The sequence below is a fragment of the Dama dama genome, chromosome 10 (genome assembly GCF_033118175.1).
Source record: "Dama dama isolate Ldn47 chromosome 10, ASM3311817v1, whole genome shotgun sequence".
In the NCBI taxonomy this organism is placed as follows: Eukaryota; Metazoa; Chordata; class Mammalia; order Artiodactyla; family Cervidae; genus Dama; species Dama dama.
The window spans coordinates 25797404-26374119 of NC_083690.1; the positions used below are offsets into that span (position 1 = coordinate 25797404).

Here is a 576716-nt window from a genome sequence, read left to right on the forward strand (position 1 = left end):
TCTGATTTCCAGAGTTATTACCTTATAATATTCAACATCCAGTTTTCAACAATAACAAAAAGGCATAGGAAATCATGGCCCATTCACAAGGAACAAACAAACAAACAAACAAAAGAAGAATTTGACAGAAACTGTCCCTGAAGAAGTCCAGACATTGGACTTACTAGACAAAGATTTTAAATCTGGTGTCTTAAAAAAAAATTAAAAAATAAATAAATCTGGTGTCTTAAATATGCTCAAAATGCTAAAAGAAACCATGGAGGAAAAACTAAAACCAGAATAATGTATGAACTAATTCAGAATATTAATTAAAAGATAGATATTATTAAAAGGAACCAAATAAAAACTCTGGAGCTGAAAAGTAAATACTGAAATGAGAAATTTACCAGAGGGATTCAACATCAGATCTGAAGCAGTCAAAACAAAGAATCAGTGACTTGAAGATAGGCAAATTGAAATTATCTAGTTTGAGGTCTGTAAAGAAAAAAAAGAGTGAAGAAAAATGAACAGAGCCTAACTGACCTGTGGGACCCCATATCAACATAAGCATTCTCTCCCAGAAGGAGGAGAGAGAAAGGGGCAGAAAGAATATTTGAATGGCCTCCACCATTTGTTACTACAAATGAGTGACCTAGCTATACACCTTAAGGAAGGACTTCCCTGTAACTCAGATGGTAAAGAATCTGCCTGCAATCCAGGAGACCCAGGTTCGATCCCTGGGTTGGGAAGATCCTCTGGAGAAGAGGGTGGCAACCCACTCCAGTATTCTTGCCTGGAGAATCCCCATGGACAGAGGAGCCTGGTGGGCTATAGTCCATGGGATCACAAAGAGTCGGGCACAACTGAACCACTAACACTACTACTCCTAGACCTCAAGGAACTAGAAAAATAAGAGCAAATTAAACCCCAAAACTGACAGAGAAAGGAAATAATAAAGACTGAAGTGGAGACAAATGAGACAAAGCATAGAAAAACAGTGGAGAAGATCAACAAAACCAAGAAACTATTTATTTGAAAAGATCAATGCAGTTGATAACACTTTAGCTGGGTTAAGCAAAAAAGAGACAATGCAACCAACTAACATTAGAAATGGAAATGAGGTTATTACTACCAACCTTACAGAACTAAAGAAGATTATAAGAGAATAAACAATTGTATGTCAAAAATTGGATAACCTAATTATCCATTTAGGAATGGAAAGAGTCCTTAAAAGACATAAATTGCCAAACTGTCTCAAAATGAAGTGGAAAAGCTAAACAGATGTATATGAAAGCATTGAATTAGTCATCAAAAGTCTCCTAACAAAGAAAATTCCTGAGTCAGAAATGCTTCACTGATAAATTTTACTGAACATTTAAGGAAGAATTAATATCTATCCTTTTTGAACTCTTCCACAAAACAGAAGAGGAGGAAACACTTCATAAGTCATTCCATGATACCAAAGCCAGATGAAGATAGCAGAAGAAAATACTGCATTATGTGCCAATACCCATTAGGAATATAAATACAAAATCCTCAACAAAATACCAGCAAACTGAATCCTATCACATGTTAAGAAGATTGTACACCATGACCAAGTAGGGTTTTTCCAGGAATTCAAGAGTGGTTCAACATAAGAAAATTAATCAATGTAGTATACCACAATAAGATGAAGGAAATACCCGTATGATCATCTCAACTGATGCAAAAAAAGAAATAAGCATTGATAAAATTCAACACCCTTTCATGATAAAAAATACTTAGCAAGCTAGGAATAGAATGGAAATCCCTCAACATCATAAAGGCCATATGTGAAAAACCCACAGTTAACATCACACAAGATAAATGACAGACCAAAAGATTTTTCCCCTAAGATCAGAAACAAGGATGCCTGCTGTCACCACTGATACTCAGCATTGTACTCAAAGTTTTTGCCAGAGCAATTAAACAAGAAAAAGAAATAGAAGAAACTGGAAAGGAAGAGGTGAAATACCTCTATTTGCAAATGATATAATACTACATCTAGAAAACCCTTAAGAATCCACAAAGAAATTGTTAGAGCTAATGAACAAATTAAGCAAAATGGCAGGGTGCAAGATTAACATGCAGAAGTTAGCTGTGTTTCTAAATACCACCAAAGAACAATGCAAAAAGGAAATTCCAGAAGACAATTTCATATATAACAGTATCAGAAATAATAATATACTTAGGAATAGATTTAACCAAATAGATGAAAGATTTACACACTGGAAACTACAAAATATTGCTGAAAGAAAGTAAAGGTCTAGGTAAATGAAAAACCATCCCATGCTCATGTAATGCAAGAATTAACATTGTTAAGATGGCACTATTCTTCAAAACAATAAACTTAATTCAATCCCTATGAAAATCCAAATAGCCTTTTGTTCTTTCAGAAATGGAGAAGCTGATCCTAAAATTCATAGGAAATTGCAGAGGACCCAGAAGAGCCAAAATGCAAACTTACGGTTACTGGCGGCAGGCGGGGGTGGGTAGAGGGGGAAGGAGGAGGAAGTGATAACTTGGGAGATTGGGATTGACATATCCGTACTACTACATATAAAATAAGGACCTACTGGATAGCACAGGGAAACCTACTCAGACCTATATGGGAAAAGAATCCAAAAAAAGTGGATATATGTATATATGGAACTGATTTCATTTTGCTATACACCTGAAACTAACACAACATGGTCAATCAACTATATTCTAATAAAAATTTAAAAAATGAAACAAAAACAAAACAAACAAGAGCAACACAGATGGAGAGTTCAAACTCCCAATTTCAGAACTTACTATGAAGCTACAGTAATCACATGTGTATGGCTGATTCATTTTGCCGCATGGTAGAAACCAATACAACATTGTAAAGCAACTATACGCCAATAAAAGCCAGGAAAAAATAAAAACAGTGTGATACTGGCATAAGGATAGAGATAGAAATCAGTGGAATTGAATCAAGAGTCTAGAAATAAATCCATGCATGTAAGGACAAGGATGCCAGGACAATTCAACGGGTGAAAGGATAGTCTCTTAAGAATAAGTGGGTGGGGCAACTGGATATCTACATACAAAAAAGGAAGTTGGACCCTTATCTCACTTCATATACAGAAATTAATAACAAATAAAACTGTTAGAGGAAGTAAAATCTTCATGTCCTTAGATTTGGTGATGGATTCTTAAACATGACACCAAAAGAACGAGCAACAAAAGAAAAAAGAGATTAACTGTGCTTCATAGACATTAAAAACTTCTGTGCCTCAAAGGACACTATAAATGAAAAGACGATCACAGAATAAGAGAAAATATTTGCAAATCATATATCTGATAAGGGTCTGGTATATATAAAGACCCTTATATATATATATATACCAGGTATACTTATAATGGGGAGAAGGCAATGGCACCCCACTCCAGTACTCTTGCCTGGAAAACCCCATGGACGGAGGAGCCTGGTAGGCTGCAGTCCATGGGGTCACCAAGAGTCGGACACGACTGAGTGACTTCACTTTCACTTTTCACTTTCATGCACTGGAGAAGGAAATGGCAACCCACTCCAGTGTTCTTGCCTGGAGAATCCCAGGGACGGTGGAGCCTGGTGGGCTGCCGTCTATGGGGTCGCACAGAGTCGGACACAACTGAAGCGACTTAACAGCAGCAGCAGCATGCTTATAATGGGTCTGGTATATATATTCTGGTATCCAGAAAATATAATGAACCCTTATAACTCAATAACAAAATGAAGGACTTCCTTAGCAGTCCAGTGGTTAAGAATCCACCTTGCAATGCAGAGGACGAAGGTTCGATCCCTGCTTGGGGAACTAAGATACCACAAGCCAAGGAGCAATTAAGCCCATGTGCTGCAACTGCTGAGTCCTTGCACCACAACTAGAGAAGCCTGCGCTCCACAAGGAAGAGCCCGCGTGCTGCAATGAAGATCACGTGTGCCTAAACTAAGACCCGACACAGCCAAGTTGTTTTAAAAAATGACAATCTGTCTTAGTCTGTTTGGGCTACTATAACAAAACCCAGTAGATTGGGTGGCTTATAAACAACAGAAGTCACTTCTCACAGTTCTAGAGACTGGGAAGTCCAAAGATCAAGGTTCCAGTAGATGCCCGTAGGTGCCAGATAGAGCCCGCTTCCATGTCGGGTCCTCACACGACAGAAGGAGCAACCCATCTTTCTAGCTTCCCATTTATAAAGGCACTTTTCCCGTTCAGGAAGGCTCTGCCCTTGTGACCCAATCATCTCTCAGAGGCCCCATCTTCTAATACCCTTACATTTGGGGGTTAGAATTTCCACATACCATTGTTTTGGTCGGCGGGACAGATAGTCTATAGCCCAGCCCAATTTAAAAGCAGGCAAAGGAGGGACTTTCCTGGTGGTGCGTGGTTAAGAATCTGCCTTGCAATGCAAGGGACGCCAGTTCGACCCCTGGTCTGGGAAGATCCCACATGCCTGGGAGCAACTAAGCCCGTGTGCCATTACTACTGAGCCAGCACTCTAGAGCCCGTGAGCTACAACTACTGAGCCCATGAGCCACAACTACTGAGTCTGCAAGCAGGAACTGCTGAAGCACGTGCGCCTAGAATGCCTGCGCTCCGCAAAGAGGGAAGCCACAGCCGCTGTGAGAAGCTGCCACACAACAAACAGTAACCCCTACTCGCCGCAACTAGAAAAAGCCCGCGTGCAGTATCGAAGACCCTCCATGGCCAAAAAATAAAATCAATAAATACATCTTTTAAAAATAAATGAACAAAAATAGAAACAGGCGAAGGACTTCATGACATTTCTCTCTATAAATGACTACCAAGTACATGAAAAGGTGCTCAGCATCATTAACCATCAGGGAAATGCAAAGCAAAACCACAACAAGATACCACTTTATAGTCACTAAGATGGCTGTAAAAAGAAAGGAAAATAATAAGTGTTGGCAAGGATGCGGAGCAATTGGCATGCTCATACATTGCTGGTGGTAATGTCAAATGGTGCAGCTGCTGTGGAAAACGGTTTGTCAGCTCTTCAGTAAGTTAAACATAGAATGAACATATGGCCCAGTCATCCACTCCTGGGTATAGACCCAAAAGATTTGAAATGCATTTCTGCACATAGATTTGCATGGAAATGTTCATAGTGGTATTATTCATAACAAAGATATGAATAATTCTTTCACAGTTCAACTTCCAACAGCTAATGAATGGATAAACCAAAAGTGGCATACCAGTGTGACATGATATGATTTGGTGATAAAAATGAAGTACATGCTTCCAGGCAGATGAAACTCACACACATTATGCAAAATAAAAGAAACCAGACATAAAAGACCACATGCATGATTCAATGTGAATCAGAAAAGAAAAAGGAAGATCAGTAGAGACAGAAAAGAGATTACTGGGGCTGAGAGTAGGAATGAGATTGCAAATAGGAACAAGGGGCCTTTTTGGAAATGTGCAAAAGATTAGATGGTTCCAAACCTTAGCAAACTTACTAAAACTCAGTGAACTGTACACTTCTAATGGCTGAACTTGATGCTATGTAAATTACACTTCAATAAAACTGCTGAAATAAAAATAAAAAAGAGGAAATGGGTTGAAGGAAGGGTTGTCTCAATTATTTTTTTCCCAGTGGGCCCCTTGGCTGAAATGCAAATTTAACCACTTCCTCCCCATTGACCAGCTTTAAATACTCGCGGGTGTTGAGAGATCTTACTCCACCCTCTTCTGAGACCTCTGAGGCCACACTCATCAGACAGGCACAGGCCCAAAGAAGCCCCTTAAAGGGACCCTCCCCTCAACATAGATCTATTTCTGAGGGGACTCAGGCTCACCCCAAAAGACACGTAGCTGCTAACTTTCCACCTCCAAAAGCATCTACTTTTAAAATTTTTTAAATGTATTGTTAGTATTATTAAAAGTTTCTGGCCATGCCTCATGGTATGTGGGATCCTACTTCCCTGACCAGGGATCGAACCCACACCCTCTGAAATGGAAGCATGGAGTCTTAACCACTGGACTGCTAGGGAAGTCCCTAAAAACATCAGCTTTAAAAGAAAAATAATAACAGAAACATTTTCTTTGGGAAAAAAAAAGATTATATTGAAATAAGGAAAACAGTGTTCATATTGAAAGAAGATTGTTGATTAGGAGAATAATGATAGCAGAAGTTGGCATTTTATGCAGGCAGTCACAATTTGAAGACCAAGAAGGCATTTGAACTATTAATTGTATTAAATTGCTCTCTCAGTTCTTTAATAATCCCCATGACAATATAGATAATTCTTACCATCTACTGCCCCATTCTTGTATCTGCTTTGGTTACTGCCAGTAGAACTTGAAAGGTCCCACACATATGCATTTGACTGAAAGATGATGGCCACAGCTTCTCAAGTACTCTCTCAAGCATCTACTTTTTAAACACCAGGGATTAAGTCGCCCCTGCTACATCTCACCCACTCCCTAAACCAAGGCTGGAGCACTCTTTTGAAAATGTAAATCAGATTAAACTACTGTTATGATGAATCCTCAGATGACATCCCATTGCTCTTGGAACCAAGTCTACCTCTTCACCCCAGGTGGTATGCAGCCAGTAGGACTCCCATGACTCCACCTCCTAGCATTCCTTTGTTTGCTCACTCTGTTCCCCACACTGATCCCAAATTCCTGGAGTGAACCACACTCCTTCCTTCTCAGTACCTTTGCCCCTGCAGGTCCTTCTGCCTAAAATGCTTCCCCTATGGCTGGGGTATTTCTTACCATCCACAGTGCCCCTTCCATGTCACTCTCTAGACCTCTCATCCGCTTACTCCTTGAAAGAAAAGCTATGACAAATCTAAAAAGTGTAGTAAAAAGCAGAGACATTGCTTTGCCAACAAAGATCCTAGAGTCAAAGCTATGGTTTTTCCAGTAGTCGTGTATGGATGTGAGAGTTGGACCATAAAGAAGGCTGAGCACTGAAAAACTGGTGCTTTCAAACTGTGGTGCTGGAGAAGACTCTTGAGAGTCCCTTGGACTGCAAGGAGATTAAACCAGTCAATCCTAAAGGAAATCAATCCTGAACGTTCATTGGAAGAACTGATGCTGAAGCTGAAGCTCTAATACTTTGGCCACCTGATGTAAAGAGCCAACTCAATGGAAAAGACCCTGATGCTGGGAAAGACTGAGGGCAGGAAGAGAAGGGGACGATGGAGGACAAGATGGTCGGATGGCATCACTGACTCAATAGACATGAATTCGAGCAAACTGCGGGAGCTGGTGAAGGACAGGGAAGCCTGGCATGCTGCAGTCCATGGTGTCACAAGGAGTCAAACATGACTTAGCAACTGAACAACAGTTTGCATTTAGTTTATCCATTACTTCTTTTTTTAATTAATCAATTTATCTATTTGGCTGTGTTGGGTCTTAGTTGCCACACACTGGACCTTCTTTCACACTCAGGATCTCCTTTCATTGTTGCATGAGGGCTCTTCGCTGTGCAGTAGTTGAAAAGCGCAGGCTTAGTGGCCACGTGGCATGTGGGATCCAGTTCCCAGGCCAGGAATGGAACCTGCATCCCCTGCCAGGAGGACCCTTAACCACTGGACCACCAGGAAAGTCCCTCCATTACTTCTTTTTGTCTGTCTCTCCCCACCAGAATACAAGGCTCCAGGAGGGCCATCACTCGTATGTATTTCTGGAGAATATGTCACATCCATAGCCAAGGGCATGTTCAGTGTTGGTGGAGAGAAGGCTGGAAGGAGAGAATGGATGGTTGCTTGTGTGTGTGCCTATAAGGGAAGAGTGGGTGGTGGGTGAGTGTGTGGATGGGAAGAAGGGGAGAGAGGAAGGCAGGCAGTTGGAAAGGAGGGTAGGAGGGCTCGACCAACCTTGGGTTAACAAACATCCAAAAGCAACTTGGTGAGTGACCAGGAATTTAAACTCAGGAGCCTGAAAGACTGAGTTCGGATCCTAACCCTGCCAGCACCAGCTGTGTGACCTTGGACAAGTCACTTAACCTCTCTGAGCCTTGGTTTCCTTGTCTGTAAATGGAGGATGATGTCAATGATGGTAAGAGTAACTACCTTCTTCTGAGATTTCAGTGAGATGATACATTTTAAAAAATTAACATATTCATTATTTTTGCTTGCACGGGGTCTTCCTTGCTGCCCATAGGCTTTCTGTAGTTGTGGTGAGAGAGTTGTGTAGGCTTCTCATTTCTGTGACTTCTCTTGTTGTGGAGCACGGGTTTGAGGTGCGCATGCTCAATAGTTGTGGCACAGGGGCTTAGCTGTTCCACTGCATGTGGGATCTTCCCGAACCAGGGATCCAACCTGTGTCCCCTGCATTGCAGGGCAGATTCTTAACCACTAGGCCACTAGGGAAGTCTGAGATAATACATCTTTAAGGTCCTTATAACCCTGGCACAGAATCAGCTTTTAGCAAATATTAGCTGGGGTTTTTTGCTTTTTTTAAAGAAATTTATTATTACTCCTCTTGATCTTATATCTACGGTATCAGAAAACTCACCCTGAAGATCAAGAGAAAAAGAAAAGTTGGCTTCCTCACAAAATATATGCTCCAGAGAATACAAGATATTTCGGTCGTGAGGGAGAGAATCTCTGCAGGGCCAACATCCTTCAAATCAGCCACAGGGGAATTTGTTCTAACTTCCTCAAAAACAGTTAGAAAAAGAAAAAAAAAGAATAAATAACATGATGCTTTCTCTTTTCCTCTGGAGTGATCATGTGGCTTAGCTACAAATTGTTTCCCAAAAATGAGTCAGCTTGGGGGGAGATGGCATGTGTGTTTGAGCCCACCTGTGTCATCAAAATAGCACAAAGCAGCCCCCATCCACCCTGGTAATTCACGGATGAAATGTTTGGGTCCTGTTTCCACAACCTGGTGCAGACTTAGGAATCCCATCCACTCAGGTTCACATTCCATCTAGGACACTTCTTTGCTAGTGTCATATGTCCTCCGTCTGAGCCTTGGTGTCTCCCGCTGTAAAATAGGAATAATCTTATTTGCCTCACAGGGTTTGTGGAATAAATGAGATGACCTAGTGCCAAAAAAAAATGCAGGATACTGACCAAAAAAAAAAAAAAAAAAAAAAGCTGGATACTGACAGTAATAGTTGTGGTAGCATCAGCTCTCTTTTGAGGCTGCTGGGTGCGAAGTTGTGGAATTTTATCCCCAGGTCTCTTAAACATCAGCCAGAGACATCTGACCCTCTGGAAGGCTCCTGGCTTGTCGGCAAGATGAAAACTCTCTTGAGAATTTCTTTTCACTATTTCCTTCCTGAGTTCCCATGTATTAAAGTCTAGGTCTCCCCATTGGACAGATGGGCAAAGTGAGGCATTCAGAGCCGTGATATGACCTGCCCAAAGGCTCTGTCTTCTCAAAGGCATGCAGATAACATCCTGCTCCCTGAAGCAGGAAGCTGGATTCAAAGCAAATAGGGGCAGAGAAGTTGGGAGGGAAGGGTCCCCAACTCAGACCTCTGCTGGGCCAGGCAGGCAGGGTGCCTGAGTGAAGCCGGCCAGTGGGCAAACACCGCTTCTCCACGGGACCTTGGGCAGGTCTCTGGGCTCTCACGCTTCTCGCTGAGCCGAGACCCCCGGGGACATCCCGGATCTCGCCTTGCCACCTCCGCACCCTGGGAGCCTCAGTTTCTACATCTGTGAGAAGCGGCGGCTCACCACCTCCCCGCCTGCCTTAAAGGTCAAGACCGTGAGGCCTGCGGGGGTGATGTCACCGTCCAAGGGAGGCAGACATCACCCCGGTGGCCCTAAATGTCTTGCTAACAGGCGACCTTTGGGGAGCAGTGGACCTTGCCCCCGGGGGCCCGGCCCCCTCCCACCTCTTTCTCCCTCCCCGGGGGCGGAGCCGGCAGCTCCGTGGGCGGGGCCTGCGGGAGCGGCTCACCACATCCTCTGGTTCCTCCCCACCCTGCGCACGCGGCTGGGGCTCCGACGGCAGGCGCCGCCTCTGGCGGACCCGCCGGCGTCTCTGCCGAGTGACTGAGGGCTCGGGGTCTGACTGTCTGCCCGCTTCTTCCTGAGTGTGCCTGACAGCCGCGCAGCTGTCTGTCTGCCTGCGCCTGCCTGCCTGTCTGTCTGCCTGGCTGGCCAGCCGCCTGTTTCGCTTGACTTCTGTCTGTCCGCGTGGCCGCAGCCCTGATCTGCTCTCTGTTCACCCCCGGTGCAGCGGATCGGCCCCTGTCCCGCAGCCTCAGCCTTCTGTTCCCGTGTGACCTCTTTGGGATGTAACTGATGGTCGCCTTTGCCTCTGCCTGGCCCGCCTGCCCGGAGCCCACCTGCCATCCGCGGGGGTGACGGGTCGGGCGCTATCTGATCGGTGGCTCGGGGCAGGTTGCAGCTTCCCACCCCAGACCCCTGCCTGTTCTCCCAGACCCCCATTCCCCTCCCCATCCCCCCAACACCAAGCCCAGCTGCCACCCCTGGGAGCCCACCGGACTGCCCGGAGCCCAGAGAGAATGGATTTCTGAGAAAGAAGTAGAACAGCAGGTAACTCATCTCCAGCCACCGCTCTGGGGGCAGGCGGGGAGGGGACCTCCTCTGCTGGGGAGGACGTCCTGTGCCCTCATCACACCTGGGGACGGTGAGACCAGCAAAGTTAAGCTGGAGTCTCTTGTTCGGCCCAGCTCAGGGTGACTGGAGTGCCTTTCTGTAGATCTGCGGGAGGCCCCAGGGACATAGAGGCAGAGGCATGGCTGAGATGATCCCCTGAGCTGGTGGAAAGAAGCCTTCAAAAGGCAGGGGCTGGGGAGGGCATGCTGTTTCCAGACTGAACATGATGTGATCATCACCGTGGTTCTGGGCAGCTGAGCTGGGCAGAGGTGGGCATGACTGTGATCAGGTCAGTGTGGGGAAGGGAGGAGGCATTGACTTTGTACCAGGTTCTGTGTTTTATCTTCTTTATTTTGTCTAAATCCTTTAAGATGGGTTGGTGTCCCCATTTTGAAGATGAAAACTGAGGCTCTGAGAAGTAGAGTGGTTTTCCCAAGGTGACTCAACCATTGCGTAGTTGGGTGGGCAGGTGACTCGGAGGCTGGTCCTACCCTCCACGCTGTCTCCTCTTCTTTCTCAAGAAAACAGGGGATGGGCGGCTGGTGAGAGGCAAACTGGTTCTGTGTGTGGAGGAGAGTGGGGTGAGGAGGCTTGGGGAGGCTGAGCCTTGAAGAATGGGTTGGATTTTGACTTGAGAAAAAGGGGGGAAGGAAGGAACAGGCAGACATGCTCTTCACAGAGGGGGAGTTGACGCCTGGAGGGAAACTTAGGATGCAGAGGACCCAGGGCAGGGGAGAGGGCATTAAAATGTCAGGGGTTCCTCCTGGGAGGAACATATGCTTTCCCCAGGGGGAAAGCATGGGGCTTTTAGAAGCACATGGTAGAGTGGGGGAAAACCTGAAGGGTTCAACATCCAGCCATGTGGCTTTCTGGCTGGGTGAACTTCAGTGAGTCTCTCTGCTTTTTTCTAACGTCATGGAGCCTCGGTTTTCTCATCTGCGAAATGGGCAGAATGGCAGCTCCATCTTCATAGATCTGGTTGTGAGGATTTGAGGGTGTGAAATAGAAAGGCTGTTGTCTAGGGGTCTTCCAGGGGGGAGAATTTGCCTCATAAGAAGCCTGGAGCCCATGGAAGAGAAAGGTCGTTTCCAAGAGTCACGGAAGGTGCAGTGACACACTCAGAAACCTGCAGCCTTGCCTCCTTCAGCCCCCTGGGTTGTGGTCCTCCCAGGCGCTCAGCATGTGACAGGTGCGTGAAGCTCTCCCATCATCCTCATGACACCAGATGAAGCTGCTGGCCTCTTTCAGCCCATTTCACAGATGAGGAGACTGATACTCAGTGGAGAGAAGCTTGCCAAGATAGCTGTGACCGTAAGATGCAGAGCTCGGTTTGGAACACCAAGGTGACAACCTGCTAGACAGGATAGCAAAAAAGCAAGAGCCATAGCCTGGGGCACCTTCTGAGAGTGGGGCATTGAATCAAGGGGGCTAGGCAGACCCCAGAGGGGGAGCCTCGATCACTTGTTCCCCTGGTGGGTTCAGCAGAAATCCTGGTCCTGCCTGCCCCACACCTGGCAGGAAGTCTAGAACCTTACAGCCTCGTAGAAGAGGAAACTAAGAGCCCTTATGTTAGAAGGTGGCTGAGACCCCAGGCCAGGAGAGACAGGTGAGCGAGATGAAGGATGCATCCCAGGTGCTTCAGGCTCCCACCTGCCCAGCAAAGAAGAGAAGGGAGTTAGAGGTGGGGATTGGAGGCTAAATGGAGGGAGGGGGCTTGCAGGAGGAGGGGACTTGCAGGAGGAGGGGGCTCGCAGGAGGAGGGGGCTCGCAGGAGGAGGGGACTTGCAGGAGGAGGGGGCTCGCAGGAGGAGGGGACTTGCAGGAGGAGGGGGCCAGCTTAAGAGAAGACAGAACAGGTAAAACAGGCCACTGGAAGCTTTGAGTGGGACCAGCTTCTCTGCAGCATCAGAACTGCCCTGGGCCCTCATAAATACATGAATGAAAGGAAAGGAAGAGCATCCTTCCTCCCAGTGAGAGAAGCCAGTGCCTACAGAATTGCCAGAATGATGGCCTGGCTTCTCCACACAGCTGGGAGGTCTCTGCAGTCCACTGGGGGGCCTTGGATCTGGCTCACTAATGCTGCCAATTGTGATCTGGGGCTTTGGAAATGGTCAGACCTAGGTTCGAGTCCCAGTTCCATTACTTAGTACCTTTGTGACCTGGAGTTAGTCACTTAACCTCTCTGAACCTTCAGTGTCCTTATCTGTTATATAGAGAAAAGATTGCCTATCTTGGTTTGCTGTGAGGTTTTATTCAACATGTGTTTCTGGAACACTGTCCTAGGTCCTGGGGATTCAGTGATACTCAGACAGAGCCAGTGCAGTTATGAGCAGAAAGAGCCTTGCAGTGGCTCGCAAGAAATAGTAGCTATTATGTTTTAATTTAAATATCATTGGTAATAATTTCCTCATTATTACTCATTATTAACACTTAGTGTATCTTCTGGCATATACCCAGCCCTCAATGAATGATAATTCTTATCATGACTCTACTCCCCCCTTTCTCAGATGGGAAAACTGAGGCTCTGAGAGGGGTGGAGCTTTTCTAGGGTCACCCAGGGAGTCATGTACAAGCAGAAGGAAGAAAACTGTGAAGACATGGGAAGGAATACTTCCTCAAGGAGTAGGGGTCTTCCCCTCATCACAGTCCCTTCCTCACCTGCTTCTTCTTCCCTTGCCCCTCACTGCACACCAGCCCAGAGGGGCAGGGGAAGCGCGGGAGTGGAGAGGAGCCCCACCCCCATTTCATGGCTCACAGGTGCCCCCGCCTCCACTCCTTGCCCTGGCGCCCCGCCAAAGGGACTTTTTACCACTGCTCAAATGAGAGCTCTGAGTAAACTTGGAACTTCTGAAACAACCTGAAAATATTCCCCGGGGTGTGGGCAGAGGCCCCTCTGAGGGCCCTCGGGTAGCCAGGACACCTGCCAAAGCCCCCCCCACCCCCGCCACCCAGCCCCCAGCCTGCTGGTCCTCCCAGCCCCCAGGAAGGATCGGGCCACTCCAGTTGTCCTGAGGGATGTGGGGCAAATACACCAGCCTGGCTCCCTGCTCAGGCCCTGGCCCTCCTTGCTGTGTGACTGGGCAAGCCTCTGGGCCTCTCTGGGCCTCTATTTCCTCATCTGCCAAGAGGGCTTGCAGACTTTCTTCAGAATGAATCAGTACCCCCCAGTCTACTTTGGTCAGGGCCAGGCAGGCTGGTGGGGGCTTGCTGGGCAAGGACGAGGATAAAGGGGAGGTTGCCAGCCCCGCACCCACTCCCCACTTCATGACCTCAAACAGCCATGGAGCAAAGCATCCTTTTTTTCCCTCTGCCTTACAACCAACCTCTCCTGGTGGGGCGTGGTGGGGTGAATGGGGCTGGGGTGAGGTGGGGCTACAGGAGCTGAGGTAGCTGGCACAGTCTGGGTGGGGTCACCCAGCATGGTGGAGGGCAAATCAAGATGGCACAGGCAGGAAGAGCTTGCTGGGAGCAGGGCATGTACCTCGGCTGGGAGAGGTTGTGCGGGCTAGAGATGTTCTGGTAGAGAAAGGCTGGTTGGGCTTGGAGAACCTGCGTGGACGTGGGTTCACAGCCCACCTGTGAGGGACAGGCAGACTAAAAGGGTCTACAGGCTGAGAGGTGGCCCCGGCTGGGAAGGCCTTTCCCCTCGTGTTCAGCAGCTACTGACTAAGCTGCAGGTCCAGGGTCTCGGCACACCTGTCCTCAGACACGGGCAACCTGCCCTTTGCTACCACCTCCCTCCCCCAAATATGTAAAAAAGCAATTCCCATTACTCACATGCTCCAGTGCGCCCGGCACCAGCCTCACGCTCCCTCATCTAGGCCAGAGTGAGCACCCCCATTGAGTGCCCCCATTCTACAGATGAGGAAACTGAGGCCCAGAGGGAAGACGAGCCCAGGGTCCCACTGTGAGTTAGGGGCCGAGCCTCCTTCCTGCTCCAGGGCCACCAGGCTGGAGCTCTTCCCCAGCCTGAGAGCGCTGCTTTAAATAAAAACTCACTGTGTGGCCCTGTGCAACCCACTGTCCCTCTATGATGATTTCTTTCTTTTATAATTTTATTTAGTTTGGGCTGGCCTGGGTCTTCACTGCTGCACGGGCTTTTCTGCAGTTGCAGTGAGCGGTGGCTACTCTCCAGTTGCGGTGCATGGGCTTCTCATTGGGCGGCTTCTCTTACTGCACGGTACGGGCTCTAGGGCTTTCCGGCTTCAGTAGCTGCAGCACGTAAGCTCAGTAGTTGCGGCTCCTGGACCTAGCCGCCCTGCGGCATTGTGGGATCTTCCCGAACCAGGGATCGAACCCATGTCTCTTGCATTGGCAGGCAGATTCTTAATCATTGGACAACCAGGGAAGGCCAGAAAGCATTTTCTTGCATTTAGTCACTCATGTAATGAGTGCTTTGAGCACCTACTATGTGTCAGACACTGGTTAGCCATTGACATTCAGCGGTCACCAAGAAACATGTGGTTCTTGCCTAGAAACTGCTCAGAATATTGCTAAAAACACCATGAGTGGTGTGCTCTGGGGGAAGGATGGACGCTAGAAGAAGGAGTGACTCACATGCCTTGGAGAGGCCAAAGAATTATGAAGGGGATGACATTCGAACTGGCTTTTGAAGCTGAATAGGAAGCTGACAGAGAGATCAGAGAGTTCTGGTGACTGAAACAGCAGGTGCAAAGGCATGGAAGGAAGCCAGATGCACGGGGGTGTGGTGAAGAGGTCCAGGTGTCGGAAACCTGGAGTACCCGGAGTCCAGGATGAAGACTAGGGCAGAGGGAATGTGGGGGACACGTGCTGACATGTTTGGAATGCTGAGCGAAGGAATTGAGGGCTTTCTCTGAAGGTGCTATGGGGAGCCACAGAGAGTCACGGTGAGGACCGGGTGGGAGGAGCCGCAGCTGGAGGCACGAGGTTGGGGAGGAGGCCGCGGGAAGGGCAGGTGGGCAGGAGTCCTTAGAGACCAGTGATGGGCTGGAAGCCCTGTCTTCTGTGTTCCTTCTTGGGAAGTCCCTCAGTCTTGACACTTCCCCTTCTGGCGACCTGTTGGCTCTTGTTTCTGGCTCGGCTGGGGAGTCCCTCTCCTCCCATCTCGCGTCATCTCGGTCCCTATGGGAAACGGGCTGCTTCACTTTCCCCCTCACCTTTTACTTTCAAGCCCCAGACCCCACCTGGGTCACACTGGAAATTATGATCGGCTTGAGGATCTGAAGGGGTCCCATTCCTGAATTATCAGTGAGCGAAAGAAGAAACAGGGAAATCAAGACCTTAGGTTCTTTTCAGTGTGGGGAGGTTGTAAATAATGCTGCTGTGAGCACCCTGGTATATGTCTGCTTGTGCACATGTATATTTTGCCCTTTGGTGCATAATCTAGAAAAGGACTTCTTGGGTCTCCTGTTTAGCAGAAGTTTCCAAAGTAATTGTACCAATTCACATTCTTTAGAGAAAACTGAATAGAGATTAAGAGTTTTGATTACTTCCTATCCTTTTTAGCACTTGGAATTGTTTTGTGTTTGTTTTCGTTTTAGTCATTCTGGGTTGATGTGTAGTGCTATCATATTGGGATATACATTTGCATTTCTTTGATGAGTAATGATTTTAAGCACTTTTTAACATGCTTTTGGCTGTTTGGATATCCTCTTCTATGAAGTGTCTGCTTAAGCTTTTTGTCCATTTAAAAAAAAATGAGTCCTGAGTTGTTTATTTATAATTGCTTTGTAGGAGTTCTCTCTATATGTTATATAGAATTATAGACATAATTTTATATATTATACATTTATATATAATATATAAAATGTATAATATAACTATATGAAAGAAACTATATACAGATGTAGATACAATCTATTTCAGTTTCTTTTCTATTCTCTTTTTTTTTCAATTTCTCTTTTTGTTTGTGTCTTTTATAAGTGAAACTTTTATAAATTCAAAAGATATTTCCATTGGAGAAAAAAATGGAATTATAATGTGACTTATTATTGTTCCTTTTTTAGAGAACAATAAAAAGATTCCAATTTAATGAAGGTAGCCTTCTCCATCAACCCAGATATCTTCATCAACATGTGGCAATTTATCTGACACCTCAGTATGTTAATCTGTTATTGCCTGCTGGATATTTTTATAGATCCTAGACTTATGCATAAGGTAATTGTGCAAGTACTTATTTTCCTTTTGAAAAGCAACCTGCAAAGATACTAGGACACAGAGGCATGATTTGTTTATGACATTCACTGTTTCTCCATACTTAAAAGTTTTTTAATAAAAAATAGTATATAAATTTTGCAGTGTGACTTAATAAGTTCTTAAGATGAAACAGTTGACTCAAAACAGAGGCCAAATTAGCCTTTGAATGTTGATAGGTAATCACATATCAGCTAATTTCTACAAAATTACTTAATGTAACATTTTTTGGACCACACTGTGCATGAGAGATCTTAGTTCCCCAGTCAGAGATTGAACTTGAGTCCCTTGCAGTGGAAGCCCAAAGTCTTAACCACTGGACTGCCAGGGAAGTCCACATTCAATTTTTTAAAGATAAATTTATCAGAATCATACATTGCTATTTAAAATTTATATCCTCTATGTAATTGATTATTTCATAATTTTAAATTCTCTCTAGTTTCAGTGATGGTGATATAAAGTTAAGTATTTTTTAATAAAATATTTCTTTATTTATTTGGCCATGCTGGGTCTTAGTTGGAGCAGGCAGGATCTTTCATTACAGCATGTGAACTCCTAGTTGCAGCATGTGGGATCTAGTTACCTGACTAGGGATCAAATCCAGGCCCCCTGTATGGGGAGCTTGGAGTCAGCCACTGAACCACCAGGGAAGTCCCTAAAGAGAAGTATTTTTAAAAGATGTGTCATTGTTATTAGAGAAAATGAATTGTATTCAAGTGTCAGTATATTTTCGTTTCTGCAGCATTACTCAGTCTTTATAAAATTGCTGAAAGCATGTGTTTAGTATTTTTGACATACGTTTTGAACAAAAAGACATAGGTAAAGCTAAAATAAAATGCAATACTCAGTGTTGGTGTAAAAATATAATTTATGTAGTAGTCTGTTCATGAAATTTAACCACACTGAATAAGACGCTTTGGACTTATGCATTGCAAATACATATGTTAAAATTTTTTTTTTTTGCTTCTTTTTTATTGTGGCTTTTGCTCAGTAATGCACCATATATTTTTTCTTTTTACCTTTCAACTCTATTCACCAGTTCTTCCCACCCCCACACACTTCTTCTGGCAAACATCAACCAGTTCTCTCTGTATCTATAAACTTATTATTTTTGGATTCTACATTAGAGAGATCATACTGTATTTACCTTTCTCCATCTTTCATATTTCACTTCATATTTCACTCAGCATAATACCCTCGAGGTTCATCCATGTTGCCACAAATGGCAAGATTTCATTATTTTTCACGGCTGAATAATATTCCATTGTATGTGCATATCACATCTTCTGCATCCATTCATCTGTTGAAGGACACAAGTTGTTTCCAATCTTGTTTATTGTCAATAAAACGGTAATGAACATAAGGGTGCAGTGTATCTTTTTGAGATAGTGATTTCATTTCCTTTGTGCATATAACCAGAAGTGGAATTGCTGGATCATGTGGTAGTTCTACTTTTAATTTTTTTAGGAACCTCCAACTGTTTTCCATAGTGGCTGCACCTAATACATTCCCACCAGCAATGCACAAGTGTGCCCTTTTCTTCATATCCTCAGCAACATTTGTTAAAGTCTTTTTGATAATAGCCAGTTTTTAGCAGGTGTCAGGTGAAATCTCATTATGATTTTGATTTGCATTTCCCTGGTAATGAATGGTATTGAACATTTTTCATGAACCCATTGTCCATCTGTATGTTCTCCTTGAAAATGTCTATTCAGATCTTCTGCTTACTTTAAAATCAGATTGAATGAGGTCTTTAATTTTGCATGTTATTCTCTTATCTGATACATGATTTTCAAATATGTTCTCCCACTTAGTAAGTTGCCTTTTCACTTCATTAATGGTTTTCTTTGGAATGCAGAAGCTTTTTGTTATGATGTAGTCCCACTTCTCTCTCTCTGCTTCTGTTGCTTTTGCAACCTACATAGAGGTCTGTTCAGAATTTTTATTTCTTCATAAGTCAGTCTTGGTAGGTTGTATGTTTCTAGGAATTATCCATTTCTTCTACATTATCAAGTTTGTTGGTATAGGGTTATTCATAGTTGTATCTTATCATCCATTTTGCTTCTGTGGCATCTGTTGTAATGTCTCATCTTTCTTTTCTGATTTTAGTTATTTGAATCTTCCCTTTTTCTTAGTCTAGCCAAAGGTTTGTCAACTCTGTTGATCTTTAGAAATACAATATATTTTTTATATTGGTCTCAAATTCATTGCCCTTGCTTAACAGTTATTATCTAACAGTTTATTTACTAACTATTTGGACTTTTAAGACAGTCTTTTACCATTCCAATCCTTATAATTTTCTAATATTTATAAATTTATTTATTTTTCTGGCCTTATTGCGTTGAACAGGACCTTCAGTACAAGACATCCTTGCCTTTTTCCCGCCCTGGAGGATAGAGTGTTCAGTATTTGACGTTTCGGGATGTTAGCTGTGTGTATTCTGTGTGTGTGTGTATGTGTGACTGTGAGCTCCTCATCAGATCAAGAGAATTCTTTCTATTCCTGGTTTCCTGAGAGTGTTTTTAAAATCATGAATAAGTGTTTCAAATTATTAAATGTCACATTAAAATTATTAAATTGTCATATAGAATTTCTTTATTCTGTTAATATGGTAAAACAGATTACTGATTTTCAAATGTCAAACAGCCTTTGTATTCTTGAAATAAATCTCATGTAATAATGATGTATAATACATTTGTATATATTAATATCATCAGATCTGACTTAATATTTTGTTTATAATTTTTGTATGTATATTTGTGAGAGAGATTAAACTATAATTTTTACTTTATTTTAGTTTAAAGTATTGATTTCAAGGTTAGGTCTTTAATGTGTGGTTACTTCATTTACATTTTATTAAAAATACTGATGTGTTTGGGATTAAGTGTAGCTTCTTACTACTTGTTTTTCTTTTGTCTTATCTATTCTTTGTTCCTTTTTCTTCTTCTTTGTCCCATTTTCTAAATGAATAAAGTTTTAAAAATTATTGTTCTGTGTTTCCTATTAGTTAGTTATACTTTCTTTTGTAACTCTTTCAGTGGAGATTATAGCATGCATACTTGAATTTTTTGAAGTTGACTTTATACTAAGGGTTTCCCTGGTGGCTCAGATGGTCAAGGATCTGCCTGCAATGCAGGAGACCCGGGTTTGATCCCTGGATGGGGAAGATCCCCTGGAGAAGGAAATGGCAACCTACTCCAGTATTCTTGCCTAGAGAATTCCATGGACACCTTATGTTAGTACATTTATCACTTTTCAGACAATACAGTGACTTTTTTTTTAATACAGTGACCTTTATCTTTGTTCACCTCTTCTTATATTTAATAATCATAATAATGTATTGAGTTGGCCAAAAAGGTTGTTGGAGTTTTTCCATAACATCTGAATGATCTTTTTGGCCAACCCAATACTCTCATTCTGCATATAGTTTAAACTTCATAAGACATTAACATTATTTTCATTAATTAATATTCATTTATATTTTAATGTTCTATTGCTCTTCATTCCTTCCTATAGTAAATTACTCCCCATCTGAGATTATTTTTATTTTGCCCCCCAAATTCACTTTAGTATGTCATTTGATGGTGATCTACAGGTGACAAATTCTCTCAGCTTATTGTTTTTATGAAAAGTAAAGTTTTATTTTGCCTTTATCTAAAAATGTTTGTAATTAAGTTCTGATTCACATACCATAAAATGCACTCTTTTGAAGTGCACAATTAAGTAGTTTTTAATATATTTATAAAGTCATCTGATCATCACCACTATCTAACTGCAGAACATTTTTATTTCTCCAGAAAAGTGCTATGCCCATTAACAGTCACTCCCTATTCCCCGTCCCTCCCAAGTTTCAGCCCCCAACAACCATGAATATACTACGTGTCTATGGATTTGCCTACTCTGGACATTTCATATAAATAGAATCATACAATATGTGGCTTCTTGTGTCTGAATTCTTTACTTTAAATTTTAAAGGTTCACCCATGTTTAACATGTATCAGTACTTGATTCATTTTGATGGTGGAATAATATTCCATTGTCTGTGCAGTCTACATTTTGTTTGTCCATTCATCAACCGAGGAACATTAGAGTTGCTTTCAGTTTAGGGCTATTATAAACAATGCTGCTATGAACACTTGTGTAGAAGGGCTTTCTTGTGAATATGTGTTTTAAATTCTTTTCCCTATATGCCTAGGAGTCAAATTGCTTGGTCATGTAGTCACACTATATTAACTACTGGAGAAACCGTCAAACGGTTTTGCGTAGTGGCTATACCATTGTACATTCCCATTAGCAGTGTGTGAGCGTTCCACCCTTACATCTTCACCCACGTTTTTTATTTTCCATTTTTAAAAATAGCCATCTAGTGGGTGTGAAGTGGTACCGCACTGTGGTCCTTATTTGCATTTCCCCAATGACTAATGATGATGAGCATCTTTTCATGTGTTTAATGGTCATTAGCATATCTCCTTGGAGAAACATCTATTCAAATCTTTCACACAGTTTAAAACTCGGTTGGCTTTTAGACCTTCAGAGTTCCTGAATATATTATGAACACTAACAAATACATGGTTTGCAAGTATTTTTTCCCATACTGCCTAGTGGTTCAGCTGGTAAAGAATCTGCCTGCAATGCGGAAGACCTGGGTTTGATCCCTGGGTTGGGAAGATCCCCTGGAGAAGGGAACAACTACCCACTCCAGTATTCTGGCCTGAAGAATTCCATGGACTGTATAGTCTATGGGGTTGCAAAGAGTCGGACAGGTCTGACCGACTTTCACTCACGAGGGTTTCCCTGGTGGCTCAGATGGTAAAGAGTCTGCCTGCAATGTGGGAGACCTGGGTTCCATTCCTGGATGGGGAAGATGCCCTGGAGAAGGAAATGGCAACCCATTCCAGTATTCTTGCCTGGGAAATCCCATACACGGTGGAGCCTGGCGGGCTCCAGTCCATGGGGTGGTAAAGAGTCAGACACGACTGAGGGACTTCACTTTCACATGTTGTCCTTTCACTATTTATTTAGCTGTGTCGGATCTTAGTTGCCGCAGGCGGGATCTTCATGTGTCACGTGGGCACTTCCGCTGGGGCGCACAGACTCCCTAGTTGTGGTGTGCGCGCTTAGTTGCCCCTTAGCATGTGGGATCTTGGTTCCCTGAACAGTGATTGAACCCGCATCCTCTGCATTGCAAGGCAGATTCTTAACCACTGGACCACCAGGGGAGCCTCTATCTTTTCACTTTCTTGAAAGTATATTTTGAAGCACAACAGTTTTAAAATTTGAAATCCTTCAATATATTTGCCTTTAGTTGCTTGTGCTTTGGGTGGCGTGTCTAAGAAACTATCGATGAATTCAAGGTTCTGAAGACTTACTCCTATATTTTATCTTAAGATGTAATTCTACCACTTTATACTAGGTCTTTGATCCATTTTGAGTTGATTTTCATATATGGTGTGAGATAGGAGTCCAGTTTCATTCTATTTCATGTGGCTGTCCGGTTGGATGAACACCATGTATTTTAAAGACTGCTCTGTAGTCCTAGAAAATTGAGCGGGAATTGTTTTTGTTTGGTTGTTTACCTTGTTTCATTTTACTTTCTTGGTGTGGATTCTTTAGATGCTGCATGCACAAGATCATACCATCTGCAAACAGAAATGCTTTACTTCTTTCTTTCAAATGTGGATGCCTTATGTTTCTTTTTCTTGCCTAATTGCCTGGGCTAGAACCAAAGCTTTCAGTACAGTGAGAGTGGATATGAGAGTGGATATCTCTGGTTTTTGTTTTCTAAATTTATCTATTTGTTTTTGGCTGTGCTGGCTCCTTGTTGCTGCATGGGCTTCTCTCTAGGTGCAGCGAGTGTGTACTATTCTCTAGTTGTGGTGGGTGGGCTTCTTCTCTTGCGGCGTAGCATGGGATCTAGGACATGAGGGCTTCGGGAGTTGTGGCTCCTGGGCTCTAGAACACAAGCTCAATAGGTGTGGTGCATGGGCTTAATTGCTCCACAGCATGTGGGATCTTCCCAAATCAGGGACCAAACCCATGTCTCCTATACTGGCAGGTGGATTCTTTACCACTGAGCTACCAGGGAAGCCCTGGACATCCTTATTTAATAAAAGTCATGAGAGTGGACATCCTTGCCTTGTTTCTGATCTTAGAGGGAAAGCTTTCAGTTTTTCATTGTTAAGTATGATGTTAACTATGGGATTTTAGTAGATTCTTTTATTATATTGAGCTTGCCTTCTTTTTCTGAAGGATATTTTTTGCTGGATTTAACATTCTAAGTTGGATTTTAAGTATATCATTGTCTTAAATTTTTAAAATCGTTTTTCTATTATGTGCCTAGATGTGGTTTTCTTTGTATTTGTTTGGGGGGAAGGGTGGCTATAGAACTCCTTGAATCTATAGCTTAAAGTTTCTTGTTAGCTTTGAAAAATTCTTAATCAGTTTCTCTACCATTGCTTCTAAATTTTTCTCTTTCCTCTTTTCCTTGACTCCAAATACATTTATGTTAGACCTTTTCACAATGTCTCATATATCTCTTCTGATCTCTACTGTATTTTTAAACATTTGTTTCTCTGCATGCCTCAATCTGATTATCTTCTACCAGTCTTTCAGTTAACCAGTCCCCTCTTCTGATTTTTTAATCTGTTGTTAAATCCATCTGTTAAGTTCTTATAAATCTCAATTATTGTGTCTTTCAGCTCTAGAGTTTCTGCTGTTAAATAGATTCCATATTTCTGGTGGAATTATTGAACACATTGATCATTGTTGTTGTTGTTTAGTCGCTAAGTCATGTCCAGCTCTTTTTCGACCCCACGGACTATTGCCTGCCAGCTTCCTTTGTCCTTGGGATTTCCCATGCAAGAGTAGTGAAGTGGGTACCATTCCCTTCTCCAAGGGATCTTCCCTACCCAGGGATCAAACCCAGGTCTCCTACATTGGCAGGCAGATTCTCTACCACTGAGCCACCAGGGAAGACCAATCACAGTTATTTTAAATTCTGTCTAATAATCACTTATGTGTCTGTTTCTGGTTTTATTTTTTCCTCTTGGCTTTTGGTCATTTGGAACTGTTCTCTGGTTTGTCCTGTCAATTTAATTCAATGCTGGACATTCTGTATGAAAAGTATGGAGGCTTTAGATGAAGCTAAGTTTTTCCGGATAGGTTTTGTGTTTTGTTTTGTTTTGTTTCCCTAGCAGACATATAGCATATAGGCAGATCATCTTGATGCAGTGAAGGCTAAACTATTTCTGATTTCTGTCTGATTCCCAAGGCATCTTTTTTTTTTTCTGAATAACTGGGTATTTATTAGGGCCCATTTTTCTTAAATTTTGATTCTCTCCTTAGCATTGTGAAACTGACAAAATCTCTTCTTAGTTTTTTTAGCCTGTTACCAGATGCTTTCTGCTAGGTTTCTTGGAATGCAATGATTTGGCAAATTATTTAAGGGGACATTGCATGCAGAGAATTTTCCTTCTCTCTGGCACCCTGGCCTCTCAAAGTACTATCTCACTTGGTTGCTTTCTCATGCTTTCTAATAGTTCCCCACCCCCTCCTGCTTAGCAGTTGTTCTTAGTAAGAGGGTTAATCAGTTACCAACTACTTCATCATAGCCAGAAGTGAAAGTGTCCTTTCATAGTTTATTTTATAATTCACTTACATTTAAAATGTTATGAGTTTGGACATGTAAAAAGGTATAAAGGAAAATATAATCAACACCATTCACTCAGTTTTACCAAACTGTTGAGACCCCTGAAGACCCCCGCCTCATCACATCCCCTCCTAGTTCACACTCTTCAAAGTTTGATGTTTCTCATCCCCTTGGGTTTTTTCTATATATTCAGGACACATGGATATTCAGCCAGACAATATATAGAACTGCTTTACATGGTGCTGTGTGACACATGGGCTTTCCCAGTGGCTCAGCAGTAAAAATCCACCTGCAATGCAGAAGACTGGGGTTTGATCCCTGGGTTGGGAAGATCCCTTGGAGGAGGTCATGGCAACCCACTCCAGTATTCTTGCCTGGAGAATCCCATGGACAGAGGAGCCTGGCAGGCTACTGTCCATGGAATCAAAAAGAGTCGGACATGACTGAAGTGTCTCAAAAGTGTGACATAGATAGTGTTATTATGCCTGTGTTCTTTTCTAACTCACTTTTCTATTTCTTCAGAAAGAGTCATTTGCTCTTTTTTTTTTATGGTTGGTTGGTTTTTTGTTTTTGTTTTTTCTGTAAGAGTCATTTGCTTTGTTGTGTGAAGCTATGATTCATTTTCACATTGGGTGATTACACCATAGTTTATCTTTCCATTCTCTTGCTGACGGAGATTTAGGTTGTTTCCAGTTTTTCAATATTTAAGTCAATGTTGTTATAAACATTTCTGCCTCGGCTTCTTGTACACATGTGCCAGTGTTTCATCAGTAGTATACTTCACAGTGAAATTGCTGGATCTTAGGGCAAATACTTGTTCAAGTTTGTTAGACCATGCCAAACTGTTTTCCAGACCAGTTGTATTAATTTACATTTCCACTAGCCATAAATGAGAGTTCCCATTACGCCACGTCCTCAGCAGCATGTGATATTGTCAGACTTTCAGTTTTTACTAATCTGATAAAATTTAAATGGCATGTTATTGTGGTTTTCATTTGCATTTCCCCGTTGACTGTGAAGTTAAGCACTTTGAATTCTCCATAGCACCTGCTTCCATCTGACTTCCTCCCCCGAGTCTGCTCCACATCCCCAGACTATCTTGAAATTTGGCCAACTTTTAGTCTGAATGACCACAACCTCAGAAATCATTTCTAGGCACTGGAGCCCTGTGGATAAGCACTTCTTTAGGGCTCTATCCCATCCAGGACTGTGCTGGAGGACTTCATACCTACTCATGCATTTAGTGCCTGCAACAAAGATGAGAAAACAGAAAGGCCAGGAACTTGCCCAGCATCACAAGGCTGGCACCTGGCAGATCTAAGCCAGGTGCTCTTTACTGCTCTGTAGGAGGCTGCAGGCTACCCTCTGTCCTTCACTCAGGAAGCACCCCTGTGGGTCGGGGTGCACCTGGGGAGTAAGCAGCTGTTGCCCTCAGGAGTCCGCTGAGCAGGAAGCCCCATGAAGGGATGGATTCAGGGCAGGAAGGGCCATGGGACTGGAAGGCCTTTGTACTCAGTGCCATGGAAACCAGAGGAGACGACTTGAAGACTTCATCATTCAAGGCTGATGTTTCCCAGAACGCGAGTGGCTTGTTTTAGATGGTTTTAAATATCCCTGGACCCCCTAGTGAGAGAGTGAGACCCTTTTCAAATTTCTTTGGCTCCTCTGATGTTGGCGAGGTGGTGGGGTTGCGGGGGGGCGGGGGGGAGAATCTCAGTTTGATGCTAGTATGTCTTCAACACCTCTCTCTGATACTCTTTAATCTCCCTTTTTAAACAAAGACAAACTAGATCTCCAACTCATCAGAATCTTAAGCAAGGAATAGTGTCTTGCTAAAACTCAATTTCTCTTTTGATTTCCTTGTATTCAGGTTTTACATTTCATTGAATTTTGTTTCATGGTGAGTTGGTTAGTTCGTTTAAGAAACATTTATACAATACCTACTAATATGCCAGGCACTGTTCCAAATGTTTTAAAAACACTGACAATTCTCCCAAGAACTCTATGATGTAGGTTATTAATATCTCTATTTTACAAATGAGGACTCAGAGGCCCAGAAAGGTTAAGTAAACTCCCTGAGGTCACACAGTATATAAATGGCAGTGCTGAGATTTAAACTGAGGCAGGCTGGCCCCAAGTCTGTGTTTTAACCACTGTGGTGCATACTGCCTCTTCATTTCATACTAGTCACCTGTTGAAGGAGGGCTTCCCTGATGTCTCAGTGGTAAAGAACCCTCCTGCTAATGCAGGAGACATAAGCGATGCAGGTTCAATCCCTGGGTTGGGAAGATCCTCTGGAGGAGGGCACGGCAACCCACTCTCGTATTCTTGCCTGGAGAATCCCACAGACAGAGGAGCCTGGCAGGCTATAGTCCACAGGATCGCAAAGACTTGGACATGGCTGAAGCAAATGAGCATGCATGCATGTACCTACTGATGGTCTGATTTTCCATTTTGAGATGTTTATTGGAGCAAAAACTGTGAGGTCAGGTAAAGAGCAACAGCAAGTAGCTCACAGCACTGGTGAGAACCTTGAAGGCAGTAAGTGGCAGGAGTTCTAGAACATTCCAGCATAGCTTCATGGATGCAGGGATAGAGCAGGTGGGCCATGAAGACTGAGTGGGGTGGGGGGAGGTGTCTAAAAAGCAGACTCAGCACAGGAACTTGTCTCATGCAAAGTCATGGAGGCATGAAGGGGCCTGGGATGCTGGAGACTGCTGAGCAATTCAGAGCAACTGGCCAGGAAGAGCAAGAACCCAGCCCCCTTGGACAGCACTTTACGGTTCACAGAGCACTGCCGCGTCTGCTTTCCCACTGACTCTTCTTAACTGCCAGGTGCCGTGTGCATTCCTGTCCCCAGTTTAGAGATGATAACTGAGGTCAGAGAGCTAGAAAAGCCAGAGAAGAGCTATTATTTGCTCCAAGATGCTCTGGCCACAAATTGGGGCTCTTTGTTCTGTTCCACTGTTTCAGGTATCTTAGATGGCAAGCCACAGAAAAATAATTCTGCCAAATAGGTGGGGGGTTTTGGTGTATGTCAAATCCAGGTGTGGACATCAGATATAGCTGGATCCAGGCCCTCAAGTACTGCCATGGGAACTCTGGATCTGTATTTCTCAGGATTGACATTTCTCTAAGAGATGACAATGGAGAAGAGAATGGCAACCCACTCCAGTATTCTTGACCTGGAGAATTCCATAGACAGAGGAACCTGGCAGGCTACAGCCCATGGGGTCGCCAGAGTCAGACATGCCTTAGTGACTAAACCACCACCACCAAGAGGTGACAAAGATAGCTACCAGCTTCTAGCAGGCTCCCAAAAGATTACCTCTTAATAGAGTTCTAGAAGAAATTCCAAGATGGCTCTCATTGGCCTTGCCTGGGTTGGTTTCTGTGTCTGATCCCTTCACTTGACCAGGTGGGTGGAGTGCTTTCCTGGTCAGGGCTGGATTGGGTGCGCACCCTGGTTCAAGTCAGCTTCAGTTTGAGGGGCTGTTCGTAAAAGGAGAAGAGATGCCAGGAAGACAGAAGCAGCAGAAACATCCCCCCTTCCCCAGGGGCTTGTTTGTCATTGGTGCAAAGCTGAGGAATGAGGGACCTTGAAATTGGCAAAGGCTCTTGTGCTTTTTCCTCTGGCCCCAGATGGAGCCGCTGGGAGCGATGTGGACAGAGCCATTCCAGGCTCTGTGCTGAGGCTGGAGTCAGAGGTGTGGATACACCAGTGACGGGCAGACACACACTCCACCTTCTCTAACGGGAAGCCAGATCCCTAAAGCATGATGATCAGACTCCTCCAGGGCGTGGAGCCAGGCACGAGCAGAGCTCCTTAAAGCAGATTTGAATACTATCTGTGCCAACATTATTTTATTTGAACAGTGATGTTATTCATTTTAAAGTGTGTTGGGGAGGGAACTCCCTGGCGGGCCAGTGGTTAGGACTTGATGCTTTCCCTGCTATGAGCCCAGGGTCAATCCCTGGTCAGGGAAATAAGATCCTGCAAGCCATGTAAGCAGGCTCTGACTGGTACCTTCCCACGCAGACACAGAACTGAGGGTGCAGCTGGCAAAGTGCCAGCCTGGTGAGTTTTTCCTCTGCCCAGGGTACCAAAGTCTGCTTTTCCTGGACAGGCTGACTCGGGTCTCCAAAGAAGTCTCTTCTCCATCTCACGCAGATCAGGGAGTCCACGGCACCTGCATGCGCTCAGGCTGAGTTCCCTGGTGCTTCCTGGGGGGCTCACCCAGGCAGGCTCTGTGGTTGAGTTATCAGGCTAAGCTTATTTTAGTATTCGGTAGTGGTCTCCTTTGTGGTCTAATCTTGGATTTGTTATTCAATGAGAAGCCAATTCAGGGAAACCTGGTGTGCTGCAGTCCATGGGGTCGGAAAGAGTCAGACACAACTGAACAAGAGCAACAAGAAGCCAAGTAATTGGGCTAACATCAACATGGGGATTTCATGGGTAGGAAATATCGCTGCTTATCAAATACAACTTTCCAAGCCACTTTCCCCTTTCTTATCTAGATGGATAAATACAGACACGTGCTATAGCAACAGGTTTATCGGAATCTCTGAAGAGCGAGCTCCTCCCCCTTTCCATCCCCCTCTCACTTGTGACTGTGCTGGGTGCCCAGGAAGAAGGCGGGGGAGAAGTGGGGAGGGACCCTGGGGGTGCAGATCGGCCACTTCTAAAGGACAGGAACGCTTGGGAGCAGCCACGGGCTCCTCAAACACTTGTTGTTGTTGTTTTTTCATAAACAAATCCAAGAAACTCAGAGGCAAGTCTTCCAAAGGAGGGATGCGGACCAGAGTGGGGCGGTCCAGGGTCCCGCGGTCTCTGGACCCCAGGCTCACCCTCTCACTGTGTGTCTCTTCCAGGCTCTGGGAGGCAGCATGCCGAGTGCCTGGGCTGCGACTTTGCTCCTGCTAATGCTCCAGGGAGGTAAGTAGCTGCCCCGAGTTCTGCAGGTAGGCAGCGGCCGCGCTGGCTTTGTAGGCTGCAGGGCAGGGCTAGAGGGTCGGAGCCTGTAGCATCCTTCCACTTACAGCTGACACGGGTGCAGCAGCCCTCTCTGCATCAACCAGAACCCATCCAACCAGAGAGCTCCACCATCTAGAAGGGGTTCACGCAAGTCCCACGTGGTCCAGCCCACCGTCCTGGGTCTCCAGGTCTCACTGACTGCGGAGGCTGAGTGGGGGGGAGGATAAGAGACTTCATCCTTCATCTCTATGGCTCTCTGCCTTGGCCAGCTCCCAATTCTTGGAGGGAGAAAGTCCTGCCTGTGGTCTAACCTCAGTTTCTCCTCATCTCCTAGGAGATGGTTTTCAACAATCCCTGGGTCCAGTGCTGGCACTGATATTCCCCGGAGATGTTAAGCGCTGAGCTGGGAGAGGCCAGGAGTTAGACTTGGGGGCAGAGCTGGGGCTGAGAGATCCAGGAAGCCTGGCTGGAGGAGGCGGGACACAGCACACAGGCTCAAATAGGGGCTAGACTGGGGGCAGGGCGGGGGTGCCCTCTGCCGCGGCTCTGCTGACTCATGGGCATTTCTCTCCGGTTTTTACCGAAAGACCCAGAGCTTCAAATAGCTCCGTCAGGAAACAGATGTCAGACTCCTTTGTTTTTCCTTTCTGAGTGGTCAGCAGCCCTGGCTCTAAAGGGCCTTTAGGTCACCCGCTGCCGCTCCCCACCCTGCGGGCATAAGTTCCAAGCCCCTGCTGTGTCCCAGGCGCCGCTGGGCAGCCTGTGAAGTTCCTGCGGCCCTGATGCCCAGTCCTCAGCTGAGGAAGCTAAGGCTTAGAGAGGGGGCGGGGGCAGGTCCATGGCCACACAGGCAGGCAGTTGCAGAGCTGGGATCGGTTCCCAAATCTGCCGATTCCCGTGGTCTTAACTGCTTTTACTGGCTGAGTGCCTCGTGCAGGCGGCGTGGGCTGCCCCATCATGATAGCATCTAAATACCTCCACACACACACCCCCCTCAAGGAGCCAGTGTCCCCAGATTACTAACAGGGACTCGGAGGTGTTGTGAGTCACGTGTCCATGTCACGTGTCCACTTTCCATAGTCCCCACTGCCTCCCACATGCTGTGATAACCCTGTGGGGTGGGGGTGGGGGTGGAGGGAGAGTGGCCCTGGGGCTCTCTGCCCAGGGCTCAGGGTACTGACCAGGCGATTGGGGTTTTACTCCTTCTGGTCCCTGATGCCACCTCCATGCTGGTTTCTGGGACTGCTGTCCCCTCCTCAGTGTTTCATTCCAAGTTTGAGACACGCAATGGCAACCCACTCCAGTACTCTTGCCTGGAAAATCCCATGGATGGAGCAGTGTGGTAGGCTACAGTCCATGGGGTCGCAAAGAGTCGGACACGACTGAGCAGCTTCACTCACTGTCCCTTGGTAAGGGCTTCCCAGGTGGTTCAGTGGTAAAGAACCTGCCTGCCAATGCAGGAGACGCAGGTTCGACCCCTGGGTCGGGAAGATCCCCTGGAGGAGGAAATGGCAACCCACTCCAGTATTCTTGCCTGGGAAAATCCCATGGTCAGAGAAACTGGAGGGGATACAGTCCATGGGATCGCAAAAGAGTTGGACGTGATTTAGTGGCTGAACAACAGTAGCCGTCCCTTGGTGGCCTCGAGCTTACCCAGGAATGGCAGCTCCCCTCCAAGCGCTGGAGCCCTGAGAGAGAATAACCAGGATACGAACCAGAGAGGACACGGCCACATGGGTTTGGGTCCTGCCCAAATCTGTCCTCTTTTCTCCACAAATTATCTGAACTCGCCCTTCCGTGCCCACCGACAGGGCCTGTGTTCCTCCACAAAGGACGCCTCCTCCTAGAATAGGATCGGTTTCCACATCTCAGATCCCTTGCTAATGTCTGCCGGAAGCCTTCTCAAAGGTGCGGAGGGTTCTGAGGCCACACCCACTGGAGAGTGCTGTGATTGATTAGCAATGTCTGCCATGTGTGCGGATGTAAAGGACCAGCAGAGATTAGCTTCTGCCTTTCCTGGGTTTCATCAGCCCAGACCAGAGAGACAGGAGGCATAGCCCAATCTCAGAGCTTCAGTATTCTCATCTGTAAAACGGTGAAAGGAGAGTGAAAGTCGCTCAGTCGTGTCCGACTCTTTGCCACCCCATGGACTATACAGTCCGTGGAATTCTCCGGGCCAGAATACTGGAGTGGGTAGCCTTTCCTTTCTGCAGGGGATCTTCCCATCCCAGGGATCGAACCCAGGGGTCTCCCTCATTGCAGGCAGATTCTTTACCAGCTGAGCCATCAGGGAAGACCATAAAATAGTGGTGGGATTAGAAATAAAAGCTGTTTCCAGCAACAATGTTCTTGGCCCCGAAACCAGCTTCTGAGCTAGACGGAGCCCTGGGAGGAATGTACTCCCATCCTCTGGATCTTCATTAGTCAAGGAAAAATAGGAAAAAGCCACTAAGAGTGAATCCACTTAAAAGGGGAACAGATTTCTGGTAAATTGTAGGGATGTGGGGGTGGGGGAACAGTAGTGTTGGCACTTGATCTTACAAAACAAAACCGGACTAAAACTTAAGTGGATTTTGTCAAGCACTTACCAAAATTTAAATTGTGGTTGGACCTATGTTTTTAGAACCAAAGTGAAGCAATTGACATTGGAGGTGGGAGAGTATGACATCTTCCAACAAAATTGCCTGAGAGGGCCAGACCTGTGCCACCTTGGTGGTGGTGCTTTGGGTAGTAGGATACATACATTTTGGCAAATATATTCAAGGGCCTCTCAGTTTTCTGAAGCCTTCTTGCTCCCTCAGTGCACTTCCAGGTCACCGAGGTCTTTGTCCTGTCTGAGACCAACTGCAGGGGAATAGAAGGCTCCTCCCTGTCTCCCATTGGCTGCATGAATCCCTCTCGCGGGATGTGCAGATTCATCTGGCATCTTGGGCGTTCAGGATGTGCCACCGTGAGAGGACGGCTGGCCAGGAGGGATGATGAGCTGGTGTCTGGACACGGGGCTTGTGGAGAGAGCCCAGGGTGGGGACCTGCTTAGTTTAGGAATCTCATCCTCACAGCCAGCCTCAAAATTTTGGGAGGCTCAAAAACAGAATTCTCAGGTGGCAAGAACCCCCCCTTGCCCCAGTCCTTCATCTCAGTGGCCTTTGAATCATCATATTCATCATGGCCCAGGGACCCCTGCTTCCCCTCACCGTCCAGCTCTCAAGGGGGGGTTAGGGGGTGGTGAGCCCTGCAGCCCCCGCCCAACCCCCCCACCAAGGCCTCTGTCTCCCCTGACCCTCCAGCCTGGGGCTGCTCCAACCTCGTCTGCTACACCGATTATGTGGAGACTATCACCTGCATCCTGGAGACGTGGGCCGGGCAGCCCGACTCGCTCACCCTCACCTGGTAAGTGGCTGGGCCTCGCCAGCCCTGCAGATGCTATTCAGGGCAGCCCTGGAGGGCTGGGATGAGGCAGGACCAGCAGAGACCTCGGGTTGAATTGGATCGACTGGGTGCCTGGCAGGTTTTGTTGTTCTGTAGTCTCTGTGTCTTTTTTTGCGATCCCATGGACTGTCGCCCACCAGTCTCCTTGGTCTGGATCTCCTAGGCAAGAATACTGGAGTAGGTTGCCATTTCCTTCTCCAGGGGATCTTCCCAACCCAGGGATCGAACACATATCTCCTGCATTGGCAGGCAGATTCTTTACTACTGAGCCACCAGGGAAGCACTCCTAGCAGGTAGTTAAGCAATTTAAAAATATCTGCCACTTAATGGGGGTTCACTCAGCCCTTTCACCAATAGCACTTGGTTCCACTGTGGGCTGAGAACCATGATCTGGGACCATGATCTGAGAAGCACTGCCTGTGGTCTGGGAATCAGTCTGCCCATCTTACAGATGTTCACACAGGGCTCCTGAGACTCGTCCAGTAAGCAGGGCTACAGAGACCATACTCTCTTGCCCACACAGGCCTGACTGTGGTTTTGAGACTTCAGGATGACCAGACTCCCACGACTGTCTTGAACACTGAATACCTGCCGAACATCCTGCTATGCTTCACATGAATGATCACTTCTGATTCTCATAATTATTACTCCCATTTTACAAATGAGGACACTAGGGTTCAGAGAGGTTATGCAGTTTGCCCAAGGTCACACAGCCAGTGAATGGTGGAGCTGAGATTCAAACATAAGCAGTCTGACTCCAAGATCCACGGGTCCCTATTAGTGCACAATGCTAAAGAAAACATTGTTTATTGCACTTGTTAAAAATGGTAAGGTGTATTTTTTTTTCACTTTATTTTTTAAAACAGAATGAGGGGGTCATGCTTTTATTTTATTTATTTATTTTTAGATTAAAAAAAAAGATTGGCTGCGCTGGTTCTTTGTTGTGATGCATGGGCTTCTCTCTAGTTGCAGTGTACGGGCTTATTTGCCCCATGGCAACTTAGTTCCCGGAGCAGGGATCGAACTTACACCCCCTGCCCTGGAAGGAAGATTATTAACCACTGGACCACCAAGGAAGTCCCAAGGCAGATTTTATTCAAGACCATCATGATAGGTGTAGGGGCCGGGGGTTTTGGTGTGGGGAAGAGAGATTGGACTCAGAATTCTGCAAGGAAAACTGGGAATTTATTATAGCCAAGAAGGGCAGAGGATGGAAAAACACTAAGAGGAAACATCAGGGGTCATTGGGCTTCCAGATAAACTGACCTAAACTGATGGCAGCCCAGTGTGATCAGACATCACGTGGGCAATGGCAGAGGATGAAGAAATTGACCAGTTATGAAGGATGGACGATTCTGGCTAAGCTGACTTAGCAGGATTCTTGCTGAAATTAGCCAGTGCCCCAAAATCAGCCCCTAGTTGAGGAGAGAGTTCCAAGGAGCCTGAGCTGAGCCTGGTCAAGGAGAGTCTTTGTCAATATACTGCTCAGGATAGAAAACAGATGGCTTTCATTCTGTCGTCACCAATTCATTCATTCATTCACTTACTTCTTCAGAACATATTTATTAAGATCTTGCCAGACATTCGCAGGCACTGGGGGCTCAGTAGAGCCCAAGACTGACAAAGTCCCAACTGCCCTGTAGCTGACACACTGCAGGGAAGACAGACAATAAACACATAAACAGCCGACAGGATACGTTCTGAGACTGAGTGCTTTAAAGCCCAGGCATCTTGACCCTGGAGTAGAGAGTCAGCAACATGGGGGGGGAGAGCGCTTTAGCCAGGGTGGTCTGGCCAGGCCTCTCTGGGTGAGAAGGAGGTAGTCAGGGAGCTGGGGAAGAGGGCATTCCAGGCAGAGGGTAGCACATGTGCAAAGGTCCTGAGGTGGGGACAGGCTGGTGAGTTCGAGGAATAGGGAGGAGGTCAGTGTGGCTGCAGCAGGGTGAGCCAGGGTGAGGGAGAATCACCAGGGAAGGAGGGGAGAGGTAGGCGGGGGCCAGCTTTTATTGTGTGGGTGGTGAGAAGCTACCTGAGGATTTTAGGCATGGAGGTGACAGGGAATTTTTAAAGGTCCCCCTGGATGCAGTCTAAGAGTCTTGGAGACACCCCCCCCTTTTTTTTTCAGCAGAAGTTTCTATTCCAGCAAATACTTGCCAGAGAACTGAGTCCATGCCTCCATATTACCCCTGGAGGGTGATCATGTTCATAGCCTGAAGTGGTAGGTAGGGGAATAAATATCTGGTGAACTCCTATGTATACTTCAAAACCCACTGTTTCTGCTCACTGGCAGTTAAAAAGCCAGAGCATTTCGCCCTAACTTTATACCAACAGCATTCCTGGAAGGCCACCCAAAGCAGGGGGTAAAGTTCAATTGGCTCTTATCTTGGCCCTGAGGACAGCACTTGTTAGGTACGCATCGGATGTGGGACAGAAAGCGGGCAACAGGGAGACTTGAAATGCTTAGCTTCCTTCCTCTAGGACAGTGATCCAGTTGATGGAACTGACAGGGATATATTTAGACTCAGTCCAGGAAAGAATGACCCAAATTTCCAAAGTTAAAAGCTACTGCTCTCGAATGGGGCTTCCCCAGTGGCTCAGTGGTAAAGAATCTGCCTGCCAATGCAGGAGACACGGGTTTGATCCCTGGGTCTGGAAGATCCCCTGGAGGAGGCCCTGGAAACCCACTCCAGTATTCTGGCCTGGAGAATCCCATGGACAGGAGAGCCTGGCAGGCTACAGTCCATAGGGTCGCAGAGTCGGACACAACAGAAACGACTGAGCACGTATGCATGCCTGCTCTTAAGGGAGGTAGTGAGTTCCTGATCCCCTGGAGGCATCTAAGTCAGGCCTGGACACAGTCCATCAGGGCTGCTTCAGGGAAGGAATATCTTCCCTGGGAAAGGAACAGCTGGGCCAAGTAACCCCCCAGCCTCACCTCAAATCCCTCCCAGCCCCAAGATTCTGGGCTTGGGCCCTGACCCTGAGCCCTGAGCCCTGCTGGCCTCCAGCTATGACTGGCTGCTCTGTCTTTGAAGGTATGACACATATGAAGAACTGCAGGATGAGGTCACCTCCTGCAGCCTCCTCCGGTCCACCCACAATGCCACCCATGCGGAGTACACGTGCCGCATGAATGTGTTCCTCTTCATGGGTGACGACTTATTCAACGTGAGCATGACAGACCCATCTGGCAACTACTCCCAGGAGTGTCGCAGCTTTTTGCTGGCTGAGAACAGTGAGTATCTCTCAGACCCCAGAGAGCTTAGGAGAATGCATGGTCACTAAGCTGGCCCCCCAGGCCCACCCTCAAGGCTGACCTGTCTTATGTTCTTCCCTCTCCTTCGAGTTCTTTTTGCTATAGTGTGATGGGTCAATCAGTAGGCTTGAGTCTTAACCAAAGAGAGGCAGCAGGGTTATGGATACGAGTTGGACTGGGACCCAGGACCTTGGCCTCCAGTTCTGGTTCAGCCCCTGCCTGTCTGTCACCTTGGACTGCTTCCCTATTTATAGAGTGAGGGTCCTTTGAACCCTGACTCTTAGGGATTCTGTTCGGATTATGGGGGACATTGGATCCCAAGAGAAAAACCTCACTGAGTTTTCTCCCATTCATTGGCTCTGTGAGGCTAGGCATCTCCCTCCAGGCTGGGGGTAGGTGGGAGTCCACAGGCAGAAGGGGCCCAGCTGGTGGAAGCAGTTGTCTCTCTGGGTCCAGAACCAGGTTGGGTCCTGGTGTGTCTGAAGTGAGATTTCCAGGGAGAGAGGATAAGAGTCCCGTGCCCAGAGGCATGCAAACATAGACTGCTAAGAGAGTCCTGCCTTCCTTGGGAAGGCCCGGCCTCTGCGGTTTGGGAGTTTCTGGCCCTGGATCCCCAACGGTGGGGTGGGGGGCGGGGTGAGAAGGTGTCTGTCATTCACACCCTGGGGGTCCAGGTTTGGATCATTTCACTGTGGGTGTCACCCCACACAAGGTGTGAACAAAGCTTCACACACACCCAGACACACCCAGTCTCTCTCTCACATACACACATTCATAAATACACCCTCGAACATACGCAGGGGTGTCCCACCCACCCTCGGCCTATCCAGCCTGGACACTTGCCCACATGCTCGCTCCTACATGGGCACGGGTGCCCGCATGCTCTCTCAGCCACGCAGGTCCAAGCGTTCACAGAGCAGGGGTGCCCCCCTGCCCCTCTGAGAGAGCCGGGCAGACAGCAAGCCTCCCCCTGCCCCTGCAGAGGAGAAGGGACTGCCCCACTGCCCCCCCCACCTCACAGCGGGGCTCCAAGTAACTTTTCCCTCTGGCCCTGCCTCCCCCTCCCTGCCAGGGTCTGAAGCCAGGCCTGTGCCCAGATTTGGCAGGGGGCAGTGTTCTCCCCCACCCCCAGGCCCCTTTCTCCTCCTGGGCCCTGGACCCCTATCCTTGACCCCATCCCTGATCCCGGGCTCTGGTCCATACCACCCAAAGTGGAAAACCAGGCCTCCGTTGGCCTGGGGGAAAGAGGAGAGGGCCTGGAAGCATTTCCAGTCCCAGGGGACCATGAAACGCCCCCCGCCCCCCACCACCTCCCGAGCTCTGCCTTCCCCCGTGACAGTTTGTGGTGCGGAGTGGTCCGCGGCTTCAGAGTTGCTGTTTGAAATCCCTGGCGGGGATGCTCGTTGGTTTCACAAGCATCTCTTGAGAGTCTACTGTGCACCAGCTCTGACCTAGGAGCTGCGGACCCAGCATTGACCGGAGGACAAAACCTCTGTCTCAAGGAGCTAAGATTCCCCGAGACAGGGGTGGGTGGCAAGCAGGATCACAGAGCCCTAGAGGGCGTGGGGTGGTGACTCAGATCCCTGCTCCTACACTTTCCAGAAAATGTCCAGATGACAGCATGCACATCACATCCCCAGGGCCCAAACTGCAGAGCAGCCCCGCAGGCACTCTGAGGTGGTAATTTCCATCATTAGCATAATTCATGCTAATTAATTAGCATGATGCTAATTACAGTCTCTTGACTTCTCAAGGAAGCTAAAGTTAAAAGAACAGACATGGAGAACATGTGGGTCTTGGTTTTTTTCCCCCATGGCCACCACCGGTCTGCATTCTTGCCCCCTCGAGGGGTAGCATCTCCCTTGAGGCTAGGAGGGCTTGGTCTCCGAATCTGTGTCATCTGTCTTGTCCCCTGCCCAGCTGGGTTGAGTTTGCAACCCAATCTCATCTAAATCTCCCATTTCTCAGGTGAGTAAACTAAGGCCCAGAGACGGGGTGCTTCACCCCAAGTCATTCAGGGTCACTGGTCTTCATCTCATCAGGAATGAATCAGGCATAAGGGAATTTATTCCCATCACCACATCCTTCTCAGTTGCTGCAAAATCTCATCCCAATTTTCTCTTTCTGGCTTTTTCCTGTAAGTCAAGCCATCTCCCCCTTTCAACGTGACCGTGAACTTCTCTGGATGTTATAACGTCTCTTGGAGTTCCGATTCCAGTTTCATTCCCAGGGACCGTGTCTACGCGCTGAAGGATAAACTTCAGTATGAGCTGCGGTACAGGAAGGTTGGAGAACCCTGGGCTCTGGTGAGGCCCTCAGAGGACTGGGTGGAGGGGGTCGGGGGCGGGGGCACGGGCTGTGCAGAGCATCCAGGCGGGAAGCGGGGCAGCCACAGGTGAGTCTGTAATTCACGGTCCAGAGCGGAAACCAAGGACTCGCCAGGGATGGACGCTGTCCCTGGCGCTCTCTCACTCCATGCTGCCCTCGTCTCATTTTTCCCCAGGGTAGGAGACCCCTTAAAATTCCTTCCTTCCTGCCCCTGTGTCCTCTTCTATGAGCGTGCCAAAGAGGAAGGGATCAGCACCATCCCTGGTTCTATCTCAAGTCTAGTTCTGTCACAGTAGGAGAAGGTTCAGAAATGGGGCAGCCTAGAACTGTCCCTGTATACTTAGAATGGCCACCGCTGGAGACTTCCAGAAGCATCTATAACCAAGGAAGTTCAGAGGGACTGTTGTTTCAAACGTGAAGGCTTCTGAAGGTGTTCTTTGTTTAGAATGTTGAAGAGTTCCAGAATGGCCTGATGTTTAGAACAGTCACAGCTGAAGAGTATCTAGAATTATCCATCCTTTAGAATGGTCCCAGTTGAAGACTTTCATAAATGCCATTGTTCAGACTGTCCCCAATGGAAGACTTCCGAAGGCATCGGTTGCTAAGATGCCTGTAGTTACAGATGCCCAGAAATGCCCACTATGGAAAATACCTGCTGTTGAAGAATTACAGAAGTGCCCAAGGTCTGGAATGCTGCCAGTTAAATATTCACAGGAATGGTCACTGCTGCTCCTGGGACATTTCCAAGCCCAGCCAGGAAGGGTCCCCTGCCAGGACTGTGAGTGGATGAGCTTGGATCAGAGAGAAACAGGACAGAGCACTATATCTTAGGGAGGCCATGGGTCTGTCCTGCCCAGGCAGGAGTGGCCAGAACTCAGACTGGGACTTGATTCTTGTGGAGGGGGCGGAGACTTTTTGGGAGAGACTCCGCCCCTTTTGTGGGGGCTGGTGGAGGATGGTTCTGCTGGGGGGCGGGGCTGGACTGGGGGTTCATGACTCAGGTGCATCCTTTCCCTGTGCCAACAGAGTCCAGGGAGAAAGCTGGTCTCAGAGGACTCCAGAAGCATCCTTCTCCTCCCCTTGGAGTTCCACAACGGCACAAGCTACGAGCTGCAGGTGCGGGCAGGGCCCAGCCCTGGTTCCTCCTTCCAGGGGACCTGGAGCGAGTGGAGCGACCCAGTCGTCTTTCACACCCAGCCGGAAGGTAGAAGTGAAACAGGGATGGATGAATGGACACCCACTCCTTGTACTAGATCTTGTCCTAGTGCAGCCACCCCGAGCCTGGCTGGAGGGTACCCACTGAGTCCTGCGCCTGCTTGTTGCCACTCCACAGCATTTCTAGGGCCCCTGCTTGCCAGGCCCTACATTGGGTGCCAGGCACGTCTCCCAGCAGGGCGTTTGGTCCCCCCAATACATCTGTGAAGTGGGAATTATTGTGCCCATTTTGCAGATGACAGAAAGGAGGCTCCAAGAGATTAAAATCACTTGCCTAGGGTGGGGGTTGGACCCAGGTCCCTCCCACTGTGAGGCACCAGCAGCCTTCCCGCCCTCTTCCCCTCCAGCCTGGACCCAGTGCCCCCCCACACCCGCAAGGCCTCTCATAAAGGTCAACCAATGTCACCCAGTGTTTGCTTCCTTCCCAGAGAGAAAGGGAGACCTGTACCTTCAGCTGGTTCCCATCCTGCTCATCCCGGTCTGCTTCATCTTGGTCTTCTTCGGCCTGAAGGTCCCTTGGAGGTGAGGCCAGGGCACAAGGAGGCAGGGAGGGATTCAGCCTGGGCCAGGATTTGGGGGACACCTCTAGGAGCTGGAGTGCCCCAGGGCCTCCACTCCCTGACTCCTCCTCACAGCCCTGTGGAGTTGAGGGCAGAGGAGGAAGTCAGGGCTCAGAGCGGGGCCGCATTGGCTCAGCACACAGTCGGCAGTCCAGCCTTTTAACTCTGTGCACCTTCAGGAGACTCGCTGCCCCATTTTACAGATGTGAAAATTGAGGCCTGGGGCAGAGGGGCGGAAGGGAGGGGCCCGAGTTGTGTCTTGGAGATGCTGAGTCTTCCGCAGGACACATTTGGGGTGCAGCTGAGCAGGAGGCCCCGCTGCCCGCTGGGAGATGCTGGGGGACTCACCTGGTCTCTACCTTCCCAGGCCGTGGGAAAAGGTGTGGTTGCAGGTGTCCAGCCCAAAGCCCTTCTTCCAGCCCCTGTACGTGGGCCACAGCGGAGACTTCAAGGTGAGCATCCCCACCCTGTGAAGAGCCCCTTGGAGCCTCTTGCCTTCTGGGAGCTTGCGTCTCCCTTCACACCTCGACCCCCCAGCCCCACCCTGTAGGTCAGGGACATCCAGATCCCCGCCCAGCCCGGAGCCAGACTTCATTCTCTCCATCCACAAAGTGGCTTCAGCCTCTCCATCCACAAAGTGCAGGAAGGAATTCCCATGGAGCAGGGTTAGCATGAGTGTTCAACAAGATCCTGCAGCATTTCTCAGGCCAAGGAGTCAGACTGGGGCAAAGGGTGAGCCAGGTGGTCCCTTGAGCCCCAGATTGGCCTCCCAGTCCTTTCATAGAAACCCTGGCTCTGGAGGTGGGGAGGGAGCAGCTTCTGGGAAGGAAATGGCCCCACCTGCAAAATACATGGGGCCCCCACCCCCGCTGCCAGCACCCATGGGTTCTCTGTACCCATTTACCGCCACCCACCCCCCCACCCCCCCCCACCCCCCGCGGAGGCGGCAGCCACCGCAGAGAGGATGTGGTGATGGCAGGTGGGGCAGACAGCCTGCTACAGCCAAGCCTGAAAGTCAGGAGGTGCGACCTGCCGGCTGCCTGGCCATCACGGAGCACCGTCTCGCCTCCACCCTTTCACCCTCGTAGCAGCCCCTGCGAGTGGGTGGTGGGTGTTCCATTGTCCCAGGGGAGACACGAGGAGACCAGAGACTCAGGCTCAGAGACAGGAGACCAGAGACTCAGGCTCAGAGACAGGCAGGGGCGGGGCCTAGGTTCCAGCCCACGTCCAACCAACCTTTTCCTCTTTCCTCTGCACTTTCCCTGAAGTTCAGCTCTTACGTCTGTTCTGTGTTTGTTTTACCAAGACTCATATCGCCCTCGCTGGTGCACCGGGTGCTCTGCTAGGAGCTCCACAGATGTTATTCAATTTATCGTTTAACCCCACATCCACTCTGTGTGGAGTGAGGACTGTTAGTGGGCAAGTAACCGGTTCAAGGCCACACAGCTGAGAAGTGACTTCGGATCAGGGGTGCTGGGCCTCAGCCAGGTTCTGAGATGAGCTTTCTGACCAAGGAGGCTCAAAACTGGGAGATTTCAGTCCTCAGGGATGTTCTCTGCTGACTCGATGGAGACCCGTGTCACGAGGGGAACCCCCAGCAGGCAAGGGCAGGGAGACCCTTAAAGCTAAAGGCTGGCCGCCTCTGTCCATCTTTGCCGTCCGCCCTTATCAGGAGATGCAGGTTTGATCCCTGGGTCAGGGAGATCCCCTGGAGAAGGAAATGGCTACCCTCTCCAGTATTCTTGCCTGGGAAATCCCATGGACAGAGGAGCCTGGCGGTCCATGGGGTCGCAAAGAGTTGGACACGACTGAGCAACTGAACCCCCACCACCACCTTATCCGTTCTGAGTGGCTGGTCCTTGATTCACTCCGCTCATTCATTTACTTAATATACATTTTTGGGGGCGCCCACTGTCTGCCAGGCACTGCGTGAGCCTCTGGGGGACACAGCTGTGACCCAAGAAGCGAGGGGCTTCTGCCTGGCCACATGTCCACCCTCATAAGGACATAAACAGGAGCAGCAAGGTTTGGAGAAATCTCTCCAAAGAAAATAAAACAGGAGGCCTGGTGGGGGCGCTGACACTCAGTCCTCAGGCCCTCCTGCCCTTTGGTCCCCATGACTCGGGAGTCTTGGCCCCACACCCGCACAGACTCCAGGCCAATGAGCAGTGGATCGTCTGCGTCTGTAGGCTGCCAAGAGCCATGGCTCCTTGCGACAGGTGGGGAAACTGAGGCCCAGGGATGCAGGGACAGTGGGGGGGACCATCTCTGAATAGGGACACAGTGGGGTGCTAATCTCCCCCACCCCCATCTCTCTATATTCTGAAGTCTTCCTTTCTGTCTCTCTTACTGTCTATCTTGTCTCTGTGTCTGTTTATACGTAGACGGCCCACCCCTGTCCCTGGGCTTCCCAGATGGCCCTAGTGGTAAGGAATCTACCTGCCAATGCAGGGGATGCAAGAGTTGCAGTTTCAGTCCCTGGGTGGGAAAGATCCCCTGGAGGAGGAAATGGCAACACGCTCCAGTATTCTTGCCTGGAGAATCTCATGGACAGAGGAGCCTGGCGGGCTACAGTCCGTGGGGTCGCAGAGTTGGACACGATCCAGCGACTGAGCACCCTTCTCCCTGTTCCCATCCATGACTCTCGCTCCTTCCTCTTGCAGAAATGGGTGGGCACACCCTTCACTGCCTCCAGCCTGGAGCTGAGACCCTGGGGCCCAGGGGTGCACTTGGCCCTGGAGATGTGCAGCTCGTGCCCACTGCAGGGTGCAGCCAAGGGGCTGGTGCCCACGGAGCTGCCGGAGCCCGCAGACCTGGTGGAAGCTGACGGGGCGCCTGAGCCGGGCTCCTGGGGCCCAGTGCCCTCCACCGCCGGCAGCTTGGGCAGCTCGGTTTACAGCCAGGAGAAGGACCGGCTGTACGGCCTGGTGTCCATCGACACGGTGACCGTGGTGGACGCGGAGGGGCTGTGTGCCTGGCCCTGCACCTGTGAGGACGATGGCTACCCTGCCCTGAACCTGGACAGCGGCCTGGAGCCGGGGCCGGGCACCGAGGACCCACTCCTGAGCACGGGGGCCACGATCCTGTCTTGTGGCTGCGTCTCAGCCAGTGGCCCCGTGAGGCCCGGCAGCCTCCTTGACCGGCTAAGGCTGCCCTGTGAGGATGAGGCGGATTGGACACCCGGGCCGTCGGACAGCGAGGCAGGCTCGCCCCCAGTCGGCCTGGACATGAACACATTTGACAGCGGCTTTGCGGACTCTGACTGCGGCAGCCCGGTGGGGAGTGACTTCAGCAGCCCCCGGGACGAGGAACCCCCTAGGAGCTACCTCCGACAGTGGGTGGTCATGGCCCCTCCGCCTACGCCGCCAGGGTCCCAGGCCAGCTAGCGATGCTCCTGAGCCACAAGCCGCGGACGGGGTCCCCAGGGTCTGTGGAGTGACGAGGCCTGCAGCCCTGGTCTCCCCGACGGGTCCCCTGGGCCTGGTGTTCACAGCGTGCATCTGGGGTTCGGGGACCCCCTGGCGTAGCCGTGTGCGCGCGCGCGCGTGTGTGTGTGTGTGTGTGTGTGTGTGTGTGTGTGTGTGGACTGCGTACCTGGGTGGACATGGAGCACGCCCGTGGTGATGCCACGTGTGTGTCTGTGCCGATGTGAGTTCCCCGTATGCATGAATGTGAGCGGCACGTGCCTGTGTGCACGTGAGGACAGCCGCCCTCCCTCCCAGGCACGTGGGGGTGGCCCCCGAGACACGTGCCAAGAGGCCAGTCACGCGTTGGGACCAGGGCCCTGCCTGGGGCAGACAAGCCCAGCACCCACTGCCCCCCACCCCCTGGTCCTGCCTCTGGCAGCCGCACAAGGTCCACACTGTTCCCCATCACCTCGCAGGGGGCGGCAAAGGGGACCAAGCGAGCCCACAGTGACCCTGGGGGCGGGAAGATTGGCGGGGTGGGGAGACTGGGGGGGCGGGCGATGGATGTAGCTCTGAATCCTGACTCTGACACCTCCTGGCTGTGCCATCTTCCGCAAGTCACTTCTCTCTGGGCTGAAGTTTCCTGTCTGGACCATGTGGGTGTCCTGACCTACCCTCTGGAGAAATCCGAGAGGTTTTGCCCACATACGGTGTGCAGCCCAGACCCTCAATAAACATCTATTTCCTTCCTTCTGTGGTCAGGACCACGGTCTGTGCTAGAGGTTGGGTGGGGCTGAGAAACCAGACCCAACCCAGGTACCTGCGGGCTGTCCCGCCCTGCAGAGGGGCACCTGGGGGCTTCTGGGCTGAAAACCAGCTTTGTTTCTTAGAATCAGCCCCCCAGCAACCAAGATTTTGTTTTCAGGCTCCTGCTGCCCGTTTGTTGTTCCCATTATGCACCCAAGAGATATTTATTAGGTACACACAGGTGCTGGGATGCTGGGAGAGGACCCTCCTCTCACGGTGGGAGGGGAAGGCCACTGGACTAGGCAGTAAGGACACGATGGTCCTGGTCGCTGGCATCTTCTTTTTTCATCCTGGGGAATTAGAGGAAGTCAAGGTCTTGACGGTTTGTCAGAGAGCCTGCTGAAATGTGAAATTAAGATGCTGAGAAAATACTTCTTTGCGGCATTTTGAAGGCAACTTACTGAACGTCAGCTTTTCACAGGAGCTGGAAATTGGTGCTGCACATTGCAAACAATTCTTACTTTAAAAAAGAAAAAAAGATCCCAGGAAAATCAGAATGGACATCTCCCTAGTGGGAAATGACTTGCATATGTATTCCCCATCCCCTTCTCTGCTGCTGCTGCTAAGTCGCTTCAGTTGTGTCCGACTCTGTGCGACCCCATAGACGGCAGCCCATCAGGCTCCCCCGTCCCTGGGATTCTCCAGGCAAGAACACTGGAGTGGGTTGCCATGCCTTCTCCAATGCATGAAAGTGAAAAGTCAAAGTGAAGTCGCTCAGTCGTGTCCGACTCTTAGCGACCCCATGGACTGCAGCCCACCAGGCTCCTCCGTCCATGGGGTTTTCCAGGCAAGAGTTCTGGAGTGGGGTGCCATTGCTTTCTCCGATCCCCTTCTCTAGAGCCCAATAAAAATAAAAATCAAAACAAAAAGAAGGGAAAAGAGATCATTTTTCTCCTAAGGGTGCTCACCTTTAGAGGCAGGCTTTTCAAGGCCACCGAGCAGGGTTAAAATAGCGGAGTCTGTTTCAGCCACCAGTTCTCAGAGTCCTGAGGGACTCTCTGCCCCAGCCTGGCCCTGCCTGGCCCGTGGTCTTTCCCAAAAGTCAGGCTGCAGGGCGGCGCCTGAAGCTCTGGCCTGTCTCTGCTTTTGGACGAGGCTGACCTGTCAATCCTGCTGATGGCTCCTCTGACTTCTCTGTAAAAGGTGGGGGGCCGGTAGTTGGGAGAAGTCGCTGAGAGAACACGGGATTTCTTGGTTCTGAAAGTTCTAGAACATTGATGGTCTTAATAGTGGGACTGGGATCAGGATGTTCGAGGTGCAGATGGAGGAGGGAGCACAAGTGTGAAACCGCAGCTCCTGCAGGTGTGAGCAGTCCTCCCCACCCCCCGCCGTCACCCCGGAGATGCTTGGGCCAAGGTGTGCTGTGGTTTTCACACCTTCAGGGAGACCAGGGGTTCCAGGCACCCCATGAGCCCCAGGCTCTCCGGGGAAGCAGCTCAGCTCTCCAGCACCCAGAGCTCTGGGCCCAGGTGTGGGGGGGAGGAGACACCTGTGACCCTGGCTGATGGCAGGCCAGGGTCAGGGAGGGGCACGGGTCTCTGGCCTGGGCCAGAAAGGGCTCCCCACCGACACTTTGGGTCTTTGAAGGGGACCCAGCTCATACAAGTCGATGCAGAAGGGAGACAGGAGCTGGCCCACCTGGGGGGCTGGAGTAGCAGGAAGGGGGTGGACGGATGACTGATGGACAAGTGGGTGCATTAGTGGGTGGACGGAGGCGTAGAAGGATGGTCAAGGCTGGAAGGAAGAATAGTTGGCTGGATGGATGGATGAACAGCTGCTAGAGACAAGGATGAAATATCAAACACAAGCTCCAGGAAGGCAGCAACTTCGCCTCTTGTGTTCGCTGCTTCACCCCTGATCAGGCACACAGGGAGCCCTCAGCAAAGCCTGATTTGCAGTGTTTGCTTATTTCCAGGGTGTAAATATTTCATCACGGTCAATTTCAAGCTCCCAACTCGATGGCTTTAAACACGGGATTGGAAGACATGTTTATAATCGACACTCCTAGCTGGTGTGAGGCAACCGCAGCACTTGGATGGGAGATCAGAACAGGCAATAGAAAGGCCCTGAGGGTCTTCCGGGAGGAGGTGGTATTTGTTGGGCTCTGAAAAATGAATACGAGCTATAAGGGACACCAGCTACTCAGGCAGAGGGAAGAGCTTGAGCAAAGGCCTGGAGGTGTGACCAAGCCTTAAACACAGGCTGAGGGGGTGGGGGGAGGTCCCCTGTCACCCAGAGTCCAGGCCATACAGTTACTAACAACCCTGTCTTTAGAGGCAGGGGCTGCCACCCACTGCTCCCGGCCCAGCCCTTTTCCATCTGCAGGCTCCCAGGGGCGGGAGATCCATTCAACAAATGAAGTAAAGATGCAGAAGGGACTGGTGACTTTTCTGCAGTCACACCCTGAATTAAAGGTCAGAGTCAGAGCTTGAACTCTGGGCTCCTGACCCCAAGTCCAAACTCTCCTCACCTTGCTCTGCTGGAAGGCACCTGGGTCAGGAGGACAGAAACACCCCTGGATGCCTGAGCTTGTGTCAGCATCACTGGGAGGGGGTAGAATCCCAGCTCTGGGAACGGCCAGGCCCCTCCCAGAGGCCTGCCATCCTCCTGGCCTCAGTGAGGGTTCAGGGTCAGACATGTGACCCGAGCTGGTCCGTATGCTTTTCCTGCTCAGCTGTAGGGGTGGACTAAACCCAGAGCTGCTGGGGATGGGGGTGGGTTAGAGGGGAGAACCAGGAGGGAACAGCCCATCTGAGATGAGGCCAACACACTGGAAAGCAGAGTTGGGAAGTGGACCCATATTCCTGACAATACCTCTTAAGGTCTTGGATCCGGCCATGCCTGAAACTACACTCCCCCTGGGCTTTTGAGGTACGTTGAGTGTAGATGTCATACTGTTCACCGAGTGTTTCCAGCTCATGGTCTCCTGTCCCCGTTGTGGTCAGATGGTGACACAGGACCAGGACTGGCCAATGGATTGTGAGCAGAAGTGATAAGCCTCACTTCTGGACCAGAGCACTGATCTGACGGCCGTGATGTCCTTCAGAGTGCTCCTCTGTGGCTCAGTGACCAGAGGTGTTTGAGATGGGGGCTGCTCCATCAGAGCCGGGCCTTGAGTGGGGAGATGTGGAGCAGAGCGTCTGCGTGACCTGTGATGGACATGGACTGTGAGCAAGAAATAAATCCTTGATTGTAATCCACTACGATTTGCAGGCTGATTGTTACCACAGTGTAACCCAGCCTATCCTGACTCAATCAATGAGTTGTGGTGTCCATAACTGCAGCGACCCCATGGACTGCAGCATGCTGGGCTTCCCTGTCCTTCACCATTTCCCAGAGCTGGCTCAAACTCATGTCCACTGAGTCACTGATGTCATCCAACCATCTCATCCTCGTCGTTCCTTTCTCGTCCGGCCTTCAATCTTTCCCAGCATCAGGGTCTTTTCTAATGAGTTGGCTCTTCACAGCAGGTGGTCAAAGTATTGGAGTTTCAGCTTCAGCATCAGTCCTTCCAATGAATATTCAGGATTGATTTCCTTTAGGAAGGACTGGTTGGATCTCCTTGCAGTCCAGGGGACTCTCAAGAGTCTTCGACACCACAGTGCAAAAGCATCAGTTCTTCAGCACTCAGTCTTCTTTATGGTCCAACTCTCACATCCATATGTGATTACTGGAAAAACCATAGCTTTGACTGGAAAAACCAAAGCTTTATGGACCTTTTGTCGGCAAAGTAATCTCTCTGTTTTTTAATACACTGTCTAGGTTGGTCATTGGTTTTCTTCCAAGGAGCAAGCGTCTTTGAATTTCATGGCTGCAGTCACCATCTGCAGTGATTTTGGAGCCCAAGAAAATAAAGTCTGTCACTGTTTCCATTGTTTCCCCATCTGTTTGCCATGAAGTGATGGGACTGGATGTCATGATCTTAGTTCTTTGAATGTTGAATTTTAAGCCAGCGTTTTCACTCTCTTCTTTCACCTTCATCAAGAGGCTCTTCAGTTCCTCTTCGCTTTCTGTCATAAGGGTGCTGTCATCTGCCTATCAATGAGTTGTAAGTTTCCTTTTTTTGTTTAAGCAGGTTTGGGAAAGGTTTCTGTCCCTTGCAGTAGACAGTATTCTCATCCCGCCCTTGCAGTGAGGATTGTCCTCCCATCCCAAGGAGGGACTGCATTCAAAGGGGCCTGAGGACCAGGCTCCATCATGTCTCATGAAGGACCTTGGGCAAGTCACCTGCTGCCTCTGAGCCTCAGTTTCCTCTTCTGTACTGTGGGGCAGGAATCAGCCTCGGCTCTGGGGATGAAAAGGGAGGATGGGGACAGGGACACTAAATGTGCATGTGCTTCTCTGCCATCACCTTCAGCTGGCTTCCGGTTCAGGTGAGGGATGAGCTGTGGTCCCAGCCCTTCTCCAGTCTCCTTCCCAGAGAAATATCCTGAAATTGACATCGCCCTGTGCTAGGATTTGAAAAACCTGAGCACTCCAGCTTCCCGACCCTTCCCCATCGGTTACTGTACGGTCTCAGCCTTGGATGCTGTCTGGGTGTCCGGGATGATCTACTTTGGGAAGGAAGGAGAGGCTGCAAACCGGACGCAGCCCTTTGTTTTACCACTTGGGAAGCAGAGGCCAGGGGGGCAGTGAGTCGCCCAGTCACCTGGAGCTCATGCTCCCCCATCCCAGCGTCCTCGGCTCCTTTTTTGGCCTCTTGTTGGAGGGAGAGCCTCTTCTTCCCTCCCCTGCCTATCTGGGGACTGAGTTTGCCTGAGTTGCCGCCAGCATTGCGTGCAGAGTAGCCCTCCACAGCCCACCCCAACTGCAGTCCCTCAGATGCACCATCAGAGCCCAGAACACGCCTTCCGTGGATGACGGCAAAGTGAGCACACGTACTTCCCCTCCCGGAGCTCACGATGAGCAAAGGAGAAGAACATATAAACCCACCACAATGAAGGGGGGTGCAATGGGGGTCACCTGGAGTCTAGAAACATCAACACAGAAATGGGAAACAAGTGGAGTCAAGTCCTTGCTCAAAGGTCACCTTCGCAAAGGGGCCTACCCAGGGCCCCTTACTCAAAACCGCAGTGCCTCGTTTTATCATCTTCTGTAACATTTATGTTAACATACGTCTCTTTCTTGCTTATCATATTCAATACCGGCTCCACTTGCACAGGGATTTTTTCTCTTTCATCTGCTGCTAGGTCTCAGAGCCTAGAATAGTTCCTGGCACACAGCACGTGCTCAACAAATACTGAATGAATGAATGAATCAATCAATCAATCAATTAAAGGCAGAGTTGTGACTGAGAAAGCAGCGGGCAGAGATCAGGAGGTGAACTGAGCCCATGAGGGACCCATCTGCCCTTGGTCTTGGAAATGCCCCGGAATGGGACGTGAAAGTGAAGGTAGGGGCTTCCTTGGAAGTTTGTGAATGGAACAAGAGACAACCCCCAACCCCACCCAGCCCACCACACTCCACTGCTCACACTGTTAGGGGTCTTACTCCACCTCTGGTGGCAACAGACGTGAGCATTCTCTTTTTAAAAACTGATGGCCCCAGAAAATAAATTTTACACTCTGCAATTTGGGGGGAGGGTCTCTCAGCATCATGCTGGCCACCCACCCCAAGGGAAACCTCATCTCTGGAAAGGGGCCTAAGGGAAGAGGGCTTTGAGGCCAGACGGCCTGAGTTGGGAAACCAGGAGATCCAATTACTAGCTTTCAACCTGCAGAAATCATTCACTTCCTTGTGCCTCAGTTTTCTCATACATGTAGTGGGTATATTGATCAGGCCCAGGAATCAATACGTGTGAAGTATGGAGAGCGGTGTCTGGCACATTGGAAGTGTTTAGAAAACGTTACTTCGTCATTTTTGTGGACAAATCACCCCCACCCTGACCCCCACTCCCATATACTTTTGTTGATCTCAACCTTAAACGTGGCTGGACAACGAGCTGTATGTACGTGCATGTGCGTGCAGTCCTGTCTGGTTCTGTAGCCTGGGCTCCCCGTCCATGGAATTTTCCAGGCAAGAATACCGGAGTGGGTTGCCATTTCCTCCTCGAGGGGACCTTCTTGATCCAGGGACTGAACCTGTGTCTCTTGGGTCTCCTGCATTGGCAGGCGGATTCTGTGCCACCTGGGAAGCCCAAACAAGGAGCTATTAATAGAGACATCTGGAGACCAGACCAGCCCTCAGCAAATGGGGATGTTGGGTTGCTGCTGCCACCTGCTGGCGACCACTGGAACTTGGCTGAGCAGCCCGCTGGAGGCGGGGTCCTCTCTAGGCTGAGGTCCAGGGATCCCATTTGTCTTTGCCTGGCATCGCCAGGCGGCTACACGATTGTCACTGCAACTCGGTGCGGTGGGAGTGGTCACAAGGTGGGCCGGAAGGTTCTTCTGGTTACAATACTGTTAGTTTCAGATGCACAGCATAATGATTTGATTTTTCTTTTTTTTGCAGATTATATTTCATATAGGTTATTACAAAACACCGGGTATAATTCCCTGTGCTACCAGGTAATTCTTGGTTCCCTGTTTTATGTACAGTAGCTTGTATCTGTTAATCCTAACCTTCCACTTTGTCCCTCCCTTTCTCCTTCTCCCCTTTAGTAACCGTGGTAGGTTCTTTTTTATTATTTATTTATATTAGGTTCTTTTCAATTTTTTTCTTTTTTTTAATTTAAAATTTGTTTTAAAAATTCTTATTTTACTTTTTTAGTAGGTTCTTTTTTAAATTTAACAAGGGCTGAATTCTACTCCCTGGTTGGGTGGGCGGGCCTGCATTGGGCACCAGGTGGTGTGGGTGATGAGGCCACACTAAGCAGTGAGATCACGTGAGCGCACACACACACGAATGTAAAAAACACACACACACTTCACATACAACACACATATGCACAGGCACATGTAGAAAATTCCCTGGCATGAGTGGGTCCAGGACCCAGGGGAAGGGTGGGTAGTCAGGTGAAGGCAGAGGACAGACCGCTCAGCCTGGGGTTCTGGGTGGCCTTGGGCAAAGTCAGGCTGGAAGCGGGGGAAGGGGATGTGGGAGGCGGCAGCTGCCAGACAGTGACATCTGAGCGGGCTCCAGACGGAAGGGAGGCGGGGCCTGGGAAGGTGGAGGAGGAGATGCTCAGTGGGCACAACCAGGGAGCAGCTTTAGTGAAGAGGGAGTCAGTCACATCAGGACCTCAGTGCCAGGACTCCCGCCAAGACTCACTTCGTAATGCATGGCTCTGTGCGGACACCGATGTGCGGGCGCACTCCAGGGTGAACCGCCCGCCGCTGGAGCCATGTCAGTACGCAAAATGCCATCACAGGTCTGTGTTTTCTCAGGGGTGGGGAGCATAAAAGGTAGGGAAATGCAGAGAAAAAGGCCTGGAGAAGAAAGCAGCCTGCAGGTTTAGCTGTTTAAGAGAGAATGGGTTAACTATGGCTTAGGTAAGTAAAAAGGAGGAAGAATGAAGAGTGAGGGCTTCCCTGGTGGCTCAGATGGTAAAGAACCCACCTGCAACGTAGGAGACCCGGGTTCGATCCCTGTGTCAGGAAGATCCCCTGATGAAGGGAATGGCAGACCACTCCAGTGTGCTTGCCTGGAGAAGTCCATGGGCAGAGGAGCGTGGCGGGCTACAGTCCATGGGATTGCAAAGAGTTGGACACGACTGAAAGACTAACGCCTTATGTAAGTAAAAAGGAGTAAGAATGGAGTGTGGAGGGACAAGGAACCCAGAGGACAGACCTTCGGGGTCTGGGGCGTGCTGTCACTTGGGGTGAACGGGACACGACCCCTCATGTTTTACTAGGTAGGTGAAACTTGCTCAGTTGTGTCCGACTCTTTGCGACCCCATGAACTGGAGTCCATGGAATTCTCCAGCCCAGAATACTGGAGTGGGTAGCCGTTTCCTTCTCCAGAGGATCTTTCCAACCCAGGGATTGAACCTAGGTCTCCCACATTGCAGGCGGAGTGTTTTACTAGGTAGTCAGTAAATCTTTTTTCTTCTAAACGTGAATTCCTTCCCACCCTGGGCATGCAGATTTTAATTTTCCATAGTTCCTACCCTGCCGAGTATTAACCAGGCCACTTTATATTACCTGCCTGGCCCTGAAGCCACCTGATCTCATAGCTTCTGGTCTACACTTCTGGTTTTGCAAACCCTGGGTGCAGAGCTTGGAACGGCAGAGAGCTACTTTGGATGGGGGCTAGCTGAGGGGGTGGATGGACACACAGACAGATTGATGGATGGGTGGGGGGAGGGAGGGAAGGAGGAAGTCATCCTTGTACAGGATGACTAGATGTGGGAATGTGGATCACAGAAATCCCCTCTCTCTACTGGAGAGCTGACTCCTCGCCCCTGTGTCCATTTCCTAGACATGTGTCCAAACTGTCCGTCCATTGGGGGACACAGGGAAGAAAGCAGACTTGACTGAGTCCTACTACATGCTTGTCCTTGGTGTTCTTCAGCTCATCTGGCCCTCCTGTGAGGGGGACAGTCTATCCCCATTTCTCAGATGAGAAAACCAAGGCTCTGGGACGGGAACATCAAGACTGGATCCCAACCCTACCTTCCTCCCACCATGAAATGCATTCACACATAATCAGCATCTGTATTTTCTGTTTACAAAGCAAATCCTATCCATTATTCTACTTGATTACCCCAGACCACCCCAAATGCTATTTTTTCACTTTAGAGTAAAAACGAATACAGAAGGAAGAAAAAAATGATGCTCAGACTTGGCCAGGTCTTGGCAGTGCTGGCGGGGAGGGTGGGGGGGGTTCACTCTCAGGACTCCGGACCCCATGCCTCCTGTCCTCTGCCCCGTCACCCTGGAGTCTGGCCTGGGGGCCAGGTCCCCGGCAGAGAGAAGCTGGAAACCCAAGGCTGCCAGGTGGGCCGGGCCGTGAGCTGCAGGTTAAAGTGAGAGGAGCTCTGATGGGCCTGAGACCTGGCCTGGGGGTGGGCCAGCCGTGACTGCGGGGGCATGTCCCATACTTGTGACTGTCACATGCAGTATTTCTAGATCTTTCCAGAGAAGACAGAGATCTGGATTGAAAAAATGTGAAACCTCCAATTTTAAAGAAATGTTGGTAACTAACTAAACAACCACAAAGAAACTGAGCTAAAGAGACCAGCTGTGGGCCGAATCCACGCTCCAGGCTTAGACCTCAGCAGCCTGTCGGCGTCGCAGGCCGTGCGCTCGGCCACAGGCCTGGCCTGGGCATGGCCGGACGCCTGTTAAGGGACAAGCCGGGGCCCGGCTGAGCGGGATGAAGGGTTTCGAGGCAGCGGCGTGTGGTGAAGCAGCTCCCGGGACGGGCCGAGCCAAGCTTACCCCCAGCACCCGCCTCTTCCTCGGGTTTTACTGACAACGTCTATTCCCGGCTGTTCCGTGGCTGAAAACAAGGAGCCCCTGGGGGTCAAAGATTCTTTAAGAAATATAAAACGAAATGCATTTTACTTCGCTTTAATTAAAAAAACATATAAATACATGCCAGGGTTTTTTTTCAATAAGGAAAGAGGCTGGAAAAAAAAAGACAAACCCCAAACCTACAGGGACTCCCCGTTTCCAGGTGGCAGGAGGCCTGCGGGTGGCTTGCAGGCTCAGCCCCGGCTCAGAGGTCCGGGGTCCTGCCTCCAGAGGAACAAGTGTCAGTGGCGGCCTTGGCAGGCGGTCACCCAGCCTGAACTCTATGACATGTCCCCATGAGGCCCTGTCCCTCAAGCACGGGGGGTTTCTGGGGAGCACAGAGAGTCCTCCATGATGGGGTAGCTGGAAGCTGGAACGTGAGTCTGCGTGGATGGGGCAGACTCCCGAGGCCCACAGCTCCTGACCCTCACTGGCCAGCGGGCAGATGTCCATAGAGAAGGCTCGGGGCCTGGGCAGGCGGCTCTGCTCCCAAAGGGCAGGATAGTTTCAGAAGCCCTTGGAGGACCAGGCCACTGGGGCCTTTCACTTACCACAACCCAGGATCCAGAGAGATTGGAAACAGGAGAGTAGGCGGGGAGCGGCATCTCCAAGCTCCCCCACCCAGCTCTGGGAGGACAAAGCAGTCCTCAAGGCCAGCCGCGGATGGGCTGGGAGCAGGCGGTCAGGCGGTCCTCCGACCAGAGTTCCAGGCCAGAAACCACAGTCGGGCTGGGCTGGGCTGGGCACACAGTGTTCCCGTGGGCGGGATGCAGGAACCCCTGGGTCCCGACCTTGTCAGGCCGCACCCCACAAGTGGGCAGAGGCCCCCCAGGAGAGAACACCCGGAGGGCTCGCCAGGACCACACGGGCCTCAGAGGTGGACCCACTTGTTCCAGTTGACCTCGTTGGGGAAGACGCGGCCTAGGCGGATGGTGCAGTCCAGCGTGGGCTCGTAGAACACCACAGGGCTCTCGTCCAGGCTTGGCGGTGCCTCTCCCACCGGCGGCTTAGAGAAGAGCGAGACGGCCGCGGGCTTTCTCAGCACGCACTTTTTAATGCAGCCCAGGGTCTCCAGCCCCTGAAATGGCACAGACCGGTTTCCAGGGGCATTTAAGGACCACGTCCTCTGTACCCAGAGCGGCCTCCCAGAACAGGCACAGGAGGGTGGCCTTGAAAGACGACCAGGGATTGACCAGATGGGTTTAAGCAAGAGCCCAGGGCGAGAGAGAGAAGGGCGTGGCCAGCATTTATACAGCTGGCCCGTGTTGAGCAGGGGCTGCAGACAGGCTTCCAGACGGGGTTGTTTGGCCCAGACCTGCTGCGACGTGCAGGGAACAGTGCACTGAACTTCCTGCTCTTGGTTCTGTCAAGGAGTTGGAACTCCTGTGTACACACGCTGGAGCCCAGGGTGGCCATCAAGCTGAGCTGCCCTTAGGAGACAGTGGGCACCTCACCAGCTCTCCCTGCCACTCGTGAGGGCTGATCACTCACCTACCTGCCGGTCCCTGTGGGCACATAAGCCCTTGAGCCCTGGTCTTGAGAAAGGGTCAGAGATAAGACCCCGGGGATGCTTCTAAGTAAGCCTAGGCAGCAGCTTGGGGCTGAAGGAGGGGAGGGATGGCCTGAGGCGGGAACCTGGGGCAGGGGTGGGGGCTGCAGGAGGCTGAGTGCTGAGAACCAGGGCTGGGCGCTGGCAGCTCTAAAGAGCAGATGCAGGAGGAAGGATATCAGCGTGGGGCTCGGCTGGTGCAATGGCCTCGGAGGGCAATGGGGCTGACCTCTCTGGGCAGGGGTCGGGAATAAGCTTTGGGGGTGGATACTAGGAGCACAAGACTCTTCTGAGGAGCTGGCTCTCTGCGAGGGGGCCAGTGTACCCTCGTGGGCTGAGCTGGTAATGCAGTGGCCGACCCCAGAGCTCAGCCAATGTGCCCACCGCCCCCCTCCCTCTTAGACCCAGAAAGGGGAAAGGTGCAGCGGGGGACGGGGACCTAGCGAGGACGCTCCCCGCTGAGAGACTCACCTGGAGCAGCTCCAGCACGGCCAGCGGCTGCAGGACGCCCCTGTAGTGCTGCAGCAGGCAGCTCTCGGGCACGCCGGGCCTGGTCATGATGTGGTACAGCACCGCCTCCATCATGCCCTTGACCACCGGCGTGTTCAGGCGGCCGTCCACGATGCGCCACGGGCGCCCGATGAAGCGCACGCTCTCACAGTCCCTGTGGGGGGACGGGGGTGGCGGAAACGGACATCAGGCTTAGAGGGGGAGGGGAGACAGCTGATTCCACGTGGCCCCCACCTCAGGAGACGGCCCGCTGCGGGGGCTGGGGACCACCTCCCTCCTATTCTTCTGCCTCCCGCTCTCCTGCCGCCTGCAGGGGTGGGCCCCAGCCCCCTCATCACCCCACACTGGTGAGGCAGGGAAGAGCCAGGACTTCTAGATTTACCAGCTCTCTCTGGGACATGATACAACCCGAAGGGTTTTTTTTTTTTTCTTTTGTAGGGAGGACATGACAGCACTCTTAACCTAGCAGCTAGTCCCCTCGTTTACCATACAGTGTAAATTCTGTTAATATAACTTCTTTTCTGCTTAAGCATTTGCATGATTATTGGTGCTTTGAAGTCAATTCTAAAATGTGCGAGTTATAAATGCAGAAGAAAAGAGTCAGCCTCCCAAACCAAACCTAACAAGGACCCCTGAACTGTTTTCTAAGGCTGAAAGTAGATTTCAGTTCCACCTTTGCTATAAGTTGACTCCAAACATCTGGAAGAAAATGGAAATGTCTGCATCTTTGTATTTATTACTTGCTATCTTAAAGCTTATTTTCATTAACAACAACAACAAAAATGGCCGCATCCCCTTCTGACCAAGCTCACAGGTCTGTATGCAGAAGCTCTGCTTCTGTGCTGTATTTGGGGGTTCCAGGCACACTTTTCTCAGAAGGTTTCCACTAAAAACTAAAGCAGTGACTGGTTTAGAAGTGTTAGTTGCTCAGTCATATCCAACTCTTTGCAACCCTGTGGACCGTAGCCCGCCAGGCTCCTCTGTCTATGGGATGCTCCAGGCAAGAATACTGCAGTGGGTTGCCATTCTCCAGGGGATCTTCCCAACCCAGGGATTGAACCCGAGTCTCTTGCAATGTAGGCAGATTCTTTACCGTCTGAGCTACCGGGGAAGCCTGACTGGTTTAGAAGGTTTTTACTAAAAACTAAAGCAGTGACGGGTCTGCCACACAGAGTCCCCAAGTGGGACACCCCAGACTGGCTGGACAGCTGGCTTTGACCATGGGACTGGGCCGCCCAACCTGAGCCAGGAGAACACGGGCCCTTCCAGCCAAGGCTGATGTACACAGTGTGGGAGGCGCCCCCTCAGACTCCCGTGACACCCACTGTTCCCAGCAGACGGGGCGCTATAGCCGTCAGCACTGCTGGCCTCATCCACCTCGGGCAACAATCGCCCGCCTGGTCCCTGGGGGCGGGGGGACTCACGGTCCCTCAGGTGTCTAAGACTCCCGGTCGAGAAGCGCTGTGCCTGACAAACTTTTGTTAAAGACCTCCAGGTAATAATCAACCCCGGACCTTGGGCGCCACCCTCTGAGGCTCTCACCGCCCCCTCCCAGCCCAGGCCGCCGGAGTCCGAGCCACACTCACCTTTCCCACGCCACCTGGGAGAGGTTGCCAGCTGCAGAACCGTCTGCCAGACCTGACAAGAGGGGAGAGGCGTGGGAGACTGCAGAGGCGGGACCCACCCATCTCTGCCTCCCCATTTATCCCACATGTCCTTCTGGGTCTGGCGGTAAGGTCGTGGGCACAGAGACAGCACCTCCCTCCTCGGGGCGGTGGAGTGTGGGGGCTGCACCCCCAGGACAGTATCAGATGGGCAGACAGCGGGGTGCCAGTCTGGGGGCTGTGCCTGGGGACGCCCCAGCCCCAGGGGAGCGAGCAAGTGCCTATCTTTCTCCAGAAGCCCTGAATACATAGCAGGGTATGTAAACCCCTGGGAGAACTCCAGCAGAGTAGAGGAAAGGGGTTGGGGGGGCACCTGCCAAGGCCCCTGCAAGGCGAGACCCTTCCCCTTCCAGCTTCCTGGTAAGGATGCCTCAGGAAATTCCTATTTCCAGAACCACAGGAGAGCCACATCCTTGTAATTAATGCAGAGGTAGGCTAAGGAGCACGAGGCCCCTGCCCTCTAGGGGCCAGACGAGCGTCAGCAGGCACGAGCCTCCCCCTCAAAGTCGAGGCCGAGGAAAGCTGACGGAAAGGCCCCTCTTGTGGCATCAGCAGGTTCCCTTCAGGCCCTGTGACAGAGAAGGGGTGGGTGGGGGAAGGCGGGGTGGGGACAGGGTTTGGTACCTCTGGGGTCTTCAGGGGTCTCTGGAAGCTGGGCCTGACAGCTCAGCTGCTCCTGGCCTGGGAAGCTGGGCACCCCGACACCCTCTTGGTCCCCTGGCCCGGTTTCCGATGCGCCTCCGTCCTCAGGAGCCACGAGCAGGGCAGGCGCCAGAGTTCCCAGCTCCTCTTCTGCTCTGGGCCCTGGGCTGGGGGCCGAGCGTATGTCCAGGAGTGCGGGCCTCTTCGCGGGGGGCTCCAGGGCACCCTTGGGGTCAGCACTCCCGCCCTGGCTGCTCGCGTCGGCACCGGCCCAGCTGCCTCGCCTCTTGGTGCTCTGAGAGGGTGGTGCCTGCCCCTCGCGGGGGTTGTCCTCGCTGGAAGGCCCCTCGGGGGGTCCGGCCCGGGGGTCTTCTCGGTGAGGGTCAGTGCCCTCCTCCTTGTCTTTCAGCCGCACGGAGTGCAGGAGCCAAGGATGCGCATTGGCCATGGTCACCAGGCGCGCAGTGCTCCCGCCGACTTCCAGCACCTGCTGGTGCTCCAGGAGGTCCTGGGGAAAGAGGAGACACAGGGGTCTGCAGGGAACCCCAGGGTCACTGGGGCTCGCTTCCCCTGCCTCGGTGTTTTAAGTGTCCTGAGCCAGTGGCCAGTCCACCTCCTTAGGGTAGGTGACCCTGCTTCCACTTCTCGGAGCCACAGCTGTGCCCTTAAAGCTGATGCAACCTTACCAGTCTCCTTCTGCCCAGCCAGCTCCTCCCAGACTCAACACCCGGGGGCCAAGTGCTTCTGCAAAAACACAGAGCCCGTGATGCCCCTCCCTCACCTGCCCTTTAAAAAATCCTTTGCCGAGACCCTTCAAGGAGCTCAGGGTTGTTAAGGCATGAGCTCATGTCTCCTGGTGTGGCCCTGCAATGAACCTTTCTCTGCTCCAAATCCTGTTGATTCAGTCTGTCTGGCCTCACTGCGTGTCGGGCACACGGACTTGTGCTAACAAAGCAGTGAGACTGTGGACCAGGGGCAGGGAGTCTGGAGACAGCAGAGAGCTGGGAGGACAAGGCCCGAGGCTCGGGTGCGGGGAGGCTCCAGCCAGCTCTGCTGAAGAAACAGGGCCCAGAGAGGATGGACGGACCTTCTAACTTTTAGGAGAAGCTAGGGTTTTAGGCAAAATCTCTGATCTTCAATGATGACAACCAATTCAACTTTTAGGAAAAAAATTCCACACACCCCAAACCAAGCCCACCCACAGTGTGCCTCTGGCCCGGGAGTTTCAATTCCTACTTTCGCTTCTGTGGGCTACCTGAGAGCACAGCTCACCTGGACGTAGTCTGTGAAGGTCCTGGTACGCTCACTGTCTGTCCTGGCCAAGGGGGAAAACTGTTTGGTCAGCTCCAGCAGGTCCACCCCAAAGCAACCGGCCGCTGCAATGGCCTCCTGGATCTCCAGGGCGGCGAACACGTCTCCGGGCTGGTACCCAGACAGCGCCACCTGGTGGACGAACTCCTCCAAGCTGCAGGTGTCCTCCTGGCTGTTTATCAGCCTCGTGAAGGTGTCAGGGAGGCAGGAGGGCCCCACCGTCAGCTCCTCCAGAGACGGGTCTGTGGAGACCGGGAGGACCAGCATCAGCCCAGAGAAGCCCCCTCCCCTCCCCAGACCAGTGCACAAGCGATGCCGAGGCAGGTGTGCTCCAACACAGACTCCCTGCTTTCCAAAAGTCAAGGGGTCGCTTTCTGGGTGAACCCCGGCAGTCAAGTTCCCGATACATGCCTCTGGGCCCTTGACTGCTGCCAACTGGATCCCCTGGGCCGTAAGGTTCTCCTGACGACAACTCACAGTGAAGGGAAGAAAGGCGGGGCTGGGGCCTCAGAACAGAGCCCTGGAGCTCCGGAAGGAGTGGGGGGCGGCCCTCCACTCCGGCTGCCTCGGGCCCACCCTTCCTGATGCTCACATGTTCAGGGCTTCTGAGACCCTGAGAGATACCCTGGGACTGCTCCATAAATTCCCACTTTTGCTTACACCTGCTAGGGCTGGTTTCTACTTCCTGGACAGGGTATCTCTGCTAAGACCACAGGTTGCCACATTTTTGCCCAGGCCAAGCTCCCGACACAGCATGGGATGCTGATCGTGTTTATGAAACTAGACACCCCAGACTTCCCTGGTGGTCCAGTGGATAAGAATCTGCCTGCCAAGGCAGGGGACACGGGTTTGAACCCTGGTCTGGGAAGATTCCACATGCCATGGAGCAACTAAGCCCATGTATCTCAACTACTGAGCCTGTGCTCTGCAACAAGAGACGCCACCACAATGAGAAGCCTCAGCACCACCACTGGAACAGCGCACAGAAAGCAATGCAGACGCGGTGCAGCCAAAAATAGACAAACGAGGTACAGGAAAGTAAGCTCCTCACCACACGGAAACGAAGGCAAACCAGGTGGGCTAGGAAAGGGAAGGGTGAGAAGCGCAGGGAGGAGGCCCTAACACTCTCATACGTGCAGCGAGGCGAGACTGCCTGACATCGAGGGTGCAGGAAACGGAGGTGAAATTAAGTCACTAATGTTTCAGAGGCAATTAATACAAGAACTCAAAAACGTGGAAAAAAAGGAGATAAGAGGTAATGAATATAAGTGGAATACTTTCATAGCAAGGGGTCAAAAGACTTAAGTAAAAAAGCCACACTGAGTGCTAACCACAGTAGGCACAGTCCACTCCCCAAGCAAGCAGGCACGTCGGCCGCACACCCACCCTCCACTGCCCCCCTCACCCCAGGTGGGCTGCTAAGGACAGGGGGCGTTTTCCTTTGCTTTCTGCTTTGGCTTGGTCAGCGGCGGCTTCCCCAGGCAGCCCTGGGAGCCTGGCCACGAGCTGGGGGTCTGGGCCTTGGGGCGGCACTCACCCGCGAGCATGAGCCTGGTGGGCTTGGGGGTGCAGCGCAGGCGGAACTTGACCAGGCAGGAGTTCACCACGATGTTGTCGTTGGGGCTGAGGTTGCGGTTGCTGACGATGCCGGGGACGCAGTAGCCCTTCATCAGCAGGTAGTTGGTGTGCGAGGCTTGGTGGGCCTTCACCTCGATGCTCCGGCGCTTGGCCCCCGAGCCTTCGTCCAGGTCTTCCTCTTCGTCCTCGTCCTCTTCCAAGGTGCTGTCCTTGCCTAGGCTAGGAGCAAACAACGGACCTGGGTGGTGGAGCCCGGCTGAGCCTTCTCTGCTGGTCTGGCCGCCCCCTCAGGGAGCAGTGCTCTGGCCCTGGATGCCCCCTGGCGTCTGCTGAAGTCAGGTCAGCATGGACCGGTGTCCAGATTACCCGCCTCATCCACCTTCCCATACTCCTCCCCTCTTACACCTGCATCTTTGCAAGGGCCGGTCCTTCTGCTTGGAAACCCTTCCCGGTCTCTGTCCAAAAGACATCCACTTGTCCAGTAAACCCCATTTCAGCTCTCAAGCCCTCAAGGAATGGTCCCGCTTCTCTGCCTCCATGCCCCTACTGGCCACACTGTTCTAGGTCCTTCTCTTTGGCCCGGCCCAGCCACCCACTCCTCTGGCTCCCCGGGTGTCTAGGGGCAGCAGCAGGAGGCGCTGCAGCGGATGCTCACTGCAATTCCCGGTTCACAGACCCGTGAGCTCCTGGGAACCACCGCTGAGACCCGGCTGTCTTGGTCCACACGATGCCAAGCACAGGGCAGAGAAACGCAGCATGCGTGTGTTGAGTGAATAAAAACCAGAATGAGTGGGCAAAGAAAACAGCAGACGCCCAGCCTGAGGGCAAGGGACAGTGCCTGTGGCCCTCACCTCTTAATGACCTCGTTCTCCACCATGGAGCTGTCCACCACGACAATCTGCTCTGGGATCCTGACGTCCACGGAAACCAGGCCCAGGGAGAAAAGGATCAGGGCGGTCACGCAGTTTCCTCCCGGGCCGTCCAAGGAGAATGCCACTAGGTCGCTTGCGGGCTCGCTACAGTTCTGGTCTTTGAAGGAGAAGTGATCGGCCTGGTCCTGCTTGCCCGCAGCCAGGAGTCTGCTGAAGAACCGGAACGATTCTGTGCAGACGGTGCTCGGAAACCGCCACGTGAAAATCCTAAGACAGGAAGAGAAGGGCTTTCTGAGCTCGGGGTGCCGGAGGCCTGGGGGTGGACGGGCTGCGGGCGTTTCCAATCCTGCCGCCGATGCTGAGCATGTTGGCTTCTCGCCAGAAGCCCTCTTTCCATCTCAGATGAAGGTGCTGCTCAGCTGAGCGCCTTCAAGGAGGGGCTGTGACTTTTCACCTGAGCCAACACTCTAAGCCCCTCGGTGCTGAACTGGGGAAGATGAATGCGCGTCTGTCATCATCTTTACACAAGGCGAGCCCTGAACCCCTCTGGAGGGGAGGGGACAGGCGTGTATTCAGTCTGTCTCCACTCAACGCCTGCACGCAAGTCCTCGCCTCCATTCAGAGGGGTGACTCTCATTCCCCGTGACAATGCCCTCTTGCCGATGAGCCACAAACCAGGTCTGAACACGATGGCTTCCGAAGGAAGTGGCTCAGCCCACAGGTCAGGCGGCCTGGTACAGCTGAGCCGTGGGGACTAGGCACTGAGATCACACCCAACCAGGAGGGTGCACTTTTACCGGGTCTAATTGTTGGACGCTCATTTCACCCAACTTGCTGCGAAAAAAGGAAACAAACTACCAGCAGAACTGGTAAATGCCCTCCTACGAGAGACCGCCGGCAGGAACCTTATTCCCAGACAAGGAAGGACGGGCGCTGATGAGAAACCTGGTCCCGGAGGCCGGGTCTTGCACAGGAGGCCACAAAGGGCCCAGGCCACCCTGCCCACTGATGAAGAGGGACACCTGTCACTTCTGCTCACCTGCGCTCCCTCTGCCGACAGGCCCCGCCCTCCCTGCTCACCTGTGGTAGGCCTGGGACAACTGGTAGGACATGGGCGCGAAGGGCAGAGCGCGGTTCTTCTTGGGGCCCAGCGTGTGGTTGACCCGGCGCCGGTTGACCAGGCTCCTCCGCTGGTAGTCCACGAAGGCCTTCACCAGGACCTGCTCCTTGTAGTCCCGGTACAGGCGGAAGGTCTGCAACACAGCAGGCTGGGCATGAGTGGGGCTCTCCAGCCAGCAGGACGCGGGGGTGGGAAGTGGATACACAGAAGCCATGGCTGATCATCCACAGAGGAAGGCTGCTGGTGGGGGGCGGGGGGGCGGCTGGAGCAGCTGGGAGGCCGGAACGGACACTTGGGGTGCGGTGGGAGAGAGCCTGGAAGAAGCCCGCAGCCCCGTGGTCAGCCTTGACCCACCAGCACGTCCCCTTAGAGAGCGCAGAGGACAGACAGGCGGGAAAGGCAGGCTACACCCGCGCCTACTGCTCTGGATGTATGGATGCTGGGAGCCAACACAGGATCATCTCTGATACCGGGTATCCTTCAGCTCCCACCTGAGCCACTGGCAGATCTGCTGGGGTCAGTCTACTCTGAGTACGTTCCAGACGCATCTAGGCTGTGCCACCTACAGCCACCGTCTGTCTGGGTCACGCCACGTCGCTTCTCCCTGTGACTGCCTGCTCTTCTGCCTTCTACCCGCGGCCCCCTGCCCCCACCTCTGACCGCTCTGCACGGCAGGCAATGTAGCCCTTTTATGCCTACATTGGACCACATGTCCTTCCCTGACTCGAAAGCCCTGATGGCTTCCCTCTGCAGGGGGACCACCCAGTCCTAACACTGGACCCTCAAAGAATTCCCTGACCTCATCCCTGTGACCTCCTGCTCCTTGCTGCCAGGGGTGGGGGTCCCTGGAGAAAGGTTCTGAGTCCTGCTTGGGGTCAGGCGCCCTCTCTCGTGCGTCTTTCCATGCTCTGGGGAAGTCAGGGAGAGTGACAGCCCTTTGGCGCCACTGTTACAGTCCAGGCCCCACCTGGAAATAGAGCTGGAGGAAGGGAAAGTGAGGCTGGGACAAGGCCCCACTGGGACACGGGGACCAGGCTCCTGCTGCACCCTGGGGGCTGGACTTTCTCGTGTGACGGGTGGTTGGACCCACCCCTGGGGTTGTGCCAGCTCTAACTCCTACTTGGCAGGAGAGCTTGTCGGGGTCCTGCCCCCTCAACTCTGGTCTACGGTCTCCGGAGGTGGGACTTGGGGTCCATGTGCTATAAGAGCTCTCCAGTTGACTCTGAGACACCCTAAAGTTTGGGACAGCATCCAACTAAACGGATCAGTGGGATAAGAAACAACACCAGCCCTTTGTTCTCTAGTTTCTTTCTTCAGGTTCTAAACTGGCTTGATTTGGTCATGTAAGCTATAGGAGCTGAGTTTTAGGTTTAGAGATTAAATACAAACGTAGATAAGCGCTACTTGGAACACACTTTTATGATCATTAAAAACAAGAGAAGGGCTTCTCTGGTGGCTCAGTGGTAATGCAGGGGACATGGGTTTGATCCCTGGTCCGGGAAGATTCCACATGCTTCAGAGCAACTAAGCCCGTGAGCCCCAATTGTTGAGCCTGTGCTCCAGAGCCCGGGAGTGACGAGTGCTGAGCCTACGTGCCGCAACTACTGAAGCCCACGCGTCCTAGAGCCTGTGCTCTGCAACGAGAAGCGTGCTTACTGCAATCAGAGAGAAGCCCACACAGCAATGAAGACCCAGCACAGCCAAAAAAAAAGAAAAGGAAGCATGGGTTCGGGAAGCAGACTCCTCTCCACTGGGGCCTTGGAGCCACACAGACTCAGGTTTGATGAATGAGCTCTGGGATCTTGGGCATGGGCTTTTTAACTTCTCTGAGCCAAGTTTTCACACCTATAAAGTACAAATCCCACCACTTTCCCAGGCTCAGCGCAGGGTTAAGGAGATCTGCCTTCTCTTTCATCCTCATTCAGCTACAATCCAAGCAGCATCACAGTTCTAGTATGCTCTCAGGAGATGTGTAAGACTCAATGCCCGTAGAAAGGCAGCTTTCCCACCGGGTGACATTATCTAACAATCAAAATATGTTGACACTTGCCCATTATAATTGGAAAAGATATGCTGTGTAGCCCAATTAGTTTCTCAGCTCTTTTGTCATGGCTCATTTCTCCTCCTGCCTAATTGTCTGCCTTCAACATTAGATTCAAAACCTCAGCCCTGGGAGGGATTCTGGAGGTCACCAGATCCTGTGCCCATACTTCAGTGAACAGGGGGTTCTTCCCTGGCACTCCAGTGATGAGGACTCAGCCCTTTCACTGCAGTGGCCCAGGTTCAATCCTTGGTCAGGGAACTACTAAATCCCGCTAGCCACATGGTAACACAAACAAACAAAAAAAGATGAATGAAGATTTGGCTGGAGCCGCGCGGGGCAAACAGGTCCCCTGAGACCTCACAGCTAAGAAGAGAAAGAGGAGAAATCTCAAGGGTCCCCAGCCCAGGAAGGGCCCCAAGTCCCAGAGCACTGCTGCAAAGCTGACGCTGTGTCCCCAGCACCCACCTGGAACGACTGGCAGATCTCCATCTGTCTGTCCGAGAGGGCCAGCGTGCTCTGGATCAGGTTCTGGAGCACCAGGAAGTGGATGTCATCCACGCTGCAAGAAATGGGGCGACATGGCCACGTGAGATGGGGGGCGGGTGCAACAGGGCCAGGTGAGTCCACAGGCCCTGCTGGTAGATTCCACCTCAAAACCTCAAATAATTTAGTCTCCATGGGCCCCACCACTCATCCTGCTGGTAGATTCCACCTCAAAAAACCTTTCCAGTCTCCCGACAGTGATACAAATGTTCCAACTAGTCATAAACCCAAACAAAAGGAATGAATGGTGGTTTTTACCCCTTACTGACTGGTCCATTTTCAAAGGGAGAAAGTTTCATTCTAGTGGGTGAGGGGTGACGTAACCCAGAAACAGGTTTTCATGACAACAAACACGTGTGGTTAGTGCTTCCATATCTTTTTTTATCCAAGTTCATTTATATCATTTTTTAAACTTTTTACTTTTTATTGGCGTATAAGATGAGATGGTTGGATGGCATCATCAACTCAATGCACATGAGTCTGAGCAAACTCAGGGAGATGGTGAAGAACAGAGAAGCCTGGCGTAAGCCTGGTAGGTAAGAGTTGGGACATGATTTAGCGGCTGAACAAGAACAACATAGTCGATTAGCGACGTTGTGATAGGTGAACAGCAAAGGGATTCAGCCATGTATATTTCTCATCCAATTTTAAACAACTGTTTCTCCAATGAGAACAGGCTTTTCATTGAATACAGAGCTAAAAATCAAATACTGATTATCCAAGATGGAAAGAAAAGGCTGAGTTTTCTAACCCCAACTTTCCCTCTGAAGTTCATGGGCTAGGAGTTCACACCCCTGCTCCAACCCGTCCTCAGACTGGGCTGGTGACAGGCGAGGTAAGGGGTTGGCATGCTTTTCCCATGAAGGGCCAAATAATTTAGTCTCCATGGGCCCCATGGTTTCTGCTGCAGCCACTCCACTCTGATGTTCCATTGTGAAAGCAGCGCAGACCACACATGGAACGGGTGTGGCTGTGTTCCAATAATGCTCTATTTCCAGAAATAGGCGCCAGGCTAGATTCGGCCCTAGCTGACCCCTGAGCCAGGCTGCAGGCAACCCAATGAGGCGGCCGAGGAAAAGGCACCGGGCCTGTCAGTTGCTATTGTTCTTTAGTCACTAGTCACGTCCGACTCTGCGACCCCATAGACTGTAGCCCCACCAGGCTCCTCTGTCCATGGGATTCTCCAGGCAAGAATACTGGAGTGGGTTGTCATTTCCTTCTCCAGGGGCTCTTTCCGACCCAGCGATCAAACTGGCGTCTCCTGCATTGGCAGGCAGATTCTTTACCACTGAGCCACCTGGAAAGCTTCGGGCCTGTCAGTACTTGCCTCTTAAGTTCATCCTCTTTCATGACTTGATCTTTTCTGTCTCCAATCACCAAAACTCGGTATCTGCGTAGGAAACAGAAGTGCTTGTCAAGGGAACCCAGCTGACCTTCCTGAGCCAAGGTGATGCTCGAGTGAGATGGCTACTGATCGGCTAAACATTGGAAAAAGATAACTGCTAAACTCCCTAAAATTCAAACTCATACATGTAAATTAAAATGAGAAAACACTGCGTTCTGCCCAATGAATGAGTGTGTTGTAAGAAAGAAGGTCGGGGAAATGAGGAATGTTCGATCACTGCAATCGGAGCAATAAGGAGATATGTAAAGTTGCAGACAGTGACTGTTAACTGTTACCGGAGGAGGACAGCCAGCTGCGGGCTCATCACGATGAACAGCAAGCACAGGAAGGAGACGGGAATAAACAACCCCACAGGGGAGGGGCTGTATTAGGTGACCGTGTTACACATTATCTCCCCATCTATTTTTTCTGAGCTCCATGAAATTTTTAAATTAAAAAAAATTTTGGGGGGCCACACCATGTGGCACGTGGCATCCTAATTCCCCAACCAGGGACTGAACCTGTGCCCCCTGCATGGGAAGCATGGAGCCTCAACTACTGGGCTGCCAGGGAAGTCCCCCTGAGATCCAAGTAATACTGTTTTACTGTGTTTGGACCAGGCAAATAAATATAAAAATAAATCACAGAACTCTATGGTCATTTATTTGTAAGTCACATCTTTGGCTTCTACAGCACTAAGGTAAAAAATCATCTTTGCAATAGTAAATTCTTCCTAAAATTTAGCAAGAAGACAAAACACCTTTTCAGAAAAATGTGAACTGGTTTTAGTCAAATGAGAAAATATTTGGAGCCATTTTTCTCTTTTACTTTGCCTGCCAGAACGCTCAAGATCAAATCTAGTGGTCAGCTGTTACAGCTGGAACTTTTTTCTTTCCTCTAGATGGGTCATGAACTCACCTTTACAAATCTTTGTCTTCTTTAAGAACTAAAAGTTGGCCCATGCGTTTAGTAAAAACATGTGGGGATAGAAATTACAGGTAGGTAAAACAGGCTGCCTGAAACACCTTCACAACCGAAGAGAAACCACAGCACTTAGGAGTTCTGGGTAAGAGTTTGCAGCAAAAGTAAAATCTATAAGCGACTACAGAGCGCTCCTTGGCCCTGGCACACGGCGGGCACGACACGAGCTACTTGCTGGGTGAATGAAAGGCTGAGACCCCCAACTGAAACACAGAGGGCTGGCTGCAGAGGTATCACGCAGCTCACAGCGGGATCCGACAGAGGGACGGCATCTCTAGGGAAAGAAATGTGGAAATACAGGGGCCACAGGGACTATGCCGATGAGTATGGTGAAGAGAATGGATTCACGTTTGGATGGGGCAGCAGAAACAGGCCTGGTTCAACAGCACTCAAGATTTTAAAATTGCACAGTTTCTGGGAAGCTCAAGTGTGTTCCTCTCCAGGTGCCCAGGGGCGGAGCTGGAAAGAGCAGGGGCTCTGGGGTCAGACCCACTTAAGTTCAAATCTTGGCCTGGGGCATACTAGTACCGTGACCGTGGGAAGCTTAGTACATCTCAGGGTTTCCTTGTGTATAAAATAAGCAATCTTAACAAAAGCACTCCAATGTCTGAGCAAGCCCAAAGTGAGTCAGAGCAGGGCCACCCCGGAATGGAAGGGAGCGCCCTGTGGGGTGTAGGGGATGGCAGTGTCTCCCCATTTCCAAGTCCCCTGGAAGAGGAGACGAGGGGGCGCAGAGTCAGAGGAGCAGAGGGTGCACTGCCCGGTCAGGTGAATGGCTGGTGGGGGACACACCTGTCTCCCGTGACGCACGCTCTTGCCCCAAGATCACACAGGACCTTCCTGGAGGAGCCTTACCTGGCAAACAGCTCCTCAAGCGTGTCTGGGATTTCAAGGTTTGGATTCTTTAGGGCTGAACTGAACTTCTCTCTAAGCTTCGCCACAAATTCTTTAAACTCGCTGGCACAAACCTGTCGATGTGAGAGAATGAGATGTTAAGCCCTTTCTCTTCTTGAAGGGAGGTGTCACTAAGACACACAGGAAAATCCTGGAGCAAACGCCTGGGGCAGCGTGCCCCCAGAAACCCAGAGAGAAACGCTGTCTCCTGTGCCCTCCTGTCTCCCCAAAACCACTGGGAAGGTGCCAGGTGCTCACCACTTCAGAGATGGCAGGGCCTTACACCTGCACCGCCAGCGATTGCCCCCAAGCCCCAACCACATCCCAAGGAGTCCCTCCAATCAGCAGGCCTGTGTCCCCTCATCTCCTCCCTCCCTGCCACTGTGACTCACCTGTGCACGTCGGCCTCCATCCCCACACTCAACAGAGAACCCCAAGCCAGCCCCTCCTCCTCTGTACCCACCCCACGTCCATCTAAGACCAGACCCGGATCACAGCGTGGCCCCTCACTGCCTCGCCACCCGAGGCTCGTGCCTCTGAGTCCTCCTCCACTGTGTGGCCGGCAAACCCACCCTGTCACCCTGCCAGCCGGCGTCCAGGGCTACAGGACAGGTTCATGCTCTTTCCTGATGCCTCTCGCTGCAGCCCTTCTATGGGGCACCTCGCCCCTCTTCCTTCTCTGCCCTTCCTTGGCTGGTCCCACGTCTCTACGGGCGGGGCTCAGTAGCCACAGACATGAAAGGCCCTGTGTGATCACTTCCTTCACCCCACGCTTCCCCAGCGGTGGAGCCACCCCACGTGTTGTGGGCAGGCAGCCTGCCCAGCCTCAGGGGTGAGTCAGGACAGACCTTCGGAAACGGCTGTCCCCCCCTCCCTTGACACAATGGCTCTCTCCCCACTTCTTCCTGCCTTGGGATTCTGCAGTGAGATGTCAGCTTCAGCAGCTACCTGGCAGCCAGGAGGTGACCAGCTTGAAGACAGAAAGCTGACCCCCGGGGATGGGGAGTGAGTGACAGAATGAACCTGGGACCCTGAAGACGTTTCTGCTCTGCTGCAGCTGTGTGGGACAGCCTTCTTCCAGGCTGCTTAGCACATGGGGGTGAAAAAGCCATAAGTCAGTGTTAGGTTTTCTTCTGTCACCTGCATCAGCAGCACTCCTAATTCTCCCCCTGAGACCTCAGCAGCCTGGGCTTTCCTCTTTTGGGGTGGCTGCACTGTTCTGCGGTGTCCACTTCTCTGCCTGACTCACTGGCCTCGGCTGGCGCCAAGGCTGGACACGCACACAGCGGAGTCCAGTGCCGGCTCAACGAATGAGGGGTAAGCAGACCGTGAGCCACACGGCAGAGGAGCCTGGGTCTGGAAACACAGCTTCCTTCCTCATCAGTCCCTGTCCCAGCCCCACCCAGAGAAAACTCAGACAGAAAACTCATTGCCTATCCATGAGCTTTCCGGGAGTCTAGCTGTTTGTAATTTCTGAAGAGCTGCCCTATTTTCTTAACAGAATAGACCCAAGGCACAGCAGCATTGCCAAGAGGCAAGCCAAATTCTAATCGTCTTTAAAAAAACTGATGCTGGAGCCAGATCAAGAGAGGTTCACAGCCAAAAACCTGACAAGTCAATTTCCCAAACTTGCGCGGGAAAAGTCCAGGTCTGCAAGGCTGGCAGAGGCACCATGGGACCTAGAGGACCAGACCTCTGGGTCTGGAAACCTAGAAACCCCAGTCTCAAGACAGGGTGCACCCAGGTACCGCACGGCACCCACCTTTGGGTTTCCGTAGTCACCTTTCCGACTCAGGAACTCCCCGACAAGCGCCTTATCCTGGTACACCTCGGCGAGGCAGACCCTGCAGGAAAACGGACCACAGGGAAGTCTGGGCACTACAACCATGCCCACGTTCAGAACCACTGAAGATTTCTAACACTGCTGGTGTCGGCCAATCATGACGTGTGACTGCTGTGTGCCGGCTGGGTGACCACAGCTTTCAAAAATGAAGGGTTTGGGGTCAGCCTGTTACCGCTTACACTTCACACCTCGGCTTCTCCAAGCTCCCACCCTCCTGCCCCTCACAGGGGTTTGGGCAGGACCCTGGGAGAGATCTATGTGGAAGCGTATCATAAGCTTAAAAATAGGCCCCAGGGGTTGGTATTATGAGCTCCAGGCTCCTCCATCACCCTTTGTCCACCACACACATCTTCACATCTCCATGGTGACAGGACAGTCTGACCCGCCCACCAGGAAACAGAGGGAAAGACAACCAGTGTTTGCTGAGTTCCTGGGAGACGGGCACTTCTGACCCTCATAAGGAGCTTGTAAGGTAGAGGCTATCATTCCATTTCGTGGCTTGGTGAGCTGTAGGGACCCCTGCCCCCGAGGTCACACAGAGGCCAAGGGCCAGGGGGAACAGGTGTGGTTACTATCAGTATCGCCCGGCTCACAGGTGGGGAAACAGCCTCTGAGGTAAGCGCCCCGGCCTAGGCCCCACGGCTCTGAACTGCGGTGAGGACGGAGACTCAGGCCTGCAAGCCCTCTAGTTCCCCTGCCCCAGCTGCTGCAGGACAAGAGGAAGAGCGTCAGGAGGGGGCCGGGAAGCCCAAGTCCCAGACCACACTCACTGCAGCTCTCTATCACCCAGTCAGCTCCCATCCTCTCTATGGGCCTGTTTCCATTTGGGGAAAAAAAGAGGACTTTGGATTAGCGGATCACAGCCCTTTCTGATAGAACGTTTGAGCATCCATGCGCTGGGCAAGCGGCTTCACATAGGGAGGCCCCTTGGTGCGTCTAACCCAGTGGTTCTCATCAGGAGCAATCTGGGCCCCATGGGAGACATGTGAAGACACTGTTCATTGTCACAGTTGGGGAGGGGGGATTGCTACTGGTGCCTAGTGGGTGGAGACACGGATGCTGTTAGACATCCCACAGAGCACAAGATGCCCCACAACAAATGATCCGGCCCCACGTGTCAGCAGTGCTGAGACCCAGAAGCCCGGAAGAGCTGAGTCTCCTCCGCGATCCAGGGCAGGGTTGCCTCTCCTCCAAGCTGGCTGACTGCACATGGCCCAGGGCTTGGGATCAACCTGGAGCCAAGCCTTCCCACTGACCCATGGCACGGGCATCAGCTGGTGGAAGCAGTTTCTCCCAACCCTGCTCGGGTCCCCTCTGGCCCCACCCTCCTGCTGGCCGCAACTACAGAGAACAGCTCCAGCTTCACAAGGCATCCTGAAGTCTAAACAACACCCTACATGCAAGTGCCCGGAATCACACCCGGCCCCCCGGATCAAGGACCACCTCACAAACAGCCTCCAAAACACATCTGATGTGCTCCTGGAAGACTCAGACTTTATCCACCTGGATTCTACAGCTGACTCTTATGCAGATGGGATGAAAAAGAGGAAAGAACAAGCGAGAAGCCCGGGGATACCCTCGACGTGGAGTTCCGGAAGTTCAAAGGCGGCTTACTTGTAGTTCAGATAGGCTTGTGGGTTTTTGATTATGTAGCGAGCTCTTCGTCCAACCGACAGGGAGGTTTTATCCAGGGACTCTTCCAAGGTCGAGTGCAGGATGTCCCGCACGACCTGCCAGGGGACGAACGGGCCCTTCACCTGGATCAGACACAAGCCGAGACGGAAGGTCAGTGGCCCCGGAGCCCACGGCACCGGTCACTGGTGTGAGGGAGGGGGAGTCAGCCTGTGGAGCCCGTTCCCTCAGCGGATACACAACTCGGCCACAATTACTGGGCACTGACCACAGGCCTGGCCCCGAGTGGGGGCTGGGAAGAGAGCAGTAGGACACAGCCTCGACGTCCAGTGGGAAGTGTCTCTTGGAGACTAACAGAGGTGCCTGGAGGGTGCTGGGTAACACTGACTGGAAGGCAATGTTAGGGGAGGTCAGGAGGTCTGTGACATGGTTTGTGGAGGTCTGTGCTCAGAAACGCTGTGTGCGGCGCCTGAGGTCACACTGATAGAAACAGAACGCACCGAGTCCCAGGCTCAGGGCCCCTCTCAGGGAACACACGCGGGAAGGCAGAGCCCAGGCGAGGAAGGGGCGTGATGACAAGGTTTTTCCTTAGTGCCTGAGCATGAGGGCGCCAGGGAGTCTGGTGTGAGCTGAAGTGAGTGAGCGGAGGGTCCATGCAGGCCTCTCCCATCATCACAGTGAAGAGACAAGGGCCAGGAATGAAGGATAGCAACACGCCTTCAGGTTCCTCCTGGCAGAAGGGGCTGGGTTGGAATTTAGGAACGCACAAAGGGGTAAGAAAATGATCAAGCAAAGGGATTTAATGAGCTTAAATTAAAGGCAGAGAGCAACCAGGACACGTAGCCTCTGGGTGGGTTTCTCTTGGCCAGCACGGCAGGACAGCAAACACTGACTATGCTGTGAAGCGGCCACACCCGCTCTGCCTGGTGCTGTTACTACCTGCAGGGGCCCTGGACGGGATGCTGGTGGAGCCCACGCTCCTGGGGGCTTCTATGGGCCAGCCTGATGGGACACTGGCCTTGGTGTGGCTGGAAGGTGGGGCGTGAACCCGGGCATGAACCTGCGCATGGCCACCACCCCATGCTGACTTGGTCCACGCGGTCCGAGGGATTACTATGCGGAAGCCACCATGTGAGGGGCCGCAGCTACAAAAACGAGTAAGAAGTCTCTCTGCCTCTAGAAGCAGCCACTCCGGTGGGCCAAGAAAGGCCAGAAGCCAGAGGAGCGGCATGACATGTATTCGTCCAAAGGGCAGAGCAAGAGCACAGTAACCACTTCCTTTCGGCAAGATCAATGGTGCCTTTCCAGAGATGGTAAGCAGTGAATGAAAGATAAACAGGACTATTCCAGACAGATGAGGGTGGGAGGTGGGGAGCAGGGGAGGGACAGAATCCCAGTGAAGAGACAGCGAGTGCAGCTCTCAGCTGTGTGGCATTGTTTGTTGTTGTTATTTACTAAGTCACGTCTGACTCTTTGCGACCCCATGGACTGTAGCCCGCCAGGCTCCTCCATCCATGGGATTTCCCAGGCGAGAATACTAGAGTGGGTTGCCGTTCCCTTCTCCAGGGGATCTTCCCGACCCAGAGATCAAACCCGCGTCTCCTGCACTGGCAGGCGGGTTCTTTATCATCTGAGCCACCAGGCAAGCCCGAGCTGTGTGGCGTGCAGCCAGGCAAAGACACAGATGTGTGAGCCGAAGGCTGGAGGGAGAGGTGCAAAGGTGAGCGCGGGGTTCACTGGGAGGATTCTGGGAGATGCTTCTCCCGCGGGCCAAGTGGAGTAGACGGGATGAGTGGTCCCAGGGCCACGCTCCTCCCTGTGTGGGTCAGACTAGAAAGACCACCCGGAGGAGAGGGACTCACAATCAGCAGGCCGGAAGCTGGGGTGGAGCCGGGGTTGGGGGTGGGATGGGGTGGGGAGAGGGGAGTGGGGGCGGGCAGGGGGGATGCGGATCTTGGTGTTGAGGGTGTGGTGGGGTGGGGGAGGAGGTGAGTGGGAGCTGGGCGCACCTTGGTGTTGAGGACGTTGCTGGCGATCCGGCAGAGCATGAGCAGCCCGTCCTCCTGCAGCGACCAGGTGACCCGCAGCCGCGTCATCCTCTGCAGGGCGCTCTGGTCTGCCTCGTCATGGTAACGCCTTTTGTTCTTGTCTTCCGGGAGCTCTTCTAAGGTGGGGAGAGCAGAAGGGGCTTTGAACAACTGTTTGAGAGCTGTTACTCCAGACAGTGGAAGGGTCCCTATCCAGGGGTGGGCTTGGATCAAGGTGTCAGTTATCAGCGTCTCATTGAGTGGGGTCATGTCAACTAGCCACAAAAGACTCAGTCCAACGGGACAGATTTTTTTCTTTAACCCCTTTCATCATTTCTCTTTGGTCAGACTTCATGGTGACAGGCTGGGCAGCCTGATGCAGTTATCTGTCCGTCTCTAATCTTTCCCTCGGAGGCCCTGAGTCCTCTGAAGGCGCCTCACCTCCTTTAGAAGCCCTCTGAAGGAACCTGCTTGGGGCGTGCTCTCCAGATGAGTGGGACCCCACCATTCCCCGCTCTGCAACCTCAGAGATGCTGTGTACACTCTGGTGCGGCAGGGGGACAGCAAGGCCCACCGTCCAGGGCTAAATAACTTCAGGACTGACCCAGACGGCTAAAAATCACCTAGCACAGTGCCTGGTGCAAAGGAGCTACTATCTAAATAATAACAATCACAAACGTTATGGAATATTTACTGGGTGCCAAACACTGGCTTAAGCTTTTTACATATACTCACTTACAATTAAAATAATACTTGGCAACAACGCTAGGAGAAGGAAACAACTATTATCCCCATTTGGCAGGTGAGGAATCTGAAATGCACAGAGACCCAGCACCTTGCCTGAAGTCACAAATCCTAGGAAGAGGCAGTTAGGATAGGGAACCCTGAGCTCTCAACCACTGGGTTTCCCGAGACTCCACCCTCCGCTCCCCTCCCTGCTGGGAAACATTGGCAGGAGTTCCAAAGGCAGATGCCATATGCTACCACCAATTCTAAAAGACTGTTTGCTTAGTGAGCGTATTTCAAATGAGAGCAGGAGAAAAGTGGGCAAGATCATTTGCATTCAAAGCAACACCACCATCAGATTTTGCTTTGCAGTGAATTCAGGTCTTTTCGAGCCAATTTGATCTTACACATATCTGAACAGGCTAAACGCAGGGGGCCATTTCAGCTGATGCGAGGCTATTTGTTATGAGCACCAGCCGAGTAAATCACTAAAAATGGGTTCCTGTTAAAGCATTCTGCTCTCAGCTGAAATAGCTAAAGCTATCAGATTGTTGTTAAAACGCATGGTCCACTGAAGTGACATAAAAGTGGATAAAACCTGGACACTGGTCTGCTCGCTGCCCTCCTTCACTGTAAATGACGCCCGAATGAAGAATTCAAAACGGGAATCGAAGAGGCAGCATGCACAAGGGGTTCACAAGATCCAGAGAGATCCTGCAGGCTTTAACGACTCCCATGTTCCCTCTGATTTAAAAATACAACTTGAAACTTTGCCCTGAGCACAAATGCCGATGTTAAAAGGTGAACCAAGAGAATAACAGGATTTGGACTGGCTGTGATGAGGACTTGGCTGAGGATTTTTGCCAAGGTTTTTTTTCCCAGTTGAGATGAAATTAGAAATGTGAACAGAGGGAATCACTAACTGCAATGGGTCTATGTACTACTGCGATGGAGAAAGCAGGGGGGGATGCATACAAAGTTCAAGGCCCTCTCGGGCAACAGGCTGGGCTTGGAAAACAAAACACAACCACACAGTTAGCGCTGCAACCGGAGGGAGTGAACTGCAGTCTGAGGGCAGCACTCAGGCCGGGCTACGGGGAGGCTGCTGTCCGTCCCTGGCTGGACTGGGCAAAGGCAAGCCTCACAAACACAAATGATCATCACCAAACCTTTCTTCTTCCTCTTGATCTTCTTCCCTGGGTCCTTCTTCAGCCGTTTGCGCTTCTGGCTTTTCCCACCCTTCACTTTCTGGTTCCGCTCCAGCGTGGGCTCTCGCTCCACCTCGACGTGCTCATCTCTCTCAGCACAAAGCCCGGATCCGGCTCGAGCGTCGCCCCAGACCGTCAACCTGCCATTGCCTGGAAACAAGGAGAGGAGCCCGGCGTTGCAGAAGCCCCCCAAAGGCTGGAACAGGCGCAGCAGTCCCACCGACCCAAGCCGGCCCTGCATCCGTTTCTGCCAAGCTCCCAGCCCACGTACCTCCAGCCCCAAGGGGCATCGGGCGCTTGGAGAGAAACGTCTGCAGCCTCATCGTGAGCCCATTCTCCGATGCGGTGGTCTCCTGAAAGCCAAGGACGGCACTGGATGAAGTGTGAGCTTCCCTGGGCCCCCAGGAACCCAGTGCAGCCGCAGTGCTGAGTGTTTAGTCCCTGGTGAAGAGGCGGCGCAGGGACTGCCACCTTCCTATGGCACACACCCCTCTCGTGTGACCTCTTAGATTTTCCTTTCTTTCTTTTTAAAAGGAATACTTATCCTCATCGAAGAATAAATTAGCATCCATGAGGGGAAAGAAAAGAGTTAGGCAGATATTTACAAAGTCCTGCTGCGCCTTCAGTACTTACAGATGCAATTACTCGTGTCTCTGGTCAATTTTGGTTTGGCCAATTCAAAAACTGTGAGCTGGGACTTTCCTGGTGGTCTAGTGGTTAACAATCCACTGGCCAATGCAGGGGACACAGGTTTGATCCCTGGTCTGGGAAGATCCCACGTGCCGCGGGTCAACTAAGCCTGTGCGCCCCAACTACTGAAGCCCGAGCGCCCTGGAGCCTGTGCTCCACAGCGGACAGGAGCCACCGTGACGAGACGCCTGAGCACCGCAACGAAGACCAGCCCCCTCTCACCACAACCAGAGAAAGCCTGCACACAGCAACCAAGACCCAGGCAGCCAGAAACAGAAATAGAGTTGGTAAATCTTAAAAACAAAAATTGTGAGCTAGGGAAGGGGGAGGCAGGTGAGTAGTGATGGCCGGGGAAGGGGGATGGGATAGTCCCAGGACGGACGCCCACCTTTTTGGCCTTGTCCATGATGTAGCTGGTCCAGATCCAATTGCGCTTCAGGTGTGCGTAGAAGCTGGAGTCGAGCCCCGCAGCTCCCAGGCCGTCTCCGGGGATGATGCCTTCATCCACGACCTCGCGGCTGCCCCTGAGAGTCGGGAAAGAAACAGACCCCGAGCCTCCTTGGGAACTGAGGAGAGAGCCCGTGGAGTGGGTGGGGGCATGTACTGCAACTGCTACCTTCCCACAAAGACACCTGACAGGGAGCAGTAAAGAATTTGTCAAAAATCCAGATTTTTATGTAAAACTCCCAGCTTTTGAACTGGTTCTTTTTGAACTTCAGCAATCGGTTCTTTTTAGTTTTTGACAATGGGTGGGGTGGGCTAACTGCCTCATGGCTGGGGCCAGAGTGAGCCATGGCCACTGACTTGTAGCCCCTACACCAGGGACTCAGGCCTCCAGGCCTGACAGGGAGCCTGACTGGGGCGGGGGGGCGCCCACTGCCTGCAGGACGAGGCCCCCGCGGCTCTGCACTCAGGGCTGGCACTGCGGGGACGGGGCAGGACGTACATGGTGTACTCCATCATGGCACACTTGCGCTCCAGCGTGTGCTTGTCCATGGCGTTCTCTTGCTCCTTCTGCATTCTGCCCTCCTCATCGCTGCCCTGGTCCGGGCCGCTGCTCTTCCGGGCACGCGGGCAGCGCACCACGCCTAGGAAAGAGACACGAGCTCCGCTGATGACATCTTCCTGCCAAGGTCTGCTGCTGCTGGCAAGAGGAGTGAATTCCCTTTCTGGGACTAGGCTCGCCATCAGAGGAGAGGGGCTGAAACGGGTGGACCTCTTTGCACAAAACGTCTTACATCATCATGTCGCGGGGGAGCAGAAGGAAGAGTTAAGGCTGGTGGGTGAACCTGAGAAAAGAGACTGCACACAGCCTGGATTCTATAAAGGTGGGAAGGCAGCCAGAGAAACCCCAGGCCTTCTTTCTTCCTGGTGGAGGCCCTGGGGAGTCGCATGCCATAGGCCTGGGCTTACCCAAGGGCTCAGTGGTAAAGAACCTGCCTACCAACGCAGGAAACGTGAGTTCGAACCCTGCGTTGAGAAGATACCCTGGAGGAGGAAATGGTAACCCACTCCAGTAAAGTATCCTTGGCCTGAAGAATCCCATGGACAGAGGAGCCTGGCGGGCTACAGACCCTGGGGTCGCAAAGTGTTGGACACGACAAACAAGACCACACAGCTCTGAGGTATGCTCGCTGTCTCTTCACCAGGATCCCTGAGTGCCCTCTGCAGAGGGGCATTTACTTAGAGGAGAAAGTAAACAAACTGCACTTCTTGCAAAGAAATGTGAAACATGATTAAAACCTTTGCTTGAGGGACTTTCCTGGTGGTCCAGTGGTTAAGAATCCGCCTGCCAATGTAGGGGACCTGGGTTTGATCCCTGGTCCAGGAAGATCCCACATGCCTCGCGACAACTTAAGTCCGCGTGTCACAACTACCGAGCCTGTGCGCTATAGCCTGGGCTCCGCAGTAAGAGAAGCCACTGCAATGAGAAGCCCACTCTCCGCAACTAGAGAAAGCCCGTGCATAGCAGTGAAGATCCAGCACAGCCATAAATAACTAATTAATTAAAAGAACTGCTTGAGTCAGGCCAGGGAAGGTTATGATAATCTGCAGACTGTCAAAGAGCCGCCTGTAACATGGTCAGCTGGAGACTTCAGCCTGGCTGGCGGCGAGAGGCAACAGGCAAAGCCCATGCGCGCACTTCTCACCCAGAGCTTCACGTGAAACGTCTGGTTCAAGCTTCCCCTCAACTCCACAAGGCGGCGGCGGCGGTGGTGTTCCCAGATTAGAAATGAAGAAACTGAGGCTCAGGAGCCTCCAAAGAGCTCACCCAGGGTCGTGCATCTGAATGGACCGTGAACCTAAGAGGACCTCAGGCGATGCCTCGCTTGGCACTGCCAAGCTGCCTGCTGGAGACGCAGACTTAGGCCACCCCCAGGACTGCTGAGTCCAAGTCCCTGGACAGCGCCCAGTAACCCACGTTTCAACACGCTTCCCCAGAGCTGCCGGTGCACTCACGCTCTGCGAGCCCCATCCTGTAGGATACGCACGTCTTATATGATGCTTCCCCTTGGTCTGTGGGGCAGAACCCCCTCGACCCCTGCAGATGTTTGTTGACTGAAGGGATGGTCAATGTCTGATTAACAAACTCAATAAGCCTCCCACGTTTTGGCTTAAGAACATGAAAAGGGATGGAAATTCACCCGTTGTCAAGCCTGAAAGACTCTGGTGCAAATAACATACTGGTTCACAAATTTTTATCTAGTATAAAATGCAGGGGAATTAGGACACTTTAAAATCTGCAATGCTAAAAGCCTAGCTCATTGTTGCTGCCAGAGGAGTCTACAAAACACACTGTTTCTAACATTTGTCTGGACCCATTAAATGATCTATACAAGTGCTCGTTAGCCTCTTAGCATTAAGCAGTTCTACCCAAATCACAGGCTTTCCTGGCGGCTCAGCAAAAAAGAATCCGCCTGCCAACACAGGAGGTTCATCAATCCCTTAATCAGGAAGAACCCCCAGAGAAGGAAATGGTAACCCACTCCAGGATTCTTGCCTGTCAAATCCCATGGACAGAGGAGCCTGGCGGGGTACAGTCCATGGGGTTGCAAAAGAGTCGGTCACGACTGAGCACACACCGACAACAATACACATGTGGCTCCTGCTTTGCAAAAATCAAAGCGTAACCTTGATCTTCAGGCTCTGTGACAGGAGGAAGACAGGAAGTCCTCTCCCAGGTGCAAATGGAATGTAGCATCCTTCTTCTCTTGGGAGAAGTGGCAAGACAGGACCAGAGGAAAACTGGCTTACAGGAAAGAGCACCAGACTGGCAGTTCTATCGCCTTCTACAAACCCTCCATTCATTCTTATAAACATGTTTGGGATGTCGCCTGTGTATCAGGCACTTTGAGACACACTGGGGATGAAAGCCAAATCTCCCATGCTCAAGGGATTCCCAGAATGACACCAGATGACAGCAAAGATGCTGGAAAGGCTTTCTTGGAGAAAGAATGCTTAAAGTTGGGGGTGGCTATCTGCAAGGTGAACATAGGTCAGGACGTGCCAGACAGAGAAAACGATGCAAGCCAAGGCCTAACACAAAGCCCAAGTCACCCAACCCCTGGGCAGTCTGGTTAGTTCCTCCTCCTCCAGACCTCCCCACCTGTCCTCTGGCCTTCACTGTCACCAGAGGACCCGAGGCACAGTCCCCCGCTGGCCTCCCTGCCCCTGCTCTGGTGCCTCTCAGGCGATGGTCCACATAGCAGCCAGGGCAGCTTTGAAGGACGTGAGATCGACTTACAACCACCAATGGATTCTCGCGGCTCTGAGAATAAAGCCAAAGTCTCCTGCAAGTTTGGAAGTTTGCAAGTTCTCTTGCAAGGGTCCTGCAAGGCCCCCAAGTCTGGCTCCTGCCTGCTTCTCCATCCCAGCGGCCACTCTCCCTCCACATATACTGGCCGATTGCGCTTCTCAGCTCTGGTCATGATGGCTCGGCTCATCCTTTAGAACTCAGCTCAAACTCTCCTGCTCAGAAAGGCTGCTTCCTCGCCAGCCTAGGAAAATACCCTTGATCCGACACCCAGTGCGTTTCCTCCCCAGCACTTAACCCACCCTGGGTCTCTGTGCTGTGTCTTCCCCAAGACAGCACAAGTCCCGCTGTGATGTGCGGATGAGAAAGCACACACAAGGTGTTCAGTAAATACCGACTCAACTAGCCAGTGAATGAAGACACAAGTGGAGCTGCGTGGGCTCAATGCGGTGGGGGCTGGGGGCCCTCCCAGTTAAGATCCACCACATTCCTTTCTAAGGGAGCTTCCAGGATACTCCAGGCCTCCGGAGGACAGTCTGAAAACCAGCAGGCGGTTTCTAGCTCCTTCCAGCTCTAATCCCACAGAAAAGAGGGAACACAGGGAGTCCCATAAAGACAGCTGGTACCTAGCGGGGTGTTGAGGCAGACACACTGCAGATCGAACCAGTAGTTCTCCACATCCTGCATTGAGTTCAGGACGTATGAACGCCTCTCGAAGGGCCGGCTGCTGCGGGCCACGTTGTAATGGGGGTCACAGGTGGTGGTGTCCACGATGCCCACATTCTTCTTCAAGTAGACAAAGACCTACAAAGGAGACAGCAGATGGTGAGGGGGGAGGCTCAACCTCCGAGTTGGGTTAGTGTCTGGAAACAGTCAGGACGAACCACCTTCGACTGGGCGTGAAGGCTGTTTACCTGATCTTTATCCTGAAACTTCTCTGTGGGGCCGAACTGGAGTAGCCCCATGAAGCAGAGCCTTTGAAGGTTCTCCACCACTGAGAAAATGAAACGTCTGTAGGAAGAGGGGGCGGCAGGTGCTCAGTCATTATCAGGGGGTTGGATGGGAGTGAGGGATGGGACTCACTGCTTCTCCCCTCTTCTACCTGTAGGACCTCAAGGGCGGGCCTTGGGCCTGCACTGAACTGAGACCCAGGACCCCCGGACCATCACCACCCAGGGCAGTGGGGACTGCTTCTACACGGGGTGGTGGCGGGGGGGCTTGACATCAGAAATAACAAAAGGAAAACCCAGTTCATGACCTGCAGTCTTTATCAGCAGATTTTACTTTTAAAAGAACCTTGCGATCAAGGGCTAAAATGTCCCAGCCCACACTGCATTTGCTTCTGTGCTTTATGTAGAAGGTCACAGAGGGTGGCTGAATTAATGACCTTGGGTCTTTACAACCTGGAAAAGGCAGAAACCTTTTCTTTTCCGGGTCAACCGTTACTCAGAAGCCTAATTCGGAGGGGCCTGCCGGGACCCTCAGCTGCCCCGAGTCACTGCAGGGACCTCACCTCTTATACAGAAGCTGCTGCCGGATGGACCTGGGGAGGAAGCGGATCAGCGTGTGCTTCTTCAGGGGGTCGTTCAGAAACTCCTCGAGGTGGTCCACCTGAGAGATGATTTTCAGTGCTCAGCTCACCCTCCAGGCCAGGGCAAGTTCCAAGAGTCGTGAAGAAACACTCAGTGCTACGTTCTGGGCTGAGGTCTCGCTGGGCCAGGTCATCTGCCCCATGGGGACACGGACCCTCCTCCTCGCTCCCCGCCCCACCTCCCATATCGCCCTCGCAGCCCAGACACCCCTCCCCTCCCACCTTTCTGCCACACTGGGGGGGACCGAACACGTGGCCTCACTCACTGCTGGTGGGCATACGAAGTGCTAAAACATTCCTGGGGGAGCACAGGGGAATGTATTTACTTATATCTAAAAAATGAAAGATAAGACTACCCTGGTGGTCCAGTGGCTAAGACTCACTGCTCCCAATGCAGGGGGCCCAGGTTTGAGTCCTGGTCAGGGAACCAGATCCCATGTGTCACCACTAAGACCCTGAGCAGCCAAATAAATACTTTTTTTTAAAAAAAAAGATAAAGGTTGCTTATTGCCTTTAAAGCCATTGATGCTGCTTCTATCCTTACCCTTGGAGAAAAAATTTTGGGAGTTACCCACAAATACAGCTACTAAAAGGTATTCATCATTGCGTCATTTACAACACCAAGAAACTGGAACTGAAATGTCCAAAAATACAGTACTGGTTACATAAACTGGGGTATGTGCTTAAAAGGAATACTATGGAGGGAGGTGGGAGGGGGGTTTGGGACGGAGGACACTTGTACACCCCTGGCTGATTCATGTCAATGTATGGCAAAAACCACTACAATATTGTAAAGTAATTAGCTCTCAATTAAAATAAATTAAATTTTTAAAAAAGGAATACTACGAATTTACTTAATATCAAGTTAAAACAATGGTGTGGAAAATACAATATATTGTTCGGTGGTAAGAACAGATGATAAAAGAGTAAACACAGTATGATCTCAATTCAGTATTTTTTTAAAAAGGGAAGCTCTCATATATACACACATTCATGTACACACAAACATGGCATAGGAAAAAAAGACTAGATGAAGACACACAGATAACATGAGCAGCGATGCCTCTGAGTGACACAGTTATGGCATTTCTATGGCAATTTCTATTCTCTCCTTTTTTCTGTATTTACCAAATTTGTAAAAACTTATTTTATTGCTCTACCATAACTGTCTGTCTATTGATTGATCTAGAAGGAACAAGTCTTTGAAATATCTCCCTTGACCCACCATCCATCCAACCCCCACAATCTACTCTGCCTGCCTGCCTGCCTATTTAATCCATCTATCTATCTATCTGGCCAGCCACCCATCACCCAGCCAACTACAGGCATCTTCCCTTGACCAGCTGAGCGCAGGTCCCCCAGTGTGGAGCTGAGGCACCAGCCCCCTGCAGCGGCCTGGGAGCCACCGTACCTTGTAGCTGACTTGCACGATCTGGGTGAAGATGGAGAGGGGCAGGCACAGAAGGAGGTCACTGACCAGAGCCCAGCCGAAGCCGAAGTCCTTGTGGATCGGGATGGGAGGGACGTAGCGCCTCCAGGAGGCTTCATCCACGAACACTAGGAGAAAATGGGGGTCACGCCCCAGACTCCCGGTCACGATGCTACTCTCTCCTCCCTGGTCCTGGTTCCCTCTCACCACAAACTTGGGCAAAACCCTCCCTGTTGGGCAGGAGGCCCAGAGGCTCAGGAAGCCAGGGTGAGGTCTGTATAGTGATTGGGGCAGTGACTCCCCGCTGCACCCTGCTGTGGCGTCCCAGCCCAGGGCATCTCACCGGTCTCCGTGGCGAGTTCCACTTCGCCCTCCCAGGTGGCTGCGTCCTGGGTGTCCTTGGCTGCGGCATCGAAGGAGGCCTCCAGATTGCTCCCGGAGGAGCACGGGACTCCTGCCTTCCTTTCTGAGAAGCTCAGCTCCTCCACCGTGGTAGGGTGCCCGTAGATCAGGTACCACAGAAACATGTGGATAACCCGTAGGCGAGGCATTTTGGGCAGAAACCCTAGAGAGCGCCCCAGTCCAGGAACTGGGGTGAGAAGGAAGGAGGGTGGTGCGTGAAAACTCCGGGTTCCCTTCGGTTCACTTCATTCAAAAACAACCGAGGGGTGCTGGGTCCCAGGGGTCAGGGAGACAGCAAATGCTTCCATCCTCAGGGGACTTAGTTTCTAGAGGACCGATAATAACAAACTACCTAAGACAGTATACACTGGATGGAAACAGTTGATGCTGAAAATAAAGCAAGGAAGGGAGAGGAGGGCGATACTTCTGCAGAGGCCTGGAAGGTCTCCCAGGGAGAAATCTCAGGGGGCGGCCTGGAGCTGGTGAAGGAGTGGGCCATGCAGACATCTGGGGACACACACCCCAGGGTGAATGCAATGTGTCTAGCTTTCTTTCCTGGTGGCTCCACTGGTAAAGAACCCACTTGCCAATGCAGGAGGCCCAAGAGGCATGGGTTTGATCCCTGGGTCAAATCCCCTGGAGGAGGATATGGCAACCCACTCCAGTATTCTTGCCTGGGAAATCCTATGGACAGAGGAACCTGGCGGGCTACAGTCCATGGGTTTGCAGAGTCGGATACGACTGAGCACACACCCACACGCAGCATACTGGGGGAAGGGCCAGGAGGCCCAATGGACAGGGCAGAGCAAGGAAGGAGGGGAGCGAGGAGGTGAACCGTGGGGAGCGGGGATGGTGGGCCTCCAGGACAGGCTCAAGGCTCACGGGGACTGCAAGCACTCCAAAATCAGGTTCTTCTAAAGAGCTTATTTCTTTGACACCAAGTGCTCCCTGACTTGCCCCAGAGAGAAGAGACAGGCGAGAGACGAGTAAGATGTGGCGGGGAGGACACGGGGCCCAAGGGCCCCTCCTCTGGCGCCAGGCCTGGACCCTGTGAGGAGCCCTTGGCGGCCTTGCACCCACCCAGGCGCGTGTGCTGCTCAGGTGCATGTCCTTGCGTGAGTTCCCCCTGCCCCATCTGCACTTTCTAACTGTGAAGCCTTGAGAGGAAAGGCCGAGCCCATGTGTCTGGAGAACTCAGCAAGTGAGGTCCCATCGATGACCCCTCCTGCTCGGCATCCCCGGCCGCTCGGGCCCCTGCCAGGACATCTCCACCTGAGGTCTGTGCCCTAGCACCGCTGCGCCCCTCCACCAACGTGCACGCTGTGACTGGCAACTGCAGCTGAAGCTCCGACTACGAAGGCCTGGCTGTGTGCACGGCCCAGCACAGGCTGACGTCAGAGCAGCTTGGTGGAGGGGTGAGGGGAGCTGTTGTTCTTCAGTTGCTCATTCATGCCCCACTCTTTGAGACCCCATGGACTGGAGCCCACCAGGCTTTCCTGCCCTTCGCCATCTCCCGGAGTTTGCTCAGATTCCTGTCTGCTGACTTGGTGACAACATCCAACCGTCTCCTCCTTGCTGATGGGAGGCAGCCCTGTGGGAGACCTGCAAACTAGAAAACTGGATGAATGCTCAAACTCATCAGTGGCTGTGGGGTCGGGAGAGGCAGAGATTTTCAGTGGTTTATAGAATGATCCAGCCCAAGGACACTCAGCAGAAGGAGCTTTGTATGTGTGTGTGTGTGTGTGTATTAGTCACTAAGTCGTGTCCAACTCTTTTATGACCCTATGGACTCTAGCCCGCCAGGCTCCTCTGTCCATGGGATTCTCCAGACAAGAATACTGGAGCTCCTTCTGAGCTCCATTTGCTTCCCCGGGGGCTCTTTCTGCCCTGGGAATTGAACCGAACGTCTCCCGCATTGCAGGAGGATTCTTCGCCATCTGAGCACCAGGGAAGCCCCTCAAATGAAACACGACTGGACCCTGACAAGGAACGGCTCTTTACCTACGACAGGGTGGTAGTTTTTCAGCTGGGTTACGCCCATTTTCTCCTGAGTCTTTTTCACCCGTCCACCTTCTGGTTTCGAGGAGGCACTTGGCTGGGCGTCTCCTGATCCACTCGGGCCCTCTTCTCCTTGACTTTCCTCTTCGGCTTCCTCTTGAGGCACTGGAGGCTGGGGCGCTTTCATCCTGAAGGTCACGGATAAGATGCGGCGACAGTACGTGAGAAAACCAAGGGCTGAGAAATGACAGGGTCTGTTGTCCTCAAGAGTCTGGCCCCACGGAGTCAAACCAACCGCCCGCAGGGGCTGGACAGGCGATCGTAAACGGACAAATTGGGTCAGGGCGCTGGACATGTGGGGGTGACCTGGACAGTGTACCCCCACCTCCGGGGCAGCTGCTACCCTGTGAGCAAGGCGGCCTGCTGGGCGGGGTCCCCTGACACCTCCATCCATGCCAGAAAACAGGAATGGGACGTGAAATTAACCAGCAACTGATTCACAGCACCTGTGGCTGAGGCACCGCCAGCCACACAAGCCAGCGTTTGCGAGTCACATCCAGCCCTGTGTCTGCCCGGGCCCCGCCTCTAACTTAAATTCAACCGAGAACGTTCTCCTACCAAGCTTTCTCTCAGTCCATTACGTGGCTTATGAACAGAGAGAAGACCTCAGAAAGGCTACTGGAATCCTTCTGAGCTAGTATGAAACTTGGCAAGTTTCACACGTCACAGGGCCTATGATTTGAAGCACTCTGTCCACACTCTATTAGACAGAAAAGAATGAAGGATGTTAGGATTTTTTTTTTTGTCTTAAAGAATCCAGGGACTTCTCTGGTGGTTCAGAGGTTAAGAATCTGCCTGCCAGCGCAGAGGACACAGGTCTGATTGCTCGTCTGGGAACTAAGATCCCACACCCCTCAGGGCAACAAAGCCCCAGAGCCGGTGCTCTGCAACAAGAGAAGCCACCGCAGTGAGGAGTCCACACACAGCAACTAGAGAGGAGCCCCTGCTTGCTGCAACTAGAGAAAGCCTACATGTCACAAGGAAGACCCAGCGCAGCCAAAAATAAATGATAATGAAAAAAGAATCCCGAAATGGATCCTCTTTGAGGCCAGGGGATCATGAATCATAAACTCCAGACCAGTGGATTCACTGATGGCACGCAAGCATGAATAAAGGGCTTTTGTGGAAACTGCGTCAGGCTGGAACACAGACTGGGGCAGCCTTACTGTGAATTCCTCCGGGAGCTGCCACTTGCCTGTTGGCTGTGCTTGAATTGGACATCCGGAAACGAACCTGCTCGATGGCACTTCTCACGAGAGGGTCGTTCTGGTCCATGGACGGGTGCACCACCAGGTCCACCTGCAGAGAGAGATGCGGGGGGGTCCCTGAAGGGGAGGGGAGGAGCCAGGGGGAGACTCAGCCCCACCCCTCGGCTCCCTGGTGGATCCCTGGTCATGCCTGCTGTCATTAACATTTCCAAGTGGCACTGATGGAACGAAGTGAGATGTTGATCAGTTTACTCTTACAGTTTCTGGCACCCAAATCCCTTAAGCACCCAGCCACAAAGCTCTGCCGTTGCTAATGTGCTGCTCTGAAGGCTGAGGAGTTCTGGCCTGGAAACGGAGCGGTCTGCCCTGCGGCCCCCCAGCTGGGCTGTCATGGCCCACTGGTCCCTGCTGCTACCTGGGGGGGGGGGGGGGGCGCAGGTGGGGTGGCTCCTGACGCCCCGCTCCTGCGAGCAGAGCGTCTCCCACAGGTGCCCGGGAATCCTACGGGCTTCCATCTGGAAGAGGAAAGCGGCTTTCATTAGTCTCCCCTCGCTGAGTGCGCGGCCGGGGGACTCTTCCCAGCTGCGCCTCCGCACACGCTGGCAGAGGATTCAGGGCTGCCTGTGTTGGTTTCGCGTTTCCAAGGTACTGAGGTTCAACAGGAAGGTGGTGATCATTTCTTGAGCCCTAACTAGGCTGACGGATGGACATGACTTGGTGGGGCTGAGCAGAGTAGGGGTGTGATAGCCATACAGGAGATGGCAGGCCTGGTGACCTGGACCCGGGAGGGTCGGCTTCCTCTGACAGAAGATGGCAAGGTAAGGTCTGCTAAACAGCCAACTGGCCAGCAGGCTTCCTGCCCAAGATGGCCTGAGTGAGGGTCGGTCACAGGGAACCAGTGGCCACATCTGGGCAGGGACCCCAAAAAGCCACACTTGGCTCCATCCTGTCTGTCCCTCACTTGGGAAAAGGGGACCCCCGTGCTGCCCTGCCAGCTCTTTTTTGTGGTTTTGTGAGGTTCAGGTGAGATTGAAAGAAGTTAAGCAACACCTCAGAGAATCTGAAAGCCTGGGGCCAACACACAGCACTCTTGGTTCCCCACTCTTCACAGTCAAATGACACAGCCAACCTCCCAAAGGCCCCTGATGGACAGAGGAGATGCAGGAGCAATGGCAAAAGGTGGGCACCGGGCACAGAGACCCCAGCCAGCGAGGCTCCAGCAGAGCAGAGGGCCGCCTGCCAGCAGCCCACGCTCTGGGTGCCAAAGTGCTACCGAGAAACTCAAGCTTATGCTTGAGGCAGATGTACAATACGGTGGCCCTTTCCAGCTGGCAAATGGGCTACTACGGTGGTACCCTGCGGCACGAGGCCCCCAGTCCTGGGCACAGATCGTCAGCGTTTACCTGGGACACGCACTCCCCATCCCCAGCTCCTTGCCCATTCCCTTGGGTACCACCTGGTGGACATGGCGCCAAATGGGCGCATGGGGACATGGTGGATACCTACAGATCTCTATAAACACAGACTCTCTCGACTCCTAGACAGGGTAGATATCCCTGCCTCCAGCGACTGCCCTGGGAAGGCTGCACATTCCAAAGACCTGCTCCAGGAAGATCAACAGAAAGTAGAGGTGGTGCTGCTGACTGGCTGGGCGACTGTCCCCTAGAAAGAGAGGTCACAGCCCAGGACTTCCGGCCATGCTCAGGGGGACGAGAGGCAGGCTGGCTGGGGACGGGCATGGGGCAAGGTCAAGAGGGCTCAGAGCAGGTACAAAAACTGATGCAGGCTGCCAACCCAGAAGGGTAGAGACAGAGTTTCCTAAGCCACTTTTGGGGATTGCTCTGTTTCTCGAATTTCAAAGGTCTCAAAAAATAAGATAAAGTAAAAGAGACCCTAAACGACCTTGCCAGCTTAGTCAGAAAACAAAACATCAAAGCGGAGCTTTCTTAAGGCAAGAGATTTAAAACGTCGTCAGAAAAAAGGTCAGGGAACTGCAAATGCCCGTCCCTGGAGCACCATTCCCTCTGGTCTCCATGCCTAGCCGGGCGTCTCGAATGACTCTGACCCTGAAAAATTTATGCCTTCGAATATGTGAAAAGCTGCTGAGCTGCAGCTGCTACGGGTAGGGCTCCAAACTTTAAATCTTACAGAAATAGATAGACTGAGACAGAAGAGATCTATTGTCCTCACTGGACGCCCCGGTGGGGCATGCTCACTGACTCACTGCTATCGTTTCCTCTGGGATGTGTTTTTTGCAGATTTCAGTGGATAACGTGCTTGCTGCTTAGCCTGAATTTTCCACCTTCTAAGTGTTGCTTAATTTCTCCCAGTGCTACTCAGCTGAACTTGGATATGCCTCACTTTCTCCTCCCCTTCGAGGCCGGCTGTGTGGCTGGGCCCCTGCCCTGGGCTCACGCAACCTGCGCCAGGCAAGTTATTCCCCTTTTCTCTTTCTAGCTTCCACAGGAAGTTGGGATAAATCCCCTGCTGCCCCAGTGAGGGGGCATGATGGGAAACTCCAAGTCGTCGGCAACAAAGGAACAACCCTGGCACCAACAAGCAAAGGATGTGAGAAGCTGGGAAGAAAACGCCCAGCCTGCGTGGTGGCCGTGCGATACCTTCTTCTTGATGCCGTCCTGAATGACTGTCGTCCGATACAGCCTCAGCAGACCTTCCTCGGACAGGTTCTGGACCAGGCGGATGATGGATTTCTTACAGCACTTGGTGGACACACCTTCTTGCTTCTCCTGATCCATGATCATCTTTTGAATTCTGTGACACCACAAAAGAAGCCATTTAGTAGTCACAGTCTCAACATGGAAGGCCAGTCTCAACCCCGGCAACTGACACCTGCCTGATGGGATCCAGCCTAAAGTGGGGGAGAATTACAGCGTGTTTTGCTGCTGCAAGGATGACTTCTTAAGATGGCAAAGATCATCTCTCTCTGAGATAAATGGGTTAGCTAAGGACAGGCCACCATTCACAGCAGCTTCATGTTCTGAAACTTCCATCAGGAATTGAAGAGATCATATGATTCATGACAATGATGGCACTAAGTCTCCATGTTAATTCAACACCCAGCTAAGGAATAGCCCAGTTTATCACCATCGACACCCTCAGCTCTGAAGCTCTTTTGATTCTTCTCCTCCTACATCTCTTGAGCTCTTACAGAGCCACTATGGCAATGTTTCTAGATCACCAGTCACAGAATGGCAGGGTCAGACAGGGCCTCAGGAACAACCAGCTCCATGCCTCTGTGCCCAGGAGAGGAGACACAGCCGGCAGTATCTGCAGGTGGTCCTCCCATCCCCTAGTGAGGGAACTCCCATCCTTGACTCAAGGGTAAGAATCCTTCCCATCAAGAGGCTTTGATCTTGACTGCTTGGAAGCCCAAGTATGCCACCCAAGACGTGGTGGTAACAGGGGGCTAGAAGGACCAAGTCAGACAGCAGACACAGACGTGTCCCTTTTTCTTTTGTGTTCATACAACATTCTGTCTGAACAAAAGGCTCCGTGGAGGCTGATGCTATTACCTGCCTAAGTTTCTGCTTACGCTGTCCTGAGCACAAATTTCTAAGGAAGGAGCTGGGCAAACACACTTGCCTGTGACCTTGGTTTTCTGCTCCACCATGCTTCTCTGTCAAGTGTACGGGTAGATATTCCTTAGTGTCTACACTTTTCAAATCACACAAGAAGACTCTACATCCTTTCTACCACAAAGGGCTCCTCTGAGAATCTATACAGCAGAAGAGAGATGCAAATGCCTCCAGGTCCTTTCTGTGGATGGCGATGACTCCCGTGGGCTTTATTATCAATGTAAGACAGACAGACAGACTACTCCTTACGTGAATAAGCTCTCGATTAAACGGAGGTTGGTGACGGCCTCTATGATCAGATTCCTGCGCTTCAGCAGTCGGTAGGTCTCGTGGGGCTTGTCTTGGCCTGGGCCGTGCTTCCCTGCCTTCTGGGAACCGCCGCTCTCCTAGAACAGAGACCGAAAGAGAATTAAAAACAACGGACTCAGCAAGGCTTGGGGGCCAGACACCATGCCTGCTGGTATGCTTGCCCTCTTTACGGAATTCTACACCACATTTCAAGAAAGAAAGTCAAGAGGATCACTGCTCCCACAGGATCCCACTACCCCACTATCTCAATAATTTGAAACAGCACAGACATGCCAGAACTTTATGAAGGTCAGCTGGTTTCAGAACAGAAAACAGACACATCTACTCCAGCCCTTCCCGGAGAAGGGGACCGCCTTCACTCAGTTTTGACTTGCTTCTTCCCAGTGGAAGGAAGGAAATGGACAGACTGAACGCTGACTCCCTACAGTCACTCTGTGGGGCTTTCTTCATTCAAGCCTTATTATTAAGGTTCCCATTTTATGGAAGAGGAATCCAGGGCTTCTGGAGGTGAAACGACCGGACAGGGTCCAAGGGTATGAATGAGCACCAGGATGGGCTTCTGCATCCGCGTCGAGGAAGCCATGGGCAGCCTCTCCAGGGACATAAACTAGACAGACAGGCAGCCTCTGAGTGAATCAGGATGAGCAGGAGTGAACGATGCAGAGAGAACAGACAGGAGCCCTCCCCACCCTGCTGCTACGCCCACACCTCTCTTCCTGCCTTCTTTCTGGCTTCAGGAGCTCAGACCCTGACCTTGTCCCATCTGCCCTCAGATCACTTACCCTAAAGCCCAAATCTGTGCCCTGCAGCGAAGGGAAATCCCAACCCCAACACATTCCTGGAAGATCCCTCAGCACAACTCAGGGCCTGTTCTGCTGGACGCCCTTCTCACTTGGAGCAGCACTTCCAGGGGAACGAGAACTCGATGAGAACACGCTCGGGCAGGGGTCCCATCACCTCACCGCTGCCACTGACGCTCCGGGGGGGTGGGCCACATTGATTTCCTCAAGCAGGTGGGGCCCGAAGGGAGAGTGAGTCACAGATCCAAGAAGGGGCCCAAGAGTGGCAGAAAGACTTGGTTCTCTCCTCTGTTTCAGAGCAAACATTCTGGAGGAAAACCACATTAAGGAAACCTGCCCCCTTTCCATGGGGTTGCTGGAGAGCAAAATGAACCCACGCTTTACCAAGGGACCTCCAGACAGGCAGTTCCTGCCCCTCTTCTCAGCAAGTAGACAAAAAAGAAGCATGAGGACCCTGAGGACAGACTTCTAAGAGGAAAACGCTGAGCTGAGCAGGGCCAGCGTGCTGCTAGAGGCATGGAGACCGGACAAGGAGGTGCAAAGAGGGGGCGGGGTGAGGACGGCAGGGAAGACCCTCGGGAACCTGGTGGGCCCCACCTGCTGACATGCAGGCGCTTCAGGTGGCGACGAGACCAGTCACGACTTGAAAAAGAGTCACGGCATCTGATGACAGGATACGGCTAGAAGGTTCTAGAAAATTCCATAGAAACCCCTCACTCTCTTACACCCCACCTCACCCCTCCTTGTTGTAGGGACAGGACCCAAGCTCAGGCTTCCACGCCAGAGATAGAGAGAGAAGCAGGGCAGGGTGGGAGCTCCAAACCCACGGGTTCTAATCTCTATTCTGTCATTAGCTGAGCAGGCAAGTCCCTCCATCTCTGGGGGCTTTGCTCGCCTCCTCCGGGACCAGACTTGGCTTTCGTTGTCAGGGCTACTGTGAAGCCGGAACCAAACACCGGCAACAATGCCAAGGCCATGACGGTCCCAAGTCTGTCCTGTGCCGGACGACTGAGGCGCCGCCGGCCGTTATCCGAGGCGCTTCCAGGGGACCGAGGACAGCACTGGGGGCAGTTAACCACACAGTGACAGAGGTGTTCCCTCATCAGCTGCCTTTCCATCCCTCTAATTGCACAGAGAAAAAGTGCTGGTTTGATTCTTTAACGCCGTGGATGCAACAGGATCTGACCAGAAAGAACTAAAAACGTTTTGTTTTTGTCAGACCTATTTTATGATCACTTTCTTTCTATGACAAGTGATATTGGCTTTTCAACTAGAGCCAGGGTTTTTCAACCCCAGCAGTGCTGACACTCTGGGAAGGGTAACTCCACTGTGGGCTGTCCCGCACAGTCTAGGACATTTCACAGCCTCCCTGGCCTCTGCCCACAAGACGCCAGGAGCAGCCTCTCCCTATGGTGACAACTGACAACGTCTCTGTGTACATGCTTGGTCATTTCTGACGCTTTGCGTTCCCATGGACTGTAGCCCATCGGGTTTCTCAGTCCATGGGATTTCCCAGGCCAGAATACTGCAGTGGGTTCCCACTTCCTTCTCCAGGGGATCTTCCTGGCCCAGGCATTGAACCTGTGTCTCTTGCATCTCCTGCATTAAGACACTGCCAAATATTCCCTGGGGGGCAAAATAGGCCCAGAGTGAAAACCATTGATTTAAAGTAGCCATACAGGGACTTCCCCCGTAGTCCGGAAGTTGAGAATCTGCCTCGCCATGGAGGGGACTGGGGTTCAATCCCTGGTTGGGGGACCAAGATCCCGTGTGCCGTGGAGTAACTAAGACAGTGCACTGTTACTCCTGAGGTCACTCTGGAGCCCGCGTACCACAACCAAAGATCCCATAGGACACAACTAAGACCTGGTGAAGCCAAGTAAATAAATATTAAAGGGGGAAAAAAAAAGCAGCCATACACATTTTCCCTCCAAAATAAATTTAACTAAAAAGAGTATGTTGTGACAAATGTCAAAGTTCTGCACGTAACAGGTGATATCTGGCCAAGGCAGGCTGCGTGACGGTGGTAGGTAAATAAGCACAGCATTCCTTCCCGTGGAGCCCTGCTCCCTGCCCACCCCCCAGGCCTGAGCACGTGGCCCTTCTATTATTACTGATTTTATTGTTGTGATCCGTAAGCACAGAAAAGAGAAGGCAGACGCCCGCCTGCCACAGGCTCCTTCCCGGAGGAAACGGCCTCCCCGTGGGACTCACCTTGGAGTTTTCAAGCCTGACCTCTTCGATCACGGCGATGTCGCCACTGTGACTGTCCACACAGTGGGGGCCCAAGGACATGCCGAGCTCTGAGGAGCCACTGGTGTCCAGGTTATCCCCGCCGAAGGTGCCCCGAGAGGCTCGCTCCTCAGCGGCTCCCGAGGACGGCTGCTTCTTCAACGGGTGCAGGTTGATGACCTTCCAGCCCCCTGAGGCGGAGGACAGGCGTAGGTGGGATGACCATGGCCACAACAGGGGGAACGTGAGAGGGGCCACTCCTGCTCAGCTGCAAGGCCAGAGCTGCCTATGTGGTCAGTTTAAGACGAGGGTGGTGGGCCAGCAAGCTACCCCTCCCACTGTAACTCCCCCAACTCCCAATTTGCAAATCTGTCATCAGCCCCAGCATCCAAATGTCTAAGAAATGTCTTCCATAATTTAACTCAAATCCTGAGGGATTACACAGATTGTTGGAGGAAATGGATAGAGGAAGTTTAGGGAATTCCATCCCTTTAATAGTTAAAATATAGCAGAACATGGGCAAATGGGGAGAGACTTGACAGCAGGCTAGAGAGAGACCACACGAGGCTCTCCTGAGCGTAAGATTAAGTGATGCGTGTGACAGCAACAGGTCCCTTGTTGGCACAGCACCCAGGCCACCCTCGGGTGTCCGCTGGACTGAACGGCCCCAGAGCCAGGCTGAGAGCGTGCACTCCTGCCCACCCCCGCCCCGAGCACCCCTACCCTTGCTCGGGGTGGAGTGGTGAGGCTGGGTCCTGAGACCGCCGTTCGAGAAGGACCTCGCGTCCCTCGGAGCTCTCCTGCCTTTTCTCTTTCTGCTGCCGCCGCCGCCCTCCTCATCACTGTCCAGCTCGGAGAGGAAAGCGTCCTCCCCCTCGGGCAGCAGCGACTCCTCCTGCACCGAGGCCAGGCTCACGGTGGTCAGCAGCTCGTTGCGCGCCTTCTCCCTCTCGTACTGCCGGCTCAGGTCGCTCTCCTCCGCAAACACGCAGGAGATGTACTTGGTGGTCCGCTGCCGCCCTTCGTCCTCCATGAAGCCCTGGGCGGGGGACACAATGTGTCTAACACACCACAAACTCGGCCCACGGGAAACAGTAGGCAGAATTCGACAGTTTCTAACTGTTGTCAAGACGCAGAGTCAGAGCCTGGGGGTCTCCAGCTCTGCTGAGCCACTGCCATGGGGATTGGGAGTGAAGCTGACCTACTCCCTTTTGTCTTCTAGAACAGAGGGAAGGGGCTTTCTGGCCGTAATAGTAGAAAGGGTAACGTCTTCCATGTCCCAACCACACGCCAAGGACAGGGCTAAGCACTCTGCAGTCATTAGTTCAACTGTTAACACTGCCGTCCAGCAGATGGCCAAAAAGTTGGCAACAAGGGAGCGAGGCATAAAGGGCTGAGACAGGTGTGGTCCCGAAAGGGGATCCCAGACCCAGTTAGCCAACTTGGTGCCCCCAGGACCCCGGCCAGGGACACAAACGAGGGAGGGTGGGGCGGGGACTGAGGTCTGGGGGCACCTGCTTTATCTCAAGGGGCACTCGGAGGCGCCAGCCTCAGCTGACTCCCCACAGGGGAATGGGGGGGAGGGTGCCTGCTCCCCAGACTGCAGCATCTCCCACTGACTTTTCAATGCTGATGACTCAGTCAAATTTCAAAAGTTGAAAACCAACAAAATCCACGGCGGGGAGGGGGGCCACGCTGATGGGCTGCATTTGGCCCCCTCCCCCAGCAGCCATTAGCTTCCTTGGTGGAGACCTGGGCTCCTGACGGTCTGAGACAGCCCTTTAGAACCACGCCGCGTGCACACACACACGCACCCAAAGACGATGAACCACGCGGGATGACTCATGCTGTTACCTTGACAACTTTGAATCTCTGAAGGAGACGGCACAGCATTCTGGCTTCCAGCTTTCCCACATTCATGGCCACTCGGATTTCAGCCTGGGAAATGCCTTTCGTGCCTCGGCGCTCGACTGCGACAAACAATGCACTTGACCCCCAGCCTCCGCCACGGAGCCCCTCTGCACAAGTTGGGTCAGCTCCCACCCACCTTTCCGAGGCATGGACATTTTAATGCAGGGAAACCGACAAACAGAATAAGACACCCGGCCTCCCCTCTCCCTCCGCTCCCAAGACTCGGAACATTCCGACTCGTGGCTCATTTCTAAGCGCTCACTATCTGACTCCTCCATGTCAAAGCTGTAAATGTCAAGTGATCGAGGCCTGATCCACCGAGTCCCAGGGACGCTGGTTTTCTCTTGCAGCGGGAAGTGAGTGCTTTCACATGAATGAACTTTCTCAGCTAAACTAAACTGAGGCTTTTTTTTTAAAAAGCATGGAAGTAATTTTAATGAAGAACTTCTTCATTTTCCTGTCTTTCTCGGTAGACTCAGAGGCACCATGGACACAGATTACCGTATTACCCTGTAACAGCTGCCGGCCAGCAGGGGCTAGGGAAGAAAATAACCCTATTTGGCCCTGTAATAAATGACCAGTGGACAACTGCGAAATTATTTGCTCTGTCTGGTATGTCAGTCCCTGCCCTGCTACATGCTGGGCTATTACTGGATGTGCCTCTAAAGAGCTGTTTCAAATACACTCAGAGATTGGGAGGCACCTGGTGAGGTGGGGGTGGGGGTGGGCGGGAGTCCCCCCAGTAAAACACAGCAACTACAGAGCAGACTTCGGGGCAAAATTCTGTGACTGTTCAGAAAGAATTTCCCTTTCATTCCTGATGGGTCACTCACTCAAGGCTGCTAGGCAAAACCAATCCGAATGAAGGCAGTTTTGCTATTATTTATTGTCCATGCATAAAAATTTAAATAGGAGAATGCAAAGAGGTGACTAGCATGTGCTCCTATGTTGAACCAGCAACTTGCTACAACCAGGGATGAAAGGGTTAGGACAGTTTTACCCCCAAACTGTGTCTGAGAGGTTTGAAGAAGCCCTCCCTATAGGGTGTGCCGATTCACCTGGGGGCTTCATGCCTGCTGATGGAACCAAACCTCCTGCAGCCCCTCACCTGCTACTCTAGACACGCTCCCCTACAGGGGACCTGCAGCCACAGCATCTACGGCCCTGGGTCATGGCTGCCTTACACAGATGTTAGGGAAGTTAGGGGAAGGAGGGGCGGGATGGAGATATGGTTGTCCCCCCCTCGCTTCATCACTATAATCCCCAGCCTGCAATGAATGACCCCAGGCCAATTTTAAAAGCTGGAAAGTAACTCTTAAATCTTTGAATAATAATAGCAATAGCTAATAGTTTCTGTCGTCCCTATGTACATCAGATGTTTTAATCCTACTCGTTCAGTCGTCCTATGTGCCAGGGGGGATAATGGCCCCATTTCACAGATGAAGGGACTGAGGCTCAGAGACCTTGCTAAAGTCTATAGCCGGCAGACAAGGGGTGGAGCAAGGGTTCAGACTCAAATCTGACCCCAAAGTCGAGGGAAACAACTTTGCTCCCTGATGGAAGACATTCTCCACAGCAGAGCCCTCATTTGACGTGAGACCAAAACACGTCTCGACCCAAAGCTCGGGACCCAAAGCAGGTGTGGGAACGGGACCTACTGAGCTCGTAGGTCTGCGTGAGCATGTCCCGCTCGAACACGATGTCCACGGGAGGCACGCCCTTGGAGATGACGTCCTCATCATCGTCGTCGTCATCCACCTTCCGCTTGAACTCCTTCAGCAGTCTGAGGCAGCGCACCATGACATCGGTCCCTGGGGACATGGACACACGGTTCTACCGTGACAAACCGGCGTGGCTTCGGCAGAGCCAGAGCCCCCGAGGAAAGGCCACACGTGGCGTCAAGTTCCGAACATGGAAAAGTGCCCACCTGGGAGCACGAGACCTGAAAACTGACTCCACAAAGTTGCTTTTTAAAAAAAATACACAACTAGAAAACAAAGAAATGCAAATGAAAGGAGTAATGAGATGCCGTGTTATGGCCTATTAAATAAACAGCATCCTCGGCTTCAGACAAGCTCCAATGACTACAGGAAACGTGCCTGTGTTTTCCCATCGGTCCACCCCACCACCTAGCACTCCACTCGGGAATACTGTCTGGAATGAAGCAGGCACGCATGCACGGTATCGCTGCAAGGATGAAACACGTCTCCCTTTCAAGCCAATACCCACACCACCACGGCTTCCCTGGTGGGTGGGCAGTAAAGAATCCGCCTGCCAATGCAGGAGACGTGGGTTTGATCCCTGGGTCAGGAAGAGCCCCTGGAAAAGGAAATGACAACCCACTCCAGTCTTCTTGCCTGGGAAATCCCACGGACAGAGAAGCCTGGCGGTCTACAGTCCAGGAGGTCACAAGGAGTCGGGCACAACTGAGAGACTAAACGACAAGCCACTCCGCAGACACCTGCCCGTCCCTGAGGCTGGTCTAAGCCCTCCTGTGGGCCAGCCCTCATCATGGCCTTAGGAGATGGGCTGCCATTCCCATTTCATACTTGAGAACATGAGGAGCTAAGGGACTGGCCCAAATCCCCACCCCCAGCAAGTGAGGAAATGGGATGTATCGGGCAGTTCAGCCTCGGAGCCCAGGCCCTAAACCTTTGACCACATACGGCCCCTAATTCAAAGATATCCGCGTGACCGGGAGCCAGAGCCGCCCGCGTGAGAGGGGGCTCGATGCAGTGCCTAGGGCAGGCAGATGGACATGTTCTCAGGCAAGAGTCCAGCATTATTTCTTCCACACTTTTATAACTTCCTTAAGGGCTTAATTAGCCAAGAAAAGATACACAGAACAGCCCTCGAAGTAAGCAGACGTGGAAGAGGAGAAACGCTGCAAGTACACTCGTGGCCTCTGAGGCTCCGAAAGACAACGCTCTCCACTGTCAGCCTTCTGCTCCTCACGCCAAGGCGGTAACTGGGCTCACGGGCATCCGCCGCCAGAGCCTTCTCCTGCCCGCATAGCTGTCTCCTCTGCTGACAGCCAGGAAGGAAGGATGCTCAGAGGGAAGGTGGGGATGAACGCGCTCCTGGGTCGGGCACACGTGGTTCAACCTCAGCTCTGCAACTTTGGGCAGATGATCTGCTGTAGCTCTCTGTTCCCCACTTAGTAAAATGAAGTGACCATGCTCTCTGCCTCACACATTGGCGTTAGCTTGACCTGAGATAACGTCTGTACGTTGGCATGCAGCTGGCACGGAGCCATCACTTAACATTAATGCCCAGCTCTTGCCGTGGGCCGGGCACTGTGTGCTGAGTGTTACATAAATTAACCCATTTCCCGATGTTCTAGAGTTTTTCACGACTCAGAGAATCTTGATTTTGATTATTAAAATCCCTTCAGCTCCTGCTTGCCATTTTTTAGGGATACTGCTCTAGAGCACAAGTCAGCTAACAGCAAAGCCGCAGGGACCAGAGTGAGACCAGTCAGCACATCTATGCTGATGAATGTGGCCTCTGCCACGGAGATTTCCTGCAACCACCCTGGAGGCACAAGCCTGTTGATGATAACCCCTGACCCCTGGGTGCAGGGCGTTCTTTCCAGGCACAAAAGGCGATAGAAAGAGAATCGGCCAGCTCACTGCACACGCTTTCAAATACACAAAGTTCTAGGCATTTTAGACACGCTAAAACTTCCGTGGTATGGACGAAAGTCAGCACTTGCACACAGTTCTGTCAATGACTCAGGATGGGCACCAACTTAGCAGGAAAAGAGCCTTAATTTACACATTCTGAAGACCCAGAAAGGAAGGACAGAATCTTTACTGAGCACCCCGGATGAGCTGGGCACTGCGCTAGGTCCTTTCCGGGACTATTTTACTTAATCATCTCCTGGCTTCTGCAAGTACCGTCACCATCCAAAGGAAAAAAGGAAACTGAAGCTCAGAGGGCTTGAAGGATCTCAGGGGCCTTGGACACAGCAAGTGGCCTTGCTCACACACCTGGCCACCTGGTGGGGTGCAAATTTCCCATTTCTATCAGAAAGCACTGCTCCTTGGAAAGAAAAACCCAGAGTGGCTGTGGCGTGGAACCACTACCTATGAGTATCACATTCTCATCCGGCCCCTTAGCAGAGTGGTATCCTTGATTGTGATCAACTCTGTAAGAAACAAAAGCAACAGAGGAGCCCAGGACAGACTTCCTCTTACAGGGTCACAAAGTGACATCCTCCTGGTAGGTCAGGCGGATGTTATGTAAATTCAGAGTGCTACTCCCGTCACCCCACCAACACTCTGGCCTGAATGGAGCTGGGCTGGTCAGTGATGGGGAGTCACTCAGATAGCCTGGGAAACTGAAATCACAGCAAGCCCATGGGTCATCCTAAGGAGAAGGGCGTGCCCTGGGTACCTGCAGAGGGAAAGTATTAGTTGCTCCCTTGTGTCTGACTCTCTGTGACCCTAGGGACTGTAGCCCACCAGGCTCCACTGTCCATGGAATTCTCCAGGCAAGAATACCGGAGTGGGTTGCCATTCCCTTCTCCAGGGGATCCTCCCAACCCAGGGATCGAACTCAGGTCTCCTGCATTGCAGGCAGATTCTTTACCGTCTGAGCCACCAGGGAAGCCTGCAGAGAAGCCTGACCAGGGGTGGAAGGACAGCACTGGTGGCAGCACCCAGGACGAAGGAGGGGGCTGCAGCCCACACCCCAGGGCGATGGAACAGGTGAGAAGCATGCGCTCTGGAGCCAGTGTGTGGGGTCAGAACCTGCCTCTGGCACTTACAGGCTGGATCAGCACAGAGCCCTGGGCCTCAGGCTGCTCAGCTGTGAAATGGGGACAAGAACGGTACCTTCCTCACAGAATGCTCCGTGAGTAGTGCTTGCACCTGTCTTATCAATACTCATCACAACCTCTGAAAAGCACAGCTTGGGGGCTCAAGTGTCAGATCTAGTCACCTGGGGGTGGGGGCGGGGGGGGGAATGTCAGGACGCTGCTTGGGGCCTTTCAAGTTGATTTCACAGCATTTATTCTGTGAGGAGCCCACAACACATGAAGAGGGATGGGACACGGATCCTGCCCCTGCAAAGGGCATGTCTGAGAGACCCAGAGGCCAGGGGGTTCTGGCTTCTGGCAGGCCTGGGTGTGTACTCCGGCTCTACTGCGGACCAGCAGTGAAGCTCGTCTACAAGACCGGATAATTCCACAGCGTGTCTACACTACCCTGGGGTGAGGACTAAGGGGAAGAATGAGCATAAGTGCTCAGGGCACGCTCTCTGACTGGATGACTACAGAGGAACTGGCTATGATGCGCTCAGGGCTCAGCTTCTAGAACACACAGAGCCGGCAGACGAGAAAAGACGCAGGACCGGGGCTACACAGAGGGGGAGAGAGAGGAGGGGTCATGTGGGTGGGATAGTAAAGGACACAGAAGAATGATCTTTGCAGAACAGGACAGGCTTTCCAGGCAGGAGGAGGGGCACCAGCAAAGGCGTGGAGGTGGGAGAGGACCATCTGTTTGGGAAGGGGCTGAGGTGGGGGGAGGTGGGAATGAGGGGGAGAATGACGAGATTCCAAAGGTTGCTAAGCCAAGCAGAGATTTATGTTTCACTCTGTGGGAAGATCCCCTGGAGGAGGGCATGGCTACCCTCTCGAGTATTCTTGCCTGGAGAATTCCATGCACAGAGGAGCCTGGTGGGCTACAGTCCATGGCTACAGACCAGACTGAGCACCTAACACTTTTACTTTTTCACACCACAGGCATCCAGGTTACCCTGGATGTGGAGGGCAGCCTGGAGGGAAGGCCTGAGGGATGAATCTTCTGCCCTGGGGGCTTCACCTGTGCCTCGGCCCCTCCTTTGCCCCCTTCCACTGCCTGTCTGTGGGGCCCAGCCTCTCAGGGAGGGGGAGGCTGGCAAAGGGACCTGATTGGCTAAGGTCTCAAGCCACACTCTCTGTGGTCACCACCCACCCCACCCCCTTCCCGGCTCCAGCACTTCCCAGCTCTATGACCCCAGGCAGGCAATCTGTGCTTCAGCTTCTTATCAGTGAAATGAGGAGAATGAGCAGCCCTGAGAAGATGGGGCGATAAAAGGAAGAACTGTCAGTCGAAGAACGAAGAACGGACACTTGGCTCTGAGTCCAGCACATTTTCTCCATGGGTCTTCCACCCCACCCCACCCCACGAAACAGCTAACAAAGTACAGACTCTCCTCCAGCCCTTTCCTCCCTCTTTTTTACGTCCTAAGACAAGTCATCAGAGTCGAAGGTCGCTGTGGGGTCCTGACGACAGCACACAGGGCGCTCACACCGGCTTGGGAACCTGCGGAAACGGCCTCGGCCCAGAGGTTCAGTCATCACTCAATGCCTGGTGCGAGGACCACCTCCTCAACCTCGGGATGGATGGCTTAGGTCCCCAAAGCTCTTTGAGCGTGACTGACAGATGGAAAGGCCTGGGTGAAAACTACAGTGCTGAGCAGGAAGGCCACAGTGGGCCTTTTTTGAGGGCTCCGATCCGGGCTCAGTTCAAGAATGAAACCTCACCACGTGGTGAAGCCACTCTAAGAAGTCACTTCTTAGCCCCGCTGTACCCCTCCGTGGCCAGGCTGCTCATCTGTAGGCCAGCCCCCGTGCTCACAAGTCCCAGCACTTGCCTCGGGGCTCTCCCAAGCACGGGGAGCCTTCCCGTCTCATCCCCCAAACCTCAAAGCCATCAGTGGGCTACACCATAGAAAGTTCTGGAAGGACCACATCGACCTCCTCAGCAAGTCTACTGTTGTCTGCCCCTGTCTGATTCTCTGGGATCCTGCCCCAGCCCCCCACCTGCCACCAGCCTGCTCCTTCCACTGCATGGCCCAGGCAGGCCCATCTTTCTGCTCATGGGGGTCAGTGGAGAGGCCAGCAGGTTTGAGCCCCTGTTCCCTCCTGGGGGGACAGAGGAGATGGAGGGAAGGACTGGTTCCCCCTATGGGCGCCCCCTCAGGAGGACCGCCTCCACTCCTGAGTGAAGTCACCCAAGGCCCAGAATTTTAAGTCACAGGATTCTACACCTGTGCTGCCTTTAATAGTTTTTTTTTTTTTTTGCCATATTAGAGGGTCTGTTTGTCTTAATTATTAATGATGGTAATTACTCTTCACAGTTTAGCTAGTGTCCTTTAATCAATCTTGTCACTTTTAACTTAAAGAAATCACTATTTTTAACTAAACTGTTTTTCCCTCTAGTAAATTCATTGTCTAGGCTTTAAATTTTCCTGACAATCTTCTATTCTTTTCATGTTTATGCTCGCCCTTTATCCTCTCTGTTTCTGATCTCCATCCTTTTTAATTCCAGTTTTCTGGTTTCAAAGCTCTTTAAAACCTTTACATTTATTTTATTGCATTTTAATCCTTCCTGGTACGGCTCATTTCTCTTTTTTCTTAGCTTGTATACTTTAATCCTACTGTAACTTTTAAAATGTCCTCTTTTGCCATCTTAATGACCATAATTTAGTTTGCTATACCTTGTCAAGTGTTTGTTGGATTCGGCTTTTATTTTTTATTGTAATTTTAACAGCTTTCTTGAGACATAATTCACATGCCACACAATACACCCCTTCAAACTATGCAAGTCAAATTTTTTTTGGCGGGGGGTGCCTTTTAAAATTTATTTATTTTTAATTGGAGGATGACTGCTTTACAATGTCCTGCTGGTTTCTGCTGTACATCAACACGAATCAGTCCCTGGTGTACACACGTCCCCTCCCTCCTGAACCTTCCTCCCACCCCATCCCACCCCTCTGGGTCGTCACAGAGCACCAGGTTGAGCTCCCTGCATTATGCAGCAACGTCCCACTAGCTGTCTGTTTTACATACACATGCATGCATGTTAAGTCCCCTTCAGTCGTGTCCGACTCTGTGCGACCCTATGGACAGCAGCCCACCAGGCTCCTCTGTCCACAGGATTCTCGAGGCAAGAGTACTGCAGTGGGTTGCCATTTCCTTCTCCAACTTTACATATGGTGATAGATATATTTCAATGCTACTCTCTCAATTCGTCCCACCTTCTCCTGCCCCAGCTACGCCCAAAGGTCTGTTCTCTGTGTCTCTATTCATGTCCAGCAAGTAGGGTCAAGTCAATTTCTTTTAGTGTATTTCACAGGTATATGCACCCGTCACAAGTCAATTCCAGAACATTTTCATCTAACCGTTAGCCATCACCCCTCTGCGCCCCCCCTGCAGCCTTCAGCACTCATTATCTACTTCTAGATTCCCTATTCTGGATTCTCCCCTAAAAGGAATCACACAGTAATGGCCTTTTGTGATTGGCTTCTTCCTCTACTGAATGGTCTTGGCACTCTGGCTGAAAGTCAGTTGACCACAGAAGTGTGGGTTTATTTTTTTGGCTGCGCTGCATGACATGCAGGATCTTAGATCCCCCATTAGGGATCGAACCTGTGCTCCCTGCAGTGGAAGCACGGAGTATCAACCACTGGACGGCCATGGAATTCCCCATGTGGGTTTATTTCTCACTCTCAGTTCTATCCCACTGATCTCTAGGTCTATCTTTGTGTCAGTAAGTACCATGCTGTCTGGATTACTGCTGCTCTGTAGTAAGTTTTGAAACTGGAATGTGTGAGATCTCCTATTGGATTCTTCTTTTACAGGATTGTTTTAGCTTTCTGGGTACCCTTCAATTCCATATGAATTTTAGAATTAGCTTACCAGTTTCTAGGTGACACTTCCCAGGTGGGGAGGGTGGTAAAGAACCCACCTGCCTATGCAGGAGAAGCAGGTTTGATCCCTGGGTCCCAAAGAACCCCTGGAGGAGGGCATGGCAACCCACTCCAGTGTTCTTGCCTGGAGAATCCCACGGACAGAGGAGCCTGGCAGGTTACAGTCCATGGGGCTGCAAAGAGTTGGACACGACTGAGTATGTACACACACATCAATTTCTACAAAGATGTCAGCTGGGATTCTGATAGGAACTGTGTAGAATCTGAAGATCAGTTTGGGAAATAGGGGCATCTTAACAAGGTTGGAGAAGGCAATGGCACCCCACTCCAGTACTCTTGCCTGGAAAATCCCATGGATGGAGGAGCCTGGTAGGCTGCAGTCCATGGGGTTGCGAAGAGTCAGACAGACTGAGCGACTTCACTTTCACTTTTCACTTTCATGCAATGGAGAAGGCAATGGCAACCCACTCCAGTGTTCTTGCCTGGAGAATCCCAGGGACGAGGGAGCCTGGTGGGCTGCCATCTATGGGGTCGCACAGAGTCGGATACGACTGAAGCGACTTAGTAGCAGCAGCAGCAACAAGGTTAAGTCTTCTGACATAGGAATAGGGATATTTTCCCATTTACTTATATCTTAGATTTCTGTCAACCATCTTTTATAGTTGTCAAGTATATGTTTTGTGTTTGTTTAATTACTCCTGTCTTATTCTTTTTGATGCTACTGCAAACAGAATTGTTTTCTTAATTTCACTTTCGGATTGTTCATTACAAGGGTATAGAAACAGAGCTGATTTTTGCTGATTATTATTATTATTAGAGCTGGTTATCGATCTTGTTCTGTGATCATGCTGAACTTGTTTTTCTATTTTTGAAGACTTGTTGGGTGACAGCTTAGGGAAGAGCCCACATCATAAATAGGGAGGTAAAGATGCTAAAACACTTCTTCACAGTTGGACTCACCTTGCCACTGAACCTGGAAACCCGCTAAATGCCTGCCTCAGTCATTCAGCCCCAGGGAACCCAACTTCTGTTAACTGCTTCCGACTGTGACCCTTTTCCGAGGATTACAAAGTTAACTTCTATTTCTCCTCCCTTCTGTTCTCAGCACAATTTAATAAACACAGAATGACTGCTAAACACTTGGAGAGAATAATCCAAATTTGCAAAACAGATCAGTTCAGGGTGAATGTTTCCATTACCGAGGTTTTCTTGCTTTTGCAAAACAGGTCACAGCGGCTTTCTGTAATGCATTTGAAATATGCCGAAATCCGAACTCTTTGTTTATGGGCTTTTAGAAACAACTCGTATATATCCAGGCACACCTGTAAATTTACATGAAGCAATACATCATCTTTATTTATTATTTAAGTCTTGCTTACTCCATAACAGCTGGGAGGAAAGGTTTTATGTTAATTTTGCAAACTGGGAGGACATACTTCAAGGCAGGAAAAGACTAAATCTGTGCAGTTATCCCTTATCTCTTGCGTTAGGAAAGTCACTGAAGGGACGCCTAATTAAATTAAATTCCCTAAACATTTACTTAGTACCTGTTCTGCTTCCCTGGTGGCTCAAATGGTAAAGAATCTGCCTGCAATGCAGGAGATCCGAGTTCGATCCCTAAGTCGGGAAGATCCCCTGGAGAGGAAAACGACTACCCACTCCAGTATTCTTGTCTGGAGAATTTTATGGACAGAGGCGTCTGGCAGGTTAGGGTCCATGGGATTGCAAAGAGTCAGCCAGAACTACAGGACTAACACTTTCACTTTCTACCCTGTTCCCAGCAGACAATGCACAGGCGTTGGCTTCTCTGGTGGCTCAGACAGTAAAGAATCTGCCTGCAATGTGGGAGACCTGGGTTCGATCCCTGAGTTGAGAAGATCACCTGGAGGAGGGCATGGCAACCCACTCCAGTATTCTTGCCTGGAGAATCCCCATGGATGGAGGAGCCTGGCAGGCAAAGAGTCAAGACACGACTGAGCGGCTCAGCACAGCAGGGGCATCAAGGACAGAAATTATGTGAGGGGTGGGGCCACCACCCTCAAGGAGCTCAGGACTTAGTTGGGAAAAAAGTCACACAGATAAGTAACGTGGCAGGGGAAGGGAGGGGAAGTCTGCGACCTTGCACAGCTGAGAGGTGGTAACAAGATACCAAGCCGGGCCCTGCGGGGCTCCTGGACACAAAGCCTTTCTGTGTTCCCCATTTCTCTGATTACAGGAAACATCCTTCATTCAGCCTCCAAGACATTCCTTGAGTTCCAAAGGGCTTATCCAAGCAGGGGATGAAACAAAGACTAGGGAGAAACAAAGAGTTAAGAGCAGCCTTGGGGCGAGGTTCTGTTTCCTCACCAACAGATACACACAGAAATGTCTTCAAAGCCCCTCCAGGTGGGAGTGGTTACCAGGATGGCATGCTGCCCACAGCGTGGAGACCCAGACCTGCGGGACTTGAAGGTGCTGAGGATGACTCCTACTGTGCTCAGGCATGTCCAACTCTGCAACCTCATGGACTGTCACCCGCCCATGGAAGTTTCCAGGTGAGAATACTGGAGTGGTTTGCCCTTTCCTTCTCCAGGGGATCTTCCTGACCCAGTGACTGAACCTGTAGCTCTTGTGTCTCCTGCGTTGGCAGGCGGATTCTTTACCATTGTGCCATTTACCTCACCATCAGACCATCAGAAGAATGCAAGCCCTTCACTGCCTTGATCCATATCAGCAACCCCCGACCACAAGCCTTGCCCACAAGACTTCTCCCTGTTCCCCAGGGAAGGGGGTACAGTTCTTGAGGAGCCAGCCTACTATGTTCCTTCTTTGCCTGGCAAAGATATAAAGCCACTCTTTCGTTCTCCTCCATAACTCTGTTTCCCCATATTTCTGTTCAGCATCAGTGTACAGATAGCCCAGGTATTGGCATCACATATGGGGATGAGATGAGCCTCCTGAATGGTCAGAATGTGTGTGTGACAATCTAAAAATGCTGTCCTCTCATCAGCTTAGGTATTTGCCCTCTTAACCTTACCACTGCCATCTTTAGCACCCAGTCGGCGCTGTGAGTCGTGCCCACCCTTCTTCCTGGCTTTGGGCCTCGGGGAATGAGGGTCACTCATCTTGTGATGTGAACACACCTTGAAGCTTCAGGCAGATGACATACCTGAGTGAAGCCGCTGTGGGTTACCCAGCAGGAAACAGGGTGCCCTTGGTAAATGGGGAAGGTGAGTCCTCTGACAGCGGGTGGCACCTCTCTGCCTCGCTAACTGCTACTAAAGAAATGAAGTTCAGTGTTGCCTGGTTTTATTTTTAGAGAGAAGTGGAAAGTCTGACTTTGTAGGTCAAATTTCTGATTTTTAAATGCCAACGACTATAGTTAAACTCCACTAGGCCAACAAAACACACTGGCAGAGGTGGCCTAAAGGCCCTGCTCTGGGTATACTGTCTCCTGTAAGTCCCATGACACTCTGGAAAGAAGCTGTAGTACTATTCCAGATAATCCTGATGAGGAAACTGAGGCAGAGAGCGGTCAAAACTCGAAGGAAATTCCAGTAGGAAGAGACAGGACAAGAATTCCAACCCAGGCTGTCTTACATCAAAGTCCATTCAGGTATCGGCTAGTTTCAAGGGGCAAGTTTGAATTTCTAGGTGAGACCACGAAGGGGGCAGGTACAACTTCTAAGAGAACGACAAAGCCCATCGACGTGACATACACTGATTGGAATCAACTGGGTGCAAGGTTGTCTTCCACTAGACCTTCTGCCTCAGTATAACATATCAGCACGCTAATGACACGCCCAGAGGGGCCATGACCACAAAGGTCAAAAAGGGGTCCGTGGCTCAAATCCTGGAAATCCCCACTTCTTCCCCCAAGTAGCAGGAATACTCCTCCCATTCATTAGCCTATGTAACTACTCGCCCCTATAAAAACTGACAAACCCATACCTTGGTTTTTCTCTTGCTTCCAAGATGGCCCACACTCTGCCTATGGAGTGATTCTCCCTGAATAAACCTTGTTTCACTTTATTATGGCTCACTCTTGAATCTTTTCCCATGGTGAAGCCAAGAACTCATATTGGTGACTGTCCCAGGGACTTGGACGTGATCTGGGATATAACCATCCTGTCACACCCCATTCTCTTTCCTGTAACACAGGGAGCTCAAACCATGGAGAAACCCAGCTAAATAAATAAATAAATGTGTGTGTGTGTATGTATTCACATATATATTTAAAGCTATTTTTTTCTTAGATTCATCTGCTTGTATTTAATGCCTTTCTTTGAATGTGTGTGTTAGTCGCTCAGTTGTGTCTGACTCTTTGACACCCCATGGTCTGTAGCCCACCAGGCTCCTCTGTCCGTGGAATTCTCCAGGCAAGAATACTACAGTGGGTTGCCATGCACACTCCAGGAGATCTTCCCGACTCAGGGATCGAACCCAGGTCTCCTGCACTGCAGGCAGATTCTTTAGCATTTGAGCCACCAAAGTGACTTTCTTTCCATAGGTCAGGAAATTAAAATGCTTATTAGAGCCATAGGTCACGCTATTTTCAGCATTCAGATAATCCTATTTCCAAGTCAAATGCTAGGTGGAAAAACCTAGCACGCCTCTCAGTTCCCGGAGCCTTTTCTTGCCTGCTCAGAAGCCAGTGGAACGTCCTACTTTCCTGTCTACCAAAGACTGATGCTCCCCACTCCTTCCCTTGAGAACTTCCAGTCATTCAACCAGTCACACATCTACTCAGCACCAAAGACACTTAAAAGATGAAGTCTGCTCAAGGGGGGCTTCCCTATCTCCAGGGGCTCCTGGTTTTTATACACCTGTTGTGTGGGCACATCTGTGTGGTACCATCTCCTTCACAAGACTTTCAGACACAAGGAAGTGAGACAGGGTGGGCAGTGATTCCAGTAACTGAAAGAGGAAGTGAAGGAAGAGACATGGCTCCCTCGGACTGGCAGTTCAGTCCCTCAAAAGGCACACCACCCGCCTCCTGCAGGCACGGAGCTCTGGTCTGTCCTCACTCAGCACACATTCTCCAGAGCTGTTAGCAGTCTCCTTAGGTTACTTGCTATGCTCTAAGTTTTTAAAACTATACACCTTTTAGTTTTAACTGGTGTTTGTATCTTTTTTCCCCATTTGCTTAGTTTTCTCTGTACAGATCCTAATACTCAGAATCACTGCCGCCACACAACTTTCCCTACACACGTCCACAGGCACCAGGCACCCAATGCTTTGTATGGACTCCTGCCCTCCTGGTGTCTCTCGTAATGATTTCCCTTCATCATCTCCCCAGGGCTCCCCTCGTCCCCGCTCTTTCTGGACCCCATGCTTTCCTGTCTCCTCGCTTGGTCTGTCATTTGATGGCACACATCCTCTTGTAGCTTCCTAAAAGGGAACTTGGACAATGAGAGATGAATTGTTTCCAATCCGCTTGTATGAAAATGTTCTCACACCTCGTTGATGATAAAGGTGAATAAAGATGTCCAAAGCGAAAGTCCATCCCTTTCAGAAAGTTGATGGTGCGGCTCCAAGGTCTCCAGCTTCTGTTACTACTGGGGAAGTCAGATATCTCCTCTCTGGAGGCTCTTTAGCCCCAGACTTCTGAAGACTCAGTCTGTCAGATCTTGGTGTGGGTTTCTTCATGTTCACCATGCTAGACGTCTGTGGGGTCTTTTGATCTAGAACTTGACTCCTTCAGATCTGGGAAAAATTCCATGTCTGTCATCTCCTCCTTTCTACTCTCCTGAACACACTCTCTTCCTCCACCCCCAACTCAAGCCCCAACTGTGTGGAGGTTGGATCTTTTAGGCTCAGCTTCGTATTTTCAACTGAACTCTCCTGTTTCTATCCCTTTTGAGTTTCTATTCTTCCTGGGGAGATTTTCTCAACTTTCTCTCACTATCTTTCCTTCCCCTAACTCTTTCATTGCAATGTGCTGTGCTTAGTCGCTCAGTCATGTCCAACTCTTTGCAACACCACTGACCGTAGCCCATCATGCTCCTCTCTTCATGGGGATTTTCCAGGCAAGAATACTGGAGTGGGTTGCCCCGCCCTCCTCCAGGGGATCTTCCTGACCCAGGGATCAAACCCAAGTCTCCTGTACTGCAGTAGTCATATTTATTTCTAAGAACTCTTTTTTATTTTCTGCATGTCCCTCCTTTATTTATAGCCTCTCGCTCTGGTTTCTTGGATGCAGTATCTTCTCTTCTCCCTTCGTTTTCCTCTGCTCCTCACTTTGCTTCTATTTCCTAGGTTAATTTGTGTCTCTTACATTCACGTTCAGAGTTCTCAGCTGCTTGGTGAAACATTAAAATGCTGCATTAAAATATATTAAAAGACCTGTGTTTTGCAGGCTGGGGAGGAGGAGAATGCCAGTGTGTGGACTTCCATGAAGGGTGAGCAGGCACAAGCTGGCTACTGTACTAGGAAACCCCTAAATTTCAAGATCCAGAGAACTTTTCTCTTGGACTGGTCAGTTTCTACAGAAAAGAATCCTCCAGCTTCTGGCCTCGGAGACTGTGTGAGCCTGGCTGTCAGTGTTCTAGGAGCCACGGGGAATGCAGTGAGAACTCCGACCTCACGTGCATGGAGATCACACATCGCCTGTTATCAGCTCTGTGTCCTGTCCCAGCTGTGTCTCATGTCTGAGAGGCTCAAAAGCCTCCAGTGCATCTTCTCTCTCTTTTAAAACACTTATTTGTCTATTTACTCATGGCTGCACTGGGTCTTCAGTGCCTCCTGCGGGCGTTCTCTAGCTGCGGCGAGCAGGGGTTCCTCTTTGTGGAGGCGCACAGGCACTAGGGTCCAGGGGTTTCACGGCTGTGGCGCGCCGGCTTTGCTGCTCCTCAGCATGTGGGGTCTTCCCCATGTGTCACCTGGGTTGGCAGGTGGATGCTTAACCACTGGACCACCAGGAAGTCCCCGGTGCATCCTCTCTGGAGGTACGGCCAAGGAATGAGGATTCACTGGAGGTGCTAATGAGCAAAGACTGCTAAGCCACAAAGCTCAGACCTTTGTCTTCGTGGGAACCGGCTCGCTACCTGTTACACCAAGTGGGGGAGGGACCTGGGGGGTGCAAGCACTCTTCATACAGACTTAGCCCCATCCAAACTGGGGCTTTCAGAGGGCCCTGGTTTATTTCAGGTTTGAGGTTTCCATTCTTGGCTACTGTCCTGCACAGGCATTCAGTTTCCCAGTCTGCTTGGCCAGTTATCATTTATCCATCTGCCTCTGAGCACAAAAAGCTGACAATCTCTTTGCTGTCATGTCCTGTCCTATTCTCTTTGTACTTGGGTTTATTCCTTTTACATTCCTATGATCGCTAGGGGAGGAACTGGGAAGAGTACAGATAAACACATCTATTCCTTCTGTCATCTTTTACTGAAAGCTCTGACCCTCAGCTTTTCAAATGACTTTCGTTAGTCCAGAGGGTGCATGGGATAAAAATCAAGAACAGAGAAAAAGTAAAGGACTAAAGAAAGTTTTTAAAGTTTCATAGTCCATCGTCCTTAGTTTAACTTCCTTACAAGGTTCAAATCTCACCTGTGCCACTTTCTGATTGCTTAACCTCATGTATATTACTCATCATCTCTTACATTTAATTTTCTTACCTTTAAAATGGTGATAATAACACCTACCTTGCAGGGCTAGAAAATGTGATCATGCAACACAGATCAGGTACTTAAAAAATACCGGCTGAAGAATGAATAAGAGGGTTTAGATAAGAAGGAAAAGAGGAACTTGGTTTCTGGACACCAGGAATGGGAGATGCTGGAGGGACATCCATACAGGACATGTTTGCTGAGAATCAGCACAGGTTTCATTCAGCAAACATTTCCTGAGTGCTGTATATATAGAAGGTCCTAAGACAGGCACTGAGGAATAAAAGAGTTGAATAAATAACGTGATGTCATCCCACTGCAGGGCAGAATGTGGTAAGAAGACAGGCTGGTGCTTAGAAGCGAGAAGTGAAAGCCGGCCGAGCAGCCCAGTGGACAGCTGAGACCGCCTTTACCTTTCTTGGTCTTGCAAGGCCCACGTTCAGGGTGGATCTCTTTTAAGGGAAGAGGCACCACTTTGGCCAGCCCCGCGTTCAGCATGTACTGGTACAGACGCTTGAATGTCCTCTCGCACAGTCCCTGCAACATTTAAATGCGGTGGTTAGGTACAAGCAAGCTACGTGAAACCACAGAGGGACATGTAAATGAACAAGGGGGAACCCGTTACCTGATGATCTTGAATGAAGAAACACTGGGGGCTCTAATGAGAAAATACTGCCCAGCCACCTTGTCCCGGGAACAAAATGAATCCGGAGCAGCACAGAGACCGTGCTACTTTTTGATGATGAAAGAGGGAAAAAGATTTGCCTGAAAAGATCCTGAAAGGATATACCTGAAAGGGGTGAGAACTAGGCAAATGGGGGCAGCACCAGAAGATTTCCACCATATACTTCTTCATAAGTGTTGTGGTTTTTTAACCAAGAAAGTGTACTATTAATTTCTGGGAGTGGGGGGCCATGCCATGTAGCATGCAGGATCTGAGTTCCCTGACCAGGGATCGAACCCTTGGTCCCTGCAGTGGAAGCATGGAGTCTTAACCACTGGACCACCAGGGAAGTCCCTACTATTAAATTATTAATAGATATATACAGACATACAACTCCCACAGGCAGTGAAAGAAAGAAAAAAATTTAATTAAAAAACTTTTAGGTTAAAAAAAGAAAAAACCTTTAGGGACCTCCCTTGTGGTCCAGTGGAAAAACCAAAATAACCGTATCTACTCCTAAAGGTGTCAGGGTTACCAAACAGCCGCCACCAGCGCAGGCTATGTGTTTCCACCTACAGGAGGTTTTTTTTTTTGAAGAAAGTAATTTACTTGCCAACATTGAAAAGTGAGAGATACCATGTTAAAAAAAAAAAAAAGGAAAAAAAAAACAAACATAACAGATTCTGGCTTCTCTCAGAAAACAGGATGTGGCAACAAGTCCTAGCCTGTGGTTCATCACAACAGTAGCCAGCGGGAGGTAAGGACCAGCTGCTCCTTCAAGACACGCACACCGGGCCCAGACGCCCCAGCCTTCTCCAGCCATCAGACCCCTTACACGGTGAGGGTGAAGGTCAGTTCCTGTTTATCATCCTTTTTGTGCTGCTTTTCTCTCAACAATAGCTAAGAGGAAAGTGAAAGATTTCTTGAATCCGTACTGATGTCAAGAAAAATTTTTTGTTGTTTTTGGCTGCACCGCATGGCTTCCAGGAATTCAGGTTCCCCTGGTCAGCAACGGAACATGGGCCACAGCAGTGAAAGCGCTGACTCCTAACCTCCAGGCCACCAGGGAACTCCCTCAAATAATTCATACCACCCTCCAGGCCACTACTAGCCATTTGATTTTGCCACCTATGGACCAGCGAGGCAGGTGGTCACCTGAACCGCAGGAGGAGCTGCTAAGAGTGGTCTGTGGCGTCTCCCAGGTTCCCTTTTACACTCTGGGGGGAGAGAGCGAGCGCATGGCCCAGGGCTGCTGTGGCCGCATACACGTGATCACTTCTCAGATTAGCCTGGCTGCTTGGCAGCAGAACATATGGTCATCAAAGAAATACAGACGACTCACAGACGGCGCATTCAGTCCCCTGGCACATAAATGGCACCTATCGTAAATCTAGCTGTGCCCCCAGCACCGTGGAAAGACCCTGCAGACACCCATCCATCAAACCACAGCCCTCTACATACAGCCCTGAGCCCTGGACCACCCTACAGGGGAGCTGCCAAGGAGGACTCCCATGACCTGCCCACAGGATGGAGGGTGATGGAGTCCTTCCCTTATGGGGGGGCTGCCATGGAGGACTTGCACAACCTGCCCAGCTAAGGAGAGAAGTTAGCCTCCCTCCCACTTCCCCTGAAATACAGCATCCATATTCACAGCATCCACCTCATCCCGAGGCTAATTATTTACTAAATCCTGCTCAGCCCTCTCTGACCCCTATTTCCAGCTACTGACTAGACATTATTACCAAGTCAAAGTCCCAGAAGATCTCCATATTCTATAAATCCTACAATCAAATATGTCATGAGACTTCTCCTGTGATCCAATGGCTAAGACTCCATGCTTCCAATGTAGGCAGGGGGTGAGGGTTTGATCCCAGGTCAGAGAACTAAGATCCCACAAGCCCCACAGTGAAGCAAAAAAAAATAAATAAATAACAACTGTTATATGTCTTTGAGCAAACTCACTCTTCTTTCTGAACTGTCTCCCTCAGTCATATACTCATTCAACAAACACGGGCTGAGCGTTTACATGTGCAGGGCTGTCCTCATGGTGGGTGGTCGGCACACAGGGTCCCTGCCAGCAGGAGCCCACCCTCAAGCTCTGGTCCACCCTAGGGAGGGGCTGTCACTCAAGTCAGACAACAGATTCCTTCTCCTTTGTCCCCCTCCCCCAACACTCACACCCTGGCTTCAGCCCCTCACCAAGTCACCGCCCTACCCTGAGGCCACAACACCCACCTCCACACCCTGCCTCCAACCTCCCCCTCTGCCCACCAGCTTATTTCTTAAACATTCTTCTGGACTTCTTGGTGGCTCAGAGGGTGAAGAGTCCAACTGCGATGCAGGAGACCTGGGTTTGATCCTTGGGTCAGGAAGATGCCCCGGAGTAGGAAATGGCAACCCATTCTAGTATTCTTGCTTGGAAAATCCCATGGATAGAGGAGCCTAGTTGGTTCTAGTCCATGGAATCCCACAGAATCAGACACGACTGAGCATGCATGTACTTCTGTGTCATCTCTGCTTAGAAACTGCCACCAGCAATTCCTCAGGCTTAAGGCTGAAACCCAACTCCTCCGCCTGGCACTTGAGATCTTCCTTACCTGGCCCCAATTTTCCTTTCCAGCCACCTCTCTTACTACTCCCGAGGCGCACACTGCTGCCTGGCTGCCCCTGGGTCACTGCCAACCTCGGAAACCCCCAGCGCCTCCCACAGCCCCACGCCTTTGCTCCAGCCAGTCTCCCCTTTCTCCTCAGGGCTCACCTCATCTACAAAGGCCAGCGCAGCTGGAACTCGCTCTACAAAGCTTCTCCCAGCTCTCCTTTCATGGAGCTCAGAAGCATCCTTCCAAGGAACAGTCTGGCCTGAGTGTGTGGTCACGGCAGTCTCTCCAATCAGATGGCTCTGCAACAGCCTGAGACTGTCACCCTCGTTAATTTTTGTCACTGTGCTGTGGAATATAGTTCTGACTCCAAGTGGACACTCACTGAAGTATTTGTTGAGGGTTTCCTAGGGCGTCAGTGGTAAAGAAATCGCCTGCCAATGCAGGTTTGATCCCTGATCTGTGAAGATCCCACATGCTGCGGAACGACTGAGCCCCTGAGCCACCATGACTGAGCCCATCCTCTAGAGCCTGCTGGCTGAAACAAGAGAAGCAACTAGAGAGGAGCCCCTGCTTGCCATAACTGGAGAAAAGAAACCACAGCACGAAGACCCAGCACAGCCAAAAATAAATAAATTAAAAAGAGAATTTGTTGAATGAATGAATAAATAAATGAATAAACAACGTCCTATATCAATCATATTCTGTCACTTAGCTCTTCCCCAGTGCTGACCTGAGACCAGACCCACCCCCTCTCTCCACCCTTGAGTGACTCTGTAGGGCAGAGGGTATCAATCTCCAGTGTCCATATGGGCTAGACAGACAATAGAAAGAATACAGCGGGCAGATATTTCTTCACTGAGCGTGTAGGAGTTTCCTTATTCTGGACTAGGATCTCTCAGGAAGAGGCCTTGTCAGTTTACCTTTTATTCCCCACTTTTGACAGACACTCAGATACTGAGAAATACTTCCTCCTCCTCAACAGCAGGGCTCACAGAGAGACAAATGGCACTGCCTAGGTGCCTGAGAGCTGACAGGAGGTAAGTAAGGGGCGGGGTGGAGGGGCCGGCAGCGGGGCGCTGGCCAGCGAACAGCCAGCTCCGTATAATTGCTGTCACGAGAGACCACAGGCCCAGGCTGGCCAGAGCCTCTGATGTTTCAAGAGAAGCTGGTAACTTAAGATGTTGATGCAAAATCTTATTTCTTAAAAGACCCTACTGCTATGCCAAAGTTCTTCTTAACAATGTACAGGCCAGATCTGACCCACGAGCCTCGATTCATAATCTCTGCTTTTTTATTTTTTGGCTTCATCCTGCGGCTTTTAAGATGTTAGTTCCCCAACCAGAGATTGAACCCAGGCCCTTGGCAGTGACAGCAAGGTGTCCCAGCCACTGGACCATCAGGAAAGCCCCATAACTTCTGCTTCAAAGAGACTCGGGCATGTGATGAATTGAGCCATAGAGGAGACAGGTCTCCCCTCTCTCTATACAGTGAGATCAGAGAGCAGAGCCTCCCCAGGGCAGCACAGGTGAGGAGCTAGGATCTTCCTGGAAGCTGTCATCAGACTGCATGCTCTTCTGGGGACTAATCACTATGACTCCGAAAACCTTGACTTTAGGCCCTACCGTTTCACCTGCAGGGCAATCTTATTTTCCTCCCATTTCCAGTGTCGGCTCTTTCCTACTTCTACCAAAGAGTGCTCACTTCAGACAGGAAGCAGTAGCCCCCCAACCCGGGGCTTTCTCCCCTCATTCTCTCTCCATCACTGCCTCGGTTCCTGGGCCCAGAGATGAAGCAGGTCCGTCCATAACCGCCTTTTCCCCTGTGTCATCTTAGCTCTTCTCAATACAGTCACTCTGCTATTTCAGTACAAAACTGGAAACAGGGGCCTTCCCTGGTGGCCCAGCCACTAAGACTGAGCTCCCGATGCAGGGGGCCCCGTCAGGAACTAGATGCAATGTGGTGCAGCTAAGAATTTGCAAGCCACAACTAAAGATCCCTCAGCTGAAACTGAGATCCAGCTAGCAAACAAATCTTTAAAAAAAAAAAAACCTGAAACAGGAGGAAAGGGAGCAGGGCACACACTTTAAAAGAATGACACAGCCCAGGGACATGACACAAACTGATTAGAACCAAATTAAGTCCAAGATGGTGATGGCAGGACTTCCACTAGACCTTGAGCCTCAGAATGTGCCCATCATCACACATCACAAGCTAAATGACACACCCACAGGTGCTATGACAGCTCTGACGCTGAACAAGACGCTGAACAACAAAGGCCAAAAAGTAGGCGGTGGCCCAATTCCTGGAAATCCCCATCCCTTCCCCTGAAATAGTTGGGATAATCCTCCCACTCATTAGCCTATGAAACTACCCAGCCCATAAAAACCAACCACACCACATTTCGCGGCTGCTCAGCCTTTGGGGATGGCCCACACTCCATCTGTGGAGTGTGCTCCTCTCTAAGTAAAGCCACTTCTGATCTATTACTTTGTCTCTCCCTGAATTCCTCCTATGAGGAGACATCAAGAAGCTGAGCTTCAAGCCCCAATCTGAGTTACACAGTTACAAAACCAGTGGGAAGAAAATTACAAGCCTGATTATGAAATGAACTGATTATGAAAGTAAATCTTAATGCCCAGATTCACCGCTCCACAGGAACTTTTATAGCTGGATTTGGCACAAACCCCAGGGGAAAACCAAGGCCACCCAAGAGCGGGAGGGGTTTAAATGAAAGACTGAGTCCTTTTTTCATTCTGTATAAACCAAAGGAAAACCCTGCTTGTTTCACAAGGGGCTGGGGGTGGTCAAGTCCATAACAGAGCTCTCGACTGCAATGCACGGAGCCTTCATCTGACAAAGATGCCCAATGGGGTACGGACGCATTCAGCCCCGTAGGAGGGCAGCCTGGCAGCTCACCAGTTCCTCCCTCAGCTTTCCCAGGGTCTCAGTCCGGTTATTCCGTGCGCTCAGTAGAGTGGAAAGCTTCTCCATGAGGATGTCATATTTGCTCCTCCTGTGAGAAACACAAAACACTTCATTTTTTTAGACCTATTAGTAATGACTGCCTATTTTTCAAAAGATGTCAAGGTTTACATGACAACCTATCAAACTACAGAACCTTGGTCTTCAGTCTCAGAGAACAACTCCTGTCATTTACAGCAGGAAGACTGGGGGCTCTGAGTGGTTCAGTCACACGGCCAAGGTCATCTAACCAGCCGCACTGTACAGACTGCACTCTGTGGCTAAAACTTTCAGGAAACGATTGTTTAAAGTGCTCACATCTTTTGATCATACTGAAGAATTTCTTTAATTTAAAACAGAGAAAAACTGGTTTGGGAAGTTTTATCTGTGGTCTGTGCTTTCCCTCAATGGGTCTTACAGATGCTAAGAAAAAGATTAGAATAATCATGGTTAACAGGAAATAAACTTATAAGGAAAGATACTTTTTCCAAGAAGGTAGAAATTTTTTAAACCAGGACTTACGTCAAATGAATAAAGAAATCTTTAGATGGTTATTTAAAATGGGATAAATAAGATGGGCATTTATGTGATTAAAACACAGGGTTTTGATATTACACTTCCTAAGGTTAAATCCAACAACAAAAAAGGAAGTCCCCACTGGTCCTCAACATTAAAAGTTAAATAAGTCCTTCTATTTACCATTTACAGTTTATGTACTGTTTATGTACAGTTTAAATATGTACATATAAGTATAAATATAAATTTGGGCATTCCTGGTGGCTCAGTGGTAAAGAATCTGCCTGCCAATGAAGGAGATGCAGGTTTGATCCCTGGGTTGGGAAGATCCCCTGCAGAAGGAAATGGGAACCCACTCCAGTGTTCTTGCTTGGGAAATCCCATGGACAGAGTAGCCTGGTAGGCTACAGTCCATGGGGTTGCAAAAGAGTTGAACATGACTTAATGTCTAAACAACAACAAATAAATATAAGTTATATAAAGGGAGGGCTTCCCTTGTGGCTCAGCTGGTAAAGAATCCGCCTGCAATGTTGGAGACCTGTGTTTGATCCCTGGGTTGGGAAGATCCCCCGGAGAAAGGAACAGCTACCCACTCCAGTATTCTGGACTGGAAAATTCCATGGACTATATAGTCCATGGTGTCGCAAAGAGTTGGACACGACTGAGCAACCTTCCGGTTCACATATAAAGGGAACAAAAAAATTTACACTGAGATAGCCAACCAGCAAACTCAAGCCAAAGGGCCTGAGTTCCTTGGCTCAACCCCACTCTGGGGATCCCAGAGCCCTTTATATAAATTGATAAAATGGACAGGAAATAAAGGAAGGAAAGAAAAACTTCTGAAATTCCTCCTGTAAGATCAAAGTTTATTGATTAGATCCTAATGAAGACAAAAGTTAAAAGGTTTCAAAGTAGACAGAATTGAGATGAAAGTGTTTAAAATTGGTATATTTAACTGGGCTTTATTTAAGATGGTTACATCTCTTTTTGTTTAATTATACTGTGGGGTAGACGTGTTTCACAGGGGAACGTGTCCCCTGTGTTGTATTATAAGACCAGGTATATATCAATACATGTACCCCTCAGGAAATATTAACTGAACCGTTAAAGGAAACCAATAGGGTTACCTGAGCCATACAAATAAGTAAAAACTGGAAACTAACATTCAAGGGCTAATAAAAATAAAAATGGTCATTTTGCTCTGCGTTTAACTTGTAAACTCAGAAGATCTTTGCTGAATGCCTTACACAAATCTTTGGGGGCATAATAAATTCTAAGTTTCAGAACATATAACTCATAAACTCCAGTTTACTTACTGTCTCACTGATAACATCAAATCAGACAAATCAATCTTTCAGAATCATTTAGGTGACAGACCTGCTCTTTGGGGGATGGAAAGTAACTGTCTTTCTCTTGCAAATCTCTACAAACCAGCAATATTAAGTATAGGTCATAAGGACCTGAGACTGAACCTAATTAATTAGGTCAATCAGGCAAGACCTGAAATTAAGGAAAAAAAAAAAAAGAAAGAAAGAAAGTAGCAGTTTTAAATCCAAGGGGAAAAAAAAAAAGACAGCAAGTGGCAGTTTTAAAATTCAAACCACAGGGAATGCTCCCTCAGCCAAATTTTACAAATAGTAAAGCTTTAGTCATCTGAGCAAGCAACTTTAATGTATTCCAACTGTTCTTTGTAAACTACTAAGTTTACATTGTCCCCTGGGTCGGGAAGATCCCCTGGAGTAGGAACAGGCAACCAGCTCTAGTATTCTTGCCTGGAAAATTCCACCGACAGAGGAACCTGGCGGGCTACAGTCCATGGGATCACAAAGAGTCGGATCTGACTGGGCGACTGTGTGCACACACACACAAGTTTACATTGTAATACGTGACTCATAAAGGAGGTTTTTTTTTAAGTGAAGCCATGAGATCTCCACTTTTGCCTGTTTTATACCATATGTCTGTGCACACATTATACATGAGATATCTCTACCTCTCGAAAGCATTATCAACACTGAATTTACACACCATATGATATCACTTACATGTGGAATCTAAAATATGGCACAAACAAACCTATCTACAAAACAGAAACACACTCACAGACAGAGCAGAGACCTGTGGTTACCGAGGGGGAGGGGATGGGAGGAGAGAAGGGACTGAGTTTGGGATAAGCAGATGTGAACTATTACATACAGGGTAGGTAAACAACAAGTTCCTAATGCATAGCACAGGGAACTATACTCAATACCCTGTGATAAGCCATAATAGAAAATATAAAAAAACAATGTCTGTATTATATGTGCATAACTGAGTCACTGGCTGTACAGTAGAGATGGGCACAACACTGCACATCAACTCTACTTCAATTAAAAAAAAAACTGAATTAATAAAGAGCTCTACTCAATTAAAAGTAAGAGCTTACAAATTAAAGAAAAGAAACTGGCTAAAATGACTTTCAGGTTCACGGGAACTGGAAATATTCACTATTAAGTTGCTATTTCATATTAAAGTTTAAGTTTGTTGACCTAATCATGTCTTTTTAATTTGTTTGTGGGTTGTTCCTTCTCAGGGGGGAGGGGCATGCTGGCATTTGAGATCTTAGTTCTCAACCAGGGAAAACCAGATATGCCAAGTTAAGGAATTAAGCGCTTTTCTTTGTGTGGGAAGATGCGAGAGCCTGGGCTTACTGAACTCATCCTTTTGATGAGCTCCTCAGCTATGTGGGTCTGAATCCTGTGTTCTCACATCTTGAGTTTCCTCAGGGATCACCGGTTCACGCAGGATGGATGTAACTGTTGATGACTGTGACATCCTCGCTTACTGATACGGCAGGAAGTAATCCATTTTTCATGCCCTTTGTTGCAAAACTTCTATATAACCTGGCTCCCCCCACCTCGTCTCCTCAGAGCAGTTCTCTCAGGGTTGCTTGAGATGCTGCCTTTGGGGCTTAAAGTCCTAAAAATTCCCACTGAATAAAATATAATCCTCAAATCTGAGGTTTTAAGTCAACAATACTGTAAAGTTTTAGGAAGCATCTATTTATACATTTCCTTATAAATCAGATGGTAAGAGAGGATAGGAATGATTTCATAAAGAAGTTCAGCTTTTTTAAAATTCAGGCACAAAATGTGAACCCAGGTCTCCTTCATTGAAATACAGCGCTCTGTGCATTAATCAGGACACATCTCTGATTCTGCTCTTACTTTACTGGTGTGAAGGACCTTCCCTTCCTTTGCATTTTAATGTGAAGTGGAGATCATAATAAATGCTCACAAGCTAATGGCCACCACAGGAAGCTATTAAAGGAGCCCAGGGCTCCCCAGCTGTGGGGAACAGGGAGAGAGTGAGGGGTTTGGGGGGAGGGGGGGTCGTGCTGGGAGAGGGGCGGAAAGATATCGTCATGCCACTGGGGAAGGTGAACTTGCCTTTAACTACCCACAGGTCTAGCAGCAGGGAGGGCAAATGTATGGGATCGGGAGACTGGTTCATTGGTCCTGCCTTTCCATGAATGCAAGAATACACAAAGGCACAGATATTCACCGCTTAGGAACGAACACCAGGCTGAGCCAGGGCCTCTCTACACAAGAGGGAAACAGTGGTTCAGTGAGGTCACGGATTGTGCCCAAGTCAGGAGCAAAGATTAAAATACAGATCTTGACTTAAGCCCCTTGTTCTCTCTTCTACCCACAGAATTCTGGCGCCATAACAAATCAAATTTTACTTATCGGCTTTTCTTTTTACCCTCCCCCTAAATATCACCAAAAAACCTTAACAGTCCCTACTGTTGGGCTGTGGGGCGAGAGGTATTTCTTCCCCCTTCTTTTCTATATAATTTCCAGACTTTCTAAATAAGCATGGCTTATTTGCATAATCAGAAACAGATGGAAAATATCTTTTTCCTAAACTAGTCATATTTGATTTCGCCTCTAGGATTTTGTTTTTTTTTTTTTTCTTTTCTTCCTTGGCTGCACTTCAAGGCACAGAACTTCCAGACCAGGCATTGAACCCGCACCCCCTGCAGGGGAAGCCAGATTCTTTACCACAGGACCACCAGGGAAGTCCCGCCTCTAGGATTTTTAAAGGCACAAGACACCAGGCTGAAAGCCAGAGGTAAGGAAGCGCTCTGGAGTCTACACTGTACCTGTCCATGTGAAACCGGTTCAGGAGGAGGAGGATTGAGTGCTGCTGGGCCCCGGTGGGCAATCGGATCACATGGGACTGCATTGTAATCAGCCCGTTTTTGTTCAAAATTTTCCTGTGATAGTGGAGCTTCCCAGCATCAACCCTGGAGGAGAGGAAGAGAGCAGACGGTCATTTTGCTTTGCTGGCTGCTTTCACCCCATAATGCAGAGGATGTGAATACCAGAGACACATCCCCACCTCCTCCCCCCATCCAGTCAACCTAAGAGAACCGCTGCTATGTGACAATGGCCATGGAAAGCGACCCAACCTAAGGCACACTTCAGACCCCCAGGAGAGGTGGATGGCGAGACAGGGTGGGAGGTGCATGTGTGTAGAGGACTGAGGAATGGAGTGGGAAGGGATGGCAGGGTTAGCAAGGAGCTGATCATGGGTATCTAATCATGTAGCACCCAATAACTAGGGTGACCATGCATTCTGGTTTGCCAGATGGGCTCAATTTATGCCCACTGCCTATGGTTCCTTCTGGTCAGCTCCACCTTCCACTCTCAAAATATCTAGTTTGAACAATAAATTCTTTGGTCACCCTAGGGTCTCTCTTTTTTTCCCTATTTTTGGCCGTGCCAAGCAGTATGCTGAATCTGAGTCTCCTGACCAGGGATTGAACCGGTGGCCCTTGCAATGGAAGGGCAGGGTCTTAACCACTAGACCACCATGGAAGTCCCCCCTTTTCTTTTTTTTTTCCCAGGGTCTCTTCAATGAGAAAGCACCATGCCTTCAACCACCACAGATGCTGGGACTGCCCAGGTGGCAGCATCTGATGGTCAGGCAGCCCCGACATGTAGAGCAGAGAGGCAGAGCACCCCCTCACTTGAAAGCAGTGCTGTGGAGGTCTCGCTGGAGCTCCCCCTGCCAGCGGGACCGGCCTAACCGCTCCAGGATGCAGTAGGAGAAGTCTGGGAGCTTCAGGTCGGGGTCGCCCTCGAAGCCAATCAGGGCCCGGTACCGCATGTCCTGGGAGGCAACGATGATCAATTTCTTCCCCCACCTGCAAACCAGAAACCGCCAAGGGAAAAAAAAAATCAATTAAAAAAATTTACTTTTTTTAAGAAAATCGAAATGTATAAAAGCAGAACCTTAGTGAACCACGGTTTCCTGCTTCTCCTCAGAGGGTCACAATCCCCAGTTAAGGAGATTTCCATCCTTAGAACCACAAGAGGGTTCAGGGGGAACAGAGCCAGTCTCACCATTTCTTTGCTCGGACCCCTCCCAGTCCTGCCAGGGCCCTGGGGCCCAAACCCAGACTCCCCACCAGAGCCCAGAACCTTCTACACACCCCCACTGCCTGGCTCCGCACCCACAGTGGCCCCATTGGTCCTCTGCCCAGCTGCTCTGCCCACCTCATCCTTAGGCCACTGATTCTCATCCTTCAGATCACTGCTCAGAAACCAACACCTCAATTCTCCATACAAATGCTAACCAGAGGCCATCCCTGTCTCTGACCATTTCTGAACTCATCACACACCTGGCACTCTCAGAAATGGCCACATTTTGGGGGCAAATGTCCCTACTGTAAGTGCCCTAAGTGGGGGGGGGGGCAAGTTGTCATCTGGGTCCCCAGGACATCCTCAGTGCCTTAAATGCTTACAGAAGGGCATCTGTCACCATCTATTAAGTGAACAAACTCGCCTCCTGAACTGGACTGAGAAAACAAAACTTCAGAGTCAAGAACAGTGCCCTGTGTGACGGGCGGACCTGCCATTCTGGAGAGCAGACCTGTGACAAATAATTAGCTCCTCCTGCTATCTGGGTATGTGAAAAATAATGCCTGCAAAAGAGGTCAAGCCCCTGTCCCAGCAAGGCGCTTCAAGAAGCCCCAGCTTGGGTTACAGACGTCTCTGCTAATGCAGAACAGTCCGATGCTGAAGACAAAGAGACTACGCCCTGGGGCCTTGCCTGCTGACTTATTAATAAACGGCCATCTTGGGCAGACTGTCTCGGGTCCCAGCCCTGCCGCAGAGATCCCACGAGGGTGTCCTGGCAGAGAAACCATCTTCACTCACTCCTTGGCATCGAGACACAGCAGCTGGAGGAGCTCCCTCTCCCAGGGGAGTAAGTCACTAAGGGTCTGTACGAGGGCCCGCAGGCTCCCAAGCCCTCCCACCTACAGGCAGCATCTACTCCTCCCAACCTGTGGTTTACTGATGCCTGATCCTAATGCCTGTCTTCACTCACATCGCTCAGCCTGACATTCCTCCTCCTGCTCCCCTCCCACCGCCAATAAACAGATGATTCCACTGCTCCTACTGAGCAGGCAGAAAGTAAAAAGCTGAGGTTGTCGATGTTTTCATTTAACTGCAGTTCCCTTCACATTGCTTGTGACCCAGTTAGTCTTCTGTACGGTCCATCTCAAAAGAGTGTTAGGGAGCGAATACACATGATGGACAAGACAGCCTCCTTTCTGGGTCTGCACGTCACAAACTTATGACCTGTGTTCTTGAAACAGGTTCGTTAAGTTAAACTGGAAGAGCTCAGCTGAGAAAAGAAAAGTTTGAAAACAGGGACGCTGACTCGCTGCTTTAAAAATGTATTCAGGGTGGTTTACCCCCGTCCTATGGCAACTCCAACCTTTCCCAGTAGCTGACTCTAGGACTCCTGCCCGAGGCCTGATTTGCTGACTGTGGTCATCAAATTATCCAACACTGATTAAATGCCATGCAAAGAACCAGCAATGCCAAGATAAATAAAAAATGGCATCTGCCTTTGTGGAGCTCACAGTCTACTGAAGAGAAAGACAAGAAAAGAATCACTTATAAGGGGATGCGATAACTGAGACCGGGGTTATGAAATGACATGTACAGGCCCCCAGTTCGGGCCTACGAGTGTGAAGAGAGTTTGTGGGCCGTCACCAGGGAGCACTCTCAAAGAGGGGGGTTCCTGAGGAGGCAGGAAGCGCGGTGGGGCTGGGTCAGGAAGCCGGCGCTGCAGAGCTCCAGGAAGGGTGGGGGGGGACGACCCAGAGGGACAGAGAGCGAGTGTGGCTGGTTCTGAGAAGCTTGGCTCCAGCAACAGAGTCACAGTCACAGGGGATCCGAGGTGGGGAGAGGGTCTTGTTTTAAGACGAACGAATCACAGTGTCAGGCTGGGGAGAGAGCGGTGTCGATAGGGAAGAGCTGAAAATAAAGGAGAAAGATGAGCCAGCTGATGGAGGCAGGAAAGAGCATGAGGTTCTGGGGAGAAAGAGAGGAAGAGACATCACCGGCTGAGACAGGGGCCGGCTTCCGTCTCCTCTGAGGTGAGGGAGGAGGGGAATGGGGGGGCAGGTCTGCAGGCTGAGGAAGAAGCTGGCGCCAAGGTGAGTTCACGCTGGAAGCTTCCTGATCCATCAAGTAGGAAGGGAGGTGGGAATGGGGCTCACAAAAGGACTGCTCACTAGGCAACCAAGGAGGCAACCTGGACACAAAGGGAAGAGGAAGGCAGCCTTCCCCGCCCCCACCCCAGCCCGAGCAAGATTAGCCCCAGAAGAAGCGGAGTGATGAAGGCAGCGGGCCGGCTTAGCTAGGGCAGGGTGGACGCAGTCTGAGAACACCGGGGCTGCACCCTGCCCTGGCGCCCTGACCACACACCCCGACTTAAAGCAGGAAGATGCCCACAGTGCAAGCGAGTTACCTGCCAAAGGCTTCGACCATCGTGCAGCGGGGCTGTAACATCTTGGTCCTGATGTCGTTGGTGATGTTCTTCCTCTCCTTGAAGTAACGGCATGAGCCCTGGATGCCATCTTTATTCTCCAAGATCATGTGAATGGGATAGACATCCTCCAGAGGAACTGGGTCCCTCCTGGACTCCACAATGCCCGTTTCCAAATCAATTTCTTCATACCTAAGGTGGGGGGGGGTGAGAAAGCGCACAAACATCGTACCACAGCTCAGCCTCAGAAGTAACACGTGCTGGCTGTGTTCTTCTGACAACCTCTGGCTGAGGTTGGGGAGAGGGAGTAAGAGCCCCTGGTCTCCCTGCCTTCCTAACACAGGATGTCTTGACAAGCACTGTCCCTGAGCCTCCATCCCAGACAACACAGATCTTCCCAGGAGCCTCCACGTTCACCCCCGAGGATGAATACTGAAATCAGAACCACCTTCCTGGCCCCACCACCTTCCTTGCCTTTCATTTTCCCTGCAAATCCTGTGCCTGGTTTCCAAACCATCAAGTTTGGACTTAATGACTCAAGGCTTCCCTACCTGGAGATGTCACCTTTCCATCTCTTTAACTACCCCTCTTCTACTTTCACCCATTTTTATGGTTTTCAATTATCACTTGGCATGTTAACAATTCTCACCATCAAATCCTCAGCCCTGTTTCTTTCCCCCAAACACTAATCCTGTTTTCAACTGTCAGGTTTGATGAGATCAAAACCAAAAAGTTATGACTGCCACTTCCCACCTCCAACAAAGCCCCTCCTTGGTACCATTTTGTCCCAGTGGCCTCTCATCAACACCATGGAGGCATCTTGAGTTTTGCATCTTTTATCCAGTCAGCTACATTTGTCAAGTTTTCTTTCGGAATCCTGCTCACATCCTGCACCTGTCACATCCCATCTACATTTGTCAGTGCTTTTCTTTCTTGCCCTCTCTGTAACCTTTGCACTACTTAACCTTCCATTCTCAAATCACATCTTCTCAATTCAGGCCATTCTGGCCTGCTGTCCTCTGGCTCTCCAGCCACATCTTCCCAGGCTTCTTTTGAAGGCTCCTGGGCCTTCATCCACCCCAGGGCCAGGTCTTAAGGCTTCCAACCACACTACACTCTCTCCCAGGGAGGGTCCTGGCCAAGAGCTTCCATTACCAACCACACGGGTGACTCCACGTGCCCAGGTCAGTCCCTCTCTCTGACCTGCTGACCCTCCCACAAAGCTAGATGTTGACCAACCAGAATCTCCACTTGACAACCCACAGGAACCTTGAACCCAGTGTGTTTCAAGGTACGGTCAGCACATTCCCCAACTCCCTCCCTGCTGCACTTCTGTGGGCCCCATCACAGCTGGTCCCCATCACAGTGGATAGCAGTCATCAATTTTAACAGGGAAGAGCAAAACCTGGATCTGTTTCTTTTATTTAACCTTTTCCATTTGTTGCTTTTGTTAATATAATCACTAAAAGGATGCTGTCAAAGGCTGTAAGCAAACATAATGGTCTGCCTCAGGAAAACCTGCCCCCTGGCCTGCCCCGCCCCTCCCCCCCCAATCTGCCCTAATGGTAAGGGACGCATTCTGACCCTGCCCACCTGCCAATGGCTGCAGAAAAGAAGAAATTAGCACATCCTCTTCTTCTGCTGGCCCAGCCAAGAGATATTCTGCAAGATTCCAGTATTCTTGCCTGGAAAATCCCAGGGATAGAGGGGCCTGGCAGGTTACAGTCCATGGGGTCACAGAGTCGGACATGACTTAGCAACTAAACAACTACTTCTCGTGCTGGCCCAACCAAAAGACATTCTGCAAGACTAATGGCCTTTCAGGGGCTTCCCAGGTGGCTTGGAGGTAAAGAATCCGACAGCCAAGCAGGAAACACAGCTTCAGTCTCTGGGTTGGAAAGATGCCCTGGAGGAGGAAAGGGCAACCCACTCTTGCCTGGGAAATCCCATGCACTGAGGGGCCTGGTGGGCTACAGTCCACGGAGTCGCAAAAGAATTGGACATGACTTAGTGGACAGCAACAACAACAACGGCCTTTTAACTTTTTTGCCTCACCTCTTCCACTCTCAAGAGAAACTGGCATTCAGACCCCCATAAGATGGTACTTAAGGGCGCTAGCCTGCCATCTTCATGGATGCTCAGTTTTCCAAATAAAGTCGCTATTTCTTGCCTCAATATCTTGTCTCCCCATTACTGGCCTTTCATACACTGTGGTGCTGGAGAAGACTCTTGAGAGTCCCTTGGACTGCAAGGAGATCAAACCAGTCAATCCTAAAGGAAATCAGTCCTGAATATTCATTGGAAGGACTGATGTTGAAGCTGAAACTCCAATACTTTGGTCACCTGATGCAAAGAGCTGACTCAATGGAAAAGATCCATTGATGCTGGGAAAGATTGAAGGCAGGAGGAGAAGGGGACGACAGGATGAGATGATTGGATGGCATCACTGACTCAATGGACGTTGAGTTTGAGCAAACTGAAGGAGATAGTGAAGGACAGGGAAGCCTGGTGTACTGCAGTCCGTGGGGTCACAGAGAGTCAGACATCACTCAGATGCCCAAAAGTCAGGAACCGGATGGCATCATCCTCCAGACCTACTTTTCTTTATACCCCACACCCAACCAGTCACCAAATCCTCCAGATTCTTCTGCCTCATGTCTGATTCCATCAGCTTTTTTTCTTCATTCTCACACCCACCATGGAAAGCCAAACCTTGACTGGTGGTTCGTGAGTGGCTTACTACAGATCTCTCAACTTCACTCTTAGCCCCTAGTCTGACCCTCCCTTTGGTGCTTTAGGCTTTAAATGGATTAGTCCAGTCCAATTGGTAGGGGCAGGCTGGATTCTGAACCAAGACTTCTTGGATTCAGCTTCTGGGTTCTGCCCCTGCTAGTGGACGACTCTCTCTGTATCTCAGCCTTCTTTCTCTTGAGGGAGGTGGGGATAAGAATATCCAACTTTGTTTTAAAATTAAATAACTTAGTATATTTAAGAATCTTAGAATGCTTACAATAACCATATACACAAATGTCAACTATTATTTCTCATTCACTACTTCCAGTTCTATACTTCACCCAAACTTAGGTCTCTTCCTTTAGAAAAATTATGCCAACTGGCTACCTAAATCCAACCTTTAAGTCTTGTTTTACACAGTATTTCCTCTGGAAATCTCTCCTGATCCTCAAAACAAAAAGAAAAAAACCCACAGCTTTGGGAAACGAATTAACATCCAGTCATTTAACAATGTCCTTAACTTTGGATGGGTGACTTAATTTCTCTCCATCACTCAGTTTCCTCCACTGCAAAACGGGGAAGATAGCTGGGAATTCCCTAGCAGTCCAGTGGTTAGGACTCAGTGCTGGATGGGGAACTAAGATCCCACAAGCCACACGCTGGAGCCAAAAAATTAAAAAAAAAAAAAAATGGGGAAGAAAAGAGCACCTTCCTCATAGGGTCACTGCAAGAATAAAGTGGGTTCAATCTCCTGAAACAACAGGAAGAAGATATTGCCTAGTACCAAGTTATGTGTTTGTGCTCAGTCGTGTCTGGCTCTTTTGTGACCCCATGGACTGTAGGCCACCAAGCTCCTCTGTCCATGGAATTTTCCAGGCAAGAAGACTGGAGCGGGTTGCCATTTCCTACTCCAGGGGATCTTCCTGACCCAGGATCAAACCTGTGTGGCCTGCTTGGCAGGGGGATTCTTCACCACTGTACCACCTGGGAATCCCACAGCACCAAGTCATAATGAGCAATAAATAAACGTTAGCTATCATTATTGTTGTTGCTGGTGTTGCTAAACTTGCTCTCTAATCTAGCACTGAATGAATGCTCCATAAAGGTCTGTTGATTTCAACTGGTCTCCAATCTTGATCTGAACAGCCTTACTGCTTCAATCCTAAGCTCCACTTCAAAGAAAATACTCTTTAAAACCCAAAGCATATCCTCCCAGTTCTGCTCACCATCACCCCAAACACACACGAGCATAATGGAATATCACAAGGCGACCCTCCAACTCCATCAGACGCCTGGGCCCTGCCAGGCCGAAGACCCCCCCAATCAGCCTTACTCTGCGCGCCCCCCCCGCCCCCCATCAGGCTCCGGGTTTTCCTTCCGCTCCACTCCTTTCTCTCTCCTCTCGTAAGAACCTGGCCGCCTCCCAGCTCCACCAGACCCCGAGTTCTGCCCTCTCCCGCCCGCAGGGCCAGGCCGCTGACCGGTCTTGGAGCTGGAGGTCTGGTCGTTCCCGAGGCTCCTCGTAGAAGCTGATGCCCGGGTTCGTGGCAAGGGCCCGCCACAGAAACTCCTGCGTGTAGGGCTCCAAAGGAAGCGGGAAGGGCGGCACTCGCGTCTCCAGACGGCTCCAAAGCGCGGGAAGGCACAGGCCATCAAGCCCCTCCAGGGCCACCTCGTCCAACAACGACTCCAGCGCGTCCATTGCTACTTCAGTTAGCTGCACCCGGGGCGCCTGCGTACCACGCCGCCAAGGGCCCCGGTCCGGAGCGCCTGCGCACAACGACTAGCAGCCAGGGAGGCGGGGCGGACCCGGGAACCGGAGGAGGAGTTCCAGACCGAGATCGTAACGTCACTCCATTTGGGGGCGGGTTCATTCCGTGGAGCTCCACCGCTATTGGTCCGGAACCCCGCAGTAACCAGGGGAACTGCAAACAGTGTAGAGGCCGCTTCCGGTTCGAGCTCCCGGAACCGCCGCCTCTAGGGATGGACGGTGAGTGTCCGTGGGCCCCTCCGGGAGGTCGGGCAGTTACTCTCCCATTCCTCCTGAGGGCCCTCCGGGCAGAATCCTAGGCCACAGACCCCTGGACCTTCACTGCCTGACCCAAGGGAGTCGCCGTCGGAGGGAAAGGGAACCTAAGTGGTCCGGGATGGGAAGAGGAGGCTGGGGGGAGTGGTCGGTGATTTGGTCACTGTGCTGCCTGTGGTTGTGTTGGGATACGGTACTGGTCGGGGCATCAGAGAAGGGGTTTAGGGTGGGAAAAAAAATAGAGGTCTGAGGGGGTGGGTCTTGTGTGTCATGGGTTGGAACTATGGAATATAGGAGTTAATGGGGGTAGGCTTTTACAAGGGTAGTGCAATCATCAGCTACTGGGGACGGGAGTTGGGGGAGATTAGGGAATACTGTCTGTGCTTTGATGTTAATGATACTGTTCCGTGCCAAGAACTCTGTAAATGCTGTCAAGTAGCTCGATAAGCTTCCTAAATTTTTTGAGTGTTATCCCATTTTACAAATGAGGACACCGGCTCAGAGAAGTTGAAGTATCTTGCCCCAAATCAAAGTCATCAAGTGGCACAGTGAGAAAGGGACCCAGGCACTGGCTCTGGAGCTGAATTAGGGAGTTAAAAATATGGAAGGAATTTTAGAAGCCTTTCATTTCAGAAGTTGCAAATACAGATACTTGCAGGGGCAAGTCTAATGGGCTGGATTGGGCTGTGATTAAAAGTCAATTTCTTTTCTGAAAGAGAAGCTTCTCACTCAGCTCAAAGCAATTATTTTCCTGGGGGGTGCTTCTCAAAATGCTGTGATGGCTAATCATTCTGAAGGCCAGATGCAGCCTGTGGGCCATGATTTGGGGATTCTCAATAAGAATCATGGCTTCCATGGTGGCTCAGATGGTAAAGAATCTGCCAGCAATGCAGGAGACCCGAGTTCTATCCCTTGATCAGGAAGATCCCCTGGAGTAGGAAATGGCAACCCACTCCAGTATTCTTGCCTGGGAAATCCCATAGACAGAAGGGCCTGGCGGGCTACAGTCCACCGGGTCACAAAGAGTCAGACACAACTGAGCAACTAACACTTTCACTTTCAATAAGAATCATAGAATTCTATGATTCCAAATATCTACCCTGATATCTCATTTTATAAACGGGAAGACTAAAGTCTAGAGAGACTGGTAGAGTTTACTACCAGTAGTACCTACTGGTAGACCAGTAGAGTCTAATACCAATAATTTTTCCCACTACACCACTGTCCCTCACTTCTGGGAAGTTTGTTCCTTTGTGATATCTGCCTAATACAGTGTGGAAAAAAAATTTTTAATTGAACAATCTGTTTTACATTTAAAAGACATCTTTGCCCTTTGGACTTCAGAGGTACTATAAAATGTCATTCACCAGTTTGCCCAGTGGAAAGGTCCATGTTGCCATTTCCTTCTCCAATGCATGAAAGTGAAAAGTGAAAGTGAAGTCGCTCAGTTGTGTCCGACTCTTCGAGACCCCATGGACTGCAGCCTACCAGGCTCCTCCGTCCACGGGATTTTCCAGGCAAGAGTACTGGAGTGGGTTGCCATTGCCTTCTCCAGTTAATGTTGCTATGGAACATCAAAACTCAAATCTTCTTTTTACTTAGGATGCCTTTATGCTCTTACCTCAAAAGAGCTTTGTATGTATTATGTCTGTGATATTGACCATATCAGAAATGAAAGTTGAGAAAATCTTACATTTATCATGTATCAATTCATTTAAAAGTAATAATAAGTGCATTACTTCTGAACATAATACTTTTAATGAAAAGAAGCTATATTTCCCACCAAAAAGATCAGTAGAAAATGTGGTAGTGTTTTACATTTTCTTACATCTCTTTAATACCTGGTTTAATTGGAAATAGCTAGACTCATTTATGCTTCATCAGCCAAACTGTGGTTTTGTTATTTTGGCTGATGTATTTGAAGAAAATGGGGCCTCACATAGACATATATGTGGGGCAGGGAATATTTTAATTGCCATTCTAGATAACTGTAGACATTCTTCTTTGATACTATTCCAAAGCTTAGCAAGTGGTAATTTCTCAAAGGTTAGCCACAATTCGGCATCTGAAACCATATCGGTGAACTTCTGTACTCTGTTACATTAAAACCCATTGGTCTATCTTGCCCTTTGATTGCATATTTTACCCATGTATGATTTCATAATATTAAGCATTGGTCATTTGGAAAATGTTATTTCACTGATTTATGCAAATATTCAAATGTTGACATTGGAAATGACATGCCATTTATGTAGTATTAAATGGCATGTCATTACACAATGTCAAAAAATTACATTCCTTTAGTATTCCTATCATTTTTTTTGAAAGGAGTTTAAGTATTGGGAAACTATTAAACTCAAAGTATACTAAACAAGTTTCCTACTTATTTCCCCTGGAAAGCTTAAAATTTTTCATTGGCAACAAACACCATCAGTTGTTTCCATAAAGTGACAGGCTTACTTTTTTTGTACTTAAGAAAATGTCTGCCCCACACTCATGTCTGAATAACTGTAGTTTGTCTTTTCATTGTTCACTCAAGTAAAGATGACATTTGATAAAATATTTGGCTAGTTCAGCTGGCAAATTAAATAATCACACAAGTGTTTTCTAGATCAACTGTTGTACTTTGGCTTATAGCAGAAGTGTTTGATGTGTACCTTGCATTTTTTCACACAGAATATTAAAAAAAATGTGTTCTCATGGGTTCAGGTTTAATAAAATTAATTTTTCCTGTTTCATCAGTTCAGTTCAGTTAGTCGCTCAGTCGTGTCCAACTCTTTGCGACCCCATGAACCGCAGCACTCCAGGCCTCCTTGTCCATCACCAACTCCCAGAGTCCACCCAAATCCATGTCCATCGGGTTGGTGGTGCCATCCAACCATCTCATCCTCTGTCGTCCCTTTCTCCTCCTGCCTTTAATCTTTCCCAGCCTCAGGGTCTTTTCAAAAGAGTCAGCTCTTCGCCTCAGGTGGCCAAAGTATTGGAGTTTCAGCTTCAGCATCAGTCCTTCCAGTGAACACCCAGGACTGATCTCCTTTAGGATGGACTGGTTGGATCTCCTTGCAGTCTAAGGGACTCTCAAGAGTCTTCTCCAACACCACAGTTCAAAAGCATCAATTCTTCTGTGCTCAGCTTTCTTTATAGTCCAATTCTCACATCCATACATGACCACTGGAAAAACCATAGCCTTGACTAGATGGACCTTTGTCGACAAAGTAATGTCTCTGCTTTTTAATATGCTGTCTAGGTTGGTCATAACTTTCCTTCCAAGGAGAAAGCGTCTTTTAATTTCATGGCTGCAATCACCATCTGCAGTGATTTTGGAGCCCAGAAAAATAAAGTCAGCCACTGTTTCCACTGTTTCCCCATCTATTTGCCATGAAGTGATGGGACCGGATGCCATGATCTTAGTTGTCTGATTGTTGAGCTTTAAGCCAACTTTTTCATTCTCTTCTTTCACTTTCATCAAGAGGCTCTTTAGTTCTTCTTCACTTTCTGCCATAAGGGTGGTATCCTCTGCATATCTGAGGTTATTGATATTTCTCCCAGCAATCTTGATTCCAGCTTGTGCTTCCTCCAGCCCAGCGTTTCTCATGATGTACTCTGCATATAAGTTAAATAAGTAGGGTGACAATATACAGAACCTTCTTAAGTGAAAATGTTTTATTGATTGTTTTGTCATCAGTCATGGCACTAAAGAAGATAATGACAGCTGGTACAGTATGGTGCCAGTGCCTTGTAGCCACTCAAGCTATAAGCGGTTTTATTAATACCTACTGTTGTTTTCGCACCATCAATGCAAATACTGACACAGTAGAAAAAGTCTTAGAATTATGATAGAGATAATAATTGTTCGTGGGAAACCCTCTTCCTCCCAGAATCTGTGGAGCACACTTTGAGAAACATTGCTATAGACCATTGGCAAGAGGTCTGTTCAGCCACTTCTAATTGTTATCTTCTGAGCACTCCTAGAGCATTATTATGGCCCAGAGGAGGAACCTGTCCATTTTTCAGACTGGTTGAAAAGTGAAAGTGAAAGTAACTCAGTCATGTCTGACTCTTTGCGACCCACCAGAATACTGGAGTCAGTAGCCATTCCTTTCTCCAGGGGATCTTCCCAACCCAGGGATCAAACCCTGATCTCCTGCATTACAGGCAGATTCTTTACCAGCTGAGCCACCAGGGAAGCCCAAGAATATTCAAGTGGGTAGCCTATCCCTTCTCCAGGGGATCTTCCCCACCCAGGAATTGAACCGAGGTCTCCTGCATTGCAGGCGGATTCTTTACCAGCTGAGCTATCAAGGAATCCCTTTCAGACTGGTTACAAAAAGAAAAAAAATGTTCTCTTTAAGAAAGTATTTGCCCTAAGATTAGATTTAGCATTCAAAGGATCCCTTTTTCCTTTGCAATTTTATAAACTTTGATCTCTACACAATTTTCCAGGCACATATCTGTTGGGTAAAGTGAAGCATACATTGATGAATTATGATTCTAGCCAACTAGGTAGATAAGCCAAGCCCGGCCTTGGTAGATGTTTACTTCCTAATCTCACGGAAGTTTAAATATCTGCTAAGTATCCCCAGACTGGATTGTAGTTTGGTATATTCCACCTGTGCTAATCACCGTAGCTTTCACAACATTTTTCCCTGCCTCATTGGGTTTGGCTTTCAGCAGATTCTGTCTGGCTCTGAGATGAAGGTATTGTAGTGCTCGTAGGATTTCTGGGCCAAATAATTCTGGACTTGAATCTCAGTGGTGTACCCTGACCTCTCTGAGCCTCAGTTTTCCTGTCAATAAAGTGGAGATGATACTGAAGCTTACCTTGTTTTGTGTGCCATTTCGTTGGTGAATCTATTATTGTGGATTCAAGGAGACTGTGTGCAAACATACTTAACGCCAAGTCTGGTGTATGAAAAGCACTCCTACATGGAGGTTATGCTGTTATTACTGCCATTGTGCAGATTTCTTCTGTACTGCTAACAAGAGGGAGCAGGGAACCTGGTGAAGCTCGCTAACAAATAATAATCTTGGTAATTAGCTCACTCTCTGTTTAAAAGAAATTGCAATGTTTGACATGGTTTACTTACACAAAAGTAAATTGGCAGTGTAGGAGTCTTCTGCCTCTGAAAATGTTCACCTTTATGTCAAAGCGAAATTTCCCCCAGTGCTTTTAAAATATGAGATAGCTGAGAAAAAAAAAATTCTCCTCAGTTTTGCAGGAACATGATAATTAGACAAAAGTTCAGCACATTGAAATAATTAGAAAGGATTTTAAAGCTACGCCTTTGCTTTAGTTCCCCCCAGAGCAAATATTCGACATCTCCCCTATTTATACTGTTCATTTGCTTAGCAAACTTTCTCTAAGAATTAATAATGCCAACATGAAATTTAGCCTCGCTTGTCTAAATAAACCCAAACTGCAAAACGGGTGTCAGTTGAATTAGTATAGTTTTGCTGAAAGTACACTGTCAGCCTGTCTCATCTTTTCTGTCCTTGGGTGGTGTTTACCTGGGCGCCTGGTGATTTGTCTATTTCTCTTCCTACTGAAAATAATTCAAGCCAAAATAATAATAATAACAATAAAATAAAACAAAGAAAGCATTCAGCAGGCAAAATAAATGTGTGGTCCATGTAGCCTCTGTGTTGCTTCTGTTTTCCTTCCTCCTTGGCTTCAGTCCTTCTATCTGATTGATTTCTTTTCCCTTGCTGCTCCTCGGCATTCATTCCATCCTGTCGTTTTAGCTCACAGGAACTTGGCACACTCTGTTTTGTTTATTTTTCTTTGGGGCATTCTTTCAGTGACTCCACATTTCAGCGCCTCCTGTGCACTGGGATCCAGAGACATCAAGATGAATTAGATTGAATCCAGGTGAAGAGGGGATGGGAGCTCCGTGTACTCTTCTCCGAGTTCTCGTGAAGTCGATTTTTAAAGACATAAGTTACAATTTTTTTATCCTTGAAAAACAGAGATGAAGCAAATTTGAAAATGAAGTCTTTATACCAGAGGTTGCAAACTGAGAGCCTCTGGCTGAGTCAGCCCACGAGCATATTTATTGGGCCCATAATTTTTTTTCTTTTAATTTTTTTGAATTTGTTGTCACTACTGAAAAATTGGAAGATTTCTCATAAATCTCCGATTATGATGTTTTCTTAAAAATACCGAAAAAGTCAATTTATGAATCCCAATAAATATCAATAAAGTTAATATCAAATTGAAATTCAGCATGGCAAGAGTTCCCTCTGCGGGAGCTGTGTGGAGACCACCCCCTTAGAAGAGAAGATCTCTCCAATCCATCACAGCCCCTACCTGGCTGGCTTCCCTCATTGCCTCTGCTAGCTGCCTGGGCCCCTGTAGGCATTTAAAGTTACATCCTGCTCTAGTATTAAGTGGGACCGTTTTGAAAATCCCTATATACTTTATTGTGTGCCACACTGTGCTTTACTTGTTCTTTGAGCTTTAATCTGGGAGAAAAGAAAGGGGAGGCCTTATATTCTTTTCCCTTAAGAACATCAGAGTTGGGTGAGAAAGCCAGACATCAGCAGATAACTTTAGTCCAACTTGGTGGTCCCCAGAAGATAACATTTATAAAGGTGTTCCCCATGCCCAAAGCACTCTGGTCCACTGCTGGCTTTTGTAAATAAAGTTTTATTGGGACACAGCCACACCCATTAGTATACACATGTACACCCACAGTCTATGGCTGTTTTCATGCTTCAGTGGCAGAGTTGACTCACTGAGACAGGGACCATATGGCCCACAAAGCCAAAAATATTTGCTGTCTGGCCCTTCACAGGAGGAGTTTGCCAACATCAGCCGCAGAGGACTCAGTTTGGTCCTTCTGATGGCTCAATATGCTGCTGTAATTATGCTCATTTTATACCACATGGCTAGTCGGGGGCAGAACCAGGACTCATGTGAACAAAGTCTGCATTCTACTGTGTCATCAAAGACCTGTCCCTGCCAGTGCTGACCCGCTTCTCACACCTGGGGAGCGAGTCTGCTAGCGAGGCTTGCCATTAGGCTGGTGAAAGAATAAACACAGTTTAAAAAACACCATCCCTAACTGCTCTCCCAGATCTCCCTGGACTCCGAGGTTGCTCCTCTATTCCCACGTAGGAGGGGGCTTACAAGAAGCAACATGGGTGGTTAGAAGGAGGAGCTTGGAGCTGTTTATATAGAGCACTTTGTGAAGCATCCTTGTCCTCAGTAGCCCTGGGCTGGCTATTGATGCCCCGTGGGGTTTTGAATAGCCAGAGCCTTGTAGCCTTAACGGTTGCCCTGTGAACATAGTACCTTTAACCAGAGAATTTCCCTGGGGATGCTGTCCCCTCCCTTCCCCTATCCCTCAGTTGGCCTGCTGGTGTCCCCCTCCCCCCATCCCCCCCATCCCCATCATTTTCAGATACCCACCCATTCCCATGCCCAGAGACTTTATACTGGGCTGAACTGGGTCTGTAGATGTGTTTTCCCACATTTAAAAATAATGTTCTGCTGCTAAGCTGTGTCCGATTCTTTGCAACCCCATGGACTACAGCCCAGCAGGCCTCCCTGTCCATCACTGTCTCCTGGAGTTTGCTCTAGCTCATGTCCACTGAGTCAGTGATTCCATCCAACCATCTCATCCTCTGTTGCTCCCTTCTCCTCCTGCCTTAAATCTTTCCCAGCATCAGGGGCTTTTCTAATGAATCAGTTCTTCGCATCAGATGGCCAAAGTATTGGAGTTTCAGCTTCAGCATCAGTCCTTCCAATGTATATTCAGGGTTAATTTCCCATGAAACCTGGACTTTTAGTGTCTCCCAGTAAAAGGGAGCTTTAGCCCCACAGGGCCTGCCTTCCTACACAGCCCCAGTCCTCCAGCACTGAACAGTGGCCACCCTCTTGACCTTGGACTTGCGATGGCAGTTTGACTCAGTCTTCTGGCTGGTGGTGCCAGTCATCAAGTGTTTACTTCTTGCATTGAGTGCACTGGGCTGACCTCCAGGCGTCTGTGATTTCAACTTCTAGCCGAGCTACCTGGGGAAGCTGGCTTCAGTCATTCCAGTATCCTTTCCCACCTCCCTGCCTTGCCTTTTCTCTGCTCCCAGCCAGCCATGCCCTTCTCTCAAGTCACTTCCACGCCACAGATTAACAGTGACTGGTGTCACCTGTGGTATTAGCTCCTCCCACGTGGTTCTGGATCCCATGACCTCTCAGGAGTGGCGCTAGATCACGGGTACTGGGTTCTGTGCCTTTTTCCCTCTCTGTGGGTGGAGACTCACTCTTGTTTCTTTGCATGCCCAACACTTGGCCCAAGGACTGGCACAGGGAGATGCTCATGAGTGTTTGCCAGGTTGACATTGTAACCAGGAAAGAGAGGAACCCATTTACTTGCTCCTTAGTGAATTTCTGGCTGGTCTCCATAAAGCAGAGAAAGAGCCCTTGTAGCCAAGCCTCCAGGCCAAGTTCCAGAGACCTCGGCAGGTTTCTGTTTTTCTGGTGGACAAGGATGGTTCATCCAGACTTTGTCCTTTGCAATCATTCAACCCGTCTTAACAATATATTCTAGCCCAGCTCCCTTTACTACACCCCAGAGCCCCTAGTTGTATTCTGTTCTCCCTCTACTTTTCATTTAGTGTTCCTGTGCTCCCCCCATCTCTATCCCAGTGAATTTCCTGTCACTGCTATCTCCCATCTCATCTTGGAGCCCAAAGCCACCTGGACCACCCTGAGCTGATGGATTCTTCAGACACAGTCCCTCGGGGATAGTAAAGCTGCAGGTGAATGCAGCATCACATATGTCTAGTCACCCACCCCCGGACCCCTGCAGAGACCACGACACTTTTCTGAACTCTAGTGAACTTGAACTTCATGATGTGTGTGAGTGTGTGTGTGTGTGTCCTCTCCAAAGAGTCCCAAAGTAATTAGATACACTGTATGCTGCTGCTGCTGCTAAGTCGCTTCAGTCATGTCCGACTCTGTGCAACCCCATAGACGGCAGCCCACCAGGCTCCCCCATCCCTGGGATTCTCCAGGCAAGAACACTGGAGTGGGTTGCCGTTTCCTTCTCCAGTGCATGAAAGTGAAAAGGGAAAGTGAAGTTGCTCAGTCGTGTCCGACTCTCATATAAACCCACATAAAATCACAGAAGGTTAGAGATGGAAGGGACCTGACAGATCTATTCCAGGATCCCGTTTGGGGATGCTGCTATGTCTCAGAGCCCTGAAGATCTTGTAGAGATGTCATAAATTTAGAAGCCTGCAAAGACCAGGCAGGTAATATAATGCAGCGGCAGCCAGGGTTTATTTCATTATGCTGCTTTGCGTCAGGTTCTTTCAACACCTGAATATATTTTGCATATCTGAGAATCTGTTATCTACTAATTTCCTAAAGCTTGTGGCTTCCTCCATCTTGGTCATCTATGTTGTTGCTGTTTAGTTGCTAAGTTGTGTCCAACTCTTTTGTGACCCCATAGACTATAGTCCCCCAGGTTCCTCCTCTGTCCATGGGATTCTCCAGGCAAAAATACTAGAAAGTGAAAGTAGCTCAGTCGTGTCCGACTGTGACCAGTCCATGGAATTCTCCAGGCCAGAATACTGAGTGGGTAGCCTTTCTCTTCTTCAGGGGATCTTCCCAACCCAGGGATTGAACCCAGGTCTCCCACATTGCAGGCAGATTCTTTACCAGCTGAGTCACAAGGGAAGCCCAAGAATACTGGAGTGAGTAGCCTATCCCTTCTGTAGTGGATCTCCCCGACCCAGGAATTGAACCAGAGTCTCCTGCACTGCAGGCGGATTCCTTACCAACTGAGCTATCAGGGAAGCCCCTAGAGAAGGTTGCTGTTCCCTTCTCCAGGGAATCTTCCTGACCCAGAGATTGAACCTGAGTCTCCTGCATTGGCAGGCAGATTCTTTATCATTGAGCCACCAGGGAAGCCCTCTGTCTTCTATACAATAGAGATAATAAATGTATTCACCTCCTAGGGTTGTTGTGGGAATTAAATACATTAATAGCTGCCAAGCCCTTAGATCAAGGGTTAGCACATGAAAAGTACACATGTAAATACTTATGATGACAATGATTCATTCTCCCGGAAATGTGAACCCATGAACCTTCACTTGTATCTTTACTGTAGGGAAAAAACTCTGAGACCTGCTGATAAATGGCAACTTGGGCTTGACCTCAGTGGCAGAGAGACAACTGGGGAGATGGGTGGGGGTAAGGAACCAGAGGGTACCACGCCATCTGGCGGGCCATTGCCCTCAGCTCCCAACAACTGTTGCCAGACAGGAACACAGACCCCATATCAACGGATTTTTCAGTTTTTCAAAAGAATCCAGAACTCAGGATTTATGCATGTGAAATCTGCCCAGTTTTAAATGTTAGCTGGAAAAAAAATTGTTTTTTGGAGACCAGACAAATGTATATGGGCTGGTTTCAGCCAGTAAGTGACTTTGAATGTAGTCTGATCACTGTCATTTTTCAGATGTGGAGGCCATGGCATGTAGGGAGGGCGGGGGCGGTTAAGAACCCCCGATGGGGAGCCCAGGAGTGGGAGAACAAGGCCCAGATCTCTTTCAGTCCATTGCTTCTACCCCCACGACAAAGCCTTGAGCCTGCACAGTGGGAGTTCTGCCTCCTGCTTCCATTGGGATGGAGATTTCATTTTAACCATGCAGAGGGGAACCATAAAAACCAGGGCTGAGAGTTTGGACTCTCCTCTCCTTCTCTTCAAGGGTTTCCCTGGTGGCTCAGTGGTAAAGAATCTGCCTACCAGTGCAGGAGACTTGCAGGAGATGTAGGTTCAATCCCTAGGTCAGGAAGATGCCCTGGAGAAGGAAATGGCCACCCACTCCAGTGTTCTTGACTGAGAAATCCCAAATCCCAGAGCGGGCTACAGTCCGGGGTTGCAAAAGAGTTAGACACAACTTAGCGACAAACAACAACTCCTTCTCTGCTTGTCAATGCTCACCTGTTGTTGAGTCGCTAAGTTGTGTCTGACTCTTTGTGACCCCGTGGACTGCAGCACGCCAGGCTCCCCTGTCCACTATCTCCCAGAGTTTGCTCAAACTCATCCTGGAGTTGACCTAAAGGGGTTTGAATTCTGGAATTCCTCTTCCCAGCCACGTGGTCTCAGCCAGGGGTGGGGGGTAGGGGGTGGGGGATAGTTACTTCATCTCAGTACCTAGACTCTTAAATTGTAAGATGGAGATTAATAGTAGGATCTTCCCATAGGGCTGTTGCAAGAACCAAGTGAATTCATTTCTAAAGCCCTTAGAATGGTTCCCAGCACTTAATGAGCTCTCAGTAAAATTAGCTGTCAGGGGAAGGATTGCATCTTTTTCCTTAGGAATTTGGGGATCTTCTGCACAGTCTCATGTCTTCCAAGATACTATTAGTTTGGAGAGAGGGTGAAAATACCCAAAGGACACTTTCATTTGGATGCACACACACACATACAGGTATTTTCACAAATGCAGGGGCCTCACTTGTATTTCCTGGGGAACTGGAATGGGAGGAGGGGGAGTGTGGCATGGGAATAAGTTTGGAAGCTTGTATGATGGATACAGAGGTAGACCAAGTCCATTTTAGCCTAGGAAGCGTGTCTCACAGAGACCACCGATTAGATTACAGATGTGTGGCATTTACTTATCTTCACTATTTCAAATGAAAAAAAAAATCAATATTTTTCAATTATCTCCAATGGTGTATTAAACTTACTTTGTCATATTTCATTTCACAGTCCTGGAAAGAGCAAGGGGAAAGGGTCAAGAAAACACGTTGTAAGAGAAGATGAAGTCTTTATAGCAGTTCATAATCATGCCTCCTGCCTTTCCATTCAGATATTTGATCATTCACTCATTCATCGATTTCAGAAATGTATCCCTAAGCCTACTCCAGTCTAGGCACTGTTCCAGGTGTGGGTAATACAGTAATTTAAAAAAAGAGCCAGACAGCAGTCTCTGATCTCACAGAGCTGATATCTAGTAAGGCAGGCAAACCACATCATCAAAAAAGAGATCAGATAAGTGCAATGCAGAAGATCAAAGTCGGGAGAACCGGGCGCTAGTCCTTTCTGAGCAAGGGATTCCCTTTAGGCTGAGATCTGATTGACAAGAAGACCTAGGGGATAAGGACAAAGGCCCCGAGGCAGGAAGGGACCCTGAATCCAGGGAGGAGAAGACTGGGGGCCACAGAGGTGTGAACATAAGGGAGGGAAGAGGGAAATGTACAAAGTGAAACCCACCAGAGGACAGTCAAGCAGGGGAATGATGACGTCTTATTTTTAGATGGCTGCCTGGGGTGGGGTAGGGGGAAGCCAGGAATAGCAGAGGCTGGAGATCTACCAGGTGGCTGTTGATGAGATAACGGAGCTCACAAAGGGATGATGGAGAGGAAGGGGCAGATTGAGGATATGTTTGGGTACCAGAGATCACCAGAACTCCCTGAGATCCACAAACAGCTGTTTCTGGTGTAGGAAACTAAGTACGTATTATGTGCAGGACACTTCTTTTCTGTGTTTGTTTATTCTTTTTTAATTGGCTGCCTCGGGTCCCAGTTGTGGCACATGGGCTAAGTTCCTGCTCTTGGGCTTAGTTACTCTGCAGTACGTGGGATCCTTAGCTCCCCAGCCAGGGATCGAACCTGAGACCCCTGCATTGCAAGGCGAATGCTTAGCCACTGGAGCTCCGGGGAAGTCCCTCACATGTATTACCTTAATCTTAAACTGGAAGGAAGTGGAGTCAGAACTATTAGGACTCCCAAACAGGTAATGAGTGGCTGACCCAGAGCCCAGCCTCTTAGCCGTCGCACAGCATCCTCCCCAGGCTCTCATCTGATTACGAAGCCCAGCCTCAGAATGCACGGCTAAGCATTTCTAAACCAAGCAAATGAGTGGAACCGTGTGCAGGTTATAAATAACCATTTCTAGCTGCCAGCTGCTGTTTAGGTTTGGAAAGGAAAAGAGGATCTTAGCATGACTTGTTTATCTCAGGTAATTTGGCAGTAAACTGGGCCCTGGGAATTTCAGTTCTACAGAAAACGCAAAGGAAGAGTGACAGGGATATTGTTTCGGGTGTTCAGAAAACAGGATGGAACTCAAAGGACCAGAACCAGCCTGGAAGTGCACAAGTAGAATTTGAAGAGAAAAGTGTGTCTCAGAGCCAATGTTTGTTTACTTGGCTCCCAAACAGTCATGCTCTTTGTCTAATAGATTTTAGTTATTGTGATAAGATTTCCTTAAAGAGGTCTCTCCCCACCCACATGCACAAGAAAGGGTCCATGACACAGAGGTGAGGAAATAAGGGGAGGAGTGATTTTCCCATCTTCTGCCTAGCTGTCTATTAGGTTGGAAACTAGAGGCTTCTTCTTCTTTTTTTTTTAAGTCTTTAGTGAATTTGTTACAATATTGTTTCCGTATTAGGTTTTGTGTTTTTTGGCCATGAGATATGTGGGATCTTAGTTCCCCAACCAGGGATCAAACCCACACCACCTGCCCTGGCAGGCGAAGTTTTAACCACTGGACCACCCGGGAAGTCCCAAGAGGCCTCTTTTGCTGGGCCTGTCCAGAGCACTGACATTTTTTTAATTGCTTGTCAACATTTAAAAGTTAGAAGCTTTTTCACAAAACTGTGCTCCTCTGGAAGAACCTCACCCGACAAAACAGCGCACATTCCTGCCTGAAACCAGCAGCTGGAGACAAATCGTGATTCCTCATTAGGCTGGGCAGGTGCTCAGCCCAGTCCCCATCCTGCCATTTTCCTCTGTCACACATGTCTCTGCAGAGGCTGTAGGTAGAAGCCAGGATCAAGGTTCAGGAAGCTGGGATGGGGCTGAAGGCCAGTGGGGCTGGGGCACTCCCATTCCTGGAGTTGAAGAAGGACAAGCAGACAGACTGCCAGGTGTAGTGAGCACTGGATTAACAGCTAGGCTGACAGGTTGCTAACCGAAGTTCTTTCTCTTTGTTGCTCTGTGACCTTGGGCAAGTTACCTTGCTTCTCTGAGCTTCGTGGCTTTGCTGTTGCATATGACAGTGATGGTGGTTTAGTTGCTAAGGTCATATTTGACTCTTTGGCAACCCCATGGACTGTAGCCCACCAGGCTCCTCTGTCCATGGGATTTCCCAGGCAAGAATCCTGGAGGGGGTTGCCATTCCCTTCTCTAGGGGATCTTCTCGACCCAGGGATCGAACCCGGGCCTTCTGCATTGCAGGCGGATTCTTAACAGATTGAGCCACCAGGGAAGACGATAGGGACGATAGGGAATTCCAAGAACTGGCACCTGGGGAGGAACCCCCAGTGGCAGGTGCCCAGGAAATAATTGGAAATCATGAGTCCCAGACAACCCATCTGGACAGGTTGTGATCCTCCTTTCCTTTTTGCTTTTTCCTTTCTCACCTTGTCTAGCCATTTTATTTAAAAACAAAACAAAAAACTTTACCCTCAAGTAAACAAGCAGGTCACCACCAGCCTACTGGCTTAGTTTAGAAATTCTTTCAATGTCCAGAAACCATATTCCGTCCTTATTTTATTCTTATCTCTAACACATTACAAACTGATGTCTTGAAAGAGGCAGTTTAGCGACTTCCCTGGTCCGGTGGTTTAAGACTTCAAGCTTCCACTGCAGAGGGGAGTGGAAGGTGGGGGTGGGCTTGATCCCTGGTTGGGGAACTAAGATCCCATGGTGCAGCCAAAAAAAAAAAGGCAGTTTGTCCTCTGATTATGTTTTCTTTCAAGCAAGTTACTGGATCCCAAGGTCCATGGAGGCTTACTTTTTTTCTCTCCCTTGCACCTTGGATGGGAATGTCAACAGCATTTTTCACTATAATTTTAAAAAATCTGAACCAGACCTTTTGGACATTTAATATTTTAAGTCTATTTTAGTTTCTTTTTTTTTTTTTTAGAGTCCAAAATACAGTTTTGTTGTTGTTGTTACATTCCATGTACCATGTTTTCTGGGCTTCCCTGGTGGTTCAGATGGTAAAGAGTCCACCTGCAATGAGGGAGACCTGGGTTCAATACCTGGGTAGGGAAGATCCCCTGGAGAAGGGCATAGCTACCCACTGCAGTATTCTGGCCTGGAGAATTCCATAGTCAGAGGAGCCTGTCAGGCTACAGTCCATGGGGTCGAAGAGTCGAACACAACTGAGTGACTTTCACATATATCGTATTTTCTGACATACTAGTTAAATTACTTATGCCAATTCCAATCATAGTATGGTTTCCTTTGTTTCTTGCTTTTTAATTTTTTTTTTTTTTTTTTGGAGTTTAGTTGCTTTACATGGTTGTGTTAGCTTCTGCTGTACAGAAAAGTATTTTAGTTTCCTGAATAGGAAATAATATCCATCTAAATCCTTCAAAAATGAAAACAATATAAAAAGTTTACATTGAGCAGTGGCTCTCGTGCATATGCTTTCCAGGTGGTTCTTGGTATAAATAGAACCAAATACAGCCTTATTTTCTCTTTCACAGAGAAAAGAATCATATAATGTCAAGTTTCTGCCCCTCGAGTTTTTCACTGAACATATGGCCATCTTATCAGCTTTCCATTCTCTCACCCAGTATTCCATTCCCTTGTGTGGATCCACTGTATTTATTCAGCCAGTCCCCCACTGTGATAGACCTATAGGTCACTTCTCATATTTTCCATTGCAAATTACGATGCAGTGAATACCTCGCGCATGCATTTGTTTCCTGTTTGTGGAGGTATTTCTTCCCGGTTGATTCCTAGAAATGATATTGCTAGCTTAAAGGGATACTGCCAAAAGCCTTTCTGAAGATGTTGCCAAAATCCCCTCCACAGAGCCTGTATCATTTTATACTTCTCCCAACAGTACTCTCAAAGGCCTCCTTCCCAGCTCTTGTCAGCAGTATATTGTCACATCTCTGGATTTTTGCCAGCCCAGTGATTGAGATGAAGTGGCATCTCAGTGGGATATTTGCCATTTAAATGAAATGACATAGGTACATAAAACAGAACAGGATGAGCCCTCGTATTTGGACAGCAGAAGAAATAAACTTCTTCAGGGAGCGAACCCAGGTCTCCTACTTGGCAGGCGGATGCTGGATGCTTTACCACTGGCCACCTGGAGAGCCCTCCTATATGGTTTGTTTACATATCATCAATGGCTATTTTCACCCTCCAAAGGCAGAGTTGAGTAGTTGCACCAGAGACCTTAAAACTGCATGACTTTTTGACCTATACATTTTTTTAAAAAATTTATTCTCTGGCCCCTTATAGAGAAAGTCTATTGACTCCTGACCTGGAGGAGTAGATGTGAGAATACAGGAGATGAAGCTGGTACATAGAACCTGGCCCTTAGTAGGTGTCCTGTCTAGAACATTTAACCTTCATCATATTGGTGCCCGGTTTGTGCCCCGACCTCTGACGAGTTCCTCCTACCCCAAGACAAAAAAATAGAGGGAAATAATTACAATAGTTATAACTTAGGGACTTCCCTGGTGGTCCAGTGGCTAAGACTCCACATCTCCCAAAGCAGGGGGAGCTGCATTCCATCCCTGGTCAGGGAAATAGATTCCGCCTGCTGCAACTAGAGATCCCACGTGCCATAACTAAGATCAGAAATCCCACGTGTCACAACTAAGATGTGGCACAGCCAAATAAATAAATAAAAATGAATATGTTAAAAAAAAAAGCATAGATCATAATTAGAAATATTGTAAAGTTATATTTTGCATATGTCTTTTATCACATACCATGCATTTCCAAATGCACCAAATATTACACATGCACATAGGTCTACATCAGTGGATATAAAATCTTGTGTCCTGGAGACTGTTCTTTACGAGACATTTAAGGCTCTTTTTCAAGGGGAATTTTGACACTGATTTTCCCATGCCTGCCGACTTCAGAATCTAACATCCAAGGAAAATGCAACTTCCCTCTAAATGGCAGCAATGAACATTATTATCTGCATCTAGAGCAAAGTAAAACTGAAGTGTCAGAATCTTCCAACCATTGAAAATTAATCCTAAGTGCAGATACAATCTCTCTGAAACCCTACATGGGAGAATGGTGTTATATTTACAACAATTCAATCCACTCTTTTCTTTTTTTTTCCTTTTCCCCAGGTCCACATCTGTCTTCTAAAGTGAGGTGCACATGTAGTATTTACATTTGGCCTTATTTATTGTTTTCTGGCTGCAGCTAGCAGGTCACCTTGCAAAATGCGGAGGAACGGCCCCTTCATTTTGCAAGCAGCATATATTGAGGTTAATGTCACCTTCTTCCCCCGTCCCTGAGTCGTCATAGGGATAAAATGAGATCTTGGAAGGAAGCTACTCAGAGGAGCTAAGTGCAGTAGACAGGAGACAGGCACCGTGTAATCTGGTTCCTTCTGTCCGTGGGGAGAAGGAGCCGTCTCCCCACTGAGCTACCTGGAGAGGAGAGGGGCTCAGTGATATGAGGACAGAGGCATTTGATAACAAACGTGCATAATTAGAGTGAATTATCTTCACTGGAAAATAAGCAAATTATTTTCCAATGTAATGAATAAAGAAGCTTCTAATTAACTCCAATAGAGAAATTCACTTGCAAATTTCAGTGGTTAAGCTCTCTGTTCTTTGCATTAATATTTTCTTTTTATGGCCCACCCTAATTTTCTTTATTGCTCTTTATTGGTATCACAGAATTTTAGAGGTGGAAAGCAAACTCATTAGGTGATTCAGCCTACTTCTCATTAAAAAAAAAAAAAAATTGAAAGAAAATAAGGCCCAGAGAGAACCTGTTGGATCCTGTGAGTTATCTAAGATCTCATAACATGTCAGTGATCCACTGAACTGGATCCTCATGCATGTGTGTGACCAGCACGTGAAGGGCCTCCGCCGGATTCTGGGGTCTGCTATGTTCACCCTAAACTAGCTCTGTTTCTCTCCTGCTCCCTGCCCTTGCCCCGGGCTTCGCTGGGCTCTTCAGGCATCTTGCCGACTGCTAGAACTCCCTGATCTGTCAGCCCAGCAGCCCCGGTCTCCAGTCTGCTCTGTCCCCTTCCAGCTCCCGGCTCCTTATTACATGGCCTACTACCTGGTATGTCCTCCTCTCTGGTCCACCTTAGGGCCAACCCAGAGGCCCTCAACCAACAGCCAGAGCAGGTGTGCACAAGGGTTTGGAGGAGCCATCCACCCTAGCTTCTGCCCCAGAGCATTAGGGATCAGAAGTCAGATTAAAATCGACATGACAACCTGGATCACCTGATCCCTAGATGCCGGGCTATTTTTTTTTTTTTAAATCAATAAACTTTATTTTATGGAGCATATTTAGGTTCATAGGGAAATTGAGTGCAAAGTACACAGTGTTTTCGTCTACCCCCTGTCCACACATGTAAAACCTCCCCCGCTATGGGCATCCTGCATCACAGTGGTATCTTTTCTGGGCTTTTCTAAAAAAAGTAATTAATTAATTTTTATTTTTGGCTGTGCTGGGCTTTCTCCAGTTGCAGTGCGTGGGTTTCTCCTTGCAGTGGCTTCTCCTGTTGCGGAACATGGGCTCTAGAGCTTGCAGGCTTCAGATGTTTCGGCTCAAGGCCTTAGTTGCCCCAAGGCATGTGAAATTTTACCAGACCAGGGATCGAACCCATGTCCCCTGCATTAGCAGTTGGATTCTCAATCACTGGACCACCAGGGAAGTCCTTTTCTGGGCTCTTTTTCATCTTTAAAACCCTAGGTTCTTTGTCTTAAGGTTCCCCACCCCCCCCACCCCCCGCCAAAAAAAAAAAGTAAACATACATGAAGAGCCTAATTAAAGTAGATGTCTGTGAAACACAAAGGTATGCATGCTGTGGGTGTCAGATCCATTCACTCTGTCTTGTCATTCTCTGTTAATCTGTCCCTAAAGCCAGTGGCTGGTGGCTGGTCACACGTGGAGGTAGCCTTGCTCCGGCCCTCTCTCTTCTCTGTCTCTCAGAATCAATTTCAAATGTTAGGGGCTGGGATTCTCATTGGCTGTGATTGGGTCAAGGGCCCATACCCAGAGGAGCGTACCAAATTCAGGGTATGGGGTCATGTACCGTCATGGTTGCCACAGGAGCACCCTGGGGATAGAGGGGAAGAAGAGAAGGGAGCAGTCTAGGGTGTCATCATGAGCTGAGCAGATACCTCTGAAGATGTCTGCTATACCATGATACTGTATTACCTAGGGTCTCCTGCAAATAGCTACTACCTCTTTTCTACATTCTCTTCTGTATTGGCCCAAAGTTTGGCCAATGCCAGAGGTTCATCTTTGCATCTTTGCTTTTTCCCTTATCCTTTTTTGGAAAGAGCCTCATCCCTTGACCTGAGCTTTTTTACCAGCTATGAGAAGCTCTCTGCGTCTTACTCACATGTGGACCCACTAGAAGTGACCACATGCAAAGATAAACATCTGGGACTTACCTGGCAGTCCATGGCTAAGACTTCATGCTCCCAGTTCAAGGAGCTTCGGTTCAATCCCCTCTTCAGGGAACGAGATCCCATGTGCCACAACTAAGACCCGGCACAGCCAAATTAATTAAAAAAAGAAAGTCTTTCCTTTCTGACTCTGTCCACCTCTCTTGCCGCTCAATAAGTCATCACTCAGCCTTTTTGTTCCCACCTTCAGAGTGCTCCTGGTTAATGGAACATGTGGTTGTGACATTCTCACAGATAGCCACCCGAGAGTGAAGCTGGACAGTTTGTGAGACACACTGACAAGGTGCAGTGAGACTCCCATCTTATGTTCTGAAACCAAATCGATTCATCAATTTGCCATCAAGGACTCCTTTCATAATGGCCGCTTCCATCAAAGTTGTAAAAACTGCATTTGGAGTAGCATATTTAAACATCCTGATGTGGATCTGTGAAATGTATGCATACCTTCAATGTTAGTCTTCTAGTTTTCTGAGAAAAGCAACAATTCTCTCTGAAATTGCCCCATTATATGAAATGGGGGTGATTACTGCTAATTCATATTTGCACTAGCACCTATGTGGCGAGATCGGAGGTTTGGCGCTGCGTATTGGCACGCACTCATCAAAGGTTATGTGTATGCACATGGTGGAAGGCACTTTATATAATTCCAAACAATTTAATAAAAATGTAATTCGACTGGGAAAAACTACAGTCTGTTGGCCCTTGCAAAGTGCAGATAATGTTCTAGATTAAAGAGCGGAGGCTTTGTTCATTATAGTCAAATAATGTGAGTGTGTGAATTACCATTTCATTGCCGTTAGTCTATTTCAAGAGTATGCCATTTTCCCATTATCATAATAGGCTACATTTTCTTAAAATCATTTGATTGTGATTGGTCCCATCTATTCAGTTTTGCAAATAAAAAGCTTTTTTGGTGATAAGCTAGCTGTTTTAAAACAGCCTCAATCTCTGGTTCTGCTTTTGAACTGCTACAGGTCAGACTCTGCGGAAGGCTGAGAGAAGCCGGTCCTGCTCTCGGGAGAAAAAGGAGGTAAATGAGCCACTGATGAGGGCTGGTGGGAGGCAACTGAATTTAAAAAGATCTGAGGGAATGGGCTGGTGATTTAAGGATCCCTGAATCTCCTTTTCTGAGTCTCTAGCTTGAATCCCTGACCCAGTGATAGTTGGCAACTGGAGTTATCAACCCAGTGTCACTAATAATAACCTCTTACTGACTGTATCAGTCAGTTATGGCTGTGTAACAAGTCACCCAGATTTTAGTGACTTGAAACAACTATGGGTTTGGTTCACAATTCTGAGGATCAGCCATTTGGGCTCAGCTTCCCCTGAAGGTTCTGCTGATGGGCCAGGCCTTGCTGACCACAGCTGGGCTTTATTTATGCATTGGCCATTAACAGCTGTGTCACCCTGGGGCTGTCTGAGCATCAGTTATGGTGCTTTAATTCTCCTCTAATGTCCTCCCCTCATCCAGTAAGCTAGACAGGTTTGTTCACATAGGGGTTCAGAGGTTCAAGAGTATGAGAGTGGAAGACTCAGAAACTCCTGAGCCCTAGGCTCAGCACTTGAACAGTGTTACTCCTGCTACTTTCTATTCTTTAAAGCAGATCACAAGGTCAACACAGATTCAAGGGGAATGGGGAAATAGGCCCCAGTTCTTCATGGGAAGATCTACAAAACATTGAAATATACCACCTACTTGAAACTAACCATTCTTGAAATTTTTGAAATTGACTACGCTGAGCCCACTGGCACTGTGCTAGGCACCAGGGCTAAGCCTAAGGGAAGGATGAGAGACAGTCCTTGATTTAGGGTGTGCACAGCATCGTTGGAAGGGATGTGCCACGAGATCATCACAGTACAGTGTGAAAGTACCAGTCCCGGGAGAGAAGGACAAAGGGTGGGTTTCAACACAGAAAAGGGATCACCTACCTTTGCCAGTGGTATCAAGAAAGGCTGATGTAAACGTTAACTCTTGAGAGCGAGTAGTTTTCCAGGCCAGATAAACAGCATGGTCAAAGGCAGAAAGATACGAATAAGGAAAGTTGCAAGGTCATTGAGCCTGAGGGGAGAAGTGGCAGGTAGGACCCCTGAATGACTGGAGGGCCCTTCGATGGAGTCCCAAGCCTGTGAGAGTTTACATTTGAGTCTTCTTTAGTGGCTGATGGGAGCGGGGGTCTGAAGTCTTAGGTGCTCATCACCTATATCGACCAATCCTGAAATTCATCAACACTTCAGTACTCACACTCTTGACTGTAAACAGACCTGATTCCAGAGACAGAAGGAAACTTCTCAGGCTCAGATGCATCCAGGAGCTTAAATGGCCACAGGACCTGATCTCTCTGTAGCTCGTGATGCTGCTGCTTCTGCGATGGCCTCGCCCCAGCCAGCTCTGAGGAGGCGGGTTGGGGTGGGCCTGCAAAGGGCCCTGTGCTCTTGACTGTGACTCTCATCCTCTCTCCTATTACCTCCTCTCTCAGCTGTAGTCAGAACAGTCAGCGTGGCTTTCCTTCCTATGTAATCGACCTGCCTGGGATGAGGGCTGGGAGATAACTGAGGAGCTTGGATGCTAAGAAGACTGCAGTGTCAGCCCCCAGGGGGCACTCCAGCGGCTGAACTAGGGTGGATCTTCCTACTCCTTTCTGGTGGGGGCATTTTTCTGAAGAAGTATCAAATGGGAGAGTCCTTTTGAATATACAGAGTAGAAATACTTTAGGTCGGGGGTCCCCAACCCCCAGGCCGTGGACCAGTACCAGCCCATGGCCCGTTAGGAACCAAGCTGCTCAGCAAGAGGGCAGCAGGTGAGCAAGTGAAGCTTCGTCTGTATTTGCAGCTGCTCCCCGTCACTCTCGTTACCACCTGAGCTCCACCTCCTGTCAATCAGCAACGGCATTAGATTCTCATGGGAGTTTGAACCCTGCTGTGAAATGCCCATGCAAGGGATCTAGGGACCTTATGAGAATCATCCCAAAGCCATCCCTCCCCCTCATCCCCACTGCTCCCCCCTTGCCACCCTGATCTGCAGAAAAATTGAAAGCAAAAGTGTTAATCCCTCTGTCATGTCTGACTCTTTGCAACCCTATGGACATTAGCCCGTCAGGCTCCTCTGTCCTCGGGATTTCCCAGGCAGTGGGTTGCCATTTCCTCCACCAGGGGATCTTCCCAACCCAAGGTTCCAACCTGGAGTCTCCTGCATTGCAGGCAGATTCTTTATTGTCCACAAAATCGGCCCCTGGTGCCAAAAAGGTTGGGCACCATTGTTGCTTTAGGTGGTTTTTTTCATGCTGCTCTTAAAATTTACGATTGATTCATTGAAAGAAAATATTTGCAGTTGTTTCATCTGGGCAATAGATTATGGAAGTGGTCCCCCCCCAACCCCTTGTGTTTTATGTACTGATTTTTATCATGAGGAATAAAGCAAAACCTAAAAATCAAAAGAGAAAAAAGCAGATGTGCCTGTCTCCATAAAGATCCTTCCAGAAGCCTCAGGGTGGACAAGCCAGAATGGGGGTGAGCACTTGCCTGCAGGCCCCTGATCTCCCCTGATTAAATGACCAAGAGCGAGTACCAGTCCTCTAAGACCAGGAATGAATTGTTTAAACCTGAGGCCTTTGGTTGCATAATGATAGCATCTTATTTATCCACATTACAAAATTCACTGGAAAATGATGGAGCAAGGCAGCCAGTAACTAGCAGAGACACTTTTCCCCTCCCCTCCTCTCTCTCCTTGGCAACAGGACTCCCCTAATTGCCGCTTTCCTGGCTACTCCCATCATGCCAGCCGCGGAGAGCGTTTCACATCACTCCTATGAAAAATGCTTGAAGTGAGGGAAAACAGAGAATGGGGTTGTTTATCACAACATCCAAGTTCAGTCCTGAAAGATGTTTAAAACGGTTTCAGGCTCTCTGAAAAAGAGAGCGCTGACTTTCTTAACACGACTTTTGTTTGGTTAGAAAAACAAGAGAAGGAAACTAATAGCAAGCTGCCAGGACGCTCATCCTGTGCGTTATAACATGCCTTTCCACCCACCTCCTCTTTCCGCATCCCTGCCCACGTTGTCTGTAAAGTCCGCACTTCCTGACTCTCTGTACCTTACACAGGATGCCAGGTACAGAGGAAGCTTTGTCCCCATGAAAGGCAAGGGAAAGACAAGCTGGTGAGAGCAAGCAGACAGGGTCCTGCGTCATGTTCTTAGGGGCAGGGCATACAGGACGGCACACACCTGGGCAGGAGGATGGGCAGTTGTATCCTGAGTGGGGACTGGGTACCATCCTGCATGGGCCAGCACTGCAAAGGGAGTTCTCAGTGAGCTTGCCAGGCCACTCTCAGCTCCAAAGTTGTGTCTTATTTGGCCCATACCCTGTGACAATCTTTTAAAATTAAGCGTTGTTGTTCCTTAGTCTCTTAAGTCGTGTCTGACTCCTTTGCAGCCCTATGGACTGTAGCCCGCCAGGCTCCTCTGTCCATGGGATTTCCCAGGCCAGAATACTGGAGTGGGTAGTCGTGTCCTTCTCCAGGGGATTTTCCCTACCCAGTGATCGAACCTGTGTCTCCTGCTTTGGCAGGCAGATTCTTTACCACTGAGCCACCTGGGAAGCCCAAAATTAGGTGATCACATTCAAAAATTGAGAGATTTCACCCAAAAAATGCAGACTTCTGGCTTCTCTGCAAAATGGAGAGTGGCAACATTGAGTCCTTCCTTATTCCTATAAGGCAACAATGGGCATTTTAAAAAAAATTTTTAGGGCTTTCCTGGTGGCTCAGTGGTAAATAATCTGCCTGCCAATGCAGGAGATATGGGTTCAATTTCCGATCCAGGAAGATCCCACATGCCCTGGAACAACTAAGCCCATGTGCTACAACTATTGAGACTGTACTCTAGAGCCTGGGAACTGCAACTACTGAAGGCCTTGTGGCCTAGAGCCTGTGCTCTGCAACAATAGAAGCCACTGCAATGAGAAGCCCACAAACTGCATCTACAGAGTAGCCCTCGCTCGCTGCAACTAGAGAAAAGCCGGCACAGCAAGGAAGACCCAGCACAGCCAAAAATAAGTAAATAAATAAAATGTAAATATATATGTGTGTGTGTATATATATATATATGTTTGGTATGCCAGGTCTTAGTTGCAGCACGTGGGTTCTAGTTTCCGAACCAGGGATCAAACCCAGACTTCCTGCATTGGGAACTCGGAACCTTAGCCACTGGACCCCCAGGGAAGTCCCTGGGTGATGACTTTTGAGGAAGACGTGTCCTCTTTTAATGGGACCCTCCCTGCCCCGCCCCCGACACCTGCGTGACTGTGAGCAGGTATCAGAGCCAGGCCTTGGGTTGGATGCTGGATGTCAGCGGTTCCCAAATGTCACAGCATGTTTGTATCACTTGGGAGCTTTTAAATAACCTGATGCTGGGAAGGATTGAAAGCAGAAGGAGAAGAGGGAAGCAGAGGATGAGATGGTTAGATAACATCATCAACTCAGTGAACATGAATTTGAGTAAACTCGAGGAGATAGTGAAGGACAGGGAATACAGGCCATGGGGATGTAAAGAGTCGGACACAACTTAGCAGCTGAAGAACAACAACAACTGTCCAGGTCTCTTTCCAGATCAGTTAAATCAGAATCTCTGGGGGTGTGACTGAAGCATCAGAATTTTGTAATCCCCCCAAAATGATTCTGACATGCAGCCACGGATGAGAACCAGCATTTTTGTGTGTGTTTGTGTTATTATTTATTTTTAATTGGAGAATAATTGCTTTACAATGTGTTGGTTTTTGCCGTACAACAGCATGAATCAGCCATAAGTATATTTATGCCCCTTCCCTCTTGAGCCTCTCCCCCACCCCGCCCAATTCCACTTCTCTGGGTTGTCACAGAGTGCCGGGCTGAGCTCCCTGTCTTATGCAGCAGCTTCCCACTAGCGATCTATTTTACACATGATAGTGTATTTATGGGGGCTTCCCCAGTGGTTCAGAGGTAAAGAATCTGCCTGCGATGCAAGGGGACATGTGTTTGATCCCTGGGTCAGGAAGATCCCCTGGAAGAGGGCATGGCAACCCACTCCAGTATTCTTGCCTGGAGAATCCCATGGACAGAGGAGCCTGATGGGCTACAGTCCAGTGGGTTGCCAAGAGTTGCACATGAGTGAAGTGACTGATCACACATGCAGTGTGTATATGTCGATCCTAATCTCCCGATTCACCCCACCGTCCCCTTTCCCACTGTGTCCACAGATACTGAGAACCAGCATTTTATACGTATTAAGTTCTCAGCCTGGGTGCTACCCCATGCACTGCATGCCTGTGCTACCCCCGCCAGACAAGCACACATCATAGCAGAAAATGACAGCCAGCATAGAGGAGATCCAGATCAAAGCCCCAGCGGGTGTTGGAGGAGAGAGAGAAGACTTCCTGGAAGAGGCGGCTTTTACAAAGGCATAGGAAGCGTGACAGTCATTTCTGAAAGAATATAGCTTGTATGGCTGGCCTGAAGTCAGTAGCTACTTTTGAAGTAGCTGGTAAAAATATCCTCCACCTCTTCTCTAGCAAGGATTCACGGCTTCTGCCTGTGGAGTTTATGTAGTGTTCCTGGCCTTTGGTCATGAATTGTTAATGATTTCTGAAATCATGGCCATTGTGGTTTACTCAAAAATCATTAGAAAGTAAATTTTTCATACAGTGTTAAAAATTTTTAAAAACTAACAGGAAAACATAGAGGAGGAAGAAATATTTATTCATCAACCCCTTACTGGCCAGGGCCCACATTGATGGCAACAAAAGCACTGTGGGGCTTGAGAGCACGGTGTTGAGGACACGTCCTGCTTTTACACAGAGCCTCGGAGGCCCCCAGCCATCTGGAACGGAGCCCACAGTGTTCCTCTGCTCACGTGCTTGTCAGGTGACCTTTAGCCCAGTCTCTCAACCCCTCTCACCTCATTTGATAATTCCCACCTTGGAGACTTGGTATACAGAATCAAGGCAGTGATAAAGTGCCTAGCTCTGTGCATAGTAAATGTTCCGTAAATGTTAGTTCCTACATGATTGTGATCATTCCTTAGCGTGTCTAGAGTTTAGCAGAGAGACAGTCATGGCCTTGGATGGAAAAGACAGCACAGTTGCACTCAGGGCTGAAGGGGTCTTTCCTGCTCCAGCCGGACTGTAGGCTGATTCCAAGCTTCCGGGTTCCTGGCTGTGCGCCCTAGGCAGGCAGCTCTGGGGCCCCCACTGTAAACCACTCTGAGAGCCTTCCGTGATAATAGACTGCCTCCTCATGCAGCTGATGGGAGATTCTGCAAAATGCCCCTGACAGCACACTCCTCTGCTGAGCTCGCTTTGTAAAGGATTGCAGAAGTCATTTAACTCAACCGCCTAGAAAATGTTAAGCCTTTCCATTGCACACACACACAAGCATGCACATGCACGCATGCGCACACACGAGCACTTCCTGCTCTTAACAAAGCCTTGTGGTACAAGGACAAGAGACGCCTTTCATGTTTGCCAAGCAGAGGAGGAGACTGGGATCTCGGGGGACCCAGCAGAGGAGGGAGGCGAGGATTCAGGGTGCCTCCAGGGACCAGGCTCTCTGGACAGACTCTCCGTGTGCCGCCATGAACACACCTTCACTCCCCTCTGGTCCGTGGACCTGGTGTTGTCTTCATACTCCTCTCTTCCAGCTATTTCTTCTCCCAGCTCGGAGGCCAGAGAGAGTCTGATCAACCTGTCTAATCAATACTAAGCTGCAGGGACTCCCCTGGTGGTCCGGTGGTTAAGAATCTGCCCACCAATGCAGCAGACCAGGGTTCAGTCCCTGGGTTGGGAAGATCCCACATGCCACAGGGCAACTGAGCCGCCACGTGCCCCATCTACTGACACCTCTGTGCCCTAGAGCCCAGGCTTCACAGCAGGAGTAGCCACACCAATCAGAAGCCCATGCACTTCAGTTAGGGTCTAGCACCCCGATCGCCGCAACTAGAGAAAACCATAGCATAGCAATGAAGACCCAGCACAGGCAAAAATAAAATAAATAAGTTAAATTAAAAAAAACCACTAAATACATTGAGGGGTATGATGCTCTCAACATTAACCCCCGCACTTGCCGTCCCAAGAGACAACCATTGTAATCAATTTGTGTCCTTCCAGAAATGTTCTATCTATCCTCTCTGACCTTACCTCAACCCCCTGCCTTTTAACACAATGATAGCATGCAATACATTGTTCTGGATTTTTCTTTTTACTTAACAACGTGTCTTAGAGAATATCCTGTAGCAGCACATGTATACAAATCTCATTCATTCTTTTTTATGGCTGCCTAGTACTTCACTATGAATGAACAAAAATCCAATCCTTTATCTGACATCTTTGGGGCCAAACGTGTTTCTGTTTTTTTTAGAATTTAGAAGGTAATATTATCGAAGTATGGCCCTAGGACAGCCCTCTGTAGTCAAATTTATTAATATATCTGCAGGAAAATACTAATAAGTGGGATAAAGACTTTAAATTTCATGTCAGTTCAGATCTGGTTTTGCTACTAAAAAATGACACATAGAGAATTGTGAACTTGCCCATAAATATATGACTTGTTGTTGTTTAGGCTCTAAGCTGTGTCTGAGTCTTTTACAACCCCATGGACTATAGCCCGCCAAAGTTCCCCTGTCCACGGGATTCTCCAGACAAGAATACTAGAGTGGGCTGCCATTTCCTCCTCCAGGGGATTTTCCTGACCCAGGGGTCAAACCTGCATTTCCTGCAGCTCCTGCATTGCAGGCGGATTCTTTACCACTTGAGACACCAGTGTGTGTGTGTTAGTTGCTCAGTCGTGTCCGACTCTTTGCGACCCCATGGACTGTAGCCCACCAAGCGCCTCTGTCCATGGGATTCTCCAGACAAGAATACTGGAGTGGGTTGCCGTTTCCTTCTCCAGGGGATCTTCCTGACCCAGGGACTGAGCCAGTGTCTTATATCTCCTGCGTTGCAGGAGGATTCTTTACCACTGAACCTCCAGGAAAGCCTAAATATATAACTAGTTCCCAGTTAATGCCCTGGAGAAGGAAATGGCAACCCACTGCAGTATTCTTGCCTGGAGAATTCTATGGACAAAGGAGCCTGGTGGACTACAGTCTATGGGGTTGCAAAGAGTTGGACATGACTGACCGACTGACTAACACTTCCCGGTTGATGACTAATCTAGGCTATCAGGAGTCTTCTGCTACTATAAAAGTACTGGAAAGAATATTCTAGAGCCGGCATCTCTGTGCAGTTGTGTAGGAATAGCCAAAGGTTATAAGTAGAATTAATGGATCAAAGAGGATGTGCTTTTTTAAAAATCAGTGTTCTGAATTTGTCTTGTAATGGTGCATGAGCTGGGCAGAGTTTTTTGTTCAGCACACCTTGTGGAATTCTGGCCAGATTCAAGTGTGGCTGCCCTTGGCTGAGGAATCCATATGCAGTGGCCTCAGCTGTGGTTCCCTGGTCCGCTCTTCTTAGTGGGGAATGGGAGCAGGGTACTGTCCTCAGAACATGGGGGCATGTCCAGCACCTCAATTTCTGAATGCCAGATCTCCTGGGTCCTCGGCCCCAAGCACCTGTCATGGCCAATTGCAGGAGGCCAGTGGGACCGGTGACTCTTCTTATAAGTTTTAGACCCCCACCAGCCTGCAAATAGCAGACCCTCCGCTTTGCTCATTTCAGTTCTCTGTGTTCTTGCAGCTTCGGTCTTCTGCGGGGATCAAGAGCTGCCTCTTGCATAGTTACAGATCTCCACTGCTTTGTTGAAAATGTTAAATAATTTTTTAAAAGGAAGGGAGAGAAAAAAAGATAGTGGAAGCTAATGGTGCTGCATTACAACAGCCTGTCCAGTGCGACAGCTGACATTCCAAATCTACACTTTTCCCGAATGAAGCCTTTTAGTTCACATTTCCGGGCAGAGAAGAGTGAAATTCATTTTATATCCAACTGCCAGTTGCATTCCCTGTGGTGAAGTTAGTCTTTCTGCTTCTTGTGTTCTTGGTCTCTGTAGCTTTGAGAACTTGGACAATGCGAGCTCCGGTGACATGAACAGCTTCTGATTTCTGTAGGGGCAAGTCAGTCACGTGTTCGGTTTAGAAGCAGCATAGCCAAATAGTTGAGCCTGTGAACCCTGGACCCAAACAGCCCGGATTCCTAGGCTCCTGTCATCACTCAGGCAAGATACATATTCTGTCTGTGGCTTGACTTAGTCCTTCTAAAGAGTAGGAATATGGGCTTTGCCTGCCAGTGCGGGAGACACGGGTTCAATCCCCGATCCTGGAGGATCCCACGTGCCTCGGAGCAACTGAGTCCATGTACCACAACTACTGAACCTGTGCTCTAGAGTCTGGGAACCACAACTAACTGAGCTCACGTGTCGCAACTACTGAAGCCTTTGCCCCCAGAGCCCTAGCTCAGCAACAAGAGAAACCACCGCAATGAGAAGATTATGCACCATGATTAGAGGCTTCCCTTGTGACTCAGCTGGTAAAGAATCCACCTGCAATGCAGGAGACCTGGGTTCGATACCTGGGTTGGGAAGATCCCCTGGAGAAGGGAAAGGCTACCCACTCCAGTATTCTGTCCTAGAGAATTCCATGGACTGTATAGTCCATAGGGTCACAAAGAGCTGTACACAACTTGTGCTTTCCCGCTCTCCACAACTAGAAAAGTGCCCATGCAGTAACGAAGACACAGTACAGCCAAAAATAAATAAATAAAATCATTTTTCTTTTTTTTTTTCAAAGAGTAGGGATAGTATAGAACCTACAGTCTAGGGGTGAGGTAAGGATCCAGTGAGCTAATGCATGTAAAGTGCTTAGAATGGTGCCTGGTACTTCCTAGGAGCTGGATACGTGTTGAGTATTATAATTTCGGACTGGTATTGTAATTAGTATCATATTGAGGGCAAAATGGCCTGTTTAAAAAGCTAATCCCTTCCGAGTCAGAGGTGGATGAGAATTCTTGCTAAGAAAAAGCAGGGCACAGATGGGTCATTGTTCCTCACCGCTTCAGTGCAATGGAACAGCACATCATCCCTCCTGTGAGAATTACCTTGCCCTTGAAATCACCAGCCTACTCCCAGGCCCCTGGCATTGGGCTGGGAGCTACAGGAAACGTGTACACAGCTGCCGAGCCCGTAACCCAAGCTGAACAAACAGCAAGGCCAAGACTCAAGCTTCAAGAAGCAAAGAGAATCAATTTCTGATAAAGTGCCAGGAAGGAGATTGACACGTCTAAAACCTTCCTGGTATCAGCTGAGCTTCTAACACAAGATTAAACTTGAAGAAAAAAACCCATCAGAAAGCTGCAATTTGTGACCAGAAGGAGATAATGTTGACAGCTTCTTCCCAAGTCAGGTTTGGATAAGCAGTGTGCCCTTCACCAGAGCATCCGAATTTTCTATATCCTCAAATCCTAGGCATTAAATTGCCCTGAGTCTCCCTTTACCTTTCCACCCTCCCCTCCCCAATCACTTTATAGAATGCAGAATATGATGAGAAAAGAAAATGATAGTATCCAAGTGAGAGAGGTTCCTGCAAATTACTGATGAAAGGTGTGTGTCATAGTGCATAGGAGCCCGCAGAACTGTTGCCCAGTCTGGGAACACCTCTGGAGGAGCAGGGCCAGGGCTGTAACAGTGCCAGGCCCCCAGGGTTCCAGTCCCAAGTTACCGTGGCTGACCATAGGCACACCCTCTCTCCCTGCTCTGGGCCTCCATTTCCCCAGCAACCACCCCAGGTCTGATAAGAGCCGACATCAACTTCATCAGGGCCCACAAGCCGTGTCTCTGAGGCTCTGTTCAAGTGATAGAAGCCCTCCTCAACCCAGCTTCAGGGCTTCCCTGGTGGTCCGGTGGTCTGGTGGCCATGCAGGGGACACCAGTTCGATCCCTAGTCAGGGAAGATCCCATATGCTGCGGAGCAACTAAGCCTATGAGCCACAGCTAGTGAGCTGGAGTCGGCAACTACTGAAACCTGTGTGCCTAGGGCCTGTGCCCCCCCGCAGTGAGAAGTCTTCCTTTCTCAATCCAGATGCTATGAGTTAACTTTCCCCTTTTATAGGTTTACCTAAACAAATATAACACGCTCTAACATCTGTTAGGCACCTTCCTTAACCCTTCTCAGTTTCCTGAGCTGTAAAATCGGTGGCGTTTGTCCTTCCTCTGCAGATGTCCAAGGGCTCTGATGATGAGGAAGATAAACATGGGATGCCGAGCCCCGCTCAGAGGATGCCCCTGCCTCTCACACTGGGCACTTTCTCTCTCCTCCCCATGGATCCTGCTGCCGGTTCAGAACTAGATAGGGTCCCAGTCTCCTGGGACCACAGGGCTGGGTGGGTGAATTAGAAGCTGGGGCAGTGACTGCCAGATAAATGAAAGCTTTGGTTCCTTGCCTGATGAGCTGAGATAGTCTGACACTGACCTTCCCCAGCTAAGCATTGTTAACGATGGCTACATTCCCATTTGTTGTTGTCTTAGTCACCAAGTCATATCCAGCGCTTTTGCAGCCCCTTGGACTGTAGCCCACCAGTCTCCTCTGTGCATGGGATTTTCCAGGCAAGAATACTGAAATAGGTTGCCAATTTCCTACTCCAGGGGACCTTCCTGACCCAGGGGTTGAACCCAAGTCTCTTGCATTGGCAGGTGGATTCTTTTGCCACTGAGCCACCTGGAAAGTCCTGCATTCCCTTTGGAGGCTGCTGAAGAGATTTTATGCCGCTCCTCACCCTCTGCTGTGTGTAGGAAAGTCCAAGAAAGTTCTCAGCTTCTTTTCCCAGGATGACTACTTTGATGGCCTTTTGCTTTTTCAATATAGAAGCCTAAACTCTTGCAAAAATCTCTTTGAACTGCCCATGCTCTGTTGATGCCCTGGGAGATGGCTTGGCACATGAGAAATGGAACGGCAAGAGTGATCAAGGGCAGGGAAGCTGTCCAGGTCTGACTGCTTTGGTTTGCATCCTGGTTCTAACTCTTAATTTGCTGTGTGGTCTATGAAAGTGAAAGTGTAAGTCAGTCAGTTGTGTCCGATTATACAGTCTATGGAATTCTCCAAGCCAGAATACTGGAGTGGGTAGCCTTTCCCTTCTCCAGGTTAATCTTCCCAACCCAGGGGTCACACCCAGGTCTCCTATGTTGCAGGCGGATTCTTTACCAACTGAGCTTTCTTGGCACTTTACATAACCTCTTTGTGCCTCAGTTTCCATCTGCTGAATGCAGCTGAAAGCATAGTGCCATCTCCTGGGGCTGTTGAGAGAATTAAATAATACATATGAAGTACTTAGAACTATACCTGTAAGTCTTGTTTAAAAGTATGTTATTGTTCTTTGTCCAGTCCCACTGCTGGGTCCCGTTCCAGAATGTTCCATCAGCTGGGGTAGCTGGGGGAGGCAGTGTCAGTGTAGTTCATATCTGCAGGCATTGACCTCAGTGGGGCTGGCATTAGACACTTTTAATGTCTTTTTGGTTCCAGAACTAATGCATGCTGATTGTAGAAAAATAGAAGAGGCTTAATGCTACAAAAATTAGTCCTTATACTACCACCTATAAAGCCACTATTTTTATTTTTTATTCCCTTCTCAGTTCACTTCAGTTCAGTCACTCAGTAGTGTCCGACTCTTTGTGATCCATGGACTGCAGCCTGCCAGGCTTTCCTGTCCATCACCAACTCCTGGAGCTTACTCAAACTCATGTCCATTGAGTTGGTAATGGCATCCAACCACCTCATCCTCTGTCATCCACTTCTTTTCCTGCTTTCCATCTTTCCCAGCATCAGAGTCTTTTCCAATGAGTCAGTTCTTCGCATCAGGTGGCCAAAGTGTGGGAGTTTCAGCTTTAGCATCAGTCCTTCCAATGAATCTTCAGGACTGATTTCCTTTAGGATGGACTGGTTGGATCTCCTTGCTGTCCAAGGGACTCTCAAGAGTCTTCTCCAACACCACACTTCCAAAGCATCAGTTCTTCGGCACTCAGCTTTCTTTATAGTCCAACTCTCACATCCATACATGACTACTGGAAAAACCATAGCTTTGATTAGATGGACCTTTGTTGGCAAAGTAATGTCTCTGCTTTCTAATATGCTGTCTAGGTTGGTCATAGCTTTTCTTCCAAGGAACAAGCGTCTTTTAATTTCATGGCTGAAGTCACTATCTGCAGTGATTTTGGAGCCCAAGAAAATAAAGTCTCTCACTGTTTCCATTGTTGCCCCACTTGCCATGAAGTGATGGGACTGGATGCCATGATCTTCGTTTTCCGAATGTTGAGTTTTAAGCCAGGGTTTTCACTCTCCTCTTTCACTTTCATCAAGAGGCTCTTTAGTTCTTCTTCACTTTCTGCCATAAGGGTGGTGTCATCTGCATATCTGAGGTTATTGATATTTCTCCCGGCAATCTTAATTCCAGCTTGTGCTTCATCCAGCCCAGCATTTCTCATGATGTACCCTGCATATAAGTTCAATAAGCAGGGTGACAACATAGAGCCTTGATATACTCCTTTCCCGATTTGGAACCAGTCTGTTGTTCCATGTCCAGTTCTAGCTGTTGCTTCTTGACCTGCATATGGATTTCTCAGGAGGCAGGTTGGGTAGTCTGGTATTCCCATCTCTTTAAGAATTTTCCACAGTTTGTTGTGATCCACATAGTCAAAGGCTTTGGCATAGTCAACGCAGAAGTAGATGTTTTTCTGGAACTCTCTTGCTTTTTCTATGATCCAACCAATGATCTCTGGTTCCTCTGCCTTTTCTAAATCCAGCTTGAACATCTGGAAGTTCATGGTTCATGTACTGTTGAAGCCTGGCTTGGAGAATTTTGAGCATTACTTTGCTAGAGTGTGAGATGAGTGCAATTGTGAGGTAGTTTGAGCATTCTTTGGCATTGCCTTTCTTTGGGATTGGAATGAAAACTGACCTTTTCCAGTCCTGTGGCCACTGCTGAGTTTTCTGGATTTGCTGGCATATTGAGTGCAGCACTTTCATAGCATCATCTTTTAGGATTTGCAATACCTCAACTGGAATTCCATCACTTCCACTAGCTTTGTTCGTAGTGATGCTTCCTAAGGCCCATTTGACTTTGCATTCCAGGCTGTCTGGCTGTAGGTGAGTGATCACATCATCGTGGTTATCTGGGTCATGAAGATCTTTTTTGTATAGTTCTTCTGTGTATTCTTGCCACCTATTCTTAATATGCATCTATATATATTTCAGGCTTAAGATCATACTAAGGGACAATTATAAATGCCTACCTTCCATTTCTTTTTTAGTTTTCTTTTTCTTTATTGAGGTATAACTTACATACAATAGAGGGGACAATCTTTGGTGTACAGTTTTATGAATTTTATGAGTGCTCCTGTGTTAACCACTACCCACGTCAAAGCATGGACCATTCCTAGCAATGCAGGAGGCATCTTCATGCCCCCTCCAAGGTACTGCAGCTCTCCAGGGGGGTGACCACTGTCTTGGCTCTAATGGTATAGATTAGTTTTGCCTGTATTTGAACTTCACATAAATGGATTCACAGAGTAAGCACAATTTTTTTGTCTTTGTTTTGTTTTTGTTAAACATATCTGTGAGATTCATCCGTGTTTTTATTTTATTTACTTATTTTGGGGTGCGCTGGGTCTTTGTTGCTGCACACGGGCTTTCTGTAGTTGCGGTGAGCAGGGGTTACTCTCCAGTTGCGGTGCACGGGCTTCTCACGGCAGGGGCTTCTCTCGTCGGGGTGCACGGGCTCTAGAGCTCTCAGCTTCAGTAGTTGCAACACACAGGGTCAGTTGTGGCACGGGGCTCGGCTGCCCCACAGCTGAAGAATCTTCCCTCACCAGGGATCAAACCCGTGTCCCCTGCACTGGCAGGCGGATTCTTATCCACTGGACAACAAGGAAGTCTTCATCTGTGTTTTTAAATGTATTAATTGTTCGCTCTTTACCACTGTATATTAAAACTTCAGTTATCCTTTCATTAGAATGTTTAAATTGTGAATTTTAAAAATAATTTACCTGTCATTTTTAAAATTTCAAGTTTGTTCATTAAATTGAAAAATCCTCTTCAAACATACCCAAACCTAATAACCCTGTCTGGAAATAACCTGTTATTGGCAGAATGTTCATTTTTATGGACTTTTTTCTGTTTATTACAGTTCTAGTCTTTGTTTCAGTTGGGAGTGCATTTGGCTGCAAAGAACAGGAAACCCAACTAACAATGGCCTAAATCAGGGATCAGCAAACATTTTCTGTCACAACGACTCAACTCTGTCATTGTAGTGTGGAAACAGCCATATCAGTATGTTAATTAGTGAGTGGGGCTGTGTTTCAGTAAAACTTTATTGACAAAAAAAATAGGTAATAGGACAGATTTGGCCTATGGGATATAATTTTTTGACCCTTGGGTTAACAATAGGGATTTATTTGGCTCACGTGGCAAGAAATCTAGAAATAGCCTTATAAAAAAAGCCTAATGATTTCTACTCCTACTAAAAATATTTGAGAATGCCAGACTCTCTAAAACCTTGCTAATAGTGGATATTAAACAGCCTATCCTGTTTTTGCCAGTATTTTTTTGTCCTTATTCCTGTGTTTGGGGAAACACCTTTGCCTGATCTTCCAGCTCAGTAATTTTCTCTATATCTGTATCTATTCTGTTCTCCATTATCTTTAAAAAAAAAAAACCTTACTGATGTATTGATTTTGTTTTTATTTTATTTTTTTGTTGCACTGAATCTTCATTGCTGTGCACGGGCTTTGTCTAGTTGCAGCGAGCAGGGGCCACTCTTCGTTATGGTGCACGGGCTTCTCATTGCAGTGGCTTCTCTTATCGTGGAGCACAGGCTATAGGCACGCAGGCTTCAGTAGCTATGGCACATGGGTTTAGTTGCTCTGCAGTATGTGGAATCTTCTCAGACCAGGGATTGAACCCATGTCCCCTGCATTGGCAGGTGGACTCTTATCCACTGTACCACCAAGGAAGTCCTCTTCGTTGTCTTTTGATTTTTTTTTTAGTTTTGATGATTAAATGTTTTATTCATGACTTCTTATTCTCTTCCATAGTAGGTTGTTCAAGGAGTCAGTGCCTTCTCTGATTCTTCTGATAATATTAAAAATATTTGTAATGCCTCTGCTTGCATTGTTATCTCTGTTTCTTTCATTGTTTGTTTGTTTGTTGAGTTGGCCCCTCTCTTTCATGGTGTGAATTTTCTTGAAATGTTTGGTAGTTTGTGAATATGTGCTCTTCTATGTAATGTGATTTCCCATTTTGTTCTCTGTGAATGCTTTTTCTTTTTACGAGAGTTTGCTACCAGTGATTATGGGCAGAGGGGTGGAAATTACCACAAAAAATGTGATGCTTGTCTTCTGAGCACAGAATTCTTCCTTTTTCTTCTGGATATATCCTGCTATTCTGTCCCATAGACTCATGGTCACAGCTCCTACAATCTGGATGGATTGAAGAGCCACTTCTTGGCATCCTCATAGGCATTCTCAACCCGTCTCTTTCACCTTTGACCTCAGGTCCCCTCCTCTCCCTGGAGAATGTTGCCTCTAGGCTTGAAGCAGCCCAAGACCCCCTTCCCTTATCACAGTCTTCCTTCCGAGCTTTCCATTTGGCCTGCGCTTCTTTTCATTCATCCGGTTCTGTCTGCCAGCATTTCTCAAGAATTTCTCAACATTTTAAATCCAGCAGTATCACCCCCTCCTTATCTTCCTGTGGCTTATGAATTTTATTTTGTTTTTTAAAAATGTTTATTTATTTGGTTCAAAGTATGAGCTGCTCAGTTGTGTCTGCCTCTTTGCGACGCCAGGGACTGTAGCCCTCAAGGCTCCTCTGTCCATGGGGTTCTCCAGGCAAGAGTATTGGGGTGGATTGCCATTTCCTTCTCCAGGGGATCTTCCCGACCCAGCGATGGATCCCGGGTCTCCTGCATTGCAGGTGGATTCTTTACTGTCTGAGCTACCAGGGGAGGTTGCATCAGATCCTAGTTGCAACAGGTGGGATCTTTTATTGAGGTGCGCAGGCTTCTCTCTAGTTGTGGTGCCCAGTCTCCAGAGCCTAGGGGCTCAGTAGTTGGAACACATGGGCTTAGCTGCTCCATGGCTTGTGGCATCTTAGTTCCCAGACCAGGGATCAAACGAACCGAGTCCCATGTATTGGAAGGCAGATTCTTAACAGCTGGATCACCAGGGAAGTTCCTTATGAATTTGAAATGGTATCATTTCTATGGACTTGGGTAGGAGAGGCTGCTGTGTGCACTTGCTCTTGGTCTTCTCAACCTGGTTCAGTCTCAAGGTGACTTCTTATTAAGAGTTTTCACTTTCCTGGTCATCTTCATCTGGACAAGTTCATTTTTCTCTAAAAATACACTGTCAGAACCAAACTGAGTATTTCGACTATTAAATAACCCGCTCCAGTATTCTTACCTGGAGAATCCCATGGACAGAGGAGCCTGGTTGGCTGTAGTTTGTGGGGTTGCAAAGAGTCAGACATGGATGAACGATTATGAACAGATCAGTGTAGACCATGGAGATGGAGTGTACTTTCTAGTAAGAACTGGGTTCCCATACTAACTCTGCTCTCTATTACATTGGTCAAGTCCCTTCACTCACCTAAGCCTCAGTTTTCTCACCTGTCAAATGGGAATAACACCCCCTCATAGGTTAATGAAAGTGTCAATCGCAATAATGTGTCAAGTGTTTAACGTGGGACCTGGCAGACAGTAGGTGTCGAAACGTTAGTTCCCTTCTTCCCTCTGATCCTGACAAAATTTCTAACACATATCGTGTGCGCTGTGGTTGTGGCATGCTTTTGGCAGCCATATCACCCTGTTAGCTCATACTGAACACATTAACTAAAAACCCTGCCTTTGTGTCGTGAACTTTTCTCAAGCAGACTTTTCCAGTACCTCTCCTTGCATAGGACCTTTACCCTGGCCATGATGCATTTTATCAAGCTGTTCTTGATCCATCTCTAGCCTGTAGAAACTGACCTGAACCTAGATTCCGTCATCCAGTTTATTCCATGTGCCACCCATCTGAATGTCATGTGCAGACTGAATAAACAGCCTTCAACAGCCAGATCTGGCCATTGATAAAATTATGGCCTGGGATAGGACCAAGGACAGAGCTCCATGGCATGCCACCCTTCAGGGGAGAGTAATTTAAGTGACTGAGTGGGATGATTAATCTGTCTAGTTCCTGTAATAGTCTGTCCTTGTGACTTGATTATAATAATAATATTAGCAACCATGTATTGGGTGTTATTTACAGGCCAGGCACTGAGGTAAGCATTTTTCATATATTAGTTTTATTTTTCTTATAACAAGTCTATAAGGTAAGCATTTGTCTTACTTAGGACTTGGTTTTAAAAAATAAATTCTATCTAGCTTTTGCAGAACAAGGACGATATTACTTCACTGTTGTTGTTGTTTAGCCACTAAGTCGTGTCCTACTCTTTTTCAACCCCATGGACTGTAGTCCACCAGGCTTCTCTCTCCATGGAATTTTCCAACAAGAATTCTGGAGTGGGTTGTCATTTCCTTCTCCAGGGGATGTTCCTGACCAAGAAATCAAACCCATGTCTCCTGCATTGAAAGTACATTCTTTACCACCGAGCCACCAGGGAAGCCCATATTGATTCATTACAAGGCTGTAAAGGGGAGGTGCTCCCCAGAAGCCAAGGGCAGTGATGTTCCTGGGTGGCATGACGACAAAAACGGAGTCAAGAATGGTGAATCAGTGCCTGGGGCCCTCTGGGTTCCAGAAAGTCCTCTCTGACTCTTATCTTGACATCCGTCAGTATCTATCCTTTTTTAATTTTTTAATATATATTTATTTGGCTTAGTTGCCAAAGTTACCAAGCCTTAGTTGCAGCATGTGGGATCTAGTTCCCTGACCGGGGATGGAACTCAAGCCCCTACATTGGGAACTTGGAGTCTTAGCCACTGAACCACCAGGGAAGTCTCTGTGTCCTTCTTCTCAGCTGATACAAACCAGCTTTCTGTTTCCTGGTTCACCTAGTAGACAGGTAGTCCCACTAGCAACTCTGAGTTCATATTCCCCTTTTTGAGAAAGCAGTCAGATCTTCCCTGAGCCTGTTCATCCCAATTCCCCAGGATTACTGGCCCCACATGGGGCCTTCCCTGTAGCTCAGACAGTAAAGAATCTGCCTGCAATGAGGAGACCCAGGTTCGATCCCTGGGTTAGGAAGATCCTCTGGAGAAAGAAGTGGCAACCCGCTCCAGTATTCTTGCATGGAAAATCCCATGGACAGAGGAGCCTGGCTGGCTACTGTCTGTGGGGTCGCAAAGAGTCAGACATGGCTGAATGACTAACACTACTACTGGCCCTGCCTGGATCAGATACCTGCTCCCAGACAGCACTGGGGTCAACACTGTCTGGACGTGACCTCCAGGATTCTCGGGCTATGACCTGGTGGCCATGGGGCCAGTGATATCCAGAGTCCTGCCCCGTGTCACTTGTACATTTTACAAGTGAAAGGGAGACCCAGAGTCATGTGGCAAGTAAGTAGAAGAACCAAGACTTAATCCTGGTTTGTCTGATGCCAAAGCTGGTGGTGTTGATGCTCTCTTCCTTATATCAGGCCATGTGGTCCCAGAGTGGCCCCTATGGTGGTATTGGTTAGGACTGGCCCGTGTCCCAGCCTGCAGAGCTTGAGCACCCACCTTTTGCCTCTCCGTAGTTCAGTCCCAGATCAGGACTCTGAGGTTCTTGGTTAGTTGGTTTGCTTGTTTTTTTGTGTGTTTTTTTTGATGATTTGGCAGACGCTTCAGCTCTAGTCATCTCAGAACTCAGAACTTTGATGAGGGACCTGATGCTTCAGAGGTTAAGCACAGACTTTCAGTTCAGTTCAGTTCAGTCGTTCAGTCATGTCTGACTCTTTGCGACCTCATGAACCGCAGCACACCAGGCCTCCCTGTCCATCACCAACTCCCGGAGTCCACCCAAACCCATGTCCGTTGAGTCGCTGATGCCATCCAACCATCTCATCCTCTGTCGTCCCCTTCTCCTCCTGCCCTCAATCTTCCCAGCATCAGGGTCTTTTCCAATGAGTCAGCTCTTTGCATCAGGTGGCCAAAGTATTGGAGTTTCAGCTTCAGCATCAGTCCTTCCAGTGAACACCAGGACTGCTCTCCTTTAGGATGGACTGGTTGGATCTCCTTGCAGTCCAAGGGACTCTCGAGAGTCTTCTCCAACACCACAGTGCAAAATCATCAATTCTTCTGCACTCAGCTTTCTTTATAGTCCAACTCTCACATCCATACATGACCACTGGAAAAACCATAGCCCTGACTAGACGGACCTTTGTTGGCAACGTAATGTCTCTGCTTTTTAATATGCTGTCTAGGTTGGTCATAACTTTCCTTCTAAGGAGTAAGCATCTTTTAATTTCATGGCTGCAATCACCATGGAGTCCAGTAAAACTGGGTTCAGATTCCAGTTCTGCCACTTTTTCACTGCTGACTCTCTGCCTCAGTTTCCATAACTATTAATATAAAATGGAAGTGATGCTACCTACTTTATCTGTTGGTGTGATGATTCAATGAGATAATACGGGTAAACCACACGTGGCCAGTATAGACTAATCAGTTCTATTGATGTTACCAGTTAATTATCTCAGAAACAATGGGAAAAGCACAGGAATCCAGAGGAGAAAGCCTTTTTTTAGAGAAAATGTTTTGTTGTGGTGGTGGACCATTTTGTAAAGTCTTTATTGAATTTGTTACAATATTATTTCTGCTGTATGTTTTGGTCTTTTGACCACAAGGCATGTGGGAATCTTAGCTCCCTGACCAGGGTTCGAACCTGCATGCCTTGCATTGGAAGGGAAAGCCTTAACCATCGGACTGCCAGGGAAGACCCCCAGCAGAGACAGTCTTTTACTCGTCGACAGGGTAAGGAGTGGGAGGTAGACTGGCCAGGGTTCCAAGGGGAAAATGATGTTGACACTTGAAGTGTGGAGAAGAGGATTGAGGGAAGGGCCAGTCTGATAAGAACAGGTACAGACACATGAGCACATCCAGGCAAGTGAGGGACCTGCAGGTAGTTTATTGTGATAGAAGTGAAATATTGGGAGCAAATGGGGTTATGAAGCTGGGGTCCGATCGAAAAAACGTTGCTTGTTCATCTGTCCATTTGGAAAATATTTGTCGATGACTCGCTGTGTGCCAGCCACTGCCCTGGGTCCTGTCAGTTCTGCAGTGAAGAGAACAGGCCCAAATCTGCACGTTTGTGGCACTTAACTCCTAGTAGTTAGAAGTATGCGCTAAGCGAATAGACAGGTAAAATATGAAGGGAGGCAGAGGGGAAAAAAAAAAAGGCAGGGAAGCAGGGTGGGGGCTGCTAGGAGGGTTGTTATGTCACAGAGGCCCTTGGGCAGAGACTAAAGGGGGGGCAAGGGGAGAGCTTTGGGCAGAGAAGACAGTGAAAATGAAAGGCCTGAGGTGGGCGCTTGTGTGGCTGAATTAAGGGGTCTGATGGGCAGGGTGGTGGGAGGCGAGGACAGAGGGGTAAAAGCCGTTGGTATAGAGCCTTGTGGCCATTTGTAAGAACTTGTGGGCTTCCCAGGTGGTGCTAGTGATAAAGAACCCACCTGCCAGTGCAGGAGACATGAGATGCTGGTTTGATCCCTGGGTCGGGAAGATCCCCTGGAGGAGGGCATGGCAACCCAGTCCAGTATTCTTGCCTGGAGAGTCCCCTGGACAGAGGAGCCTGGCGGGCTACAGTCCATGGGGTTGCAAAGAGTGGGACACGACTGAAGCGACTGAGCAGACACAGGCTTTTGAATGAGTGGGAGGGGCCTCATGGGAACATTTCCACTGACAGAGGGCCAGGACCGGACAGATTTGAGCAGGATACGCCCCATGGGCTACGTGGGGAGAGCAGACAGCGGGGAAGGGCAGGCGGGGAGACCCGTCAGGGCTGCTGCAGAAGGGCTGTGGAGGTGACAGTGACTCGGGCTGGGGGCAGCAGTGAAGGAGGAGAGAAGGCAGTGGGTGCAAGCATCGTGAAGATGGAGACACTTGGATCTGTGGTTGGACCCGGATATGGGTGGCGGAAAGAGAGGAATAAAGAAGGACTTTAAGTTTTGGTCTGAAAAGCAGAGAGACTGGTCTTCACCTGTAATGGGAAAGAAAGTGGAGACAGGTTTTAGGAGGAAGATCGGAGATTCAGTTTCAACGCCATGAAGACCTCAGTCAAGCAGCTGGAGGGGACTTGCCTGGCGGTCCAGTGGTTAAGACTCTGAAATCTCAAGGCAACAGGCACGGGTCCAGCCCCTCTTTGGGGAACTAAGAGGGACAGCCTAAAATAATAATATAATAATAATAATAATAAAGGTAGCTGAATGTGGGATTCTGGAATTCAGAGGAAAATCCTGTCAAGCTCTATCTATCTGGAATGTAGAACCATTGATTCTTTTTTGAGAAGAGTAGGGTGGATGGAGGTCATTAGTTATGCAGGTTATATAAGAAAACAACATCCCTAAGAAAATATTTTTAACCTGTTAGATCAGCCCACAATCCCTTTTGCCAATTGCAACCCCTTCCTAATCCATCTTCCCCTCCTGGAGTAACTGTTGTCCCAGACTGTGCATGCCTCCTTCCAGACCTTTCTCTGTGCATCCACATACCCCAGTGAATCCGTAAACTACATGTAGTATCTTGGGAGTGTATGTATTTTAACAAAATGGTAACGTAATGAATGTGTCGCATGTGCTTTTGTCACTTGTCATTTGCCCCTCTTCTCTGAACTGTGTCTTAGAGATCCACCCTCGGTGTTACAAACAAACCTAGCTTTTTAAAAACTTGTCACCGTATGTTATGGACAGACTGTGGGTTATTCAGCCGCTTTCCAGATGGAGGGCATTAGCATTTTGCACATTCCTCCTCCAGCACCTGTGTGGGTCTCTCTGGTAGATTCCAGGGATTGAACTGACTGGGTCTGAGTAGATTGAAGCTAGGCGGGGCTTTGTTTTGTCTTGTTTTAGTGGAGACTGCCACGCTGCTCCCCGGAGTGCCTCTGTCAGCTTCCTCACCAGCCGTGGCAGGTTTTTAATGAGGGAGGCCACGGAGATCTGTGCTTTAGAGCAAGGCACAGTGGCGGGCTGTGGGTTGGAAGGAACGAGCAGGAAGCCAAGAGACCAGGGAGTCTGTGGACTGCTGTTCCACTCTTGGGTTTCCCTGGTGGTTCAGCAGGAAAGAACCCGCCTGCAATGCAGGAGACGCAGGAGATGCAGGTTCGATCCCTGGGTCGGGAGGATCCCCTGGAGGAGGGCATGGCTACCCACTCCAGTATTCTTGCCTGGAGAATCCCACGGACAGAGGAGCCTGGCGGGCTACAGTCCATAGGGTTGCAAAGAGTCGGGCACAACTGAAGCAACTTAGCAAGCACTCACGTTCTGCTCTTAAGAACCCACATTTTGAGGGAGACACAGGCTACTTTAGGAGCTGAGAGAGATGGTCCCCTTCCCTTCCTTTCCTCCTGGAAATAGATGAGCACAAGTGAAATGCCGCTCTCCCGCAGCCTGCAACGCCTGGCTTCTTCCCTGTCAGCCGGTTTCTATTCCTAGCCCTTCTCACCAGCTAGAAGTCATCCTCTTCTGACAAAGACACAGTCGAGACATTATAAAATCGCTGTTTTTATTAGAGCAGACCAACTCCTCCATCATCGAGACCCTTATCCTGCCACCAGCCTGGTAGCATCCTTGCCTGACACGCTCGACGGCGCGTTCAAGGGCTGGTGCACGACCAAGGTTGTGTTTGTCACTAGCCTCGCGCCTGTTGGGAGAGTGTGATCACAGCCCCGCCCCTGAGACAGACGGAATCCTACAGCCAGCTGCTCTCCTTCCTACACTCTCCTGTGCCTGCATGGGAAAAGGAAAGTTGTAGCCTCTGAAAAGTTACGTCATCTTTTCTTTGCCTGAATTGCAGGTGGGTGTTAACTTTGTATAAATTGCCTTCCCGGTTAGCTCAGGGAACTGGGTCTAGGGTCTAAACTTCAAGTTTCGATTTTGTGCACTCATAATTAGAAACTTTGAAATGTTTCTCATCAGCCTCATCTTCATTGCTAACCTTTATCAAGAATGTATTACACAGCTGGCAATATTTTAAATGTTTTGTATTTATAAAGTAGGTGCTTTTAATCACCATCCCACTTTTTTTTTCTTCCTTTTTTTTTTTTTGCGTTTTTAAATTGAGATACTTAATTTACGTAACACAAAATTCACCATTTTAAAGTGTGCAATTCCTGGACTTCCCTGGTGGTCTAGTGATTAAGCCTCTGAGCTTACATTGCAGGTGGCACAGGTTTGATCCTTGGTTAGGGAATTAAGATCCTGCATGCCTTGCATTAGGCCGCCCGGATGGTTCAGTGGTAAAGAATCTGCCTGCCAAGCGATTTCCCATTGTATGGATATGCCACAGCCTGTTTTTCCATTCATCCATTGATGGACAGTTGGGCTGCTTCTGCTTTGGGGCTATTACGATGCATGTCCCTAGGACCACATCTCAGTTTGACAGCTGAGGAAACTCGGGCACCAGCGTCATTTCTCAAACAAGCCGGATGGGATTCTTACCCAGGTGCCTGACTTCACAGCCGAATCCTGACCACCCACCTTGGCTGTTTAGCTGACGAATGAAGGTCTGGGAATTCTGGACCTATGCCACATACCTTCACGATAATCATTTTTCCAAATTAAATATTGAGCCCTGTGGTCTGAAGAGTTCATTTCTGGGGACTTGGGTCTGTCCTGTTTGAACTCATCACCACTGTGGGACATCCTGGCTAAGCCAGGATTGTTCATTCAGTTCAAAATGTGTTTACCAATGGTCTTTGATGTAATTGACTCAGCCCTGTCCTGGGAGTTCATGGTCAAGTAACTGACATAGGTTCCCAGGATGCAGACTCTGGGATGGAACTGTGTTTGCAGAAGGCTGACTGGGGGGTAAGAGGGGCTCTCAGGAAAAACCAGGGGAGGAAATGGCAACCTCCTCCAGTATTCTTGCCTGGAGAATCCCATGGGCAGAGGAGCTTGGTGGGCTGCAGTCCAAAGGGTCACAAAGAGTTGGACACGACTGACAACTGAGCACACACACTCAGGAACGACGCCTGTGTGGTTGAGGGAAGTAGGACTGGGCACAGGGGGGCGCTGAACTGTGACGCCAGCCGTGCCGATCCCCCAGCGAGCTGTGGGGATGGGTGGCCCTGCAGAGGTGCCCCCAGTCGAGGCAAGGAGCCTGGGTCTCTGTTCCTTTGTCACGAGTCAGTATCAGAGATCAGGCATAACCCGAGGTTAGAGAGGCTTCTCCCTGGGAAGGGACACAGCTCCCAGCAGCTAGAGTGTGGGTGGGTGACCTGGGCTCACGTCCGCTCTACACATCTAGCCCCATGTCCATGGTGGCTCAGATCAATGCTCTGACAGAGAAGGTCTGTGAAGATGCTGCTGGAACACGGCTGAATGGAGGGTGTAACTCAGCCCGGCGTGGGGGTGAGCAGGGAGGAAGGATCATCTTAACTGTGCTGTGAAGTGGACCCCAGACCTGCACGTCCACTGCCACTCCATGAACTGCTCCACTTGAGTGCCTCAGTGTCTCTACCCGACTGCCCCAAACCCAGCTCAGCCCTGCCCCTCCTCCAGCCTTGACCTCCCTGAGAAGGGCACTGCCATGCCTCTAGTTACACAGGCTGGAAGCCACAGTTGGTTGGTTGCTCAGTCGCTAAGTTGTGTCTGACTCTTTGCGACCCCATGGACTGTAAACTAGCAGGCTACAGTTTTCCAGGCAAGAAACTGGAAACCCACTGGAGCGGGTTGCCTTTTTCTTCTCCAGAGGATCTTCCTGACCCAGGGATCAAACCCGTGTCCCCTGCACCGACAGGTGGGTTCTTTACCACTGAACCACCAGAGATGCGGCAGAGTCACCTTAACACCTTGTCCTTCCTTGCTGCCTTCTCCAGACCATCACCCAGTCCTCCGTCCTCACGTTGAAAATAGCTTCTCCCTGCCTTTTCCTTGTTGCTGACACCTCTTGTCTGATCACCCACAGGAGCGTCCTCCCAGCCCCGCCCCCCCAGCACCCACTTCCGGCCGACTCTCATTCCAACCTCTCATCCCAACATCGTCCCCCTGCCCCAGTAACCCCATGCGGCTTCCCATTGGTCTGGGGTTAGGAGCAAAACTCCCCTTCTGTGGCCCAGGTGGCTTTGGTGGTCTTGCCCACGTGGTCCCGAGTCATGCGCCTGGCTCCCTTGCCCCCTAGCTCCAGCCCCTCTGCTACTCCTTGTCCCTCTTACTCTCTGATCACTCTCACCACATGGCCTTCATGTGTGCATCCACTTTGCTTAGAGCACACACACCTCTGCGCCCCTAAATTAACTAGTTCATCCTTCATGCTGCAGTTCTGTTGTCACCCTTCCATGGAGCATCCACTAACCTCCCAGCCACAGTCATGTTTCCCTTTGAAAACCAGTCAATCCTGAATATTCACTGGAAGGACTGATGCTGAAACTGAAGCTCCAATACTTTGGCCACCTAATGCGAAGAGCCAACTCATTGTAAAAGACCCTGATGCTGGGAAAGATTAGAGGCAGGAGGAGAAGGGGACGACAGAGGATGAGGTGGTTGGATGGCATCACTGACTCGATGGATGTGAGTTTGAGCAAACTCTGGGAGATAGTGAAGGACAGAGGAGCCTGGTGTGCTACAGTCCTTGGGGTCCCAAAGGGTCAGACATGACTTAGTGACTGATCAACAACAAGGCATCACTCACCCACCTCCAGAAATGGTTGATGATGTACATTTGGTGGTGGGGCCCTTTGCTTAACACTGCTCTTCCTCCCTAGACCATCTGTTCCAAGAGGCAAAGGAACCGGTCCCCATGTTGAAGAGGAAGTGCTCAGTCAACCTAAAGAGGGGGAAGGGGAGGAGGGAGAAGAGCGGGACTGGGCAGGGAGTAAAAGATCCCAGCCCCACGTGGCCAGGGATGAGATAGGGGCAAACTGTCATCTCCTCTACGTGCCTGGGTCTCCGGGACCTCACACAGCAGAAATCTTGACTAGTGTATGAGATGACATCTGTTCTGGGACCCTGAGTTCCACCCACTGCACCACCCTAGACTTGAGCAGGACATTTCACTCCCCACCTGGCTTCCGCACCGCTTAGCACGCGTCATCGGCACAAACAGCCTTTGCGCCTCATCAGGCTTTGAGCTGGCCTGGAAATGTCAGAAGCCAGGGGATCACCATTGTGCCCTGACCTCTCCTGTCCATCCCAGCCTCAAGAAGGCTCCCGGGTCTCCTGGCGCTGGGCCTTTGCACATACTGCTCCTGCCCGGATGCCCACCCCGTCCCTCCTCTGCCTGCCCCCACCCACCTCTGAGCTCCCTGCAGCTGGCATCCTGACCTCCTCTGTAGAGCCCGCCCAGCCCCAAGCCACACCAGGCACCCATCCTCTCCACCCACCGCTCCCGGGCCAGCACCCCCCCAACCCCGCCACCGCCTCTGAGCAGTGTCTGTCAGCGGCCGCTCCTCCAGTTCCTCGAGGACAAGGAGCTGATCTTCCTGCCTTCGTCTCCTTTCCCTCCTCATCCCTACCTTTTCACAAATCCACCACTTCTGCCCCCATGGGCCTGCCATCCTAGTAGGGGAACCACAAACAAAACAAACAGAGGTCATTCCAGAGCGGGGTAGGTGTCGTTGCCACATTGAGGAGGCTGAGAAGGCTGGGGACAGTCAGAAGGGGCCCCCAGAAGGGCCCCACATGCCCGCAAGCAAGAGGAAGCATTCCCGGCCGGGGAGACTGCAAGTTCCCTGGCCCTGAGAGGAGAGAGGCATGGCCTCTTGGAGAAACAGTCACAAGGGCTGTTGGGCTGAAGGGTTGTGTGGGGGTGGGAATGAGGTCAGGAGGGTGGTGGAGCCAGATTATTTATCGTTGTCTCCGGCCCTTAGTGCAGCACCCACTCTGTAGGAGAAGCTCAAGGAGTCTCTGTTGAATTGATGGGGAGGGGCCCTGAGGGCTTCCCCGTCTTCCAGGGGGTGAGCCCTGCTTGCTGGGCAGGAAGAGTTAGGGAAGGTCCCAGTGATGGATGCGCTCGGGGAGAGGTCCATTCCTTTAGAAGGAAATTTTCAGTGGATGTCCCTGGTGGTCCAGTGGTTAAGAATCCACCTGCCAAGGTCGGGGACGTGGGTCCGATCCCTGGTCCAGGAAGATCACACAGACTGTGGAGCAGCTAAGCCCATGAGCCACAACTGCTGAGCCCCAGCACCCTAGAGCCCGTGCTCTGCGGGAGAAGCCACTGCGATGAGAATCCCTCATACCACAAGTAGAGAGTAGCCTTGCTCACCACAGCTAGAGGAAAGCCCGCCCGCAGCAACAAAGACCCAGTGCAGTCAAAAATAACTAATAAAAAATTTAAAAAAAGAAGCTACTCTTTATATATATGTAAAAAACAAAAGTTCTCGGATGCAAACCAAGTGGTGGAGGCGGAGACTGGAGAGAAAATTCCACCCAGGTGACGTCTCTCCTCCCATCAGGCCAAGTGATGGTGCTGTGGGCTTGGAGGCCCTGAGTCAGTTTAGTACCAGCCTGGCAAACACTCAGAGGCTGTCTGTACGACTGGGCTTGCCTGGGGGCCCTGCAGGCCTGCGTCCCCTCCCGAGCTCTCAGGGTGGACGGTGGAAACACCCTCAGCCGCTGGCAGTCCCGCTCCAAATCCTCCACTAGCCTCCTGGGCACTTCAGAGTAAGCCCAGAGTCCTCACCATGGCCTCCACCCCCCACCTCAGGGCCTTTGCACGTGCTGTTCCTGCCACCTGGAAGATCCTTCGTCCAGATTCCCATAGGGGTCCCCTCCTCCACTTCCTTCAGTCTCCATTTGAAAGTCATTTCACCAGAGGCCTTCTCTGACCCCCTGGCTAACATAGTAGCTCCACCCTCTATTCCCTCTGTTTTTCTCTACCTCTTTTTTTCCACAGCACTGAGCTTCATTTGATATACTATACCCACCCCACCCCACCCCTTGTTTTTTTAAATAACCTGTCTCCTCTCACTAGAATGTAAGTTTCTTGAGAGCGGAGTCTTTGATATGCTTGCTGTGTGCCCAGAGGAGTTGTTCAATAAATACTGAGTGAATGAATGAATTGGGGAAATGAGGTCAGCGTCACCTGCCACTCGGGGTCATGTGAATGTGGAATTTCGGGCCTTGCGCTTCCCCGTGTGTGGTTTGCATGCTTGCGTTGCCCTGCAGGTGGCAAGTAAACACATGCTATTTCAGAAGGTCCGTATTTCTCTTTGCCTTCTGTTTATGGCAGGCGATAATGATTTTCCATTTATGGCATTAATATAAAGTTTCCTTTTTGAAGCACACTCATTCAAGATTAAAAAAAGAGAAAATCTCTGTCTGCCTGCCTAAAAGATAGTTTATAATGCACATTGCCATCTTACAAAAAAAGTTTTCTGAGAATAAAAAGAAATGTTAATTCTTTTTGAGCCGCTATTGAAAAAGATTTTATAGATAGCTGTGGAATAAAAAATGGTTTCATAAAGATACAGCATCCTGTGTCCTGGAGTCCAAGAGGAAACCCTAGATTCTGGATCTGCGTGAATATTCTACTAACCTGAAACGAAGTATAAAATCTCAAGGTGTACATTGGTTGCAGGAAACAATGGTGCATAAGTATTTGAGAAATAACCCCAAGCCTTCCTTTAATGATCCTCCATCTGACTTGCACATAAGCATGTGATTTTGTCAGTCTGTCTACCCATGGCCATGAGAAACTCTGCTTCAGTTTGTGTTGTTTTGATCCACCTCTAGGGGGCAGTCTCAACCATTGGTTTAGATCTTGCAACCTAAGTGTACAGAATGTGGAGTCTTTGTTATTCTTGTTTTAAGGATGGGAGTGCATCTGATATGTCAGCAAAAGCCTCAACATACAAGCTCAGAACTATACTTTTTCATTCAAGTAATATGCATTCAGGACTTACTGTGCTGTGCTGGGAAAACCAAATCACTGGGAGAACACTAGGATGGGTTTTGAAGGCAGAGTAGGAGTTTTGTACTGTAAGATACATTTGGATCGTTGATTTCTAGGAGCATAGGGCCATCATTGAGAACATTCATTAAGGTGTTTTTTTTTTTTATTTATTTGTTCATTTTTTATTTGGCTGCATTGGCTGTTAGTTGTGGGACCCAGGATCTTCATTTTGTCTTGGGGGATTTTTCATTGGGGTCCATGGATTCTCCAGTTGTGGCTCAGGCTTCAGAGCACGTGGGCTCAGTAGCTGTGGCTACTGAGTAGCACGTGGGCTTAGTTGCCCTGCAGCTTGTAGGATCTTAGTTCCCCAACCAGGGATTGAACCCGTGTCCGCTGCATTGCAAGGAGGATTCTTGACCGGTGGACCACCAGGGAAGTCCCTCAGGCATTATTTTAAACCTCTACTAAACGCTCCACTGTTGCTAGGTCCTGGTAGTGACTTCAGATTCAGATACCTCTTAGTATTAGTTTTGCCACTGCATCATTGAGAACTGTGTGAATCACACACACACGTACATACACGTGGCTTGAGTAAAGAAAATAATGTGTTAACTCTTGTGACTTAAAAGTCCAAGTTAAAAAAAAAAAAAAAAGTCCAAGTAGTGCTGGCTTCAGGCGGGGCTAGATACTGGCTAGACCAGTTTCTGTTTGGTCGTCTATCTGTGTCCTCAATTCTGCTGCCTCTGTGTTGGTGTTACTCTTGGACAGATCTCTTCTTGGAAGATAGAAGGACATTTATAACTGTGGACCTAATCAGTTGATAAAAATAGCTTCTTCATTTTGGTGGCCCTTAGAGCTCACAGCTCATGCATGCATGCTAAGTCACTTCAGTGGTGTCTGACTCTGTGCAACCCTGTGGACTGTAGTCCGCCAAGCTCCTCTCTCTATGGGATTCTCCAGGCAAGAATACTGGAGTGCCTGAAGGCTGCTGTGCCTTCCTCGAGGGAATCATTCCAACCCGGGGATCGAACCCGAATTCTTATATCTCCTGCATTGGCAAGTGGGTTCTTTACCACTAGTGCCACCTGGGAAGCCCCCTTCACAACTCATATCAGCTAATAATTCCAGAGGAAGAGAGAGAGGGACTTTTCCAGCAGATTCAACCAATCCCTGGCTTGAATCTGTTGACCTGACTTTGGGCAGAGCCCTAAACCAGTCACATGACCAGGGAGACAGACTAGCCAGATTAGCCTGGCCTTGGCTGTCCAGGCCTCAGTCATGTGCTCGCCCTTGAGGGGTCACCAGTGTGATTTCCACTCGCACCATGTGTGCTGAGAGTGAGGAGAGATGGTTTCCCAAAGGAAAACCGAGGAGATGTAACTAGAAGAAAATGAATAGGGGCTTCCCTGGTGGTCCGGGGAAGACCCCGAGCTTCCACTGCAGAGGGCATGGGTTTGATACCTGGTCAGGAAGCCAAGATCCTGCATGCCCTGTGGTGCAGTGAAAAAAAAAAGAAAGAAAGAAAGAAAAAATGACAAAAACAACCAATGTCCACTGTCTTCCCCTGGACATGGCCTTGGGGCAATTTGCTTCAGCTTTCAAAGCCTCAGTTTCCTCCTATGTAAAATGGGGATAATGATCCCAGGGCATAGCATTCTTGTAAAGTGAAAGTGAAGTCACTCAGTCGTGTCCGACTCTTTGTGACCCCATGGACTGTAGCCTACCAGGTTCCTCTGTCCATAGGATTTTCCAGGCAAGAATACTGGAGTGGGTTGCCATTTCTGCATTCTTGTAGATGCCCACAAAAAGCACCTTAAATGGTCATTGAAGTGGCCCCAAACCTGGGCTCCAGTAATCTGTAACATGCGCTTGTTGCTCATAAATCGTCCCTGCGGTAAGATGTGGCACTTGGCCGGGGGAGGAGCAGAACAGATGGAGTAAGTCAGGTGTGCGGAAGTGCTCTGTGAACTCCGCGTGGTGCCCCCGACACAGCGTGTTCACAGCCTCTTCATTAAGCCATTCCAAGTTATTGTTCTTCTCCAATGGGACTTGACACCTGCAAAGTCAGGTCCCCGACATCTGCCGGCCCCGGAAACCAGTCCAGTGTTCTCAGCTGCTCGTGAATGCAGCTCAGGCTCTGGCACTCGCTAAATCAACCCTCTTTAGGAGAATTCCAATCTTCTGGCCTCAGAGGAGTACGTGATCCCTGAAATATAGACTCTGTCGAGCTCCTTTAAGCATAACTGATTCTAGGCGTTTCTTTCCAATTCCATTTTTTCCCCCCAAGAGAGAACTAATAATATGGCCATTGATAAAATTCTACAAATTTCTCTGGGGCTAGCATTAAGGATAAAGATGATAAGGAGAACAATGATGGCAGTGGGACTTGGCTTTCACGTCACGTCTGAATTGCTTAGACCATTTGCCGTACTTAACGCGAGCCTCCTCGGCACCTGTCACTCTAGGCAAACCCAACTTCTGACTGATCCATGAGCCTTTCAGGCTTTTTCAGACTCCCCAACCTTAGCTCCTGCTCCTCCTGCTGTGTGGAATGCCTTTCTCTTGTTGTCCAGCGAGGCTTTTAACTTGCTTTTTTCAATATTCGTGTGTATCTCGTGTGTGTTAGTCGCTCAGTTGTGCCCGACTCTTTGTGACCCCATGGACTGCACCCCCAGGCTCCTCTGTCCATGGGATTTTCCAGGCAAGGGTACTGGAGTGGGTTGCCATTTCCTTCTCCAGGGCATCTTCCCAACCAGGGATTGAACCCAGGTCTCCTGCACTGCAGGCAGATTCTTTACCAACTGAGCTACAAGGGAAGATATTTAATATTTATTTTTATTTATTAATATTTATTTGGCTGCTCCAGGTCTTAGTTGTGGTACGCAGGATCTTCCATCTTCATTGCAGCATGTGAGCTCTTTAGTTTTGACATGTGGGATCTGGTTCCCCAACCAGGGATCGAATCCAGGCCCCCTGCATTGAGAGCACAGAGTCTTAGCCACTGGACCAGCAGGGAAGTCCCCAGACCATTTAGTTTTCAAATCTGAGCTCAAACGTCTCCTTATTTATTCATTTAATGAGGGCCCATTGTGTGCCAGGCACCATCCTAGGGGCTTAGAATATGCAATGTGATCAAAACAGACACAGTCCCTGCCTTCATGGAATTTACATGCTAGTGCAGGGAGGGATGGCCCAGTAATAAGAGGCATGATGAGTAAGATCAAGGAGAGGTTATATTAGTGAGGGCTTGGGAGTGTGTGTGTGTGTGTGTGTGTGTGTGTGTACATGGCTTGCCATTTTTAAAAATATTTATTTTTGCTGCATCGGGGTTTGGTTGATCTTTGTCGTGGCACATGCTCTTTAGTTGTGACACCTGGCTCAGTCTGTGTGGTGTGTGGAATCTTAGTTCCCCAACCAGAGACTGAACCCACATTCCCTGGGTTGGAAGCCCGGAGTCTTAATCACCAGGAAAGTCCCTGTAATTTTAAATAGGATGCCTGGGGAGGATGTCGCCAAGAAGGTAAGATCTGAGACCAGCCTTGAAGGAGATGAGGAATCTGGGTATTTACCCGGGGGAAGGATGGTGAGTCAAAGGCCCATGGGTGGGTGGGCACAGGCTGGGTGTTTCGAGTACCGGAGTGATGAGGTGGTCAGAGATGTGGATGGAGGCTCAGTGGGCCGGGCCTGGTGGCCACTGGGAACCCGTGCAGAGTCCAGAGCAGAGAAGTGGAATGATTCGGCTTCCCTTTCATCAGGACTCCCGGGGTGTCGCAGGGAGAATGGATGGCAGCGGGGAGGGTAGGAGCAGGAGGACAGTGAGGAGTCCTGAACCGGCGTGGTAGCAAGGAGGTGGGGATAAGTGGTCAGATTTGGGAATACGTGGTGTTTTTCACTTGCGCTGATGGATTGGACCTGGACTGGGAAAGTGAGTGAGTGGGTGAGGCTTTCAGGATGACTCCCAAGGATTTGAGCCTGGCCGTGCCCTCAGGAGCCTCCCTAGTCCCCTCCTTCAGATCTCTGCATCACATTTTATACATTTTTGTTATAATCCCTTGGGGCTTCCCTGGTAACTCAGCTGGTAAAGAATCTGCCTGCAATGCAGGAGACTGCTGTTCAGTTCCTGGGTCGGGAAGAAACCCTGGAGGAGGGCATGGCAACTCCAGTATTATTGTGTGGAGAATCCCATGGACAGACGAGCCTGGAGGGTTACAGTCCACAGGGTCGCACAGAGTCGGACATGACTGAGCCACTGTGCCCAGCACAGCATAATCAATTGTCTCCTTTTTTTGGCCTCAGATGCCCTTGGGAATCTGATGAAAGTGATGGACTCTCTTCCCAGAAAAATACCATTATGCATTCATTTGAATGGGTGTCCCCAGACCCCCGTGCAGGCCATTCCCTAAATTACAGACCCCTGGCCAGTGTGTTGTTTGACTGAGCGCCTGACAGCAGGGAGTGCCGTTCACATCACTCAGAACCGGAATGGGGGGCGGAGTTGTGAGGATCAGCCCCTGACTGAGGGTTGGGTACAGTCTACAGACAAGCTGGGATCTGGCTACCCATTGGGTTGAAGTTTTTGTTAAATCCTCATTGCATAGGTAACAGCCACACAGTAAACACTTGATCAATGTTTGTTGAAAGACGATGATAAACTTGATACTTTACAAGGTTCTCCCGTGTTTTCAGGATGTCTGGTGTGTGTGCGTGCTCAGTCATGTCTGATTCTTTGTGACTTCATGGACTGTAGCCAGCCAGGGTCCTCTGTCCATGGGATTTTCCAGGCAAGAATACTGGAGTGGGTTGCCATTTCCTACTCCAGGGGGAAGTCTTAAATATTAATTAATATTCACTCACTCTCACACTCCACGTTTTATAGCCTGAGAAATAGAGCCTCAGCAAAGTGAAATATGCCGTGCCAGGGAGAGAGGTGTCTGGCATCTGACCAGGATGAGAGTTAACTGAGTGGGCACTTGGTCATCCTCAGTGGTTATCATCACGGAGCTGGCTGATGTGGAAGCTGAGACTGGGGCCCTGGGCTCCAGGCTTCCCACATGATGGTTGGTCCCCTCCTTCCCCACAGTTCTACACTCCAGAAATTTATAATCCAGCTGGGGAATCAGTAATAAGAAGCAAGAAAAGGATCCTTAATGACTTCCACTTTTCCCCTGGTTAGTTCTTAGAGTAGACCTGCAAGGTAGACCTTATTAACATGCCCTTTTTACAGACAAGGAAACAGAGGCTCAGAGAAGGTAAGTAGCAGAGTTCAGGGCTCCCCTCCAGGTCTCCAAATCCCCAGATAATGAGTGAGCAATAGATATAGTTAAAGGCTTACAACGTAGCACTTAATTATATACGATTTCACCCTGTATTGTATGTAACTTAATACTAATTGTGGGGTTTCAGACTGAGCTGAAGTGAGAGGGGGTGAGAATGGCAGGGAAGCCTTCATGGAGACTTGGGGAGCTGAGCTGGGCCTTGAAGAGGATCTGGGGGGAGCTGGGAGGGGAAGGGAATCAAATAATTAAGGCATCAGGACAGCAGTGAGCTGGGTGGGGTGGGGCGGGGCTAAGATGGTACTATTTAAATAATGGAACTCCGTAAATGGAATTCTAACTAACATTCATTGAGAACTACCCAAGTGCCAGATTCCGTGCTATCTTTTTATTGTTATTGCATCCAACTCACCTTCAACTGTATGTTGTTGTTGCTATTGTTTAGTCACTAATTCGTGTCTGTGACCCCGTGGACTATATAGCCCGCCAGGCTCCTCTGTCCATGGGATTTCCCAGGCAAGTATATTGGAGTAGGTAGCCGTTCCCTTCTCCAGTGGATCTTCCCAGATCAGGGATGGAACCTGTGTCTCCTGCATTGGCAGGTGGAATTTTTTTTTTTTTTTAAACTACTGAGTCACCAGGGAAGCTTATGAGGGAAAGACAGATCCAACCAGACAGGTACTATTTTTACCTCCATTTGACAGAAACAAATAGCACTGTTGTGACTTGAAACCAGGCCTCCCAGGTGGCGCTAGTGGTAAAGAAACCATCTGCCAATGCAGGAGGCGCAACAGATGTGGGTTTGATCCCTGGATCGGGAAAATCCCCTGGAGAAGGGAATGGCAACCCCCTCTAGTATTCTTGCCTAGGAAATCCCGTGGACAGAGGAGCCTGGCAGGCTATAGTCCATAAAGTCACAAAGAGTTGGACTCAAGTTAGCGGCTGAGCATGCGACACACACTGGACTCCAAGGCTCACATTCTTCACAGCTCAAGTTCAATGCTGACCTGATTAGAGATGGACGTATTGTGAATAATGAGGAATAAACAGGACTTGTCCAGTGCCTCACTGGCAAAGTGTGGCCCATCGGGCATTGCCTGGGAGCTTGTTGCAGGTGTCAGCTTGGGCCCCTGAATCAGAACCTCGCTTTCCACACAGTCCCAGGTTATTTGTGCACACATCAGCATTTGAGAAACATGGGGTTGATGAGAAGTTTTGCTGGCTCTGTGCCTGAGCTCTTCAAATCTTTCCAATGACATCTCCCTCCTGGCAGAGGCGAATAAATGTATTCCCGGAGGTGAAAACCCAGGGCAGCCCACCCCGAGCTGAGATCTCTTTGAAGTCTCATATTTCATCTAAAAATGTCATTGAATATTTCATCCCGTACCATAATATATCAGTGGCCATTTTAATATCTCAAAATAGTTATGTAAATTACCATGGAGTAGGATCCGTGTTTCCGGAAGGCGCATGGGATGGGTTTCCTTGTATCTTAAATGGGGTAGTAATAACCACTTCAAGGGTTGCCGTGAAGATCAAAGGAGAATCATGTATATGGAAATGCTGCGTCAACTGTCCGCCTCGTACATGCATTGTTCTGAAAAAGGAACTGAGAATCCTCTCCAGACATATCCCGCAACCTACCAGCTCTCCTGAGTTCATGGTGCTTTCCTCACAGTCAAGATGAGGCAGGACTCAGTCCAGGGAGGACCAAGGAATGTCTCTGGGCTTCTCAGGAAGCCAGGGAAATAGGAATAGGAACACCTATTGCTAATTTGTTTAAATTTCTTATGATTTCATAGTATCATCCTTTCTTATTACTCCTCACTTCCTGATTGGCCAGATTAGTTAACCTGAAAAACCTTGGGAAAACTCGGAGGCTTCAGAGATTCAGGGTGAGAGAGAAGATGGGAATCCAGCATCCTGTCCCCTGGTGGCCCAGAGAGAGGGGAGCCTGGGAGGAAAAGTCGGGGGCGACAGGGAAAGAGGGAAGCAGATAGTCACAACCTAGAGTCCTTCCTGCAGGAAAAGGGGTGAGAAGGGGGCTGGGCTGTCAGCCCTGGTCTAGCAGGGACTCTCTGGCCTCCCCGCCCAGGGGACCCCTTTCCTTGTAATTAGAAGGAGAGGGGAAGGCAGAGCGAGAAAGGCCCAGAGAGGCAAGATGGACAGAGACAGTGACCATCCACATCCAAGGCCAAGGAGGATGGGCAGCCAGAGAAGGTGCGGGAGGGGAGGAGCCTCATTCAGAACCGTGGAAGCTAGAGGGGGAGAATTTGGGGAACGGATGGGTCGGAACAGCTCCCCGTGGCCCTGGATCAATGGAAAAGGATGAAGCCGGAAAGAGCTATTATATTTGTTTAAGGAGGTTATGGATCACCCTTGGGAAGAGTTCTGGTAGATTAATGGGGTGCAAGGCAGGTTTTGAGAAGCTAAGAAGAGAATGATGGAAATTCTTTTTTTTCTCCTCCCCATGATAATCGTTAGGATTTTCACACAAATTGTGTTTCTATTACAAGCGTCTTACTTGCCATTTAATACTTAATCCGTCTGACTTGTGACTAGAATGTAGCTGACACTGTCTCTTTAGTTAAGAAGCTAAATTAGTTAAGAAGCATAGAAGAGGGCAAAGCATTGTTTACGGTATGACCCTACTTTCATTTAAAAGAACGTGTGTGTTTGTGTGTGTGTTTATAAATGTGGATATATACATATTATAAGCAAAGAAAAACATCTAGTGCAATACGTATCAGATCATGATGGAGGTTTCACTGGTATTACATATGTCACTTGTTTTTGGCTGCACTGGGTCTTCGTCGCTGCTTGTGGGATTTCTCTAGTTCCCTCGAATGGGGGCTGCTCTTGGCTGGGGTGTGCGGGCTGCTCCCTGCGGTGGCTTCTCTTGTTGCAGAGCACAGGCTCTAGGTTTGCAGGCTTCAGTCCTTGTTGCACACAGGCTTAATTCCTCCTGGACACGTGGACTCTTCCCAGACCAGGGATTGAACCCGTGTCCCCTGTATTGCCAGGCAGATTCTTATCCACCTCACCACTAGGGAGGTCCGTATGTCACTTTTAATATTTATAGTTTATTATACATTTACCATCCCCCCATAGAGCTGTAAAAATCTTTAATAAGAGTTATCTCTAATGATCAGGGCATGGTATACAACTTATAATTCTATTGGCTGCAAATGACAGAAACTCAGTTGAAACAAAATAACGTTAGGGTCATAACTAAGTTGTCCAGACACTTAGTCTTCAGGCGTGGGTGGATCCAGGGTCCCAAATTATGTCATTAGGACTCTTGTTCTTTGCATCGCTGGGACCTGCCATCTTCTTTCTTGACTTCATTCTCAGGCATTTCCAAGCCTGCGTCTCATCACCTTAGTCCCCGAGTGGAAAGAGAGCAGCTTTTCCCCAGGAGTGTCAGTAAAGTCCTTGGGCTGACTTTCAAGGGCCAGGTATCGGCCGAGGCTCATCCCCAGACCAGTGGATCCTTGCGGCCAGGGGAAGTACTGTGTTGATGGGCGAGACCATCAAGGTCATGTGACCCGAGAGGAGACCAAAGGAACTTTCAAGGGCATCTAAGGAAGCCAGCAAACTGGAAAAAGGGACTGAATGGTTCCCCCAAAGAAATCCAGAATTCTGCGACCAGAAAGGGAAGCAGAAAACCACAAACATCTGCTTCAAAGGGACCTTCCCTCTCTGCATCCTATATTTTTGTAATGACCGAGTTGTTTATAACAAGCATGCATTTCTTTCACAGTGGCAAGATAAAAAAAAAATGAGGTTTCTCTCTCAAACAACTGATCTGGGTTCCATATGGTTAGGGCAATAGAGATCACCAAATCATGAGCATGGAGGAAACAGTAAAGCCCAAATCTTCTCAGAGTCCTTGATTTTATTAGGGCATGGGAGGAATATAACAATGAGGCTGGGGAATCAAATCGCCCTTCTCCTTTCCATAGATTGTTAGTTGCATATGTTGGAAACCCACTGGGCCATCAGTCTCTGGGGCTCTGGGTCGCCAGGGTGATGCGCCCAGGGAGCGGGGCCTTCGTCAAGGTCAGCCTCTGCCTCTCGGCCTCCCGTGGGGCGTGTGCTGCACCTGGGCCTCAGTAAACGCTGCCCTGCATTCCGACATCACACCACTCTGTTTCTTGATTTCAGGGTTACACAAAGGACATGGTGACAGACTTTGATGAGAAGCACGATGAGTATTTAATATTGCTCCAGCAGAAGAACCGGTAAGATGCAGCCGCCCGACAGCAGCCCTTGATATTAACCAAATCAAAAGCCTATTTAGAGTTATTAACAGTGTGCAGGCTCGGTTTCACATCGGAACGGGCTGCAGTCGCCCTCCACGCGGAGGCTTGGAATAATATCTGCCATCCCAGTTCCTATTTCTCCATTCACTGATTTAATCGCATCTTTCGATTGAACTGTAGCAAACCGTCAGACGTGTGGGGCCCGCCTCTCGTCTCCATGCCTCCTGTTCTGGGAGAAGCTGGGTTTGTTAAGAAAAGCTAGAATTTGGCAGGGCCCATGCGTGAATAACCTAGCCTGTGATCTCACAGGCTTTGAAGGTCCCCGGAAATCTGAGCCTGTAATCATGCCTTGTTATGTAAAGGGGGAGTCCTTTTACACTTGTGTTTGAAGTTGGTCAATGTCGTTTAAAGCTGTCAATCCTGATTTGACTCTGGAGTGCCAGTTCTCATAAAAAACCTGCAGCCCGATGCTATGTGTACTGACTGAGGTCAAAGCTTCTGGTCTGGTTGGAGAGAAGTATTATGTTCTCCAGGCCTTGGCAAGGCTGTGCAAGTTCACTTGCCGTTCATTGTGGTTTGTCTTCAGGCCCTGGAACCTTGGGGAAAGTTGGGTTTGCAAACTTAGATGCTAGGAGGGGCCAGGCAGTGAGTGAAGATAGCTCAGTGGGGACAGTGGGCACCTGGAACTCTCATGCGCCCAGGGGTTCATATCCTCCAAAGTGACAGGAGACAGTGAAAATCTGGATTTGTGTGGTGAAATATCCTGAGTTTTAAAATGTTGGTGTGTACGTGCTAAGAAGCTTCAGTTGTGTCCAGCTCTTTGTGAACCTATGGACTGTAGCCTGCCAGGCTCCTCTGTCCATGGGATTCTCCAGGCAAGAATAATGGAGTGGGTTGCCATGCCCTCCTCCAGGGGATCTTCCTGACCCAGGGATCAAACCTGCATCTCTTGGGTCTCTTACCCCTAACACCACCTGGAAAGCCCTCCCCCGCCAAGATGTTGGTAATGAATTCAAATCAAAGCCTAAAACAGACAGAAGGATACTACAGCCCCACACCCCCAGATCTGCAGGAGCGGGAAGGACAGGGGAACTTATTTGGGACTTTGTGCTTTGGAGCTGTGCTTGGGGTCTTGTAGGCAAGAGAGCCTGGGGGTTGTTATTCTGAATATGAATTCAGCCCTTGTCTGATGGGCTGGATTCCCAGTGCTTGTCAGCTGGGGCCCTGGAGGCGTGCTGCATGGGGAAAGCTTTTATGGTGCAGGATTGCCTCATGTGTTGTAGGAGTTTTGCGTCCCTGCCTACCTGTCCTCTTACTAAATTTCACTAAGACCTCCAGTATCTGTAACAACGAGACCTGCCCTCACTCCAGATGCCTGCAAGCAAGGCAGTCCTGCCCCCAGTAGAGCACCTCTGAATAGATAAACTCTCCAAGACCAGCCAGAAATGCCAGGCGACATCCCATGTGCCCACGCTCTGTGCTCGTCTCCCTCCATCCCAGGGGCAACCTCAAACCCAGGCTTGCGCTGATTAGACCAATGTGGGTTTTTATCATCATCAATGCCAGGGAGCAGAATGTTTTTATTCAATTTCTGGCAGGCTGGATGGTGCCACTGAACACCTGGGCGATCATTGAATCGTATACACGTGACTTGTCTGGGAGGAGAGTGTCATAGTTCCTCATGATCAAATTGCTTCTCATTAATCGAGGGATCAATACTTGCATGATCAAAGAGGCACTGGCCAATAGCATAGCTGAGAAGAGCCAGAGAAGAGGTCACAGAACAAAGGCAATTAAAAAATATGCCAAAACAGAGCTGCCGTAAAATTTGGGAGATGTGTTTGTCACCGAGAGGGAACTGGCTCGATGCCAGGGAATTAGAAGGTAAAGCTAGAATCGCCTCCAAATGGAGACATGTGCAGAGTAGGAGTGCCCCAGAGCTGTCCTCAGATCGAGCCTGAGAAGGCACCTTTGCTGAGGTGCCAGCTGTGAGGCAGGCAGCTCACCCCCATCATCTCGTTTTATCCACACACTGCCTGATAAGGCAGTTATTGCACCCATTTTACAGATGGGGAAGTGGAGACCAAGGACAGCAAGCAGGATCATGCAGCAGGGAAGTGGTGGAGCTGGGCCCTACATTTTTTTTTTTTCCAGCCATGCCATGCAGCATGTGGGATCTTAGTTCCCAGACCAGGGATTGAACCTGCACCTCCTGTGGTGGAAGTACAGACTCCTAACCACTGGACCACCAGCAAAGTCTCTGTACTTTCTTATTTATGTTTTGTCTGACGCTGTTGTCAGTAATCCAGAGGAGAGAAATCTGCCAGGGTTGCCAGTGGCTCTAAGTTCACTGTGGAGGGGTTTTGTAGGGATAAACTGAAATTGAGTTGGAAATCTACTTATAAGACTGGGTAGAGTGGGAAGGAGGTTCAAGAGGGAGGGTATATATACACTTGTATATAGATCTATACATATAGATATATACACATATAGCTGATTCACTTTGCTGTAGAGAAGAAACTAATACAACATTGTAAATCAATTATACACCAATTAAAAAAACGACTGGGTTGAAAACCAGCCTCTGAGCCTTTTTAAAACTTTTTTTTCTATGTGGACCGTTTTTAAAGTCTTGACTGAATTTGTTACAACGCTGCTTCTGTTTTTTGATTTGACTTTTTTGGCCACAAGGCACATGGGATCTTAACTCCTTGACCAGCGATCAAACCCTCACCCCCTGCATTGGAAGGTGAAGTCGTGACCGCTGGACCACCAGGGAAATCCCAGCCTCTGAACTTCATATTGGGCACAGAGGGAGGTGAAAACCCAGTCTGCGTACTGGGTTGCCTGTGACCCAAGAAGGGGATGTGTAATCACTGGGCTGAGTTCTCAGAGACCTGTCCAGAACACAGCTGCCCACAAAATGCTGATCAGGTTATTTTATTCTCTCAGCAGGATTCCACTGAGTACCTTCTCATTGCCTGGCATTAGCACTAGTACTAAGGAGAAGATTGCAGTGAAGGAACAGGCAGCCTTAGTTAGTGCTCCTCTGCTCAGAGGGACAGGAACCCAAAGTAAATGACTTTAAACAGTGAGACTTATTGCCTTGGGAAATAAACAAATCTGGGATGATAATCAGGCTTCAGGCATAGTTGGATCCAGGTACTCAAAGTGGGTCACGGAAATCAGTCAATCTCCATCTCTCAGTTCTGCTTTCTTACCTTGGAATCATCTCACAAAGGTGCCTCCCTCACAGAGGCCAAGGCAGTCCCTGGAAACCCAAGGACATCCTACCTCTAGAGGAAGAAAACACATCTTTCTTAATAGTTTCAACAGAAGTGCTGAGGCCCATCCTCACTCAAAAGTCCTGAGTTTCCATCCGTGAGCCAACCGCCGTCCTGAGCCTGGTGGGGTGGCAGAGTCTGCCTGGCCCCTCCTGGGCCACCCCATGAAGCTGGGCAAGGGTGTGAGTCTCCCTCAAACCACGTGGAGTAAGAGGAGGAAGGGGGGCAGTTCTCAAGGGGAATCTGAGCTGTGTTTGGAAGACGGGGGCGAGTGACTGGACAAATGAAAAGGACAGGTGTCTGCCACACAGCCCTGGCCTTCAGGGAACTCCCCCAGCAGTGGCGGGTGAGCACAAGGCTACCCGGGACTAGGCCAGAAGGGGCCGAGAGTGATCATGAGCTCCAGCAGAGGACCAGGGAGGGTGGGGGAGATGCGGCAGCTCTTGTTGACCTGCGCACAGCCCTTGCCCAGAGGATGCTTAGTGATTCTGCTCACTCGGCGGCCTCATGAAAGATGTAATCATGCCTAACAGGACCCACGAAAAAGCAGCCCGAATCATCAAAGGACTGAGACAGGAGGAACAGTTAAGAGCTAACGGCTGAGTGGGGCTGTAATATACACGCTAGAGGGCGGCAGGTCTAAGATCTAAGAATCCAACAATGGTTTTTTTTTTTTTTTTTTGGGAAAAAACGTTGTTTGGGGGAAACTTGCCATGAAAATGTACCCGAGTGAGAGGTGAACCCGCTGCCCCATGAGAAGATTTAGGCAGAAGGAAGAAAGGGGAAAACCAGCTCTGAGGGGGTGTTGCACAGACTGGTCTCTGAGCTGGAGCTTTATCTGGCATCCCCTTCCATCCTCATGAGCTTAGGCATCCTGGGTCTCATTTTACAGAAGAGGAGACAGGCCCCGGAGGTGTAGGGACTTGCCCACGAAAGTTAGGAAATGGCAGACCCTCCAGCACGGAGCTCGGTCTTCCACACCACGCCACCTCCGCCCACACGGATGGGGCCTGGTGACCTCCTAGAGGACAAATACTGGAGCTCGTGAGCCACTAGGTTCCAGGAGGAATGGCAGGCTCCTTGCACCACTGTCCCCCGCCTCTCCATCCTTCAAGGCTTCATTCAAATGCCCCTGCCTCCAAAAACCCCTACCTGGAGCTCTGCTTCTCCTCCGAACTTTCCTTGTGTGGAGCTCTGCGGTGTGATGCCTGGTGAGGAGGCAAGAAACAGCAGGATGACGTGGCAGGGAGATGAGCTCTGGAGCCTCATGGACCAGAATTTAAATCCCGGCCACTTCCTCGACTCTCTAACCTTGGGCAAGTACATCTATAAACCGGGCCAATGCCAGGATCTTAATTCCTGGGCCAGTGAAGGATGGAGAAGGACAAGGTATTTGAGGGTCTGCAGTAAGCCCACCCATCCAAGTATGCTTTCTCCATCATCATCATCATCTTTTTGGTGATAAATATGTCTTCTTGAAAGTGAGCTGAGGGACTTCTTTGGCTGTTCCAGTGGCTGGGACTTCGCACTCCCAATGCAGGGGGCCTGGGTTCGATCCCTCGTTGGGGAACTAGATTCCACATGCCACAGCTAAGACCTGGCCCAGTCAAATTTAAAAAAAAAGAAAAAGTGAGCAGACATCCAGATAATCCTTGAATGCCTGACACTTAGAGAGCCCCTCGGTTGACCCTGGGTTTACCTGAGGTCCAAAGGAGGCGTGTGGCCAGCCCACGGTCACACAGGAGCCGAGGCGCCTATAGACCAAGACAGTTGTTATAAGCCTGGTCACAAGCAGACCGGTGGGCATCGCGCCCCTGCCCTTGGAGCTCAGCTAAGTCCTCTCCTCACCTGGACCCCTGCTTGTGCCCCGACCACCCAGCTGTCCAGCATCTCATGTCCCCGGTCACAGTCCCTGGTGCCACCCTGTACCCTGACCAGTGTTTCCACTTCGTCTTCTGTGCGAAAGAGCTCTCTGTACAAGTGCCCCCGAAGGTCATCACGAGATGAGCAGAAACGATGCCTGCGACGCGGTTAGATACCCGGGGGCTGTATCAGGATGCGCGTCCATGCCTTCTCTCTCCTGCGAGACCTTGAGTTCCAGAAATAGTTTCTGAGAGTATTCCTCACCTTTCCTTGCACTCAGCACAGACCCCACACCCGGGGTGAGGGGTGGCATGAAGGGAGAATAAACAGGCACACAGATACTATACTGTGGTGTGAGACAGGGAGACTCGTGATGTGAAACATACAGATCTATAAGGCAGTGGTCCCCGACCCGTTTTGGCACCAGGGACTGGTTCCGTGGAAGACGATTTTTCTGTGGGCCAGGTGATGGGGATGGCCTCAGAGTGGTTCAAACACATTACACATATTGTGCTCTTTATTTCTATTATCATTCCATCAGCTCTATCCTCAGATCATCAGGCATTAGGTCCCAGAGGCTGGGGATCCTTGCTGGAAGAGATCAGAGTGTGATAGGGCCGCAAGTGGCTGGGGGCTCCATCTCCACCAAAGCAGGGGACTGAATCTGATTTTCCTGAATCCCAGACACCAAGGGCAGTAGGCTATCCATTAAAAAAAACACCCACTTTTCTTTGATGCCACGTGCGTATTCCTGATGCGCTCAGCTGCAGTAGAGGAGTTCCTCTAGTGAGTCCTTTCACAGTCTGACTAATTATCTCCTCATTTATCAGTTTCATAAATCCACATTTTCATAAATCAGTCTGCTTAAAGAGAGACCCATGTGGAGCACCAGCCACAGAGCTTGGGTAGTGGGATGCCACGGCAACCGTTCAGGAAGCATCAGGAGGAAAGGTGACTCTGGAAGGAAGTGGAGGCAGGCACTGCCTGGCCAGGTGGTCAGATTTTTCCACCTGCCGACCATCTCAGGGTCTCGCAGGGCCTGCGTTCCCTGCTCTCCCTCCCCGGGGACCACTGCGTCCTTCGATTGTTTGCGCCAGAGAACGCAACTACTGCTGTGTTTGGAAACTGTCTCTTAGTTACTTGTGTTTTCCTTCTGTTTTATGCTGTTGCCCAACAATCAGGCATCTCCCAGGCTTCAGAGGCTGGCAAGAGATAAGCAGTCTGTAATGAATGTTCCTGCCACGATTGCCGAAAAGATGGATGTATCAACTGCTAAAGAAACATTTAAAAAAGCAAACAAAGAAATCACCCATAATGCCCCCACCTTCCCTCAACCGCTGATGTAATTTTCACATTTATCACCTTCCACTCTGGGTCCCACAAACACACTTTTTTCCAACTTTGCACTTATCGCATAGGTACTGTTTTTATCCTGCCTTCTCCACCCCTCTCTGAACAGATCACAAACACCCCCCATGTTTCAACAGAATCTTCATAATTATAACAACTACAGATCTCTGCTTCCACTACCCTAGTGTGGGACATTCCGGTCGGTCTCGTGGTTTTGTTAGGACTGAATGCCGACCATTGTTCCTGATCAGAAACTATTTGCTGACTGAGCGAAGACCAAGTGCATGACATTTTCTGTTTCCAGCCATGTCTAAGCTTGTCAGTCTCAACTTTCTAGTTCTTGAAGTTGTCTTTGTTGTGGCGAAGACTCTGGAGCCACACTGCTTCAATTTGCATCCTAGCCCCCTGCCATACCAGCTGTGTGACCTCGGGCAAGTTACTTAACCTCTCTGGGCTCCAGTTTCCTTATCTATTAAATGAGGTTAAGAAAATTAATTACCCCATAGGGTTGTTGTAAAGATTAAAGTCTTAATACAGTCAATCCTTATTCCATATTTGCAAACTTATCCACCCACTACAATGTATTTGTAACCCCTGAATCAATACTTACAGGGCTTTTTAAAAATCTTATACTGTGTGCGTGCATGCTCAGTTGTGTCCAACTCTCTGTGACCCCATGGGCTGTAGCCCACCAGTCTCCTCTGTCCATGGGATTTCCCAGGCAAGAATACTGGAGTGGGTTGTCATTTCTTCCTCCAGGGGATCTTCCCGACCCAGGGATCAAACCCGCATCTCCCGCATCTCCTGCATTGGCAGGTGAATTCTTTATCACCCCACCACCTGGGAAGCCCTTACCATATACAGTAAAGTGTCCTTTTTTGTGTTTTACTTACTGTCCTGTTTTTTTACATTTTTGTGTTTTTCACTGGTGACTTCCCTGTTTAAACTGGTCCCTGGCATAAGGTTAAAGTGCTGTCCCACATTCCTAAGCCCAAGAAGGCTAGGATGTCCCTTGTGGAGAAAATACACATGTTAGATAAGCTTCATTCAGTCATGAGTTGGAGTGCTACCGGCATAAGTTCAGTGTTACTGTACTAAGTATCAATATATATTAAATACTGGAGTGGGTAGCCTTTCCCTTCTCCAGGGGAATCTTTCCCACCCAGGGATCAAACCCAGGTCTCCTGAATTGCAGGCAGTTTCTTTACCAGCTGAGCCACAAGAGAAGCCCAATATATTAAATAAGGTGCCTTTAAATGGAAACACACATAAGGCAAGGGGTTTTTTTTTGGTTTGTTGGTTTTTTATTTTTTTCCCAATTATTTTTATTAGTTGGAGGCTAATTACTTTACAATATTGTAGTGGTTTTTGCCATACACTGACATGAATCAGCCATGGATTTACATGTGTTCCCCATCCTGAACACCTCCCTCCCCATCCCATCCCTCTGGGTCTTCCCAGTGCACCAGCCCCGAGCACTTGTCTCATGCATCCAACCTGGGCTGGTGATCTGTTTCACACTTGATAGTATACATGTTTCGATGCTGTTCTCTCAGATCATTTCACCCTCACCTTCTCCCATAGAGTCCAAAAGTCTGTTCTGTACATCTGTGTCTCTTTTTCTGTCTTGCATATAGGGTTATCGTTACCATCTTTCTAAATTCCATATATATGCATTTTTGGTGTTTTTCTTTCTGGCTTACTTCACTCTGTATAATGGGCTCCATTTTCATCCACCTCATTAGAACTGATTCAAATGAATTCTTTTTAATGGCTGAGTAATATTCCATTGTGTATATGTACCACAACTTTCTTATCCATTCATCTGCTGATGGGCATCTAGGTTGCTTCCATGTCCTGGCTATTATAAACAGTGTAAAGCAAGGTTTTATTTTGATCAGTTGACGAACACGTTGTGACCAGAGGCTCACAAGAATCAAATCCTGTATTTTCCCCTGGAAACAGTGATTCCATATTCACAAATTCAGTGTTTGCCTCAACTTTCTAGAACTGATCCCAAACAATGGGAATTTGCTCTATGTAAAGCATTTAGAGAGGCTTCCCAGGTGGCGCAGGTGATAAAGAACCCACCTGCCAATGCAGGAGATGTAAGAGACACTGGTTCGTTCCATCCCTGGGTCAGGAAGATCCCTTGGAAAAGGGCACGGCAATCCACTCCAGTATTTATGCCTGGAGAATCCCATGGACCGAGGCACCTGGCAGACAACAGTCCATGGGGTCGCCAAGAGTCAGACACGACAAGTAAACACACACCACACACAAAGCATTTAGAACAGAGTTTGGCTCTCTACCTTTTATGGTTTTACCATTGCTATTACATTTTAAAATATTTATTTATTGGGTTGTGTCAGGTCATAGTTGCAACAGACAGGCCTCTCTAGCTGTAGTGTGCAGACTCCAGAGCACTCGGGCTCAGTCACTGTGGCAAGTGGGCTTAGTTGCCCCGTGGCATGTGAGATCTTAGACCAGGGATCAAACCTGTGTTCTCTGCATTGGAAGTCGGATTCTTACCCAGTGGACTACCAGGGAAATCCCACTATCGCTTTTAAAAATTTACATTTTGCTACTTCGGTAGGAACTTATTTAATCACTGAAGAGGATCCACTTTTTTTTTTCCAACCATAGTTGTTTGTATTTCTCCTTCTGCGAAAAGAAACCTAGTTGGTGTGGGAGTGTGTGCAGGCGTTTGTAAAGGCTCTGAAGGGTTTGGCGTCAGATGGGAGCAACTCTGAAATGGACATTGGGCGCTGTCCGTGGCAGGGACCATCAGGAGTGAGGGAAGGACAAAGCCAAAGTGTGAGGTTGAACTCTGGAGAATGCTGAACAAGGAACCTGACCATGCTTATGCCAGGCCCCTTTCAGGCAAAGGGTTTGATCATCACATCGTTAATCTTGAACAAAGCCTGCACTGGTATATTTTTAAACTGCATCTGAATGGAAAATGATGACATTTGGGATATCAGGGGTGTTGGAGAACACATCTATTTCCTGAAGCCAAAAATCAGTCCACCTGGCGTGATGGCAGCTGTTTTCTAACGTGAGGATGTGTTTCGTGAAATCTCTCTCACAGAGGCTTAGACCACATTTTGTTCCACGTGGAACAAAGTGCTGTTGTCCACGCCAAGGGGAGGTGCGTGACATTGGGATCATCCCAGGAAATCCAGGACGTGTGTAGCCGCGTGCACACACACCTGCTCTTTGTCCCCTGCCACCATGGGGCAAGGATGGTACCCGGGTTTTTGCTGGTGTATCTTTGAGCCTCAGAATGAAAGCAGCGCCCGTGGAGCCTCCCCCTCCCTGCTCCTCCGTGTGTGTAATGGGCCTCTTAGGGCTGTTTATAGATGAACAGCTGGGCGCCCGCCACCCAGCCTCTGATTAGAAACGCTTGCCTGTCAGAGCAGCAGGTCCCTCCCCACATAGGGGTGGGTGGTGGCTCAGGCTCCTCCGATGAGACGCCGGTGATCGTTTCTCTTCCAGGATATTAAAGCATCTGAAAACCAAGGACCCCGTGCAGTTGAGGCTGGAGCACTTGGAACAGGGGTTCTCGGTCTATGTCAACGGGGCCAACTCTGAACTGAAGGCGTCCCCTCGGAAAGCCGTCCACGCCGACTTCTCCAGAAGCGCCTCCCACACCGAGGGGACTCACGGTGAGCACAGGAATGCCAGATCAGCACCAGCTCTGCTGACGAGTGAGGGCCGGTGGAACCACATCCCATGCACAGAAACTAGTCAGCCCATGCAAGTTAACTCTCTCCACTTGGCCAGAAAGAGACAGCATGGAAATGAGAGACAGAGAGAGAGAGATTCTTTTTTTTTAGACTTTTTTTTAAACTAGTCTTGGCGTCCACTCCTGCAGGGCAAATGTGACCAGAGAAGTCAATTCCTGGCTTTTACATTTCCCAGATCTCTCATACCAGTCATTTAAGGAAAGGTCTAGGATAATTTTGGTGAGACCTGATTTTCACTCACCGTGTCCTAACTTCAGTACCTAACCCCTGTGATAATTGATTCCACTGTTCAGGTCTGAATTCAGTTAATCCATACTCTGCAGACTTTAATCGGATTTCATGTATCCTATAATAAAAGGACACATGAAATAAAATCTGGAAGTGAAATAGAAGACACCCGATCCAGTGGTTGGCCCCATATAGGCCCCCAAAATGTTTTGGTGGTGGTTGGAGAATCCCATGGACAGAGGAGGCTGGTAGGCCACAGTCCATAAAGAGTTCATAGAGAGTCGGGCACGACTGAAGTGACTTAGCAAGAATGAATGAAATGGCAGCACATAGGAGTCAGACTGGGGCTTCCTAGGTGGTGAAGTGCCTGCCAATGAAGGAGACACAGGTTCAACCCCTGGGTAGGGAAGATCCCCTGGAGTAGGAAATGGCAAAATCCCATGGACAGAGGAGGCTAGTGGGCTACAGTCCATGGGGTCTCGAAGAGTCGGATATGACCAAGCGACTGAGCACACACACACACACAGGAGTCAGATACAGTTTGGCTGTGTTGCTTCGGGGAAGCTGTTTTATCTCACCACACCTTTGTTTTTCTCACCTTTAACCTGGGACGAATGAGTGCCAGAGTGCCTTTCAAGACTTGTCATTTTGTCCGAGAGGCCAGCGTGCTACTGGTGAGAAGAGGATTTGGAACAAGGCTGGGTTGGGTTCAAACCCTATTCAGCCCCTTGCCAGCTTTGAGACCTCTGACAATTGGGTCCTCTCTGATTCTCAGTAAAATGGGAGTGATTATGCCCACCTTGCAGATTTCCCAGAAAGACTGAATGATAAGAAGTCTAGAGTGTCCAGCACACAGTAATCTTTTAAAAAAACTTTTTATTTTATATTGGAGTATAGCTGATTGTGGTAGTTTCAGATGGGTAGCAAGAGGAACTCAGCCATACATACCCATGTACCATTCTCCCCCAAACTCCTCTCCTATCCAGGCTGCCACATCACACTGAGTAGAGTTCCCTGTAACACACTAATCTTGGTTTGTGTTCTAACTCATTGGCTCATAGGTATGGTAAGATCCCAAGCCATTAACAGGCAATAAAAATTAATACAACAAGGGGATAAAAGGAGAAGGTGGTGTCTTCAGACCTTCCCCTAGGAGAGCCACTTGGAGTTTAGCATGAGTTTCCTAGCCCCAAAGACAACAAGGGAAATGGGATTGACTCTCCTAGCTTTCATGAGGGAGAGCTGGGCTGATCTGCTGGTTAGGAGAAGCAGGCCTTTCTAAGGTTCAGGGAAGGGCAGACAGTGGGAGTTTCTGACTTTGGGTCCCTAATGGTATGTTCAGTCATTCAACAGTTCTCTCCCCAAACCCCGTCTTTGCACTAGTGCTGGCCTGTTGTGCTTGCTGTCCTGACCTGCTTCTGTATCTTAGAGATGCTCCTTTTGTATGTAGACCTGCCCAGTTCAGCTGCCCACTGTTACACCTACTGTTCCATAGCTGAGGGGCTGTGACTGACTCCCCATCCCTTGTTTTGGGGCATTTAGCTTGTTTTCTTTCTTTCTCTCTCTCTCTCTCTCTTTCTTTTTTTTTTGGCCCCACTGCCCAGCATGTGGGATCTTAGTTCCCCAACCAGGGATCAAACCCATGCCCTCTGCATTGGAAGCATGAAATCTTAACTGCTTAACAACCAGGGAAGTCCCCATTTAGCTTGTTTTCTGATGCTTTGTGACTACAAAGAATGCTACTGAAGTGAAGAGCTTCACAGATAAGACTCTGGGCACCCCTATGGGCATTGTAGCTGTAAATTATGAAACCACCATCAGTGTAGGCTCATCTTCAGGGGCTCACCAACTCTCTTCCCCTCATCTCTGTGCAGACTGTGGACGAAGAACGCTGTTTCAAGAAGCTGAAGAAGCTTTGAGACGCAGTGCACGGACAGCTCCCAGCAAAGTCCAGCGCCGAGGATGGCATCAGGTCTGGAAACCCAGGGCAGAGTCAAGATGGTGGCCCCAGCTCACACTTCAGAATAAGGAGCAGGCTTCTTGTGAGAGCAGAAACGTAAAGCGTTCAGAATCCCCAGGGGTAGGGGGTGGGTCTAGCTGGGCACTGCCGTGGTGCCCTCTCTGCCTGTGGCACTGGCCTCTGGAGAGAGGAGGAGCCCTGGGGAGCGGCAAGCCCTCTCTGTGAAATGATTCTCCCTTCTGGATGGGGCAGCCTCACAGCATCACAGGTCAGACTCACAGTCCCGTCGTAATGATGCATTCTTACAGCTGCTTCTTACTAAGCACCTGTGATATGCCAGGCACAGTCTCAGATGCCAGGGATACAGTGGATATATAAGACTACACCCCCACCCACAATCCTGAGATGCCACATCAAGTTGCTACCGCTGCTGCTGGTCCGGCAGTTTGCTTTTTTGAGCACCTGCCGGTATCAGGTGTGGGCCAAGTTGCCACATGACTCCTCTCCTTTGCCCTCACAGCAGACCTACAGGATATATTCCAAAGTCCTTCCTCCTTTTTTTTGGCCATGCCACGTGGCACACAGAATCTTAGTTCTGCAACCACCCCCGTGCCCCTTGCATTGGAAGCGCAGAGTCTTAACCACTGGACCACCAGGGAAGTCCCATGTCCTTCCTTTTTTAAGGACGCTGAGGGCACAAAAGCTCAGAAATGTTAAGTGAGCTTTCCAAGGTCAGTCACTGAGAAAGGGTGGAATTAAGATCCAGATCCGAATCTGTTGCTCCAAGCTTGGCTTTCTTGCTCCTATAGTCCTTACACCTTCCCTGGTGGTTACTCAGCCTTACCTGGGACCAGGGGGACCCCCACTGTGCATTCGAATCACCTGGGATGCTCAGGCCCCACCCTCAGAGATTCTGACTCACTTGGTCTGAGATGAGGCTTAAGCAACATATATATATATATATATATATATATATACTGTCATGGTCCATATACGAGTTGGAAAAGAATTTCCAGATATGAGGTAGAATGAGAGGAGAATAAAGTTTATTGGAGAGGGAGATGCTGTTAGAACAGCAGGCTGTCTCAAGGCAGAGCCAAACCCTTTCACAGGCTTGTAGCCAATTTTTATAGCCCAAAGACAGAAGTTCCTGTTGGAATGGTGGCCTTAGGTGACTGGTTAGGATGCTATAGGGTGAGTAATAGGATGGGTATTTTACCTAATATGGGGTCAGGGCACTGGCCGGTTTAGATCTGGAGGCTCATGGCAACAGTTGACTGCTATGGGGCTTGGTCAATTCCAGAGATTTTTTTTAAGTTAATTAATTTATTTTAATTGGAGGCTAATTACTTTACAGTATTGTGGTGGTTTTTGCCGTACATCGACATGAATCAGCCGTGGGTGCACACGTGTCCCCCCATTCTGAATCCCCCTCACATCTCCCTCCCCACCCCACCCCTCTGGGTTGTCTCAGAGCTTTGAGTGTCCTGCTTCATGCATCATACTTGCACTGGTCATCTATTTTACATACGGTAATATACATGTTCTAGTGCTATCCTGCTCCTCACCTGTGACCTTGGTATGTTCTGTCCTCAGCCATGTCCGACTCTTTGCAACCCCATGAACTATAACCCAGGGCTCCACATATAGCACATGTTCAGATCTATGGTAAATACTAGGGCTTCCCTGATGTCTCAGCAGTGAAGAATCTGCCTGCAGCGCAGGAGACACTAGTTAGATCCCTGGTTTGGAAAGATCCCCTGGAGAAGGAAATGGCAACCATTCCAGTCTTCTCACCTGGGAAATCCCATGGACAGAGGAGCCTGGTGGGCTGCAGTCCATGGGGTCGCAAAGAGTCGGACACGACTGAGCATGCACATACAAACAACAAGTGAACATGAACGGTAAATACTTTTTATCGGCACATCTTTGCTATAACCCCAAAGGTACGTGAATATCCACATTGTGCCACTAAAGAAATTGAGGCCCAGAGAGGTAACAAAGTGACCTGCTCCCACAGATACTGACGGAGGACAGTAGGCTGAGGTTTGGACCCTTGGCCTGTGACTCCAGACCCAGTGGTTCTACTTCTCTGCTGGTGCTTTTGTACATCTAGGATGAAATGGGCAGGGGTGTTCCTGCCAGCCTAACTCCCAAGCCTCATCTTGCTGCTGATGAGCAAGGCCCTTGGGTCACACAGCCCGGAGGCTTCCTTTTGTCCCCAGCAATGAATATTAATTTCCCATTAATGAGGCCTTTCTCCACTTCTCACTTCAGACAGTTCTCCAAGCTGTCTTGAGTACCTTCTATTATCAGGAGCCGTTATTTGCGTCTTAGACAGTGACTTAATGGCTGGCCCCGGAGTCTGTGCAATTTAAAGACTTGGCCTAAGATTAATTAGCATCCCTCCCTGGTCTCTCCCTGTGGCCCCACACTTCACAGGGCCTAATCATGGCTAATTCCCTGACTTCCTGATGCCACGAAGGCTGTAATTGTCCTTCTGTACCCAATCCATCAGGGGTCAGTCAGTGCCTAACAGTGGAGACCTCCAGAGTATTTGAATCATAAATGAATGGAAGGCTGGGAATGGGGGGAGTGCTTACAAAATCCTTGGGCTGGTAAGAGGATGAGGTTGAGCTGGGCCTCCAGGAGCGGTATACCCAATATCCTCGAACGGGCCGGCCAGGAAAGCTGTTGCCTTAGGACACAGGAGGGAGGATGGGGTATCAGCCTCAGGAATGTGTCACCTGGGACCTCCCTAGTGGTACAGTGGACAAGGATCCGCCCGCCAGGGCAAGGGACACGGGTTCTATTCCTGGTCCCGGAAGATCTCACATGCTGCGGAGCAACCATGCCCGGGTGCCCCAACCATTAAGCCTGTGCTCTAAGAGCTGGGGAACCACAACTACTGAAGCCCACGTGCCCTAGAGCCCCTGCTCTGCAACAAGAGGAGCCACCGCCATGAAAAGCCCACACACACCGCATCTAAGAGAGTAGCCTCCGCTCACCACAACTAGAGAAAGCCCATGCACAGCAACGAAGACCCAGCACAGCCAAAAATAAAAAAATTAAGTAAAAGAATGTGTTACCTGAACTGTAATCGAGGAATCAGGAAGCCAGTGCCACAGCCGTTGGCCTCCGAGCGACCCTGTGTCTGCTAGTGAGACCCTTGGAAGAAAGACCTCGCTCACAGCTCACCCAGCCAGGGTGGGACGTGGATGAAAACACTCCTGGCCTCTACTGCATGCTTGGCACAGACGCAGCTGGGTGTGTCCCCTTCCTCTCCACCTCACTTTGGCTGTGCCTGCCTTCCACAAGGCCATTGGATTAGCCGAACCTGTGTCACATCCAGACCCCGGCTAAGAGGGAGTTTAGGAAATGCAGTGTCTGGCTTTCTGGCCTCTACTGAGCCGAGAGGCACCCCCAGAAGAGGGTGAAATGGGTACTGGGGGGACACCATCCCATCGACTCTGCTCCACCCACACAGTCCTTTGGGGACCACCCCTCAGAGATGGAGACAAATACAGGAGTCTGCAGAAGTGGAGATTGGACTGGGAACCAGTCATGAAGGAAGTCATCCATTAAGTTAATGAACATGTATTACCATGGGCCAGGCAGTCTGCAAGCGTGTCCAAAACGCCCCAGTCAGGTTCAGTTCCTGCCCTGGAAGATCCCACTGTGAAGACATGGGCACAGCTCATCCTGGGAGCAAGATGTCACAGCTGTGCTCCAGCATCTGGAAGGCCAGTCTGGTAGACTCTGAAAGTTAACCACTTGAAACCTGTGGGTTCAATTTGCCCCCCAGATAATGGTTTTGGGACTCACACAATTTATAAGAGACTTAGTCACTTGGTAACACTTTAATTCAAAAAATTTTATGTATTTTTTTCAAAAAGCTTGATTCCTGATTCCCTGGGAAAATGGAAAGATCTAGCCCCCAGGCTGGGTTGCCTGCCTATAAGGCAGCCATCAGCTGTCCACTTCTTCAGGCAAGAGCACCTGGCGGCAGGTGACGGGCAAGTCCAAAGGGTTAAGAGCACAGACTCAGGGACTGGCAGCCTGGGTTCCAAGCCTCAGCTGCACCACTTATGAGCTGAACGGTCCTGGAGAAGTGGCTTAGCCTCTCTGTACCTGTCTTCTCCTCTATAAGCAGGGTTGGTAATGGCACCCTCCCCATCGGGTAGTTAATGAGGATGGAATGACTGAACTCTCCCAGCGGTGCCCGACACAGAGGAAGCTGGCAGTGAACAGCCCTGACTGTCGTCATCAGCCATGGGGAGATGCCGACGGCAGCTTTTCCCTCCAGCATGTTCTTTCATTCATTCAGTCCTTCATTCATTTTGGGACCATTTACTGGAGAAGGAAATGACAACCCACTCCAGTACTCTTGCCTGGAGAATCCCATGGGACGAAGGAGCCTGATAGGCTGCAGTCCATGGGGTCGCAAAGAGTCAGACACGACTGAGCGACTTCACTTTCACTTTTCACTTTCATGCAGTGGAGAATGAAATGGCAACCCAGTATTCTTGCCTGGAGAATCCCAGGGACAGAGGAACCTGGTGGGCTGCCATCTATGAGGTCGCACACAACTGAAGCGACTTAGCCTTTTCCTCCTCTGGGGGATCTTCCTGATCCAGGAATCAAACCCTCATTTCCTGCTCTTCAGGTGGATTCTTTACCACTGAGCCACCTGGGAAGCCCTGGTTTCTCTGAGCGGCCCCTTAAACTCTGTTGAGGCACACGTAACCTTTCCACTGACCAAGCCCAATGCCATTTCTGGTAGAATAGAGTTCCCTCCTTAGGGTCTTGCCCGGCAACTAGGAAGCACTTTTGGGTGGAGCTGCCCTGATGGAAGGGGCTGCAGGTGCACACACTCCAGGACCCCTAGGCCAGAAGGTGAGAAAGTCATCCATACACTGGCCAAGAGGCTGACCACTCCACCTGTAAACGGCTTCCCGACTCTCCAGTGCTGGAGGGACCAGGGACCCAGATGGCTATGCTGGGCTTGCCTTCTGAGCGGCTGCCCGCGCAGTGGATCGGGCTGGTGGTGATAAATGGCTCTAGTTGCTGCTGTCCTTTCTTCCCCCAGCCACTTCTAGGCCTTAGATCTTTCCGCTGCTATCAGTGGATTAAGATTTATGGCTTCCTCAGCCTTGTAATACTTGGGTGGACAGCGGCCTAATCAACAGAGCCGTCGTTTACCAAAATGCTGTCAGATTTGATGAACGTCATCGACTCTTAGCATTAAATTGGTAGTGAAGGGATTGGCCTTCCAGCAATTTACTGTGGGGTGGGCTTTCCTTAAAGGCCTGAAAAGCAAGTTCATTGCAATTATTAAAGCACAGGTTTTGTTCTCACTCTGCTGCCATATCCGGTTTCCTGTTGGGGGTCAGGCAGCTTAAGCACCTCTAGGAAAACTCACAGGTGAAAATGTGAAGCATGGGGGACCCTTCCCTTTGTTTTGTTTTTTCTTCCCCCACTGAGTTTTGAAAACCCCTGCAGTGAGGACAATAAATGAAACAACCCATAAAGCATCAGCTTTACAGTGACCTTGCTTGACACAGGCTGTCAGAGCACAAGCACTGTTAGTTGTAAGAGATCAGGCAGATCCAGGAAAACCATATCAAATAAGATCGATTTATTCCCCACCCCAACCCAAAGCTGTGTCTGTCAGTATCTTCAGAGCTCTCCTGCCCCTAGAGGGAGCCATTTACATAGTGCACAACCTGTGCAACCACCCAGGTCACCCACTCTCAGCTTTGCTCTCTTTTTTTTTTCCTAAGTGATGATAAGCATAAATGCACGCTTCTCAGAATACTGTACTAAGAAGGGTGGCGATACACAAAAACTCTGGGCATGACACTGGGCTGAGTATAGAACAAGCTGGCCTTGGGCTGGCAAACTGGTCTGTGGGTGTTTAGGTATGTTTAGGGGCTTCCCTGGTGGCTCAGACAGTCAAGGATCCACCTGCAATGCAGGAGAACTGACTTTGATCCCTGGGTCAGGCAGATCTCTTGGAGAAGGGAACGGCTCCCCACTCCAGTATTTTTGCCTGGAGAGGTGCATGGACAGAGGAACCTGGCGGGCTACAGTCCATGGGGTCACAGAGAGTCAGACCCAACTCAGCGACTAACACTTTCACTTTCACTTCAGGATGTTTAGGGCTTCTGAATCCTGTTCCAGTATATGGTTGATAGTGCAAGGGACTATCAGATCTGGGTGCTTGCAAGTAGGCAGCAGAGAGCAGCTGCTCAGAAACGCCCACTCTGGGTAAAGCGGGGAGCCAACCAGAACCTCGGGCATCATCTTTGCAAGGACATGAAGGTGGGAGGCAGGGAGCGGGCTGGTGCACCCAGGGGCTGGCTCCTCGGCGGCAGCAGGTGGGCGTCCTCGTGTGGGTGGGGCTGCTCACCACCTCCTCTCCGTGGTGGCAGAGGCACCTCCTGGGGCTGGGGCGGGAGAGCCGGCCAGATGGAAGGACTATTTATTTCCCTCTCCAGCACCCACTCAGCATTTAGAAGCTCTTTCTGGACCACATTAATTTTGTCACATGTTGCTTCATAAACACATTTTTCCGTTATATGTGCTGAGTGGGTTTCTTGAGGCCAGGGCATTGGTTTACTTTTTTTTTTTTTTCCCCTATCCTCATGTTTCCAGAACCTTGTTATACAGTTAGCACTTGGTAAGGACTTGCTGATTAAGTTCCTTAATGCCCTATTGCAAACCTGTCATACCTTGGTGAGGCAAGTAGTTGTGCTAAGCTCCTGGAGGGAGGAGGGAAAACAGGACAGAGAGGACAGAGAGACACACACATTGGACTCTTCATGAACTGGACTGCTTTCTTATATTTGCAATTAAGATCAAGCCAGTAGAGCTGCATTGAGCCCAGCTCTCTCACTTGCCAATGGGAAATTCCCATTTCAGGCATGGCTGGATCCAGGTGCTCAGACAGGTGCTTAGACATTGTAGCAGGGCTCATTCGCCATCACCCAACTCTGCTTTTTTCCATGTTGTCCTGGCAGAACCACATTGGCCACCAGCAAGCAGCCCACAACTTACATTCTGTCACCTGCTGTTGCATCTCTTCGGCTCCCCTAAACCTATCACTCAAACAGCATGGGCCAGCGGGATCTAATGCTCAGACTGGCCAGGCCAGGGCCAAGCACTCCCTCCACCCCTGGGTGCAGTTCCACATGAACACTTGGATTAGGGGTGGGAAGAGGGAGGATTTCCCAAGAGAAAACCAGGGTACTTTTACCAGAAGACAGGGGACTGCATACTGGACTGGCAGAAGCAACAGTGCCCACCGCCAAACCTCAGAGACGTTTTGATTTTACACTTCTTCCACTTAATGTGTGTTTAAACCACCTGGGGTCTTGTTAAAATGCAGCTAAAACACAGTCCTGCATCTGAGATGCGGCTTGAAACTTTGTATTTCTCATAAATTCCCCGGAGAAGCCAGTGCTACTGGGCCCTGGATCACAGGTGGAGGAGCAAGGCTCTTGTCCCAGGCCTCCCTTTCCAGATAAAGGAGTAGATACCTTGGAGGGGCCAGGCTGCACCCCAGGCAGGGTCCCTGTGCGCAGTGGTCCTCCCTCCCTCCTCCTCTCTTGTACCATTTCTTCCCAGCATTTGAATATTATTGAATGATTCCTGGGAAAGAGGGAGGGGCACATGGTGGAAAACCCATCCCAGCCATGAACTTCAAAGCCTTCACAGTTTCACCCTGACCTGGGGTAGGGAAGCCCCCAAGAGCCTCCTGGCCTGGAAGCCCCAGTTCTATGAATTCTGTGGCACCCACCCTCCATGGACCCCACTGCTGGTGCCAGCAAATGCTCTGAAAGCATGCTGATGAAGCCTGGGAGGCAGTGATACCCCACGGGGAGCCAGAGCCCAGGGCAACAAGGTTGATGGTCAAACAGAAGGTGGGTGGAAGTTGTCATTCTGGAAACAGCCAGGTGCACTTAAGAGTCTAGGGAGCGTCACCACATGACGGGGTGGCCTGTGAAGGAAAACGTGTCCCAGGGCCCCTTCCTTCTGTGTTTCTGCCTCCTGCCTGTTCTCCACTGGGGAGCTCCCTACCTGCCTTTTCTGCCTCTTACGCTCTTTCTCCAAGGCCTTTTCCTGGAATGATCTACGGCCCAGCTCCTGTGTCTTTAGTGTTAAATAGTCTCAGGAAAGTCTTGAATCCCTCTCTGATCTCCCCAAAGGCTACTCTACCCCAGCCTGGACACATTTCTTCTTCACTTGCCTGTTGGGGGCAATACAGCGTGGAGGTTCAGAACTGGGGTCAGGCAGCAAACTACAGCCTTGGGGCTGAATTCAACCACAGCCTGTTTCTGTAAATCAAGTGTTTGGGGGACACAGTCATGCCCACTGTTACGTGTTATTATTTATCTTGTGGTGATAGTGGTAAAGAACTCACCTGCCAATGCAAGAGACGTAAGAGACTCGGGTTCAATCCCTGGGTTGGGAATATCCTCTGGAGGAGGGCACGGCAACCCACTTTAGTATTCTTGCCTGGAGAATCTCATGGACAGAGAAGCCTGGCAGGCTACAGTCCATGGAGTTGCAAAGAGACAGACATGACTGAAGCAACTTAGCATACATGCATGCATTTATTTAGGCAAGGTTGCTTTGAGCTACAATGAAACAATTGAATACTGTAGCAGAGACCACAGGGCTGGCAAAGCCTTTAAGTATTTACTCTACAGGAAACTGGCCCATCCCTGGTTTCCAGTAAGGCCCCTGAAGCCACCCTGCTGGGATTCAGATCTAGACTCTGGGGCCTCCTAGCTGTGGGACACTGACCACATGGCTTACAGCCTTGTGCCTCGGTTTCCCCCTGGAGTAGCTGTGAGGACTAAAGGAACACAGGCCCCTGAAGCTCTTCATTAGGTGACTTGGTGTCCAGTGTGATGGTGGCGGGGTGGTGGGCATGGGCAGTGTGGATGCGGCTCAGAAAGGTCTTCCGTCCTGACCACCGCGCATCCTGCAGGGCAGCAAGGCTCAGGATCTTCATTATCAAGATAACGACACGGTTTACTATGTTGAGGGGAAGCTGCATCTTATCCCGGGGAGTAGAGGTTTCTAAAGCTCGGGCATCGGGAAATGCAAGCTCTGAATCACTGATGACTGCCCCTCGGCTGAGAAGTAGATCAGTACACGGGGCTTGGTGGACCCCTCCTGACCCTCAGGTGGTGGCTTGGTGGTTTAGTTGCTCAGTCGTGTGTGACTCTTTTGCGGCCCCATGGACTGTAGTTCACCAGGCTCCTCTGTCTATGCGATTTCCCAAGCAAGAATACTGGAGTGGGTTGCCAGTTTCCTTCTCCAGGGGATCTTCCCAACCCAGGGATCGAACCCGGGTCTTCTGCATTGGCAGGTGATTCTTTACTACTGAGCCACCAGGGAAACCCATAAGCACATCCGAATCTCAGAGCAACATTTAAAGAGGCCCTGGCTTTCAGATTTGTGCACGCGCACAGCCTCACCGATAGGAGGGATCCCCTTAGAGTTTGCTCCCTGGGCACCTGACTTGACCCTCACTCTGCCCTGGCCCCAGTCTTGTCCACCAAGTCCAGCACAGCCAACGCTGGGAGTCAGAGCACTGATCCAGTGACAGTTTCTTTCCTTGTCTAACCGGGCAGCTTGCTCCTGGGTTCACGATGGATGAAATAGACCCTTGAGCTGGAGGTCTGGCCCCTTTACTTGGTGCCGTGTGGGGCGAGTAGTGCAGCCTCGTTATACACTGGATGGATTACTAGGCTGACAAAGCTGCAGATACTCAGGGGCCAGGAAACAGTTATGCTTGGCCCAGACGTCTGGTATGTGAGGGTTTGTGTGGGAATCAGCATAGGAGAAAGAGTCTGGGGCCGGGTCATAGGGACCTTCACATGGGGTACAGGTCTGGCTGTGAAAGCAAGGGGACCCAAGTAACTCTGGCTTCAACAATGTGAAAGTTGGTGTCTCCAGCAAAGATTAGTGGTGGGCCATCACCTTGCTCCGAGAGGTGGCAGAGGAGGCCAGGCACAGCCTCTTTCATCGCTTTAGCCTCCTCCACAGGCCTCCCCCTCCCCAAGCGTGCTCAGCAGCTTGCCATCACCTCCTCATTCCAGCTGGCAGAAAGGGGGTCAGGGCAAGTGTGGGCACTGCCTCAAAGATACACACTTTCCTCCCTCACCCCCACATCACTGAGGCCAGTGCTCACCTGTTCCCCCACCCCCAATCACTGGGAATGCTGGACACACCACATTCACTCCATGGAAATGCAATACAAGAAAGGGAGGGGAAATGGACATTCAGGGGACACGGGGCCAAGGGGTGGGTTTCCCAAAGAATGACTCAAGGAATGCTGGGAGGACAGGGTCCCACCACACAGCTTCCATGGCCTCAAAAGTTTGCGATCTGTTTCATCTGTATTTTATTGGATTGGCCAAACAGTAAGATGTGATGGAAAAACCCGAAAAAACTTTTTGCCAACCCCAGTATTTTTAGGATTGTCCCCAGCGTGTGTGGAGGAGGGGACGAGGGGGCCTATCAAAGGCCCTGGGAAGTCCTGGTCCCAAACCCAGGCTTCCCTAAACTTATTTAGATCCCAAAGCCCATTTGGGTAAGTTGGACACTTACTGAAATTCTACTGATATGTCCAAGCATAAAGTTACTAAAAAATTCTACTGCACACACTTCGGGCGTCAAAACCAGTAAAGACTTGAATAGGAGTGGTTCAACCCATCCGGCCGGCCTGTCCAAGGTGGCGCCCAGCCGCGTGCACCCTGACCCTGACCACCTACCAGAGTCCCTACCACGCTCGCCCCTCAGAGGAATCAAGGAGTTCGTTTCACCATATCTGAAACCTTCTGGCTTCTTGTGCCTAGAAATCTGTGCAGATCAGAACGGAAGCTGGCCCGCGGCTCTACATCCAGCCTCCTCCGGACTATGCTGAAGATTCTGAGCCATGTGGGGATGTGACTGTCAAGGTGAAGGATGCTTCTGGGGACTGTCCACAGGTAGGACTGGCTTCAGTTCAGGGCTAGAGTAGCTCTCAGGGATACTAACAATTCCTTATTTCCTTCCTTCCTTCACAAGAGCCTGCCTTCCTTCCCTCTTGCACTTATTTTCTGCACTTTAATGAGCATACAAACCTTGCACTAGACGCTCTGCTGGGAACCCATGTCCAGAGGTCAGCAAGGCTGGTGTCTGACATAAAAGAGGCACCAACATATAATCCCTCTACTGAAAGAGGGAGCTGAGAGGTGGGGCAGGGCATACAGGGACCAGGAGGGAGAGGATCTGGGATGACTTCCTGGAGGGAGTGGCATTTACCTGGTTCCTAAAAGCTGGAGGGGAGGGGAGGTAAGCTGAGCTGATAACCTGTCTGCACCTGTATGCATGCGTGCTAAGTCACTTCAGTTGTGTCCAACTCTTTGCAATCCTATGCATGGTAGCCCGTCAGGCTCCTCTGTCCATGGGATTCTCCAGCCATGAATACTGGAGTGAGTTTCTATACCCTTCTCCAGGGGATCTTCCCGACCTAGGGATCAAACCCATGTCTCTTGCATCTCCTGCATTGGCAGGCAGTTTCTTTACTCCTAGAGCCACGTGGGAAACCCTGTATCATGCACCTGCTGGTAAATATTTTGAATATCCAACCCCCCCACCCCTACCACCCAGGCCAGCAGAACCACACACGTGGAAACACCCAGAGGCCCATGTGTAGCTGTAGCTCAGAGTCCCTGGCCATACAGCAGCTGACAAGGTTGACCCCTGGGGTGTTTCCCTTCCCTTCCTCCCAACTGTCATTTCATTTCTGAAATCCTTGGAATTGCAACAGTAAATCCCAGTCTCCCTTTCACCATACATTTGTTGGGTACCCACTTTTGAGCATCAGGCTCAATCCTGGGCATCAGAGACACAGAAAAGAGCAAAACTGACAAGGCTCTTATTCTTAAGCAACTTATGTTCCAGGGGGAGAGACAGACAGTAAAGAATTAAATCAAAAGCTCAGAAACCTTTCAAGACATGCAAAGTAATAATTAAAAGTGAAATACAAAATTTTAAAAAAGAAGAAAATCAAGAAATAAATAATATGTTCTAGGGAAAAAAAAAAAAACAGAAAGGGGAGATGGGACAGTGTGGGCAAGAGGAAACATTAGATGATAGAAAGGGAAGGAACACTTCTCTCAGGTGTGACATTTCAGCTGAAACTTGATGGATAAGACAGAGCCGGCTGCGGGAAAGCATTCCAGGCAGAGGGAACGGCAGGCACAGGGGACCCGAGGCTGCGTTTGTTCAAGGCGCATGATGCAGGCATGATGTGAGCAAAGGGGAGTTAGGAGGTGATGACGTCAGAGGAGCAGGGGGGCCAACCAGACAGTGTGCACAGTGAGCAGGGTGGGGTGGGGATGGAGGACGGGGTTTTATTTCAAGGGCATCGATTTTGTAATTAGGATGAGTGTATGGAGTATCGCCACGGTTATGTACAAGCTGAATTTTAGAGAGGAGCAAAGTCAAGCTGCTGAGCCAGTCCTGCCCCATTTGCTGAGAATGAGATTGTTCAGCCGTGGACCCAAGCTGCAGATTCCACAGCCTCCCCAGGACAGACTCTTCCTTCCGCCCGCAGCTTCTGTACCTGAAACCTGCTTCTCTGGAATGAAAATGACTCACAAAGGAGACAGGAATGTCACCCTGGAAACATTCCTCTGATCACCGTTGCATGTTGGTCTTCCCTTCTTTGCTCGTCAAGGAAGGACAATTAAGGAGCAAGGGATCACTTTGTTTCACATTCCGGCTGCAAAATCTGAACGTTAATTGCAAATTTTTGTTCTTCCTGGATTAAAAAAAAAAAATTCTCTTAAATGGAAGGACCCAATGACCTTGTCTCTGTAAACAGTCCATAGAAATGAGATTTTGCAGTGGGCAAAACTGTGGACTTTATTGCCTTCAACACCCACCTCCCACAGAACACACACAACACACACACACACACACACACACACACACACACACACACACACACGCTTGCTTTTGAATCAACCAAAGGTTCCCTGCTCAGGAGGAGTCTGTGCTAACAGCTTTCAGCTTCCCTTCGCTGGGGAGGCTGGTTTAAAGCCAAGCCCAGCCCCAGCCCCGCCTGAGTGCCCTTCAAGCATGTTAATCCTCTCTCCTCCTTTGGCCATTTAGTACCCCCCACCGCCACCCCCACCCCGTTAAATGAACATATATTCCTTCCTTTGCAAGCTCCCAAGCTCCCTGCAACACCAGGCAGCCTGTCCCTCACAAGCTATTAAGCTCCATTAGCATTCCTGGGTGCGCCTGCTGTGGAGCAGCATCGCCCCACTCGCCCGCACTTAATTTTTTCCACCGTGAGTGCTTGATTGTATTTCCTCCTTCCCTTTTTCTCCCCATCTTGAGGGGGCACTCCGTGAGGCTTCACAGTCAATTTCCCCTTGGAGTTATTTTCCTCCTAAGTGAAAGAGTAAAATGGCCACGCCAGGTTTCAGCAAAGGCAGAAGACTTAAGAGATGCGATCTGAACAGGGAAAGGAAGGGGAAAAAAAAGGCCTGGCTAAATATACTCAGTCCCCCTCACACTGTTTGCAAGTGCAGCCTGAAGTGGAGCAAAAGGAATTGCTGTCCGCGTGTGTACTTTTCATCTGACCTTCACTGCTGAAACACACCAGCCTTTTCGCCTTCCATCAGATCCTTAGTGAACTTCAATTTCTCCGTGCTCTGAGTTCACAGATCGGGCATGTGCAAGCATGTTCTGTTGGCCTCCACTCCCCTTCCCCATTGACTGTGCTTTTTAGAAAGATGTGAGTTACTAGCTGACATTTAAGAATCAGGAGATTCCATGTCAGTCTGCACTGGGGGCTTTTCTTGAAAAATCCAAAGAGTTGGGAATCACATTCTTTAATAACAGCCATGCCTGGAGCTAGGGGATAGCTGTCCCCTTAGACAAGTGTGTGTTTCATGTACCATGGTCCCCACCACATCTGAGGCACCATCTAGATGCTGGATATAAAGCAGACAAGTATATCGTATGCCACTGGGCAGAGTAGGGCTTCCATAGTGGCTCAGACAGTAAAGAATATTCCTCTGCCTGCAATGCAGGAGACCTGGGTTCCATCACTGGGTTGGGAAGATCCCCTGGAGAAGGGAATGGCCCCTCACTCCAGTATTCTTGCCTGGAGAATCCCCACGGACAGAGGAGCCTGGCGGGCTAGTCCCTAGGGGTCACAAAGAGTCAGACACGGCTTAGCGACTAACATTTTTTAACACTTAGGGCAGAGTGAGAAGTGGGAGGAAGTGGGCAGAGGTTGCCGTGTTACATGGGAGGAGGGGACGTGCCCGTGATGAGGTGCTGTGTGACCAGGGGCCTCGAGGAAACCCGCGAGTGAGCAGGTGGAGCGGAGCTTCCACACACGGCGGGCAGCAGGCACAGAGGCCCCCGGGAGGGAAGACAGCACACAGGCTGGTGTGGCCGGAGCTGAGCCGGCAAGGGGGCAAGGCCAGGGACAGAGCCAAGGCTCAGATGACATTGGGCTTTGAGAGCTGTGCTCAAGATTGAGGGATTCTACTACAAGTCAGAGGAAGAGCCACTGTAGGGTTTTGAGCAGCTTAACAACTTCAGGGGAAGGAGGGCATCTCTTTTTCTTTCCAGAGGGTTCTGCTCAAGTGCCCGATCCTGGTCACGTTGGCTCTCTTTGGGGTATGTGTTGCAATGGTTAATAAGTCTCCATCAAAATGCCTTTGGCTCCATTTAAGGACCAGGAATGAAAGTACATATTATTTTCTATGATTAAGTTATCCCTTTTCCCCCTGATAATGCATGATCAATATGAAAAATTCAAAATGATACAAAGAAAAAAAAAAAGCCCTCTCATAATCCCACTGCCCTGGAGACTATTACTGTGAATAGGTAGGTACATGACTATCCAGACTGGAAATTGCATATATACATTATATTCCTTGAAAGTATATATCAATTACATCCGACATGAGATAGTTGGTCTGAAATGTTCTGGTCCTGGACTGTTCCCAATGAGTGGTGTTTTCTGCAGTATATATCAGTTATATCCAACATGAGATAGTTGATCGGAAATGTTCTGGTCCTGGCCTGTTCCCAATGAGTGGGTGTTTTCTGTGGTTAGTTATCTTGTCAGTCCCTGAGAGCATGACAGGTCATGGGAAAAAGGTTTGCCCACTGTGGCAACTTCCAGAAAGCCTTCTTGAGTTTTTCTTTCCATCATGTAGATCCTGGAGCGGCGTGAATTAGATGTTAGCCCACAATTACAGTTCAGGGCTTTGAAGTCACTGTTACTTGCTGACACTTAGAGACCCGTGCCAACCCGTGTGGCACCAGGAGGGCTGCCACATATGGACTCTGCCGTGGCCCATGACATCTCACCCACCTGTTGGTGCTGTGTAGATTAGCTGGCGGTTCCCCCACTGGTGGAGCATCCCCCAGTGACCCGCCTGTCCCACTCTGTCCCCAGCAGGCTCTTCAGTAAATCCCTTCAGTCACCCTCCATTAATTTCAACGGTGAGACTTAAGGAGGGTTTTTTTTTTTTTTTTTTTTTTTTAGGGCAGTTCTCTAGCTTGGGAACTTCTGCAGTTTCAGATTACCATATAAATAACCTTTAAGCAAGTGCCTTTTTTCTTCCTTCCTTTCTTTCTTTTTTATTGTTCATTTCACATAAATGGGATTATACCATCCAGGCTCTTTGATAGTTCCACCATTTTTAGGCAACAACATTCTGGGGCCATCTCACAATACCTGTATCACTCAGACATCTGAACCCACTTCAGCCACTGAAACAGTGGCTCTGGTTGTTGGTGGCCCCGAGTGTGAATCCTGGTCCACTTAGCAGCCGTGTCTTGAAGTGATGTTGGTAAAGCAGGGGTGAGTTCCAACAGATGAACTTGAAGAGTGAGAATGAATGAGGGGAGGCCTGGAGACCAACAGAGGGGAAAGAGGACCCCGTTCATCTCCAGGGATGTAAGTTGCTTTTACCACGCCCAGTTCTTTCTCCTTGTCCTTAGGATACCAAATCTCCCACCAGCACCACGGCCTGTGATTTTAATTTCTCCCTTCCAAACGCAAAAGGACGCTCTGACCTTCCAAGCAGTACGGACAGAGAAAGGATCCTCTTAACTATTCAGGATGTAATGGTAAGACGGACTTTCAGATCCTAACTCTCAGAGGTCAGGGTCTTCTCTGTACTAAAATAGCTGGGCCATAGGACAGACCCCCCCCCACGGGAGAATCTCCATTTACACCTGGGAACACAGCACAGATCACAACAGGATTGGATGTAAAAAAAAAAAAACCTCTGGTCCACCCACCAGGTTTCAAACAACACATGAGAGACTTGACTTGATACCATGCTTTGCTTTGCTTTTTTTAAATTGGACTATAATTGCTTTACAGTGTTGTGTTAGCCTATGCTGTACTACATAGCGAATTGGCCATGTGTATACATATGCCCCCTCCCTCTGGAGCCTCCCTCCTGCCCCCCACCCCACCCTTCTAAGTCATCACAGCACAGAGCTGAGCCCCCTGTGTTATACGGCAGCATCCCACTAGTTACCTATCTTACACATGGCTGTGTGTATATATCAGTGCTACCCTCTCAATTAGCACCCCCGCTCCTTCCCCTGCTTTGTCCACGAGCCCGTTCTTTACATCTGTCCCTCTATTCCTGTCCTGCAAATAGGTTCATCTACACCATTTTTCTAGACTCCATATATATATATATATATGCATTAATATATGCTATTTTGCTTTTCTCTTTCTGACTTCACTCTGTGTGACAGACTCTAGGTTCATCCGCATCCCTTTCATCATTTTCTTGAATGATAGTAAAAGCTCACGTTAAATGAACACTTACTCAGTGACCAGTACTGAATGGAGAATAAATCATCCATCACTGCTTTCATTAATGCTGCGAGTTAAGTGCTAGGTGTTTTCATTCTCCTTTTATAGTTTGAGGAAACAGACATGAGAAATGTTGTCGCTTGTCCAAGTCTCAGAGAAGCCCAAACTGGAAACCCTGACCCCAGGACTCCTTGTTCCATGAAATTAGCAATCACAGGCCAGGAATCACATTACGTTGTTTTTGCTTCCGAAAGGGCCCAGGTCTCCGTAGGGGCATGGTCTATTATGAATATTATTGATGTTCTGCCTGGGAGGAAGGTGTTGAGAGGTGGCCATCCATCAGTTATGTTTTAAACAATGATGGAGAAGACCGCTCCTCTGCCAAACATTTCCCCACTGAACCCAAGGCTGGGAACATTGATGGAAAATGTTTTTCAAAAGTGAAATCCAATGGGGATACAACCAGACAAAGCCAAATTGAGGGACAGTCTATAAAACAACTGGCCTGGAGTCTTCAGAAATGTCAGTTGCATTAACAGACTGAGAAAGGCTGTTCCAGGTTAAAGGGGGCTCAAGAGATATCACCGTTGTGTAATGTGAGATCTTGTGGGGAGGGGCAGGTGGTTTAAGGATAGTTTGGGGAAATTAATGAAATTTAAAAATTAACCATATTATATAATACTGTAACCATAATAGAAAATAATATTGTGTTGATGTTAAATTTTCTGAATTCGATAATTGTATTGTGGTGATGTAAGATAAGGTCGTTGTTCTCAGGTCTCAGAGAACTGGTGAAGAATTGATGAATGTAGGTGCTGGGTATTTGGGTATTCATTGTACCCTTCTATTACACTATGCTGATAAATTTTCTGTGGGTTTTACATTTTTTCAAACTAAGTTTTTAAGAAGCTAGCTCATTAGGGAGGAGGTAAGCTGCTTCAATAGAGCTAAGCATCAGCAAAGAAAGAAATAGAAAAAAAGTGAAAAATTGAGACCTAGTTTTAAAAAAAAAAAACTTAGGATTGTGTTGATGTCAGTTTCTAGATTGTGCTATCATTATGTGAGATGTTACCATGGGGAAAACTGGATGAAGGGTACACGAGATGGCTTGGTATTGTCTGCAATTAGTTCAAAATAAAAAGTAAAAAGCTAACTAAATAAAATAAGCACCAATGCCCAAGTTCCATCATCCAAAGGTTTTGATTCTGATCCTGTTTAGGCTCAAACAAGACTCCTCTTTTTAGGCTCCCCACGTGATTATAATTTGCAGCAATATTTGAGAACCTGGCTTCCCTTGTAGCTCAGCTGGTAAAGAATCCTCCTGCAATGCAGGAGACCTGGGTTCTTTCCTTGGGTTGTGAAGATCCCCTGGAGAAGGGAAAGGCTACCCACTCCAGTATTCTGGCCTGGAGAATTCCACGGACTACAGTCCATGGGATCGCAAAGAGTCAGACACGACTGAGTGACTTTCACTTTCACTTCGAGAACCACCATTATAAGGACAAGAGAGAGAGCCATGGGTCCTAAAATTTGATCAGCACAGGAATCACTAAGGATATCTGTTTAAATTGCATGTATTAGGTCTATTTTTTAAGCTAAGAGACTTGTTTGTGGGCGGTCACTTAGTTTTTAACAGTTTTTAATTCCTGGGGATCCTGAATCAGGTCTGAAGATTAGTTCAGTTCAGTTCAGTTCATTCACTCAGTTGTGTCTGACTCTTTGCGACCCCATGGACTGCAGCATGCCAGGCCTCCCTGTCTATCACCAATTCCTGGAGTTTACTCAAACTCATGTCCACTGAGTCAGTGATGCCATCCAACCATCTCATCCTCTGTCATCCCCTTCTCCTCCCGCCTTCAATCTTTCCCAGCATCAGGGTCTTTTAAAATGAGTCAGTTCTTTGCATCCAGTGGCCAAAGTATTGGAGTTTCAGCTTCAGCATCAGTCCTTCCAGTGAATATTCAAGACTAATTTCAGAATATTCAGGACTGAAGATTAGAGTTCTTCAAATGGAAGGAAAGTTTTTGAGATCATTTGAAGTTTGTGGCTTGGATTTGGGGACTCTAAAAGAAAGAAATGTTAAAATTGGAAGTTAAAATCTCCTCTACATCATATAAAATTAAAATAACTGTAGAGAAAAACAATAAAACAACAACCACAAAATTCCATAGGTTCACAAAAGCCAGAAAAGGATGGGAGGGGCTCTGCCCTTGTCTTCAAACCTCTTCCTGCACTTCTGCAAACTCAGTCAGGAGAGGATGTCACTTAATAAATGAAAGATGAGAAAGCATAATAGCTCCTGGCAATATCTCCTGTGTTACAGATCAATTTCTATCCAGAATATCGACCATACATATTATGAAAAGACTAAATTATGTTTACTATACATACTCTTTTTAAGAAGACAAGGAAGTCAATCTATTTTAGAAGTGTTTTAGTATAAAATTATTTTATTTATATTTTTGACTCAATTATTTTATTTAGGTTGTTTAAAGAGGTGAATTTTAGAGAGACAGTAAATTTTTTGTGTGTTATTAAGGCATTATTATATTAAGACAATGAATATGCACCGTTCATATTTGGTTTTCTCACTTTGGTCACATTCAAAACATGGCGCACATTCAAAATATGTCTCCAGCTTGAGAAAAAACAATTCATAAGAAATAGGGACATGTAAGAGAGGATTTGTTGTTGTTCAGTTTAGTTCAGTACTCTCCAACTCTTTGCGACTCCACGGACTGCAGCACACCAGGCCTCCCTGTCCATCACCAACTCCCAGAGCTTGCTCAAACTCATGTCCACTGAGTCAGTGATGCCATTCAACCATCTCATCCTCTGTCATCCCTTTCTCCTACTGCCTTCAATCTTTCCCAGCATCAGGGTCTTTGCCAATGAGTCAGCTCTTCACATCAGGTGGCGAAAGTACTGGAGTTTCAGCTTCAGCATCAGTCCTTCCAATGAATCTTCAGGACTGATCTCCTTTGGGATGGACTGGTTAGATCTCCTTGCAGTCCAAGGGACTCTCAAGAGTCTTTTCCAACAGCACAGTTCAAAGGCATCAATCCTTCTACTCTCAGGTTTCTTTATGGTCCAACTCTCACATCCATACATGACTACTGGAAAAGCTATAACTTTGACTAGACGGACCTTTGTTGGCAAAGTAATAGCTCTGCTTTTTAATATGCTGTCTGGGTTTGTTATAGCTTTTCTTCCAAGGAGCAAGCATCTTTTAATTTCATGGCTGCAGTTACCATCTGCAGTGATTTTGGAGGCCAAGTAAATAAAGTCTGTCACTGTTTCCATTGTTTCCCCATCTATTTGCCATGAAGTGATGGGACTGGATGCCATGATTTTAGTTTTTTGAATGTTGAGTTTTAAGCCGGGTTTTCACTCTCCTCTTTCACTTTCATCAAGAGGCTCTTCAGTTCCTCTTCAATTTCTGCATAAGGGTGGTGTCATCTGCATATCTCAGGTTATTGATATTTTAATCAGTTATGACTTGAAAAAAAAACTGTGCTCAAATTCAAGATGAGGGTAGATGCACGCATGCTCAGCCACTAAATTGTGTCAGACTCTTTGTGACCCCTGTAGCCTGCCAGGCTCCTCTGTCCATGGAATCTTTTAGGCAAGAATACTGGAGTGGGTTGCCCTTTCCTTCTCTGGGAGATCTTCCTGGCCCAGGGATCGAGGCTGCATCTCTTGCATTGGCATGAGAGTTCTTTCCTACTGAGCCACTAGGGAAACCCAGGAAGGGCAGACAGGTATCAATAAGTGGAAAATGTATCCAAAGGGAAGGGCTTGGACACATGACCTCAAGAGCCAGCTTCAACACACAAGCATGTTTCATTGGCTGGCCTGGTGTTGTACTGTACTCATCATTGTTGCTGTTTTATTTTTAATTGGAAAACTTTTATTCTGAGCCTGAGCCCTCTGTTTGCCCTGGTCTTCACCACTCCACATAGTCTAATACCAAGGCTCCCATTACTATTTCACACAACAGTACATTTTCTGAAGATGTGGGAGTTTGTGGCTCCTGTTTTAGGAAGGAGAAAGAGCAAGATTAGACTCAGCAAGTCCAGAGAGGGTAGATTGGGCTTTTCTATAAACTCTGGAGGGCCTTGGCTAAGTCACACTCTTTTGGAGCCCCATTTCCTCCCCTGTGACAAAAAGGAGTAGATTAGGTCTTTCCTGGGCCTGTCAGCTCTGAAATCATAAATCCCAGAGGGAGTTTATAGATGTTCCCGTATGCCAAAATCCAGAGGATTTTGCAGAGGATACATAATAGTTCGTGGAGCCCCCCCTCTCATCTCAGGACTATTTCTGGAGGCTATTTGCAAGTTACAGACTTAGGGCTTGCAACACCCTTCCCCCACCCCAGATCTAAGTTTCAGTTTGGCAGAGACCTGCTGTGTCTCTGGTCCCTAGAAGAGTGCCTGGCCTAGAGTTAGTTTGCAAATCTTTGTAAAGCAAGTGAATTGAGTAATTGATTGATTGAATCAATGAGCGAGCATGGCAGAGATGTTGATTAGGCCCCCTGGCCAGCCCACACATAGCTGAGTTCAGTCATCACACCGCTAGGTTGTAATTATGGTGACAGTATTTTCCAAACTATGAATCAGGACACATAATCTGACAAAAGAATTTTTGTGCTGCTTGGGGTAGAAGAGTCATTTTGGGAGATGTAGCTTGGATTCTGAAATGTTGGGATTTCTGGCAGATGGTGCTAATTAAAATGAATATTTTAAGTGACATGAGTGGCTCGTTGGCAGGGTTTGGGGGGAAGAAGGACAGCACTTGGCTTGGGTGTCAGGGCATGGCAGGGCATAGTGGGGACATAGGGAATGGTCTCTACATAGCTCGGCCGACTTGTCATCATGTGGAAATAGGGTCCCAGTGACACCAGCCTTTCTAGTTATAAGAGAAGCCAAGTGTCTGGTCTTGTTTGTGTTGTGATTTTCTCCCATATTTTTACGTTGGTAACTAATTCACAAGGGCTTCAGTGATGAAGCCTGATGGCTCAGTGGGAAAGAGTCCACCTGCAATACAGGAGACACAGGTTCAGTCCCTGGGTTGGGAAGATCCTCTGGAGAGGGGAATGGCTACCCACTCCATATTCTTGCCTGGGAAATCTCATGGACAGAGGAGTCTGGTGGGCTATAGTCCATGGGGTCGCAAAGAGTCAGACATGACTTAGCTACTCAACAACAACAGCAAAACTGATTCACGATTTTCTGTGGACCAAGCAAAATGTGCCTAGTCAGATTTGGTTTACAGACCACCAGCTTGTAACTTTTGATTTAGACAATGAAACTTTTGTTCCCTCCTGAGTTTTTTGTCCTTTCCATTGGTACTTGAGTTAGCCCCTCTGGTACCCAGAACCATCAGGGGCATGGTGTCCTGAATGAATGTACCCAGAGATACCTAGCTGGATAGCTCAGACCAAAGAACCACCTGGCTGATGGCATTAGACTGGTTACTGAGAAGGCAGGTCAGACAGCACAAAGCCAGCTGAGCAGAAATAATTCAGTGATGAGCATGAATGATTCATGTGGAGTGATGCTGAACAAGCACAAATATCCATGAAATGCAGGTCCAGATCTGAGAAACATAGTAATCCTTTCACCCAATAGAGCATTCCTGTAAGTGAAGATACTGAATGGTATTTGACTTCCTAAAGCATCCTTTTCAATCTTCATAAAAATGTAAAACGATCTCTGAATCAATACTAGAATAAATAATCTTTTTTATTTCTTGTATTTATAGCCTACTTAGAATTTCTTAGGTATTTTCATATTATTTTGTGTCATTTTATATAACATCTAATATATGAGTGATTTCCCATTAGAAGAGATTCAGTTAAGAAGTAAGCTGAATAAAATAGGAAAAGCGCTCTCTACCCAGACAAACCAGGCCCAGCTTTCAGTTCTACTGAGCATGCATTCTTTGTCATTCATTCATTTATTGTTTTCTATTTCAGTTCATTTCAACTTTTGTCTTGGTTCCTTCCCTAAACTTTTTAGTTTATTGCTTTGATTCTCCACCAGCCCCGTCCCATATCTGGCTTCTTACTTTAAATGCTTAATTCACTCATTTTCAGACTTATTTTCTAATACAGCGATTTTAAGGCTACATATTTTCCTCTGAATACTGCTTTTCCCTTATCTCATAAATTTTTTATGTGTATAAGTGTTTTCATTGTCATTTACTCCAATTGGTTTGTGATTTTAGAGTTTTTCCCTGATTATTTAGAGGAGTTTTACAAATGTTCTAAGTAGAGAATTTGTGTCTGTCTTTCTGTGTTAGTTTCTAATTTTGCTGCATCGTGATGAGAGCTTGGTCTGTTTGATTTCTGTTGTTTTGGAGACTTTGTGGTCTACCAAATCATTTTTTGTGAATGTTCTATGGTATTTCAAAAGAATAATCATTCTCTTTCTGGTACAAAGTTTTCATGATTAAAGTAAGCTATTAATTGTGCTATTTAACCAGGCAATTACGCAGGTCCCAGTATAGTCCCAGACCACTTTTTATCAGAATCACTAGCTTCTTATTTAAAATAAAAGATTTTTAATCTAAAATGAAAATAAATTCTCATATTCCATTAAAAGATATAGAACTGAGTTTAGAAGGGAGCAGGGTGCTCAATATCTGTATTTTTAATAGGACTCCCCAAAAATTCTTATGCTCATTAGGAAACCACTGCAATAGAGTGTTACTCAATTTTTGTCTTTTTAATCTGGGTGATTTCTGTGAACTTGTCAGTTTTCCGTTATATTTTTCTGTTTTGCTTTATATATTTCAAATCTCTGTCATCATGTGCTTATAGAGTCAAGGTGTTTTCTAACAGGTTGTTCCTTTTACCATATGAATATATCAGTATCGTTATCTTTGTCCTAGAATAAAGTGTTGAGCTCTAATTTCAGGGTCCCTACTGTGTATTTTTAAATCACTTTTCCTTACATCAATTTTCACAGAACTATGGCTAGAAAAATTTGAGTTATACTCGAGCGCCAATTACCTGTGCAATGTTTTTGCTTTTCTGCTACTTTCTTACACCCCCATTCAACCTTGGATTTACTTTCACTGATTTTCATTCAAAGATAAATTGATGTTTGAAGCCCTTCCCCCAGAGTTCAGTCTCAAATGTCCACTATTATGAAGGAAAAAGCTATCCTGGGTCCTTGTCTGGACTAGGTGGGTAGTCTCACTCTAAAGGCTTGTGTTTTTCTTTAGCATTGGAAAATGCCCACTTATTATTATTGTTGTTGTTATTGTTACTATTTTCCTTGTTTCTGTTCTATCCTCTGGAGCTTCTTTTGGACAAATGTCGCCTTAGATCTTCAAGTCTCCTAAGTTTTCTTTCATATTTTTGTCTTTTTATACTGTGTTCTTATGAAATGGTTTGGCTTGAATTTGTAGCACACTAAATAGCTTTTCCTGCTATTTATCTTTTTAAAAATGTTAATGATAAAATTAAAACTTAAAATCTGTGTGCGCGCTAAATCACATCAGTCATGTCCAACTCTTTGCGACCCTATGGACTGTAGCCCGCCAGGCTCCTCTGTCCATGGGGATTCTCCAGGCAAGAATACTGGAGTGGGTTGCCATGCCCTCCTCCAGGAGATATTTCCCACTCAAGAGTCAAACCCTCATCTCTGCCGTCTCCTGCATTGGCAAGCAAGTTCTTTACCACTAGCGCCACCTAGGAAGCCCGAGATCTCTAGTTGTTTCTTTTTTGTGGACGAAATGTCCTCTTAAATCTCTCCAGGGACATTAATTTTCAGTATTCTAAAGTCTTCCTCTACTGCTTTTTAAAAAATTAATTTATTTTTGGCTGCACTGGGTCTTTGTTGCTTTCTCTAGCTTCAGCAAGCGGGGGCTACTTTCTGTTGTGTTCAGACTTATTGCGGTGGCTTCTTTTGTTGCAGAGCATGGGATTTAGGGCACAGCCGCTATGCAGCACGTGAAATCTTCCCAGACCTGGGAAGGAACCCATGTCCCCTGCATTGGCAGGCGGGTTCTTACTGCACCACTAGGGAAGTCCCTTCTTCTCCTTACTCTCTTAACTTTCTTTCATTGTATATTTGTTCTCTTGGTAAGTTTTATCTTGTGCCAGTCTTTAGGATTTGGATAAATGTTTGGTCATTCTTGGTTGTCTGCTCATCTTTGTATCTGAGAATCCTTCTTCTTCTGCCTGTTCTATTCGGTGTAACCTGACCCTGATGTTGGCTGGGGCACAACACGCTCCTGGAAGCTGTGTGTCTTAGCTCCCCTTCCAGGAATGGGAGCTCCTAGTCTGCCTTGGGGACAATGACCTCCCGGGGCACTGCCCTGCCTTCCTGCCCCAGTGCCTGCATTCAGGCATCAGCCTGCAGGTGAACATCTCTCTACTTAATACAGCTGGGGAGGGGCCCCCAGCCCTAAGACCAGGCCCCCGTGAATGCCCCAGGGCTTCCTCTCACTCCACCTTGACTCTAGACTTGCTTTGTGCACATACATGCACACACACACAATTCCTTCTATGGAAAATTTTACTGCCCTTGTTTCAGTCTGTCGTTTCCTCTGCTTTTACTGCTTCCTAAGTGTGATCTCTGCTTTCTTGCCTTTCAGGAATTCCTCAGAATTTCTAGCAGCATTCTGGCTTGTTTGGTCTCTATCCTGCCATCGCTATACGATGTCCTTCTCATGATCTTTCAGCCACCACCCCATCCTGGCTCTGGGCAGGCTCAGGCGAGGCATCCACAGCACACTGATGCCACAGGGTTTCCCAGGGTACCACAGCCAGGAAATGGTACCCATCTGCTTCCTGAGTCTGTGCTTTTTCTCTTACATCACTCCACGCCCTCAGAGGAGGATGGCTTTTCCCTTCATAATAGTGGACATTTGAGACTGAAACTCTGGGGGAAGGGCTTCAAACATCTATTTATCTTTGAATGAAAATCAGTGAAAGTAAATCCAAGGTTGAATGGGGGGGTGTAAGAAAGTAGCAGAAAAGCAAAAACATTGTACAGGTAATTGACGTTCGGTATAACTCAAATTTTTCTAGCCATAGTTCTGTGAAAATTGATGTAAGGAAATGTGATTTAAAAATACACAGTAGGGACCCTGAAATTAGAGCTCGTCACTTGATTCTGGGAAGTTTGTGGTCTAGATGCCACCAGGCTTGAGGTGTAGATTGGTAAGCCTCAGACGTGGGTTCCTGACACTCGTTATGCTTGTAATTTCTTATGGAATAGCTATCTTTGTTGCCAGATTATAAATTTCATGAGAGCAGGGACACTGTCTTATTCATCACTCTGTCCCTAGCACTTAGCAATCAGACCTGCTTATGGGGACACACATATATTCAACAAGAAATGAATGAAAGGAAGGACAAATTAGTTAATTAACCCCTTCCTGCAGGGTAAAAATCATTTCCGGGCAGGTTAATATCTGTAAAATGGTTCATATCAAACAGTAGGAGTTACTGGAAACTATTGCAACTAACAGTGCATGTGAATTCCATTTTTATAAAACTGCCGATCAAATGAGAGATGAGGGGTTCAATGTGCATCTGTGACCTCTTCCCCAGAGACTGCTGCTTCCTCTTGAGGACTCTCTTAAAGTATCCGGTGTGGCTTCATGGTCTAAACATCTGATCTTCTTGTCGGCAGTGTCAATAGGGTCTGAGAAAGAAAAAAGAATATGCTGTCATTTCACTGTTAAATTTTCTGTAAAATCTAGACCTCTGTTACAGCAATCATGAAAGACTAATTCATAGCTATTATCTCATTGCATCACTTCCACAACCTGTCAGATTGTCAGGGCATTTTTTCTCACATGAGAGCTGGGGGCTTGGGGACATAGGGCGACTGGAGTCAGGCCCAGAACCGACGCCCAGAACTTAGACTGAGCTGTTCCCCTTTCTGACTGTGGTTACAGATTTAATGCTTCATCCACTAATAACCAAACACATGCTTTAACACGTATAGTGGCCTCACAGCAGCTTTGTATCGAAAGCTGTTACAGGCAGATGTGATAAATTTTATGTAAACCAATCGACGATCACAGAGAACCTGACTTTCATCTCACTCTCGAGACCACTGGCTTCCAAGGCACTGGTGCCAGGCAGGGAATAAATGTGGGCATGGGATGAAAAACCCTGGACTTTTGAGACAGACAATCTTTCATCCAAACCTCTGGCTCTGCCCTTTCTAGCCTCATGACCTTGGGCTGCTACATAAGTGAACTGAGCCTGTAAGATAAGGATACCTAGGACTTCCCTGGCAGTCCAGTGGTTAAGTCTCTGTGCTTCCACTGCAGGGGGCACAGATTTGATCTCTGGTTAGGGGAACTAAGATCCTGCGTGCTCCCCAGTGTGGCCAAAAATTAAAATTAAAAAAAAGTAAAAGATAAGGACACCCTCACACAGGGATGGTGGGAAACTGCAGGGAGATGAGGTTCATAGAGGGGCTAGCTTGGTGCCTGATATGTGGCAAAAGTTGTTGATATTATAGCTGCTGTTGCTACTATTGCAGGGGCTTCCCAGGTGGCGTTAGTGGTAAAGAACCCGCCTGCCAATGTAGGAGATGTAAGAGACACAGGTTCTATCCCTGGGTGGGGAAGATCCCCCAGAAGAGGAAATGGTAACCCTCAGTATTCTTGCCTGAAAAACCCCATTGACAGAGGAGCCTGGTGGGCTACAGTCCATGGGATCTCAAAGAGTTGGACACGACTGAAGTGACCTAGCACGCACGCATGCACTACTAGCACACACACGTGCACACACTACTATTGCAGACATGTTGTGTGTTATGGTGACCTGACTGGTTTTGCTGTTTTTCCTAGCCCAACAGAAAAGAGGGAAGACCAGGGATGTAAGACACTAATCCACTGACCATCAAACCTCAGCTGCATTTTAGCCACTGCTCCAGCATCCTTCCTTCCCTGCATCTCCTCCCTGGCTCTCCAGCAAGGAGGCCAATTTGTATACCGCCCCGTCATCTGCTTTCCACCTGTGGTGTTTGCAGCTGGCCTCCGTGCAGAAGGCTTTCTGTTGAAAGGGCTTGAACTGAACATTTTAAGGGCTGAGCATTGAAACTGCATATAACAAGGTTTTGAAGCAGAGCTGTAAAGTAAGTTTTCACAGAGGCATTTCGGGATGATAGCTTCAAAGCCACTGGTAGATGGCCCAGCATGGTATCCCTTTGAAGTGTCGGCAGGTTGGCTTTCAAAGCGACCAGCCCAAGGTCCTCATCTTTCCAGATGGAAAAGGTTTGAATAACTTTCTTGAGGGAATGTGGCTATTTAGTTCAGCTCCCCTTTGCCCCTGGAACAGATGGTTTTAGATCACATGGGCATTATAAGGGCCTAGGTTCCTAAATTTTGCTCTTCCAATGTGAGCAAATGTGTTATTTTCCTTTGTGAAGAAGATAGCAGCCATGCAGAATCTAGGCCCCTTTTATGTATAATACATATATATATTTACTATATATGTGTATATACATAGTAAACACAATTATGGCATTTAAATTTGAGTTAGTTTAAAAGGAGCAAAACCAAATTGAAACAGAAGGGATGATTGAAATTCAGATTTCTTTATCACAAGTAAGATTTTTTAAAATATCCCATCAGTTTAACAAATTATGAACAAACTATTAAGAGGCCAGAGTTGCCATTTAAAAAAACACTCTGTTGTTTCCACTTAAGATGGATTTGAACTGACTCATCTGCTATGGAAAATGAGGCCAGGGTACACCCACACTGTCTGCCCTCTTCCAGTTCTGTGAGCTTAGCTAAGAGCTTAGGCTTAGAGTGTTACATTTCGTGACCTGCATACACATGATTGTCTAATACAGTTGACCTTTAAACAACATGGGTTTGAACTGCATGGGTCCACTTGTACACAGATTTTTTTTTGAAAATAAATACAGTTCTTATATTTTTGTTTTATAGATCTGTAAGTGTAGGGAAGAGTTTATGCTCCATTATAGATCACAATATGTGGAATTAAAAGAACTAGGATTTGAGTCCTTATCTATCCAGACAGCTTCAGCTTCCTGCTCTTGGGCAAGTTGTTGATCAATTCCTTTGCTTTTGAGGCAGAGAGAGCAGTACATGGGTTTTCAACCCCTTGGGGGGTCAGCAATCCCTAACCCCTTGTATTGTTCAAGGGTCCCTTGTATTTCTTTAATCACTAAACGGCGTCAGTGTTCACTATTAGACCTTTCATCACAGCATCTCCTGGTCTGTGTTTATTTTTTTTTAATATTTGTTTGTTTATTTTTGGCTGCAGTGGGTCTTCATTGCTACACAAGGGCTTTTTCTAGTTGCGGTGAGCAGGGGCTCTTCTCTAGTTGCAGTAAGAGGGCTTCTCACGGTGGTGGCCTCTCTTATTGCAGAGCACAGACTCTAGAGCATGGGCATCCGGGCTCAGTTACCTGAGTAACTTCCCTGACCAGGGACTGAACCAGTGTCCTTTGCATTGCAAGGCGGATTCTTGACCACCGAACCACCAGGGAAGCCCCCATGTTCTTTATTTTGACTTTACTTTTCTTTGTTTGGATCTCGTCCTCTGGAGGTTCTTTCTGAGAAGGACTTATGAGTAGTATATTTCAGTTCAGTTCAGTCGCTCAGTCGTGTCCAACTCTTTGCAACTCCATGGACTGCAGCATGCCAGGCCTCCCTGTCCATCACCAACTCCACATGCCCGCAGTTTCTTCCTGTTAATGTTGATGATGCTGTTCCTCTCGAATCTGGACCGCTGTCGATTGGATACAGGAAGTCAGGCTGTTCCATCATCTGACGGTGTCAAGTGCTACTGCTCACCCATTTCTGAATCACTCTTTCGGAGAGAAGATTTCCAGGGCTAGAGATCAGGGACTTTTCAGACAACTGACTGTTGAGGGTCCTCCACACCACTGTTCCTACCACCCCTATAGGGAATTTAGTTTCAGGAGGAAGGAGCAGGATTTAAACATAAATGCAAATACCTATTTTTTTTTTCTATTTATAAACTTGAGAACAATGCTTGCAATGAAAAATTAAGTAAAACTGGGCTTCCCTGGTGGTACAGTGAATTACAATCCACCTGCTGTTGCAGGGGACATGGGTTTGATCCCTGATCTGAGAAGATTCCTCATGCTGTGGGGCAACCAGCCTGAGAGCCCCAGCTACTGAGCCCGCACACCTAGAGACCGTGCTCTGCAACAAGCAAGGCCGCCTCAGTGAGAAGCCTGAGTCCAGCAACAAAGACCCAGCGCAGCCAAAATTATATAAATAAAAATTAGCCTCCAACTAATAAAAAAAAAAAAAAATGAAAAAAACAAACAAAAAAAAAATTAATTGCCATTTAAGGTAAAACATTTCAGTAAAACAAAGCTCCCATGATGCCACCCCCAATAAAGAATGTTGTTAATAGTTTGATGTTTATTTTTCCAGGCTTTTTGAATGCCTATGTGTATGTGGCTCAGATGGTAAAGAATCCACCTGCAATGCAGGAGACCAGGGTTCAATCCCTGGGTCAGGAAGATCCCCTGGAGAAGGGAATGGCAACCAACTCCAGTATTTTCTTGCCTGGAGAATCCCATGGACAGAGAAGCCCTGGCAGGCTACAGTCCACGGGGTCACAAAGAATTGGACACGACTGAAAGACTAACACTTTCACTTTCATACATACAAATATAATTATTTTAAAAATCAGGTTTATAGGTACATTTGTCAATGTGCTTCCTTTACTTAAACCTGTTTTTTCTGAATAAGCACACAAGATCTGCCTCATTCTCTGTAAGGGCTGCCTGCGGCTCCGTGGACACCTGCTCTATTAGTAATGTAACCCATCTCTGATAGATGAATATGCAGATCATTCTCTATTATCAATGACACCTGGATAGTCTTTACTGCTGAAGGCTGAAGGATAAATTTCTAGATGGACGACAGTGAAGGGTATGCACGTGGTTCATTTCTAGTTAGCTGTTTCTGTGTCTCCCATCCCCACTTCTGCCACTACCTTCCTCTTTACCTGCAACTATCTGCCCTGCATCCATCATGACCCACCTCTCAGAATCTACTTGGCATCCAAGAACCATAGTTTTTTTGATTTTTTAATTAAAATATATATATTTTTTTCTATCTGTGCCAGGTTTTAGTTACAGCACACAGGATCTTCAGTCTTGGTTGTGGCATGAATGATCTTTAGTTGGGGCATGCAGAATCTAGTTCCCTGACCAGAGATTGAACCCAGGCCCCTGCATTGGGAGCACCAGGGAAGTCCCCTGTTCCTTTTTCTTCATGCGTTGATTGTCTGAGACTTTGCCATCTTCCTTCCCTGGGGGCTCAGACGGTTATGAATCTGCCTCAAATGCAAGAGACCCAGGTTCAATCCCTGGATCAGGAAGATCCCCTGGAGAAGGGAATGGCAACCCACTCAAGTATTCTTGCCTGGGAAATCCCATGGACAGAGGAGCCTGGCGGGCTACGGTCCACGGGGTTGCAAAGAGTTGGACACAACTGAACGACTAACACTTTCACTTTGCTCACTCCCCACCATTACCTCAGCCCCAGAGCACGCCTGTGTGCAGGGATAAAAAGATGATAATAGTGGCTGCATCATCTTCCCCTTGGTAGGACCATGAAAGTGAGTCTGTTTTATAGTTGGGTAATCTAGAAGGAGCAGGGAGCAGGGCTTGAGGGCACGTGTCATGGCTCTGCCATCTAGTCTTTGTGACAAGTTGGACTTGCTTGAAGGTTATAGACTTAAGTTCGCCAACTTGGGGGGACTCCAGAAATTCAGTCACTTGAACTATGAGGCTGCCACCTGGTGAAGGTAAAGAAGAGGCTGGGGGGAACCTGCTCAGCTGACCATGGGTTCTAGAATCCTAAGGGTTAGTCGCTCAGTCGTGTCCAACTCTGTGCCAGACTCCTCTGTCCATGGGATTCTCTAGACAAAAACACTGGAGTGGGTTGCCATTTCCTTCTCCAGGGGATCTTCCCAACCCAGGGATTGAACCCCAGTCTCCTGCTTTGCAAGCAGATTCTTTACCGTCGGAGCCACCAAGGAATCTCAGTCCTAATGTCCCATCCAGATATTTCCTGGAACTGGGAGTGGATGATGGATGGCTCTCTTCAGCCTTAGACATTAGTAGGCAGGATTCTGGGCCCTGGGACTGACCAAGATTTCCTGGAAGATGCAGCAGTCTCCCAGCTAGGAATCTTCCAGTTTGCTGGCACCCATTTAATCAGTTTGACCTGCATAACTGGACGAGAATACTAGGGAGGCAGAAAGAGGGGTTGCCCACTGTTTGTCTGTTTTTTTTTTTTTTTTTTTTTTAATATTTATTTATTTGTTTGGCTGTGCTGGGTCTTAGTTGCGGTACACGGGTATTAGTTGTGGTACGTGGGATCTTCGATCTTCATTGTGTCATGTGGGATTTTTAGTTGTATCATGCAGGCTCTTGGTTGCAACATTTGGGATCTAGTTCCCTGACCAGGGATCGAACCCAGGCCCCCTGCCGGCAAAGAGCAGGAAGTCTTTGCCACTGGACCACCAGGGAAGCCCCAAGGAGTTTGCCCTCTGTTTTCTCACTCAGCCTTGCCTTCTCCTCTGCAGAACATAAAAGTGAAGATGACCCCATCTGAGATTGGGGGGAGAGTGGGCTGAGAACAGGAGACAGTTGCTCATCACGTTGTAATGGGAGTTCATTTATCATTAGAGTAGCTTTCGCCCCACCCCCTTGTCTTGCAGGGTTATTGTGAGGATCAAATGAGAGAAGGAGCTGAGAATGTTTTGTGAAGTATAGAGCATTGTTCCACTGTGAAGGATTACTGCTTTACAGTCAGCGCCTTTGCTGTTAAAGAGCAGGCCCCCCAGGAACTCATGTTTCCCTGTGGAGCAGCAGTAAATCTGTTTGTCCTCCAACTGCCCACCACGATCAGACTTTGAAGACACGAGCCACGACCTCAGTCTGGCTTCCATGCGGGTTGCATGGATCATGTCAGTACACTCAATTAGAAGACATTGTTATTATCTTTTTAAATGCCTTTGGTAAATATGTGCTCCCTTTCACATAGGCTTTTTCAGTCACACCACCACTGACATTTGACCAGATCGTTCTTTGTTGTGGGAACTGTCCTGTACATTCTAGGATGTTTAGCGGCATCCCTGTTTAGCAGCTTTACCCACCAGTTGCCTCTAGCACTCCCTTCCCCTCAGTTCAGTTCAGTCACTCAGTTGTGTCCCACTCTTTGCAACCCCATGAATTGCAGCACACCAGGCCTCCCTGTCCATCACCGACTCCCGGAGTCCACCCAAACCCATGTCCATCGAGTCGGTGATGCCATCCAACCATCTCATCCTCTGTCGTCCCCTTCTTCTCCTCCTGCCCCCAATCCTTCCCAGCATCTGGGTCTTTTCCAATGAGTCAACTCTTCACATCAGGTGGCCAAAGTATTGGAGTTTCAGCTTCAACATCAGTCCTTCCAATGAACACCCAGGACTGATATTTAGGATGAACTGGTTGGATCTTCTTGCAGGCCAAGGGACTCTCAAGAGTCTTCTCCAACACCACAGTTCAAAAGCATCAATTCTTCGGTGCTCAGCTTTCTTCACCGTCCAACTCTCACATCCATACATGACTACTGGAAAAACCATAGCCTTGACTAGACAGACCTTTGTTGGCAAAGTAATGTCTCTGCTTTTAAATATGCTATCTACGTTGGTCATCACTTTCCTTCCAAGGAGTAAGCGTCTTTTAATTTCATGGCTGCAATCACCATCTGCAGTGATTTTGGAGCCCCAAAAAATGAAGTCTGACACTGTTTCCGCTGTTTCCCCATCTATTTGCCATGAAGTGATGGGACCATGATCTTAATTTTCTGAATGTTGAGCTTTAAGCCAACTTTTTCACTCTCCTCTTTCACTTTCACCCTAACCCTTCCCCTAGTTCCAACCAAAAACATCTCCAGTCATTGCCAAATATCCCCTGGGGGGCAGAATCATCCACAGTTTACATCACTACTTTAATAAAACAGTTCAGTGAGGTCGGGATTTTTTAGCTCATTTTTAGGGATATCAAAATGCAGATCAGGGAAGTTAAGTTACTTGCCATGAGTTACATCATTAATGCCACCTCCGAGGGAGGTGGGTGCTCTCCACCCCTGCTTGCATCTCCTACCCAGTCACTGACATAAATTAGTCATTCAGCAAATATTTGTCAAGCATCTACTATGTGCCAGACAGTGTTCTATTTGTTCAATAAATATCACTGATACTTAACATTGGGCAGGGTGGGAAGAAGAGGGGTGTAAGAGGTAGATAGCTGTATTAGCATCCTGGGAAATTCCCTGGTGGCCCAATGGTTATGACTCGAGGCTTTCACTGCCTGGGGTTTGGGTTTGATCCCTGATTGAGAAACTGTAAAAAAGTGAAAGTGTTAGTCACTCAGTCGCGTCCGACTCTTTGCAACCCAACCCCATGGACTGAAGCCCGCCAGGCTCCTCTGTCCATGAAATTCTCCAGGCAAGAATACTAAAATAGATAGCCATTCCCTTCTCCAGGGGATCTTCCCGACCCAGGGATGGAACCCGGGTCTCCTGCATTGCAGGTGGGTTCTTTACCATCTGGCCACCAGGCCACCGTCTGGCCAAGTGATTGGGAAACTAAGATCCCTCAAGCCTTGTGGCATGGCCAAAAAAAAAGAAGATTCCTATGGCTGTTGTTAACAACTTACCACAAACTTAGTGGTTTACCTTAAGGTATGGAGCTCAGAAGTCCAAATTCAGCTTCACTGGTCTAAAGTCAAGATGTCCTCAGACCTATGTTCCTTCTAGAAGCTCTAGGGGAGAATCCATTCCCTTGCCTTTTCCAGCTTCTAGAGGCCACCTACATTCCTTGGCTTGTGCCCTTTCTTCCTTCTGGGCCAGCAGTGTAGCATCTTCTCTCCTTCCTAACCTCTGCTTCCATCCTTATATCTTCTCCTTCTGATGCTGATCTTCCTGCCTCCTCTTAGTAGGACCCTTGGGATTACATAGACCCTCCCTGGATATCCAAGATAATCTTGCCCATCTCAAGATCATTAACTTAATCACATCTGCAAAGTCTGTTTGCCACATAAGGTGACATTCACCATCCAGGGGATGAGAGCGTGGACATCTTTGGGGCCCACAACAGTCTGCCCTCTGGCCCCGAAAGATTCATGTCCACATGCAAAATACATCCATCCATCTGAAGGGTCCCCAAAGTCTCAATTCATTATAGTGCCAGCTTAAGTCCAAAATATCTTGTAAGTCTCATCTTCTCAAAACTCTCAAATCTCATCATTTACATCTAAATTGTGTAGGAGTGAGACTATGAGTGTTACTTTTCTTAGAACAAAATTTCTCTCCCTCTGTGAACTTGTAAACTAGAAAATGAATTATCTGCTCCAAAATACAGTGGAGGTTCAGGCACAGTGTTACAGTTACAGACATTCTCATTACAATAGACAGAAAATTAAAGGAAGACAAACAAACAAAAGAGTCACCAAGCCCAGGCAGTTTTGAAATCCAACTGGGCAAACTCCATTAGGTTTCAAGGCATGGGAATAATTCTCTGTGGCTCAGGTTTCCACCCTCTGGGCCCATGGCTCCACCCTGAGAGTCATTCTTCCTCTTCCATGAAGGGTAGCATGTGTTTGCAGCTACACAGTTTTATCAACCTGTTTCCTGCCTGTACAATTTTGGGAGTCTGACAGCTTTCTTTTAGTTTGTCCTTTCTTCCTCTCATTCAGCCCAGGCTGGCAGTGTTTCTGCTGGTATGACATTCTCAAAAACCACGTGAATTTCCTATGTATGTCTCTAGGATTCACTCCTAGAGAGTGAACAAGAGACTCCGCCACAGATCTTTCCTGGATAATCCTATCTCTATTCCTGGCTTCCACTGAGCTGTCCAAGGGGATTCATGAGTCACATGTCTCATCTCTTCAAAGAACCCTCAGTTTTATTGAATACTCTAAACTGTGGATCCTTCTGAGGTTTTCACCAAAGGTTGTCCAGCCACACCCTTCATTTTTTTTCTCCAGAGTATGCTTTTCTAACAGTGCTGTGTTCAGTCACTCGGTCATGTCCAGCTGTTTGCAACCCCATGGACTGTAGCCCACCAGGCTCCTCTGCCCATGGAGATTTTCCAGGCAAAGATACTGGAGTGGGTTGCCATGCCCTTCTCCAGGGGATCTTTCCAACCCAGGGATTGAACCCGGGTCTCCCGCAGTGCAGGTGGATTCTTTACTATCTGAGCCACAGCCACTTATACCCAAGGACTTTCTAATAGTGAATTTCCTGATTTTAGCATCTTTTGTGATCTGGATAGGCTGAGAACTTCCCAAATCATCAAATCCCAGTTCCTTTTTACTTAACAGTTCTTTTCTCAGTCTGTCCCTTTCCTCTAGCATTTAACTGTCAGCAGCAAGAAGAGACCAGACTCTATCTTTAACTCTTTGCTTGGAACTCTCTTCAGCTAAATATTCAAGTGTATCATTTAAAGTTCCACATACCACCTAACTATAGGACACAGTTTGGCTAAGATTCCGCTGCCACATAACAGGATTTTCTGCCCTTTAATTCCCAATAACATGTTCCTTATTTCCTGAACCCTCACCAGCAGCATCTTTGATGTCCATATTTCTATCATCGGGCTTTTTAGGATGATTTCTCTAAGATGATCGAAGTTTTCTATATGGTCTCACCATATATATATTCATGACCCCTCACAAATTCACTGGGTCCAGGGATAGGACTTAAACGTCTTTGGGGAGTCATTATTCAGCATGTGCATAGTCACTCAGTCTTGTCCAACTTTTTGGCTCCCATGGACTGTATCCCACCAGGCTCCTCTGTCCTTGGGATTCTCCAGGCAAGAATGCTGGAAGGGGTAGCCTATCCCTTCTCCAGGGGATCTTCCCGACCCAGGAATCAAACTGGGGTCTCCTGCATTGCAGGTGGATTCTTTACCAGCTGAGCTGTCAGGGAAGCCCCATTATTCAGCCTACCACACAACTCTTAAGTTTATGGTCAACCATAAACTTGATTATTTCTCGTGGTCTCACATCTATGTTAATTATGACAAAGGCTACAGGGATAGCACAGCTAGACTGACAGAACACACTGGCTTCCCCAGACAGTCCAGGGTATACTTTTGTCCCAGTATAAAGGCACTAGTTAGAACTGGACATGGAACAACAGACTGGTTCCAAATAGGAAAAGGAGTACGTCAAGGCTGTATATTGTCACCCTGCTTATTTAACTTATATGCAGAGTACATCATGAGAAACGCTGGGCTGGATGAAGCACAATCTGGAATCAAGATTGCCAGGAGGAATATCAATAACCTCAGATATGCAGATGACACCACCCTTATGGCAGAAAGTGAAGAGGAACTAAAAAGCTTCTTGATGAAAGTGAAAGAGGAGAAGGAAAAGATTGGCTTAAAGCTCAACTTTCAGAAAACTAAGATCATGGCATCTGGTCCCATCACTTCATGGGAAATAGATGGGGAAACAGTGGAAACAGTGTCAGACTTTATTTTCTGGGGCTCCAAAATCACTGCAGATGGTGATTGCAGCCATGAAATTAAAAGACGCTTACTCCTTGGAAGGAAAGTTATGACCAACCTAGATAGCATATTAAAAAGCATAGACATTACTTTGCCAACAAAGGTCCATCTAGTCAAGGCTATGGTTTTTCCAGTGGTCATGTGTGGATGTAAGAGTTGGACTATGAAGAAAGCTGAGCACCGAAAAATTGATGCTTTTGAACTGTGGTGTTGGAGAAGACTCTTGAAAGTCCCTTGGACTTCAAGGAGATCCAACCAGTCCATCCTAAAGGAGATCAGTCCTGGGTGTTCATTGGAAGGACTGATGCTGAAGCTGAAACTCCAATACTTTGGCCACCTGATGTGAAGAGTTGACTCATTGGAAAAGACCCAGTTGCTGAGAAGGATTGGGGGCAGGAGGAGAAGGGGACGACAGAGGATGAGATGGCTGGATGGCATCACTGACTCGATGGACATAGGTTTGAATAAACTCCGGGAGTTGGTGATGGACAGGGAGGCCTGGCGTGCTGCAATTCATGGGGTTGCAAAGAGTGGGACATGACTGAGCGACTGAACTGAACTGAACTGAAAGGCAGCAGTGCTCTCATTGTTTCCAAATTATCCTGGCTCCAGGGATCAATGTTCTGATCACCATAAGTATAGATCTTAATGCTTGATCTCAAGATTGTGAATCCACAGTCTCATGGAGATGAAACACATACAAAAAAATCAAGCAACTGTAGTTGAGAAGTAAATGTTATGATGTTTATCAGTGCGTCTAATCCTTCAGTATACAGGGCTGCCCCCCACAACCATCTGCCAGACATTTTACCACCTGGAATATCAGGATCATTTGGAGACCTTTGGGATTTCGTAGTCAAGGTGTGGTCCCTGGACCAGCAGCATCAGCATCACTTTGTTAGAAATGCAAGTTCTCAGGCCCCATCCATGCCCACTGAATCAGGAACTCAGTGGATGGGACTCCACAATCTGTTTTAACACACCCCCACATCAAAATTGTTACACACACACATGCTTTTAGTGGCATCCTCAGCCTGTGAAACCACAATTAGTACTATAAATGTTGCTCCGTCCAGAAGGGAGTTGCTCGTTGCCCCTTTATTTTTTCATCTTCAAAGTGAGGATGACACATGGGTTGAGATGGTTTTAGTAAATGTTAGGTTGATGGAAATAGTTCTTTGATTCCTGTGATCTATTTTCAAAGGCGTTTTTCCTCAAAGGAACATATTTCATCTTTTCCTTTTCTTCTTGACTTTTGGCAGGAGCTAAGAAAAAGCCTGGAACTTAGTGTCAATCTACAAAGGAAAGAAAAGGATGGTTCCAGTGATGAGTATGACTCTATCGAAGAAGATGTACTCTCTGAGCCGGAGCCCGAGGACCAGGTGCTGGTGGGCTGTCCCAGAGATGACTCCCCTCTTTCCCGAAGGTACTCAGTGCAAAAGGATTTTCCCGAGGACCAAGAGACAGAAGGACGCCTTCCCCAGGGCCCAGACACCCTCGTAGTGCTGGAATTTAACCCGGCTTCCAAAAGTAAGCTCTGTCTTATTCGGCATTTCTTTGCCTTTGATGTCTCTGGATCTAATAGGAGGGCTTAAATTTCCAGCAGTACTTTGATTTCGGCTTTGCGTAGACTATCTCACAGGCCAGGGTGTATATCAGTTCAGGTCTCTGCTGATTGCCAAAGGTGAAGGCTCCCGAAAGCTTACAAATGACCCTGAAATTCCAGATGGTAAATTCTGGCAGATAGTTGTAGGGGGCTGTCCTGTGCACTGTAGGATGTTTATCAGAATCTACACGCCAACCGGCTGATGAAACTGACTTAAGCGAAAGGGACTATTTACTGACTTGAATAACTGAGGAGTCCAGGACTGTGTTGTTGTTATTCAGTCGCTAAGCTGTGTCTGACTCTTTGCCACCCCATGAACTGTAGCATGCCAGGCGCCTCTATCCTCCTCTGTCTCCCGAAGTTTGCTCAAATTCGTGTCCATTGAATTGGTGGTGCGATCTAACCATCTCATCCTCTGCCGCTCCCTTCTGCTCCTGCCCTCAATCTTTCCCAGCATCAGGGTCTTTTCCAATGAGTCAGTTCTTTGCATCAGGTGGTCAAAGTATTGACGCTTCAGCTTCGGCATCAGTCCTTCCAATGAGTGTTCTCGGTTGATTTTCCAGGACTATAGCAAGACTCATACCTCTTCTCCTCTTCCCTCCTCCCCTTCCCTTCTTCCTCTTATCTCTGCCTTCTTTCATCTTGGTACCATTCTTACATGGGTTCTCCACATATAGACACAGAATTGAGACACTGGCTTTACAACTCGATCAGAAAGTGGATTTTTCTTCCTAAAAGCTCCAGAAAAATCCCCCGGCTTGGCTCTTGAACCCATATGGGGTGGCATCTCTGAAGTACTCACTGTGACTCTGATTGGCCAGATCCAGCCAACGGGACTGGGGGTGTGATTGTCACCACCCAAAGCACATGGACAGAGATAGGAGTTTCCAAAGAAAAAATCAAAGAGCATCTGAAGGAGAAGGAAAGCAGATGGGCACCCATGGCAGTGGTCCACTAGCAAAGGCTTTTCAGGAAAGACCCTAGAAGGGACTTCCCTGGTAGCCCAGCGATTAAGACTTCACCTTCCAGTGCCGGGGTTATGAGTTTGATCCTTGGTCAGGGAGCTAAGATCCGACATGCCTTGCAGCCAAAAACAAACAAACAAATATAAAGCAGAAGCAGTGTTGTAACAAATTCAATAAAGACTTTAAAAATGGTCCACATGAAAAAAAATCTTTAAAAAAATAACAAACCCTAGAAGGTAAAGTCAGCAAAACAATTGGTGGGTGGCAGAGAGGGGCCCATCTACAATAGTCCTCGTCTCTGATCCCCAGCTGGCATGGCCTCTGCTTCCTCCTCCCTCTCCATTCTGAGCTCATTTTCCCCAAAAATGGGTGAACGGAAGGAAAGAAATGAGGGGGTGTTTGAAGTCAGGCAGTGAGTGCACTGGTCTGCTCAGGATGCCATAACAGAGTACACAGACCAGAGGTGGCTTCAGCAGTCGCAGTTGTGTATTTTTCACAGTTACGGAGGCTTGGATTCCAAGATTAGGGCATTGGCAAGCTTCATGTCTTCCGTGGCCTCTATCCTTCAATTGCAGATGGCCACCTTTTCCCTGGTCTTCCCTCTGTGTGTTCCTGTGTCTTTTTTTTTTCCCCTATGACCTTATCTTATTTATTTATTTTTATTTGGCTGCATCAGCTCTTCATTAGAGCATGCAATATCTTTAGTTGCACCATGCAAACTCTTAGTTGCTCCATGTGGACTGTAGTTCCCTGACCAGGGATCAAACCTGGGCCTCCTGCATTGGAAGCATAGAATCCTAACCGCTGGATCACCAGGGAAGTCCCCTGTTCTTGGGTCCTATCTCCTCTTCTTATAAGGACACCAGTCATGCTGGATTAGCACCTACTCTAAAGGCCTCATTTTATTAGTACCTTAACTAGCTCTCTAGAGATGCTATCTACAAACACAATCACATTCTGAGTTGCTGGGGATTAGGACTTGACCATATGAGTCTTGGGGGGCACATAATAACAGGCAGATCTGGAAAATCTACACCCCACGGTTGAGGTCTGCAGACAGGAGAACATTTGTCCCTTGGACACGCTCTCTCCTCCTTGCTGGGCTGTTCCCTCCACAGAGATCACTACCTTTCCTTTCCTCCCCACTCTGACCCATGAAACCCAGCTCCTTGCTTTTCCCAGAGGCTGCTTCCTCCAGGAAGACTTCTTGACACTCCCAGCCCGGCCAGCTAGGTTGATGCCTGCTCTGCTCCTGTAACATCATCTGGCCCTGGTCTCCCTGCCCCCAGTTGCCTTTCTTCCCCTCTGGCCTGTGAGCTTTGCCACTAGGGCACAGTCCAGCTCTTCCCCTCCATTGCATCTCCAGCATGCAGCCCTCACCTGGCACATTCAAGTCATTCAGGGAATCTCTGTCAAATAAAGCAAGGACTTATGCCCCTTCTGCCCACCCCCACCCCCACCCCACCTGCTGGGTGGCTCAGACAGTAAAGAATCTGCCTGCAATGCAGGAGACCTGGGTTCAATCCCTGGATCAGGAAGTTCCCTTGGAGGAGGAAATGGCAACCCACTCCACTTCTTGCCTGGAGAAGATCATGGACAGAGGAGCCTGGTGGGCTACAGTCCATGGGGTCACAAAGAGTCAGACACGACTGAGCGACTGACACTTTCACTTTCACTTTCATGCCCCCCTGCTAAAGTGTCTGGTGGTCAGGGTAGTGTTGATGTACTGCTGAGTGAGACCCGTGGGGCTGCATCTGTGCTGTGACTTGTGTTTCCTCCAAGGGGACAGGTGGAGGAAAAGACTATGAAGAGACTGACTGGGCCCCTGCCCTGGAAATGGGGGTTGTGGCAGGGATGGGTGTGGGCATGACATTCGCTTCCAGGTGTGAAAGACCAGGCCACTGAAGGAGAGCAGTTGGACCGCAGGCAGTTTAAGAGTCATTGTTGTTTCGTCCCTAAGTCATGGCCATCTCTGCTACCCCGTGGACTGTAGCCACCCCTGTCTCTGCCCCCAGGCTCCTCTGTCCATGGGATTTCCCAGCAAGAATACTGGAGTGGGTAGCCATTCCCTTCTCCAGGGAATCTTCCTGACCCAGGGATCAAACCTGGGTCTCCTGCATTGCAGGTTGATTCTTTTACTGCTAAGCCACTGGGGAAGCCCTTAAGAGTGATACTTTCCCATAAGTGGAAAGAGAGAGCTTCACTTTTTTGCCATTTTACATTTTTTAACAGATTGCTTGGCAGGCCCCGCATTGACTATGGTGATGTCTGCTGGGGGTAGAGGGCAGCGCACATGCCCCCTACTGCCGCCCTCAGCCACTGCTTTCATCTGCAGCTTCTTAGCCTCAGGAGGAGACAGGCTCCCACAGAGGGGAGCAGGCAGGAGGCCTGTTACAAGGTCCCCCCAGACTCTAGCATGGGATTGGAGTTCTGAGCCACTCCTGAACATTTACTCAAGAGCAGTCAGCAGTAACCTGAAAAGATGTGCCTGGTTCTGGGCTATTCCTTCATTCATCTACTGGGCATGTATCATGGCCCAGGTACTACGCCAGGACAGGACGAGCCCAGTCGTTCTCCTACATCACATAATCCTAGCAGAGAAAACAGACAATAAGTGCATGCGTGCTTAGTTGCTTAGTCGTGTCTGACTCTTAGCGACCCCATGGACTTATAGCTCACTAGGTTCCTCTCTCCTTGGGGATTCTCCAGGCAAGAATATTGGAGTAGATTGCCACGCCCTCCTCCAGGGGATCTTCCCGACCTAGGGATCAAACCTACATCTCTTACATCTCCTGCATTGGCAGGCGGGTTCTTTATCGCTGGTAACACCTGGGAACCCTGACAATTAGCACTTAACCAGATAAATAATAACAATTGCCAGCACTGCGTTGTTACTGATACGAGCCAACCACTATTCCAAGGGCTTTCCATATAATCCCTCATTCAGTCCTCACTACAACCCCAAGGAAAGTCTTGTCATTGCACTTGTCTTGCCGATGGGGAGAAGGAAGCACAGAGATGTCACATAACTCATCCAAGGTCATACAGCCAGGAAGGAGCAGAGCAGAAATGAATCTGCAGCAGTTTGAGCCCAGAGCCTGTGCTCTTAACCTTTCAGTTCAGTTCAGTTCAGTTGCTCAGTCATGTCTGACTCTGTGACCCCATGGACTGCAGCACGCCAGGCTTCCCTGTCCATCACCAACTCCCGGAGTTTACTCAAACTCGTGTTCATTGAGTCGGTGATGCCATCCAACCATCTCATCCTCTGTCGTCCCCTTCTCCTTCTGCCTAAGGCTAAATAAATAAACCGTATTAGATTACAAAGTGATGATTGGGCTTTCAGAAGCCAGTAAGTAATCCCAGGTCCCTCTGTTTCCCCTTCTAAGTTGTGGAACAAATGAGAGATAGCCATGGGATAGATGGGGAGCAAATGATCACCTTTCCAACTGATAGGATTGGTGGCTAGGTAGTACTGACCCTCCTCTGTAGACAAACCCTGGCCCCAGATGCTAATGGCGTCTGGAAGGGGACATTGTGACCTGAGGGCAACCCCTCCCCCCTACCACCCAGAGGGAAGGACTGAGCCCTGATGGCTTCCTGCCCCGACTCTCTCCCACCCCATTCATCCTCCTTGTGAGCAAGGGGCAGTGAGTGAGTGGCATAGAGAAAAGCAGAAGTTATTTTTCCAGTAACTGGAAAGGGGAGAGTTGGGTCAGGGTCAGGGTCAGGTTAGGAATTCAGGGAGGAGGAAAGAATGGTACCCCGATGGTCTTGAAAGTTGTGAATATTATAAAACAGGACACTGGCTGGGGAACCAGGGTCAGAGAAGGATGCCGGTAGCTGGAATGGTGAGCACAGCCCTCTCAGAGGAGGTGATGTTTAAATTGAGACAGGAATGAGGAGAGGGGGGCAGCCATGGGAACAGCATTCCAGGTCCAGGGAGCAGCAAGCATAAAAGGTTTGAACAGGGAAAGAGCTTGGGGTACCTGAGGACAGAGAAAGGGCCAGTGTGGCTGGAGCTGAGTGAGCCTGGGAAAGGAGGGAGGGGCAGGTGGGGAACACGGTACAAAATGAGTGTTCCAGTCTACTTTCCATGAAGACGTGAGGGTTCTGGGGTTGCCCCAAGAGTCTAGTCCTTTGGTGCCCTAGGAAATAGCCTTGTATAGCCTTCTGATGGCCAAGGTAGACCTCCACAACTGCTGGAGGGCCATCTTATGGAGAAGAGGGAGCCGGGAGAAAGGCAATGAAGTGGTTAAGCACGCGTGCATGCTTGGTTGCTCAGTCGTGTTTGACTCTGTGTGACCTCATGGACTGTAGCCCACCAGGCTCCTCTGTCCATGGGATTTCCAAGGCAAGAATACTGGAGTGGGTAGCCATTTCCTTCCCCAGGGGATCTTCCCGACCTAGGGATCAAACCAGGGTCTCCTGCATTGCAGGCAGATTTTCTACCACCTGAGCCACTGGGGAAGCCAAAAGCGGTTAAGGGGAGGGCTCAAATCCTGATTCTATCACTTCCTAGCTCTGTGACCTTGGAAGAATGTTGAACCTCAGAGCCTTAGTCTGCAATAGTATGTATCAGTTTTCTACAGCTGCTGTAGCAAATGAGCAAAACAATGCAAATTTATTATCTTATTCTTGCCTGGAGAGTCCTATGGACAGAGGAGCCTGGTGGGCTGCTGTCCATGGGGTCACACAGAGTCAGACATGACTGAAGCGACTTAGCATGCATGCATGCATTGGAGAAGGAAATGGCAACCCACTCCAGTGTTCTTGCTTGGAGAATCCCAGGGACGGAGGAGCCTGTGGGGTCGCACAGAGCTGGACACGACTGAAGCGACTTAGCAGCAGCAGTTCTGTGGGTCATAAGTGTGATGAGCTAAAATCACAGTGTCAACAGGAGGCTCCAGGGGAGAACCTGTTTCCTTGCCTTTTCCAGCTTTTAGAGCCTGCCGTGTACCTTGGCTCCTGGCCCCTTCCTCCACCTCCAAAGCTGGTACCCTTGCCTCTCTGTGGCTTTCTTCTGTAGTCACATCTCCCTTTGATCCTCCTCATCAGCAGCCCTTTTCCACTTGTGTGTGTTTTATTGTGAAAAATATATGTAACATTCCTTTATTATTATAGCATTCTGTATGTAATATAGTAACATTGTATACATAACATTTCTATTCTTTTACCTTCCTCACCATTTTAAAAAATGTATTTATTTGTTTTTGGCTGCCCTGAATCTTTGTTGCTGCATTCGGAGGCTACTGTCTAATTGCAGTGGCTTCTCTTATTGTGGCCCATGGGCTCAGTTGCCCCATGGCATGTGGAATCTTCCCAGACCAGCGATCGAACCCATGTCCCCTGCATTGGCGAGTGGATTCTTAACCACTGGACCACCAAGGAAGTCCCTTCTTCACTGTTTTTTAGAGCACAGTTTGGTGTCATGAAATAGACTCACACTATATGTAACCAACACCACTGTCTTTCACCAGAAGTTTTTTCATTATCCCAAGCTGAAACTTTGTCCCTCTTCCACTTTTAAGTGAAGTGAGTGAAAGTCGCTCAGTCATGTCTGACTCTTTGTGACCCCATGAACTATACAGTCCATGGAATTCTCCAGGCCAGAATACTGGAGTGGGTAGCCTTTCCCTTCTCCAGGGGATCTTCCCAATCCAGGGATCAAACCCAAGTCTCCTACATTGCAGGCGGATTCTTTACCAGCTGAGCCACAAGGGAAGCCCACTTTTAAAGACCCATGTAATTACATTGGGTCCAGCAGGATAATCCAAGATAACCTCCCTAGTTTAAGGTCAGATGATTAGCACAGTTAATTCCCCTTTGCTTTGTTGCCTAACACATTCACAGCTTTTGGGAATTAGGATGTAGCCAATTTTGAGGTCCGTTATTCTGCCTACTCTCCACTCACTAGGATGGCCGGCCGGGGAAATATATGAGAAAGCGTGTGCCAAAGGCCTGACCCAGTGCCTGGGTCCTCTGGAGGCTGAACTGAATATATGCTAGCTGTCATTCTTACCATCAGCAGCATATTTTCAGCACTTGGGCAGTCAGTCTCCATTTGAGCATTGGCCCTTCTCCTTTCTTCGTCTTGTCTCATTGGACATGGTGGGTTCTGGCTCACACACAGGTCTTCCCTTGGGCCCTGGGTATCAGGACAACCAGGGAGCAGCCACTTCAGAAAGTGTAGAGAAACATATGCCCTTCACAAAGTCAAGAGGGCAATGGCAGAGAGGTTAGTGTAAATCAGACAGACCTCACCCACGTCCCCATTATCTATACCCTCAGCTGCCAAGAATCCCATGGGGCCCTTGATTCTGGGGCTTCCCTCCTTTGGGCCATCACAGACCCCAGGATTTCCTCGGAATTTCAGCAGAAACTTCCCGAGGTTTTCTGCCTTCCCAGGCTGGGGGTTCCCAAGTCCAGGGACTACACTTCTCTCCCTGATTTTTCTCTTTAGTCCATTTAGCCACCTGCCTCGCTGCCCACCGGACTGCTTTCCCGCTTTCCCAAGCATGTCCTCTCATGTTCTTTTTTGTTTAATATTTATTTATTTGGCTGTGCTGGGTCTAAGTTGCAGCACTCAGGATCTTTGCTGTTCGTTATGGCATGTGAACTCTTAGTTGTAGCATGTGGAATCTAGTTTCCTGACCGAGGATTGAACCCGGGGCCCTGCATTGAGAGCGTGGAGTCTTAGCCACCAGGCCACCAGGAAAGTCCCTGTCTTCTCATGTTCTTAAACCTTTGCTGGTTCTAAAACTCTGGAACCACTGTCCCCAAACTTGTGTGCGTGTCCAACTCTTTGCGACCCCAGGGACTCTAGCCCACCAGGCTCCTCTGTCCATGGAGTTCTCCAGGCAAAAATACTGGAGCGGGTTGCCATTTCCTTCTCCAGGGGATCTTCCCCATCCAGGGATTGAACCCGTGTCTCTTGCATCCCCTGCATTGGCAGGGGGGTTCTTTACCACTGCACCACCTGGGAAGCCCCCTCCCCAAACCTGGGTCATGTTCAAACCTTCATAGTTCTTTTGCCAAATTCACAGCCCACTCGTACTCTTTATTTTTTTTTAAGCTGTTATTTAAACCAAAAAACTTATTTTGTTGTCTGTATTATTCACACCTCTAATTCCAAACTAGCATGGTGCCAGAGCAGGGGTTCCATTAATATTTGTTGAATGAATAAGTGAACAGACAAATAAACAGATGCCTGGGCAGAGTGTGCCATCTCTGCTTGCACTCAATGTCTGACATATAAACAATTGTGTTTTTACAGGTAATAAAAAGGAAAGGAATTTGTCTGCTAAGCGGAAGGACAACGCTGAGGTCTTCATTCCCAGCAAACCTGAGCCACACCTGAGTCCCCAGCCCCCAACCATGTTCCCGGATCAAGACAGGGCGTGCTCAAGTAAGAGTTCTGGGGTCCATGATCGGGCTTGGCACTGGGCTGGCATCACTCTCAGTGGGGTGCCATGAAGGAGGAGTCCTTGCCTCATCACCCTCCTTCCCCAGGCGTGAGCTGATCTTTAGCAAATGTATTATTAGTCAAGGTCTCCAGAGAAGGACTTCCCTGGTGGTCCAGCGGTTAAGACTTTGCCTTCCAAGGCAGGGAGTGCAGGTTCTATTCCTGGTCTGGGAACTAAGATCCCACATGCATCGTGGCCCCCCAAAATCAAAACATACAACAGAAGCAGTGTTGTAGTGAATTCAATACAGTTGCATTGACCACATTAAAAATGGTCCACATTAAAAAAAAAAAAAACTTTGAAAAAGAAAAAAGTCTCCAGAGAAACTGAACCAATAATAGGTGTATACACACACACACACACACACACATATAGAGGGAGAAATTTACTTTTTTACTTTTTTTAGAATTAGTTTATTTTATTATTTTTGGTTGTGCTGGGTCTTTGTTGCTGTGTGCGGGCTTCCTCTAGTTGTGGCAAGCCAGGACTATTGGCTTTGACTGAAGAGCTGGACTCTGCACTCTGGACTGAAGGGCTGACTCTGCTCAGTTGAGCGGACACATAAAATTAATGATCATAGTTACTTTCTGGGTCTATAACTAAGATGTGGTTATGACTGAAACTTTCTTTTATTTGTCTTTTTACTTTTAAATGAATTTTCTTACCTTATATAGGTAATGATGTGTGCAGATGATACTACATTCTAAAGGTACAAAGGAGTTTATGATGAAAGATTCATCTGATACCCTTCTAATGAAATCAGGGTGTCTAATGATTGAGTGCGTACCATGAACCAGCCACCACTATAAGCAATTATTATATTTACTATATGTTTACTTATAATGTACTTATATACTTTATATAGTTTATATACGCGTGTGTGCATGCTAAGTCACTTCAGTCGTGTCCAACTCTTTGCGACTGCATGGTCTATAGCACACCAGGCTCCTCTGGCCATGGAATTCTCCAGGCAAGAATGCTGGAGTGGGTTGCCATGCCCTGCTCCAGGGGGTCTTCCCCACCCAGGGATCAAACCCTTGTTTCCAGCATCTCCAGCATTGGCAGGCGGGTTCTTTACCACTAGCCCCACCCAGGCCTGGACCAGTGCACTCCAAGCTTGAAGCTCTTTTCCAAGCAGCTCAGGCAGATGGTAGGAGGTAGAGGAAGGAGCCGCAATCCTTCCACTTACTGAGTGTTTGCTCCCTGCTATGTAAATATTGTCTTGGTTTAGATTCCCCAGAACCAGACTCTGAGATAAGGATTCCAGAACAAGTCATCTAATTGGAAGGTGGTTTCTGGAAGAGGGCTGGAAAGGGAAGGAGCCAAAACTGGCTTCATCACCAAGCAAGGCCACTGGGCAAGTGGAGCACCACTTGGCTGGGGAGCTCCGGGGTTGGGGGGGGGGGGCGGTGCTGAGCAGAAGGCTGCTCCCCATCCCGGGGTGGATGAGGGACCCTCCTTTCAGTCCTGGGTGTGAGCTGTGTTGACCCTCAAGAGCTCTGACTCTGAGGGTCACGGTTGGAGGTCTGGCCAAGGGACTGTGAGCAGGGGGCACCCAGGCATTCACTGATTAACCCTTATCAAGCCCCACCCAGCTGGGAGAAAGCACTATACTAATACAAGACAAGATGTTTTATCTTTTTTTTTCCTTACTTTTATTTTTGGCTGCACTGGGTCTTCATTGCTGCACAGGCTAGTTGTGGGGCGCAGGCTTCTCACTGTGGTGGTTCTTGCTAAGCACAGGCTCTAGGGCTCAAGGGCGGCAATAGTTGTGGCTCTCGGGCTTAGTTGCTCTGCAGCAGGTGGAATCTTCCCAGACCAGGAATCAAACCCATGTCCCCTGCATTGGCTGGCAGATTCTTAACCACTGGACCACCAGGGAAGTCCAAGACAAGGCGTTTTAGCTAGCAAGTGATAAAAAGAGTGGACTGAAGGGAAAGCGTCTACATCAATCCATGTAAATGAACTTCTGAAGGTGGTGTGATCACTGGGCGCAGCCGGACCCAGTGATTAAAATGTGTCAGCAGTCTGCCTCTCCCCGCCTCCCGCCTCAGCTTTCTCCTTTTTGCCCTTCATTCTCAGAAAAGCTCTTAGAGGTGGTGAGAGGGCCACCAGCAGCTCTGGGCTGACAGCCCACCAGCCCAGCAACCCTGGCAGAAAACAGACCTGGCAGATTCTGCAACCTGACCACCTGGTACAAATCCTGCCCTTCGGCCTACCAGCTCTGTGACCTTGGGCAGGTTACTTAACCTCTCTGGGCCTCCTTTGCCCATCTCTCAAGTGGAGATAAGAATAGCACTCTGGGGCTTCCCTGGTGGCTCAGTGGTAAAGAATCTGCCTGCCAATGCAGGAGATATGGGTTGAACCCTTTAATCTGTGAAGATTCCACATGCCTCGGAGTAACCACACTCCACAACAAGAGAAGCCATCGCAATGAGAAGCCTGGGCACCACAGTTAGAGGGTAGCCCCCACTCACAGCAACTAGAGAAGAGCCCGTGCAGCCATAAAGACCCAGCTCAGCCTAAATAAATAAAATTTTTTTTTTAAAAAGAAGAGCACTCTGCCCTGAGGGTCACTATAAGGATTAAAAGGCTGGATGGAGAGTCAGCTTAGAGGAGCACCCGGCTCAAAGCAAGCCCTTGCTCAAGGTCAGCTGGTGGAGAGTGTAACAATTCCTGGGCTGTTGTTCCTTCTACACCCCGACTGGCTCCACTGACCGCTGCTCAACTCGACAGGGCTCCAGTCTGTACTGCTGGTGTTCACTCCACATGAAAAATTAATAACGGCTTTTAAATTTCTCCAGAACAAGGTGTTAAATGAAACCAAAGGTAGCGTGCCATTGTGTAGGAACCTTCCAGAGACCCTGGTAGAGTGGGAGCAGCATGGGGTGGGTGGTCAAGCACCCTTCCTGATTGCCTACTGGGCTCACTGGGACCGCCCTCCTTCTTGTGTGGGCTGCGATCACTAGATATTTACATTTCTGGGTAATACAATGAAGAGCCAGCACTTATAAACCCCTGAATCAGCTCCCAGGCTGTGTTTTGTACCACACATGTTAATCTTACATTTAATCACCCAAACAATCCTGTGTAGTAGGTACTGCTATGATCAACACTATTATACAGAGAAAACCCAGACACAGAGAGGTTAAGGAATCTTAAAAACCTGGCGCAGAGGGGGTCTATCCCTGACCACTCTATCGCATGGCCCCTCATGTGCCAACGAAACTGCTCTTGGCTTGCAACACACCTATATCCGCCTAGTCCTAAACAATGAGATACCTAAAGGCTACTGATTGGAGTCACTTGGTCTATTTTTTCTAATATTCAGTAATATAAATATATAACAATATTTTTAAAATATTTCTTTACTTATTTATTTGGCTGCTTTATTTCTTAGTTGTGGCATGCAGGCTTAATTCCCTGTGGCATGTGGGATCTTAGTTCCCTAACCAGGGCTTGACCCTGTGTCCCCTGCATTGGAAGGTGGATTCTCAACTACTGGACCACCAGGGAAGTCCCCTAACTGTTATTATTTTTAAAGTTAAACCACGTATCAAGTAAAGTCATTTTGAATACTGTATTCGTTTCCTAGGCTGTTGTGACAAAGTACCAAGATCTAATTGGTTTAAACAATAGAAAGTTATCATCCCATTTCTGGAGGTTGGCAAGTCCAAAATCAAGGTGTCAGCAGGACTGCGTTCCTTCTGAAAGCACTAGAGATGAATCTGCTCCAGGCTTCTCTCTGCCTTCTGATAGTTCCTTGCTCTGTGACAACATAACTCCAACTTTCACTGTGTGCTTTCCCGTTACACATCTGTCTCTGGGTTCAAGTTTACTCTTTTTATAAGGACACTGGTCATGTTCGATTGAGGCCCACCCTAATGACCTCATCTTAACCTGGTCATCAGCAAAGACCCTATTTCCAAGTAAGGTGACATCCACAGGTCCTAGGGGTTTGTCTTCAACAAGTCAACAGGTAACACATACCTTGATGTGTAGCATTTTGAGAAGTCGAGCTTCATCAATTATTTATAATCTGCCTTTCTCCAGGAAGTTCTGACATGACAAACTGGGTAGTGCAAGAAGACTTTAACAAATATGTAAGGAAATGAAGGTAAAGGGAACACAAGAGTCAGAACAATAAGGTGACACCAGGGGGTAAACAAATGAATGCCTGAGGCCGGGGTTCACAGTCGTGACTGTGAGCTTCCTGGCCACCGTGGCAAAGAAGCATGCCTTTGCATAAACAGTGGGTCCATCTGATAAATATCAGATTACCAGCTGTCCCTGGTACTTGGTTCTTAGCTTGTCCCATTGATTCCCTTAAAGAGGACACTGAGGTGGTGGAATCCTCATTTTCAACAGATTTGGAGCTCAGCCTTTATCTGATAAATGTGCATGCTCCTACATAAGCCAAATTTGAAGAAAAGGAAGTTGAAAACCATAGTGTTGTACCACCCTCACACTGAAATGGGATGATATTGGAACCACTTGTCACACAAGGATGAGGTCCTAAAGGTCAAAGAAGTATAGGTGCCAAATCTACCCTTGAAATCCCTCCAACTGATGATCAAGTGTAGCATATATGCAGCTCTATCTAGAAAACCCCATACAGACACATTATCTTTCCTTAAGCCCAAGAGAGTCGTTGCTCCTCCAGAGTGGAGACAACCATAGCTTCTTGGCTGAGCCCCAGAAGAAGCAGTTGGATATGTTTAGAGCCTGGGTTGTAGGAAGAATGTGTTTTTAAGCACTGGCATTATGCTGAGGTACCTGGGATGTCCATGCCTCCAGAGGCACAGGACCTTGACTTGCCGCAAGGACAGAAGAATCAAACCCACTTACCCGCTTCCAAGAAAAATCTGTACTGCTTAGATGCTTTACTTTCTGTTTGTGGGGGTATGTCTTTTGTGAGGGGCATACAGAATCAGCCTTTTTATGTCTTCTGGTGAATTGAACCTTTTATCACCATGTATTGTCTCTTTTTCACTCTAAGAATGCTTTTGTCTTTAAGTCAACCAGCTTTCTTTTGGTTAGTGTTTATGTGGTGCATTTTTTTTTAATCTTCTTCTATGTGGTACATCTTTTTTCATCCTCTTATTTTCAGACTTTCTGCATCCTTACACTGGGGTTTATCTCTTATAAACAACATGTAATTGGTTTTTATTTTTATCCTCCAACAATCTATGTGTTTTAATGGGCACATTTAGTCCATTTACATTTAATGTAATTGCTGATAGATTTGATTTTAAATTTACCGTCTTATTGTTTGTTTTTATTTGTTCCGCCTGTTTTATGTTCCTCTTTCCTCTCCTTTCTTGCCCTATTCTGAACTGATTACTTTATATTATCCCTCTTTTTTCTTCTCTATTAGCTTGTTAGTTATACATTCTTTTATTATTCTTTAGTCATTACCAGAGATTGCAACATGCATTCTTGACTTATTAACGTCTCCTTTAAATTAGCAAGTTTACTGCTGCTCATTCCGTGGAGACTCTACAAGTCTAACTTCATTTACCCCTCTCCAAAATTAAATGCTATTATTGTCATGCATTTTAATTCTCTGTAAATATTAAACCTCACCAGACATCATCATTATTATTACTGTTCTTGTTACAATAGTCAGTCGTAATTTGGATTTGCTTATATTGTTAACCTTTGTGTGCCCTTCACTCCTGGCTACTTCTGGGTCACCCTGACTCTCAGGCTGGAGCCCCAAGTCCGTCACCAGCTCTGTTCAGTTTCTCGGCTTTGCAGCAGCTCTTAGAATCAGCAGCACCTTGAGGGGAAGCGTTTCCCAGGTGCTGCGCTCACCTCTGTGGGTTTCTCGTCTCCTGCCTTATTCACTCTCCATGCCTTCAAACAGATTTCTCTTTATAAACAGATTTTCATAATACTATTTGGTCCAGGTTTTCTGCTTGTGATCCAGGGATGGGTTGGTCTGGATTAGCTAGCTAGCTAGCCATTACCATAAGTGTAACCTATGGCCTGCACTCTTAAAAGAGTTATTTCTCTCCTTGCCCCTTTATCTTTGGCCAAAGCCATAAAATTGAATTTGTGTCAATTAAATGTACATATGAGGCAACTCCACGAGAGTTTAATTCCTCTCTATCACTATAATTATGCCTGCTTCTAATGAAAGGGTCTCATGTCTTGGATTACTTTGGTCTCGATCAAATAGCCTTCCAGGAAAGGACCTGTTGTCTTGTTGCAGGTGAGAGAACATTAGTCTTTAATGTAGAAAGTTTACTGTCCAAGGTGTCAGAGTGCTTTAGGGAAGTGATATATCTGAACCACTTTTCCCAGACAAGCTGCCAACGTAGAAATAAAGTAACACCCCTCAACACGAGTGAATTAGAAGACCCTGACGGCCCTGCCGTTAGCATTGCTGTCAAGAAGACCTGCTGCAGAAAGACCATTCTGCCAAAGTCCAGCATCTCATAACACGTGTCAGTGTTCACTATTAACAGCAAGGGTCAGAAATCCAAATCGGCTGAAGCAACAAAGGAAAATGTATTGCTCACAGATCTGAAAGGTCTGGGACTATGGTTTGGCCTCAGGCATGGTGGGATCCAGGTGTTCAGATGATTCCATCACCAGGAAGGTGTTTCTTCATCACTTACTCTACTCTCCTCTAATCCAGTGCATCTCAGACTTGAACATGTATCAGAATTATTTGCTAAATAAGCAAACTAACACCCCAGTTTCTAATTCAGTGCATCTAGGGTGGAACATAAATGTTTTCAGTCTTAGTAAGTTCCAGGTGATACTGATTTTACTGCTCCAGGGACCACACTTTGGGAACCACATCTGTAGTCTCAGGCATGGCCCAGAGACGGTCCCTGGTGTCTCCTCTGCCTAATAGTCCCAGCAGAGTCCAAGAACCAGCTCTCCCCTGAACTGATCTCTAAACTCCACAGTCAGGGAGAGGCACCTGTTTCCTTGTGGGCCCAGGCAGGGCCAGGAGTGGGGGTAGATGTGGTTGCCTCCAAACCGTGTGGACTGAGAGGCTGGGGAAGAGGTGGTTCCCTGAAGGAAAACATGGGTGCCATGAAGGCCACTGTCTCTGGAGCCTGAAAGCAACGGCTGCTCATTTCATATAAAAATTAACCACACAGGACATTTTGCTACAAATTCTTCAGAGGCCAGGTACGGAGCAAAGGACTGTAATATGCAAGAGGAAAGAGCAGAAGTTGCTTGGTCGGTGATGAGATGGGGGCTGACACCTTCCTTGAACATCATTAAAAATCATGTGCATTCCTGAGCTCACGAAGAGACAGCAGCGGAAAGATGAGTGTCAAGGGCTGCAGAGAGCATCTGCCCCTAGAGGCCTCCAAACAAGCTTTAGAGATGAGACGAGCACAGGCTTTGACAAGCCAGGTGTATCAGCTATCTCCTGCTGCCTGACAATCCCCTGCATGCTGTCGTGGCTGCAAGCAACAATGCTTTTTATTATTGCTGCGGGTGGACTGGCTGGTTCCATAGTGAGCTAGTGGGCTGGGTGGTCTCACGTGGCCTCACTCACAGTGTCTGGCAGGCCCCCTGGCCCGAGGACCTCAGCTGGGACAGTTTGTCTCTGCTCCATGTGGTCTCATTATCCAGCACCTGGGGGTCTCTAGGCAGCCAGAGAGGACACGCCTCAGCGTGTAAGTTCTTTTTAAAGGATCTGCTCAGTCGTGACTGTGAAGGACCTGTTGGCCAAAGGAAGTCACCAGGCCAAGCCCAGCTAGAGAAATAGGCTCCGGCTACCTCTTGATGGGGGGCTTGCCAAGTGGTGCTAGTGGTAAAGAACCCGCCTGCCAATGCAGGAGACCTAAGAGACCCAGGTTTGATCCCTGGGTCAGGAGGATCCCCTGGAGGAGGATATGGAGCCCACTCCAGTATTCTTGCCTGGAGAATCCCCATGGACAGAGGAGCCTGGCAGGCTGCAGACCATGGGGTTGCAGAGTCGGACGTGACTGAGCAACTGAGCAAGCGCTCACCTCTTGATGGAGGGTGTTGGCAGTGTCACAGCGCAACGTGGCAAGTTGCATGTGGGAGTCATTTGTGGTCATCTGTCCCGGTCTCCTGCACTATGGGAATGGGAAGCAGGTAACTGGATGAGGCTGTGTGTGCATGCTCAGTGAGTCAGGTTAAAACGCATAGACGCTCTGGAGCATTCAGATGTCAGCGATCCTCCCAGCAGGCAGCCCCCATTCCCCTCCAGGTTGGGTTTCAGAGGGAGTGTGGGCAGCTCAAGACAGAACGGGTCTAAGTCAGCCATTTCCCTGGACCTTTCACCATACACATCACGCAGTTGCCAGGCTGACGGGCACGTGACCACCACTGTGGAAGCTGGAGGTCCAATGCCCTGCCTACAGGGGGCGCCCCTCCCCACCTCATAGCTGCCACGTAGGTATGCCAGCAAGGGCTGTCAGATCACATGACTTTTCAAGAGAGACCAGGAATCCCGATTTTCACGTGGATTTCCTCTTTTTTTTTTTTTTTAATTTATTTTAACTTAACATCTGTTTCCAATTACAAAAGACACTCAACACAATCTATAGGCTTGCCTCAGCCATTGGGCTTCGAGTCTATGAGCTCTACACTAGACCTCTGTGATTCTCGGATATAATATTTGCCATTTCATCGGATTCCCAGCTGACCTCAAAGACCCCTTGCCTGTGGGAAGGGGTCATTTTGCTAAGACTCTGAATCGTTGAGTCATAGCCGGCGGGTGGGGAAAAGCCGCCTGGCTGGAAAGCTGACCGGACAGCCCGTGTCCTCACATCTTCTTTGTGACATGTGCTGCATTCACGGTAAATCTCCTGAGCTGATACACTCTTTTGTTTCCAGAGATGAAAGCCAAGTTCTAGCGAAGCGAGGAGAAAGTGCAGTTCACAGAAGAGGGGTAGTTTTCAAGCAGAAAAGAGCAGCTTTGGGATAAATTTAAATGTACCATTTGGCTTTTGCTGGTGGCACTGATCTATTGTGTGAATAAATCCACTGTTCTCCACAGCTGTGATGAGAATAAATCCACCCTCATGTGGGGCTCAGGCCGGTGCAGAAACAGCTCACCCAAGCGAGCAAGGGGAACTTCCAACGGAGTCAAAAGGCAGCACCCTCGTGTGCAATGAGGAAATGCAGTCTACACAGCCCGGCAGTGGGGGTGTGAATCAGGAGGACGTGGGCACTGTGTACACGTTTCTGGGCAGCTATGGGTGGGGAGAACTCAGGTAGTGGAGCTGCGGCATTGACCTTCACTGGGAGAAAGGCTGATTTAATTTTTAAAAGCATGTTCTTAGCATAATATGACTCAAAGGGCGCAGGCAGAACCCAACAACCATGTTGTCGCAGGAGCATTCCCCAAGACACTCAGGGCAGATGGGTTTGTGCAGATAAAACCGGACCCTGCATGAAGAAAATGCCTTCCTGATTATCCTTTTCCAAGAAGAGGCAAGTGTAAGGTTACAGATAATTATCTTAGATGCGCAGTTCCACCCCAGCCCCAGGTCACTGAGATGTAAGAGGAGGAGGCTTTTGCCCACGTGGTGGTGCTGGTTTACTCACTCAGTTGTATCCAACTCTTGCCACCTCTTAGACTGCAGCCCGCCAGGCTCCTCTGTCCATGGAATTTCCCAGGCAAGAACACTGGAGCAGGTTGCCATTTCCTTCTCCAGGGGATCTTCCCAACCCAGGGATCAAACCCGGGTCACCCACAGTGTAGGCAGATTCTTTACCTTCTGAACCACCCGGGAAGCCCCATATAGTGACAGTAAAAAGGCATGGGCCACCAGGTAGTGGCTCTTTTTTGACTGACTTTGTAAGTGTTCTAAGCAGGAAATGGAGGAGGAACTTCTGGGAGAATGGATACTTGTGTTATGTATGGCTCAGTCCCTTTGATGTCCACCCGGAAGTATCACAACACTGTTCATTGGCTATGTGTATGTGTATTCAGTCGCTCAGTCATGTCTGACTCTTTGCAGCCCCGTGGACTGTAGCCTGGCAGGTTCTTCTGCCCATGGAATTTTCTAGGCAAGAATACTGGAGTAGGCTGCCATTTTCTATTCCATCATTGGCTATACTTCAATACGAAATAAAAGGTTTAATAAGGAAAAGTCACAAACATCCAAAAAAAAAAAAAAAAGAAGGAACTTATGAGTCTCCCAGGTTCTCCTTATTCTTATACTGCCAGAATCTCGCACTGACACTGGGGTTTGTACCCCTAGATCAGAGTGTTGATGTGTTTGTTTAACTGTACACAAGCTCTTCAGCCCTTATTTATGGGGTCTTCTCTAGGATCTGAAGGGACCTTGAATTTCTCAGCTCTGCTTTATTGCAGATGATGAAGGGAATAATATGTTTTAATGACATTCGCAGATACTGAGATTGACAAGGTTCAGAGTTGAAATCATTTTCCATCCATCCATAGCGCCGGGAACCAGGGTGTAGCATTAAACAGGTAGGCGTGGCCTCTTGGAGTAGCAGGAGGCCTCTAAGGCTTAGGTGGCCTCGGGGTCCCATGAGAGCCCAGCTGAGACCTGTCCACCCCTGCTGCTCACCAGACTTCCCCTCACTCCCCAGCCCAGCCCCCGTGCCATTCCGCAGTGTGCCAAACCCCGCTCACCACAAGGCCTTGGCACCTGCTGCCCCCTTGACCTAAAAAGCCTCCCCATCTGGATATTCACAAGGCTCACCACTTTCAGGTCTCCGCTCAGATGTCACCTTCCCTGACTGAGGGTCTGAAATGGTTTCCTTCCCCTCCTGTCATCTCCAGCCTTGACCCCGCTTGATTTTCCTCCCAGCACACGTTACCTACTGCCGGCGTGTCCTGTGTACTGATCCATGTCTGTCTCTGCCTGGTGACTGGGAGGTCTGTGAGGATGGGATGTGCCTGTTCACCCACGTCTGTACCCCCCCCCCCCCCACTCAGACCAACATCTCATCTCACAGTGAAGTGACAGTTGAGAGCCTGTGGCATTAATGCCTTTCGGGGAACCCATTTCTGCTTCAGCTCCCTGTGGGGTGAGGGTGCATTGATGCTTCAGGATTCCTCAGTTCCAGTTCCAGAGGAGCCAACAGCCGTGCCTTCCTTTCACCCTCTTTTCCATCCCCCAGCTGCTTCAGGGATCTGCGTGAGGAAGATCCCAGTGGCCTCAGCACACCCCCTGGACCCACCGTGTTTCCATATCAATGAGGGTCCCCACCTTCATCAGCTTGTTAAATCAGCTCCTTCCAGCTCTTACCTGCTCATCCCTCGAGGGGCAGAGCAGGCCGAGTAGTCGATAAGAAAGGAAAACAGTTAAAGCAGCCTTGACCAGCGAGACTGGAATCCCCGGTCACGTTGCCAGCAGTGCTTACCGTCTGTCCCCAGGAGCAGCACTGGAGCCACGGCAAGAGTCCATCAGAGTCAGAGAATGACCCACCGCCGCTATCGTCCAGGCCAGCCTGCCACCCGAAAGCCCACAAAGGTTCCTTTGGGTGTCCTTGACTTTCCTGGGGGAGTAGCTTGGACTTGCCATGACCTGTATCAGACCAGCCCTTGAGTTCTGTTGGCTTTCATGTTTCCTAAAAACTGGAATATGAACAAATACAATTTAGGGTTCAGTTCAGTTGCTCAGTCGTGTCTGACTCTTTGTGACCCCATGGACTGTAGCATACGAGGCTTCCCTGTCCATCACTAACTCCCAGAGCTTGCTCAAACTCATGTCCATCGAGTTGGAGATGCCATCCAACCATCTCATCCTCTGTCATTGCATATAAATTTCTGATTCTAGCTTTTCTTTGGAAAAAAAAGTTGGCAACACTAGAAGCACAGCACTATCTATCTGGCAGGTGTTGGCTGGAGCTTGGTGGTGACTCGGCTCTTCCTCCCCCATCTCCCCCACTCCCTCATTCTTCCCCCACCCCCCAAATTCAGTCTCAATCACTCAGAGTACCTGCTTCAGTTCCCCAGACATTCACATTCAGAGCCCCTCTACTGGATGCCTGGTAGACATTGGTGTCCCCTCCTCTTAGCTGAGCTTTTCCACCAGCCCAATGGCAACCCACTCCAGTATTCTTCCTGGAGAATCCCATGGACAGAGGAGCCTGGTGGGCTGCAGTCCATGGGATCACAAAAGAGTCAGGCATGACTGGACAAGCACGCATGTGCCACACCTCTTCCATCAGCCCAGTATCTGGCTCTCCTGGAAGCCACCCCAGTAGAGCTGCTGTGTGATTCTTTCCCTCTCCAGTCAAAGCCATTCTTGATGTTGCTACTTGAACTCTCATTTAGATGCAAAATCTAACAGAATATAGCAGGAGGGTAAAGGGCTCCAGCTGAATCTTTGGTAATCATGGGTGCCTGTTTACTGAGGTCATGGGGATTGAAGGCTGCTGGTTTTTAACAAGTCTTTGCACCAGGCCATATATATATATATATATGTATAGTCCATTTAGTCAAAGTAGGGGTTTTTCCAGTAGTCATGTACTGATGTGAGAGTTGGACCATAAAGAAGACTGAGCGCCAAAGAATTGATGCTTTTGAACGGTGGTGCTGGAGAGGACTCTTGAGAGTCCCTTCAACAGCAAAGAGATCAAAGCAGTCAATCCTAAAGGAAATCAACCCTGAATATTCATAAGAAAGACTGATGCTGAAGGTGAAGCTCCAGTACTTTGGCCACCTGATGCAAAGAGCTCACTCATTGGAAAAGACCTTGATGCTGGGGAAGATGGAAGGCAGGAGGAAAAGTGGACGACAGAGGATGAGATGGTTGGATGGCATCACCAACTCAATGCACCTGAGTTTGAGCAAACTCTGGGAGATGTTGAAGGACCAGGAAGCTTGATGTGCTGCAGTTCATGGGGTCGCAGAGTCGGACACGACTTAGCGACCGAACAACAACAAAACCCCAGAGAATTCCTACATTTTAATTCCCAGTTATTTGGTTATAAGCCAACGTTAAAGTCAACCCTTGATACTACTGTTTTTTTGTGGATTTTTTTTTTTTTTTTTTTTTTTTTTTTTTTGTGGCTGCACTGAGTCTTCATTTCTGCCCACGAGTCTTGGGAAGCAGGGGCTACTCTTCATTGCAGTGCACAGGCTTCACTCACTGCAGTGGCTTCTCCTGTTGCAGAGAGGGCTCTAGGGCACGCAGGCTCAGTAGTTGTGGAACACGGGCTTAGTTACTCCTTGGTGTGTGGGATCTTCCCAGATCAGGGGTCAAACCCATGTTCCCTGCATTGGCAGGTGGAGTCTTAACCACTAGACTACCAGGGAGGTCTGGAGACTATTGTTAAGGGGTGCCATCCAGTTGCCTATGTTGAATTCACATCTCTAGCCCAGACCACCCTCCCAAACTTCACACTCATGTGTGTGTACAGGCCAACAGGACAGCTCCACCCTGATGCCAATCACATCTCTTGGTTCCAAGCTGCCGTTGCTCTTCTCTTCCAAACCTGCTCCTCCCACAGCCTTCCCCAGCTCAACCAAGAGCAAGCCCATCATCCACTCCCTCAGACCAGTCTTGGAGTCATCCTTGACTCCTCTCTTTCTGTACCCACCACGTCTACTCTGGCCGGAAATCCTGTTGGCTCCATCTGTAACATACATGCAGAAACTGACCATACTCTGTGTCCCACCCCCACTGGACAGCTGCGGGAGCCCGGCCCCTCTGCTTTCCCCTTCACCTTCCTTCATTCTTGTCTCCACTCAGCACCTAAGTCAGATCAGGTCCCCTGATCTAGAGCCTTCCGTGTCTCCTCAGTTCTCTCAGAGTTATGACCTTACAGCGTCCTCCAAGGCCCTGTGTGACCTGTCCTCCCCACCCCTTCTCAGGCCTCTCACTTCACGCTGGTGTGTGGACCACACTTCCCCAGTGCTCAGTGAGGCCCATCTTGCCATCCCGTACTTTCCATCTCTGTTACTGTGCTCTGCTCTTATTGTTTTTCAATATCATCTTCCTGACATAGAACACCCTAGACTATTTATTGTTTCTCCAGCTATTGCCTCTCTCCACAAGGGTGAGAATCTTGGTCTGTCTGGTCACTGCTGTGTCCCCAGTACTAACAACAGAGCCTGGCAGAATGGTACTCAATATATATTTGCCTAGAGGATGAAATTCAGTAGGTTAAAGCCTCTTTAAACATCCCAATGGCAACATTTTGAGCAGTTCTATTTTTAAATAGAGATTTAAAAAAAAAACAACAAAGAATCCAAATATGAGTAATTGAGATGTTATCATAAGACATCCCCCATGTTCATTGCCTGACCTAGACAATAGTTGATGGCCAATTTCATCTGTGACCCCACCCTCTCCTCACCTGATTATGAAGCAAATTTAAGTCGTCATATTTATCTGTAGATATTTTAGAATGCCTTTGTTTTTTTACAGCTGCATAGTATTCCACTGGGTGAACAAAGCACCCAGGGATAGTACCTATGTGTTGGGGCTTCCCTGGTGGCTCAGTGGTAACGAACCCGCTTAGCAGGAGACTTGGGTTTGATCCCTGGGTCAGGAAGACCCCCTTGAGGAGGAAATGGCAACCCACTCCAGTATTCTTGCCTGGGAAATCCCATGGACAGAAGGAGCCTGGAAGGCTACAGTCCATGGGGTCGCAAAAGAGTCAGACACAACTTAGTGACTAAACAAGAACAACAACAGAACATACAATAATGTATTTTTTTTTCAACCAGCCTTATTGGATACTTTTTGCATATCACTTTATAAAGTCAATGTTCCACTCATTAGAACTTCTACCATCAACTTCACTTTTGCAATACTTTTTTTTCTACAACTGAAGAGTAATTTCTTTGTAATTCTTGTTACCCACACAAAAACAAAATAAAATAAAGCACAATGATTCCGAAACACCCATTCTTCTCCACAATATTAGGGATTATTCTTTATAGGCACTTTGCTAGAAGTCTAATTTTTTAACTTTTTATTTTGATTTTAGATGCAAAAGCAAACTGCAAGGACAATACAACCAACACCCCCATTCCCCCAGGTTCACCACTTGCTAGCATTTTGTTGCAGTTGCTTTATATTTGCTCTCTCTGTGTGTATTTTTAAATCATTTGAGATTTAATTGTAGACAGCATCCCGCTTTACCCTGAGCACTGCAGTATGTATCTCCTAAGAACAGGGGCATTCATCTTCCACTGCTACAGTGCACTTACATGTGACATTCAGGATATTTAGCATTAATACAATACTGTTATCCAAGCCACAGACTCTACTCGGATTTCTCCACTCGCTACAATTCTGTTCCTTAGTGCGATGTCTGCCCCCCACCAGGATCTACCCCTGGGGTTGCTATTGCATTCAGCTGCCATGTCTGCCCCATCCCCTTTCATCCGGAGCATCTCTCCAGGCTGTCTTTGTCTTTCTTGACCTTGATAGTTTTGGAGAGTACAGGCCAGTTGTTTTATAGAATATTCCTCAATTTGAGTCTAATCGATTTGGAGCAACCCTCACAGTATGCAGTCTAAAGCAGAACCCTCTGCTTTCCGCCCCCAGGACCTGGAAGCCGCCGAGAGAGACCCCTATCCGCAACCCGGAAACCTGTGCGAGAGGCTGAGGACCGAGAGGAAGATGCCTCGGCCGTGCTCAGGGCCATCCAGGTGGAGAACGAGGCCCTGCAGAGGGCGATCCTCAGCAGAAAGGCCGAGCCCCCCGCCAGCCCACCCCAGGTGCGTTCCCTGCAGTGGGAAAGGATGGAGGACTCCGGCTACTCAGGGACCAGGCGGTGTCTGAGCCCTGCTTGCCAAGAGCACGTGGTGAGGAGAGAGAGCCGTGGGGGCGCCCCTGACCTCAGACCAATCAGCGCATCCACTGCCGGTGTCTCCCCATTTCCTCCGCCTCCTTTCCATCTTTTGTGTCCTAAGCCTAAATTGGATGCTAATGTGCCTCCAGTCCTTGCTGATTTCCCTGCAAACCCTGAACACCTTAAGCCAGGGCTGCAGACTGGTGGGTCAGAGCAAGAATGGAGACAACAGCCACCTCTGGCTTCTCTGGAAAGACCCCCTTCCCCAGAGCATGAGCCCTTCCAGCCTCAGCAGTCCTTACCGCTCCCTAAAGCCCCGCGCCTGGCCTGCTTCACCTGCTCAGGAAACCCCACCCCCCACACTCGGCCCTACAGGAGTTTAAGTTGGTGCCCGCAGCCTTGGCATTTGCGCAGCAAACAGGAAGATGGATGATGGGGTGGAGTGGGGGCACCTCGGGCATCCCTCGGTGTCCACATCCTTTCTCAGAAGCGTGTTCTCCTACTCACCTGTTGAAACTCTTTGCCTTAACTTGTCCCGCTTGACACTCAAAGTAGTCCTGAGACAGGCAGGACTGGTTTCATGACCCTGTTTTCTAGATATGGCTGATGGCACCCAGGAATCAGAGGGGCTTTCTCGTGGCACGGCTATCTGTGGAAGTGGCTGAGGTCTGTCTGTCTACAAGCTTAGAGTCCCGTTCACACCACCAGTTGCTCCCCAGGCCCTGTCTCAGGCTACTCTTTGGGGCGATCATCAAGCATCATCTGTTGTCTGTGTTCCTGGTGCTCAGCCCTATGCCCCTGACATTCATGTCTGTGATCACAAGACGGTCTTTGTCTCTGTTGGTGAAGGGGATCCAGTGGATGGCTTTATTCTGACCTCAGATCATGCAATTCCATCATTCCAGGACACAGAGGGACCACGAGCAAAGCCGTGGACCAGTCTGCTCAAGGAGGGGACCCCCGAGGTCAGTGAAGTCCCGAGAGGAGTATCAGAGTGCCGTGTCCAACCACGGCCGACAGTCTCGAGAGGCCCCCCCGCCCCGGTCCCAGCAGACCCGCACTGTACTTCCTGAGCGCACCAGCACTCTGCCCGTCTCCCAGCTCGGGAGACCCAGGCTGGAGCGCTTTGCCCATGATTATGAGTGGAAGCCAGAACTCACCCAGGCCTACTGACTCCCAGTGCCTTGCTAGGTTTCTGCTTCTTCACAAAATAATACAAAAACAGATCTTGGTATCCTAGATAAATATATATCTATATCTACCTAGTGGGATTAGGCCAATCTCAGCAAAGATGGCCCCAGGAAATATGGATGTGAGTTAATAAAACAGCTGGGAATGTCTTTGCTAGAGTGTGCCCAAGGCTATGCCATGTCCTCAGAATACAGAGGTGGCCGAGTCAGACCAGATTAGCCCCTGGCCTCAGGGAGCTTGCAGACAACATTCCAATTAAGCCATCCATAACTGGGTGACTTCAGAAAGAGATGACAATAAAAGGTGCTAATGGTGAGAGTGACAGACTATGGGATGGTGGCTGCCTCCCACAGGGTGGTCCGAGGAGGCCCCTTGGAGGGCATCCCGTCTAGGCTGAGCCCTGTTTGTTAAGAAGGAGTCAGGCAGCAAAGGAATAGCATTCCATGTGGAAGGAACAGGGGGAAAGCTTTGAAGTGGAAATGAGCCTAGCCTAATCCAGGAGGGGAGGAACTCATGGAGAAGAGGGCAGGGAAGTAGGGGGTGGGCAGTGGGGAATTGGAGAGAGAGCTCATGAAATAGAGTGCTAGGCAGGGCAGCACCCCAGAGCCACACTATGGTTTTCTTTTTGCAACCCTCCTGCTTTTTCTATTATTTCCCAGTCCTCTGAAACCATTGCCAGTCAATATTTCTGACAGGTTTGCCACACTGCCTACCCTGTGGTCCAGGATTTCTGGATGACCTGACCCCTGATTCACAGAGCTTCCAATGACTACAATTACTTGCAGATAGAGACCAGAGCACATTTTTAGTTCAGATGATAAATGAAAAAGAAGGGGGAAAGGCTTGGAGGATTGAAAATCAAAGGGTCTAATGTTACTGGAATTCTCCACAGAGTCCCATTACTTTGTTGCAAACAGCACAGAGGTTCACTGGAGGTGGGCAAAGGTTTTGATGAGAGAGAAATTTTTCAATAGCTCATTGAAGCTGATCGTTCCCTGGGACTTCCCAGATCATAAGAAATGGAGACCCCGTCTTTTGCCAAAGATCATGTGAGGGTTTTCTAGAAATCTAATCAGCCCCGGGCAGTTGCTGTCACCCTCATTCCAGCTCCCAGTTGCCCGCAACGGGACTGATGATCCTTGAAGTGTGTCCTTTTGACCATGACTCTGCTGTGGCTTGGGCCAGGAGGGTCGCCTCAGACATCTGTCTCATGAGCGTCTGCATCCTCCCCCAGCTGCCTCCCATCACCACGGCGACCAGCACGGAGGAGCCAGCCAGGGCAGCAGGGGGAGCCAGAGCCGTCAGTGAAGCCATCGACAGAATCGGCCTTTTGGGGAGCAGGTACTTATCTAAGCGGCTTCAAAACGAAAACAAGCAGCCCATAGTCATGCACCCATGAGAATCTTATTAACCGAGGTTTTCCTTTGCCTTTCCTATATGATTCCAGAGCATTTTTAAAGCTGGTCGCTTAGACTGGCATTCTTCCCCCCCCCCCCCCCCGCTTCAGCCCAGAAGCATGAAATTGACTTGATTGCTTTCAGACCCGTCTCTTGGCTTGTTTGGTTTGGTTCAGCCAGTGTAAAACTTCAATCTCCTTGGAGGTTTCCAGGGAAGCGGCCCACACGTCAGGAAGTGACCCAAAGCAGTGCCCTTTGAACCTTCTTTTCTCTATTCGGAGTTCGTTCAAACTCCGCTTTCTATTCCCTTCACACGTAGCTTCAGTGATTGGCACCGTCAGGTTCTGTTATCAAAATAAAGGTTTTCCTCTAGTCTTCAGGCAACATCGATCTTCAGAAAGATGCACCAGCCTAAGCCAATAGTTTCAAGCATGCACTCGTACCCTGCCACACTTCCCGGGCCGCCGTGGAGAGTGGGCGCCTGGTAGGCCGTGCAGTGCTGGTGCTGAGGGGCGAGAGCAGCTGGAATCCAGCCTGCACGGTGGTCACTAAGCTGAGGCTCCGGCCTGGGACAGCATCAGCCCTGAAAAACGGGGAGCATTTCCTCTGCATGAAGGAGGAGTTTCCTGGCCAAGCTGCGTATTCTCCAGATCTGTGTCCACCCAGAGGGAGTTTGCCTTTGATAATTTCTAGAAAAATTCTGAGTAGGCTAAAGGCACTGATAGCCATTCCTCCAGGAGTCTGCAGACCCCAGAGTGGAAACCACGCTGTGTACCCCTTTGACCATAAATCAGAGCTTGAGGTTTCCTCCAGGAGTGAAAGGGCTGAGCCGTAAGGATGTATCACATCAGATACAGTTTTATTTACAAGCAGCACACACATCACCAAATGCTTCTTTCTGTGTCCTCAAGATCCTCTGTGCTTCAGGGTCTTGGGGATTCTCAGCCTTAAACAGCACAAGTGGGGTATGTTTGCAGACGGCCCTCTTCTGGGTTTGAAATGCTGTGTCCTCAGAAACTAGAGGTGCTGAGCAGGTTAGGAATTGGCAAACTTTTTCAGTAAAGAAGAGGAGGGCAGGTTGGGCTGAGGGAACCAAAGTTGCCTAGACAAGAAGTCATGAAAGTGTTAAGTCACTCAGTCGTGTCTGACTCTTACAGACCCCATGGGCATGTAGCCGACCAGACTCCTCTGTCCATGGAATTCTCCAGGCAAGAATACTGCAGGGGGTAACCATTCCCTTCTCCAGGGGATCTTCCCGACCCAGGGAGTGAACCTGGATCTCCTGCATTGCAGGCAGATTCTTTACCATCTGAGCTACCAGGGAAGCGCCTTTCAGTAAAGGGCCAGATAACAAATACTTTATGCTTTCCACTTTTTGTTTTGTTTTAATAACTGTTTAACACCATAAAACCATTCTTAGCTTTCAGGTCACATAGAAACAGGCTGTGGGCTGCATCTGATCTGCAGGCTGTACTGTGCGGACCCCTGCTCTAGACTCCTGGGGCTGTACTGCGTCTTTGTTGTGGCACACGGTGTTTCTCTAGTTACGGAACATGGGCTTAGTTGCCCTGCTAAGGGCATCTTAGTGGGATCTTAGTTTCCTGACCAGGGATCGAACTGGAGTCCCCTGCATTGGAAAGTGGATGCTTAACCACTGGATGACCTGGCACATCTCCCCATCTCGACTTGCACAGGTTAAAAGTCTGCTTAAGGAGATCAGCTGGCCCTGGCACCAAGCAGTTTCTCTTACTTGGCCCTTCTTTCAGGGCTAATTGTACAGTTATTTATAAAGGGAGAAAACCAGCCCATGTGCACCTTCAGTCTCTCTGCTGGGTGTGAGTCTTTTCTTCTCGAATTGTTACTTGTCTCTGAGATAGAAAAGGAAGCGTGGCACCCTTGATGGGAATGCTGTTTATTGTGTATCATTTATTACTACTTGTTTGCTAAAACAAAAATCACGTTTCAGACAGCAGCAGAAGCTTCTGAAAGTCCTCCAGGCCATTGAAAGTGACTCTGCCCATCTCAGCCGGGTTGTTTCACCCACAGAGGAGCAAGTGCTGGACCCAGAGGTGAGAACCTTGACTTACGAGGCTTTCCCAGGGCATTCTCAACTTGCCTGAAGGCTGAGGGAAGAAGGGCCCCTCAGGACGATCATCTCTATTTGGTGGGAACTGCTCTGACAGCAGTAAATTTAGCATCTTTCTGCCCTGGTCTCCATCCCCCCTCCTGTCACCCCCCAGCACTCAGACCATGCATGTAATGAAGCACAGTTTCAGTGGACAGAAGTCTGACAACCCAGGAGGAAATATAAGTAGCCTGTCTATAGAAAAATATTCAACATCACTGATAATCAAGAAATAAAAATTAGGGCAACCTTAACATTCCATTGATATATGAGTTAAATTATTTTTGATGATAACCTCTAGCACTGGCAAGGTTACAGTAAAACTGACCATCTTACTCTGCTGGCAGCAATAGAAATATGGGTGGAAAGCTTTTGAAAAGCAGAAAGGACAGACTTAGGAAGAGCCCTAGAAATATTTATGTCTTCCAGCCTGACAATCCTACTTCTTTACCCTAAAGAAATCACACAACAGAAATTGAAAAATATATAGGCACAAAAATGTCTGTTTCAAAAGTATTGAAAGTAGGAGAAAGTGAGAGGAAAAAAACACAGAAATAACATACATGTCTCACAATAATAGTTAATCAGGAAAGTATAATATATGGGCAATATACAGTTGTGTAAAAGAATGGACATTTATGGAGGTTATGCAGATAGAAAATGTTAAGGACATAAAATTAACTGCAAAAGGTAATGTTCATCTTCATGGAGTCCAATATTATTATAGCAAGTGAGCAAAGATATGGCTGTCTGAGTGGTTCGATGGAGCTGAGACATGAAGAGTGAAAGGGCAAGATGGCATCAGGATGGAGGAATAATAGGTGATGCTTTTCTCTTTCTGGTCAAATGGTTTGTGTCCAACACATCCTCTGCCCACTTCCTATGCCCAAGCCTTTCTTATAACTGTTTGGTGTAGGAGTAACTCACCTTGTGATTGGCTGATGGAGACTTAACAGGAGGTCCTCCCAAAGGCACATGTGGAGCTCACATGACAGCAGAAGGAGCCCTGCTGCAACCTAGACTGGAGTTCTGGCTTGGAGTCTTTACCATCATTTAGAGGTCATGTGACCCTAGACAAGCCTCTTAAGCTGTCTGGTCCTGGGAGTGGATGGCTGTCAAATTGGGTAAATAATTCACAGCCCGAGGGGCCGCTGTGTGGCTGCAACAGGAAAGGTCTCTGAGGGCAAGTGGCTTGGTGCCTGTCACCAAGGCAAGGGAGAAACCAGGAAATATGCCTTCTAGAAAAATCTACGGAAAGCAAAGCTTTATTCTCCCTGTATGGCATAGTTACTTTCTTAGCTGTAAAGATCCTAAGTGGGGTGAAATCTCAGTCACATTAAAAAGAACCTAGATGGGTCTTCCCTGGTGATACATTGGATAAGAATCCACCTGCCAATGCAGGGGACATGGATTCGATCCCCAGTCAGGGAAGATTCTGCATGCTGAGGAGCAACAAAGCCCAAGTGCCAAAAATACGGAGCCAGTGATCTAGAGCCTGAGAGCCACAACTACTGAATCCGAGTGCTGCAACTACTGAAGCCCTTGTGCCCAAAGCCTGGCTCCCAAATGAGAGAAGCCACCTCAGTGAGAAGCCCATGCAATGTAATAAAGAGTAGCTCCTGCTCATTGCAACTAGAGAAAGAAAGCCTGCACCCAGCAACGAAGACCTAGGACAGCCAAAACTTAATTAATTAAAAAAAAAAAAAAGAGGCTGGATGGATCAAGTCTCCTTATATTATAGGAGACAAGAAACCCAGGGCAAACTGACTTACACAACAAAGAGAAAAAAAATGAGAGATTTCTTTGTAGTGAATGCCATCATTGGGACCAGGTAGGGCTTGATCCAGAAGCTTACACTGTGTCTCCACCATGTCAGCTGAATCTCTCTGAGCCCCATCCCCACCTCAGTACCCAGTCCCAGCTCTGCTCCTTCTCTGTGATCACTCAATGGCCAGTGATTCCCTCTTCTCCCCGTTATACCCTAAGACCCCACAGTCAGGAGAACTGAGCCGTTTCTCTACACACAGACCTGAGACTAGGTCACATGCCCATCACTGAACCACTCCCAGGCGTCAGGACACGCTAATGGACTGGACCAGTTCAGCTCCTCCTCAGGGTAGGAAAGCGTCCATCTCTTTGTTATCTCACGGCTCAGAAAAGAGAAGGGGCAACTTTGACAAAAGAAAAGCAGGTGGTCTTGGTGAAAGGGGGGCAGTGATACCAGGGTCCAGAAGCTTCCTGGCCAGTGTTTGCCTCACACCCCTCCCTCCTAAATTGAGCAGGACTAGCCATCAGCTTGCAGCACTGACAACTTCTGACACTGCCTTAGTTAACAGACCCTTCAGCTTCTTCATTTAGAAACACTGCTGAGGGAATTCACACATTTTAGACTGCACCGGGCATGAGATCCAGCAGCCCCTCCCGGGGGCAACTCGCCTCCCATCTGGCTTCCTCCCGACAGCCAACAGCCGCAGTGACCAGGGCCACTTCTTCACACCTCCCACGGGACTCACCTGGCAGCGGAACGCACCTCCCAAGCACGAGTTCATTAACCTCCTGATCCTCACGCCTTGAGCCGGGCCAGTGGAGTTTTATCACCTTCCTGCCAGCCTGGGACTCAGGCCCAAGACAACAGAGGGCTTGGCCCTGGCTCCACATGGGCCCGTGGCAGAGAAGGAGGAAGCCGTGGGGTCTGCTAATAAAAACAGGCCCTACGTTCCCTCCGGGAGCAGGGAGCTGACCTCCCTCCCTCCGCATCCCCAGCCCATCGCCTGGCAATCAAGGCTCATCCAAACGCACGCTGAGAGCGCTAGCACGTCTCGCTGGCTATTAATTAAAAAAATAAGTAGAGAACAGTTGCTGTTCATTTGCTCAGCTTCCTGCTCACAGGACCATCGCAGATTACAGTGCTAATTAAGAGAGGGCATGTGTATGCGGGGAAGGCACCATTTTCTGAGCGGCTGATCCGTAGCGACCAGCCCTGCAGTTGGGGCGACATGGGGCCTCAGGAAGCCGTTCCGCGGTGTGGCCATTGATTGATGGTGTTCATGCCCTCCCAGACCAGACAGCCTGCCCGTGAAGGAGGTGGGCATTAAAATCACTGGAGGAGAGAGATGGGCGGAAACGGCCACTTACAGAGTTCACGCGGGCCGGAACTGCTGACAGGGCCTTCTCGGGGCGTACACATGTGCTTAGTCATTCAGTCGTGTCTGATCCTTTGCGACTCTTTGGACTGTAGCCTGCCAGGCTCCTCTGTCCATGGGATTTTTCAGGCAAGAATACTGGAGTGGGTTGCCATGCCCCCCTCTAGGGGATCTTCCCAACCCAGGGATCGAAACCGGATCTCCTGTGTCTCCTGCATTGCAGGCTGATTCTTTACCTGCTGAGCCACTCATGTATCCCGCTTAATCTCTGGGATAGGATTGTCAGGTTGATGGTGTCATCTCCTGGTCCCCATTCAGGCCGAGGGATGTCAACTGACCTGTCCAGCATCCTGTGTTATCTACTGCAGTGGTCCCAGCCTTTTTGGCACCGGGATCAATTTTGTGAAAGACAGTTTTACCAGAGACTGGGGGTGAGGGGATGGTTTCGGGATGATTCAAGCATATTACATTTATTGTGTGCTTTTTTTTTTTCTTCTAATCTATAATGCTGCTGCTGATCTGACAGGTGGTACCGGTCCTCGTCCCAGAGGTTGGGGACCCCTGATCTACTGTATTACACAGGCTGTCTGCTAGCCTGCCACAATCATGTGCCATAGTCTGGGGGGCTTAAACAATGGAGACTTTTTTTCTCACCAATCCAAGATCAAGGTGTTGGCAGGCGGGGTTTCTTCTGAGGCCCGTCCTTGGCTTGCACATGGCCACCTTCTCATTGTGTCCCTGCATGGCCTTTTCTCTGTGCCTGCCCATCCCTGGTGTTTCTCTTGGTATCCAGATGTCCTATTCTTGAAAGGACATCAGTCAGAATGGATTAGGCCCACCCTAACAGCCTCATTGTGTCTTTTTTTTTTCCTTTCTTTCTTTTCCATTTATTTTTATTAGTTGGAGGCTAATTACTTTACAATATTGTAGTGGTTTTTGTCATACATTGACATGAATCAGCCATGGATTTACATGTATTCCATTGTGTCTTAATTACCTCTTTCTAGGCCCTATCCCCTTCTGAGCAATTAGGGTTTGGGCTTCAGTATCTGAGTTTGCAGGGGGGTGGGGGTGACACAATCTAGTCCCTAGTGAAGTGAAAGTTGCTCAGTGATGTCTGACTCTTTGCGACCCCGTGGACTATACAGTCCATGGAATTCTCCAGGCCAAATTTCTGCCCAATTCAGCAGAAGTTGTGACGTGCCTACAGGATATGAACCCTTGGTCGTGGGTCAGAAAAGTGCATATTCAGGGAGAATCTGATGCCTTTAAACATTTTTAAATTTTTATTTCATTATTATTTATTTTATTTATTTTTGGCTGCACTGAGTCTTCCTTGCTGCTCCCGGGCTTTCACTAACTGCGGTGAGTGGGGGCTACTCTGCAGTTGTGGTGTGTGGTGATTTTTCTTGTTGCAGAGCATGGGCTCGGTAGTTGGGGCGCACAGGTTTGGTTGCTCCGTATGTGGGATCCTCCTAGACCAGTGATCAAACCCGTGTCCCCTGCATTGGCAGGCAGATTCTTAACCACTAGACCATGAGGGACATCCCTTTAAACATTTTTTGTTATTTGTGGACTCACAGAAAATACTAAGTGCCAGGTTTCACCGATAACTTTTTCTTCTTGGCCGCACCGAGTGGCTTGCGGGATCTTAGTTCTTTACCAGGGATGGAACCCAGGCCCCAGCAGGGAAAGAGTAGAGTCCTAACCACTGGACCACCAGGGAATTCCCTCAGTGACTATGTTTTAAATGCCTTACAAATGTGAACTCTTTAAATCTCCGTGGTAACCATCTGTAATGGGTGCTTCTCTTATCCTCATTGTACAGATGGGGAAACCAAGGCACTGAGAGCCTAAATACCTTGTCATTTCGCGGTCGAGCTGGATTCCACCTGTCCTGTTTTCATCCTGTGGCATTACCTTTCTTCTTGTTAAGGACAAATCGGGACCGAAAGCAGAGGAGATCAAAGACGCCATCTACGTGACCATGGAAATCCTGTCCAACTGGGGCAGCGCGTCATGGGTGGGCATCACGGAAGTCGAGTTCTTTGACCTGAACAACACAAAGCTCTACGTGTCGCCCCATGACGTGGATATCCGGAATACAGACATGCCCGGGGACCTGGGCCACTTGGTCAACAGGAACTTAGCTGTAAGTGGAGGCGGTTCTGAGTGAGCCTTGGCCTCATGCCTTAATGCATTTTTTTCTGTCCAGGATAAGTGAGGGTGTGGGTGCAGGGAGGGAATGGCTGTTGTGACTGTCTCAGCCATTCATTTGGGCAGAGTGGGGAGGAGCCCGGGAACAAGGTAGAGGCAGAGCCTCCAAACAGTACCCCCCTCGCCCTGAGCGCTGTTCCAGACCCCTGCTCAGTGGGGGTTTCTTCAGGGGTTTGGGGGACAAAGAGGAGCCAATCACCCCCTTTATCTACCTTTGCGGTTTACCACAGTCCTCACCACCAAACATGGGACCCGGAGAGGGGAGTGTCATCGAGGCCCTTGTTTTGTAGACGAAAAATTGAGACTTGGACAAGGGCATTGACTTGGTCAAGGTCACAGAGCTGGAAGGTGCGGGAGGGGCAGACGCATACCCTGCAGCCTGGCCCTGGGCCCATGTACCCCCTCCGGGCCCGGCTTCCATGGGACACAGAGAGCACACCTAGAAAACTCGGAACGTTGCTTTTTTTCAATATCTAAAAGTTAAAGAGAGGTTCTGGCATTTTCTCTTCCTGCCACTTGCAAGCTGGACACAGGAGACTGAGCTAAGCTGAGCAGACTGCCCAGCACCGACGTCCGCACTGTACGTGTGCCATAGGGTCCATCACCTTGACCTCTGGGAGGGGCCTGGGACACAGGACCAGAGGTTGCCTCTGGGTCACGGAACAGATTGAACAAGGGACAGGGGCAATAGGAAGGCTTTCTCTTGGATGCTTTTTTGGTACCTTTTAAATTTCCTGCCCTGTATATACATATTTCCTATTCCAAAGAACAAATTATTAGTTTTTTTCAAACATTTTGTGTATTTATTTATTTTTGGCTGTGCTGAGTCTTGTTGCTGAGCTCAGGCTTTCTCCATTTGCAGCCAGTGAGGCTACTCTTCATTGCGGTGCGCGGACTTCTCACTGCGGTGGCTTCCCTTGTTGCAGAGTGCAGGCTCTAGGCACTTGGGCTTCAGTAGTTGCGGCGCCTGGGCTCCAGAGTGCGGGCTCAGTAGTTGTGATGCATGGGGTTACTTAGCCCCGTGGGATGTGGGATCTTCCCAGACCAGGAACCAAACCCATGTCTGCTGCATCAGCAGGCAAATTCTTATCCAACTGCGCCACCAGGGAAGTCCAAATTATTAGTTTTTAAAAAAGAATTGAAAATGAAAACGGTTGCCACAGTTGTAGTTCTTGCCTGGTGCCAGGCACAGTGCTAAGTGTGTCATATGTATAATCTTATTTAAACATAACAGTGCACAGACCCGAGAAGCAGAAAGGCCTGGCTCCAAACTTAATCACTTACTGCGTCATGACCACCAGTAGCTCACCTAACATCTACTTTGGTTTTCTCATCTGTGAAACGGGGATCTTAGTAGCACTTAGCCTGATACAATAGTAAGGATCAATGTAAATAAAAAGAACTTAGCACGCCTCTGAAAGAGCTCTGAAACACCAGCTATTCCTGTTTTCATGGTTACCAGTCGTAGTAGTAGTAATACAGTGAGTGCTAAGTCGCTTCAGTCGTGTCTGACTCTCTGCGATGCCGTGGACTGTAGCCCGCCAGGCTCCTCTGTCCATGGGATTTCCCAGGCAAGAATACTGGAGTGGGTTGCCATGCCCTCCTCCAGGGGATATTCCCATCCCATGAATCGAACCCATATCTCTTTTGTCTCCTGCATTGGCAGGCGAGTTCTTTACCACTAATGCCACCTCTGTGAACAAATATTATTCCCATTTAAAGATAAAGAAGCCAGGAAGGAGGGCTGTGAAATCCCCAGTTCTATATATCCAGGTTCTGGTCTCAACTCTGTGGCCTTGGGCATCTTACCTGCCTTCTCTGAGAGTCAGTTTTTTCCCTCCTCCTGTAAAATGGGAGTGGAAGGCCTGGATAACCCTTGTGATTCTTATTTTGCCAGCAAGAGAAGCTGAGTCTGGCTCGCTTTAGCAAATTTTTGAAAAGAAAATGTGTTGCAAGCCTTTTGAGTAGCTGGCATATTCACTGAGACTCAGGCCAGAATCGGACAGGCCCTGTAGGAAACCTGGGGATTCTGGGTAACATCCAGGGATGCCTGAGCACCGGAAGTTTGTTCATTTTTTTGGTGGGAGGCTGCCCCGTTTGTTGGTTGATTGGTTGCTTAAATGGTTTGTCATATTGTCTTTCTGCTGGGGATATCCAGTCCCAGGAGAGGAAGGCTGATGGACCAACCTGACTAGGAGGCCCAGGCACCTTGGTACCAGTTCCCAAGATGCCCCAGTGGGGCAGGGAGGGAATCCTCCATGAAGAGATTCATGGCTGTTACTGAAAGAAAGGCAGTGTCGATGTGAGATAGCCAGGAAACACCGCCTGTCCACAGGGCTGGACAGAGTGGTGTCTGAGCCCTCTTAGAGATCAGCTGTGTGACCTTGAAGGAAACAGGTCCCCCCATGGGTCACGGCCACTTGGATGCTCTGGCCTTGCATTCCCTGCTCTTCCTGCTTCAAATCTGTGGACTCCCGCGGGGCTTGGACTGGCCCTTGCCAAACCTCTCCGGTCCCCCTTGTGCACAAGGCGGTGAGTGGCATTTTGGAAGTCTGCTGTATAGAACAGAACATACCAGAGGCGATAAAAAGCATCATTGGATTTGATGGGGACCAATTCTGATGATTACTCTCCCCTTTCCTCTGCTTAGCAGAGGCTGACGAGCTTTGCCTTGTCATAGCAGTGAGGACTTCAGCCCATGGTTTTGGTGGGGTTTTTTTGTGTTGGTTTTTTTTAATTTTGGGCCTTGAGGCTGGGACATGAGACAGCTGTCTTACCCTAAGCTGCTGGATCTCCAGGCCCAGCTGTGGGTGGGCTGGATTCCTCCTGCCATTCCGGTCTGGGGTCTCTCTCATAGTCATCCCGTATGCCAGGTTCAGGGCCACCAGAGCACACTGCCTCTCAGAACCATCTCATTTCACTGGGCCTCGGACGTCCCTTACTGAATCTCACGCGAACTTTGGGGTGGCTCTCCCCATTTGGTAAACGAGAAAACCAAGTCTCCGGGAAGACGAGTGACTCCCCCAGGCCACACTGCTGTGGAGTGGCGGGGCTCAGCTGGAAGCTGAACAGATGGTACCTAAAAGCAGAGTCTGGGTTTGAAAGAGAAGTTACTTCCGTAGATGTGATTGTGGGACACATTGGGGGTGTGAGTGCCCCGTATTTGGTGCAAACCCTCCTCCCTGCCCTGCCCGCCCCATCTCTCTCATCGGCCTCCCCGCAGGCTCATGGCTTCAAGATGACTCCAAATTTATACACCCAGCCCTGCCTGTTTCTCTGAATTCCTGACTCAAATGTCAGCTTCCACTCCATGTCTCGGACCTAAGTTTCAGTTCCCCTGCCCAGGGCCACATCTCTTCCTCCTCCAGCAGCCCTTTGCTCAGAAAATGGCATTCTCGCCAAGCTCACCACTTCCTTGATTGCCCCACGGCCCCCTCCCATTCAAGCACATCAACCCCTCCAACACGGAGCCTGGACTTGGCCCCTTCTCTCCATTTCCATTGGTTCCTCCCAAGCCCCTCTCATTGAAACATTAAACGGCCACCTCTCTCCTTCCTTTCTTCCATTCTTGCTCCATCCACTACATTTTCCACTCTGTACTCAAAGGGAGCTTTTACAAATGTCACCTCCCCTGATTAGAACCTCTGCCGTGACTTTCTGGGAGAAATGGGATGCCTCCCTGTGACCTGGGAGGCTGTCTGTAAGCACGCCTCCAGCTCCTCTCTGCCTGCTGCACCCACCAGGCTGCAGAAGCCACAGGGCTCCCTTCTGCTCCTCTGATCTGCCAAGCTCATTCTCACCTCTGGGTTCAGCCCTTGCTGCCTCCTCTGCCCAGAGCATGCCTCCTCCAGATGTTCAAGTGGCTCCTTCCTCTCTCCTCACTCAGATTTCAGCCCAGCTATCACTTTCTCAATGAGACCTTCCCTGACCCTACAAACTGGAGGAGTTCTGTTTCCTCCCCACCACAGTCTCTATCACATCAGCCTTTCTCATTTTCTGCAGAGCACTTCTAGCTCTAAAAAATGATCCTGTTCACTTGTTTCTGATCTGACTCCTCCCATCAACCTGCAAGTTCTTGTCTGTCCTATTCACACTATATTCCCAGCACATAAAGCAATACATTTTTGAAGTTTTATTTTTAAAAGTAATTATAGTCTCACAGAAAATTGTAAAAAAAAAAAGTGCAGAAAGGAGAACTACAAAGCCAAAAGTTGTTTTTTTTTGAAAGAATCAATAAAATGAATAAACCTCGATTGAGCAAAGGGGAGAAATACTCAAACTACTAAAATCAGAAATGAAAAGGGGGCCATTACTACCAAACTTACAGAAATAGAAGGGAATTTTTTATTCCCTTTTATTGTGGGAATATTATGAACAATTTTATGCCAGCAAGTTAGATATCAGATGAAATGGACAGATTCCTAAAAAAACATGAATTACCAAAACTGACTCAAGAAGGAAGAAACAATCTGATTAGACCTATAGCAAGAAAAGAGACTGAATTAGTAATCAATTAAAAAAGAAAGAAGAAAAGCCCAGGACCAAATGGCTTCACGGGTGAATCTTACCAAATATTTAAAGAATTAATACCAGTCCTTCACACACTGTCCTAAAATATGAAAGAGGAGGGACCGCTTCCCAACTCATTTTCCAAGGCCAGTATTACCCTGAAACCAAAACCAGACAAAGCCTTCAGAAGAAAACTACAGACCTGTCTTAGCCCTTATGAATATAGATGTAAAAATCCTCAATAAAACATTAGCAAATCAAATCTAGTAGTGTATAAAAAGATTTATGTATCAAGACCTAGTGGAATTTATTCCAAAAATGCAAAGCTTTCAGCAAATGAAAATAAGTTGGTTGAATATGACATATTAATACAATGAAGGGGGAAATAATCACATGGCATCTTAATAGACCCAGAAGAGGCATTTGATAAAATTCAACGTTCTTTCATGATAAAACCATCAACAAACCAAGAACAGAAGGAAAGATCCTCAACCTGATAAAGGGTATCTGTGAAAATCCATGACTAATATCATACTGAATGGTGAAAGACTAAAAGCTCACCCCTAAGATCAGGAATGGGTCAAGATTGCCTACTTTCACCATGTCTATTCAACACTGTACTGGAGATTCTACTCAAGATAGTTAAGCTAGAAAAGGTTGGGAACAATGAAATAGACCATATTTGCAGGTGATATGATCTTATTAAAAATCTTAAAGAATCTGCAAAAGTTACTGATAAAACTAAAATCAAGTTCAGCAAGTTTAAAGGATAAAAGGTCAATATAAAAAAGTCAATTGTATTTCTATACACTAGTGATGAACTATCCAAAAAGTGAGTTAAGAAAATTCTATATATAATAGCATCAAAAAGAATAAAATACTTAAGGATAAATTTCATCTAAGAAATGAAAGACTTGTACATTGAAAAGTATCAAATATTGTTGACAAAATTTAAAGACAACCCAAATAATGAAAAATGAAAATATACCTGTGTTCACGGATTGGAAGACTTAATACTATTGCCATGGCAATGCTCCCAAATAATCTATAGATTCAATGTAATCCTATCAAAATTCCAACTGCCTTTTTTTTTTTTTTTTGGTGGAAATTGACAAGCATGTAAAATGTTTATGGAAGTTCAAAGAATATAGAATAGCCCTCAAAAGTGTTGGGGAAAAAACAAAGTTGGAAGACTCACACTTCCCAATTTCAAAACTTACTGCCAAGTCACAGTAATTAAGACTTTGTGGTTCTGGCTTAAGTATAGACATATAGATCAGTGGAATACAACTGAGACTGCAGAAATAGGTTCATACATCTATTGTCAATTGTTCTTTAACAAGGATGCCAATCCCATTCGATGAGGAAAGAATCGTTTTGTTTCAACAAATGGCATCAGGACAACTGGATTTCCACATGCAGAAGAATTAAGTTGGACTCTTCCCTCACACCATCTACAAAAGCTAACTCAATGGATCAAAGACCTTGAAACTTTTATAGTTTTAAGGCTATAAAACTCTTTGATGAAAAACATAGGTACAAATCTTCGTAGCTTGGAATTTTTCAATGGAGTTTTAGGGTCAACATCCAAAGCATAAACAACAAAAGAAAAAAATAGATTAGACCTCATCAAAATTTTAAAACATTTTTGCTTTGAAGAACGTTATCAAGAAAGTGAAAGACAACCTACAGAAAATGGAGAAACTGTTTGCAGATCATATATCTGAGAAGAGCCATGTATCCAGAATATATAAAGAACTCAGACTCAACAGCAAAGAGACAAACAGCCCAATGAAAAAAGGCCAAAGTACTTTGAATAGATATTTCTTGAAAGATTTACAAATAGCCAACAAGCACACATGAAAAGATACTCAATATCATTAGTCATTCAGTTCAGTTCAGTCACTCAGTCATGTCCGACTCTTTGCGACCCCATGGACTACAGCACACCAGACTCCTGTCCATCACCAACTCCTGGAGCTTGCTCAAACTCATGTCCATCGAGTTGGTGATGCCATCCAACCATCTCATCCTCTGCCATCCCCTTCTCCTCCTGCCTTCAATTTTTCCCTCAATAGTTATTAGGGAAATGCAAAGCAAAACCACAAAGACATACTTCATACCCATTGGATGCTATACTTAAAAAAAAAAAACCAGAAATAACAAGTATTGGTGAGCATATGGAAAAATTGGAATCATCATACCTTGCCGGTGGGAATGTAAAAGGAAAATGGCACAGCCATTGTGCAAAACAGTTTGGCAGTTCCTCAAAACATTAAATGTAGGGACTTCCCTGGTGGTCCAGTGGCTGAGACTCTGCACTCCCAGTGCAGGGGCTAGGGTTCCATCCCTGGTCAGGAGAACTAGATCCCACATGCTGTAACTAAGATCCAACACAGCCAAATAAATAAATAATTTTTTAAAAATTAAATGTACAGTTACCATGTGACCAAGCATTTCCACTTCTAGGTATATACCCAAGAAAATTAAAAACATATATTCACACAAAAACTTGTACACAAATGTTCATAGCAGTGCTATTCATAATGACCAAAAGGTGGAAACAACCCAGATGACCTTCAAATGATGCACAGATAAACATGTGGTCTGTCCATACAATGGGATATTTTTCGGTCATAAAAAGGAGCAAAGTCCTGAATAAACTTGGATAAACTGGAAAGCATCATGCTGAATCACTAGACAGCATCGTGCTGAATGATGAAAGTTGGACATAAAAGACCATATATATTGTATGACAGCATTTATATGAAATGTCCAGAGTAGGCAAATCCATAGAGACAGAAGGTAGACTAGTGGGTACCAGGGACAGGGGAGATGTAGGAATGGGGAGTGACTGTTTAAGGGTATGGGGCTTCTTTGAGGGGCAATAAAAGTGTGCTGGAAAAAGATAATGGTGATGGTTGGACAACCTCGTGAATACACTAAAAAACCACTGACTTGTACACTTTAAAGGGGTGGTTTGATATATGTGAATTTTATCTCCCTTTCTTTTGGCCACTCTCTGCAGCATGTGGGATCTTAGTTCCTCAATCAAGGATGGACCCTGTGCCCCCTGCAGTGGAAGCGTGGAGTCTTAACCTCTGGGCCGCCAGAGCAATCCCTCAATTTTTAATAAATTATAGTGAGGTTCCATGTGCCTTTGTCTTGCTTCCCCAATGGTAACATCCTATGTGACCACAGTACATCATCAAAACCGGGAAACTGACATTAGTATAATGAGCAGCACTTCATACACTTGTTTGTGCATGTGTGTGTGTATACATTCTTTTCAATTTTGTCACGTGTAGATTCATATAACCACCACCACGGCAAGATACAGAAGAGTTCCATCACCTCAAAGGAATTCCCTCCTGGGACCCTTTCTAACCACCCCACCCCCTTCCTGTCCCTAAGATGGGCCGCCATCCATTTGTTCTCTATAATTTTTTTCATTTCAAGAATGTTGTAGGGACCTCCCTGGCAGTCCAGTGGTTAAGATTCCGTGCTTCCAGTGCAGGGGATGTGGGTTCAATCCCTGGTTGGGGAACTAAGATCCCACATGCCACGCTGCACAGCAACCCCCCCCCACCCCCAACAAATGCCATACTGTATGTAACCTTCCTGAGATTGACTTTTTCCCACTCAGGGTAATGCCCTTGGGGCTTCCCTGGTGGCTCAAATGGTAAAGAATCTGCCTGCAATTCAGGAGACCGGGGTTCGATCCCTGGGTCAGGAAGATTCCCTGGAGAAGGACGTGGCTGCCCACTCCAGTATTCTTGCCTGGAGAATCCCATGGACAGAGGAGCCTAGCAGGCTGCAGTCCATGGGGTCACAAAGAGTCGGATACAACTGAGCAACTAACAATAACATAATGCCATTGACACCCTTCCAAATTGTTGCATCAATAGTTCGTTCCCTTCTTTAAAAGACTGATTCCTTTTTGGCTGTGCTGGGTCTTTGCTGCTGCATGGGCTTGCCCCACTTGTGGCAGGCGGGGGTTACTCTCTGATTGTGGCGCTCAGGCTCCTCATTGCGGTGGCATCTCTTGTGGCAGATCATGGGCTCTAAGACACATGGGCTTAGTTGACCCACACATGGGGGCTCTTCCCAGGCCAGGGATTGAACCTGTGTCCCCTGCATTGGCAGATGGATTCTTTTTTTTCTTCAAATAACCTGTTTATTTTATTTGGAGTCTTCTGGGTAGTATTTTTAAAATTTATTTATTTTTTAATTGAAGGATAATTGTGTTACAGAATCTTGTGGTTTTCTGTCAAACCCCAACATGAATCAGCCATAGGTACACATATACCCCCTCTCTCTTGAACCTCCCTCCCACCTCCCTCCCATCCCAGCCCTGTAGGTTGATACAGAGCCCCTGTTAGAGTTTCCTGAGACATACAGCAAATTCCCATTGACTATCTACGTTACATATGGCCATGTAAGTTTCCATGTTCTCTCCATACGTCTCACCCTCGCCGCCCCTCTCCCCGTGTCCGTAAGTCTGTTCTCTATGTCTGTTTGTCCATTACTGCCTTGCAAACAAATTCCTCGGTACCATCTTTTTAGATTCCGTTTATGTGCGTTAGTACACAGTATTTCTCTTTCTCTTTCTGACTTACTTCACTCTGTATAATAGGCTCTAGGTTCCCCACCAGGGAAGTCCAGTTTGTTTCCTTCTAAGATGCTAACTTATTAAAGCGAGGCTACTTCTGAGGGCCATCCAGCATCACTCTGAGGGTGTGTGGATCCGTGTCAGGTTAATGTTAGAGACCGCAGCACCTTCCTTAGGAGTTAGAAAGAGACCTCCTGAGAGAGGCCTTCTCTGACCATCGATTCTAAAATTGTCCTTCCGGTGGCCATTAATAATTCTCTCATATTTGCTTCATCAAATATATCCCCCCTGCTTGATTTTTTTTCCCCCTTGGCAGTGTGACTTGTTGGCTCCTCTGCCCGCCCAGAGCCGGGACCGTCTGGGCCAGGATCCCCCGCACTCAGGATTTGTTGAGCAAGTGGGTAGCAGATGCTGCTGGTGCCTCCCCCGGTCCTTCACCCTCCCACAGTGGTCCCTGCTGGCCGCTCTTCCACCTGCCAGCAAACACCTCTCTCCTATGGAGGGTTTGTTTTCTCGTCTCCAGGACCCACTTTACTTCCCCTGCACCAGGTCCAAACTGGTGGGGAATGGAGCCCCCAGGAGCAGCCCTGAACCTGCGCAGATGGGAACTGGAGTGTGGATACACACCGGCTCCTTCGTCCTTCCCTGTCTAAATCAACTCCTTTACTGGAATTCTTGCCTCAGGGTCTGCTCCTGTGGGAACCCAAACCCAGACAGAATGATTGAATGAATAAATGAAAAACCTAAGTTTGAATCCTCACTCCAAGGACTTCCCTGGTGGGCCATTGGGTAAGACTCCACACTCCCAGTGCAGGGGTCCCAGGTTCGATCCCTGGTCAGAGAACTAGACCCCACATGCTTCAACTAAAGATTCTGATTGCCTCAACTAAGACCCGGCACAGACAAATAAATCTATCTTTTAAAAAATTCTCACTCCACCGCATGCGCAAACCACATCTTTGATGGTCTCTGATCTTCCTTCAGTGACTCACCATCCATCCCCCTGCTCCCAGGGCTTGGAGGGAACCCAGTGGAATAACAGCAGCAGCACCCAGGTGCTAATTCTTGTTCGACCCTCTTGATTACCACCTGCGATGGGCAGGTGCAGCCAACACCCTGCCTGCTGGGCTGGCACCTGGAGCTTTGCCCAGCGAGTCTTGGGTCAGCCCTCGGCGGCTTTCAGCAGCCTTCCTCCCGGGCACTCTGTCAGTGGAAAGGAAGAGTCAGAAGGCCCGGTGGCTAATGAGGTTCAGAGTTACCTGCAGATTAATGTTCTCAAACTCTGAACAGCACGATTAGCCCTCCCGCTGACAGAAATGTGATGGGAAATCAATTACAGTCCCCACGCTGGCGTCTAAGGGTCAGCCTTCAGTCTCTGCCATTGTCAGGCAGCCTCAGCGACGCACTCCAGGCTCCAGCTCAGAGACGGGATGAGACATCTCCGCTGGGTTTGGAGATGTGCTGTCCTGACCCCTCGCAGCTGCCCAGAGCACTAGAAGTTCCCGCAGAGCTCGAGAAACTTGCCAGGATAAGTCAGAAGCCCTTGAACTCATCTCAGCAGCGTCCTGCCTCCTGAAAGGCACCATTGTCGCTGGGACAAGCCACCTCTGTCCTCCGCGCAGCTGGAGGCTGCGCCTCGTGTCTCCTGGGGGCCAGCGGACCCCCCAAGGCAGCCAGCGTCCCCCCTTCTCCACTCTGTCAAGTAGCAGGCGTGGTCCTGGGGACAGGAGCCCATGGAGATGTCCTCAGATACAGGGCATTGCTCCTTCTAGACAAAAGGGGCAACTTCAGCCAGTGTCAGAGATGCACGTTGCTTATTGGGATTTGTGGTTGTTCAGCCCCTAAGCAGGGACCCTAAACTCGAATGCCTGCATTTAAGGGGCCAGGCAAAAGCATAACCAGGGAGGTGAAGTGAGTGTGGAACAGTAGAAAGTGCTGGGGACTGGGGGCCTGGCCACCAGGGCAGGGTACTCAGCTGCAGCTGTCAGGGACCCTGTGTTGCCACGTCTTCTAAGTCTATAGACAAGCTCAACATCTATCTCTGAGGGGCAGGAGATATTTTCCATCTTTAAGTTTTGGCAACAAATTGCCTTTTTCAGAAAGCAACAACAACAACAGCACTTAGTGAGCTAAACAAAACAGCTCTGCCGGCCAGATCGTTTTAGTCTCTTCTTGAAAGTTTCAGTGAGGGACTTCTCTGGTGGTCCAGTGGTTAGGACTCTGAGCTTCCAATGCAGGGGGTGTGGCTTCAGTCCTTGGTTGGGGAACTAAGATCCCACAGGCCCTGCGGCACAGCCAAAGAAAGAAAAATAAAGTTTCCATGAGAGGACAGATATTAGCAGGTGAATTTTATGTATTCAGTCATTTCTTTATTCAACTGTTGTTCCAAAAGTTCGATTCAAAGATTTTTGTTGTCATTTCCCGGGTGCCAAGGAACTGTGCTGAATGCTAAAGGTTCTGGAATGAATGAGAAGAGCTTAAAGCTGAGTGTGTGTGTGTGTGTGTGTTAGGGGGGTGTGACATAGACATGAAGACAGGGAATCATGGGGCACTGAGTAAATGATACCCACAGGCATATTGAGGAGCCGTGGGCACCTAGATGGGGGAGTGATTGTGTCAAGGGAAAAGGTGACCGTGGGGGCGACAACACACTTGAGCTGAATTTCCCAGGGTGAGAAGGACAGAAGAGTGTGTGTGTGTGTGTGTGTGTGTGTGTGTGTGTGTGTGTTTTAATCTATGTTTATTTTTGGCTGCCCTGAGTCTTAATGTTGCTATGCATGGGCTTTCTCTAGTTGCAACAAGCAGATGCAACTCTCTATTGTGGCACACAGGCTTAGTTGCTCTGCAGCACGTGGGATCTTCCCGGACCACGGATAGAACCCGCGTGTCCCCTGCATTGGCAGGCAGATTCTCAACCACTGGACCACCAGGGAAGTCCCAGGCCAGGAGAGTATTGCACGCAGAAGCCCAGCCTGTGTGAAGGCGCAGAGGCTGAGCCAGCGTGGAGATGTTGGGGAGCAGCTGTGAGTTTTGTCCAGACAGAGAGCAGAAGAGGTGCCCAAAGAGACGAGGGGAGGCAGCCAGAGCTGAGAGAAGTCCCCTCCCCACCCCCGTTTCTCCTTTTCCATCTCCGTCTCAAGCGCTCATGATACGAAATCTTGTTGGTGTGAATGAAAATGCCAGCAAGACTGCCCTGCTCCTCTGCCTCTTTGGCCTTGAGAGTGGCCTTGGCAGCTTCTCCGGCAGGCGGAAACTGCACACGGGGGTCCCGAGGCTTGGAAACCCTGAAGGGAACAGAATAAATCCCAAGGCTCAGTGCCATGGCCCCGTCCCAACAGACGCCTGAGCCAGGTCCTTTCTTTTCTATTTTTACATTTTTAAAATTCTACAGGGTTTTACAAAAGAAAATCAAAGGCTCTGTTTGCCAGGTTAATCAAACAAGCGCAAGTCGAGGCTCTTTTCCCGTCCTTCTCCCTCCGGTCTCTCTCCCCGCAAAGCCGATTAGGTTGATTAAAATAAAGCCCGCTGCAATTTAAATTCAGTCTGGTTGGCAGGGCCTAGGGGCCCCTGTGGCGGCTTTGTACCGGGGACGGGGTTGAGGGTCAGTAGCCTGCTCCCAAGAGCGATCCAGATGGGGTGAGATCTAAGACCCCACCCGGGATGATGTCCAGGAGGCGGCTGGCTTCCCATCCTTATCCTTCCCTGGTTTCCATAGTCACTGCTCATTTACTGTGGGTGGTGGTGGTGGTTTAGTTGCTCAGAACGTCCCGGACTCTTTTTCGACCCCATGAACTGTAGCCCGCCAGGCTCCTGTATCCAGGGGATTTCCCAGGCAAGAATACTGGAGGGGGTTGCCATTTCCTTCTCCAGGGGATCTTCCTGATTGAACCCACGTCTCCTGCATCGCAGGCAGATTCTTTACAGACTGAGCCAAAACTGGGAAGATTACTGTGGGGTCAGGCAGAAATGTGCTAACCATAACAACGTCCTTCTCTTGCTGCCATTTCAGGGCAAGAAAGACCCTTCCCTGTGGACGTGCCCCTTCCACCCGCCGCTCCAGCTCTTTTTTGTCATCCGCAACACAGGACAGCTGCGTGACTTTGGTCTAACCAAGATCAAGGTTTGGAATTACTGGACGGCTGACGGCGTAAGTAACAGGCTCCGGTTCCTCACTGAGCATTTGACTGATGGCAGCACCTAGCGTTTTCCATAACGGGATTCATTCCCCAAGCTGCAAAATGAGGAACGAGTGGCCCCACTGCCCTTCCTCCCTGGTGTAGCCGGCACCTGCTGGGGATTTTCACTTCGCACTGTCAGAGCCCCCCAGGAGCAGAGCCTCTGCTGAAGGCTGGGGAAGTGGAACCAGGTCACCCTCTGGGGGAACTGGAGAAACATGAACTGAGGCTCCGATTTAACAGATACCGAAACAGACATATAGAGAGATTGTGTCACGTGGCCCAAGTCACACAGCCAGTGAGTGTCACAGTGAGAATCTGGACCCCTGCAACTGGACTCCAGGCCCATTTGCTTTGCCAGCGCTTCTCAAACCATAATCCACAATGACTCGCTTGGGATCTTGATTAAATACAGGTCCTAATGAGAGGGTTGGATGGCATCACTGATTCAGTGGACATGAACTTGGGCAAAGTCCGAGAGACGGTGAGGGAAAGGGAGGCCTGGCGTGCTACAGCCCATGGGGTCACAAAGAGTGGGACACGACTTAGTGACTGAAAAACAACAATTCAGCGAGTCCAGGGCGGGCCCAGGATTCTGTGTGTACAGCCAATTCCGAGGTGTACAGTGCTCCTGGTGTGTGCACCCCACTCCAAACAGCCAGGCTCTTAATGTCTGTGCCCTTTGGCCTCTCTGATTTCAGAACCCCTCCCCTTCTTCCTACCGTCACACCACTACCCACACCCAGGTCCTCATTCTTGCTTTCTCTAAGCTATTTTCCACATATTCATTTGCATTTATTCCTTCATTGAATACTGGTTCTTGAGCACATCCCAAGTACCATCAGGTTTCATGATCAGTTCTGAAGACACTGATATAAAGATACAATCTACACCTTGGGGTATCCGTTGTCTGAGAGCTGGCAGACAAGTGATGCAGGTGAATGAGACAATGTGATGAAGACCTTGATCAAGCTGAACCCAGAGTGCCATGGGTTTCAAACAGAAACCTCAGGGACTCTGCAGGGAACTCAGTCGGTGAGGAGGGACAGGACTTGGTTTCCCTTCTTTTGCTAGAAAAGGGGGCATGAACTATTCTACTTTCCTTTATAAGTGGCTATAAGGGAATCGATAGTACAATCAAGATGATAAATGGGAACCAATTCTCAGCCTCAGTCTTGTTAGGGAGACACTGGGGCCTGGTGGGGAGTGCAACAGACTGGCCAACACATGACCCAGTTAAACGGCAGGCCGTTTTTCAGTTTTAACTAATGTTTGCTATGAGGCAGTGCCAGCCAGTGCCGCTAGATCTTCTGAACATTCCCGGGGAGCTGGAAATCTGAGTTGAGCTAGTTTATTTTGCAAATGTCAGTAGCTAACTTAATTTCTGAAACCACCATATCCGTGCGTGCTCAGTCGTGTCCAGCTCTTTGCGACCACTGGGCTCCTCTGTCCATGGGATTTTCCAGACAAGAATACTGGAGCGGGTTGCGTTTCCTTCTCCAGGGGATCTTCCCGACCCAGGGATCAAATCTGAGTCTCCTGCATTGGCAGGCAGATTCTCTACCACTGTGCTACCTGGGAAGACCAAACCACCATACAGTTCAAACAAAATTCATCTTTGAGCCAGAGCTGGCTGTTCCCTGATTGCACCCTCTGGAGCCTGGAGGAAAGTGTCCACCTTGAGCTGGAAGAGGTCAGGGAAGGTATGAAGGGAGAGCACACCTGAGCTCTAGTGGGAAGAGAAGCCCTGAGCCAGGCAGAAAAGGGAAAGCATCTCCAGGTGGAGGGAGATGCTTGGGCGAAAAGAGGTGTGGAAAAGTATAACCTCCTAACCGCTCTCCCTGATCCCAGGCCCAGGCCTCTGGTTTGTCTCCAGTAGCCCCTGGGAGGTCTGATCATGACTATGGTTTCAAACCCTCAAGGTCAGTCAGTTCAGTCACTCAGTCATGTCTGACTCTTTGCGACCCCATGAACTGCAGCACATCAACCTTCTCTGTCCATCACCAATTCCTGGAGCTTGCTCAAACTCGTGTCTATCAAGTCAGTGATGACATCCAACCATGTCATCCTCTGTCGTCCCCTTCTCCTCCTGCCTTTGATCTTTCCCAGCATCAGGGTCTTTTCCAAGGAGTCAGTTCTTTGCATCAGGTGGCCAAAGGATTGGACCTTCAGCTTCAGCATCAGTCCTCCCAATGCTCAAACTTCAAAGGCTTCCCTTGATCCATAGAATCCAGGTCAGACCTCTGAGTGTGACATCAGGGCCCCCTAATCCCTGTGTGTCAGGCCTGCCTCTCTCTCATTACCCGCCCCTTGCTCACGCCCCCCTCCAGAGTGCCAGCTGCTCTCAGAGCTCTCCACCCTCCTCCCTTGTAGGTACAAATTTAGTCCCCGGCCCTCCTGTCTCACTCAACTCCAGATGCTGTCTATGCCTCATATTCCTGGAAGACCCAGGCATAGCTTTCTCCAGGGTGCTCACCTGACCCCCAACTCTCGTGCACTTCTGTACCGCATGAACTAGTTCCACCACCCTTAGATCAGGATACACACCTGCCTCCCCCATCACTCCATGGGCCTCTTGGGAGCAGGGCCTGTTCTATTCCAAGTAGAAAAACATGGCTGTCTAATGAATGAATGAGTTCATTCCCCTAAGAGCCCGTAAGCAGTTGTCTCATCCTCCTTGAGATCCAGACGAGTGACCTAGAGCAGAAGAGGTTAGGATGCCTTCCCCAGGTCGTACTGCAGGTTAGAGGCCAACCAGGAGACCCCGTGCCCCATCCCTCCTTCCCGTCCTCTCCTCCCCTCCTGCACCTCTTCCTGCTGGTTCTCCACCCACCCCCTCACCCAGCCACAGTGACGTGTGCTGTCACTTCAGTTGTGTCTGACTCCTTGTGACCCCATGGACTAACCCCACCAGGCTCCTCTGTCCATGGGGTTTTCCAGGCAAGAATACTGGAGTGGGTTGCCATTTCATCCTCCAGGAGATCTTTTCGATCCAGGGCTGGAACCCGCATCTCCCTTGAGCCATCCCTCCAGCTCCCAGATAAACATCTGCTAGGCTCTGGGGATCTAGATGCTAATGTGGCAGACAGTGTCCCAGCCAGCTCTGTTGACACACGACACCCCCTCAGTGAAGTAACAAAAAGTTTTCTCTGATTTACGGTTTTTTTAAAAAAACAAATGCCTAAAGTTTAAATTTGAGAAACAGTCCAAACCACTGGATAAGTGAGGAGGTTCCTGTGGGCATATCAGGCTCCCCTCCCCACCCCCTTGGCCAGCTTTGACCCAGGGTGTGTAGGGGGCTGTCCTCCAGGCCCGGGATGGAGCCCCAGCCCCAAGTAGTGGGCTCCCAGAATCTCAGGCCAGGTCCTCCAGTCCACCCAGCCCTTCCTGGCAGGCGGTCACCAGCATCTTCTGGAATGAGTAATGAAACAGCACTGACTGCCCAAGCCAGGGCCCTGTAGCCTGGCCCTGTCATTGACTATACAGCTCAGGCCAAGAAAAGCGGATTTTTCTGTGCTGGATTACAAAGGAGATAAGCTTCATCTCTTTTGGCCGCAGCCTGCCTTTCTTCTTTAACCTGCACTCGGCCTTCCCTGTGTGCCGAGAATAGAAAAGAGGGCCAGGACGTCAGGGCCTTGTGGCGGGCGCTCTGGGGGGCGGCGGCTGCGGGGATCAGAGACTCCGGGTGTTCCGACACAGAGGAGCGCGTGCAGGACCGCAGGCCTCGGCAGGGCCACCACTTACGTAACGCACACCCATCTGTTGCCAGCATTTTCCGGGGGCAGAAAGCGCAAACAAATGCAGCTGCAGGTTGGTTTGATTTAATATTCTCCAGAGAATGCTATTACTGTGTGTTTTAGAGGAGATAAAATGAGAGTTTATAGGAAATATAGCTCAACCCGGTAGACACGGCTTGTTAAGACGGGTGTTTTGTGTCTGGGAATCTGAGGAAGCAAAGTTCAATGCGAGGCACTAATCCAACCAACGCTTATTTAGAGCATAAGAAAAGAAGGTGCTGGAAGAATGAGAGTCTCTTATTGGGAGATCTGCTGCCTGTTTAAATCCTCGGGCTAACTTGGATGGGCTCCTTCACGCTCGTTAGGTAATGCGGGGATTCGGAGCCGGCCCAGAGGAGAGGACTTCCGGGCAGGGTAAGGACTCGGAAGCCAGCATCAGTTCACGCAGCCGCACAGGGCGGCCGGCGGATGTGGGTATTCATCACAATTGCCGTTTTAGCCAGCACAGCGCGCATCGGGCAGGCGTGAGGCCCCGAGTAGGGGCTCCATGAACATTTTTTTCTTAAATAATTTGATTGATTGATTGTTGACTCTGCTGGGTCCTCGTTGCTGCGCAGGTTTTCTCTAGTTGCGGCGAGCGGGGGCTACTCCCTAGTTGGGGTGCACGGGCTTCTCGGCGCAGTGGCTTCTCTTGATGCGGAGCACGGGCCCTGGGGCTCCTGGGTTTCAGTAGTTGCGGCTCCCGGGCTCTTAGAGCACAGGCTCAGTAGTTGTGGTGCTCGGGGCTTAGTTTCTCCGCAGCATGTGGGATCTTCCTGGATCAGGGATCGAACCCGTGTCTCCTGTATTGACATGTGGATTCTTTACCACTGAGTCACCAGGGAAGCCTGCTTCGTAAACATTTGATGCCTGATGATGACATGCATCATCCCAATTAACCTCCTACCCATCCTACAAGTGGACGTTGTCAGGCCCCACCTTGCAGATGAAGAGGCTGGGACTTAGAATAAAGAGATCCCAGGGAGCAGATAGACTGGTGTTTCTTGTGCCAGCTCTGCTTGGAAGTGGCTGCCTGGAGTGCTGTCTTGAGAAGGATCTGGAACCTTCCTCCTGGTGCATCCAGGATTGATTAGTGCATGTGATTGATCAGTGATGTTTGTCTTCGGCTCAGGAAGAGAATGTGATAATAGGTTTGTCACATTTTGTGATGCTTCCCGAGATTAAATGACTGGCCCCGCTAGTGAGGAGTAAGGGGCCGAGGTGGGACAGGAAGATGGGGTCTGTGGGTTTTCCTGCGGTTTTTCTCGGCACGGCTTCCCCTGCAGAGCAACATCTGCTAGGAGAAAAGAATCAATAGTCTCTCCTAGGATGTTATAACTCATCCAAAAAGTGGACTTTCAGCCGTTCCCCACAGTCCATCTGTTTTCCTTTATATTAATAACAAGCATATTAATCTGCTACGTACTCAAGGGTACCACCCTTGAGTAAAAACAGGCAAGTCATCACCGTTTTTGCCAACAGCATCACTACACAGATTCTGCCTCCAGCCTGGTCACATCAGCAAGTGAAGCAGGACCCAGTGGTATATGTTATACATGGAAATGGTGCTAATGAAATAGCTTTTGAATGAATGAATGAGTGAGTGAATGTTAGATTTACCCAGTGGTATGTTTCTGTGACTCGTCATGGTCAACCAGGCCAGTACTGCCCAATAGGACTTTCTGCGATGATATTAATGTGTTCTCGCTGCCCTGTCCAGTGAGAACAATTCAAGTTTCAGCCCCAGGTGGCCACTGAGACCTTGGATTGTGGCTCCTGTAACTGACAGACCAACATTTTACAATTTATTTTATTTTAATATTAATGTAATTGTCTAAATGTGGCTGGTGACCATGTTTTGGACCACACAAGTCCTGGTGCTCAGGGAGCCGTGTTGAACAAATAGACAAGGCCCTGTTCATACAGTCCTCTCCCGTTTTATGAGGAAGGGAACAAAAAACAAGGGCGCAGATGACTAGTGTCATTTCCAGTAATGCTAAGTGTTCTGAAGATGATAACATCTGGCAACTGGAGAGGGACCAGGGGAGAATGAAGCAGGGCTGCCCTGGACAGGTGATCAAAGGCATCCCTGACCTGAATGTTGAGAAGGAGTAGCCATGGGGACGTAAGTGGGAAGAGAATTCTTGGCGGGGGCATAGCAAGAATAAAGGCTCTGAGGCAGGAGCATCCAATTTAGGCAGAGGCTGAGCTGGTGAACAAAGGAGAGTGTAAGGGGAGGTCCCAGTGGTAGGTGGGAACCAGGTCATGTGGACCTCACTGGTTTGAAGGCAGAATAGGGAGATGGTCAGAGCCAGCATGGCTGGGGCAAACCCTGGCTCCTCCTTTTCCTAGCTGTGTGACCTTGGGAGTGTTACTCTGTGACCCTCTGACTCAGTTTCCTCATCTGTAAAATGGGGATGATTATTGTTCAGTTAATACATATGAAGTACTCATAATGATTCCTGGCCTTTGTGAACTCTATACAAAGATCAGCTCTTGGTATCATTATGAGAGGGTTTTGGGCAAAGGGTGACACAATCTGATTGAGGAATTTAAAAGATCACTCTGGCTGCTTTTTGGAGAAGGGGTCAGATGGAAGGGGGAGCCCCAAGAAGAGGCTCTTTGGGGCCTCCACAGTCTATCTTGGTGGCTTGGATGAGGGCCCCAGTGCTTCTGGAATGCACCATGGGTAGACTCAATTCATCCCATCCCAGGGCAATATTTGTATTTTCAGAAAGGCCTTTCATGGTGGGGTAGGGATGGATTTTCAAATGAATGCAGGTGAAGAGATTAGTTCAATAATGACCTATGTACCCATCTCCAGCTTCAATAGTTATCTACATTCTGCCATTTTTGTTTCATCTCTTCCCCTGACATTTAAAAAGAAATTGTAGGTATCATATCATTTCACTTATAATTTTTTGCATGCATCTCTAACAGATAAGAAGTTTGTTTTTATATCATCCCAATGCTGCTATCATACCTGACAATCATTCATTATTATGCTTCAGTACCCAGTCCACATTGAAATATCCCTAATTGCCTAAATTTTAATAGTTAATTTGTTTGGCCACACTATGTGGCATGCAGGATCTTAATTCTGTGACCAGGGATCAAACCCTCAGCCCCTGCAGTGGAAGAGTCTTAGTTGCTCAGGTGTGTCTGACTCTTTTCAACCTCAAGGACTATAGCCTGTCAGGTTCCTCTGTCCATGGTATTCTCCAGGCAAGAATACTGAAGTTGGTAGCCGTTCTCTTCTCTAGGGGATCTTCCTAACTCAGGTATTGAACCCAGGTCTCCTGCATTGCAGGTGGATTCTTTACCATCTGAGCCACCAGGGCAGTAGAAGAGTGGAGTCTTAACCACTGGACACCAAGGAAGTCCCTGCAGTTGATTTGTTTGGGTCAGGATACAAACCAAGGCCAAACATGGCAATGGCTTTGAAGTCAAAGATGTGACCTTCATTTGGGCAACTGAGTCAATGTAGCCTGATGGCTCCACCACATGGTAGAGTCTGGGAACCTCTGGCCTGGGGAGCACCCTCGGGCCTGGCGAGCATGTGTGGGTGTGCGTGCTAAGTCACTTCATCATGTCTGACTCTTTGCCACCCCATGGACTGTAACCCACCAGACTCCTCTGCCCATAGGATTCTTCAGGCAAGAATACGGGAGCGGGTTGCCATGCCCTTCTCCAGGGAATCTTCCTAACCCAGGGACTGAACCTGCATCTCGTAAGTCTCCTGCATTGGCAGGCGGGTTCTTTACCACTAGTGCACCTGGGGAAGCCCTTGGGTACCATGATGGCATCTTATTAGGGTGGCTGGGAGGAAGGACACTGACCCAGATGCACAACAGCCTTCCTTAGGTGTTGACCTTGGCCTTGTTCTGGGCCACTGTCAGTTGCTAGAGGGTGTCGTCTGGTGGGTGGGCTGCAGCCTCTGAAGTCTGTGTGCAGAGTCCATGCTTGGGAAGGTAAGGCATGGTCACCTTGAGAGGTCCAGGAGGCTCAGGTTTGAAGCAAGCCCCCAGCCAGCAGAGGACAGAGAAGTGAGCAGAGAATTCCACCTTGAGAGAGGGGGCCCCACAAGATGTTCAGGCTCCAACCAGAAGGTTGGAATTCAGAGGCAAGTTGTACTTCCAGCAGGAATGAGAACACAGATGCAGAACAAGGGTAGAAGCTGAGGCCTGTATCTCTGCACTGCATAGACCAGGGGACGAGCTGCTTCTGGGACCAGACAGGTGTCTAAGCAGGGAGGGCTGCTCACCCATGTGCAGGGGCCAGCCTAGGACAGCAAGACAAATCCCAGACCCCCTAGAGGGTAGATGTCTCTTCTCCCCACTCCTGCCTGCCTTGGCCAAGACTGAGTTAGTAGCTGAATCTGTTGATTAAAGTTCTCAGTCCCAACACTACTGTTGTCAGCCAGGATTCTTTTGGTAACAAAGGACAAGAAAACCCAATTAAATCCAGCTTAAGGACAAAAAAAGTGTTCTTTGGCCCATGTTACAGGAAAATATGAGTTGGCTGCCTTCAGGCATGGCAGGATCCAGGAGTTCACATGATGTCATCAGGAATCTCCTCCCTCTGTGTTGGCATCATTCTCGGGTTCCACGTGGTGGTCCCCGTTGATGTTGCTCTTGATTTCAGCAGTCCTTGCAGAAAGCCCCAGGTCTAGGGCCCACTGGCCAGGCATGGGCTGCATCTTGGAGCGAGGCCCACATTATCCACATGAAGTAAGGTCAAGGGAAGGGTGGATTCCCAATGAAAAATTGGGGTGCTGGCCAAGAAGGGAAAAATCACCAGGGAAAGTAGAAAATGAGACCCAGACTAGGTCCTTTTCTTTTCCTCTAAGAACGTGGAAGTCACCTGCTGGTGAATGTATTCATCAGCTCCCAAATCTAAACCTACCTCAAGGCTTCATTTCTGAACTAAGCTTCTCTCCTGGCTGCCGGATGCTTTTCTTTGGCATTTCTGCCTGGCCACATACCGAAGTCCTAGCTTTGGTACCCCAACCCCAGAACCCTCAGCCCCACTCCACGCTCTGCTTCCTTTTGCTGTCTGCAGCAGCACTTGACTCCCACCTTTGAATCCTCCACTCCCCTCTTGCCTCTCCCTGCCAGTCATCTCTAGATCCTACCGTTTCCACCGCCCGAACCTGCCTCCTTCCAAGTCCAGCTCCTGCTTCCCCTGCTGCCTGCTGTCTCCTCCATCTCCTGCTCAGCTCACTCATCTGCTCAGTCCCTCTGACTCATCAGCAGAGCCATATCGATCGCCCCACACTCAGACGTTGTGCCGGGGCCAGGAATCAGACATGCTGTCTGCCCCCGTGAGCTCTTGTCCAGGCAGGTGGGCCCAGGGGGACCCCTGCAAACCACAGTTCAGTGGGGCCAGGACAGTGGTGGGGGATGAGCTAAGGGCCTCGCCGCTGCAGAACGCCTCAAGGGAGTGACCACAGTCCCTGGCCAGCAAGTGCTGCCCTGGACATCCTGGGAAGAGGCTGTGCCCCAGTGGACCGAAGGCAGCTCACAGACTGAAGCTGGCTCACACTGTGTTTTCAAAGTTCTTTGGGGTTTTGTGTGTGTGTGTGTGTGTGTGTTAAATTATTTATTTATTTGGATGCATTGAGTCTGAGTTTAGGCGCTCGGGCTTCTCTCCAGTTGTAGTGTGCAGGCTTAGTTGCCCTGCAGCATGTGGGATCTTAGTTCCCCAACCAGGGATCGAACCCACATACCCTGCATTGGAAGGCAGACTCTCAACCACAGGACCATCAGTGAAAGTAAAAGTCCCTCAGTCATATCTGATTCTTTGTGACCCCATGGACAGTCCACGGAATTCTCCAGGCCACAATACTGGAGTGGGTAGCCTTTCCCTTCTCCAGGAGATCTTCCCAACCTAGGAATCAAACTGGGGTCTCTTGCATTGCAGGTGGATTCTTTACCAACTGAGCTATCAGAGAAGCCCACAGGACCACCAGGGAAGTCCCCAAAGTTCTTTGAATCAATTCAGTTCAGTTCAGTCGCTCAGTCATCTCTGACTCTCTGCAACCCCATGGACTGCAGCATGTCAGGCTTCCCTGTCCATCACCAACTCCCACCGCTTGCTTTAAACTCATGTCCATCGAGTTGGTGATGCCATCCAACCAGCTCATCCTCTTGTCGTCCCCTTCTCCTCCTGTTTTCAATCTTTCCCATTATCAGGGTCTTTTCCAATGAGTCAGTTCTTTGCATCAGGTGGTCAAAGGTTTGGAGCTTCAGCTTCAGCATCAGTCCTTCCAATGGATCTTCAGGATTGATTTCCTTTAGGATTGACTGGTTTGATCTCCTTGCTGTCCATGGGACTCTCAAGAGCCTTCTCCAACACCACAGTTCAAAAGCGTCAATTCTTTGGTGCTCAGCCTTCTTTATGGTCCAACTCTCACATCTGTAGTTGACTACTGGAAAAACCATAGCTTTGACTGGATGGACCTTTGTTGGTAAAGTAATGTCTCTGCTTTTTTTTTTTTTACTAACATTTAAAAATTGGTGAGTTTCCATGAAAAATAGGGACTTTTAACTAGGCGATCTGGTGGCATCAGGTCACATCCACTCCCGGGAACTTTGGTGGAGCTGAGTCAGGATGCCGCAGCCGCCATCACTCTCACGTGTGTCCCCGACACAGTGGCCCCGTGGTCCTGACACCACACCACCTCTCCCACTTGCCATGCTTCTGTGGGCCCTGCACACATGTGCGTCCTCCACTCTCAGACCCCAAAATGGGCTCTCTGGTGCTTCCATCCTTACGGAGCTTCCATCCCCTCTGGTCCCCGGGGAACTGTTCTCTCCTCTGTGACTTTGCTCCTGCCCAGCCCAGCACCTGGAATGCGTAGCCAGTCTTATAACAAACCCTGTCTTTGGAAACCTCAAAGTTCTGCTTTAGTCTGTCTTCACCCGCCAGCCTCCTGCACACCCCTAGCCTGCCCCAGACCCCTGCCGGTGGTCTCAGCCGCCCCTTCTGGGCACCAGATTTCACACTTCCCTAGGGTATCTGTCAGTTTCCTGAGCCTTCCATGTCCCAAACAAATAGGTGCCCCAGGCCACATCTATCCTGCAGGCATGTCCCATTTGGCCCTCATGATGTTGCACAGCTTGTGAAACATTTGACAACATTGGAAAGTTGGCTTCTGATGAGCTGGCAGTATTACTTCTGTAGTGTCCGCCGGCTGGAGCCCAGTGACTCCTGAAGCCTCTAGACTTGTAGGTGGGCGTTCGCAGTTCCCGTCCCTCCCACATTGGCGGTACGGTAAGCATTTGAGTCTGTGACCCCTAATTATTCAGGCTTTTGTGAACTCCTCAAGGAGAGGAGCCCCGCTTTCATCTTTTATGTGTCATACAGGCCAGGATCCTGAAAGGCCCCCGTGTGGTACATGCTGGGTTGGATAAAATTGCAAGAATTGCCAGCTGGGGCCTAAGACCAGATCAAGGGGAATCTTTTTTTTTTAATTAAAATATAGTTGATTTACAATATTGTGTTCATTTCAGGTGTACAGTGAAGTGATTCAGTTATATATTAACATATATGTGTGTGTGTGTGTGTGTGTGTATGTATGGGTATATATAGATGGGCTTCCCAAGTGGCACTAGTGGTAAAGAATCTGCCTGCCAATGCAGGAGACACAAGAGACACGGGTTTGGTTGCTGGCTCCAGAAGATCCCCTGGAGTAGGAAATGGCAATCCGCTCCAGTATTCTAGCCTGGAAATTTTCATGGACAGAGGAGCCTGGTGGGCTAGAGTCCATGGGTTTGCAAAGAATCGGACACGACTGAGTGACTGAGTACACACACATGTATATGGATACAAACATATGTGCGCATACACACACATATAGATAGATAGATAGATAGATTCCTTTTCACATTCTTTCCCCTTAAAGGTTATTACAAAATATTGAGTATCGTTCCCCATAACCAACAGAAGGTCCTTGTTGGTTATCTATTTTATGTGAAAGTGAAAGGCATGTCTTGACTCTTTGGGACCCCCTGCACTATACAGTCCATGGAATTCTCCAGGCCAGAATACTGGAGTGGGTAGCCTTTCCCTTCTCCAGGGGATCTTCCCAACCCAGGGATCGAACCCAGGTCTCCCACCTTGCAGGCGGATTCTTTTCCAGCTGAGCCACAGGGGAAGCCCAAAAATACTGGAGTGGGTAACCTATCACTTCTTCAGCAGATCTTCCCAACCCAGGAATCGAACCAGGGTCTCCTGCATTGCAGGCAAATTCTTTACCAACTGAGCTATCAGGGAAGCCCTTGTATAGTAATATGTGTCTATTAATCCCAACTCAAGGAGTATCGACCTAAGTTAGCGGGAGTAACTCTAGGCCCCACCCCAGAGTGAGTGGGGTTCTCCTGTGCCTGCTGCCGACCTGAACCAGGAACGGCGGGTCACTGCACCTGGCTTTAGGGGAGCAGGGGGTCTCTAGCCACCCTAACCCTGAGCAACCAGTGACAGCGGGTGTAGAGGTCCAGGCAGGAGGTTGGGTACAAGACAATGATGGCAGCTTCTTGAGCGTGTATTATGTGTCAGGCAGCATTCAAAGGACTTTACATATATCAGCTCATTTATTCCAAACTGCGGTGAGATGGGTACCATGGTGGTCAGCTCTATCCCACAGATGGAGAAACTGAGGCACAGAACAACTTCCTGGTGGTCACATGACTCCCAGGCAGTCTGGTGCCCACTACCTGGCCCTGCCTTTCAATACAGGGGCACTGTGGTCCCTGGTGAGCCAGGTCTTGCGTAGGGCAGCCATCCCTGCCCTGGTCCCGTCCTGCCAGATGGCCTAAATTTTTAAGAGAAGCCAAAAATGCACATTGTTATGTGAACGCTCTCAGTTTTTGGACAGCATCAGCTGCTTCTGAACATTTAACTCCTCTATGGGCCGAACCAGCCCAGGATCAGCACTGGGACTCCAGTTAGTGACCCCATCTGTCACACCCCATCCCCGTCCTTCCTCCTCTGTGATGTTGGTTGGGGGGGGGGGTCAGTCATTGGCTCCCAGCCTGGCATGTAGTAGGTTATATGTAGCTTGTAAAATGTTACATGCCCCACCATCTTCATCAAGTCACTCCTTCCTCCCAAGGGACATACGAAAGGTCACTGAGGTCTCATCCCCAATAAAGCATTTGAGTTCAGGTGCTCCAAGAGGGAGCAGATTTAGTTCTCAGAGCCTGATCTTAAGATAGATAGCAATAGGCCCTTGCCCCATCCTTGAAGGCCTCCATCCGGGCAAGGACAGGTGTGCACATGGGGCAACAAGGTAGTTGGCACGGGGGTCCCGTGCACACTCAGCTCTGAGAGCCCAGAGGAGGACCCTCGACTCAACCTGAGGAGGTGGGCAGGGCAGATGGGGAGGGCCGGGGGCTTCCCAGAGGGGTCAGCTCCTGAGCCGGGTCCTGAAGCCTGCACGATGGCTCTCTGGGCGGCAGCGGCTCACTCCCCAGAGGCCCCCGTCCCCAGAAAGCCTCCCAATCAGCCCAGAGCCCCTCGGCCCCTTCTGTTCGGGACCCAGCACTCCGGGACAAAGAGAGCAGTGAAGGATGGAAGTGCGTCTTCTCCCTGTGCATCGGGGCCAACGCGGGCGCCCAGCAGGAGGCAGAACAGCTAGGCTGGGGGGCTGCCCGGGCTGTGCACGGGTGAGGTCCAGCGACACACAGCTGGTTTGACTCCAGTCGGTCACCCATACCAATGAAGCTTTTGCCTTAAATCTGCAGTTCCCAACCTTTTTGGCACCAGGGACCAGTCTCCTGGAAGACAGTTTTTCCACGGACTGGGGGTCAGGGGGTGGGGGTAGGTTTCAGGATGATTCAAACACATTGCATTTATTGTGCACTTTATTTCTATTTTTATTAACATCAGCTCCACCTCAGATCATCAGACGTTAGATCCCAGAGGTTGGGGACCCCGGCAGTGCACCCTCCCTGGCATCCAGCAGGCGGGCCCAGCCAATGCTCTGCTCCAAATGACTTCCTTCAGGCTTTGTTGCCTGTGCTCAGGGCCAGGTATTAGTCTCTAGGCAAAGTGTGTTGTGAGCACAGCCCCCGCCTCTGCTCAGGTTGTTGTCATGATGAAACCGATCCGCCATCCATCTTCCCTGAGCAATTCGTGTGCTCATTGGAAGAGACGTGTCATCCAACCCCAGGGCCAAGGAGGAACGTGGCCTTACTGAGTCAATTCAATCACTTAGATCAAAATGATATTAATATTGTTGGGTTCAAATGCATTACAGTCCCAACATGATTGGTTCTGGGCAGCTGGAAAGAAGGATAAAGCCCTTTTTTGGACAAGGAACAGTGCTCCCCTCCACCGCGTGCCAGCCACAGAGTTTCAGTGTCCTTTTGAAAATGCATTGTAAAAGGGGTTTGAGGCAGCGTCAACAAAGGGCATAGCAGTAACTCTAGTTAAACGAGGAAGAAAATATGAGCACCAAGGGAACAAGTACACACGCACACAAATGATTCTCGAGGGTAAGGACATCCGCAAGATGGAATTTCACCTGGAATTCTTGGAAGCCGAGGCAAAGGAGGAAATAGGACTAGAGCCCTCTGGTCGGAAGGAGGAAGCTGGCTCGTTCTTTAGCAGCAAGAGAATTTTCCCCTGGATTTATTCCCAAAGGCACCCTTCATCCAGAGCTTCACTGAGGGGATGCTGACAAGTACAGACCTGCAAAATCTCAACCCCATCTTCCTCATGACTCAGAAGTGTATTTCAGATGGCCTCCGACCACATACTTGATCTGTGACGGTTGCATAGATATGTACGTAAATACATAGGAAACGTCTGCAAGGACAGGAGCATGGGCATGCCCCCCACCCCTGCCATCACCCACGTCGATTGCCTCTGGGGAGCAAGGAGGAGTCAGGATGGAAGTGTGAGACACTTGGTCCATGAGGACTAATTGAAAAGTAGAAGTAGGAGCTCAGAGTGCACCCAAAGCAGGTGATTCTGCCAGTGGCCAGGCAGGCACAGCTGAGACTGAAGCCTTCTCCAGGTCTGGCTTGACCCAGAGAGAGATGGCAGTAGGAGATTGGGGTGCCAGCAAGAGTGGCTCTCTGTGCACCAGCTGTGTGACCTCAGGGAAGGCTAAGCCTTGGTTTCTTCATCTGACAGATGGGCCCTAATGCCCACCCTGGGGAGTTGTTTGAAGGACAGCATGGGACAATGCATGTGGCCTTTCATGTTTCACACTTAGCATCCCCAGATGCTGTTCCCCACCCAGGGTCCCACCCTGGTGTTGCTTGGGTCAGATCCACCTACAGATATGGCTTGTTTGGTCTGGAGAGTGTTGGAACTTTGGCAGATTTAAGCACCATCAGGCAGGGGGCATGAACCTCTCAGTTCCCCAGGACCCCCACCCCTCCCTCTGGCTTCAAACCTTCTTCTCACTCCTAACAGTCCAGTCCTGTGAGCACTGGCGGTCACACCCTGCCTCAGCCTGCTCCCCCCTCTCTATCCCTACTCAGCCAGGCTTCTTCTTATTTTATTTATTTATTTGGCTGCCTTGGGTCTTAGCTGTGACATACAGGATCTTCACTGCCTCCCGTGGAATCTTTCATCATGGCCCACAAGCTCCCTAGTTGCGGCCCTGGGGCTCAGTAGTTGCAGCACACAGGCTTAGTTTTGGCATGCAAGAGCTTAGCTCCCCTACCAGGGATTGAACCCACGTCCCCTGCATTGCAAGGCAGATGCCTAACCCTTGGACCACCAAGGAAGTCCCTCGGCCAGGCTTATTGGAGAGAGCTGAGATCAGGGGGGGCTCTAGACGGTTCGTGGATGGTCAGTGAGCCCATTGTGGAGACCAGGCATCTCCCAATGGGATCCAGGATACCCACCTCGTGACTATGGGACTGAAAAGCGTGCTCCCCACCGTGCCTCCCTCCCACCTCTTTCAGTGAGAGTGTGTCTGCCTCTCCAGATGTTTCCACGGCGGTAATTTTGCGGAACTAGTCACTGGAAGCTGCCCAGGCTGTCCTTTTCCAATAGCTATTTCCTGATTAATTCACAGCACGTGCTTGCTCTGCGCCTCCACTAAACAGAGAACACATCCATATAAACATGTAAAAGGGTGCTCTGAGAATCGACTTTTCTGACAGGCAGCAAATAGCAGCCTGCCATCCCGCAATTGGACAATTGAAGCCGGGTTCCTGTCGTCTAACACGGGCTTGACGGTTCTCATCCCAAATTGCCCCGGAAACCTTCGGGGCAATAGCTCAGTGAGCTAGGAATTTAGTTAGAGCTTCCCCACCTGGCTTTCAGGAAGGCAAAAGGGGGGATATGAGTCTACATGGGCACATCTGGGAGTCTCCGACCTCGTATCCCAAGAGTAGATCAGAAGCCAAAGGAAGACAGAACACGGTCTGGGGTTGAAACCAACAGGCTGCCGTTTTTCTGATCAGGTTTGTTCTCTGAGGATTGTTAGAGAGCAGTGCTACCTGGGGAGAAAAGTGGTTGTGTTGATTCATTTGTAATTCCAAAAAGATCGCTGAGCAAAAACTGTATGCCAGGTACTTGCTGGGCCCTTGGATGAGATTGGGAGCGCCTCTGCTGTCTCAGAGCTTGTTTATTTATTTTTTAATTGTGGCTGTGGTGGGTCTTCATTGCAGCAGGGGATTTTCTCCAGTTGTGGCAAGCAGGGGCTCCTCTCTAGTTGCAGTGGTTTTTGTCATTGTGGACAGTGGGCTCTAGGGTGCGTGGGCTTCAGTAGTTGCGGCTCTCAGGCTCTAAAGCACAGACTCAGTAGTTGTGGCCTACGGGCTTAGTTGCTCCATGATATATGGGGTCTTCCTGGGTCAGGGATTAAACCGGGTCTCCTGCATTGGCAGGCAGATTCTTTACCACTGAGCCTCCAGGGAAGCTGCTGGAGTTTAAGTTTGAGTGGGGAGGGTGGGGGGCGGCACGCTCAGTCATGGCCAACTCTTTGCAACCCCATGGACTGTTTCCCACCAGGCTCCTCTGTCCATGGGATTTCCCAGGCAAGAATACTGGGGTGGGTTGCCATTTCCTCCTGCAAGGATCTTCCTGACCCAGGGATCGAACCCAGGTCTCCTGGCTTGCGGGCAGGTTTTTTACCACTTGAGCCATCAGGGCAGCCCTAACTTTGAGTGAGGGAGACAATAAATAAATTAGAAAGCTGATGAACAAGACCATGTCAGAGAAAGGAAGAAAATAAAAGAGGACCATGGGCTAGAAACGGGATTGGATGGGGCAAGGGCTGCTTTAGGGAGAGCAGCAACATCTCTTTGAAGACAAGGAGGAGCCAGCCTTGCGGGTTTCTGGGGCAGAGTGTGCCAGGCAGCGGCCCAGGTCCCGAGGTGGCCTTGAGCGCCACAGAATCACAGAGCAGCAATTGAAGTGGAGTGTTGGAAGCGGGAAAGGAAGGGGAGAGAGAGGTCATCACGGGAACAGATCACACAGGCTATGTTGACTCCTGAAGGGAGCTGGCATTTATTCTCAGAGTGTTAGGAAATTATGGGGTGGTTTTAAGCAGCGGCTGCTGATTTGTTTTTGTCGTTGCTGTTTTGTTCTGTTTTCCGGACTCACCACGCAGCGTGTGGAATCCTAGATCCCTGACCAGGAATTGAACCCAGCCCCCCTGCAGTGAGAGTGCAGAGTCCTAACCACTGGACCACTAGGGAATCCCCTATCGATTTAAGTTGCTTTTTAAGAAAGACTGGCTGCTGAAAGTGAAATGTGTGTGCTGGGGTGGGTTGGGGGTGGGTGCATGACAATGCAGAGGGGAAACACAGAGACCACTTAGGAGGCAACAGTTTTTGTCTCTGGGAGAGATGGTGATGGCCCAGGCTAGGAAGACAGCCATTCAGGAAGAAGAGGTCAGATTAGGGAGGGGTTTGGGAGGGGGAGCCACGGGGGACTCTGACAGATTGGACATGTGTGTGAAAGAGCAAGAGGGCTCAAGGACTCCTCGGTTTGGGGCAGCTGGTTGAATGGAGGAATCATTTTTAAGATGGATGAAGATGAGGTTTGGGAAAAGTGAACTGATCATTCTGTTTGGGGCACGTTAAGGCTGAGATGCTTGTTAGATATGCAAGAGGAGCAGTCACGTGGTCACCAGGGCTGAATGGAGAGGCCAGGATTAGAGATTAGAACCGTCAGGAGTCCAGTGTCCAAACAGCACTGTTTACATTAGCCAAGACATGGAAGCAACCTAAATGTCCATTGACAGAGGACTGGATAAAGACAATGTGATACACACACACACACACAAACGGCAACCCACTCCAGTATTCTTGCCTGAAGAATTCCATGGACAGAGGGGCCCGACAGGCTACAGTCCATGGGGTTGTAGGAGTCTGACACAACTTAGCAACTAAACCACCGCACTGAGTAGTAGGGAATACTACTCAGCCATAAAAAGAATGAAATAACGCTATTTGCAGCAATATGGATGGACTTAGAGATTATCATACTAAGTGAAGTAAAGCCTTTGTTGTGATTCACTCACTCAGTCGTGTCTGACTCTCTTTCGATCCGATGGGCTATAGCCCCCAGGCTTCTCTGTCCTTGGGATTTTCTGGGCAAGAATACTGGAGTGGATTACCATTTCCTCCTCCAAGGGATCTTCCCAACCCAGGGATCAAACCCATGTCTCCACGTCTCCTGTAGTGCAGGCGGATTCCTTATTGCTGAGTCACTGGGGAAGCCTGAAGTAAAAGTCAAGAGAAAGACAAATATACGGTATCACTTACGTGGACTCTAAAAAGTGATACAAATGCACTCATTCACCAAACAGAAACAGACTCATGAACACAGAAAACAAACTTGTGGCTATCGAAGGGGAAAGGGAGTGGGAAAGGATGAATTAGGAGTTTTTGATTAACAGGTACAAACTACTATATATAAAACAGATAAACAACAAGGATCTACTGTGTGGCACAGAGAACTATATTTAATATCTTACAGTAAAACACAATGCAAAAGAATCTGGAAAATATATATATATATATATGACTGAATCACTTTGCTATACACCCGAAACTAATGCAATGTTGTAAATCAACTAAACGCCAGTAAAATAAATAGTTGGGAGTCACCAACGCAAGGATGAAATTTAGGACCTTGGGCCTGAGTGGGACCACCTAGAGAGAGAACACAGGAAAGTCAGGAGGCTCGGGACCCACCAGCCAGTCAAGGAGCAGCGGGGAGCCTGGGCTGCTGTGAGAACAGGAAGCAGGGGGATAACCTGCCTGAGGACTGAGAACTTCCCAGTGTGTCTGGTCACCTGCTGGACCCTAAAACTGGTTGTCCAAACTATGGCACACTTGAGAGTGAGAGGAGGGCCCTATGAGTGACAGACCAGGACAAGAAGCCATCGGAATCATCCAGACAACAAGGATGATTGTTATCATCCCAGTTACTGGCACCCTTGGCAGGGTGGGTTCATGTAGAGGAGAGGAGGCAAAGGCCAGCTGGAGGGAGCTGCAGCCTCCCAGAGTTTGCTGTGAAGGTGGATGAACAGACAGATTGTGGGGCACCCCAGAATGGACTGCTCCTCAGCAATAAGAAGGCATAAAACTCTTCATGTCAGCAACATGGATGTATCTCGGAGATATTATGCTGGGGCAAAGAAGCCAGGCCCCCAGGCCCCATAGAGTTCATAGTGCTGACTCCTTTTGTATAAATAATCTAGAAAATGCAAACTAATCTGTAGTGACGGAAGGCTGGTGGGTGGTTGCTTAGGGGTGGGGTGGGAGGGACTACCAAGGGGTATGAGGAAGCCTTCGGGTAATGATCATGTGTTAAAACTTAACAAGTTTTGTATTTGTTGTTCAGTTGATCAGTGTGTCTGACTCTCTGTAACCCCGTGGACTGCAGCACTCCAGGCTTCCCTGTCCTTCACTATCTCCCGGATCTTGCCCAAACTCATGTGCATTGAGTCGATGAAGCCATCCAACCATCTCATCCTCTGTTGCCCCCTTCTCCTCCTGCCCTCCGTCTTTCCCGGCATCAGGGTCTTTTCCAGTGAGTCAGCTCTTCGCATCAGGTGGCCAAAGTATTGGAGCTTCAGCTTCAGCATCAGTCCTTCCAGTGAATATTCAGGGTTGGTTTCCTTTAGGATTGACTGGTTTGATCTCCTTGCTGTCTAAGTTGTATGCTTTACTATTTCTTTTTAATTGAAGTACAGTTAATTTACAGTGTTGTTTTAGTTTCAGGTGTAAAGCACAGTGGTTCAGATATATATATATATATATATAAAAGATTATATATGTTTATACCCTTTTTCAGGTTCTTTTCACTTACAGGCTATTACAAAATATTGAATGTGGTCCTCTGTGCTTTAAGTGAATTCTTGCTGGTTATCTATTTTATATATAGTTGTGTGTATCTGCTAGTCTCAAGCTCCTAACTTATCCTTCCTTCGTTTCTTTCCCATTTGGTAAATGTAAGTTTGTTTTCTGTGTCTGTGGGTCTGTTTCTGTTTTGCAAATAAGTTCATGTGTGTCTTTTTTTTCGATTCCACGTGTAAGTGATATCATATGATATTTGTCTTTCTCTGTCTTACTTCACTTAGTATAATATTCTCTAGGTCCATCCATGTTGCTGCAAATGGCATGACTTCATTCTTTTTTATGACTAATATTCCATTATATATATATACTTCTAGCACATCTTCTTTATCCATTAAATTGTATACTTTAAATATGTCCAGTTTACTGTATGAGGTAGGTATTACATTCCTTGAGAAAGCTGTTTATTATAACTGTTTTTGTGTAAAAAAGAATGACCCAATAGGGCAGTAGTAGAAGGTGTGATTCGATTTTAAGTGTGACGCGTTGTTGCCCAATGTGGGGCACACGTGCTAGGAGGCGGGGAGAGAGAAGGCCAGGCAGGGACCCGCTTCTGAAGGTCACTTTGTGTTATGCTGAAAGTGAAAGTCGCTCAGTCGTGTCCGACTCTTTGCGACCCCATGGACTATACAGTCCATGGAATTCTCCAGGCCAGAATACTGGAGTGGGTAGCCTTTCCCTTCTCCAGGGGATCCTCCCAACCCAGGATCGAACCCAGGTCTCCCGCACTGCACGTGGGTTCTTGACCAGGGGTTCAGAGTTCATCTCACCTGCCTGGCATCCTTCAGCTTCTGTGTGCAAAGGAATCATCCAGACTATCTGTCACAAGTGCATCCTCTGTGGACCCCACGCTGTATCCTCTGGGCTTCCCTCTGATTGCGGCCACAGTGAGTTGAGACAGTTCCTGGGCGTGCCAGCTGGGCACCACCTCCAGTGCCTCTAGGCTGTCAGCCTTGCTGCTTGGGTGCTTTTTCCAAAGCCACCCGAGGGCTCAGCCTGTGGACATGGCGGGGCATCAGTGCCCCCTGGGGCAGCTGTCAACTGCAGGGAAGGGGATCAGTGGATAAATGTCCAATCCCCCACCTTTGGAGGGACATTTCTGAGATTCTTTCTGCAGGTCCCTCACAGTGTCCTAGCTGGAGGGGGCCCCAGTTGCTCACAGCAGTGACCAGCCTGAAAAGCTTTTTGCGTTATCACCTGCCCTACCTGACTCTCCCTCAAAGAAGCACCTGTCCATAAGCTACCTGCACTCAAATCCTTGTCTCAGGCTCTGCTTTCAGAGCCCCCACAATATGGCCCCCCTGGGACCTAGGACATCTGCATTTTATGTGCCTGCCCAGCTTTTCTGATGCAGGAGGCCCAGGACCCATGCTTTAAGGAACTATAGGTGGTGAAAACACATGAAGGATTTCACAAAGGGACGTGATGGGGCCAGATCCGCTCTTGTAGGAAATTAACTCTGGTGGCAATGTGAAGCTGAGGATGAAGGAGCAAGAGACAGGAAGCAGGCAGACCAATTAGCAGGCTGTTACCCGTGTCCCAGCAGGAGGTAATGATGACGAAGATGGCGACTGAGGCACCTCTTTGTGAAAGGCCTTTGATTTATAGCGTACGGAACCCTTTGCGCCACAATGAGACAGAGCCTGATTTAACAGCCCCAGTGCTGTGGTCTCAGAAAGCTCACGTTTTTAGCATCCCACATTTCTCTTTTTCATCTGCTACTTTTTTTGGGGGGGAGGGCTGCTTTGGGTTTTCACTGACGCGCAGTGGACTTTCTCTAGTGGTGGCAAGAGGGCGTGACTCTCTAGTTGTGGTGCATGGGCTTCTCATTGCAGTGGCTTCCCTTGATGCAGAGCACAGGCTCCAGGCAGGCAGGCTTCAGTCGTTGTCCACATGGACTTAGTTGCCCCACCATATGTGGAATCTTCCCAGATGGGGGATCAAACCCATGACCCCGGCCCTGGCAGGCAGCTTCTTAAACAGTGGACCACCAGGGAAGTCCCTCATCAGCTGCTTTCAAAACTTGATACACCGGTGCAATGCCGCGCACCTTCATTTTGTGAAATTTTGTATTTTTAGGACTTTGACATCGGGGCTAAGAACGTGAAGCTTTATGTCAACAAAAAACTCATCTTTGATGGCAAGTTAGACAAAGGAGGTGGCGAGGCCCCGAACAGCATCCTGGTGGGGCTGCAAGATGAGAGGATGGAAAAGAGCGATGCTGCCCTCTTGGAAGAAAGCAGAGGTGTCCGCGAGACACCCGGCACCGAGGGGGATGAGGAGCTCCGCACCAGTCACTCTGAGCCAGCTGGAGCAGCAGAGGATGCGAAGGTTTCTTCACAAGGAAATTTATTTGGTGGAAGGATGAGTTCTCCTGACGGTGTGAAAGACAGTTTGTCCCGGTCAGAGGAGGAGCTCAGCGTTTCAGCCGCCCCGTCCTCGGTGGGTGGTGAGCCCAGTGGTCCTCCCCACTCGCCCCCTGTGGAGTGCCCTGCTCCTCCTGACCAGGAGCTCTCGCTGCTCCGACAGCTGGGAAACCTCACAGGCAGAAAAGTCTCTGAGCCGCCAGGGAAGACCCCATCCTGGTTACAACCTTCTCCCGCGGGGAAAGGCAGGAAGCCGGGAGGCCCGAAGTTGAAACCCCTCTGGCTGAGTCCAGAGAAGCCGCTGGACGGGAGAGATGGGCTTCCATCAGACGACGTCATCGGTGAGGGGCCTGGAGTGTCCGAGGCCAGGGATAAAGGCCCCCGACGTGAGCAAGGGCGGCTGAGCAGCTGGAATGTCATCGCCGCTGAGAGAGCTCAGAGGACGACCCCCAAAGTCCACGGTGATGACTTTGACATCTTTAACCAGCCCCCCCACAGGGAGCAGCCTGCTAGTGGGAGGAGGGGACTGAGGAGGGACGCCCTCAGCCTCAGTCATGGTGACGGCCAGCCAGCCAGCAGTGGTAAGTTCCAGAATCCATCTGACTCACTGGGTCTATCTCAGTGGAGCCAGGGCTGCTAACTAGCATGAAACTGTATTGCTCCCTGGACCTCAGTTTCCCCACCTGCAAAACAAGAAGGTTCTTCTCAACCAAGGGTCCCAGATTCCCTGTCTCAGGGGCCACAGGGGTAGTAGCAGTGAGCGAAGTGGGCAAGGCACACTTTGCCTGTGAAACCCACAGGCATATTTGTCACTGGCTCCAAGATACGTTCCTTTGTCCATTTTTCTTGCCGACCATGGCTTTTCCAATCTAGTCTGTTATCTAACCTCTGATAGAGACTTTTGGTCTCTAATTACTTCACTTTATTCTTAACTGTACTGTTAGGAGAATAATGCAAGTGTGATGATAAGTAGCAACTGATTCTTGCCTGGGAGTTGGAAGTACTATAGGGAATGGTGAGGACTGTGGCAAACTGGACAGCACAGACCCATCTGAAAGGGGCTTTTTGGCATTCAGAAATACAAGCCCAGGGCTTACTTGGTGGTCCAGTGGTTGAGAATCTGCCTTGCCATGCAAGGGACATGGGTTCGATTCCTAGTCAGGGGACTAAGATCCCACATGACACAGAGCAAGTAAGCCCATGCGCTGCAATGAAAGATCCCACATAATGCAACTAAGACTGAAGGCAGCCAAATAAATAAATATTAAAAAAAAAAGAATACAAGGCCCTTGGGCCAGATCTCCCTTTTCCTTTTATCAAGAGAGATCAAAATTGTAGAATATTCTTATTTTTCAACATTGGCCACTGATGGAGATTATTTTTAAACCACTGTGTGGGTCAAAAAAAAAAAAAATACACATCTGCTCGCAGGATTCACCTGCTTTGTGAACTTTGCAGTAGATTATCTCTAAGAGACCTGAAAGGAGATGCCAGTGTCTGGGTTTCTGAATATTTGCACTCAGATTTGGCTACCAGGACAGAATGTAGCAGAACAACATGAGTCAAACCACTTGAATTCAGACTCTGCTACTTGTAGACCTGAGACTTCTAGCCCGGGTCCTGGAGAGCTGGACACTTCCACTTTCTGAGCCTCAGCATCTTCATCTGTGAAATGGGGATGAACTCCCACAACTGCCCCCTCCCCAAAGTGTTTTAAGAAATGAATGAGATAATGGCTTCAAAATAGTGACCAGAGCCTGGCATGTGGAATGTGCTCCAGAAGTGGGCGCCATTATTTCAACACTAGCTTCTACGTCTTTTATTGTCCACAAAGCTCCTGGGCCTATCAAGGCAGGGCTCACCTCGAGAGCCTCTGGGTTTATCCCCACTCTGTACCACACAGAAGCACAAGCTCTGAAATCAAACGTTTATCCTGATTCCCCACTGCCAACCCAAACTGTGGGCAAGTTCTGAAATCCCTCGGAGCCTCCATTTCCACATTTGGAAGGAGGCAGATAATACCCAACTCATGGTGGGCTACAAGCTGGGAGGCTCAAATGAGATCATACACGGGCAGCATTTGGCACTGAGTCTGGCACATAAGAACACCCAACAGATGTTTGCTGCTGCTGTTTATTACTGTTGTTGTCAGCAGCAGCAGCAGCGTCCCCACTCTGTGATGCAGCGGCAGCATCATGGGATGATGGTATAAGCTATATGCAAAGCCCATGTATATATTTTTAGTGAATTACATTAGCACCTGCACTATTCTTGTCTAATGGACAGACTCCAAAGGTCTGCATTTTGCCAGAGTTACACTTGGAAATGTGGAGAGTTTGTGGTCTCTTTCAGACCCTCGATGTCACTTAGGGCAGAGCGGTTCCCGCAGACTCTTGAGTGCCTTTCCATGGTGAGAGATGGCTCCCTTCTCCGAGGCAGAGCTTCTGTTTCTGACTCCTCAGCCTTACAGATTGTGCTGCCCACCCCGCCAAGACTTAACCCTGAGACTGTGTATCAGGGAGGAGCGCAGAGTGGAAGAAAAGGACCAAGAAGCTCTTTGGGGACAGGGGCCGGTCTTATTTGTGTTGGGATCGCCAGGACCTCGGGCTTCCTAGGTAGCACTAATGGTAAAGAACGCACCTGCCAAGGCAGGAGGCATAATGAGACACGGGTTCAATCCCTGGGTCGAGAAGATCCCCTGGAGGAGAGCATGGCAATCCACTCTGGTATTCTTGCCTGGAGAATCGCATGGACAGAGGAGCTTGGTGGGCTGTACTCCAGGGTGTCACAAAGAGTTGGACACGACTGAAACGACTTAGCACACACACACACCCCAGGCCCCAGGTGCCTGACTCATGGTGGGTCTCCTGCAGTGTGTGGGAAGAATGATGAAAAGAAAGAATTGCAATGGCTGGATGCATGGCATGTTTGCAGTAAACCAGGCTGTCATCTGGGCATGTTACTCAAACAGGCTCATTTAATTCTCCTACCAGCCCCATTTTACAGATAAAGAAAATGTGGGGATTTCCCTGGTGGTCCAGTGGTTAAGAATCTACTCGCCAATGCAGAGGACATGGGTTCGATCCCTGCTCTGGGAAGATTCCACGTGTCGCAGGGCAACTAAGCCTGTGCGCCAAAACTACTAGAGCCTGCAAGTCGCAACAAGAGAAGTCACTGCAGTGAGCAGCCTGTGCACTGCAATCAGAGAATATCCCTCATTCGCCTTTAACTAGAGAAAGCCCATGCACAGCAGTGAAGATGCAGTGCAGCCAAAAATAAATTAATGAATTAAAAAAAGAAAATGTGAGGTAAGAAAGCAGGATAAGATGGAAGGTTCAAAATGGTGGCATAAGAAGATCCCACTCACTTCCTCCCACGGACGCAACAAAACTACAATTGCATGTGAAATATTCCCCCCTGAAAAGGACCTGAAAGCTGGATGAACAAAGTCTCCACAGGAAAGGGTAAAATGACAACATCAAGGTGGGTATGGGAGGCAGAGAGATCATCTCATTAAGGAAGAAAGCCACACCCCAACCATGACAATCTACAGATGGGAGGATTACACAGGTACCGTTACTTTCTCTGGGGATTAAGGAATTTGAGCATTAGACACCCCAATTCTTGGATCCTGCACATGAGAGATGAGCCCCCACAACATCTGGCTTTGAAAACCAATGAAGGATACACCCCAAACTGTAGAACTGCAGAGAATGGAAAGCTAGCTTTTAAAGGGTTCACTCACAGATTCACTCAACCTGAAAACCAGCACAAAAATGCTGGGTTAAAAAGTGCATGGACCATAGGTGAATGGGACCCAAGTACTAATCTCAAAGCATCTGCTGGAACAATTTTGGATGCTCCCTGGGAACTGAGAAACCGGAGGGAGCCATTTTTGCAATTTCAGGCTACTTTGCTGATCCCAGTGCCTGTGGGTGTCATTTTGGAATTCTCCCTCTGGTCTGAGCACCAGCTGGCACACCCCACTTAGAACCCTACCCACCCCTGCACCTCAGCCAGGCCTCACAGCTGAATAGGTGGTAAACCCTGCCCACTAGAACCCAGCAGCCATCCGGGTCAGCATTGCTGTCTTTCCAGGGGTTAGCCCTGCCCCCAATACATAGCAGCACCCATGACCCTGCCACAGCAAGAGCATGCCTGCAACCCACAAGGGGACACGCCTTGAGCACCTGGCTCTGGTTGCCAGGCAGAATTGCATTTCTGAACCCTGAAGGATATCTCTTACGTAAGGCCACTCCTTCAAGACCGAGAGAGCTGATTTACCTAACATATAGAAACAAACACTGAGAATTAGGCAAAATGAGGAAACAGGAATATATTCCTATCGAAAGAACAAGACAAAACTACCAAAAAAGAACTAAACAAAACAAGGATAATAATCTACCTGGTAAAAAGTTCAAAAAAATGGTCAGACGATGCTCATAGAAATTGGAAGAAGAATAGACAAACCCAGTGAGAACTTCAACAAAGAGATAGAAAATGTAAGAAATTATCAAACAGAAAGTATAACTGAACCGAGAAATACACTTGAAGGGTTCAATAGCATATTGGATGAGATAGAAGAACAAATCAGCAGGCTGGAAGACAAAGCAATAGAACTCACCCAGGGACATAGCAGCATAAGAAAAAAAGAATATTAAAAAATAAAGATATTTTAAGGGTGCTTTGGAACATCAAGACGAATAACATTCATATTATAGGCTCCCAGAGGAAGAGAAAGGGCATGAAAAATTATTTGCAGGAAAAGTGGCTGGAAACTTCCCTGGGGAAGGAAACAGACATCCAGATCCAGGAAGCCCAGAGAACTCTGAATAAGATGAACCCAAACAGACACATACCAGCCTGTGCCCCGCAACTACTGAGCCTGCACTCTAGTGCCCTTGAGCCACAACCACTGAGCCCATGTTCCCTAGAGCCTATGCCTGGCAACAAGAGAAGCTGCTGCAGGAGAAGTCCATACACTGCAACTGGAGAAAACCTGTGCACAGCAGCATAAATACATAGAATTTTAAAAAAGCAAGCAAGAAAGATGACATACCAAAATCTGTGCGACATAGCAAAAGTGGTTCCAGGAGGGAAGTTCATGGCACTACAAGTTTGCCTCAAGAAATAAGAAAAATCCCCAGTAAACAACCTAATGTTGCACCTAAAGGAACTAGAAAAAGAAGAACAAATGAAGCCCAAAATTAGTAGATGAAGGAAATAGTAAAGACCAGAGCAGAAATAAATGAAGTAGAGACTAAAATAAAATAGGAAAAAAATCAGTGAAAGTAAGAGCTGATTCTTTGAAAAGACAAATGAAGTTGGGAAGCCTTTAGCTAGACTAACCGAGAAAAAAAAAGAGAAAGAGCTCAAATAAATAAAATCAGAAATGAAAGAGAAGTTACAACTAATACCACAGAGATACAAAAGATCATAAGAGACTACTATGAACAATTGTACACATAAATTGGACAACCTAGAAGAAATGAACAAATTACTAGAAACAAACAATCTTCTAAGACTGAATCATGAAGAAATAGAAGAGTTAAATAGACCAATTACTAGTAAGGAGATTGAAACAGTAATCAAAAATCTTTCAACAAACAAAATCCCAGGACCAGATAACTTCACTGGTGAAGTCTATAAAACATTCAAAGAAGATTTAATATCTAATCTTTTCAAACACTTTCAAAAAACTAAAGAGGAGGGAAAACTTCCAAACATTTTATGAAGTTAGTATTATCCTGATAGCAAAACTAGACAAGTACACCACAAAAGAAAGAACGGAAGGAAAGAAGAAAGAAAATTACAGCCCAGTATCACTGATGAATATAGATGCCGAAATTCTCAACAAAATATTAGCAAACCTAATCCAACAGTACATTAAAAGGATCACACACCATGACTAAGTAGGGTTTTGTGGATCACAGCAAACTGTGGAAAATTCTTAAAGAGATGGGAATACCAGATCACCTTACCTGCCTCCTGAGTAATCTGTATGCAGGTCAAGAGGCAACAGTTAGAACTGGACATAGAACAACAGACTGGTTTCAAATAGGGAAAGGAGTATGTCAAGGTTGTATATTGTCACCCTGCTTATTTAACTTATATGCAAAGTATATCATGCAAAATGCCAGGCTGGATGAAGCACAAGGTAGAATCAAGATTGCCAGGAGAAATATCAGTAACCTCAGATATGCAGATGACACCACCCTTATGGCAGAGCGCAAAGAAGAACTAAAGAGCCTCTTGATGAAAGTGAAAGAGGAGAGTGAAAAAGTTGGCTTAAAACTCAACATTCAGAAAATGAAGATCATGGAATCTAGTCCCATCACTTCATGGCAAATAGATGGGGAAACAGTGGAAACAGTGAGAGACTTTATTTTGGGGGGCTCCAAAATCACTGCAGATGGTGACTGCAGCCATGAAATTAAAAGACACTTGCTACTTGGAAGAAAAGCTATAACCAACCTAGATAGCATATTAAAAAGCAGAGACATTACTTTGCCAACAAAGATCTGTCTAGTCAAAGCTATGGTTTTTTCAGGAGTCATGTATGGATGTGAAAGATAAAGAAAAGACAAAGCTGAGCACCGAAGAATTGATGCTTTTGAACTGTGGTGTTGGAGAAGACTCTTGAGAGTCCCTTGGACTGCAAGGAGATCCAACCAGTCCATCCTAAAGGAAATCAGTCCTGAATATTCATTGGAAGGACTGATGCTCAAGCTGAAACTCCAATACTTTGGCCCCTTGATTAAAAGAAGTGATTCATTAGAAAAGACCCTGATTCTGGGTAAGACTGAAGGCAGGAGAAGGTGGTGACAGAGGATGAAACAGTTGGATGGCATCACCGACTCGATGGACGTAAATTTGAGCATCTCCAGGAGTTGGTGATGAACAGGGAAGCCTGGTATGCCTCAGTCCGTGGGGTTACAAAGAATCAGACACTGCTGAGTGACTGAACTGAACTGAACTGAATTCAGGGATGCAAAGATGATTCAATATCCACAAATTAATCAATGTGATACAACAGAATGAAGGATAAAAATCATATGATTATCTCAGTTGATGTAAAAAAAATTGCTTTTGACAAAATTCAGCATTTATTATGATAAAAATTCTCAACAAGATTGGTATAGAGGGAACATACCTCAAACACAATAAAGACCATATACGAAAAGCTCACAGCTAACATTAAACTCAATGGTGAAAAGCTGAAAGCATTTCCTCTAAGAGATCAGGAACAAGACAAGGATGCACATTCTCACTGCTTTCATTCAACATTGGAAGCCCTAGCCATAGCAATTAGGCAAGGAAAAGAAAAAAATCATTCAAATCAGAACGGAAGAAATAAAAACTGTCACTATTTGCAGATGACATGATACTACATATTGAAATAGAAAACCCTAAAGACTCTATCAAAAAATTGCTATAACTAGTAAATGAATTCAGTAAAATTGCAGGATACAAAGTCTAATATACAGAAATATGTGACATTTCTATACACTAATAACAAACTATCAGAAAGAGAAATAAAATAGTCTCATTTACAATGCATCAAAAAAGACAAAATACCTAAGAATAAATTTAATGAAGGAGGTGAAAGACACTGAAAACTACACAACACTGATGGAAGAAATTAAAGAAGACGCAGACACACAAAAGGAAGACATTCCTTGCTCATGGGTTTGAAGAACTAGTATTCTTAAAATGTCCACACCACTCAAAGCAATCTATAGATTTAATGCAATCCTTATCAAAATTCCAATGGCATATTTCAAGAACTAGAAGAAATAATTCTAAAATGTGTATGGAACCACAAAAGATTCCAAATAGTCAAAATCATCTTAAGAAAGAAGAACAAAGCTGGAAGTATCATGCTCCCTAGTTTTAAGTTATACTACAAAGCTATAATAATCAAAACAGTATGATACTGATACAAAAAGAGCCACATAAATTAATGGAATAGAATTGAAAGCCCAGAAATACACCCATGCATATATGGACTGTTAATCAATGACAAAGGAGTAAAGATATAGAATGAAGAAAGGACGGTCTCTCCAATAAATAATGTTGGGAAAACTGGACAGCCACATGCAAAAGGATAGAACTAGAGCACTGTATTACACCATACACAAAAATTAACTCAAAATGGATTAAAGACCTGATTATAAGACCTGAAACCATAAAATTCCTAGAAGAAAATACAGGCAGTAATCTCAATGACACAAGCCTTAGAGATGTTTTTGTGGCTCTGACTCCAAAGATAAGAGAAACAAAGGCAAAAATAAGAAAATGGGACTACATCAATCAACAAAGCTTACGTACAATAAAGGAAACCATCATCAGAATGAAAAGGCAACCTATTGAATAGGAGATGATATTTGCAAATCATATGTTTTAAGGGGTTAATATCCAGAATATATAAAGGACTCGTACAACTTAACAACAACAACAACATAAAAAAGGATTTAAAAGTGGGAAGAGGACCTAAATAGACATTTTTCCAAAGAAGACATACAGATAACCAACAAGTACATGAAAAGATGATCAGTATCACTAATTATCAAGGAACTGCAAATCAAAACCACAAAACTGCAAATCAAAACCTCCTCATACCTGTTAGGATGGCTACTATCAATAAGACAAGGGATAACTAATGTTGGAGAGGATGGGGAGAGAAGGGAATTCTTGTACACTGTTGGTGAGATTGTAAATTGGTACAGTCACTATGGCAAACAGCATGGAGATTTCTTAAAATACTAAGAATAGACTGCTAAATGACCCAGGTATGCCACTTCTGGGTACTTATCTGAAGAACATGAAAACACTAATTTGAAAAGCTATACGCACCCCCATGTTCATTGCAACATTACTTACAAGAGACAAGATATGGAAAAAAAAAAAACCCTAAGTGTCTGTTGATGAATGAATAAAGATGTGATATGGTACATATATACATGGAGTAATATATGTACTATGTAATGTACATGAGAGGACCTTGAGGGTATTATGCTAAGTGAAAGAAGTCAGACAGAGGAAGACAAATACTGATGACTTCACTCATATGTAGACTCTAATAAACAGAATAAAATAAAAACAAATTCACAGATATGGAAAGACTAGTGGTCACCAGAGTGCAAGATGATTGAAGTGTGGGTGAAATGGATGACGGAGGTCAATTTTATGGTAACGGATGGGAGCTAGATTTATGGTGGTGATCACTTTTTAGTGTATGCAGATATTGAACCACTATGCTATACACCTGAAACTGATATGATTATAAAAAGAAAAGAAGACGTGAGGTTTAAGTAATTTTCCCCAGATCACACAACCAATAAGGGCTGGAGCAGGATTTAAGGCCGAGCAGCCCTGCTGGCTTCCGCAGTGGCTCAGTGATAAAGAACCTGCCTGCAATGCAGGAGACGCAGGACACTCGGGTTCAATCCCGGGGTCAGGTAGATACCCCGGAGGAGGGCTTGGCAACCCACTCCAGTATCCTTGGTGGAAAAATTCCGTGGACAGAGGAGCCTGGCGGGCTACAGTCCATGGGGCACAGAGTCAGACATGACTGAAGCGACCGAACGTCACCCACAGCCCGGCTCCAACATCCATGCTTCATGCTGCTACCCACAATGCCCTGCTCGCCCTGCTGTTATCAGCCACCTGCCCCCAGAAGGCTTAGGCAATTCCAGGCCTTCCTGGTAACAGACCTAGAGAACCGCTGGGAGTTATGAGGTGATGGGCATTTTTCTAACTTGTCCACGATCAGAAGACTTTGTCTCACTTTAATTTCCTTCCAGGCATTTCACTGCTTGGCTCAACACACATTAAGAACTGAGCTCTTGAGATTTCATGCTTGTTAAGCTGGTCGTGCTAAAAAGGAGAGTTGCTTAGAAATTTTAAATTACTCATTACATAGAGCCAAATCCCACAGCCATGCCCTTCAGGAAAGGTTCGGGTCAAGCCCTCCAACAGTGCTTGTAGAATGAATGACTGCCCAAGTTCCTCCCTGGGGCTGGAATCCTGCTGTCATCATCAGACAGAGCCTGGAAATCCTTTTGTCCAATGGAGTATCTCATTGTAAGGACATCTGCATTTTGGAAATGTCTTTATCGGGGCTCAGTTAGCTGCAGGTGAATGAAATCTCATCAGTCCAGTCTGAGCAGTAAGGGGGTGTTATTTGAGAAGCCTCTGGCCCTGCAAAGACAGGAAGCATCACATGGGATTGAAAGGAGGAGCCAGAAAGCCAGCAGGCACCAAGGATGCTTCTCCTAAACTCTCCAGGACTGCTGGGCCCTCCCTCGGCTTCTCTGCAGGTCCGTTTTCCCTCACTGTTCCTCCTGAGATCAGTTTTCTCAACTCTGTGCAAATAGCAGGAAGTGGCCTTGTAGTCTCTCTCTCTGACATGAGTGAAGTGAAGTGAAATTTGCTCAGTCATGTCCAATTTGCAACCGCATGGACTATCCAGTCCATGGAATTCACCAGGCCAGAATACAGGAATGGGTAGCCTTTCCCTTCTCCAGGGGATCTTCCCAACCCAGGGATTGAACCCAGGTCTCCCGCATTGCAGGTGGATTCTTTACCAGCTGAGCCACCAGGGAAACCCCAATTCCAAAGACAGAAGCTGATTGGTTGGCTTGGGTCAGATGTCGCCTTCTTGTCCTATCAGCTGTGGCTCTTCACCTAGAATAAACGTGGCTCTGTTGCATCTCACTATGTGCTTTTTCACTTCCCCTTTTAGTAGCAATTAGTGCCGACCTCAGGGTTTCCTCGGTGGCTCAGATGGTGAAGAATCCACCTGCAATGCGGGAGACCTGGGTTCGATCCCTGTGTTAGGAAGATCCCCTGAAGAAGGGAAAGGCTACCCACTCCAGTATTCTTGCCTGGAAAATCCCTCGGACAGAGGACACAGGAGGGCCCCACTTCATGCAGTCGCAAAGAGTCGGACGTGACTGAGCAACTAACACTCCATGGTGGTGCCAGTGGTTTTTATAAAGTGAACTTCAGAACGTTGCCGTTCATGTTAACCTCCGCCAAGGAATGGTTTTGAAACTTCAGTCCCGTCATCTCATATTGGTCCCTCCCAACCCGTGTTGACTGCAGATGAAAGCAGTAGCTTTCTGTTGTCCGTTCAGATCTGCGGGGAGCAATGTTGACGGACAGGACGAAGCACTGATCCCAGCAGTTGCCTGACTCCCAAGGACTAACAAGTCGCCTGTCCTACCGCAAACAGAGGGAAACTTGGCCCCAGCCTGCTGTCACATCTGAGAGGTCCAGGGCGAAGCCTACACCTCTCCATTTTTAAAACCCAGTCGTCCCTCTCTACGGGAGAGTGGGTCAGAAAGCAGACAAGGGATGAAAGCCAAGTCCTGCCTTTCTTATACACTCCAGCAGAGAAAGGCGCGCTGAGTTCCTGACACACAGGACTTTCGGCTCTTTCTCCTTCCGTGCCCTTGAAGACCAGCCCGGCCCATTCATTTCAGTCAGTGGAAATCAAATCACAATAAACTGAGGTGGTGACGATCCATATGGGAAGTTCCTTGTGCCAGATGTTAAGCCTCACGCCTGGAGGCAAGGATGGGAGGGACTCCTGGGGTCTTGTTAATGACAGATGAGAAGTGGGGGGTGGTGAGGAGGTGCAGGAGGACTGACAGGTGGAGGGGGGAGTCCCTCGGCCTCCAGCCCTGAGCACAGGGGGGACGTGATCATGGTGCCAAGCCCCCATCCCTCTACTGACATATACTTAGGAGCACGTCCAGGCACCGGTTCTGTGCCAGGCCCTGGGATGCAGCAGGGGAGAGGGCAGAGAAGGCCTCTCCCAGAAGGAGGGTGTCTAGAAGAGCCGGTGTAGTAGGTCTCTGGGGCAAGAGCGCTCCTGGCAGAAGGGCACCGTGAGGGCAGTCTCTGAGGCCAGGAGAGACTTGTGTGGGTAGAATGAAAGGCTGACGTGGCAGGAGTCGGATGCTCATGGAGAGAAGGGTGGGAGGTGAGGCTGGAGAAGTCAGCTGAGGCTGGGGGCGGGGGGTCACACTCAGCGCCCTGGGGGCACAGTGAGGGGTTAGATCATCTTTATTCTCAGTATCGTAGTGAAAAGTGTTAGTCGCTCACTCTATGAGACCCCATGGACTGTAGCCCGCCAGGCTCCTCTGTCCATGGAATTCTCCAGGCAAGAATATTCAAGTGGGTTGCCTTTCCCTTCTCTGGGGGATCTTCCTGACCCAGGGATTTAACCCAGGTCTCCCACTTTGCAGGCAGATTCTTTACCATCTGAATCACTGGTATAGTAGAAATAATGCCAATTAGAGGATTTGATCAACTCCACTTTAGATATCTGGAGTTGGAAGTGACAGAGTGGACATGTCTGGATGTTCCAAGGGATCATGAGGATTGAAATTTGGTACCCCAGGGAGAGAGGCCAGAACTTGGCTTATGACAGTGAGCGGGGCCTGCACGGGAGCCAGGAGCTGGATGAAGGGAGTGCTGGGGGAGGGCAGGAGGGGGCTGAGGCATTCTGGTGCAACCCGAGTTAGAACACCGGGAGGAGCGGAGGGCACTGTGACAGAGAGGCCCTGTCGGCAGGGGAGAGTGGCGAACCAGAAAGAGATGTCTCCTGAGCTGGTGGAGGGGGCACCCAACTTGCCTGGGATGTCAAGGAGGGACAGAGGACAGAGAAAGATTGTGTGCTTGGAGTCATTGTGTACTTGGATAAAGTTGCTTCAGTGGTGGGGTGGTGGGAATTACAAGACTCTTATGGATGCATGGTACAGAAAACCACCAGGGGTTTGACTTCAGGCATGGCTGGATCCAGGGGATCATATGATTGTCATCAGGACTCTCCAGCTTTCAGTTCACATGCACCCACTTCATTCTCAACCACGCTCTCCTATCCCCACAATGTAGCCAATGGCCACTGACCACTCCACCCCTCCATCCTACCAGCTCAGCATGCACACATGCTAAGTCGCTTCAGTCACGTCCGACTCTTTGCAATCCCACGGAGTGTAGTCCACCAGGCTCCTCTGTCCGTGGCATTCTCTGAGCAAGAATACTGGAGTGGGTTGCCATGCCCTCTTCCAGGGGACCCTCCCGATCCAGGGATGGAACCTGGGTCTCTTATGTCTCCTGCATCGGCAGGCCCATTCTTTACCACTAGTACCTCCTAGGAAGCAGCACCGGTTTAAAGAGAGGCTTCTCCTTTCCCATAGCTCCTTTCATGAACCCAGCTTGGAAAGATGCTGTCAGCATTCACCTGAGCTGCATGGCCTAAAAGTAAGGGGTACCCAAAGAGAAATCGGGATTTTTGTTCCGACGAGAAGTGGAGCTTGGGCTGGCAAAAAGTCACAGCTCTGCACAGAGGAGCTGGGTTACAGCGGGTAAAGAGAGGGTGGTGGTCACAAGGATGCCGTGTCTGCAATGAAAGGAGGGAGAAAATAGGACGGCAGTTGGAGGGAGCCACAAGATCAGGTCAGCTTCCTTTTTCTTTCAGGTAGGAGAGATTTATGCATGTCTGCAGGCAGAGAGAGGGGAGATGCCAGTGGGGAAGGAGTGATTGAAGATTCTGGAGAGAGGAGATAATTGATGGAGTCAGGCCCCCTAGGAGACAGGCAGAAAATGGAGTACAGGGCAGAGGATGAGATGAAAGGAGAGAAAACAGAATGCCAGTGTCGTCAGCTGCTGTTTTTCCAGAATGACACCCTTAGATGTCAGTTAGCCATGGCTTAGCTGGGGGGGCCGGCCACTGCTGGATGCACATGCGCAGGCTTTAATATCCTACAAGGAGGAGGGCAGGGCCTTCAGAGCCACCCCCTGAGGGCCAGGCCCCTGTTCTCCACATGCTCCAGACATAAACTCGGCTCTTGGAATCAATTTCATCACAAGTAGAAGTAAATTCCCTACCTTGTAGTATACCTGGGTCGTTTGGCTTTTTTAATAGAATTTTGTCCTTGATTATAAAAATAATACATGTAGGGAACTTAGAAGAGAAGATGTCAAAGAAGAAAGTTCAAGTCTTTCCTACTCCTCACCCAGAAGTGATATTAACACGTTGGGACATGCTGCCCACACTAGAGGCCACATATGAAATGGCATATCTGGCTTTTTTTACCCCCCCACATAACATTCTTTCACAAGCCTTCCACCTGCCATTCGGCAGTCTTTGAAAAACCCCGTTAGAGTCACGTGGCTGTGACAGCCTCCAGAGTAGACCCTGGGGTTGCTGACTCAGACGCCGCAGGCAGCCGCATCGCTTTGGGTCAGGTGAGTTTCTGAAGCGGGGATGACTTCCGGCAAAGGTTCTCCCACAACCGAGGAATGTTCCCTTGATTTGCATGGTCGTCGCATTTTTAGAAAATCCAAAGTATATCGAAAAAATACTTGTCTCTTTGTAAAACAACAAGTTTCCAGACTTGGGTGACCACAAACAGTTTTTTTTTTACCAACCTGAAGGGTGCCTGAGACAGGAGACCAGACTCTGTGCCTGGACCATTCCTAGTCGTATCCCTGGCTCCACCCTTCAAGTATCAACAGGGCCAGTGGGCACGGAGACAGCCAAAAGCATCACACCACCCACTGGTGAAGAATCGGGGGAAGAGATAGGGAATTTGGGGTCAACAAGTACACACTGCTATATTTAAAATGCATAACCAACACGGACCTACTGTATAGCACAGTGAACTCTCCTCAATGTTATGTGGCAGCCTGGATGGGAGGGGAGTTTAGGGGAGAATGGATGTGTGTATATGTATAGCTGAGTCCCTTTGGGGTTGATTTGGAACCGTCAAACATTGTTAATCAGCTGTGTTGTTGTTTAATTGCTAAGTTGTGTCCAACTCTTTGCTACCCTGTGGACAGTAGCTCACCAGGCTCCTCTGTCCAAGGGATTTTCCAGGCAAGCATACTGGAGTGGTTTGCCATTTCCTTCTCCAAGGGATCTTCCCGATTCAGGGATCAAACCCATGTCTCCTGCATTGCAGGTGGGTTTTTTACCCACCCATGTTAATTGGCTACATGTCCATTGGCTCATGTTAATCTGAGCCCATGTTAATTGGCTACACATCCATGCTAAGTCAATTCAGTCGTGTCTGACTCATGGACTGTAGCCGCCAGGCTCCTCTGTCCATGGGGATTCTCTAGGCAAGAATACTAAAGTGGGTTGCCATGCCCTCCTCCAGAGGGTCTTCCTGACCCAGAGACTGAACCCTCATCTCTTATGTCTCCTGCAAGGGTGGGCGGGTTCTTTACCACTATTGTCACCTGGAAATTGGCTATGCTCCAATATGAAATAAAAAGATTTTAGAAAAACACCCACGGTTTCTAGAATATGCCCCTGAGGGTGACCCCCACCCAGCTGAGAGCCGCCGTTTGAGACAAGGTTTAAGGGTCCCTGCTGCCTCACGCACCACTAGTGGAGTTTCACCCCTCCTGTGTCCTTCCTTCCAGAAGACACCTGGTCCACCCAGATGCCGCCACGGCCCCGGTGGCACAGTGAGCAGGAACACACCTTGCACGAATCGTGGGACTCCCTCACGGCCTTCGACCGCTCCCACCGGGGGCGCATCTCCAACATGGAATTCCAGGGCGACATCCTGGATGAGTTCCTACAGCAGCAGAAAAGCAGCCGGCAGAGCGACCAGCCGCCCCCCTGGAAGGAGGAGAAGCCGGAGCCTGTGAAAGGGCAGGACCACGGCTCCCTGGAGACAGACGATGGGGGTGACTTCAAAATCCCCGTCCTGCCCTATGGACAGCACCTGGTCATCGACATCAAGTCCACGTGGGGGGACAGGCACTACGTTGGCCTCAACGGGATAGAAATATTCAGTTCCAAGGGGGAGCCAGTGAGAGTCGAGAACATTCAGGCCGACCCCCCGGACATCAATATCTTACCGGCCTACGGGAGAGACCCCCGCGTGGTCAGCAACCTCATCGATGGGGTGAACAGGACCCAGGACGACATGCACGTCTGGCTGGCCCCCTTCACGCCGGGCAAGTCCCACTCCATCTCCATGGATTTCGCACAGCCTTGCCAGGTCGCCCTGATCAGGATCTGGAATTACAATAAATCACGGATCCATTCCTTCCGGGGCGTGAAGGACATCACGATGCTGCTAGATGCGCAGTGCATCTTTAAGGGAGAAATTGCCAAGGCCTCCGGAACCCTGACGGGAGGTACAGTATGGCTGTAAGAATGTCCTCGAAGCCCCTACCCGCTACTTGCTGAGGCTCTGATAGATTCCTCTGCTTTCCTCGACCTGGCCCTATTCTTGCCTTTTGCAGCGGGGTGTGCAAGAGCTAGCCTTTTACTGAGATGCCTCCTCTGGGTACCAGCCTTGCTTAGCTTCCTAGGGCCTGAGTCTGACGAGGGGAATCCTTCCATAAGTGACTGATGGAGAGAGTGTTCTCGGGAGAACCTGTAGGGCAGGGAGGGGTGTAGGATGTGGAAGGGTCGGGGGAGAAGCTAGAAAGGAAGCTTTTTCAGGGGAAGCCCAGCCTCAGCTTGATCCCAAGGGGAGCTCGGGAGTGTAAATTTCAGGATCTGTCCTGCGTAATGGCAAAGGAGCAAGGCTTTGGAATCCCTAGGCTCCCCTGGTTGGGGGACGTAGCTCCCACACCCTTCCAGGCAAAGCCCCCTACAAGGACCAGCAAAAGATCCGTGTAGGGCACCAGCAGGATCAGCTTCAATGCCTCACCGGTGCCTTCGAAACATCCCTTATTTCATGACAGATCACAGTGATCCTCATTAGATTATGCTAAGGCACTCAGCTGTGTCCTACCCTGTGGGGCCCCCTGGACCATAGCTCGCCAGGCTCCTCTGTCCATGGGATTCTCCAGGCAAGAATACTGGAGTGGGTTGTCATGCACTTCAACCAGGGAATCTTCCCAACCCGGGGATGGAACCCAGGTCTCCTGCATTGCAGGCAGATTCTTTACTGTCTGATCCCCCAGGGAAGCCACCCTCATTAAAACAGGTGCCTTCGTTAAATCTATATCGTTCTTACAATCCATGAATTCCATTTGCAAAGATGTAAAGAAGAATAAGCCTCAGTTACTCAAATCAAGACTTGTTAGTGGGTTGGGATTTTCCTAGCCCAGAGATTGATGGGTTTAGGTTCCCGATCTGCTCATCGTTGGGATGTGTGATGAGCTGACTCTTCCGTCTTCCCGGTCCCCCTGTCAGCTCCAGAGCACTTTGGCGACACGATCTTATTCACGACCGACGATGATATTCTCGAGGCCATCTTCTGTTCCGATGCGACGTTTGACCTGGACGTGGAAAGCCTGTGCAGCCTGCAGAGTGAGGAGGCGCTGAGGAGGCCCAGCACAGCCGATGGCCAGGGGGAGGAGAGGCCATACACCCAGGCCGGCTCATGGGCTGATGACCGGGTAGGACTGGTGGTGAGGGGAGCGGCGTGGGGGGCAATGGGGACAGCACCCCAGATAGATTTCTGCTCCTGACTCAGAGTAGAGCAGGAGGAATGAAGATGGATGTCCCATAAGCTGCTGGTGCTCCTGTTTTGACATTTCCCATTTTTCTGCTTCATTTTTTGTGCTGTGTGTCGTATTTCATTCTCTAATTATTATTTTTTTTTAAACCAAAGTGAAGAAAGTATTCAAATTTTAATCAAAGCTGGGAAAATCAGTTCTGTGTCATCTCTGTAATTTAGAGGTTGGCAGTCTCGGGGGAATTTTTGCTTTGGGTTGTGTTTTGATCACTCACTGTTTTTTTTCTTTCTTTTTTTTTTTTTTTTTTTGATGGAAGGGCTGCAAATGCTTTTAATAGGTGGACTTGAGAATTAAAATAATGATGATCCTGGTAGTCACTTCTTGGGCATATGTCGTGATCAGTCGTGGAGCACTTGTCTTGGTGTTTAACCCTCCTCACAGCCCTTGGAGTAGAGATGATTAATAATATCCCTATTGAGGAAACCAAGGCTCAGACAGGCTAAGGGACCTATCCAAGGACACATCATGAGGGAGTAACAAGGCTCGAACTTGAATGCAAGACTCTACCAAGTCTGTGCTTTTCTTTTTTTCAAATATTTATTTATTTTGTTTATTTGGCCATACCAGGTCTTAGTTGCTGGATGCGGGATCAAGTTCCCCAACCAGGGATCGAACCTGGGCCCCCTGCATTGGGGGTGTGGAGTCCTAGACACTGGACCACCAGGGAAATCCCAAGTCTGTGCTTTTAATGGACTAGTTATCGAAAATGAAAGATGACCTTCAGGACAGGGATCAGCCCAAGTCAAAGACCAGTGGTCAAGGTGAAGAGATGCCAGGGTCTCCGGGAATGTTCTTGAGGCCATAGGAGAAAGAGGACATAGTTAAAGAGGGTGGGGACAAGAGTGGAAACAACCAACCAGGAACCAAGGACAAAAGATTTCAGCTACAGGAAAGTCATGACCAAGACGGGGCAGTGATACGGCTTGTGGATCCCACCATGTCCACAGGTTGCAACCTGCAGGGGCCCGCAAAGCACCACGTGAAATGGGGAAGGGGCGAGGAAAGACCCCTGTCCTCCCCTCACCAGACAAGCTAGCCTGTTGCCGGTGATTGTCCTGATTCTTTCAAAGAAAGCCAGAAATCTGGATTGTTATGTAAAGTCTCCCCAGTAAAAAAAAATGTTGGCCACCAATTCATAGCATTTTCAAACCTTCTACGGGCCACAGAACATGTCTGTGTTCTGGCTTCTCTGCGTGGGCCTCCAGCTGATAGAGGGCCTCAAAGCCTTTCACTCACCCACCATTTTCCACGTGGTGAAGTTCCTGCTCAGAGACTCTGATCTGATCGAGTCCTGTGAGGGGCAGAGAGGGATCACTTTCCCATGTCTCAGAAATAAGGACAGTGAGCTCATGGGGGCCGTGTCAGGGTCACACCCCTAGCAGGGGGCTCACCCAGGTGTCCAGGTCTGTCCATCCACCAGGGGGTGTCCTAGGAGGCTCAGGGAGGTCGGGGGGTCAGGGAAGGCAAGAGAAGGCATGTGGGCTCTAGGGTGGCAGTGTTCCCGGTGGCCCGAGGCTGCTCAGCGTCAGAGGGCAACTTCTGGCAGACAGCCTTCCTCCTGTTCCTCCCCACAGCCGGGCAGAGGCCTGAAGGGACTGGACTGAGGGGTCATTAGGGTGTCATCGGGTACCCAAACACTATCTCCACTAAAGCTCTAAGATCCGGACAAATGGCTTCACCTCTCTTTGCATCTCAGCTTTCCTATCTAGGTCAGGAAGATCTCCTGGAGAAGGGAATAGCTACCCACTCCAGTATTCTTGCCTGGAGAATCCCATGGACAGAGGAACCTGGTGGGCTACAGTCCATGGGGTCGCAAAGAGTCAGAAATGACTGAGCAACTAACACTTTCCCGTCTGTCAAGAACTACAGGCTCTTGTACCCTGATTTACAGTGCAGAGATCTAATGAGAAAAGTTTACTATTACACAGGTCAAGGAGCAGGATGTGGTGGCCCACTCTGTCTATAGACCAGGGGTTCTTTATCTGCCTGCCCATGGGAATCATGGGAAGGTTTAAAAAATGCAGATGCAGGGGGACTCTCCTGGCGGTCCCGTGGTTAAGACTCCACACTGACAATGCAGGAGGCATGAGTTCGATCCCTAGTTGGGGAACCAGGATCCCGCATGCCCTGCGGAGCGGCCAAAAGATTTTTTGTTAATGCAGATGCACAGGCCCCAGGGTTGAGAACCACTCTCTATGTTTGAATTCTTTCTCCTCCTTCCTTCCATCCCTCCCTCCCTCCCTCCCTCCCCCCATCCCTCCCTCCCTCCCCCCATCCCTCCCTCCCCCCATCCCTCCCTCCCTCCCTCCATCCCTCCCTCCCGATCTCTCTCTCACTCCCTCCTTCCTCCAGCTCATTGGATAAACTAGATAGAGTCCTTCCCTGGTCCAGAAAATCTGATCACCTGAGCTGATTAGTGTCCAACACCTTCCCTAACAGTAAGAGCCTCCGGCAAAGACATCAGATGCAGGAGGGTTTCTGGGCCCGCCCGTATTACCAGTCACGGGGCTCCCACCAAGGCAGAAAACAAAACACCGGAAAAGACGCCGGGACTTACCTGGGACACGGGGTAGGCAGCAGTAGCTGGAAGAATGGCCAGCCAGCTGTGTGGGTATCACTAGAATCACCCCTTCCCTCTGCTTCTCCCCCACCCTGTGTGCAGGGCCTGGAGCCAGAGCTGCCCCCCGGTCCCCCTGTCCCTGATGTCACCACACCAGAGCCGGGCGTCTATTACGGCATCTGTGAGTACCCTCCCCTGGGGCAGTGTCGCAGGAAGGAGGACCTTCGGGGGTCGGGAGTGGGGAGGGGGTCATGGCCACTTGGGACAGGGTTTCCCAGGACAGTGGAGGAGATTGTACCATGCTCAGAGGCACCAGGACCTGGGATAAGTCAGGGCTTAAACCGGCTGGTGCTGGGCTCATTGGCCCCGGCAGGGCTGCAGCCCTTCAGAGGAGGGGTCCTCCTGGCAGTGTGCCCTCCCAGAGGGCCACACACAGACATCTGATGTGTTAGCGGCAGCCCTGACCCCGGAGGCTGCAGTGGGAGCCCCGGAGTTATAGAGCAAGAAGACGTAAGAGCCAGAGAGACCTGGGCATCTCTTGGTCCAGGGTTCAAGTTGCCCCTTCAGACTGGACTGCAGAGCAGATGCTAGAGCAGAGGAAGCCTGCGTCCTCCCGCTCCCGCTGGGGTGGGGGATCAGGAGTACCGGCCCAGGTGCCCATTCTCCTAAAAAGTCAGAAATCTGGAATTTTTACGTGAAATCTTCAGGTTTTTAAATGTTGGTGACTAATTTTACAATAATGTAAAAACACTCATTGAGCCAAACATAACACATGTGTGTTTGCCCAGCTGGCTGCTGGCTGGTGATCTCTGGGCAGATCCCGTATGGGTTTCACTGTGTCTGTTCTCTGTCCTCTGCCCGTGTGCCCCTCGGGCCAGGTCCTCTCTGACTCGACACACGTTCCCCACCTCTGCCTGAGTCCTAGGGGACCCCTGGGCCCCGGTCACATTGGCTGTGGTCTCTGCCTCCCGTTCCCTGTTCACAAGGCTCTGCCAGCTTGCTTGCTGCCACCTCCCCTCCTGCTCTTTCTTGCACCCTGTGCCCGCCATCCATCTCCAGTTATCTTCTGAGAGGAAGAGAAGCGCCATGCCATCGTCACGCCCCCTCCCCACCTCCCCACCATCATCTCCAGAACGACTTAAGGTGTCAAAGTTTAGCCTCCTCTTTGCTCCACTCCTCCCCACCCCCATCTCCTAAGCCCCCGCCCCGCCGCCCCCCCCAAGCTTCTGTGCAGGCCATGCCCACCTGGCGTGCCCTCACTCTCCATCTCTGCCCTTTAAAAGGATGTCGACTGCCACTGTCTGGATTCCCAAGAAGCAGCCTCTGAGATGGAGTTTACTGGGGCGTGCTCTTGGGGGAGGGCAAGAAGCAGGGCTGGGCACAGGGAAATGGGCCATGGGGCAATCACACCAAGGCCTCTGCCAGCCCCGCAGGGAGCGCAAAGGCCTCTTGAAGTTGTCTTGAGTAAGGGGGCTGGGCTTTTACACGCCTGTGTTAATAGGTCACCTGATACGGGCTGGGGAGGGGCAACACCAAGTGCAGTCACAGTGGGGGGTCATCAGCGTGTCACCAGTCCCAGCACGTCACCCCTAGGGTGGTAGGTGGGATCTGGGGGGTGTCCCACGGTGTCCACCACACCCCCTTCTTAAGGCCTCGCTGTGACCTGCTCCCATCCGCATGGTGCCCAGTGAGAATTCAGCTCCCCCTCCCTCATTCCACAAGCACAAATCACCTCTGAGAAGAGAGGAAGAAGCCTTCCCTTTGAATCCTCAGCCCTTTACTTTTCTCTCTCAGTTACTTTGGGACTCGGGGACAACCGAGTGATTTGAAAGCCAGCACAATGTAGGCCAGGGCCCGGCTTGAGACTTGGTTTCTTTCCCCCATCCAGGCCCTGTGCTGGGGCTTTCCCTGCCTTATCTCACTTCCAGCTCTTATTCTCCCCATTTTCCAGATGAGGTTAGGAAACTGAGGCTCCGAGAGATGGAGACAGCCACCCGGGGTCACACAGCTAGTACGAGGTCAAGGACGGGACCGAGTCTGTCTGAATTCACCGTCCAGGTCCTCACCACTCAACACACTCCAGAGAGGTCTTTGGGAAGAGTCCGCATCTCACAATACTGGGAGACAGCAGTCATTTCTGGTTTAGTCTGGGCTCCCCTAGGTTGGTCAGGATTCGGGGTGGGGATAGAGGAAATTGAATTCAAACTGAGTTAAGCAAAAAAGGAAAGTTCTTAGCTTATGTAGCTCAAAGGGCTTCCCTGGTGGCTCAGCGAGAAAGAATCTGCCTTCAGTACAGGAGGCTCGGGAGATGATCTGTAGGTCAGGAAGATCCCCTGGAGGAGGAAATGACAACCCACTCCGGTATTCTTGCCTGGAGAATTGCATGGACAGAGGAGCCTGGTGGGCTACAGTCCACGGGATCACAGAGAATCAGACATAACTGAGCACACACGCGTGCATGTAACTAAAAACATCAGGGGTTGCTAGTTTCCCACACTGCCGGATCCAGGTGTGCAAACAATGTCATCAAGGCTTGGTGTCTCCCTCTGTCTTTCTGCCCCGTTTCTCTGTCTCTAGTCTGTCTCCCATTCAGACCCTGTCCACATGGGAGCTCCTTGAAGCTCTACCTTGTAATCCCAGGTAAAAGAGCTTTTGTTTCCCAGTAAGTCCAACAGTCTTCCTGGAAAGTCTGCTCACCTGGCTCACGTGCCCAAGCCTAACTAATCACTGTCGCTCGCCTTGGTGGGAAGGGAGGGAAGGGATGGAAAACATGGATTGGCCTAGCCTGGGTCAGAGGCCCATCTTTAGAGCCATGGATGGGGAGTCAGCCACCCTGATGGTGCTTCAGAGAAGGCTAGAGTGCCGTAACCAGAGGAAGAAGGAAGGAAGGCTGGCCGGAAGCATCCAGTGTCCCCTCCATCTGATGATTTCCCCCGGAGATGCTGTCTGTAAATGTTTTTCCTGCTGAACCGGCTTCTGACCTTTCTCAGAAATGTTATTTCAATGCCCTGGGGAGTTTTGCCCCGGAGCAGAGCTCCCAGACCTTTTTGCTGCAAGTAAAGCATTATTTCTCTGTGTAGGATGGCAGAAGAACCTGCTGAACAAGGACCCTCTGCCCACTTTGAGACCTGTGATTTCCAAAGCTGCCTTCTCTGAACCTTTGCCTTTTTCCTCCCTGTATCCCAAATCCTAAATGTGCTCTCCCAGCCTGTGCACATGAAGAGCGCTTTGATAAAGTGACCCAGGGGGGATGCGTTGGGGTTGGTAAATACGGCCAATCCTATTAATGTTTTGAAAGGAGATATATGACTTGCTAATTTGCAGATGACACTAATTTTAGAAGTTTTGCAAATATCACCAGTGATGAATAGGAAAGGAGCTGAGAGAGTTGAAACATGGGAGAGAAATAACAAAATTAATTTCCATTTATATAAATACTAATTGATACACCAGAGGAAAATGAATATGGAACATGGATATTAGCTCAAAGAGGAGAGTAATCGCTTTCGCAGCAACCCTAGATTAGATGGTATCTCAGTGCATCTCGGAGCCGACTCATCAGAAAAGACCCTGATTCAGGAGGAGAAGTGGGTGGCAGAGGATGAGATGGTTAGAGAGCATCACCGACTCAATGGGCATGAATCTAAGCAAACTCCTGGAGATAGTGAAGGACAGGGAAGCCCGGCACGCTGCAGTCCATGGAATTGCAGAGTCGGGTATGACTTAGCAATGGAACAACAACAGTGCATCTTGCCAGGCAAACAAAGTAGGGGCGGCTTGGGAGAATCTGGGGTGCTGCCTCTTGTTTTGCGAGGGAGGTGGCGTTTCTTCATCACAGGGATCCCCCTGATCTAAATTGGCTCCCTCCTCCCCCTCCAGGCCTTCTCCATCTCAGGAATGTGGTACCCACAGGCGCTCTGTCCCTTGGGTCAGGAAAATTTTCTCTTTCCCTCAATTCCTTCCAGGCCATTTAGAGTCCTGGTATTGCTGTCTCCAGTACTGACCCTGAATCTGTCCGCTTTGCCCCATTTCCACCACTACCCACCTTGTCCCAGCCACAGGGATCACAACAGCGTCCTCCCTGGCCTCCTTATGGATTCCAACCCCAGTGCGCTTTCCAAGACACTGGTCAGATCGTGTCTTCTCTCTGCTCCCAAATCCAGGCTTCCCTAGCTCCTCTTTGAAGAAAAGAAAATCCAGACCTCCTGACGTAATCTAGCCCCCCCCACCTGCCCTTCTGATCTCATTTTCCTCCACCTTCTCCCTTGGTCACTTAGTTCCAACCACAAATCAAATGTGTTCCCATTCCAGGGCCTTTACTGTTTCTGTCCTCTCAGCCGAGAACATTCTTCCAGAAATGCTACAGGATGGCGGCCTCCTTCTCATCACCCAGGTCTCAGCTTAAATGTCACCACCTCTAAGAAGTCCTCCGTGACTACCCCTACCCCTGCCTAGTCACTCCCTATCCCATCCCTTTCACTTTTCTTCATGGTATTCATCACTCTGTGGAAGTATCTGACTTATTTTTGTTGTTGTTGTTATTATGTGTTCATTGTCTGTCTTCACCGCAATGGAAGCTCCTAGAGAGATTTTACTGTGTATTGATATTTACCCCTGAATCTCCAGTGCCAAGAACAGGGCTTGGTTGTGTTGCTGTACAGACCCCATGGACTGCAGCACGCCAGGCTTCCCTGTCCATCACCAACTCCAGGAGCTTGCTCAAACTTATGTCCATCAAGTTGGTGATGCCATCCAACCATCTCACCCTCTGTTGTCCCCTTCTCCTCCTGCCTTCAATCCTTCCCAGCATCAGAGTCTTTTCCAAAGAGTCAGCTTTTTGCATCAGGTGACCAGAGTATTGGAGCTTAAGATTCAGCATCCGTCCTTCCAATGAATATTCGTGAGAACCCCATGAACAGTATGAATAGCACTTGTTACATTAGTGGCAATAAATATCTGTTTACCATTGGCTGTGATTTTGGTGAAACTCAAATGATTGTATTTTGATTGATTTACCTACAGGTTACTAAACATGTACTCTTCAATCAATCAATCATTTTTTTTTTAAAGCCTTAACTGACCATCTGTTTTCAGGTACTGTTCTGGGATCTTGGAATAAAACAGTAAACACTGTCAACAGAGTTTCTGCCCTCAGGGAGCTTCCATCTAAGTGGGAAAAACTGATGAAAATAAATAAGAAAATCAATAAGCAAAATAATAAGCAAATCAATGTAGAACATCTCGTTGGATGACAGAAAATAAAGCAGAATAAGAGTTTTGGGAGCGATGGCAGAGGGTGCTATTTGAGCTCAGGGCTTCTGGGCTTCCCTGGTGGCTCAGATGGCAGAGAATCTGCCTCCCCTGCAGGAGACCCAGACTCCATGCCTGGGTCAGGAAGACCTCCTGGAGAAGGAAATGGCCACCCACTCTAGTATTCTTGCCTGGAGAATTCCATGAAGAGAGGAAACTGGCAGGCTACAGTCCTGTGGTGTCACAAAGAGTTGGATGCAACTAACACTTCCTGTTTCTCTGAGGAGATAATTGAACATAGACTCACCATGAAAAGGAATGTATCAGTTAGCTTCTGCTGCTAAACAAACCAGCCCCCAATTTAGTGGCCTATCATAATCACCATTAATCGTGATTCATCATAATTCAATAGCTTTGTTGGGCGTTTCGTCACATCTGAGCATAGCTGGCCTCTGTGGGGCCTCCTCTTATGTCTGGTTAGCTGGCAGATGGGCTGGCAGCTGACAACCTCAGATGTCTTTAACTACATAGCCGGTGATTGGGAGGCTAGCCTAGCTCTTTCCGGTGGCAAGACTCCCAAGTGTAGAAAGATGGGCCAGAGCCCCCTGCCCACATGTTTTACAGCCTCTGCTGGTTTCGCATTTGCTTCTGTTCCATTGGCCAAAGCAAATCACATGGCCCAGATTCAGAGAGTGGAGAAAGAGACGCCACTTCTGTATGGCAATAAGAGAAGCAATAAGATCACGTGGCACAGAGGCAAGGACTCAGAGGGAGGAATCTGTGGCTGTATTGCAGGCTACTGATGCTGTGAGGGGCTATGATGCATCCAGAACCACTCTGGTCACCCATCTGTCTCATCTGCCCCCAAGATGCTCAGAGCTACCTTGGCATCATGAAGAGCAGAGGGATCCGAGGCCGAGTTATGAAACATATGTTGGAAATGACAAGAGAGGAAGCCACGTTCCAGGGTGGTTTTCTGCTTTGGCCTCACTTCCTGGCCACACAGATATCTTCAACCTCCCTGAGCTTCTGCCTCCTCATCTGAGCTGAAGTGTGTGGAATGCCATGAATCCAGACTTCCTTCTTCCAGTGCTACCATGCTGGCATTCTGTAACAGTTGCAACAAGTGTGACTCTTTGGATTACAGCCACCCAGAAGAGCTCTAAAGTAGGCCCCCAATTCTCCAAGGGTGGAAGAGGTCACTGGACTTGGTCCTGCTGATGGGAGACCATTAAGGGAAGAGAAGTTCAGCCAGATATCAGACAGAGATTCATTCGCTTTGAGCTTTCTGGGCAAATGAATGACTCACCTGGGAAGTTTTGCCTTGGGACCACAGAAATTCACTCCTAAATGCTCCCTGATGATCCAATGGTTAAGAATCCGCCCTGCAATGCAGGAGACTCAGGTTTGATCCCACGTGCCATGGAACAGCTAAGCCCACATGCCACAGCTAGAGTCTGTGCACTGCAGTGAAAGATCCTGCATGATGCAATGAGGATCCTGCGTGCTCCAACCAAGACCCGACGCAGCCAAATAAATAAATTTTTTTTTAAGAAATGCTCCCTGTTGGAGCAGGGGTGGAACAAGGGCAAAAGAATGGGGGTGTCACTGGATCACTTCCTTTTCCTTGAATCCATGTGAATCCTCGTGATAGTGACATAAAGTGTCCATTTCCAACCTTGTGGCTTACTGGTGCAGCCACCTCCATATAGTTACTTGTTTAATCTTTCCATCTGTACTGGGCTCCTACTGTGTGGCAGGTACTGTGCCCGGCTCTGGGGGCACTATGATCTAACAAAACTGATGGGATTTCTGCCCTCAAGGAGCTCACCGTCTGACAGGGCAGATGGAAATTTACCAAACAGTCCCAAGCTCACCATGGTGACCAGGGCATGGAAGGGGACATTCACAGTGACATGGCAGGCTGGGAATGGAGGCTTGATGTGGTCAGAGAAGTTGGGAGGGCTTCCCCAAAATAGTAAGCTGGGATCTGAGGAATGTGCACGAGTTAGCCTAGGCCGTGGGAGCTCAGGAGTGAGGAAACAGCATGTGCAAAGGCCCTGTGGTGAGAGAGAGCATTGTGAACATGAGGGATGGAAAGACCATCTGGGTGGCCCCAGGGATCCTGGGCACAAGATGAGGTTAAAGAAGTAGACAGAATCCAGATGGCAAGGATGCTGGTCGAGCAGCATGGGAAGCCATGCTAGGGTGCTAATCCTGGGGTGGGCAACGTGGCTGATGAGTGGAGAAAGGGCCTAAGGCTGTGTGCAGGGTTAAACCACACAGGTCCATTCATCCTGCAAACGTTTCTTGAGTATCAACAGTGACCCAGGCCCAAGGGCTACCGAGAAGAAAGGCAGAGCCTACCCTGAAGGCCCTTTCATTCAAGTCTGAGTTTTCCAGCTGGTAGAATACAGAGTCTGAAATCAGTCCTCTTGCCACCTCCGTCTTAGGCTGTCTTTGTTCAGTCGCTCAGTCATGTCCGACTCTTTGCGACCCCATGGACTGTAGCACACCTGGCTTCCCTGTCCTTCACTGTCTCCCGGAGTTGACTCAAACTCATGTCCATGAGTCAGTGATGCCATCCAACCATCTCATCCTCTTTCATCCCCTTCTCCTGCCCTCAATCTTTCCCAGCATCAGGGTCTTCTCCAATGAGTCAGCTCGTCACGTCAGGTGGCCAAAGTATTGGAGCTTCAGCTTCAACATCAGTCCTTTCAGTGAATATTCAGAGTTGATTTCCTTTAGGATTGGGTGCCTCCTGCAGAATCTCTGGTGCTCACCGGACACTTCTCTTCCTGCCGCAGGCCTCCAACTGAATTTTACCGCCTCCTGGGGTGACCTGCACTACCTGGGGCTCACCGGCCTGGAGGTGGTGGGCCAGGATGGCCAGGCACTGCCCATCAACCCGCAGCAGATCTCTGCCTCCCCCAGAGACTTAAATGACCTCCCTGAGTACACGGACGACTCCCGGACCCTGGACAAGTGAGTGTCTGTAAGAAGCACAAGGCTCGTGACAGCAGGGGCCCGGGGACCTGATGTGCATCGTAAATTTCAGACTTAACCATCAACTGGCATCCCCTGGCGTCCCCTATTGCACCTTCTTCCGGCCACCCCAAGGTCTGGCGTCTGCCCATTTTATAGTCAAGGGAAACTGAGGCCCAGGAAAGGGCCACACAGCTGGAAGAGGTAGGCAGGATTGGAAGCCAGGCTCTCCTGCTTCCAGACCCAGCTGGGCTATGTGTTTCCTTCATGGTGCTTGAAGTCCCTGGTGGCCCCGACAGTAAAGAATCTGCCCGCGGTGCAGGAGGTGCAGGAGATGTGGGTTCAGTCCCTCAGTTGGGAAGATCCCCCGGAGAGGGGAATGGCTACCCACTCCAGTATTCTTGCCTGGAAAATCCCATGGGCAGAGGCGCCTGGTGGGCTACAGTCCATGGAGTCACACAGAGTGTTTGTGATTTTCACTTTACACTTTCATCGTGCTTAGCATGGGGCCTCAAACACGGTAACTGCTTGGTAAGCCTTTGGCTCTGTGTTTAGGCCTAAGGGACCCAACCTCTCGGGGACTGAAAACGTTCCCCTCCCTGAGTCTGAAGATGATGGCTGAAGCTGCCCTTTGCTCTACATTTGTCTGATTTCATAAGCCCAGGTTGAGTCAAGTCAGTAAGAGGACAAGCCTGGACACAGCCTTGATCCACAGCGTTCAGGCACCCCTGAATCAGGACAGCTGTCAGGCTTGGGCCCTGCCTGCAGGTGTGAACAAGAAGAGTCTAGGGGAGCCAGAGAGATGAGAATTCAAATCCTGTCTCTGCCCCTTGCTAGCTAGTTTCTTAACTTCTCCAGTAATAATAATCATGATAATAATAATAACTGAAATTATAATTGCCATTTTCTGAGCACTTATTAAATGCCAGACACTGGGCTATGCTAAGTAGGTTATAGATGTTCATTCATTAACATCTCAGACAGCCCTAAGAGGCCCCCACTCTACAGATGGAGAAACCGAGGTACAGAGAGGTACCTCAGAGGTCACCCACATTAGCTGAGCAGCAGAGTCATGATTTGAACACAGGTGAGTGGAAGACCAACACCCGTGCATTTAACCACAAAGTTATACTGTCTTCCCCTGCCTCAGTAGAATGGGGACAGTAATCTGGCTATTGGGCAGCAAGGGGGTTGCCACGTCACAACTGCACCCACTGCCTGGCCCAGAGTGTGTGGGATCAGTGGGGGCCTCCTCCCTGCTTTCCTCCAGGGTGCTCCTTAACCGTGGCTGTCAGGGCTGCTGCATTGCCTGATCAGGGGCCATCTTGGTGAGTCACACTCTTGCAAACTTAGACTGGGAGCCTGTGGTCCCCGCTGCCAATTGTAAAAGTGATCTGCTCATAGCTGGCCTGGCCTTGCTTGTTCATCCACGCCCACTCAGTTCCTTCCCCTCTGCCCAGAGTATGTTGCAGCAAATCCTGGGTCTGAAAGTATTTCATCTCTGGGTATTTCAGTATGTATCTCTAAACAATGAGGACTTAAACCTGATCCAGATATCATTATTCCACCTAAATGATTAACAGTCCTTCCTTTAAATTTGGAGAAGGAAATGGCAACCCACTCCAGCATTCTTGTCTAGAAAATCTCATGGACAGAGGAGGCTGGCGGGCGACTCTTTGGGGTCACAAAGAGTCGGACATCACTGAGTGACTGAGCACTCTTTTAAATTACTAGATATCTAGCATATTTCTGTTTCCCTGACCATCTTTTTTCCCCCCTTTATAACAGTTTGTTCCTTGAACTGACATCCAGATATGGTCTATACATTGTGATTGCTTACTGTGTCTCTTTAAAAATTATTTTTTTGTAATTCCCTGGTGGCCCAGTGGTTAGGAGTCCAAGTTTCCACTGCTGGGGGCCTGGGTTTGATCCCTAGTTGATAGGGAACTAAAATCCTGCAAGCTGAGTGCCATAGGTAAAAAAAAAATTTTTAATTTTTAAAATATATTTAAAAATTTTTATTGACATATAGTTGATTTACAGTATTGTGTTAGTTTCTGGTATATGGTAAAGTGACCCAGATAGAGATACACATATATGTAAATATATACACATGCATACGAGCTGCGCTATGCTAAGTCACTTTATTCTCCTCTGACTGCGTGACTCTGTGGACTGTAGCCCACCAGGCTCCTCTGTCCATGGGATTCTCCAGGCAAGAATACTGGAGTGGGCTGCCAGGCCCTCCTCCAGGGTACCTCTCTGACCCAGGGGTCAAACCCACATCTTTTATGTCTCCTGCGTTGGCAGGCAGACTGTTTACTACTAGCGCCACCCGGGATGCCTGTATAAGCATATACATATATACACAAATATATGTATATGCATATAAGAATATGTATATATATAAATTTATGCATATATGGGCTTCCTTGGTGGCTCACATGATAAAAGAGTCTGCTGCAATGCAGGAGACCGGAGTTTGATCCCGGATTGGGAAGATCCCCTGGAGAAGGGAATGGCTACCTACTCCAGTATTCTTGCTTGGAGAATCCCATGGGCAGAGGAGTCTGGTGGGCTATAGTCCATGGGGTCGCGAAGGGTAAGACACAACTGAACAACTAGCACACATATGCATGTATATGTGTATTATATATATTTATATTCATATTCTGTTTTAAACTCTTTTCTGTTAGAGGCTATTACAAAATATTGAGTAGAGTTTCCTGTACTATACAGTAGGTCCTTGTTGGTTATCTATTTTATATATAGTAGTGTGTATATGTTAATTCCAAACTCCTATTTATTTCCCCTGCCTCTTTCCTCTTTGGTAACCATAAGTTTGTTTTCTATGACTGTGAGTCTATTTCTATTTGTTAGGAAGTCCTTTGATGGTTGATATATCACCTAAGCCTCTCATAATCTCTGGGTTCCCTTCCATCTTTTTTCACTTTTTTCTTATAAATTATCTGTAGAAGAAACCAGGGTTTTTGCTCTGTTGAGTCTGGATTTTACTGCATCACTATGGTATTAACTTGTTCCTCAAGATCCTGTATTTCTTGTAAACTGTTCACTAGATCTAGAGGCCTGATCGTATTGAGATTTGGCCTTTAGAGCAAGACATAACTATCAGGTCATGTATGTCAGGGCATATTTCCTTTGGACTCATGGACCATCTGGTTGTCAGGCTTTTTGTGATGCTGTTAGCCAACACTTAGTGGTTAGATCTACTACTCTTTTAGGGGTTGTGAAACGATGATAGACTGATCCTATCATTCTTTTTGTTTGTTTTTGTCAGTAAAGGGAAAATTTGCCTCAATTACTTAGTTACTTTGAGGTACAGTTCAAACAGGAAAGACAGTTTGATGCTTGATTCTTTCCCGTTATTTCTTCAGTTTTCAAAAGAGCAAATTGTTTCTCTAGAATCCTTTAAAACATTTGTTTGGTTTTGACTACCATAAACTCAGGGATTTAAATCTACTGTGTCTGAAGGGTTTCAATCTACTGCAGTTTTTATCCTATGGATGGTCAGATTGATCCCTCTTTGGACACTGGGGGCTCCCGAATCCTTCTGTAAAATAGTCTCTCATAGCTGCCTTCCTTTCTGATATGACAAGGAATCCCAGGTTCCTCTTGTACATGTATTATCCCCGGTATGGGATCAACCATTTCTCCTAGAAGCCCAGGATCCTTCTAGTGGGAAATGGTATTTAGAGACCATAGTCTAGCCCTAGGGATGCTCATTGCTACTGGGTCAGTCCTTGTTTCTAGAATTTTTTGTGGACAGAGCTAGGAAGTACCATTTATATATTCTTGAACGTTTCCGTTAGGGAATTCCCTTCACTGTCAGCTCTAAGTACTTCAACAGGTCTCTCCACTCTCAGAACTGGGCAGTAGTTCTTCTTGGAAGTGGCCCCATTTCTAGGACAGGGAGGTAATTGCTTTTGGAAGGAAACAGAAGGTTCTCTAGTGGTAGACCTCAGCCAGCTTAATTCCACAAACACCCCAGGGTTAAACTGCTGAATTTCCTCAGTTCTAAGATGCCAGCAGTTGTAAGACACACCATCCATCAATTTAATAACAACCTTTTAGAGGAAAAAAAAAAGAAACATTACCTTCTTGGATGAACACTTTGCTTGTAAGATTTATTCCAAGTCCAAAACTTTAAAATGTAAAAAGGAAAAGCAAAGTTTATCTTAAAATCTAGGAGGGACTTCCCTGGCGGTCCAGTGGTTAAGACTTCGCCTTCCAGTGCAGGAGGTATGGGTTCGATCCCTGGTCGGGGATCTAAAGAGCCCACATGTCTCTCAACCAAAAAACCAAAACGTAAAACAAGCAATATTGTAACAAAGTCACTGAAGACTTAAAACAATTAATAATAATAAATTAGCTCTAGGAAACATGGCACCAGCTTCAAAGTCACCTGGAAAATGGGAGAGTGAGGGGAGGGGGGTCACCCAAGAGACTGAGAGGTGGGTTCCTATCTCCAGGGCCAGGCCTCTCAGTGGAAATGAGACCAGGGCTGGGGTCAGGGCTGAGGTGTGCTGGACAGAATGGGGAAGGATGAGCCAGGGTGGGAGTGCAGTGTGGGCCAGCTGGCAAGCTCTTTTAGAACATGATGGGGCTTCCCCACTGGCTCAGTGGTAGAGACTCCACCTGCCAATCAATGCAGGGGACACAGGTTAGATCCCTGGTCCGGGAAGATGCCACACACCAAGGAGGAACTGAGTCGGCGCGCCACAGCTACTAAGCCTGTGCTCGGGAGCCTGGGAGCTGCAACCACTGAGCCTCTTAGAGCCTGTGCTCTGCAACAAGAGAATGTGCTTCTCAACCACAATGAGAAGCCCGCTCACTGCAACCAGAGAGCAGCCCCCGCTCTCCGCAACTAGAGAAAAGCCCGCATAGCAACGGAGACTCAGCCCAGCCGAAAATAAAATTATTTTTTAAATAAAGAACATGAGGGTGCTGGGGGCTCCCGCCCAGTGGTGGGCAGGCTGCCCTGGGCTACCCAGGCTGTGTGACTACAGGCCAGACCACCTCCCTCCAGAGGCGCCTGCTCCTGCTCGTACTTGTCCCACGCCAGGAGCTGCCAAGTTCTCCCTAGTGCTTTAGTATCTTTCTCCTCCAGCACAAGGAAGAAGGAATAGAGTTCTTTCAAAATGGACCATAGAGTCAATACAGCATTTTACAGAAAGCTGGGGAAATAGAAATTGTCACTTCCTATCCCCTCCGACAGAAATGTATTTTTCATTTTTGGTAATCTCTCTTGGTCCTTGTCCTCATTTTACAACATTAAAGCCAGTGCTCCTGCCATCCCATAACCTGGCTTTTCACTTTACTGCATCATCCTCATGATGATCATCTTAATTACTGTATAGATTTACTGAACCTTTCCCTCTTTTGAGATCTTTCAGTGTTGGTTTGTTTGTTGCTAATGTAAGTAATATCTGGGTACAGATGGCTTTCTGACATGTTGAATAAACTTTTCTTGGGGGAAAATTCTAGAAGTGGGTTAAAGAGTCCTGAAAAATAATATATTCCCCACCCCCGTCCTTTTTAAAAGCCTTGATGATCGCTTCAGTGTATCTTTGACAGCATCTAAGTGTTAGTCGCTCATTGGTGTCTGACTCTTTGCGACCCCATGGCCTGTAGCCCACCAGACAACTCGGCCCCAGGCAAGAATACTGGAGTGGGTTGCCATTTCCTTCTCCAGGGGATCTTCTCGACCCAGGGACCGAACCTGGGTCTCCCACATTGCAGGCAGATTCTTTACCGTCTAAGCCACCAGAGAATCCCTTTAACAGCACAGGCTGTTGTCTCCCCCAGTTTCTTGTTTTGTCTAACTTCACAGATAAGTGATGACTCCTCACTGTTGCTTTGATTAGTCTCACCTCCCCTTCATGAGCCTGCTCCAGCCAAGCTCATGCCAGGCAGGGGCGGCTGTCGTGGTGGGGAGAGGAGTGGGTGCCGACCCCGCAGTGTGAGTTCTCCCAGCCGACCGGGCTGCCCTCAGCTCTCCCCACCTTCCCCACTGAGCACAGGTTAATTGATGGAGCCAACATCACGATGGAGGATGAGCATATGTGGCTGATCCCCTTCTCGCCGGGGCTGGACCACGTGGTCACGATCCGCTTCGACAGAGCCGAAAGCATCGCAGGCCTTCGCTTCTGGAACTACAATAAATCTCCCGAGGACACCTATCGAGGGGTAAGCCGGGGAACAGCGGCTGCGCTCGGTCCACTGTCAGAGAAACAGCGTCTTGATGAATGGCTGGTGTGGCTGCCGGAGAGGAGCATAAATCCTCCAGAACTTTCCAAATGGAGCTGGGGGAGGTTACCGCCGGGGAGCGAGAGAGCTGCTGCCGTTTCCTTCTTTTGCAAACAGCAAATGCAGGCGAAAGAGCCCAGGGCAGACTCGGGGAGCTGCAGCGCCTCGTGTCCTCTGAGGGTCCTCAGCGGGCCCAGCGCCCCCACGCACAGTGCCTCGTTGCACAGCCCTGTTGTTCTCTGAGAGATTTGGGAGCCAGGCCTGGGCTGAGAGCTTCTCACACCTGGTCATTGCACTGGACCCGCATCCCAGCCTCTGGGAGGCAGGTGTTATTACCCCCATCTTTCAGGATATTGAAAACCGAGGCTCAGAAAGGTCCAGGCACTCACCCAAGGTCACACAGCTAGAGGCCTAGTCCCCATGTGCTGGGCTTGGTTGCCCACACTCTGATTTCCACATCGTGTTCTTCTCCCGCTGGGTGTGGAAAAGCAGGGGCCTCTGTTGGCTTGTGGAAAAGAGTTATCAGGAGGTGCCCCCTTTCATGGGCTTTTCTGACCGGTGTGCCCATGAACCATGAGACAATTGTCCCCTCCCACTACACAGACATGATGACGACCAGGTCACCTAAAGTATGGCAATGCAGTTAGGACCCTGAAGTCACCAGGCTCTGTGTCTGAGTCCCTCCCCCGCCCTCGGCCCTTACAGCTGTGTGACCTTTGGCACATGGCCTGCCTTCTCTGGACCTCAGTTTCCTCAGCTGTAAAAGGAAGAGGACGAAGACGCCTGCCTCTACCCCACAGAGGTTGACAAGGCCAGGACCTGGCCTGTGAGGCTACTCTGAGCCCATGTCTGGCTCCTCACCACGTCCAGGGCCTCAAGACGCTGGTGATTTATCACAGTGGAGTGAGCAGTCCCCCTTCCACCACCCACCACCACCTCCTTCAGGAGCCTCGGCTCCCCAGTACGTGCAATTTACAAACCCCCCGCCCGAGGTTGCCCTGGTGTCTTTGTAAGCACACTCTCAGGTCAAGCACGTATAAAATGTCAGCTATATTGGCATTAAAAAACATTCTTCTGCCTCATCTCATGCCTCTGGACCTTGGCCTTCCCCTGAGTGAATCCGTCTGTCCAGTTGAGCTTCCACAATGCTAGATTTACCGCCTGGAAACACTGGGCCTGGGGCCCCACTTCCCAGGAGTGGCCCCCACCAGCTGCAGTGCCTGTGACGAGTGGCCACCGTGGGAGGGTGGGCCCCATCTGAGAGGGCGCATCCGGGCTGCAGTGGGATGGGAACTCTGGCCCCCTCCCTCCCTCCCTGGGAAAGTGTGCCTCAGATGCCTACCCCACAAGACACTCCTGGGCACCCTGGCTCCGGGCCCCTAGCATGAGGTTAGAGCCGAGCCTGGCACTCTGGGAGGTGGGCTGCACACCCCTCCAGAGTGTCCTTGGGCAAATTGCTTGGCCTCTCTGAACTCTAGCTTCCTTCGCTGTAAGATGGAGGTGATAATTAAAGCTCCCCCTGAGGGAAGGAATGGGGGGGCTGAAGAAGTCAGGGATGCTTCCTGGAGGAGGTGGTGGTTCTAGAAGAGGGACAAGGGCTTCCTGGGCCTCAGCTTCACTTCAGGTGGCTTTCTCCACCGGGCAAACCCTGGCAGTGCTAGACTTATATCCTGCCTGCTCCAAGTCCAGCAGAAGAGAGAACTCCTCTTTCCAAGCAAGCCAGCAAAACCCCAGGAGCCATGCTGATTGTTCTAATCGAGTTTCATCTCTCTGAACCAATCACATGGCTAAGGGGTGACAATTCTCCATTTGGCCAGGCCTGGATCACAGGTCCAGCCCTGGGGCCTGGGCAGGAACCTTGAGGAAAGCAAAGTGGAGGTATAGTGACAGGTTTGGGGTTGCCATATCCAGCCGTGCCTGGAGCTAGCCCTCTATACCTTCTAGGTGTATACACCCTGTGACTGACTAGGAAGTGACAGTGAAAGTCGCTCAGTCATGTCTGAATCTTTGCAACCCCATGGACAATACAGTTCCTGGAATTCTCCAGGCCAGAATACTGGAGTGGGTAGCCTTTCCCTTCTCCAGGGGATCTTCCCAACCCAGGGATCGAACCGGGGTCTCCTGCATTGCAGGCAGATTCTTTACCAGCTGAGCCACCAGGGAAGCCCTGACTGACTAGGGGGACCCCCTAAATGCTGAAGGAATGAAGGGCCCTGGGGTACATTGTAATCCATGAGACCCAGGACAGGGCGCCTTTCTTTCTGCACAGAGAAGCCTCTCTGTGTCTCCCAGGGGTGAAACACCCTCAGTTTGGTCAGCAGCTAGCCGTTCTGCTAACCACGAAGGAGCCCTGATTCCCCTTCTCTGCTCACCCAACATCACCCCTGCCCAGGGGACCAGAGCTGAGCCACCTCAGGCCCTGCCGTTAGGCTCTGACATTGACTGGTTGGTCGCAGCCCTCTGGCTGGCAAAATCTGGCCTAGAACAGGGGGACATATTGGTCCAGATCCAATCAATTCAGCAGGCTCTCAGTAAGCACCTACTATGTGCCAGGCCCTAAAGTCGATGTAGAGATCATCCAGTCAGAGTCTGCCATCAAGGGAGACCCAGAGACCACCCAGGACACAGCTATGGGGTACATGCCCTTAACAGCATGGGCCAAGGGCTCAAGAAGGAAAATCAGGAAGGGGTCCACTTCTGTCCCAAGGGAAAGGGCTAGGAGAGGAGAGGAGGTGTGAACAGGGGGTGGAGAAGGATTTATCTAGGCAAACACCGGCCCACTGCGTGCCAGGCACTGTTCTGTTCTAGAGACTTTAAGTAAAGTGGCTCCTCATTGAACCCATTTAACAGATGAGGAAAACTGAGGCAGAGGGGTCGAATAACTTGCACAGCTACTCACGGTGGATCCCAGAGCAGCTGAGTCCATGCCCTTGACGACCCCAGGCCTCTGCAGCTGAGTAGACCAGAGAAGGTCTATATGTGTCCTCTGTGGCAGGGCCCTCACCCACCTACTCCTCTGCTGTCTGCCCAGCGCCTGGCACAGAGTAGGGATGGCAATTGGAAAGGAGCCCCCTGACCAGGTGTGGTCTGGTCTGGGAGGAAGGCCTGGGGGGCTCCATGAAGGCCCTCGGTCGGTTGTAAGTGGCAGCTACCAGGACCTCCAGCCACATCAGCGCTCACCGCCCTCCTCACACCGGCTCCTTCTCTTCAGCCTTGTTTTTTTCATTTGCTAGGCCAAGATCGTCCACGTCTCCCTGGATGGCCTGTGTGTCTCCCCTCCCGAGGGCTTCCTCATCCGGAAGGGACCGGGCCACTGCCACTTTGACTTTGCTCAAGAAATCCTCTTTGTGGACTACCTGCAGGCCCGACCGTTGCCCCCGCCAGTCCAGAGGTGAGTGGAGCGGCTCCCCAAACGGGCCTTCCTAGCCTACCGGCCCTGGCTTTGCATCAGGCTCTGAAGCCTGTACCTAAAGGGCTTTGAAGTGATGATCAAACACATTGCTTTTCAACTTGGTTAGTTTTCTAAAGCTTAGCCAAGCCTCCCCGGAAGCCTGGGGATGTACCACCTTGTCTGAGGATGTTTGGGTTTCTCACAGTTTTGAGTGTTTGAGATTTTAAATGCTTCGTTGGGCTTCCTGCTGGGAAAAGAGGCTCCAGGCTGCCTAGATTCCAGAAACGCCTGCTGGCCGATTCGTCGAAGGGCCTTCCCCGTCTTGTTTCTGTGTTCCTGATTTAGAAAGATTCAGAGAGGAAAACGGAGCCTAACATTTCATGGATTCACTGGGACTGCTTGGCCCCAGTCTCAGCTGCTTTAAGTTCCTAACAATTTGTAAAGGCCACGTTAAGTTTACTCACTTAAACGCCCTGATGTCCAAATACCAGAGGCCAAGCTCTCGAAACAAAAATGAGTTTCCCTCTACTGTAGCTGGCATCACTCCAGGGGCCAGATACTGGGAATAGTCACTTAATTACAACATTGCCCTTGAAATTGAAGAAAGCAGGCCAGAGCCGGAAGTCACTGGCGGTGGACCAGGGAGAGGAGCCCTGCAGGGAGGAATCTGGGGGAGGAGAGAGTCTGCCTCCTGTGTGCCTACTCTGAGCCAGATGCTTTGTATTCATCCTTCAGATAATCCTTCCAAACCATCTTTGAAGCAGGGGTTGTTGTGCCCATTTCACAGATGTGGGAACTGAGGCCCAGGCTAGTGAAACCACTTGTTCAGGATCCACAAAGCCAAAGCCTTCAGGGCTCTCCCCACCTCCCAGCCTCCTCTCCCTGCCTGTCTCCTATCCCACCCCACACCCCCGACTGGCTGCTTTTTGGGGCAAACACCAACTGCCCAGCTCCTTCCCACCAGCCTTTGCTCTAGATGCTGTTCGTCTTGGAAGGCTCAGCTCAGCTGTGACTCTTCCCATGGCTGCTTTCTCCTTAGCTCAGACATCACATCCCTGACCACCACCTGGGATAATAGCCTGCCCCCTCCCAGCACCACAATCCGTTGGTCCATCATGGGTCTCAGCTGTTAGCATAGCGTGGACTTAACCTTGTTCGTGAAGGGACTGAGGTCGAGTGGGGTGGTTCAGAGCGTGGACCCCGAAACCAGACGACCTCGGGTCACATCCCACTTCTGCCACCTCCCAGCTGTGTGACTTGAGCAAGTGACTTCACTTCCCAGCTCCCAGGGTTGTTGTGAAGATTACGAGTCAAACCCGAGGGGACGAGCCTCCCCCGGTGGATGGAAACTCCGTGCGAGCAGAAGCTTCTCTGTCCCTCCCCCTCCTCCCGGGGGGAATAACTGACCAGCGACTTGGGCCACTACAATCCTCTGCTTCTGTGTCTGCAGGCTGGACACGAAGAGCCTGGAGCGGGCGAGCATGGACTATGAGGCGCCCCCAATGCCCTGCGGCTGTATCCTCCTCCTGTTGGTGTTTAGTTGCTCAGTCGTGTCTGACTCTTTTGAGACCCCATGGACTGTAGCCCACCAGGTTCCTCTGTCCATGGGATATCCCAGGCAAGAATACTGGAGTGGGTTGCCATTTCCTTCTCCAGGGCATCTTCCCCACCCAGGGATCGAACCCAAGTCTCCCGAGTAAGGAATCTTTACCACTGCATCATTCAGGGACTCCTCCTGCCACCCGCACATCGCACATCGCAGGCCCTCGGGGCCAAGCCCAGAACCCAGGGAGAGGGCCAGGCCCTTGGAGCTCCTTGCTGGCCCTGGGGCGGGATCTGGGCTTTAGCTGCTGCCCTGGGTCTCAGCCAGGCCACAGCCGAGGCAGCAGAGCCCATGCAGGGAAACTGCGGAGAGGATGGGAGGGCTCCCAGGTCCTCAGGGAGACCGGTGCTTCTGCGACTGGGGTGGGCAACACAAGTTCCAGACCCCACTCCCCTGCTGGACTGAGGTTCAGGAGGCAGCAGCCAGGACTGTAGCTGGGAGGGGCCAGAGAAGCGGGAACCCACCTGGGGATGGGGCTGGGGGCTCTCCTTGGAACCAGGCAGGGAGGAGGTGAAAAGGGAAGGAGTCATAGCTCAAGTGTGCTGGACCGTTTCTGCCGCCTGGCACTGTTGGCAGTGGGTCGCTTATATGAACCTGCTGTGTTAGCCCTGTGAGGTGGGTACTGCTAGCATCCCCATTTCACAGCAGAGAAAACTGAGGCACAGAACAGTTAAGTAACTTGCCAGCTCACACGGCTGGGAAGAGGTAGAGTCAGGTTAGTGAGCACAGACAGCCTGGCACTCTCATTTGCCTGATCTCCCGGGAGAGGACCACCTCTGATTTACAACCCCTGCCCTCCCCCCCGACCCGGGGATCACCCTCTCACTTCTCAGGCTCCTTGGCCCGCCTGCTCCTGGGGATGCTGGGAGCCAGTGGAGGGCAGGGCTGCGGGAGGGCTGGCACGTGGGATTGGGATGCAGTCAGCACCAGGAGGGGGTCACCCTGGCACAGCCTGTCCCCCCAAAGCTGTGACACTCCCACAACCCGCCTTGCTGTTCACGCCCTCCACACTTGAAATGGGTCTGATCTTGTCATTTTACAACCAGGGAAACTGAGGCAGGAGGTGGTTTATGAGGTCTGGTCACTGTTCAGTCCTATACACTGAGTTTGTGACAGATGCTTCTCCATCCTGCCAGCTCCCTGAAGGACACCCTCCCTGCCTGTCGCCGTGTCTCCCGGGGCCTGGAGAGAACTTCTGAATTCTTCAAACACACATACACACATTCATATGCTGTTTAAATGAAAGAAAATTTCATGCCACATACATTTTGATTGACTTTAGTCTCGGAGGGGAAAAAAATCATTTTTCTCTCTCATTCATCTCTATAAACCAAAATATATATATATATATATATATACACACATATATATATCCCTGTTATCTTTGTAATTGTCTCCCTCTGTTCTCCAGAAAATTAAGCCTGTTTTTTCCTTAATAACATGTTCCAGTCATTTTCCAGTTTCAGCTCCTGACCAGCTGGGGTGACCCCTATTACATCGGTCTTACCGGCCTGGAGCTATATGACGAAAGAGGAGAAAAAATCCCTCTGTCAGAGAACAGTATCCTTTCTAGGCAGAAGGGGGGCTCCAGCCAGATTGCAGGGAGCACGGGGGGGGCCCGGGGGAAGGAGCAGAATCCTCGAAGGTAGAGGGAAATGTCCCTGTAGGAACCAGACCTGGAAATTAAAAATGCCACGGCTGCTGCTCAGTCACTCAGTCGTGTCTGACTCTTTGTGACCCTATGGGCTGTAGCCTGCCCGGCTCCTCTGTCCATGGGATTCTCCAGGCAAGAATACTGGAGTGGGTTGCCATGCCCTCCTCCAGGGGATCTTTCCAACCCAGGGATCGAACCCAGGTCTCCCGCTTTGCAGGCAAGATTCTTTACCAGCTGAGCCGCCAGGGAAGCCCATAAAAGTGGCAGCAACCCCTTTCATTCGGGCCTCCAGCAGTTCCATGTAACCCATGTTTTCCAGCCTGCTCTCTGCATACTTTCCTCTCCTTTCCTTGAAACCGGCCACCCCTTCACCCTCACCCCCACTCCCCTCAGCCTCCTTGCCTTCCTTTTCCCCCAGAACATGTCTAATTTGGCTGACACTCCTCCAGCTGCCCCGAGCAGCAGACAGCGGCTCAGCCCACCCCGGTGTCCCCCCAGGCCACGCCGTTGGCATGATGGGGGCTGGCGGCCGCGAGAGGGGCCCACAGTGCGTGGGGCCGAACACACTGCTTTGGGTTATGACAGCTTAGAGGCGTCCTCAGATATCGCCGCCTTCCCGGACAGCGTCAACTCCCTGGAGGGCGTGTGCGGGGACGTCCGGACCCCTGACAAGCTCATCGACCAAGTGAATAACACCAGCGACGGCAGACACATGTGGCTGGCCCCCATCCTGCCTGGCCTGGTGGGTTCCGCAGGCTCCCAGCCCTGGGGTGGATGGGGGGCTGGCGGGGGTATGTGGCACTTTCTGTCCCCAGCCTCAGCGACACATCTTCCTTCCAGGCCAAGTTAACCTCGAAACAAGTCAGAATGCCCGGGGGCTGCCAGGAAGGCTCGGGTCTTTGCTAACACATCTTCCCGGCCAGAGGTGTTTCCCTTTGCTCTGGGGGTGCTGATTATAAGCGGACACCAGGGAGATGAAGGGCCAGGTGGGCCTCTGAGGCCAGGCGCCCAGCGCAGCAGGCCTGGGGGCATGGGCAACCCTCCGTCCCTGCGAGCCTCCCTCTCCAGTTCTCTTTCCTGTCTCTGCTTCGCGCTCCTCTTCCATCCAGCCCCAGCCTCTCCACATTCCTGATTTCTGCTCCTTTTTTATGTCACCGGGTACCTGGCTCCCACCTTGCCCTCCCTCTGTCCTCACACCTGCCTGGTAAGCTCTTCCAACCCACCAACTCGGTCTCCCAGATCACAGACTCTACAAGTGGTCCCACCCATCCTTTTGCTCCAAGGCCTGATGGCGAACCTGGGGTGGGCCTTTGCTCATCTGGGCCTGGTCGATGGTGGTAGCAAGGGAGGCGAGGGGCCACGCGGGATGGGATGGGGTGGATCGCATCCCCCAGCCTCTCAGCCATGGGCCCAGATGCCTGGGTAGATGTGCAACAGGGGCTGGGGTGCCCACCCCTGTGACCCCTGGAGGGAAGACAAGGGGTACATTTTCCTCTCAAAACCCTCCCAGGAAGGGGCAGCACCCCTTCGATGTTCCGTCAGCTTCCCTTGAGCAGAGGCTGACCCCCCCCAGCCCGAGCCCCACCACTGCAGACAGGAAATGCTTAGATCTATCAGACTTCACACCTGGGGCTGCAAACTGGTGGCCCCTAGCCAGTCCAGCCTTCGGCTATCTTGACCTTGACCAGCAGACATTTGCCATTCTTCCACACGAAGAACTTTGGGTGTGGGGGCAATCTCCCCACCTGTCCCTCTTCCAGCTGGACTCAAATATTTGTATCCAGTTGAGTCCTGTGGGCACTCATTTGGAAGCCCCTCATTTAGAATGTTTCCATGGTACAAGCAGAAGACTGACTCTTCCCGTATCCCCCTACGTCCTCTTGGGGCTGAAAGCCAGGGCCTGGGTCAACGTTAACCTACAGCCTGTGGCCAACACTGAATTCTATTTGCTTTACCCTATCTTCCCACTAATATTTGAGAGTCTGTGTTGGGGGCGGGGAGCTGGTGTGGGGCTCTTGGGTCCTACTTTACTAGGTGATTTTTGCCACTGATTGGGACACCGCCCCCCCCCCCCCCCCCCACTACCCCACACCAGAGGTTCAAAGATCTCTGCTGAAATTAACCATCGGCACCTTCCCGGCCAGTCAGCAACGCTTTTCATTTGTGATTCAGGGAAAGGACAAACAGGGGTCAAGGCTGTGCTGGTTGCTCCGGGGGTGGGAGGCATGCCTCTTGACTCTGGAGTTGGGGGCCATCGCCCTTGGCCCTGGGAGTCCCAGAATGACTGTGTTTCTGGGCCTGACCTGGAGGAAAAGGAAGGGTGTCCCTGATTCTCTGTGGGCATTTAAATGAGGGCCACGCCAGGCCCAGAAAACAGGCCCTTCAACAGCTAGCTCAGCGGTTTGTTGCAAACGCAGCCACACGTGACCTGACTCAAGATGGGCTTCGGGGAGATGAGAGGCAGCGAGAACCCCACGCCCGGCAGCCCCGGAGCAGCCCAGCCGGCCGACACGGGCCCACGCCTGGCACCCCCCGGCCCAGCCCCATGCCTCTGTTCCCAAACATACCTGTTTGAATTAGTTCTTCCCTCTGACAGGTGAACCGGGTTTATGTGATTTTCGATCTGCCCACCACAGTGTCAATGATCAAACTGTGGAATTACGCAAAAACACCACATCGAGGGGTGAAGGAGTTTGGCGTAAGTACTTATTAGCTGGGTTTGGGGAGATAATTATGCTTGTTGGTAATTAGGCCGCCAGCAATTATCATTTGTCACAGTTTGATTTACTTGTCGGCTGCAACCTTAGACACAAATGCTGGGTCCTCAGAGGCAGGGATCTATGCCATCCGTCCATGAATTCAAAGCCTTCTCCGAGTGATTTGAGTCATCACCCCAAAAAAACAGAACATGGCTTTTCTTTCATCTTTTCTTCTCAAATCATTAGTGGTGCGGGGAGTTCTTCCTACCAGGAGGGCGACTCAGGTGGGGAGAATCGGGGGGGTGGGGTCCTGGGGGTCAGAGACCCGAGTTTGCCTCCAAGCTCCGGTTTAAGATTTGAGCCCTTGGAGCCTCAGTATCCTCATCGGCAACGTGGGGCTGATCCAGGTGCCTTCCCTGGTCATCATGAAGATTTGAAATCACAACACGGGGTGTGTATGTAGTAGGCGAGCCTCTGGGCAGTGATGCCCTTCACTCGAGGTCACGCGTGGGAAGGAGGAGGGCAGTGCTGGCCTGCAGCCCCTCTTCTGTCTGTCCAGCTCCTGGTGGATGACTTGCTCGTGTACAATGGGATCCTGGCCATGGTAGGCCACCTGATAGGGGGCATCTTGCCCACGTGCGAGCCCACGCTGCCCTATCACACCATCCTCTTCACCGAGGACACGGACATCTGTCACCAGGAGAAGCACACCACCATCAGGTGCGCCCCCCCCCCCCCGCCACCGAGCTGGCCCTGTGACCTCCCCTCCCCTCCGATCTCCCCCTCCGCCAGCCCTAACGGGGAAAGATGGCAGAGACACGCCATCTGGAGCCGGAAGGCACCTTCTGGCTTTTCCCTCCCCGCAGTAATCAGGTAGAGGACCAGGACGTGCAGATGATGAATGAAAACCAAATCGTTACCAACTCGAAGAGAAAGCAGAATGCAGCTGACCCAGGTCAGTCTCCTTCTCTGCTTAGAGCACCCCTCCCACCCGGTTTCCAGGGTTCGGTCGAAACAGAGAAGGAGCTGGCATCCTTCATCCTCAGCCCCCTCTTCTCCACCCAGGAACCTATCCGGGGAGCTGTGGAAGGGGTGATGGGGTCAGAACCCTGGGAGTAATGTGGTATGCTTCTCGGAAGCCACCAGTACAGAGGGGAAGGAGCCATTAAGGGCAAAAGTGCTGTATCGAGAGGGTTGGCCTTGGACCATGGGAAACCCAGAGAGGATGCGAAGGGCAAAGGCTTCCCGGAGAGGGGATGCTTGAACTGGATCCTAAAAGACGCACAGGGCTGGGCAGGCAGAGGGAACAGTGTGGCCGAGCCTGCTCCGAGCTGGAAGCTGCTGGGGAAGGAGACCAGGTCTCCAGGGGCCTTGAATGCTGAGACCCCGGGCGGTGTGGGTTTCATCCCGGGGTCAGGGGGCAGCCCTTGGGGATGGAGGCTGGGTAACACTGTTTCCTCTTGTGCTACCCCTCCACAGCCTTACGCCCCAAAACCTGCATCAGCGAGAAGGAGACAGCAAGACGGTGGCGGTGCTGACCGGCGAAGGAGCAGGGCTGGTCCTCTCAGCCAGGACGGGGCTCTGTCACCAGCCCCCACGCAGTACCTGCATCCCCGGCCTCAGGCTTTCGTGTGGGCCCACCCAGACCCCAGACCCCAGACCCCAGAGGGCAGAAGGGAGCTTCAGCGTGGAGGGGCCCGCTGGGGAGAAGGGACTCGAGGGGTGAACGGCCCTGGGAAACACAGGAGTTCAGGAGGAAGATGGGGTGTGGTGTGGTCTTCCGCTGGCCGCTGCAGTCCTGGGGTCAGCACGGGGAGCCCAGGGACTCCTGGCTCCGTGACTTTCGAGTGAGATCCAGCAAAGCAGGGCCCGTCATAGGATCCGTGGGTTCTGCCTGACTCGAGGTAACACAGTAACGTGGCCTGGGGAGGCCTCCCAGCCAGCCGCCCCAGGGCCCGGAGCATGGCTGAGCCGGGTGGAGGAGATGGGGCCTCAGACCCCAACTCCAACAGGCATGGGGCCCTGCCTTCGGAGGCCCCCACTCCCACCGCATCCCTGCCTCATCTGGGGGCTGGCCGGGAAGGTGGGGTTCTCCCCTGGACCCCTCCTGGACTGCTACCACCACTTCACTCATCCCGGGGTGGGGTGGGGGGGGGTCCCACCCAGGCCCAGTGGAGAAGGAGGGATCCCGTGAGGGTCCCTGGTCATGCAGGGTCTCTGTCCTCTGGTTAAGCCTGAGAAGGGATCAAAACCGAGGAACTGAGGGAGCTGAACCCACCCGCCGCCCTGAGTCAGCCCCGTACCCCCATCCGGCACACGGGCCCCAGTCACTGCAGTGCTGCCAGGCCAACGGGACAGGCAGGCAGCGTCCTACCCTAGAGGGCCAGGGGGGCCCATCCAGATACCCTCCAGATGCCAGAGCAGGAGGCAGAAGACCAGTGCCTCAGCCCCAGAGGCCACGCCCCCTGCCACTTGAACTAGCCTAGAGGGTGGGCGGACTCCCTCTGTCTGATCCAGGCTTTCCTCCCTTTCCATCTGTTCTTGTCCCCCTGCGTCCTGGGCCCCAGGCGGTGAGGCTCTTTTTGCCCAGGGGTCCCCATGCCTTTGCCCTCTTCTAGCACCTTCTGGGCAAGTTGGACATGTGCCTTGCCCCCACCAGCCACGTGAAGCCCAGAGCGCATCTATTTTCATCTGTGTAACAAGCTCGGATCAGGGACCTCATTGGTTTCCCAGTGGTGGGTAATTTCTCGTTCCAAATATTAATCCGTTGTTTTCCTGGCTCCCGGCCTGGCCCCGCTGCTGCCGTACTGTACTCCAAGTAGGTTCCTATGCAACCAAAAGCCCCAGCAAATACTTTATGAGCTTTGCAGCTTCAGCCGAGCAGCTATGCAAATGCGCTTTTCATTAGGAGCGTGGGGCCGGACGTGAAGATAAGGAATTCTTTCTCCCAGAGAAGATCCATCATTTCAGTAGCTTCCAAGCCCCCAGCCTCTAGGCTCACCTCACCCTCCCGGATGTGGCAAGCGCCTCCACCTCTGGGCCTCCAGACTCCCAGGAGAGCTGCCGGGGAGTCGGGGGCAGGGGGGGGCGGGGGTTGATCAACTTTTAGTGACCAAAACCAGTACCTTGGCTTTAAAGGGAGCCCAGCCTTCCATCCCTGCCCGAGGCGTGTGTAACAGGTCAGATATGTTTGGGAGATCACACAAGCACCACACTAATTTGCTCCCAGGATCTCAGTTGATATTTATAATAATTGTACCATGCAAGTTAGGAGGGGAGGGGGGAAAAAAGCTGTACAGGCATTAACTCTAAAATAAATTTCTATTTTTTTCTCTTGCAAGATCAATAAAAGATATTATTAAGAATATGGTCTGATGAGCTAGATTTGGGGTCGTACAAGAGGGAGACTGCTGCCTCCAAGAACAGACTGAGTCCACTGGAGGCCGGCCACTCCCTCTTCCCACCTGCAAATGGGGTCGTGATCCTGGCCAGATAATAGGTTTACATACGGTTTACAGTGGCTATTATTCCCAGGTGGCGCTAGTGGTAAAGAAAGTGCCTGCCAAAGCCAGGAGACGTAAGGAACTCAGGTTCGATCCCTGGGTCAGGAAGATCCCCTGGAGGAGGGCCCAGCAACCCGCTCCAGTATTCTTGCCTGGAGAATCCCATGGACTGAGGAGCCTGATGGGCTACAGCCCATAGGGTCTCAGAGTCGGACACAACTGAAGCGACTTAGCAGATATGCCTAGAACTGACTCATTTCACCCGCATTCAACCTTGGAGGGTGGGTATGATTATGATGCTCCTTTTACAGATACAGGAACTAAGGCACAGAGAGGTTGAGTAACTTACCCGAGACACTCAGCGCGGTGAGCTATTAGTCAATATACAAATCCTGAGATAACCACGGGAGAGCTGGGGTGAAATTTCCTGGACCCTGGGGTTTCCCTTCAGCATGAGTGGATCCCGAAAGTACAGCCCTCAAATGCTTGATTGCTGGCTCCTCCTGCAGCTCCCCACCCCCGCTTCCTTTAGGGGTGAGTATCAGCGTCCGGATAAAGCAGCCCCCGAGGGGGAAGAAGGTTCAGCTGAAGGGACTAGGGGTCTAGACTGCAGCTCAGTTGCCAGCAGTTGTATTGGGGGCTGGGTAAGGGGGCCCTCTGGAGACCCTCCCTCCGTCTATTAAACTGGCCAGAAGGGAAAGGGCTTCTGTCCCGGCTGCATGTAGGGATAATGGCTGGGCCTCTACTGGACCCACCCCACCCCCGGCTCCCCTCTGAGTTCCTGTGGAAACAGAGGGGCCCTAACCTGCCAGGCACCCTGGTACTACCGGGGCTTATGTCTCTGGGCCAGCCCTGGAGACTGTGAACGCGGGCCAGCCCTTCCTGCATTCCAGCCGTGGGCTGGGAGGCCGGCCGAGCATCCCAGCTTCTAAGCCTTTCTAACCACCAGCCAGAGCTCTGAGCCTGAGTCCCTGTTGTTCAAGGGCCAGGCAAGCAATACCAGGGAGCAAAGCTGGCCTTGCAGAACCTGGTCAAGAGAGCAGCCCAGGCAGCTTCTGCAGCTCAGATCCCGGGATCCCGCCACGCCAGATCTTCAGAGGGTTTAAAAGAAGCCAGGAATCCAGGTGTTGTATTTATTTTTAATGTGAAATCTAACTTTTAAATGTTGGCTCTAAGTTAACAAACATCTAGTGAGCCAACTAAATCCAGTTACAGGTCCTATGTAGCTGACCCCCCACCACAGCTCCCACCCCAGCTCAGCATGAACATTGGCCCCCACTTCCTTCCTGGCCCCCCGGAGCCTGCAGTCCCTGACCTGAAAGTGGAAGTATTAGTCACTCAGTCGGGTCCTACTCTTTTCGACCCCATGGACTGTATAGCCCGCCAGGCTCCTCTGTCCATGGGATTCGCCAGACAAGAAGATTGGAGTGGGTCGCCCTTCTCTCTTCTCCAGGGGATCTTCCCAACCCGGGGTTTGAACCTGGGTCTCTTGCATTGCAGGCAGATTCTTTACCGTCTGAGCCACTAGGGAAGCCTGAAGTCCCTGATGCAAGGCTCCATGAGTGCCCGGGACTGGTTCCCCCCAGTCCTTGCCTTTCCAAGGGAGGTAAAGAGAGGGAGGGGACTATTCTTGGCCCCGCCCCTCTTGCCCAGGAGGATCCATAGAGTGACCTTAGCGGACTGAAGCTGCAGTTCCCACCCCCACTCTTCCTGGAGAGCAGAGGCCTTCCTCTCTCTCCACATCCCGCTACCCTTCCCATTCCCTGGGTCCCACCCCAACCCTGTAAGCTACAGGGCTATAAATCAGCCCAGAACTGCAGTTGTCAGGGGCTCGGGGGCCTGGTTGGCACCCAGGCGTGGCTGCAGGGAATGAATCTTGGCCACAGCTGACAAGAGGGTTAAGGAAGGGCAGGCAGAGTCTCCCAGGGGAGCCTCCACTCGGGCCTCTGTACCCTGGGGACCCGCCTTCTCTGACCCGCAGAGGGAAGGACCCGATTCTGTCTGTCTGTTCCTTTGGCTCCAGCACCGGCACCACGACCTCAGAGGGTCCCCCAGATCCTGCCAAGGCCATTCTGTAGCCAGACCAGTGGTGGCTGCCCCCACACTCGGGCACATTTACTGAGATGTTCTGAGTCCCTCCCCAGACCTCACCTCCCACCCTGCCTAGAACAGCTTGGTCCCTTCCCGAGGCTCTAGCACCTCCCCTTTCCCACCACCACCATCACTCAGCCTTACCCTCAGCCTCCTCGGGATTGGCTGGCTGCACTGGTCTGCCAATTCCTTGCTTCTCTGGAAAAACTGGAAGCCGTGGCAGCTCTGGTCCTGTGTTAGCAGATGGTCCCAAAAGCCAGAGCTGGCCCCGAGCCCAGGCAGCGGCTCCCCAGTCACCACACTCGCCACCCGCCCCTGTCGTCTCGCGCTCGGCCTGCTGCCCTCCCCCATCACTTCGCGCTTCACAGCCCTACCAGCGACCGAGTTGGCACCCCGAGACAGAGGCAGGTCATTTACGTGGAGGAGCAGGAGGGAACCAGGTGACACTGCTTCCCGGCCCAGCAGGGATGGGGCCCCACCCTCCTGCACACACAGAGGGCTCCCCTGGGGCCCAAGGACTTGAGCTTCTGGTGTCCAGACAGGGAACGGGCCCAGGACAGGTGATGGGGGAGGTAGCGGGCCTCCGCCAACAGGCTGTGTGTCCCTGGGTACTTGGGGCTGGCAGTCAGGACCTGGACCTCTACGTGGCAGTCATGGTAAGCCTACCACTTCCAGGCTCCCAGCCTCTGGGAAACTGTTCCACTCACACGCACTCCTGACAAGGAGGCAGGCTTAAGCAGTCATCTTCTGTGATAATAACAGAAGTCAATACAGGGACTTCCCTGGTGGCCCAGTGGCTAAGACTGCGCTCCCAATGCAGTGGGCCTGGGTTCGATCCCTGGTCAGGAACTAGATCCCACATGCCGCACCTAAGAGCCCACACTTTGCAACTAAAGATCCAGAATGCGGTGACTAAGACCCAGTGAAGCCAAATAAATGTCAGTCAGTAATACTGAGCTCTCACCTGACCTGGATGCTCTGTGGGTACTGAAGCTGCGTATCACGGTTAGACACAGACTTCATGCTGCAGGTACCCATTTCCCAGCGAGTTGGTGATGGAGAGCGACCTGGGGCCGCCTGGCCGGGACTCCAGTCCAGACCCCACCACCTCCTAGCTGCCTGAGCAGCCTTACGCCCTTGCCTCCTCGGCTTCCTTGCCCAGGCCTCAGGGTACCCGCCACACCTGCTCCTCAGAGTCACTCTGGGCATCCTTAGGGGCATCTCCTGGGAAGCAGGGCACACTGGCTGAGTTCCACAATGGCCCTTCATCTTCTTGTTCAGTCTTCCAGTCGTGTCTGACTCTTTGTGACCCCATGGATGGCAGCATGCCAGGCCTCCCCATTCCTCACCATCTCCCAGAGTTTGCCCAAGTTCTTGTTCATTGCATTGGTGATGCTGTCTAGCCATCTCATTCTCTGACGCCTTCTTCTTCTGCCCTCAATCTTTCCCAGCATCAGGGACTTTTCCAATGAGCCATCTGTTTGCATCAGATAACCAAAATACTGGAGCTTCAGCTTCAGCATCAGTCCTTCCAGTGAATATTCAGGGTTGATCTCCCTTAAGATTGACTGGCTTGATCTCTTTGTTGTCCAAGGGACTCTCAAGAGTCTTCTCGGCACCACAGTGTGAAGGCATCAATTCTTCGGCTCCCTGCCTTCTTTACAGTCCAGCTCTCACAACCATACGTGACCACTGGAAAGACCATAGCCTTGACTGTACAGACCTTTGTCGGCAGAATATGTCTCTGCTTTTCAATACGGGAGGAGGAAATGGCAAACCACCCCAGTGTACTTGCCCTGAGAACCTCATGAACTGTATAAAAGGCCTTCATCTTACAGGTGTGCAAACAGGTTTCACAGCAAGAGTGGCCTCGGGGCTGAGATGGGAGGCTGCTCAAAAGAGCAGTGTGGCCTTCCTGATTTTCCCGGATACCCCCCCAGCCTGGGCTGGCTGGTCCATGAAGAGCGCCAGCCTTAGAGAGTGGGTGCTGGCTCCCTCCTCCGCCAGCTCTTGCCCTGTGGAGCCCCTCCTTCGCCTCCTATCTCTAATCCACCCTGCCTGCACCCCTCCACCTGGCATCCACCCACCCACCCTGGAAGTTCCAGGGGAGGGAGGGTCAGGAGCGTTCGTAGAAGGGGGCTTGGTGCTCTGACTCACCGTCTTGGCCTCCTGGCATGGAACTCATCCCAGGCAGAGGCCCCTTCCTGCTCCCCCAGAGTCCCAGACCCCCTCCCTTCCCCACGTCCTGGCCAGTCCTGGCCGCTGCCCACTGCCCACTCCCCTTCCAGGCCTCTGGCCATTCCCCAGTCTCCGGCCTCCCTGCAGGCCGAGGCTCAAACAGCATCCATCCAAGATGAATTATGGCCCAAGAAGCAATTACCAGGGTACGGTGGGCCGGGCCACGTGGACACAGGGCAGAGGTCTCACGTTGTGATTTCCTGTCTGTCTACGCAGTAAATCTCCACGCAGAAGAGATTGGTTTTTCCTCATGACTGATGGCCATTGTCTTCAGTCCCCCGGTGGGGCGGTGTAATATGCTCATCGCCCACAGCCCCCGGGTTAGGGGCGAGGGGGGCGAAACTCCAGGCCCCCCAGGCTGTGTGCTCTGGGGCCCCGTCTCTCCTGGCTTGAGGGAACAGGGGCTTTTCTAAGTCATCCACTTGGAGAACAGTCTTCCCTGGTTTTCACCAAGGCCCCGCGTGCCCTACAGCATCCCTGCCTGCATAGCATCGAAGCCCAGGAGGGAGGCTCAGAGAAAGGCCGGTCCAGTCCAGGTGCTCCCCACCCCCTCACTCCCTCCCCACCTCCCACCAGGACCCACAGCAGCCCCTCTCTGGTCACCTTGCCTCGGCCCTTCACCCCATCTCCCAGACCCGGATGCACTTCTCAAAATGAAGAGCCGATGTGTCCACCTCTTAAAATCCTCCGGTCAGCGGTTCTCTGCAGCCTTCGGGTGAAGGTCAAACTTCCCGTCACCCACGAGGCCCCACACCAGCTGACCCCACACGCTCGCTCAGCAGCAAAACTCATGCCCTCACCCGGGGCTCCAGACACGGTGTCCTGCCCCAGTGCTGCACGCAGCCACACGGCGTTCCTGTCAGCCCCAGGGCCTTTGCACGCGCTCTGACTTCTGCCCACACCATCTTACCGCCTCCTTCCTCATCCCTCAGTCCCTGCTGCCACGGCCTGTTCTCCGAGAGGCCCACCTTCACCTCTGCAGTTTAAATCCGGACTTTCTGTGGTTCGCTTACACAGCACTTCTCATGACCTGAACTGATAACTTTTGCTGGTCGATGCCTTTCTGATTCGCCGTGGCAGCTCCAGCGCACATTCAGCACCTGCCACACGGAAGCCCGTCGGCAAATAGTTCTCAATGAATGAAGAGCCACACAGGTCAGCAGTAGTCTCGGGATTTTAACTAACTCCTCAGCCCTGGGTGCTTTCCTCTGTCCCCACCTCCTCCCAAATGAAGGTTTGGCACACTGGTGGCGGCAGCTTCCCCCAGGGATGAGCTTCCCAGCACACCGCGTCCTCAGGCCCGGCTGCCAGTGGATGAAAGGCCATGAATCAAGTTGACGTTGCCATTACCCGAGGGAGTGTGTGGCTGGATGGGTGGGCTTTGGTGGAGGCTGCAGGGGAGATGGCTCATCACAGCCACCAGCCCCAAAGGGCAGTCAGCCCAGTGACCTCCAGCGGCCTGGACCTGCCAGTTAGCCCCCAGGTGGGGGAAGGACCAGGGCCCTGAGGGCACCTGAGGAGAAAGGGGGTAATGAGTTGGACACTGAGAGACTGAACATAGCCCAGGGTAGCTTCCCAGGTGGCGCTAGTGGTAAAGAACCTGCCTGCCAATGCAGGAGACATAATGAGATGCGGGTTCGATCCCCGGGTCAGGAGGATACCCTGGAGGAGGGCATGGCAACCCACGTCAGTATTCTTGCCTGGGGAATTCCATGGACAGAGGAACCTGGGGGGGCCACACTCCATAGAGTCACAGGGTCAGACAACTGAAGTGACTTAGCACACACACACCTGAGCAAACGTAGGACAGAGCCCCATTTCAGGGTGGTGGGCATGTGCAGACCCTGGTCCAGGGCTGGCGTGTATCCAGCTCCAGCACATGCACACAGGAGTGTGCGCTCAGCATCAGCGGGAGCACTCAGACAGGGGTGGGTTAGCACGTGTGCACGTCCACACGGCTAACTCAGACTTGTCCAATGTTGAGGTGGGTGTGTCCACACAAGCCCAGGTGTGCGGCTGCAGGGAGGCTGGGAGCAGGTGTCCAGGGCAGAGCAGGCTGTGTAAGAGCTGCTCTGGGCTGTGGGTCAAGCCAGCCTATGGGGGTCAAGGTCAGCATCCAAGGCCGACAGCCATTCTATCTGTGGACAGAGGGATGATCTGCTCAGTGCAGGGGATGGGCAGGGAAAGCTGTTGGCAGGAGTGGGAGGAGGGGGCTTTGCCTCCCCCCATCCAGGCCTGTGTGTGCTCACCCAGGACCCCTACTTTCAAACCAGCAGTCCTCCCCGCTCCCAGGTGCAGGCAGACTGTGTGGCATGAAGACAGCCCTCCCAGTAGCTCCCAGTAGGGACCCATTGGGATCACTCACCTGGCCTGCCTGTAAGTGCTTCCTTTGGTCTAACCCGCAGCCTTCTTGCTGCAGCCTCCATGGGACTGAATGACAGTTACTTCTCTCCCCCGGCCCTGCAGGCACCCAAAAGGACTTGAAGCCTGAGTGAGTGTTCCCATGAGCCTCCTCCTCCCTCCTCATCCCTCTCTGGCCTGAGCAGAGGGTAAGAATGGCCCTTGCTTGAGCCGCCCGCATTCCATCATCACATACCACTTGCACGATTATTTATTTAATATTTTTCTTTAAGCCAACTTTTTTTGCCTTTTAACTTAAATGCCTATTTTGGCTTCATCCTAAGCAATAACATCTGTGAAATCACGGCACTCGTGTGCCCGTTATACATTTTTTTCCTAATACACATTTACATAAACACAACTATTAAAATAGTTAAAAATTTTGTCCATGTTTCAACAAAAAATCATCTCCCAGACCTCTGTGATCCACTTGGCAACTTCAAAAGGATCCTAGAAGAGAATAAAGAGCTCCAAGGTACCCAGGGCCAGATTCCCAACAGACACGCCCCTGCCCAGTCTGAAGCTGGAGCTGCTGCAGTGGTTTCTTCTTACCCAGCTGACCTCCTCATCCTGATATTCAAAGCCTTTTTATTTGGGTCCCAGTCTCTCTCCCAGACCCAGCTCCCACCCCACACAGTAGGTCCACAATAGTTACTAGATGAATGAATCACTGACTTGATTAACAAATGCATGAATGAATGGATGAATAAGCACACACCTCCACCTGGATGGCTCCCAGGCACCTGAGACTCAAGACATCTGAACCTGCCCCCACCTTCCCCCGGCCCCCAACCTGAGTGTCATCACTGACTTTCCCCTCCCACCCTCCCACATCAGCTCATTCTCCCTCCTGCCTGCCTCCTGGATCTGGCCTCACTGTGACTGTGCTGCCCCCAGGAGCTCCCTTCTGAACCAGCTCACCCTTTCCCCTCCCTTCACACGTGGGGAGGACAAGGATGGAGGCCATCCTCCCACATCTGTTCTCTGCCCGGAGCTGTGGAGACCTTCGTGGGATGCTCAGCTGGGCGCTTCCCGCTCTGCCTGAAAGCATCTCCTGCAGCTCCTTCCTAAAGAGGCTTCAGTCCCTCCAGCTCCGCTAACCTCTGCTGCCTGATTTCTCATCTGCTGCCCTTCTTTCTCTCCACATACCTGCCATCTAGACAATCCCAAAGTTCCTATGATGTTCCCAACTTTCTCTCCCTGTACACTCCTGCTTGCCTGGTATCTAGACAACGTCACATCTCAGCTTAAATGTCATTTTCCCAAAGGAGCCTCCCACGACCCCCACTCCCTCCTACAAGCAGATGCTGCCTAAGGGCTTCCGAAGCACACCCCCGCCCCCACCAACTTCCCCTCATTGAGAAAACAGCAAACACTGACAGAGCATTTATGTGCCAGGCTCTGTTCTAAAGGCTTCACGTATATTAGCTCCTTTAACCCTCAGAAGAGCTTTAAGAAGTATGTGTAGTGATGATCCCCACGTGCCCATGGGGGCGAGGCACTGAGAGGTCAGGTAATTTGCCCCCGATCTCAAGTGGAGGAGCTGGAGTCAGCACCCAGAGTGCCTGGTCCCAGAGCACTTCACACACTGTTCTATCATAACCTGTCTAGTTATATGTCCTGCCCACCTGTGAGTTCTCCGAGGACAAACACCATCTCTGGATTAGCATCCTCTCTCAAGTGCCTGCCACAGCGTTTGGCACATAGTAGGAGCACAAGGAATTGTATCATTGAGTAGATGGAGACACAGATGGATGGCTGAATAATGAGGCTGGGTGATACGTGAAAGGATGGATGGATGGATGTCTGGTAAAAGGAAGAATGACCACTGATGGGTGGATAATGGATGGACAAATGGATAGATGGATGGGTGAATGGATGGAGGGATGGGTTATGGATGGATGGATGGATGGATGGATGGATGGATGAATGGATAGATGGGTGAATGATGGATGGATGGATGAATGGATGGGTGGATGAATGGATCGATGAATGGTTGGTTGGATGATGTGTTTATGGAAAAAATGAACAACATTCTCTCCTTGAGGGAAATCTCTAGAAATCCTTTGGGAAGGGACAAGGCCTCTTGGAGTCAGGAGTCCTAATTCAAGCCCTTAACTCTACTTTTGCTAGCTCTGTAATCTTGGGCAAGATGCTTCATGTCTGTGACCCTAAGTTCCCTCATCTGCATAATAGGAATCTGTTTCTCTAGGCATCTAAGCCCTAAGGTTTGATACAAATGTGACTCTAGACACAGGGTCGAGGTCCCCATGGGGGTCAGGGTGGCTGAGGGCCTGGGTTTGAGGGCCTGTCTATTGCCCTCTCCAGTGTCCTACCTGCCTGGCCCCCACCTCCCCACCCTCTGAAATCCAAGAGAACCTGCCAGCCTGGCTCCATCCTGACCCCACCCCCCCGGACCCAGCTTCAGCTACAGGACCACCCCCCTTTCCTCCCACCCACCCACACTTCAGCATCTAACCCTGACTAACACACTCAGGGCTGTCTCATCTTCAGGCTCCTTAGAGACCTGATAGGGTGGGGCCACGAAGGGGCAGCCACAGCCCAGAGAGCAACTGGCCTCCACACACAGCAATAAAACAGATCCAACAAGCATTTATTGAGTCCCTGCTGTGTGCCTGCAGTGCGACCCTCCCCCCCTGCGGGGCCAAGGCCGCGGCCCCTCTTTCAGGAAGCCCCACTCATTCCCTGTCCCCCGCAGGGGACCTCCTGGCTGGCTCGTGGGTCCCAGCCTTTTAGCGGCCAAGGTCCGTGTCCTTCTCAGCATCCCGGCTGCACCCAGCAGGGCTCTGCGCATGATGGTGGCAGGAGTCAGGAGTGGCTGTCCCCAAGTTGAACTGTGCAGTCCTGTGCAGTCCCTCAGACGCCCCGGCCCCAATTCCAGGACGCTGAGACCCGGGCAGCCGTGGGCAGGGCAGCCCACGTGTCTCCCGCGCAGGCTGGCTGAGTTCACAGCACACAGGCCAGGTTCCAAAGGTGCCAGATCCTGCGGCAGGGGGCTGGTGCTGCTGCTGATGGCCCGAGGTCTGGAACCAGGCTCTTCACGGTCACACCCAGTGCCCCAGGACCCAGCACTGGCGGCTCAGCTCTGGTGCCTCGTGTGCAGAGGTCCGGGGCCAGGAATCTCCCACGTGTGGCTGGTGTCCTGCCAAGAGGACAGAGTGGTCAGTGCTGACGGTGGCCTTCCTCCACCCATGCCCCACCGCCCCCTCCCACCCCCATCCACCTATCTGTCCACCCACACGCAATTCCCCACCCACTCACTGTTCCATTCAGCATCTCACCATCCACTTACCCAGCTCTCCGTCTCTGCCACGCCCCCATCACCCACTCTGCCCACCAACACCCGCTGCCATCCTCTCCCCAACCCACCAATATACCCACCATCCCACTCACACACTATCCCCACCATGACTCTCCCCGAGCCTTAAAACACAGTCAAGCATCTCCCACCTGTCAACACATCACACACCCGCCAACATCCCATCCATCCTCGCAGCAGCCCAGAACACTCTCGCCAGCCCTGCTCTCCACACACACATCTACTTATTACCCAAAACACCCACCCATCCACCCACCCAGCCACTTTTCACCTCACCCACCTGCTTGTTTGCTTCCCAACCTGCCAACACATCTGCACCCACATGTCAAGTCTCCAGCCCTTAACTCACAGACCTTCTCATCCAAGAATTGCCCACTGCCCAACCACCAACCCTGCACACCCACCTGCCCTCGCTTCACCCACCCCACTCAAGCCATCCACCCACCCTCTCTCCACCCTTCACCCACCCAAAGGTTTCCCCTGCCTCCCACCACCCCCCCAACCCCATCAGGCTTCCTTGGGGTCCACTGTGTGCTCCCAATGTGCTCAAGGCACTATGGGAGGGTTAGAAGGAGAATAGTGTAGACGACTCCAGAGCCCCGACCTTACTTGACCCCAGGTCAGCGAGCGAGTATGTGGACATCCCAAAGCCAGCCCTGAGCAGCTCTGTGGGAGGCAGGCAGCAGACTCTATGACCTCCCATGACAGCCCTCTGCTCTTGATGGCCTGGGCAAGCGGAGGGGCTGGGAGGCTCATCTGATCCAACATGCATGCTCACTCTTCTGTTTTTCTTGATTCTTGGAAGCTCACTCCCCTGCCTTCACCCAAGCACCGCCTTCGTGTTTTCCTAATACGCCAGACCATTTCCATCTCCAAGTTGGGACCTGCTTAAAATGTTCCTGTACCTACTATCAAACTGAACCCTCAAAGCCCAGCTCAAATCTCTCCTTCTACAGGAAGCCCTCCAGACATCCTCTCTCTGGCCTCAGGGGTCTCCCTCTCTTAAGAACACGCACCCTGAAAGGTGCTCCATCAGCCCTGTCACTATGAGACCATTAGCCCAGGAGAGAGATGGCTCAACCCCTGGAGAACATTCCATGGTGGCTCCTTGGAGCCAGAAAGATGAGAACAAAGGGGGAACATGGGGAGGAGAGACTGCCTGGAATGGTGAGTGGGATGGGTGTGAAGGGCAAGGAAGAAAACTAACAGCGGCAGAGCACATACAGTCCACACACCATGCTAGGTTCTGTGCTCAGAAGCCTGAGCCCATTTTACAGATGAGGAAACTGAGGCTCAGTCAGCAAAAGTAGCTGCCTTAGGATTCACAACTACAGTGCTGCTGGGTTGAATTAATTTCTTCCTAATTCCAAACTTCAGCATTTGTTTTTTTAAAAAATGTGTTCTGCTCAGATAACTGCTCATCCTTTAGGGTCAGACATCTCTCAGAGCAAGCCCCTTGAGGTGGAAATTCCTGCTGAAGCCAAGAATTCTTGCTTGCACATCTCCAAGGACGGGCAACTCATTATTCTTCCTCCATCCCCAAAACAGCTCTGACTATTGGGAGATTCTTCCTCATAACAAAGGCAGGAAGGGAACAGGCAAAGACGAAGAAGATTGTGCCAATGCTGGGGAGTGTGCACACGTCATTTTTTTCCCCCTTTGGCTTTTCTTCCATTTTTAATATTCTTTAATGTTGGTGCTTTGCTAATTTTACTAGATTTTTTAAAAGGGGTGGGAAACATTTGGCAAACATTCGGCAAACATTCTGGAATCGTTTGGCCTTAGGAAAAACATTTGTTTTGGCCCCAGTCACTGAAACAGTTGCATTCTTTGAAAGTACTTGCTGCCAAGATATAGATAGGTGTTGGGATTTTTTTTTTAATCAAAAAGCAAATATTTGGTGCACAGAAAGGTTTGATTGTTTTTCTAAATAGTATTTAGAAATGATTGTCATTGCTCTTACCGTTGCCAACTAGCAGAACCTTGGAGAGTTTGATGGAACAGAGAGAAAGTGATCATGTGTTTTAAAGGGAAAGGAGGGGCCATGATCCTTATCCTTCTCCGAGTCAAAATCAGCCTTCCTAGGACTTCCTTGGTGGTCTTAAGAACTTGCCTTCCAGTGCAGGGGACGTGGGTTTGATCCTTGGCCGAGGAACTGAGATCCCACGTGCTGCAGGACAACTAAGCCTGCTTGCCACAAGCAGGAGACCAGGGTTCCATCCCTGCGTTGGGAAGATCCCCAGGAGGAGGGCACTGGAGAAACCGACTCCAGTATTCTTGCCTGGAGAATCCCAAGGACAGATAAGCCTGGCAGGCTACAGTCCATGGGGTCGCAAAGAGTCGGACACTAAGCTGAGCAAGTAAACGACAGAGTTTGTGCAGCCTGGAGCCCAAGCCACAACTGGAGAGAAACCTGAGCGCCGCAACTGAAAGATCCCACCTGCTGCAACTAAGACCTGATACAGCCAAAAGGAAACAAATAAATATTTAAAAAAAAATCAAATACAGGGGATTCTCTGGCTGTCCAGTGATTAGAGCTCTGCACTCTCACTGCCCAGGGCTGCAAGCCATGTGGCGAGGCCAAAACAAAAGTCAAGCTTCCTGTTCCCTGGATCCCAGGAGAGGCTTGGGACCCAGAGTCATTTACAATGGGAGGAGCCCTGTCCTCACCATGTACCCCACTGACCTACCACAAATCCCCACTCACTTCCCTTCTCTGGGTCCCTTCACATTGGGGCCAGTCACCAGCCAGGGGGAAAAAAATCATTATGCTACAGATCAGGGAATCCCACCTTAAAATGTCTACTGGGTCCAAGCCAATGACCTAACTGGGTAAAGCAGTCAGAAGCAGTCTTTCCTTAGCTCTGACCAACTGTTGCCCCGGGGAATGTGGACTCCGATCTTCCAAAACGCTCAGAGAAACTGACAATCTGGATTTTGAAATCAAATCTCCTGGCTTCTAAGTGATTTTAAAGGGCTTTTCAAGGGCTTCCTGGTGGCTCAGCGGTAAAGAATCTGCTTGCAACAGGAGTCACAGATTCAATCCCTGGGTTGGGAAGATACCCTGGAGGAGGGCATGGCAACCCACTCCAGTATTCTTGCCTGGAGAATCCCATGGACAGAGGAGCTTGGTGGGCTGCAGTCCACAGCGTCGCAAAGAGTCGAACACAACTGAAGCGACTTAGCAGGCACACACACAAGGCTTTTAACATTTAAAACCACCTGTGGGCCAAGCAGCATCTCTCAGGCTAGACTCAGCCCACAGGAGCCATTTCCGACCTCTGACTGCTCCCTGGCCTGCATCTTTGTCCCCTGACTCTGTTCCATGGCTTTGCACATCCTGGTCCCTGGGCCACGTGCTCTTCCCTGCTGCCCTCTGGCTGTTGAGACCCCGGCCCCTCACCCGAATGCTCCCTCCTCCGCAAGGCATTCCATGGACCTCTGCACCCGCACACCCTGCTGCATGCTGTTCTCTCCCCGTGATTGTCACTTTCTGTTGTCAAGGTCTCTGCCACTAACCTGGGGAGACTCAGTGCTGGTCAGGGCTGAGTCTGCTCCATCCTGGAGCCTGCAGCCCCCAGAAGCTGGCTGGGCCCAGAGCGAGTCCTGAGCTGACAAATGAAGAAACCACTCAGGAGGAGGATGGCGTGATCCCTGCACTGGAGGCCTAGGATCCTCCCACCCCCCTTCTTCCAGGAGAAAATGGACATTTTCGCTGTACCTTTGAGACACTCTTCGCTCAGCCTCTCCTTTGAGGACAGGCTTATGGGGTGGGGGTGAACTGTACTTGAAGTCTAATTGTCAAAGGTTCAAATCTAGGCTCTGCCAATAACAAGCTGAGCAACCTTTTTTTTTTTTTTTTTTTAAGCTGTGTGACTTTTGACAAGTGGCTTCACCTCTCTGGGCCTGCAAATGGATGTCAGTTGTAAAGGCATCAGCTGACCCAGCAAGCCCCCCTGCTAGAAGCCCTCCATTACGCAACCTCAGAGAGATATGAAAATAACAAAATGCTCAGTATAGAGGGGCTTGGGGCTCAGCCACCTTTCTTTACAGATGAGCAGGCCGAGGTCCATAGGTGGGAAGAAATTTGTCCAAGGCCTCACCCAGAGGGTTGGCAGCAAGTACTGTGTTTTAAATCCCCTTGAAACCTCCCAGCATAGCAGAGTAGTCAACCCATAGGAGGTTCTCAGAAGTTGTGATTTATCTTCTCTTTTTAGTTGAGATATCAAACATGAACTTTTTTAAACATTTGGTCTCTTCCAGTCCTAACATCTCAACCCCTCAGTGGGGAATCACCGTCTCGAAATACCCCAAGGCACTGAGATCACAAGAGATCAGCTCTTAGCTCTGTTGAGATGTATGAAATTGCAATCACTGTTCCAAAACAAATTCAGTGGGTCAGAAGGGCCCTTTGAGACCAAGAATGGCATCACCAATGTGCAGATAGGGAAATGGGGACAATCAGAGGAGAAGTGACTTGTCCAAGGTGCTCTGAAGCTAGTAGAGGAATCAGTGAGGGTGAGGAGGTGTCTGGTATTGGCATTCTTGACCCCATAGGAGCCGCGCCTAACAGAGAAGAGCCAGATGGACTGCACCACCCGCTGTCCAAGGTGCTGAATTACTCTCCCCAGGACTCATGGGTCATATCCAGAGCCTACTGTCAGGCTGCCCAATCTGGAACTCTTACCTCCAGACAGACATAGGATGTGGGAGAGAGATAGGGAGATGAGTCAAGGTTGGCACTGAGCTGTCTGGCTTTGGATACCCTTTCAGCTAGTGATGTCATCACCCCTCTTCCACAGCCACCCTGACTGCCTCTCCAAGTCAACCCTGCTCTGTCAATCTCTACCCTGAGGGCACGTCTGAGACCCTATCATATTTGGTAATATCTGTTCACTTGTTTCCTTCCATTTTCCTTTTCTAGACTGTATACAACATGAGGACACAGACTAGCTCTACTTTTATTCATCACTGTGTCCCCAGCATCCAGCACAATTTCACTCACAGTGTTGAGAGCACAGATCTGTTGAAAGAATAAACAATGGAGAACTGGGAAAGAGCAGGTTTGTATGGGATTCCTGCCGGGAGGAAGGCTGGGTTTTCCCGTCTGCTTTGGGGGTGGCTTGTCCTAGGAGATCAAATGGAATTCCATCCCTCTCTTCATTCAAGTCTAGCTTCTGGGAACTGACCATTTCTTGTCAGAACATTCTCTTCATCTCTTCTCCACACTTGGGATCAGGCTGAGTCCACAGGACCTGCCACCTCTCCCCAGAGCCACTGATTCCTTCGTTTCCTCATTTGTTGAGCACCTACTCTCTGTCAGCCTCCCCAGTGGGTGCTGGGTCTGCAGACAGGAGTGAGATGCAGACCTGTCCTCTGAATGTTCACAGCCTCGTGAGGGGGAAGAGATGACAAGAGCAGGACTGCCCTGGTGGTGCAGTGGATAAGAATCTGCCTGCCAATGCAGGGGACACAGGTTTGATCCCTGGTCTGGGAAGATCCCCCATGCCAAGGAGCAATTACACCCATGCGCCACAGCTACTGAGCCCAAGCTCTGGAGCCTGTGCTTCGCAACAAGAGAAGCCACTGCAATGAGATGCCTGTGCTCCGCAACTGGAAAGCAGCTCCTGCTCACCACAAATAGAGAAAAACCCGAGTGAAGCAACGAAGACCCAGTGAAGCCAGAAATAAATTTGAAAAGAGAGAGAGAGAGATGACAGGAGAAAACATTCCTCCAGTTCTCACTGTGGCAGGGAGCCACTCACTATGCCCTGTGTTCATTGACTCATGCAATCCTCAGAAATGGAAGTTAGGTGCCATCACTGTGCCCATTACACAGATGAAGAAACCCAGGTCCAGACAGGTTACATCCTTGAGGTTTGACCCCTGGAATTTGAACCTAAGCAGCTTCACTCTAGAGGCTGGGCTTGTAACCCCTGTAAACCTCTCCCTCATCTATTCAAATGTCAGGGCAGGGAAATGCAGAGGTGAACACAACCTCCACTCTTGGGACTGGAGAGGGGGTTGATTGTTAGCTACTTCTGGACATCTGAGCTAGACTTGGAAAGCCCCATGAAGCTCAAAATTCCACTGGTAGGGTTTTTTTTTTTTTTTTTGCCAAATGGAGGCGGGGAGCAGGTCATTTCAGGCAGAAGGAACAGAGTGTGAAATAGGTTCTTGGCAGGTAAATGAGGTTTTCTGGAGGTGTGAAAAACATAGCGATGGTGGTTGGAGGAAGGCAAGATGGTCTGTAAGGCTGGAAAGCCCGGCACTCAGGGCTGGAGGGATGAGGAGCAGAGGGCGGCAACTGCAAAGATGCTGGGTGCCAGGCGTAAGCGACCCGGCAGCCCCCCAGGGGTACAGGGTTCCTCCTGTACCTGGGGTTTCTTCGGCATCATCAGACTAACCTGATGTAGGTTCCTGGCCTGCCCCAAACTAAGGGGGGCAAAAATGGACATAAAGAAGAACAACGACCCAGCTTGAGCTTGGAGTCACCCAGACTTGTGAGCCAAGAAAAATAACATTGTTGCTTGAAATCTAAGGAACTTAGGAGGATGAAGTGAGCTGGACTAGAAAGGTCCTGAGGACCAACCCTGTTCCAGGCACAAATGTGGTGACAAGGTCCCCGTCCTCCTGACATTTCCATTCCAGTGGGGAGAGAGTTAGCAGAGAAGGATTCCGAGAGTGCTGAGTGACTGAAAGAAGGCTGAAGCAGGGGTGGGATGGCGGGAGAAGGCTTCTGGGGGAATGTCCGGGAGGAGTCAGCACAGACCGGACACCCACCCCACCAAGGATGCTCTCATTGGAGGGTTTGGGCTGGGAGGGGTGAAGAAGATGTGATTCAGGTTGTGTCTTTGGGGGATGGATGGGAAGAGACATGACCCCAGAAGCAGCAATTTCTACCCAGAAGCTACTGAATAGCCCAGTGAGTGAGTGATAGTCGTTTCAGTCATGTTCAACTCTGCAATGCTATGAACTGTAGCCTGCCAGGCTTCTGTGTCCATGGGATTCTCCAGGCAAGAATACTGGAGTGGGTTGCCATTTCCTTCTCCAGGGAATCTTCACAACCCAGGAATCGAACATGGGTCTCCTGCACTGCAGAGATTCTTTACCATCTGAGCCACCAGGGAAGCCTAGCAGGTGACAAAATGAAGACTCCTTCCTGGCAGGAGCCCGGGGCCAAGTGTTGCTCAGAATCTGGTCCATGGAGCAGCAAAAGCAGCCCTGGAAATGCAGGATCCCAGGCTTCACCCTCCTCAGCTGGAAACGCCAGCAGGGCCCGGGAATCTGCATTTCAAGAAGTTGGAAACTCTGGGGTGGGACTGGGAAATCCATGTTTCAAGGAGCCTTCCAGGGGATTCTGATGCTGACGTTGGCTTGGCTCTCTCTACCCCAGTGCCAGGGTCTCAGAAATCTGCAAGCTGTGTGCCCAGCAAGCTGGCATTGATATTTATTTCAGAAATATTGTCTGTTTCCATTTTTAATAAAGGAAGCCAACTCAGGCAGTATTATGTTGGATCTGATTCTGGTCTAATAAAAATGCCAAGTTGCTCCGAGCCCAGAAAAGTCTTCCTTGAAATTCCCTCTGCTATTCTGAGGGCAGCAGCGGCAGAGACACGTCTAGACAGAGCTCTCAGAAGCCACCTCTGTACCCGGTGAGTGACAGCCTCTCAGCCGGCCCAGCCTTGCAGACATACCTGGCAAAGTCAGAAGCTTGTCTCGGACATTGAACTTGACAGCTGCAATCAGCTGCAAACCCCAGTTGCCCCTAAAAGGAAGATGCAAACACCTAGACCATATGGCAGCATCGCCTCCATGAAATGTCACATCTAAGGAGCTCCTGAGCTAGCTGGTGGCACTGCAGAGCCCCAAACCTACCAAAGGTAGGTTTCAAAAGCAAACACTTTGCTCAGAAAATAAAAAAAAAAGTGGCAGAATCTATATCACAGTAGCCCCAGAAAAAAATAGCAACTTTTAGAACAGTTAAGAAAAACAAAAGTTCACGTAACTGTTTATATAAAAGTGAGTTCTCAAGTGGGGTACAGTGCGAGAAAATGAGAAGTTTAAAGCAGTAATTGAGCAACTACTGTGTGCCATGCACTGTTCGAGGCTCTCAGGATACAGGTGTGAAAAAAACAGAAGATAAGGTGCCGAGGATTCCCCTGGTGGTCCAGGGATTAAGAACCTACCTGCCAATGCAGAGGACACAGGTTCGATCCCTGGTCTGGGAAGATCCCACATGCCTCAAGGCAAACAAGCCCATGTGCCACAACTACTGAGCCTGTGCTCCAGGGCCCTTGAGCTACAAATACCAAAGCCTGTGCACCTACAGTTTCTGCTCTGCAACAAGAGAAGCCTGCACAATGCAATTAGAGAGTAGCCCCTGCTCACCACAACTAGAGAAAGCTTATGTGCAGCAACAAAGACCCAGCGCAGCCAAGAATAAATAAATAAATTATTATATATTGGGCTTCCCAGGTGGCTCAGTGGGTAAAGAATCTGCCTGCAATGCAGGAGACACAAGAGACGCAGGTTTGATTCCTGGGTTGGGAAGATATCCTGGAGAAGGGCATGGCAACCCATTCCAGTATTCTTGCCCAGAGGATACCATGGACAGAGGAGCCTGGCCGGCTACAGTCCATTGTGTGTCCACAATGAGTCGGACACAACTGAAGCGACTAAGCACATATACATTATTATACTATTAATTAATATGTAATATTAATTAATTGATAAATTACTAATTAAGAAGAGACTGGGTGCCTAATCTCATGGAACCCAGTAGAGAAAGGCAACAAAACCAAAACCAGGTGTGTAAATATAATTTCAGAGAAGTACAGACACAGTGAAGAAAACACAGTGATAAGATGTTGACAGGGGAAGCTGGTGCAGGTTAGGGGATCTTCTCTGAGGAAGTGGCCTTCAGCTGAGATTAAAGAGGAGACAAAGCCAGCCAAGTAAAGATTTAGAGGAAGAGCATTCCAGGTGGTGAGAAGAGCATGTGCAAAGGTCCTGGGGTGGGGAATGAGTTTTGCTTGTTCAAGAAAGAGAAAGGACAGGGTGGTTGGAGCCAAATGAGGGAGGGGAGAGAAGGAAGAGATGAGGTGAGGAGTTTGGGGGCCAGAGCAGGAATAGCCTGGTTCCCAAGATAAAGGGGAAGAGCTACATGCCAAGCTGAGCTATCCTGCCCAAAGATCTCACCAGGGATCTCGACAAAGTCAATCCACATCTCAGAGCCTCAGTCTCGCCATCTACACAATAAGAACAACCACCCCTCCTTCCCGGGGCTGTGTCAGCGGCGATGAAGTGCTCAGCAAAACCTGCACTCAGTGTTTAATAACGCGGGCTCCCTGGCACTCCTCCCCCACGCCTCCTGCCGGGGAGTCAGTCCACCACCAGATCTGAACACAGAAATATTGCAAAACGCGTCCGGGCCTTTCCAAAACATATTCTTGACCCAAACTCCACCAGCAGCTAAGAGGCCGCATTCTGCAGATGGTGTCATCTCCCTAGATGGTGGTATCAGGATGCTCTCTAGCCCATGACCCACGTGAGGACCCAGTCCACTGTAGCTGGTCCCCAAACCCCCAAAGGCTGCCTGGGGTACGCATGGGGTCTGCCCGACATGTGGAGCCACTGACTGACACGTGGCAGCCCATCCCTGATGACTCGAGGTATGGGCTCTGGATCCAGACAGGCTGGGCACACATCCACTTCCTGGCACAACCATAACCTCCCTGGGCTTCATTTTCCCCATCTGTAAAATGGGTCTATCAGTTCAGTTCAGTTGCTCAGTCGTGTCTGACTGTTTGCGACCCCATGGACTACAGCACGCCAGGCTTCCCTATTCATCACCAAATCCTGGAGCTTGCTCAAACTCACATCCATCGAGTCGGTGATGCCATTCAACCAACTCACCCTCTGTCGCCCCCTTTTCCTCCTGCCTTCAATCTTGCCAGAATCAGGGTCTTTTCCAGTGAGTCAGCTCTTTGCAACAAGTAGCCAAAGTATTGGAGCTTCAGTTTCAGCATCAGTCCTTCCAATGAACACCCAGGACTGATCTCCTTTAGGATGGACTGGTTTGATCTCCTTGCAGTCCAAGGGACTCTCAAGAGTCTTCTCCAACACCACAGTTCAAAAGCATCAATGCTTCAGCGCTCAGGTTTCTTTATGGTCCAACTCTCACATATGTTTGGGGTTAAATGAAAGGGAGAGGATCAACGTAAAGTCCTCAGAGCATCCACAAGGGTCAGATGTTGTCATCAGACCTGGTGGGGCTGACGGAGCTCTTCGGGTTGGCTGTTTTCCTCATTAAGTCCAGGTATCATCATTATAGCTGTAGAATTCAACAAGCTGGACCACCCGGAGACTAAGTACCCCTCTCTTTCCTCTTCTCTACCCCTCCCTCACTCAGCACGATGAGGTGCCTGGCCTCTGTTGGAAGGTGCTGACCCCATGGTAGCTCTGGCCAACAACACAGCAGTGCTTTGGGAGCTCCCGGGCCCAGACTCGCCTTTTTCATCTCCATTTTCCAGGGCCCAGCATGCAACGCCCAGCCCAGAGAAGCATCTTTAGCAAAGATTTGTTGAATACGTGAGTGAATCAATGACTTGCACATGGCCACACACAGCCCACTTCAGGACAGTGGAAGTGACCACGGCCCTCCAGCCAGCACCCTGCCTATGCTCTGTTGCCCCTGCCCTTGGCCCCAACAGCAGACTGGGTGTTTCTCTACCTCACTGTTCGAACTCTGAGTCCCCAGTGCCTCCACTGGTCCCAGGGGAAAGACAGCCAACCCACTAGCTTGGCTACCTGATGAAAGGCACGCCTCGCAGAGGCACTGTGGGGTCAAAGGTTCCTTTCTTCCCCAAGAAGCTGGGGTTTGGGAAACCTCTGGGAGCTGCGGTCCCTTCTCCACCAGCTTCCCTGCTTCTCTTTCTCTTTTTCAAAGCTACCTAATTTTTTACAGTAATTTTATTTCATTTTATTTATTTATTAATTGGCCATACCACGCAGCACGTGGGTATTTCCCCACCAGGGATCAAACCCATGCCCCCTGCATAGGAAGCACAGAGTTTTAACCACTGGACCACCAGAGAAGCCCTTTCATGGTTCTCTTTGAGCCCCAGGGTGATAGGACCTCACGGCGTCTCCATCTCTCCCCACCCTACACGATTCTAGACCATCTCAGCGTCCCCTAGCTCCACTGTCTCTGTCCTCAACCCTCGGTCACTTCAGTCGCTCAGTCGTGTCCGACTCTTTGCGACCCCATGAATCCCAGCACGCCAGGCCTCCCTGTCCATCACCAACTCCCAGAGTTTACTCAAACTCATGCCCATCGAGTCAGTGATGCCATCCAGCCATCTCATCCTCTGTCATCCCCTTCTCCTCCTGCCCCCAATCCCTCCCAGCATCAGGGTCTTTTCCAATGAGTCAACTCTTCACATGAGGTGGCCAAAGTATTGGAGTTTCAGCTTCAGCATCAATCCTTCCAATGAACACCCAGGAATGATCTCCTTTAGGATGGACTGGTTGGATCTCCTTGCAGTCCAAGGGACTCTCAAGAGTCTTCTCCAACACCACAGTTCAAAAGCATCAATTCTTCGGCGCTCAGCTTTCTTCACAGTCCAACTCTCACATCCATACATGACCACTGGAAAATCCACAGCATTGACTAGATGCACCTTTGTTGGCAAAGTAATGTCTCTGCTTTTTAATATGCTGTCTAGGTTGGTCATAACTTTCCTTCCAAGGAGTAAGCATCTTTTAATTTCATGGCTGCAATCACCATCTGCAGTGATTTTGGAGCCCAAAAAAATAAAGTCAGACACTGTTTCCACTGTTTCCCCATCTATTTGCCATGAAGTGATGGGATCAGATGCCATGATCTTAGTTCTCAACCCTACACACCCCTAAAACTTGACACAGAAGCCATACCATCGCATTCCCCTCAAATTCATCCTCTCCGTTTCCATCAGTGGGTGACATCTGACCCTTGATGGCTAACTCAAAACTTCTGAGCATATCCTAGGTTCCTGGCCCATCCCTCACCTCCAATCAAATAAGCTGATATTGTGGGTGCCCCCTTCCCCCAAGTGAAGCATGTTGCTCACCTCCTGTGGAGACTTTCTCCAATCCACCCCAGGAGATTCATGCACCCCACCCCACCCCACTCCAGTAGCCCTCACAAAATGCCCAAGGAGAGTTACTGCCATGGCCGGGGGTATAATGCCGAGTCCCCCAGCAGAGGCTCCACTGATGACCACTTGGAAGGTGACTTTCACCTGCCACCTGTTTCCCCTGCTAAGCCTGCCTGCCCGGCGCCTATTTGCATTTTCTGTGATGCCCCACATTGCTGTTGAACCTTCATCTCGGGATCTGCTCTGGAGGAACACAAACAAGCACTCTGACAACTCTTCCAGCAAAAGGTTTTTGAATTTGCCCACTTTTATCTCTGCCGCCGAAGGTCAGGCCACCATCACTCCTGGGATGATGGCGACAGCGTCTACACTGTTCTCCTGGTCTCTCTCTTCCTCCCCTCCCGTCCTTTTTCCCACAGTGCAGATGGATAGAAGGAGGACAGGTAGGCATGGGTATGGATAAAGATGATGTAGATACAGATAAATAACCTGGGTAAGGGACTTCCCAGGTGGCCCACTAGCTCAGACTCCTCGTTTCCCAATGGAGGGGGACTGGGTTCAATCCCTGGTCAGGGAACTAGACCCCACATGCTGCAACTAACAGCCCTCATGGCACAACTAAGGGTCTGCATGCCCCAACTTGAGATCCCATGTGCCACAAAAAGACATGGTGCAGCCAAATAAAAAAATAAATACTAAAATAATAATAATAATAATAACCTGGGTAAGTCTCTTCCCTGCTCAAAATGCCCCTGGGCTCCCCACTGCAGAGCCAACTCCTTTGCATGGTCCCACCTCCTGGGTCCCCCAGCCCCACCCCCCGGCCTGCCATCCATCCCCACCTCCCCACTGCTCTCCCCACCCCAGCCACGAGGCCTCCAGGGCTGGCTGTCCCTGCCCTGGGGACTTGGCACCTGCCTCCCCTCTGCCCAGAAGGCTCTTTGGCTGACTCCTTCTCACTCCGTAAGTCCCCGTTCCAGCCGCTCCTCAAAGAGATGCCTCTAAAGGGGTCTCCTAGATCCCGCTTTATCATCATGTTCCTTAGCACTTGAGATCGTCTTATTTGTTTCCGAGTTCACGTCTCACTTGACTCTCTCTCCTCTAGACTCCCTGCCTCACAGGCAGGGGCTTTGTCTCATCTGGCTCCTGGTTGCATCTCTAGCGCCAATATGGAGCGCCTGAGCCTCTCAGTATTTTTTAGGGGCACAAAAGATGGAATTCTCCACAGGCTGTTGACCAGGGGAATGCATCTGATGCTTGGGAGGTGAAGTGGGTGCCAGGGCTGGGCTGGGGGTGCAGGGCTTTTGTGGCTCCCCCGAGCCTGGCTGTCCCCACTCTCCATCTGAGGGCTTGCTTTCAGGGCCAGACTCACTCCTTCAGCTCTTTCTTCCATCCTCAGCCCTCAGGGATCTGGCCTTTCCTCCTCCTGTCTCCCCAGCTGCCCCCAAGACAAGCCCCACAATCTTTTTCCACCCAGGGCTTCCTGCCCACTCTGCAGGGCCCCCCTGGGAAGGGGTGATGCCCTTCCAAGCAGGGACTCGGTGGTGCTCTGTGGTGGGGCTCTGGAACATGCCAGGGCTCTCAGCCCATCCCTAGCATGTGCTTCCTGCTCTCCTCTGTTATCAGAGGAGATAACACTTCGCGGCCACCTCTGTGCCCTGGTTCCTGACCTCTTCCTCCAGGAAGCCCCCCATCCTGACACCTGACATGAAATCACAGTACATGTGCCTGCCATGCACCCCAGTTCCTCAGGCAAACAGTCAGCATTCTGATCATCTTCCTGGAATGGTGCCTCCCCCAGGAGCCTCTTCCTTTAGCATGGAGACCAGACCCTCTCCTCCTCCCCAACCAGGTCTCCTCCCAGGCTCCTTCACCCACCTCTGTCTTCTTTCTCCCATCAGAGCCATTCCTCACTCAGTTACTAGGATCACAGGGGGTGGGGTCAGACAGACCTGAGTTTAAATTTCTGCCATCTTGTTCAGGTTCCCCAGAAGCAGACCCCGAGAAGGGAATTAGAGCAAAGGGGAGACACTAGAGAGGCGCAGCAAAACTTGGCAGAGGGGGAGCGTGGCCCAGGGAGGGAAGGTGGCCAACCCCAGGGGGCTGCTAGACATGGTGCTGTGTGTTAGTCACTCAGCCGTGTCTGACTCTCTATAACCCATGGACTGTAGCCGGCCGGGATCCTCTGTCCATGAATTTTCCTAGGCAAGAATACTGGAGCAGGTTGCCATTTCCCCCTTCAGGGGATCTTTCCCAGCCAGGGACAGAACTTGTGTCTCCTTCGCCTCATGCACTGGGTAGGTGGATTCTTTACCACTGAGCCACCTGGAAGCCCACTAGACTGGTAACACTCAGGTAATCCTGCAAATCACACACCTCCAGGCGATCCTACTCAAGGGGCGAGGGAGCCGGGGTATCTATGTGCCAGCCTCCTTGTGCACTGCCTGCCTTCTGTGGGTGGAGGTGGAGCAAGCCCCCAGGCACAGAGATGCAGATACGAGCCGCTGGGAGGCACCGCAGTCTCCTAACAGGTCTGAGACATGTGAGCAGGACCCTGACAGCATCTGCTCTAACAGCCCTGCCACTGACTAGCTAAGCTGTGTGACCTTTGGCAAGTGGCTCCGCCTCTCTGAGCCCTCCTTTCTGCAAAGTGTGGATCGTAATCCCAGCTATCGGGATTGGCAGTCAGCAAGAACAGGAGATCAGGCACAAAAAGTCCTTAGTACAGAGTGGGGTGGGCAGGGAGCACACGGCGGGCAAGCAGCAGGCTCAGATGAGACTCTGCCCTTTTAATCTTGCATCAGCTCCGTTCTTTTCTGTCGGGAGCATGGCCTTCCTCTCTTTTGACCTCTCTTTTGCTTTCTGACATTTGTTTTCTGCACAGGAACCCTAGTTTCTGTCCTGTACAGTGAAGCCTTCTGAGCTTCCGGGAGCATCCACCACTCAAACAGATCTTGGGAGCTGTCACTCCCCCTGATTTGGCTAGTTCCACCCCAGAGCTCCTGTCCCTTCAGGCCCACGGCGAACCCGGCCTGCACGGAGCTGTGGCTCCCCTGCCTGTCTTTAAGGCACCCCATGTCCCTCTTGCTTCCTTAGCATTCCGACCCCATCGCAAGGGCTGTGGCTGCTGCATGCAGAAGACTTGCTCTTCTTGCCCCCAGCCTCAGTTCCGCCCTCTATAGCATGTGTCTAGGGGGGAATGCAGGGGTGCAGGGAGAGCTCTGCCTGGCCCGTCTCCAGGGTCCTCTCTTCTCAGACGGCCTACGAATCCACAGCGCCGGCTCCTGCAGCTGAGGCCACTTACGGGCGGGGTATCTCTCGTGGCGGCAGTCCAAGCGAAAGTCCTCCTCCTCGTGCCCGTCCCCCTTCTCCATCCTGGAAAGAAAAGAAGCCAAAAGCTGGCGTAAGAAAGATCAGGCTGAGCTGGCAGAGACCCAGGACCTGGAAAAGTGTAGCCCCTCCTGCCGGAGAACACGCAGCAAAGCAACTTGGCACCATCGCCCCGTGGGATCCTTCCCGCGGCCCTGTGAGATGGGCATCATTCCTCCAGTTGATTGATGAAGAAACTGAGGTATCGAAAGGTGACGTGACCAATCGGGTGCCATCCAGCTGAAAAACTGGAGGCAGAATAGGGAAGCAAACCTATGCGCTCTCACAAAAAGATGTTCAATCACGCACAAATAGCATATGACAAAAGAAAGTGTGCAGTGTGTCTGAAAAATTACACACTAATCCTTCCCTGGTGGTCCAGGGGTTAAGAATCTGCCTGCCAAGGCAGCGGAGACAGGATGGATTCCTGGTCCAGAAAGATTCCACATGCCGCGGGGCAACCAAGCCCATGCACCACGACTTCTGAGTCGGCGCTCTAGAGCTCACGTTCTGCAATAAGAGAATCCACCGCCACAAGAAGCCATGCACTGCAACTAGAGAGTAGCCCCTGCTTGCCGCAACTAGTGAAAGCCCTTGGGCAGCAACGAAGACCCAGTGCAGTCAAAAATTTAATTAATTAATTATTTAAAAAATTTTAATTACACACTGATATGCACAAAGCACTACTTGGCAGAATGTACACCAAAAGGTTATCAGTGATTAACCCCAGATAATGAGAATAAACGGGATTAAATCTGAGGCCTTTTATTTTTTTAATCTTTCCCCACTCCCTGAAAGCCTTCTTTTTCAATTTACCTCTATTTTCTGATTTGCGGGCAAAAGACTTTGATTAGCTGTGTCACTTTTCTCAACTAAATTAAAACAACTCCCATAGATATTTCTACATAGAAACAAAGCCCTGATCTTCCGACGTCTGCCACAATTCTCCTTCCTGCCAACAGCTGTGAGAATTTCTCCTCTGGCATCCCAAGTTCACTACAGTTCCAGAGGGACTGGCATGGCCAGGGATGGGTGACAAGCTCAGAGCAGAGGCTGATAAGGGTCAGAGTGGAGGCAACTACAGACTCTCCAACATGGTTCCAGACCTAGACCCTCACCCCCACCCCACTGAAGACAGAGTCAGAGAATGGGTAGGTCCATATGCCCACACGGCACTCACCCATGGGTAACCCAAATACATTCCAGAGCTCCACGAGGTCCAGGCTCATGTGCTGTACCTTTGTGTGTGTGTGTGTGCACGCGTGTGTGCATGCATGCGCACGCACGCATGCACTGTGATCAACTCTTTGCAACCCCTTGGACTGTCGCCCGCCAGGCTCCTCTGTCCATGGGATTTTTCAGGCAGGAATACTGGAGTAGCTTGCCATTTCCTTCTCCAGGGGGCCTTTCTGACTCAGGGGTCAAACCCACATCTCCTAGGTCTCCAACCCACATCTAGATCTCCTGCATTGCAGGCAGATTCTTTACTGCTGAGCAGTACCTTTAGACAAATATAGCCTAGTCCCCTGAAGCAGAAACAATTCCAACCACGACTGCATGTCCTAGAGCACACTGCAGGTACCTCCATGCCCTTATCTGTGGCCCTGCATCTTGACATCATCCTTCTGTTCTTTACTTTGCTTTTAGTTACCTTGGAGCTTATGTTTCAGGAGAGAACCACTGTGCCCAGCAGGCACCCCACTTTCTGGACACCCAAATCTTGCTGCTAAGAAGCCCAGAGTTCAATAGTCAATATCTGAGAACACCCGCCCGTTAGCAAGCACCTGTTGTGCTGGGGACCACAGGGACAACTCAAAGAGGTCCCAGCCCTTGAGATGCTCCCATCTGCCGTATACATGAACCAATGATCACAACTTCACGTGCTAAGTTTTAAGGGAGAAGGATGTTAACGAAGGTTGAGTAGGTTGACTGTCTAGTTCAGCAGCTGACAAACTTCTTCTGAAGGGTCTAGATGGTAAATATATGAGCTTTCAGAGGCCAGATGATTTCCATCACAACTACTCAAACGCCCTTGCAGGTGGAAGCCGCCGCAGATGATATGTAAATGAAGGGCCATTTTGTTCGGCAGATAATTACAGGCTTCCCTCGTGGCTCAGACAGTAAAGAATCTGTTGCAATGCGGGAGACCTGGGTTCGATCCCTGGGTCGGGAAGATACCCTAGACAAGGGAATGGCAATTCACTCCAATAATCTTGCCTGGGAAATCCCAAGGAGAGAGGAGGCTGGCAGGCTACAATCCATGGGATTGCAAAGAATCGGACATGACTGAGCGCCGACATTTTCACGTTCTTATGTACTAGCTTCTTGGAGCTATAACCTCTGGTCTAGCCAGTGTTTCTCCACATGGAGGTCCCCTGACATCACCAGGGGAGTTTTCAATTGCCCGGTGATTGCAATGTGCAGCCAGGGTTGAGATCCACTTGCGTGGGGACCAGCAGAGGCTTCATGGGAGGAAGTGATGCTGGGGCTGCATCCTGGAAGACAAAGGACATGCTGGCCTCTCAGAGAGGCAGCTGGGATCCAGCCCGGGTCTGCCTGATTTCTGCCGTGCTGAGAGGCTATTCTGGAAAGAGCTAGTTCCTTGCACAAACGCGGCCCTCTCCACCAGGTTTGCCAATGAAAATAACAGGTCTGCAGGGTCCTGGCAGCCGTCTTAGAGCTGATGTTTAAGGAGAGAACCACTGTGCCTGGCATGGTACCCCACTTCCTGGACACCCAAATCTTGCTGCTAAGAGGCCCAGAGCTCAATAGTTAACATATGAGAATACTTGCCTGTTAGAAAGCTCCTGCTGGGCTGGGGCCCACAAGGACAACTCGAAGACGTCTTAACCAAACCATCTGATAAAGGCTGGGCTTTTCCCCCTCTTAATTTTCAATCTACCTTGGACTAAATTTTTAATAAAATACAATAAAAATGAATTTCTGGGGATTGAAATGAACACACACACACACACAAAAGGCAAGCTTGGGTGTACCAGCAATGTCAATTACAGCAAGAGCTCTGACCCTTCGCCCCCTCACCCCATGCTTCCTGGCAGGAAACCCCTGAGGACAAGAGATGCTCTGGGTACGACTGAGACCTTGGGCCCTGCAGGAAGGCAGGGTTGTGGTTGAGTCCAGCTCTGCTATGAATGGGCAACTCACCGGAAGCTCTGAATCTCTGTGTTCTGGAATTTTCTACAAGGCCATTGGCAGAACAGTGGTGATGGGAATGACCACAAGGACAGACACCACGGCCCCACTGGTTGCTGTGAGGATGGGCGCCCAGGATCCGGCATAGAGGGAGGGTCAGATCAGAGTAGCCCTACTGACTTTCAATCTGTTTCATCATTGGTCCCCCCGCAAACACTTTAAACTCAGAAAAAGGATGGAGTTAATCTTCTTCTCCACTTGGAGTGTTGGGGTCCAGCACAACGATGGCAAAAAGTATCCCAAGGGACGTTAGAAAGGAGGGAAGCCGGGGGCAGTAGGGAGGCAAGGAATTGAGGAGAAGAACAATGCAGGAGACACAGGTTCAATTTTTCCCTGGGTTGGGAAGATCCCCTGGAGGAGGGCATGGCTACCCACTCCAGTATTCCTGCCTGGAGAATCCCATGGACAGAGGAGCCTGGGGGGGGGGGGGGGCGTCGATGGGGTCCCAAAAGACTTGGACACAACTTAGCGACTAAGCGTGAGTACGAGCAAGCTGTGGCTACAAGCAGCCCACGGGGTTCATCCAGGAAGGCTGAGCTTTGCGTTAAAAGAAAAGGAATTACTCAGATGTCCCTAGATGACTATCTTCTTTAATTTGAAGTACAACTTCCTCCAGGAAACAGTACATGCTTTCTGAAGATAGGTTTTGTTTTGTTTTGTGTTTTGATGGTAATGTGAGAGGTGACCCATGAATCTAAATAAGCACTTTGAAGGGTCAGCAGGGGGCACAGGGGGTGAAGCAGTGCTCAGAAGGGGCAGCGGGCTGGTGGCAGGGCAGGGATTTGAACTCAGGTCTATCGGTCTCTGGAGCTCAAGCATGCTTCCGTTGTGCCCTGCAGATTCCTGGCTGGCAGAAGCTCCACCAGATCCACCCTGGGTACACCGGCACTGTGACGTCCCATGGAACGTGGGGCCGGGCACTCCTGGGCCCTCCCAGGACTGCCAGCAGGTGTGTAAAAGGATGGTGAGGGGTGTGCCTACCCTGTTACATGGTCACTGATCGATGACCCACAGGATCTGCAATCTGGGCATTTGCTCTTTGGAGAGAAGGAGGCAGGCGAGTGATGGAGCAGGGCGGCTTCAAGGATCTGAGAGTCTGAACCCACGTCTTGTCCTGCAGGGAGACTCCCGGAACCTGCACATCTTATTCCAGGGACAAGTGTGGCCACAGCAGCTGAGACCCTGGCAAGGGGTCCACCAGGTCTTACCTCTGCTGTGGCAAGCGTCCCAAGCCTCCCAGCACAGAGTTCCCAGCCTGCCCTCCACCCACCATGCCTGCTCCGTGTCCTCCTCAAAGCCAGCCGCTTTCTCACTGCCCCAGGCTGGCTTGGTTCCCAAATCTCCAGTCACTTCCTGGTATAAGGTGGCAGTCTATGCGCTGTGCTTCTCAAATCATCTGATAAAGAGGTAGGTTTTACACCCCCCACCTTTAATTTTCAACCTACCTTGGACCGAATTTTTAATAAAATACAATAAAAATGAATTGTTGGAGAATGAAATGAAAACACACACACAAAAAAAGCAAGCTTGGGTGTACCAGCGATGTCAACTCACTGTGAAAGTTTCCAAACACGTGTCTCAGTTTCTCTCGTTTTATCATGGATGTGTTTGCAAATGCACCCTGGTCTGGGGACCATACTTTGAGCAGCACAGAGGTGCAGACCTCTTCTTTATCCACGGGCCTCTTCTGACCCATAACCGGGGCTGCATCCGCTCTGTCCTCCAGCCCAACGTTCCCCAAATGTGCCAATAACCACAGATCACTTGAGGAGCTTTTTAAAATGCAGATTCTGGTTCCATAGGTCTGGAGTGGGGCCTGAGAGTCTGAACTCTAACAGGTTCTCAGGTGGGGATGATTCTGTTGGTCCCCAGATCTCATCTAAGGAACCAGGCATTAGACCATGGGCTCTGGGCACTTGTGAGCCTCCTGGAAGCATCAGTTCAAACACCTTCTGTGTCCTAGGTTGTTGTCTGGGTGCAGGTCTCTGTGCCCTCCCCAGAGTCCCAGCTACAAATGAGAATCACCAAAAGAACTGGCAGTAGTGATGGTCGGGTAGGAGTGCGCCTGGAGTCTCCCCACCTCTCATTTTTCTCCATTGGGCTGATACTTGGAGAAAAGGTGAAGGTCAGGAAGCAGCTGTCCTGCAAGATTGTTTCCATCTCAAGGACCACTCTGTGCCTTTTATTTTCCTTTCACGAAGGGCTGGTTATCAAGTGAATCTTGGGAGAGTCCAGAAATTCCCACAGCGCCATCTCCAATTTCTGGGGATCTCGCCCCTCTTGAGACTAAACAGTGGCATCAAAGGACCCCAATAAAGACAAATAAGGTGTAAGGCATTACTGAGAAGTAATATTCAAGCAGCGAGAGTGGAAAAAGACGGGGAAGAGGGAGCTGTGATTGGACACGTCTCAGAGGTTAAACGGCTAAGAAACAGTCACAGGGGAGAAAGAACACAATGATTTTTAAACGATGCACTGATGATGGAATGAAGGATGAAATTAAAAGAAAATCTGGCAAATAAATGACCACGCGTAGGAGATTAATATCCTATAACATCCCATTAGAAGTGCCATTCTAAGACAGGGAAATAAATGGATTTTTTAGAAAGAGCCTCTCTCTGGTTTTTTCTTTTTCTCTTGCCATTTTGTAAGCAAGCTCACGATACAGAACATCCGGAAAATACAGGGAAGATAAATATCCACAGTGCCAGCACCGTCCCCTGATCTTTGTGTGCGGTTGACAGTTTTACCTCCCGTATCTCTGAAATTGGGTTTTAAAAAGAGACCTCAAGACATTAGCACCTTGAGATTATTTTCAGAACTGCATGGGCTACAAATTATTACTCAGAAAAACGATCACTAGCATTAATGGAACTCCCACCCACCCCCCAATCCCAGCCCCGCCTTCAAGAGCTTCAGGGGCCCCCGACAACATGGAAACCTCTAGACCTGACTTATCTCTGAAGTCCCTTCCTCAGTCCAGCCTTGGGGACAATGAGAAAGACCAGGCAAGCAGTCACAGAGGTGGGCCCACCTGAGCAGGGTGCCATTCAGCACGGCGGCAGCAATGGGGGGAAAGGATGGACAAGCAAATCCAGTGGCAGCTCCCAGAGGGCGAAGGTCACCTTGGCCAACAGACTGGCTAGTAACCTGCCCCAGAGGCTTCTGCCCTTCTGCTCTCTGTCACCCTCTCCATCCAACCCATATTCGGGAATTTAAAAAGGAGTGGACTTGCATCCCAGCCCTGTGGGGCTTGCACACTTGGCCAGTGCTGGAAGAGAATGGATGGGGGATTCCATCCAGTTCAGAATGGATGCTTAAGGGACTTCCCTGGCAGTCCAGTGGTTAGGACTCTGTACTTCCAGTGCAGGGGATGCGGGTTCTATCCCTGGTCAGGAAACTAAAATACCACTTCTAGTGTGGCCAAAAGATAAAAAAAAAAAAAAAGGTGGATACTTGAAGTAAGATCTGTAGGCCCAGAATTGACAAGACAAAGAAGGGGGGCACCCCAGGTGAAGAGGACAGCTGTCCTGAGGCTACAACAGAAGCAGAAGAACAACCTGTCTGGGAAACTTCCAGGGGAGGGGAGGCTTGAGCAGGGAGGGGTGGGGGCCAGTCCATGGTGAGGCTTGTAAGTTACCACAAGGAGCTGGGCCTTTGTCCTGGGGCTGTTGGGGGGCAGGCACTGGGGTGTTTCAGCAGACAGATTAGGGTTTGGGCATCCTGATTGCATCAGCAGAGAGAAGAGACTTTGGTTGCTGGGGGAAGAAAGATGCCAAGGGCAAAGCACCCTCCAGTAGGTGAGAGCTGCCGCCCTGGATGAGGATGACGGGAGTGGAGACGGAGAGAAGTGACCCACCCACAGGGGAAAGCACTGGATTTGGGGTGTCCTGATATGAAGGGCAAGATGTATAGACGTCTGCTTACTCAGGGAAGACAGAGAGAAGGAAAGGAGAGGGACGTGAAACAGGACCCAATTTGGGGGGAGACCATCCTAAATGGGTTCTGGCCATGTTTATCATTTTTTGGCAATGCCACGAGGTATGTGGGATCTTAGTTCCCTGACCAGGGATTGAACCCGCGTGCCCTGCATTGGGAATGCGGCGTCTTAACCACTGGACCACCAGGGAAGTCCCACCATGTTGATTTTTGATGCCTGTGGGAATCCAGAGTGGAAACACCAAAGAGGCAGCTGGATGTGGGGCCAGGGGTCTGCAGGGGCCCAAGAACACAAAAGTCCTGGTGCGTGCATGACCGCAAAGGCCAATGTCAAAAGAGGGCCTAGAACTGATCTTGGGAGCATCACCATTCAACAGAACAGGGAGGAGGGGTTGGGAGAGTGCACCCAGCACCTGGAAGAGTGGCTGGTAGGAGCTTGGAGAGAGTGGACAGGAGGAAGGGGGTATGCCCATTCTCGGGGCAGCTGGAAGCTCTTTCTGCAGAGATGAGGGTGGGGAGCAGCTTGCAATGGGTCAAGCTATGAGTGGGAGGTGAGGAGGTGGAGACCAGCCCTTCAAAAAGTTTCCCTGCATACAGGAGCCAGAGCAGAGCCAGCGAGGAATGGGGTCTTTGTGGCCCTTTCTGCACTGGTCCCAGGGATGGGTAAAGAAGGGGTGGCCCTCTGCTGCGAAAAATGATTTATGTCCACCTGCTTCCCCAGGTAGGAACAGGGAGCCCCATGAGGCCTAGCACCCAGGACGGAGGTTTGGGGAGGGTCCCCATGCCACCTTCTCACCCCAGTAACATCTAATCTGCCCCTGGGCCAGCACCCCACCCCAAACACTGCAGGAGGGTGAGAGATGAGCCACCCAGGCTGGACTCCCACCAGTTCCCCACTCTCAAATCACACCAAACTGCTTAGATTTTCCTAAATAGCCTTGTTTGGCGCCTGTCTGGCCTTTGTTCACTGCTGCCTCTGCCTGGGAGCATGTCCCCCCACCTCCCACCCGCCTGGCCAGGAGTACTGGCCCTGCCTTTAAACACTTGGCTTGGGACTTCCCTGGTGATCCAGCGGTTGGGACTTCGTGCTTCCAATGCAGGTGGCTTGGGTTCAGCCCCTGGTCAGGAAACTAAGATCCCACAGGTAGGCTAAATAATAAGTAATAAAAATAAATAGAAACTTGGTTCGGGACCTCACCTGTGAAGGCTTTTCTATCCTCTGCCTCCCCCAGGGTGGTGCCAAGCTCCCCACCTGGAGTCACCTCCAGGAGACCCCATCGCAGCACCCAGGGTGTTTTGCTGCACTCCGTAGACCAGAGCCAGGTGGCTGGGCAGGTGACGGAAGAGGCTGGAGGTCTCCGAGGTGAAGTGATTCACCTGGGGACACTCAGCTAATAAATTGCAGGGTTTATTCCAGCCTGGGTTTATTTCCTCGCGTCTTCCACAGGGTTGAGTGAGAGTGTACAGGCAAGGCCCTCGAACGGGGCGGGGCGGGGAGGGGGAACTGCACCACCATAATTAACAATATAATTATTACGGGGAGTTAATAACTTGTTGAGCCCGTGTGGTTCCAGGTGTCAGCCACGGAGCGAGAGCCAAGAAAGAGCCGTGCGCCTGCCATTTGCGCATGTGTGGGAGGAGGCCAGTAAACAAAGCGAATGAACTTGTAAGTTCAGAGACCGGGATGGGCACCATGTGCCTCGGAGCAAGGGGCAAGGGGCAAGGGGATGACTGGGAGATCTGATCCTGGGGCAGGGCAGCGTGGGGACAGCAGGGAGAAGCTGCCTTCCCTGAAGCCCCAGGCTTTTGCTTGCTCCCACCCATCCACTCTTGAGTCCCTTGGACTGCAAGGAAATCCAACCAGTCCATGCTCAAGGAAATCAGTCCTGAATATTCATCGGAAAAACTGATGCTGAAACTGAAGCTCCAATATTTTGGCCACCTGATGTGAAACACTGACGCATTTGAAAAAACCCTGATGCTGGGAAAGATTGAAGGCGGGAGGAGAAGGGGACAACAGAGGATGAGATGGTTGGATGGCATCACCGACTCAATGGACATGAGTGTGAGTAAGCTCCGGGAGCTGGTGCTGGACAGGGAAGCCTGGCGTGCTGCAGTCCATGGGGTCGCAGAGTCAGACGTGACTGAGCGACTGAACTGGACTGACTGAGCTGAACCCACCCCCTGCAGCTTCCCCAAGGAAGGCGGGATGTTTGCTCAGTTGAATTCCCCCTGGAGTCCAATCCAACAGGGTCTCATTTCCTTCCCGTGTTGTTTAACCAGATCTGAACATCAAGCATTCAGGAAAGCCCCTATCTGCAAATATTTAACTTTTCACCCTGCAGCTTCCGCCCCTCCCCTGGGAGGCCCCATTAAGCCGCCCTCCTTGGGGCCGACAGGCAGGGTGAGGCTGGGAGGGTTTAATCCCAGATCTTTCTCAGAGTTGGCATAGGCTGCTCAGAGTCAGGACGTGCAGGTTCAGCCTCCCTGACAAGCCCAACACACGGGACGCACTGGCCCCTACACACACGTGTGCACACACACCCATACCTTTCTTCCACACACCACTACATTGCGAAACTCTGAAAAACAGTTTAGAATCTGCCCAATCACACCTCTGCTCCTGCAAAGAAAAATCCAACAGGACAAGGGTGGGGTGTGATGGTGGTGGGGCAGCAGTCCAGGCCTTCCTGCCCCAGCAACCCCCACAGGGGCCCATCTTGTCCTCAGTCAGGGGCTCCTCTCCTGATGGTAGGAATGGCAGGGGCAGGGGGCGTCATCTGAGAAAACCTGCACCCTCTCCCAGACATGTCCGACCCCATACCCCTCTTCTGTATTCACAGCCCGCCTGACACCGCACCCACCCAATTGCTGTGGTTATTAACATGATTATTAGATGCCCAGTGTCTACTGCACTGTCTTGGGCCCTGTCCTAAGCTCGTCATTACCGAGTTTTATACTTTGTATCAGTAGCAGAAGGGACAGGAAGCCACAGATGAAATGCCCTCCTAAGCCACACACTGCGCTAGCCACCTTTCCTGGGCCATCCAGTTTGAAGCTTCCCGAGATGCTGAGAGCTCTGGGCTCTCTCCTACCGTGGGTGAGAAGAAACCAGCCCAGAGAGACTCAGTTACTTGCCCCACGTCACACAGCAGTCAGGCAACAGAACTGGAAAATTCAGGTCAGGGGACTCCCAAACCCCTGTTCTTCCCATAGCCACCCCTTGGGGCCCAGGGATTAAGAAACATGGGCAGGTGGGGTCAAGGATCTCTTCTCTCATGTTCCTGGCTTTGGTCTCAAGGACTCTGGCCCCTGCAGGAGTTTAGCCCTGCAGCTGGGCCCCTTGCAGATCTGAGCAGACATCTGTCTGTGGGCTCTGAGCTCTTTGTAGGGAAGGCACCGAAAAAAAAAAAAAGTGAACAGCCCAGCTAAGCTGAAATGTTCTCCTTGGAGAGGAAGGGAAATAAAATTTGATGAACCTCTGCATAATGTTCAAGTTATGAACGTGTAAAGTGATATTCCACACATATGCTGGGAAGCATTTATCTTCTCCCACGTCGTTGGGGCCTGAGCGATGAGGGACCAGCAAACGGCAGCTTCTTGTTGATGAGGTGCATAGAGGTCCTGTCTTCCGCCTCAACAAAACGAGGACGTCTACGGATGCCCCGGGCTCTCCCACAGCCGGGGTGACACAGAGGCAGTGATAATGGGGCCACTTTCAACACCAGGCTGCTCACTGGCCGCTGTAAACATTTCCTGAGTGTCTACTATGAGTCCCGCGCTCCACCAGTCATCGCCACCTTCCTGGTGGACGCGCTCTGTCCACAGCCATGGGTGAGGCGGGCCTGTGTGCCAAGCTGTCCTGAGTTCCCTGGGCACAACCGATTGGCCTGGACCTGGACACATGACCTGAGACTTTGATATAGGAACAAGATGCTGTATCTGCCCGATGATGGTGGGGCTTGGGCTGAACGCCTACAGGCTGGCAGGCTGAGGTCTCCAAAGAGAAGTCAGTCAATTACATACACACCCATCAAACTAACCCCCAGATGTTAAATGAGCACCTATGAGGTACCTGGTCCAGTACTTGGTGCTCAGAACATAGTGGGAAAGAAGATAGCAGAACCCTCCAGACCTCATGGTCTACAAACTATTAAACCAATGTGTATGTGTGAGTCGCTCAGTCGTGTCTGACTCTTTACAACCCCATGAACTACAGCCCTGCCAGGCTCCACTCTCCATGGAATTCTCCAGGCAAGAATACTGGAGTGGGTTGCCATTCCCTTCTCCAGGGGATCTTCCCAATAAACAAATAGAATAATATCAGGTTATGTAGGTGCTATGAAAAAACAGCAATGGGATAAAGAAGGGACTAGGAGGGTGTATGGGTGTGTGTGTGTGAGTTTAGACTAAGTGATTAAGGAAGGCCACTCTGAGCAGGTAACATCTGAGCTGAGACCTTAGTGAGCCAGCCAGTGAGGATTCCAGGCAGGGACATGGCAGGTGCAAAGGCCCTGAGGTGGGGATGAACTTGCAGTGTTCAGAGACAAGAAAGGAGGCTCAGGTGGCAAAGGAGAGATGAAGGGGTCTGTAGCGGTCAGAGCATGGTCCCTGTGGGGCCCCCACCATGAGACTTCTTGGCTTGAAACGCTTCCATGTGCCCCATGGAGAATCCGACTCCTCAGTGCTGCCCAGCTTCACAGTCTCCTTCCCTCTTTTCCTCCTCAGACTCTGTCATCAGTCCTGAGACATGTTCTGTTCCCTGCCACTTAAAGGCATTAGTGCATGTCCAATCAGCACCCCCAAAGCAGACTATGATTAAAGATTTGGGTACAGGTAGTTTATTAAAAGGATGGTCCAAGGAAATATAACAACTTGCCTGTCCTTCAACTCATCCATCAACCATCCATCCAGCATCCATCATTGATCCAGCATCCATCCATCCAGCATCCATTCATCCATCGTCCATCCAACCATCCAGCATCCATCATTGATCTAGCATCCATCCATCCAGCATCCATTTATCCATCGTCCATCCAACCATCCAGCATCCATCATTGATCCAGCATCCATCCATACATACATCTATATATCCACCCAACCATCTATCCATCCATATATACACACATACATCTGTATATCCTTCCATCATCCATCCACCCAATCATCCATCCAGCCATACATCCACCCACCATTCACTGTCACCTCCTCTGTTCCCAGCTGGTCTGTAAGGACTCAGGTGATCAGATGTGGTCCCTGACTTTGAGGCGGCCTCCTCTGTCTGTCATCACCAATCTCATGCTGAGTCCTTTTTTCACTTGGTGCTATGACAGAGTCCAAGAAGGACACCTTAGTTCAGCATCTCTGTGACCCTACCTTGGTTCCAAAAATCATGGAGCCAAAGAGCAAACACTCAAACTTGATTCCCTTCTTAATTTCTCAGGCTCTGATCACATCAAACAAAGTCAACCTCATGCCCCATAAAATATTAAATACCCCAGAAATTTCAACATAGTGGAGTCCAAACTCTGCCTCACCCGGCCTGCCCCTTCTACTCCATGACCCCCCAGAACACTTCAGTCCAACCATTCTAGTTTTTCAACTGGAGTCCTGTGGCCACTGAGGTTGGGTCTTGGGCTTCCGATTCCCGGTGTTGGCCAGAGGTGACCCCATGTGCACTGACCTCTCCCGGAAGTACTTGATGGCCTCAGGGTCTATGAAGGTCGGCTCCTCCCGGTAGCCCTGCTCAAAGACTTTGCGCTTGTGCCGGAACTCAATGACCGTCTTGGTGTAGGAGTTGAGCGTGGTGACAGAGGCTGCCATGCAGCAGGTAAAGGAGCCCCACGCCAGGCTGCCAAGAGACGAGGAGAGAGATGCCACAGTCAGGGTGGGCAGGGGACAGAGAACCACACCCACCAGACATCCAGACCTGAATCAGGGCTGCCGCAGAGAGAAGCAAGCCTTGGTCCCCACTCCCGGTCTGGCTTGGGAGGCAGCACTGTCTGGATATTGTGATACAGACACGACGGAGTTCAGTACTGGGAGGCAAGAGTCATTCCATCCACAGGTTGGCATCAGGGAAACTGACCGGAACACAACCATGCTTGCACTAGGTCTTGGAGGATGAGTGAGAGTTTGCCAGGGGACCAGCATTCCAGGAAGACCAAAAAGCGTGTGCTAAGACATAGAGACAAGAGGCAACAGGAAGCATTCCACAAAGTGTAGGGTGCCAGAGTGAGGGGTATCAGGAAGTTAATTGGAGTTGATGACGGGGAAGTGGATGGAAGCCAGTTTCCTGGTACCTGGTTACTCATGAGAGTTAAATTACCCTTGTTCACAAGTGACCTTGGCCAAGGTGCTTCACCTGTCTACCCCAGAGTACCACGTCACAGGGTTGTCACAAGGATTCAAGGAGAGGATCCATTTAAAGTGTCTTAGAACAGGGTCTGGAAATAGTAGGCTCTCAAGAAAGGTTTGCCTCATCACTGTCATCACTATTATCAACATCCTGACTACCCATTCTAGCTGTCTTGGTTTCCAAGTTCTTTCTCTGTTAGATTAAGGCTCTCGGCTCACACTTCCTTCTGTGCACAGCTGGGGATTCTTGGCTGCGTTCATCGGATGTGGATGTCGAGCCAACCAGAGCCGGAGAACCTGTCCTATCCACATCTGGAAAGAAAGGAAGCGGGCTGTGGAGCCAGGAGAGTCAGCTGGCGAGGGTGCTGGTCTTCTCTGCCCGCCTGCCCATTCTAGACATTCCTGCCCGATTCCTCTGATCAAGACCATGCAGTAACACGCAGAACAAGGAGGGGGGTACCCTCCTCGCTCCAGGTACGCCTGGTGTGGCTCACAGTCCCTAGTTCCCAGTCTCTTCCCTAATAACTGATTTCCCCCACATCAGTTTTATCATTCCCAAGCCTGCACTGTCTCAGGGCCCCCAGCCTCCCCTTTCGCCTGCCACCCACTGGGTGTCTTCACATGACCACCCTGCCTTCCTCAAGGTCAGCGCAGTCCACCTCCCACACCCACTGCTCTTCTCCTTGTCAGCCCTGGAGTGCCCAGAAGGAAAACAAGGGGGACCCTGAGGATTCAGCCTTTTTTCTCAGGGACCACCCCCCCCATCATCATATACCCCTTATCACCAAATTGTTTAGTTAACAGTGGTCCCCAACCTTTTTGGCACCAGGGACCAGTTTTGTGGAAGACAATTTCTCCACCAACTGGAGGTGGGGGGATGATTTGCAGATGATTCAAAAATATTATTACATTTTATACACTTATACACATTATGTATACATATTATACAGTTTATTTGTATTATTACATCAGCTCTACCTCAGATCATCAAGCATTAGATCCTGGAGGTTGGGGACCCCTGCTTTAGTAGATTGCCCTATTCTTTTATCAGGAACTAATTTAGATCTTCCAGAAACTCTGAGCATCTATAATAGGCAGCTTTGGAGTATCCATCTGGCCCCTTTAAGAACTGCCCTGTCCATCAAAGGACCCAGTAGGTGACCCCACCCTACTGTTCATAGATGATTGGAGGAGAGCTGAACATCTGGCCAACGCTGGTCCAATCAGATACTCTCTCTTCTGAGCAATGAATCTGAAAGTTCCAGCTTAATCTGGGATGTCTGTTTGAACTAGAGTGATGGACACCCATGCTTGAGGATGGAAAATGAAGAAGCAGCCTATTTCTGGAATTCCATGAGTATATGTCTGTTGGTTTGGCCTGACCAGCACCCATTCTGTAAAGGGACCATGACTCCCCTTCTCCTTGGTGATGCAATTTGTGTGGGGCTGGCTTCACCCCCACCCTTCAGGGGTGCCTGCATGACCCAGGCCTGGCCAATGAGTGTCATTTCCCTCTAGCCACAGTAATTCAGGGACAAGCCTGGACACTCAAGTCAGCCTATTGAGACTCAACCCCAGGACTTTTGCTTATGCTATTGGAAAACAGGGTTCATCTTTTTTCCTGGGGTACCATGCTGGTGAGATTTGAGTCAGGAGCTGCTGGAGCCCATAAGGCGCCACCCCGCAGGCTGAGGATGAAGCAGACTCAGAAGGAAGCAGAGCCACAAAAAGGAGCTAGATCTTCGAAGCCATTATTCCTGGACTTGCAATTATATTGTGGGAGCCCAAATTCCTTTTTTGGAATTTTTTTTCCCCCTCAAGCCAGTTTGAATTGGGTTTCTGTCATTGGCAACAAAAGTTCTTATACAATTACTTTCTATAAATTCCCTTCTTTTGCATAAGTTCCTTTTGAAGTGATTTTCTAGTCTTTATAACCAAGGATCTTAACTGAACAGGTCTAACTCTCAACTGTGAGGACCTGACCAAGGTGGAGCATTGAATTCTATTAATATCACATGTTGTCATTTAGTCACTAAGTCATGTCCGACTCTTTTGCGACCCCATGGACTGTAGCCTGCCCAATTCCTCTGTCTATGGAATTTCACAGGCAAGAATACTGGATTGGGTAGCCATTTCCTTCTTCAGGGAATCTTCCCGATCCAGGGATCAAATCTGAGCCTCCTGCATTGGCAGGCGATTCTTTACCACTGAGCCATCAGTGAAGCCCTGTTCTATCACATAATGCCTATTTAATCTCACCACAGTCCTCAAAACACCCTGTACTTCTCTTGTGTCTTTTTATCTATTATTTTTTATTCCTTGCTTTTTAATTAAATGTTTTATTTTGAGATCATTATAAATTCACATGCAATTGTAAGAAATAATTCAGAGAGAGCCCTGTGTACTCTTCCCAGTTTCCCCCAACGGCGAAAGTAAAAAGGTAAAAGTGTTGGTTGCTCAGTCATGTCCAACTCTTTGCAACTCCATGGCCTGTAGCCCGCCAGGTTCCTCTGACCATGGGATTCTCCAGGCAAGAGTACTGGAGTGGGTTGTCATTTCCTCCTCCAGGGGAATCTTCCCAACCCAGGGATCAAACCTGCATCTCCTGCATTGCAGGCAGATTCTTTACCATCTGAGTCACCCATGGTAATACCTTAAAAGTATAGTATCAGGCAGGATACTGACATCGATACAATCAAGATACAAAAAGCTTTCATCCATTACCACAGTGATCCCTCCTGTTGCCATTTTTACAGTCACACCCACATGCTTCCCAACCTCCAGCAGCCACTCATCAAGAATGTTATATTCATGGAATCATACAATATGTATGTTTGGGATTGCCTTTTTTTTGCTCAGCATAATTCTCTGGAGATTCATCCAAGTTGTGTGTATCAAGCGTTTGTTCCTTTATATTGCTGAACAGAATTCCTAGAGCAATGTATGAGTTGTTCCACACCCTCACCAGCTTTTAGTGTTGTCACTATTTATTAATGTTAGCTATTCTGAGAGACATATAGAAATATCTCACTGGGGCTTTCATTTGCATTTCCCTAATGGCTAATGGTGTTGAACATCTTTTCATTTGCTTATTTGCCATCTGTGTGTCCTCTTTGGTAAAATGGCTGTTCACTTTTTTTTTTTTTTTGCCCACTTTCTAATTGGATTGTTTGCTGTTGTTATTTACTATTGAGTTTTGAGTGTTTTTCTATATCCTAGAGACTGGTTCTTTGTCAAATATGTGGTTTCCAAAAGTTTCTTTCAGTCTGTAGCTTATCCTCTCAACCTCTTAACAAGATTTTTCACAGAGGAAACGTGTTTAATTTTGATGAACTCCATTTTATCAAGTTTTCCTTTGATGCTTTTGATGTCAAGTCTAAAAACTCTTTGCCAGGTCTAAATCCCAAAGATTTTTCTCATGTTTTTTCTAAAAATTTTATAGTTTTACATTTTATATTGAGGGCCATGATCTATTTTGAGTTACTTTTTATATAAGGTAAGGAGTTTAGATAAAGGCTGATTTATTAATTTTTTTTTTCTTTTGCCTGTGACTATCAAATAGGTCCAGTATCATTTGTTGAAAAAGTTATTCCCTGTTCCACTGACTGGATTGACACCTTTGTCAAAAATCAGTGGGCCATATTTGTGTGGGTCTGTTTCTGGGTTCCTTATTTTGTTCCATTGATCTGCATGCCTATCCTTCCACCAATACTACACAGTCTGGGTTACTGTAGCTAAATAGTAAGTCTTGAAATTGGGTAGACTGATTCCTCCCACTTTATTCTTCTCTCTCAAAATTGTTTTAGCCCTCCTAGTTCTTTTGCCTTTCCTAACAAGTTTTAGAATAATCTTGTCTAAACCTACATGAAATATTGCTGAGATTTTAATGGGAATTACATTAAACCTCTATACCAACTTGAGAATCAACATCTTTACCACGAACCTGGTATATCTCTCCATTTATTTAAATCTTCTTTGGTTTCTTTCATTAGCATTTTGTGGGTTTTGACATGCAAATCCTATAGATGTTTTATGTCTCTTTCACTTTTTGAAGTGTACATGATATTGCATTTTTTACTTTTGTTGTCCAACTGATTTTGCTGGCTTATAGAAATATAATTTTTTTCTATTTTTATATTGTATCCTGACACCAAACTGAACTCATTTATTAGGTCTAGGCATTTTGGGGAGGCACAGACTTCTTAGATTTTTCTACATAGACAATCATGTCATCTGCAAATAGGTGTAGTTTATTTCTTCCTTTTCACTCTCTATGCCTTTTATTTACTTTTCATGACTTACTACACTAGCAAGAACTTCTAGCACTATGCTGAGCAACAGTGGTGTTTACAGTCTTAGGGAGAAAGCATTCAATCTTTCAACATTAAGTATAATGTTAGCTGTAGGTGTTTGTAGATGCTCTTTATCAAGTTGAAGTAGTTTCTCTCTATTCCTAGCTTTCTGCAAGTTTTTTAAAATCATGAATGGATGTTGAATTTTGTCAAAAAATTTTCTGCATTGATTGATATGATCATGTCGTTTTCCCTTTATGCCCCTTAATCTTCTCCCATTAATAATATAATTGCCTTAAATATTTCCTCTGAGTAATTTAGAACCACATCAGGCCATGTTATAATTTTTGCTTCAATCATCATGCATGACAGAAAACTCAAGAGGAAAAGTAAAAATGTTCTTTTATTCCTAATGTTCCAAGATTTCTTCTTAAATTTTTTTTCTCTATTTAGAGAACTTTTTTTGACCATTCTTTCAGGATAGGTCTGCCAACAACTTTTCTTAGTTTTCCTCCCTCTGAGAATGTTTTGATTCCTCCTTCCCTTTCCTAAAGGATATTTTTGCTAGAAACAGAATTCTAAATTGATGGTTTTTTTCTTTCAGCACTTGAAACATCATATCACTTCCTTCTAGCTCCATTGTTTCTGATGCCAAACCCCCCGTTTAAACTGGTTTTCCCTACAGTTAAGGGCTTCCCAGATGATGCTAGTGGTAAAGAACATGTCTGCCAATTTGGGGGAGGTGGGGGTGGTAAAAAGATGTGAGTTCAATTCCTGGGTTGGGAAGATGCCCTGGAGAAGGGCATGGCAAACCACTCCAATACTCTTGCCTGGAGAACCCCCACGGACAGAGGAGCCTGGGGGGCTACAATCCATAGCACGACTTAAGCAGCTGAGCACACACAGCTAAGGAGGGCTTCCCAGGTGGCACTAGTGGCAAAGGATCCACCTGCCAATGCAGGAGACGTAAGAGGCACAGGTTCAATTCCTGGGTTGGGAAGATCCCCTGTAGTAGACAATGGCAATCCACTCCAGTGTTCTTGCCTGGAAAATTCCACGGGCAGAGGAGCCTGGTAGTCCACGGGGTCACAAAGAGTCATACATGTCAGAGCACAGTTAAGGTAGTATTTCACTCTTGCTGCTTTCAATATTTTTTTCTTTGACTTTAGTTTTTTAAAAAACATTTTATCTATGATGTTCATAGACAAACTTATCCTGAGTTTATACTGTTTGGCTATCCACTCAGTTTGACTCTTACGTTTATACCTTTTACAAAATTGGAGACTTTTCCAGCCATTATTTCTCTGAGTACTTTTTCAGCACACTCTTGCCTCTTCCCTTTTGGTAGTTCAATGTTAGATCTTCTGCTATAGTCCCAAAGATCCTTGAGGCTCTGTTCATTTTTTAAAAGTCTGTTTTCTCTGTTGTTCACATTGGGTAACTTCTATCTTCAGGTTCACTGATTCTTTCCTCTGATTCTCCAGTCTACTGTTGTGCCCACCCATTAAGTTTTTTATTTCAGTTATTGTGTTTTTGAGTTTTAAAACTTCCACTCATTTCTTTTTTACATCTTCTAGTTCTTTCCTAAGACTTTCTATTTTTTTCATTTGTTTCAAGGGTGCCTGCAAAAGCATTTTAATAATGATTATTTTAGAATCTTTCTCAGATAATTGTAACATCTCTGTTAACTCAGTATCGGGATCTGTGGAGTATATTTTTACTTTCAGGCTGAGATTTTCCCAAGCTTTCATATGGTCAGTGATTTTTAGTGGCAACCTTGAGATTTGGGGTATTTTTTTTATGAGACTCTGGATCTTGTTTAAACCTTCTGCTTTAGCCGACTTGCTCTGACATCATTCTGACAAAGGAAGGGGGAACACCGCCTTGTAACTGCCAGGTAGGAGTAGAAATCCAGGCTTCCCACTGGGCCACCGCTGACATTCAAGGTGGAAAGTTTCCTGGTTACTGCTGGGCAGGGGTGATTAGTTCTGACCCCCTGAAGCCTCTGTAGCTACCACTCTGGCTGGGAAGGGCAGGAATGGCTCATTATGGCTCCCCAGTTTGCCTCCACTTGATACCACAGGGGAAGGAATGACTTCATCATCCCACCCACCTCCCCAGCAGTGGTGACAACCCTGACTCTCCACCACTTCTCCTCTGACACCACCTCAGCAGGGATGGGGAGGGGCACCTTCTTACTGCCTCCTGGGAGGGAGTTCAGGCTCCCCATGTGACTTCTACAGACACTTGGAGGTGCATGGGGCTTATTAGAGTCAAGCAAGGTGAAAGCCACAGCTCTCTACTCTGATGCCAGTCCAGCTGGATGTGGGGGTGCAGTTGGGTGCCTTATTACAGTCCGGTAAGGCAAGACCTAAACTTGGCACAAGTACGGTAGAGCCGCAGGATGGTTTTTTGTTTCTTTTGATTTTATTTATTTTTGGCTGCACTGGGTCTTTGTTGCTGCGCATGGGCTTTCTCCAGTTGCAGTGAGCAGGGTTACTGTTCATTGTGGTGCACGGACTTCTCATTGGAGGTGGTTTCTCTTGTTGCAGAGCACAGGCTCTAGGTACAGGGGCTTCAGTGGTTGTAGCACGCGGGTTCAGTAGTTTTGGAGCACAGGCAATAGTTGCTTCACAGCATGTGCGATCTTCCCGGACCAGGGATCGAACCTGTGTCCCCTGCATTGGCAGGCAGATGCTTAACCACTAGACCACGACAGAAGCCCATGTTCTGGTGTTGATGTGGGTGACGGGCTCAGGACTGCATCTGTGAGTCTTCAATTTCCCCACTGCCCAAACCCCCAGGTTCCCAGGCCCACACACTAAGCACAAGCTGAAGACCTTGAGGGCGGAATGCCTGCTGGGGTTTGCAGCTTAAGTGGCTGGACTGGTACAGTGAGGTACGTGGGTGGTTGACCTGGTTTTTGGTGACAAGGACAGAGTGGACACTGTGATACTGATGGGGGGGCGGGCAGTGGGGGTGGCTGTCAGTGAACTCTCTGTCCTCTGGTCACTGAGGAAGGCAGTCCTTGCCCACCTTCAGGCCAGATGGGCACAGAGTCACCATGTGGGACAGGACAAGGCACAAATGCTACTAATTTAGGCCACCCTTGGTGCCCATGAATGAAGAGACCCAGAGGTGATGCCGGCAGGTTCTGGGGGCCCAGCTGGTCCACACCATGGCATCAGGGTACCTTTGGGCACCACACTGCTCTCTCCCCACTCTGGTCTTGCAGAAAACAAGGCCAGTGCCACCTGCTTCAGGGATACAAGTAAGAGTGAGAGCTTTCCGCTGACCAACACAGCCTCTCGGTAACACCAGCAAACACCCACTGCAGTGGCTCTTTGTAGCCAAGGCTCTTCCAGAAACCCCCTGTCCCACTGCAAGGGGTCAACTTGCGGAAATGCAGAGAGGGCAGGGCAGCCTGGGGTCCCCAGAGAGGGAAAGGGCTAGATTGCTGTTTCCACAGGGTCAGGGAGATTGAAGAGGAGGGGAGAGGAAGAGAGGAGGGCGGTAGTGAGGCCACCACATGACACACAGATGGGCCCCAGAAGCAAACAGAGAGGCGCCACCCTCCTGGGACCTGGCCTAACTTGCCACTCCTTTGCTGTGTGACCCAGGACAAACTGCTTAACCTCTCTGGGCATCCAGCGTTTATAATCTACAACTCCATGATGGTAAGCTCCCCAGCCCTCATTCTGTCAAGCGTTCTGTCAATGCTCAGGGCTGGGGGTCTCACTGTATATGCTAGGGTAGGAGGGGCCCTTTTCCCATCTCTCTCCGTTTTGACCAAATGCAAAACAAAAGTAGAAAGTGATCCTAGCTTTCCATTCTCCCATCATCATCAGGAAATGTTGACATTCCAAGCAAGGGTCACACACTCCAATTCCTGCAGGGTCAGGCAGATGACCGAATGAGGAAAGTGTGGATAAGGTAAGGCAATAGGGAGCAGTGGGGACTGGGGTAAAGTGGAAAGCAGGTGATTCATCTAAAGGGGCAGCCTCTACTCAGCTGAAGCTGCCTGCTGCCATGAGGCAATGTGGCTTAGGCACGGACATATCTTTCAATAGTCAAGAGAAGCCAGAAACCTGGATTTTTATGTCAAATTCTTACGAATTTGAATTTCAGAAATAAAAGCAATTTTTAATAATACAACACTGTGGCAGGTCAAACAAATATCTACAGGCTGGGTTCAGCCCTGGGCTGCATGTAACGTGGTATCTTCTGAGGCTGTGCCCAGCACACAGAAACTATGTGATCTGGACTCTTGCCCTGTCTGAGCTTGTGTCCTCATCCCACAGGTGGGCATGGCAACCCCTCCAAGTGGGGGTCAATGGCAGGAATGAACAGCTCGGGGTTTGTCCCGCCGTGCCGGGGACAAAGGAGGTGCTGACTGGCCTTGGCCTCATCCACCCCCTCCCCAAGCCAAGCAGCAGCCTGCGTCCCTACGACCCCAGTCCCCAGGGGCTTGCCTTGGCACTGTCACAGGAGGACCTGCAGAGAGTTAAGACAAAGAGCTGAAAAAAGTAGCAGGCAGGAGAGCTGGAGGGCCTGGGGCACAGGGCAGGGATGGGATTCTTCCACTTAATGTGTGTGAGGGGGTAGACTCGGGGAGGGGAGTCGGGGAGTAAGGAGAAGGTGCAGTCAGGGCTGGATCTCGAGGAAACACTAAAGTCCTGGGAACCAAGTCTGGGGAGACTGGGGAGAACAGAGTGCAAGGGATTGCCTGCATGCCCACCAGATGCCCTCCTCTGGACATCTGGATCACGTGCCTCTCAAAAAGCCAGCATGGCATTATCAAAGGCCCCCGTGTCATTATCACCATTTGTAATCACTGCCACTTACAGAGCACTTCTGGTGTCTAAGCACTCTGAGAGCTGGGTGCCACCTGGTGCTCACAAGGACACCATCAGACCCGCAGTACTATGATCCCTGCTCTAGAGAGGAAGGCGCTGAGACTCAGGGAAGATGGGGCACTTGCCTTTCATAACAAAACACGCACTGAGCACCTTCTCTGTGCTAATGCCCCCTCCCGGCCCCGAGCCACACCTCCTGGGATTCCTGCTTTGTGCAGCCCTTCATCCTTGCCTCTGGCCCCGATCCCTTGCTCTTGACCATCAGAACACAGCAGAAGTGACACTGAGTGATTTCTGAGGCAGGCTCAGAAAATATACTTGCAGCTTCCATTTGAATCTCTGGGAATGCTTGCTCTTGGGACACTCTCCAGGGACCCTGCCACCATGCCTGAGAAGCCGGTCCTGCTGACAGCCTGAGCTAAGTTCCCAGCGCCAGCCAGCAAAGTGAGGACTGAACCCAGGCTGGCGGACGCTCAGCCACAGAAACTTCACCTTCCTGGGCAGACGTGGCTCTCGAAAGCTGGTCCCCAAGATCGGTTGAGCTCCTCAGAAGTGCCGGACTACAAGCCCAGGGGTTATTCCACCCCAGCTGGGCCAGGAGACAGAGGCTGGCGCTGTCTCACCATGGAGCTGGCCTCCTCCCTGGTGGGGGGTGGGGGCAGAATTTTGACAAATGGCCTCACACATATTAAACAAGCGAGATGACACTGCACGGCCCTGGCAAGGCCCCAGATGCGAGGGATGAAAAATGGGGCTGATCCATCTTGCGGGCCTCGGTGACAAGGAGAAATGGATCAGCCCTAATAGGGGCTGCAGGCTGGGGCCTGGCCTTAAATAAGTTAAATGGGAATTGGGTGCCCCCCAGTAGGCCAGCCCAGGGGGAGCTGAGGAAGAGGGCAGGAGGTCTGGCTTCCAGAGGAAGAAGGGTTCCTGTGGCCGACACAGCAGGCTGGGCTCCCCGCCAGGTTGGAGGGCCAGCGGAAGCTGGAAAGAGAGGCCCGTGGCGGGAGGAGATTCTGAATCCTGGGCAAGTGACCCAACCTTTCTGAGTCTCAGCATCTACATATAGAACAGGGGGTTATTGTGAGTGTTAAATTTCATGTCAGTATCAGTAACATTAGGAAAACTAGCGTTTCCAGAGCACTTACCTGTGTCATGTGCTAAACACACATGATCTCTCTATTACCCCATCCCCAGAGCAAGCATCTTTTAATTTCAGGGCTGCAGTCACCATCCACAATGATTTTGGAGCCCAAGAAAATAAAATCTGCCACTGTTTCCATTTTTTTTCCCCGTCTATTTGCCATGAAGTGATGGAACCAGATGCCATGATCTTAGTTTTTTGAATGTTGAGTTTTAAGTCAGCTTTTTCACTCTCCTCTTTCACCTTCCTCAAGGGGCTCTTTAGTTCCTCTTCGCCTTCTACCATTAGGGTGGTATCATCTGCGTATCTGAGGTTGTTGATATTCCATGTGGCACTAGTGATAAAGAATCCGCTTGCCAATGCAGGAGATGCAAGAGTCTCAGGTTCAATCCCTGGGTCGGGAAGATCCCCTGTTGAAGGGAATGGCAACCCACACCAGTATTCTTGCCTGAGAAATCTTATGGACAGAGAAACCTGGTGGGCTACGGTCCGTGGGGTCACAAAGAGTCAGACATGACTGAGCTCACACACACACACACACACTCTCCAGAATATAGAGGTTGAGACCGTAGACTGCAGAACCAGACTGTCTGGGTTCAAATCCCAGCTCTGCTGCTCACAAGCTGGATTACCTTGGACAGGCTACTTAAGTTCCCTGTGCCTCAGTTTCCCCTCCATGAACCACCTGCCTCACACACTGTTGTGAGGTTCCCTACTGCTGATTCCCCTACAACTGTTCTACTTAAAGGGATCGGGGTCTGTGTTGGCCAGTCAAGGTCCCTTTAAGGCAGCGCTCCCCAACCTTCTTGGCACCAGGGACTGATTTTGTGGAAGACAATTTTTCCACGGACCGGGAAGTAGGGGGATGGTTTGGGGATGACTCAAGTGTATTACATTTATTGTGCACTTTATTTCCAATATTATTACATCAGCCCCACCTCAGATCATCAAGCATTAGATCCCAGGGCTTGGGGACTTCTGCTTTAAGGCACAGGACTCTAGCTTTAAGAGGGCGGGGCCAAGCAGAGAGTGGGAAGGAGCAGAAATACAGCAGGAGTCCCCACTGGTCCTAATCACAGCTCTTTCTGCTCTATTCTGACCATCTCTACCAGAGATGCTCTCTCACTGCCGAGTCTTTGCACCTGCCATCCCCTTGTCCAGCAGCTACCTTATTCCCTCCTCCACCAGCTTGTCTGATGAGATTCTCCCCTGAGGACCCTCCCCAAGGGAAGCTGGGTCAGGGACCCCTTCTTGTGCTTCCATGGCTGTCTGTGATTCCCCCCAACCACCCAAACATCATAGCATGGTTCAATGGACAGCGTGTCTACCTGTTGTACTCCTGTTACAACGCTGTCTCAGCCACTGCTGAACCCTCAGTAGCTAGGAGCCCCAGCACCAGCTGCCCCTGAATAAGTGCTCACTCAGCTAATGTGTTAAATGCCTGAGTGGATGAATGGTCCCTAAGGTCCAAAACCAGACCACGGATACCCTGTGGAACAGACTATGGTCACTTGTCTTTCCAGGGCACAGTCCTCCTTTTGATAACAGCTCACCCCACTCATGCCCCAACCCCAGTTTCCCATTAGAGGATCTCTCCTCCATCTCTCTGTCCAACAGTGTGGTTGGGGCAACCCCACCCACTGCACCAAGTGACTCAGGCCGGACCAATTAGAACAGTCCCCTCGGGGTGTAAATCATTGGTTGCAGTATGGTCAGGTGACTTAAGTTAATCCAATGAAAGTTATATCCAGGATTTTGGCTGGCAATACTGGAAAGAGGCCATCTCTCTTCTGGTATTGCTACATTTGTAACATGTAAGCCTAGAACTAGTTTTCCCCACGTGGGGCTAGAGGTAAAGAACCTGCCTGCCCCTGCAGGAGAGGTTAGAGATCCCTGGGTTGGGAAGATCCCCTGGAGGACGGCATGGCAACCCATTCCAGTATTTTTGCCTGGAGAATCCCAGGGACAGAGAAGCCTGGCGAGCTACAGCCCATAGCGTCGCAAAGAGTCAAAAACGACTGAAGTCACAGCAGAGCATGCAAGCCCAGAACTGGGCTTGGTGACCAAGTTTGCTACCACCTGGGGAAAAGTTGCGTATGAGTAGAGCTGACACAAAGAGAATGGGGTCGGAAGTGGGGAGAGAATGACTGGGTTCCTGATCAATCACTTGACCACCTGGATCCAGCTGTGCCTGAAGCAGACATCGTGGTAGCTCACTTAGCATCTGTTCCACTCACTCACCACTTAGGAGTGTTGGACTCATTCCTTGTTCCAGAAGAATGGCCCAGCTGAGACAATCAGCTCATGCTATTCCCCCAGCCATGGTGATGATTCAGAAGAGAGAAAATGACCTAAGTTGAGCTCATCAGAGGGAGGGTTGGGGGGACATCAGTGAAGCTTAGGGAAAGAGCCCTTTTTCCTCCTGTATGTGAAGGAAGGAGCAACAGCCTCAAACGAGCTTTCTCAGCACCAGGAGCGAAGCCCACCCAGGGACAGAGTCAACACGGGGAGTGAGCAACGCTCAGGTGACCACAGAGGAGGAAAACTCAGCTCCGATGACACAGCAACTCTGGATCAAACGTTCCCTGAAGTCCATGCCAAGCTGCGCTTTCCATTTACAGGAACCAATGTGTTCCCTTATTGACTGGACTGAGGTGGGTGGGTTTTCCTGTTACAATCCATTCCCCCCATACCCCACAACTACCAACCTGGACTTTTCAGTTCCATGAACTAATACACTCCTCTTGCTTACTTAGGCCTGGGATTCCATCACTCCCAAGCCAAACAATCCTGAGTCTGCCTTTATTTCTTACACCACGCTCTGAGGTGCTGGTCCCTGCTCCTTGCATCCAGCGCCCTTCACTAGGCTCTTGACAGCTTCTGTCTCTACTTCCAGAGCAGCCTCTCAGGCAGAGGCTGGCCAACTGTCTCCGTAAACGGCCAGATAGTAAATATTTTAGGCTCAGTGGGCCATTCAGCCTCTGTCATAACTGCTCAGTTCTGCTACTCTAGACTGCAAGCAGCTGTAGACAATATGTAAACGATGAGCCTGGCTATGTCCCAATAAAACTTTATTTATGGACACTGAAATCTGAATGTTTCAGAGTTTTCGCATGTCACAAAATATTCTTCTTCTCTTGATTCATGTTCAAGCATTTAAAAATGTAAAAATCATCCTTAGTTGCAGAAAAACAGGGCTGGATTTGGCCCAGAGACTAGAGTTTGCCAGCCTCAGTTCTAGGATCACAAAGCATCTTTGGACTCTGAGTTTCCCCCCTTCCCCTCCCTGAGTCCCACCTTCCTCTGTTTCTCAACTGAATTAGCTACTAAAGTCCCAGCATGCCTCAGGGCTCTGGTGTCTGAGAGTCAAAAGCCACTTACCAGAAGGACCACCCGTAGTCCCAGGAATGGGGTCTCCAGTCTTCAGGGCCGAGGCTCACGGTGACCTGGAACACCTGCGTGTACATCATGTGGGCTACCATTCCCAGGAGGCCTGTGAGGGGGGAGCAGGACAGGTGTCAGGAAGCAAGGCAGGGCTTTGTCTACCGACCATAGGCCTGTTAGTGCTGGGGAGAGCGTGAACCCCCCACACGAGGGCAGCCGGCAGGACCAGAGCACAGAAGATCAGAGGGCAGTGGTTTTCTAAGCCCACCAAGAAATTTGAGTTCAACCAGAGGGCAAAGGGCAGCACTGGAGAAATTTAAGCAAGAGAGACACGGAATCAGGTCTGTTTCTGGATGGGAAGTTTTTCTGTTAGGGACCAGATAAGTCAATATTTTAGGCTCTGTGGGTTAGGCCATGTGATCTCTATTGCAACTATTCAACTCTACTGTTTTAGCACAAAGGAGCCATAGACAGTACACAAAGGGATGAACATGACTTTGTGCCAATAAAACTTTATTTACAAAAGCAAGTGTTGGGCCAGGTTTAGCCCATGGGCCAGAGTTTACTGATACCTGTGCTAGAAGGTCATTTGGGAGAAACTCCTTAGAGGATGTTTATCAAACTGCAGGTCTTGATGCACTAGACAAGTGGATTGTAAAATCAACTTCATGGATTGCAACCAGTATTTTAAAAAACTATTGGAATAGAATAGAAATATCTGATAACATCAAATATAGCAGGAGTAAATATTGCTTTGTGAAACTTTCAGTTCTATACACGTGTGTCTGTGTGTGTAGTGATTGTAATTATGAAATGTTTTTCTGTGATTCATATCAAAAATTCCAGAACCCACTGGCTGGGAGAACTTTGACTCCAAAGGATCTGAGTGGGAATCTTTTGCTACCACGTGGCCCTGGGTGAGGTACCTCACTCCTCTGAGCCTCAAGTCTTTCAACCCTAAGATGAAGATTATGACAGATTCAGTGAAAAATGACTGAAATGAAGGAAGGCAGCCTCCATGTCTGCTGCCTAGCAGGCATGCAGTTGATACAGTTACTAGGATTATTATAACCCAGGGGACATTGTACTGTGTGGACCATGGCATCTGGAGCCCTGCGGGTGCCACAGTGTGTGGCTAACTGGCACAGACCTAATTTTAAGATGGAGTGATACAGTATTGATGAGAAAGGAAGGGGTAGATGACAAGAGGAAGAAAGGAAACCAATAATGCATGTGTACCTACTGTGTGCCAGGCACTTGTCAGAATCTTTCACCTCCATTACAATCTTTCACAACAACCCTCTGAAGTAAGTAAGATGATGTGGGCCATGTACTGTTGTTCAGGTTGTCCACTGCACAATTCCATAGGGCTCCATTCACATCAAAGTCTAGGTGCATGCCACTCTCTGAAGTCAAAGCAAAACCACACCTCTAATACAGTAGTCCTGAATGTGATTATTCCCATTTCACAGGTGAGAAAACAGAAGCTCAGAGTGGTCAAGTCTGTCCCAGGTCACAAAGAGAGTAAATGGCTTAGTTGTGACTGGGGCCCAGATCCAAATGCCCTTAAAGCCAGGGCTCTTCCCAAGCTGCCAAGAAGGCATCTCTCCTCCTCTTGTTGCCCCAGTCACCCTTTTCCCTCTGATACAAGAGAAGAGATGGAAATAAGGAGAGGAGTAGAGATAAGAAAAGACAGAAGTAAAGAGGAAGTAAGGCTCTGAGACCTGAAACCAGACTTAGGGGCAGGAGTGAGGGTGAAGGTGGACATCCTGTGTTCCTACGGCGTGAGGGTAAAAAATTTTTTTTGCTGCCTGGCATGCAGGGTCTTAGTTCCCCAATCATGGATCAAACCTGAGCCCCCTGCAGTGGAAGCATGGAGTCTTAACCACTGGATTGCCAGGGAAGTCCCCTGAAGGTAAAGGTTTAACAACAGGTTCTCTGAAGACAGAGAGAAAAATAAAGAAGCTATGATTTGTAGTGTTTGCCAGTTTCCATGGTGTGAATAATCCCACTGTGGTCAGTTTCAAGCTACCAAGGTGATGTCACTGAAAGCGGAGCAGAGAAAAGATGTGCACGGCTGGGGCTTGGGGGCTGAGCCAGCAGGATCCAACACATCTGTCTCCTTGCAGTCACCTTACCCCAGGCCCCCTGGAGACAGAGGACCCACAGCTGGCTGCCCGTATCTCTGGGCTGAGGCCAGCCTCTCATGGACCTCTGGCCTCAGATAAGGGGTGCTCTCCAGGGCTGGTGAGGTGCATTTGAGCCAGGAAATCTAGGGAGGGGGTGGTCGTGAAAGGTGCTGAGGCCCCCAAAGACTCCTAAGGGCTCAGCCTGCCCCCAGGATATCTCTGCCAGGCTTAGACCTCATACTTAGTCATGCCCCAGCAAAGGTAGCCTAGAAACCTCTCTGGTCCCCTCTGCCTTGGCTCTCTCTGTTGGAAGGAAACAAGGATTGAGTCATATGGGTATTTTCTTTTTTTTGTTTGTTTGTTTATTTATTTTTGGGGGTGCTGGGTCTTTGTTGCTGCATGCAGGCTCTCTCCAGTTGCAGCTACTCTTTAGTGGGGGTGTGTGGGCTTCTCTTTGCCGTGGTTCCTCTTGTTGAGAAGCACAGGCGCTAGAGTATGTGGGCTTCAGTAGTTGCAGTATATGGCCTCAGTTGTGGTAGGTCTGCAGGCTCTAGAGCATGGGCTCAGAAGTTGGGGTGCAGGGGCTCAGCTGCCCCGAGGCACGTGAGATCTCAGTTCAGGATGGAAACCTGAGCTCCCTACACTGGCAGACAGTATGCCTAACCACCTCACCACCAGGGAAGTCCCTCTTATTTTTCCTTACTTGACACAATTCTTGGTGAACTTCCAAAAAGTACATAAAACATACCTTATTCTTTGGAACTGATGCATAAGATTCCTTGATAATGATGTATCATGTTTTATTTATCCAATCAGTTGACACTGTTTATTTCCAGCTTTTTTTGCTCCCTAAGCAATGCTGCAATGAACACGCTTCTACAAGTCTCTTTGTGCAGACAACCAAGTATTTCTCCAGCGTGAACAACAAGAGGAAGTGCCGGGTCATAAATGCCTTGTACGTCTTAAATTTTGATCAATGTCCGTGAACTGCTCACTTGAGAAGCAGAACCTTGTGGAATTTCTGCCAGCTGTGAGAGCCCTCACCCAAATCCTCACCAACACTTCATATTGTAAAACATTACAAATCTTATCCATGGCATGGTGAAAAATAACACCTCAACATTGTTTCAGATTTTACATTTCCCTCATGACTAGTAAGCTTGGGCATTTTTCATGTGTTTATTAACCATTTGTATTTCTTATTCTATGATTGTATCCTTTGTCAATTTCCTTTTTTAAAAAAAATCTTTCTCTTTATCAACTGATGGAAGTTCTTTATGTCTTCTGGATACTAATCCTATTTGTTATAGCGACTCCAGTTTACCATTTGTCTTTTCTCGTGTATAGCACATCTTTTTTTAATTAATAGGTTTTATTTTTTAGAGCAGTTTTAAGTTTACAGAGAAAGGATCAGAAAATAGAGAGTTCCAGAGTTCCCAAATCCCGCCTCTCTCTTCCCCCACAGTTTCTCCTATGATTAACATCTTTCAATAGCGTGTACGTTTGTTACAACTGATGAGACAGTAGTGATACATTGTTGTGCTTAGTTGCTTGGTCGTGTCCAGCTCTTTGTGACCCCATGGACTGCAGCCTGCCAGGCTCCTCTGTCCATGGGGATTCTCCAGGCAAACATACTGGAGTGGGTTGCCATGCCCTCCTCCAGGGGAACTTCCCAACCGAGGGATCAAACCAAGATCTCCTGAGTTGCCGGTGGATTCTTGCCTGACTAAGCCACCAGGGAAGCCCAAGTAGGCTGGAGTGGATAGCCATTCCCTTCTCCAGGGGATCTTCCTGACCCAGGAACCGAACCAGGGTCTCCTGCATGGCAGGCAGATTCTTTACCAGCTGAGCTACCAGGGGAGCCCCGGTGATACATTATTACTAACGAAATCCATCGTTTACATTAGGGTTCATTCTCTAGAGTGTTGTACAGTCTGTGGATTTTGACAAAGGCAAAGTGACATGTATTCACCATTGTGTCCAATAGTTATGACCCTAAAAATCCCCTATGCTCCACCTGGCCATCCCTCCCTCTTAAACCCTGGCAACCAGTGATCTTTTTACTGTCTCCATAGCTTGGGTGCTTTCAGAATGTCATAGAGTTGGAATCACACAGTATGTAGCCTTTTCTGATTGGCTTCTCTTACTTAACAATATGGATTTAAGGTTCCTCCATGTCTTTTCTGGCTTGATTACACTTTTCCTTTTATTCCTGAATAATATTGCACTGTATGGATGTATCACAGGTTATTTACTCATTCATTTATTAAAGGACTTCTTAGTCACTTCCAAGTTTTGACAATTATGAATAAAGCTGTTTTTGTCATTTATTTTGATTATTTATTGCAGTCTAAGTTAGCAGTCTTTTGATGTTTAGTTTTTGCTTCCTGTGTCTACTTTAAGAAAATCAACACTCCTACATTTTTCTGACATACTTACAGATATTTATGTTGATTCATCTGGACTTTATCTTGGTAAGCAGTGTGAGATAAGGATATAACTTTATTTTTTTTAATGAGTAGTTAATTGCTTTGAACCCTTATAGAACAAACTGTTCTTTCCCCACTGATTTTATTTTATAATTTTATTTCTGAGTAGTTAAAAAAATTAATTAACTCTCATTGGAGTACAGTTGCTTTACAATGTCGTGTTAGTTTCTCCTGTATAGCAAAGTGAGTCAACTCTGCACAGACGTATATCCCCACTGACTTTAAATCATGATTTTGTACCACATTCCAAGTCTCACATGACATGTCTACTCCTAACTCATCATTCTGTTCCGTGAATTTCTTTGTTCCTGTGTCAATGCCACCCTGTTTCAGTCACTATAACTTCCGGTGGAGTCTCTTGGCTAGAAGGACAGGTCTCTGTTCCTTTTGGCCCATTGCTCACTCCCTCCAGAAGTGCTACCCTACCCAGAACCTTGCTTCCCAGATGGTGCTAATGGTAAAGAATCCCCCTGCCAAGGCAGGAGACATGGGTTCGATCCCTGGGTTTGGAAGATTCTCTGGAGTAGGAAATGGCAACCCACTCCAGTATTCTTGCCTGGAGAATCCCATGGACAGGGGAACTGGGCAGGCTGCAGTCCATAGGGTCACAAAGAGTCACACAGGACTGAAGCAACATAGCACACGCACGCGTGTGTACACACACACACACATTCTTGCTCCCTCTGTGGGGCTCTGACCCATTCCTTAGCTCCATCCCAACCCCGCCCCCTGCCCCAGTCTCTTTCTGAGGGCTGGACCTTGCTCTCCAAACCCTCAGCTGTTGTAACTGCTTCAGTTTCTTCCTCACCATGCCAGTCCAGATGCTCTCTGAGTTATCTGACCTGTCAATGCCTTGCTTTTCTCATCTATAAAGTGGGGATAGTAGCAGACATAGGCAATGTCAGAAAGCATCCGCTAAAGAAGGAAAATATTCATGAGAACAACTACTCCATACACTAGAACAGTGGGGACATAAGAGTATTTTAATACAAAAACTACCAACTAGACCCAGAAGCTGAACCCAGCCTGTTGACAGAATAATCAATTTTCCAAATTGTTACTTTAGAAATGCATTGATTTCTCAATTGAATCCCATTTATTCCCAAATATGAAAGGCCATGCTTTAAGAAAATTCAATAAATGAAGCGTACAAATCATTCAAAGATAGGTTGGTGAGATTTTCTGATTGCATTCTAAAGACCCTGCTTAAAAAATTGGGCCCTCGATCAAGTTTCAGGAAGCATGTTTGTTCTGTGAAGTGCGATCCACCAACATCTGCTGTAAGTATCTTCAGCAAGAGGAATTGTTTCTAATTCATTCTGAGTTAAAAAGTGACTTTCTGTCGAGTTACGGCACCTCCTATAAATTAGCGGCAACTAAATGAACGTGGCTTTCTCTGCTGCGACTGCTGCTTCCTGGCGTGGGCCCACACCAGGAAACTCGCAGCTGTAAATCTCTCATCCTGTGGTTTCTCCCAACTCCTGACACCATAAGTGGGATTTCCAACCAGGGTGTGAAGCAGGCGTGGCTCCTCCCTGCCCCCCTGGGAGACCTGGGAGAGCAATGGGGTGGGGGATACTGGCCAAGGGCTCAGAGCCAGGCTGAGTGTGGTGCCCTCCAGAACCCAAGACAAAAAGAGCTGCCATGACCCCCAGCTCACCCTCCACTGGTCAGACCGAGGAAGCCGAAATCCGTTGTCAAGGCCAAGAGGGGCTGGTATGGGGCCGGAATAAAGAGACAGGTCAGGAGAGTCAGATCCCTGGGTTGGGAAGATCCCCTGGAGGAGGGCACGGCAACCCGCCCCAGTATTCTTGCGTGGAAAATCCCCACGGACAGAGGAGCCTGGCGGGCTACAGTCCATGGGGTTGCAAAGAGTTAAGACATGACTGAAGTGACTTAGCATGCACGGAGGGTCAGGAGGTGAACCCAGAGTAAAGCAGGAGTGGAACAAGGGAGACGGAGGACCTGGTTTCTGGCTCTGTCTCTTACCAGCTGTGTGACCTTGATGACCTCATCTGTCTGTGCCTCAGTTTCCTCAGCACTAATAAGGGAATAATAACAACTTACCTCAGTGGCTCAGAGGTAAAGAATCTGCCTGCCGATGCAGGAGACTCAGAAGAGTCGGGTTTGATCCCTGAGTTGGGAAGTCCTCTGGAACAGGAAATGGCAACCCACTCCAGTATTCTTGGCTGGAGAATCCCAGGGACAGAGGAGCCTGTTGGGCTACCGTCCATGGGGTTGCAAAGAGTCAGACACGAGTGAGCAACTGAGCATGCATGCATGGTTTACACAGTAAAGCAAGCACTTAGAATAGTGTTTGGCTCATAATAAGCCCTATATACGTGTTTCATGAATGAACGAATAAGTGCTTGGAACTCGCTATGTAGGCTCCTTGACTGTACCCTAGTCCCAGGGTCCAGGTCTGTTTTGCTCTCCAGTGACTCCCCAGCACCAAGCCCAGGGCCCGCACATAGGAAGTGTGCCACACATGTTTGTTAAATGAATGGATGGCTGTTAAATAAAGGGCTGGCTGGTATAAAGGTTTAGGGTCTGGGATACACTAGGACAGGGCCAGATTTGAAAACTCTGGAGAGCAAATTGTCTACAGACATGAACAAATGTCAGACTCATCATCTGCTTATTTATTATTCATTCATTCAATCAGTCATCGAATATTTATTCATGCTTTTCATATGCCAAGCATTGTTCCTGGGGACGTGGTGGGGGGAACCCGGCTTTCAGGGTCTCAGCTTCTAGTGGAGAGATCCACACAACAAGCACATTGATTAACAAGAAAACATCAGACAATGAAGAGTGAGAAAGAAAATAGGGCAAATGCCGGGGGCTTTCCAGAGTGGGTGGTCAGGGAGAGCCTCTCCCAGGAGGTGACTCAAATCAGCAGAGATTTGAGCAGGGAACTGGAGGCAGTCACATGAAGGTCTGGGGAAGAGCATTCCAGACACAAGGAGTGACTGGCTGGGGCAAAGGCTTGAAGGCAGCAGAGCCTGACCTTCGGCAGCAGAATGGGGAAGGGACAGGGGATTGGAGGAATGAAGAGGGGTTAGGAAGGCAGGCAAGAACTAGAACATTGTAGATCACGGTGGGGAGTCTGGCTTTCTTCTAAGTACACCGGGATGCCATTGTAGAGGGTTGAAGCAGGGGTCTAATTTACATTTTAGATCATTTTGGTTGCAGTGTGAAGACAGATGAAGGAAGTTGGGGAAGAGAAGGGAGGCCAAGGCCCAGCTGTTGCTGCTTGAACTAAAAGTTGTTGCCAGCTCCTGGGCAGGTTTAGAGGGTGGATTACTGAGGACCTGCTGATAAGCTGGTGTGGAGGGCCAGAGCTACCCAGAGATTGGGAGGACCGTGGGGGTTGGATTTGGGCAACTGGATGGATGATGGTGCCAATCACAAAAATGAAGAAGATGGCGGGAGGAAGATGCCTGGGTGAGTCAAACCCCACTTGGGCCACGTTAATTTGAAATGCCTATATTAAACCCAAGCTGAGACATCATACCAGCAGTTGGGTGTACAAGTTTGAGGCCTGGGAAACAGAGCTGAAGATTTAAATGCATGTGTCACCGGTATATGGACGTGGGCCTACAAGAGACCACCTGGGCGCAGATGGTAGGGAGAGCAGAGAAACGTCGCGAATGGGGCCAATGTCCAGTGCTTAGCAGGATAGGCAGGGCCAGCAGAGGAGAGTGAGGACCAGAGACTGGAAAAGAAAGAAAAGAAACTGAAGTTGCTCAGTCATGTCTGACTCTTTGCAGCCCCACGGACTGTAGCCTACCAGGCTCCTCCGTCCGTCCATGGGATTTTCCAGGCAAGAGTACTGGCGTGGGTTGCCATTGAAAACCAGAGGCAGCACTGCCAAGGTCAGGAGAAGGACGCACACTGAGGAGGAGGAAGCAGTTTGTTAGGTCAGAGGTGAAGACCCGGAAGTGATCGCTGGATTTGCCAACATGGAGGCCATGGGGGCAGATGCTCCATGGAACAGGCTGAGAAGAAGAAAGAAAACAGCCAGACAGAGAAAAGACGTCCAAACTCGCTGCATGGAGAAGCAAAAAGATGGGGTGATAGCAGAGGGGGCCTGGAGTTCAGGGAGGGTTCCTGAAGAGGGGAGATACAGGATGTTCCCACCTTTACCCAGAGCGTTCCGAGTAGACAGGGGAAGCCTGAGAGCACAGATGAGCCAGACAGCAATAGAAACCAGGGAGAGAGAAGGCTCTGGAAGACAAAGGAGCTGGCTTTTCAAAAATCAGGTTTATTTATTTTTGACTGCACTGAGTCTTCCTTGCTGCGTGCAGGCTTTCTCTAGTTGCGGCAAGCAGGGGCCACTCCCTAGTTGAGTGCGGTGTGCAGGCTTCTCATTGTGGCGGCTTCCCTTGTTGTACAGCATGGGCCCATGTAGAGCTCGTGGGCTCCAGTGGTTAGCTCCGTGGCATGTGGGAATTTCCCAGACCAGGGATCGAACCCATGTCCCCTACATTGCAAGGCGGATTCTTATCCATTGCGCCACCAAGAAGTCCTGGAGCTGACTTTTGAAGGAAGCTGGGACTCCTGGCACAAGGGAAGGAGAAGGCCGGCAGGTGGGTGCAGGTCCCAGTACAGGGGCGGCTCTGCTTCTCCCTCTCTCCCAGGAACACAGGCCACCAGCTAAAAGCGAGACAGCAGATGGGGGGGAGGTTTGAGGAACCAGGAGACGGTGTGAAATGGTACTTTCAGAGCATGGAAAACACAGACAAACCATGGCAGTGCGTGTGGCCAGCGGGGCAGTGCTGCTTGCCTGTGACACTTGTGCTCAGGAATTTAAAGTGTGGCCGCGGGTAGCGGGTGGGGATAGGAGTCAGCCTGACCATGTGGAGTTGTCCCTCCTGGGTCTGGAGGACACACAGGAGGGCCAAGCCATGATGCCTCCTCTGGGTAAGGATACAGAGCAACAATGTCCAGTTGACTTCCAGACCTCCTCTTGCCTCCAGCTTCCCTCTCTTTCATAGGGTTTGGATGTATGATGCTAGTGGCACGCTCCATTTAATTGAGATATCAGAGGGATCCACCGATGAATTAATTTTTAATAGAGCTTACCATTAAAGGCGCTGTCCAAGTTATTACTCAGAACACTCGGGGAATGTTCATGTCTAAACAAATATTCTGTGTACGTGGGCCCTGATCTGGCCTTGCCAATATCTCGGGCATACCATGTCAGAGATGTAAGACAGAGGGGCCACTGGGGACCTGGAAGAAGCTGAAATCAGATGAGGTGGGGCAGGAAGGTAGTAAAGTGAAACCCCTGCAAGGGCAGCCCAATTTTTAGTCATTAGCCACTGAGCATGTATTGAGCACCTGCCGTGTTCCAGGCCACCTTCTAGCTGGGGAAATATGATGGGGGATCAGTGACCTGGCTTTCAACGCTTGCAGGGAGGAGAGAGAAAATTGGGGATGACTGTGTGGCAGGGCAGTCAATGGGGGAAGGCTGGGGGCCTACAAGAACCCGAGCTGAGGCTCTGAGACCAAGTTTGGGGGTCAGGAAAGGCTTCCAGAGGGGGTGACATCCAAGCAGAGAAGAAGCGGGAGGGTGGACCAGGCAGTTGGAGCCGCTCTGGCCAAGCCCACAGGCATCGTAGCTTGGTGGGGCCATAATGAGCCATTAGGTAGGGTGTGTGGGTGGAGAGAGCGCTGCTGGAGGCGTAAACAAGATACCGCGTGGAAAGTTTTGAAGCCATGCTGGGAGTTCAGGCTTTCTCCTGAGAGCAATGGGCAGGAATTGCATAATTGTAAGTTTGGGGCTGAGAACTAGGCAGCCCTTTTTTTCCCCCCTGTCTCTTTTTTTTAGATTAATTTATTTATTTGGGGGATAATTATACAACATTGTGATGGTTTTTGCCATACATCAACATGAATCGGCCATAGCTATACATGTATTCCTCCCCCCCACCCGCATCCTGAAGCCCCCTCCCACCTCCCTGCCCACCCGATCCCTCTAGCCTGCTCTTGCCACTGATGGAAGGCAGACTGGCAAGAAGGTGGGAGGCAGGGGGGTCCTGGAGGGGCAGCTGCAGTGAGAGGATGAGGCTAGGAGGAGGGTACTGAGCAGGGGGCGGGGTGGGCAGGTGTCTGGAGGTGCCACATCTGGCACTGCGGAGATGGATGGAGTCCCAGCAAAGCCTCAGGCCCTGGAGAGCCCTGACTCAGGAAAGAGAAGGGAGTGGGAGAAGCTGGTGGGACTGACCCGATTAACATCAGCCGTATAACATCCTCCCATGGAAAGAAAACTTGGAGAGGCCAAAGGTTTGTATTTCTGACACCAATCAACCCGGAGGCAGACAGAAAAAGAACCCCCTTATCTGTGCACATCTAAAACATCCAGATGTTTGTCCTGATGGGGGCTAAAGGCTGACTCTCCCTCCTGCCCTTTGGCTTGGGGAGGACCTCATACAGGCATGCCTGCACTTAAAACCATCCCCGAGAAGCTGAGCTGATGCTATGTTTAAAGCTTGCCCAGATCTATTTTTAAAGAACAGGCTATTTTTAGATACTCTCTCGAGAACCCGCAGCCTCTCTTGATAGCATATTTCAGGGTTTAAAAAGTTCCTCCTTACACATAACCTAAATCTTTCCAGCGCCAATTTAAGCTAATTTCTTGCTCTGCCCTCCGAGGACAAGGGGGATGGGGGTGAGCCGGTTGGCATCTTACTGAGAAGAACCTTCCCAGAGCTTGGCAATTACCGAGCCACCCCTCAACTCTGTCATCTGGCACTAGATCATTCCAATTATTCTGCCCTTGCTCCAGTGGTCTCCTTCTAGGCCCCCCGAGTCATTAGCATCACTCCTGTTTGGATTCTGCCCATTTCTCTATTTGCCCTTTAAAGTGAAGTGGCCCAAATCAGAGCTGGCATTTAAGGAGGGATCAAGGTGGCGCTAAGGATCAAGGTAAAGAACCCTCCTGCTAATGCAGGAGACATAAGAGATGTGGGTTCAATCCCTTGGTCAGGAAGATGCCCTGTAGGAGGGCATGGCAACCCACTCCAGTATTCTTGCCGGGAGAATCCCATGGACAGAGGAGCCTGGCAGGCTATAGTCCATGGGGTCGCACAGAGTTGGACATGACTGAAGCGACTTAGCACACACACACATAAGGTTTATTGAATCCCCACCAGCCTCTGTCATCCAGCTACCCCCATCCAGCCTCGAGAGAACGAATGGGCTTAGACAGCCCATCCCCGAGGTGGGGGTCTAGAATGAGTCCAGAGGCCACGCCCAGTTCTTGGTGAGTCTTAGTGTTTGGGAAAATACTGGCTGAAATCACCCACCCCGTGGCCAGGGTGGTCAGGCACCACAGTAACCACTTGCATGAGTTACTTTATGACAGAAAATCCTGGGAAGGAACACAGAACTAACAAATCACCACCAACTGGAAGAGTTCGGGAAAGATCAAAAGGAGAGAGGAGATATCAGTCCACATGTCGCCCGAGAATCCTCCTCACCAGAATCCATTTTGGCTGAGCGATGCGTGCACCACCTGGAAGCAGCCTGAGTCAGAATGACTGGCCACAGACAACCCGAATCTCACCGCCGTAAAACCCAAGATGGTGAGCCACGTGGCCGAGCAGTTCTCCTGGGCTCCCTGACCCTCCTGCTCTCCACCAGCGCCTCTTCCCAATACAGCCTCTTGCTTTGTCAGCATGTGTGTCTCGTCGGACAATTTATTTCTGAGTGTTAGACAAGAGCCCACTCTTGGGCCCTGGAAGGGGTTGCCTTTCCTGCAGTAGGTTCAGACACCCCTGTTGCCCAGGTGAGAGTCTAGAATGAGTCCAGAGGCCGTGCCCCCAGTGGATCTTGGGGTTGTTGTTACTGTTGCTGGGGCACTCAGTCGTGTCCAACTCTTTGCAACCCCATGGACTGCAGCACGCCAGGCTTCCCTGTCCTTCACAGTCTCTGAGAGTTTGCTGCCGGAGATTCATGTCCATGGAATCGGTGATGCCATCCGACCCTCTCATACTCTGTCGTCCCCTTCTCCTCCTGCCTTCAATCTTTCCCAGCATCAGGGTCTTTTCCAATGAGTCGGCTCTTCCCACCTGGTGACCCAGGGCAATCTGGTGGTGGGTGACCTTTTTTTGTATTAGTGGATATGTCCCCACACCCTCCTTCATTTGGGTAACTAGACATAAGACCTCCATGGCCTTGGCTGTCACAGAGGACTGAGAAAACAAAAATCAAACCCCTGGCTTTGGGGATTTCTAAAGCCTACATGCAGGTGTTCCATGAAAAGGTTTAGAAGTATATATGATCAGGTAGAGTCAGTTTCTTCCCCCTCCACCTGGAGACCAGGTAAAGTTATGTGCCTGGAGGAAGTGGGAAGAAGAAGGGGAGAAAGAGAGGATAGTGGATCCCAGTGAAACAGGAGGGAAACAAACTGGCAGGACACAACCTTTGAAACAGTGATTTAGCCCAAGGACACGTCTCAGAACGGACTGGTTCGAAATTGGGAAAGGAGTACATAAAGGCTGGATATTGTCACCCGGTTTATTTAACTTACATGCAGAGTACATCATACAAAATACCAGGCTGGATGAAGCATAAGCTGAAATCAAGATTGCTGGGAGAAATATCAGTAACCTCAGATACACAAATGACACCACCCTTATGGCAGAAAGTGAAGAAGAACTAAAGAACCTCCTGATGAAATTGAAAGAGGAGAGTGGAAAAGCTGGCTTAAAACTCAACATTCAAAAAACGAAGATCATGGCATCTGATCCCATCACTTCATGACAAATAGATGGGGAAACAATAGAAACAGTGAGAGACTTTATTTTCTTGGGCTCCAAAATCACTGCAGATAGTGACTGCAGCCATGAAACTAAAAGACGCTTGCTCCTTGGAAGAAAAGCTATGGCTAACCTAGACAGCATATTAAAAAGCAGAGACATTACTTTGCCAATAAAGGTCCGTCTAGTCAAAGTTATGGTTTTTCCAATAGTCATGTATGGATGTGAGAGCTGGACCATAAAGAAAGGAGAGTGCCGAAGAACTGATGCTTTTGAACTGTGATGTTGGAGAAGACTCTTGAGAGTCCCTTAGACTGCAAGGAAATCAAACCAGTCCATTCTAAAGGAAATCAACCCTGACTGTTCATTGGAAGGACTGATGTTGAAGCTAAAGCTCCAATACTTTGGCGACCTGATGCAAAGAACTGACTCATTAGAAAAGACCCTGGTGCTGGGAAAGATTGAAGGCAGGAGGAGAAGGGGATGACAGAGGATGAGATGGTTGGATGACAAGCTCTGAGAGCTGGAGATGGACCAGGAAGCCTGGTGTGCTGCAGTCCATGGGGTCGAAAAGAGTAGGACACAAATGAGCTACTGAACTGAACTGAAAAGTGAAAGTGAAAGTCGCTCAGTCATATCCACTTCTTTGTGACCTCATGGACTATAGAGTCCATGTAATTCTCCAGACCAGAATACTGGACTGAGTAGACCATTCCCTTCTCAGAGGATCTTCCCAACCCAGGGATCAAACCCAGGTCTCCCTGTGTTATAGCCACGCTTTCCGGGAAACAGACTCACTCAGAAGGACAATGCAGATAGTGGAGTGCAGTTTATTACGCCGGCGGGCCCAAGGCAGAGTCTCCTCTTAGCCAAGGACCCCGTCCAGCATTTGTGAAAATCTTTTATACCCCATGCGTACGTGCCTAAACCCACCACCTGCCCCATGTGTACGTGTCTTAAACAGTCAATAGTCAATAAGCCCGCAGTTACATTCTAACCAGTTAATAATCGATAAGTCTGTGATTACATCTTGACAGATACGAAAAAGTTTATGACCTGTCTGGAGACAGGTGTGATTACGGTATGCTTCCTCTTAGGCAATGAGTAGCCTGGATGTGATCTTCAGGATTCCTCTGTCTGGAGGGGGTCTTATCCTTCCATTGTCGTCCTCACAGGCACTAAGCAGAGAGTTCAGAGTCCACTGGAGAGGCAGTCGAGCACAGCCAGCACGGACAGGCCTGAGATGGAGTTCAGGCCCTATGAATTCCTTCTTCACCTGCATTGTAGGCAGATTCTTTACCAGCTGAGCCACCACAGAAGCCCAAGAATACTGGAGTGGGTAGCCTATCCCTTCTCCAGCAGATCTTTCCGACCCAGGAATCAAACTGTGGTCCCCTGCATTGCAGGTGGATTCTTTACCAGCTGAGCTACGAGGGAAACCCTGAACTAAAGGACACAACATAAACCAATTAGAACCAAATAGGTCCAAGATGGCAGACTAGTTGCCTTCCACAAGACCTTGAGTCTCAGTACATGTTCACTGTAACAAATCAGCAAGCTAAAGGACACACCCACGGGTACCATAATAGTTCCAGGGCTGACCACAAAGGTCAAAAAGTGGGTGGTAGCTCAACTCCTGGAAATCTCCACCTCTTACCTGAAATAGTTGGAGTAACCCTCCCACTCATTAGCCTATGAAATTACCCAGCCCCAAAACTAACCACCCCAGATTTCGAGGCCATCCTCACCTTCTAAGATGGCCCACACTGTGTGTGTGAAGCATGTTTCTCTCTACATAAATCCACTTCTTATGCACCACTTTGTCTCTCACTGAATTCTCTCTGTGATGAGACACCAAGAACCTGAGCTTCATTAAGTCCTGAAAGCAGGTTTGTCATCTCAGTTAGAAGACCATGGCTTTTGGCCAGGTTTGAGTCCTGGGCATGTGGGTTCAAGTACCAAACTGAGGTCCACAGTTTCACCAGGAGAGAATGGATTCGATGATGCAGACATGAGCAGGGCAGCCCCAGGGGTCCCAGCCTCCACCTCATTCCTGGGAGCACATGGGAGTGAATTGGCCTCCGCAAAGGGTCTTGTGCCCTTCTAAGTGGACAGGGGACATCCTGGGTGTTGATCCACGTGCTCATAGACAAGGCCAGCACATCCTATTCAGAATGAGTGCCATCAGCCTGGGTACCAGCCCTTGACTCCCGTATGACCCTTCACGTGGACAACCCCACTGTGGCAGCCTTGGATGCTCTTAAGACCCCCGAGAAGGAAGGCAGGCCCTGTGGCCTAGAGGATAATGGTGGGAGGAAGAGGAGAAAGTCTGGCCTGTGCTTGGGGGGCTCTCAGTAAAGCCCGCTGGGAACCTCACACAGATATCCAGGCAGAGACGGGAGGCCTCCTTCACAGGTCCAAGTCACGGTCCTGCCCCCTCCCCACCTTCTCCCATATCTCCACCTGGAAATCCACACACCACAGAACATGGTCTTGACATTCCATCTACACCTTGGACTTGGACCACCTCTATAAGGAATAGCCTTGACTCTGTAAAACCGAGCAGAACCCTGGGCCTCCTGGGCATGAAAGCCTTTCTGTGTCCCCCATTTGTTATAGGAAAAGAATTCATTCACCTTCCATGACTTTTCCTGAGTCCCAAGGGGCAGGTTCAAACAGTTGTTAATTAGGGAAGGGACAGAGGCAGAGACACGGGAGGAAAAGCCAAGAAACAAAAGGGCAGGGACTTCCCTGGAGGTACAGTGGATAAGAGTCTGCCCGCCAATGCAGGAGACAGGGGTTCGATCCCTGGCCTGGGAAGAGTCCACATGGTGTGCAGCAACTAAGCCTGTGCGCCCTAACTACTGAGCCAACACTTAAAGCCCACGAGCTGCAACTACTGAGCCTACAAGCCACAACTACTGAGTTTTCATGCTACAACTACTGAAGCCTGTGGTCCTAGACCCTGTGCTTTGCAAAAGTCATCTCAATAAGAAGCCCAGGTACTGCAACAAAAAGTAGCCCCTGCTTGCTGCAATGAGAGAAAATCCGCCTGCAGCAACAAAGACCCAGCACAACCAAAAATAAAATAAAGAATTAATTAATTTTAGAAAAAACATAGTGCATCCTTGGGGCAGGGTCCTGCTCCCCAATCAAGGGATACACATGACAATATCTTCAAATTGTTCTGCAGATACTGAAACCCTTACCAAGTGGGAGAACTTAACTGAACACTGCCCACAAGCACATAGACTCTAGACAGGCTCGAACCAGAAGATTGATGACGCTGACTCCCACTTAACGCATCACCGACCAATCAGAAGAATGTCCACGAGCTGACCACACCCTGCTCCTTGAACACTCTCAGATTCTTCACAGCCCCCCTTCCAGGTCAGGACACACAGTTCTGAGGGCACACAGCCCCCTGTGACCCCCTTTGCCTGGCAAAACAATGCAGCCGTTCTTTACTACTTCACCCAAAACTCCATCTCCGAGATTTAATTTGGTGTCAGGGGACAGAGGCTGGGTTCGGCTTCACCTGGGCATGATGTTCCCGGCCCTATCTGCTATGTGGTACCTTCCCAGAGGCTCCCAGCCAGTCCCTCCTGTAGCCTCCAGGCCCTGCTGCTAACCAGAGATCCCCGGGCACTTAGAGCAGGATCTCAGAGAGATGGGAGCAAGGAGCAGATTACAGAGCAGAGAAGACATCCAGGGTGGACAGCCCGCTCAAGCCTGTTCACCTCTCCACCTACTAGATACAATGGCTGACAGTGAGAGGGACCACGTCAAGGATTGCCCAAGCCAGGACACCTATGAGATGAAAGAGGACAATCGGGATATGGACTCTTGACAGTGATGGCAGATAAATGAAAGAGGGAATGAGCCCCCATCTCTCCAGGGGTCCCCCTTCGCCCCTAAACTTTTCCAAGGACTTTCCCTTTGCCAGGGACTTTTTGCACCTGCTGTCTCTCTGATGGGTGCAGAGTCCTCTTGGGGTGTCCCTCTCACAAGTGAGAACAAAAGTGGGCCAAGGAGAGGTTACATGCCTGACACACCAAAGGGACTCCGGGAGTAGAAGCCACAACACTTTTTTGCCCAAGTTTCCTCCCTTCTTCCTTCCTTTCCTTCCATCCTTTCTTCCTTCCTTCTGTCCTTCCTTCCATCCTTCCCTCCTCCCTCCTTCCACACCTAACGACTGAGCACCTGCTCCAAACCAGCACTGTGCTAGGGACGGAAGATAGAAATGAGACAGATATGGCGCCTGCCTGCTTGAAGGTCTGGCTGGGGAAAGAGACACACGCCGCAAACAACTGCCAAGGATCAGAGTGTTGGGAGGTGGGAGGGGCAGGGGCTAGAGGAGCTGATGGCTGGGGTCCTCTGCCCTGGGGGTCAGGGCAGGAATCTCTGGGGTGGATGTTCCAGCTGAGCCTGAAGGATGAGGCACAACTAACCAGGTCAGAGCTGCCCGAGTATGGGGCACACCTCCCTGGGGTGCTCAAGCTTATTTTAGATCAGGAGCTCTAAGTCTCAGCACTATTGGTATCTAGGGCCAGATAACCCTTTGCTGAGGGGTGAGCGGCTCTGTACACTGCAGGATGTTTATCCATTGGATGCCAGGAATAGTCACCTCCCACCTCCCCTAGTCGTGACCATCCCACATGTCCCCAGATGTTACCAAGTGGCCCTGGCAGTCTGGGGAAGGTCTGAGTGGGCCAAGTTACCCCCGGGGTGAGACCACTATTTTAGATGCTACATAAACATCTTTACAATGGTAATGTTTTTATTTTTACAGATTTACAGTTTCTTTCTATTTATTGCAGAGAACATTGACTTTTAGTCCCAATAGTGATCGGAAGCTTCCTTTCTGAATAAATTTAAATTTCAAAAAGAGTGATTTAGAGGGGAAAAAATACTAAGTAACAGTACATGGATGTGGCCATCTATAGTCATGGAGGAAGAATGCACAGGCCTGAGGGGTAAGAAATACTGAGTCAGGGACTTCCCTGGTGGTCCTGTGGCTAGGACTCCATGCTCCCAGTGCAAGGGGCCTGGGTTCGATCCCTGGTCAGGGAACTAGATCCCACATGCTGCAACTAAGACTTCACATGCCACAACTAAAGATTCCATGTGTGTGTGCTAAGTTGCTTCAGTTGTGTCCAGTTCTTTGCAGCCCATGGACCCTAGCCTGCCAGGCTCTCCCTTGTCCATGGAATTCTCCAGGCAAGAATACTGGAATGGGTTGCCATGCCCTTCCAGGGGATCTTCCCAACCCAGGGATCGAACCTGGGTATCCAGCATTGCAGGCAGATTCTTTACTGTCTGAGCCACTGGGAAATCCCATGAAAGGCATTAGGGGCCCTGAAATGGATGGGGGCAGGGCCAGCATACTGGACAATCCTATCTCACTGTCCTCTGGGGCACATGCTCACAGGGCCACTGGGCAGACCCCCTCCCTTTGGCTTTTTTCTTTCTTTTTTTTTTTTTTTTTTGGCCATATCACACGGCATGCAGGATCTTAGCTCCCCGACCAGGAACTTGAACCCACATCCCTACATTGTAAGCATGGAGTCTAAACTACTGGACCACCAAGGAAGTCCCAGGTTTTGTTTTGTTTTGTTTTCTCTTTCTGCTCTTGACTCTATCTCCCTCTTTCTGTTTCCTTCTGTCTCTGCCTTTGACTCTCATGTGTCTGGTTGTCTCTATCTCTCACTCACTTTCTCACTGCCCCGGGAATATCTAGTTATATGTGTCCAAGTCACAGGCAGGAATATTCACTGTACTTGGGTTTCACCTCCCCCTCAGCACAGAGTGACCAGAGACCATCATAAGCAGCCTCGAGAACATTCCTCCCAGGCCTCCCCTTCCATCCCTCTGTCCCATTAACTGAAATGCAAACCTGATTCTTCTGGCCAGTGAGATCGTAGGTGCTCTGAGCTTCCAACTTCCCCATACCGAAGCTGTGATGCCATCCAATTAGTTTCATTGCCCAGGAAGCCACCTTCGTGCTAGGAAAGGGAGATGCCTTCCTGCAAAACCTCTAGGGAACAAAATCTCCGCTCAGCCCTTCCCTTCCCTGGGGACTCTATAGCGTGTAAAGCACTCAACTGTCCCACATCTCATGTCGTCCTTGCCTCATCCCAGGAAGGCGAGGCTTGGTGAGGCCTCACCCAGGGTAACACAGCATGAAAGAAGTGTGAGTCCAGGTCTTCCCAACTCCATCCAGATGTGTTACCATCCCATCACAGCCCCTTCCATTCATTTCTTCAGTCAATAAATATTTATTAAGCACTTCCTGTGTACCAGGCTCTCTTCGCGGTTCAGGATATAAAGGAGTATGTCATACAGAGTGAAGGAAGTCAGAGAAAAACAAATGTCCTATATTGTACATATATGTGGAATCTAAAAAAAATGATATAGATGATCTTATTTGCAAAGCAGAAATAGGAACGCAGAAGTAGAGAACAAGTATATGGACATCAAGGGAGGAAAAGGGACGTGGAATGAATTGGGAGTTTGGAATTGACATATATCCACTACTACATATAAGATAACTAATGAGAACCTATTGTATGGCACAGAGGACTCTACTCTGCTCCGTGGTGACCTAAATTGGAAGGAACTCCAAAAAAGAGAAGATATCTGTATTCATACAGATGCACTTTGATGCACTTGCTGAAGTAGAAACTAACACAACAAGCAAATATAACCCAATACAATTTTTTTTAAAAGACAAGCGTGATCCCTGCTTTCATGGAGCTGATAGCTTCACGAAGGAAGACGGAAAAGAAACATAGATGCATATTCAAAATTCAGAGTTCAGAACAATGCTGTGAAGGTAAAGAGGGGGCGCGAGAAAAAAAGGGGATTGGGAGGGGCTTCCCGCGTGGCCCTAGGGGTAACAGGTGATGGGGTAGTAAGTCTGGTCAAGGAAGTCAGGGTGGGCATGTCCAACAAAGCGACATTTAAGCTGAGACCTGAATTTTTTTAAAAATTTTTTATTTTATGTTGGAGTATAGACAATTAACTTAGGGTTTCCCCAGGTGGCACAGTGGTAAAGAATCCACCTGCCAATTCAGGAGATGCAGAAGACATGGGTTAGATCCCTGGGTCGGGAAGATCCCCTCGAGTAGGAAACGGCAACCCACCCCAGTATTCTTGCCTGGAAATTTCCAAGGACAGAGGAGTCTGGCCAGCTACTGTCCACGGGGTCGCAAAAAGCTGGACACGGCTGAGCAATTGAACATGCACACACAGCCAGTTAACAATGCTGTGATAGTTTCAGGTGCTCAGCATAGCCACTCACGCATTCATCAAGGCCTGAAATCTTTGACGATTTGGGGAAGACAGGCCCAGGGGTAGATGAGGGCAAGCACAGAGGCCCTGAGGTGGAAGGAAGCCACTTTCCTTGGTTCAGGAGGCCAGGAGGGTGGGAGCCTCGTCTGTGACTGCAGGGAGGTGGGCTTATGTGCTATATGGAGGTGGGGGCAGGGCACTGGCAGCCCCCTCAGAAGTGATGCTGGCTCAGGGAATCTCTCCCCAGGCCCCTTTCCTGACTAAGCTCAGGAGGCCTCAGAGGGGCCCAGATGCCAATGGACTGCAGATCCCACGGGGCCCACCTCTGTCCTGGGACAGGAGCCAAGAAGGAAGCCTTCAAGACTGGGACCTGGCCATGCACAGCCAGGGTGATGGGAGGGCAAAGCAGGAGTGGGGAGGTGCAGAGAGCCTGGAGCTGGGCATTGAGGGGCTGCCCCCTGGTTCCCTCTAAGTGCTGAGCTCCCTCAGGTGAGCAGCTGGGATTGTCTGGGCCCAGGGGGCACTCCTGGAGGGTAGGGTGTGTCACGAGCATCACTGCCAGGCCGGACATCACTGCCTTTGCTCCCATCCACCCGGCATCCCTGCCCAAGACCCTCAGCTTTTCTCCTCTGCTCCTTCCTTGGGAGGGAGTGGGTTTTCTAGCCTTTCTTCCAAGGATGGTCTGGGATTCAGGCAGGTACCCTCACCAGGGCTCCCCAGTGCTGAGAGCAGAGATTTGGACTGGGGCGGGGGGGGCGGGTGGTCCTCAGCCCACAGGGACTCATCTGCATCTGCAAGCTGCGGAGGAGCACAGGCAAGTGAAGTGTGGTTCTAGGTAGTACCCCACTGCAGAGGACCCCTGCCTGTCCCAGCAAGGCTGAGCCATGCAGCCACATCCACTCTTGGCTCCCCTGCTCCTGACCTGTGGCCTCAGGAGGTGGGGTCTGCATGGGTTCCCTTCCCAAGTCAAGTCCAGGAGTGTCCCCTACACTTCATCCCACCACCAAGCTGATAGAGGCCTTCCCAACCAAAGTACTAAGTTCCATCCCAATTGCTGATTATCCTCCAGGATTCCCTCCTGGGAATACATCATCCCCGTCACCCTACCTCTGCCTCCCAGACTAGACCACCTTCCTCCTCCCCCTTTGCTGGCTGGGCCTCTTTCCCCAACTAGCAGACCACCTCAGATGCTGTCATGAGAGACTCCAGAGTCAGAGTCCACACTGGATCCAAATTTGCCTCCACACAGTCCACGATTTGCCTAGGTCTAAATCCTGCATCCACCACTTAACTGGCCTTGTGCCCTGAACAATTCTGTTAAATGTCTATGACTCAGTTTCCCCACCTAGTTATGAGAATGAGTCGTGGGTCCACGTAGTCTGCTCTACAAGTGTTGAGGCTGTACTGAGCACTGTCCATGTGCCCCCTTGAAGAGCCAGGTTCTCCAGATATATAACACCAACAGTGCCTCCCATGCAGCCTGAACCTCAGCAAAGAGCTATGACTAAGCATGATGACAAGAAAAGCAGAAATCTGGCTGGGGAGGAGGCAGGACTGAGAGCCATGAGAAGCAGCCTCAGGCTACAGGGGATGGAGCTCTAGAAGACCCTGGATGAGAAGGATCAGGGCAAATGTGAGGTGGGGGCAGAGGGGGGTGGCCCTGGATAGTGACCCAGATCTTGCCTACTGGTTGACTCTTTTGTGGGCTCCATCCCAGTGGGTCTCAGAGCCCCCAGGCCTCTCCAGGACTTGTAATATCACATGGCCAGTGGATGGCTTGGCTCTATTCAAAGAGAAGAGAATGAAGGGACAGCAGTCCCTCATTCCTGTCTTCCCAGACTCCCTGGCACACCTACCTGGACATTGCTGGCCTTCAAGTTTCAAACACCAGCCAGATACCTGCCTGTCATCTCAAGACAGCCAACAATGTCCATTTGGCCATCCAGCCGGGGAGAGACCACTGGCTGGAAGTCAGGCAGAATCTCAGTTCTGCAACTTCCCAGCTGTGTGTCCAAGGGCAAGTTACTGAACATCTCTGAGGCTCCATTTCTTCATCTGGAAAGCAGAGATAATAAATACCTAGTCACATTTACTCATACAACCAATATCCCTTGAGCAGCTATTATGTGCCAAATACTGATCTAAGTCTTAGGGAATCAGTGGCAAACAAGACAGAGTCCCAGTCCTCATGGAGCTGACATGCAAGTGGGGGAGACAGACACTACACATGTGATTTCAAGGAAGAAACCGAGCAAGAAGACAGAGTGCCTGGGGGAAGCTACTTCAGGTTAGATTATCGGGGAAGGCCCCTCTGGGAAGCGACTTCAAGCTAGAACTTCAAGTTCTAGATAAGGAGGAGCTGATCATGAAAAAGCCTGGAGGAGTCCCAGGCAGAGGGAACAGCAATTGCCAAGGCCCAGGAGTGGGGAGAAGTCAGTGTGGCTGGAGCCTGAGAGCAAGGGGGTGAAGGGTGCAGGGAGACGGGGAGGTTGGGATTTCATTCAGAACACAGCAGGAAGTCATAGGGAAGGTGTAAGTGGGGGAGGGGTGACACGCCTCCCATTTACAGTCATATTATACATAAGAGCACAGAGCACAGAGTAAGTGTTTGATAAATGTTGGCTGACTCTTTGGTCTCCAACTGGGTGGGTCTCAGAGCCCCCAGGCCTTGTGATGTCACGAGAGGTGACTCAGCTTTATCCAGAGGGGAAGCATGGGGGTCGGGGGGGGGGGGGTCTCCTTTCCAGCCAGGTGTTCTGCCATCTGGCCCCCTTCCCAGAGATGGATAATGGGCAAGCACAGACTCAATTCTGTGTCTCAAAATAGCCATCAGTTAGTTTCCAATTCCTGGGGAAAGCACGTTTGTGAGAAGAGTTCTCAGGCGTGGAGAATTTCCATCAAGGGGAAGTGTCCTCCAAGGGGCTCTTAAGACTCCCCAGCCACCTGGAGCTGTGGGGTAGGGGGGCGGGGTGGAATAAAGATGGGAGCCTGGGAGACAGCAGAGCCCTTCCGTGTGAAATAGCCAGGATGCGACAGCAGGCCCAGGCAGGGACCAGGGAATTCAAGGGTGTGGAAGACGCTAAGAGGAAGCCAGCTGAAGGATCAGCTGTCAAAACTGAAAACACACACCTTCTTTTTGACCCAGTAATTCCACTTCGAGGAATTTACCCTCAGACATATTTGCACATGTGAGCAAAGATAGACAGACAAAGTTATTCACTGCAGAGGAGGATTGAAAACATCCTAAAAGTCCACCATCAATGCAGGGGGCTGATGGATTAAGGCATGACAATGGAAATCTAAGTCTCCCCCCTGACCTTACCCCGCCCTCCTCCCCTCTTTCATTCCTCTCAAAACACTCTGGCTTCAGTGTTGTCCCTTGAATATGCCAATCAAGTTCCTACCTCAGGGCCTTTGCATTTGCTGTCCTTCTACCTGAACCTTGCCTCCTTCAGATCGCCACATGTCTTATCACTTCACTTCTGTGGTAGGCAGCTTCCAAGATTTCCATGTCTCGCCAGAGCATCTCTCACCACACACAGAAACCCCCCTGAGTTACTGTCAAGCAGGTTTCTGTTACACTCCCCTGGTCAACAAGCATTTGTGGAGGCCAACTTTGAACCAGGTACTAGGGATTCGGGAACCACCAGACAGATCAAATCATGCCTTAAAGCAGGAGAGTGCCTGGCACGTTGGGGACAAAATGGAAACTCCTGGGAGCAGAGGGGCCTGGCTCCTGTGTAGATCACTTATGGGCAGTGCAGATTAGTGGGCCCCGCCAAACAGCTGTGACTGGAGTCCCTCAGAGTCCCCTTCCCTCTGGTGAGTGGAAAAAACTCCAGTCCCCCCACTAAGCCCCGACCCACCCTGCCTAAGAGACTCCAGAGTGTGGCCTTCTCCCTACAGAAGGGCTTTGACCTCAGTTTCCCTATCCAACCCTCTCCCCCAGGGATGGACCCTGTGCCTGTCCCCCAGCTGGCTGCAGTCCTGGCCACCAGAAGGACAGTAGAATAACAGGCTTCCCGGAGGACCTCCTGCTGCCCCGCCCACCTGTCCGATTTCCGCCAAAGCCACGCCCCCAGGACCGGGTGACACTTCCTGACCACGCCCCTCAGAGTCCAGCTTCCACTGGGCCACTACCTGGCCACCCTTGGGTTTCCCCAGAGACCAGGCCCCCGAGCACCTGGCATCCATCACTACACCCACTCCATAAGTAGGTTAAAACCGCTAGAACCAAGCAGTTCCAGGATCGTGGGTTTTACTTCCAAATTTTATTAAACTTATTAAAATTCTTGCTTCCACCTATCCCCCCACCAAAGCCCAATTGCTGCCTGGCTCTGTGCCTGGGGCCAAGCTCATTTGTATGAAAGACCCAGTGGCCTGTATACACCCCCAACCCTCGATTCCAAAAGCATGCAAAGGATGTGGCAGAATTTTAATCACCACAACCAGTCTGGGCAAGGCCAAGGACGAGCACAGGCTGCCCTCTCAGCCCCACCTGCTGAAAACACAGCTAACAGGTCCCGGCGCCCTTCTTTAATCTTCTGACCACTCTGCAAGCCCCTGACTTGCGTCTAACACTCCAACTCATTCATTCAACTAACACTTACGAAGCATCCTCTATATGCAAAGCATTGGATCGCCCACCAGGCATACAGCTGTGACTATGGCATGGCCATTCTCCCAGCGCTAATGAGGAGGGCCACATAAACAGTGAAGGAAAATCCATGATTACAAATACAAAAACAGAAATACATACATCCACAATCGAAAACCGGCAGGCCGTGGACTGAACCCAACCAAGCAGAGGTTGGCTAGAGCTGTAAAAAATGATTAATTTTTTTTCGGGGGGGGGGCAACATTTAAAAATCTGGAGGATTTCCATTAAAAATATGGGAGTTTTGGCTTCTCTTGTAAAAATCAAAAACTCTGGCAAGACTGGGTCCACATTTCCCCTCGGTGACCCTCAGCTGGAGCTGGTCAGAGCTGTGCTGGTCAGTGAGGCCTGATGGCGGCCAAGCCTCATGGGCACGTGGTGCCCGTGGGGCCCATCAGCTCCCAGTCTGCTGCCTTTGTCAATCTTGCAATAGCCCCACCCACTCACGCATCCACATTTCCTTCCACATCGCTGGAAGCATTTACATTTTCAACCCTTGGAAGGAGCCAGAGGGAGAGAAGAGGTCAGTTTTACCTGGGCCTGGGGAAAAGGCTTGGAAGGGGAGGGGAGCTTCGAGCTGGGCCAGGAAAAATCAACATGTATTCACCAAGAGGGAACAAGGGGAGGTGGGGAGGAAGGAGAAAGGCAGCCTGGACCAGTAAACAGCCCAAGCAAAAGCAGGGAAGAGAGGAACAGCCCGATCTGGGCCTCCCTGTCCTGCTGTGTTTGGCACTGGCTGCTCTGATGGGGCTCCTGACTCAGGACAGTCCCAATTCTGCTTCTGATCTCCTGGGACCTTCTTCAGCCTGGAGAGAACAAGGCGACAGGTGACACAGACCACACAGTGTAGGGGACGTAGAAAGGGGAGGTTTCCCACCAGATCATCTCTGAGCCACCTCGTAACTCTTACTGGAATTTTTTTTTAAACTTCTTACTCTGAGATAATTATAGATTCACAGGAAGTTGCAAAGAAATGTACAAGGGGACTTCCCTGGTGGTCCAGTGGTTAAGAATCCAACTTGCAATGCAGCGGACACGGGTCACTAAGATCCCACAGACCTGGGGGCAACTACTGAGTCCTCACACGCTAGAGCCTGAGCCCCTCAACTAGAAAAAGCCTGAGCACCACAACAAAGAGCCTGCATGACACAATGAAGACCCGGCGCAGCCAAAATTTTCTTTAAAAAAGGGAAGAAAGAAATATACAAGGAAGTCTCACGCACACGTACCCCAGTGTTAACACTTATCAACTTGCATGGTCCTAGGGGCCAATATCAAAGTCAAAAAATTGACCACGGCACAATCCGTAGTTGACTCAGATTTCACCAGTTCTTGGTGAAAAGTGCTTGCACCCTTGTGTGTTTATGTGTAGCTCTGTCATATGTGTATGTGTAGCCCTGCATAAGTACCGCCGCAATCAAGATACTCAACTGCACCATCACTAGACCCCATCAGGTTGCCTTTTTCTACACACACCCAATTTGCCTGCCATCCCTAATCCCTGGCAATTCCTAATCCATAACTATGTTATTAAGTGACTGTTACATAGATGGAATCATGCGATAGGTATTCCTTCTTTCACTCAGCATAATGTCCCTGATGTCTATCCAAGTTATTCTGTGTATCAGTAGTGGTCCTTTTTTTTTTTTTTTGCTGAGTTCCATGAGATGGATGTGCTGCTTATTTATTTACTTTTTAATTTATTAAGCAAATATTAATTTTATTAAGTGTTTATTAACTATTTGTTTACTCACTCACTGAAGGACATTTGGTTATTTTCTGGTTTGGGGCTATTACAAATAAAGTCACTATGAACACTCCTATATAAGTTCCCATGTGAAAAATCAGTCTTCCTTTCTCTGGGATCAATGCCCAAGAGTGCAATTCCCGGGTCTCCTGGTAAGTCTTACAGTGATCCATTCTTACTTTTGAAAATAACTGCTGAACTATTTCCTGGAGCAGCTGTACTGTCTTAGATTCCCACCAACAAAATATGGGTGATCAACTTTCTTGATAATTGGGCTTTCCTTTAAAAACAAAAATCTAGAATTTTCACCAGGGATCCAATCTTTCCACAGTCTCGACCTTTCTAAGTGATCCCAGAATTTTGTCAGACTCGGACAATGCCTGTCCCCTCCCTCCACCACTCCCAGGCCATAAGCTCACAGAAATTGGGGGGTGGGTCACACTCTGCTCAGATCTGCAGCCCTGGGTCCAGCACAGGCTCAGTGCACAGGAGGTGCTCTGTGAAGGAAATTAAATTGCACAGAACGACTAAGTCAGCAAAGACCCACAGCTGGCAAGTAGATCAGAGAGGAGGGTAGACGCCAGGCCCCCAGGCCCCCAGGCCCCAAGGCCATGGCTTGACTCACTTCAAGCCAGGCTCAGTGTGAAAGTCTCAGCCTAAAAGGTCACTACCATCCTAGCACATGCAAAAATGAAAAAACCTAACTGTATAGAGAGCACAGATGTATATAATGTAAGTAAACAGATGTATAGAATAACTGTGGAGTTCAGATTTCAAGAAGCGAGGGGCAATTAGGAAAAAAAAAAGGGTATAAAACATGGAACAAGAATGAATATAAGGTTGAGGGACTTCCCTGGAGGTCCAGTGGTTAAGAATCTGCCTCCCGATGCAGAGGACGGGGGTTCAATCCCTGATGGGGGAACTAAGGCCCCACACACGGTGGGGCAACTGAGCCCTCATGCCACAGCTAGAGAGAAGTCCATGCACCACAACAAAGACTGAGCGCAGCCAAAAAATAAAATAAAAATGAATACAAGGCTGAGAAACACTGGCAGCACAGGCTCAGCTTTGATGGTTAGGTATATTAAACGTATTTTCAACATAGGATATTTTCAACTTCAAATGATGAGTTTATCAACACATTATTGTTGTTCAGCTGCTAAATCATGTCCAACTCTTTGCGACCCCATGGACGGCAGCACACCAGGCTCCCCTGTCCTTCACTATCTCCCAGAGTTTGCTCAAACTCATGTCCATTGAGTCAGTGATGCCATCCAACCATTTTATCCTCTGTCACCCCCTTCTCCCCCTGCCCTCAATCTTTCCCAGCATCTGGGTCTTTTCCAGTGAGTCGGCACTTTGCATCAGGTGGCCAAAGTATTGGAGCTTCAGTTTCAGCATCAGTCCTTCCACTGAATATTCAGGGTTCATTTCCTTAGGGATTGACTGGTTTGATCTCCTTGCAGTACAAGGGACTCTCAAGAGTCTTCTCCAGCACCACAATTCAAACGCATCAATTCTTTGGCACTCAGCCTTCTTTATGGTCCAACTCTCACATCCATACATGACTACTAGACAAACAGTAGCTTTGACTATACTGACTTTTATTGTCAAAATGATGTCTCTGCTTTTTAATATGCTGTCTAGGTTTGTCATAATTTTTCTTACAAGGAGCAAGTGTCTTTTAATTTTGTGGCTGCAGTCACCGTCCACAGTTATTTTGGAGCCTAAGAAAATAAAATCTGCCACTGTTTCCATTTCTTCCCCGTCTATCTGCCATGAAGTGATGGGACCGGGTGCCATGATCTTCATTTTTTGAATGCTGAGTTTTAAGCCAGTTTTTTCACTCTCCTGTTTCATCTTCATCCAGAAACTCTTTAGTTCCTCTTCGCTTTCTGCCATTAGGGTGGTAACATCTGCATATCTGAGGCTGTTATTTCTTCCAGCAATCTTGATTCCAGCTTGCGAGTCATCCAGCCCAGCATTTTGCATGATGTACTCTGCATATAAGTTAAATAAACAGGCTGACAATATACAGCCTTGACTCCTTTCCCAAATTTGAACCAGTCGGTTGCTCCATGTCCGGTTCTAACTGTTGCTTCTTGATCTGAATACAGGCTTCTCAGGAGACAGATCAGGTGGTCTGGTGTTCCCACCTCTTTAAGAATTTTCCACAGTTGGTTGTGATCCACACAGTCAAAGGCTTTAACGTAGAGGCTCGGTCAATGTTGGTGTCTCTGCTACTGCTTTCTCGCCGTGTCTCCTCTCTTTCTCCCTGTGTGTGTTCCCCTCCGTCCTGGTGTTCCCCTCCGTCTGTGTGTGTTCCCCTCCGTCCTAGTGGGTCTGTTCATCTCCCTCTGCCTCCCTCGGTCTCCTGCTGTATCTCTTTTGCTATCAGGGACTTTCTACTCTCCTCTATTCTCTGTCCCCTCCCTCCTAGCCCTGTACAGATTGACACATGATGAGCAAGCATTTCCCACAAGAGGTCCTGTCTCAACCCTCACACACCCGGAATGCAGCCCTCTGTCTTCCTGACCTCAGGGGACAACTCTCCACTTCATCATGGTCCACTATGATGGAGCACCCTGACAACTCCCACCCCTGCCCTCTGGTTTACAGATTACCAAGTCTTGCCAACCCTGCTTCTCTCAAGTCCACCCCCCTCCTTCTCTGATCCCACTGCCACCATCTCCTTGTGGCCAGATGCCCACATGGCCTTATAGCGAGGCTCCTGGATTGTGTCCACCCTTTCTCCTCCCCATGCACGCATGCTTAATCACTTCTGTCGTGTCCAACTCGTTTCAACCCTATGGACTGTAACCCACCAGGCTCCTCTTTCCAAGGGATTCTCTAGGCAAGAACGCTGGCGTGGGTTGCCATCCCTCCTCCAGGGGATCTTCCCCACCCAGGGACCAAACCCGTGTCTCCTGCATTGGTGGGTGGATTCTTCACCACTGAGCCACCAGGGAAGCCCCTTCCTCTACCCCAAGAACCATCTTCAAAGAACTTGCCCCCAGACCTTACTACTTCTTCACTTAAAGCCTTAGAGGTCCCCAACTGCACCTGCTCTCAGGCAAGGCCCACATTTCCTGGCCTGATAGCCACAGCAGGTCACAATCAAACCCAAGTTTCCACTTCCCTACTGTTGCCCAGGGCATCTGCATCCATGTCTGGCCCCTCCAGGGAAACTTCCCTGCTGAAAACCCTAAAGCTTGGCTTCCTCCCTCTTGTTCTGCTAAGAAAACTCAAGCCCTGCACCACTGGCCTCTGTGTCTCACTCATCTCCAGCCCTCCCTTGCTCCCCAGTCACCTCCCACGGCCACCTTCTCATCAATCCTCCAAGATCCCATCCATTTGGGGCTTTTGAATTTGCTACCCCTCTGATGGAGCACTCTCTCTCTCTTGCCCCCATCACCCCCACGGCGTCCTTCCCCAGCTGAGTCCTCCCATCCTTAGGGCCTCTGGGAAGGCCCCCAGCAAGGGATGGTCCCCAGCCTTGGGACTGTCTCTTCATATCACAGTCCCAACCACTTGCTAATTCCCTGCCTCCCCCACTAGACACAAGCCCTCAAGGGCAGAGTGCTCACCTGCTTGTTCTCCTGTTACCTGGCACAGGGGAGAGGCTCCAGGACTATTTGTGGAAGGAGAAATGGATGAAGGAAGGATGGATGCCATGTGTCCCTGGAGCCTCAGCATCTGTCATCCAGCTTCCTCCTGGGCAAGGGCTTTCACACCTTTCCACCCATCCTTGAAGGCTCAGAGAGTCTTTTTCTATGTTTCTGTCAGCCCCAGGGTGGAATTAACACACCCAGGGGACAGGCTGCTGTCAGAGCCCGCCCCCCAGCTCCAAACAGTCCCAACCCTGCCCAGCCTCCCTCCCAGCTGCCCAGCCCGCGACGACCACAAGAAAAACAAAGCCCAAATGAAAGTCAGCAACTCAGAGTCAAAAAAAAAAAAAGAAGTCCCATGGTTCTAGCAAGCTGAGAGAAGCCGAGCAGAAATAGACCAAGCACTGGACTAGAAGAAAAAGAACAATTCAAAACAGGAGTGACAGCGGGAAAGGCTGGCGTTGGGGGTGGGAGATTTCTGCCTTAGGAAAGAGGAGAGAAAGAAATAAGACTTTTTTTTGGCTGCATCGGGTCTTAGCTGCAGCAAACAGATCTTTCATTGTGGGGCATGGACTCTTGAGTTGTGGTTCATGGGCTTAGTTACTTCGAGACACGTGGGATCTTAGTTTCCCTGACCAGGGATCAAACTCATGCCCCCTGCATTGCCAGGCAGAGTCTTAACCACTGGACCATGAAGGAAGTCCATGATATGGACTCTTGTAAGAAGAAACTCACAGAATAAGGCAAGAGCTGATCTGGTTCCCATCCCCGCCCCCCTGCCCAGCCAAACTGGGTGAGCAGACAGTTTAGATGGCTTCTCAACAGAACCAGGATGCTTCTGGGAGTGAAGTGGGCCCTGGTAACAATGATGCTGGGACTCCCCTGGACACACCTGCACACAGGGTTGCCTCCTCGTAAGGGCTGAGCCCTCCGATCCCACCTCTGTCACTGTTCTCACCCAGACTTTCTGACAAACAAGACAGAGAACAGGCTGTGTGCCCACCCTCTCTACCGGCTCTTTGCATGGTTGGGTGATTTCATTTGATTACCCAAACCCATCTTGTGCGGGTGCAGACAGGGACTCAGAGCTAGAAGTAACTTGCCAGACCGCACCATTTCAACAGGATCCAACTGTGGTTTGATCCAGTCTGTGTGGTTCCAGAGTCCCTGATGGTCCTACTAGGGCAAGGTGCAGACCCCAAAGCTCCAATACCAATAACCTCACTGTGAGGGGCTGCCCTCTGCAAGGCACGCCTACATTCAAAGAGAATGCTCTGAGGGCCAGGCCCTGGGGATACAGTACTGAAGAAGACCCTCACAGCTCTTGAGGAACCCATTATCCGGAGCAGTGGTTCTCAATTAGGCATAATTTTGCCTCCCAAGGGACATTTGGCCATGTCTGGAGACATTTTTGGTTGTCATGACTTGAGGGGAGGTTATTCCTGGCATCTGGAGGGTAGAGGCCTGGGATGCTACTGGTCAACAATGCACAGGAGAGCCCCTCTCCCCCAACACACAATAATGATCCAGCGGGCTTCCCTGGTGGCCCAGGGGTTGAGAATCTGCCTGCCAATGTGGAGGACATGGGTTTGATCCCTGGTCCGGGAAGATTCCACATGCCACAGGGCAACTAAGCCTGTGTGCCACAGCTACTGAGCCTGTGCCCTAGAGGCTGTGCTCAGCAACAAGACTAGCCACCACAATGAGAAGCCCAGGCACCGCAACTAGAGAATAGCCCCTGATACTGCAACTAGAGAAGAGTCCACACAGCAACAAAGACCCACAGAAAAAAGAATGATACAGCAAAGAATGTTGAGAAAACCTGGGCTGAGGAAGAGAGATAGGGGAGCAGACATGTAGACGAATTAGCAGTGTAAGTTCACTTATCCACTCAACGAATGTTCATCAAGTATCCGCCACATCTAAGTTGCTACTCAGAAAGCATTATGTGCCATTAAGAAAAACAAGCAGGAGGAGGTGGAAATGACAGGGGCTGGGGGTGGTGAAAGCTCCTAAAGGAGATGACATTTGAGTGGAGAGCTGGCTGAGGGAGGAAATGAGCCAGGAGCGGGTGGGGAAGGCAGCGCCAAGGAGGGGACCACAGGCCTGGGCAAGACCAAGCTTGGAGAATGTGAGGACCAGTGAGGAGGGGCTGGGTTGTAGGAGATAAAGCTAGAGAGGACAGCAAAAGTCATATTTTGTAGTCTTAGAAAGGAGTTTAGATCTTATTCTACAAAAGTAACATTTGATAAATACCAACTAGAAATGACAAAAACAGACTTTGTTAAAAAAAAAATCCCCTAAAATGGTCCAGTCAGGCTAAGTAAGAAAAAAAAAGCCTTCTAGGTTTAAAATTCTAAAGGAGATGAAACTTCATCACATGGAGAGCCATGCATTTGATGAGTATCAACTTGAGGTCAACCATTAAATATGCAAAATGATGACTTGGCAAATAGGCATGGTGAAATATTTTTAGATGGTAATTCATGTTTTTTTCCCCTGCATTTTTCTCCCTTTTCCTTTCGCTTCATTCAAGGGGTAAGAGGCTCTGGACTTCTTGGTCCCAGAGGTTTTGCAGCAAAGAGGGAAGTAAAATCCATCTGCAAAATCCTTCCTTCTTGGCTTTCATCTTTAGAAGCCTTAATTTACCAAGGAGATTAGGACAGGGACCTCTGAGTGGGGGACAGAAAGAAAGAGCAGTCTTCTAGTCCTCATAGGGGAAAAAAAAAGGTGGTATGGTCTGTGGCAGGGGTAGAAGACGAGGCTAAGGGTCTGCAGTGATGTTTTGTTGGCTGGCACAACGGTTTAAAACATTTTGAATTAAAAATTTAAACAAGGTAACTCAACGATTTCTCTCCTAGGAAAATGTATGTGCACACAAACACTTGGACACGAATGTTCATAGCAGCATTATTCATACGAGCCAAAAAGTGGAAGCCACACACATGTTTATCAACTGGCAAACAGAGAAATAAGATGTGGTGTATCTGTGCCATGGAATATCATTTGGCAATAAAAAGGAAGCCAACTAATGTGAACAGCCGATTCATTGGAAAAGACTGATGCTGGGAAAGATTGAGGCACAAGGAGAAGGGGGTGGCAGAGGATGAGATGGTTGGATAGCATCATCGATTTGATGGACATGAACTTGGGCAAACTCCGGGAAACAGTGAGGCACAGGGAGGCCTGGGGTGCTGCAATCCATGGGGTCACAAAGAGTCAGACACGACTGAGCAACTGAAGAGCAACAGCAAAAAGGAAGGCAGGGTTGATACAACCTACGACGTGGATGAACCCTGAAAACACCATGCTAAGTGAAAGAAGTCAATTATAAAAGACCACATAGTGGGTAAGCCCAGGTATACAACATGTCCAGAACAGGCAAATCCATGGAGATAGTAAGAAAGGACATCAGTAGTTGCCTAGAGCTGGGGTGGGGGTTGGTAGAAAATAATGGGTGACTGTCAGTGGGTATGGGGTTTCTTTTGGGGGTGGTGAAAAGATTTGCAAATTGGATTCTATGGTGGTAACTAAAAGCCTTTATACACCTTACAAGGGTGACCTTTATGATATGTAAATCCCATCCCAATAAAGCTGTTTTAAAAAACATTTTGAATTAAAAATCAGGCGATTTTTCCATAAAAAACTCAGATTTTGGCTTTCCTTGAATGCCACGCATCTTCCTCCATGGCAACACTGGGGTGCTGAGGGGGTGTGCACTTCAGGTTTGCCATCATCCCCACATCCACTGTTGTGTTACATCTGGACAGCTTGACTCATTTATGTCACCTACATGGTCCCTGCGGGCTCTGCACTTGAGACCTCTGATCAGGAGTGATGAGACCACAGGCACAGAGGTCACCAGCCTCCTCCTCCCATCTCCCTCCTGACCCGAGCAGCAAAGAGCGCCGGGGGCCAGAAGGGGCCGTGTGGACAGCACTAGAGGCTCCGTGGCAACCTGCATGGACCCACATAATAGTAAAGCACACAGGCTCAAAAGCCAAAACCGCCACTTACTAAATCTGTACCTCAGTTTTCTCAGCTGTGAAATGGGAATAATGACAGCACCTACCATCATAGGCTTCAACAAAAGGAATGTGTTTAGAATGGTGCCTGGCATACAGTAGGTGCTCAATTCAAGGGAGCTATTGAGACCATAATTTCTTGTCTGCAATTGCAAATTCCCAGAAGTTCTGAAATCCAAAACCTTCTTCATAATCCACAAAAATCTGACATGGCCTGAACTCATTTAGCAGTCAAACCTGACCTAAAGGGACATAAGGCTGTTGACCATCTTTATTTATCCCCCCAGCATGAACACTCATGGGTTTTGCTGTATTTGCTTACAGAGTACGGCCCTAACCCCTACTGGGGTGTTATGCAACGGATGGTCTATGTGTTACCTTACCTCCTCAATTCTGAAAAGTTCTAAATTCTGAAACACTTCTAGCCCCAAGGGTTTCAGATCAGGGTCTGGGCTGTTTGATGAAAATGATGATGACAAAGACACTTTGTCAGACACTGCATGAGTCCAGATAATTGTAGCACAGCCAATACAGGGTAGCCCCTCAAATATGACAATAAAATCCTCTACCAGCCCAGGAGGATGGGAGCATAGAATCAAAGTAAAGTTATTTTCCAGAAATGAAAGAGCTGCAGTGTTCCTCACATACCTGGGTTTGGGGGGTGAGAACCACACAAGCCAGGTTAGTTTTAGAAGACAAAGTTTGGGGAGCTTCCTGAACCTTTTGTTGGGTGTCTCTTCTTTTGGCTGGTCCTGGCTGGTCCTTTTTTTTTTTAATGCATGTTAATTTTATTTTTAATGAATTCATTTTATTTTGGTTGCACTAGGTCTTCGTTGCTGCATGCAGGATTCCTCTAGTTGTGGGGAATGGGGGCTGCTCTTCACTGCAGTGCCAGGGTCTCTCACTTCAGTGGCTTCTGTTATCGCAGAGCCCAGGCTCTTGGGTGAGCGGGTTTCAGTAGTTGCAGCACACAGGCTTAGTTGCCTGCGGTATGTGGAATCTTCCCAGACCAGGGTTTGAACCCATGTCCCCTGCATTGGCAGGTGGATTCTCAACCACTGGACAACCAGGGAGGTCCCAGATTCGTATCCTTTAAGACAATGCCATAACCCTTAGTGCTCTGCTGAGTTCTGTGAGTAGTCTTAATGAAAGCCAAACCTAAAGGGGTCTTGGGAACACCGATTTGAAGTTAGCTGGTCAGAGGTAAGGGTGACCCGAAGACTTCCTGAACTAACAGCTGGTGCTTGCACATCTGGGGCAGTCGCTGGGAGCACGGTTTCTGATGGCAAATAGCATCAGATCTGCACTGCAGGGCACAGGTTAATATCAGTATACTCCCCTTTGCCTTGGTTTGTCCTCACCCCTACTCCCCTGGCCAATGCCAGAGGTCGCCTCCAGCTCTAACTGGCAGCTCCTGTGAGTGTTGGTGACCTCCTTCCTCAAACACTTTCCTCCTTAGGTGGAGGAGGTTAGAAATCTGGGGCAGGAAGGGGTGGGGTACTGACTCAGGAGTGACTTAGAGCCAGTGGTGGATGGGAGCTGGTGAATAAGTTCCTCGGCTTTCTGATCCCTTGTCCTACACAGTCTCTCAGGGGTCCCCAACAGGAGGGAATCCCAGTTTTCCATAGAGGTCACCCACCCACCCACATTCCCTTTACTGGCCCTCCTGCCTTCTTGTCTTACAAATCTACTGTCCCACCATACTTCCTGGGATCACCCCCCAAATAAACTACTTGCACGCATATCTTCACCTTAGGGTTTGCTTTGGAGGAACCCAAATAAAGAAGACCTCTACCATTTCTGGGGCTCTGAGTCCTTCAGCTCCACTGCTGATAATCCCCCAACCTGATGAGTCAACCAACTCCCAATCGCTAGGATTTGCAATCAACCAGTGCCTTTGGGCAACCACTTGTCCACCATTGCATAATAGTCCTGCTTGGTCCTTGGCCAAGCCCACATCACAGGTGTGCCTAGAGACCCAGACCTAGCTAACCAGAGTATTTCATCCTCCAGCATGAGGACTGGTTCAGGAATAAATCTATGAACCTCATTAGTCCAATCATAGTCTCCCTTGGAGTTTTGACTAGAAAGAAGCTCTACTTCTGGAGTCTTATCTAAGCTTGGAGCCACTTGTGACCATCCTGTCTCCGTAAGGATGGGCTTGACTGAGGCTGAAGCTAAAAGAAGTCAGAGTCTGGAGATAACAGCTAGATTCCTGATGAGATGATCATCTGGATGCAGCCATACCTGAAGCCTACTCACCCTGTACTCACAATTTACATGAAATCAATAGAGTTCAATCACCTTCTCCCTCCTGCCCTTCTTCCTTCTGCTAATATGATTGGGTTCTTGTCACTTGCAAGCAAAAGAAACTTTTAATAATACGGAAACATTCGTTTTTCTAAATTAGAGCCTCTGCATTTTTAGACACGAAAATACACAAAAGTACTTGCTCTATCAGCTATGAGTAAGAGGCCTAGTCTGGTCAGGGCAGAAGGAAGGAACAGAGGGAGTTATAGGCAGAGGATTCTTCTAGGACAGGCCTCAGAGGTGGGATAGTTAGTGGAATTACTGTCCCAGGAAACTCATGCTAAAATACAATGGTGGTTTACAGTGTGTGCTTGCTCAGTCACTTCAGTTGTGTCCGACTCTTTTCGACCCTGAACTATAGCCCGCCAGACTCTTCTGTCCCTGGGATTCTCCAGGCAAGAACACTGGAGTGGGTTGCTGAGCCCTCCTCCCTGGGATTCTCCAGGCAAGAACACTGGAGTGGGTTGCCGAGATCCTCCAGGGGATCTTCCTGACCCCGGGATCGAATTCACATCTCCTGCGGCTCCTGCGCTGCAGGCAGATTCTTCACCGCTAAGCCACCTGGGAAGCCCAAGTGTCCACTAGCTCTGTATTTTTTTGGTCACAAAAGCATCAAAACATCCCCGTTTCCATCATACCCCATTCAATTGCCTTTCATTTTTAAGATATTCTGTATTTTAAAAAATTAAAACAACCATTTTCAAATCATATGTTTTGTATATAATGTCACAAAATAATTTCTAAAACATGGATGAAGGTTAAATAATTAAATACAGGCTTAATAGTGATGTACTGTGCAGTGAAATATACACTTTATGATGAAACCAAATATGCCAAGATTACATAAAAGATAAGATTCTAGTTTCCCGGATTCAAAGAGCTACCTCATCCTTGGTCGTTTTTTGTTTAGTTGCAAAATTTCTTTTTCTTGATACTTAACAAAATAGACGCTTGCTGACTTCTCCACAAGGTCTCATCATTTCCTGGAAACAGACATGTTTCTCTTCATGCCAGCGTAGGTTTTGGTAAAAGCCCACCGTTGTTAGCATGATGATGTAGGAATTCTCCAAATGACTTTTCTTTCCTTCCTAAGTAGATCACTCTCATCTTTCAGAGGAACTGGGGAAGAAGAGACATCTTCTAGCCTGCTTTCACATCCCCGCCAAGATACAAAACCCTGGCCACTGGGGGAACAGACAGGGGCGAGGAAGCTCCATCTTGCCCAGCACCTCGGCTAAAACCACAGGACCGGGCAGGCAGGGGGACCTGCATCTGGAGCCGCACTGCCCCCGCCCCCACCCCATGTGGAATCAGCCTTGCTCTGTCCTGAGAGACAGAGAAAAGCCATAGCCCATTTCAAGGCCACATTATGACTTTCATGGGCCCCAGGCTCTTTTCCCTTCAACAGCCTGTTCCTCCATAAAATAAATATTAAAAATTACATTTTATGACGGCAGTGGTATAAAAAATATAATCCAGTCTAGATTCATTCTTATGTCTTCATTATTATTCTATTTTTTCCTTCTGATTCTAAAAGCAGTCAAAATTTAAGCACTTTGTGGGTACCTAGAAGCACGGGGCGCTCCAGGCTCTGAAGCAGAGAACTAGCCATCACAGCCCCTGCCTCCAGCCCTCGGGAGGTGACCCACTCTGTACAACCAGCCCACTGCGGAGCAGAGGATCAGAACACAGCCCTGCTGGCCCCGCCCCAGCTCTCCTTCTTGATTTGCTGTAGAGTCCAGATCCCTCCACCCCAGCCTCACTGCAACAATTCAGGGACAGCTAGGAATAACACTGACAATAATAATAACCAATGACAATCTGAAGTCCTCAGCCCTGCTCAAAGCACTCTATGTGGCAGGCTCTGGGTTCAGCCACTGACTAGCTATGTGACTGCCGGCAAGTCAGTTTTCCCATCTGAGGAATGGACATAATGTTAGTCCCTCCCACAAGGACACTGAGGCATAAAGATATTAACACATGCAGCAGGTCGGCCCAGTGCTGGTGCAACCTGGCATCTCAGTTGGTATTGGTTATTACAATTAACCCTCACCCACCGATTCATTTTTTTTTTTAATATTTATTTATTTGGCTGCGTCGTGTCTTAGCTGCCGTGCACTGGCTTTTTCCCCTGCATTGGAAGGCAAAGTCTTAACTACTTGACCACGAGGGAAGTCCCCCGCTGGCTCTTTATAACAATTATTTATAATAATTGGTTCCAGTAGGGGCCACCTCACCTCCTCCTTCTCCTTTGCCCTAGAAGCACTGACCTTGAGCTGAGCGCCCCTCATTGTGAGCTGGTTCAGCAGCATCAGAGCCCTACCCTCTCCCCACACGAACTCAATCAATGGACCCTCCCTACTCCTGCTTGCCTAATTCTTCCCTCCCAGAGGAGCCAACCAGAAGCCCACCCACCTGCTCCAAGCCTCTCACCCCCACCTCCCCATCCTTCCCCAGATGACTTGTTTCCAAGGGACTCCCGAAAAACCAGCTTTCTGGTTCCTCCAACCAGGTAATTCAGGGCTTGGCTCCCTCTTGGTCTCCTGTTTCTCCTAGGTTTATCTTCTCCCAGTTGGACTGTAAAGAAGGCTGAGTGCCAAAGAATTTATGCTTTTGAACCGTGGCACTGGAGAAAACTCTTGAGAGTTCCTTGCACAGCAAGAAGATCAAACCAGTCAATCCTAAAGGAAATCAACCTTGACTGTTCATTGGAAGGACTGATGCTGAAGTTAAAGCTCCAATACTTTTGGCCACCTGATGCAAAGAGCTGACTCATTGGAAAAGACTCAGATGCTGGGAAACACTGAGGGAAGGAGGAGAAGGGGATGACAGAGGATGAGATGGTTGGATGACATCACTGACTCCATGGATATAAGTTTGAGCAAACTCCGGGAGACGGTGAAGGACAGGGAAGCCTGGTGTGCTGCAGTCCTTGGGGTCGTAAACAGTCAGACACTACTGAGCGACTGAACACAGGCATGGATGGATTCCTTTCTCTCCACCACCTGCTTATCACATCATCTTATCACATGATCTGGCTGCGACATCCTTCTCAGTTAATGTTTTCTGAGGATTTAAAAGGCTTCTCCCTCCCCACCCATGGGTTCACTCCTGCAGTGCGATCCTGACAAACAGGGGGCTTTGAAGCCAGCAGGAGTGGGGTTTAAGTCCAGCTCCACAACTGACCAGCCATGTGACCTTGGGCAAATCAATTAACCTCCCTGAGCCCGGCATTGTTTGCCTGAAATTACGAAGACAATCTTATTTTCTTTCGCAGTAGGACTCCCTGCTAAAGGAAACTGGGGTATTTTTGAGGGGTGAAAACTTTGATAAGCTCTCCAAGGTAGAGGCAAGAGCCCCCTACTTGCTTCCCCATCAGGAGGCTGCTTGTAGAACTGGAGACGGTTGCCTGGGGCTGGCCACCAGCTTTTGTTATGTGACTGGAGTAAGGAGGTTGAGGGGAGGGCTGGATGCTTGGGATAACGGAGGGGATTCTTCGATGCCTGGTAGAGAGAAAGAAAAGGAGAGATAAAGCCACTGACAGAAAAAGGAGCTGGATATCTTGCAGTGTTGCAGGAAGGGGGACCCCTTCCAGGGCCTGAGAGTGAGCTCTTGTCTAACACTCAGAAGTGAGTTGTCCGAGGAGACACACGTGCTGACAAAGCGGGAGACTTTATCGGGAAGAGGTGCCCGGGTGGAGGGCAGCAGGGTAGGCGAACCCAGGAGAACTGATCTGCCACGTGACTCTCACAGCCACAGGTCATCTTATGACGGGATTAGTTTCCGGGTCGTCTCTGGCCAATCATTCTAGCTCAGGTTCTTCCTGGTGGTATCACTCAGCCAAGATGAATTCCAGCAAGGAGGATTCTGGGAGGTTGGTAGGACATGTGAGCTGATGTCTCCTCTCCTTTTGACACCCAGCCTCTTCAGAATGGACCTTCCACCTGCTCTTTTCCCGCCTTCCCCATCTCAGTGGTACCACTACTTACTCTGTCCCAGCCAAATGACAGGCCAGAGCAAGGGGTCTGGTCATCTCAACCTAGGGTCCCATCCCCAGAATAATGTTTTCAGCTGCATAAAATAAAATAACAAGATTACAGAAGAAACCAGTTATATTGAATTACAATTAGCAAAATACTCAAACACATGTGTTGTATCATAATATATGTGCTCCTTCATTACCATGTTAGATAAGATTCAGTGGAAGCTCTAAGAAGCATTGCCCTTTTGAAGGAGTGCATTGCAAGATATCTGCACAACCATAGCGTGATATGAAAACTGAGGTTCCTATTGGTGGCTGCATCACAGGTGCCGCCCACAACTGTGATGTGTTGCTCCCTTCATATTTAAAAGATATTCTAAATGTCAGGTACAAGTTAAGAGAAATAAAGATGCAACTTCTCCCCCATCCAGGGTCATGGATGCCCTCAAGTCTGTGGACTCCACACTAGGAACCCCTGACCTAGAGGCTCAGTTTTTCCACAGTCACCCACTCCCGCTTACCTCACCTAATGAGTCTGCAAGCCCTGCTGACTCCTCACTGGAGGGCGCTGGGGCTGCACAGTGCTGGGGCCTCACCCTTTCTCACCTCCGCTCCGGCCTCCTCACCTCCATTCTTGTTCCACTCTGCCCGTGGTGCACCCTGAATCCTCACCCCCCAATGCAAACCTGACTGTATCACCCTTTGCTCTGGATTCTTCAGTGGCTCCCTATTGCCTGCAGGATAAACTCTACAGACCTTTGCAAAGCACCAAGAGCCTCACCCAGCTCTCCAGCCTCATCTCTCAACATTCCTCCTCACCTGACTTTCCACACTCCCATCACATTGAACTACATGAAGTTGCCAGAATATGACAACTCACTAGGCTTTTTCCTATGCTGTTCTCTCCACCTAGAATGCCCTCTCCAAGTTATCCACTGGGCTTCTCAGATGGTAAAGTACTTGACCACTCGCCTGCCAATGCAGGAGACATAAGAGACACAGGTTCGATCCCTGGGTCGGGAAGATCCCCTGGAGGAGGACACTGCAATCCACTCCAGTATTCTGGCCTGTAGAATCCCATGGACAGAGGAGCCTGGCAAGCTACAGTCCAGAGAGTCACAGAGTCAGACACAACTGAAGCCACCCAGCATGCATGCACGCAAGCTGTCTATCAAGCAAACTCTTAAAGTTTATTCCAAAGTCTCAGCTCAAATGGTTGCTTGCCCATTCCCCACCCCACCCATCCGCACCCCCAGGCAAACGTACATTCCACCCCCTCCCCACCCCCTACCTCCCCACCCCACCCCCATCCTGCCCCGCAGGACTCACCCCTCCCAGTTCACCAAGTTACAATCTTTTAATGAGGCCATATCTCTGAGTCTATATCTCTCCAAGATCATAAACTTCAGGAGGGCAACAATGGAATTATTTTTTCTTTGACTCCCCCAAACCTAGTACTTTCCCTGGAGCCCAGCAGGTCGTCAGTTGAATAAATGAATAAAACATTAAAAGAGAAAAAGAACTATGAATGAAAACTGATTTTAGGCATAATAAACGCATTTAACAACTGCAAAAAAAGAATAAACTCTCTCTCGATCTGGAATAGCTAAAACAGAGTAAGCAGGGGGCCGAAATCAACACTGTGCCGTGAGGCTCACTCTGATTTTCTGTTCTTCCTTTTACTATTTTGGTTAGATTGCCCACATCCTGGGAATGACGATGCACACGTTGTGATCTATGGATCATGCTATAATTTCTTGAATTCTGCTCCCTATTCTTTGAGAGATCCTTCTGTTATATATACATACCTCAATTAGGGGCCGATTATTTCCCTTACCTAAAGGTTCACCGTTTCGGTTTCATTAAACAGAGAGTTCTTCCAGTGCATGAAGAATAGGATTAGATTTATAGAAATTCAATTTACATCTGGCTTTTGAGGAATAGCTGTCGTACACAGCCAAGCCACTGCTCTATCTGTCAGGCCTCCTGAAGTTATGGTTTACGGGCTCCTTTCACTCCCTTCTGGCCAACTCCCAGCTTAACCCCTTATGACCTGGATCTGCTGAAGCTATTCTGGGCACCTGGCCACCTAATCCAATGACCTTTCCTTGGAGTCTTCTGTCTCCAATTCTTGGAGTCGGGCTGCCGCCGCCAACCATCCAGCTCTTCCTAAAACCCTCAAAATCCCTGGCCTTTGCCCATATCTCTGCTCACCCCGCCCTCATCCTTGAGCTTCCAGATGGGTTTGTTCATTTGGCTTCCTGCTGGCCATCTCCCCAAGGATGTCTCAAGGGCAATAAGCTAAAGCAGATAATCAACGTGCCCACCACTCCCAACAGGTTCCCCTTTCACATCCTTCAGGACACCACCATCTGGCCACTCTCATGACCACCTCCCTCTCCCTGGTGCACACATCCATCACCTCGCCATGTGGCATTCATCTCCTGGAAACCTCTCCAGCTAACCATCCCTCTGTCCCGCATGTGTTAAGCTTCACCAAGCGCCGCAACTGTCTGTTTCCATTCATTACTCTAACCCTGGCACTTCTTAGCACCCAACCTGGCACACGAGACCCCAGTAAACACATGCTGGTTCAGAGAATAAGGAAGCAGACAAATCCCACTCTACAAATTGTAACACTGAGGCTCAGAGAAAAGAAGTAATTGGTCCACAGTCACCCGGGGGGGCCAATCAGGTCTTAGCCCGAAGGTGGCTCCACCCCCCACATTTTCCTCTGCTCTTGAGTGCAGGGTTGGTTCTGATGTGTTCTTCCCCCACTGCCCGAGGCCTCTGCCTTACCTGAGAGCACCGTGAAGACAGCCGCAAAGGCATTGAGCTTGAGCCCGTCGATGACATTGCTGGAGTGGAAGAGCTCGAGACACATGAGGCTGAAGCCAACCACCAGCAGGAGGATGTAGAGGACCTCAGAGACCACCGACAGCCACAGGACCCCTGCACGGAGGAGGAGGGAGGTCGTGAGATGAGGACCCACAGGGCAGGCTCTCCCTGTGTTCACTCCGCCCCGTGCCCTTAGGTTGAGGGATCGAGTTGTTTTAGAGAAGACCATCGGATCTAAGGTGGGTCCTAACTGGCTCAGGAACCCTAGCTGAAGTCCGTGAGATCATGGCACTCTTGGGGTGATGGTTCCTGGTCCAGGCAGACACGTGGACCATAAGCGGGTCCATTCAGATTGGAGGGAAGAACTTCCATCCTGTGGCTGGATAAGAGGCTCTCTTTCTCATCTGCCGCTGAGAGCCATCTCAGGGCTGTCACTAGTTGCTGGGCAGAGAGATGGAGAGATGATCTCGTTATTGTTGTTTAGTTGCTAAGTCAGGTCCAACTCTTTGTGACCGCATGGACTGTAGCCTGCCAGGCTCCTCTGTCCATGGGATTTCCCAGGCAAGAATACTGGAGTGGGTTGCCATTTCCTTCTCCAGGGGATCTTCCCCACCAAGGGACTGAATCCCTGTCTCCTGCATTGTAGGCAGATTCTTTACCACTGAGCCACCAGGGAAGTTTATTGGGATACCCTAACCACCAACCACCAATCCCCCAGGCTTCCCTATAGCTAAGCTGGCCAGTGTGGTAGTCTCTGCTGCCTGTAGCTATAAACATCCCAGCTCTTACACACATCATGGTTGACAGTTACATTTTTATTTACCCTGTACCCACCCCATTTTTTTTTCTGGAAACCACTTACCTTCCAAGCCACACTAACCATAGGTTTTGAGAAGGAACTATGGACCAGACCTGGCCAGCAGGAGATGGACATATGACCCAAGACAGCTCAATGAGTCACACACAGGACTTTTGCTGGAACTACTGGGAAAGAAAATTCCCTTTTTTCCACTCAGTTTGAGATTGGGAAGGATGAAAGTGGCTGCACTGAGTAGCAAGGGCCTCCCTGAAGGCAGAGCCAAGGCCAAGAAAGGCAGCACCAAGAGACAAAGGAAGATCACGTCCTGTGACATTGTTTGAGCCCCTAGATCCAGCCATGCCTGAAACTGCCAGTCATTCGTTCTTTCAATCAGAGGAACCAAGAATTCTTTTTCTTTGCCTAAGTTGGTTAGAGGCAGAATTTCCATCTCTTACAATCTAGTACTGATCTTCAGCTTTTCTTTTCTCACAAGCTGTCCTTCCCTATCTCTTTGCCTTTGCACAAGCTGTTCCCTCCACGTTAATGTCCTAGGGACACCCGATACACGCCATCCAGTGAAGGAAGCAAACAAACAGCAATTTCAAATCCCCTGTCTATTGGCTGATGAAGGACCCAGATTCTCAAACATCCACTATCATTCCTGATGCAACAGGCCTTTCAGAGCTTTGAAGAACTTTTCTATTCTCTTTCTCTCTCTTTTTGTGCTACAAAAATATCACCTCTCTTGGGCAATCCCTTGGATTTCTGTAAGAGAATAATGTGCTCTTGGCAGCCTGGATGTTGTTAAAACACCCCCTGGCACCGAACACTCGCAGCCTCCAAAGCCCTTTGCTGGCCCAGGGCCCACCAGGCAGCGGGGAGGAAGGCAGGAGGTGCAGGGTGAGTGGGGCCCTGCAGGGAGGCGGATGCCCGCAGGGAGGCCTGGTCTCGCTCCCAGAAGCCTTTACCTCCAGCTGCTGTTGCACTGCTGGTGGGAGGAGGCCGCCCCTCACCACGGTGAGGCTCTCTGACTCAGCTGACTCCCCCACATCGCCCCAGCTCCCCCAGCGGATGCTCTCCTCCTGCTCACATGGGCCTGGGGCCAAGCCCACACCCCACCACCAGCCCCTCCCAGCAAGGCCCAACTCTGCTTTTTCAGATGGGATGGGAGATGGCATGGGCATGGGGCAGTGAGATGCTCCAGGAGTGAGTTAACCACGGAGAAACAGGCACTGGAATCTCAGATGCGTGGCTGGGGTTATGCTGCTTCTTTCTGCCAGATTTATTTTCCTGTCTACCCACTGGGCTCAGAGCATCTGTCTGAAATTTTCAGCCCACCCAAGGCAAGGAAATTAGTAACTATAGTAAGAAGCAGGATCATTGCTGAGGTTATGCTATAGTAGCAGCAATGCCGCACTCAGGGCCAGGGTTTTTAGGCATCTTTCTGGTGCCAAGTCATACTGGAAGGTGTTAATGTTCCACCCGATGTCCTTGCACTTCTTTTCAGTCTTTCTGTCTTTGGAGGATTGTCTTCAGGAAGTCTTTGGACTTCGTTTTGCCCATCTTCATTCAGAAAGTACCTGGAAACTCACATTTTTCTTCTCTGCGATGTCATCAGCCAGAGGCTGATCTGGGTGGTCCCGCCCCGTGGCTCTGGCAGAGGCAATTTTGGGACCGGACACACATTGCAAAATTCCCTCTGGGCCAAAGCGGAAGCTGCCCTTCCAGGGCTCTGGCCTGACATCAACCCCTCACTTGCCTTCCTCCCTTCCCCGTTCTGATCTCTCCAGTTCCCTTACCACTCTCCTCTGGGGTGTGCATGCGTGCTAAGTTGCTTCAGTCGAGTCCCACTCTTTGCAATCCCAATGGACTGTAGCCCGTCAGGCTCCTCTGTCCAGGGGATTCTCCAGACAAGAATACTGGAGTGGGCTGCCATGCCCTCCTCCAGAGGATCTTCCCAACCCAGGGATCGAACCACATCTCTTAGGTCTCCTGCAGTGGCAGGTAGGTTTTGTTTTTTTTTTTTTACCACCAGTGCCACATGGAAAGCCCTTCCCTGGGGGCATTTCTTTGTAAATGACGTGCACATGGATCGTCATCCTAGGATCTGCTTCCAGAACTCTGGCCTCAGACACCAGTATTCACATGCATGATCTCCCCTAGTCTTCCTGACAGCTTAGCAAGGCAGCACCCCTTTTATAGATGAACAAACTGAGGTGCCAAAGGATTAAGCCACTGGTCTACACATCTGGGTAGTGAGTGATACAGTCAGTTTGGGTTCAAACTCAGGCCTCTCTGACTCCAGAAACCATCATGGGCACGGAGGTTATAAATTAGCAGGAGAGAGTGGCCACTTTGAAGTCATATGCGGGAAGTTGGGTTCCCTGGCCACAGCTCTCATCTACATGCACTCCAGCATCCCTAAGAATTCTTGAGCCAGAATTCCTGCAGGAAGAGGGCCACAGACTGGGATTGTGGTGGGCGGAGGGCATTCTCAATGATCCTAAGCCCAGCTGGCCACGAGGTGTGGTGGGGAAGGAGGTCACAGGGGAAAGTAGATGAGTCTTAAGGATGCTGGTGAGACAGGCTGGGACCTGGGACCCTTGGTTGCAATGCTTGCACCTGGACAAAACTCTCTTCAAGCAACAAAAACACAAAGAAACTATAAGGGACTAAAAATAACTGTGCGCCTGCACAGTTGGGGCAAATAATGGACAATAAGATACAAAAAGACCAAAAACCCAGGGCTTCCCTGGTGGCTCAGTGGTAAAGAATCTGCCTGTAAATGCAGGGGACAATGGTCCCATCCCTGGTCCAGAAAGATCCCATATGCCTTGGAGCAGCTAAGCCCAGTGTACCACAACTACTGAGCTGGCTCTCTGGAGCCCACACTCTGCAACAAGAGAAGCCACTGCAGTGAGAAGCCTTTGCACCAACAACTAAAGAGTAGCCCTCAGTTGTCACAACTGAAGAAGGCCCGTGAGCAGCAAGGAAGACCCAGCACAGCCAAAAAATACGTAAGTAAAATACAGAGTAAAAAAAATACTCTTTAAGAAAACAACTGTCACCACTAAAGAGCTGGGAGCAAAAGCAGGTACTGCTCATGACCCCTACACACACCACCATCAAAGAGGTGGGCAAGCTACCCCTCTGGCCAGATCCCTGAACTCTCCCCTACCATCACCCCATATAAGGAAACAGCTTGTCCTCTCCCCTCTGGGGAGAGCTCCCCCTGCTAGGGGAGCGAGTAAGAGAAACTGTTGCTTGTTCTCACTCCCTCCTGCTGCAAATCAGGGGCCCCCAATAAAGCCTGGCCTGAATTACCTGCCTGGCCTCTTATCAATTTGTGTTGATTAAGGAGGCTAAGAACCTTGGTTGGTAACACTGGGAACCAGGCTGAAAAACACGGGCTTGACCCATGACACAGAGGTAGGTGTTGTCCTAAAGGCCTTAGTAAGGAAAAGACATGCCAGGAGGCTCACTCTGGAAGGGGGCCTGACTAGCAGATCCGCTGGAGGCTTTGGCCATGCTCCATGAAGAGTGGCGCTAGTGGTAAAGAATCCACCTGCCAATACAGGAGACATAGGACCTAGGACATAGGACATAGGTTTGTGACATTGTACAGGAGACAGGGATCAGGACCATCCCCAAGAAAAAGAAATGCAAAAAGGCAAAATGGCTGTCTGAGGAGGCCTTACAAATAGCTGTGAAAAGAAGAGAAGTGAAAAGCAAAGGAGAAAATGAAAGATATTCCCATTTGAATGAAGAATTCCAAAGAATAGCAAGGAGAGATAAGAATGCCTTCATCAACGATCAATGCAAAGAAAAAGAGGAAAACAATAGAATGGGAAAGACTAGAGATCTCTTCAAGAAAATCAGAGATACCAAGGGAACATTCCATGCAAAGATGAGCTCAATAAAGGACAGAAATGGTATGGACTTAACAGAAACAGAAGATTTTAAGAAGAGGTGGCAAGAATACACAGAAGAACTGAACAAAAAAGATCTTCATGACCCAGATAATCACGATGGTGTGATCACTCACCTAGAGCCAGACATCCTGGATTGTGAAGTCAAGTGGGCCTTAGGAAGCATCACTATGAACAAAGCTAGTGGAGGTGATGGAATTCCAGTTGAGCTATTTCAAATCCTAAAAGATGATGCTGTGAAAGTGCTGCACTCAATATGTCAGCAAATTTGGAAAACTCAGCAGTGGCCACAGGACTGGAAAAGGTCAGTTTTCATTCCAATCCCAAACAAAGACAATGCCAAAGAATGCTTAAACTACCTCACAATTGCAAACATCTCACACACTAGCAAAGTAATGCTCAAAATTCTCCAAGTCAGGCTTCAGCAATACATGAACCGTGAACTTCCAGATGTTCACGTTGGTTTTAGAAAAGGCAGCGGAACCAGAGATCAACATCTGCTGGATCATTGAAAAAGCAAAAGAGTTCCAGAAAAATATCTATTTCTGCTTTATTGACTATGCCAAAGCCTTTGACTGTGTGGATCACAATAAACTGTGGAAAATTCTGAAAGAGATGGGAATACCAGACCACCTGACCTGCCTCTTAAGAAACCTGTATGCAGGTCAGGAAGCAACAGTTAGAACCGGACATGGTTCCAAATAGGAAAAGGAGTACATCAAGGCTGTATATTGTCACCCGGTTTATTTAACTTATATGCAGAGGACATCATGAGAAACGCCAGGCTGGATGAAGCACAAGCTGGAATCAAGATTGCTGGGAGAAATATCAATATCCTCAGATATGCAGATGACACTACCCTTATGGCAGAAAGTGAAGAAGAACTAAAGAGCCTCTTGATGAAAATGAAAGAGGAGAGTGAAAAAGTTGGCTTAAAACTCAACATTCAGAAAACGAAGATCATGGCATCTAGTCCCATCACTTCATGGCAAATAGATGGGTAAACAGTAGAAACAGTGGCAGACTTTATTTTCTGGGGGCTCCAAAATCAGTGCAGATGGTGACTGCAGCCATGAAATTAAAAGATGCTTACTCCCTGGAAGGAAAGTTCTGACCAATCTAGACAGCATATTAAAAAGCAGAGACATTACTTTGCCAACAAAGGTCTGTCTAGTCAAGGCTATGGTTTTTCCAGTAGTCATGTATGGATGTGAGAGTTGGACTATAAAGAAAGCTGAGCACAGAAGAATTGATGCTTTTGAACTGTGGTGTTGGAGAAGACTCTTGAGAGTCCCTTGGACTGCAAGGAGATCCAACCAGTCCATCCTAAAGGAAATCAGTCCTGGGTGTTCATTGGAAGGACTGATGCTCAAGCTGAAATTCCAGTACTTTGGCCACCTGATGCGAAGAGCTGACTCTTTTGAAAAGACCCTGAGGCTGGGAAAGATCAAGGGCAGGAGGAGAAGGGGATGACAGAGGATGAGATGGTTGGATGGCATCACCGACTCAATGGACATGAGTTTGGGTAAACTCCGGGAGTTGGTAATGGACAGGGAGGACTGGTGTGCTGTGGTTCATGGGGTCGCAAGGAGTCAGACACGACTGAGCGACTGAACTGAACTGAACTGATGGTTTTTTCAGTAGTCATGTACAGATATGAGAGTTGTACCATAAAGAAAGCTGAGCACCGAAGAACTGATGTTTTTGAATTACGGTGCTGGAGAAGACTCTTGAGTTCCTTGGACAGCAAGGAGATCAAACCAGTCAATCCTAAAGGAAATCAGCCCTGAACATTCATTGGAAGGACTAATGCTGAAGCTGAAGCTCCAGTACTTTGGCCACCTGATGTAAAGAGTTGAGTCATTGGAAAAAACCCTGATACTGGGAAAGATTGAAGGCAGGAGGAGAAAGGGGACGACAGAGGATGAGATGGTTGGATGGCATCACAAACTCAATGAGTTTGAACAAACTCCAGGAAACAGTGAAGGACAGGGAAGTCTAGCGTGCTTCAGTCCATGGGGTTGCAAAGAGTCGGATACGCCTTAGCAATTGAACAAGAACAGTTTATTTACTTATTTACTTACTTATTTGGCTGCAAGAAGTCTTAGTTGTATTCTGTTGCTTTTGCTGCAAGTTAAGAATGTTGCCTGTAGCCTGAAACATACAGGATGGCCCATTCTCAAGGTTCTGACCTTTAAAAGTGTGACACTTTCCCATTCATACAGAGATTTTTCAAAAGTGGCAGAACACAGAATAACACTTGTCTCATTGGAGGTTTACATGAATATTATGTCCTGAACTAGGTGGACAGTTGCAAGAACAAAGAATTCCTACACCAAGAAGTTTGCAACACTAGCCACAACCCCTCCCCTTTTAGTATAAAAGAAGCCTGAATTCTAACTCGGGCAAGATGGTTCTTTGGGAAATAGTCCCCCATTTTCTCAGTCTGCTAGCCTTCTGAATCAAGCCGTTATTCCTTGCCCCAACAGCACGATTTATTTGCCCTCTGTGCATGTACAGGCTTGGACTCAGTAATACCACCAGAGGCAAGGTGGAGTTAAGTGTGAAGAAGCACAACATTAAATTGTCTGCATCTAAGTGAAAACACTATTCATTTTTCCATTATGTTAAAAACTTTACCAGCTCCACCAAGCTTCTCTGTTTGTTGCCAATATGTTCTTAATACCTTCCTAACACTGTGTTTGAAACAATGTTCAGATCTTCAGCAGTTCCTAGGCAGACTTGATGCTGAAGCTGAAGCTCCAGTAATTTGGCCACCTGATGCGAAGAGTCAACTCACTGGAAAAGACCGTGATGCTGGGAAATATTGAAGGCAGGAGGAGAAGGGGATGACAGAGGATGAGATGGTTGGATGGCATCACTGACTCGATGGACATGAATTTGAGCAAGCTCTGGGAGTTGGTGATGGACAGGGAAGCCTGGCGTGCTGCAGTCCCTGGGGTCGCAAAGAGTCGGACACGACTGAGTGGCTGAACAACAGCAAGGCAGACCTGAAGAACATTTTGACAGTTTCCTTCTGTGCTGGGAACTCTCTATCTCCCCCATCCTCTCTTCCCTCACAGGCCACTGCTCTCCACCCCTCTCTGCCCTGCTCTGTGCCCCAGGGGACTGACTCCTTAAGAACAGCATCCCCAGGCTCCCTGGCCCTCTGAGTCAGCAATGGGGGGCACTAGCTGGAAACTGGACCACGGGAGGAGAGAGGTCAGCATGTTTCTGCCTGCCCCCTCTCAGTCTCTGTCCACTTTTCTGGCAGTGACTTCATTCTTCTGCCCACAACTACAGCTCCTCTGACACAGCTACTATTCTTACAGGCAGCAGAACACCGCTCTGCCCTTTTCTCCTTCCTGCCCAAGGCTGGTAACAGCGCCACTCTGCTGTCAGCCTTCGGGTGCTTCAGGTTCTCTCAACCCTTCCCATGCCTCTATGAGTTCTTTCATCCAACAGCCTTTATTTGAACCATGTGAGGGATTCTGTTTCCTGCAGAGAGCTCCCCAGCACATCATTTTTTATGGCAAGGGATCCAATTAGAGGAGTGATCTAAGCCAGTGATCTCAGACTGGACTCCTGACCAGCAGCAGCAGCAATGCTTGGGAACCTGCGATGCAAATTCTTGGGCCTTCCTGGATCTGGAAACTCGGAGAGTGGAATCCATCTGTGTCTTAATGGGCTCTCCAAGTGATGCTGATGCATATTCAAATACAAACATCACTGATCTGCAGTTCCCTTTCAAACGTACTGAGAATAAAGCAAGTCAACTTTGGGAGGGGGAAAACTGAGTCAATGCTAGACCATAGGTGTTGGCACCTGGCAGAGAGAAGGTAGAAGGGGAATAATGGAACAATTGGGAATCATTACATAGTGTCTGGTCTAAAATCAATGCCCACTGTTATCATTAGCGCTACGGAACGCACCGTACGCACGTGTGAATAAAGGAAGCCGGGAAGATGGTGGGCTGGGAGCCTCTGGGCAGGATCAGCAGGGAGCCTTGGTGATGCCTGGAAAGGCTCAATAATGACAGAGATGATTGTTTCTAGTCTCTGAAACTTGCCGTTAATGGCTCGATTCACAACTGAGAACTGGTGACCTCCCGGGGCAGGAGCAATGAAATGATTTCTCATCAGGTGTGGGGCCCACGAGGTGGCAACTAATCCTCTTAGCTGCACTCTTTGCCTTTTTAAAAAACATCTTTGTGACGCCAACTCTGACCCTCTACTGATGGAACTGATAGGTTTGGAAGAACGATTTCTCTTTCGCCCAGGAATCCCTCCTTTGCCAAGAGTTTCCAGGGCCAGCCCTTTAACGGAGGGGAAATCATGGGTGGGAACCATGTCTTGGGTGGGTGACCTTGGCTGGGGGTGCCTTACCCCTTCGCCCTCCATTTACTTCACTGAAAAATCGCCATAATAGACTTGTCGTCAGCGTTCAATGAGACAATATCTTGAAGTCACACAAGCCTGACACTTGGAAAGTGTTCACAAGAGCTAAGTGTTACTATTACTTCCTAATTAGTATAATTATTGGCAATTATGATAATTACAAGAGGCAGAGAGGCACAGGGGTGAAGAGCCAGACGTGGGCCAGGCCACCAAGGTTGACACTTGCTCTGCCAGTTATCAGCTGGGAGACTATATCATCTCCCATGGTATCTGTTTTCTCGCTTAAACTGGGGATAGATCCAGAATGCACTTATGGATGGTTGTGAAGATAAAGCTATTCAATCGATGAGTGATGTGCTCAGGGCAGTGCCTGGCACATAGCAAGAGTTACGTGCATTCACTGTTACTATTATTGTTGTCATCATTGTTATTCACAGGGGTAGAGCCAAGGAGTAGGCAGCCTGGAACGAGTGCATCTCAGCCACAGGACAAATAAAACCCTCATGGGGAAGGCGAGGAGGGCAGAGGAGGATTGTGGCAAAATCACGTGAAATCCCAAGACGCAATGGCATTTTAAGAGGAAACATTTTTCCTCCCCACATCCATCAGTTTAATATGTCAAGTCACTAAGTCGTGGTCAGTGGCCGCTGGCTGTGGGCTCGGTGACACACCCCCTGAAACCCAGCATGTTAAATCATGTAAATGACGCAGTTCGGGACCTCTGAGGCTAGAAACGGCTCGGTGACAGCTGCTGTTTGTGAAATGTCAATATTGGAAGCTCAGAGGCAGGGATGCATAGGGGGCTGGGAGGAGAAAGCCAGAGGCCTCGAAGAACTGTAGTGAGGGGCTTTGAGGGTCACCAAGCCCCCAGTTCTCCATCTGCAAATGAGAAATTAGCCCAGAAAAGAGTCAGGATGTGTGCGTGTCACAAAGCAGGCTGGGGGGCAGACTGGAGCAGGGGAAGGTCTTCCACCTGCCAGGCTACGTGAGGTTGCATCTTTGGGGAGTGAGGGGACACTATCAGAGGCACAGGGATTGAGATCTTAGGGGAAAGGGGCTGCCTCGGAAATGGTAGCTGCACTGCACGTCTGCAGCCCTGAGTTCCAGCCCCGATGCTATGGGACCTCTGGGAGGCCCTGGTTTCTCCAGGGGCCTCAGTTTCCCTCCTCGGTAAAACAAGTGGCTTCTCAAGCAAGCTGCCAACAGGCCGAAGCCAGCCCACAAAATTGTCTTGTTTGGCCCACACAGTATTTTAAAAATATCTGAATTCATTATCAACATTTAAAAATAGGAGACTTCACAGAAAAAAATCCAGATTTCCGGATTTGTTTGCAAAAATGGGTGGATGCAAGAATGGAGGCCCCACACCCCCATATGACTGTGGGGCTGAGGTGGGGTGGCCCCCCTCCTACAGGGCATATATCCCTGGGTCAGCACAGACCCCAGCCAGCCCCCTTCATCCCTTCATGGCTCCTTCCAAGCACTCATGACCATTTGAGTTTACAGCCCCCATACAATGATGTCTAAGGTCATGTCTATCCCTGTCACTCCACAGTCATGCAACATTTTGAGACCCTGTATGGTCCTCCATGATAAACACATGTAGGAGTGAAATATACATCAAACTCTCAGTTATCCAGCTCCCTCACGAATTCAGGGGTTCTAGCAAACACCATGACACTCCACCATGAAGGTGCTGAGTTTCAAAGGAAATTAGCTTCAAAGGAAAGGCATTCGGCTCTAAAAACATGCCCAGATTGATTTATCTGAGTCAAGTACATGGATCCAAAAGCTATTTCCAAGAGTCCTCTTGTCTACCCCAGCCCCACATCCTGTCCATGAAGGCCTAAGAGGGTTGGTGAGTGGCTGGAGGGCATGACACTGGGAATCTTCTTTTCATGAGTCAGACAGAAACCTTTTAAACTTTGACTGGAGGTCATGGCAGGGGGCTTCCCAGGTGGCTCAGTGGTAAAGAACCTGCCTGCCATGGCAGGAGCTGCAAGAGATGCAGGTTCGATCCCTGGGTTGGGAAGATCCCCTGGAGGAGGGCATGACAACCCACTCCGGTATTCTCACCTGGACAGTACCACGGACAGAAGAGCCTGGCGGGCTACAGTCCATGGGATCACAAAGCGTCAGACATGACTGAGTAGCTGAAGATGCACGCACAGGCAGACATGCATGGTGGAGGCCCTAGGCGGCTGCTCCTGCAGAATGTGCAAACACATGGGGCAACAAAGCACCTGGGAAGGGAATGCCACTCAAATGCCGAACTGGGTGTTGCTCTGGAAACACAGGGCCTGAGTGAGGCTGTTTCCTGTGTCAGTCGCCATCTTTTCCAGAACTGTCCTTTTCTCGAGCCTCTCTGGACTTCCCAGGTGGTGCTAGTGGTAAAGAACCCGCCTGCCAATGCAGGAGATGTAAGAGATGTAGGTTCAATCCCTGGGTTGGGATGTTCCCCTGGAGGAGGGCAAGGCAACCCACTCCAGTATTTTTGCCTGGAGAATCCCATGGACAGGAGTCTGGCAGGGTACAGTCCATTGGGCCGCAAAGAGTCGGATAGGACTGAAGCAACTTAGCACACACAGAGCCTCTCTACACAAACCAAGAGCTACATTTGAACCAGCTCCCCAGCTGACCCGAATGCACGTTCAAGTGTGAGGAGCGCTGTTCTAGAGGATGAAGTTTATCTGTCTTCATATGGGACCCTCATCCTTGACCAGCAGATCCTAAGCAACTCTGCCCACCTCTACCCTCAGCACCAGCTACTTGTTGAACACTTCACCATCCCCATGCCTCCAGCATGGCCCTGGCCATTGGAGTGTTGTCTTCCTGGGTCAGCTGAATAATGGCCTCAAAGATATTCACATCCTAATCTCCAGAACTTGTGAAGATGTTACCTTACATGGCAAAGGGGACTTTGTAGACATGATACCGCCCCACCCTTGAGCTTCACCATGCAACATGTCGGCTCTTAGTTCCCTGACCAGGGATCGAACCCATGCCCCCTGCAGTGGCAGCTCGGAATGGAGACGTGATTATGATCTTGAGATGGTGACATTATCCTGGATTAATTGTATGAGCCCAATGTAATCAAAAAAGTCCTTTCAGGAGGGAGGCAAGGCTTCCCTGGTGGCTCGGTCGTAAAGCATCTTCCTGCTAATGCAGGAGACGCAGGTTCCACCCCTGGTCCGGGAAGATCCCATGTGCTGTAAAGCAACTAAGCCCGTGAGTTAGTCCACTCACTGAAGTCCAACTCCTGAAGTCCAAACACCCTAGAGCCTGTGCTCTGCAACAAGAGAAGCCACCGCAATAGAAACCTACACACCACAACCAGAGACTAGGCCCCCCGCTCCCGTCATCACAACTAGAAAAAAGCCTGCACAGCATCAAAGAGCCAGCATAGCCAAAAATAAATAAATAACTTAAAAAAAAAAATAAAAGAGGGAACCAGGAAGGTCTGAGGAACACAAAATGTGACAATGGAAGCAGAGGTTGGAGTGATATGGAAACATTGGTCAAGGAATGCGGGCAGCCTCTAGAAACTGGAAAAAGCAAGGAAATAGGTTCTCCCCTTGAGCCTCCAGAAAGGAATGCTGACACTTCGATTCTAGCCCAATGAGGCTCATTTCAGAATTCTGATCCTCAGAACTTGAAGATAATAAATCCATGTTATTTTAAGTCATTGAGTTTGTGCTTAATATGTTGCAACAGCAATGAGAAACTAATATATCTTCTTTCTTAGTTCAAGACACTGCCTCCAAGAAGCCTCTCCTGACTACCCATCCCCACTGCAGCCCTCAGACAGACCTCAGCAAAGAAGGAAGCTTCTCTATCACTTCCAGGTAGCTAAATGCCTGGCTGAGATGGAGAGAGCCTGGACTTAAGAGTCAAGCAGGTCTGGATTTGACCTTGGACCCTTACCTAACCTCTCTGAGCCTCAGTCTCTTTGGCCATAAAATGGAGTCAACACTACCAATCTCACACATTTCCTGGGCAAGTTAAGTAAGATTGTGTCTGCAGACCACACCTCCACCCTTCTAGTCTAGTTCCTGGCACATTGTAGATCCTCAGTAAATGCTGATGTATCAAGCTGACAAGCTGGGCCCAGAGAAATGAGTCGTCCTCCTCTGAGCTCACAACTGAATAAATGAGTTGATCAGCAGAATGGATGCTGACAATGTCTCATTGCCCCCAGAGTTCCACAAGGTCACAGTCTCCATCACTTTAGAAATGACTTTGGCAGACATGCCCTTTAGAAATGGCTCTGTTGGAACTCGGGGACAGTCACCAAGCATTTGAGATGTGTCATGGTGACCTTGACCTTCAGCATCAGATTACAATGATTGTCCTTTCTCTTTAGGATCTAGAAGCTGGCCTTGAAAATAATCTCTGGCCCACACATGCCAGGTCCTGGGGAGGAGGCTGGGAGGGAGAGTGTGATGGGAAGCACTTAGAAGTTGACTTCTGGCTGCCACTCCCCCATGGCCTCTCATCACCTGGGCAAGTGCTCCCACCCTGTGAACCTCCCCTCCCCCATCTCTAAAATGGGGTTGCTCTTTAGGCCAGGGAAGTAGGATGGGGTAGATCAGAAGTCACAAACTGGTCTGAAGACAAATTCTTGAGATTCTTTTGTTCTGTTTCCAGGGTTTGTTTGTTTGCTTTTGTTGTTCCTTATCTTTGTCTCTGTCATTCTGTCTTTCTGTCTCTCTTGTTATACGTGGTGTTTTTTTTTAAATTTTGAATTAGATACCAACATTTGAAAAACAAGGGCTTCCCAGATGGCTCATCAGTAAAGAATTGGCCGACAAGGCAGGAGACATAGGAGATGTGGGTTCAATCCCTGGGTCAGGAAGATCCCCTGGAGGAAGACATGGCAACCCACTCCAGTATTCTTGCCTGGAAAAAACTTCATGGACAGAGGAACCTGTCCCTCCTGTCCCTCCCTGCAAGGGGTGGGGGGAAGGAAAGGTTCATCTGCTATGAGATGGTAGTGGTGGGCTTCCCTTGTGGCTCAGCTGGTAAAGAATCTGCCTGCAATGCAAGAGACCTGGGTTTGATCCCCGGGCTGGGAAGATCCCCTGGAGAAGGGAAAGGCTACCCACTCCAGTATTCTGGGGTGGAGAATTCCATGGCCTGTATAAACCATGGGATAGCAAAGAGCTGGACATGACTGAGCAACTTTCTATTCTATTCTATATTCTAAGGGCATGTCCTGCAGGCAGACCTCCTCTCTGCTACTGACCTGCTGTGTGACCTTGGGCAAGTTACTTCACCTCTCTGAGCCTGTTCTTTCATCTACCTCTGAGGGTGGTTGGTTGTGAGGATTCAATAAGACACGTAAAGAGGCATAATCCAGGTTCAGGTCACCATAAGCCTCAATACATGCCAGCTATCCCCATTTAACAAATGAGAACATTGAGACTTGGAAAGAAGAAGAAATTCACCTGCAGGATATAAAATTAACACACAGAAATCCCTTGCATTCCTATACACTAACAATGAGAAAACAGGAAGAGAAATTAAGGAAACAATACCATTCACCATTGCAACAAAAAGAATAAAATACTTAGGAGTATATCTACCTAAAGAAACAAAAGACCTATACATAGAAAACTATAAAACACTGATGAAAGAAATCAAAGAAGACACAAATAGCTGGAGAAATATACCGTGTTCATGGATTGGAAGAATTAATATTGTAAAAATGAGTATACTACCCAAACCAATCTATAGATTCAATGCAATCCCTATCAAGCTACCAACGGTATTCTTCACAGACCTAGAACAAATAATTTCACAATTTGTATGGAAATACAAAAAACCTCGAATAGCCAAAGCAATCTTGAGAAAGAAGAAGGGAACTGGAGGAATCAGCCTGCCTGACTTCAGGCTCTACTACAAAGCCACAGACATCAAGACAGTATGGTACTGGCACAAAGACAGAAATATAGATCAATGGAACAAAACAGAAAGCCCAGATATAAATCCACGTACCTATGGACACCTTATCTTCGACAAAGGAGGCAAGAATATACAATGGGAAAAAGACAACCTCTTTAACAAGTGGTGCTGGGAAAACTGGTCAACCACTTGTAAAAGAATGAAACTAGAACACTTTCTAACACCATACACAAAAATAAACTCAAAATGGATTAAAGATCTAAATGTAAGACCAGAAACTATAAAACTCCTAGAGGAGAACATAGGCAAAACACTCTCCGACATAAATCACAGCAGGATCCTCTATGACCCACCTCCCAGAATATTGGAAATAAAAGCAAAAATAAACAAATGGGACCTAATCAAACTTAAAAGCTTTTGCACAACAAAGGAAACTATAAGCAAGGTGAAAAGACAGTCCTCAGATTGGGAGAAAATAAGAGCAAATGAAGCAACAGACAAAGGATTAATCTCAAAAATATACAAGCAACTCCTGCAGCTCAATTCCAGAAAAATAAATGACCCAATCAAAAAATGAGCCAAAGAACTAAACAGACATTTCTCCAAAGAAGACATACAGATGGCTAACAAACACATGAAAAGATGCTCAACATTACTCATTATCAGAGAAATGCAAATCAAAACCACAATGAGGTACCATTACACGCCAGTCAGGATGGCTGCTATCCAAAAGTCTACAAGCAATAAATGCCAGAGAGGGTGTGGAGAAAAGGGAACCCTCTTACACTGTTGGTGGGAATGCAAACTAGTACAGACACTATGGAGAACAGTGTGGAGATTTCTTAAAAAACTGGAAATAGAACTGCCATATGACCCAGCAATCCCACTCCTGGGCATACACACTGAGGAAACCAGATCTGAAAGAGACACGTGCACCGCAGTGTTCATCGCAGCACTGTTTATAATAGCCAGAACATGGAAGCAACCTAGATGCCCATCAGCAGACGAATGGATAAGGAAGCTGTGGTACATATACACAATGGAATATTACTAAGCCATTAAAAAGAATTCATTTGAATCAGTTCTAATGAGATGGATGAAACTGGAGCTCATTATACAGAGTGAAGTAAGCCAGAAAGATAAACACCAATACAGTATACTAACGCATATATATGGAATTTAAAAGATGGTGACGCTAACCTTATATGCAAAACAGAAAAAGAGACACAGATGTACAGAACAGACTTTTGGACTCTGTGGGAGAAGGCAAGGGTGGGATGTTCTGAGAGAATAGCATTGAAACAAGAATACTATCAAGGGTGAAACAGACCACCAGCCCAGGTTGGATGCATGAGACAAGTGCTCGGGGCTGGTGCACTGGGAAGACCCAGAAGGATGGGATGGGGAGGGAGGCGGGAGGGGGGATCGGATGGGGAACACATGCAAATCCATGGCTGATTCATGTCAATGTATGGCAAAAACCACTACAATATCATAAAGTAATTGGCCTCCAACTAATAAAAATAAACGAAAAAAAATTCATCTGTCTCAAGCCTGACAGAGCCAGGCTGAGCAGGTATTAGGGAGATATTGTCAACTGGGTGACCTGGATTCAACATTTGCTCAGGATCCCAAAATGAAGCACATTCTAGCCTTCTGCCTGTAGTCTCTTTGTAGTCCTCTTGCGGAATCCAGGGCACTCTGACTTGCCCTCCCTGATCCTGACTCCTGCAGTGTTCCTCTTCCCTAAAACTCACCTAAAAAACTCACAGTCTGTGCACCAAATTTCCCAAACCCAGACCCTGCGTCAGGCACTATGAGGAATGCAAAGGGTAACAGATTTGGATCCAGCCCTCTGGAAACACCAAATTTAACCTGAGGGATGGAACCTTCTTAGTGGTCCAGTGGGTTAAGGATCCACCTACCAATGCAAGAGACAGGGGTTCGATCCCTGGTCCAAGAAGATCCCACATGCCACGGGGCAACTCAGTCCATGCGACACTACTACTGAATCTGTGCTCTAGAACCGGTGTTCCACAACAAGAGAAGCCACTGCAATGAGAAGCCCCTGCACCGTGGCTAGAGAGCAGCCCCCGTTCTCTGCAACTAGAGAAAGCCCTCTTGCAGCAACAAAGACCCGGCACAGTCAAAAATAAATAAACTTTTCAATGTCTTAAAAACTAAATAAGTAAAAAATAACCTGAGGGGTGAGACACACACCCAATAATGACAATCACGTTTATTGGGTTGGTCAATACCACGTGACAGAAAAATCTGAACAAAATTTTTGGCCAACCCTATTCAGGTGGCAATAGTGGTAAAGAACCTGCCTGCCAATGCAGGAGACAAAAGAGATGTGGGTTTGATCCCTGAGTTGGGAAGATCCTCTGGAGGAGGGCATGGCAACCCACTCCAGTATTCTTGCCTGGAGAATCCCATGGACAAAGGAGCCTGGCGGGCTATGGTCCATAGGGTTGCAGAGTTGGACACAAATGAGCGACTTCACATGCACGCACATACATCACCTAAGGAGTCGCATGCCTTGTGCTGGGACCTTAGCAAATAGAAATTCATTTCAACCTTATAATGGCTTAGGTGTTATGATTATCACCAAGTTACAGATGAGAGAAAACTAGGCATGGACAGGTTAATTATCCAGCCCAGGATCACAGCTAATAAATGACAGAGCTGGGATTCAAAGGCCAGCCAGCCCAGTTCCCCATGAAGGACAAGCCCAGCAGGCCTCAAGGTCAGTAGAAGAAAGGGCACCTGCTGATAACCTCTGAGTGGCCTGGCCGGTCCCTTCCAACAAGCATTCAGAACAGCTGATACAGGCTCCATCTTACCAATGAGCCCACTGAGGCACAGAGAAGGAGAGTGATTTGCCCAAGGTCTCACAGCATTGGCGAGGGGAGTAGTCAAGAGTGACGCTCAGCTCTGTCTGAGCCCCCTTCGGCTCTCTGCAGGGGATCTGCCTCTTTTCTAGGGCATTGGACCCCTACAGCATCTGATGAAGCCTCACATTTCTCCCTGAACATTATTAAATGCATAAGACAAACATACAGGATTGTAAAGGAAACCAATATACTAAAATGGAGTTATCAAGACATTTTAAAAAATCAAATGTATATCAACCTCCGTGCTTCTTCATTAAAGCACAAAATAACAAGATCGAGTGCAAGTCTAATAACTTCTGTGACTTTGAAGCAGCCAGGAAGAAAGCAATATTTTCAAGACCTCTGCATGCCCTGTAATGTGTTATGAAAACTCTGGGATGCCACTCAGCAACTAAGTCCCAGGTGGGGCTGGGACACCACATATCATGGAGGGAAATGCTAACTGCCAGTTAGAAGGCAGGGAGAGTAAAGATGTGATATTTGGCCACCCAAGCTCTGGGATCCCCTGAATTCTGACCACTGACCCCTTGGGAATTTCCAGGTTAACAATTTCTGCCTGAAGCAGTTGTTCTCAAATATGTAAGTGCTTGTTAAAGTGCAATTCCCACGCTGGCCCCAGGGAAGCTGGTACTGCAGATGGGGGAAAAGCTGGGCTCTGTATTGTCAAAAGCACCCCCAGGTCATTCTGATTTGTTTGTTGTTTAGTCTCTAAGTCAAAGAGTCCGACTCTTGCGACCCCATGGACTGCAACACACCAGGCTTCCCTGTCCTTCACTATCTCTCAGAGTTTGCTCAAACTCACGTCCACTGAGTCATTCTGATGCATGGGCCATATTCTGAGTAGTGTCTTTTAAAAATACAAATACCATGAAGTCTCCTCTTTGTTGCAATCTACTGGAGATTTCTCATTGCACTTGGAATAGGCCCCAACTTCCTGCCTGTCTTTTGAATGACCCGCCCCCCACCAACATTGTCTAGCCTCTGCCTATCCTTTGACACCTCCTCTCCCACCATGCTCCAGCCACCCCAGGGCCTTTGCACTTGCTGAGCACTGTGTCCAGAATGCTCATTCCCCAGCTTTGCTCAGTTGCTTTCCAGCTGAGATGCCATGGACCACTCCATCTAAAGGAGCCACTCCCACAACATACGCACAGTCACTTCCTACCCTTCACCCTGTTTTCTTTTTCATTATTTGAAATGGTAACATTATCTCTTGGCCAACACAAGTGATTGGTTCTCCAGCCACAGTGAAAATTCCACACAGGCAAGGGTTTTGTCAGACCATTCAGCGCTATCTCCTAGAACAAGATCTGGCCCTGACCCAGGAGATGCTCAGCAAAAAGTTGTTAAACAAATAATTAAGAAAGGACATAAGCCAAGAGGAAACAGAGGAGACGGCCAGCAGCAAAGGAGCCAAGGAAAGAAACTGCTTCAAGGATGAGGCGGCTGCTACTGTGAATGCCACCCAAAGGTCAGGAAAATACGAGGACCAAGAGATGAGGGAAAGGCCATGGGCTTTGGAGATTTAGCCCCTCTGGTGACATTTGCAGGGAGAGAAGCAGATTCTTCAGAGGGGCCAATGCCAAGGGGAATGTGACTTGAGGCATTGGGAAACTAGTGGGCGGTGATGCGGCAGGAGGCAGACGCCCTGGGCACACACACACACCCACCCAGGGAAAAGCAACTGGAGATTCATCCTCTAGTGACTGAAATTCCTAGACAAGAATAGCAGGGCAATTAAGGGAGGAGGCTGGACCCTGCACAGACCACATATTTCTCATTCCCGAGGTCAGGAGACCTCCCTGACCACACATGTGCAGAAAAGGCTCCTTGGAGGCCAAAGGGGAGTCATGACAAGGGATGCTCTACCCAGATGCCTTTTTGGTAGGATCCAGCTTGGCTAAGAGATGCACGTGCACATGGGAAAAACCTGAGATATACCAATATGGACCATAAACCAGGCAAATCAAAATGACCGGCCAAAAGAAAACCAGAAGAAATGTCCCATGGAAGTGATTTAAACTGCTGTGTGGGCACAGCTCAGAGACTCACATGAGCCCACCCATCCCATATGTCTATCCACAACTACTGTACTCTTTTTCCTCCTAATAAATACTTTACTTGCTTCACTAGTTTCCGTCTTTGTGGAAATTCTTTTCTGCAAACCTGAAGAGCCAAGGCCCTTGTCACTGACCTGACCATTGGTCTAGTGGCTAGGATCTGGTGCTGTCACTGCCATGACCCAGCCCACCTCTGGCTGGGAACCCAAGCCCCGCTCCAAGACTTCGCAGGCCAAGGCCACCAGAGATCAGTGAGGCTGGCAGTGCAGACACCGTGGGTTTTGATGATGAGAATGGCCGGCATGGAGGGAGGTTTGCACAAGCTTCACTGTAAAGGGAGAGAGAAGGGGAAGTTTGAGGGTTTTTCATCTGAACTGGGTCAGTACCCAAGTCATTCATCCCATTCAGTGGGGAGGGACAAGGTGGAGACAAGAACAGGGCTCCTGGGAGCCCTGACAGAGTGGATTCAATCCTCCTTCACTGACCAGCTGTATGATGTGGGACAAGTTATTTAAATCCTGTTGGGCCTCAGTTTCCTCATCTGTGAAATGGAATGCCTCCAATGCCCACATCAAGGGTTATAGTGGGGATTCAATGGCCTATGTGGAAACAGAGCCTGGTACACACTGAGCGCCTAGCAAGTTCATCTTTTATTTCCTAATTGTGCCGGCACTGTGATGAGCTGGAATGTCAGGATGAAAGGCCACTCTCAGGACATGCCAGAAAGATGAAAGCCAGAGCAGCAAAAGCACGGGTGGTCCACCGATGAGTCTGTAAGCAGGGGCTGTGGCTAGACTGGGGAGTCCCAAGAGTTTCTGTAGGAGGTACTGCATCCAGTGGGACTTAAGGATGAGAGGGGACCAGGAAAGGCAAACCAGACCTGGGGAAATAGGAGTCAGAACCACAGGGGACCGCAGGTGTGGCTGGCCCACAGAGGCCAAGGGGGGAAGTGCTTTGGCTGGGCAGAGGAGGCCACTTTATCTCAAGGGTAGCAGGGACCTGGTGTCCAAAAGTTCATGCTGGAGCCACGCAGACGGGGGAGGGAGGAGGGAGCCTGGAGTCGACGCTGATCTGTGGAGGCACGATTGTGACGATCATCACTGAATTGTGATGATTCAAAAGGTAAGGGTGGAGACTTTGGCCAAGGCAGGCACAGGGCTCACCCCTGACAACTCCAGGTTGTGCTAATCTGACACGGGCCCCACGAGGACAAGTACCCGAGGCGGCCGCCAAACTCCCACCCAACTCTGCCCACCCTTGTTCCCCCAACACCATGGCTGGCAGAGGGTCACAGACGGAGCTACTGGTAGCACAGGTGAGGAGGGGACTTCAGCTGCTGAGACCCCATCCTGGGGGCTGCGGACAGACAGAACAGCCTCAGAGCTGGAATGAGCCAGCCAGACACCGCCCCCTGCAGAGCAGGCCAGGCGTCCAGGGCTTGGCAGGCAGACTGCAGCTTCACCCTCCACCCCAAGCTCTCACTTGGGAAGTCCTGGCCCCAGGAGGTCCCAGCCAAGACACACACCCTCCTTGGTCCTCCATGAAGCCACTGGGACAGGGCACTGCAGTGGGCTCAGCATTCACTCGCCTGTTCAGGGTCAGCAGTACAATAGCCTTTAACTCCCTGACACCTCCTGACCTCACCTCTACCCCTCCTTCCCCTTGCTCATCTCCTTCTAGTCAAACTGGGCTCCTTGTTGTTCACTCGCTAAGTCAAGTCCGACTCTTTGCGACTCCATGGACTGCAACATGCCAGGCTTCCCTGTGCTTCCTTCCTTGCTGGTCCTTAAATACATCAGGCTGCCCTGGTCTCCTTGCTGGTCCTTAAATAAACATACCAGGTTTCCCTGGCCTCCTTGCCGGTCCTTAAATACATCATGCTGCCCTGGTCTCCTTGCTGGTCCTTAAATAAACACACCAGGCTTCCGTGGCCTCCTTGCTGGTCCTTAAATACATCAGGCTTCTCTGGCCTCCTTGCTGCTCCTTAAATACATCATGTACACATCTGCCTCAGGGCCTTTGCACTTGCCTTTTCCTTCTCCTGGATCCTGTTCCCCTCCCCTAAGTTTTTCCCAAATGTTATTTCTTAGTGATGTCTTCCCTGATTCCACTATTTAAAATTGCCCACACCCTTCCCTAATACTGCCAAGCCCCTTCCCCTTTTTATTTTTCTCTCTAGCATTTATCACCATTCAGCAGCCAAAGTCCAGAATGTAAATGGAAACTCACTTCTTCAAGCCCTCAAATGTGCAAATGTTTCCCCATCACACTCAAAATAAAATCCAAGTTCCTTCAAGGACCCTAAATGATCTGGCCCCTGCCCATCTGTCTGGCCTGATCTCCCCTCCTCCCTGAGTCTCTTTTCCATCCAGAAATGCACAAAACCTCATTCCTACCCCAGGGGCTTTGCACATGTTTTCCCCCCACTTTTGATAGGAAACATGGGAACAAGAAATCTCTTACTTTCTTCCTTCAGTAAAGGCACAAGCACAATAAATGGAACTGACACCCTGCTTCCATGTCAGGAAGACAATAGGGCAACAGGATGGCAACTGCGACCAACTGGAATGCCCCACCCCAGGTAAAAGGAGAGGCTGGCTCAGCAGACCCATGGGATGTTATAACCAGGATTGCCAAATCCTGCAACTTTTTAAAAGAAACCAGAAATCCTGATTTTTTTTTTATGTGACATCTCCCCACTCCAAAACATCAGCAACCAATTCTAATATTTCCAAACACCACGCAAGCTGAGTCTGTCATGCAGTGAAGTAAGTCAGAAGGAGAAAAACAAATATTGTACATCAATGCACATACATAATTTAGAAAAATGGTACAGATGAATCTATTTCCAGGGCAGGGATAGAGATGCAGACATAGAGAACAGACATGTGGACACAGGAGAAAGGGGAGGGTGGGACAAATTGGGAGATTGGGATTGACTAATATATACTACCATTTTTCCAGTGATCATGTATGGGTGTGAGAGTTGGACCATAAAGAAGGCTGAGCACCGAAGAGCTGATGCTTTTGAGCTGTGGTGCTGGAGAAGACTCTTGAGAGTTCCTTGGGCAGCAAGGAGACTGAACCAATCAATCCTAAAGAAAATCCACCCTGAATATTCATTGGAAGGACTGACACTGAAGCTGAAGCTCCAATATTTTGGCCACCTGATGCGAAGAGCTGACTCACTGGAAAAGACTCAGAGGCTGGGAAAGATTGAGGGCAGGAGGAGAAAAGGACGACAGAGGACAAGATGGTTGAATGGCATCACCGACTCAATGGACATGAGTCTGAGCAAACTCCGGGAGACAGTGAAGGACAGAGGGGGAGCCTGGCATGCTGCAGTCTATGGGGTCGCAAAAAGTTGGACATGACTGAGCGTCTGAACAACAACAAATGTATAAAATAGAGAGCTAGTGGGAACCTGCTCTAAAGCATAGGGAACTCAGCTTGGGGCTCTGTGATGACCTAAATGGGTAGAATTGGGGACGGGGGGAGGGAGATCCACGAGGGAGGGGATGTACATATACATATGGCTGACTCACTTCACTGTACAGCAGAAATTAACACAACATTGTAAAAAAAAAAAAAGTACATTCCAATTAAACACACACACACACAGCTGAGCGGTGGGGGACCCTAAGGACACTAATGTGCAATCCTTCCCAGAACTCAAAACCCCGTCATAACTGAGTGCTCTCCACATCATTATTCAAATAGTAAAAATTCGCCCCAGAGAGGGAAGAATTAAACAAGGTCACACAGGGTAGGCGTGCGGGTTTCAGTAGTTTCCGCTCATGGGCTCTACAGCACAGGCTTAGCAGTTGTGGTGTCTGGGCTTACTTGCTCTGAGGCACGTGGGGTCTTCCTGGACCAGGGATCGAGCCTATGACCCCTGCACATGGATTATTAACCACTGGACAACCAGGGAAGTCCCAGGACTTCTGATCCTTAACAGACATTTCTTTAACTCCTACAATGCACTAGGCTAGACCACACAAAGGGGAAGATGCTAGTCAAGTTCTTGTCAGCCCCATTAAGGCATGCACAGAAACAGATGAAAAAAAAAAAAAGTTTGTGGGCAGAGATCTTTTAAGGCTTATCTGCAAGGGTGCGTGAAAGGTTATTCTAGCACTTCTATCTGAGCAGGGCATTCATCTTGGCAGGGGGTGGGGGGAGAAATGTATGATTCTGCCTGAGTCTCCCGTGCACTTGGAATGTCTATTTTATTACCCTGGACCCAGACAGCATCTTTTCTTTTGCAACTCCCCTCCCCCCAGTACTCACCATGGTCAAAAGGATCCCGGGTTTTAACACGCTAGCAGAAGCTTCTAAAAATACCTAAAGTCACCAACTTCAGGGGTTTATTCTCTCATCTGGGAGGCACCCACAAAGCTTTTGCCAATATAAATGGCATTTCCTCTGGTATTTTTAAAGATCAGAGAATCCAAGAAAATATGCAAGCTGGACAGGGCCTGTGAGATCACAGCTTCCAAATGCCTCATGCTTCAGGCTTTTTTTTTTTTTTTTTTTTTTAGGGTTTTTTAAAGAGACCCAAAAGGTTAGGTTTCCAGATAACTCACAAAAGAAGAAACAACTGTAGCTAAAATTGTATGGGAAAATATATTCAACCTCATTAGGAGTAAAATTTAAATGAAAACATCCATGAAATAACACCTCTAACAAGCCTACTGAGCAAAGGTTTTTCAAGTAATAGATTCTAAAGGAAAGTGGCTTCCCTGGTGGCTCAGATGGTAAAGGATCTGCCTGAAATGCGAGACCTGGGTTCGATCCCTGGATCAGTAAGATCCCCTGGAGAACGGAATGGCAACCCACTCCAGTATTCTTGCCTGGAGAAATGCAGGAGAAATGTAAGGGCAAGTGGGCTTCTCTCGCAGGAACACTTACTTCTAACTCAACAACCATGTGGTTCCCCTGTGTTCCAGACCCTTGCAGACTGGAAGGGCTAGGTGACTTCTCCTGGCCACCATGCTTTGAGCAGAAATATAGATCACTTTTGAGGAAATGCATAGGAAAGCCAGTGTGGGACCTCTGCAGCCCTCACTCCTGATAACCCAGAGTGGGCAAGACCACGCATTGAGATGTTGGTGTGTAGACCACATATGCTTCAGCCTCAGGGCCTCTGCAGATATTCCAGATATTCCTTCTGGAATGTTCTTGCCCCTTATCCTCATGTGGCTGGCTCCTTTTTCCGTTCAGGACTCAGCCCAGATGTCAACTTTTCAGACAGGATCCAGAAAGGTTCCAGTCTCTCCACTAATCCAACCTTCTGCTCCCCAGACCCTCCCCACGCTGACATCTTGTTCATCTTCCTAGCAGCTTTGCCATTTTGATCTCCTCACCAGTGAAATAGGCAGCTGGACTCAACAGTTCCTAAAGACCCTTCCTCTCGACATGACTTGAGGACCATGGTAAGTACTCCACTCCCTTCCCCATCCCCCACAGTTTCTACCAACTCCCCCGCATCCCTTTTGTTAATAAAACCTGCTTTTCCTTCCAGGGACCACAGCTCCCCACTCCAGTCCCCGTGATGGGTGGGGCAGATCACCAGATCACCCCTTCTGGTTCCAGTGGGGCTGAGACCCAAGCCGCAGTGATTGGTTCAGGGATGGGCACGTGACTCAAAAGCTGAGCCAATCAGAGCCAGGTCCCAGCTTTGCAGCCCCTTCTGGGAAAGAGGCGTTCCTTTTCCACTATGGGTTGCTAAACTGAGGAAGATGGAAACCTGGAGGTGTCCGGGGCATCTCTGACATTACATAACCCACCTAAGAATAAAGCTGACACAGGAACTACAAGCTGACAGAAGCGACCTCCTAAGAACAAAGTGGACCCAGCTGTGCATTTCTAAGATCTACCCCACCTCTGGGTTACCTGAGTCAGCAACTTCCTCCTTTGGCTCAAGCCTGTTGCAATGAGTTGTCCAGAACAAGAACAGCCCGGTGAGAATGTCTGTCACAGCCCACGGGATGTTTGCTTATTGGCCTCCTGTCCCTCCAGATTAGGAGCTCGTCATAGCCTTGGGCAGAGCCTCTGGTCTCTCCGCCCCTCCACAGTCCTGGTCAAGTGACCAGAGAAGACAGAACGCTCAGCAGCTCCCAGTCTTTAATTGGGGAGCCATTCTGTCAGTCCGAGAAGCTTCAGACTGTGTGATCTGAGCAATTAACCTTTCTATAGAGGCCAAGGCCTATTACATCCCTGGGGCCATCTGTGACATCTGTGTAACAGACCAAGTACCTCAGCCTGACGGCCTTGGTTTTTATAGAACAAATGTAGCATAATCAATCTCCTCCAGTCCCACTGCTGTTGCTGTGGTCCAAGCCCAAGTCTTTTCTGCTGGCTGCAGCAGCCTCCTCGCCATTTCCCGTCGGCCCCTCCGGTCCTTGTCGTTCCCAATGACCTCTGTTGTCTGCAGCTTCCCCATACCCCAGCCCTCCAATCCCCCAAACTCCTAGTGCGACAGATTGCAGCCATGGCCCCAATTCTTCACCCCTCCTTGTGTCTGGGTCCTCTGCACCACCCCGCCCCCCCCCCCCTCCCCGGACTTTGGGCTTCACCACGTGACTTGCGTTGACCAATGGGTTTTCAGTGGATGAGACGCACCCACATAGGTGCCCTTCTGCTTGCACCTCTATCATTGCCTCAAGGTCGGGTCCCGCGGCAAGAGATAACTGACACGTATGACACATAACTCACATATCATTACCGCAGCAAGAGATCACTGACACATCTTCCAATTCTTCTAAACACCTTTAACCTTTGCAAGGGCTCTTCCATCTGCCTGGCGAACCTCCCCGTCCCCACTCTGATCTACAACTCCTACACATCCTTCAATACTCAGCTCAAAGGACTTCCCTGGTGATCCAGCACTTAAGACATGGAGCTTTCTCTGAAGAGGGCAGAGGTCGATATCTGGTCAGGAAACTAAGATCCCACGACCCCGGAGCACAGCCAAAAAATAGGAATATATATATATACTCAGTTCAAGTGTCTCATTCAATGGAGGCCTTCAGTAACTTCCTCCTACCAACCAACCACAAGACAGTTCACTACTTTGTGCCCTTGCAACACCCCTCTGTTAAAACAGGCTGGAGTCAAGAGCTTCCCCAATGGTCCAGTGGCTAAGACTCCAAGCTCCCAAGCAGCGGGGCTGGATTCAATCCCTGGCCAGGGAACTAAGATCTTATATACTGCACAGAAAAGCCAAACAAAACAAAACAAAACCTGGAGTCAGATAGTGTGGGTCAAGTCCTAAAGCCATCACTCACTAGCACTGGGGGCTTGGGACCCATCCTGTCACCTTTTTAAACCTCAGTTTCCTCACCTGAAAATTGGGCTGATGAAAATAGCACCAGCCTAATCGATAATCCACAGGAAGGGCTGAGCATGGGGTCTGGAGCACAGATTTAAGTACACCATACATCCAGCTATTGTTATTGTTACCATGGTGCTTATCACATCATGTGTAAAAAAGGAGTGTTAAAAAGGCCCCCCATGGGGCAGAACTGTGCAATTATTTAAAAGAGAGAGAGAGAGAAATCAATCCCCAGGAAGCCTGGCTGGGGTCTCAATCTCCCAGGGCCAGGACAATGCAATTATCTGGCTTCCTCTTCAAGGCAAGAATGTATTTGGGCCCCAAAGTCAAGACCCACACCTTGTTCACCACTATCTGCCCATGGCCTGGACAATGGAAAGATAGAAAACATGAAGTGACCCAAAACCCACCATGACCCAGCTCCAGATAAGCTGGCACTGCTCTTTTTTAAAAAGGACATTAATAGTCCCGTTCATTGCCAAGAAAACCAAGGTGCAGGGACTTCCCTTGTGGTCCAGTGGCTAAGACACCACACTCCCAATGCAAGCGGCCCGGGTTCAATCCCTGGTCAGGAAACTAGATCCCACATGCCACAAGTAAGAGTTTGCATACCCCAACTAAAGATCCTGCATGCCACAACTAAGACTTGACATTCGTGTGTGCTGAGTCACTCAGTCGTGTCTGACTCTTTTCGACCCTATGGACTGTAGCCCATCAGGCTCCTCTGTCCATGGGATTCTCCAGGCAAGAATACTGGAGTGGGTTGCCATGCTCTCCTCCAGGGGATCTTCCCAACCCACAGCCAAGTAAATAAATAAATATTTTTAAAAAAGGAAAACCAAAGTCCAGAGAATCAACATAAATTCCCCATGATCACAAAGCAATTAAGTGATGTACACCTTTCAATGCCCCTCCCGTCGTGTCCATATTTGGGACAGAGATAAATGCTGTGATCTCCAAGACAAGTGCTTTTCTTTGATATAAATAATAATGATGATAATAATAATAGTTAATACTATAAAGTATTTGTTATAGTACTGGTGCTATTCTAATTAATTGACTTATTTCAACGTACTTAATCTTTGCAAAAACCTCTATGACTTATGGCTGATTCATGTTGTTGTATGGCAGAAACCAACACAACATTGTAAAGCAATTGTCCTCCAATTAAAAATTTTAAAAATGTTTAATTTTAAAAAACCTCTATGACAAATTTATGTACCATAACACAAAACAGTTTGAAATAAGGGGGTGGGAATCCTAGAAACAACCAAGTGGCCATTAATGGTAGAATAGATAAATAAATTATGGTATATTTACACCATGGAATGCACCATGGATTAGGAAAACGGATTAGACTACACACATCAACATGGATGAATCTTAACAACAAAGTGTAAACAAGTGATAAAATAACACATATGCCATTATTCAATTGATCTGTTATGTATATATGTGCTTAGTCACTCAGTCATGTCCAACTTGCTGTGATCTAGCCTACCAGGCCCCTCTGTCCATGAGATTTTTCAGGCAAGAATACGGGAGTTGGGCTATCATTTCCTCCTCCAGGGGATCTTCCTGACTAGGGGGTCAAACTTGTGTCTCCTAAGTCTCCTGAATTGCAGGTGGATTCTCTACCACAGAGCCATCAGGGAACCCCTTCAATTGATCTGAAGAATAAGCAAAACCATATAATGTATCTTGAGAAAGCAACTTGTGGTAAAACTATGAGCAAAGGAACAAGCAAGTGAATGTTAAATAGGGAAGTCAGGAAATAGGTTCTCTTTGAAGGAAGGAGCTGGGACCTGGATTTAGGGCATCCAGGGCTTCAATACTAACAGTAATTTTGGTTAAGTTGGTGATTGGCAGGACTTCCCTAGTGGTGCAGTGGCTAAGACTCCACATTTCCAACTTCAAGCTACCCAGTTTCAATCCCTGGTCAGGGAACACATGCCGCAATTAAGAAGATCCCATGAGCTATAACTAAGACCAAGTGCAGTCAAATAAATAAATATTTTTTAAAAGAAATTGGTGATTGGATGTTCATTGCATTTTCATTATTAGTACTTTGAACTTATTTTCATAGTCTTTCATATCTATTCCAATATTTAATAAAGTCAGGTATTTTTAATAAGGAAAACAATAGGGCTTCCCTGGTGGCTCAGTGCTAAAGAATCCACCTGCCAATGCAGGAGACACAGGTTCAATCGATCCCTGATCCAGAAAGATCCCACATGCCACGGAGCAGCTAAGCTCCTGCGCCACAACTACTGAGTCTAAGCTGCAGAGCCGGCGAGCCGCAACTACTGAATCTGTGTGTCATAGCTACTGAAGCCCATGCACCTAGATGCCGTGCTCTGCAACAAGGGAAGCCACAGGCAGTGAGAAGCCTGTGCAGCACAACTAGAGAGTAATCCCTGCTCATTGCAACTAGAGAAAACCTGCACCTAGCAACAAAGACCCAGCACGGTCAAAAATAAATAAATAAAATAGTGCTGAATAAATATATTAATGAGTTAATTTTTTAAAAAAAACAAGGAAAACAATAATTAGGGTAAGTTAGAGCAGAGGTTGGCAAACTATGATCCATGGGCCAAGTGTGGCCCATGTCTTGTTTTTACAAATAAAGTTTTATTGGAACACAGCCACGTCCATTTGTTCATGCATTGTCTATGGCTTTCACAATGCAATGACAAACATGAGTAGCTGCAACAGAGACCGTAAGCTCACAAAGCCAATGTTTACTATCCACGTATTTGCTATCTGACCCCTTTTCAAAACAGTTTTGCTGAACCCTAGGCTAGAGCAATGAGACAGACTCACATACTAATTATTTTCAATGTTTTCCCTTTTTTTAAAATTTAAAAGTGATACATGCTCATTGTGAAGATTTTGAAAAACATAGAATCATGGAAAAAAATAAAACTTTTCCATATAAGGTCACCACCCAGCAATAAGCATTAGGAAAATTGGGAGATATTTCCTTCCTTTTTTATGCATCTGTACATCTCCCCACTCCATAACCAGGAGCATGCTGATTATAAAATTTTGTACCCTGCTGCTTTCACTCAATATCATCTTAGAAGCATTTTTTTCCTGTGTGGCTTAATTACATTCAATTTTGCCATTATAAGTAATGATGCGATTAGTATCCTTGTACACACATTTTTGTTGACAATATGAAATATTGTCAATATGAAATATTATATAGTTATCCAAAATGAATTCTTCAAGGAATTCTGAATGATATAGAGACTGTCACGGCTGCATTATTTATACCAGCAAAAAGACTGGGAAAAAGATGAATGGGATGGCAGCGGCAGAATCATTATATGAACTTGGTACATTGTTGGATGGAATATTCTATAGCTATTAAGAGTGATGAACATAAAGAATGGGAAAACGGCTATCTTTCAGAGCCTCAGTTTCCTCCACTGCAAAGTGGAGATAATAGCTTTCAGAGATGTTTTAGGAGGATTAAAGGGCATGCTGCTCTGGAAGCACCTAGCACAAAAATAATAATATGGGACTTCCTTGAGGGTCCAGCAGTTAAAACTCTGCAATTCCAATGCAGGGGGCAAAGGCTTGATCCCTGGTCAAGGAACTAAGATCACACATGCTTCATGAAGTGACCAAGTAAATACACATTAAAAACAAATAGATAAGTAAATAAATACAATCCATCCGTTTAAAAAAAAAAAAAACAGTACATAAACAGGTATATACCCTATGGACTGTAGCCTGCCAGGCTTCTCTGTAAACGGGATTCTCCAGGCAAGAATACTGGAGAGGGTTGCCATGTCCTCCCGCAGGGGATCTTCCCAACCCAGGGATCCAACCTGGGTCTGTTTTTTCTCTTGCATTGCAGGCAGATTCTTTACTGCTAAGCTATGGGGGAAGCCCCCCAGCTGCTAAATTTCTGAAGATCGCCCCTGGCTACATCCACACCTAAGTGAAAATAACCAGCATCTGCCAGGGACCCGGGCAAAGTGGCAGAAGGCAGTTTTCCAGCTCAACTTTGCAGCCCTGTGATGACTGTTCGCATACCATTTGTGTGATAATTGAAGGACTATGATCGCAAATGGGCTTTGATGAGAACCCACCAGCAAACAAACAAACAAAAAAGCAAATGGCTATGACTACAGACGGAACTGAGCTGCTACTACATAGGTATTGATCGAAGCTGAGACAGACTGAGCTAAGTGACAGGGCGACTCTCTCTCCCCCAGAGGATATGTGTGCGTGCACGTATGCACACACGCATGCATCCACGCACACACCAAGCTGGTTTCAAAAACAGGAAGGAGGGAGGGAGGGATGGGGTGGGGTCTGAACACGCGGCCTGCGGTCAGGGAGGTCTGGTGATTTAGGGAGGGTTTGCCAGACTCGTATTTCAGTTAAGGAAAGAAATATTTGGAGGCAAAGAAATCCATGAAAAGCAGGAAGCCTTGTGGGGTCACAAATAAAGATCGGTCATACAGGGCAGGGTAGTGAGGAAAAAAACCACAGCAGAGAGTCAGCTAACTTCCCCGGGCTCATGGGCTGCACCAGTCCCCATTTGCACCAAGAACATTTACTGAGTGCCGGCTATGTGCCAGGCACTGATCAAGGTGCTGGGATGTAGCTGTTTCATTCGAAACAATGAGTCTGCTCTCTTGGGGAGACTGACAATAAACAAGCTTCAGCATTGTCAAATCAATGGACATGAGTTAGAGCAAACTCTGGGAGATAGTGAAGGACAGGGAAGCCTGGCCTGCTGCAGTCCATGGGGTGGCAAAGAGTCAGACACAACTTACCAACTGAACAAGAAGTCAATGAATCTTGTAATAGCCTAAATGGAAAAGAATCTAGAGCCGTACACCTGAAATGAACACAATATTGTAAATCAACTATGGGTGTGTGTGCTGGTCATGTCTGACTCTTTGCAACACTATGGACTGTAGCTCGCCAGGCTCCTCTGTCCATGGGATTCTCCAGACAAGAATGCCGGAGTGGGTTGCCATTTCCTACTCCAGGGGATCTTCCCAGCCCGGGGACTGAACCCACATCTCTTGCATCTCCTGCCTTGACAACGGATTCATTATCACTGCACCACCTGCGGAGCCAATAAATAAATTTTTTTTTAATTTTAAAATTAAAAAAGAAAGAAGCAAATGAGATCATTTCAGATAGTGCCAGCCAGAGCAGAGTGACTGGGGGCACAGACTCTGGAGCCAGGCAACCTGGGTTCAAATCCTGACTCTGTCACTTCCTAGGTGGGGACATTGGGCAAGGCGTTTAAGTTCTTTGTAGGGAATGCTACCTGGGCTCTTCCCATACCACTAGCTGCCCTAAATGTGGACCACTAAATGTTCACGTGACTTCACACTGCCCTCTTCAGCAGATGCTCTTGACCCAATTACCAGCCACCTCACCTGGAAGATCACATTCATTCCCTAACTCTTAAGGCAGCCAATGAAGGGGAAAGGCCCTCTTCTTTGGCTGAAGATGAGACCAGTTCCATGGTGCAATTTATGCTCCAAAGTTTCCCATAGGATCAGATTGAAGCCTTCTCAGCAGCATCATGCTTCCTTCACTGCCCTTCTCCTGAAAGTACCTCCTGCACCAGAATTTGTACCTTAGGCTGTGTTTCTAGGGAACCTAACTGAAGACACTTATTCTTATCAGTAAATGGAGGCCATAATGGCATTTCTAACTAGGAATTGTTGAAGACTAAATGAGTCAATATATTTCTTTTTCCCTCTCAAGCTACTGAGATATAATAGACATTATAACATTGTATAAGTTTAAGATATAGAATGTGATGATTTGATATGCCTGTGCATATCCAACTCTTTGCAACCCCATGGACTGTAGCCCACCAGGCTCCTCTGTCCATGGGATTCTCCAGGCAAGAATACTGGAGTGGGTTTCTGTGCCCTCCTCCAGGGGAATCTTCCCGATCCAGGGATCAACCACGTCTCTAGTGTCTCCTGCATTGGCATGCAGGTTCTTTACCACTAGTGCCACCTGGGAAGCCCTTTGATGTACACATATATTATGAAATGATTACCACAATAAGGTTAGTATATTTTTAAGGTCTTAGAATAGCACATTATAAGTCCTATTTAAGCATTTGTAATTATTAATGAAAAAAGTTGTTCAAAACAAAATAAGTGTCTAAGGAGCTGCATTCATTAGCAGGGTCCAGGGAAAACATCTATGAGGAGGTGACATTTGAGCTATGTTCTGAGTGATGAAAAGGTGTCGACTAAGTGAAGAGCTGGATGACGAGAAATCCACACACTGCAAGTGCAAAGGCTCTGCGGTGAGAAAAAGTCTTGCCAAGTGTTTTGTTCCTGTAACAGAAAGGCGGGTGTGCCTAGAACCTCACAGCGTTTTAAATAAAGTAAAAAGTTAGTCGCACAGTCGTGTCTGACTCTTTGTGATCCCAAGGACTGTAGCCCACCAGGCTCCTCTGTCTACGGAATTCTCCAGGCAAGAGTACTAGAGTGGGTTGCCATTTGTAGGCTAATCTGATTTACACCGCAGATCACTCTGGTTGATAAGAATGGATTTGTTGGCTGCTTAACAAGCACTTACTGGTGGCTCGTTTTGTGCAGGGCAGTATAACAAGTATTTGGAAGGAGTCAGAGATGAACCTCACATCAAAGGGTTCATGTCCAGAAGAGGCAGCAAGGCTTGGCATCAGAACTCTTGAATCTAGAGACTTCCCTGGTGGTCCAGTGGTTAAGAATCTGCCTTGCAATGCAGGCGATGCGGGTTTGATCCCTGATCAGGGAACTAAGATCCCACAACACATGGGGCAACTAAGTCATCACGCCACAACTACTGGTCCCACAATGAAGGTCCCACATGCAGCAACTAAGACCCAACACAGCCAAAAAGAAATAAAAATTTTAATGTATCTTTAAAAAGAACACTACAATCTAGAAAGGGCTGATAGAGAGGGAAAGGTGAAACCTGGAGGAGCCTACGGGGGGAAGGCTGCTGGACCTTATACAGTGGCAGGAATGTAGATGTGAAGAGAAAGGGAAGGTGTTCCAGGTAGATGGAATAGAATGAGCAAAGGCACAGAGATGGAGAAGGAGGACACGGTTGAGGGAGTTTAAAAGTCCAATTAACCTAGAACACAGGATGCCTTAGTCTTCTGCAGCCAGAGAGAGAAAGTAGAGCCAGACTATGGGAACTCTTGGGTGCTGGGTGAGACCTTGACCCAAGGCAGTGCAGAACTATTCACAAAGTTTTGAAGAGATAAGTATTAAACCATCTGTTTCCTGCATACTGAAATACAAAATTTATAACAACTTCTTTTAGTTGAAAGGGATAGAAAATAAAACCCCAATAGACTTAAACAGAAGAATCATTTATCAGCTGCAAATGTAAAGGCAGGTCTAGCTTCAGGCACAACTGAATTTCAGACCTGGTCCTCTCTCTTATGGTTACACTTCCCACTTTGTGGCTTGGGTCTTAGACTCCTGGCAGTAGCAAGAAAGCTGCTGGCAGCCCCCAGGCCAGTGGAGTATTGGCAAGTCAGTTCTCAGGGGAAAACAGTCCCTGATTTATGGCAAATACTTCCACTTGAGAGCCTCTTGGAAAGCAAGGAGATCAAACCAGTCAATCTCAAAGGAAATCAACCCTAAATACTCTTTGGAAGGACTGATGCTGAAGCTGAAGCTCCAATATTTCGGCCACCTGATGCGAAGAGCTGACTCACTGGAAAAGACCCTGATGCTGGGAAAGACTGAAGGTAAAAGGAGAAGAGGGTGACAGGATGAGATGGTTGGATGGCATCATCGATTCAGTGGACATGAACTTGGGCAAATTCAGGGAGATGGTGAGGGACAGGTGCTCACAAAGAGTCAGACACCACTTGGTGACTGAGCAACAAGCACAACTTCCACTGTGGCTAATTTTGAGCTACCAGTGCGGTGTCACTGAATGTCAAGTTGAGAAGAGGTATAAAAGGAGGTCTCGAAGACCTCTAAACAGGCCTAGCACACTTAAGGCCTATATCCTCTCACCTGCAAATCCACGAGCGCGGGAGCCTTCCCCAGGGGTTGCAGCAGATATTTCAGTACATCTCATTAACCTCTGTATGGTCCTGGGTCCATCTCTGTCTTTTTAAAAACTACTTATTTATTTATTTGGTTGTGTTGGGTCATAGCTGTGACATTCGGGATCTTTTCCAGTTGTGGCACGTGCTTAGTAGTTGCGGCACATGGGCTTAGTTGCTCTGAGTCACGTGAGATCTTAGTTCTCTGACCAGGCTCAAACCTGTGTCCCCTGCATTGGAAGGTGGATTCTTAACCACTGGACCAAGAGGGAAGTCCCATGGGTCCATCTCTTGATCCACTGCCATGATAAGGGGACTATCTATGATGGTGTAGGCCTGAGTTTCATGCTCCATCCTCAGCCTCAAAGCACACAGCCTGAACACAGGAAGGGATTGGTACCATGGAACACAGGAAGGGGTTAGTATCAAGGAAAAAAAATCCAGAGTATGGTTACCAGAAGAAGGGATGCTGGGTGTGAGTCAAACATAAAAGATTGTTAAGCTCGCATGAGAAAATGAAAACTCTTTGTAAACTGGGAAACTCTGTGTAACTTTCCTAACTTGCTAGCTATTTTTATTCTTGGTCTGGTGCTCCAAGCTGCTGATACATCTGATTTCAAGGGCCATAAAATGCCATAGGAGACACCTCCGGGGAACGTGTGGTCTTGAGATGAATGATTCACCACTCCTTTTTCTTTATCCATGGCAGACATGGCTAATGGATCACAGCACTCACCCGTAGAGCCTGGGAGGTGCTCACAGTCCTTCTCCCCACAGCTGTCCAGGCAGACACTACCAAGTGAACAGAGAAGGGATGAAAGATGGAATCCTTTTGTTATCCTTCATCTAGTCCACTTCCATCATGAACCAGCATGGAAACAGGTCCAGAGAAGGATGCAACTGCCCCACTTCACTGAGCAAGTCATCAGCAGAGCTTGGGGACACCTCGAGTCTTCCAATTTCTAATTAACCCTGGTAATATTCAAGATGACTCATATGAAGGGATGAGTCAGGGGCAAAAAATGTTTGAGGGTGTGGAGATATTCAAAGTGGGGATGGCTTCCCACTTCTGTTAGAATAAACTCCAAATTCTTTGTTTTTTAATATTTATTTATTTGGCTGCACTGGGTCTTAGTTGCAGCATGCAGGGCCTTTTAGTTGTGGTATATGGGCTCTAGTTCTCTGACCAGGGTTCACACTCAGGCCCCGCACATTGGGGGAATGGAGTCTTAACCCCTGGACCACCAGGGAAGTCCCTCCAAATTCTATACTATAGAGTTCAAGGCTTTCCATAGCTGGTCCCTGCCTTCCTCTCTGATTTCATCTCCTACAAATCTCCCTTCGCACTGCAGGCCCTGGCCATCCTGTCCTTTTGTCCCTCAAAACATGCCAAGCTCAGCCACTGCTCAGTGCCTTTGAAAGAATTCCCCAAGAAGAGACAAAGACCGTCACCAGCGGCTCCAGACTAATACCCCACCAGCTTAGCCCACAAATCCCACAGAAGGAGATCACCACTTTTCCACTGGGTGCAGCAAAAGCCCCAAGCCTGAGTCTCATTAGCCTATTAGCATCCAGAACCCACTATGGCAGCCAAGAAGATGGAAAACTGACTGGCCAGGCAAGGATCCTGAATCCCTGGAGAGCACAGTCAGCCTCACCCTGACCGCAAAAACGGACAATGATGGAGAGGTGGTTACCCATGGGGAAATTAAAGCAGCTGGCAAAGCAAGGGAGGATGGGCTCCATAGACACTCTAGTTGATAATGGAGAGTCCATGTCATTTGGTTTTCACCTGGAAGGAAGAACTTGAGAGACAGGATGTTTAGATGTTTATTTTCCAGGATCAAGAACAAACAGTGCAGAGTAAGTGGGTTTATACCATCTCTCCGGATGAGGGTCATCCTAGCCCACGCAGATGGTATATTCAGAGAGGGTTGCCCTGGGGAAATATTGGGGAATCTTGACGGGGGTTGGGGGAGGGAAGGGACATTTTAAGCCATGATCAGAATGTCTTCCTTTGAGGGCTATTGAGGCCTTACATTATCATTGTACTTGAAAAGGATCATACACAAGAAAATAAAAAAGAGGGAGACAGAGGGGAAGAGAGATCTCTCATGTTTTAAGATACCCCCAAGCCTTGAATAGCCAACATTTGCATCCATGCCCCTGTAATATTCAGACTTAGTGGTACTATGATCAATGAGCAATGTCTGCCGTGGGCAGAGGAGTGGGGAACAGTGGTATGCATGCTGTGTATTTGCTGACGCTAGTCTACCAACTGTCTTGGACTGTCGCGTGGCTGCCTAAGGCCAAAAAGATTCCCACCTGGACCTGATCTGTCAGCACACCAGGCTGACTTAATTAAAGTGAGCAGAATTACCAAGTCATTATTTAACAGACCTAAAGCGTTTTCAGAAGTCGTTGGGAGCGGGTACCACCTCCGGGGGAACGGCTGTGCTTTCTGTCCTCCGCCCTGGCTGCGTGGCTTTCTCCCTTTTATCATCTCTCCCGCTGCAAGTGTTTTCCCCGTGTGCGAACTGATCTCGGAAAATGGGAATGAGACATGTTTTGCTCGGGAAAATGCAGAGCAGCCCGAGGAGCGTGGGCCGGCCACTGGGTACAGCCAGCGTGCCGGGGAGCCGCTGTTCATCACGGCACGCTCCTGTCACCCTCCCAGCGACAGCCTGCAGGAGCCTTGTGAAGGGCTGAAAAGCCCTCAGGGAACCTGTAATTAAATCCCAGAAGATTGCCAGTTCTCCTGCTGGCGAGGGGAGAAAAGAGCAAGGCACAGCAGGCGTGTCCAGACAGGGCTGAGTACAGACAGCTAGCTGGGGCAGAGGCAGCTCGGGCTGCAGGGGCCAAGAGCAGACGACGTGGGGGAGCTAGGGATACATTCAGTCATGGGAGTGAGGGACCAGATGCAAGCAGGTGATTTCTGGCTGGGCCCAGTCTCAGAAGGAAGCTGTGTGGAAAGAAATCAGCCCAGGTCCCTACCCATTCTAAAATCCTATAACCCATCAATCTATTAATACCTGGCGAACAAACATTGGCTGTGACCAGAGCCACTTTTGAAAGCATAAATCCAATTGTATCATTCCCTTGCTCCCATCTCAGGTCTGATGGTCAGCTGATATACAGCCATGCTGATGGCTCAAACACTAAAACCCTCTTTTTTTTTTTTTGGGCCACATCAAGCAGCGGGTGGGGATCTCAGTTCCCTGACCAGGGATCAAGCCCAAGCCGCCTGCCCTGGAAATGCGGAGTCTTAACCACTGGACTGCCAAGGAAGCCCTGCAGTACTTTCATATCAAATACGTTTATACAGGTAAATAGTTGCTATCTGGAGCACCACCTCCCCGCCCCCGAGTGTTCACCCTACAATATACACTGTCCCAGCCCCTCTCCAAGATCCTTAGGTTTCCCTTCTAAGACTTGCCCCAGCGCCCTGGCCAGTGTCTGTTCTTCCATTGGTGCCTGAATGTTATTAAAAGACTTTGAATATCACCCACAACTATTTAAAATCTATAGCCCATGGCTCAGAAGCAAAGACTCCCCCTGTGATGCAGGAGACACAGGAGATGTGGGTTCAACCCCTGAGTTGGGAAGATTCCCTGGAGGAGGAAATGGGACAGAGGAGTCTGGTGGGCTACAGTCCAAAAGGATCGCAAAGACTTGGACACGACTAAAGAGACTTAGCACACTATGAAGTGAAAGTTGCTCAGTCATGTCTGACTCTTTGCAATCCCATGGAATTCTCCAGGCCAGAATACTGGAGTGGGTTGCCGTTTCCTTCTCCAGGGGATCTTCCCAACCCAGGGATCGAACCCAGGTCTCCTGCATTGCAGGTGGATTCATTACCAACTGAGCCACCAGGGAACCCTATCACACTATGGAGAACCTTAAAAGTTGGAAATTTTTGTTCCAATTTTGTATGGAATTCAAAATGGAAATTTCTTAAAAAGCTAAAAATAGAGCTACCATATGATGCAGCAGTCCCACTCCTGGGCATATATCCAGAGAAACCCATAACTCAAAAGAACGCATGTCCCCCAGTGTTCACAGCAGCACTATGTACAATATCCAGGACAGGGAAGCAAATTAAATGTCCATTAACAGAGTAATGGATAAAGAAGACAATGGAATATTATTCAGCCATAAAAAGGAACTAAATAGTGCCACTTGCGGAGATGTGGGTGGACCTACAGACTGTCCTACAGAGTGAAGTAAGTCAGAAAGAGAAAAACAAATATAGTATAATAGCACTTATATGTGGAATCTAGAAAAAATGGTACAGATGAACTTATTGGCAAAGCAGAAATAGAGTCACAGGTGTAGAGGACAAACTTCTAGTTACCAAGGTAGGAAGGCAGATGAACTGGGAGATCGGGGTTGACATATATACACTACTTTATGTAAAATAGATAACTAAAGAGAACCTGTTTATTTAGCACAGGGAACTCTGCTCAGTGATCTGTGGTGAACTAAATGGGAAGGAAATCTAAAAAAGAGGGGATATATGTATACACATAACTGATTCATTTTGCTATAAAGCAGAAACTAACATACTGTAAAGCAACTATACACCAATTAAAATTTAAAAAAACAAAGTCCATAGCCTTTCATCTGGCATATTATTTTATACTCTCACTCCTACTAACTTTTCCAGCCTTATCTCCCACAACACAATCACCATGAACCCCAGCAACATGAATTGCCCATTATTCCCCAAGCAAGACAAAACAAGGCAAAATCTCCCTACTTAGATTTCTATCTCCCTCATCTTTCCTTCAAAACTCCTATTCATCCTTCACAAGCCTTCTCAATTGTGCCCTAGTTCATATAAGTGGGGGCTTACCTGATAGCAGAGTTGGTAAAGAATCCTCCTGCAATGCAGGAGACCTGGGTTCGACTCCTAGGTTGGGAAGATCCCCTGGAGAAATGAAAGGCAACCCACTCCAGTATTCTGGCCTGGAGAATTCCATGGACGGTATAGTCCATGGGGTCACAGAGTCAGACACGACTGAGTGACTTTCACTTCATAAAAGTGAATTACCTGCCAGTTGAGAAACTGGCTTGATCACTTGGATTCTGCTCTGTGTTTAATCAGATTTCTGTCTTTATTTCTTTTCCAGGATCCTGCTTTGGTGATGTGTCTTAGACTGTAGCGCTCTCCTAAGATGAAGACTCTGCCTTGATCATACCTGTCACCCATTTTTTTTTTTTTTTTGGCAGCAGCAAAAGACAGGAGGGGAAACCAAAGCATCAGAATGTCACAGTATCCAGTTACTCAAGCCAACCCTGTAAAGACCACCAGAAAAGTATCTTCTGCCTTCCCTCCATCCACTATGTCCTCCAATCAGCTGTGCTGATGAGCAGAACATATAAAACAAATTTATCAACATTACATTTATTTACCCTTGTTGTGACCATGCCTGTACACATCTCCTTTATCCATCACCCATCCTTTCCACCCTGAAAATGACTTATTTCTCTCTCCTTTACATTACTCTAGTTCCCCCATCTCTCTTGGGCACAAGAATGTCAAAATTGCAGTTTCCCCCTCTTTATCATGCCTGTGTCTCCAAGTATCTTGCTGCACAAGACATTTGTCTATTTCCATTGATCCAGTATATTCTATTTCTCCCAACAAAACATGCCTATAAAATATTTCCCGACACACATGGCCATATAACTATACTTATTTCCTTCACATACCTATAACCAGATACATTTTATATACTTACTACTTAACAAGTAGACTAGATTGGCGTCCAATTAACATTACCCATCAATTCTAGGGGAATATGGGACTGTCTGATGCAGATGCTGGCCTAAATTCCCAGTCTCTGTGACTCTCTATCTCCTTTCCTTTGTTCAGTCGGCATTCTGCTTTCTCTTGTGACTCAAGCTTTCAGCACTGCCCACTGGACAGCTCCCCAGCACCATTTACCCCAGGAGTCAGAATCCAAGGGTGGATGGCATGCAATCCAACACACCAGCCTTCTCCCCAAACACAGACAGATGGAGATATCCCATATTGATCCTCTTGAAAATCCTCATCCCCCCTCATTCTCCACAACTGATTCAACATATAATCATTTAAGCATACTCTTTGCATATACAGACTTGACAAATTGGACTAGTATTTACTTGCTGGATGAAGCCTACTGCTGGGGGATGAGCTGGACATGATCATCAAGCTTTGTTCTGTTGCCTCTGGCTAGGGTCAGGCTCTGTGTGGCATTTAGCACACCACAGCCATCTGGGCAGCTCTTGTTTAGCTCCCATCTCTGTTCCTGTGCCCCCAAGAGGCTCCAGACACCTCCCAGGATCAGAGCCACATCTCACTTCCACATTCTTGATACACTCACCAATGCCCTGCCCTATGGCAAAAGGGGAAGACTTCCAAAATCCATGGTACATGGCATGCTACAGGAAAGTTCCAGAAGACCAACAGCGAATACTATCATGGAAACCATTTGTCCAGGGACATTCAGAAGGAGTGCCATGGTGGCTAAGAGCACAAATTCTGGAGCCCAGCTACCTGTGTTCAGATCTTGGCTACCCCCCATATCAGCTTTGTGACCCTATGCAAATTACCTAACCTCTCTGAGCCTCAATCTCCTCCAAGTAAAATAGGAATAATAACAGTACCTTCTTGTTATTATAAATATAAAATAAAATATATAATCTAAATTTATATTTACAAAATTTTTAATCCATAGGAGCAAGATTATACATATATGTGATATACACCTATATGTGGATATACACCTATGTATATATACACAAATACATGAATATTTCATTATATACATTATGTACTTAGTATACACCATATATACTTACTGAACTCTGTAAACAATATTATATATCATTATAGTACACTATATACTATCCTTTATAGAGTATATTTAGTATAATGTATATGTATATGTAGGACTTCCTAGGTGGCACTAGTGGTAAAGAATCCACCTGCCAATACAGGAGACCTAAGAGATGCAGGTTCGATCCCTGGTCAGGAAGATCCCCTGGAGGAGGGTATGGCAATCCACTCCAGTATTCTTGCCTAGAGAATCCCATGGACAGAGGAGCCTGGCAGGCTAAAGTCCGTAGGGTCCCAAAGAGTCAGACACAACTGAAGTGACTTAGCATGTGCACATGCACACGTATGTGTGTGTATCTGTACACATATTTCTAAAGGTAGGAAGAAGTGGAGGTAGAAATGAACAAATTTACTACCCTAAGAGTTATCATCATTTAAATTATTTTCTTCTCATCTTTTTCCATTTGCATACATTTTACATCATGCTGGACTTACAGTTTTATGTTGAGTTTTGGGCATAAGGAATGTGACAGGGACTTCCCTGGTGGTACAGTGAATAAGAATCTGCCTGCCAATGAAAGAAACATGTGTTCAGTCCCTGGTCCAGGAAGATTACACATGCCATGGAGCAACTAAACCCATGGCCACAACTACTGAGCCCAAGCTCTAGAGCCTGAGAACTGCAACTACAGAGCCTGTGTGGCCAGAGCCTGTGCTCCGCAACAAGAGAAGCCACTGCAATGAGAAGCTCGTACACCCCAACGAAGAGCAGGCCCCGCTCACCACAACCCAAGAAAGCCCACGCACAGCAATGAAGACCCAGTACAACCAAAAATTAAATAAATAAAATTTTTAAAAGAATGTGATAAACACTGTTTCATGTGATTACACAACCTCAGAGTTCCTTTTTAATGGCTGTATAATATTCCGAAGAGCAAAGAGACCTGGGTTGACTTAGCTATTGCCCTTATATCTGATACGGTGCTTTAGGGTGCAAGTAATAAGAAGCCCTGATTCAACTGCCTTAAACAGAAAGGGCTTTTCTTAGCTCACATAAAAGAAACCTTGGAAGGAAAGCATCTCTGGGGTTGATTAATTTGACAGCTCAACAATCTTATCACAGAATCCTTTCTATAGTTGTGTTCTGCCATCTGCAGATGATGGATTGTCCTAATTTTGACCCTGACGATCATAACATGACTGCAGTGATCCAGGCTGAAATGGAAGAAGGGCTGACTTTTTTTCCTTTTTAAGAGTAAGAAAAGCTTTCCACAATCACCCAGCAGAACTGGTTCACACACCTACTTCTAAGCCAATCACTGCCAAGTAGATGGGATCACCTTGTCAATTTAGACCAACTGGGTTTCATTCCAAGGCTGGGGATACAGGGTCACATTCCCCAAGAGCGGATACATGTGAAGAGCTGAACAGAAAACAAATTCCTTTGGAAGGAGGAGAGTAGGGCAGATAGATACTGGGGAGACAGCTAACAGTATATGCATTGTTCCTTGTTTGTTAAGTTTCACTTACACCCACCTTGAGGAAACAATTAAGTCTGAGTAACGGGATTAAAATGCTTAAAGGAGGACATTTGATATGGGCTTTGAAGGATGTGTAAATATCAACAGTGTGGGAGGAGACAACTTTTCTGGTTGAAGTTCTAGCATGACAACAGTCAAGGTGCAATAAACTGTGGGACATTCTCCAGGAAGAATGAATGTCCCAGGGAAGCTGGGATGTCAGGTGGTAGAAGTGACAAGGGTGGAATGTAAGGCTAGATTGAGACCAAACTGGAGTAAACATTTGAATGCTAGCTGAAGCCTGCTGGACTCAGGGTTTGGGGGTCATGGGAAGTCACTGAACGTTTCAGAGAAGAGACACAGAAAAGCTGAACTTTGAGGGGAAAAATCTGGGTGTAGATATAGAATGCACAGCAGGGGAGGGGTGGCTGAAGGAAGACCAGTTAAGAACGAGCTACAATCATCCAAGGGTAATACTACAGGTTCCCCCACGGCAGCACTCGTGAGAGGGAGGTGAGAGCGTCCACTCATCCAGGGAGGTAGAAGCCACACAACCAGCAGTGCTTGCATGTCAGGACAGGGGCCAAGGGGCAGCGGGTGATGAGAATGAATGATGGCATCATTAACCAAGCCAGCAAAGAAGCAAAGATAAAGAATATGACCCCACCTGCGGCTTGCATAGAGTCCTGGGTTTCCAGGCTACGTGCCAACACCTCAGATGGTGACAGCAGAGCAGCCCAGGAAATCCAAACAAAAATGCATTTATGCCAACATCAGAGGGGAAAGGGAAAAACTAGCTGAATGAAATGGTGTGTGTGTTGTTAAAATTCCAGAGGCAACCTCTGTGAAAGTTTTTCTGCATTAATTGAAGTGGGGCTTCTAATTGGATTTCAATAAAACTGGCTTCACAAATGGGAAATAGAGAAAAGGAATGACAAAGGCTAATCTATCAATACAGTTACGGTTCCATTTTCTCCAAGGAAAGGCCCTAGACATTAGATTGTAAGTGTGGGGAGCTTTCACTGAAGGGTTCCACAACCACCTGACCACAGTCTGGACTCGGTCCTGGTTTTATAGCGTGTGAAAGGAGTTATCCATTTATTTGTTCCTTCCTGCATTCCTTCCTGCATCCACAAACATTTATTAAGTGCATGCTATGTGCCAGGCTAGAAAACAGAGCCATTAGGAGGTTACCATAGTTCCTTGCACAGCAAGAAGATCAAACCAGTCGATCCTAAAGGAAATCAACTCTGAATACTCATTGGAAGGACTGATGCTGAAGCTGAAGCTCCAATACTTTGGCCACCTGATGTAAAGAACTGACTCCTGACTGGAAAAGACCCTGATGCTGGGAAAGACTGATGGCAAGAGAAGGGAGCGACAGAGGATGAGATGATTGGATGGCATCACTGACTCTATGAACATGAGCTTGAGCAAACTCCAGGAGAGAGTGAAGGTCAGGGAAGCCTGGCATTCTGCGATCAGGGGGTCGCAAAGAGTCAGACATGACTGAGCAACTGAACAACACAACAATAGTCATCCGGGTGAGCAAAGATGGAAGGTTGCATAATGGGGTGGCTCAGTATAGTGGTCAAGGGCCTTGGGTTTGGGCTCAGTCGCTGACATGTTTCCTAATCCTTCTGAGCCTCAAGTTCCTCATCTGGAAAGGGAAGATAGTAATAGCAACCAGCTCACTGGATTGTCATGATCATCAAAGGGTAGATAATTACCTGAGTACACAGTGTGTTCTTCACTGATGCCAACCTTCCAGGCTATCCTCTTATTCCTCAGTCGTCACCCCAGATGGCATGACTTCTAGCTCATTGCTTCTCCACAGGGATTCCCTGTCAAAGCATTTCATCAGTCTACCTTCTATTCATTTGCACCCCCCACTGGACTGACCATGAACTCCGCTAAGGCAGAGACCATCATTACTTGGACCATGGCTCTGTCCTTCAGTCCACCCTCCACATGGCAGTCAGAGGATCTTTGGAAAAGGCAAATCTGACCTTGTCATTTTCTTTTTCAGTCGCTCAGTCGCGTCTGACCCTGTGACCCCATGGACTGCAGCATGCCAGGCTTCCCTGTCCATCACCAACTCCCAGAGCTTGCTCAAACTCATGTCCATTGAGTCGGTGATGCCATCCCCTTCTCCTCCTGCCTTCAATCTTTCCCAGCATCATGGTCTTTTCCAAGGAGTCAGTTCTTGGCATCAGGTGGCCAAAGTATTGGAGTTTCAGCTTCAGCATCAGTCCTTCCAATGAATATTCAGGGTTGATTTCCTTTACGATTGACTGGTTTGATCTCCTTGCTGTCCAAGGGATTCTCAAGAGTCTTCTCCAACACTACAGTTCGAAAGCATCAATTCTTTGGCACTCAGCCTTCTTTATGGTCCAACTCTCACATCCGTACAGGACTACTGGAAAATCCATAGCTTTGACTAAATGGACCTTTGTCAACAAAAGCATGTCTCTACTTTTTAATATGCGGTCTAGATTTGTCATAGCTTTTCTTCCAAGGAGCAAGCATCTTTTAATTTGTCCCACCAGAATCCTTCCAAGGCTTCCCTTACTGCTCAGATGGAAGAAAGGTTCCTCGCCATGGACTGACTTCAAGACCCTGTGCAGTCTGCCCCTCCCATGTCTTCACATTCACCTGCTCTGTGCTCCCACCACACTGGCCTTTTGCAGACATCCTCCCAATGCCAACTTCATTCATGCCACAGGGCCTTTGCACATGCTCCTCCCCTGCCTTCGACGCTCTATCCCTCCTTCACCCTCACGAAGCTCCTTAGTTGGCTTACACCTATCCTTCAGCCCACCTGTCACCTTCTCAGAATACCCTCTACGACTTCCCAGTCTAGGGGAAATCGCCCCAGGACAGCCACAGTGGAGAATCAGTGCCTTATCATAATTTCCTCAATGGGCAAGTCATCATCTTATTCATGTTTGTCTCCTCCACTAAACTATATGCTCCATGAGGGCAGAAAGTTTCCCCAAGCACACCTCACAGTTCCTAAGAAAGTAGGCACTCAACAATACTTATTCTGTGGGTGAGGATCACCACTGCAGTCAGCATGTGCCAGGACATCACATACACCATCCGATTTCATTCTCACAAAAATGCTATCAGGTAATAATCCCTATTAGCCCCACTTGACAGATGGGGAAACTGGCCCAGAGGCCAGAATCCAGGTCACAAAAAGAGTGGCTTCCCTGGTGGCTCAGTGGTAGAGAATCCGCCTGCCAATGCAGGAGACATGGGTTTGAACCCCGATTTGGGAAGATCCCACATGCCTCAGAGCAACTAAGCCCATGTGCCACAACAAGAGAAGCCACGGCAATGAGAGGTCCACACACCGCAACTGGAGAGTAGCCCCTGCTCTCCGAAACTAGAGAAAAACCTGCTCGGCAACAAAGATCTAGCACAGGCAAAAATAAATAAATAGATAAAATTATTTTAAAAAATCACAGAGAGAAGCAAGTCCCAGAAGGTGGATTCCAACCCCAAACATATGACTCCAGAACTTTCTTCTTATCCAATTCTGCCCATCTCCTCAGGACATGGTAAAAAAAAAAATAACAAGTGTGAAGCTGTCGCCCCTTAGGGGACGCTGATTAAGTGTTGGACTTGCTCTTTCCCAGCCTCTTCACCCCCTGAGTCTGGTTCTAAGGAAAATGAAATCCTTGTGAGTGGAGAGAAAACAAAACAAAGACCAGGGCTCTATGTGTCAGGTCCGTGGCGCGCTAGGCAGAGGTGCCTAATTGGACTCTGTTCCGCCGACCTGGAGCTTCTTGCTGACATCTGGATGCTGGTGGTGGAGGGCATGATAAAGACCTGGGTCAGCAGGTCCTCGGAGTGGCCCTCGGCCCGGGCAGTGCGACTTTAACCTCAGCGGCTTTGATGCCCGTCAGAAGTCACACTCAGCTGAGGTTCAAATTGATGACTGCCACCCCAGAAGACCCGGACACCTGCCCGGAGCTGAATGCTCAATTTAATACAAGCCAGAGACTGGCTAAGAGTTTTCGAGTCTGGTTATGGATTTCTGTCCCTTTTAACTTTCTTCCTTTTGAACTGGGAGACTGAAAAATCTTTAATAATCACAGAATGATAATACATGGAGGGAATTAAGGTGTGGGGACCCAGGAAAGTGGTTCTCAGTTCTGGCTGCCAGAGAGGCATTTAAAAAATAATAATGTTGGCATCCCACCTCAGACCTGAATCTACCCAGGTGGGGCTCAGATACCTGTGTTTCTTTTTTTTTTTAATAATTAAATTTACTTATTTGTAATTGAAGCATAATTATTTTACAGTATGTGTTGGTTTCTGCCAAACATCAACATGAATCAGCCATAGGTATACCCTGTTCAAGAGGGAGGGGACCCATATTTCTTTTTTTCTTCTTCTTTTTTTTTTTTTTTTTTATTTATTTTTTTTTTTAATTTTTATTATTATTATTTTTTTTTTTTTTCCAGTGGGTTTTGTCATACATTGATATGAATCAGCCATGGATTTACATGTATTCCCAATCCCGATCCCCCCTCCCACCTCACTCTCCACCCGATTCCTCTGGGTCCCATATTTCTTAAAATCAGGTGTTTTTAACCTGAAGCCAGACTTGAGAACCATTGCCCAAGAGGTTAAATGGCTCCCTGGAGGAGGTGACAGAGGATGAAATTCCAGTGGATTCGCCCAGTCCATTCTCCTTTCTTCTGCTAACAGTTGCCTGGTTTTCCTTATCCCTCCGCCACCCTTGTCCTGCAGTTTGGGACAGTCTCACCGCTGGCCCCAGGGATGGCCACATGACCCAAACCTGGCCAATCAGAGTTTTCCATCTCCCTAGTGACGGTGATTGCTTCATAAAGGGCAAGTAGCTCAAGTCATCCCACAGAGAAACAACCTGGGGTTTTTGCAGGTGCTGCTGACAAAGAAAAGCTGTCTTTCCTCTGGGGTTGCTAAGTATGGACCCTCCAGCAGTCACTGGGCCACCTCCTGGAAAGAATTGGTCTTATAATAGAGTCATAACAGAGGAACTGCAAAACCAATAGCTGAAAAGAAGATAGATTCCAGAGATGTAGTGTGAGTCCTGGATCCAGCCATGCTTGAGAGTTGATTTTCAAGTTTCCTGGGCGACAAAATCTCCTTTTTCCCTTCAGCCTGCCTGAGTTGTGTTTCTGTCATATATCTGTGTTTAAAAGTCTTGGTGGCTGGAGTTGGGACCAGTCTGTCTGCTCCACGGCGAGCTTGGTGAGGTAAGGCTGTGGACCACACGCCATCTCATATGCCCAAGGCACCCAGCTCAGAGAAAGAGAATAAGGACTGCGTGGGTAGGGTCCCATCTGTCTGCTCTCCTCCATCATGCTCTCTTTCTTTCCTACTCTTGTGGGTCTCCTACAGCCCAGATCACACCCCAAAAATGATCTTCTGTGATGAAGTAGTAGCCAAACCCTGCAGAGCTGGCCACCCCCACGTGTACGTGACTTACAGGGTTCCCTGTGCTACATGTTAGAGATGAGGGTTTGAGCCCCACTGCACCTCTTGACCAGGGCTGGGACTTGCATGCCTCTAAGAATGAGCGTCTCCTTATATTTTATACCCAAGGTCCCTAGATGTCAGGAGCTGCTCTTAATACTTATTTGTAATGCCTTGCTGACACCACACAGTTGGTCCCCTCGTCCCCTTTGGGCCTTTATTCAAAAAGTCTTCCTCCATTGCCCTATTTGCAAGTGCAACTACCCTGCCCCATTTCCCATCTTAGCACTTAACACCACCTAAACACACCACACGATCCATTTCTTGTCTGACTCCATACTAGAAGGTGAGCTGCAGGAAGACAGAATTGTTTTCCTTTTATTCACTGCTGTTTCCCAGAGCTTAGCATATACCCAGCACACAGTAGGTGCTCAAGCAATGTCTGTTGATTGAATGAATGAGTTCAGTCCTTACAAGATTCTATTATCATCCCCCAGGTGATACTATTGTCTTTCAGCACCCCCTGCACAGAGTAGGTCCTCAACTGATATTGTTGATATGGTTCTAAAATACTATTTTCGTGATTTCCACAGCACCTGAGAAAGAAAAGTTTGCGGATGCCTCTCAGTCACTCATAAAACAGCAAATAAGGTGACATCTGCTTCTTCATTCAGGTTCTTCACAGGGCCAAACAAGGGACAATAGGATTTCTGTCTCAGAGCTGCTAATAAAGGTTAAATAATGGATGCCAACGGGACAAAGCAGACGAGCCTGGACTTGTTTCCAGATGAAATCTCCTGCCTGTGTCCACTGAGGACTCAGCCACACGGATGCCCTGCCCAACGCGTCCAAGCAGGTGGTCTGCAGGCCACTGGGCCCAGCCCAGCCCCCTTCCAGCCCCTCCCCCCCTGGTAGGAAGCACACAGTACGAAGGACATGAAGAGGCAGCTTCCAGAAGCGGAAACTCAAACCCGAGGGGCACGTGAAGAGACACTCAGACGCATGACTAATCAGATAAATGCAAATTAAGGCAACGAGACATGACTTTATGCTTTCTACTGATTACACAGGTAAACATTTAGAGAGCTGGCTGATACCCGGATGTGAGTCCAGATGATCCAACATAGCGAGTGTAGGACCCTCCAGCGGCAGCTGGTGTTAATTTTGCAAATTAAGTATACCTTACCTGATGCCCTGAAACCCTGCTCCTGGGTGTATACCTCAAGAACATTCTCACTTAGGTCCTTATGAAGACAGACCTGAGGATGTACTTTGCAGCATCATTTGTGACGAAGCAACCCTAGTGCCCATCTCTAAGAGAATAAATAGCATATAGAGGAGATGCTCAAGGTGGAATATCAGGCAGATGCTGGACTAGGTGTGCACACAGCCACATGGATGGATCTTAAACACATGGTACTCAATGGAAACTTAGGAAACAAAGTGAGATCTATAACATATACTGCAATTGACTGGATTCAGCCAACATTCACACCCCTTTCTTTTGGGGCAGAACACACTTCCCCACCCTGCTAACTTTGGTCCTGGCTATGTGACTTGTTTTGTCTACTGGAATACAGGCAGAAGTGACCATGTACCATTCTTCAGCCAAGACTTTAGAGGCATCACAGATTTCCTTTTCTTTCTTTTTTTTTAAGGTTTTCCTTTTATTCTTGATGTTTTGCATCAGCAAATGGGAAATTTATTTAATTTTATTGAAGTATAGTTTATTTACAATGTTATGTTAATTTCTTCTATACAGCAAAGTGACTCAGTTATATATATATATATATATATATATATGTATGTATTATTTTTCATATTCTTTTCTATTATGGTTTGTCACAAGATATTGAATATAATTCCATGTGCTATACTGTAGGACCTTGTTGTTTATCCATCCTATATATACCAGTTTGTCTATGCTAATCCCAAACTCCCAATCTATCCCTCCTCCACCCCTCCTCTTGGCAACTACAAGTCTGTTTTCTGTGTCTGGCATCACAGATTCCTCTCAACCCTCCTGCATTTCTGCCATTGCCATGAGAATATCCTCTGGGTAGATGCTGGCCGCAGCATGACCAGACAAGCCCAGGACAGACCTGAAACAAATGCACAGCCAGGAACCAAGCCCAATTAGCTCAGAACCCACAGCAGTCACCCTACCCAACCCTCAGACCCACGAGCAAGAAAAATAAAGCTGGTTTTTATAAATCATTGAGTTTGGGGGTGATTTGTTATAGTACAGCCTTATTGCAGAAATAGTAATATGCGTACTATTTATATAAATGTAAAGGATGCAGAAAGTGACACATTTGTAAGAACATATACAAACACAAGTGCTTTAAACAGAATGGAGGGTTGCCAGTATGGAAGAGAGAGGAATGGGAGGAGGGAACGGGGGAGAAAGAGAAATCAAACCATCAGTTAGATACTCTCATGGACCACTGATGGTCAGGGCTTTGATCAGAGTGGTAACATCAGCTTAATCTTTTTCCCTGAGTTTCTGCCTCACCAAAGTCAAGTCCAGGAGGGCAGGGACCTAAAATAACCTTGGGAGGGTCCCCAGTTGGTGCCCAGTAAAGACCCCTTGAACCAACGACTAAGATAAAAAATCTGAAGCCTTTTTGACTCTCAGAACCCCAGAACCTCCCTTCCCAGAAGAAAGGTTCACACAATTTTGTCAGAATGCAGAACTCAAGTGCCTGGAGGGAGGGTCTTTGTCACCTTTACCTGGCAGGTCTCAGAGAGGTTCAGAAACAAGTTCAAGGTCCCCTGGGAGCTGGCCCTGCGTGGCAGCCAGATTCTGCTGGAGGCAAAAGCCCTATTTGCAGCCCCACCCACGGTGCTTCTTCCACTGGCACGAGTGCAGGGAGGGAGAAAGGCCAGGGTTGAATTAAATTAAATCTTCCTCACCTTTGCAGCTAGTTTATTCGTCAACTTCAGTCCTAAAGGGATGTTGATGAGAACTCCACAGGAAATAATGAGGCAGCAGAGAGGGAGGTAAGTGGCAGCCAAGCGGGCAGGGCAGCCTTCCGTGCCCAGTGGGTCGCCCGTCCTCTGTAAGGGCCCTTCCACCTCCAGCTTGTGTGTGTGTGCGCTCAGTGGCTCAGTTGTGTCCGACTCTTTGCGACCCCATGGACTGTAGCCCGCCAGGCTCCTCTGTCCATGGGATTCTCCAGGCAAGAATATGGGAGTAGGTTGCCACACCCTTCTCCAGAAGATCTTTCTGACCCGGGGATCTAACCCACGTCTCCTGCAGCTCTTGGACTGGCAGGTGGACTCTTTATTATTAAGCCACCTGGGAAGCCACCTCCAGCTTATATAATTCTAAATAAACCTCAGGAAGGAAGGCCCTTGAGGTGCAGAGAGGAAAGGAAGGCTTAAGGGAGCTGAAATTTTCATTTCCAAGGAAACTAGATTCGGAAGGGAGCCACAAGGAGAGGAAACCCAGAGCAAGTGACTTGGGAACCACCACAGAGCAGGTTCTGGAGTCCAGGGAGCCCCAGGGCTGAACACGGATGCTGTCATCGTGCAGTTGTGTGAGTGTGAGTGGGCGAACAGCCTCTGGAGCCTCAGTTTCCCTGTGTGAAGAATGGGGACAAGAATTGCCCCTATGTTGTGGGGCTGATGGGAGAATTCAGTGAGATGGTCTGTGCACAGAGCCTGGCTCAGCAGAGCCTCCAACATGCAGCTCTGATATTGGCTCAGCTCCAGCTGGGCGCCAAGCACTGTGCCGGGATTCGGTGCCGAAAGAGGCAAGCGAGGCTGCGCCCACATCAATCTCCAGGTGCTTTGGAAAAAAGACAGAAAAGTAAACGCATCGACAAGATCATTTTAAGGATTTGCAGAAGTGGTAAATCAGAGTGATTAGAGATGGAGGAAGTCCGTTTCAGACAAGCTGGCAGGACAAGACTTCTCTGAGGAGATGACATCTCTCACTGAGGTGAGACCATAAGCTGGAAAGATGCCCACGTGAGAAATGCTGGTATAAACAGGACTCAGGAAGAGACTCCCATTCCCATTGGCAAACAGCGCTCCCCTGCCCTGGGAAGCGCAGCTAGGATGGCTGCTGAGATAGGCCCCGCCCACAGGCCCTCGGAAAGCATACCTGGCCCCGCCTCCCCAGCTCTTTACAACCTATTGGAGGAAAGGAGGGCTTCAGAGTCGGGAACGGGGGCGGGGCTCTACTTGGGTTTTTATTCCCAACGACACGTGGAGTCCACCACACAGGCTCTGATTTGGGGCTCTTTCTACCCTGAATTTGTCAGGCTCTCTCCGAGAGACAGACCTCCTCTCAGACCCTCCCCGAGCTCCCCCAGAGTTCGGAGAGCTGCTGCTTCCAATGACACCCCTCTGTCTAGGAGGGTAGCTGTGAATCAGTTTCCAGAGTTCAGATCAGATCTGCCACTGCTGGTTCCATTGCTGACCCTCTGGTGGCCTCCAGGATAAAGACCAAGCTTCTTGATATGACATTTGAGGCTTGTGGCAACCTAGTCCTGCTGACCCCTCTAGCCTGGCTCCTCACTGCTCCCAGACCTTCGGTGTCCAGTTAGAGCCATTAGCTGCTGCAGACAGAACAGGCCACAGCCATCTATTCTCCTCAAATTTGCACATGCTGCTGGACTATCCTGGTGGTCCAGTGGATAAGAATTCGTCTGCCAATGAAGGCATGGGTTTGATCCCTGGTCTGGGAAGGTTTCACATGCCTTGGGGCAACTATGCCCCTGTGCCACAACTACTACTGAACTACTGAAGCCCATGCTCCCAGAGTCTGTGCTCCAAAACTAGAGAGCATCCCCTCTCCCTGCAACTAGAGAAAGCCCATGCATGTCAGTGAAGACCCAGCGCAACCAAATAAACAAATAATTCAAAATTATAATATGACATTTGCACATGCTAAACTTCCCCAGTGGTCCAGTGGTTAAGATTTTAAACTTCCACTGCAGGGGGCACAGGTTGATCCCTGATCAGGGAAGTTCTGCATGCCTCACAGTGCAGCCAAAAATTAAAAATTCTACATGCTGATCCTTGTGCTCGCTTCGGCAGCACATATACTACATGCTGATCCTTCCAGCTGAAATGTCTTTCCCTGCCCTAACCATTTAGCCAGCAAGATGCATCCAGATGGTACTGCTCAGTAACCCCTACCTGATCATCTGATCCCTCCCCCAAGCACAGTCACATGTAGCTCTAGGACCCACGGATCAACCCCACCCACTCAGGACCCCATCAGACCTTCACCCAGGGGCCACTCAGTTTTCATTATAGTCCAACTCTCACATCCATAGGTGACTACTGGAAAAACCAGAGCTTTGACTAGATGGACCTTTGTTGGCAAAGTAATGTCTCTGCTTTTTAATATGCTGTCTAGGTTGGCCATAGCTTTTCTTCCAAGGAGCAAGCGTCTTTTAATTTCATGGCTCTAGTCTCCATCTGCAGTAATTTTGGAGCCCAAGGAAATAAAGTCTCTCACTGTTTCCATTGTTTGCCATGAAGTGATGGGACCAGATGCCATGATCTTCATTTTTTGAATGTTGAGTTTTAAGCCAGCTTTTTCACTCTTCTCTTTCACTTTCCTCAAGAGGCTCTTCAGTTTCTCTTCTCTTTCTGCCATAAGGGCAGAAATACTCGTAAGTAATACTCTTACTTGGGGATGATCCTGCCCACTTTACAAATAAGGGACCTGAGGTAAGGTCACCTGACGTGCAAATCAGAGCTGGGATTTGAACCCAGGTCTTGGGTTCCTCTAGTTCAAAGCCCTCCTCTTTTTCCTAATCCAAACAATGGTTCACTCCTCATCCCCCAGCCACAGTAGCCCTGTCAATCATCCTCATGACCACACCCCCTTCATAATGAAACTGACCACAACCCTGCGGCTGTCCTGGGTGATCCCACCCCCTGCTTCAGCTCATCCAACCTGAGTTGTTCCCATCTTCAGGCTGGACCAATCATTCTCCATCCTCGAGTTTTTGAAAATGGGACCTAGGGATTTAGTTAACTGACAAAAGGTCAGAAGACTACTATAGGCCTATGGTCCTCATGCAGGATAGGCCACAAGAAAAGAAAGAAACAGATGTGCAGAAGAATAGAGGTAAGACCCCTGATCAGTTTCCTTCTCACGTTCTAAGTTCTGGTCTGCAAATACCTCTTCTCTGGACCCTGTGGGGTTCTGTACTTTATGAATTTGTTCCAGCCTCTAGGGCAAATGAACACAGTCCAGGGGGTGGAGATCCCCACTGGGGATCAGCAGCCCTTTGTTGGTGTGCAGGGGGGAAATCAAGCACCTGAAAGCAGGTAATGGGTGTTCTGATTCCAAAAACTAGTGTTAGGGGAACCACTGTCTGAAACCACCCACCATAGTAGCAACTTGCATGAGTTATCTTAAACAGAAGGTCCGTTTCCCTCGTGGCTCAGATGGTAAAGAATCTGCCTGCAATGAGGGAGACCCAGGTTCAGTCCCTAGGTTGAGAAGATCCACTGGAGAAGGGAATGGCAACCCACTCCAGTATTCTTGCCTGGAGAATTCCAAGGACAGAGGAGCCTGGTGGGCTCCCACAGTCCATGGAGTCACAAAGAGTTGGACACGACTGAACGACTAACACTTTCACTCTCACTAGTAAGAAATGTGGAACTAAGAAGCTACCACCAACCAGAAGAATTCAGGAAAGGTCAAAAGGAGAAAGGAGACTCTAGTCCATATGTCCGACCAATGTCCCAGAATCCTCTTTGCTGGAATCCATCTTGGCTGAGTGAGGCACAACTCACCAGGAAGGACCCTGAGTCAGAATGACTGGCCAGAGACAACCAAGAAACCAACCCAAATACCATAAAACCTGCGACTTCGGGCCACACGGCAGAGCAATCCTCCTGGGTTCTCTTACCCTCCTGCCCTCCGCCCAGGTGCCCCTTACCAATAAAGACTCTTGCTCTGTCAGCTCGTGTGTCTCCTTGGACAATTCATTTCTGAGCGTTAGACAAAGGCCAACTCTTTGGCCCTGGAAGAGGTCTGCCTTCCTACAACACTAGTATCTGCAAACAAAAATGTGGCAGACACGCAGCCAGATTCTTGAGCTAGCCACAGTTGAGTGATATTTTGAGACATTAGCTGAGGTTTCCCTCAGCCTTCCTGAACCCCCTTCCTTCCTCAGCTCTATTCACTGCTGCAGGGGACGGGGTTCAGGGGAAATCAGGCCCAGATCTCAGGACACAAGAGCAAGGCTTCTGAGCTACAAAAGCCACAGTTTAAGTTCAAAAGCCACAGTTGTAACTGTAAATACTGTATTTAGAAGAAAAGAAGAAAGTCTGGGCTCCCTCCCCTCTCCTGCCCTTCTCCCCCACATCCCACACTTAATAAATCTTCCCCAGGGACGTCCCTGGTGGTCCAGTGGTTAAGATCCCACACTTCCAATGCAGGGGGCATGGGTCCAATCCCTGGTTGGGGAACTAAGATCCCACATGGAAGGTGGCAGAGCCAAAAAATAAAAATAAATAACAATGAGAGGAATAAAATAATTTTTCAAAAGAAATACTTTAAATAATAATAATAATAAAGCTCCCTTGACCTGGGAGACAGAGAAGGGAAAAGATAACAGGTATGGCTGAGACTTCCATGTGTCACCAAAGCCCATTTCCTCTTCCTCATGGGCACTCAGATAAACTACATTTCCCTATAGCCTCTGTGGTTGAATACAGCCATGAGACTGAATTCTGGCCAAATAAGTGTGGGTGGAAATGAAAGGAGCTACTTCCTGGCCTAGCCCGGCCCATAGGGACCTCCCAGCTCATCCTCTCTCCCCAGTTGCTCGCTGGATGGAGATGACTCCAACGCCTGTAGAGGAAGGAGCACGGAGCTCTGGATGGGAATGAGGAAGGGGGTCTGCCATGGGACCATCTGCACAGCACTTCCCATAATCAGAAAACTAACTCTTATCACGGAAGGCAGCTAAGATTTGGAGATTTCTTTGTTATAGCAGCTAGTGCTACTAACTCAAGGGAAGCAAAAAAGCATAGATGCTGGAGTAGATCACCAAAGGGGGCCCCAGCACCTTCCCCCAACACGCGTGTACACACACACACACACACACATACACACACACACACCCCATCCTGCTAGGGAGAGAATAATAGACTAGGAAATCTTAAAGCAGAGAATCATCCAACCTCCCAAGGAAGACAAGGAGAATAGCAAGTCTCACGAGTTCTCCTGCACCCAGTACAGAGTAGGAGCAAATGAATGTTTGCAAAGGACAAATGGGCCTGGGACACCCTTGGAGTGTTTTCCATGAAGCCAAAAAGGATGTGTAAACGGCTGGAGAATCAGAGTTCCTGGATGGATGGATGGATACATGGAGGGGTGGATGGATGAATAAGTTTTGGATGTGCTTGTGCTCTTAAAAGGAAATGTAGGGGGAAACTTCACAACATTGTACTGGGCTGGCTGAAGCATTCCTTCTGTTTTATCCGTAAGATGGCTTTAAAAGCAGTTTGTGGTCTTTAACTTCATTGGAAACAAGTTTGTTAGATTGTATTGTGACAGCTGTCATATCAGTATGCATTTATAAAAAATTTATCAAAATTGGTGACTTTTTGTGTAGCCATTTTAATATTGGAGCTGGAAAGGAAAAAGCAACACTTCTGGTTTATTATGCTTTATTTCAAGAAAGGTAAAAATGCAACTGAAGTACAAAACCAAAGATATGTTCAATGTATGAAGAATGTGCCGTGACTGATCAAAAGTGTCAAAAGTGGTTTGCGAAGTTTGATGCTGGAGATTTCTCACTGGACAACGTTCCATGGATGGGTAGACCAGTTGAAATTGATAGTGATCAAATTGAGACATTAATTGAGAGGAATCAATGTTATACCACACAGGAGATAGCTAACATACTCAAATATTCAAATCAAGAGCTGAAAATCATTTGCACTAGCTTGGTTATGTTCATCACTTTGATGTTTGGGTTCCACATGAGTTAAGCAAAAAAAAAAAAGAAAGAAAACCATCTTGACCCTATTTCCAATGCAATTTTCTACTTAAATGTAATGAAAACATTCCAGTTTTAAAACAAATTGTGACCAGTGATGAAAAGTGGATACTGTACAATAACGTCGAGCAGAGGAGATTGCAGGGCAAGTGAAATGAACCACCACCAATCACACCAAAGGCCAGTCTTCATTCAAAGAAGGTGATGTTGTCTGCATGGTGGGATTGGAAGGGAGTCCTCTATTATGAGCTCCTTCCAGAAAACCAGATGATTAATTCCACCAAGTACTGCTCCCAGTTAGACCCACTGAAAGCAGCACTCGACAGAAAGTGTCCAAAATTAGTCAACAGAAAGCCCACAATCTTCCCGCAGGATAATGCGAGACTATGTGTTTCTTTGATTCTTTGGTAACCAGGCAAAGACTGTTACAGCTTGGCTGGGAAGTTCTGATTCATCTCCCCTATCCACCAGATATTGCACCTTCAGGTCCATTTATTTTGGTCTTTATAAAATTCTACTAAAGGAAAAAATTCCAATTTCCTGGAAGACTGTAAAAGGCACCTGGAATAGTTCTTTGCTCAAAAGGAGAAAAAGTTTGGGGAAGATGGAATTACCAAGGTGCCTGAAAAATGGCAGAAGGTAGTGGAACAGAATACAGTGAATACATTGTACAATAAAGTTCTTGGTTAAAATGAAAAATGTGTCTTTTATTTTTACTTTAAAACTGAAGGAACTTTCTGACCAACCCAATATTTGGCAATAATCTCTTGGGTGCAACGACAAAAACACAGGCAACAGAAGAAAAAAGCAAATAAATTGGACCTCATAAAAATTGAAAGCTTCTGTGTATCAGAGGACATTATCAACAGAGTGGAAAAAGCTACCCACAAAACAGAGAAAATATTTGCACAGCATGTACCTGAAGAAGAATGATATTCAGAATAGATACAGAACTCCTACAACTCAACAGCAAAAAACAAACAACTCAATTCATAAATGAGCAAAGGAGCAAAGGATCTGAAAAGACATTTTCCAACGGAGATACACAAAGGGCCGAAAAGCATAAGAAGATGCACACCATCACCATTTGTTAGGAAAATGCAAATCAAATTCACAACAAGATACAACCTCACAATCATTAGGATGGCTACTGTCAAAACAGAAACTAACAAGCATTGGTGAGGACACAGAGAAATTGGAACCCTTGCGCTTTGTGAACATAAAATGGTGCAGCTGTTTTGGAAAGAGAGTACCATGGGTCCTCAAAAAATTAAACATAGAATTACCATATGATCCAGCAATTCCATTTCTGGGAGGAAGAAGTGAAAACAGAGATTTGAATGGATGTTTGTACACCAACGTTCATAGCAGTATTATTCACAATGCCCGCAAGTTACAAACAACGCAAATGTCCATCAACCAGTGGATAAACAAAGTATATAGTATATATACCAGACCAGACCAGAACATTTTGTTTCTGATGCATCTACAGCGAGGTACATGGATGAACCTTGAAGACATTAAGCTAACGATGAAAGTGAAATAAGACAGGCGTGCACGCTCAGTCACTACGTCGTGTCCAACTCTTTGTGACCCCATGGACTGTAGCCTGCAAGTCTCCTCTGTCCATGGGATTTCCCTGGCAAGAATACTGAAGTGGGTTGCCATTTCCTTCTCTAGGGGATCTTTCTGATCCAGAGATCAAACCTGAGTCTCCTTTATTGGCAGGTGGGTTCTTTACAACTGAGCCACCCAGGAAGCCCTAAGACAGGCACAGAAGGAGAAATATTGCTTAGTTCACTTACATGCGGGACCTAGAGCTGTCTTATCCACAGAGACAGGAAGTAGAATGATGATGGGCGAGGGGGAACAGGAATTAGTGTTTAATGGACATCAAGTTTCAGTTTGGGAGGATGAAAAAACATTATAGAGATGGATGGTGGTGATCGTTGCATAACAAGATGAATGTACTTAATACCACTGAACTGTACACCTAAAAATGGTTAAAATGGTAAATTTTATGTTATAGATGTTTTACCACTATTTTCAAAATTAAGAACTTCATTCATCAAAAGACATCCGCGAAACGGCAAGCTCCCAGAGTAAGAAAAGGAATGTGTAATACCTATAAGTAACATAGGGTTATAATATGCTTTAAAAAAAAAAAAAAAAGGCAACACCTTATAAAGCAGTAAGTAAAAGACAAACCATCTAATAGAAGCATAGGTAAATGATGTGAACAGGCACTTTATGCAAGAGAAAATCCAAATCACGATAAACATGAGGAGACGCTCGATCCTGTTAATAACTGCAGAAATGCACATTGAAAGCCACAATAAGATACCATTTCTCATCATTCATTTGGCAAGTTTTAAAAATCTGACAAAAGATGAGTACTGTTGAGAATAGAACAATGGGAATTCTCACACCACGTGAGCAGGCGTAGGAATTGGTACACCCACTTTGGAAAACAAGATGGCTTTACTTAGTACAATTAAAGATACACAAAGCTGACCCAACAATTCTGAGTCCAGATAAACACTACAGCAGATTCTCAAACTGGAGGATGCATCAGAACCACCTGGAGGGCTTGTTAAACACAGATTGCCCGCCCTCAACCCAAAGTTTCTTGTTCAGGAGGTCTGGAGTGGGGCTTGAGAATTTGTGGTTCTAATAGGCTCCCAGGTGATGCTGATACTGCTGGTCTGGGGTCCACATTTGAAGAATCAATAGCACAGGGACTTCCCTCATGGTCCAGTGGTTAAGAATCTGCTTGTCAATACAGAGGACACAGGCTTGATTCCTGGTCCAGAAAGATCCCACATCCGTGGAGCAACTAAAGTTGTGGCACATGCCACAGCTACTGAGCCCACATGCCTAGAGCCCGTGTTCCACAACGGAGAAGCCACCACAATGAGGGGCCTGAGCACTGCAACGAAGAGTAGCTCCCTCTTGCCGAAACTAGAGTAAGCCCTCACCCAGAAACCAAGACCCAGCACAGCCAAAAATACATAAAATAAACAAAAAGTATTTTAAGAGAACCAACAGCATTACTCACAATAAAACTGAAAATGTCCCAAATATCCACCGAGAGCAAAATGAACAAACAGAAGATGATAGAGCTATGCAATGGAATATTACACAGTAATAAAAAGGAACAAACTACAGCTACACAATTGCTGTAGATGGAATACATGTATTCATGTATATATTCTATAATTCATAGTGGTGATGACTGCACAACTCTGTCAATACACTGAAAACCACTAAACTTTAAGGGGACAAATGTACAGTAAGTGAATTATATCTCAATAAAGCTGTTACCCCCCGAAATAAAAAATTTTTAAACTAAAGAATAAAATCAACAGCCTCTTCCCTTGCCACCAGAGATGGGCCAAGCAAGGGGTGTGTGTAATGAAACCAACAAGACACCAAATTTGGAGAAACCACGTTCCTTCCTGGTGTCTCTGTAATGCATGCATGCGCACACACACACACATACACACACACTTTGGGGCTTTCTCTGCCTTTGGCAAAACCCATGCTAAATGCCAGAAGCCCACGAGGCCAGAGATCCTCTGGACAAGCAGGTGACCAGGGCACTCCTGCCAAGAGACACAGGACTTTTTCAACTCAAAATTTCATTTTAAGCAAACGCCTAAGTGAAGCAGAGCCCATTGGAGAAAAGCTGGTTCTAGAACCCACGCCAGGCCTGGGGGAGCAAATTCCTGGGGAGCAAATCGGGGCGGGGGCTTCAGCCCTCTCAGGACACTCCTTCTGAAAGGGCTTCTCTTTTAAGCCCATCGCTCCTAGCGGGCTCAAGGTGTAGGTAAGGTCTCAGGGACTTAAAGCCCTCTGTTCCTAACACAGGCTAAAGGCAGCGTGTTTGGGGAAGTCACATCCCAGACTTCGCGCCTCCAGGGAGCCCGGCAGATGGTTGCAAATGACGAGTCTGCGGGAGCCAGCAGATGTGATGCGTGAGGAGCAGAGGGTGCCAGGAGCAACCGTGGGTCCTCTCAGCTGCCACCTCCCTCTGCTCCACACAGCTTCTGACAGCTCTGAGCCAATGGGGCCGCCTCACTGGGTCAAAACACACAGCAAAGACAACCAAAGAATTTCCTGGGCCTGAGGAGCAGATGAGGGGCCAGGAGGCCCCCAGTAGGGTGGAAAGACCCATGAGGTGTGGCAGAGACAGCAAAGGAATGGGATACATCGCTTTGCTGTGTGATCTCAGACAAGTAGCTCAACTTCTCTGAATCCATTTCGCTGGGTGTAAACCAGAGATAGCCGCAAGTCCTCAAAGAGCTGTCAAAAGAGTTAAATGAACCAAGAGATGTGGAATATTTAGCAGTGAGTGGAATTCCGTGCATGATTCAGCAAAGGTTGGTTGAGAAACACCAACTGAGTTTCATTTCAAGTTAGTTTTCTAGCCGGTTGAGCCAAAGTTGAGGAGACAGGGGAAATACAATGGAATAATCAGTCATTCAAGTTGGTGTTGATTGAATCAGACCCTGTACTAACCCCAGGCGTGGATCATCTCATTTGGTTCTCAGAAGAACCCCACAAAGTGAACACTATTTATCCCCATTTTTCAGATGAAGAAAGTGAACTATAAAGAAGATGAGAAGCATGTCCAAGGTTCATCCCATGTCATCAAGCCCACGTCTCCTGCTTGGCTGATGGATTCTTTACCACTGAGCCACCTTTTAGTCCTTCCCTAGTTACAGGGATTCTTTTCCTATTTTAATAGCTCACATCAATGCAGCATCCCTGATGTCTCAGCGGGTAAAGAATCCACTTGCCAATGCAGGAGATACAGGTTCGATCCCTGGGTCAGGAAGATCCCCTAGAGGAGGAAATGGTGACCCACTCTAGTATTCTTGCCTGAAAAAAAGCCCATGAACAGAAGAACCTGATGGGCTAACAGTTCAAAGGGTTGCAAAGAGTCAGACACAACTGACTCTTTGTCACACATTCATCAAGGCAGGAAGTAGAATTATAAAAGCACAAGGACTCTGCCGCCCACCGGTCTGGGTTCGAACCCAGCTCCATCATCACAACCTATATGGCCTTGGGCCCTGGTACACTAAAACCATGAATGACAGATCTCACTGCTCAGGATGAGGTGAAAATAATTTGACTCTATAACTGAATCAATGTAAAGCAAAACAATAAGTGAATAATAATATAGATATTGGGCAGAATACAGCCCAAGTTAGGAAGGCAGTGCAAAGTAAGAATTCAGGGCCTCTTGCAAAAGTTATTAATAATTTCAAGACAGTGACAGTGCAGCATTAGACCAAATGGAGAGCCCTTCTATGCATGGAACCCTATGTGACTATAAGGTCACGTGTCCAAGCTGGCCCTGGTTGCGTATTTTGGCAAGGATGTGGGCTACACAAATGTATTCATGCCTTTCATGCATTTCTTGAAATTCATTGAATGTACATTTAAAACCTGTGCACTTTACTGTTTGCATATCATATCAGTAAAATTATATCAATTTAAAAAGAGACACAATAAAATAGGATTATAAATCTCTTGCTCATCACAGGCAGTGTGGTTCTGCAATGAGGTACAGGTATAGACCTGTATATTGAATGTTGTCTTCCTTAACATAGTCTGTGTATCCCTGACCCCTGTGCACTGCCCAATTCTATGCCATTCACATAGACAAATCATGACCCCCAGAGTTGTACACTGGGTAACCACATCCTGTCCATGGTGGCCTTGACTGTATAATTTCATTTGAAGAACTCATCATTTGTCTCAAGGGAAGACTCTGTTTGAATGCAAGACTGAAACCAAATAGAGTTTTATTGCAAATACTATCCCAAGACCTCCCATCCAGGCAGAAATCTAGAAGGAACCGGCTCATGGATAGACTGTTCTGGGATGTGCAAAGGAGCCATCCTTCAAATTCCTCCAACCCAATGTAATTCAGCAAGCCCTATTTCCCCAGTGCTACTGAAGGGCAAAGGGCTGGATTTAAGCATCTGAGCTAATTTCTCACACCAAAGTATGATAAGACCAAGGAGTCACTTCAAAATGTAAATTACCACTGTTTACACTTAACAGAGTCTTCTCACCAAGGAGAAACTGTTTCCAATTATGAAACATGAAAGCTGGTCACCGTTTGGGGTTAATATGACACTTTCGGAGAGAGTGAACAGGCGAGACTACCCAGACACCTAATTACCTGGAAAGATAATCTTGAATAATTGGAATTAGAGCAACTAAAGCAATTATTGGATGTTGTGATCTCCGGGAGAAATCCTCCACCAGCACAGGGATTCAATCACTTTTAATAAGAGCATGTAATTAGAGGAATCCAGAATTTCAAAATAAAGTGGCAGAATGAAGAAGGTGGGAGGACCATGTGTGATGCTAGAGAAAATGAGGCTGGAGGCATGGGTGGGAAGGAAGGGGAGGTGAGAAAGGATGAGTGGGGTTGGCAGGGTGGGCAGGATCCTGATGAAAAGACCTCAGGAGCCTGGAGGATGAGTCTGAGTCTAACCTAAATTTGCTCTGTGACTTTGAGCAAGGCACTTAACCTCTCTGGGCTCTACCTTCCTTCCACTCTTCAGTCATTCAGCGAATGTCTATAGAACATCTGCCACATGCCTGGCACAAGGGTACTGGGTCTCACATCTTGGCACAGGCCATTCATTCTGGCAGCAATGACACCCTCCTCCACCGCAGTGCCCCTTGTGCAGTAGAAGGAATGCCACTCATCCTCCAGGGCCCTCCCCACATGGGACCTTCCCCGCACAGGCCATTCATTCTGGCAGCAATGACACCCTCCTCCACCGCAGTGCCCCTTGTGCAGTAGAAGGAATGCCACTCATCCTCCAGGGCCCTCCCCACATGGCCCCCCCACCCCCCGCCAGACTGTCTTCATTCCTTCCACAGACCTCTGGCCACCCACTCTGGGTCCCTGATTCACAGATGATTCTCTACCTCTTTATGTGTTGACCCCACTAGACAGCTCCTAGAGATCGGAAGCTGGAAGGTGGGGGTTCTCCTTGCTGTCCCAGCTCCTGGGATACAGCCTGGCACCAAGGGATGCTGCCACTGGCCTGAGGCAAGGGGGACAAGGTCCCCACAGCCCTTCCCTGAAAGCAAGGGTGCAGCCTGCCTCCAAGGATGCAATGGTACCAGGTGAGGTGGTCTGTGTTGTGACTTTGTTGAGAATGGCCAGGCAACGATACCCTTCTGTAGGAATATTCCACCCCTTTCCTACCTCCATGGAAGCAGCAGGACCATTCAGACAGACAATGATTCCCACCCACAGTCAGAGGGCTCCTAGAATTAGCTCCATGCTGGCTGGGAATGGCAGGTGAGAGGGAAGAACGGACGTGTGAACCACTCGAGCTGGTCTCTTGCCTCTTTGTGTCCTGAAGTGTGACTCAGTGGATGAAACGATCAGAGTTTCCATTTTGTCAGGCTCTGGGGGAGCCCAGTTGTTGAATTGTTAACTCGTGTCCAACTCTCTGTGACCTCATGGACTGTAGCCCACCCAGGCTCCTCTGTCCATGGGATTTCCCAGGCAAGAATACTGGAGTGGGTTGCCATTTCCTTCTCCAGGGTATCTTCCCAACCCAGGGATCAAACTCAGGTCTCCTGCATTGCAGAAGGACTCTTTACCATCTGAGCCACCACGGTGGTGCTAGTGGTAAAAACCTGCCTGCCAATGCAGATAGACGTAAGAGACACGGGTTCGATCCCTGAGTTAGAAAGATCCCCTGAAGGAGGGCATGGCAACCCACTCCAGTCTTCTTGCCTGGAAAATTCCATGGACAGAGGAGCCTGGTGGGCTATGGTCCATCGGGTTGCAGAGAGTCGGACACAAATGAAGCAACGTAGGAGACCAAAGTTGGTGTAACTGACTCAGTCTGGGGGCCAGAGAGGACTTGACAGAGTCAGGATCTTTGAGTTGGCAGGTGAAGGTCACAGGGAGGTCCTCAAATAGCCAGGGTGAAAAGATCACCCAGGATTAACGCACAGGCACCAGGATGCACCAGCGACTCTGTTCAGGCTGCAGCCGGTGGGTGACCCGCTTGCAGCTCTAGTGTCAGAGTCTGGGCAGCTGTGGAAGCTGGTTCTTCTCTCCCTTCCCTTCAGCATGTTCTGATCTATGCACGTTTCAGTTCTATGGCATAAATCAATAAAACGCACTAAATAAATTAAGTGAGCAGCAGAATTGTAAATCGATTTCAGACGGAGAACAGAGAGGTTGAGGGAACCAACAAGAGACAATTATGGGAACTCAAGTGAGAAATGACTCACGCAAGACTCGGGACTGTGGTCGCAGAGCCACCACCTTGTTACACATTCCTGAAATATTAAACAAATGAAACTTACAAGCTTTGGAGATTGTTTCACAGAAATTGCCAGCTGATGGCTGCCAGAAATCCCAGCTCTCTGGGAAACACGAGCAAGAAGCAGGCAGAGATGCCTTCAAACACAACTCAGCCCAGGAGGGACGGAGCAGACCACAGCTTCTGGAGTTGAGATCCAGGTCTCCAAAACCAGATGGGACACCCAGTGTCTAAAACATGGCCCTCGTTCCTTCCTTCCCTCTTTCTTTCCTTTCTTCCTTCATTCAACAAACCTCTATTAAATTCTTGCTGTGTGCCAACTCCATGGCAGCTCAGGAGCCACTAAAGGTCTAGAGAAGATGCAGTGCCTGTCCTCAGGGAGTGTCTAGTCTGGCAGAGGAGATCACCGCAAGGCAGAGTGATGGGTTCCAATAAGATGAGCTCTATGTGTGTGTGCGCACACTCAATCATGTCCAACTCTTTGCGACCCCATGGACTGTGGCCCACCAGGTTCCTCTGTCTATGGGATTCTCCAGGCAAGAATAATACTGGAGCGGGTTGCCATTTCCTTCTCCAAGAGATCTTCTTGACCCAGGGATCGAACTTGTGTCTCTTGCGTCCCCTGCATTGGCAGGCGGGTTCTTCACCAGCTGAGCCATCTAGGAAGCCTAAGTACCTTCAAAAGAGATCATGTCTCAACTGGGTTTTAAAGGACACACAGAAGTTTGCCAGGTCAGCAGAGGGAAGAGAATATGCAAAGGCAAGGAGGCATGAGAGATGATGGAGAGTTTGGGGAGAAATGTACAAGACCCACATGAGGGACTGTAGGAGGTGGGAGGAACAGGCACACATTAGAACACGAAGGTCCTGTTACATGGTGTACGTCTGCGAGCCAGGAAAGGCTTTTAAGCAGCAGGCTGATGGAGCTGGATTTTCACTTTAGAAAGATAATTTAGAATTCAGTGTGGGAATTTTTTGCTTGACTTCTTATGGAAGGATCGCATATACAGAAAAGAGCATTGATCACAAAAGTACAGCTTGATGAACTTTCATGAACTGAACATATTTGTGTAGCTAGCACCCGGATTAAGAAACAGAACCTCGCCAGCTGCCAGAGCCCTCCACGGGTTCCCTTTCAGTCACACCTGCTCTTCAAGGACAATCTCTGTCCTGGCTTCTGACAGCAAAGATCTGTTTTGCCTATTTTCCAGTTTTATACAAATGGAATCACGTACAATGGGTTCCTGTGAATCTGGCTTCATTTGCCCAGCATCTATGCTGCTGGGAGCAGTTATAGATTACACAGCACTCCGCGGTGTGTATGGATGGGCATTGAAGAATCATAGTGGGTGGTTACTGGTGCAGCCTTGATGGCAAATATGAATCATGACAGGCTCAATTCCTTCCTTCCTTCCTTCCTTCCTTCCTTCCTTTACTCATTCTTCATTCATTCATTCACAATGAGAACCCACCCACCTTTGAGTGGGAGCTCCAACCTCAGATTCAGAAGCTGGGAACTTTCCCACACCACACCTTGACAAATGACAGGCTAGATCTCTACTGAGGGGTGGGGGCAGTTAATAAAAGAAAAGGACAGACTCCTCATGGACCCCACCCCTGTGCAGCAGGATTAAAGGTGGCAGCCATCATGTCCCCAGCCTTCTGTACTGGAAGGTGGCATCCTCTTTGTCCCTCGGTTGGAGCCCTTCCACGATGCCTGATCACCATTTACGTAGCTGTCTTCCACTCCTGTAGGGCAGGGACCTTCACTTCATTCATCCCCACACACCCCTGACCAAAGCCTAGCCCACAGCCTGGATCATAGTAGGTGCTCAGAAAATCTGTGTTGAATTGGAAGCCCTGTGTGCAGATGACTGGCACACAGGGGCGGCTCGATTGGTTGGTTGGTTGGTGAGGGAATGAACAGCCGTTACCTCCCCCCAAGCATTTAGGACACTTTGAGACAAATAAATAAGTCACTTTGAGATGACAATAAACAGAGGAGACCTTGATAAGCAAATTAATGAGTCACCCTCAGGATTTCCCTGGTGGCTCTGCCTGCCAATGCAGGGGACATGGAATCCATCCCTGGTTCAGGAAGATAACACATGCTGTGGAGCAACTAAGCCCATGAGCCACAATTACTGAGTCGGAGCTCTCGGGCCCAGTGAGCCGCAAGTACTGAAACCTACGCACCTAAAGCCTGTGCTCCACAACAAGACAAGCCACCGCCACGAGAAGCCTGAGCGCCACAACTAGAAAGGAGCCCCTGCTCACTGCAACCAGCCGTGCAAAGCAACAAAGACCCAGCACAGCCAAAAATAAAAATAAATAAAATTTTTGAAAATGAGTCATCCCTACACATATACATCCAGAAATCCAGCTGGGCCGGTTTCAGCACAACCAGCTGCCAATCATCCTTAAGGCCTGTGGTCAGACCCAGGGGTGGTGACCCAGCTGATTAGACTATCGTTCAGCGAACATTTATTCCCACTCCATCCTCCCCTCCGCATGGGTCATGCATTTCTTGCCCCATTGATGTTGTTTGCAACCACATGACTTGCTTTAGCCAATAGGATGTTCGCAGATAGGAGGCAAGCAAAGGTTTTAAATGTGCTTGTGCAGTTAGCCGCCTTGCATTTTTGTTCCCTCTACCTGGCCCCTAGGCTGAGACTGAAGCCCACCTAATGTGAAGAGGCAACTCATTGGAAAAGACCCTGATGCTAGGAAGACTGAAGGTGGGAGGAGAAGGAGACAATAGAGGACGAGATGGTTGGATGGCATCACCGACTCAATGGACATGAGTTTGAGCAAGCTCCAGGAGATGGTGAAGGACAGGGAAGCCTGAAATGCTGCAGCCCATGGGGTCGCAAAGAGTCGGACACAACTGAGTGACTGAACAACAACCTGGTCCCTAAAATGAACATACATGGAACAGACTTCAGCCCAGTCTACATCTTGGAACTCAGACAGTCTACATCAGTTAGACCTAAGTCAACCCCAGACATGCAAGCAAAAAAAAAAAAAAAAAATACTGAGTACCAACAAGTTTGGAGATGGTTAGTTATACAGCATTACGGTGGCTATTGCTGACCAACATGCTAGGCTTAACAGTTATCCAGATTGTCACTTTATTTGGTAATCTGGCCCCAGGGAATAAGAGACTGAGATTTGGAGAGATAAGGGAAGTTTGAAGCCGAAGATTAGGAAGTTTTTCCCCTGCATTTTCAATATCAAGTTCACAACACACAACCGTTGCTGTTTATTTGCATTTGCACATTTCATCTTCATAAACTGCTCAACCACCTTTCATTCCTCCTCCTGTGCCTCCCATGGCCTGCTGGGAAGATCTTTGTCAGAGAACCTATTACTCTGCTCTGCCAGCGGGGCTCCTGAGCCCTCCTGGGCTGAGCGCTGGAGGGCCCCGTTCTTGTAAGGGAGAAAGATGTGTGTACAGGTTGCTATTATTCAGCTACGATACAAGATTCTCAAAGTGTACCGGGGATATAATCTGAATGTCCACCTACAAGGCCTGATTAAATAAACTGTCTCTATGTGATGGGCTATTACACAGTTGTTCCAAAAGATGAAGGTGAGTTCTATTGTATTGCTATAAAAAACAATCTACAATTTTATACAGGTATATAAGTACACAGTAAGTCCCCTATATACAAATGAGTTTCATTCTGAAAGCACATTCCTAAGTTCAATTTGTTCATAAGTCCAACAAAGTTTGCCTAGGTACCCAACTAACACAAGCGGCTATGTAGTCCTACACTGTAATAGGTTTATAATACTCTTCACATAAATAATACACAAAAATCAAACACAGAAAATAAAACATTTTTAATCTTGCAGTACAGTACCTTGAAAAGCACAGTACAAGAGCTGGCACACAGGGGCTGGCATCAAGCGAACAGGCAAGAAGAGCTACTGACTGGAGGAGGGAGGGGAGGTGGGAGACGGTGGAGCGGAAGGATTGTCAGCAACAGGAGACGGAGGGAAGGCTACAATCTCACTCATGCCTGACGCTGATGGAATGCATGTCCACATCTTTGAAAGTTTGAAACTTGAAGGAACATATATAGGGGACTTACTGTATATGTGTGTGTGTGTGTGTGTGTGTGTGTGTGTGTGTGTGTGCGCGCGCGCGCGCGCACATTTGTGTTAGTCACGCAGTCGTGTCCAACTCTGCAATCCCATGGACTGTAGCTCACCAGGCTCCAATGTCCATGGAATTCTCCAGACAAGAATATTAGAGTACCCACTAGAGTCAGTAGCCATTCCCTTCTCCAGGGTAATCTTCCCGACCCAGAAATTAAACCTGGGTCTCCTGCATTGAAGGAGGATTCTTTACTGTCTGAACCACCAGAGAAGCCACTGTGTGTATGTGTGTGCACATATATGTGTATTTATCTATCTACCTACCTATCTTTCATCCTTCTATCCTTCTTCAAGGACTAATAAATCAAACAATTACCAGTGACTATCTAAGGGTGAGCTTATAAGAGACTTTCATTTCTCATTTATACATGTAAGAATTGCTATAATTTTGATAACGTGTATACAGTAAAAAAAAAAAAAAAATCAATGTTTATATTTTGATTAATTCAATATTGCTCTGGGCCCTGAGGATACAGTGAGTCACGAATAAGACAGAATTCCTGCCCTCATGGAACTGACAGTCTGTCAGGGGAGACCACTGTTAATCAAAGAAGCACTGGACACATTTCATATATGATATAAAGACAACCAAACAGAGAAGGGGGCAGCAAAGAACATGGCAAGAGGAAGGGCTGCTCTAAGGATGTTAAAGGAAGGCGGCCCTGAAGATACGCCATTCGAGGTATGAGAAGGAAGCAGCTGTGCCAAGAACTGAGAGAACAGTGTTCCAGGAGCAGGAAACAAATGCAAAGATCCTGGGGCACACACTAGCTTGGCCGACTCAAGAAACAGTAAGGACTTTGTGGTGCTGGAGAAGACTTGTGAGAGTCCCTTGGAAACCAAACCAGTCAATCCTAAAGGAAAACAATCCTAAACATTCACTGGAAGGACAGACGCTGAAGCTGAAACTCCAGTACTCTGGCTACCTGATGCGAAGAGCTGACTCACTGGAAAAGACCCTGATGCTGGGAAAGATTGAGGGCAGGAGGAGAAGAGGGCGACAGAGAATGGGGTGTTTAGATAGCAACACCAAATCAATGGACATGAGTTTGTGCAAACTCCAGAAGACAGTCAAGGACAGGGAAGCCTGGCGTGCTGCAGTCCATGGGGTCGCAAAGAGTCAGACATGACTTAGTGACTGGACAGCAACAAAAAAAGATGTTGGAGACTGAAGTGTGGTGACAGGGGGAGATCTCAGGAGAAGGGCTCCTGTATGTCCAGGGCCGGATCCCCTAGATCACACAGGCCACAATGAGAATGCTGACTTTTCCTTTGAGCGAGATGGGAGCCAAAAGAGGGTTTTAAAGGGAACCACATGAGATGATTTATGCTTTCAAAAGATCCTTCTGGCTACCAGTGCAACAGGGGGCAAAAATAAAAAGATGCAACCTGTTAAGAGACTGTGGCAGGAATCCAGATGAAAAGTGGATGTGGCTTAGGCTGGTTTAAAATGGAAAGTGATTTCCCACGTGAAGCAGAAAGCTAGAATGATCAAGAGAACCAAAGAAAATATGTCATGGTAAAAACACTGATGACAGATACATATTTTGCCAGGGGAGAGAGTAGGGGAGGGACAGACAGGAGAGTATTGGAGAAAATGGCAAAGATGGGGGCCGTTTGAGAAGGGCCTCAATCACACACACTCACACACACACACACACACACACACACACACACACACAGTGTCTCGAAAGGCCTAGCTTTTCAGCAGAAGAACCAGGCATTTAAGAGCCAGATGGCTCAGGTCCAAATCCCAGTGTCCTAACTATGTGACCTTGGGCAAGTCAATTAACTCTCTAGACCTCAGTCTCTTCATCTGTAAAATGGGGATTAAATGAGCCAATGGGTGTAAAGTTCTCAGAACAGTGCCTGGCACGTGGCAAGCACTGCAGGAAAGCCAGTCCTTGTTAGTGTCACCTAACACTAATGATTACGATTGGATTTTGCAGAGCAGGCAGGAAGTCACAGTAGGAAGCAGGTGAAGTCACAGTCTGGCAGAAGAGTGCACTTAGGGAGAGAACACACGTGGGCTGCAACATCACCATGACCCAGAACCAATCCCTCCCTCTCTGTAGCTCAGGCTCCTCACCTATGAAATGGACAGTCAACATGGTGAGGACTTGGGGAGCATGCAGAGGGTCTAGGAGCACATCACTCCTGCAGGTGCCCCTGGGAGGGCCCAGGAGGCTTGGGAACTGGCCACCGGGCTGCCACAACCAAACCCCTCCAGTCCCGAGGGAGACCTTAAGTGCTTGAGAGGCAGCAAGTCCGTGAAAACTGGTCTGCAAAACCAGCCCACTCAGCCTCCTTATAAACACTTTCATATACACAGATGGAAGGTCCTCGGTGTGGCCGCCAAGCCCTGAAAGTAAAATCACAAGGCTAGTAAACACAAAGAAACAACTTCTCTGGGGCCCTGGGTCCTTGTAAAAGAAGCAGAAATAAAGATCTGATGCCCCCAGCAGGAGGCAAGAGAAACCCACCTGCTGCTATACACGGACACACATGCCCATGTACACACATCCACACACTCCTACATGCACACACACATACCTGCCTCCCTGCCCACACTCACCCACCAGTGTGCACGCAGGCACACACACAAGACCCATGTGCACACTCACAGGAGCACACCCTCACCCTCAACTGGACATGCACACACATTCACATGTGCACACACCGAGAAGACTCCTGAGAGTCCCTTCGACTGCAAGGAGATCAAACCAGTCCATCCTAAAGGAAATTGACCCTGAACATTCATTGGAAGGGCTGATGCTGAAACTGAAGCTCCAATACTTTAACCACCTGAAGCAAAGAGCCGACTCATTGGAAAAGACACTGATGCTGGGAAAGATCGAAGGTGGGAGAAGGGGATGACAGAGGATGAGATGGTCAGATGGCATCACCAACTCAATGGACATGCATTTGAGCAAGCTCCAGGAGATGGTGAAGGACAGGGAAGCCTGGCGTGCTGCAGTCCATGGGACTGCAAAGTCAGACATGACTGAATGACTGAAGAACAACACATGGTCATGCTTCCTGGAATCAGATCTGGAGCAGAGGTGACCCAGAAACTCCAAGGCCTTGGGGATTATGGGATGGGCATCATAGAGGTTGCCTCCAGGCAACCTGCAGTAAAAGGGTGGGGTGTGGAGTGTGCGCTCTGCCCCTTATGACACGATCCCCAACCTTTTTGGCACCAGGGACTGATTTCATGGAAGACCATTTTTCTACGTACCAAGGGTCCGGGGGAGGGATGTTTCTGGATGATTCAGGTGCATTACGTTTATTATGCCAATGCTGATCTGACAGGAAGCAGAGCTCAGGCAGTAATGAGAGTGATGGGGAGAAGCTATAAATACAGTACTCACCTGCTACTCACCTACTGCTGTGACCCAGTCCCTAATCACAGACCAGCACCCATCCATGGCCCAGGGGGTGGGGACCCCTGCCTTATGAGATGTGAGTGGCTTAATATCTCTTAAGCCTCAGTTTCCTCATCTGTCAAGTGGGTAGAGAAAGTCAGCCCCTTCTTCACAAGGTTGAGGGGAGGCTTCCCAGTTAATACATTCACAGCGCACGGCCCAGTGCCCGGCACATGGTATCCAATCAATCACGTATCAGTCATTTATTGGCAGCTGTATTCACAGTATTTTCTGGAGATCTCAGTTTGAGAGGCACAGTCTGAGTCGCTCAGCCCGAAACCTCAGGCATGGCTACATGCAGGTGTTGACTTCTAAGATGCAATACAAGGGTCGCTACAGAGTGTGGGAGGGAATCAAAGGAAATAGAGGAGGCAGTCCCCATGGCCACATGCTTGCTCAGCAGGGGAGTCCAGCCTCGTCTTGGGCCTGAGGGCACCGCAGGCCTCCTATCACAGGCCCCTCAGTCTCACCAGCTGTCACCTGGCCAGAGCTCTCCCAGGGGACAGTGTGTGCAAGACAGGAATGTCATCAGCCTCAATGGCACACACCCCTTGCCTACCCCATCTCTGCCAACACCTTGGAGGGGTTAGAGTCCTGGCCCTCCAGGCTCTTAAACCTCCTGACACTGCAAGGAAACCCCAAACTCAGCCCTACCAGCAGGGGCTGTGGGTGGCCACATGTCCTGGACTTAATTTTCCCTGACCCATGCTTGCCAAGGGCTTCCCTGGCAGCTCAGTGGTAAAGAATCCTCCTGCAATGCAGGAGACATGGGTTGAATCCCTGGGTCAGGAAGATTCCCTGGAGGAGGAAATGGCAACCCACTCCAATATTTTTGCCTGGGAAATCCCATGGACAGAGGAGCCTGGCGGGCTCCAGCCCATGGGGTTGCAAAAGAGTCAGACACAACTTAGTGGCTGAACAACAACAGTGCCTACCAAGGCCCTCCATATTTGAATAGGATGTATACAAATACAGGACTCCAATGCATAGTCTGAACTATGCATAGACTGAACCCTTGCCTGTTTCCCGATCCCAACTCCCAGGACCAGAGACCTCTCCTAATCTCCAGGCTGTCTAAAGGGCCCTGCACACCTGTTTGCTCTTGGCAGGGGTTCTCCTTGGTGGTGGGGGGTAGGCAGGTGGGGAGGCAGCCATGCCCTCTGTTCTTGTGACAGCACAGCCTCCAGTATCCATTCTCCTGCCCCCCCCACAATGATAGAACCCCTGACTTTTAGCTGAGCCCAAGGTTGCTGATTACGATCTCATTTCCCTGACTCCTTTGCAGCTATAATCAAGTTCTGGCAAAGAGGAAGTGAGCCCATATCATGGGCCAACTTCTGGAACCCAGTTGACACGCAAGATTTTGCCCGTTCTTTCTTGCCCTTCCTCTATCCTGTTGCCTGGAATACAGATGTGACAGCTGGAGCTCCAACCGCCCTCTTAGACCACGAGGACAAAGGATGATGGAGAGGACCCTCAAGTGCTGGGATCCTGAGGACTGTATGGAGCAGATCCACTCTGGATTTCAAATCTTTGTAAAAGCTATAAACACATTTCTCCACTGAAGCCAGTTATTTGGGGTCACCTGGTAGCTTAGACAGTTAAGAATCTGCCTGCAATGCAGGAGACCCAAGTTCAATCCCTGGGTCAGGAAAGTTCCCCTGGAGAAGGGAATGTCTATCCACTCCAGTATTCTTGCCTGGAGAATCCCATGGACAGAGGAGCCTGGTGGGTTCAGTCCATGGGGTCACAGAGTCAGAAACAACTGAGTGACAAACACTTATTAACACTTTACTTCCAACTAAACGTAATCCTGACTACTCTGCCCCCTACATAAGCTGCAGCCCACCCCCAGTCATCCTATCTGAGTGTCACTGGGCTCAAAATCTCTGATATTTGGCCCTGAACATCAGTAGATCCTGTCTGAGAAACAGTGTCCAATCAGGCTGGACCTCCCCACACCCATGAGATGGCAGAAACAGAACATCTGGCTTCCCTCCCTTCCAAGGACAAATCCTATACTGGGAGGCAATGCCCCCAGCACTGTCTTGCCTGACCCTAAATTCCACACACCCATCCTACCTCCCCCAAAGTCCCAGTATGCTCTACAAGTAGCAGAAGCGGAAGGATTCTCAGGACCACACACCCACTATGGGTGGGGAGAGTGGCAGGGGGCAAGATGAGGACCCTCCACCTGCCTCTCCCACTGCTCTGACCACTCAAGGAACTCAAAGCTTTGCAACAGGATCCTGGCACTTTGGGGCACCACCACCCAGGGGTGCTAACAGACAGGCTCTCCCAGGCCTGCGGGAAGTGTCCCAGAGGGCAAGGCGGGCACACCTGAGCTGGGCCACACCTACCTTTCTCTGAAGCCGGGGCCAGGTCAATGAAGCTGCGGCATTTTTCACCTTTGGGGGAAAAAAAAGAAAAGAAAGATTTTCAGAATATGAGAGGAAGTGAGAGCTCTGGGCTTTCACCTCTCCCCCTCCCAGGAGCCCCAGACTGAGCGGCGGCCCAAGCATGTCTAACCTGAGCAGCTTCTTTCTCTAACCTTAATTCCCAGAAAGCCAACACCCCGAGGAATGTGGATGGCAAAGATGCAAACTCAACTGAACAGCTCCCGCTGTGATGCCACCTCCTGTCACCTCCCAGTGCAATCCATCCAGCCTTGTCGCTTGCACCTCCTCAAAGCCCTGTGGCCCTTTCCTCGGCCTCCACCCCATCCAGGCCCAGCAGGACGAGGGCAGAAGCCATCACTGGGCTCCCTGGGCCTCTGTCTGATCCACTCTCCACACTGCAGCTGGAGGGGTATTTTCACACCACACATTATGTCACAAGCACACACGCAAGGACACACACTCCTGCTCAAAACACCATCCCAAAATCAAGCCCAGATTCCTTCACGTGGACGCAGGACTGGGCTCCATCAGCCTCTCTGTCCACACCCCATCCCCACCTCCTCCCCGCCCAGGGTTCCCTGGTGGCTCAGACAGTTAAGAATCTGCTTGCAATGCAGGAGACCTGGGTTCGATCCCTTTCCTGGGTCAGGAAAGATCCCCTGGAGAAGGGAATGGCAACCTACTCCACTATTCTTGCCTCGAGAATTCAATGGACAGAGAAGCCCAGCAGGCCACAGTCCATGGGTCACAAAGCATCAGACACAATTGAGCACCTAACACTTTAAGAATGCATGGGTTTTGAATGCATCACCTTAAACTTTCTTTACATTATATTTTTCCTCTCAAAACTAGAGAGGGAAAATTTTTACCGTCAAATTCATACGAGCAGCAAGGGCCCCATTAAGACTTTGTGGACCCTAGGTTCTTTTGCCTTTGGGGTCTCTTCCTCAATAAAAAATTTAAATTAGAAATTATATTTTACAAATGCATTGGTTAAACATTAATGCATTAACATTATTTTGGGTTGGCCAAAAAGTTCGTTCAGGTTTTCCATAATACCTGGAAACACTGGAATGAACTTTTCGCCCAACTCAGTGTATCGAAATTTTTCTCTTTTTCTTTGATTCTAAAAGAAATTAAAATATTTTTATGGACTTTTATTCTGACTGTGTACCTTGAAATCTTGCTGAATTCATTTATTCTGGTAGTTTTTAGTGGATTCTTATAATGTACTATATACAAGAATGTATATATACTATATATAATTCCATGGACAGAAGAGTTTGGTGGGCTACAGTCCATGAGGTCACAAAGAATTGGACATGACGGAGCACGCATGCATAGATATTCCTTTCATAGATACTCTTTATCAACTGGCGGAGCTCTCTTCTATTCCTAGTTTGTTGAGTAGTTTTATTGTAAAAGTATGTTTGCTTTCTCTTTAATTCCTTAACAGCCTGCAATGTCGTTCTGAGAATCCCTATTTTAGAGACAAGCAAACAGAGGCTCTGAAGTGACTTGCCCAAGACCACATAGACAGTAACTGACACATTCAACCCAAGTCCATAGGCTCCAAACTCTATGCCCTAAAGTTGTTCTAGCTATCTATTCCCATTTGCAGAGCATCAGGGTCCTGAAAGCAACTCTCTGAGAACATAGCTCCATGTACATGGGGAAAATCCTCTAGGGGCTAAATAAAATGACTCTCACGCATCCATTTCCTCTATGTGGAGTAGACCAAACAGAAGATGTTTGAGCAGAGATGGTCAAAATTGGCCCACACTGCCTGTGCAGGGCAAAGCTGAGGTTTAAGGAAAAATAATAGTGATGACATAAGAAAGCCTGGATATATCAATCGTCAACAAGTCTAATGACGAAAATCCAAACTCAGAAGAGATTTTTTTGGTTCTACAGTCTTAGTTCCATGATAAAAGTTAGCTAACCATTTGTGAGAAAGGCATCAAACTAACATATTGGCTAATTGCTTTCAGAAGTAGTTCTTAAAACGTTAATGTTTTTTACAATCATTATTAAATCTATATGTGGAACAAGGGATTTCGTTTGGGTATAAAACTGAAGACAAGTGTTCACACTGAGGCTTGTCAATAAGATCTTGGAGCTGTGGCCTGTTACCACCGCCTGAGGGCAGCATACCTTCCTCGAACCACGGAAGCAGAAAGCTGGGGATGACGGGGATTTAGTTGCTCAGGCGTGTTTGACTCTTGCAACTACATGGACTGCAGCCCACCAGACTCCTCTATCCACGGGATCTCCCAGGCAAGAAATACTGGAGTGGGTTGCCATTTTCCTTTCCAGGGGATCTTCCCGACCAAGGGATCAAAATCAGGTCTCCTACATTGCAGTTCAGTTCAGTTCAGTTGAGTCACTCAGGCGTGTCCAACTCTTTGCAACCCCATGGACTGCAGCACGCCAGGCCTCCCTGTCCATCACCAACTCCCGGAGCTTGCTCAAACTCATGTCCATCAAGTCAGTGATGCCATCCAACCATCTCATCCTCTGTCGTCCCCTTCACCTCCTGCCTTCAATCCTTCCCAGCATCAGGGTCTTTTCCAATGAGTCAGTTCTTCCCATCAGGTGGCCAAAGTATTGGAGCTTCAGCATCAGTCCTTCCAATGAATATTCAGGACTGATTTCCTTTAGGACAGACTGGTTTGATCTCCTTCAGTCCAAGGGACTCTCAAGAGTCTTTTCCAACACCACAGTTCAAAAGCATCAGTTCTTTGGTGCTCAGCTTTCTTTATAGTCCAACTCTCACATCCATACACAACTCCTGGAAAAACCATAGCTTTGACTAGATGGACCTTTGTCAGCAAACTAATGTCTCTGCTTTTTATATGCTGTCTAGGTTGGTCATAGCTTTTCTTCCAAGGAACAAGTGTCTTTTAATTTCATGGTTGCAGTCACCATCTGCAGTGGTTTTGGAGCCCAAGAAAATAAAGTCTGTCACTGTTTCCATTGTTTCCCCATCCATTGGCCATGAGGTGATGGGACCAGATGCCATGATCTTCGTTTTCTGAATGTTGAGTGTTAAGCCAGCTTTTTCACTCTTCTCTTCACTGTCATCAAAAGGCTCTTCAGTTCCTCTTCACTTTCTGCCATAAGGGTGGTGTCATCTGTGTATCTGAGGTTATTGATATTTCTCCTGGCAATCTTGATTCCAGCTTGTGCTTCATCCAGCCCGGCATTTCACATGATGTCCTCTGCATTGCAGACAGTCTTTATCAACTGAGCCACCAGGGAAGCCAGGAAGGATCCTAAAGGTCACCCAGCGTAAGTGGTTCTCAGCCCTGGGAAGCCCACCCACAGACATTCTGATTTAATTGGTCAGCAGGAGGCCTAAACATCAGTGGGTTTTCAAAGCCCCCAGGTGATTCTAGTCAGACAACCAGGGTAAGATTCACCCTCTAATCTGATCTGTAAAAACATCTATTTTTGAAGCTTTCCTGGTGATCCAGTGGCTAAGAATCTGCCTGCTAATGCAGCGAACACTGGTTCAATCCCTGGTCTAGGAAGACCCCACATACCTTGGGGAAATTAAGCCACAACTGAAGGCTATGCGTCCTGGAGCCTGTGCTCCGAAACAAGAGAAGCCACAGCAATGAGAAGCCCACATACCACATGGAAGAAAAGCCCCCACTCGCCACAACTAGAGAAAGCCAGCATACATTAATGAAGACCCAGCACAGCCAAAAATAAACATATATTTATTATTTTTTTAATAAATATATCTTATTTTAAATATATATTTTTAAATAAAAATATCTATTTTCAGCATTAGAAAAGCAATAGAAAGTCATTTTAGTGGCGGTCGGTGCTATTGCCCTGGACACTCCTTCAAGCGGCAGTGTTTATAGGGCAGGACAGCAGGGTGGCCAACCTCTGAACTCTGGAATCAGTAGGGTCGGGCCCAAATCCTGACTCCATCACTTCCTGTCACGTGAGCTCCCAGTCTTTCTGGACCTTGAGTTCCTAATCTGTAGAACAGGCACAGACCTGTAGGGGTGTTATAAAGACTCAACATGGGCCAACAACTTAGGACGCCTGGAACAGAGTAAGAGCTTAAGGACTTCCCTGGTGGCCCAGGGGCTAAGACTCCACGCTCCCAATGCAGGGGGCCCAGGTTCGATCCCTGGTCAGGAAAATAGATTCCCACATGCTGTAACCAAGAGTCTGCATGCTGCAACTAAAGAAGATCCTAAGTGCCGCAGCAAAAGATTCCACTTGATGCACCTAAGACCTGGCACGGCCAAACAAATACATAAATGAAATATTTCTCTTAAGAAAAAAGAGTAGAAGCTTAGGAGATGGTGACTGTCATCATCATCATCACTGTCAGCGCCCACACAGGGGTCAGAGGAGACATGTACATTGTGGGAGGAGAGAGAAGATTGACCTCTGGGTCACCACCATGGAGTTGGTGGCATGTGGCCGTGGAGCCAGACCTGCCTGGGTTCCAGCCTGACTCCATCACTTACCAGACATGCGACATCAACATGAACCTTTTGGTGCCTCGGTTTCCCTATCCAGAAAAAGGATGATCATTAATGCTAGTGTTTCTGCAGTGCTTATTAGCGGGTGGGTCCGCAGGGCTCGGCGCCAACACCGGGCAGCACAGCAAGGACCGCTCAGCAGGCAGGAGTCCAGCCAAATGGTAGTTACAGGGATAAAGGCCCCCTGTAATTACGGTAGTTACAGGGATAAAGGCCCCTGTAATTACGGTAGTTACAGGGACATGGCCCCACGCCTTCCACTGTTCCCCTCAAACCCAAGGACACTGCCTGCTAGCTGCTTCATCTGTGCCCCCTTGAAGATGCCCTTTTGCCCATCGCTCCTCCACCTCTGATCCCCTCTGACCTCCTTCTCCCAGAAGAAGACCAGAGGTTCTCCCAAAAGTCCTGAAAACTTCACATCACCCCAGGGCTGGGAGGGAACCTGCATTATGTGAAGTCTGAATTTCTCACTATCCCAGAGAATGGATATTCAGTCCCATGAGGACCAGAGAAATAAACTCATGGGAAGAACTTTGCTGGTAAGAAGTGATGCAGACCCACCATAGCCTCAAAGGGAAATATCCAGCACAAGATCTTCATCTTTGCCTCTTACTTCAAGGTCCGTGGTCAATGGATAGGACTTGGAACCCAGCCCCACCCCAAAGGTAGCCAATTCATGAGATCTCAATACCCAGGAATGACTGGGGAAGCCTGTGTGGACTAGAGGGTAACCTAGAGGATATATGCTCTGTCTAAAGGAATATGAATTAACATCCTGGCCATCTGGACCAGTCGGGGTCCCAGCAGGAAACAGATGGCACCCTGGAAGGGGCTCGCCGCAGGCTGCTGAGTGAAGTGTCTATTCATAGACGTGGGGACAGGGGTGAGGGACCGGCAACAGTGGGGAGCCCTCAGCTCCAGCCTGAAGGGGCTAGGAAGGGAAAGGAGGCTGCGAGAGGTGAAGCCACAGAGAAGGACCTGCCCCTTGGAGCTTAGCCGCGCCGAAGCAAGCATCAGGACCAGAAATTCTGGGGTAGGGCCTGAGAATCTGCGTTTCTGACAAATTCCCAGGGGCTGCTGATGCTGCTGGTCTGGGGACCACACAGTCCTTAGAGGAATGTGGTTACTGTCAAACCTCGACAGGGTGAGAATGAGGCAGGGGAGGAGGACCACCCCAACTTTTTTTAAAATGGATTTATTTTCATTTTTTTGGCCACACTGGTTCTTCACTGCTGTACTCAGGCTTTCTCTAGCTGTGGCGAGCAGGGGCTACTCTTCGTTACGGTGCACCGGCTTCTGCTTGCGGTGGCTTCTCCGACTGCCGAGCATGGACTCTAGAGCGAGTGGGCTTTGGTAGCTGTGGCGCATGGGCTTAGCTGCCTTGCAGCATGTGGGATCTTCCAGGACCAGCGATCAAACTCATGTCCCCTGAACTGGCAGGCAGATTCTGGACCACCAGGGAAGTCTCAACCCCAGCTTTCTCCGCTTTCTGCCCTCTGATTTCCTGCCGATGCCTCCCGCTGGCTGGAACCAAAGGGAAACCAGAGGACGCGGGAGTCTGGACACTGCCCCTGAGTAGAGCAGTCTCTCATGGCACAGGGGGCAGTGGACAGAGGTGGAGGGGTGAATAGCCAACAACCAGTACGCCACCCTACCCAAGGTGGCCCTCACCCCTCCTTAGCCATCACCCTCATGCCCTCACCCTGGATGCTTCTCTCTTTCATAGTCTCACCACAGTCTCCACCTAAAATGATCTTGTGTATGCATTTGGTCATGTGTTTATTGTCTGGGTTCTCTATGGGATGCATGGGGACTTTTCCTCTACGTGGGTTATATACACACGTAGATATGCCTGGGCTGTGGGCTTGACCACATTCTGGACCATTTGGAAAACAATACAACAGTGCAGATGAAATCATTCCCCTTCTCTGTCCCTCTCTCCTTCACTCTCTCTCTCCCTCTCAATCCTAGGAATCTAAATCACAACCAGCAGTGATACTTGAGGATGTTTGGATTAATTTTGATCCCTGAAAATATACTTCTCTTTGGTTCCCAATACCAGTGTTTGATATTCATGCAATTATATTCAGTGAACATCCATTGAGCACCTACTATGTGTCAGGCACCACTCAAGGTGCTGGGGATGCAGCAGTGAACCAGGAGGCAAGTGCCCGCCCTCATGGAGCCGCTGATCTAATGTTAAAGTGTATGTATCGAGCGCTCAGAATCTGTGCACCAAAAGAGGATGTTTCCCAGCTCATCTGAACAGTATTCAGATGCATATATTCAAACAAAACTAAGTCAGAAGGATACATGCACACCCATGTTCATAGCAGCACTATTCACAATAGCCAAGACATGCAAACAACCTAAATGTCAGTCGACAGATGAATAGATAAAGATGTGTTGCATATATACAATGGATACCGCTCAGCCATATAAAAGAACGAAACAATGCCATTTGCAGTAGCATGGATGCAACTGGAGATTATCATGCTATGTGAAGTAAGTCAGAAAGAAAGACGAATACCATAGACCACTTACACATGGAATCTAAAATATGACACAGATGAACCTCTCTATGAAACAGAAATAGACTCATGGACATAAAGAACAAACTGGCAGGTGTCAGGGGCAGGGGGTTGGGGGAGGGATGGAGTGGGAGGTTGGGGTTAGCAGATGTAAGCTGTTATATGTAGAATGGATAAACAGCAAGGTTCCCTGTATAGCACAGACAACCATATTCAATATCCTGTGATAAACCATAATGGAAAAGAATATAAAAAGAATGTATATATATATGTGTGTGTGTATAACTAAATCACCTTGCTGTACAGTAGAAATCAACACAACATTGTAAATCAACTACATGAAAATTAAAACTAGTGAATAAACAGTGCCCAGACAGCATCTCTGAGACAAGCAGAAGCTCCGAGACCACGTGTCTCATTTGCTGCTGTGTCCTCGTAGCCTGTACAGTAACAGATGCTCCGGACACGACATGGTGATGGAATGAGTAAATGAAGAGCGTTTCACAAACGGCCTTTGCCCAGGACTACACCATATGGGGGCGGCTCTACAGAATCCTACAGGTGTGGCCAGGTCAAGGTGAGACAAAGCTGAGCTCTAGAGCGTCTCGGGGCCCACCTGAGAGGGAAGGGGCAATCAGAGAGGCGTGCCCAGCCTCACAGCTGCCAACACAGAGGGCTTGGAGGCTGGAGATCAGCCTGGAGGTGATATTTTTAATGGCCACCTTTCACCTCCTTTTCTGCTGCTTGTTGCCTGGTGGTTCAGATTTATAACCTCCCTTTTCCCACCTCTCGATCTCAACATGTTCTCTCCCTCCATTTCCCCATATCTGACCCATCCCCAGCCTTCAAGTCCACCAGCTCCCCCACCAAGAATCAAGTATTATCCACCAATCACCTGCCCCACCCTGAAGGGATGTCTCCCTGAATTCCCAGTGTTTCACCTTCCAAGACACTGTGCCCTTCTACTTGGGGCACAGCTTGGCCCCTGTGGCACTGTCAATAGCAAATCTATCCACCATCAGGTAGAAGCTAGAGTTTGTCACGTTGCCCAGGATCCAGGATCCAGTGACCCAGGAAGAGTCCAGGGCAAGCAGCATGCTAAGAACTTGGCACACATCACAACTGTATGAAGTCAGTATCCATCCCCACTTTACAGATGAGGAAACTGAGGCTCACACAGGCAAAGTGACCTACCCAAGGTTACACAGCCAGGGAGCAGGAGAACTGGGAGCTGGACCCAGGTCTGTATCTTTCCAAAGCGCTTTCCATCATGAAAGAGACTGACTTGTACAGAGGAGGCAGGGACCCAGGGCATTCCACAGCCAGACTAGCTTGTTTGGACTCCAGCAAATCAGCACTGTCTCTGAAATACACTTTTTAACCATCATAATATGGGGAGTTCCTATCCTTTGCAAAAGCAGAGAGGCAAAAAAAAAAAATTTTTAATTAAAAAAAAAAAAAAGCAGAGAGGCTAGTATGAGAGTCCCATGTACCCACCTCAGCTTGGAAATTGTTGCTTCATGGTCAGTCTTTTCTCTCTGCACCCACCACCCCCACCACCAGTGGAGTTGCTGTTGTTGTTCAATTGGCAAGTCATGTCCAACTCTGGGCAACCCCATGGACTGCAGCACACCAGGCCTCCCTGTCCTTCACTATGTTCTGGAGTTTGCTCAAACTCAAGTCTATTGAGTTGATGATGCCATTCAACCATCACATCCTCTGTCATCCCCTTCTCCTGCTCTCAATCTTTCCCAGCATCAGGGTCTTTTTCAGAGTTGGCTCCTCACATCAGGTGGCCAAAGTATTGGAGCGTCAGCTTCAGCATCAGTCCTTCCAATGAATATTCAGGGTTGATTTCCTTTAGGATTGACTGGCTTGATCTCCTTGCTGTCCAAGGGACTCTTAAGAGTCTTCTCCAGCACCACAGTTCAAAAGTATCAATTCTTTGGCACTCAGCCTTCTTTATGGTCCAACTCTCACAACCATACTTGACTATTAGTGGGGTTATCCTGAAACAAATACTAAAGGTTTCTATCTAAATGTCTCTTTGAAAGGTTTGCATCCTTGCTCAGAAAAGACAAATGGAAGGTCATTTCTTCTCAAACCCTATGGCGTCACCCTACTGGGGCTGTTGACTTTTAGCATTATGGGAATAAAACACGCAACCCAAGAGGTCCTGGCCTGCTCTAGCTGCTGACTCCTTCTGACCCACCGTCTGTGGGACCTGGCTGAGCTAAGGGTGAAGGCGGCTCAGGAATTGCCCTCAACACAACATCTTCAGTGTGTCAGCTGGTGCTCTGATCCTGCCACCAAGGGGAGCGCCTGGCACAGGTTCTCGGCAGGAACAGTAGAAATGAGTCTTCCAAGAATCCACCCCAGAGACAATCGGTGGGTCAGAGCCACCTCCTCTCTGACTCACCACGCACTCATGATTCCAGGAATCTTACCCCGAGGTCCCTCCTCCAGGTCTGATCTTCTTGAGAATGAAGCTCATGGTGGAGGCGGCCAGGGGAGGCGGGTGCCCTGGGCACCCGTGGGGGCCAAGCAGGCCGTGCTCCCTGGTGAAAAGCCTGCGCTCTGACTTCATAGTTCAAAACCCAGCTCTGCCACCTGCCAGCTATGGGAACTCTGGGGGAACAATGGTTTTCATTTATTTGGTTGGGTTTTTTGGCCAGGAAAAGGGTGATGATTTCAGCCTCATGGTGTTGCTAAAGGGCTAAATGAGGTAACAGGTATAAAACAAGATGTCTTCAGTTAGGATTTAAATCAGGCAACACCTGCGAGGGATCAGCTTGATGCATTGACACCCACATCCCTCTGTCATTCATCACAGCTCCCAGGGCGCCCTCCTAGAAAGGTGAACGGAGGTGTCTGGGTTCCAAAGCCATAAGACGTGAGTTCAAATCCCTCCTCTGCCTCTTCCTGGCCCCGTGACCTCAGGAAGTGGCTTCACTGGTCTGAGCCTTTGCCTCAGCTGCCAGATGAAAGTCCTTTGGGATCTGCCCTCTAGGCTTGCCAAAAAGGATGAAAACAGAAGGGAGTGTGAGAAGATGCCTGCCCCATGCTTGACTCCGTAAATAAGCGCTATTTTCGATTCAGTCCCTGGATCCCAAGTTAGAGTCACACTGCGCTCCTCCGAAGGAGAGAGAGCCTGGATGTCTTCCCAAGCCAGAAGCAGGAGGCTGTAATGGTGCCACCTCAGCCTGAGCAGGTGGGGGGAGCCTGGCAGGGCCACGAGCACAATCCAGGGAGGTGGTGAGAGGCAGATGCCCAAGGCTGGCAGAAGGCATGAGGAGCCTTGAGGGTCAGCCAAGTCACCCTCGGCATGAACACACAGGCACCAGATCTGCTTGGCAGCAGGAAGATGAGCAGCAAGAGGAAGGGGCGCTGGGGGTGGTCCCAGAGTCCTTGGCTGGGTCCCCAGATCCTGGTCTGAAGATCGTGACTTAATTCCATGTCCCATCTGATGGTGAACTTGCAGGGTAGGAAGAGGGCATCTGGAGGGAGCCCCATGGGTGAGGGGCCAGATCCAATCTGCTTTACAAACTGCCACCCCCACTGTACAGATGAAGAAACTGAGGCACAGACAGACTGCATAACTTGTCTAAGGTCACACAGCGGAAAGTAGAGCCAGGATTCAAATGGAGATGGCCCATCACAGATCCTTTGCATTTAGCCACTACTCTGTGCTGCCCCTAGGAGGATAAGCAGATTCTAGAAAAATCTATTCTTTCTAAGGCAAGTCTTAGATGCCCTCCAAAAGGACTCCAGGAAAAGTCAGCATCCATCAAGATGGGGCTGTATTTCAAGAAGTCGGGCCAGATGCCCAAACATGGCTGGTTCTGAGTTTACCTCTGGTTCTGAGACCCAGATTCCATGGAGCCCAACCTCTGGGCAGGCACTAGGCTAGTTGTCTGTATAGTAGGAGTCTTTGACTTGCTGGGAGAGCAAAGGAAAACAGTCCTGGACCCCCCAACAAATGTGACCAAAGAGAAACAATTTTAACTGTTTGGCAAGGGCGAAAATTCACACACCTTCGCTGGGCTGGATTCAAGGCCTTCAGCACCAGGAGCAGAAAGTAAAGAAACATGCCAGCAGATCCTAAGTGAAGATTCTCCTCTCGCTCTCCAGGCTGGCGGCAGAGCCTTGGCAAGCCCTTCCCTGGAATTCTCCAGAGGCCTCTGCCAGTTCAACTGACAGGGCAGCAGATGGCATACACTTATCTGCTGATGATATTTTGATTTATTTATCTCTTACAGATGGTACCAGGCCTTGATTTCTGGCAGGAGTTCAAGATATGGGTCAACTTTCTGGGGATAATCGTTTCTCCAAGTAGATGAAATACTGGAAACTAAAATCCTGCCTGGCATCACAACTGCGTCACCCTGACCCCAGAACACCTTGCTCGGGCACCTGGGGCCATTAAAAATGGAAGGGAAGAATTTGTTCTGAAGAACTGTACAGCCAGAACCTAATTGCTTATTTCAGATGAACACCATAGTGGTTAAATGTAAGAGCTATGAACTCAAGGGCTTCCCTGGTGGCTCAGACGGTAAAGAATCTGCCTGCAGTGCAGGAGATCTGGGTTCAATCCCTGGATCGGGAAGATCCCCTAGAGAAGGGAATAGCTACCCACTCCAGTATTCTCGCCTGGAGAATTCCATGGACAGAGGAGCCTGGCGGGCTACAGTCCATGGGGTTGCAAACAGTCAGACAAGATTGAGCAACAAACACTTGAACTCATAGAGCCTCTGCCATTTACAAACTCTGGGACCCAGCCCAGACTCTCTGGATCTTAGTTTCCTCACCTGTAAAATGGGTGTAATTGTCATCTCCACCACATAAGCTGTGACAGAATCTGCTAGCTATCCATCCAAAAAAAGTTCCACTCCTTCTCTAGTGTGGAGTTATTGCTACAAAGTGGCTGCCCCACCAGGCACAATATTTCCCAGCACCCCTACACCTGCTGGGGTCATGTGACTGGTTCTTGCCTATAAAATGTGAGTGTCAGTGAGGCATGGCACTTCCTGAGGTGGGATTTTATGAAACGGGCGTGCCTTTTCTTTCTGCTTCAGCCCAGATGCAAAGGGCGCTGAGGCCCTAGGAAAGAGTGGAGGCACAATATGGAAGTTGCCAGATCCCCCAATCCTTGCGTGGAGGAGAGCTGACACCCACCAGCATCACCTGTGTTCCATGAGCTACTGTGTCAGGCCCCTGCCATCTCAGGGGCTTATTTGTTACAGCAGCTGTTACTGCCTTATACATAGTTCAGGATCCAATGAAAACATACATGCGAGACAGCTGGTGCATGACAAGAACTCAGCAAGTGTTCACAATTATTATTACTGTCCTCTTTCAAGGGAGCTTGATAAATAAAGGATATTGCGGTGTTTTTATGTCATCCCATATGTTGGGTTTGGTTAAAGCAAAGCAAAGCTGCTTTTCTCAACACCTTAGTCTTATTTCTGCCCTTTTGTTTTATGCTATCGAATATCTTTCATTCTCTGTTCTATCTCACTCCTCAAAACGATGTTCTGAGAGAGAAATTAAGGAGAGAGTATGTATAGTTTTCCCGTGGTATCCTGTGGTTGACACAGGGATGTTATGGCCCACGATCATTTGTATTAATCTTCCCATTTTTCTCCTCTGCTCCCCAGAAGTCTCCATCTTGGCTGGGGATGGGAGGAGGGACTTGGGGACCATGGAGCCCACCACCCTCAGTTTCAAGACGTGGATACCACAGCCCAGGGAGGGCTCATGATTTGCTTATGACCTTGTCATCTGGTGGATATTGAGCTGAAGCTGGAACTTCAGTCCTATGTCTTCTAATCCAGAAGAAGGTATGAGAGGCCAGGGGACTCACTCTCTGTGGCTACAGAAAATAACAGTAGCCAACCCTTAACTCAACACGTACTAGGTGCCAAAAGTAAAAGTGAAGTCGCTCAGTCGTGTCTGACTCTTTGAGACCTAGCCTGCCAGGTTCCATCCATGGGATTCTCCAGGCAAGAATACTGGAGTGGGTTGCTATTTCATTCTCGAGGGGATCTCCCCAACCCAGGGATCGAACTCAGATCTCCCGCACTGCCAGCAGACTCTTTACCATCTGAGCCTTAGGTGCCAGGCACTGTTCTAAATCTCCATAAGCACCACTTTGTCTAATTCTCATAACACCCATAAGAAGGACACACTATTACTGTTGCCATTTACCAGATGAAGAAACTGAGGCCCAGTGAGGTTAAGTATCTTACCCAAACCCACAAAGATAGTAAATGGTTGGATCCAGGATCCCACCCAGGGAATCTAATTCCAGAGGCCTCACTTTTTTCTTTTTAATTTAGCCACACCGCACTGCTTGGGGGATCTCAGTTCCCCAACCAGGGATAGAACCTGTGCCCTGAGCAGTGGAAGCACTGAGCCCTAACCGCTGGACTGCCAGAGAAGTCCCTGAGGCCTCGGTTTTAATCATGTTTGGAGGGATGGAACTTGTAGGAAGCAGTTGATTTTTTCTTTTTTTTTCCTGCTTGACTCCAGGGACCAGAACTAAACGCAGTGGGCCCAAGGAGCAGCTCTACCCAACGCAATCGAAAAAGAGTCCGGCCACAGAAAAAGTCCCTCCCCAGTGGCATTAAACTTCCCAGGAGTGAGAGACTGCCCTGGTGGTCCAGTGGTTAGAACTCTGCACTTCCACTGTAGGGGGCCATGGTTCAATTCCTGGTCGGGGAACTAAGATCCGCCAAAACAAAACAAAAAAACAAAAACAACAAAAAAAAATGAACAAGCCAAAAAAACCCCAGACTTCCCAGAGCTGAGAGGATGTAAGGAAAGGTTGGATTCCCACATGGAGATGTTGCCAGGAGATTCAAGCAGCCAGAGGGGTATCAGACTGGGCAGTACTGCCTCACGTCCCACAGGTGGTTCATGATGGGAGATGTGACGCTAAACTACACTGTCACATCACGAGAAGTGATTTTCCCTTCCAACCCTTCAAGATTACTTCCAGAAAAAAAAAAAATTCAGTTTTGTGCTAGCCTGTCCTTAACATGGCTCTAACACTTGTAATCTTCTGTTTTAAAAAGAGAGAAACAGCAAAAATACCCAGTTAGAATCTGACTGCATTGTTTTCTTGTATGCATACACATACACACACGCGCGCGCGTATATATTTCTTCTATTTTTGGCAAGCCATGCTGACTTTCTATTTCCAATTGGAATTGAAAGCTCTCCTTTTAAATTCATTTATATAAGGAAAATGTGAGCCAATATGGAGCATAAAAAAAAATTCATAGTAGAACAGGAGTATGTGACTAAGAACAAATTCAAAAAGGTGTTAAAAGAAGAACTGAAGTCTGGCAAGCCCTGGGATAAAAGCATTCCATGCTTCTAGGTCCACTCCAAGCTCCGAGCTTGCACGGCTGCCATCCTGCACAATGCTGGGAGGACCATCCACATGATAGTTTATACAAATGAGATTCCCCGGAGTCCTGCAGTACACAGCCTGCATGGCTGTACACAGCAGCTATGGATATTTTTAGAGTAACAAATACCCCCAAACATAGGACAAAAGAGAATTAATCTGTTATTCAGCTAGACTGAAATTGGCAGTCAAAGTTCCTCACTCCAAACTATGGCACTCTCTGATCTTCCCACCATGTACCTGCCCCTCCCCTCCCAACCACCCCCCCCCCACCCCTGCCATGCTCAGGGGCCACGAGGCTGCCCAAGCATTGCTGGCACCCAACCTGTCCTCAGGGATGAATGGAAGAACCAGAACCCAGGGCATGGGATTCTCCTGGGGGGAGGCGGCAGGAAGATAAATGGCAAGTGAACTGCATGTTCAACTACAAAGGCAGAGGAAAGACGTCCTCAGACGTGAAGGCACTTGGAAAATAGAGTGTCCATAAACCATTCTTGAAAAAGCTAGTTGACACTGAAATTCAGCTCACCTGGGGATGAACCAAAATCAACTCAAGAATGGAGAAGTCACAGTAAAATCAGCAAGGCACTGTGGAAAATTCTTCAAGAGATGGGAATACCAGACCACCTTACCTGTCTCCTGAAAAATCTGTATGCAGGTCAAGAAGCAACAGTTAGAACTGGTCATGGAACAACAGACTGGTTCCAAATTGGGAAAGGATTATGTCAAGGCTATATATTGTCACCCTGCTTATTTAACTTATATGCAGAGTACATCATGCAAAATACTGGGCTGGATGAAGCACAAGCTGGAATCAAGATTGCCAGGAGAAATATCAATAACCTCAGATATGCAGATGACACCACCCTTATGGCAAAAAGCAGAGAGGAACTAAAGAGCCTCTTGATGAAAGTGAAAGAGGAGAACGAAAAAGTTGGCTTAAAACTCAACATTCAGAAAACTAAGATAATGGCATCCAGTCCCATCACTTCGTGGCAAACAGATGGGGAAACAATAAGAGACTTTATTTTGGTGGGCGCCAAAATCACTGCAGATGGTGACTGGAGCCATGAAATTAAGACGCTTGCTCCTTGGAAGAAAAGTTATGGCCAACCTAGACAGCACATTAAAAAGCAGAGACATTACTTTGCCAACAACCAGGTCAAAGCTATGATTTTTCCATTAGTCATGTATGGAGTTGGACCACAAAGAAAGCTGAGCACCGAAGAATTGATGCTTTTGAACTGTGGTGTTGGAGGAGACTCTTGAGAGTCCCTTGGACTGCAAGGAGATCAAACCAGTCAATCCTAAAAGAAATAAATCCTGAATATTCATTGGAAGGACTGATGTTGAAGCTGAAACTCCAATACTCTAGCCACCTGATGTGAAGAACTGACTCACTGGAAAAGACCCTAGTGCTGGGAAAGATTGAAGATGGGAGGAGAAGGGAAAGGCAGAGCATGAGATGGTTGGATGGCATCACTGACTCGATGGACATGAGTTTAAGCAAGCTCCAGGAGTTGGTGATGGACAGGGAAGCCTGGCATGCTGCAGTCTATAGGGTCGCAAAAAAAGTCAGACACGACTGAGCGACAGAACTGAACTAAAACACATAAACAAAATGAAACTATTGGAGATATTAAGGGTCACAAGTCAAAGGCTGTAATGCAATCCCGACCTTGTAAAACTCATTGTTTAGTCGCTAAGTCGTGTCTGATTCTTTTGAGACCCCATGGACTGTAACCCAACAGGCTCCTCTGTCCATGGGATTTTTCCCAGCAAGAACACTGGAGTAGGTTGCCATTTCCTTCTCCAGAGGATCTTCCCAACCCAGGGATCAAACCTGTGTCTCCTGAATTGGCAGGCAGATTCTTCAGTACTGAGCCACCAAGGAAAGATGTAAAACCCATAAAAAAATCAGGAGATCAGGGACTTCCGTGGTGGTCCAGTGATTAAGAATCTGCCTGATGATGCAAGGGATACAGATTCAATCCCTGGTCTGGGAAGATCCCACCGGTCTCAGAGCAACTAAGTCTAGGCAGCCACAGCTACTGAGCCAGTGCTCTAAAGCCCATGCTCTACAACAAAAGAAGGCGCCACGATGAGAAGCCTGAGCACCACAACTAGAGAAAAGCCCTCCCACAGCAACGAAGGCCCAGGACAGCCAAAATCAAAGATAAATAAATAACTTTTTCAAAAAAAATCAGAAGGTCAGAACAGTAGGAATGTTGTTCCTCTCAAGTTTATCAGGAGGAGTCTAATACCGGAAACATTTTGTTTAAAGGCTACAAGCACACTTTTTTTTTTTTTCTTCCTTCACTGCCTTCCCATTACAAGGGCAACTATCTACCTAGAGTCAAATTCCTGCACAGAAGAGAAGGGAGATTAGAATTCAGTCCTCACATGTGAACACATGTCCCCAGCAACCCTAACATGGCTCTCTGACCTAGGGTCACTGAGAAGGAGCCTCTCGTGTTGTAGGAATTTCCCAAGTTGATTTAAAAAAAAAAAAAGAAGAAAGAAAGAAAATCAACTTATACTTACCCATGCCAGGTCAGTCCTAAACATCTCTATCTCTCTCTCACATACACACATTCATTTCTCTTGAGGTCCAGCCTCTCCCCCAGCCTCCCCAGCCTCCTCGCCTCCACACTGTCAGTCATGGGGATGTTTACGGAGCCCCGATCTGAAATTCCGTTCAGGAACCCTCACTTAATTTCAGTTCTCATCAGAATCATCATGTCCTCAGACATTTATTAAAAATGTAAACTCCCAAAGATGTATATTCTCTGTGACCCAACAATTTCATTTCTTGGGATTCTTCCTACAGACATCCCCACACGTGTGCAAAATAACAGAAGGTCAAGATAATTCATTGCAGCATTATTTTAATAACAAAAGACTAGAAGTAATCTAAATTCCCATGAAGTAAATCAGAAATACACATTCGATTTATGGAAAACTCACATGTGGTGCTAGTGGTAAAGAACCCGACTGCCAATACAGGAGACATAAGAGACACGGGTTCTATCTCTGGATCAGGAAGATCTCCTGGAGCAGTATTCTTGCCTGGAGAATCCCATGGACAGAGGAGCCTGGTGGGTTACAGTCCATAGGGTTGCAAAGAGTCGGACACAACTGATGCACCTTAGCAAGAATGCACGCACATCCATTAAAGCAGCTCTTTCTCTCTCAGATTATTAACATAGAATATTAATATTAATTGATATCAGTATGAAACACAGGATATCAATATTCCATGAAAAAGTGGTTACCCCACTGAAGTTTGAGCCTCATTCCTCTTACAGAATAAATCTAAGCATTTCATCTGCCTTTTTTTTCTTTTAGCCATGCCACGTGGCATGCGGGATCTTAGTTCCTCAACCAGGGGTTGAACTTTTGCCCCCTGCATTGGAAGTGCAGTCTTAACCACTGGACCACCAAGGAAGTCCCTTCTGCCCCTTCTTTCCTCCAGTGTGGTCTGCCTTCTCCTTCAGACACTGTATTAGTTTCCTATGCTGCTATAACAAGCTACCACAAACTTAAAGTTTTAAACAATACAAAATTTCATCTTGTAATTCTATAGGTCAGAATTCCAACAAGAGTCCCACTGAGCTAAAATCACGGCATTGGCGGGGCTGTGTGTCTTCAAGGAGACTCTGTGGACGATTCCCCAGCCTTGCCTTTTCTAGCTTCTTGTGGCTGCCCACATTCCTCGACTCATGGTCCCTTCCTCCATCTGCAAAGTCAGCCATGCTGAATCTCTCTCCTTCCATAGACACAGCTCCCTCTCTGATGACAACTGGAAAGGGTCTCCTCTTTCAAGGACTCATGTGATTAGATTGGGCCCATCTGAAACATTCAGGATAATCTCCCCAGTCAAAATCCTTAACTGAATCACATCTGAAAAAAAATCTCTTTCACCATTTGAGGCAGCATATTCATGGGTTATGGAGATTCTCACGGGGACCTCTTGGGGAGACAGTCTTGTCTGTCCACCATGGATACCTTGGACTTCAGCCAAGGCACTCATCACATCTCATCAAACTCAAGACCTCGTGATGGTATATCCATCCCTCTGCCTGAAATGCTCTTTCTCACCTGCCAGACTCCTACTCAAACCTTCAAGACTGAACTCCATAGCCACCTCCTCTGTGAAGCCCTCCCTGATTCCCCCCAAGCAGAATTATGGACACAGCTAGGACTCTGGAAAGACCCCTCTATGTGACACTTGTCACTTGGCATTTGAATTATTTGCCTATATGTGCCAGCAAGCAACTTAAGAGTGAAAAGTTATTCAACCACACATCCCCACCATTCAGCATGATGTCTGGCACTCAGTAGGGTTAGCAAATACTGCAGGAATGAAGGACTTAATCCTTTCTATTTTACTGTGGTGCACAAAATATATATATCACTGCTACTGCTTAGTTGCTAAGCCATGTCCAACTCTGTGCGACCCCATGGACTGTAGCCCACCAGGCTCCTCTGTCCATGGGATGTCCCAGGTAAGAATACCAGAGTGGGTTGCCACTTCCTTCTCCAGGGGATCTTCCCAACTCAGGAATCGAACCCACATCTCCTGCTTGGCAGGCAGATTCTTTGCCACTCAGCCACCTGGGAAGCCCCAAAAAATATATATATAAAATGCATATATTATGTATATATATATGTATATGTTTAATACATATATGATGTGTATACATATATATACATACATATATTTACTTATTTACATAATTGCAATCCAAAATATGTTTTTATGTGTCTGTTGTTATTACAATGTATGCTGTTATTATTGTCAGTCCACGTGCCTGGCATATGACAGGAGCTCAATAAATATTTGCCAAGTAAATCAATTAATAAGCATACCTAACGTTTATTGAACTTTTTCTATATTCCAGACACTTGGCTAAGCTTTTTATAAGCTCTGCCTCCCTCATTAATTTTTCCACAACAACTCTCAGGGGAGCACTACTGTATCTGGGTAATGAATACTAGCTGCTGTTACAAATATCTCAAAATCTGAAAGGCTTATTTCTCAGCCGTCTCTCTTGCATGACTCCCATCCACGAGGTGACTCAAGGACCCAGGCTGCTTCCATGGCGCAGCTGCACCATGGGAAGAAAGAGAAAGTATGGAGGGAACACATGGGACACTTCCCCACCTTGGCCCAGAAGGGACTTGCATCACTTCCATTCATATCCCACTGGCCATATCAGTCACATGGCCAATCCCACTGCAGAGGACGCTGGGAAATTCAGAGGAGCTCACGGATACTGATAAGCATAGAGGTCACCGCCACAGTCATCATCTGCCTCATCTTACAGTTGAAGAAACAGAGGCTCAGAGGAATGGAGACATGGCCCAAGACCTTGCAGCTAGCGTGGGTGGGAGACCAATTCAAGTCCAGGTCTATCTGCCTGCAAGACCACCCTCTTAGCCACTGCCTGCTCACAGTCCACAGAGGACAAAAGCCTGGGACCCTGTTGAGTGGCAGGAAGGATCCCACCCTGGAATGGACACCTCCTCTGGACAATCCCCACAGTGGATAAATCCACCCAAGAGAACATCAGGAGCTGGCCAGGTCCGACCCACCATATTCCCTTACCTTTACAGTGTTGGTTTATTCATAAGCATCTGAATACTGACACGAGGCAGACGTTATGTGCTTGATTTTCCCCTCCAGACTGTTGCAAGAGGAGAAACAAAATCCATTCTTTTTAAGCGAGCATCAGATGACGCTTGAACAAAACCAATAACTCTTTCAGGACGAGCAGCTCTCTGAGCTTCCCACAGACGTTCTCCAAGTGTCATTTCTGGCATTTCTTTGGCAGTTGTTTACTGTCTGCAAAGAAACATCACTCCTTCCTGTATGCTTCTCCTCTCCTCCTCCCGGTAACATTCCCCCCATGGCATTAGCCCTCTGCCCTTGCAGTTTAAAATTGCAACAAAAAAATTTCCCCTAAGTCCCCTGAGTTGCTTTGCCAGCATCAATCCCATATCCTGCTTCCTCTTTCCAGACCCTGTCATTCTTGTCTGCCTGTTCCTTGTCTTTTAGCGTCAGCAACTCAGCTGACACAACTGCAATTATAAGTCAATTCGCAATTATTCAGCGCTGATTATTCAGGGAGTAGATTCCTCGGGCTTCTTGCTTCCCTCTTCTCTGTGGACCTGGCACTGCTCGTTAGCACCTCCATCAGCAGGGAAGAAAGGAAAAGAGAGCTTGCCAAACTCCCATCCATCATGACCAGTTCCTGGGGCTTCCCTGGTGGTCCAGTGGTTGAGAATCCGCCTGCCAATGCAGGGGACACAGGTTCGATCCCTGACCCAGGAAGAGTCCACATGCCTTGAGGCAACTAAGCCTGTGCGCCATAGCAACTGAGGCCCACGTGCCGCAACCACTGAAGCCTGTGCCCCTGGAGCCATGCCCCACAACAAGAGAAGCCACCGCAATGAGAAGCCTGCACATTGCAACAAACAGTAGCCCCCGCTCGCCGCAACTAGAGAAAGCCCTCATGCAGCAACGAAGACCCAGTGCAGCCAAAAGTTAATTAATTAATTATTTTATAAAAGTCCAGTTCCTGATCAGTCATTTCTGTTTGGCAAGGAGGCAACTCGGGACACTGGCCTCATCTGCTCACACTGCCTCTTCCCCAAGTCACACAGAGAATTCGATGTTTACAACCACTTTTCCAGAAAGGAGAAGGGAGCTGTGGCCGGTACCAGGCTGGATCCTCCATGCTCAGGGCTGCTCCCACCGGCCTGTGACATCGGCACACTTTGCAACAGCAAGCGCGCTGGTGTGAGCGGTGAGCCTGTTGTCAGCTATGGCGCACAGCTTGATGGCAGGGGCTGTCTCTTTACAGTATGAAATATGTTGAAGGATCATGTGTGATGGCTTATCTAATAAATGCAATGAATTTTTTAAAAACAAAGCAGGGAGAGACAGATGGAAGACAACTCACCCTCACATGAAAGAATTGCTGCTGCCAGCTGCCCTAAGACGGGGCTTATTTCCTGACACAAGGCCCTTCCCCAGGCCAAGCTGTCCCCCTCCCAAGTCTTGAGAAATCTGAACCATAGTCCCCTACTGAAGGACTCTAGGAAACACAGGGGACCTGCCGGAGGAGGTCATCTCAAGGGCCCATAAGAGAAGGAACAGCGTGCACATCAGCCCAGTAGGGGACCCAAGGTCAGTCCAGACACAGCTGGGCCACCTCTGCTGCACTCACCACCTCCATGCCGCCTGGTAGCCTGCTCTTAACCACCACTTGGGAACTTCCCATCACCTACTGGGCAGAGCAGCCAGTAGGCAAGAGGAGGGGTCCTATGTGAGAATAGGAAGGGTCTTTATTCTTTCCCTGCAAACCCAGCCAAGTTCCAGGTGATCTCTCAGCCCTTTTACCATTTTCTTTTTTGCATTCAATCAACAAATCTTCATTAAGCACCTACTATGTGCCACGCACTATTCAAAGCACTGAGGAGCTGACAGTGACCAAGACATGAAGAGAAGACAGTAAATAAGTGAAGAAATAAATAAATAACAGATGATCGTATACACTCTGAATACAACAAAACAGGATGGAGTGACAGGTGTGTGAGACATCTTTGACAGAGTGATCAGGGCCTCCTCTCTCATGAAAGTGTATTCCAGCTGCAACCTGATGAGGACAAGCCAGCCATGTAAGGATCCAGGGGGAAAGCATCCCAAACAGAAGCTCGTCAAGTGCAAAGGCCCTGGGGCAGGAATGTGCTTGGTGATCTGGGGAAGCAACCAAGAGTCTGGGGGGCCTGGGGCCGACAGGGTCCTGAGTGAACAGCAGCCAGGAAGCTGCAGGATGGGCAGGGCCGTGTCTTACAGGCTTCAGGCTGGGACAGGTGTAAGGAGCTATGCTGGGGCTCTGGCAAGTCCTGGAGGAAACCAAGCAGAAGAGTGCTATTACCTGATTTGCATTTTTGAAAAGCTCTGCCTGGAGGCTGCGTAGTTGCAAACAACTGAACCAGCTCACAAGCTTAAACATGGAAGCCTGTTAACTTGGAAGAATACAAGAGTATCTTACTGAACCCAAATGCAGAGACTGCAGGGATCCAAGAGCCACTGGGAACCGGAGCAGCCTCTCTCTGGCCATCTCGGCTCCAAGGTCTCTCGTCTCAGTCCCTCTCTGCTTCTCAGACCACAGGCCCAATTCAGGTGCTCCAGCCCCTGCTCGGAACCCAGCCCGACAGAGCCTGACCAGTCCTCCAAATTCCCAGGTTAGTTAAGCTGATTGGTCCAGCTCAGATCACCTGTCCAACCTAGTGGCCAATCAGCACAGCCCGGGAAGGGCGGGGCAACCCAGGAAAATATGGCTGCTGGCAGTGGCTGCGACTATAGGTGAGGAAGCCCCCAGAGAGCAGGGCTGGGCTGGGCTGAGCTGGGAAGACACCTCTAGGGGCCCTCTGCTTGGCCGTTTCCCAGAACTCTCTCTAGGCAGCCTTCCTTGACTTCCTGCATGCCTGTCTCCATCTCAGTCCTGACCCCCAACTCTCCAGGAGACTGTGGGCTGGCCAGACCACCAGAGTTCCCTGGGGCTTAGGAATTGGGGAGCTCCCCATTCAGAACAGCAGGGGACTCCAGATGCAGGGGCAACAGAGGGGACAGGCCAAATCTGAAAGATTGAGGCTGGGGTCCGGCAGGGAGAAAGGCCACCCTGCAGACCGTGAAACCAGAAATCAGGAGCAGACAACAGTCGGTGCAGCAGGGTCAGGGTGACTGCCAGACAGCTGCTGGTGCCCACGGCCAGGATCAGGTGCCAGCCAGGCCCAGTGGGGCTGACAGCGACTCTACCAGAGGCTCCTGTGTGCACGGCAGGGTCAGGGAGGAAGGACAGAGTCCACCGGGAGCACAGAGAACATGGGGGACTCAGCCTGGCTCCTCTGCAGCTCAGCACCTCCTCTCCCACCTAGGGAGGTGTCTCCGTTATCAGCTCAGTGCTGCTGCCACCAGGGCCCCAAGCAGAGACCGTGTGGGCACCCTGGAGCCCTGGGCATGTCTGGACCTTGATCGGTCAGTGGAGGAATTGCAGAGGGGTGCTCTGGGAGGAATGGGTGGCTGAAGGGGGATGGGGAGCTGAAGCAGTCCTCCCTCAGTCTGCAGGGCCAGGAAGAGGCAAGGAGGGAAGGAGGGAGATAGATTAAGTGGGTGAGCAATGAAAAGACAGAGGGACAGGGAGTGACAAAAAGACAGATGAGAGGAAGATGAGGACAGAGTGATCAGAGCCAAAGAAGCCAAAAGGGAGAGAGAGATGGATACAGAAACAAGGAGAAAAGCCACTGAAGAGTCCAAGGAGACCTGCCTGGGTTCAAATCCAGGCACCACAACGAATGACAAGTCACTTGTATTAGTCTGTAGGTACCAATAACTGGGCAGCTTAAACAACAGGAATCTAATGCCTCACAGTTCTGGAGGCAATATCAAGATCAATATCAGGTTCAAGATCAAGGTGTTGGAAAGAATGGTTCCTTCTGAGGCTGTGAGAGAAGAAGCTGTTCCGGGCCTCACTCGTTGGTTCGTAGACGGCCATCTTCCTATTCACATGGCATCCTCCATGCAAGCATGTGCATCTGCAAACTTCCCCATTTTATAAGCACACCAGTCATGTTAGATTAAGGCCCTCCTTAATGGCCTCGTTCTAACTTGATTTCCTCTGTAAGACCCTATCTCCAATTAAGGTCACATTCTGAGGTACTAGAGGGTCTAGGACATCAACATATGAATTCTGGAAGGACACGATTCAACCCAAAACCTCTCTGTGCCTCCATTCTCTCATCTACCTTCATTCTGAGGATTTGTGAGTTTCTAAGCATAAAACCTGGCAAGCAGTAAATGCTTAATAAATGTGAGTCACATTACAATCTTTATTTTCATTATTTGGTTTGGTAAGCAGGATAATGGCCCCCAAAGATATCCATGCTTTAATCCTCAGAACCTATAAGGATATTACTTTCCACAACAAAGGGGACTCTACGGATGTAATTAACTGCACATCTTGAGATGCAGAGATTATCCAGGATTATCCAAGTGGACCCAATGTAACCACACAAGTCTTTAACAGCAGAGAACCTTTCCCTGCTGTGAAAAGACTCAATCACCATTGCTGTCTCTAAAGATGGAGAAAGGGGTCACAAGCCAAGAACATCATGACCTATAGAAGCTGAGAAGAGTCAGCAATTTACAGCCAGCAAGAACACGGTCACCTCAGTCCTACAACCTTAAGGAACTGATTTCTTCTAACAACTAAAATAAGCAGAAATAGAGTCCACGCTAGAGCCTCCAGAAAAGAAAACAGCCTTCCAACACCTAGATTTTAGGTGACTAATTTGTACAGGACTTCTGAACTCCACAATTGTAAAATTAAAAAATCTATGTTGTTTTAAGCCTCAACACTTGTGACAATTTGTCACAGCTGCCCCCTACCCCCTCACTCACTGTACTCCAAACACCACGGCTCCCATGCTGTAACCCACACACACCCCAGCACCATCCAGGCTCAGACCTTTGAACCTGCTTGCTCTCTTCCTCCAGATATCCATGTGGCTCTCACTCTCAAAGACATGATCCCCATAAAAAGAGAGCCCTCTGCCCCTGCCCCCTTGACCCTGCTGAATGTGCCTTGGCAGCACTCAACCCTGACTGTGGGAACAGACGCCTTTGTTCCTGGGCTGTCTGCGGTCCCCACAGACCGTGAGCTCCATGAGGGCAGAGGGGTCCCCTCTGTCTTATTCATCACTCATGCCCTAGTACAGTTCCTGACACAGAGCGCGGGCTCATCATGTATCGATTGAATGAATAAATGAACGCTTTGCTATTACCCTCATCTCCGGTCATACCAGGCATTCCTTGGTGGTTCAGATGGTAAATAGTCTGCCTGCAATGCAGGAGACCTGGGTTTGATCCCTGGGTTGGGAAGATCCCCTGGAGAAGGGAATGGCCCCCCACTCCAGTATTCTTGCCTGGAGAATCCCATGAGCGGAGGAGCCTGGCGGGCTACAGTCCATGGGGTCGCAAGGAGTCAGACATGACTGAGTGGCTTCACTTTCACTTTCTGGTCATACCAGGAAGGTTCGTGATGGAAGTGAACTCAGCACCACCGTGCAGCAAAGAGACTTCAAAAAGTTAGAGATGCCCCATAAAGGGCACTGGACTTGGGAGTCAGTGGGCCGAGAATTGAGTCCCAGGGCACACCTCATCCAGCTGGGTCACCCTGAGAGACTCACTGTCCCTCTCTGAGTCTCAGTTTTCTCATCTGTAATATGGGGGTGATGACTTACTTCAGCCCATCTCACACCTGTGAGCAGCACGACCAGGTGGAAAAAATGTCTTGTCCTGGCTGCCAGTACCAGAATTCCTCGGGGGGACAGAAATGGCTTTGTGGAGAAAAATGTTTGCACAAGTGCTGGAGTAGAAGGTGATGTCCCGTCACACATACTCACACTGGTTGTACTGGGAAGGCCTCGGAGGAGAGGCCTCAGACACATCATGGGAAACCCAGGTAGAAGGAGCGGGCCCGTCAGATGCCAGAAGCTCTGCACTGTGTGATGTAGCCTCCCACGGATCTTCAGTAAAGTCAACTAAGTCTCCCAAGGCTCTCCGAAGAGGGGTTTGTCACCATGGAAACCAAAGAAAGGACAGCATCTCATCTTGAAGCTAACCCCATTCATTAGGGGAATCAGTTGTAGGAAACCCAGACCCTGAAGGCACAGGGGGCCTCTGGGAACTTGGAAATAGTAGAGAGTGGGCTGGGGGTGGGGGGGCTTCCCAGGTGGCTCAGTGGGTAAAGGATCTGCCTGCAATGCAGGAGACGCAGGTTCGATTCCTAGGTTGGGAAGATCCCCTGGAGTAGGAAGTGGCAACCCACTCCAGTATTCTTGCATGGAGAATCCCATGGACAGAGGAGCCTGGAAGACTACAGTCCATAGGGTTGCAAAGAGTTGGACACAACTGAAGCGACTGAGTACACACATATGGGACCCAGAGACCATATGCTCTACAGGGAACTGTGCCAGATGGACTTGGTTCTCCAAGGGTGTGGAGGTCCCAGCTGAGAGCTGGCGCTCCGGAAGAACAAATGAGACCAGACCTCTACTGGTACGGGAGAGCCTTTTCCACACTGCGGAGTGCTAGTCGACCTTGAGGTGGTAATGCCCTTTCCTGCCCACAGGGGCCTTTGGTTTCCAGGAGTCCCTCAGCCCCTGGGAGACAAGTTTCTCTGCTCTCCAGCTCCAGCTGAGTGTCTCCATCAACATTCACCCCCTAAAAGGAGACCCATTATCTCCCTCCTGCCTGACAGTCTCAGCTATGGAGGTGCTGGTGTCAGGAACCATGGATGTGGATGGATGGCGGCAAATATCCCAACATGGGAAATCACTCCTTGGCAACTGGTCCCCAGCAGGAGTGGGAAAAAAATATCATCTACAGCTTCCACAGGGCCTTGACTGCAAGATCTATACATAGCCTAATGGGCCACGAGTGTCTCTGATAGGAACTCTGCACGGTATCCCAGGCCAAAACGCACTGGGTATGCCAGCCTCAGGCCTTTCTGGAATAAGAAAGCAGGTCTGGGAGCCTCTGAGGGCAGGCTGAGGGGGCAGGCTCTGCTGGGCTGCCAGCGCTCACGACTGTGTGGGGACCCCTGGTGAGAGCCAGATCCCAGAACAAGGAACTCAGATGCCTCAGGGACCACTCAGGTGGTCCACTCAGATGCAGGTGAGTGAAAGAGCAGGTATAAGATGATTGATGCCAACAAACAGAGTCAGGGACATGCAAGGGAGTGGTGGGGACTGTGGGGAACTGAGGGCCCACTTGCTGGCTGGTCCCATACAAAAGGGTAGATGCTGCTCTACTCACATCTGTGTGGCCCGGTGTGACCCACCACTGCTGGATTCTTCCTGTTGTCCAAGAACTGCACCCTGATGCTTCCCTGAAATCTCCTGGTCTTCCCAGGTTGAAGTGAGAGAGACTCTTATTCAGCCCCAGTATCCACCCCCTCTCCTCCTTTGGCGGCTAGAACCTGGCCATGGCTGTGCCCTATCTAGGACCATGTGGACAAGGGCAGTATGTTGGGGTTGGCACAGCAATTATCTAGAAGAATCCTGGGTCCCCAGTGTGGAGCTGAGATGCCTGACTAGTTCAGACTCTTATGTGAGAGAGGAAAAAAGCTTCTATCACATGGAAGCCACTGCTATTTTAGGGTGTTTGGCTCCTCGGTCAGACTAATATAAATCCTAACTAATACACTTGGCCCCAGATTCCACTGTAGGATGCTCAGTGAGTCCAGCCAACTTCGCCAGCCAGTAAGTGCCAGCTTGCAGCCCCAACCTGAGGTGATGTCCTAAATGGACCCTGTGGTCTCACATGGCTCCCTGAAGAACCTCTGAGAGTTCCCATCAACTCAACTAAGCCCAAACTCCCTGAGACCCCAAAGCAGGGCCTCCACACCCTGCCTTGCATTTGGCTCCATCTTTTACATGCCCACGTAGTAGCTATAGCTACCCCAAACTACCCACAGTTTCTAAGTCTCCAAGGTCACCGCCTCCTCCAGAGAGCCACCCGCTCCCCCAGGCTGAGTCAGTCACGCCCTCCTCTGCCCTCCCACCACCCCTTAAACATACCCTATTAATACCCTATTATAGCACACATCATGTGGCGTTCTAATTGCATCAAGCTGTGAAAGCCAGGGCTCCGGAGGCAGACAGACTGAAATCTCAGTGCCCAAACTCACAAGCTGTGTGATCTGAGGCTGGTTAGTTCCTCAGCCCCTCTGAGCCTTAATTTCCCCATCTATGAGCCAATTCAATATGTAATAAGTAGATACAGAATACCTTTTTGCCGGGTGTCCTGCTAAGAGCTGAGCATCCAGAAATGCACCTGTCATCATGAAGCTTACAAACCCAGGGAGAGGATTGGCTTGAAAGAAAATCATATACAACAGAGGTTACTTCAGGGACTTCCCTGGTGGTCCAGGGGTTAAGAATCTGACTGCCAATGCAGGGGACACGGGTTCGATCCCTTGTTTGGGAAGATTCTACGTGCCGCTGAACCACCAAGCCCATGTGCCACAACTGCTGAGCTCACGTGCTGCAAATACTGAAGCCCGAGCTCTGCAACAAGAGAAGTTACCATAGTGAGAAGCCTGCACACAACGAGAGAGTAGCCCTCACTCATTGCAACTAGAGAAAGCCCGCGCATAGCAACAAAGACGCTGCTGAGAGTAGACTTGTGGACGCAGTGGAGGAAGGAGAGAGTGGGGCCAGTGGAGAAACTAGCGTCAATATATGCACAGTATCATGTGTAAAATGGATAGCTGGTGAGAAGTTATTGTAGAACACCGGGAGCCCAGTCTGGGGCTCTGTGATGACCTAGAGGGGATGGGGGCGGGGGGAGGGAGGCTCAAGAGAGAAGGGATATATGTATAATTATGGCTCATTCTAGTTGTTGGGGCTTCCCAGGTGGCGCTAGTGGTAAAGAACCCACTTGCCAATGAAGGAGACATAAGATGTGGGTTCGATCCCTGGGTTGGGAAGATCCCCTGGAGAAGGGCATGGCAACCCACTCCAGTATTCTTGCCTGGAGAATCCCATGGACAGAGGAGCCTGGTGGGCTACAATCCATAGGGTTGCAAAGAGTCAGACATGACTGAAGCGACTTAGCACGCACGTGTTGTTGTATGGCAGAAACCAACACAACACTGCAAACATTAAAAAATAAACACAGGAAAAATAAATTAAATGGGTGTAATAATAAAGTCTTTCTCACAAACTTTCAAAAAATAAATATTTTTAAATAACAATAAATAGATATTTTTTAAGGTTTCCTCAATGCAGTTGTGATAAAATTTATAAAGGAAAAGTATCATGTGTGGATAAAGAGGGAATCCAGTCTTGTCTGGGAGAGGAGGCCCGAGAAGGCTCCCATGAGGAGGTGATATTTATGAAGAGACAGAAAGCAGGGGCTGGTTGGGCTGGTGAGGAGAGCTGCAGGGAAGGCCGTCTCAGGAAGCAGGAACAGAAGATACAAAGGTCCTGAGGCAGGGAGAGAATGTCCTTTACCAGGAACCCAACAGGATAACGATAATGATGTTTGCGAGCAGAGCGGCTGTGTCTTTGGGTCTCCGGGGCCCAGATCAGTGCTTGGCACACAGCAAACATTCACAGATATCTGCCAAATGAATGAGGGATTCTGTTCAGAGTCCACCCGCCTCCAATTCAATGACTAACTATATTAGCCATGCACTGGCTGGGCGTTTGCCAAGCATCAGCCACACACCAGGTACTGTGTGGGACTGAAGGAAGATGCAGAGATGGACCAGTCCGGGATCCTGCCCTCCGCCTGGCCACTCCCAAAGCCGGGAAGCACGAACAGGGGACCCCCAGATGTGAGGTTAAGCTGTCAAGGCTTGTGGCAAAAACCAGTCATTGCCCACCAAAACCTGTTTCCTTTCTTCCCTGGTACTGATGTCTCCTAGACCCCCTGAGCAGTGGGTACAGCCATGCAAAGCCCTTGCCAATGGCTTGTGAGTCGGCACTCCACGTCATGGATGAAGACACCAGGCAGGCCTTCCCCACACTCCTTCCCAGCTTCCTGGGTGGCTCGGTTTCAATCAGGCAGACAACGGGCTGTCCCAAGGGTTGGCAGAACGATGACTTGGATGGAACCAAGGTCTTGAGATGACAGGCGGGGGTAGCACAGCTTCACTAACCAAGACTATCACCTAAAAGAGACAACAGCCCCTCTGGTCCATAAGCCTCTGTATGAGGGGCAGGGGGTCTGGTGTGGGGCTTCCCAGGTGGCTCAGGGGTAAAGAATCTGCCTGCCAATGCAGGAGATGTGAGTTCGATCCCTGGGTTGGGAAGATCCCTTGCAGGAGGAAATGGCAACCCACTCCAGTATTCTTGCCTGGAGAATCCCTTGGACAGCGGGGGCCTGGTGGGCTACATCCATGGGGTCACAAAAGAGTCAGACACAGCTGAGCAACTGAGCATGACACAGCACACACACACCCTTTGTTACAGCAGCACAACCTCACCCTAACACAGCACGTGAATAAGGGACAGAGCTCTAGGACTTTGGAGCAGGAAGTGGCCATCTTGGGCTGGAGGAATCAAGGAAGACTTCCTGGAGGAAGACAGCATTCGCACTAAGTTTTAAGGAAGTCTGTATTCCAAATAAATAAGTGTGTATCCATTGGGGGATTACTAAACAGCTATCAAAGACAATGAGGCTGATCCCCAGGTGCAGACATGAAGCAATGCCTGAGTCCTGTTGTCACGAGAAGAAGATGAGTACAGTCACACATCCACACTTCCACTGCTGTAGAGAAGAATGTGGTTGTATACGGAGAGAAGACAATGGGGAAAATATAGGCTACCCTGAGGAGTGGGGCCACAGCACAAGGGAAGAAGAGGGATTTTCTTAATTTTCACTTTTTTGTCCTATTGGGCCACTGTGTCTTTTGACAATGAAGACCTATCATGCTATAGTAAAACTTTCCTGTATTTCTGAAGCAAATTAGAAATGTGCTTGTCCTGCCCCGCCTGGCCAGGACATGAGCTTCGTTTGGAAGAAGGCCTTGGTGTAACTACTGGTCCTCACAGTACAGGACTCAGGAGTTTCAGAGCAATGAGGTTAAGAATCACTTTCCAATTAGTCAGGGCTTCCCTGGTGGCTCAGACGGTAAAGAATTTGCCTGCAATGCAAGAGACCTGGGTTCAATCCCTGGGTTGGAAAGATCCCCCGGAGGAGGGCATGGCTACCCACTCCAATATTCTTGCCTTGAGAATCCCGTGGACAGAGGAGCCTGGTGGGTGACAGACCATGAGGGTCACAAAGAGTCGGACAAGACTGAGCGATTAACACTTTCACCTTCCAGTTAGTCAAGCCTGAGCTTAGTGGTTTCCCAAAGACAAATGTCTTCAAAGCGGGCTTCGCTGACGGTCCAATGGTGAAGACTCTGCGCTTCCATGCAGGGGCCGCAGGTTCGATCCCTGGTCAGGAAACTAAGCTCTCACATGTGGGAAAAAATTTTTTTAAGTCTCAGAGGGAGGGAGTTTGCCCTGTCTGCCTGGGCCAGGAGTGAGGAAATGTGACTTCAAAGGGCTTGGCCACAGCTAACCCAGGAGGGCCTGGGCAACATCCTTTCAGAGGCAGGATGTCTCCTGCCTGTCCCTGTCTCCTGGGATACAGGATAGACGGTGACTCAGTGGGGGAAGCCCACCCACATGAAAGGTGGCTAGATGAATCCCAGCTGCTTCAACTAGTGACACCTCACATCTTGTCTGTCCTCAGCCACCAAGGAGAAACTGAGGCAGCCCAGCTGACAATGACGAACTTGGACCCACTGCATTATAGAGCCTCTTTGTTACAGCAGCAGACCCTTATCACAACTAAGTCTGGCCTCTGGGAAAGGGCTGGGACCCCAGAGCAGGAAGAGGCTATAGACCTAGGAAGATGACCATTCTCACAATTCTAGAACAGAGGTCAGAAAATGTTTTCTGTACATAGCCAGAGAGCAAATATTTTAGGTTTTGTGGGCCATCCTGTCCCTGTCACAACTACCCAACTCTCACCTTGTAGGAAAAAAAACAGCCATACAAGATACATAAACAAATGAGCATGATCGTGTTCCAATAAAACTTTATTTACAAAAACAGGCAGTGGGCACAAAAATGTGGATATACTCACCACTATGGAATTGTACATGAAAAATAGCCGAGATGGTAAATTTTATGCTTTTTGTAATAATTAAAAATTAAAATTTTCTGGGACTTCCCTGGTGGTACAGTGAGATAAGAATCCCCCTGCCAAGGCAGGCGACAAGTGTTTGAGCCCTGGTCCAGGAAGATACCACATGTTGCAGAGCAACTAAGACCATGCCCCACAGCTACTGAGCCTGCACAGTCAAGAGCCCATACTCCCAAAATGAGAGAAGCCACCACAATGAGGAGCCCGAGCACCGCAATTAGAGAGTAGCCCCCGCTCTCTGAAGCCAGAGAAAGTCCACTCACAGCAACAAAGACCCAGTGCAACCAAAAATATATAAATATTTTTAAAAATTAAAATTTTCATTTAAATTAAAAAACAAAACATAAAAACAGGCAGTGGGCTGAATTTGACCCCATGGCTATAGTTTGCCAACTACACCCCCTGTTCTAGAACATCAGAGTTGGAAAGACTCTCTGAGGACATTCTCTTCTGCTCGAAGGCAGACTTCTTTAACAAACACACCTCACCCATGATTGGTAAGTAGGGGAAGGATGTTGTGAAAACAAGGAAATCGTGCCCATACGTGATTTTCCCCAGCACGCTAATATTTTTAAATAGTCAGGAACAAGCACAGTTTTAAAAATATCCTTAGCAGGATTTAAAGAAAAAGAGTGGAATTCTGCCTTCCCTTGCTGCAAGTAGTGGCTAGATCAGTGGCCCCAAGGACCTCTGTACTGTCACAGGATTAAACCATCTGGGGACACGGCAAGTTGAGATGAAGAAGCTACAAAGTTGTGCCTATCTCTCCTCTCCTGGAACAGTGGATTAACGCCCAAGGTTACCCTTTCAATTACATCTTTGTTGATGAAGTTGGTCCTGGTGAGAAGCCACTGCTCCCCGGGACCTCCTTCTCAAGAGGCAGCTGGAGCCTCAGGGTTTAAGATTGGAATTTGTGGTTGAGTGTGTAACTGGGCACCCTTAAGCACGTGCAGACAAGAGGCTTTGGGGGGTTTTTTTGGCCATGCCGCACAGCTTGAGGGATCTTAGCTCCCCGACCAGAGATCCTGGCAAGAGCCTACATGTGCTCAAGTGTTTATTAGAACTGGTATTAATTTTGTGGAGCTCTGGAAGATTTTTCAACCATCTACCCCAACTCTTTTTTTCTCAACGGCCCTGTTCTTATTAGTGCACAGGTCTAATCACGAGGTCTCATAGGAACACCTTTACGGCAAGAGAACAGGGACACCTGCAACTTTTCTCGACCCCACTGCACCACTCTGGGTGAGAACTATGACCGATAGCAGCTGCTAACATTTACTGAGCACTTGCTAGAGGCTGACATTGTGCTAAAGAAGTTATATCCCCTCCTCTCCCCGCAATAACCCTGTATTATCATCCCCAGTTGTTAATGGCTTGAGGGATCTTAGCTCCCCACCAGGGATCCAGCCCAAGCCCCCTGCAGTGGAAGCGATGATTCTTAACCACTGAACCATGAAGGAAGTCCCTAACGTCCCCATTTTAATAGAAGAGAACACGGAAGCCCAGAGAAGGTAGGGGACCTGTCCAAGTCAGGAATTAGAGTCAGGGAGGGCCCCCTTGCATCCTTTCAAGCCTTCTTGGCCACCCCACTTCCTCATCTCCCTGCAGTGGGCACACCTGAGAATCCTAGAATTTGCCTTCACCTATAGAGTTGATTATTCAAAATACATAGAGAAAACCGAGGGAGGGAAATTGGATGCTGACCTTGAAGAGACATTCCTGCTGATGTGCGGGCAAATCAAATCAGGGGCAGTTCTGATGCCTGAGAATGTCAAATCAGTTTTTCCCCTTACTGGGAACTCTAAAATCAGTAGACCCCAGAAATAAAGCCATGAGTGAGGCATTGGCCTTAAGCCCCCCAAAATCATCTGGGGTGCTCATTTAAAGAAATATGAATGCCAGGACTTCCCTGGTGGTCCAGTGGCTAAGACTCTGCTCCCAACGCACAGGGCCCGGGTTCAATCCCTGGTCAGGGAACTAGATCCCACATGCTGCACCAAAGATCAAAGATCTTCTGTGCCACAACTAAGACCCAGCACAGACAAATAAGTAAACAAATATTCAGAAAAAAAGAAGTATGAATGGTGATATTTAATGGCAAATGAGGCAAAGCACCTTTAAAGATGAGAGATCACTGTCCTTGACCACAGGGTCATTCAGAAGAGAACATATCCAGGTCCAAATGTTGGTGAGGATGTAGGCAACACAAGAATTCGGTCACTACTAGAGCAGTATAAATGGGTACAGCCACTTTGGAAAAGAACTTGGCGTTACCTAACCAAGGTAGTGTGTGCCTTCCTACGACCCAGCAATCCACCCAAAAGCATATGCCCCAGAGTCACTCCTGCCCATGTGCACCCTGAGACATGGACGGGAATGTCCAGAGCAACCTTGTTGGCAATGATGACAGAACAGCAAGCATCCCAAGTGCTTCCGACTGTATACAATTCAAGGATAGGCATCATTAAACATCATATGTTTGGGGACACACAGGTGATAAAACTGTAAAGAACAACAGAAAATGATCAGCATAGATTTACAGACAGTAGTGGGCTTTGGGAAGAAATAGGGTGTGATGGAGAGGGACACATTGGGAGTGTCTACAGTTTGGTAATGTTCTAATATTTGGGTGGTGAGTATATGAATATTTTATCATTATTCATTAGACTATAATTTAAGTTTCAAACACTCTTTTGTATAAGTGATATAGTTCACAAGTTAATTTTTTAGATTTAAAGTTAAAAGAAAAGGGAGAGAATGGTCTAGAGTTAGGATAGAGCAAATTCAAGAACCTGTGTATATTTAAGGGGCACCCAATTCTCCATAGCCTCAGATAACGTGCTCAAACACTCTCTAAAGTATTAGGAATGCAGCTTGTAGTAGAAACCAAAAGCTCCCCAACAGTGACCTAAATAATACAGGCATTCAAAGATCTGTCGTAACAAGATAGCTAGTGGTTAAGCGTTGATCTAGTAGTTCAGTGATGTATTTCTTTGAAATTCTCCTAGAGTTAAAAGATGGCTGCTGAAGCTCTGGACAACACATCTTCACCCATCTACTTCCAGAAGTAGGAAAGGAGCCAGGATAGTGAGAAAGACTTCCTTCATAGGCCTTTCATCAAGGGGGAAAATGTTTCCCAAAAAGTCCCGGCAGAGTTCCATTTACACCTCACTGGCCAGAACTGGGTCATTTTTTTTTTTAATCTTTATTCTTTGACTATTTGTTTATTATTTGGCTATGCTGGGTCTTAGTTGAGGCATGTGGGATCTTTAGTTGTGGCATGTGGGATCTAGTTCCCTGACCACGACTGAACTCAGGTGCCCCGCGTTTGGAACACAGAGTCTTAGCCTCTGGACCACCAGGGAAGTCCCAGAACTGGATCATTTAACCAATGCCAGGCACAGGACAGAGGATGAGATGGTTGAATGACATCATCAACTCAATGGAAATAAGTTTGAGCAAACTCCAGTAGACAGTAAAGGACAGGGAAACCTGGCATGCTGCAGTTCATGGGGCTGCAAAGAGTCAGACACAACAGCTACTGAACAACAAGAGCAAGCCTCAAGGGAGGCTGGGGAAATGTTTGCCCTTTTCATCCTCCCTATCAGACAGAAAAGGAAGGAGAGGGACTAGCCACTGGGCCGGAAACCATAATGCCTATCCCAATCCACCCCCACCTCTAGGCACATGGAGTACACCTGTTCCACCATTGATGCCTTCCAATCTGTCAAGTAACCCATGCCTCCTTGGAAACTGGAGTGGGTACCACACAGCCCCAGAATGAATGGGTGAGACATGTCTGTTTCTTCCATGAGAGTTCTGGTGGTGGGCAAGGGGTCGTGCTCTGAAAAGCCTTGGCTCTCCAGCCCCCAGCTCATGATCCAACACACAGTGATAAACCTCACTTTGTCAATCGATGGATGCCATCAGATGATGGAAGTCAGCAAGTCCTCCTGCTGTCGTGATCTGGTCAGCTGGGGCTCTGGTGTGTCACAGTGACAACCCCGATGCTAAAGCCTATAGAAAAGGGAGAAGCTAGTCGCGGTGGGGGCAGGGTGGCCACCAGCCACTTTACACACTGGTTGTAAATCAAGTGAAAACTTGAGCTTCAAGGGCTCAACAGTTCACTATGGTGGTGGGCCATAGCAGCCAAGGACTGGTGTTGGGGGGAGCAGAAATCCAGGCCGTGCTGGCCTACAGTCCTGCAAACAATGACTGCCTGGCACTTGAAAGACAGTGACCCTGCTGTCCTGTTTGCCATAGTCCCCGCCACTCCCTACTGTTTCTCCAACGCTGAAGCCAAGGGTTGACTACTGTTTATCATCACTCTCACACGGTTCTTCTTACCCTTGGCCACTTCCCAAAATTTGGGTTACCGGCCTTATAGACACTTGAGTTTTGGATCCTTGAACTGAAGCACTGAAGACGGTCAAGTTTCCTGTTCTGCGGTGAAAGTAACAAGTCTACTCTCACATCAATGCCTTCACTCGCTCTGGGGCATTGATGTGGTAAGTGATTGAAGTCAAAGACTCCAGGCTTGTTCCCAAAGAGATGAAAATCAGCCCTACCATTGCGCCGAGCATCAGTCCCCGCGGTGAAGCCGACATGCAAAACGGCCATGTGGGGTGCCATCTCTGCACAGTGGCTCAAACGCTGCTCTGGCGGTTACTCCAAAGCACAGCTCTTCCTGACTATTGTGACATGGTGTGTCATTCCAGGAAACCTGAGCGCCGACTTACAGCTACAAAACCAGGAAATAAAATGAAGCCCAGAAAAAAAGTCATGAAAGACGGTGCACTTGGCAACATTTCCGAAATAAAAACCAGTGCTCATGTGAAGCTTATCATGTCAGCCACTGTTCTAAGTGCTTTTACACTGATTAATTCACTCAATCCTCACACAAACCCCAGGAGGTGGATACTTGTTTTGTTGCTCTTGTTCAGTTGCTAAGTTGTGTCCAAGTCTTTGCAATGCTAATGACTGTAGCCCACCAGGTTCCTCTTTCGATGAGATTCTCCAGGCAAGAATACTGGGGTGGGTTGCATTTCCTATCCCTGTTTCAGTGGGATGTGGTATCAGCCCAGGGATCCCAGGGATCCTCACCTCCTGTTCTTCATGGCTCTGTACATCAGTCAGGGATAGCCCATGTGACTAAAGGAATACCTCAGAAGTGACAGTGTGTGGCTTCCAAGGCCAGGTCACAAAGGGCACTGTGAGTTCTGACTTGGTTTCTGGACTGTGTGAGCTGGGGGAAGCTAGCCGCCATGTTGTAAGGACTCTCAAGCAGCCCTGTGGTGAGGTGCGTGTGGAGAGGAACCCACCGGCCAGTCCCGGCTTGGCAAAGATTGAGTGGGCCACCATGGAGGCCAGCCCTCCAGCTCCAGGGAAGCTTCAGATAACTTCAGTCTCAACCCTCATCTCCTGCAGTCTCATGAGAGACCCCAACTCGGAATCACCCACCAGGTTCCTGACCCAGAGAAACCAAGGGAGATAACCCATAATTACTGTTTTCAGTCACTAAGTCTTGGAGGTGATTTATTAGGCAGCAATTAGGGCTTCCCTGACGGCTCAGCAGGTAAAGAAGCCGCCTGCAATGCAAGAGACGCAGGAAATGCGGGTTCAGTCCCAGGGTCAGGAAGATCCCCTGGGCGAAGAAATGGCAACCCACTCCAGTATTCTTGCCTGGAAAAATCCCACGGACAGAGGAGCCTGACAGGCTACAGCCCATGGAGGTGCAAAGAGCAGGAGGCCACTGGGCACTCACGCATGCACACTGGTAGATAACTAATACAGGTGGTAACACTCAGGGAGCAGTGGGACTTCCCCGGTGGTCCAGTGGTTAAGAAACCACCTTCCAATACAGGGAGCTCGGATTTGATCCCAGGTCTAGGAACTAAGACCCCACATGCCTTGGGGCAACTAAGCCCACGCAGCACAACTACTGAGCCTGCACTGGAGCCGGTGTGCCCCTAGAGAAAGCCTGCAGGCCCCAATGAAGACCCAGTGCAGCAAAAACCAAAAACTCAGAAAGGGAGGCAGAAGTTAAATAATTTGCCCAACTGGCAACTAATGGAGCCAAAATTTGAACCCAGGCCATCTGGAGCCCATGCATCTAACCACTCCACTATACTGCCCCTCTGGCCGCTTCCAAAAAGGATCCAGCTGGTGTTTAACTGTATCCATCTCCCTTTTGCTGAGTGCCTACTCTGTGTTCCCAAAGTTACCTATATGAACTCATTTCACACTCTCCCAACAACTCAGGCAAACACGTAATATTCTCTGCATTTTATTTTTTCTATTAAAATGTAATTAGCCAAGTAATGCATCAATGCATTCCTCCTTTTAAAAAAATTCAATTAGAAGATAAGATCCCTAAATCTCCTTAGAACACTCCCATCCCTATATTCAGGTCCCTCTCCCAAGCTGACATCGTCAGTCTGGTGGGTACCTTTCCAGATATTTCTTCCTAGTCATTTATTTATATTCATACATATGTCCCTCCCCCCCAAAAAAAAACTACATAGCAGAAAAACTATGGGATTAAGTTTCACAAAATAATGTTGGGCAGGACACAAGTCACAACAGAATACACTGTGTGACTCCTTTAATGTAAATACAAAATGCAGGCAAAATTATACTAGTGTTTAAGGTTGTAGGTTTAAGCCACAAAATGATCAAGTGAATCAAAGCAGTGACCACCATAAATGCCAGGACCGTGAGTACTTTCCAGGGTAAAGGTGGGGGTCATTGCAGAGGTGTCAGAGTAGTTTCGAGGGGGTGGCACGGTTTTATTTTTACCTCCGAGGTGGTTCCATGAGATTGGCTTTGTGATAAGTCATTAAACAGGGCGTTTACATTTTGTGCACCTTCCCATAAATATAATTCACAATTTTAAAAGGCCTAGTTTAAGAAAATACATGTTCTGTATTTCTGTTTTATAGCAGATTTCTCCTTCTATCTTTCTAAACACTGATTCTGTTCATTCACCAATAAGTCTATCCATTTGTCACCTGAAAATGTACTTCATTCTTTTTTTTTTTTCCAGTGGGTTTTGTCATACATTGATATGAATCAGCCATATACTTCATTCTTTTTAACAGCTGCAGTATATTCTACAGAGTAGGAATTCCAGATTCGCTTAGTCATCCCGTACTGATGAACATTTGGTTTGTTTCTCATTTGAAAAGACTGCAGTGAGCATCTTTGTGGACATGTGCATTTTCTTAGGAAAGACCCCAGCAGCTGGAATTGCTGTGGCAAAGATATGAACATTGATTTTTTTTTATTTTTGACCATGCCCTGTGGCATCCTAGTTCCCTGGTCAGGGATGGAACCCACGCCTGAGCAGTGGAAGTACAGAGTCTTAACCACGGGATGGCCAGGGAAGTCCCTCTTTTTATCTTTTTTTTTTTGAACACTGATAGTTTTAGTAAATGTTGCCAAAATAGTGTTCATTGTAGACATACTGGTTCCTCTCTCCCCAGCATCAGGTAAGGATTCTTATATTCCTACATCCTCACCGACGCATGATATCATCAAAGTGCTCCATTTGGGAGCCATCTGGGGGAAGGAAAATACTGCTTCCTAATTGTCCATTTCACAGATGAATAAAGAGCCTCGGGCAACTGAAGAACTTTGCCTGAGACAACATAGCAAGGGCTTCCCAGGTGGCACTAGTGGTAAAGAATCCGCCTGCCAATGCAGGAGACACAAGAAGCAAAGTTTCAATCCCTGGGTCGGGAAGATCCTCTGGAGGAGGGCATGGCAACCCACTCCAGTATTCTTGCCTGGAGAATCCCATGGACAGAGGAGCCTGGAAGGCTGCAGTCCATGGGGTCACGAAGAGTCAGACACGACTGAAGCGCCTTAGCACACATGCATGCACCTAGCAAGGAAGAAGCAACACAAGGATTTGGATTCAGATCTTCTGTCCCCAAACCCAAGCTCTTGCCAAGATGTAGGGTTTTGCTCCTTAAAGAACAGGTGCTCCTGAGACATGCCATGGATACCCCCTATTGTTGTTTAGTTGCTAAGTCATGCCCAACTCTTTTACGACCCCCATGGACCAGGCTCCTCCAGGGGAATCTTCCCAACCTAGGGTTCAAATCCACGTCTCCTGCTTGGTAGGTGAATTCTTTACCAATGAGCCACCCAAGAAGCCCATGGATATCCCCTAGCGAGAGGCTAAAGGCAACCCACTGTCCCCAAGGTCACAACTAGCTGAGATGCACATGGAACCTGGCCTAGGGGCTGGCAGGTAGACCACCACCTGCATGGAAATCACTGGAGAGGAAATGAGCTCAAAATGGAATTGACAAGGTGCTGCCGCCAACTCTGATAGTAAATTAGATAAACTTGCATCTGACACTATGCATTTATAGCAAGGGAGCGCAAGGTTTTCAGCAGTTCTCAGCTGCTCCTGAGCAACAAGCCACTGGGAGTAAAAAAATTAAACAATCTGAAGCTACAAAACGCAATAATGAATGATAACAGGCCCCAGAGCAGCAAGGGAGAATTATTGGAAAATCAACTAAGAGCCCATCAGACGGGAGGCCTAAGCAGCTGGTAGCAGGAGACGGTGAAGTGTGGCAGAGAAAAGAGGGCTTGCAGTCAGAGATGTCTGGGTGTGAAGCGACTCCCACACTTGCCCGCTAGGTGACCTTCAACAAGTTCCTGAAGCTCTCAAAGACTCAGCTTCCTTGCCTATAAAATAGGAGTGGAAAGAGCACATACTACCTTCCAGCACTGTTACGAGGATTAAATGAGATATCAACTAGACAGGGCCCAGGGTCGCCAAGCACAGTTGTTCAGGTTGGGCACAAACAAGGCCATTTACCTGAAGCTGTGAGTGGGGTTATAGTTGCACCCACCCTCCATGTCCGAGCAGGAGGCTTTCTCAAATTTGCCAGAGCCTGCCATGTACTGTCTCAGCCTCGAAAGTGCTGGGCACATAGTTGGTGCTTGATAAATGGGAACATTAGGATCACAGCGTGCTTCCCTGGTGGCGAAGAGGTTAAAGCGTCTGCCTCCAATGAGGGAGACCCGGGTTTGATCCCTGGGTTGGGAAGATCCCCTGGAGAAGGAAATGGTAACCCACTCCAGTATTCTCGTCCATGGAGAATCCCATGGACAGAGGACCTGGTAGGCTACAGTCCACGGGGTCACAAAGAGTCAGACACGACTGAGCGACTTCTCTTTCACTTTCTTTCACTTTCAGGATCACAGCAACCTGATTCCCCAATTGAGGGTGCAGGCCTTTCTAACCGTGACCGTGACAAGAGCTCCTCTCCTAGGACCAAGAGAAAGTCCCCACGTGGGTCCTGAAAGCAAACCTTGCAGGACTGAGTGGAATGAGCTGTGTTCCCCCAGCAGCCCATGGAGGAAAGGCTGGGGCTCCAGGAAGCGCAAATGAAAAACGAATTGCCATGCCCTATGCAGCTTCACACTTCCGTAGAGACGAGAGCTCCAAGGAGGGGAGGGCATGGGGGGACCAGAGCCCCATCTCCAAAGGGCCATCCCCATGGACAACTTCCAGATCTTTGCCTGTGTTTTTCTTTCTGCCTAAGATGCTCTCTGCTTTGTCAGTCTCACCCTTCTCAGACCCAGCTCAAATGCCCACTCCCTGGCTCCCCTCCCCAGACCCCTGTACCCCCATCCCAGGCTAGAAGGACTAACTGCATCTTATGCATCCTTGTAACCACCCACCCACAACCGGACATAATCAGTTTTCTCTCCGTCTGATAAGTTAATGAATAAATGAGTGAGAGAGAGCCTGACCTTCCTCTAGGACCCTGTGAAAGAGCAGGGACCTCCCCCTCCATCCTGGCCTGTCCTTTTATAATTAGGACCAGTGAGGTCTGAAGTCAGAGAACAGTGTGTTAGGACAGGAGAGGGCTGACAGTTGGGTGAGATGGGCCTGTCATTCTGACGGCCCCAGGGGCTGCGACAGAGTAAAATGTGACCCACAGCCAAGGCAGAGACACACCATGGCAGGCTCTGTGTGCAGGATAACGAGCTGGGAAAGATGCTCCTTGCTACAGAAAGAAGAATCTCTAGAGGCTTCCAGTCTCGCTGGACCGCCTGCACTTGTAGGAGTGCACTTTTATTCCAGGGTCATTTTTAAAGAAATTGATCAGACAAACACGGTGCTCTAGACCCAAGGGCAGCCTAAGCCGAGCTCCCAGGTCATCCTGGACCTGGGTCTGTCAGAGCCCTGGTCCTGCTGCATCCTCGTCACTTGCTTGCCCATCACTCTTCCCTCTGGCTGTGAGCAACCTCCTCACTTGCTTGCCCTTCCCTCCCCCTCTAGCTATGAGAACCTGGAGGGCAGGGACTGAGTTTCATTAAGATCTTGCAGTGCCGGCTTCCTGCAGGAGGTCATTAAGTGATTCTGACTGAATGAAAGGCAGCAAGCTCAGGCTTCCCTGGGGGCTCAGTGGTAAAGAATCTGCCTGCCGATTCAGGAGACACGGGGTCTCCCGGGGAGATCCCACCTGCCATGGAGCAACTAAGTCCGTGTGCCCCAACTATGGAGTCTGTGCTCTAGAGCCCAGGAGCCTCAACTACTGAGCCCCAGGGCCGCAACGACTGAAGCCCAGGGCCGTAGAACCCGTGCTCCACAACAAGAGAAGCCACTGCAAAGAGAAGTTCGCAAGCTGCAACTAGAGCGTAGCCCCTGCTTGCTTCAACTAGAGAAAAGCCCGTGCAGCAACAAAGACCCAGCCC

General features: G+C 49.0%; 4 protein-coding genes and 2 non-coding genes across 13 annotated transcripts in view; 2 read left to right on the top strand and 4 right to left on the bottom strand.

Moving 5' to 3' along the window:
* The first annotated feature begins 9898 nt into the window (after window positions 1-9898).
* Window positions 9899-44305, top strand: IL21R (interleukin 21 receptor). Of its 3 annotated transcripts, XM_061153065.1 has the most exons (9): window positions 9903-10501; window positions 29259-29322; window positions 32649-32751; window positions 35826-36025; window positions 38189-38352; window positions 39401-39578; window positions 40018-40111; window positions 40517-40601; window positions 42813-44305. In XM_061153065.1, the coding sequence occupies exons 2-9, from the start codon at window positions 29274-29276 to the stop codon at window positions 43533-43535; spliced, it is 1596 nt and encodes a 531-aa protein (XP_061009048.1). In that variant the 5' UTR covers window positions 9903-10501; window positions 29259-29273; the 3' UTR covers window positions 43536-44305. The 3 variants fall into 3 exon arrangements, with proteins under 3 accessions (XP_061009051.1, XP_061009050.1, XP_061009048.1); XM_061153068.1 differs by lacking the exon at window positions 38189-38352 and having other exon boundaries at window positions 9899-10501; window positions 39401-39490; XM_061153067.1 differs by lacking the exon at window positions 32649-32751 and having other exon boundaries at window positions 9902-10501.
* A 9494-nt stretch (window positions 44306-53799) lies between these two features.
* Window positions 53800-131619, bottom strand: GTF3C1 (general transcription factor IIIC subunit 1). Of its 2 annotated transcripts, XM_061153069.1 has the most exons (37): window positions 131332-131619; window positions 127100-127309; window positions 124302-124478; window positions 123432-123575; window positions 118730-118826; window positions 112963-113086; window positions 97925-98077; window positions 96210-96325; window positions 95079-95394; window positions 94338-94546; window positions 91264-91400; window positions 90037-90190; window positions 87406-87509; window positions 86154-86338; window positions 84094-84339; window positions 83733-83878; window positions 82244-82341; window positions 81645-81741; window positions 81357-81534; window positions 77923-78064; window positions 77365-77500; window positions 76558-76639; window positions 76248-76436; window positions 74335-74489; window positions 72308-72450; window positions 70613-70694; window positions 68812-68924; window positions 66919-66981; window positions 65514-65607; window positions 62965-63137; window positions 61864-62151; window positions 60972-61231; window positions 59396-59676; window positions 58106-58631; window positions 57404-57455; window positions 55779-55971; window positions 53800-54836 (listed from the first exon to the last, which is right to left on the bottom strand). In XM_061153069.1, the coding sequence occupies exons 1-37, from the start codon at window positions 131550-131552 to the stop codon at window positions 54630-54632; spliced, it is 6291 nt and encodes a 2096-aa protein (XP_061009052.1). In that variant the 5' UTR covers window positions 131553-131619; the 3' UTR covers window positions 53800-54629. The 2 variants fall into 2 exon arrangements, with proteins under 2 accessions (XP_061009052.1, XP_061009053.1); XM_061153070.1 differs by lacking the exons at window positions 96210-96325; window positions 97925-98077; window positions 118730-118826; ... (2 more) ...; window positions 127100-127309; window positions 131332-131619 and having other exon boundaries at window positions 112963-113089.
* A 178-nt stretch (window positions 131620-131797) lies between these two features.
* Window positions 131798-360512, top strand: KATNIP (katanin interacting protein). Of its 4 annotated transcripts, none has more exons than XM_061153071.1 (29): window positions 131798-131840; window positions 152231-152286; window positions 191660-191736; window positions 201753-201922; window positions 204106-204203; window positions 215066-215197; window positions 220233-220361; window positions 242890-243157; window positions 251472-251603; window positions 267147-267319; window positions 268299-268358; window positions 269819-269925; window positions 271948-272050; window positions 277186-277401; window positions 290597-290734; window positions 312955-313822; window positions 328686-329411; window positions 330421-330626; window positions 333409-333487; window positions 341364-341541; window positions 347583-347748; window positions 351042-351199; window positions 352650-352714; window positions 354252-354362; window positions 355059-355198; window positions 357053-357154; window positions 357715-357875; window positions 358022-358110; window positions 358635-360512. In XM_061153071.1, exons 1-29 carry the CDS (start codon window positions 131834-131836, stop codon window positions 358691-358693), a joined length of 4974 nt encoding a protein of 1657 aa, XP_061009054.1. In that variant the 5' UTR covers window positions 131798-131833; the 3' UTR covers window positions 358694-360512. The 4 variants fall into 4 exon arrangements, with proteins under 4 accessions (XP_061009054.1, XP_061009056.1, XP_061009055.1 ...); XM_061153073.1 differs by lacking the exon at window positions 220233-220361 and adding an exon at window positions 267991-268059; XM_061153072.1 differs by lacking the exon at window positions 268299-268358.
* On the bottom strand, window positions 244945-245017 carry TRNAW-CCA (transfer RNA tryptophan (anticodon CCA)). The gene has a single exon. It is a non-coding gene; the product is annotated as a tRNA-Trp (tRNA).
* TRNAE-CUC (transfer RNA glutamic acid (anticodon CUC)) lies at window positions 308133-308205 on the bottom strand. Its single transcript has one exon. It is a non-coding gene; the product is annotated as a tRNA-Glu (tRNA).
* Window positions 360513-370418: 9906 nt separating the features above from the next.
* The window catches only part of GSG1L (GSG1 like), a 249972-nt gene continuing 43674 nt past the window's right edge, over window positions 370419-576716 (bottom strand). The window contains exons 2-7 of one of the 2 annotated variants that reach the window (XM_061153995.1): window positions 533715-533762; window positions 457229-457381; window positions 413419-413530; window positions 399072-399239; window positions 386172-386242; window positions 370419-370550 (exon numbers count right to left, since the gene is read on the bottom strand). In XM_061153995.1, the coding sequence (XP_061009978.1) occupies window positions 370453-370550; window positions 386172-386242; window positions 399072-399239; window positions 413419-413530; window positions 457229-457381; window positions 533715-533762 (650 nt within the window). In that variant the 3' untranslated portion in view covers window positions 370419-370452. The remainder of the gene's footprint in view (window positions 370551-386171; window positions 386243-399071; window positions 399240-413418; window positions 413531-457228; window positions 457382-533714; window positions 533763-576716) is intronic. The other variant, XM_061153996.1, reaches the window with a different exon arrangement.

Bases quoted from the DNA above. Each gene is read 5' to 3' on its own strand.
- IL21R (XM_061153065.1), top strand. From the start codon at position 29,274: ATGCCGAGTGCCTGGGCTGCGACTTTGCTCCTGCTAATGCTCCAGGGA. The intron at 39,579-40,017 runs GTAGAAGTGAAA...CTTCCTTCCCAG, and splicing joins CTTTCACACCCAGCCGGAAG to AGAGAAAGGGAGACCTGTAC. The intron at 40,602-42,812 runs GTGAGCATCCCC...TTCCTCTTGCAG, and splicing joins GCCACAGCGGAGACTTCAAG to AAATGGGTGGGCACACCCTT.
- KATNIP (XM_061153071.1), top strand. The intron at 357,876-358,021 runs GTGCGCCCCCCC...CCCTCCCCGCAG, and splicing joins GAGAAGCACACCACCATCAG to TAATCAGGTAGAGGACCAGG. The intron at 358,111-358,634 runs GTCAGTCTCCTT...ACCCCTCCACAG, and splicing joins GCAGAATGCAGCTGACCCAG to CCTTACGCCCCAAAACCTGC.
- GTF3C1 (XM_061153069.1), bottom strand. From the start codon at position 131,552: ATGGACGCGCTGGAGTCGTTGTTGGACGAGGTGGCCCTGGAGGGGCTT. The intron at 113,087-118,729 runs GTGAGCTGCCAG...TAAATGTTGCAG, and splicing joins GAAAGCTGAGGGAGGAACTG to GGACTGTGCGAGAGGACATT. The intron at 78,065-81,356 runs GTACCAGCTGTC...TCTCTTTCCTAG, and splicing joins CTGCCTCAACACCCCGCTAG to GCGTGGTGCGCTGCCCGCGT.